Source organism: Malaclemys terrapin, chromosome 2 (assembly GCF_027887155.1).
Source record: "Malaclemys terrapin pileata isolate rMalTer1 chromosome 2, rMalTer1.hap1, whole genome shotgun sequence".
NCBI classification, from domain to species: Eukaryota; Metazoa; Chordata; order Testudines; family Emydidae; genus Malaclemys; species Malaclemys terrapin.
In genome coordinates, this window is record NC_071506.1 from 241704417 (window position 1) to 242234356 (window position 529940).

Sequence of the window (529940 nt, forward strand, 5' to 3'; positions counted from 1 at the left end):
GGGGTGGGTGGATTAACTCCTGTCCCAGTCCTAGCTGTAGCGTGAACTGCAGCAGAGGCGGGGGTCAACTGCTCTGCAATGGCCTTCTCGGCCTCGGCGGCTTTTCCCTTAGCGTGCCGCCCGCTCGTCGGACAAGGGTCCTGGCCGACTCGAAAGGCAGGGGGGGACCCGCAGCATTGTGCCCCTAACAACGGGCTGGCTGGGGGTCGGGGCTCGTAACGCCCCTGGGCATGGGCGCCAGGCCCAGCCGCAGGGCGGAGCCCAGCTGACTGGGGCCGGGCGCGGATGGCGGGGCGCTAGCGCTGCGCGCCCTGCAGGTGGCGCCGTGCGCCCGCCGCTTGGGCTGCGGGAAGAGGAACCGAGCTGGGCCTCGCCGCCTCCTGCTCTCGAGTTCCCGGCCGGGAGCGCGCGGCGGAGCTGAGGCGTCTGTGCGGCGGCGCCATGGGGAAGCGGGATAACCGGGTGGTGAGTGACGTGGGGCGCGGGCTCGGCCTGGTAGGGCCGAGGGGAGGCCGCCCGGGGAAGCGCTGCTGCGTCCCGGGCCTCAGCCCGGGCCTGGCCCGGCCTGGCGAGACCGGAGTGTAGCGCTCGGCCCGGCCCGGCCAGCAGCGCCTCAGCCGCGGGAGGGGGCCCCGGTGAGTCCTGATCTGGTCCGCTCCAGGCACCCCATCCCACTCCCCGTATCCCCGGGCGTGGGACTGTGCAGGGGCACCCCCCTCTCCCCCCGGGCGCCTCCCTAGGTCTGCACAAGGGTTAGACCAGGAGGGGCTCGTGTTGCTGAACTGTCTAAAGCATATTTATAAAATTACTTGCATCTGAAGAAGTGAGGTTCTGACCCACGAAAGCTTATGCTCCCAGTACTTCTGTTAGTCTCAAAGGTGCCACAGGACTCTCTGTTGCTTTTTACAGATTCAGACTAACACGGCTACCCCTCTGATACTTATAAAATTACTGTCCGGGGATCCCAAGATGGGGGGCAGCCCCCAATATCAGCACAATATCGGTGTCGTCATATATCACAATGGCAGTTCCTGTCAGCATGAAAGCCTTGACTCTCTCTATGTAAACTGGAACCTATGATGATGGTGTTAATTGCAATATAATTGTCCTGCTAAAAACGTCTATCAGCAGTATGGGATTCTTGTGTAATGCATTTGGTACCATTCACACGGGCTGGCATGTTTCCCAGCAGAGTAAAAGACCTATATTGTGCATCATGTATTCTTGCAAAACTGGGCAGCTAGAGAACCCAAGGAATTTACTTGTGTCATATATGATAGAACCTTTCATCTCCCAGTCAAATCTAGCACAAATCACTAATGACTATATGTAGTTTCTGTCTGATATCTGTTTCGTGTTCTGTCATGAAAAAAGTTAGGGTGCTGGCCAGTTCCTTGCAAAGACATTTTCCTACCAATATTATTTTATTATTGAGTGAGCTAAGCTGATTTATGGAACAACAACAAAAAACAAGGCCTCTGGCCTAAAGTATTGGATACATATGGGTCCTTCTCTCTGCACAGTTCCTTGTCTCTACACAGAGGCTCTGTTGACTTCAGTAGGTTGTTCCCCAAAACAAGGGTTGACTTCCTCCCATGTGATCAATCTGATTGTAGGATCAGACTTTAATTTTAGGTTGTCAACCTTCCTGTCCTTTAGGTCCTTCCTTAAAACTTTCTCTTTTCAACTAGCCATCCACCACTAACCATCTACAAATACTTTTATGCTTGGCCACATGTTCATATTTAATTTAAGCTTATTAAAATAAAAATTTTGCAACTAACAAGTTGTGTGATAAAAATAAACCAAATCACATTATTTTGTTTCAGCCTTTCCCCCTTCTTTGCCTGTATTTCAAATTTAGGCTGTGATCCTGCAAGCTGTTCCCAGCAGACAAATCCTTTCAGTGACTTTAGTGGGGCTCCCTGTGAGCATAGTGGTCTCCATGCAAAGAGAAATTAATAGTATTCAGGCCTTGGACTGTAAGGCCAGGTTTACAAAACTTTTGCCACTAATGTCAGTTAGGAATGTGATTTTCCTACAACATTTTTATGCTGGCAAAAGCCCTGGTGCAGATGCAGTTTTATTGGCTTTTGTTGTGTGCTTTTGCTGATATAGTTCCTTGAGTAAAAAAAAAAAATCTAGTATAAGCTGTAACAGAAAAGAACTGTTTTGCCAGTGTAAATTACATCTACACTAGGAGTATTTGCTGGTATAGCTATATTGACAAACCTTTCTACTGTAGACAAGGCCTAAGGCAAGGGCTTTCTCTTTTTTGCATAAAGCACCATGCATGCCACTGGTACAGTAGAAATGAAATAACAGAAATCGCCACCCTAGTTCATATTGGCACAAGGACAGGTTGGAGGGAAAGAGGCAGAAGGCATCATGCTTGGGGGGAAAAAGTACAGAAGACTCTGTGCCCACTAGAGTAATGGCTCTCAACCAGGAGGTCTGTGGCCCCTGGGGAGTCACGAGCAGCTTTCAAGGAATCTGCCAAGCAGGGATGGCATTTGACTCACTGGGGTCCAGGGCAGAAAGCCAAAACCTGAGCCCTGCCATGGGTGGTGTCGGGCTCTGGGCAGTTGCCCTAATGCTGGACCTGGCTTTTAAATGCAGAAAAATAGTTGCTATGGCACAGGTGGGCCAAGGAGTTTTTATAGCATGTTGGAGGGGCCTCAGAAAAAAGGTTAAGAACTCCTACATTAGAGACTATTCTCTTCCAGAGCCTAGAATGAAACCCAAGATTCCTGAGTCTCACCATTCCTCTGCATTTAGCAAATATCTGTGTAAATTGCTGTCAAAATGTCATCTCATCTTCTAGTACTGGTCTACATAAATCATGACAACTTACTATTTATTTACTGCTGCTGTTTACTCAATTAGCTCAAGTGGCAGAGGATCTAAAGGGTCCAACCCTGCTGGTGAACCATGTGGGTTTCAGTATGATGCCACATGATATAGAATGTCTAGGGTTTTTTGTTTGTTTGTTCTTTTAAAAAAAAAAATCTGGGAAATTAGACTCTTAAATCATTATTGAGTTTGCAAACTCAAGTACCCAAAAGTTAGGAAATTCCCTACACAACCTTAATTTGGCCACTTTCTGCATATGTATTACAATACAGTCTTTCATCACATGATCACATACTATTTTTTCCACAGGACCCCTGTCTCATTGAGTGCATAGATGGACCTGCTCTGGGAATGAATAGGGTTATATAGTGAAAGGGCCTGTTATCTGTAGGACCCCTGCTTGGTTGTTGTCGAATTTGAAGATGTACATCTGTTGAGGCAGATGATTAGAGGAAGAGAAAGAATGGCTTCAATCCCTGCATTTGCCACAAAGATCATATGTGATGCTAGGCAAGCCACTTAAACCGAACTTTTCACAGGTAGCCACTAACTCTGTTCTTAGTTTCTCGGTGTCTGACTGAGACATGTGGTGTGATCTGTTGAAGTGTGAGCACTCACAACTGTTACTGAAGTCAATAGGAGCTGTGTTTTGAACATATAAAGTGCTATATAATTCTAAATACTCTGAAAAATCAGGTCCTAGGTGTCTCAAATTGGGCACCCAAAATTAGTGGATGGATACTTTTGACCTTAATCTCTCTCTGCCTCAATTCCCCATCTGTAAAATGGGGATAATAATATCCCCTTATCTCACAGGAGTGTTGTGAAAATAAATTAATTTTTGTAAAGCCGTTGCATACTATAGACATGAGTGCCATGGAAAAGCCCATGAGGAAATTGATAATTCTATCTTCAGAACATAAGGAGAAAACAAAACCTTGAATAGCCTCTCACTAAATGAACACAGTCCATCATGTGCACTGAATGAAGCAGGTGTCCTATGGAAGAAATAATATGTGCTCATGTAATTACTGCCTGTATCATAATGTACACCTAAGTTGACTGAATTAGGGTTTCACAGACAACATTAATTCTGGCATTTTTTAACTTCTGAGTGCTCTTGACTTTTCAAACTTAATGTTTTTTTTAACATAGCTTACATTATATCTGTTTGTATACACAGATCTGTCTAGAGAAAGGAAGATACATGCACACAAGCATTAGTGTGGCCATATGATTCTAGTATATTCGTGAACCAAAATTTTTAAAAATTGTTAGGGAATCACTTCCTTGCTTAGGTAAACTGGGGATTTTTTAAATATTTGGATTTATAAAACTTACCACATTTTGAAGTGCATAAAAAGAGAATACAGAGACTTGAAAAGGAGGAACAGATGACAAAGCTTGATTAATAAAGCCATTATAACTGATCTATTGTTAACTTGAATATTTTAGGGATTAAAACATATGATTTAGTACTTAAATGCTGCTAAATTCACCAAAGTTTTGTTTATTTACATATATTAGGGTTTTTAGTTTAAAACAAATCCCATATGTAGTAGTTTTATTATGTGGTAATATTATCGCTAATTTGTATAGTCTTGGTTGTGTGCCACCATCAGTTTGTTTTTGGCCAAAGTGAGTCTAAGGCCTGAATGTACTACCTTTGCTGTGCCAGAGAGTAAGAGACTAGGGATATATGGCACTGTAATAGAGCATCGTATCCAGAAATCTCAAATCTTTACAAAAGAAGTGCTGAGTATCACTAGGCCACTGGATAGGTCCTTGTTCCTTTTGTGGCTAAGTAGATTATGTAATTCTAAATTGGAAACGTGTTGAGTCTGCCTGTCAGCTTGAATCATCATCTTCTCTGGCTAAATGCCTTCCATCTATAAGAAACATAGTCAGAATTGTTTTCAATAGGTAAGGAAAATTGTATGTGTGGATTTTTGTTTCTGCAGCAAAGTAATTCAATTTACTTCTCACTTTGCTTTGTCATCTCTAAGGCTTATATGAATCCTATAGCCATGGCCAGATCACGAGGTCCTTCCCAATCTGCAGGGCCAACAATACAGGACTACCTGAATAGACCAAGGCCTACATGGTAAGTGTGGAAATATCTGATTGCTGCTTTTGCAAAACCACTTATTTGATGAAAGATACTATCTTGTTAAGTGCCCTCCTTCCCAACATAAACCGTGATATTTTATAAAGGGATTCCTAGTATCTGGACAAAGCGTTTTTCTAAATATCTGTCCTAATTTAATATTTTTTTTAAATTGTTACAGTGTAAGATGATGGTATTTCAACAACCATTTCTGAAAAGGAATATATTAAATTGATCCGTAGGCATTTTTAGCAACAATTTCTCAGGCCATGTCTACACTACAAATTTTGTTTAACTCAAGATACATTGGTGGAAAGTCACCCGAGTTAATATATTGCATGTGTACATGCATACTTGGCTGCTTGCATCAGCGTTGCAAATACTCACTGCTCCTGCTTGTGTTGATGCAGTGTGGTGTAACACCCGTAAACAGGGCCGGCTCCAGGCACCAGCCCACCAAGCTTGTGCTTGGGGCGGCACCTGGAGGGGGGCGGCGCGGTGCTCCGGCCGCCGGGGAGAGTGGAGCCGCGGCGGGCTCGCCGCCCTCCCCTGCCGGAGTTTACAACTTTTTTTTTTTTAAATCACACAAACCTGCACAGCACTTTTCACTGTCCACCAACTGTGACACATGCATGGAGCCCGCAGAGTTCTGCACTATTGTCATGAAAGTTGCGAACACCGGACTTACAGTCCTCTACTATTTGCAGTTCTTCCTGTGGGTCTGCAATGTGATGATTTGTTTGAGGATAGATTGATGAGAGACATAGTGAAAATCAATTCAGGGCTAATTGGTGGCATTCACGGAGCAGCTAGGGACAGTGGATCACTGCTTCTGGGCTGGAGAAACAAGCACTGACTGGTGGGATCACATTGAAATGTAGTTTTGGGATGACGAGCAGTGGCTGCAGAGCTCTTGAATGCAAAAGGCCACATTCCTGGATCTGTGTGCCAAGCTTGCCCCATCCCCCCAGGGAATATGCACCAGAATGAGAGCTGCATTGACAGTTGAGATGTGAGTAGCAATTGCAGTGTGGAAGCTTGCAACACCAGATTGTTACCAGTCAGTGGGAAATCATTTTGGAATTGTAAAATCCATAGTGGCAGCTCTTGTTATGCAAGTGTATAGGGCCATTAATCGTCTTTTGCTGTGCAGGACTCTGACTCTGGTAGCATGCAGGACATAGTGGATAGATTTTCAGAAATGGGTCCTGAACAGCAGTGGGGCCATAGAGGGCACCCGTTTCCCTGTTTTGGCATAGGCCCATGTTGCTACAGAGAGCATCAGTAGAAAGGGATACGTTTCTTTGATTATGCAAGTGTAGATGGATCACCAAGGAGGCTTTAGCAATATCAGAGTGGAAGCTCCATGATGCTCGCAACTTTAAGAACACAGGACTGCAGAAAGCTGCAAGCAGGGACTTTCTTTCCCAACCGGCAGATTATCATTGGCAGTGTTGAAATGCCAGTAGTGATTCTGGGGGACCCTGCCTACCCCTGGCTTCCTTGGCTCATGAAGCCATATACTGTCCACCTTTACAGCACTCAGGAAAGATTCAGCTACCAGCTCAGCAGGTGCAGAATGACAGTTGAATGTGCTTTTGTTAGATTGCCAGCATCTAGGGTCCCTTCAGTATTTACTTATGAGATTGGATCTCAGTGAGAAAAATTCCCAGTGGTTACAACTGTCTGTTGTATGCTGCATAATATCTGTGAAGCAAAGGGGGAAAAGTTGCTGTTGGGATGGAAGGGAGCAGGTGGAGTGTCTGTGTACTGAGTTTGAACAGACAGACACAAGAACTATGAGCTCAGCCTGGAGCTATGCAGCTGAGGGAGCCCTTGAAAAAGAACTTTGATGTGGTAGTGTGGGCTGTGCTCTTCCTCACCCTGAAGTTTTAGTTGCTGTTAAGAATTGTTAGTGCCTGGTGTACATTTATGAATATTGCGCTGTCTTTTAATGAACTTATGAATGATGTGGTGCTTGCTGTACATTTATAATTTATTACACTGTTTTTCACTGAACCTGTGAGTTCTGTCATCCTGCAGAGCAGGGGTCGGCAACCTACTGCACGTGTGACAAAGGCGGCACGCAAGCCAATTTTGCCAGGCACGCAGCTGCGAGCCAGGGTCCCGGCCGCTGGCCCCGCTCAGCCCACTGTCGGCTGAATGAACGTAACTCCAGGCCAGCAGGAGGCTGAGCGGGGCCAGCGGCCGGGACCCCAGACCGGCAGCAGGCGCACCCCCCAGCCACAGAGCCCGAGCACGGTGAGGGGGGAGCTGGGGGGGTGCATGGGGACCACCGCCCGCATGCATCCCTCCCCCCCTGCCTGCCCGCCCCCCGGTCCTCACTTTTGATTGTTGAAATATGGTAACCCTAGGTGAGGGGGGAGCCGGGGGCCACATGGGGGCATTTTAACGTGTATTACTGGCACGCGAAACCTTAAATTAGAGTGAATAAATGAAGACTCGTCACACCACTTCTGAAAGGTTGCCGACCCCTGCTGTAGAGTTACACGTAGTTGGTACTTTGAGTAGAGCTAGGCATTCTGCACTATATGTTGTGAAGTAATAAAGATAAATTCATTTCCAAAAAATAGAAAGTTATTGCATACCTAAAACAGTGCAAAAAAAGTGTAATTAAAAAAATACAATAAAAATGTCTAAAATAAATTAACGGAATCCAACTTTAAAATTAGAAAGATAGAAAACATTCCTGTCCATTTCAGTCCACTTTCGCTTCACATACATCATCTGTGACTCTCCCATGTCAGTGCATGTGAGGCTGTGGTTGTCCTTACTGTTGTCCCCTGGCATGGAGTGGTAGGGATGCAGCCCGTGATGCCACATGGAATGTTGGCGTCTGTAGCAAGTTGCTAAATTGGTGTTCTTCATTGACTGCAAAGAGACGTGAGTATGTGACTGTTGGACCTGTAGGTCAACAAGAGTCTGCAGCATTTGTGTTGGCTGCCTGAGTGCATCTCCCTCTCCTTTTCCTGCGGGGACACCTGAGCCCTTCTCCTGTCTGCTCTTTCCTTCTCCATACTTTCTGAAATATTTACCCTCCAGGCCCTCTGTTTACAATCCAATGCAACACTGGCATGCAGGATCTCACTGAACATATCCTCTCTAGTCCACTTTTTATCCTCCTCATCATGGTCAGGCATTCCGCAGGGGACCACTCAACGCCGTAGAGGTAGCAGCTACAGATAAAACAGATTGATGTATCGTTGGATTTACAGTCACAACAGAAAGCAAAAAATAAGTTTCAAAACTCCCTTCCCTTATTCCTATAAAAGTTTTAAATAAGACTAGCTTATTAAAAGTTCAGTTTTGGAGTGTCTGCACAGCACCGCCCTGCAGCCCCAGCCATGAGGAGTATGGCCCACTGGTTGCATGAAACAATAAAATTTCGGGCCTTATTTCCATGTGTACGAGTACCAGGCACTATTTTCCACAGACAGTGGTGACTTTAGCTGATATCTCCTATGAACAATAGGCTGTTTAGTGCAATGGTGCCTGCCAAAGTCATAATAGAGTGGCATGGTAGTCTCCTACCACGGAGGAAGAAATAAGGCTGCTATCTCTAGACACCTTCAGGAGAGGATTGCAGTGTGCCTCTCTGAGATCTCTCAAGAGGTTACAAGAGACATCCCTATGTACTTAAACAAACTGGTCCGCATGCCTGCTCCTTGCCAGCCCTACAGGGGAATGAAATGCAGATGACAACTCTACCTCTGTTTGTTGTACCATTGCCTCATCTCAAACAAGTAAAACAATGAAAAGTCGATACCTGTTGTGATGCCAGCAGACCAGGTGCCAGCTCATGCCAAGGCCCCTAGGCCTCACTCAACATAGACAGATACATAGCAGGAAACCTGTCTGGCTCACCTGTGTGTTAGTATTGTTAAAATAGATATTAGAGTTATAAGAATGTGTTTAGACTTTATGGAATGCTTGTAGGATGCTGCATGTATTAATCCTACTTATAACATGCCATGTTATAAAGTAATGTTTAAATGTTTGCTCTGTAGCTATAAAAATGTTTGCTAATGCTATGTCTACACTGGCAATTGAACGACAAAACTTTTGTCTTTCAGAGGTGTTTAAAAAAAACAAACAAACCCTGAAAGACAAAAGTTTTGCCACGACAAGCACTAGTGTGAACAGAGTGCTCCTGCCGACAATGGAAATGCCACTTGTTGAGGGTGAAAGTTTATTGTCGGCAGGAGAGCCGATAAACAGCAGCTACACTGCATGACTTTTAGTGGCACAGCTGTAGCGACAGAGTCATGTTGCTAAAAGCTGAGTAGTGTAGACATAGCCAAAGACTGTAAATTCCCCACAGGCAGGGGAGACGCATTACCAAGTGTGAAATGGTAGTTTATCACAAGAGGTGTTATCTTCTTCCCCCAAAAAAGAAGCTCTACAGACATCAGAGAAGCCATTGTGGACAAAAGACTTTGTTGATTGCTTCTCCCACACCTCTGAAGCGGGTATGTGCACAACCCCTGTTTCATCACAGCCTGAATGCTGGGAGAAGGGAATAAAAAATGCATGTTAAGGAGATATTGGTATCTTTATGCTGTCTGGATTCTGAGGGGCAAAGATTCCTAAACATAAGCAGGAGGTCCCCAAGCTGCTTGGCTTGAGTTAGCCCTAAAAGACATAAAAGCTTGCTTATTATAGAAGCTTCCATTACCTTTTGAACTTAAGATTGTACCTCATTAGTGTGTGTACGTTTACCTACTTTAACCTTGTAAATAACGCTGTCATTTCTTTTTCCTAGTTTATAAACCTTTAGTTTGTTACAGGATTGGCTAAAATCATTGTCTTTGATTTGAGATCTCAGTACAGTTGACCTGGGGGTAAATGACTGGTCCTTTGGGACTGTAAGTAACCTGAGTATTATAGTGATTGTTGATTTAAAGAACCATTTATGACAGAGGCAGGTTTGTCTGGGTGGTAAGATAGATCAGAGTAACTAAGGGGACTGTCTGTGGCTTCCTATTAAGACTGTTATAGTGCCTGAGGAGTTCACACTCGTTACTTGGTTGGTGAAATCTAAGTTTGGGGTTCATGCCCTATTTCTTGACAGTCTGCTCTGAGGTTGGCACTCACGGTTGTGATCCACTCTAGACAGTGTGATGCCTGTGTCCTGCTAATTTGGTCTTGGGTGGGGCGCACTGTCTTTACATTTGAACATTGTGAGGGAAAATGCAAATGCACTCTTGTCTGAGGTTCCTTTCCCTTCATTGGGCTAACCCAGGCTTGTCTGGTGGGATTGGCTAGACTGCAGTGGGGTCTCAAAAAGATCCTGCCTCACAGCATAGCTGAAACCCCCCGTCTGCATGTCCTCACCTTTGTTGGCCTCCTCACTGTTCACAGCAGTGGTCTGTGTCTTGAACTCTTCAGAGTTATCCATAGTGGTCTGCGGGGTACTGGTGGGGTGTCTTCCAATTATGGCATGCAGTTCATTGTAAAAGTGGCAGGTTTGCAGCTCAGCACCTGATCAATTGTTGGGCTCCCTGGCCTGGTGGTATGCGCAGCACAGTTTGTTTGCTTTCATGCAGCACTGCTGCTGATCCTTGTCATACCCTGCGTCCCCTAAGCAATCTTTTTATAGATAACCACCCTTTCACAACTGGTCTAGCTGAGCCTGCACAGACTCTTTTCCGGAAAGGCCCAGGAGATCCAATACCTCCTGTCTACTCCAGGGAGGCGTGCTTCTAGTGCATGGAGCCTGCAGGGTTGGTTGGCCAGTTGCGCACAACAATGGACAGCTGCTAGGTGTGCTCGCCAAAGTGGGCAGTTAGGAATATGTGGGAGTTTTAAAGAGAAAGGAATGTGGCTTCTAGGTTCTGAGACCCCTGGGCAGAGGAGTTCACAATTGTGATTAGAGCGGTCACTGCCAGGCATTGTTGGTCAGCTGCTGGAGGTCTGTTAGGGTTGATATAGGTCATGCCCTCATTCTTTGTTGACCTCAGTAGGTCAACCATGGCTCAATGCCGTTTGGGGAAGTGGTGTTATTGCCTCGCTGTAATAGAGTGTTACATCGACCTGAGACAAATTGAGTTTAGTCACTTGATATAATTTGATGCAAGGTGACTTACATCAACCTAACTTTGTACTGTAGACCAGGCCTAAGAATAGAAAAACTTTACATCTCTATTTTTTGTCATGGCTAATATTGCCTGAATTGTGGGTGTGCCCTCACCAGTTTTTTTATTTTTAGTAATTTTAACAGAATCACACATGGAAAGAAATTTTTCTGGATACATTTTTAGAATTGAATTCCACCTTGCAGAATTGTCTTATTAAGAATTATACCATCTCTTAAGATGAGTTATTGAAATTATCTTATCTTCTCCATTTTATCTTATAATACATCAAATTCAAGCATACATTACCTATCACCAAAGTAAGGACTAGACCCTGCACAGGAATTTATTTGCAGGACTTACAATTTACATAATATCTTAAAGTTTAACATAATCCAAAGGTAACTCTCTTTCTCCTTTCATGGGAAATTCAGCTAAAGATAAACTGAAGAAACAACTTGGATTACTGTCTGTGCATTTCAGTGGAAATTTAAAAAAAAATCTTAATGTCTGTTCAGGTTTTTTAGATGTATAGATATCTGTGTAAAACCTTTGTATTTTTTATATAAAGGGAAGAAGTGAAAGAACAACTAGAAAAGAAAAAGAAAGGATCGAGGGCATTGGCTGAGTTTGAAGAAAAGATGAATGAGGTTTGTGATTTGATTAATTTTGTGTTGGTGAATCATTTAGAAAAATTAGAATGATCCTTTGTATTCAACTGTCATTAGCAGGATGAAAAGCCCATTTTGTGTGTGTGTGTGTAAGATTCTTCATGAGCTAACTTTGCTATTAAAATATTTAAATTAGAATTACAGCAGTTACAGAGTAAAAACCATCTTTTCCTTTCCCCTGTTGTTCTCTACAGTATATATCTGGTCAGGTCTAGTTTTGAAAAGGTGCCACCTGAATAGAATTTGAGCTCTTGTAATACACTAGAGGGCCGCACACTTCATAGCTTCTTTGGCTGAGCTTATTGCATATCCCAGGGGCTTCTTGCATCCCTCTATTCCACTCCATGTGTTCCCTGTGTACCACCCTCCTATCCCCCTCATATTTCAGGGACTCCCTGTAACTCCCACCCAATCTCCCCCTGCTGGAGTTCTGTGTAGTCCCCCATTTCACCACTTCTCATATCAGATCCCCCATTCTGCCCCCCCTTGCCAACATTCTGTTTACCCCCCCCATTCAGCCACATGAGATTCCCCAATCTCCCCATCCATCCTGGATTCTGTGTGCTCACTCTTCCACCTTCCCACCCTACTAGGGTCCCATTCTTTCCCACGTCAGAAGCTCTGCTTAACCCCTATTCCCCCATATTGGGTTCCGCACTCTTCCCCTTCCCCCTGAGTTCTGTGTCCCGCATTCCACCTTCCCACCATACCAGGGTCTCCTATCTTCCCACCCACACCAGGGGCTCTGTGCACATCTCCATTCCAACTCACCCATTTGTCTCGGAGATGCATCATTAAGGGTTTTGACACATTAAAGTCTATTGGGAGGATGAGCAGGGGTATATTGTTCTATTGGAAGGTGATGGGTGCTATCAACCAGTTGCCTGAATGAGAGACAGTCCAGAGGTGTGTGAAGCTGTGGCTGTGCTAACCAGATGGCAGGGGCTCCAGGTGTCCCCCATTTTCCCCTTTTGGTTTTCTGATTCCCTCCCTAATTTATAGGGTTCTGGCCATTGAGACCTAGAACATTCCATAAGGGTGGCACACAGGAAGCTTGGTGGTATAGGTGCTTGGAGAAAGAATGCAAGGAGCCCCTGCTGGGTGCAGTGCATTCAATTTACAGAAGCAATACTGTGTGAACCTCTATACTCAATGTGAAATCTTTTCATCAGAGGCTGTCCAGATCCTTACCCATCATCTTTGAATAAAGAGACACTCATATTTGGTGGTACTTCATTTTGTAAAAGCAGATTACTCACATTGCTATAGTGAAATATGTATGTACAGCTGTAAGTTTAATATCCTAATACAGATAGTCAAGGTGTTTGTATATATATATATATTTGTTTAAATAACTGGCGGATCCAGGAGAAAATTAGCAAGTTTTGCTCAAATGAATATTAATCTGCTTATATAAAACGAAATATGTAATGTCCTAGGTTTAGGATTAGTTGAATTATCTTTTTAAAACCTGCAAAAATAATACTTGTTGGCTCTGTCACAGACGGAATATTTCAAAGGTTCTTGTTAACACCAAGGGTTTGAAAATTATGCCAATGGTCACTATCACTGTTTTTCAGAATTGGAAGAAAGAACTAGAAAAACACAGGGAGAAATTATTAGGTGGAAATGAGAGTTCCTCCAAAAAGAAAGAGGTAAATATCTTAAGTCTGGTAAAGTATTCATGAGTTGGATTTTCCTGATGTGACATTCTTACACTGAAACAGCCATCACCAAAGAACACAAGTCAAAATGCAAATTCAGAACTACTTTCCTTGTCTGTGACATGTTGAGAGACCATGATACAATGTAACAAAATTGTCTTTCTTTTTAGAAAAAGAAAAAGGAAAAGAAGAAATCAAATAGGGTGAGCAAGTTTTCAGGTTTTTAAGTTTTACGTGTCTGGAGTTTCTGAAAAGACAAAATAAGAGTGTAATTTGGAATTGTACATAGATGTTTAAATAACTATGCTTGTGTTACCTGTTATCTGAGAGTGGTAGTTTAGTTTGTATTTGAGGGGAAAAGGTTTAAAAATAAGAAGGTCTTACTTTAAAAATAGAGAATTTGGCTAGAATGCCATACATTTGCTTGTTTGAGGAAATATCACTCATACAGCTTAATTTAAGAAAATCTCCGCAGGCTAGACTCTTGGAACTAAGATCACGAAGATAACATTTGCAAATGCAGAGAGTATTTGGATGTTCCTTTAAATATTTCTCAAACAGACAAAATGCTGCATCTCACAAGCTTTCATTTTTGTTGTGTTTGGTCAAGTTGTCTTCATCTTCCTCTTCTTCATCAAGCTCTGATTCTTCCAGCAGTTCATCTGATTCTGATGATGAGGTGAGAACTAACATACCAGAATTGTAATTTTTGTATTTTCTTTTAAAATATGCTAGTGTATAATTCTATTATTTGCTGGTGCCACTTACTCTCTTATTCAGGTTATTATTAGGGTGGTGCATTCAAGAAGAAATGTATGATTCTTGTTTTAACATGGAAATAGTGATTGTAGATTAGTCAGCATTTTAACAGAGGCCCCAATTTAGCAACTACTTATGCATCTGTTTACACACTATGAACAGTCCCATTTACTTCAGTGGAGCTGTTCAGTGCATACCTTTAAGCACGAGTAAGTCGTTGCAGGCCTGGGGCCATACATCTCAGGAACAGTACCCTGTTAGATAATTTGTCTGTTAGTACCCTGTTAATTATACCTGAAGGGTTATTGGTTTATCTGTGATATCTGAAACTATAACTCTTTCGCCTTTTAAAAACTACAGTTAAAGACCTGATATTTCCTATAACCAAATTAATACATGATAATATAGTGAATACGCAATGTTCAAACAAACTTGTTAAAATAATTAACTTCTGGCCTCACAATTGTGCTCTCTGCTATTGTGTAACAGACTAACATTTGGTCCAACAATTTGTTGCAGGCCCTCAGCTTTCATTGAATTCAAAAGGAGTTGAGAGCTCTGAGCCCATGATTGTGTCCCTTAGCATGGGCACTTCACTCAGAAGGCTAGCAGAGACTAAGACCTTGACTACACTTGGTACTTCCCAGCGCTGCTGTGAAGCGCGAGTGTAGCCGCTCTGCGAGAGCTCTCTTGCAGCGCTGTAGGTACTCCACCTCTCCGAGGGGAATAGCTTGCAGCACTGCAAGCAAGTGTGCAGCGCTGCAGGCTCTGATCACACTGGAGCTTTACAGCGCTGCACTCGCTGTGCTCTGGGGGGCGTTTTCACACCCCTGAGCGCAGCAAGTTGCAGCGCTGTACAGCGCCAGTGTAGCCAAGGCCTTAGGAGTGCTACAGAGATATCAAACCTGCTGGAAGGAGTGGTAGTAGCAATCCCTTTGATTTATTGTGAAACGGTTGGTTATAAAGCAAGCCCCCAGGTGGCTTTCAAGTGATGCTTTGAAGAAAGGAAGTATACAGTTGGGAACAAGAAAGGCAAATCTGCAGAGCTCTCACAGGGAGATAGAAGACTTGCCTCTTTCTTTACAGTGAGGAAAGAAACTTCTAGTGCACAAAGAAGTATAGAAATGAACATGACATTAATATATCTGTTCAATTAATAATTTTTCTGTGCACCAAAATAGATTTTATAACAACATATTAAAAGAACACTAATGAAACAAGTATCAGGGGGTAGCCATGTTAGTCTGTATCCACAAAAACAACAAGGAATCCGGTGGCACCTTAAAGACTAACAGATTTATTTGGGCATAAGCTTTAGTGGGTAAAAAACACCTCACTTCTTCAGATGCATGGAGTAAAAGTTACAGATGCAGGCATTATATAATGACACATGAAGAAAAGGGAGTACCTCACAAGTGGAGAACCAGTGTTGACAGGGCCAATTCGATCAGGATGGATGTAGTCCATTCCCAATAATAGATGAGGAAGTGTCAATTCCAGGAGAGACAAAGCTGCTTTTGTAATAAGCCAGCTACTCCCAGTCCCTATTCAAGCCCAAATTAATGGTATTAAATTTGCAAATGAATTTTAGTTCTGCTGTTTCTCTTTGAAGTCTGTTTCTGAAGTTTTTTTGTTTAAGAATAGTTACTTTTAAATCGGTTATAGAATGTCCAGGGAGACTGAAGTGTTCACCTACTGGCTTTTGTATGTTACCATTATTGATATAACATACGATTTGTAAAAGAATAAATGGACACATAGGGACTGTCCGGTTTGGCCAGTGTACATGGCAGAGGGGCATTGCTGGCACATGATGGCATTTATAACATCAGTAGACATGCAGGTGAATGAGCCCTTGATGGAGTGGCTGATGTGGTTGGGTCCTCTGATGGTGTCACTAGAGTAGATATGGGGACAGAGTAGGCAACAAGGTTTGCTACAGGGATTGGTTCCTGGGTTGGTGTTTCTGTGGTGTGGTGTGTAGTTGCTGGTGAGTATTTGTTTCAGGTTGGGGAGTTGTATTTAAGCAAGGACTGGCCTGTCTCCCAAGGTTTGTGAGAGTGAGGGATCATTTTCCAGGATAGGTTGTAGCTCATTGATAATGTGCTGGAGAGGTTGTACCTGGGGGCTGTACGTGATGGCCAGTGGTGTTTTGTTATTTTCTTTGTTGGGCCTGTCCTGTAGTAGGTGATTTCTGGGTACCCGCCTCGCTCTGTCAATCTGTTTCCTCACTTCCCCAGGTGGGTATTGTAGTTTTAAGAATGTTTGATAAAGATCTTGTAGGTGTTTGTCTGAGGGCTTGGAGCAAATTCAGTTATGTCTTAGGGCTTGGCTGTAGACAGTGGAACGTGTGATGAGTCTTGGATGGAAGCTGGAGGCATGTAGGGAAGTATAGCGGTCAGTAGGTTTCCGGTATAGGGTGGTGTTTATGTGACCATCACTTATTTGCACTGTAGTGTCCAGGAAGTGGATTTCTTGTGTGGACTGATCCAGGCTGAGGTTGATGGTGGGGTGGAAATTGTTGAAATCCAGGTGGAATTCTTCAAGGGCCTCCTTCCTGTGGGTCCATATGATGAAGATGTCATTAATATAGCGCAAGTAGAGTAGGGGCGCTAAGGAATGAGAGCTAAGGAAGCGTTGTTCTAAGTCAGCCATAAAAATGTTGGCATACTGTGGGGCCATGCGGGTACCCATAGCAGTGCCACTGACTTGAAGTTATAAGTTGTTCCCAAATCTGAAATGGTTGTGGATGAGGACAAAGTCACAAAGCTTAGCCACCGGGAGTGCTGTAGCCTCATCAGGGATACTGTTCCTGGCAGCTTGTAGTCCATGTGGAATATTGATGTAAAACGCTTCTACATCCATGGTGGCCAGGATGGTGTTTTCAGGAAGATCACCAATGCATTGTAGTTTTCTCAGGAAGTCGGTGGTGTCTCGAAGATAGCTGGGAGTGCTGGTAACTTAGGGTCTGAGGAGAGAGTCCAAATAGCCAGATAATCCTGCTGTAAAAGTTCCAATGCCTGAGATGATGGGGCGTCCAGGGTTTCCAGGTTTATGGAGCTTGGTTAGCAGATAGAATACCCCTGGTTGGGGCTCGGGGGTGTGTCCATGTAGATTTGTTCCCATGCTGTAGCTGGGAGTTTCTTGAGCAGATGGTGTAATTTCTTTTGGTATTCCTCAGTGGGATCAGAGGATAGTGGCCTGTAGAATGTGGTGTGGGAGAGTTGCCTGGCAGCCTCCTGTTCATAATCTGACCTGTTCATTATGACTACAGCACCTCCTTTGTCAGCCCCTTTGATTTTAATGTCGGAGTTGTTTCTGAGGCTGTGGATGGCATTGCATTCTGTATGGCTGAGGTTATGGGGCAAGTGATGCTGTTTGTTCACAATTTCAGCCTGTGCACGTCTGCGGAAGCACTCTATGTAGAGGTCTAGTCTGTCATTTCGACTGTCAGGAGGAGTCCATGCAGAGGACCCAACCATCAGAGGACTCAACCACATCAGCCACACCATCAAGGGCTCATTCACCTGCACATCTACTAATGTTATAGATGCCATCATGTGCCAGCAATGCCCCTCTGCCATGTACATTGGCCAAACCGGACAGTCACTACGTAAAAGAATAAATGGACACAAGTCAGACATCAGGAATGGTAATAGACAAAAACCAGAGGGGGAACACTTCAATCTCCCTGGACATTCTATAACAGATTTAAAAGTACACCTCTACCCCAATATAACGCTGTCCTCGGGAGCCAAAAAATCTTACCGCATTATAGGTGAAACCGTGTTGTGTCGAACTTGCTTTGATCAGCCGGAGTACGCAGCCCCGCCCCTCCCGGAACACTGCTTTACCGCGTTATATTCAAATTCGTGTTATATCGGGTCGCATTATATTGGGGTAGAGGTGTAACTATTCTTGAACAAAAAAAACTTCAGAAACAGACTTTAAAGAGAAACAGCAGAACTAAAATTCATTTACAAATTTAACACCATTAATTTGGGCTTGCATAGAGACTGGGAGTGGCTGGTTCATTACAAAAGCAGCTTTGCCTCTCCTGGAATTGACACCTCCTCATCTATTATTGAGAGTGGACTACATCCACCCTGATGGAATTGGCCCCGTCAACACTGGTTCTCCACTTATGAGGTACTCCCTTTTCTTCATGTGTCATTATATAATGCCTGCATCTGTAACTTTTACTCCATGCATCTGAAAAAGTGAGGTTTTTTTACCCACGAAAGCTTATGCCCAAATAAATCTGTTAGTCTTTAAGGTGCCATCGGACTCCTTGTTACTAATGAAACACGTATTTTAAAAAGGTAATTTTGGTTCATGATAACTTTTTAACACTGTTTTTTGCAGTATATATATTACACATGTAGATTTTAGGCTGCATCTACCTAAATGTTTTACTCTTACCTTTTTATGCATTAGCTAAGGAAGGTTATTCTCTTGACTACAAATAAGAACTTCCATATGAACAATATTTATTTTGGGTGGCAGGTTTATAAACTGGATTCCCTTTGATTTTTACATAGAATTGTGTATTGGCATTTCTTTAAAGAAAGATATTTTCCCCTCTAAATTAAAAATAAAACCCAGGCACACGATTATTACTTTGAAAAAAGAATCTGTTCATGGCATTTTAGGCTAGATCACTTTGAAGATGAAGAGTCAGGCCCTCTAATATACTGTGGAAAAAAGTAATAAACAAGGAAACTAGAAAAAATTGGATTTATCACTAATATAAATTTTGAATAAATGCAGAAAAATTATGAATATCGTCCACTCTAAGAGCCAATCATCTCTGTAGTGCTGTATTCATCAAGAGAGCATACTTACATATAGGACCTTGGGTTTCTGTGTTCTTCAGATTGAATATTCAGTTATAGCTTCACTGTGAACAAATACAAACTTTTTCTCTAAAACGTTTACGGATAGGATAAGAAACAAGGGAAAAAACGGAGAAAGAAGAGGTATCGCTCCTTGCGGAAATCTTCTGAAAGCTCTACTTCTGATTCTGAATCAGATAGCAAGGTAAAATGTAATGATGTATTAGTGTTGGGAAGTTTTCCTTTATTTATATTGTAAACATTATCTGATTTTTGTTTTTGCATATACACTTCTTTATTTCTCTTTCAAACATACAGTGCTACTTTATGGGAGCAAGCAATGCTTCCAGCCTTCTGCTTCCATACTCCAAGAAGTATTATCCCTATTTGAGCTCAGTACACTGGCTAAAAGGAATAGTTTGATCTTTAGAGAGCAGACTTGTCAATGATTCCAAACTATTATCACTAACTTTTGAATTATAAATATACATTTTGCCCAAACAAGCTCTGTTTTAGTGTAAAATAAGCTAACATTTAAAACCTATAAATGTCTTAATTCTTTGTCAATGTGGTGTTTTCACATGTAGTTTTTTGTTGTTATTTTTTTAAATGAAGGTCTGACAGGATATCAGTGCTCAAAATACTGCCTTACCAGATGTCTGTGGGAAAAGTACTTTCCCTTCAGAAATTGTACACTCTGCAGCACAAATTGAGCCTTTCATAAATGCAGTTATGGGGAGGTTTCCCTTCTCTTTGCTCTATTTGGAGCAGTGCCTACCCAATTAATTAAACTTTCTGGTATGAATTTTGGACTTCATCCTGTGTAAACTAGAAAATAAACAAATTGTAAGGAGCCTGTCATCTGTCAACAATTGTTTACACTGTAGCAGGTAGTAATTTATATTTTTGGCTTAAAAACTGGTAATCTAAGAAGCCATTTATGAAAGCTCTTTGGGGCTCAGTCCTGTCTTCATTTATCTGTAAAGTACCTAGCTTAGTGTATGTGCTATACAAATAATAACTAGCTCTTTATATAGTGTTTTTCATCCATAGATATCAAATAATTAAATCATTCCTCATATGCATATATACACACACACAAGCTTTTGTTAATGTAAGTTTGAAAATTCATCCCTCACACATATGGGGGGGACACGACATTTAGACACCACCTGCTGCTGAATTGGAGGACAAAAGTCTCCATTCTTTCTCTCTGCCGTCAGCTGAGGTGAGGTGGGTGGAGAGACTCACAACCTTACCATTTCTTCCTTCCTAGTTATTCTACGTCTCTGATACTTTCTTCATTCTGTTGGCCCTGCTTGCATTCTGCCTTTTCTGCTGGCTCATATTCCTCTTTGCTATGCTTTCAATAGAAATTACTTGTCTTGTATTATCACCAGACGGGAAGGAACAGCAGAGAGGCACTCCGTACATGGGGATCTCAACAGGAGAAAGCAGAACATGAACTGTTCTATAGGGAGTATGCTTCATCTTAGGCTTCATCCTGTTCCCTAGGATCTCCCAAAGGGCTCTTTTCTCACCCAGCGCATGTGGACTCTCCCATGATAGTGTGGTTTTTTAAAAGATTTTTAGGAATAGAGTGATGGTGGCTGACCTCTGTATAGGTTGTCTGCGTGTTCTGCTGAGCAACATTCTATTCCTTGATTCCCCACAGGCCTACCAGAGCAGTGTCTCTGCATACTGCAGGGCAAGGACAGAGGCAGTTGTACCAAAATGGTAGTTTTTTCATAATGTTCACGTGAATTGCCAGGTAAAATATCTCAGAGCAATTTGTTAGCTCTGTAACCCAGAACAACCATAACAGCTTTGAAAAGTAGGTCCTTTTATACAGTGAATGATATCTGGTCAAGATTCTGTTGTGATTCATACCATTGTGTGCTGAAACCATTATGTAAAAATTAATTATTTTCACCTTCTATTTAGGATAGCACAAAAAAGAAAAAATCAAAGGAAGAACATGAAAGAGAAAAGGTAAAATATTAAGTACTTGCAAAATAAAAATCTGTCTCTCAACTGTATTTTATACAACTATAGACAAAGGACCACATTTTTAAATAGCGGCATAAGGCTTGTGTGTATGGCAGTTGTGAACTTATGCTTGCACATTTGAGGCCAGATTTTCAAAGGTCCTCAGCTTTTATTTAAATAATTGTTGCCAACTGCTGGTTGCTGAGCTCTTATGAAAATCTGGTCCCAATAGCTGCTGAGTACAACAATTAGTAGTTATGTGGCAAATTTGCAAACTTGTTCAAGCAGATAGGGTTAATTCAAGAACAAATGTCTAAGTGGCTTTCAGGTGGTCTTCTGTTTTTGTTTTGTTTTTTTTAATTTATACCGAGGACTGAGAATCATCTTATTAGCCTCTGCCTCCAGCAAGGAGAAGTCTTTCTTAAGGTAGCGGGGCATCAGCTCCCTAACACTGCCAGTCACTCAGCACTCTCCTCTGGGCTTATACCTTTCCTTCTTTCATCAGCAGGTTACCACAGGTGCACTTCAATCCCCGAATCCCTTTGAATCGTTCCCTTGTGATATCCAGCCCTAACACTAGCTACTCACAGAATTTCTGGATCCCCTTCACACAAAGATGAGGCGTACCCCAGTTTACCATTGTTAGAATAAACTACTGCTCCTGTAAACCACACAGCACTTGTGAGAACATAAAATAAAAGAAGGTTTATTTAAGAAATAATAAAGATTTAATGAGAAATGAGAGAGATGGAAACAAGTACTTACAATACAATACAAAACAAAATCATAAAAAGCAAACCTGGGTCTACACTTACCAGTAGTTACCCTTCCTATCTAATAAAGTAGATTTCCCCCCAAAGTTCAGTCCATTGCAGAGCTGGCTGGTTTCTCAAGAACCAGGATCCAAACATACATGAAAGCATCTCTCTGTGCCAGGAGTTTACAGAATGCCTTTCCCTACACTCTGTTATATTGAAAACAGACTTTTGTTTCTGTTCACAGAAAGGGTGAACCTCTGCCTTGTTGTAGTTTCTTGTCTGCCTTTAGGTGGTTTTGATTGTTTGTCATTGTCCCTGATGGTTTTCCATTGACTATGGCAATGGTAGATAATAGCACCTTGCATTACGTAGTTGGCTGACTAGGGAGAGGTGATAACTCCCTCGTACTTGAGTGGGTCATCGAGAAACGTTGCCCCCAGTGACTAAGTTCTACACCAAATCCATAGAGCGTACTTTCAATATAAATAAAATTCCTTAAATTACATTATTCCTTAAATACTATCTATACATACATCTCACAGTGATTGAGTCTTGACAAATTGTGAGCTTTCTGTAGGTACCTTTCATGTTACTCTTTATGGATAAATATCCTGTAAGATGTGTTTGGTGTAATGGATTTGTCAGGTCCAAGGTGAGAGCTATTTGCAAAGAACCGGAGATCCTTTGCAAACAGGTCTCTGTGTCGCATTCACCTCCCCTGTTCAGTCACCTCTGTTACCTTTCTGTTCAGGTAACTCTATTCAGTCTGACTCATCAATTCTGTTTCATGCACACCAAATGCACCGATTCTCTTCTATGTCCTCCCCCTATTCCAAATTCAGAAATACTTTTTCCTTGCCCTACTAAATCTGTTACCTCTCAGTAGCTGATCTTCAAAGCAGCAGTTCTTACCTCCGCCTCTTCTCCCTGCTTAGGTTTACACATACAGTGATTGTTGCCACATTTCTCTCCAATTTTCCCTTATTTCAATACCTGTCATCCTGGCTGCTTCACTTGCAATACCACTTCCTCAGTGCCTGTAGAAAGGGCTGAGGGTTCTACTCTGTCCCCTCATTTGATTAGATGGAGGTAACCAAGACTACTGAGTCTCTGATCCCACCATGGAGGATAGAGAGCACATGATCTTCCTTTTCCCTTCCTAGCCTTGAAGAGCTGGGTGGAAAGAGAAGGTTCCATATCAGTTTTGCAAAATCCCATTTGCCTGGCCCAGTGCTAGTATGAAGCTGGCCTGGACAAGTATGACCAACGTTATCAACTTCTGAAGGATCTAAGCTTTCTTTTCTTTTTTCTTTTCTTTTTTTTTTAAGTAAGTTTTAAAAACTTAATATTGCAGCTACAAACTGGTATTAAACAGCTACTGCTGTTCCCAGTTGGACCTGTAGGGGGAGCTGTACTCTTAGCTCAGTAGCAGAGCAAGAAGAGCTGCAATAAATATATTCAAATTTACTAAGTAGTCTGCATCTCAATTTCATTTGAATTTGTGCAACATATTTTAAATGTTTGTTTATGCTATACAATTTCTATTTTAAATATTTTAAAATGTATTGCAATATTTTCCCTATCTTAAAAAAAGTGTAGTAGTTATGTAATGAAGCTAAGCAGTATCAAAAAATTCATTTTTGCTAAGAGTCTCTTGAAGATTATTAGACAATGGCATTGATTGCTGCATTCAGTTTCTTGGTGCTGATGCATAATTACTTCAGTAGTTCAAAATTTTCTTTTTAATAAAATTGAGACTATTTTATATTTGTATTCTAGATATACTTAGTCCTGCCTTCACACGGAGGGTTGTGGACTAAATAACCTCTTGAAGTCCCTTCTAATCCTACATGTCTATGATTCCATAATTTAAATGAAACATTAAAGTCAGTGTTTTTGTCACAGTCTAAGTGTTCTATTATTTTAAAGGCTGTACTTATATGTTTTATTTTGTGTAGGACAACAAAAGTCTTAGTAGGAAAAGGAAGAAAATTGATCGTGGGAATGGACCTTTATCATCTGAGTCCTTATCGGAGTCAGAACCTACAGAGGAGGTCAGTGTGAAATACAACCTAGATTTCAAATTTTAAAAAAGTATATTTGATAAGTTAAATGTGCATAGGTGAGTAAGCTAATTTGACTGTGCTTAACTCATCCATAGACTAAGTGGCAAATTATGTATTATCTTGAAGCTGTTCAATTTAATTTATTCGGATTAATTGGATTTCAGCAATGTGACCTATCTCAAAGTTGTATAAGCACTAGCCTATTTAATAAGAACTCTTGCAATTCATTAAAGTTAGAACGCTCTACCACTTAATGATTATTTTGAACTATTTTGTTATAGTTACAATTCTGAATACCATAATATTCACTAACATCACATTGAATGCTTGACATATTGACAGTTTATGGGACTGTCATTTCATTACTGTGTGTACAAAGGCAGGGGATTTCCAACTCATTTCTATTAATGTTAGTTATCACTGGACATTGATTACATTTGCAGTGTTTGTTTTTTTTAAATCAAGAGGGTTAATCTGAGTTTAGTCCCTGTTCTAATATTGAAATCCTTTCATCATCGTGGATTGATTTAAATCACAGATTTTAATCATGATTTAAATCAGTAAGCAGGAAACCTTGATTTAAATCGTTTTAGCTCTGTTTTGCTTTTGTACTTTTTATTAAAGGTTGATTTTCATTGGTTGCTAACCATTACAACATGTTTATTTACACCTAATTTAGACTTTATAGTAAGTTTTGTACCTCTTAGTAGGATACACTGTATCGATACACATTTATTCAAGCAGTTATCTAGCTTACCTTACATTTATTGAGATCTTAATTTTTACTTTTTTTATTAGCAAAAATGATGAATGAGGTATTTACTAGATGGTTGATATTGATTCTTTTTATCAAAACATGTTTCGTATTTAAAACTGATGTATTAAACAAAGGAAATATCTGTAGTTAGTGAATTTAACTGATTTGTTTCTGGACACTGTGTCTTTTAGGATTGTAGAACTAGTAGATCTCATCCTCTCACTCCAAGCTTTTAATCATAGCTTGGAAGAGGAAAGCAAGTTTTCATGCTTTTTCAACTCCCAGTTGGTTTCTTAACTTTGAATCAACTGTTCTTTGAACTGAACCAGTGGAATAAACTGAAAGGAAGAAAATATTCTTTTTCACTTACAGAAGAGGCTTCCACTGTCAAAAGCTGAGTTAGCATTTCAGCAAACTCTGGTTCCAGATACTCAGACAGTGACTTCCTCCAGTTCAGTGGTATGTCTTTCTTTAAAACTTCAGCAGCAAACATGTACTGCTTAATATTATTATTTTTTATTTAAATAATTTTGATATATTATAGTAAGTTACGTCCAAAATAGATTGTCATAATTTCAGAGGTAAATTTCAAGTTTAAATAACTTTATTTTTTTAAAATAAACCTGTATTTAATTTAAATGTTAAAAATTGATTTTATTTAAATTATCCATTTTTATCCACCCTATTCCAGACTATGTGAAGGCTAGGGAAAATTGGAGTTGTTATGGATTTTTTCACATAGCTAGTTTTAATAATTTTACTGGCATCTACATAATAATTCCCTGCTATGCTATATGTTGTATAAGTAGACAGACGTTGTTTCCTTGAAAGCACTCAGCATTTTTTATTTCCAAAACCAGATGATACTAGATAGAATTATTTGCGGAAAATAGCACAGATATCCCAGTGTATTTCTTCATTGTATGCTGTACCATATTGTGCCATCATGTTTTATAGCCAAAGCTAAAAATTTTTACTTACAGGTATGTTTGGAAATATTGTTCTGCCACAAAAGCTTAATAATAATTTTTTTTAGGTACAAGTGAAAAAGAAAAAAAACAGTGAAGAAAGAGAGAAAGTAACAGCAAGTATCATTCCTATTCTCATATATTTAGAAAGTGTATTAGCTATGTGAAAAATGCGTTTGTACTTTTGTAGTCTCGACAACATTCTTTACGAAGTTGAACATTTTATGGGAAATTCTACTCTCAGGTACACAGTTGTAAATCAAGAATAACTCAATTTACTTCTGGAAGCTCCTTGGCCTTTACATCAGTGTACCTGAGAACAGAATTTGGCCCTGTATTTATAGATTCCAAGGTCAGAAGGAACCATTGTGATCATCTAGTCTGACCTCCTATAGAACACAGGTCACAGAACTTCCCCCAAATAATTCCTAGAGATATCTGTATGTTATCTAAATACAGTTATTTTCTAGATGCAGTAAATGTCAAATATGTTTACTTATGTTCACATTAATAAAATGGAACATTACCAGCGTATATCATATGGGGCATTACAAACCCCCATTATCTAACTGATTTCTCAAAAATTCATAAAGTGTTCAAGCGACTTAAAAGATTAGGAAACAAAATAGAGACAATGACTATTTCAGACCTCTTACCAGACCAAAATAGAACTATGAATGATTTTTTTTAAGTTAGTATTCTTTTTGTTTGTTTGTTTGTTTTATACTATTTATCTAGTAATCTTTTATCTGAAATAATTTTGGACAAAACACCCTTTCAAAGTTCTTACACCACTTCCTTAGCTGAATTTTAATAGATGGGTTTTGGCTTATGAAATAACTTACATTATTTAACTGTTTTAAAGGATAAAATAAAAAAGAGAAAGAAGCACAAGAAACATGGTAAAAAGAAGAAAAAGAAGACAGCTGGTTCAAGTTCAGATTCAGAATAACACTTAAAAATCAAGCCTGTCCCTTCAACAAAAGTGCAATGACAAAAGGAAACTTCAACTGTGAAAATTATCGCAAACTTTACCACACTGCATGAGTTTTCCAGTGTTTTAGAAATATTACTAGACTTTCAATAGCCAGCCAGGTGCTAATGTGCCCGAAAAGTCCATTGTTGTTGCCTGCTGCTTAATACCTGGGGTACAATTTTTTTTTTAATTACAGTAGCCAGTGTTAGCTTAAAATCATAAGAGAGGGTGGTCCAGCTAATATGTAAAATATTAGGAAATAGAGTGCAACCTTTTAGATACTAAAAATAGTGTTTTAACAAGTTAGTAATATAGTCCAATTTTTAAATCTGCAGAAATAAAATCAAAAATTCATCTTGAAGAGGAATATAACACAAGACTATTGATACTTGCTGACTACTAATGCCATTTGTGAAATGGGAATAGAATAGTAACAGTTTTAAAGGTTACTTTTGTAGAAGTATTTATGATAATTTTGCCCTTTATTTTCTTTTGGGAGTGTTACCATTTTGCTAGCTGAATTAGGGTGCCTTTGATCCTTGGAAAATCTAACTATTTTTAATAGTACAACAGCTATATTTCCTAGGGAGATCAGAACTGGTATCAGCAGGTTTTCCTGAATAAACAATTCTGGGCCTCTAGCATGTACTTTTTCATTAAGTAAGAGCAGTGACACACTGCAGCATAACTTGACATCCAAAAATTAAAGACTTTACCTCCACTAACTGAAATGATGCTGAATACTGTGCTATTAATATGCATTATATCATTTAAAGTAATTTTGAGTTTAAATGAACATTTTTGGCAAACACTGGTAGCTTTTTTTCCTTTGCATTGCCATTGAGATATTTAGAATTATTTTGTATGTTTTGTACCATTTTTAAATAACGTACAGGTTTTCAGTTGTAACTAGTGATTTATTTTTTTTATGAATTATGTTCCAGGTGTGGAGTTTCATGTATGTATTTACTTTATTCTTATAGTAAGTTCATTTGCTGTGATAAAATGCACACTTGCTGAAAATATTTAGCATGTAAAAAGCAGGGTTTTGATATCTAACAGCTTCATATTGAAGCTGATTTTACTCTAAGCAAGTTCAGTGGCAGACCTGTTATGCGGATGTGTCTTGTTATATAAAATTACTGCCAGAATCTCAGTAAAGATACTCTAAAAAGTTTGTCTTTGTATTTTTGGACCACAGGACCATGGAATATTGACACAAACAGATTGAGCTCTTTTACTTGCACCTGCAACTACTTCAGTAACAAAAACAGAAAAGAAACATGATAAATTAACAAAACATGCACAAAAACTAAAAGAATCCTTGGACTTCAGCTTTATACAGGTGCGCACTCTCGCGTCCTCTCACTCTGTTTCCATTGCCTGGTCTGCTGTTGTCTTTAAGGTATTCCAAAATGTTCTGCTGTAGAACAGACCAACCCCTCTCAACCCCTTGCATGCATGATAGTTAGTAACTATCTTAAGTGCAGTACTGAAGTGCAAAACATAGTTTTCTGCTACTCAAGAATTTTGCACATTTCCTAAATAATCATAAATTTGCAGATCATAAAGAAAAACAGGAATTAGGAAAGATACTAATATTTTTGCGAGTCTTCAGTCAAATTGACTTCTTCAAGCAAGTTCTTGGAAACATCCAATTTTTATTTTACGAAACTGACTTCCTATCACTACTAGATTAAAACGCATTGAAAGGGTTCTTGTTCAATCATCCATGCTGCAGCTAGGTGATATTGACGGTTTTGAAGACAATTGCATCATTATTGAAAATAAATGTAAGGCTTCAAGACAGAATGAAGTAATTTAAATCCGGTTTAATGCTTTGAAAAACTAATTTGAAAATTTGTCCTATTGCAATTTTAGATTAAAATGTATAATAAACTAAATTATAAATGCTACTACTAGTAGGAAATCTTACTTGAATCTTATGAAACTGCTGTAGGCAAAACATGAAAAATTGAAAATGAATGCCTTGATCCTGCAAATTCATGAGCAGGTATGTGACTTTACTCACATAAATAGTCCCATTTACTTCAGTGGGACTACACATGCATTAAATTAAGCATGTACATTAGCATCAGGAACTACTATGGTATATTTATTAAATTTTTAGTGGAATCAAAATCAAATTGCTTCAGTATCAACAATTAAAAACATTATTCAGCTTTTCAATACTTTAAAAAAGTTATAGTGAACTTTTTATATCTATCAGCCACATTTTCCAAAAATAGGAGCCTAAAATTAGGTTTCTATGTGTGGGATTTTCAAAAGTACTTAGGAGCACAAATCACATGGACTGCAAACCCTGATGCAAGTGTATAGTCTGGTCATAGTATTGTAGCTTTCTTAACTTGTGTAAGTTCAATATACCAGAATGTGGGTGTTGGTGGCAAATGTAGCCAGAACTATTTGCTTATCGGTTATGTGAGTTTGTATTCATATCCTAGTAAGAATGTTAAGACCTTTTCAGCATATGTGAGCATTTTAAGTGTCAAACTTCTTAACAGAAAAGTCCAAAATTTCTACTAACATTTAGGAAACTAAAGAAAAATATATAAAACATCCACTTTAGCAGTTTGTTTATACAATGGGAAGAAAGTACAGAACTAGCAATGTGTGCATTTAAAATGTTTTAAATTTTTACAATTATTTTTGAACACCTTTTTTTAAGAGATGGTCAAGTACTATCCTATAAAGTAGCTAGTAAATGTTTAGCCTCCATACACTTAAGCTTGAAATCAAATTATTTCCCTTGACTGTTAACCTTTTACATGTGGTAAACATAGATTTTTGTATTGTTTTTATTTGGAACACAAGCCATCATGGTTTTTTGCTTTCTCATCCACAGCAAAGTTTTTATTATGGCTCAGTCCTAAGAGGGGTTGAGTGCTCTGAACTCCCATTTAATTAGTGGGTGCTGAGTGCACTCAACCCCTTGAAGCATAAAACCTTTTAGGTAGAGCTCTGGTAGCAGCAGTATTTCTAACCAATTTATGTTCTCTGATGGTTGGCATTAGAGCAGCTCAAGAATGCTGTTGTATACCATATGTACATTTAAGGGTTACCATGATGTACTTAACTCTATATACATTTTTGTTTTAGAGGACATTCCTTATGATGTTATAATTACAAAGTAGGTCATGCTTCTAAAGTAAGCTAGTTGACTGTATTTGTAACATCACTGAATGCCCAGGCCAAATATCCTGTATCTGGAGTTACATGTAGGCACCAAAATAAAAATGGCCTGACTTTCACCGGTGCTGAATACCTGCATCAACTTCAGTGGGAGTTATGAGTATACAGCACCTTTAAAAAGATAGTCACACCTAACTTTAGAAACAACACTTTCAGATTTGGATGCTTAACTTTGAATCAGGAGAAGTATGTATCCTTTTATGATTCTATACAGCTTGAAAGGGTGACACTGTCTGAATATCTATTTAACATCACAAGGATATTATACCAAACTCTCTCATAGGAGAGGGTAAGAACATTGTTTTAAAGGCTTGTCAAAGCTTGGCAAACCAGAGCCTCTTAATACACTATAACAGTTGCAGTTGCTGAGTGACTAAAGGGTGAGCTTTGGCACCTGAACTGGACGCTCTGAAAACAGTCGAGGTGTCTTTTAGCTCCAGTCTGGACTGCACTAGGTCTTTTCTGAACAATAAGGTGATATGTGCAAGTTCCACTTCCTGCCTCATATTCACTGGTTATAAATAAAAGCTGGAGTAGAGCTTTGCTTACTGCAAAGTGTGGTAGGGATAAGTAGTCCAAGCTTCACTGACTGACTTGGAGGCACTGAAATGTGCTAGCCTAGAGCCAGAGCCATCCCTTGGGTATGGTGAATTGGGTTGATCACTCTGGGCCCTGAGCTTTAGAGGGCCCTGCACTTTGAGTGTGTGTGTTAAATTGGGGAGTGCTAGGCTGGCCTGGGGGGGTGGGGTAGGGGAGCCTGGGCAGATGGAGTTAGCAGTTCAGGGGGCCAGCCCAGCCCCGGGGGTTGGCAGGAAGTGTGTGTTGTATTTCTTTTCCTTGCTTGACCACTGCCAGCGTCCTAGCGCTGCCGGAACATGCCAGTGCCAGACTGACCCCATCCATTGATCTTTTGCCCTAGACCCCTCCCTTTTCTGGGACCTCCCCAGCACAGGGGGCCTCCCTAACATAGGTGCCACCCTGTGACTCTCCATCATCCCTCGCCCTCCCCCCCCCCCCCCGCCCCAGGACTGGTGTCCCCTCCCCACACCAGATTTCACATGTATAAAAAAATCAGCCTACACTTGCCCAGGTTGATTTGTCTGGGGCCCTGCACCCCTCTAGGGTCGGCCCTGCCTAGAGCAGAACTCTCCTATCTGCTGCCCAGTAAGTAACCATTAAGGAGTGGGGAAAGCGAAAACTGGAGAAAAAAGGCAAAATGCAAACAATGCAGGCCAACAGCTCTGACCCATAGAGCAGAGAGATGCGGAGGGAGTTTTATTTCCCCAGGTGAACAAACTGTAATTCAGCAGCAGTCTGCAGGTGGCGCTTCAGGCGGGTTCTCAAGCCTCCAGTGCCAGGCAGCCTGGACTAGGGCAGCCGCGAGTTGGAGGGTGGCGAGCGGCCCGGGGGCGCAGCAGCAGCAGCGGGGCGGAGCGGGATCCGAGCCGCCTTGGTAGAGTGGCAGGACAGCGAGAGGCGGGGCGGGCATGGAGCTGCCCGGCGGGAGAGGTGCCCGGCGGCTCCGAGGGAGAGGCCATGGCTGAAGGCGGCCATGAGGCGCCTCGAGCAGCGGGCCCCGCTGAGCCCGTAGCAGAGGTGAGGGGCACTAGAGGGAGGCCCGCTCCCCGCAGGCGGTGTGGGCCCGGTGCCCACGGGGCTGCTGAGCGAGGCTGGCTGCTGCCAGCACAGGTGTGTGAACGGGGTTCGGCTGAGAAAGGACCTGCTCAGACCCCGTACTTGGGCAGCGGCCGAGGAAGCCGTTGCTAACGTTACTGAGCAATGACGCTTTATGAGTCCCCGCCCCTCTGCGGGAGGCCCGGTCTCTTGCTTTGTGATTGGCTGGTCCCCGGTCTTCTGTTTCCATGGTGACAGCGTGCGGCTTCTAGGAGAAGAGCCGCTGCCGGGCACGGGCCTCGCCGGCTCGAGAGCACCATGAACAGGAAGAAGCTGCAGAAGGTCGCGGAGTCGCTGTGCAGGACCGCGAAGCACTGTGAGTGCGGGGCACTGCCCCAAGCAAAACTGATGTCTAGGGTGACCAGTCCCGATTTTATAGGGACAGTCCTGATTTTGGGGTCTTTTTCTTATATAGGCTCCTATTACCCCCCCCCCCGACTCCCTGTCCTGATTTTTCACACTTGCTGTCTGGTCACCCTACTCACGTCCCCACACCCCTGCTTCATCATCCCAGTACCTCCTCTGCACCCCCATCTCCATGGATCCAGCCCCTAATACCCTGCCCAGCCCTGGGCATTCCCCTGCAGCCCCCATGGATCCATCCCCTAATGCCCAGCCCATTCCCCTGCAGCTGCCCCATCCCCATGGAAACAACCCCCAGGAATTCACCTGCACTTCCCCCTTGTCATGGAACTAGTGCCCTCAAAACTCTTCCAGCTCCCTTAGAAAACCCATGTTGGTCCCCTTACAAAATCAGCCCTACTGGATCCCACTCACCCCTTATGTGTCTGCCACAGAGTATGTTGTATATTCAATCTGCATCTCTATTAAATTCTTACACTGTTGTAGGCTTCTCAAAATTTGGGTTCTGAAATTAAGATGGGGAACATACCTGTCTCTATATGTTGTAAAGACCTGGCCAATGTGTAACATGGCCTACTACAAGACGGAGTCATAACTAATTAGTTTGTAAAGGCCTTGCTAGAAGCTAATTGGGAATCTCCTTTAGCTTGAGTAGGAAGATGTGAGCTCTACTTTAGCTGTCACAGTAAAATGAATATAGTGAACAGTACAATGAAAATCATGAAGCTCTTGTTGGTCACACATTTGTTATAATATTTAAGAAAAGGATGTGTAGCTGAGAGAAAGGAGAGAGGGCTAGAAAATGCTTCTCTCTTTCTTTAAGCCTATATTAAGCTATATATGGACACAAGTTTTTAAGGTATATTGAAAACAAGTGTATATTGTTCTCTTGTGACCTGAAGTCCGTTTTCACGGGAATGGAAATGGCATTGGAGCTGATGAGCTGGTGGTTCAGTCTGATCCTGAAGAGACCAATTTCAAATGTGGAACAGTTAAAAGAAAAAAGTATCAAAGTATTATGAATCCTGATTTTAAAAGCCTTTACACAGCATTTCTCCAGCTTTATTTGTGATATTTCTAAATATAATCGTAGACTGAAACAATAGTCTTCTTGTCACTTCTCACCTTGACAGCATTACAGAGTCTAAACCCACTGAACATTAATGAAATTATAGTATCCTCCTTTACATAGAGCTGAGCAAGTGTTACCTCTCTTTTTGGAAAAAACTGCCTAACATCTCATGCCTCCTCAGGAAACTGGTGCGGTCCCTGAGAGGTATTTACTTCATGTTTTGTTGTTGTTTTTTATAACGTGTTAAAAGATTTATTACAATGTTAAGGTTGCAGCTTCTCCTTAGTTTTGCATGGAACTTAATATTATAACCTCTATTATAACTTTTTTTTAATTTCACAGTCAATAAAATTGAAGTGGAATGTCTCATAAAGCTGTTCCACACCCTGGTGGTTGAACCCAGTGATCGGCATGCCACCATTGGCTTAGATCGTAACACGTTCAGAAACATTCTGCATGTCACATTTGGGATGACAGATGACATGATTATGGACCGAGGTGAGACTAACTGATTAAAAAAGGCTGTAATTTCTGTAAAAGATGCATAGGGCAACCGCTTCCAAACTGGTCTGTGAAGCAAGTGCTAGTAGTCCATGGAGTGTTCCCAGTTCACATGATGCTGGCTTCTCGTTCTTGTTGCTCTACGAGAGCATTGGAGAGGAGAGCCTTGATGCCTGTAAAGGTAGCTGGAAACAAGGAGGAGGAGCTGCATATATGTTAATTAACATCCCCCCAAACAAAAATCCTTCCAAAACAAGACACTCCACTGTACACCAGTCTCCCCATGGAGATGAGAAAACAGATGTGACAGATATTCGTCATATTGTTTAATGCACTACTAGAAGGTGCTCAGATACTATGATGATGAGTGCAGTATAAGAACCTATACAGAATAGAATAGTTGCTGTAGTTGCCACAAGGATGTTGCACAATTGCAAGTGGGATCATGAATGGCAGGCAAAGTGATGTGTGTGATTTGATTTGGACGAGTCCAAAAGACAATTTATTAAAATACAATCCAAACTATGGAAAAAATTGACAATTTCTTGCTTAGAGCAGAAGATAAAAGTTTCTTATGAAAAGGCCATTGATTGACACATCTGCACTGAGTATGATAGCTCACCTGTGTGTGATGTTTTCTTCCAGAACCAGGTCACTGTGTTTTTCCCACCTCGATGAGAGAGAGATTTGCTGTCAGCTTCCTGACACCCACATTCAGTTAGCCACCCAAATAAACTCCTCAGGGCTCTGCCAGTCCTTACTTTGCCTTGCAGGTTAACATTTGGTATGTGATGCTCCAAGAATAAGATATGGAGAGTGTATGTATAAAAGGGAAAGAAAATATGGTGGCATATGCTCTGTCCAGGGTTCTGACCCACTGCATATGGGTCACTCAATGACTAACTCTCCTGCAGCTTTGTAAGAGGGGAGGTGTGACCCTAAGAGCATACCAAGTCAGAGGGCAAGGGGCTCTCTGGTATGGACCAGGTCAGTGCACCCCACACATTGTAGTCATATTTATTTAAAAGGTGTCTTAACATTGGACAACTATCAACTCACTGATCATTAATATTCTTGCATTATGTATGTATGGTTGACATGCAAAGAACAGGTTTCAGAGTAGCAGCCGTGTTAGTCTGTATCCGCAAAAAGAACAGGAGTACTTGTGGCACCTTAGAGATTAAGGTACAGACTCCAACAAGAAACTGCTGAACTCGAATTGATATGCAAATTAGACACAATCAATTTAGGTTTGAGTAAAGACTGGGAATGACTGAGCCATTACAAACATTGAATCTATCTCCCCTTGTAAGTACTCTCACACTTCTTATCAATCTGTCTGTACTGGGCTATCCTGATCATCACTTCAAAAGTTTTTTTTTTTTCTCTTACTTAATTGGCCTCTCAAAGTTGGTAAGACAACTCCCACCTGTTCATGCTCTCTGTATGTGTGTATATATATCTCCTCAATATATGTTCCATTCTATGCATCCGAAGAAGTGGGCTGTAGCCCACGAAAGCTTATGCTCAAATAAATTTGTTAGTCTCTAAGGTGCCACAAGTACTCATGCAAAGAACAATACAGACATGCTGAAAATATGTGACTAAAATGTGTTTAAAGCAGGCATGTCAGAAAAGTTGATAAACAGGTTTTTCTTAGACAAGGATTTGTGAACTCCCCCTGTCTGTCTTGCAAGCCATGGACAACAGGGATACATCAGCAAAGCAATAAACAAAGCAGTCAGCTCACAGGCAGAAGGGAAGACAACATTTGCACTGTAAAAATTGCAGCAGGAAACATTGCATGGGAATTCACCAGGATGGGATACTTTCATCAAGAATAAGGGAATTTTTGCAAAAGTGAAGCAAATCAAAACACACACATATCTTCAGCCAAAAAATGTTCATATTTACACTAAATGAAAGAAAATGTTGCCTTGTGTATTGAATCATAGAAATGGAGGACTGGAAGGAACCAAAGTAGGTCATCTAGTCCAGTCCCTTGCACTGAGGGAGAGCTAAGTATTATTTAGACCATTACCTACAGGTGTTTGTCACTGGAGTTTTTAAGAACACGTTAGACAGAGATTCCACAACCTCCCTAGGTAATTTGTTCCAGTGCTTAACTACCCTTGCAGTTAGGAAGTTTTTCCTAATGTCTAACTAATGTCTCTCTTGCTGCAATTTAAGCCCATTACAGTAACTCCTCACTTAACCACTGGCTGCGCAGCTGCCCCTGCTCCTCCGGCCCGTGCTCACAGGGCCACATTCTGAAAGGGGCTTTAAAGCTGCAGGCCAGGGCCCCGGGGCCCCCTTAGCCCAGGGCTCTGCAGCCCCTAAGGCCCCTGCGTTCCGGGTGGCCCTGCCTGCCTGGGGGGGGGCAGCTTCCCCGCTCCCTCCCTCCCTGTCAGAAAGTCCTAAGCGCCGCCAAACATCTGTTTTGCAGCAGGGGAAGCGCTGGGAGGGACAGAGGAAGGGAGGGGGAGGAGGCAGAGAGGAGGAACTTGTGCAATCTCCCTTGTAAAGTCAGTCAAACAACGTTATAAGGGAGTGTAGCAGCGTGGTTCCCCTCTCCTGCCCGGAAGGGCTTAAAACAGCCCTGGCAGAGGGCTGGGGCAGGGGAAAAGCTGGGCTGATAGGCAGAGCAGCTGCGCCACGCCCCAATCAAGCCACAGCTGCCCTGTATAAAAGGCTGTGAGCCAGAGGCCCAGGAGAAGGCTCTCGGGCCTGGCAGTCTGCAGAAAGGATACTAGGAGTGAAGCAGGGTTAGGGAGGAGCAGGGGAGCTCCAGGCTGCCAACTCCCCAGGCTGCAGGGCCTGGTCCAAGGCCATTAGAGGTACTGGGAGACAGAGGAAGGCAGCAGCTCGAACCCCCTTGCCTATGATGAGTGGCTTTTGCACTGCAGTCTGCCCCAGGGAGCGGGGGCTTGGCGATGATTAGCAGTAGCCCAGACCGAGGCAAGGTGGGGATTAGAGGGTTGGGAGTTTCCCAGAGATTGGTGGGGTTATTGCCAGGGGGCAACCTCAGGGTAAAGGGGCACTGGGGTCCTGGAGGGACACGGGGCCAGCTACAAGCGGGACACCGGCCTGCAGAGGGCGCTCCAGAGGCTGGACAAGCTAATTCCCAGAAATGACCAGCAGGAGGCACCACAAGGGGGAGTTGTGCACCGTTACAGGGAGCATTGCACAACTTTAAACGAGTATGTTCCCTAATGGAGCAGTGACGTAACTTTGAAACAACGTTAAGTGGGAGGATGTTAAGTGAGGAGTTACTGTACTTCTTTTTCCTGTTTTCAAGGGGTAAGGAAGACCGGTTATCACCCTCCGCTTTATAACAACCTTTTAGGTACTTGAAGACTATTATTATATCCCCCCCACCCCTCTCTTCTCCAGACTAAACAAACTCATTTTTTTCAGTCTTCCTTCATAGGTCATGTTTTCTAGATCTTTAATCATTTTTGTTGCTGTCCTCTGGACTTTCTCCAATTTGCCCACATCTATCCCAAAGTATGGTGCCCAGAACTGGACACAGTAGTCCAGCTGAGACCTTATCAGTGCTGAGTAGAGTGGAATAATTATTTCTTGTGTGTTCTTACAACACTCCTGCTAATACATCCCAGAATGTTTGCGTTTTTTTTTTTTTTTTTTTTTTTTTTTGTGCAACAGTATTACTTTGTTCATTCTTGATAGTTTGTGATCCACTATAACCCCCAGATCCTTTTCTGTAGTACTTTTTCCTAGGCAGCCATTTCCAATTTTATATTTGTGCAATTGATTATTCCTTCCTAATTGTAGTACTTTGCATTTGTCCTTATTGAATTTCATGATATTTATTTCAGGCCACCTTCTTCATTTTGTCAAAATCATTTTGAATTGTTTGTCTTTGCATTGCCCCTCCGTAAGTATTCTATTTGCAATACATCTAGCTTTTCTCCTCTTTTCAGTGTTCCGTGCTTTTGACACAGACAATGACAGCTGTGTCAGTGTAACAGAATGGGTGGAAGGTTTATCAATATTTCTTCGCGGGACATTAGAAGAAAAGATGAAATGTAAGGTTTATGTGTATGTCAATTTTTAGTAATAATTAAATTTATGACTATTTAAATCTACTTTTTAAATGTAACTAATACTAATCATCTGCTGTTATAAAATTCAGGATAATTGGAGGGTTTTCCTTTGAACAATTTCATGCCACTGGGTTGAGTCCTTCAAAGCTTGTTACCATTGGAATTTTGTGTTTTCCATTTCTGTGCTTGCATGAGAGCCCACAGACATGAAAAAAGTCTTTATCAAGATATTAAGACCAAGAATTAAAGACATTTAAAGGCCCAAGCTGGGGCATGTGAAATGCTGTTCATGGGGAGCCTCACAGGGACTAAGTCAGTGCAGAGAAGTCCAGAAGCCACTCTGTCCTAGACACTAAAAGCCTAAAATAGTGAGATTGTTATTTTGAAGCATAGCCTTTAACCTAATCTTAAAAACTCTTAAGATCTTTTTAAAATTTCTGCATTTATTTTAAGCAAAAGCAGTTGCTTGGTCGGATACAAGAGGTGGACATAATGACACTGGGTTGAGTCCTCTTAAGCTTGTTACCGTTGGACTTTTGTTTTTTGCCATCCAAATCAGGCAGAGCTGGGAGTTGAACATGGGTCTCCCACAGTGCAGGCCAGTGCCCTAGCCCCTGGGCTATAGAGTCATGCTAACTTCCCCACCTCCATCCCTCCAAGAGTCAAAACTGGACCTGAGAAACCTTCCTGCCAAATCTGTCATTGAAACAGATATGTTTCCAAGAAACATTTCTCTTTCAACAAAACAGTACTTTCTGACAGAAAAATGTTTCACTGAAAATATTTTGACGAGCTCAAGTATTGACAAATACAAGTAGGCTAAACCAGTTTGGAATAGTATTTACAAATAGGTGGGTTGGGTGGGTATTTTGCTGACTGAAAGCTTTTTCTTAATAGTGTAATTGGCAAAGGAATGGACCAGAAGGTTTTAGCAGAAGTCAGGATTGGTTTAGAGTCATTTGTTCTTTGGGGCTGGGCTTGACATGGTTTGAAAGCCAAGATAAACTTGGAGCCACTTGACAATTAAGGAGAGATGTGCAGCTAGAAGGGGAAGTGTGTGTGTGTGTGTGTGTGTGTGTACACGTACACACGCTGTCAGTCTTCTCCATATCTATCTCTATCACAGGCCTTTCAACCTGCAACTTTCATATAAGTTAGCTACCGCAGTTTAAAAATATACCTTCTATTTTAGTCTAAACAAGGCCTGTGGCCTGCAGCATCTCTTTCCATGTCTTCACACATGAATCTGGGGCTCAGCTGCATTTGTGCTGGGCTTGGCCTTTGAACTGTTTCGTGCTGTGCCCTGCAGTGATGTCAGGGTCTCCACAAATTCATTTCCCTCACATAATTCTAGAGTAAGAGCCATACAGTGGAGTCGCATCTTACGCGGGGGTTAGGTTCTAAAGTCAGCGCGTAAGGCGAAAATTGCATATCGTCAAAATTACCCTTGAAAATCCCTTAAATCACCCATAAAGTACAGTATACTGTACATGGTTTTGTGTATACAACCCTGTACAGTAATATATATAATGTATACAGTAATGTACAGTATGACTACATATGCAAAATCTAATCTTACAGTACTGTATTTTTAATTACAGGGGGTAATTACAGGGGGGTCGTCAGGGCTTGATGCCAATCCAGGAGACGGAGGTGACGGAGAGTGAGTCGTAGACGAAGTGGTTGGCTCTGGTTCAGCTAGAGAAGTTGATTGCCTAGGCTCATCTGCTGCTGGTTGTTTTTCCTTGAAAAACCATGGTGATTGGCAACTGTCACTGTTGTCTCTTGAGCTGCTCAAACATTTCTTGATACGGTCTCAAATAGTCCATAATACTACATGTGATTTTGAGACTTCGTTCCATAGAGGGATCATATTCAGAAATTAAATCATTCAAGTGTTTTGCTGCTTGGAACACTTCAGCAAATTTATGAAGATTCCAACTTGCTGGCTCTTCCTGTGCGTCGTCATCATCTTCGTCTTCTGTAGACTATTTTATCAGTTCCTCTAACTCTTCATTAGTCAATGTTTCTCTATGGCTCTCAATTAATTTTTCAATTTCTTCCTCAAGGATGTCGACGAAGCCATCACCACTCACTTGCCTGGCCACCTGAACAATGCATTTCACTTCTTTGTCAATGGTCAGGAAACCCTTAAAATCATTCACACATTCTTTCCATAGGTTTCGCCAACATGCATTGACTGTTTCAGGCTTGATTGCATCCATATACCTCTATCATATCCCCCCTTAGTCTCCTCTTTTCCAAGCTGAAGAGTCCTAGCCTCTTTAATCTCTCCTCATATGGGACCCGTTCCAAACCCCTAATCATTTTAGTTGCCCTTTTCTGAACCTTTTCTAGTGCCAGTATATCTTTTTTGAGATGAGGAGACGACATCTGTACACAGTATTCGAGATGTGGGCGTACCATCGATTTATATAAGAGCAATAATATATTCTCAGACTTATTCTCTATCCCCTTTTTAATGATCCCTAACATCCTGTTTGCTTTTTTGACCGCCTCTGCACAGTACGCGGACACCTTCAGAGAACTATCCACGATGACTCCAAGATCTTTTTCCTGACTTGCTGTAGCTAAATTAGCCCCCATCATATTGTATGTATAGTTGGGGTTATTTTTTCCAATGTGCATTACTTTACATTTATCCACATTAAATTTCATTTGCCATTTTGTTGCCCAATCACTTAGTTTTGTGAGATCTTTTTGAAGTTCATCAGTCTGCTTTGGTCTTAACTATCTTGAGCAGTTTAGTATCCTCTGCAAACTTTGCCACCTCACTGTTTACCCCTTTCTTCATATCGTTTATAAATAAGTTGAATAGGATTGGTCCGAGGACTGACCCTTGGGGAACACCACTAGTTACCCCTCTCCATTCTGAGAATTTACCATTTATTCCTACCTTTTGTTCCCGGTCTTTTAACCAGTTCTCAGTCCATGAAAGGACCTTCCCTTTTATCCCATGACAACTTACTTTACTTAAGAGCCTTTGGTGAGGGACCTTGTCAAAGGCTTTCTGGAAATCTAAGTACACTATGTCCACTGGATCCCCCTTGTCCACATGTTTGTTGACCCCTTCAAAGAACTCTAATAGATTAGTAAGACACGATTTCCCTTTACAGAAACCATGTTGACTATTGCTCAACAGTTTGTTTTTCTATGTATCTGACAATTTTATTCTTAACTATTGTTTCAATTAATTTGCCCGGTACCGACGTTAGACTTACCCGTCTGTAATTGCTAGGATCACCTCTAGAGCCCTTTTTAAATATTGGCATTACATTAGCTAACTTCCAGTCATTGGGTACAGAAGCCGATTTAAAGGACAGGTTACAAACCTTAGTTAATAGTTCCGCAACTTCACATTTGAGTTCTTTCAGAAGTCTTGGGTGAATGCCATCTGGTCCTGGTGACTTGTTAATGTTAAGTTTATCAATTAATTCCAAAACTTCCTCTAGTGACACTTCAATCTGTGACAGTTCCTCAGATTTGTCACCTACAAAAGCCGGCTCAGGTTTGGGAATCTCCCTAACATCCTCAGCTGTGAAGACTGAAGCAAAGAATCCATTTAATTTCTCCGCAATGACTTTATCGTCTTCAAGCGCTCCTTTTGTATCTCGAACATCAAGGGGCCCCACTGGTTGTTTAGCAGGCTTCCTGCTTCTGATATACTTAAAAAAACATTTTGTTATTACCTTTTGGAGTTTTTGGCTAGCCGTTCTTCAAACTCCTCTTTGGCTTTTCTTATGACATTCTTGCACTTAATTTGGCAGCATTTATGCTCCTTTCTATTTGCCTCACTAGGATTTGACTTCCACTTTTTAAAGGAAATCTTTTTATTTCTCAAAAAGAAGAACAGGAGTACTTGTGGCACCTTAGAGACTAACAAATTTATTAGAGCATAAGCTTTCGTGGACTACAGCCCACTTCTTCGGATGCATATGCATATGCATCCGAAGAAGTGGGCTGTAGTCCACGAAAGCTTATGCTCTAATAAATTTGTTAGTCTCTAAGGTGCCACAAGTACTCCTGTTCTTTTTGCGGATACAGACTAACACGGCTGTTACTCTGAAACTTTTATTTCTCACTGCTTCTTTTACATGGTTGTTAAGCCATGGTGGCTCTTTTTTAGTTCTTTTACTGTGTTTCTTAATTTGGGGTATACATTGAAGTTGGGCCTCTATTATGGTGTCTTTAAAAAGCGCCCATGCAGCTTGCCGGGATTTCACTTTAGTCACTGTACCTTTTAACTTCTGTTTAACTAACCCCTTCATTTTTGCATAGTTCCCCCTTTTGAAATTAAATGCCAAAGTGTTGGGCTGTTGAGATGTTCTTCCCACCACAGGGATGTTGAATGCTATTGTATTATGGTCACTATTTCCAAGCGGTCCTGTTATAGTTACATCTTGGACCAACTCCTGCACTCCACTCAGGACTAAATCTAGAGTTGCCTCTCCCCTTGTGGGTTCCCGTACGAGCTGCTCCATAAAGCAGTCATTTAAAGAATCGAGAAATTTTATCTCTGCATTTCGTCCTGAAGTGAAATGTTCCCAGTCAATATGAGGATAATTGAAATCCCCCACTATTATTGGGTTCTTAATTCTGATAGCCTCTCTAATTTCCCTTAGCATTTCATCATCACTATCACTGTCCTGGTCAGGTGGTTTATAATAGATCCCTAATGTTCATGCTCTAATAAGAATATAAATTTCTATCCATAGAGATTCTATGGAACATGTGGATTCACTTAAGATTTTTATTTCATTTGAGTCTACATTTTCTTTCACATATAGTGCCTCCCCCCCCCCACCCCCCACAACCTGTTCTGTCCTTCCGATATATTTTGTACCCCAGAATGATTGTGTCCCATTGATTGCTCTCAGTCCACCAGGTTTCTGCGATGCCTATTATATCAATATCCTCCTTTATCACGAGCCACTCTAGTTCACCCATCTTATTATTTAGACTTCTAGCATTTGTGTACAAGCACTTTAAAAACTTGTCACTGTTTATTTGTCTGCCCTTTTTTGATGTGTTAGATTCTTTTTTATGTGAATGTTTATCATCTGATCTGGCCCTTATATTCTCCTCCTCCATCCTCTGCTCCTGACTATAACCTGGAGATTCTCTATCATTAGACTCTCCCCTAAGAGAAGTCTCTGTCCGATCCATATGCTCCTCTGCAGCAGTCGGCTTTCCCCCATCTCCTAGTTTAAAAACTGCTCTACAACCTTTTTAATGTTTAGTGCCAGCAGTCTGGTTCCACTTTGGTTTAGGTGGAGCCCATCTCTCCTGTATAGGCTCCCCCCATCCCAAAAGTTTCCCCAGTTCCTAATGAATGTAACCCCCTCCTCTCTACACCATCGTCTCCTCCACGCACTGAGACTCTAACTGTAGGGTGCCAGGGCTCAGGCCTCCACCCTGTGGATTGGTGGAATAGGGGGTATCCAGCCCCTGTTGAAGGTAAAGGACTCTGCTGCCAACTTGACATTTAATCATTTACAAAACAAGTTTAGATTCTGCAGCCTCCCCAGCCACTCACCCACACCTGCACCCCAAACTGCAACTTTAACAAACTGTGTCCTCAATTTTAGGACCAAAAACTCAACTTTCTTACAGCCTTCCTTATCTCCAAATAACCACTCACTTCTGTAACTATTATTTAAAATCTGTCATTTATTATGCATTGCATAATATTGTTCAATCTCTATTATATATTTTAGCTGAAATGAAGTTTAGCTATGAACAATCCATAAATTATAATTAACAATCAGCATAAAACATTTGTACATGGCAAATCTTCTCTGTTCCTGAGCTACTCAGTATAAAATTGTCTTTACCTGTTCTAACACATAACTAACTAACAAGCAACTCTAATGATTGGGGAAAATTATTGTATGAAATTAAATTAGATTTCTTTTGAAAAGATTGTTTTGAGGTCTATGATCTGAATGGTGATGGATACATTTCAAGAGAGGAAATGTTTCATATGCTGAAGAATAGCCTGCTAAAACAACCATCAGAAGAAGATCCTGATGAGGGAATTAAGGACTTGGTAGAAATAACACTGAAGAAAATGGCAAGTATCAAACCTAAATAGCAGTTTATTTGAGTTAAGGTGCACCTCTCTAATATAAATGAATTGATCTTCACAGCAAGTCCAGGAGGTAGGAAAATATTATCCCTACTTTACAAATGGAAACTGAGGCACAAAGATATTAAGTGACTTGCCCAGGTCATACAGGACGTCTAAGAAGGGCCAAAAATATAACCCAGATCTCATGAATCCCAGTCCAGTGTCCTAACAAAACTATCCTTCCTTGCTCAGTTCATCACACTAATATATTTTCTCCTGATCAACTAAAGATACTTGGGAATATTTTTTTTAAAAGTCCAGTAGACAAAACTCCAAGGTGTAGCTGATCTCTTCTGTGAGAACATATGATTCTCAAACTTGCTCTGTATTTATTTCAATAAAAGGTGTCACCTACAATTTTATTCTTTACTAAAATTGTATGTTATCACTTGATTTTTATTAGGTAAAACTTACTTCTCCAGTTTACTAATTCTGTTTAGAGTACAACCCCAAGGCTATTTGTGTAAACTAAGGGCCTTATCATTGGGCCTATTCTTGAGAGTAATGAATGCAGAATTGGATGCTAAAATTGTAGCAACATGTCTAGTAACATAGGCAAATTGTCATACTCTTTCTTTGCCATGTGAGAAGTATAAATTGTTTAATACTCAAGTAATGTTATGTGTGTGAGAGAACAATAGAATTTCCAACCTCAAACATTCAAAAATCAGGTCAGGCTCACAGAAAATATGAAATTGGCTTAAATAATGAGATTTTAAAATGTAATTTCAGGGTTCTTCTTATTTGCTTTCTATGGTTAAAACTTATGGTTATGGAGAAAAGCTTGAAAAAATTAACCCTAAGAGGACTAGAAATCTTTTTTTTTTTTTTTTTTTTTTAAGTATAAAAGCTGAGATTCTCACATAGTAAGATGAGTTGAGGCTTTTAAGAAAAACACCAAATATCACAAGACTCATGATAAAATCACAAAAGTTGGCAACAATGGAGCAATATTAAGAATGTCAAGAACAATAAAGTTAAAAAAATTGTTGATATATTCGTCAAACTGTCTGATTTAACTGAGCCATAAACAAGCATTGCATGGCTGCAACAGCATTTTTTAAAAACTTGTTTATTCCAGTTTATTATAATGAGCTACTGAGTCAGACTAGAAGATTCAGCCATTCACAAGTTACACCAGGGTCTTATGTGAGTTCTGTTAATAATGAACCATTAAAAGCAAGCCTGTCAGCACCAAGGAAAGCGCAATATCAGGCACAGAGAGAGTGCTTTGAATCTCTCCCCAGTGACACATCCAGCCAATGTTGGATTGGCATTGACTGCTTCTGTTTCTCTTTAGATAGACTGGGCTGACTTGCCAGACAGAGATGTAAGGGAGGAGACGGGGGGGCACCTTTCCTACCACAAAGGAAAAAGTAATGGAAGATAATTTTTAATTCACCATTTAATCATTCTACTCTTCAAATGGTAGAAATTTCGTATGTTTAGGGCAACTTCAAATACACCAATAAAATAATTTCTTCTTTGAATAATTATCAATATGAACTCCACTCTTGGTGCTCATGAATCCATGTATGTGAAATCAGATCATCTTGGCCAGCCGTGTCTGTTGGGGTGACGTTTGCACTCGAGATACCTGTGGCCCCTCTTCCCTCGAGGATATAAAGGGTAGAGTGACCCCAATCACTGGGGCAGTGAAAGAGAACCTCTCCACCTACATCTCTGTGCACTGTGCTAGTTAGCAGTAGTACTGATAATTATTTATTTGGTTAGAAGCATTAGTCTTTTTGCCTGGTGGCAACAACAAAAATGGTTTCAGTCAGATATTTAGTATTAGACTACACTCCTTCTACCTCACCCTCTCCCTTGTACGGGGGCTCTAGAAGCATAGCAGAAGCAAAATCCCTGGGGCTTAAAACCTGGTCCAAGTGTGACACTTCAGTGTTGCTTAACAGAAAGTATACCAGGTGCCTTTTTTTGCCTAATGGAAGGACATATTCTTGAGCAGTGTCCATATATCACTCCTCTAAAGTTCTAAGCGGACTCCAAAAGCTACAGTGAAACCTCCCTAAATTGTTCCTCATGAAGTACTCTATACAAGCCTCCATGGATGCCAAAAGAGAGGATGTAGCAAGGTGTCAGTCCTCCGGTCAGTCCCTCTCCATGAGCACCCTGGTGAGACAAAATTCAACCCCAAGATTCCATGCTACATTGACCAATAGGTCCCAGTCGTCTGCTTTGACTACATCTGACAGGTGGGAAGGAGCACCCACTACAGAGGTAAGATGAGATGTAGATCACCCTCCCTGATGCCTACCAAGTTGAGATACAAGAGTCAGCAAATATCTGATTCATCTAAGGCTAAACAATTGAAGGTTAGTCAACAGCCTGACATAGATCCCTCAGTACTGTCTGTTAAACAAGTGCCTGGAGTTCCAACTAAATCTGCAGACTGCCCTTCCTCTGGCACCAATCTATTGGAACTCGTTGCCTTGGTATCTACTGCATCTATCCTGTCTCTGTTGCCATCTAAAGCATATAAGGCACCAAATGATCTAACTGTAGAACTGGTACCAAAGTCACTTTTTCTTGAGAGTTTGAGGTTGGTGATAGCTAAGCCACCAGTTACCAGGTCATCAGAATGGCAGATGAAGGAAGTCTCTCTGGTATTGACTTCATCCCCTACCCAAGTAGAGAAAATACAGCAGAGCCAGGACACTCTTGACAGAATGGCTTCATCTTTAGAGGTCTCTTCCTTTTCTTCACCACCATTGATCCACCGTATGGAGTCACCTACTACATATTCACACAAACACCCCCTGCTCATCTCCACCAGGTTGCACAAGGGGAGTCACTTATGTTACTTATCACCTTACTATCTTCTAGGTATTTGCAAATTGATTGCTTAATTATTTGCTCCATTATCTTTTCAGGTACTGAATTTAAGCTGACTGGTCTGTAATTCCCCAGATTGTCCTTATTCCCCTTTTTATAGATTGGCACTATATTTTCCAGTCCTCTGGAAATCTCTCCTGTCTTCCATGACTTTTCAAAGATAATTGCTAATGGCTCAGATATTTCATCAGTTAGCTCCTTGAGTATTCTAGGATGCATTTCATCAGGCCCTGGTGACTTGAAAACATCTAACTTGTATAATTAACGTTCCCCCTATTTTAGCCTCTGATCCTACCTCATTTTCACTGGCATTCATTATGTTAGCTGGCCAATTGCTACTAAACTTTTTGGTGAAAACTGAAACAACAAAATCACTTGGCACTTCTGCCAGTTCCACATTTTCGGTTATTATTGTCCCGCCCCCCATTCAGTAACAGGCCTACCCTGTCCTTGGTCTTCCTCTTGCTTCTAATTCATTTGTAGAATGTTTTCTTGTTACCCTTTATCTCTAGCTAGTTTAATCTCGTTTTGTGCCTTTGCCTTTCTAATTTTGTTCCTACGTACGTGTTTGTTTATATTTCATCCTTTGTAATTTGACCTAGTTTCCACTTTTTGTAGGACTCAGCTTTGTCCCTACTGAAGAACCGGAGAGGTAGAGGGAGGATGTACAGCCATGTTCTTGTAAACCTGCATCTTCTGCCCCTTCCAGAGTTAGATTCTCCCTCCCCAAAGAGGCAGTATAGATCAACCCAGCCATGTCAGTTAGTGCAGCCTCAGATTCTGGAAAGGCAGAAGGAAAGAAATGAGGAACAATATCTGCCAGGAGAGAAACAACTTGTTTCCACTGTGATTTTCCTCATCCTCCCTCAATGAGGCAGTAAATCCCTCGATGTCTTCCTCAGCTGATCATGTTCTCATGTCCTTCCACCACACACACACTTTTTTTCCCAGTGTTGGCACATGATATGGCCTGGTCTGTAGCCCAGCTAGATCTTCCATGGTGCATGGCTCCTCCAGGAGCTGGCAGACCAACAGATGTTCCATGATTTGTGTTTCACCACTGTCACATGTTTCTGGGTCACTGGAATAGCTCCACTTAGGCATATTGACTGCCAATTCTTGTTCAGAAGCAATTTAAACATCTCCAAGTCAACCAATTCTTTTATACACGTATGAAGGCATTCAGCAACATTGATGTGCATGTTGACACCCTTGTTGAGTATTTTGAACCATGTGTGCAACATTTCCAGTTGTGTAGTCGGTGATATTTTTAAGCGGTTCCATTGCTGCTAGGAAGCTTTTTCACAATTTCATGTGGCTAAGTGCCCTGGTTCACTCATGTAGCAGATGTCTGGTATCTTTGACCAGTCATAATCATTCCATTTTGCTTGTGAATTCTCTCCTGATATCTAGTGGCACGATTCTGGCAAGCATGTAAAGGCTGTTCACATTTGTTGGTTTTAGACATCCTGTGATATAGTGGCAGCTCTCATTCAGCACAGGATTTAGCTTCTTTGGATGAGCCAGTCTTTCCCACACTGGATATTCATATTCAGTGATCAAATAGCAAAGTGCAAGTGCAGTGACACTTAGAGTTGCTGCGTTGGTTCCCCATTTTGAATTTACACGTTTCCTCAGTATGTTGTTCTGGGAGCTAACTTTGTCTTTTGTCTTCTCCACATGTGCCTTGAAGGAGAGAGTGTGGTCTAGCATCACTCCAAACTAGACAGGATTCCAGCAGTGGGCAAATGATACCCCATTCCAGATAATGTTGAGTTGTCTATTGGCCTCATGATTCTGAAGATGGAAGAGACTCGCCTCTCTTTTTGGCTAGGCTGGTACGCAATTGGTTCTTTGTGTAACAAACTGAGAGCTCAGACAGTGCTAATGTTAGTTTAGCTTCGATCTGGACAAAATTTTTAGCTTGGGCAGTGATGAATAGGTCATTGGCACAGATAACATTTCTTGTGCTGAGATGGATTAGTTGATCATTCATGTATTGGAGAGCGTATGCTCCTTTGTGGTAGGCCATTTTATTTGTTGGTTGCCTTCAACTCCCCTTCCTGCATAGTTCGACATAAAAACGTTGGTTCTCTAGTAGAGATTGTCAGTCATACGAGGTGGTCCTCTTTCAACATGTTGTATGTTATAAATAACATGTGATTCACTGTCACATGCTGCTGATAGGTCAACAAATACAGTGCTGCTATCATACACTTTTCAAAGCCATCTTCGATATATTGAATGATGTTCAGCACTTGACTAGTGCATGACTTGCCTGGACAGAACCCAGCTTGTTCTGGGATTGGGTGCTTTTTAATGAATGGTGATAGGTGGTGCAGACTGAGATGGGTCATACAGTTTGTAGAAGTGACATAGTAGCGATATGGGTGTGAAGTTCTTTGACTCTGTTGCATCCTTCCCTGAGTTCAGGAGTGCCACTACATATGCTCACTGCCAGATCTTGGGTCCTTTGTATGTTGCTGAGCATGTGTTAAATAACTTACGTAACCAGTTCTTTACTGCTTTTTTCCCAGTGTTGGCACGTGCTCTTAATAAGGTTCTGTGATTACTTCTGTTTTTCCTTCTTTAGTGCAGAGATCTGTTCTTCACTGGCTGTGATGGTATCCTCAGTGAATGGGTCTGCTTTGAACTTCTGTTTATATTTAGCATGCCAATCCAATAGGATTTAACATACCAGTATTAGTCCTCGCACATAATTTGTTTTGAAGCCTTGTGGAATATACTTCTTTGAGACAGTCAGTGCTGCATTGACAAACTGGTCATAATTTTCTGGTGTTTGGTTCAGTCTTTCTTACAATGGCATCAAGGTCGTTGGTGAAGCCCTTCCATTCTGCTTTTTTAAAATTAAAGCGGTACCAACATGGTACTGAGTTAGGTGGTATGGATGGTGATGGATGCGACACACTGTACCTCAGAATATCAACCTGGAACTCCCATATTCACCATTGTCATATGATTGATACATTTTGTACAAAGTATGCCTTGTGAGGTATCATTTTTAAGTCTTGATCTGCTGAACATTAATATCCTCTTGAATTGTATGTGACGTTATGAAGTATGCCTATAGTGTTACTGAAATATGTTTTGAGGTTGGGAAATGCCCACACCTGGCCTTTCAGTGGGGACAAAGGAGCAACTATCAATGGCCAGACAGGTGTTGATGGCCCATCAAGAAGAATCCACTATCCCAGAGACTTCTGAGAGAGGGCACATACACAATGGGGGCAGCCTGATGCCCACATCACAGCAAGGATCTTTCTAGCAGCTGGAAGAAAGTATAAAAGAGGGACAGTGACATAATCACTGGGCCTCTCACCTCCCACATCTCAACACCTGGAAGATCATCCAGAAGACAAAGTCTTTGAACTGGGGAGATTGCGCCCAAGCTGAAAGGGAACCCCATCTGTGCATTAAGAACTGTGATCTGCCTGTAACATCTATTAGGGTGAGAGACTGTTTGATTCAAATCTTGCTTAGTCTGTTAAAGTTAGAATTTAGACTGCATTTTTTTTTCTTTTTGGTAATCAACTTTTATCTCTATGCTTGCTACTTATAATCACTTAAAATTTATCTGTTTTATATTTTATCTAAAACAGTGTGGTTTTGGTTGGAGTGCTTGGGGAATCTCAGCTCAGGTTAGCAAAGGCTCTTGCACATGCACTATCCTTCTGGCAGAGTGGCAAACTTATTAATGAGCTTACACTGTCCATGGGAGTCTTGAGCAGTGTAAGATGGTATATTTCTGGGGTGCAAGGCTGGCGCCTGGGGTGATTGGTTGGTGCCTGACTCTGTATGATTCGTAAGTGGCTCACGGAGCATTCATGCAATTTAGCTGGGTGTGAGGCTCCACATGTTGATGGCTGAGTGATCCCAGCACCTGGAAGGGTCTTGCTGCTTGTCATTGGCATAGCATTGTGTGAGACAGCCCAGGCCGGAGACTTACAGGGACACAGCAGTCCCACAGTTCCATGTTGTATCCTGCGGTTCACATCACAAGGGGCCAGTGCTGCGAATGAGGAATCAGACCCAAATTAAGTTTGTTATATGAATCCGCTATGTTGTTGCTAATAAACACTGCAGCAGGGTTGTAGCCCTACATCCATGGATTGCTACTGAAAGAACTGGGGAACTTAAGATTCTGAATTAACTCAAATGTAGCCTCATTGATCACTTCAGTGAATTCCAGGACCTCATCAAATACATGGCAGAGTCTCTGGAGATTATCATAAAGTAGTACAGAGGAAACCTCACAAACTCTTGGATACGTTGCCCTCTTCCATAACTGTCAGGCTTTCCATACTGATAAATAAGGTATTGTTGGAGCCTTCACAAGAACTGAGACAGACTTCAATATTTGATTCCTGCTATACCTAAGAGTGCAGACAGAAGTCCCTTCCAGTGGCTTTGAATATTCTTATTCTCACGTGGTACAGGGATCTCTGGTTGTAGGAACCATCCAGGAGAAGTCCAAGCTGCTAGGGCCTCCCAAAGAAATATCTAGGGAGAAGAACCCTAGCTAGGCCTGTTTGGATGCAAAGTCTGTTCACCTGTCAGCCTCCAGATGCTTATAGCTAGCTACCAACTCTTCTTTAAATATGACTTTTTAAAATGGGACAAACTATCACAGGAACATCGAGAGGAATTTAAAACCATCATGATGGAAAGACAACTGATATCGCACGTTTCTATTCAAGATGCACTTGACATGTCCAACACAACAGCACTTACTATGACACTTCTATGACGGTGAGAAGATATATTTCTGGCTTTGATCATTAAGGATTCACAGGAAAGTCCAACCTACAATTGAGGATCTTTCCTTTGAAGTTAATAAGCATTTTAATTCCAAAACAGGTAAGGCCCTCCATTCATTGGAGGACTCCAGGACAACTCTGCACTCTTTGGGTCCGTAGTTCTATCCCCAAGAAGAAAGCAAATAAGGTCACAGTCTTCTGTCAGACAAAATCTCTCTGCCCATTATTATTATCAGCCTTAGAGGACCTCTAAACCACCAATAAAAAGGAGAGGTTCCATCAACAACGATCTTCTGCCTCTTCCTCCACTTCTGCACAATCTGCATCTTCTACGAGGCAGCAGGTTTGGTATTGGTGTTGAGAGCCTGACAGAACTTCTCAAGGATCACTTCCCTTCCACGGACCCCTTTGGCAACCACCTTTTATTTTTGGGAAGCCTGGACTGTCACCTCAGACTAATGTGTCCTGGAAATTTCTGAATCTAGTTTCATCTCTTCCTATCTCCTTCTCCCATCCCTTTTAAGGGACCAGATACTGTTTGAGATTCCAAACTATAGTGAACCTCATGCACCAGGTTCTATCTCACCCAGAGACATGGGTAAGAGCATGCCTCAGACTTCTGGGACAGATGGCCTCATGCACATATGCGACTCAGTTTGCAAAACTTTACCTATGCAAAACTTCACCTTACAAGGGTGATTGAAATCAGTGTAACTACCCAGCAGAGACCACATGAATATGTTGGTCACGGTCCCTCAGAAAGTCTTCTCTTTAAACTGGTGGAAAAATACATTTCAGGTGTGCAAGGAAGTACCCTTCTCTGCACCTCTACATACCAAGACAGGTGACAGATACCTCTACTCTGGAATTGGAGGGGGTGGGGGGTGAGGCTCACCTACATCACTTTCAGCCACAGGGTCTGTCGTTTCCTCAAGAACCTTATATACACATAAATGGCTATGAGGTCAAGGATGCTTGCCTGTCAGTCGAAGCATTTTTCCCTCTACTCCAGTGATCCACAATCCAAATGCTGACAGATAATACCACAGCTATGAATTATGTCAACAGACAAGGAGGAGCTACGTCATTTCCATTCTGTCAGGAAGCCATTAGGCTCTGGACTTGATGCATTAGTTACTAGATCATGCTATTGGCCCAGTATCTTCCAGCTATTTGGAACTTGTTAACAGTTTGACATGCAGGCACCCCAATATTCACTGCTGTCATGTAATTAGGATATGTTTTGTACAATGTATGCTGCATATCATTCTAAAAATCTGATCTGCTAGATATGAATATCTGTTGGATGGTATGTCTGTTGTTGTATGTGGAATTATGAAGTTTGGCTATGTATGTGTTACTGAAAGATGTTGTGAGGTTGAAAACACCCACAAGCAGCCTTTTAGTACAACAGTAAAAAGGCCAAACAGGGTCAATGTTACTGAGGAAATGCACACAAGCACAGGGATTAATTACCCCAAGCACTGTGTACAACAGAACCCTCTCAGAGATAGCACTACACAATGTGAACTGTTTGACCCAGGTCACAGCAAAAGAGCTTTCCAGCAAGTGTGAAGAAGATACAAAAGGGGGAAATGACATCATGATGGTACCTCACTCTCCCTACAACACCACACTGGAAACACCTGAGGATGATACAGTGTCCTGAGACAAGAAGCTGGATTGATTATCAGTATAGCCCCAGCACGGGCTAGGCAGTTCTGGTATTCAAAGCTGGTGAACCTCTCAACGCAGCCTCCAGTTATGTTGCCTGAGTTTGGCAGAACAATGATCAGGTCATACTCCAGGACTGAGCATTGTTACATTTTACAGCCTAAACACTGGCTGACTGACATCCATTGAAAGAAGCTGTTTAGTTGGAGTTCAGTACAGTCTGTTCCAAAGCAGGAAAGGTTCAACTAGATTAACTTATACAGCTAGGTAGAAAAGGTTTTCATTTGGGCATTTCAGAATCACAGCTGTCTCCTTTTGACAACACCAATTTCAAGCAATACTGGAGTATTTATTAACCCTGAAACCACTCTTTCTATTAGTTCTATAAAGGTCCATCTACCAGCAATCTCTGTACATTATCCTCCTATCCAGGGCCACACTCTCTTCTCACTGTACAGTTGCGAGATTCTTTAAGGGCCTAACCCATGTTTTCCCCCCAGGGCAGGAGCCCCTTTCCTTCTTGTGACTTCAATATAATATTAGCAGGAATGATTGCCCCTCTCCCACTTTGAGTCCTTAGCAGTCTGTTCCCTAGATCTTCCCTATCTATGAAGCCTGCCTTTTTAGTAACCATTACATCAGCTTGAAGGGTAGGGGCTGTCAGGGCCAGTCTCCCTTATAAAGTGTTTCATAAGGACAGGGTCACTCTCAGGCTTCATGCCAGGTTCCTGCCCAAAGTTGTCAGACTTCCATATGAACCAATTCATCTCCCAGTTTTCTCACTCGTATGTGGATGAAGCTAAACGTCACACATTTGATGTAGTAATGTCATTGTTACACTACCTTAACGGGTCAAAATCATTGAAGAACACACCTAGAGTGAGAGAGTTAAGAGACAGGGTGTATCCTTACAGAGATAAACAGAATGGGTCTCCACTTGTATAAGAGTGTCATAAGCTAGCCAAGTTAGATCTACCTAGTCACCTTAGAGCTCATTCCATTAGAGCTCAGGCAGGCTCTGCTGCCAGTTTGAAGAACGTCCCTGATTTGTAAGGCAGCTATGTGGCGTTCACGAAACATTTATAAAATGCTCTTCTTTGCTAGAGGCTTCCAGAGTGAACACCTGTGTTGGTAGAGCTGTCTTGTTTAAATAGGACTCCTAAAGCCCATCTCAAAGCAATCAGACCACTGCACATTAATTACCAAAAGTGAAATTCATGTCGACAATTCTTAGAAGAAGTATTTTACCTTATAGTAACTGGTTTTTTGAGATGTACTATCCACATGGATTCCATGATGGGCCTTCCTTCCCTGCTACTATGGATTCCTATTCCTCTGGGATTCTGTGTTGGCCAAGGAACTGCAGGACAGTTGGCCCACTCTACCCTTTATGCAATCAGGTGGGGGATATGAGAACATATAGTGTGCAAGCAAGACCCCCCACCCCCCCAACAGAAACTGCTGGCCAAATGAATCTGATCTTGTGTGCATACACACCAAGAGTGGAATTCACTCTCACCAATCACTCAAAGATTAAATTATTTTATAGCATTAGCACAGTTACTGTAAGGTAAGTAACTGCTTTTGACCAATAATGCTTATCCTCCTTTCCTAGGACTATGATCATGATGGCAAGCTCTCTTACACAGATTTTGAAAAAGCTGTAAGAGATGAAAATCTTCTCTTGGAAGCATTTGGACCATGTTTGCCAGACATCAAGGTATTCATTTTTGCATGTAAAAAAATTAAACAACTTAGGACAATACTGCCCATCAGCCTAATGTTTGCCTTGAAAGTTTACCACAATACATACATTCACAGTTCTTTGAGAATTTCTAGATCTCCAGTTGTAAGATATTCATGTGCCCATGCTGGATTCAGTCTATCATAGCAAGACCTACACAAACGCTTCCTTGCAGCTCCAGGGCTTCCAGGATCCCCGCCCAGGACAGCCAGCCAAGCAGACTGTCCCAGCGCTGGGGCTCTTAGGAGCCTGGCTCCTCCACAGCCCCAATTCCCAGAACTGCTTACCAGGCAGCTCAGGGAGAGGTTGGATTCCGTTTTGCACAGAACTTCAAAATTTTGAGGGTTTATTCTGACTCAGAACAAAACCAACTTAGTATTACTACTGTCCTCTGCCCAGCTGTATTTATCTTAATTTTTAGAGATAAGGGAAACAAAGGCATTAGATTAAGTGACTTGTCCAACCTCTTATAAAGTTGATGACAAAATTGGACTGAAAATCCAGGCCATCTAACTTCTACTCTGCTCTAGTTATTAAACCATGGTCTTGTTGAAGATTCAGATCAACTGCTACATGCTCGCAGCTTCTATGCTTTGTGTACTGTGCCCTACAAAACATGTACATTTTTAAAAGGAAACCAGGGCTCCCGTAGAAAAGGATAACACTTTAGAGCATATTAGCCTGCAGCTGCAGTCTCAGAAGAAGTTTGGATAAGCTCTTTATTGTCCTGTAGCATAAAAAAAACCCCACCAAAACAAGCACCTCATTGTTCTTTTACTTTTCTTAAGCCAAGGCAAGACAGCAATCTCAATGCAGCCTTTGCTTTTAACTTCAGATGTTCAAAAATCAGGATATTCCCATAAGTAGTACATCTAGTTATAACTATATATCAGAGGTCAGCAACCTACGGCACGCGAGCCGATTCTGAGTGGCATGCTGCCTGCCCGGTGAGAGGAGGAGGAGGAGGGGCGGAGGGGCCGGAAAGCGCCACGCTGGGGGAAGAAGGGGGAGGAGAGAAGCTTGGCTGCCGCAGGACCAAGCTCCTGCCTCCAGCCCGTGCAGGGGAGTACGGTGGGGGGGGTCCTGGCCCCCTGCCCCACTCAGCCCCCCGCCCACCGCTCTCCCCTGCGGGGGCAGGAGGCAGAAGCTTGGTCCTGCGGCAGCCAAGCTTCCCCCCCCCCCCTTTCTTCCCACAACGTCGTGCATTCCAGCGCCTCTCCCTGCCGGCGATGGCCCTTGCGAGGGGGAGTGGAGCAGAGCAGAGCCAAGTGGCAGCATGCTCCCTGCTCCGCAGAGGAGGCAGAGAGAGCTAGGGACGGGCCTTGGGGAAGGGAGTGGAACAGGGCATATCCCTCCCAGCCCCCTGCCATGAGCCACTCAGGGGAGGGGGTTGGGAGCACCTCCACGAGTGGAGCACCCCAGCCTTCTGCCCTGCACCCCCACACACCCTCCAGCCCTCTGCCCTGACCTCGAGTCGCCCCGCTCAGCCCGCTGCAGGCCTAGGTGAACAGAACCCCAGGCTGGAAGTGGGCTGAGCAGGCTGGCGGCGTAAGATCAGCATTTTAATTTAATTTTAAAGGAAGCTTCTTAAACATTTTGAAAACCTTGTTTACTTTACATACAACAATACTTTAGTTATATAATATAGACTTATAGAGAGAGACCTTCTAAAAAACGTTAACATGTATTACATGTATCCTTTGGTTTCCCAAAGGAACCATCCCTTTGAATGTTCTGACTTAAGTTCTCTGCCTTGAAACCATTTACATTTAATTTCCATTATGGAAGTGCCAGAAGGTGTCCGAGAAATTGGAAAGATGTTTTCAAATGTTCAGTAATTTGTTTACTCTTAACAAGCCTCAATTAAGCACTATTATTTTCTGAATACCTTTCATCCTTTCTTAAACTAGTTAAACTAATTTTTTTTATTTTACAACTGTTTTGTCACGTTGTGTCTTCTTTCTTTTACAGAGCAGCATGGCATTTGAAATGCAGGCATTCCGAGAAACTGGTGATATGTAGCTCTGCAACTGGAAAACTGCTGCAAAGGACAGTTTCTCTGCATCAGTTTTCTTAAGACAGTAAAAACAGCAGCAAGTCAGAACTCTTACTTTAATACTACATCTCCGCATTCCTTAACTTCAGTATACTTGCTACTGAAGAAATGGGTAAGAGGATAACAAATGGCTTTTAAAGGAGTTGGAGTTAATATTTTATACCTCATGAAACACTATCTGTGTGTCTGGCTATTGAGATACAAGAATGCTACTAATTATAGACATTTGTTTAATGAAATGTCAAAAAATACAAGATTTATAATCACGAATGTTTATGCTACTGCTAGAAAATACATTATAATATACAGACAATTTAATATTTCTTTACCTTTGACATTAAAAAAATAAAAAAAAATTGAAATTACATCCTTTAAAGGCAGATGATCATCAAAGATGTTGCCAGGGGTATCTATATTCTTCTTCTCTGCTTTATTGGTGGCTTTGTTTGAGTATCTTCTGGCTTTTCCCCAGATGATTTTGGAACAGAAACTGCTACCTAGTTTAAAAAGGAAAAAGTCCAAAATCAGTAAATTGTAATTATTCCTGCTTCTGTTGCTTTTAGAATAAATGTCCCTAGATGTTTATGTAACTTCAATATTTGAATTTTAGGAGCAATGTACAGTATTTGTTCATTGCAATTGTATTACAAGCTTTACACCACACAAAGTTGTAAATGAATGTTACGCACGAAGACAAATTAAATAAAAAAATTAATTCTTAGAATGACAATATGGAATACTGAGAAAACAGTACAGCATCAACAAGCAAGTGAATCAGTGACAAACAACTTGCTGTATTTTAACAAATAATTGATTTTGAAGGTTTGGTAATGATAGAATGTTGCACACTTTCATTATGTGCATCAACAATAGAGGACTATCGAAGTATAGTTTAGCCACCTGCAACTAAAACTGTCAAATGGAAAAAGGAGGAAGTGCTTTGGAATAAAGTGGGTTTTTGTCTTTTATTTTATTATTATTTTTTTTAATTAAAGGTGATGTGTGATTCATTAATTGATTTAGCAATTTAGTTGCAGTTGAGCCCCTTCAAAATCTACATAGCTTTCTGTATTGAAGGTAGCAGTCTGTTTCTTGATTTTCTTAATCTAAACCTACTAAATAGAATAGTATAATAGTAAAAGAAAAATGTTTACTATTGCACGTTACCTCATGTACAGTATTACAATTCTTATTAAAGGGCTACTGTACTATGAAAAGTGACTCTACACATGGCATTTGGAGGACCATATTTAATCTCTCTGACTCCGTAACATATTTGTTTAGTTTACAAATGCTTTTATTTAAATTCGACTGCCAGACCTGCATACAAGCTGCAATCGAAGTGCAACAGTATCAGTGTAAATTCTGAAACTAAAAATGTTTGTTCACTTTTAATCAAGAGCTGGCGTAGGGGGGAGGAACAGCTCAGTGGTTTGAGCATTGGCCTGCTAAACCCAGTGTTGTTAGTTCAATCCTTGAGGGGGCACTTAGGGATCTGGGGCAAAATCAGTACTTGGTCCTGCTAGTGAAGGCAGGGGGCTGGACTCAATGACCTTTCGAGGTCCCTTCCAGTTCTAGGAGATAGGATATCTCCATATATTTATTTATTTATTACAGCTACAGATAGTATCCACTGAAGTAAATCAGTCCACTTGTGAACTGAAATGCTACTCTGTGAGTACAGGTATCAGTATCTGTCCCTAAACAGCTGTTAGTAAACTGCATTTTGAAAGTTGTACGTTCCAAGATTGAATGCTTTTTTGCATTTTGAAATCGGGAATAAAGTAGGTAGTTTGGAATAAAATGAACTCAAATATTTTGTCAAAACACTAGTTTGTTTCATGCCAGTCCCTTATAGTCTCCCCCAAAGAAATGTGGAAAAGCATCCATTAAAGCTCTCATATCAGGCAAACTGATTTCCTAGGATGTTTCCTTTAGATCGCATTTAAATCATATTCATTGGAGGAAGACAGACTAAACTATCACTCCATTTATTTACTCATTAATTTAGAAATGGCAATTCTAACTATATTTTTGCTTAACTTCAGAGCCGGAGCTAGCTTAAGCTGTCCTACTTGTTCAACCCCTTTACTGTTCACAGAAAATGAAAATAATCCTGAACTCCTCATTGTAATATAGCAGTTCAAGTAAAATATTTCACCTGGGGCAGTATTCAACTTCAATGAAGAAAATATAAATAATTTTCAAATAATTAAAAGGCAAAGAAAAGGAAATTCTAGTAAGACAGTTCACAGCATCTGTATGCTTTTGTTTCATTCAAAATAAATGCAGACTAAATCAGACAGCAGAGATTTAAATGATGTCATGCAGTCTGCCATAAACAAAATTGTGTTAAATTCTTCAGAGTCTAAGTCCAACATTATGAAGACCTCTAAAATTCAAATATGTGGTCAGCTGCTTTAGATACCCCCACTGCAAGGAAGAGTGAGGTGTGTGGGGAAAATGAACAAATATGGAAAATGAACAGTATCTTGATGATACTTTTATTTCCAAAAATGACAGAGGCCTAAACAACAAAACTGTATAAAATGAAAATACTTCAACAGCATGAAGTTGGTGCAGTATCAAAATGAATCAAAGTATTATGATTAGAGGGTTAAAAAAACACTTTGGTTTTAGGTGCTTTTTTGACATTTGGCCTGATCCTGAGAGGAGATGAGAACCTGTGACTGACTTCAATGGGCATTATGGTTGCTCGCACGTCTCAGAATCAGGCCCCATTATTATCAAATTGCTGGAAAAATATCCAATATGTTAAGGTAAGTTACTGTATAGCCCCATAAATATATTTAAAACCAATTTTTAATGAATGATGAATATAAACACGTTTGAAAATCAAAATTAGAAGGGTTTTTTGAGTGCATACCTCCGTAAGTTTATTTCGAATTAAACTTGCTGAAGTATTCAATGAATCGTCATCCATGTCCACTTTTGGTATTTCTGGTAGCCGTGGACCAATAATGACTCCGGTACTATCTGAGTCTATTCCAATGAAGTCAATTTGATTGCCTTGGTCTCGCTTTCTCTTTCGCTCTTGCAGTTGAGTTGTGCGGGGCATAAATCTCCCAATTCCATTATCAGAAGAAACTTTTCTTTGCAGCACAAGAGAAACTGGTGTGTTAGTATATCCCCCCTGTTGTGCACTTTGAGTCAAAGGTTTACTTTGGCAAAAGGATTCAGAAGTTTCAGCACAGTTACTGACATATTGAGGGAATGCCAACACCCTCTGAAAGTGACCTCCTGAAGGACATGCTGTGTTTCTTGATGAAAATTCACAAGATGGCTGGTAAGGGTAAGGACAACATGCAGATGGATCCCAGTTACCAGTGTTTGCATCTGCTGCACCGAATCCTAAGGTTTCTGGTTGAAAGTCATGTTCTGAGTTCTTTGAAACAGTTTTTTTAGGCTCCTGTATCTTCTTTACCACAAAATGAACTTTAACACAAAGAGGTAGTTGATTGTTATTATATAACTTCTCTAAATTATATATAACAAAGAAAAGCATTTATTTAGCATAGCTGAATTAAAGTGAAGCTGACCACTAGAGTCAAGTTCCAGTCTAATCTCAAGTTTCAGTTACTCATTTTTCAAAAGTTTCACCTTTCAAACTGTTTTCCAAGCATGGCTTCTGCTTGATTATTAATTACATTGGAAATATTGAGCAAAAACATTTCAGCAGTTTTTGCGAAAGAAGGAAAGCAAACAATTCTTCCAACTTTTTAAATAGTATGTGTTCATGTAATTAAAGACTGTATCATAATTAAGCTTGGCAGAATTCAATTTTTATCATTTTGATGGATAATATTGGTTTATTTTTAAGCATTTTAAGATTCTCAATTTAAATTTTCACAACTGTGCAAAATTATGGATTTTAATCATTTTGCAATTCTTATCCATTTAAATTTTCACAGTTGCAGGAAATTATGGGGGGGTCAGACAGTAATTATATAGTAACAGACGTTGAGATTCAAAAAGTTAAAAGCTTTATAATCCTTACAAAACATTGTCAACGTCACATATAGAAATACACACCGTAAATATCCTTAAACTCTAATAAGGTCTCATGCAGCACTTATCTTACTTTGCCTATCTGTACATTTTGATCATCATCAATGGAAATATTTTGTGTGTGTATTGTGAACTCGGTTTTTACAGACATTTACCAATAAAAATATAATCCTTCCAAATCTAATCATAATACAGAGGCAGAAGGAGGGAGCAACCTTAACTTTGGCATTTCCTGATGCAGGTGCTTAACTGCAAAGTTAAAATTCTCTTTCCATTGTTTTTGATGGAGTATTAAATTAGTCCCATGAAGTTTAACATTTCACCTCTTAACATTAATTCACTTGCATTATCTTTCTGGCAATCCAGACTTCATTCCATTAAGTGCGAAAGTGTTGATTGCCACAACAATTGTAGTTCATGATTAAGGATACGATTTCGTCATGGCAGGAACAGATTCCGTGACTTCACCTGACCCCCCTGACTTCTTCGGCTTCAGCTATCAGCAGCTGAAGTCAGGGCTGGAGCCGGAGCCGGGACTGTGCGCCCCCGCCCTGCATGGCTGCAGCTGGCACTGGAGCCGGGGCTATGCTCCTCTTTCTCGCAGGTGGGCTGGAGCCAGGACTGACATTCCTCCCCATGTGGCTGGGCTGGAACCAGGACTTTATGCCCTCCCCCAACAGCTTCCGCTGGGGCTGGAGCTGTGCACGCCCCCTGTGGCTACAGCCAGGGCTGTGCGCACCGTTCCTCAGCCATAGCTGCAACCGGGGCCATGCACTCCTGCCCCATGGCTGGGAATGCAGCCGGGGCCATGCACATGCCCTTCAGCAACTTTGGCCAGGGCTGGAGCGGTGCACACCACCTCATGGCTGCGGCTGTAGCTGGGACGCTGTGCAGCTGCAGCCAGCTCCGGAGCCTGTGCTGTACACCCTCACGTGGCTGTGTCCCCCATCCTCCCCACATGGTGGTGCGGCTCGGCCTGTCAGTCCCCCACCGTGGGACTCCAGCTGTCATTTCCTTCTCCCCGCCTCTGTTATTTTTAATAAAGTCACAGACAGGTCACGGGCTCCTCTGAACTTTTGTTTATTGCCCATGACCTGTCCGTGACTTTTACTAAAAATAAACATGACAAAATCTTAACCTTATTCATGATTATTAGTAAGTGTGACATCACTAGAGTTCAGAAAGCCAAGACAGTGTGTTCCTGACACCTATTCTATATAAACTATTTCCTCTTTCAATTATACTGCAGAAGTTCACTAGTGCAATTATCTTCCCCAATCAGAACCAAAGCATCTGAGCATACAGTGACAATATATGAAACACCTGGAGCCTAAACTTTCTATAAAATCTAGGGATGAGATTCTATGGTGTGCTTCTTGGAGATCTCACAGCTCGAAGGTGGAGGGGCAGGAGGAGGGAAAGGGAATGTGACTGGTTAATGTGGCTTTAAGTCAGTTTTGTGCCCTTCCAATCTGGGCTGCTCTGGTGAGGCTATCTAAGTTACAGTAACTCCTGGGGCTGTCCTTTGGGCTACAACACTGTCTGGAATCTCCACAGTGCTTCATGCTGCAGCCCCACCATTGACATATCCTACCCCCACTATGTCCATCACCAGTCCCTGCACTAGGGGAATTCTCTTCTTGGTGGATCCATGATTTTTAGGGCCTGTTTACACCACTCCAGCCCTTTTACCCTGCATAAAAGGGTCAGAATGGGGATAAGAATCTCACCCCATGTTTCTTAGCCGTGCTTATGTTTCTGATAAATGAGATCACACACAATGAAAACCAGGGAAACAGAAGCATTAAAACCTGTGCATTTCTTATTTCCCCCATTCACCATCTTTTGTGTGACTTTGATCATTTAGAATCCACTAAACATTGAGGTGCCTTTCCATTCTGCTCTTAAAATACTAAAGACAGATATGCATGTTTTGCAGCAAAGTAAAGATGAACAATTAACTATAAGAGTAGACATTTTTACTTTGCCAAAACATATCCACAACAAAAGTGATATTTTAAACTTTCAATAGGATGTCCAATTACAAACCTCTATTACTTGTTGCTTTTGCGATATATTTTCTCCTGTCTTGCAGCTTCTCCCTAGTCTCTTGGACTGTTTCAAATTCTGGAGCATAACACACATGAAGCAAACTACCAAAGAAACTCCGTTCATCCAGTTTTCTCTTGGCTATCCTAAACAAAAGGAAATTGTATTCAAATGTTATATTACTCCAGTGTTGTCACACTTCACACTTTAACATATTTGAGGATCACTGATATTCTCTTGATCTATGTTTGTAATAAATGTTTCACTTGAGACACGGTGAGGAGAACACACCACTCTTGTATGTACCAAATATATTTATGTTGGATGAATATATTACTTTAATCTCAAGAAATTTACCACTATTAAGACACCAAACATTCAAGAAATGGAAGGCAGACAGATATTATCTATTGCAATACCTTGCACTCTGTAATTTTTGGAATTTGATAAGATAAACTTCTGTAAATTGTTCTGCTGGATACTCATCTAAAGCATTGTACTCTTCAATGGCACCATATAATGCAAATTGTTCCACTAATTCCTTCATAACACCCAAAGCAGGAACTCCCTGTATTAGCAAATAACGAGATTCCAAGTTGACAGTATACACCTGAAAGAAATAAACACATTTGAATAAATTCATACTTTTATTTTGCAATAAAAACATTAAATACCATATTCAAACAGTTCAAGTAATTTTCTTATATTATCTATTGGACCTAAAACCCTCTTAGAACTTTGAAAATTTTAAAACATCTACCCTTTTGATTTTGAGCTTGGAGTATTGTAGGACCGCAACAGGAATTTGTAAGAATTCCATGGCCAACAAGGACCTCCTCATCAGTGAGTGCGGATAGAACTCAATCATTCTGATCCAAAAGCAGGTGTCTACCATTTGTGTTGGGGCTTATTTCTGAGCAGGTCTGATCCAGTAAAGTGCAGTGCTATAGTCTAGCCAGTACATTGCAAATTCCTTGCAACAATGAACAGCTGATTTTCTGGACAATTATCATGTGGCACTGGCAAAGTAAAAGTATTCCTGTCACATCTTTCTTGGTTAGAAACATGGTGAATTTACATGGGGAAAATAAAGGATCCCCAGGGGGAGAAACGACATGACTCTGTGCAGTGTCATACTAAGAGCAGACTGCTCTGCAAGTGCAGTGATCATATAGCACATGTGCATTGGGGAAGCATTTGATACAAGATATTCAGAATAAAACAGGTTTTCCCCATTCAGCAGGTTATGCAGGATTAGAGATCATTCTGACTCTGTTGCATAATGAGGAATATATTCCATGAAAAGCTCCACATCTGCTCAATCCATATTTAAATCCGCTAAACTCATTACAGTTAAGGTCAAAATGCATTGTCAATGAGTCTTTCAAGAAGCTTTTTGAATGCATGACCCCCACATTGGTCTTCAGTACTCCTCTTTCTTTTGTTGATCATTGTGTTTTTACTTTCCTTCTCCCATACACCAGAGCAATGATTTTATATGTTATCCATGGGATGTCTTAGCTAGTAACTTCTACCATACAGGTTTATCTGCAGATTTTTGATAGCATCTTTCAGACATTCCCAAGTCACTTGGTCTTTATTTGCATTAGTGATCCACAACACTTCTTTGCAGTGACTTTCCATCTCCTAAGTCCTCAGAGCTTCAAGGTATTTGACTTTGTGTAACTTTTTCAGTTTTATATTCTGTCTCCTCATTACCAATCTATGATCTGATCCACAATCTGTGCTTGGCATAACATTAATCTTCCTAATACAATTTCTATACCTATGGTTGATCATGATCAAATCAATTTTGGTTTTTATTCATCCCTCCTGGTGATTCTCATGTATGCTTTGTGCTTTCTTTTTGTTGAAAATGACTGCGGATAATGAGACCATGTCTCTCAAAATTCTCTGAATCTTTCTTCTCTGTCATTTCTTTCACTGGCACCAAATAATATCTGTGACATAAAAGTTGGCCTTTTTCCACTTCCATTTTTGCATTCTAGTCTCCGATAAGAATTACCATTATATCTTTCTTTCCACCACTGATTTCTTCAGTATTTTCACAGAATTTTTCAACATCATCTTCAGAATCTGCAGTTTCTTGGGACATATATTTGAATAATCATTGGACATGCTTTTATTGCTATTAGCATTACAGGTTCAGATGACAGATTCACTTATTCAATCCTTTCAGCTATAGTTCTATCTACCATAATTCCCACTCCTTTCCCACTTCACAATCCACCTGCATTGATAACTCTGTATTCTTTGCTGCTCAGAAGACTTGTGACAAAGTCATCTCCACCTATACAGAACATCTCAATCCTATTGTAACATTTCACCTTTCCATTTGTCCGCATACATTGGGTGCTTTCTAGGTTGATTCAGTCCCCTTACATTCCTGTGGTCATCAGTTTCACATATCTGGCCATGCAGGGCACCGGTTCACACTGAAGGCCAGTCAGACTGCATGGCAGTCGAGGAATGTTAAGTTGGGTGATTATGACAACTTTGGCACTAATACTCCACAACGCCTCAAGAATCAAGTGCAGCCATTTTTTTCAGGTTGGAACCCTAGCCTCTAGCAAAAAGACAGTCCACAAGGGAGCAGGGATTGATAAGAAAATAAGTGAATAACAATATGGTTTCACACCTACAAAGAGCACAATAATGAAGATCACATTAGAAAAATCAACTGAAATGGGGAAAACAGTATACTTGTGCTTAACTGACTTCCAAAAAGCATTTGACTGAATCTACCACTACATATTGCTCAATATATTAAGTGTAAGGACTAAGAGATATGAACTTTGAGTCATAAAATTATACTGGAATCAGAAGGCAATTATAATGGAAGATGAAAATGAAATGGATATCAAGAGAGGAGTGAGCCAAAGCTGTATAATGCCACCAATTTTATTCAACATTTATAGTGAGTGTTTGATTAATTAATTGACAAAATAGATATATTAAAAGCAGGGGCGGCTCTATGTTTTTTGCCGCCCCAAGCACGGCAGTTAGGCGGGCTTCAGTTAGGCATGCCTGCAGGCGGTCCACGGTCATGCGGATTAGGTGGCGTTTCTGCGGATGATCTGCCAGTCCCGCGGCTTCGGCGTACTTGCCACCGAATTGCCGCCAAAACCGCGGGACCGGCAGACCTCCCGCAGGCATGCCGCCGAAGGCTGCCTGACTGCCGCCCTCACATCGATTGTCAGGCCGCCCTCCGCGGCTTGCCGCCCCAGGCACGAGTTTGCTGCGCTGGTGCCTGGAGCTGCCCCTGTTAAAAGTAATGGAAAACGGGTTAATAACATTTGCTATGCAGATGACACGGTGCTGGTGGCTGATTTAGAACTAGGTCTGATGAAGTTAGTGGAAATTATGTATGAATATGGCAAAGAATATGATCCACATTCAACTCTAGATAAAACAAAAACTATGGTGCTATACAAGGATCCTGGGAAAACAAGCAAGATTCCAGTTAATTACAGTGCTGTACAGCAATTGAGAAATGATTACTACTTAGGAAGCATCATTACTGGAAGATCTGATACTAAAGTCAACACCAGAATAGCAGGAGCAAAACAGACATTCTGGAAGAATAAACATCTCAGAAGAAAGGACATAAGTCTGAAGACTAAATTCCAAATCTTCAGAACTTACATTTGGTCTGTTAAATTACAGCTATGAAACATGGATATTCAAAGAATCAATAATAATGAAACTACAATCCGTCGAATTATGGTGTTATAGAAAAAAATCATGGATAGACCCCGTAACCAACAAAGAAATACTGCAGATGATTGGAACTCAGCAAAATCTAATTAGAGATCTTATTAAAAGATTTGAGTAGCAGGGCATATTTTAAGAGCTTCAGTGGGTGATGCATGTTTACACGCACTGCAAGGTAAAGCTGATGACAGAAGAGCACAAGACAGAAAAAGAAGATCTTGGATGGACAGTGTGATGTGATATGCGTGGATCAAAAGAACTATTCATCCACAAAGAGATTAGCAGAGGATCATACAGAATGGGCTACCATGACTGCAAGCCTCCAGTAATGGAGATGCCACATAAAAAGAGCCACATATATATTTCCAAAACTCAAAACAAAAAATACAATGAAAACTATTTTGCAACCCAGCAGCTTTCTTCAAATAGCCTTTAGTCAATCATATATATTCACTGAATATGATTTAATTACCTTTTATAACATGCTGACAAGAGCTACAGTTGGAATATTTAGGTCTCAAGCTTAACCAACTTTCAAAATCGTGTTTTATAATCCTGATACTACAAAAACAAGAATAACTTTACTCATATGAGTAGTCCCATTGAGTGAATAAAATTACATGCCTGTTTGCAGGATTGGACCCTGGATTTGTATGCATTGTATTCAACCTTTCAAGACAATGAAATGAATAAACCTTTCCATTTCTGTTCTCTACAATTTCATGACTTAACTGAATAGTAATGGGCTTTCTCAGTGCGTAACAAAATATCTAAAATGAGGCCCAAAACAAAAATAGTACAAGTGGAATTTTCAAATAATGTGGGATTTCCTTCAATGTGAATAAAGTTTCCTATAGTTTCATGATTGAACATTCCTAATGTTAATGATTCACAATACCACCCAGTTTGTATAAAAGGGGGGTAAACTGTGGTCTGAGCAAATTGATGTTTATTGTAATGAGAGATGCACACACGTTAATCAATCAAGTGGTTCCTAACCATTCTGGGGGCAAGTGTTATATCAATTTTTATCAGACTGAACCCTCATCAATTTCTAGCCAGCGCCAGGTAGGTGAGTGTGTATGAGGGGATGATTTGTAATCCTGTACATCCTGCATCATCCTACAGTGTGCCTCTTCTTCCTCCTCTTCTCCCCTCCCCCCACGACAGACTGCGGCCTTTGGAGCGGACTGGCACCCACATCTCGCTAGGGAGCTAGGGCTGAGCCCCGGGCTGTGGGGTGCCTCAGGGTGGCGTGGCATTGTCGGGGAGGGCTTTGTTCGGAACTGGGACAGGGAGTTATTAACACAGTTCCAGGCGCTGCCGCATTCGGACCGGGGGTGACGCTACACCAGTGAGGACGGGGCGGCGGCAAGAGCAGCCCGTAACCTGCTGCGCGCCAGGGGTTCCTGGGCTGCGCCCCGGCGAGGGGGGAGCGGCAGGCCGGGCTGTGTTCCGTACCCGGGGGCGGGTGAGGGTATTTGAGGCAAGACACCCAGAGGCTCCACCAGTCCTAACCCCCATGGCGCGGGTCCCGGCTGAGCGGAACCAGGCGACCGGTCCCCGTCTAACCAGTACCCACCACACACAACCTGTTGGCAGCAGCCACCCAGAGCCGCCCACTCCCACCTTCACTGCACGGGGCCTGCGCCCCTCTCGGTACTTGGCGCGCGAGTCGCACACGTCCTGCTGCGCGTGATGTTTACAGACACCGCCGACTCCATCGCCAGGCGCCGCCATCTTCCCACCTTCCCCCGCGCGCCACAGCCAGGCAGCACCAGCAGCTCCCCGAGAAAACAGCCAATCACAGAAACGGGGAGCGTTTACCGGGCTCTTATTGGCTCCGGGCGGGGAAGTACAAGAGAGATTTAGACGGGCCAGACAGCACCAACAGAATCCCTCGAGAGAATAGCCAATCAGAGAAAGCGGGTGAGCGTGGTACGCCTTCTCATTGGCCTGTGATGGGCCATACCAATGCCGCTGGAGGGTGGGGGGCAAAGTACTGAGGGCTCGTGCTTCCTTCCTTCTTTCTACCTGGGAGCGGAGCGGCTGCTCGATGCTGCCGGGGCGCGCCGGGGTTGGGTGCTGCGGGCATTATGTGGGGCAGCGGCTACCCCGGCGGAGGGGGCGTGGGAGGCGCTGCTGTGACTGTCGCCTTCAGCGGCGCCCGGGACTGCTTCCTGCACCTGCCTCCTGCGCTGGCCTCCCACCTTCGCCTGCAGCAGGTACCGGGGGTGGGGCCCCTCGGAGCGGCTCATAGTAGAGTCCCGTCCTCTCTCCCCACCAGCACCTATCGCTGGGGTGACAGCGAGGCGCCCTCCTCCACCCTTCACGGCTTCACCCCTCCCAGCCGGCCTCCCCCTCATCGCTACTGTGACAGCGGCACTACCCGCCGCCAGTTCGTTAGACACCCCCTCTCCCTGCCAGCATCCCACTGCCATGGCGACACTGAGCCCCCCAATGCTACTGACACCCCCGACACCCACCCTCACCATGATGCTCCCCCACTGCCAGTGATGCCCCCAACACCAGCACCTCCTCATGATGCCCCCTAATGCCAGTGACACCACCAGCACCAGCACCACCACGATGCCCCCTCATGCCAGTGATGACCCCAATGCCTGCACCCCCCACGACGCTTCCACTCCAGACCAGCAACACCGCCCAATGCCAGTGACACCCCCCAATGCCAGCAATGCCCTCTAATGCTAACATCGCCTCCCAATGCCAGTAATGCCCCACTGTCAGCATCTCCTCACTACATGCCCCCAATGCCAGTGATGCCCTACTAATGCCAGCACCTCCTCACAATGTGCCCCCGATGCCAGCATGCCCTATGTACTCACAATGCCCCAGAGCCAGTGACATCCCCAGTTCCAGTGATGCCCTCTAAATCCAGTGCTTGATGCCAGCAATGCCCCGATGCCAGCTCCTCCTCACTGTGTCCTGCAATGCCAGCAATGTCCCCCAATGCCAGCGCTTCCTCACACTGCCCCTCCGATGCCAGCAACTCCTCAAGATGCCCCCCCGGTAGCGACTTCTCCATGCTAGCGCCGCTTCACACGGCCCCTTATGCCAGCAACAATCTCCAATACCAGCACCACCTCACAACACCCCTTTAACACCAGTAACACCACAGATACCTCCCTCAATGCCAATGACACCACCCGATGCCAGCACTGCCCACGATGCCCCCTTGATGGTGGCGATGCCCCCTGATGCCAGTATTTCCTCATGATGACCCCTGATGCCAGCAATGACACCCTGATGCCAACACCTCCTCACGACATCCCTCAGTGCCAGTGATGCCTCCCCGATGCCAGCAGCTCCTCACAATGCTCCCCTTCCTTGCCAGCAATGCCCCCTGGTGCCAGCACCTTCTGACATTCCTAATGCCAGCAACACCCCCCTATATCAGCACCTTCTTACAATACCCCCTGACACTGGTGCTTCCTTACAAGGAGCCCCTCAACACTAGCAACGCCTCTGACACCAGCATCACAACACTTCCTGATGCCCCTGACTCCAGCATCGCCTCACAACACCCCACTCAACGCCACCATTGTCCCCCTCAATGCCAGTGCCCTCTCACAATGTCCCTCTTGATGTAAGCAACACCCCCATGCCAGCACCCCATCATGATGACCCCTCAAATCCAAATTTCCCGTCCTGATGCCCTACCTCTAGGTGAGCACCCCCTTGCAATGCACCCCTCAGTGCCAGCGATACTCCCTCTCCAGTGCCCCCTCAATATCCGCAACACACCCTGATGCCAGTATCCCCTCATGACGCCCTCTCTCAATGCCAGCAATGCCCCCTCGAGACAAGTACTTCCTTGTGACAGGCCCTTGTGATGCCAGTGACCCCTCGCACCAGTCCTCCTTGACACCAGCAATGCGCCCCACATCACCAGTGCCCCTCACAATGCCCTGTTCAGTACCAACAATGCTAGCTGCACTGCCCTTCATGCCTCCGAGGCCCCTCTTCAACACCAGTGTCCTCTCACAATGCCCTTCTTGACTCCAGCAGCACCCCCTTGATGCCAGTGATACCCCTTCGCGTCACTCCCCACCACCAGCGATAGCCCCTATTGTTGTCAGTGCCCTCTCACAATGCCCCCCCTGTTGCCACCAGAGCCCCTCACCACTAGTATCCCCTTGTAGTGGCGAAGTGCTCCAAGCCTGTAATATTCTAGGTTGACATGACAATGTCTTGTTGGGCAGAGCACAATGTGAAGACCCTGAAGCTGTGTTATGTGTGAGCCGTGCTTAGACCATGGTAATCCCAGAGAATTCAGGACAGGGTCCATGTTTGGACTAGGGTCCCTTTGGCCAGTTGGCAGAATCCCCCATCCATCTGGAGTCTAGTGTGCTCTCTGTTATCACAGCCAAAAATCAAACCAGGACTCTTGTGGTCCACAGGTTGCTGAAATCACTATTGGGTAGAATTGCTACCAGCCACTCTGAAATTTACAAGGACTTAGAGAGGACTTTGGGCATCCCGGATGTTAAGACCAGGAATATAGGAATGTATACTAGATCAGAGCCCTGGGACATCTAATTCAGTATCCTGGGTGACAGTGATAAATAGTTGATGCTTCAGAGAAAGGTACAAGAAACATAGTAGCTGACAATATAAAATAATTTTCTGTCAAGTTGCCTTTACCTCTTGTTGACTTGTCCAGTGAAACAAAATAAATGCAGCATCATAACATGTTTTTGACACGATACAACCCTCCACTTGTCCCCTTCCCCAAAAAATTGTAGCCTGGAATGTCATCCCTGATTCCTAATGCCACACAATCTGCCTGTACTCCTCCAAATCCCTCCTAATATCCCACATCTTTACATTTTCCTCACTCCAACAATTGCTTGATAGAGCAGTAGGGCTGGGGGAGTGCAGGCAGGAGCCAGCGGCGGCTGGCTATGTGTCACCTCTGCTGCCCACCCATTAGCCCTTTACGTGCTTCCCCTCTTGCTGTCCTCTCCTTGCTTTGCCCCTTCACTCCCCCAGCCCTACTGCTCCTCCATATCCCCCCCCCCCGTGGGGCACTCCCAGCACTGTGCAGAGAACCAGCCCCTGGTTGGAGCGCTCAGCTCACCAACAGCCTGGCCAGCAGGCTCCTTCCTTCCCCCACTACCTCTGGCTGGGCAGGCACCCCAGGAAAACCCAAGACCCTCTGGCCCGGAGTGCTGGCCAGGGGGAGCCGATCCCTACATGTGCCAAAGCCCCGCACAGTGTTGGCACGGGAAAGCCTCTCAGCTAAGTTCTGGAGTGGTGAAAGGAAGCGATTTCTAGCCTGTTTATGTCTTGAACCTGCAGGTTGCACAGTATTCCCCAGGGCAGGGGCTTAGCACCCTCTTCGCCCACCCCTCCCTCTGGGTCCTGCCCTCAGGGAGCACGGGACTGCTCCATCCCCTAGGCACCCTCCTCTGCTGAGCCACTTCTCTGACTGGGTTCGCTGACGCCCCTGCAGTCAGGTTCCCTGGGCCCTGGTGCACAATGCATCCTTAGGGCTTAACCACTTCCTCCCAGTACCCCCCCTCCTTCTGCCCTGTGACTGGAAGCAGCTCCCATGCCTTCCCTCCCGCACAGGGCCAAAACGTTGCTGCTGGCCACATTCTGGTGTGAACCCTGGAAGAAATCGGGGGGAGGGGCATGTGACCCTGCATGCCCCCCACATGAGTTGTCTCGGGAAGACACGGTGCTAGGTACCAGGAGAGGTGGGTCCATCCCGGGTGCCCAGCCAAGCATGGAGGTTGAAGAGTGCCGGGCAGGGAGGGTTGGGTTGGTCGGTCACCCCCACTGTGTGAAATAGGAGTATGGGAGTGTGTGCGTCACCCCTCCTTCTGTGTGTGTGTGTGGGGGGGGTAGGGGTGTTTGTGTCGCCCCTCCCCGTGTGAACTCTAAAGCCTTAAAGGTAAGAAGGTAAATAAAAAGAATCCAATTACGCAGTATTTCTTTTTAACAGGGGCTCAGTCAACTTGATGCTAATTTGAACGTTTATACGATTGCCATTGAATTTATTTGAATATAAGTAATTTTACCAGTTGTCCCATATTCAGCATAGGGAAATATGGTCATCCTAACATTAACCTTTAAAGGAGAACTGACAAGATGCATATATTGGAGTACCAAACAGATTCATAACCTTTTGTGCATGTCAACCTCTTTTTCTACCTTCATTACTTGATGTTCCTATTATGTATCAAAGCAAGGCCCCAATGATCACATTGGATATATATAGGCAAACCCTTGCACCTGCACAGAGAGCCCTATTCAGATTTGCAATGATTCAGTGTATTTCTGTATTACTAGTGCTAAGATCCTACATTATTCATTAAAATAGGGCATGACAAATCCAGAAACAAATTACACATTTCTGTTCATTTTGTAATCAAATGGAAGATTTTGTCTATATTGTTAGTCAGAATGAGGATAATTTAATTTAAATTGTTTGATATTAATGTTGTTCTGTTCTCTGAAATCAACAGGGCCAAGCTGTGAAAGTCTCCTGGGGTCACCAGCCTATATTCTTGAGTTGGATGGAAATCAGACATCATGGTCACCATGGTGAAAATATTGCTGAAATTAACAGACACCTAGCAGAGAAACTTGGCATTGCAGAAGGAGAGCAGGTTTGGAATGCACTTTAAAAAGAAAAAATCTGAAGGAATAATGCTTTACAGTTTAGGCTACAATCATGTAACCTGTTCCATGCAGGCAGACAGATCCCCACTGTCTTCGCTGGGGCTGTATGTGGTAAGAGATGTCCACTCACATGGAATAAATTGCAGGAGTTGGGGCTTAAGCCCCAGTCCTGCAAAGATTTACCCACTGAAATCAATAGATCTACTTACAGGGTGTACAGTTAAGTATTTGGGTAGGTCTTTGCAGGATTGAAGTGTGAGTGTGTAGTGAAATGTTAATTTAAAGGAAAAGTATTTTTAAAAGAAATAAAACAAGTTTGGAATTTTCTCATGGTAATTGTTTGTTTTCTTCAGTTCTTGTCATTTTGTTTATAATTATGAACTTATTCCTAACTCGTTTGACATTCTTTCTGCCCTGAGACTTCGACTCATTTCTCCTTGTACACATGTTGCCGATTGGCTGTAAAAGGATCTGGCTTTCCTCACTGTTAGACCAGGTGCTATAGTTCTTCTTGTGACTCCTGTTACAAAGAGAAGTTGGACAGGTGCCCAGGAGACAGTACACAGTCAAAGTTTTGTCCATCATGTGACTGTAAATCTTTCAACAACACAGTGTTTTGGTTATAGTGGGTGGAAAATTAAATTAACATGGGCAGAAAAGTATTACTTCACACACAGCTGTTCTAAGTATATTTCACACATGATAAACTTTATTTATAGAAAGAATGCACAGCAGGGAACATTTTAGGTCAGGCAGTGTGACACCTCCACTTGTTTGCTTTTGGAAAACCATTACTGGAAAGCTAATGGTTATCCGCCCACTGGACTATAAAACATCTTGTTGGGTCAACAGCAGAAGTAACTGGAAAATTTGTATGACATTGTATAGCTGCTGGAGTGGTTATTTTAATCTCAACTGGAATTGTTTTATCCTGACTCTAGATACAATAGTTAAGAAAAGTAGCCCATAGAATATTGTGAAAATCTGCCATTTTCCTACTGTTCACAAGATAATGATATTGGCTCTGCTGATGAGATCTAACTAGATTAGGGTACTGTTGCCCCCCTAGCTGTAGTTGTGGCCAGATTTTTACACATTTATGCTTATTTAAGATATACAAATGCTAAATAAAGAAATAAATCCTCACAATTATCCTGTTAAAATCTGGAAATTACTAGCTCACAGAAGAAAGTCCTTATGAGCAACCTTCAGATCCTAGCAAAAAATTCACCAAATAAATAAAGTCTTCTGTCCTATCAAAGGAACAAATTAAAATAGATGGCCCCACTATCCCTTTGCCTTCAGGAAGCATGTGTTTATTTGCAGTAATAGGATTCCATGAAAAATATTCCCTTCTATTTACTATTGTACGGAAGGGAAAGGATATTTCTTATTTGTATTGTATACATTGAAACTTTAGGATCCTGCAGGTGTAAAGCCAATTGCTTATTTTGGAAAACCTGATTTGAAGCTGCAGTTGCCCAGAGGACAGAGGATTAAGTTGCCTCGTTTTAAGAGAACGTTTTTTAAAGAAAAAAATGTTGAGATGCCAGTATCTTGAAAAGTGCTACTCTTTGACAAATGGAACTTTTGGTGAACATCACCCTTTATTTTTTTCTGTATTGACTGGCTTCTCTGAAACAATCTGCTTCTCCCTGAGCTGCATCAGCTCCCAGCATTCTTCCTGATGGTCAGCTTATACCAATGAGATGACCAATTCCTGAAAGTTGTGTTGTGGAAGGGATTCTTCTGTGAGCCCACTCATAAAACTGTGATTTTTTTCCTTACACGTGGAAAACTGCTTTTCGACTGCTTCTGCCTTATATAACTGTATACAGTTATTTATACTTTTGAGCTTTCCAAATTCCACTTTATTTTTAGGCTAATTCAAAATTTCAGGAACATGTATTCAGAAACTGTGCTCTATGTTTTTGTTTGGTTTTAGTTAGGTTTTTTAAAATACTTCTGTAACCCCTATGGTGATTCCTTTGTTCTTGGTATGCTTTGAAATTTGATTGATAGTTAATCCACTAATAATATTATTGATGTTGCTACTTCGTTTCACTTTGTACCTGCTCTGTTGATTATAGGGGAATGGGGGGGTCTATAGCCTAAGCATGGCACAAAAGAAATCACATACTATATTTTACTCCTGGGGGAATTCTGCACCACTATTCTGCAGGCACGGAATTCAGGTCCCTCTGCAGATTTCTTAGCTTCCCAGCAGAAAATGATGGGGAAGCAAAGGGAAGCCGCAAGAGTGGTCACATGCCCGCGTGTTTTCCAGCATGGGCGGTGGGTGTCATAGTCACGGGAAGGCATTGTCTTCCCAAACAGCCTGACGTCCCCCTGTCCATGCTCCACCCCCAGGCCCCATCGTGCCTGCTGTTCCTTGGGGCAGGCAGGCTTGGGGTCACGGTGTGCCCCCAGGGCTGTGCCGTGCCACCCATCCTCCTGGGGCTGGGGCCCGGGGAGGCTGGGGCATGTTGGGGGTCAGGCCTGGCGGTGCGGCCCAGGGAAGTTGGGTCGGGCCCGGTGGAGCGGCCCGGAGAGGCTGGGGCCGTGCTGCCCAGCACTCAGGGGCCAGGGGGCGCTGAGAGTACTAGCCTGAGGCAGGGGCCAGCGGGCATGGGGAGGACTTGGGGCACTGGGCAGGGGCCAATAGCCACAGTGGGGCTGGGCTCTGGTGGGCGTGGAAGGCGCGTGGCCGTGGGTGGAAGGGGTGGGGCGGGGCTGGGGGCTAGCCTCCCTAAGCCAGGGGTTCACCCACCTCCCATGCTTTCTGGCACCGGGAGCAGCTGGCCTGGGGATGCCCATGGGAGTAATTGGGGGAGGCACTGCCCCAAGAAACAGAGGCAAGGAATGGGGGGGCACACTGGGTCACATGCCGCTGCCATTTCTGGGAATGCAGAGCTGCCTGGCTGAAGGAAGGTTCAGTTCCAGCTGTTGACTCTGCAGCTGAATGCTGCCTCCTGGGTCCTAGTGCTGGTCAAGCTCCTCATTCTCTGTGCTGGGAGCCTTCCTGTTTTCTGTACAATTGTGAGTGCTTGTGGTGGGGCAGGGCAAGAGGGTGGGGTGGAGGAAATGGGGGTTGTGTGCTGGGATGGGGGGAAGACGCAATGGGGAAACAAGGGGGTAGGATAAGGGAGGGGGATGTGGGAGTGAGAGGAGGGGGATGAGGCAGTGGGGAGAGGAAAGGTGATGGGAAAGGGGGGAAGCGGGAGCCCGGCATGTGGTGCCACCCGGCATGCGGTGCCCCTCAGCAGCAGCAGCTGGGGCTCATCCGTTAAGCAGGCCCATCAATTCCCCCACCTGATGAGCCCCATCTCCCCTGCACCTGGACCACCCTGAAGAGTCCTTCCACACGCAGACCCTCCTGTCAAGCCCCAGACCCCCTCACCCATACCCCATCTGCTGAGCCCCAACCACCTTCACCCGGCTCCCCTGAAGAGCCTCATTTTCCCTGCACCCAGAACCCCGCAACGAGCTCCTGTGCATCCATCTCCCCTACTGAGCTTCCCATACCCAGATTGCCTCACACAGAACCCTCTCACCCCTCACCTGGATGCCTCCACACTAAGCCTATCCACGCTTGAATCCTGCTTGGCTGAGCCTGCCTGCCCACACCTGGTATGCCTGGCACAGAGGGCAGGGCTCCGGGGTGTTTCTGGGGTAGGCCTGGCCCTTGGGTTGTGTCAGGGTCCGGGTGCAGCCTTATCACTGAGTCCCTGTCCTGGGGGGAGGGAGGGCTGCAGGGTGATGTCCCACCTTTGTACAGCACTGGCCTGTGCTCTCCACTGGAGCTTCCACAGTTCTTTATTGACAAAAAAAATTGCAGAATTTTAAAATATGCACAAAAATTTTATTTTTTTGGCACTGAATTTTTAATTTTTTGGTGCAGAATTCCCTCAGGAGTAATGTATTGAAGCTTCATGCTGTGTTAAGTTGTATAGCTAAGGTAATTTAAAAGGCAAGTAATTTTAATCATCCAAAGTGTACAGTGAAGCAGACTTCATTCTTTCAAATTACTTAAAGATTTAACTTTTTTCTTTATGTAAATATCAGAGGCTAAATATTTTTTTTAAAAGTGTTATTTTCTGCCAGATATTCCTTGAGCCATGCTCCCAAGTCTTATCCTGTCAGCAAGTAGAAGTGGAACCCCTCTCTGCAGATGATTGGGAAATACTGGTAATAAAAACATTTAAATTGCTCTCATACTTTTGTTATTCATGATAAGCATTCCCCGGCCCTCAACCTGTTCCATTTCTCCTCAAGGCACTGTTTCCTATACATGGGTGGTGTACATTGCATGTATATAATTCAAATTTGATTTTATATAGGGATATACAGTTTGTATCTTAAAACAAATGCAAAATGTAATGTGAAGTATTTGATTTCTAATTATGCAAAGTTGTCTTTAGGAGCTGCATGCTTCCTCTCTTGAAAAGCATCTTCTTGACCAGATTCGAATAGTATTTCCAAAAGCCATCTTCCCAGTGTGGGTTGAGCAGAATACTCATATTTACATTCGAATTGGTAAGTGGTGATGGAGGCATTTCGTGCAATGCTACAGAGAGCCTTTATCAAAGGTAGATAAATGTACTGATGATTTTTGTTGAATTGCAGGTACACTAAAGCCACCTGCTTCTTATGGGAGACTAGAACCTCGTACACAGCTTTTCGTATGTCCAAAAACACGCCAGCTTGAAGAAAACACCACCAATCTGCCTTCCTCAAAAAGTGACTTTTTACATGAAAGATTTATTAAAAGTAACATGGATCAAGGAGAAATCATAAAGGAACCTTTGGCCAAAGAATCTCATTTAAATCCAGATGTCCTCGAACAGTGTAAGCCAGATGCAAAAGAGACATTTGGCTCAAATGTCCTGCCAAACGTATGGAATTTTATCGGGAGCATTTTCTCTCGCTCTCCTGAGCAGAAACAGGAGACTTCCTGTGGTACAAGTGAAATGAGTGCATTCAGGGATGAGCTGTTAAACTTGATTCACATGGACTCTATTTTCAGAGTATGTCAGTCCCAGCCTCCTAGTGTACAGAGCACATCAGCCACAAAGGCATTTCAGAAAAATACCATTCATGTTTTTCCATGGAATCTGGAGTTTGTTGATCTAGATCCCAATATTAAAGTGTCTTATGGGAAGATTAGTAAGCTTTGCTCCCTAAGACAACGCCATCGAGAAGCAAAGCAGAATCTACCATTTGAGAAGCAAAAGCAAATGTCCAGCACAGAAGACAGAAACCAGTATGGCTCTAATATCAGTCAAGAATCCAGTGAGATCTCTGTTGTGCAGATAGTATGGAATGGATTTGAAGATCTAGAGAGTGCCATAAAGCATAACAACAGTGTGGAAGCCATGCATGTTGGAAGAGTTTGGGTTAGTCTGAATATAGTTGCTTTTGGGGTTTTAATAAGATAACTTAGGGGTTGCTTGATTAGTATAAAATTGTATAGAGTAGATTTTGTAAACATTATTTTTTTAAGTAAGGTAGACTAAAATACAATAGATAATATCAAGTGTAGCTGTTCTTTGCTAATTTGTCCTGTTCTGGACTACTCAAACCCAGCAGTAGCCCTCTGAAATGCACAGCATAGGCTGGGTCTCCACAGCTCTGTGGCAATTCTGCAGCAAAAATGAGAAAGTTCTCCAGCATCTTTGTAAAGATTTTCTGGAATTTGTGAGTTATTTATATTGAGTGCGTTAACAGTCTGCTTGTAGCTATAGTTTTCCAGAGACTCTGAAATTATCTATGTGTACATACATATTACATATAACAAGGTATGTGGTTACATCACATACTCATGCCTCTCTGGTGTGCTCTGGCCTCCAGCCTTCAACAAACTGAGGAGTAATAGTATTACATATCATATCATTGTACAATTGATGTATAATTTTAGTATTTTTTAAAAACTTTAATTAAAGACAACAAGGAGTCTGGTGGCACCTTAAAGACTAACAGATTTATTTGGGCATAAGCTTTCATGGGTAAAAACCTCACTTCTTCAGATGCATAGAGTGAAAGTTACAGATGCAGGCATTATATGCTGACACATGGAGAGCAGGGAGTTACTTCGCAAGTGGAGAACCAGTGTTGACAGGGCCAATTCAATCAGGGTGGATGTAGTCCACTCCCAATAATAGATGAGGAGGTGTCAATTCCAGGAGAGGAAAAGCTGCTTCTGTAATGAGCCAGCCACTCCCAGTCCCTATTCAAGCCCAGATTAATGGTGTTAAATTTGCAAATGAATTTTAGTTCTGCTGTTTCTCTTTGAAGTCTGTTTCTGAAGTTTTTTTGTTCAATGATGGTGACTTTTAAATCTGTAATAGAATGACCAGGGAGATTGAAGTGTTCACTTACTGGCTTATGTATGTTACCATTCCTGATGTCTGATTTGTGTCCATTTATTCTTTTGTGGAGGGACTGTCCGGTTTGGCCAATGTACATGGCAGAGGGGCATTGCTGGCACATGATGGCATATATACACCAACCCAGGAACCAATCCCTATAGCAAACCTCGTTGCCTACTCTGTCCCCATATCTACTTTGGCAACACCATCAGAGGACCCAACCACATCAACCACACCATCAAGGGCTCATTCACCTGCACATCCACTAATGTTATATATGCCATCATGTGCCAGCAATGCCCCTCTGCCATGTACATTGGCCAAACCAGACAGTCCCTCCGCAAAAGAATAAATGGACACAAATTAACTATTCCTCTCCTGGAATTGACACCTCCTCATCTATTATTGGGAGTGGACTACATCCACCCTGATTGAATTGGCCCTGTCAACACTTGTTCTCCACTTGCGAAGTAACTCCCTGCTCTCCATGTGTCAGTATATAATGCCTGCATCTGTAACTTTCACTCTATGCATCTGAAGAAGTGAGGTTTTTACCCATGGAAGCTTATGCCCAAATAAATCTGTTAGTCTTTAAGGTGCCACCAGACTCCTTGTTGTTTTTGTAGATACAGACTAACATGGCTACCCCCTGATACTTAACACCATGCAAGGCATTTAATTAAAGAAACTCCTTTATTTTAAAAATAGTTTGTTTAAAATAAATTATTTTATATTAATAAAAAGTAATTCACAGTTAAGACACTGAAAACCTTAATAGGAATCTCCAGCTGGATCTCAGGATACATACACACTGCAAAATAAATAAATAAAAATGCAGCTAAGAATTTCAGAGCCCAGGTCAACTGATTCAGGCTTGCAGTACTCACACTAGGGATAAAAATAGAGCCCAAGTGAGAATGTCTACATTGTTATTTTTAGCACTGTGTAGTGCAAGCCCAAGTCAGTTGACCCGTACTCTGAGACTAACTACTGTGGGTTTTTTGTTGTTTTTGGTTTTTTTATGAGGGGGGGGGGGAGTATTTTCTGTGTAGACATATCATTACATGCTGTTTTGGAAGATGGCACTTGCAGGTCTCAGTTGGCAGCCACTGACATTTCAGTGTCCTGACAGCTCTGCTGCTAGCTTTTGTTCTTGGTTCCCTGGAAACAGCTGTTGGATCAATAAAAGAGATAAAATGCTTTTAAAATCACCATTTGGATGTTTTAAAACAGTGGATTCTAAGGCAGTTCCCACCAATTCACCATCCTTTTCAGTGGGAATGAGAATACCAGCCAATAGCAGAGTCATTACTGCCGTCTCTTGTAGACTTCAGTTTTGTATATCAGCTGAGAACTTCAAGTGCTATTTTCTAAATATGACTTACTGTATAGTCTCTTGGTGACAATAGGTTCTTCATTTTTGAGCTGTTTCAATTTAGGAATTAAATTAAATTATAATAGAGTGTAAGGAATATATATTTCAAATAAAGGAGGACAATTTGGTTAGTGTAAGCTATGAAAATTAAATTTTATCCTTGGCTTTGCCACTAACCTGCTGTGTCACCTTAAGCTAGTCACTTCACCTTTCAATGCCTCAGTTTTCTAATCTATAAAATAAGGTTAATGATACTTACCCTCTTTGTGTTCAGTGGATGAAAGGAGCTGTATAAGAGGATTGGGGGAAAGCTCAAATTCTTACTGCTCAGATTCTCTTAACAAAATGTTAAGAGATGTTCAGAATTACTAGCTAAGTTAGATGGCTTCTTCTGTAAGGCTGCCTCTCTGTCTACATTACACTCATGAATCAATTATAAAATGCATTACTGGTGGTTAAGACAGGTTTATATGAATTTTGTATTTAAAAGAAAAAAAGCTTTTTCAAATGGCTATTAAAACTGACAAGTATCAGAGGGGTAGCCGTGTTAGTCTGAATCGGTAAAAAGCAACAGAGGGTCCTGTGGCACCTTTGAGACTAACAGAAGTATTGGGAGCATAAGCTTTCGTGGGTAAGGACCTCACTTCTTGGTGCCACAGGACCCTCTGTTGCTTATTAAAACTGAAGCATTTTTAGGATAGGCATAAACTTTTAAAAGTTATATGGTAATATAATACAGACAGATTCGTCCTTCCCCCTCACTCTTTTATCTCACTTCATTTGTTTGTTTCTAAGGAGGTTAACAAGTTTTAACTGTTTCCACAAAGAACAAAAGAGGCAATTAGGAGGCGAGAGTGTGAGGGAAGAGGATTTGAGTCCAACTGGCAATAGAATGGTTTCCTCTTAAATTCTATTGCAAATTACAACTAGTCAAGTCAGGCTGATGATCAACTGTAATGGAAATGCTTTTATTGATGGATACACTTCCATGGAATGTGAAGTTACTTGTGGGATGTTGTAACCAATTTCTGCTGTGTGACCATTTTTTCTTTTTACTTTTTGTTTTAAATTTATATATTTCAGATTCCAGATGGCCTGAGAAAGAGAATACATATAGAAATGCATGCAACAGTCAGAATTAAGTCAGTGGAATCAGTCCCTAAAATTCCAGCATCTCTTAGATTACAACCCAAAAGGAATTTAGTGAGTTGGTATTCTTAGTATATCATTCAGTCATTTTGCATATCTTTAAGCAATGATAGTGTTGCTCTGGTTAAGGTTTACCAGTGTTGTTTTGTTTTTTATTTGTTGGGTGATAATTTGGGAACTTCAAATCACATTAGACTAATATTTAAAATATACATTATTCCAAATGCAATTTCCCCTCGAATAAATACAATTTTATGATTTAAAGTCATATCTAAATCAGCGAGACACTTGTACTATCTGTATAAATGAAACTTTATACATAATATTACTTCATACTTCTGTATCACCTTTCATCCAAGGATTATAAATGTCAAGTAATTAAACCTCAAAACACCCTTTTGTGTTTGGGAGGTATTACAATACTCATTCTACAGTGTATTGAATACATATTTTCTATTTTATAAAAATAAAGTGATTTGCCCAAGGTCATACAATGGTTGAGGAATAGAGCCTATAAATTCGGACACTTAGTCTCTAACCATTAGACCGGTCTCCATACGTTTTCAGATCACATATGTCTTCTCTTTTGTTTTTCCTTCATAATTTCTCTCTCCTTCTGTTTAACACATTGGCATTTTCCATGTTCATAATGTAATTAAATATTACTCGTTTTGTGCAGGACCCTGAGCCACCTGGTGTAGGCTGTGTGTGTGTTATAAATAAAAACATTTACTCTGCAAAGTGTGTTCTGACATAGTTTTAATAAAATATCGCTATGTAGTGTAAGGGGTAAATCCTACAAACCTATATGCCTGTGAGGCATGAGAAGTTAAAGGCTACTCACATGTGTTGGTAAGGGTTTACAGGGCCAAGTCCCAAAATTATATTTGAATATTGTTGTACATAATTACATATTGCTGCATTAGAAAGCATTACATAGCAAGAGTAGTATGGTTCTCACTTCATCTTAGGACATAAGCAACATTTTCTCCTTGACAGGGTCCCACATAGATAAGACTGCCATTAAAAAATAAAAGTGATTTACAAAAGAAATATTGGACCAGATCCTCAGCTGGTGTGGCTCAGTATAGTCCAGCTTTAAACCTACAAAGGCAAAGAAACCCAATGCTGAGTCTGAAACTCCTTTGAGAAGAAGGAGAAGAAGCTCTTATGCTCCTCTAGCAGGCAATACCTGGGGAGAGTTTCTAAATAAGATAGTTAAGGCATATTCATACATTTTAATGTGGTGTTTTAAGTTTTACTCTGAATTATCTTTGCTTTTTTCCTTCTGCTATAAATTTAATAGTGAAGTAAATATTTGAACCCCTCTATCCTCCCTCAATGGAGCCACACCCATTGTTCTCATTGCAAATCTATGCCAACAAAAACCTATTTAATGTCAGCTCTCACTGTCCATCAAGTGCTGCTCTTACACAAGGCAAATGTCTTCACTGGGTTAGTTCATTATGGGCAGTATGTTTGTTTTGCTGTGACACTTGTGTGGTCATTTTGCACTTTAGTTGCTCCTCAAAACATATAGTACTAATCTATAATAAGCACAGAGTTTTCATATGCATCTGGTGTTCTTTCTCCACAAACGGATTGAATTTTGTTTTGCCTTTTTACTATATTTTAAAATATACCATGGTTGAAATCTATCAGTTTAATAAATACAACTTTTTTCTGTAAATGGTTGATTGCAGGGTAGATGGTTGAACTAAGTAGTAATTAAACCTGAGGTTTTTGTACATAGGTGTAAAATAAATATCTTGAAGGCAGTAAACTAAAGAAATATAAAGTAATTTTATGTGATCTTATATAAATTTAATATGGAGTTCTTTCTTTCTTTCTTTCTTTCTTTTCTACTTCAGCTCAAGTGATTTTAGTTCCCAAAGGAAGCAAAGAGAAAGGTGGAAAATTAGGTGAATAATATGGTAGGATCCTCTTTTTCCTTTCTGAACAGAGCTTCCTCCCTTCCCAAAGAGATCTCTGTTGATCTCCCTTGCCTTTGAGAGGAAGGATGCTCCAGTAGTTAAGGGGCTAGCATGGCATTCAAGAGGCCCAGTTTCGATTCCTTGCTCTGCCACAGACTTCCTGTATGACCTTGGGCAAGATATTTAATTTCTTTGTACCTCAGTTCCCCATCTGTGATATGGGGATAATAGAATTTCCCTGCCTCCCAGGTATGTTGTGAGGATAAATACATTAGCGATTGTGAGGTGTTCCAACATTATGGTAATGGGAGTCATGTCTGTATCCAACATAGATAGGTTGTGGGGATGTGACAGGACTTAGTGTTATGAATGAACAATGCCATTAGAACTTTTTCCATCTGTGAGCTATCATTAGGAACAAATATATATATACTGAACCATCTATACTGAAGGGTTATCATTTGGAAAGGAACAGCCGTAATAAAGCAACCCTCCCTCTTTTCCCCCCCATTTTCCTGTTTAGCATAAAGACATAAGTGAAGATGACATAAAATCTGCTTTTAGTTCATGGTTGGAGGATACCACTACTTTTGATCTTCCCTGGATAATGACAGACACACACTGCATACAACTAGTTGTTAAAGAAGGTAAGGAAAACTATGTCCTCTGCTGTGGCTATGTCTGTATTCTCTCTGTATTATGAAGCCTCCTTAGGCAACATTTCTTTTTAAAAATGGTGTTTTTATACTGAGGGACATAATAGATGCTTCCCTCCATTTAAATTGTAGATGTAAGTCAATCTTTAACAGTGATCTTAGTTTAATTCATTCATTTTAGATTACATTTATTTAAAAAATATATATATTACTAGGTTCATATTGTGCTGAAGAAAAATAGAGTTAATTTGAAATCTTGATAGTTGTTCAGTGTGTTTCCACAGGAATGGAAGAGTTTGTCCTTAGTGTAGTACATCCTTCTCACACTGAAGAAAATAAATCGGAGAATATTTTTATGTTGGATCCCAGTTTGCTGCAGAAGACAAATATACAAGTAAATATCACATAGTATCAGGTATCAAGTAACTTAAATTCTGTTACATGTGGTGAAAAATAAAATTAACGGTGTATCATATGTGTCTGTTTCAATTACAGTATTAAGTAATTTAATGTTGTAGTGCCTGTGTTCATCACCATATATGCACATCTCATGTGTTACCTTATAGCATGAGGCTTTACTAAGACTCCACATAGTCCATAGTATTTTAGACCTAAATTCTGTAGCAATGATCAAACTCCCACTAAATTCAATGGGAGCAGAATTAGGCCAACACTGAGCAATTTTGAAAATTCTACTCTTCATATTTAATTGCCTTAAATACCTATTTCACCATTTTTCCCGCCTTGGTACCCAAGACATTGTACTGTCTGGAACATGTGAAGTGGGGAGGTGCTAATTGTTTATTCCATCAAATGTGAGGGCTGCTTTCGATCCACACCTGTCCCAGTTCATGCCGTGCTCTTGCTCTCAAACTGCTTCTGTGTCCTCCGTCTCTCCCTTTCCCTGTAAACCCCCCCCCACACACACACACACATAGCCTCTTCTTTTGGGGCAAGTATTCCCTTTCCTAAACTGCTTGTTGAGTCAAGATCTGAGTCTCCAATGTTAGCATACCCCTCTATTGTTGCTGGTGATGAGCTAATTTTTTTATATTTATGCAGTTGCATGACAGAAGCAGTGAAGAAAACTGTTCTGTTGCTCTGCAAACTTGTTCACTAAAAGTAAAATAGAAGTTTATCCTTATTAATGGATTATGTCCAAGATTAGTCACTTTGGAGACATGTTAGTACTAGTATCCAAATGGGCCTTATATATTATATGAAGAATTTGATTGATAACTGGGAGATAATTACCCTCTTTAGCTAGTATGAATGAAGCTTTCATCTACACCATTTTATCAATATGTGAGTCTTTCATGCAAGTATAGTTTCATTAAAACATTTAGTCAGTGTTTTAGAATCATAGAAGATCAGGGTTGGAAGGGACCTCAGGAGGTCATCAGTCCAACCCCCTGCTCAAAGCAGGACCAATCCCCAACTAAATTCCCAAATCGCCCCCTCAAGGATTGAGCTCACAAGCCTGGGTTTAGCAGGCCAATGCTCAAACCACTGAGCTATCCCTTCATTTTCTTCAAACAGATTACAAAAAGATGCAAATCAGTTTTGTACTTTTCTTTTGTAAATGTATATGTATATTTGATTTTTAAAATATTGACTTTTTCTTTTTGTTTATAGGTTCTTATACATCCTATGCCTACAAAAGCTGATGATGACAGCACACAGTCTACTATACATGATACTGACCAGATCCTTCCTTTCCACAAACTAAACAGTTTAGGGTGAGATATTTTGACAATGTCAAATATGGGAAGAAAAAAATAAAGCCAGATATATTAGAAAATGCACAGCTTCTGGAAAACTAAACTAGCTGTTAAAAATTCTGTGAAAAATGTAACTAGACATCTCTTTGGACTGGGCCGGGCTGACACAATACTTGGGACCTGATCATGTAATCACTTACTTATTTACACCTTTATTTTGCTCTTGTGAGTAGCCTTATTGTAGTCAACGGGATTACTTACACAACTGAAGTGATGTACATTCTAAGTGTTTGCAGGATCAGCTTCTTGGATGAGATGTCTTGAAGGACAACCTACTTTGACAAAGTCAGACCTGAAAATTATAGGAGAGTGGCAGAAAGCAGTTATATCAGCCCTAGAAAGGTGAAGGCCCTTTTCCTAATGAACTGAAAAGAGGTTACCACAGACTAAGTAGACACACCTGATTCCAATGACCTTTAAAAATCCCACTTCTGGTGAGAGAGGAAGAAGGGATGAGAAACAAGCTGCAGCAGGGAGAAAAGGCTTCTCCTGGGTGGAAGGCTGCTCGCCTCCCTATAAGGGAAATGATCTAGTTAGCTGCTGTTTGTGGAAAGACTGGCATCCAGAAACCAGCGTAATAAGACAACACACAAGAGAGGGGCAGGGAAAGGCATTCCTTTTTGTGTTATAAATTTGGGATTTTGTTTGGCTTACGAGAACTACTTGGGCCTACCCAATATTGAAAAATAAACCAGATTGAAAAATTAAGGCTCTGGAAGGAGATGCCTTGCCATGCTATGTAATCCCAGAAGCTGTGTTGATAATTCACTAGGTGGCGCTCTTCCCTCAATCTGTACCAAACCGGGCCTCGCTAGTGTTAAGGGGTACTATACTGCTAGATGTTTCTTTTTTGTTGTTGTTATGTATTTTCTTTAAGTTGAAATCTAAAACTGCTATCTTTGTGGATCTTAAAGGCGTGCTGTCAGGTTAAAAGTGATCTACAGTTTAGGAAAGGAGGTGAATAAAAGTAGCTTTAAGTCAATTTTGTATTTCCCTAATTCTGGCCCAGGTCAAGGACCTACATTGTCCCCAGGCTGCTCTGAGTTATGCCAGCTTGTAATAGCTTTCTGTAGGCTATTACACCAATGTATAATAGCCAAAGTGTATTGCGCTCTGGCTATACCCTCTCCTGACCACACCCTTGGACACATCTCCTATGCCTGGACACATCTTCTATGCCAGAATAGGGAAGGCAGCTGGTGCAGAGCTTTTACAATAGTTCTTCACTGGTTGGAAAACCACATGTGATGGGGATATTTTGCAAGGGCTAGCTATGCCCCTTTATGCCACTTGTGTAGTGTAGAAGTTCCATGGCATCTAATTGAAGGGGGCCATAGATTTTCTTGAACATCTGAAGCACTTAGGGTTTTTCAGTATGTATGGAAAGCATGCCATTATAAATGCAAGTAGTTATTATTTCCTAGATTGAGTGTACTGAGACAGCTGTAGCTTGTTTAATGTTTTATTTGGTTTGCCTTACTTTGCAGAGGAGTGGGTAAACTAGGAACATCCACCTTTGAGCACATAACCCACAGCCTCTTGGGACGCCCTTTATCTCAAAAGCTAGCTACCATAGCTGTGGGACTGCGCAGTGGAGCTGTCCTGCTCACAGGAACAAAGGTGCATTTCTACAACTCTCCTTACCTGTATGCCAAAATAGTTTTCTTGCACTAACTTAATTTTAATACTCCAAACAGGCATTGTAAACCTGTTTCTTTTCTGCTCCAAGGAATCAGAGAATAGAATTGAAAAAGAGCTGTTGGATTAACTAATCCACCTCCCCTGCCAATGCAGCATCATTTCCTCTGTTATATTTTAGTGTTTTTTACCATCTAAGTTTTAAATGCCCCTAACACTGGAGCGTCCATCATTTACCTTGGAAGATTATTCCACACTGTGTTTTTATCCTTCAAATATGTGTAGATACTTATGCCTCAACATTATTTAACATTTATTTTTAAATTATTTGAATTCAGAAAAAAATCATAATTTTTTTCCCTAAACACTTCACACATTTTTTTCCCTAAACACTTCACACAATCACTGACTCTCAGTGATTCTCCTGTTATATTTCCCATGTTGTTTAATGGCAAATCCTGAACCCTTTAAAATCTGTGAGAATTTTATCACTGATTTCAGTGGGATCAGAACTGGGCCCGTACTAGGTACTACTATTGACAAGGAATGAAAATCACCCTCTATACAACCAGCCATCTGTTTAGCATCTGTGTTTCCTGAGGAATAGTCCACAGAAACAAAGAAAGAAGTAGTTTCTGTTACTCTGGATGTTGTTTTAGAAGACTATCCAACATTTATTTTGTAGGGAAGTGGAAAGTCAACATTAGCGAAGGCCATCTGCAAAGAAGCCTTTGATAGATTGGATGCTCATGTGGAAGTAATTGACTGTAAGGCTTTAAGAGGTATGACTATGATCATAGTTTTTCACTCAAACGTTTGTTATAATGATAAGGAAGCATTCAGGGCTTATCTTTTTATTATGTTCAAATTATCTACAGTATTATAAAACTTTGATCTAGCTATTTATTTGGGCTGCGTGGCTTTTCTTTAAAATGTTTTGTATTGTTTCTATAATGCATTTTGGTGCCTGGCAGTAAGCACCTTTATAAATTCATTGCATTGTGCTAGTTCCATCATTTAAGCTTATTCAGAATGTACACTTTTCTAATTTTTTGTGCTTCTTCAAGTAGTATCCCTGTGGGTGCTCCACTTGAGGTGTGCATCCACCTTCAGTATGAGATTTTCATCAGTAATGTCCATTCAGCCAAAGGCATATAGGGCTGCAAGAGATGAACCGCCCTCTGTTCCTTCTCGACCACTCACCTGAGACAGTGCGTCCAATAGCATTCATTTACAATTCTGCCTGTTAACTAGTTTCTAGTCCATTTTTATTCTTTGGTAGATAAATGAAGCCTGTTTTGTCTTTGGGGTATGCTGGACAGAGGCAGAGAAGACTCTAACTAGGAGATCTGTGAAATCTCCTCAGAGAGAATTCTCCTCTAAAAGACCTATCATACCAGAAACTTTGTGCCCTTCAAAGGTTTCTGCGGCGGCTTCAAGCAGTCCTGGTACTGAGGCTTCCAGATTGAGCTTGAGCTAAGTCTCAGCTTGTCTTAAGTCTTGCCCCAGTGCCCAATGTACCGTTGAAGCATGAACAGAGTACTAGAGATAAAGACTTTGCACCTAAGAAGCCGGAACCATCCACACCAACTGTGCATCAGTATCTTGACCAACAGTTCAGCCAACATCAGTGCCTCAGCCTTCTACAGCTGGAGGTCTGGAGCTCACCAAGTCTTTACACAAGCCTACCCAGTACTGCAGGAGTTCAGATTCTCCAGGGATTTAATTTGTCTCAGATGAGCCTGAGACTCCTCTGGTGAGCTCGTTTAGACTCCATGTACCACAGCCTGCATTATCTTTGATACCCCACCTTTCACCAGTACCTTATGATTGCCCAGTACCCACACAGCCAGACAAGCAGATCATCACTCCGCTGTCATTTGCTCTGCTGTCACACTATGTAGACGAGAGCTCTTCAGACTCTCAAATATCAGCTCAGAGCTTTCATGTCTATTTACCCAAACTGATTCTTCTGAAGATGTTCAGTATAGGGACATTTGACTGCCTTCATGGTGTCAACTGATTCAACACCCTCCCTGGTATGATCCGTCCTGGATAACTCCCCCATTTCTTTACAGATCACTTCCATGGCCAAACGGGAACCTTTGGGCATTATATCACCAGCAGTTTTCTAAGGCACCTAACACTCATGTGGAACATCAGAGACAGTGTTCCCTGCTCCCATCCATCCCTCTTTAGCAATTCCTCCTGCAGGAGGAAACATTTGAGGAGCAAGAAAGGAGGGATGAGGAGGAGGCTACTCCTCAGGCAAATATTTTATCATTCTCTCCAGGTGAAGCAGTTATGCCTCCTCCATCTAACACGGATGACTTCAAACAGTTCCAGAACTGGATGAAGAGAGTGACAGATGCGCTCTGAATTCCAATAGAAAAAGTCCAAGAAACCCAGCATAAATTATGGGACATTCTACATACACCATCTTTATCACAGGTGGCCCTGCCTGTGCGTGAGGTGCTGTTGGAACTGCCAAAACAATTTGGCAAACTCTTGCCACTGCCATCCCAACAGCTAAAAGGGTGAATTAAAAAATACCATGTCCTGGCTAGGGGCTCGGAATTTGTATTTTCTCACCCCACCCCCAACTCCCTAATTGCAGATGCAATCAGTGAACAGAACAGGCACACCATTGAAAGGCTACCCTAGATAAAAAGGACCAAAAGCATTTAGATGTGTTTGTTCACAAGAATTACTCGTCTGCCACTCTGCAGTTTAGAAATGTGAATAATCAGGTGATACTCATGAAGTATAATCATATAAACTCTATTAAATCTATATAAAGTCTTTTACAGAGCATCTCCCCAGAAACACAGGCAGCAATTTCAGGCTATCATTAATGAGGGGTATCACTTGGCCAGGATGACTTTACAGGCTTCTGTTGATGCAACTGACATGGCAGCTCATTCCATCTACACAGCTATGGTGGCTGCAATCCTCAGGTTTCCCATGTGACATCCAAGACACTGTAAAGGACCTCCCTTTTAATCGCCTCAAATTATTCAGTGAGACCATGGAGGAGTCCGTACGTTCCTTGAAGTATTCTAGGGCAACACTTGACTTGTTGGATATGTGCACCTCCAAACAAAAGGAGGTTCAGTAGGTCCCAAACAGCTCAAGGATACAACCTATCCCAGTTTTCCATCTGAAAACCTGAGTACCTGAGCCATCTGAGAAGGAACCCAGACTGCAGAAAGGAAAACCCTACACAACTACCGGCCTGTTTATGCAACAAATGTCATCTGTGAAACATTCCTTCTGATGCGTTGGTTGAGGACCATGACATTCCCACAATCTGGACCAGATGCCACACCATCCTCCCCAGTCTATCCTTCCACCTTTGGGGGTTGTCTCTTCCATTTCTACCATTCATGGGAGAAGTTTATTTCCAACAGATGGGTACTGGAAAAAGTTCAAACCTTAGTTTTAGCACCATCTCTCTATTTGCAAGGCTTGGTCTTCAGCTCAGCACCACAACGTCCTTCTTCCTACCAGTACAGCAGCTAGAGGTTATTGGAGTCACTCTAATGCTACAGCATCTAGAGCCTGTCTACCAAGGAGCAGATTCCTCACCCTGACAAAACTAACTGCATGAGTTCAACTAAGTCCTCAAGTCACTGCTTCAGGCCATGGCAGTGTTCACCTTTGTCACCTTATATGCCTGCTTGCATCTGCACTGCTTCCAATCCTGGCTCAGGTCAGTCGATATCCCCAACAGGGACAGTATGAACAAGTTTAGCTCTGCCCCTCGAAGTGTGTTAGTCTCCCTTAACTGGTGGAAGAATCCGGACAAGGTGTGTTCAGGGGTTCCTTTTGTGGAAGCAGAGAAAGAACTGACAGGAAGGGGATGCAATGCATGACAGTTCTTTCTCTGCTTCCATACTTTCAAACATTGTCCTCTCGCCGTTACAATTGTTTTGGACACATTCCTCTTCATATAGAGAGTTCACCTACAGGATCACACTGTACAGAGAAGGTGGACCACACAGGAATCCACCATTCACATCAACATTCTATACCCAATGACCTTAGTAGACACTTCACGTGGGATCACACATGGAAACTCGACAAATCCATACTCAGACAGATATTTCTCTCACCTGGGGTTTTCCAGCGATAGATCCCTTTGCCATTGTTGCCAGCTGAAGATTCATGAACTTCTGCTCAAACGGAGGTCTGGGTCATCATTCTTGGGGGGATGACTTTCTCCTCTCATGGTCGAAGAACCTTCTATATGTCTTTCCTCCAGTGCTGCTAATCCTCAGGGACCTGAACAAAATCAGACAGGACAGAGCCACAGGCATTTTGATTGCACCAACCTGGCCAAGATAAGTATGGTTCCCTTATCTCCTTCACCGCTCCTCTCGACTGGCTATCAATCTACCATTGATGTCTAGCCTTCTCGGGTGGGACAAAGGGAACATTCTTCACCCCATCTCAAAACTCTGACTCAAAGCCTGGTACCTGGATGGTTGTCAGAGATAGAGCTCTCCTGTTCCAGGGAGGTGCAGGAGGTCCTGCTCGACAGTAGAAAGGAATCCACCAGGAAAACTTACCTTCAGAAATGAAAAAGATTTACCATTGATGCACTCAGCAACACCTGTCTCCTATGGATTTTCCCATCTTGGAAGTTTTAGAATACTTTAGAGTACCCCGAAGAAAGGGAGGTCTCTCCTTGAGCTCCACTGAAGTCCATCTGGCAGCCACCACAGTGTTCCATTTGCCTGTAGAAGAGTCCTATGTGTTTGCTCACCTTGCAACTTCTAGGTTTATCAAATAGTTATCAAACCTTTTCCCACATGTCATGGAGCCCACCCCCAACCTGGATCTTGAACCTAGCTCTCAATTTGACAAAACCTCCCTTTAAACCAACAGCTACTGGTATGCTTTTACACCTTTCTAGGAAAATGCCTTTGTGAGCAAGGGGCTTCAATGGCTGACCCTTCTGTACTGTTTTCTTCAAAGATGACGTGTTCCTCAGACTTTCATATAAATTGGACTATTCATCTCCCCATATTTTATCCTAAACCCCATCAAACTAGGGAAGATGCTGCCCTCCATACTTTGGGATATTAGGAAGATAATGACATGCTATTTGGACAGGACTAAACCTTTTTTGAACTTCTCTGAGGCTATTTGTATCTTTTGCAGACTGAGCTTAAGGTACACCAGTGTCTACCGAGAGACTTTCTAACTGGGTTTCCACCTGTATTTTCTAATGCTAGGAAGTCACTAACATGCCATTCCAACTCATAATTAAGGCTATGTTTTAGTCACAAGTATTTTTAGTAAAAGTCACAGACAAGTCACAGGTAGTAAAAAAAAAATTCACAGCCCGTGACCTGTCCATGACTTTCACTAAAAATACCCATGACTAAAACTTGGGGCGGGAGCTGGGACCCCTGCTGGTTCCCGGCCAATGGAAGCTGCGGGAGCGGTGCCTGCAGGCAGAGGCAGTGACCACACCTCCACCTAGCCGCTGAGTGAGGAGTATGTCCAGGTAAGTGCTGCCCAGTGCCCACCTCACCTCATCCCGTTCCCCAATCCTGCCCTCTCCCACACCCAAAGACTGAAGTTCCCATCTCCTTCAGGGGGTACTGCTCAGGAGTCACCTCGAGTGGCGCAGTCATAGGGATGCTACTCGAAGAAGGAGAGGTTGCTTACCCTGGACAGTAGCTAGAGTTCTTTGAGATATGTGTCCCTATGGATGCTCCACTATTCACTCTCCATCCCCTCTGCTTCATAGCCCTGGTCTACACTACGAGTTTAGGTCGAATTTAGCAGCGTTAGATCGATTTAACCCTGCACCTGTCCACACGACGGAACCATTTTTGTCGACTTAAAGGGCTCTTAAAATCGATTTCTGTACTCCTCCCCAACGAGGGGATTAGTGCTGAAATTGACATCGCCAGGTCAAATTTGGGGTAGTGTGGACGCAATTCGACAGTATTGGCCTCCAGGAGCTATCCCAGAGTGCTCCATTCTGACCGCTCTGGACAGCACATTGAACTCAGATGCACTAGCCAGGTACACAGGAAAAGCCCTGGGAACTTTTGAATTTTATTTCCTGTTTGGCCAGCGTGGCGAACTCAGCAGCACAGGTGACCATGCAGTCCCCCCAGAATGTTTCTATGCTCCCCCTATCATCTCTATCGCTGAGGTTACCGCAGATTAGAAGGCGAAAAAAACGCATTTGCAATGACATTTTTCCGAGCTCATGCAGTCCTCCCACACTGATAGGACACAGCGTAATGCATGGAGGCATTCAGTGGCAGAGGCCAGGAAAGAATTGCTATGTTTGCTTAACGGCAAAAGTATCATGCCTCGCTAGTGATCCTGTCTGAGCCAGGTCGCTGTGTCACATGCACTCCGCGCTGTGTCAGCCTTTGGCGGGCATGACTGCTTTGTGAGCAGGGAGTCCATAGATATAGACATTGCATTAGGTAGCTTCTGTAGCTAGAGAAAACATTCCTATGCATTCGGCAAAGTCTGTGGCAAAAAAAGAGAAGCCGCATAGTGTAGTGGTTATCATGTTCACCTAACACATGAAAGCCCTGTAGTGTAGTGGTGATCACGTTCACCTAACACGCGAAATGTCCCCGGTTTGAAACCGGGCGGAAACAGGTCACTGTCCCTTTTTCTGACTCCCCTCCTGCATTTTTAGTCTTAGAACAGACTGCACTGTGAAATTTTACTTTGAATTATATCAATTATGAGTTAAATAACACGGAAGCTCTCTCTGAGTTATAGTCCTGGATTCCTTACCCTTTCAGCTGCTCTGATAAATTAACATTTTTGTTGGGGGCGGGGGGAAATTTTCATTGAGCCTTTTATAGGGACTAAATGTTATCTAGGTCTCTGAAATAATCTTAACGTGGCCCATAGAGTGCAATCCTTCGTTCTGGATTTGTCATTCCACAAGTTGAACTGCTCCTTACTACTGTCCAGGCTTCATGAGCCATGGGAGCAAGGGGCAGGCTGGGGTAGGTGTGACCGCGCGGTAATGCTGGCTGGGAGAGCAGCCTGAGGAAGAAGCCTCCAGCTCGCATGATATTCCAGGTAGGACTGAATCTCCATGAGACGAAACTTAAAGAAGAGAATGACCTGGAGTCACTCCCATTCGGTGCTCTAAGAGGAGGATAGCCATGTCTGTCCAGGCACTCCTGATCGACCTCACCGAGGTCTGCTCGCTGAGCGAGGCTGAGTAGGACCCCGGCTGGCAAGAGCCGGCGGACGGAGCCCCAGACCAGCAGCGGGCTGAGCCGCTCAGCTCGCTGCCGGTCTGGGGCTCGGTCCACCGGCCCCGCTCAGCCCACTGCTTGCCTGGGGTTCCCATCGTCCAGGCAGGAAGCGGGCTGAGCGGGTCTGGTGGACGGGACCCCGGAAAAAAGGCGCGAAACGATTGTCTGCCGTTGCTTTCACAGAAGGAGGGAGGGAGGGGGGCCTGACGACATGTACCCAAAACCACCCGTAACAAAGTTTTTGCCCCATCAGGCATTGGGAGCTTAACCCAGAATTCCAATGGGCTGCGGAGACTGCGGGAACTGTGGGATAGCTACCACACTGCATCACTCTGTAAGTCGATGCTAGCTGTAGTAGTGAGGACGCACTCCGCCGACTTAATGCGCTTAGTGTGGACATACGCAACGGCCTGTATAAAATCGAATTCTAAAAAATCAACTTCTATAAAATCGACCTAATTTCATAGTGTAGACATACCCATAGTCTTTTATCTCTGTGGGACTTTGTAATGGAGAAGGAACTGAAGGCGGTTCATCTGTTGCAGTCACATATGCCCTTGGTATAGGGCACAAGGCTAACTATGGCACATAAATGAACTGAACGGAAACTGCTGCCAAAAATTTCCAAGTGAAGTCACATGTGCAGCTCAAGTGGAGCACACCTAGAGACACACATCTTGAAGAACTCCAGCTACTGTACAGGGTAAGCAACATCTCCTTCCCAGAATTCAACCACAACCTCAATGTTTAGTCCCCATTACTATGAAATAAAGAAAGAAAGTGTGCAAATTGGACTGTGTATTTTTCTCTGTGCTGAATGGAACAAAAGTAGTTGAATATAATTATATCTATACTCTTTTTCTCATGGAACAGGTGAAAGTATATCAAATTAGTGAGAACTAATTATTTTTTGTATGTTAAGGAATGTACAAACTTCACATTGTATAGCATAGCCTTTAGTTTCTAATTTCAAGTTTGGCCTAGAAATTTTAATATTTTTACAAATTTTATAGATCTAATGTAAATTACTTTGTCCATCTGATGAAAAATCACTTTTTAAAAAAGCAAACATTTAAAATAAATATTCTTTATATATAGTTTCATTGGAAAACCAGGAATGGTAAATTATAAAACCTGCCATTCTTCTGAAGGTATTGTTAAATTTTCAGTGCTTGCTGAACTAGAGTAGTATTGACAATTTCTAATTGTTGTATGTACCAACAACTTCTTGATCTCAGATTGTGCTAGTTGTCTTTGTTGACATTCAGGTTCTCTTGTGAGTTCAAAAGTACTTAGGTGCAACATAAAGGGTAGGAGGGCAAATAATGGCTTTTTGCCACTTTTCCACTGACCATCCTTTCCTTGTAATCCTGGGCTTTATATAGTTCTGAAGCTGTTCTAGTTTACTCTGATGTTGTAGAAACTAAAGATCCAGTTGTGTTGGATGTCTGTGTCTGGCCATTCCCCCTTCTGCCCCCGGCATGATCCCTATTCCAGGGGAGGAGGCGAGCATTCATATAGAACTGGCATAGTCAGCTGAAGGTTCCTCCCATAAAGGAGAATCTTTAGCTGCCCATTTAGTCATTTTAAGGCCCTTTGCATTGCCAGCACAAATTTTATTTTTTTCATGCTGTGTTTTGATACTAAGATTATATTTTTGTTTTAGGAAAAAGATTAGAAAACATACGAAAAAAAGTGGAGGAAGTTTTTCTAGAGGCAGCATGGAGACAGCCATCCATTCTTCTGCTGGATGATCTTGATCACATTGTTGGAGTTCCTTCTACACCAGAGCATGAGAACAGCCCTGAAGCAGTTCAGAGCTATAGACTTGCACATGGTAATGCTATGCTAGAAGCGTCTGGGTAATTTTTTCCTGTTGCTTCTTATGTGCCTGGATAAAAATGTATTGTAATTTAGAATTTCTTGTACCTGAATGACAGTTGTCTGGACAGTTCTATTTTCACCACCCCTACTTCTGGATCATTTAGCATTCTATGTTGTTCACACCTCAGATAAACTGCCACAGTTTACAAGTTCCAGATTAATTTTGATTATGCATAGATTATTATGCATAAGTAGCATTTTTTTTAACTGAATGTGTACCTTTCTTATCTACTTGGTGCACTTCATTGTGTGCAAGTCATCGGTTATTTTATTTAAATTTTTCCAAACCCTAGCCTTTAAGTGAAGAACTGGACAATGCATCCTCCATACAATCTTTTTCTCTGAAGTACAGCCAACATTAAAATCTCTCCACGTAAACATTTTCAGTACAAGAGACTGAAATAACATAATATGAAATAATCAAGATCAATGTATTTTATTATTTTAACTGTGTTAAATTATGCCCTGGTAGGATTTAAGCTATAACAGATCTTCAATTTTCTAAGCAGTGTCAAAGGGAGATTGCAACTTTTTAAATTAAATTCCTTTTGTGGTTTCTGGAATTCACAGTGAGATTAAATTTTCAAAAATGTTCACCTAAATTACAAAATGGGTAGTTGTATGTACAATTTCAATGTCTTAGTGCTTCATTTTTGTTTTATGCACACAACCTTGATACGCAGTTTTAAAAGTTAGCATAAATGATCTGCCTTACTTATACACTTTATTTTTGTACATGACATCTAGAGATCTAAGTAGTTCAAAACTGCTATTTATCCTAAACTCTTAGTACAATGGCTTGGCACACAATACAGTTCAACACCTTAGTATTGTGATAAGTCATACAATAAACTATCTAAATTATATTATTATTATTTCAACTTTTTCCTGACTACGCTGCAGAGTTGGGATTATAGCTTTCTGCATTTTATTCATACCAGATACAACAGCAGAATTCACAATAGAGAAAATCATCTTTAATATCACAGGGTAGACCTCATCAATAACTATACAAGTTTAGTTCTAGGCAAAGCATTTCTGACAGTGTTTCCTTGTTGGAGTAGACTGTGCCTTGAAAAATAAATGCATTTGTTTAGATGATAACAGTTCTATAATACATTACAGAAAAGTTAGTGTAGTACTTGGTGTTATATAATATCTCTAGTACTGTAAAAATACTCAGCATTAATAAAAGATTATAAGTTTCATACATTTATTACTCATGAAACAATGTCTTCTATATCTAGTTTTGAAAGATGTGATAAAAGAAGTTATTTCCATGGGCAGTTTGATTGCATTAATTGCCACAAGCCAGTCTGAACATTCTCTGCATCCTTCCCTTGTTTCTGGTCAAGGAACTCATATATTTCAATGCTTCAAACATATCCAGCCTCCAGATCAGGTAAATGCAATAACTGAGTAACTTGGTCAAAATGTTGGTTGTGACTTCCCTACAGTCTCAGATGCTGCACCAAAAAGGTAACAAAAAAGGATAGTTTGCTGCTGAAGTTGAGATAAAACAAAACCAAAACCACAACAACACTATTGGGGGATTTTAAGAGGTCTTTTGTGATATTAAATAGCATATAACTTTTCTATATGTTATCTTCAGGGTTCCTTTTTGGGAAAAAAAAACAGAGTTATGCCTAGTGGTGAGTCTGTCTCCCACCACCCAAATTAACAGAAACTTCACCATAATGTATACTTTCCCAAATTGTATTTGGGTTGTAAAATATTTAAAGGGTACTAGTTTGTTTTAATTCAAAAATTGGTTTAATTAATATATCCTTCTACTCTTAAAAATAGACTGTATTGAAACGGTACAAAAGAAATGGCAACCAATGTATTAAATATAGTGTACTCTAAGGAAAAATCAAAAGATTTGCATTCTGTACTAGTGTGTAAGAGAATGCCCACAACACGTTGGAATCATACCCAGGTTTATGGTGCTTATTGTTCTCCTGTCATAAATGAGCCATTTAAAAAATCAAGAACTGCAGTCAGATCTCTGACTTGTGCTGACTTGTGGCAGAAGAAAAGACTTCCCCTGAAAAACTATGTTGTATGACAACTCTGTAATCTGAAATTATCCAGACTTGTTTTTTAACCAGTGTCCAAATACAAATGAAAATTTCCAGTATAGGCCTTATTCTACAAGGTAGTTGAGGGTACTCAGCGCCTCTCAGGATCAGGCCCTTTATACCTGTGTGATTTGGTCTGTTTGTTCCTAGGATTTCTCATTCTTCATTTCTGATTTGGAATTTATTCCAGTGCTTGTGATGCAGATATGACTGGGATAGAATAGAAAGATTGATTTCTGAAATGATCATTGCTGGGCTAGAGGTTACAGTGGTCAATTGGTCATTTAGAATTGTAAAGCTGGTGAACTCTTAGGAAAGGTCAGATTAAAATAATCAATTTTTCTTCAATTTGTGTTAGTATTTTTTATATATTAGTCACAAAACTCCTATGTTGAATGAAATGTTGGTAACTTTTCATTATCTGAAACATTTGAGTCTTCTAAGCTTAAGATAATAATTCATATCTGTATAAAACTATGTATACATTCACTGTATATTTTTATTTTTCAGGAGCAAAGATGTGAATTACTGCATTCCATAATAGAAAATAAATTGAACTCCAAAATAAACAGATTCTATGATCTTGATCTCCAGCATATTGCAAAGGAAACAGAAGGGTTTATAGCTAGAGATTTTACAATGCTAGTGGATCGTGCCATACACTCCTGTGTTTCTAATAAGGGAGCGTGCAACAAGGAAGGTATGTGATAGTCACCAAATCTCTACTTTGTTTTAGTTGTACCATATGGCACGTGCTTGCAATAATACAAAAGCAAGTAAAACTGTCTCTATATTTTACATTTAAAATGCATTTAACTGTTATTTAGAAGGTTTTTTGTCTTGATATCATATGCATATATTCTTTTTTTCCCCCACCATAAGGCTAAATTGATTTTAACTGGAGTTTCTTTTGTTCCTGGGGGTTTTTTTTTTCAACAGACTTGAATCTGTCAACCTTAGACTTTCAAAAAGCTTTAAAAGATTTTACTCCTTCATCTCTGAGAAATGTTAACCTACACAAACCTAAAGACTTGGGCTGGGACAGGATTGGTGGCTTAAAGGATGTACAGCAAATACTCATGGATACCATCCAGTTACCCACAAAGGTACCCTTTTCTTTTAAACCAGGAACAAATGCTTCAGTACTTTACAAACCATTGTGTTTCTGGAACTCTGATTAACAATTTTACTTTGTGGAACAGCTACTCTTAGAAAAAATGGACTCTTACAGGTACAGCACAGAACTTGCAATCCTGGTAGAGGGAAGACTAAGGTGCCTTTAAGACATTTTTGCACCCTCCCTTACCTGAGATGTTCTGAAGGCTTGAGAGGCCTAGAGAACATAACATAGGCATTCCAGGCCTATGCGCCGTAGCGCTGCCCAGAAGCTCTGCAGTATTGCAGCCTTGACCTGGACACATTCCTCCCAACCCCAGGCTTGTCTTCTACTCCTTGGCTTGTAAGTTGGTCCTGAGAAGGTAACATTATTACAGCTATCTTCTGCAGTGCCTGAACCAGAGGACTCTTCCCTTTGCTGATTATGGAGCTTTTTAGTACGCTTTTACATCAGCCTGGCTCTCTTACCCAATGTAGAGGTACCAGAGTAAGGGTGAGAAACTCACCATAGAGCTTTTCAAAGAAATGGTTTTGAACTTTTTATAATAGGCTACTTTAATATAACCCAATTATATAATTATAATATAACTGATAATATCAGTTGAGATGAGCCCTTCTGGACATAATGTGGATGAAGTAAGTAATCTCACAAGAATGTCCATATAAAGAAACACTCGTCAGAAGCCAATTATTACATTATGTTACCAAAAAATTACTTATTTGGAAATAGGTATTACTCTTGATGACTCTGTATTTTCAGTATCCAGTATTATTTGCAAACCTGCCGATACGACAGAGGACAGGAATTTTGTTGTATGGTGCTCCTGGAACAGGAAAAACTCTGTTAGCAGGTGTAGTTGCCCGAGAGAGTGGAATGAATTTTATCAGCATCAAGGTAACAAAATTTTGATGGTTTATTAGTTCTTTGTATTAACACAAAAAATCCCAACATAGTTACTTTGTCTAATTGTGTGTGTGTGTGTGTAAAATATATATGCAAAAATAAATACCAAACTAAGAAACTCACATTTAAAATGTAGTCATTATCATGACCACAAAGAAACTGTTACAACATTTAATTTTTCCGGATAAATACTTGGATAAATTTAGTCATTGGGGGGGGGGGGGGGGAGAGAGAGAGTGTGTGTGTGTGTGTGTGTGTGTGAATGAATGATGCTCTAGTCTAGAGGTTAGGGCACCTGCCTGGGATGTGGGAGACCCAGGGTCCAGTCCCCCTGCTCCAATCACTCTTTTGTTATTTATCCACAGTGGAACAGGTTCAATAGGAGAGACTGAAGGGACTCCCCCTCCCCCCCATCAGAATATCCCATAGCTCAGTGGCTAGAGCAGTCTCCTGGGAGGTGGGAGACCCCTCTTCAAATCCTTCTCCCTCCATGAGAGGGGAATATTGAACCTGGCTCTCTCATCTTAGGTGAGTGCTCTAACCACTGGGCTAAAAGTTATAAGGTGGGCACTGCCAGGGCAATTTTGAATGGGGGCCAATCCAGTAGGCTTGCTCAGCAGCCACCTACCGGGTTGAGCCCTGCACACAAGATAGGGAGGCAAATGCCTATTTCTATCTTTCCCCAGAATCAAGCCTGGTCTACACTGGGGGAGGGGTGAGCTAAGTCGGTCTAAGTTACGCAACTTCAGCTATGAAAAAAATGTAACTGAAGTCGACATACTTAGAGCTACTTACCGCAGTGTCTTCACTGCGGTAGGTCGATTGCTGACAGTCCCCCATCGACTCCGCCTACCCTTCTCACTCCAGTGGAGTACCGGAGTCGATGGGAGAGCCCTCAGCGGTCGATTTATCACGTCTTCCCTAGACGCAATAAATCAACCCCTGCTGGATCGATCACGCCGGAGGTAAGTGTAGACATGCCCTCAGTCTGAGGCTTAAGTGGGAGACAGGTATCTGGACACCAGTCCACCTGCTCAGAGGCAGAAACATAGGCACAGAGGGAACTTTTATCCTGAAAGTTTAGGCACTGAGTGGGTTTGGCGTGAGATTTGTGAATTGCAGTGGAGCCAAAACTGGGATTTAGGCACCTAAACCCAAGACTTAGATGTCTAAGTACATTTATGGATCTGGCCCTGGCTATCTAAGCACCACTGAGTGACTTCATGCTGTGGCCACACAATGTTATCTCTGAGAGTTTGTAATTAATCACTAAGTATTTTTTAGAAAATTGTGTTATGTATTCTTAATTTCTTCTTCTTTATAAAAGGATTCTAACCCAGTGGGTAATGCAGCTAGCCAGAATAGTTTAAATGTATCTTCAGAACACAATCCTCAGACTTGTGATACTGTAACACATTTCCCTTTATAGCAGGAAAACTGAGAGCCAATGAAATTAGCAATACCTGGCACAGTTTATCTACTTTTTTGAATCACCTGGGAACCACTGCTTGCTCGTTACTTTGAAATTCTCTAGTGCTTGCATAAATAACCCACCTTGCTAGTAGATTCCACAGTGATATGGAATTAGGAAAAAACACAACTCCTGAGTCTTCTCATTTTGCTATTTTACAGGGACCAGAGCTCCTCAGTAAATATATTGGAGCAAGTGAGCAAGCTGTTCGAGATGTCTTTAACAGGTTGGTTCTCTAAGAATAAATGTTGTTGTAAATAGATTCCACTTTCATGGCTGATACTAAAAATAATTATTTGAATTTCCTAGTCAGCAGTCTGAAAGAGCAGGCTTAATGGGTCTTGATCATTAGGTCTGAAATATCTAGACCTGCTGAAACCACATGTTAAAATACTGACAGGGTCAACTTAACCTTCATTCTTCATAATTTGATAAATTGAGTTCCTTGCAGTTTATTGTGTAGGCGGCCTTTGGATAAGACTTTACAAACATGTTTGCTTGTATTGATATTAAAGTTTCCATAGTATTTTAACACCATAATTGTGAACTTCAGAAGGAAATAAACGTAAGTACAAAATAAAGTATAAAATATTAATGGTAGTTAACAGGAAATCCTGTTCTTCAAAGCAGTTAATTTCCACAGGAAACCATAATAGTTGCTGCCTTCTATAATTAAATGTAACTATATTAGGACTTGTCTACCTACTGCGTGGGGGCCATACACAACCCACCAGAGCATTTCATAAGGCTCACTGTTTGCTTTGTACAATATACTAATGGCCGATTCATTAGCGTTTTGTCGTCATGTTTACATCATTTTAGTTTACACAAGTGTATAAATAAACAATACTGTACATAGGTTGTTTCTATCTAAAAATATACAAAACAAGCTGAACTGAAAATATAAACCAATACAGGTGATTTTAAATCTTATTAAAATCTGTAGAATCTGTTTGGCCCACACAAGGTTGTGCTTAGGTTACTCCTGGGGGAATTCCTTGCCACTGCACGTGCGCATAATTAATGAGCCACACATCATTTTAATTTTTTGCGCAGAAAAAAGCATCTGCTGGAATGTTGCTGCAGTTCTACCTTTTGCTCACCAGAGGGCACTGTGGCGATAGAACACAGCAACTGCTCCCAGCCTGCTAGGGAAGAGAAAGAGCCTGCCTTCTTTGCAGCACCTGTCAGGCCACGTCAGGAGATGGGGCTATGGGGAGATAGACAGCGTGTGGCTGCTGGGGGGTCAGACAGGAGCTCATAAGGGCTAGTGGGGGAGGACAGACTGGGGCTGAATGGGAGTGGAGGCCCAGGGTCACAGGGGGAGGGAGATGCAAGGCCACCTGGGCAGAGCGGGAGGGGGCGCAGAGCTACAGGGGGAAGGGGCTGGCTGAGTGGGGGCACACAGACACATGGGGAGAGGTGCAGGGACACAAGTTCAGGGGAGTGGCTGAGTGGGGGCACAGAGACACATGGGGATGCGGGAGGGGATGCAGGACCACACAGGAATAGGGGGGTGTCTGAGTGGGGGTGGAGGGACACATGGGAATGGGGGGAGTGGGTGTCTGAGTGGGGATGAAGAGACATGTGGACAGGGCATGCAAGGATACATGGGGGTACAGGGACACATGGGGACACAGCAGAGGTGCCTGACTGAATTGGAGAAGCTAGGGGTCAGCCAGGGTCTGCATGGGGGAAGCTCCCTAACAGTCCCTCCCCACCCCCCAAAAAAACTGTTCCATACTTTTCCCACTCATACGCAACAACCCTTCAAGTTCACACCCAGACTCCTTCCCAGCAATTACTTCCCTGTCCCTCAGCTCCTCCATTACCTCCCTGACTCCGAGGGGTGCAGGAAATATGGTTCTGTATTGAAGTTTAAATGAATTATTATTCAGAGTTCTGTATTAATATCCCTAGTAAAGAATCTGTTTGTCAAAAAACATTTTCTGAATCTTTTTTTATTGCCTGTATTGTTACAGACATACTTGCTGACAGGTATTTTGAAATAAATGACCAAAAATAATTGAAACCAGTGTGATTATATTGTGTTATTTTGACAAATAAAATATGCAGAATTTGAAAATATTGTGCGCAGAATTTTTAATGTTTTGGCACAGAATTTCCCTAAGAGTATTAGGTTTATGTGGCCCACCTGTGTAATAAGGTTGCACTCGACTGGCCTGCATGAACACTGAGTTCATGGCAAGCTGGGATGTAAATGTACCCTGCAATAGTCTGCCATACAAGGGTTCTTAAGCTGGGGGTCGGGACCCCTCAAGGCGTCATGAGGTTATTTCATGGGGAGGTCGTGAGCTGTCAGTCTCCACCCCAAACCCCGCTTTGCCTCCAGCATTTATAATGATGTTTAAATATATAAAAAAGTGTTTTTAATTTATAAGTGGGGGGTCACACACAGAGGCTTGCTATGTGAAAGGGGTCACCAGTACAAAAATTTGAGAACCACTGCACTAAGGGCTTACCTTCACAGACATTTAGGCTGCGGCTAGCTAGGGTGTGAATCTACCCCGCACTACTCTGCCACGGTCTAACAGGTCAAACATAAACAGTTTGGTAGAGCACTTTAATCTAGTCCTCTTTGAAACAGGACTAGATCAAAGCACATTAGCAGATTTTTAATGTGCATTAGCTGGGTTCACACGAACAGTTACACTGTGACAGACTAGTGCAGGCTAGATTCACACAGCAGCTTGCTGTAAACTAAATGTTTGTGTAGACAAGCTCTTAGCGTCTGTGTGAACCTGCTTCTGCACACCAGAAGTTCCCTACTGTGCTTCAGTCTACTCCTTTTTCAAAGCGGGGTAGATCAAATACTACAGAATTTTTAGTGCACACTAGTAGGATCCCCACTAGCACAGGGTTGATTTACACCCCAACTTGCTACAAATAAGTGTTGTGTAGACAAGTCCTTACAAACCAAACAGAACACATATTTCACATCTCTAGGCAGATTTATTTTACTTAGCTTAAACCTAAACTGAATTGAAGGATTGCATTTTGTTCCAGAGCACAGGCAGCCAAGCCTTGTATAGTTTTCTTTGATGAGTTTGATTCCATTGCCCCTCGACGAGGTCATGATAATACTGGAGTGACAGACCGAGTGGTTAACCAACTGTTGACTCAGCTGGATGGAGTAGAAGGCTTACAAGGTAAATAATTTAGCTGTGTCTTTTTTTTATTTTTAAAAGGCATGAGTTCAACACATTAATGATAATCTCTTACTTTTTCTAAGGGGTTTATGTGTTGGCTGCTACTAGTCGTCCTGATTTGATTGACCCTGCTCTGTTGAGGCCAGGTCGACTGGATAAATGCCTGTACTGTCCTCCTCCTGATCAGGTGAAGAAACAATATACTACACCATATATGAAAGGAAAAAAATTAGAATAATGAACAGGATTCTCCATTGGCTTGTACTTTGTTTAGTCATGTACACCTGAACAAAGTGGACTTGGTTCACTATTGCATCACTTCAGTTTTACACCTGTGTAACTTTCTGGAATTGTATTGGTATAAAACTGGAGTAATGCAGAGTGGATCAGATGCAATGAATGTAAAATGGGGATAAAACATGACCAAATCAGAATTATGGAGTTCTGCGCCCGCTTTGCACTGTGTAACTGACTATGCAGTGTTCAAGCAGTGTAGAATCAGGCCCAGTATTCTTAGGTCTTGTGTTTGTAGAAAGAATGTAACCCTTCAGATGTTTGTAATCCCATTTAGTAGACAGCCAGATTTGATTTGATTTGACTGGTAGTGTTATTGTTTATTTTCTCCAGATATTCTTCCATTGTTTTCCACAGATGTAGAACCAATCATGATCTTGTGGACAAAGCCCACATAAAAGGGGCTTTGCTTACAGGAAATACATAGGAGCAGGGATTGTGGAGATTGAAATTTGTCATTTTCATCTGCCAACAGGGCCCAGGTCACCATTTCACCTGCTGTTGCAGGGCATGATGAGGAGTAGAGTACATGGCCTTTTGCTTCCCCATGCAAATTAGTGACCCAGTGTTTTCCAGAGCAGGTAGGCATGGAGTCCAGCTGTTTGGGCTTTCCCTTACCTGGCCTGCATGCAATGGAAACATATTTAATCAGCATTTGGACAGTTATGTACAGTCATAGGACCTGATCCAACATTCACTGATGTAAATGGAAGGACTTTCAGTGACTTTAGTGGGTTTTGGATCAGGCTAGTAGAGATTGCAGGATTTGTCCCTTTGATGGCTCCTAATTATAATGGAGAATATTCATTAGCAATTTACATGGCAAGTTTAACAGATATCATCCCATTTCATTCTCACATGCACAAAGATAGATAATCCCATGCACTAAGAATGCAAACACATTCTATCCAAATATTTTTCATTGCTATTTCCATAGGACAAAAAAATGAGCTCTTCAGGCCAACAGGGTCATTTCCTCTGTCTGGACACTTCTCTTCTTATGTTTAGAAAGGTGAAAACTGGTAAAAAGGCAAATCCCGTTATATTTATAAAATGTGCTTGAGAGTTCACATTTAATGGTGTATTTAAAAATCTTGGATATTGATAATATAATTAGAGAATGCGCTCAGAGAATTCATGGCTCACTGGATATTTTGTTTGGCGGTATTTTTCTTAGAAAAATTAAGTGATAGTAGTAATAAGCATATGCTTGTATTTGAAAATAGATTGTGCAGTATTTTCATATATGTACTATTTTAATTATACAAGTATTCCTTCCAAAACTTACATTTCTGTAGATTAGTTTGACTTCTTGAGAAAGTGCTTGAGAGAATTACTGTCAAAGTACTGAATAGCAGTTAGAAGCAAGAAACAGATGATGTTACCTTTTTTTTTTTCTTTTTAGACTTCTCGTTTTGAAATCCTAAAAGCCCTCAGTCATTCTCTGCCTTTGGCAAATGATGTGGACTTTCAGCATTTGGCAGCAAAAACAGAGCACTTCACAGGAGCTGACCTAAAAGCTTTACTGTACAATGCCCAGTTAGAGGCAATACATGCTAGCTTGGGTTCAAGTTTACCACAAGTAAGTGCACTTAAAGTATTTAAAGTATTTCCTTAATTACTGCGTTGTGCTACAAATATATTTTAGAGAGGTTAACTTTACCCAAAATAGATTTCTGCCACTTTTGGAAAAATTATATTTAAATAAAATGTCTCCTTTTCCTATAATTTCTGTGATCTGTAAACTCTGACAGATAGTTTAAATCTTATTCTATATTTGTAGCTTATTAAAATTGTAATAATTTCCCTGTGACAAAATTAGTTTAACTTTTTAAAGTATATTTGCCATTTAGAAAAGATGTTAAATTGATTTGTTTTGGTCTGAACCCATGCATATTGAATGAGAGGAGTGACAAGATAGAACCCAGTAGCCCCTCATCTGAGTGTCTTTAGGGTCAGTGAGCATTTTCCCAACATTAGGATACTAAAAGCAGTTGACATACCTAATAATATCAGTGTGGACACCTGATAATTCTTCGTTGAGTAGTGTCCCCATGGGTGCTCCACTTCAGGTGTGCTCATGCCCCATGCATCTTTAATCGGAGTATTTTGGTAGTAGTATCTCTTTGGCCTGCGCATGCATCATATAATTCCTCATGCCCCACTCCACGGCTATATAGGGGTGCACGGGCAAGCCACTCTCCATGCCTTCTTTTCAAAGTTGCTTAGTCTAGGTACCCTTCTTTAGTTATTACATTTACATTTTATTTAATAATTTAGGGTGACTTTTGATCTCTTTCCTCATTGGGGAGGGGGACTTTCCCCTGTTAGATTCTGTTGCCTTGGGGGTAGGCCAGGCTCTCTGGGCTTCAAGTGGTGAATTTCTTGCTGGGAGAAATGCTGCGAGGCATTTTCGTTGTGTCCACCGCTTGGTTGAATCTCATATCCCCTGAGAATGCTCCATCTGCTCCATCTTTAAGGGTAGGGTAAGAAGAAATCGGGAGCTAAAACTGACTCTTAATAATGGAGAGTTCCCTCCAACAAGCCTCAGCTCCAGGCCAGGAGACCCTACCGGACATTGGCAGCTCAATGAACACAGGGCCCTGTCAACTTCAACACATTCACCTATGTCTACCCAAGGTAAATCCATAGAGAAAACCCATAGAAAATGAAGTCATTCTCCACAGAAAGAGTCCACCTCAAAAATACCTCAGTTCCCATGGATCAAGACTGCTTTGGAGATTCTCGAGGAATCTACTGGTTTTGCAGGAGCTGGAGTCTCCCTTGTTAGTCAGTACTGCAAGGTTATCGGTACTGCGACAAGCACGGTCACCAAGGTTAGACCTTTCCCTGGTGCCACTTGGCTCTCCAACACATTCAGAGTGTGTTGAGGCTCCCCCTCTTGAAGAGCAGGAATTTTCCTTTCATTCAAATAGTTTTATCCAGGATTCCCTGACACTTCAGACAAGAGATTTCCATCCTGACACTTTTGACAAGAGTGGGATTTGCACCAAAGATGGGCCTGTGTTGCCCTGCCTATTAATGAGGCCCTGTTCAATCTTGCCAAAACCATCTGTCAGACCCCTGCAACAATTCCACCAACGTGTAAACAGGACGATAAAAAATATTATGTCCCAGCTAAAGACTCTGAATTTCTGTTAACCCATCTGAAACTGATCTCCCTGGTTGTGGAGTCAGTGAACAAATATGACGGAACATCATGCGAAGGCCACACCATCTGATGAGGACCAAAAACGCCTTGATCTATTCAGCAGAAAGACCTGCTCATCCAGAACACTTCAATTTAGGACCGCGAACTGTCAAGCTCTCATGACTAAATGCAATCATTCAAATTACCACCTTTATTGAGCATCTGCCGGCTGATCAGTGTGACCCGTTTCAGGTTGCTATTAATGACAGTCAGCTGTTAGCTACAGTCCTTTTTGGACACAGCCTACATTGCCGCTCGATCCATCTCTATGGCAGTAGTCATGCATAGGGATTCCCCTCTGGATTCCTAGTTGAATACCTTCCCTTTGATGACTTCATTGAGTCCACTGGTGAATCACTGAATACCTATAAGGATTCCAGAGCCACATTGCGATCCCTTGGGATTTACACACCTACAGACAAATTTAGTAGATTCCAAACCACTCAAAGATCCTACCCTGCTTCATTCTCAGGATTGCAGAGACCATATGAACCACCCAGGAAAAAGTTGAGGGACCTGAGAAAGAGACCACCTGCTCCCTCTGCACATGCTACTGAAACACCATAATCTAAGCATCAGTTTTAATGGGCTGGTTGAAGACCCGAAACTATCCCCCCCAACACCCAGCTGTATATACACCATTGTACCCTCCTTCTACTCTTTTTGGAATCTCTCTCCCACTTTTTTTCTGCATAGGAGAGAACCACATCAGACAAATGGGTCCTGGAGGTTATAAGATTAGAGAATGCTATTTATCTTACTTCCCTCCCCTACACCCACCCCCTTCCCCGGCCCTCTTCATGGATCCGTCTCACAAGCACCTCTTAAAGCAAGAAGTGGATCTGCAAATGGACACTGGAGATGCATCTGCAGAAGTGTTTTTTTTAACCGACAAAAGCTTATGCCCAAATAAATCTGTTAGTGCCACTGGACTCCTCATTGTTTTTGTGGATACAGACTAACACGGATACCCCTCTGATACTTGGCTGTAGAACTAGTTTCTATTCTGCACAGAGGGAAGGGATTTTATTCCAGCTACTTTCTGGTCCCAAAAAAGAAAGGAGGATGGAGACCAAGTTTGGATCTAAGACTCCTAAACAACATTGTCAAGTCTCAAAAATTCAGGATGGTTTCTCTTGTAGCTATAATTCCATCATTACAACCAGGGAATTGGTTTTCAGCCTTCAACCTTCAGGTTGCTTATTTTTGTATCACAACTCACCCATCTCACAAAGATTTGAAATAGGGCAGTAAGTAGCCGCACTGTCAACATCAACTGATGGTTTCTTGAGGAAAAGGCATACACAAACCTCTTTAAAATTTAGCAGCATCTTTCCCTCTTAATAGAAACATTGACAAACACCACTAATAATGGACCAGTTACTTTCCAGCAGTCTTTCATCAGCCCGGAAGGATATGGTACAGTACAGGTTGCATTTGAAGTTCTGTTAACATCTCCATATGCTTAGTGAGTGACACAGGCCACGAAACAATGAAATAAGACATTATATTTATCTCCCAAATTATTGCTCTTCTGTCTGCTACAGAAGCAAAAAGTTCCAGCTAAATCTGAAGAATTTTCTCTGCAAAATATTTAGAAATTTCCTCACAGTGGAGGAGGGATTGCTAGAATCAGCAACCAAGCAGAAACAACCCAAATTAAATTGTTTGTTAAATATCAATTTTAAATGAAATAGCAAATTGCTGTTACGTGTGACTAAATTAAAGCCTCTGGCAATGTTCTCATTTTGTTCTTGTTTTGTCTCAGGATATCGGTTCTAGTTCAGACAGTGACCTCAGTCTCTCTTCTATGGTTTTCTTAAACCATAGCAGTGGTTCAGATGATTCAGCAGGGGATGTAGAAGGAGGGCTGGAGCAGTCTCTTATTTCCCTAGAGATGTCCGAGTTGTTTCCTGAAGATTCAAGGTCCAACATTTATCGTCTTTACTTTGGAAGCTCCTATGAATCAGAGCTAGGAAATGGAACTCCTTCAGAACTGGTAATTTGCCTCTTTTTCTATAATTGACATTTATTCTAAACTTTTTTTTAGGGGGACAATATAAAAATGTACAAATTAGGATATTTTGTGTTTGAAAACAGATACAGTGAATTTAAAAGACAGGAACAGTTACAGTGCTTTATCTCTCAAACCTTCCCAGGCCATCTTCTCTTGCCATCTCCCGAGAGGAGAGAGGAAGGCTCACTGACAAAATATGATATTGACTTCTCTGCAATTTGACAGCATCTTAGACCAAGATATTTTATAATTAAGTAAACCATGTCCTAACTAGTTCTTTTTATGTAAACTATCTGTTTTTTCCCGCAAAAAATTCTCCCAAAGTAACCGAGGCTGAATAGTACCATATTACAGAACCATTTCAGTCAGCATAGACTGCTGGAGAGCCAAGTCACAATCAAAATGCTGAGAATGCCAGCATCTGGAATGTGGCAGTTTCCAATCAGCTATTCCATCAGTGCACTACTTTTGGCCAAATGGGTTGCTTCTGTGGAGTAAGAAAATCTTAGCTGCAGTTATTGATTAGAAATTCTGGTTCTTAAGTCCATAGTTTTGTTGCCACCGCTGTTAAACAAGTCACCTAAGGAATTGATTCCTTTATTCCTTTACTTGTGCCAGACTCAGGATTTCACCATAATGGGACTTCAGCAACTATGGATGGGTAACTTATTTTGTTAATGCTGGTCCTATTGATGCCATATATCCAAGGGCTTGTTTGTTACAATTCACGTCAGACACACATGAACAGGTTCAACGTGTGTTGAAAACCAAAGAACAGAAATTGTAAAAAAAACATTGAGAATATATTTAAGAACTTATGTGATGCAGTGAACAAATGAAAATGTAAATTTCATTTTTGAAACAGGATCTTGCATCTCTATGAAATGCATGGGTTTATAAAAAAAATATTTTAAATCCTGAAAAACTTTTTTTTAGGCTAAAGCACCTCTTACTGATAAAATCATACTTTTTTTCTTATCTTCAAATTGGCTCTAGATAATAGGGTTTTTCTAAAAGTCCTATTAGAAGTCTTTGTACAGAAAATAAATATTAATCATTTTGAAGAAAGCTTGCTGATTTGAAACTGTAATAGCCTGTTGTCAGGCTGAAATCCTAACTGGCTAAACAACTTTCCTTTAAATTCCTACTAAATCATTTAATGACATTATAATTCAGGTAGCCACTTCTTCCCAACAGGTATAACTAGATTCTCAGGGTTGGCATAGTTCTTTGGCAGCTCTTTGCTTCCATTCATTCAAGGTCACATGAGGTATAATTTTAATTATGTTACCATAGAAGTAATAATATTATCTTATAACAAAGCTTGGCCAGTAATATTCAAAGCTGTATTCTCTATTTTTTATCCTCAGGGAATAAATTTTGTTCATATTTACTGAAGTCATAAAACCCCTCAAAATAACCATGTCTCTTTCAAATACAGTAGAGCAAGTATTACACTACTTGCAGTAATCCCACAAGATCTAGGTGCATCAGGGAAAATTAATATCAAGTATTTAGAAATAGCTTATAAATATAATGTCAGCTAGTCAGTAGAATAAACTGCCAGAGGCAGCTGTAGAATTACCATTACTTGAGGTATTCAAAGATAGACTTGCCACAAGGCTAAATTTGACACCTGCCTGTTAAGGGTGGTTTAGAGATAATAAATTCAATCTTGCTATGATACAGGGAATGGATTTACATGATACAATACACAAGAGGACCCTTCCAATCCAAATGCGTCTATTCCAGATTTTGGAAGAAGTTTTAACATGAGGGAGTTCAAATATTTTCCCAAAACACAAAGAAAAAAACCTTTTTTTCTTTTTTTTTTTTTTACTTTTTATTATATCAAAGTTACAGTAAGACATGAACATACTTCATTGTACATTACTTATTACTTATTCAGGATCATGTTAATATTCAGAGAACCTAGCTAAAGATTCTGGCTTCCTGGCTAAGGAGCCCTCTTCCTCTAGGTATGCTAAAAAGGGTGACCAAATTTCTAAATAACTATCCTCTTTTTGGCGCTTCTCTTGTATATGTACTTGATGCGAAACCTTTTCCATTATAAAGAGACTCCATATTTTACTATACCACAATCCCATAGAAGTCACATTTTTTCAATACCATGCAATACAAAATCTTGCTAACAATAAAAAAGAAATGAATTTGTTATTCTGTTTAAAATGTAGCTCCTTTACTGGTGCATTAAGTTAGCAGGTCAGGGTATTCCTGGGAAGCTGGCATTTTGTTATAAGATGAATTTCTTTAATAATTTCCTCCCCAAATCATCTCATTCATGGGTGCCACTGCCACATGTGCAACTGTGTCCCCCTTTCTCCGCATCTCCTCCAACTAAGTGCACCTCTAGTGTAAAAATACAATGGATCTTAACTGGAGTCAAATGCCATCTATACAGTAATTTATTTAAAAAAAATAGTTTTGAGCTACACATATTGAAAATGTATATCTTGTTTCTCATACAGAGACCCACTCATCTAGATGAATTTTTGTCCAAATTCCTCTCCCATCTTTTCTTTTCTCTGTTTTAAATATTGTGATCATTCTGTCTTTGATTTACCTTAATCTCTTTAATTGCAATATTACGTTCCATATAAGTTTATTTGGTTTGACCTTTGATTTTTTCACTTTGTAGTGCCTATTGTTTTAGTCCAGGGATCGGCAACCTTTGGCATGCGGTCCGCCAGGGTAAGCACCCTGGTGGGCCAGGCCAGTTTGTTTACCTGCCGCGTCCGCAGGTTTGGCCGATCGCAGCTCCCACTGGCCGCGGTTCGCCGCTCCAGGCCAATGAGGGATGCGGCGCGAGCCGAGTGATGTGCTGGCCACCGCTTCCCGCCGCCCCCATTGGCCTGGAGCAGTGAATGCCACAACAATACATATACAATTGCATTTTTAACACAATGTATTCCAAAGATATTAACCATCATTCAATAAGGTTTAACTTAATTCAATAAAGTTTAGGATATTACAGTCTCTCACAACATCGTATTAAATTTGTTATCAAAGTTTAAATCCTGGTGGATGGGTATCCAAAGTATTAATATCAAGAAAAGTTCAAATCTTATGTATGGAATTTTTATTATTCCCAGTGGTCTTCCAGGTATCAGAATCTACTTTAGCCAGCCTTTTTTGCACCTAGAATTCAGACTGGATTCTCAGGCAATCCCTCATGTCATTTATTCTTAAAGTAGAACTTAGCTCAATTCTACATTACCGCTACGTTATTCCTGGGGAGCTGCAAACAAAATTATTTTCTTTGAGATAAGATATTGGGACAAATGTCTTCATCCAGGACCATTGTTACTGCAGCTCTACAGTTTCAGCTAGTTTGGTGCATCGTGTGTTCATCTCCTCTCTGGTGTTTTTTATATTTACTTATATTAGAATGTAAAGTCTTTGGATAAGGGACTATATTTTTGCATAAATCTGCAAACAGTATACACACTTATAATGCTATATATTAATTGTGCCTGGCATTCTTCAGTAACCGTGACTAAGACTATATCTTTATCACAAACTTTTTTTTAAACACAAAAACACTAATTTAAGGTTTTATTAGCAACAAGTAATGATCTTGTAACTTTCTGAGTAAAACTCCTATAAGTTTTTTTTTTTTTTTTTTTTTTTTTTATAAACTTGGCTCTATATGTAACTGGATAACCTGATTTTTTTTAAACAATTATCATTAAGCAGCTTAAAATATTTTAAATTACGAAATAAAGTGCTCGGTTGACTTTGCTCTTCTTTAAAACAAAATAAATGTGTGCCCCCCCCACCAACCTTAACCATGTCTTAACCATGAGATGACAGAATGCTATTAAAGATATAGGGATTAATCTCCGATGATCACTTTTGAACCCAGATTTCCATTGCACTAGGAAAATGTACTGCTGCTGTTTATTACCAGGCTGGAATTTTTTTTTCTCCTTTAACAGAACTCCAACAAGTTTGTCAAGCTACTGTAACATGTTTCACTCTTCCACTCTTGTCCCTAAAAGAAAGCTGTATATTCATAATGTTTCCATGTTAAAACATGGATGAATGTTCAAAATATTTTAATATGTCAAATATCATCTACATTAATAACAGTTTTTAAAGCACAATGGCTAGTAATGCAGTCAGTATCTTACAGGAGGCAATTTCAAAGGCAGTTCTCTGTGTAGGGAAATTGATTTTGTTCTGCATTTCTAACACAGTAAATTGAAATGCATTTAGGTTTTGATTCAGTTCAGTAAAGTCAACAAGAGTCTTGATTGGATTCAGTGGTTGTTGGATCAGAACATTAGAGATTAAGGCCCCAATTCAACAATGTACATAGGTATATGAATAACTTTAAGGATATCAGAAGTCAGTGGAACTAGTCATATGCTTAAAGTTATGCATGTGCTTAAGTACTTCTCTGAATCAGACCCTACAGGATTGTCAGAGACTACATGCTGGGAGAATTTCTTTAACAGCTTGGCAGACATTCCAACAAAGACAATCTCTAAGTAGCACGTCTGGTAGTCCCTGTCAATACTGTGGTTAAAACTATGCTTAAATATGATTTTTCTAGTGCAGTTCTAGCATGTTTGGATATATGGGGATTGTTGATGTGTAGGTAGAAGACAGATGTTGATATAACATCAGAGTTAGGTTGTGTAACCTATGAACTTCATAGTTTTCCATAATTGTACTTTAAACTTTAACATTAATGTAGACTCACCTGTCTTTCAGATGTTATTTTTGTAATAACTGCAGTGTTCTGATCAAGCTCTTGTATTAAAAAGTTGATATGTGTATTCAGACCCTTAATTTTATCTTAATAAAGAATTTTGTCTGAGAAATTCCTTTAGTTTTATGATGAAGTATCATGGTAAACATCGATAGCCCTCCAATGCAGACACCTTTATTCTCCAGTAACTGTATAAATTAGATTGGGGTAAAATTTTCAAAAGTGCCTAAATGAGTAACTTAGGCACCTATGTCCCATTTTCAAAAATGATTTAAGGGGTGATTTTTAGAGGCACAAATGGCAGTTAGGTGACCTTCAAGGAGTTTTTCAAGAGACTTAGGAGTGTAAATGCTTAAGTCACTTTTGAAAATTGGACTTAGGAACCTAAGTCCCTGAGGTGCTTTTGAAATATATCATAGACGACAGTTGTATTAACATACCTTTGATACTTCAGAGTTCTTGAACTTCCTAATATGCTTCAACTTTGGGCTTTGGAATTATATAAATTTTCTAAAGTCTGCAGAGAACTCACAGATTGCTGATGTTTAAATTATCAGAGTGAATAGTTTCAAAACTTACTATGTAAACTTTCTCAGAATTCAAAGCCCCTAGTTCTTCCTACTGTTGGGATGTGCCAACCAGTACAGCTTGGACACACCATCCAAGTTGTACTGCTGTTGCATCCCTAAGAGTCTGAATATTCAGAGACCACCTCAGAGAATTCTGGTTACAAATAAGTAACCTTCATTTCTTCTTCAAGTGTACTCTGTGTATTCACACTCTTGAAGTGCACCAGCTGGTGCAGTTTGGCCTCAAAGAACTCAGAGTACAAGTAAATAACCTTCATTTTTCATTCATAACTAAAACCAATTTGGACTTATTAGACCAAACTGTTTTTGAAATAGGGCATTCCCAAAAAGTTAGATTTTTCTAAAAGTGAAATACCTTATTCAAAGTTTTGTATGTTGTTTGAGCCAATGTGTTGGTGCAATGGTGCCCTCTCTGGCCAGCGGGGCATTGGCACTTGAACTCATTTAGCCTGGTGGGCTGTTAGTCTATTACTGGTGCCCAGGGATCTGAAGACCCTCCCCACTCTTAAGTCCATCAGGGGGTTGGTGGGGAAATCCATGCCCACCCACTCCACGGGTTCCAGCTCAGGGTCCTCAAGCTAGATAAGCTGGATCAGGATTCGTTGTCTCCAGCTATGCCCTGAGCTCCTCCCTACTTCCCCCGGGTTTCTGCAGACTCTTCGACCTGCTGTTCTGGCTGTCTCCTTCCAGGGTGTTGTCCCTGAGTGTCTCTTCAGCAGCTTGCTGGCAGGAGTTCCCTCCTCCAGGCCTTCTTACTCTTCTGATGGCTGCCCCGCCCTGCCCCTTTGCTTCCCAGTCCTTTTATCCTCCCAGCTATGTTGAGACAGCTAAGGAGCAATGACCAGCAGTGCCTGTGTTAACCTTTCGGTTGCTGGGCCAGCATGGGGTACATATACCCCTTGACAATGTCCAAAATAGCTTGTCTGGTTAGCCAGAAGCTTTTGTGCTGGGATGTCAGTATAAATGACACATTTTAGAAAAAAAGGATTTTTATTGGTGAAGAGAGAAAGCTTAGGTACACAACTGTGGTTAAATGGAACGAGTATTAAAATCTTAACTATGGAGTTGCTGTTTTGGATTAATAGTAACTTAGTGTTTTTCCCCCGTCACTCTAGAGCTCTCAGTGTTTGTCTGGACCAAACTCCATAACCCATGATTTAACTGGCATTACTTTGAGAGATATAGTATCGTCGCAACCCTCCATGCTCAGAACCGCCTCACAAGAAGGTTTCCAAGAACTTAATCAAGAACAAATAGAGCAACTCAGGGCTGAAATCAATGCAATCAAGGCCAACTACAGGAGCAAGAATGGAGTACGGCAGTTTTTTCATATTATTCAATCCTAACATGTTTCGATTAGTTTTCACTCCTTGTCTGTATTTTTTCCTGTTTATAAATTATTTCTGCAGTAATATTAAACTGAAACAGAGTAAAGCTAATGTGTAAAGGTCGAAGACATAGTCTGACAAAATATGCCAGCAAGTTGACTGCTTCATATAGCTACATTATTCCTGTGTTTTTAATGTCTAGAGATAAGCTTAGTACTGTGTGTGTAGTACACTTGAGATAAAATATACTTTAGAATAATACTGACAAATGTTGGAAAAGATCCCAAAGTTATTACTATTTATTTTCTGTTTTCAAGGAGGATGTTGCCCCTAGCCAATCAGGATTAACCAGGAACACTTTAATTATTAGTCAGTCCCACTTAATGGCTGCACTTGAGGACACAAGACCATCTGTAAGTCAAGATGACTGGAAGAATTTTGTTGAACTGTAAGTAGTAAATTATGTTACTAAATTTGTTTAAATTTCATGCATGAACATTACATTTAGTTCAATCTTTCAAGAGTTGTTTAATATCAGTGTTTTGCAAAATAACTGAATTATATTATAAATTATATAATCCCCACAGCAAAGTTCATCTTTTCAGCACTTCTGAACTATTAAACATTAATAAAATTAAATATGCATAAGGGAAGCACAATTCACCAGTGTGTTGGTTTGAACATTTGCATTATCTTCTCTGTTGTTTCTCCTTGTAGTTATTTTGATTGCATATAGATATTAACTTGCTTAGATTTAGCTATCCCATTATTTAGACTACTTTATCTTATGGTTGATAGCAATGATGCATGCTAGTGGCTCATTCTTACTTCAGCTACATAATTGTCTACCCACTAGTGCTAAAGGAAGTTACCTATTTGCCTGAAGGGGAAAAATGACCCTTAGAAAATCAAGGCAATTATGCACCTGATCCAAAGACCACTGAAGATGGAAACAATCCCATTTTTATCAATGGGCTTTCGGTCAGACTCAATTTCTACTGCAAGTACTATCTACAGTAGCAACAAGAATAATTAAAAAATATTCAATTAATTTAATCTATCTTTTTCATATGAATAGAACACGCTTCAGTATATTGCGGACTCTCCATGTTATAACTCAGTTTTCTCAATTAGATTCCAAGTTACAACTACATTATGTATAACTATATTGCTTTCTATAGCACCAAGAGATTCTTGGATCCCTGAGATGGCGTGTTACATGAGCAAAGTGTTAAATTTCTTTGCTCATGAAAGTATAAAATATTCACATGTTTAGTTGTATTCATATTTTTGTTTGCAAAGTAAAATCATAAATAATTTAACATGCAATTAAATGCTAATGTTTCAGAATACACAAGTAATATTTTAAATATTTTAGGCCCATCCTGCATCTATACCAGACAAACAGTGGTTTCAGCTGCTTGTTTCAGCAATAAGTCAGGTGTTTTGGTTTGGGGGGGTGGTATTTTTGTCTCTAAATTTTTTGTTCTTTTGAGTTTAATAACTTCTTAAAAATGAGAAAAAAAATAGAGAAAGGGAGCAGTTAATCTGAGGCAAAAGTTCGATAACAATTTTTAATGTTTTAATCTGCATTTACCATATTCCCATCCATTGACATGGATATCATTGCTAAGTTAGACCTAATTTCATAGTGACCTGAGAAAGCTGAAGCTCGGAGGGGGGAGTTTTTTGTTTTGTTTTGGGTCTGGTTGAGGTGGTGTTAAATTCAGACCTTTTTGGTGGGCTGCCCTAGCACTGTACTTTGATCCCTGAGTTGATTATCTCTTAGAGAATAGGCCATGGCTACACTTGGGAATTCACAGCGCTGCCGTGGCAGCATTGTGAAGCGCGAGTGTAGTCGCGTGTACTCTCCGAGGGGAGTAGCTTGCAGTGCTGCGAGCGAGCGTGCAGCGCTGCAGGTGGCAAGCGCTGATTACACTGGCGCTTTACAGCGCTGCACTTGCTCCGCTCGGGTGGGGGCGTTTTCATACCCCTGAGCGCAGCAAGTTGCAGCGCTGTACAGCACCAGTGTAGCCAGGGCCAGAGTGTCACTGCTTTTCAGAGCTTGGGAGTATAAGAATTTCCTCTCACAATCTGCTGGGAACTTCACATGGATTTGGAATTACAGTAAATGAAATCTGTTGCTCTAGCTAAGGATTCTGTGTAACATACATTTTGTTCTATTAATCTTATATATCTGCAGTGTTGCTAATAAGGAGTAAGAATGTCCCATCCTGCAGCAAACATTTATTGGAAGGGTCTTTATAGGTATAAATCTTTCATTAATATGAATCTATGACCACTCATAGTTTGTTCCTAACATTGTGTAAAGAGGGTATTCTCTAATATGTACAACTCTTGCGTTATTCATACAATCACACACAACTGGTTTGGTCTTCATTGGCATTGATGTGTAACTAATGAGGATTTTGAAAAGAATGATGGCATCTTATACTAATATGCTATTACTTATTCTTGTTTCTAGCTATGAGAATTTTCAGCATCCCAAGAAGAGGAAAGGGCAGAATGGAGCAACTTTCAGACCAGGACAAAAAGTGACTTTAGCATAATAATTTTTAATGTGATTGTAATCACTAAATTGTAGCTTTAAATGTTAGATGTTTAAATTATAAGATCAGAATAAGATTTATATTCATATGGGTTTATTATTGCAGTGACTGAATGACAGGCTTCTTTGAAATTAATTTTAAGGATTGTAAAATTATTTGACATTTTATTTTGCAAAAATATGTCTTCCTACAAATTGGTATTAAACATTTTGAGACAACATTGGTTACAATGTATCTAATTGCTTATCTGCCAATGAAGTCCAGGTTTTGAACTTATCGTGCAGTTTTTGGAAGGAATTGATGGTTTTATCAAGCTTTCTTCTTTCTCACAACAAATATAGGTTGTTTTCTTCACAGCTGTTCTACAGTTATATTTCTATAGTTGTAATGAAAACCAAATGGCATCCTAAGGTAGATTTACCAAAATTCTGTGTTCAGGAGAAGCATGGTATTCATACAACTTATATGGATAAATTTTAATAACTAACAACACTGGAAATATACAAATATATTGAGCTATGTATGTTATGGTCTTTATAAGTCTAAAGGGGAAACATTCTGCATGTTTATTGGTAGGTAAGTAGTCTAATATATTCTTTCAGATCAGCTACAGATGAATAGAATTAAAAACAAACCAAAATCTAAGCTTACCTTCTAAAGTAAGAAAATAGAGACAGGATAGATTTATTTTCAAAAAAGGGAAAAGATGTTTTCATTTTCCAACTAAATCATCTGAGAAAGCATTGAAATTTAAGTCTGAAGGGATGACCAAGTGGAGAACTAGGATATTGATAAGCATCAGAACATAGTAAATTGTCAGTAAAATACTCTGTGGAGTCACCTTCATAGTCAGAGTATGTGTGGTTTTTTTAAATAGCATATTGTATTTCAGTGTCAAAAATTGTACTGACAATCTTAAAATGAAAGCAAGTCTCCATCAGGCTCCACACTGAGATCCCCGTTTACTCTGCAGAATGAAAGTAGGATTACGTACCATGGCTTGCAAAACTTTCATGAAAACTTAACAGTACATACTCCTCTACTTCCTCCTCACTCTTTTCAATGAGGAAGTTAATACATATAATAATGGTATTTTACTACTTCTCTATCCTCTTCCCCCCCCTCCAAAAAAAAAAATTCTCTGAGCAAGAGAGTAAGTAGACTGTTACAGATGTGCTGTACTAACTGATGTAAAGATGGTAGAACCTTGATTGGGGCTGTGGGTAATACTTCTCAGCCAGAGGTCACTATTAGCAATTAGCGGATATGAGATAATCTCTTCTTCACTAATCCTTCAATAATAACTAAAAACTAACAGATGGAATGGCGCATATCTACAGAATGTTTTATTCAGGTGTATGATTATGGTGTACAGGGGATATAAGAAACCCTTAGCCAGCCTGGGGAGAATTCCTCTGGTTCAGGACTGCATACCAGTCATAGGTAAAGCTAAGATTTAGTCACAAGTATTTTTAGTAGAAGTCATGGACAGGTCACAGGTAGTAAACAAAAAGTCAGGGCCCCTGACCTGTCTATGACTTTTACTAAAAATACCCCTAACTAAATCTTAGGTGCTGGGGAGGGGGCGCTCCCAGGTATGCTTCTGCTCTGGAGGGGTGCTCTGAGGACGCTGCTGCTTCTGGGGGGGCACTCTGGGCCCCGCCACTGTTGGGCAGGGCCCCACTGCAGCTGCTCTGGGTGGGGGGGCGGCCTGAGGCCCCGCCACTGTTACTCTCAGACTGCTGCTGCTCCTGGACTACTACTACAGGGCAGAGCCCAGGACCAGCTGCCTGGGGCTGCCCGAGCAGCGGCCGGTTCGGCTGGCTCCGGGCCGACCCGGCTGCTCAGGCGACCATGGAGTCAGCCGCACCGGCTGCTGCAGAAATCACAGAGGTCCTGGAAAGTCACAGAATCTGCAACTTCCATGACCTCTTTGAAAGACTTAGTCATAGGCTGCCCTGTGCAAGCCTTCTCACAAGACCCAGCATATGAGGTATGCCAGGAATAAAGGGGGATAGGAGGGAAGCATAAACTGCTATGAAGATTCTCAGCTGCTGTTGGTTGTGAAACTACCCACAGGCACCCCAAGAATGAGCCCATATTTTTTAAAGCATCTCTTAGCTGCTCTATTTTTCTCCAGGAGCCACACCAGATTTGTTCATGTTCCCCCTATAGAAATAAAATGGTGAACAAGGATGCCAGTTAGTGACAGGTGGGATGGTAGTGTTTGTGATGTGTTCATTGGAACTAGTCTGAGATCACGACACTAATTTCAAGTAGGCCACCAAAAGTCACTGGATAATAATGACATAATTAATCTATATTTGAACCACTGAGCTAAAGATGAAAGGGTCTGTGCCTCAATACTAATCCCTTATGTCACCCTGTGCCCCTAATGTGATATATAAAGCCGTGAAGTCAGTTTTTTTCTGGGTGCTTATTATAAACTGTGTAAAAGTTGACTGTAAAAGTTAGGTTATCTTTTTAATCCTCTATCATCTGTCTTGTCAGCTGCAACTGAAATGTTCTCAATTGCCAGCCATTCTTTCTTAGTAGTTGATGGGTATCTAAAAAAAACAAGAGCTAAATATAGACAAGGTTACATAAGTGCAAGGGATTTTGTTTTGTTTTGCTTCCTGGAAGCAAAACAATAGTTAGGGAAGTGGTGTTTTGAAAGTCCAATGCAATTATGTCAACACAAGACTTCCAATATGATCCCCCCAAAAAGAGAGCCATCAAACTAAATCCTTCATAGAATTCTTTGCCGGAGTAACACTCTGACTTAAGGAGAGTGGATTCTGGGAGTGGTTTAGAATCTAATTTATTTCTTTTACAGAATATTGATGATCTCAGCAGTAAGGGAATCTGTCAGTCATTCAGCCAAGGACTGTGTGGCCTTGATCTGTATTTTAAAAAATCATTTTTCATATATAAAAGCTTGTGTGAGAGGTCAATTTTCAGTGGGTCATTGCAGAATACCTCTTTTGTTACACATGTAGCTAAACCAATAAGTACCAGTCTCCTCAAAAATTTGCAACGAACAATAGGTAAAATACAGGTCTTGTCCCTGTCTGCAGTATAGTTCCAATGTGACTTTCTCCCCCATGTTCACTCTGCATTGGTCAAGAAACCTTAGTTGATTTTCAATGGATTCGAGCTATTTGTGTTTTTAAATTCTACTCTGTTTTTGGAGGTTAATCAAAGACAGACAGCACTGTTATGTGTAAGAGATCCATCCCGTGCTGTTGTTATCTAATAGCAGCTGATCCCACACTCCAGTTATATAACATTTCCAAGGAACTTCTAGGAAGTCACAGTAGCCTCCAAGTACTATGTAAAAAATATGTAACTAATACAGCATGACCTTGTTTGGATAGTATAGAGTTACAACAAGCCTCTTTGATGCACAAGCCTATTAGCTGCCAACAGCTCAGAAAAGTTACTCTTAGATAACTGCAGGGACAGAATTTCTCTGACACCCATTTGGATAGCAGTCAAAAAACACGCCCGTATTCTAACGTTAACAGAAGAAAATTTCCTTAGCAAAAAACAGAGGTAATTTTTAAAAAACAAACAGAAGTAGTTTAAACCAGATTGAAAGTCTGTCTTCCATCCTGTGGCCTCACAGAATTACTCGTCTAAATGCAGCAGCGTGCACCCCTAAGTGACCTTAGCTCTGCATGATACTCCATGCAGCACTGCCTGTGATCAACACTCCAAGCTTGCCTTGTGACATGTATGCTATATGCAGACCAGAGAAACAAGCACAAATCAAAGACAGTGCGGCAAGGCAGCCCCACTGGCACTGGAGAAGCAACAGCAGCAGCCCCTTCAGTACCAACGTTTACAACAGAACACATTGCTGGACATTTTAATTTAAAACCAACATCTTGTGACCCTCTAATGTACATGAACCCTTGGGAAATTATTCCTATCTATGCCTTGTTGAATCCTGGTAAACCCTCCTTGTAACTTCCATCACATTAAATTTTTCTCCTGGGCATGACAGTGTGACGTTCCTCACATATCCATCCTCCCAATGCACACTGACAGACTCACAGAGATACCTGTACCTACCTCCAAATTAATTCTGGAAAAGCAGGGGTTAATGTAGCTTAATAAATAAATACGTATCCTGTTTTCTGATACATGGGGCTCAGCAGATATGAAGGTAAAATCTCTGTATTGACAAGTGACACTCCACATTTTAAGCCACTCATCTGTTCTGGAGGTACAGAGCTCTTTTTCTAAGACCAGTAATAAGGATGATACTCAATCCAAGGTTAAAGTATTGATTAAAAAAAAAGAACATTATGTTGTGGTCTATCCAGATCCTAGGGTTTTCTTCTCCATGTCAAAAATACCATTGTCTCAGCCCTATATTAGGTAAGATGCAGTCAGAACAGTCTGCTCTGCACTTAGTATGCTTTACATAACCAACGCAGAATTCAAATATTAACACAGGCATGGTTTTTGAAGTTAGACACCCTAATTCTCACAGCTGTCTGAAATAAGTTAGAGAATTTTTCACTTGACCACAGCTCAAAGAGTACTCCCATTGTGCAGAAGAGGAAAGCAAAATAGAGATTAAGTGACTTCACCTATTTTGATTTTGCTAAAACTGGACCAAAATAGGACACTTACTCCATAACAAAATGTGTGAATTAAAACAGATTTAGTTATTTCCGTACAAGTTTGGGTGTAGCCGAACCTTTGTGCAGGAAGCTCTGTCCTTCCTGTTTGCTGCATCAGGTCTGAAATGAGAATCTCTGTGACGCTGGGCTAACGTCTCCCTAGCTGCACTGTAAGGCGGAAAGCACATTTCCTGTCACTGTGAAATACTGATAATGCTGCGTTCCAAAGCCTGTATTTAATCTCCTAACATACCAGATCAAAACCAACCCCGGGCGTTTTGACACAATGCCATCTGGGCTTGACACACGTACGGGACCAGCTCAGGACGCGGCGATCTCCCAGGGCCCGCCAGAGGAGAGGGACTGTGCGGGGGGAAAGAGGGGGTGTCAGCGGCTTCTGCGGCCCTGCGTGTCCCGGCTCCCGGGCGGCGCGGCAGAGCCCCAGGGACGGGACCTGACCCCCGGCGATGCGCAGCGTCCGCTCGGCTAGCGCACGGCCGGGCCGCGGGAGAGCCCCCGGGGGCTCAGGCCGCGCAGCGCCAAGGGCGCTCTGGCCTGGGGCGGGGATGCAGGGCCCTGCGGTTTCCGGAAAGCCGAAGTCTGGGCAGGAAACTGCGAGGGGCGGTCCTCACCTCAGGGCACGCCGGGCCGGCGCACCAAGCTGAGGACGGGGGTGGCTCCAGTTGACGGGGCGGCTTGTCCCTCTCAGCATCCCGGTCTGGAAGACGCCACCTCCACGCTCCCTGCGTCCGCCGCCTCTGTCCCCGACTCCTTCATCCTTTGTCTTCACTCCGGAAGGGCCGCGGCGGGCGCAGGATGAGCAGCGGCGGCGCAGGCAGCAATGGCCGGGTGGCGGCTCTCTCCGCCCGGGGCTCCCGCATCGCCGGCGGCGCCCGGGGCCTGCTGGACAAAGGCTTCGACTTGTACATCGCGGACCCCTTCGACCGGGACCGCAACCCGCGGGTGAGGGGAGCCGGCAGGGCAGAGCCGGGGGGCGAGGAGTCCCGCAGGTTTGGGGGCGTCAGTCCCTCCGAGCAGCAGGCCGGGGGGAGGGCGAAGGGGCCCGCGCCACGGGGATGGGCGCTGCGGAATGCCCTGGAGCAGGTGCCGGGGCGGGTGTCGGCAGGCGGGCGGGGGTTGGGGAGCAGGTAGAGGACGAGCCATTCATGGGAGCTGCCCCCATCGCCCTGATATCAGAGCCTCGCACGGGAATTAATGCCCCCCCCCCCCGCGAGGTACCGGTTCCCTTATCCCCCCTTGCCCACACTGGGAACCGAGGCACCCCGGGTATGTTCAGCCCGCAGGGGGAGATGGAGTGACTTGCCCAGACAGCAGGGCACTGAACTGGGGGCTCGAGTCCAGCACCCCAACCGCTGGAGCCTCCTCCCTGTCCCCCTGTGGTGGTTGAGCGGGGCGGGGAGGTGGGGTGCGGGCAGTGCTTAGTTTGTGCCGGGCTCAGCCCTGGAACCGCTAGGCTTGGCAGTTCATAGTCCCGGCGCCTCTGGGCTTGCTGTGTCAGTTATGAAAGAAAAAAAATGTCTTGAGCCCCGGCACCTCTTTCATTACAAATGAAGCAGTGTGTGTGTAAGGTTCCTCGAGATTCCTACGCAGGACTTTAAAACAACCCTCTGTAAACTGGGCTACTGCAGGGTGACTAAGGAGTAAAGACGCAAGGCGGGAGGGGAAGAGTGAGACGCATTGTTGTTGCTGATCCCTGTAGAGGATGGTGCTGCTGAGCCAGTCTGGGTAAGGTGGTTCAAGCTGGTTTGTGCCAGTAATACTATGATGACGTTATTCCCTGATCCGAAATCACCCTAACAAGGAGGTGCTGGTGCTGCTGCCTCTCTATTTGCATAGTGTCTGACGAACATGAGCATGTCTGCTGTACGTTGCATAATGAGACCACTTCCCTGCCCCGGCAACCAATGTTATGTATTGTTTGATGTTATATTCCTACAGGAATAGGAATAATCCGTGTTCTATACTGTGAGAGCATTCATTTGCCAGAGCACAATTGGATGCAAGCAAACAATTCCAACTCCTTTGATCCCATTTCCAGAGGCTAGTGGTTTTTCTGATGCAAACAAGGTTTCTTGTTGTCCAGACCAGAGTGAAGTGTGTCGGGCCTTTGGCACAGTTGTCAGCCCCAATTGATCAAAAACAGGATGTTAACTTAAAAATCACGAGAGCTTAAAAAATAACATTTAAGGTTCCCTTTATTTGCCTCCTAGTTTTTGAGCCTTTAGGAGTAACATTTTCAAGCTTTTCTCCACAACTAGGAGGACTAGAAACTTAGTTTAATTTTAAATGAAACTGAGATTCTCACATCATCACCTGGCTTCAGGAGATGAGGCTTTAAGAAAAGCACCAAATACCCCAAGGCTTATGATTAGGGTGACCAGACAGCAAATGTGAAAAATCAGGACAGGGGTGGGGGGTAATAGGAATCTATATAAGAAAAAGACCCCAAAATCAGGACTGTCCCTATAAAATCAGGACATCTGGTCACCCTACTTATGATAAAATAGCCTGTCACAGTTATTCTCAACTCTGGCAATCTTTCATACTGGCCTCTGGCTAACAGGTTTGGGCTACTGAATTGGAGATATGGTAGTAAATGTTCCAGGCCCTTCTTATAAAGACAAAGGGAATCCAAACTGGATTATTTTTAGATGGCCTCAATTGTTTAATATCTGTAATTTTCTTTCAGGGCATTTTGAATTTGGGAACAAGTGAGAACAAACTTTGCTATGATTTAATACAGGAAAGAGTAAGTGAATAATTTGGAATGATGGATTTTGACCTATAGAATGGTATTGCAGCTGTCAGTTGAATTTTAATAATGGTGAGGTGTTTTACCGATGAATAATTTAGAACAGAATAAATAATGCCTTTAATTGTCTCTAGTGAATTGATAGCGTTATGACAAAAAACTTTTTTAAACAACCATGCTTTATACTTAATATTTGTATATCAGTCAGATACACTTAGCAAAGTAATATAACAATGAAAAGTGTGGCTCTGGCTGAGAGCCAAAACCATTTTCTTTGAAATTTGCCTAAGCAACATCACTCAGATTTTTAAAAAATGTTCAATCCAAAGTGTTCTTTATGTTTAGATAGAAATAATTTAAAGTACTCTTCTCATTTAATAAAAAAAAATTATTTGGAGATTATTTTTTTCTTATGAGAGAAATTACCAAGTACTCTATCATATTGTTTGATTCTCTCCTGGTGGAGCCAAAACTCTTACCTAGAATGGAAAGCATTCTTTATGTTGGAATTATGCATTGATTTTAAGCAAAACTATTTTAAAAAAGTGAGTAATTTTTGTATACCAGTCCAGATGTCAGGCTGCAGTGCTGCACAAAGACAATTTCTATTATCTGAAAAATGATAATATAAAAATGGCACCTTTTTAAGTGAGAAAGTAATTTTTAAAGCTGTGGAAGAATAAACTAGATTTTATTTTGGGTCACACAGCAGCAAAATTAATTTCCAATTGTAGGGCCAGCTTGTGCTTTCATTTAGACTTGTTCACCCCTACTAAAAGTCACTGAAATTGCACGGATGCAGTTTGTTCTGCAGAATCTTTATTACTGATGTCAGTGCTTGATTTGTAGATCTCAAGGTGAGTTGGCATGCCTGACAATTTGGAAGAGGAAATGTTTTTTTAATAACGTGAGATCTGTGCAAATTTTAGCTGGAAGTAGTTAGCCCAGTAAATATGGAACTGCACATTGTCTTTATTAGTCACTTTCAGACTAGATCCACATTTTAAAATAAAAAATCTAACCCAGTTGCTTCGGCTATTTCTTAACTGTACCAGGTAAAATTATTAGTTCCTTCCCAACCAACTGAGAAGCTAAGTTCCCTATAAGCTGCGTGGCTGCGCAGCAGCCTATTTAGCACCGCGCAGGTGCTCAGGGAACCAGCCCAGCCGACTGGCCGAGCGAGGGGCGCACCATAGGCTCCAACTTCCCCTCTAGCTGGCGGGGGGTGCTCGACTCTGCTCAAGCCCCGCCCCCACTCCATCCCTTCCCCCAAGTCCCCACCCACCCTGACTCTTCCCGCTCCGCCCCCATCCCGCCTCCTCCCCCAAGCATGCCCCATCCCCGCTCCTCGCTCCCGGAGCTTCCTACATGCAGCAAAACCGCTGTTCGCAGCGGGCGGGAGGCACTGGGAGGAAGGGGGAGGAATTGGTCAGTGCGGTGGGTGGGAGGCACTGGGAGGAGGGGGCAGGTTGGCTGCCAGCAGCACCCGTTAGTTTTTCTCTGAGTCGGCGCCGATGGGGGCGCCTGGCCCCAACTCAGCACCGGACCTGTCGCAGCTAGGGGAGGGGCGGCCTGAAGCCAGCCCGAGCCCATGCCTGCCGCGACGGGGGAGGGGTGCCTATCCTCCAGCCCAGGTGCTGCAGAGGAGAAAGAGCTGAGGGGAGTCCCCTCTCCCCGCCTTAGCCCCAGAACACCCTCCTACACCCTAAACCCCTCATCCCTGACCCCAGGCAGAGCCCACATCCTCATCCAGAGCCCTCACCCTATGCACCCCAACCCTCTGCCCCAGCCTGAACCCCCTCCCATACTCCGAACCCCTCAGCCCCACTCCACACCACATATGAATTTTGTTATGTGCACCAATATGAAGGTGATGTGTCACATCACCTTCATATTGGTGCACATAACAAAACTCATTCCGCACATATGTGGGAAAAATTAGAGGGAACACTGTTGAGAAGGTAATTTAAACACAATTGACTTTTAATTTTTAAAATAATACTCTACCTTCTGTAAATATTAAAAGAAAATGGTGGGGATTTTGGTGTGTCCTCAAACAGTAATTATAGAATCTCTGAGATTAGTTCTAGTATATTTTCACTCAACAATGTGTTGGATTTAACCAGGACAGAACAGTCCATAAATAACTTTTTGCTGATCTGAAGAAACTGCTGATGAGCATCTTGCAAATAAAAAGATGGAAGTTTGAACTGGGAAGATGGATCTAACTCTTGAATATTAAGATTTTCCATCTCCCCATTGTTACAGAATGGTATTATGTAACTACATAGATTGTCATGTGGTTCAGTAGAACACAAGCTCATAAGTAAGAATATGTTTTTCTACACTATGTTTTTTACGTCTCTTTCTGTTTTTTATGTTAACAGCTCACAAGACCTGACATGAACTATCTGGAACCTCACCTTTTGCAATATTCTGATACACAAGGCATTGAAAGGTATGAAGTTATTAAAATATTGTCTCCTTTTCACAATTTGTTGTGGTTTCATTTAATCTACAAACCCAGGAGTTTATACCCAGTTTAATATTAGCTGCTTGCTCTGAAGATGTTTTTCTGTTTCCTGTTGGTTTTCAAGAGTTACTTTCCTATTTTTTTTTTCCAGCTCCTACGACCTTTACCTACCACCTCCCCCGCAAAAAAAAGCGTGACACCTTGCATATAGGCAGGGGAGAATGCTGTAGAGGTCCTTTCACAGCTAGTAGCAGTAGTTCTCACAGGCAAACTCTGGCAGTGAACAGTTAAGCTAGAGCTCTGTGTTCTTCAGAGACAGGATCTGGGTAAATGCTGATCCTGTAAATATCAATGGGAATTTTGCCATTGACTTGAGTCGGGCCCACCTGAGAATATAATCTTGATCTACTCTGATTTCACTGATTTTTGTTGCACCAATTCTTGGGTTCCTTCCAAAACCAGGTCCCAACAGTGGAGTGGGTGCAAAGATGCATATGCTTTTTCTAGTTATTTTTTCATACAGATATAGTTCTGGGGTGGCCAAACTTACTGACCCTCCAACCCACATACAATAATCTTCAAAAGTTTGAGAGCCAAGTGTGCCTGCTGGGGCTCAGGGCTTCAGCCCTGCAGCGGGGTGATGGGGCTAGGGCTTTCTGCCCTGCAGGGAGGGAGGTCTTGGGGTTTCAGCCCTACTCCTGCTGAAGCCCCCAGCACCAGTATGTATGTCCCGTGGGGCTGAAGCCCTGAGCCCCTGCAGGGATGAAGCCCCTAGACCACCGGTTCTCAACCTGCGACCGCATGCAGCCCAATTAGCACACATCTGGGCCACAGCTCTGTGCTATAAGAATTAAAAAACTTGCCGCTCTGGTCTGACAGGGGGCGGGGCTGGCTGAGGTTGCGAGAGCGTAAGGCAGCCTGCAGGAGCGCTTCTGCCAGCAGGGGGCTGGCGAGTACTGATGGGGTGGGAGAGTGGGTCTCTGGGCAGGTTTGTAGGGATGCTGCAGCACCCCCAGGTTTTAGGTGGGGCTCTGCTCCTGGCCCGGTTCCTCTGGTCCTGGCTGCTAGCCTGTACCCAGTGCTTCACTCCTAGCTGCCCAGCGCGGCGGGACTTGGGTCCTGGCTGCTCGGCCCCATGTGGCAGGGTCCAGCTGCCCAGCCCCGTGCCCAGGGCTCCACTCCTGGCCCTGCTGTGTGGAGGGGTCTCTGAGCGGGCAGGGGGGCACTGGGCATAGGGAACTGTGGGGCAGGTATTTGTGGGGGAAAGAGGCGCTGTGAGCCGCACTTTAACTGTAAAAGAGCCACATGAGGCTCACGAGCCACAGTTTGGCTTCCCCTGTCATAATTGATCCACCTTTATTAGAATTCTGCACCAGACAGTTTTAGTGGGAAAGAGCCTATCCAAAGCAACCTAGACTGTGGAAGCTACATTTGCTGGCTGTCCTTCACACCAGCCTGTTCATTTTGGCCTACTGCATGTCTCCATCTCAAGTACTGTAACTTAGTGGAACCAAAATTTGTTCATCTTTCATGAGAGTAAAAGTGTATCAAGTTATTTTTCCGATTCTAGATAAAGTCTATTCTATGTATTTTGATCTTTTTGTAAGAAGAATTATGTAATGCAAAGTGTTTTAATTTTGCATTTCAGCTTCAGAGAAGAAATTGCCAAATTTCTCACTGAGTATGCCAAAGCTCCAAAAGCACTGAATCCAGAGCATGTAAGAAACGAGTGCTTCATCTCTGCATCTTGCTTTTTTTAGCTATAGATATTTTTTGTACAGATTTGCTTATCTTTTAGAAGGTATTATAAAAGCATTTCCAGATGTCTCATCAAATTTAAAATGTTCTGGATTGCAAACAACACATGAAACTAGTTACAAACCCACTTAGTATGAAGAACTTATGCTGTTGTTCTTTGATCCTTAACTGATCTTAAATTCATAAAGTTCTAGGGCCCATATGCTCCAGATTTATGTTGTAGAGAGGTGCTATAACCATGAGGAGGAAAACTGTAGGTTGGGTTCTGAAGGGGTTAGGGAGTTATGGCTGTGTTCTTCCCACCCCCTTCACTGCCATGGAAAAATGGTGTGTGGAGACTATGAATAGGGTAGGAGGGAGGTGGTTATGTCTCCCCAAATCATTTGCATAGGTTTCAAATGTAGAGTAATAGCTTGTGTATTTATGTATAACAAAATGAGCACTAAAATTCTGCTAGTGGTTATTATGTAAAACTCTTATTGACTTTAGCTGGGAGTGCCATATGCACAGTAACAAGATGTGGCTGATAAAAGCTTCATTTACTTCCGGACTCTGATATTGTAGGCAACAATATATCAAGACTTCTCTATCCATCTCTGGATAGTAGGTGTGTAGCACTTGTGATGCCTCAGTTAACCCACCTCCAGTTGTTGGGAGGTAGAAGGAGCTTTCTGTATCTTCACCTCTTTCTTTCTCACACACACCACCATTGAGCCTCTGGGCTGTTAGAAAGGAGGCATTATTACAGGACTGCATATTTTGGAAAAAAAACTTTCCAGACAGTGGTTATAAATCTTTCCTCTAAACCCAACTTTAGGCCTCAGTGCTGCTACTCATGTGTGATGTGCATGCAGATTCAATTTAGAAGGCTATTGACTTTTTTTAAACCAGTAGTGCAAACCACCTTTATTTTTTTTTTTTAATTTATTTTCAAAATATTACAAACTGTGAAGCTGGGGTTTACAATGAAATGCATTAAAAAACCTTAACTGTAGCAGCACGACCAACATAGATATCATATATAATGCTCTAGTTTGCAAGATCAGAATCTTGCTTTACAATAATGGTTGCTTTTTAATAAAGTTAAATCCAATCTTGCATATTCTTTACTTTTCTAAGTATTACCTTCTAACCAGTCACAAAGGTGTTGGTAGTTCTGTTGATATCATTTTGTCTAATTGTTTCAGATAGTTGTTATGAGTGGCTGTTGTGCTGTCTTTGCTACCCTTTCAACTGTATTATGTGATCCTGGAGGTAAGCTTAAAAATAAATTTTCTTAATCTGAAAGCATTATATATACAGGTGAATTTATTTTTTTTTTGTAACTTAATGAATGTGTGTCATCCACAGTGGCAATAAGTAGCCTTTGTATTTATTTATTGTATTTATATTAAAAGTGATAAAAGACACCAATTCAAGGCTCTAGTTGCCCTGATATATTAATTACAAAAATCCCAGAAGCATTAAAATAGTAATTCCAATAGAAATCCAACTAGCCACCTACAGAGATTCGTTTTCACCGCTTCATTATTACAGAAAGCATATTCTTAGTCCTCTCCGAAATCCCTGTCAAAGATATCTTTCAGTATGCCTGAAAGGTCACAAAATCTGGGCTAAAATTTGGATAATCAGAGGGAGCAAATTCCAGAGTCTCAGAGCCCTCACAGCGAACACCCGGCCAGTCCCCTCCTCTCTGTTATAGTGAGAGCACCCCTCTCTGGCACCTATAAAGATGTAAACTTTGGGGACAAGCACTGTTGCTGAAGTGTTGTGTTGTGAAAATGTATGGAAATGTAAGTTTACAGTGTTAAAAGAAATAGTAGTATACAGATTAATCAAAATGGCAAGAGTTACTTCTGAACTTTGTTTACATGAATCACAAAAATATTGACTGCAAATGATAAATACAGATATAAATTAAATCATGATATGAATATGTTACCCTGAAAATACTATAGTACGTAGGAATAAGTAGATGCAAGAAGATCTACTTATATCATTGCAGCACCTAAATGAGGATGGGGAGAGGGAGGAGGGAATGCAAATCTTGGAGTCAAGCCAGTGGCCATGTGTATGTTTCAAACCACTGGTTGTAAAGTTCTGAGTGTAGAACATCATGACAGCAATAAAAACTTAAATAATAAGGGAGCTGCGTGGAAGGAGCTACCTTAAAAGATGGAAAAGCAAGAACATCCATTTGAAAAGGAAGTGACTGTAATTGTATCTGGCAATACACAACTAAGATGCTTGGATACCACAGTGAATGGTGCAGTAAAAACCTATATACTGTGTAAAAGATCAAATGGGCATTATAACATGCGGGATACTGGCAGCTGAGTATAATACAGAAAAAATAATTAAGATTCACTGCATTTACCTGAAGAAAAGATGGCAACAGTTGAATATTAACAAAATGATAATTTAAGCACACACTAGTCATATGCCAGTTTTGATATTAAGGAAACACCCAGTGGGTCAAGTCACCTTCAACTCATGCTTCATAAGTGGTTGTCAAAATAGATATTGAACTAAAAACGCAAAGGAAAAAAGCAGAAAATGACTCAGCAAATGGAACAAATTGCTTTATGCTGGGTATCCGTAGCCATTCACTTTAGGGTGCAAAGTAGATGGTGAGAATAGATTGGATATAGATCTCTTGGAAAACAACAGATTCAGTCTGTAAATGTATAGTGAAGTAATTGATAATGGGAATATTTACTGTTACCTCTTATTTGCATTTTTGGTTTAGATGGGTACCTTATTCCTACTCCATATTACGGTGGAATAAATTCAAAAACCTGGCTGTATGGTGGAATACAACCTGTCCATGTGCCCTTGTTTAGTGAGGTAAAACTTCAGTCTATTAGACTGTATTATATGTATGTACAAAAATGTATGTTAAAGAATTTGAATGACAGTTTCACAGGGAGCATCAAAGCAACAAAAGACCACAGATTAAAGCAGGCATGGAAACTGCACTAGCCTCTTATCTTTTGATGTTTGGAGTGTTGTTGTAGCCGTGTTGGTCCAGGATATAAAGACAAGGTAGGTGAGGTCTTATCTTTTATTTAACCAGCTTATGTTGGTAAAAGAGACAAACTTTTGAGCTTACATATAGCTTTTCTTCAGTTCTGGGTTCTGTGTAAGCTCAAAAGTTTCTCTCTTTCACCAGCAGAAATCGGTCCAATAAAACATGATCTCACCCACGTAGTCTCTCATCTTTACAGGAAAACTATCTTGTTCAGGTTGCAGCATATTGGTAGGATGGTGTGATCAACTTTGTACTTCAGCTGTCTACTGTACCTGCTCTGTTTACATGCAGAATAAGTTTTGCAGAACTGGCAGTTCACCTTTCACAAGCGTTAAATTCATCATGTAAATGTTTATTTTCTCTAGCCCTGGAATATGTATTTCACCTTCCCACGATGAACCCAAATGTACTGCTTGAGAGAGAGAGAGCAGTCTGGGATAAAGATAACATTTAAAAACAAAATTATTGATGTGTGGACAGGAGTATTCTTGGTTATGAATTTGGAGATGGACCTTGGTTTTGTTCCTGTTAGCTTGTTTTTCCTCCTCCCTACTTGCACCATTGTTTTTGAAAACTTGCTTTGCCTATGCTATTCAGAAGTCACACTTAGGGTATGTCTATGCTGCAATTAGACAACCACAGTTGGCCCGCAGCTCACCTAGCAGGGCTGTTTAATTGCGGCGTAGGGGTTCATGGTCAGGTTGCAGCCTGAGCTCTGGGACCCTTCCACCTTGCAGGGTTCTGGAACCTGGGGTGCAGCCCAAGTCTGAATGTCTATCCTGCAGTTAGACAGCCCTTTAGTCTGAGCCCCGCAAGCCCAACTCAGCTGGCATGGGCAAAGCTGGGGCTTTTAATTGGGATGTAGACATGCCCTTAGAAGGTAAGGGGAGCAATAGTAACTAAAGTCAGATACTGCTTTCTTCCAGAATTCACTTCTTCAAATACATATCAGATACATCCCTCTCCTCTTTAAAGCTCCCTTCCATTTAGACAGGACTATTTTAGAAACTTTAACTACTATTATATTTGCTTTATTTGGAAGTGATTCCTTAACTGTTTTTTGTTGGTTTTGTCTTGCACAGGTGACTGATGAAGAAAGTCATCCTTTTCAATTAACAGTTGAAAAATTAGAGACTGCCCTACAGAGAGCTAAAGAACAGGTAGGAATGGTATTAACTGATCACCAGGACCAGCTGTGTGTGTTTTCTCTAAGTACAATGTTAATAACTCAGTTTCGCTCAACATTGGAACGTTATTTTATCTGGCTTAAAACCCAACTGCTTGAAATCTTACAGAAGTCTGAATTCATGAACTATTACAGGCATGCACACAACTCTGGCAACAAAAAAGACTTAAATTTCCCATATAAACCAAACAGTGTGATAATGTATTGCGTCTGCATCATACTACTTTGTACAGAATGAGTCTTAAAATGTATGTTTTTGCAGACTTAATTTCTCATTCACTGGTCTTACGCAAGTTTGGAGTGTAGTACTGACTATACTTTCAGGGATCATTTCTATAGTTTGTAACTAGAGAAGCGTAGCCGAAAATGATCTGAATGTGTTGCCTTTAGGAAGAGGAAGAGCATTACTTGAGTGGCCTATTCAATTAAAAAAAAAAAAGTCTTGTCAGATTCTGAAGGGAGTCCTGTCAATTTCCACCTAGCCAAGAGGATTGGGAAACATGAAACATGGCTTTGGTGATGGGAGATGCAACAAAACAACAAGGGAAGACTCCTTGCAGAAAGTTATCTTTCAAGGATTTTGCCAAAAATACGATCTTAGTTTTCTGTTGAAGTTATATTAAATTGTCTTATTCTAAGCATTCTTGCTTGAATGACTTCAACATGGTTGCATAGTTTGTCTTGTACTCTGGGTTTCTTTCATCCTATTCTGTTTCATATATTCATAGAAAAAACATGAAAGCATTATTTATATTGAACCTGTTTGTGGTGTTTTGCTCAATCATCCAGAAGAGGGAACACATGATAACTAGCAAATCTTGTTACCAGAGCTGTGGCGGTAGCATTGGTAATACTGGTTTCATAACAAGAAAGTAAACTAAGTAGAGTTACTGTTCCGTGTTTTCTAATTAACACAGGGTGAAAAGTAAGGTTTGATAAAAGGTAAAGGACATAGTTGCAGTAGGGAAGAAAATGTTTACGTTTCGAAGAGAGTATTGCAAACGATCAACAGTAAAGCCTACAAATAAAACTGCAAAACATTTGTATCTCTTTATAGTAAATATTTTACAAACAGTTAGAGTTAAACAACCTGCTGAGAGTTGCTAGCTTGACTTCTATATACATGAAACATTTATTTAATCATTTTCAGAATCTATGTCAAGCTGTGGGCATGTTACAGTTTAAAATAGATCATTATTATTTTTTAAAAATTTGTAGTAAACTTAAACAAAGTCTCTGTTAATATTTTTGGCTATCTGCTTCCTATAGTCACTTGCATCAATGACCAGTGAAGTCTCTGTCTTCACAAGACTTATTTTCCACAATTAACTTGCTCTGTATTAAGTGGCCACTGGTAAAAAGCATTTTTGGTGATACTGAGATGGACACTTCCACTTTATTTGTATTGAAACTGTCCAACTTAAGTTGTAGGAAGAGCAGTTCCAATTATAGCTGGGGCTTGGATTCACCACGTAGGTGCAGTAGTACCAGATCCTAACAAAGACACTTTAGCTAAACATCCCTGTGTTAGCTGTTGCCACGGGTTTTGCTATATTAATACAGTCACCTATCAGTGTTTCAGCAGACTAAGCAAAACTAAGGGACCACAAGGTGAATTTAAGAGGTTCTGTCACTTAAACTGAGAACATGGTCCCTTAAGAGTAACGTTCCGACATGTATATGTATCTATGTATTAGACGTACCCTGGGTTTTGTCTCAAATAAAATTTCAGTATTTTAAGAAACTCTTAAGTAATCCCTATGGTTGTTCTAGTACATGAAACTGTCTCTGTCTTTAACAAAAAGTACAGTATTGGAAATATTCAATTTAATGATCTGATTGACTAAATATCAAGGGCTTTGTAGTATCTTGAATGCAATTTTATGCAACATCTGCTAATTAATCTTGTGTTGCAATATTTTAAAGTCTTGAATTTTACATTAACTACCCTTCAAATTATAACATTTCAGTGTACTATCTATAATTCCCTCCTTCCTATACACAGAAATAGCTGTAAAAATCACGACTTGAATAGGACACTGCTTTTTGTGTGGAAGGATACTTAAAGTGCACTGGAATCATATATTTTGAAGGGAGCGGGGGGAAGTTTTAGTTGTTAATTTATTATGACAAGGATCTTTCCCTTTTAGATAGTAAAGATTGTAGGATTTGGCCCAAACTTAGCCCAAAAGTCCCATAAAATCAATGGAAAATTGTTGATGTTGTATCTTAAAGGCAATTTTGATCTTGCATGTTCAATTTTTATTTGGAAGCTTTACATTTAATGAACTTTAACTTTTAGAGATCTGTATGATTCAATCCTTGTAAAATTGAAACTGTTTTCAAGAATAATATTACAAATAACCACTTTGGGACAATTGTTACTGGAAGGCTCCAAAATAGATTTATTTCTAATTCAGTTCATGCTCATAACTCCCTATTAATGTTAATGTAAATTACATATATCAAGGGGAGAATAGATTTCAGTGTTCCCTCACAACCGAAAATACATTTTCCTCTTGGTTTTTTGTCTCACATGTGATAGAAGTTCCTTGGATTTTTGTCCTTAAAAATAATTGCCCTCCTTTGAAGGTTAGAGAGGGGTGAGAAAAATCCTCAACCGAGCCAGTTCGCTAAAAGCTAAATGGGGTAAACTCAAAATAGAAGTGTGGCATAATTCCAAATTTATCCTGTACATCAATTAGTGGATGACAATTCCTCCTATTGACATAGTGCTTGAATATAACAATTTATATTTCTTGCTATAATCATTGTAGTATTTGGCTATGTATGCAATATAAAACTTTTTGTTAGATAGAGAATATGTTAAATGTGTGTGTTAATTAGTACATATTGCATTAGTATACAATGGATGAGTTTTTCCTGAGTGTCCCACTACATTCTGTATAAAAATATAATATAAAAAGAGTATGAAGTTGTGTGTTCCTAGTTGTATAACTGAATTTGTGTGGGATTCTTTTCTCTACACAGTATTTACAGCCTTTTATAACTGGAGGAGAGAAAATTCTCTAATCTCTGCAGAGTTCTATTTCAAATGTACTTTCCTCCATGGTTGAGCAAGACAGTTGGATATAAGTAATTATTTACTTCAGTGTTTGTTTTAACTTTTCTAAATTCCTTTTAGGACACCAAGAAACTTAAATTTCATACTTCTACTGCCTTAGATGCTCTTAATTTTGTAAGGCAATAAGTTAAAAAAATTTGCTCAAAAACTGGTTGTGAGATATGAAGGTCCAAATTCTGCTCTGTCATGTCAGTCTGTATCCTTAGTAACACCGCTGAACTCTATGGAACGATTCTAGAAGTGTAAATGAGAGCAGAATTTGGTCCATACTGCATTATAATCCTGCCTGTTGGCATTCATATTTTTATGGAACTAGGACTAGCTCGATTTACATTTGCCAGTAAATTATTTAATGTATTTCTTTGATGCTATTACTTTAAAAGGTTGGGTAAACTAGAGAACAAGTTGCGTAGCCGGAACTTCCTTGTGTTTTAGTGGTTTATTATTAAAGAAGGATCATATGTGCTCATGTGCAATCAAGTAAATATTTAATAACTTTTTATTGAAGGGGTAGCAGCTTTATAGCCTCGCTAGTCATTTGTTTGACGTCATGTTGGCGTCTCCGACTATCAGTTTTTCTTTTTTCAGGGCATCCGAGTCAGAGCATTAATCCTGATCAACCCTCACAATCCATTAGGGGACATTTACCCAGCACAGTTACTGAAAGAATGTCTAGAGTTTGCGCACAGGTTTGAGTCCTAGCGCTATTTGTTTGGGATTTAATTTCCATGATGCAATATGCTAGTTATAAAAATCACCTTTGGTAATCTTATTTTGTTCCATTGGGCATATGACCTGTGGGAGGGGTGGTTCCTTTAGAGTTTATTATCCCATAACTATCCTTTCTATGCGGCCTTTCTGGGGAAATTTATAAGTGAAATTACTTAAAGTGGGACCCAAGATGCTATTTCTGAATGAATAGCCCTATGCTGAGAGTTAGCTCTTTGTGCAACTAAACAAAAAGCTTTCTTGTATGCATAGCATTGTTTCTGTGTTTAATGCATGTGTCAAAAAAATGAAAATTGGTAATTATCAAAGTCTTTAGGAGCGAGAGTGTATAATACAGATAGAACTTTCATTTGAAAAATTACCAAAATAATGTTATAAAATTGGCATTGTGAAAAAGGCATCTAATTGGCTAGGGAAGGTTCCAGGTATCAAGGTATCCTCTATATTTACCTAGTTTAAGATTTATAAGTCAATTTACTCTTCCTCAAAGAAGGAAGACCCCAATAAAGAAAGTATTTTCTATTTTGCTTTTATTCTTCCTCTGACTCAGAGTTCATATTCTAGGATCTAACAATCTCCTGAAGCTTGGATGGGGGAGCATTTGCCACATTTAGCCTTTGCAATTTTTTACGCATTCAAATTCAATGTAATATCATTGGGAGTTTTGCCAAATAAGGACTGCAAAATTTGTCCTTATGCTATTAGTTTCCAGAGCAGAAGCAAATTTCGGATGATCTAAAATATAACTGGTTGGTATGCATTGATCAGTACATACCAAAAATATCCTGTTTATTAAATTATTTTCACTTTTGAAGCAAATTAACATAAAAAAACTGTATAACTTCTGATGATCTAGTGGCAGTTAGAGTTCTCAGAACTCTTGTAAATTGTCAAAGCTGAATTCTGCAAATTAGGGCTGTCAAATGATTAAAAAAAATTAATCGCTATTAATTGTGTGATTAAAAAATTACGTGATTAATTGCACTGTTAAACAATAATATAATACCATTTATTTAAATATTTGTGGATGTTTTCTACATTTTCAAATATATTGATTTCAATTACAACACAGAATATGAAGTGTACATTGCTCACTTTATATTTATTTTTATTACACATATTTGCACTGTAAAAAACAAAAGAAATAGTATTTTTCAATTCACCTAATACAAGTACTGTAGTGCAATCTCTTTATCATGAAAGTTGAACTTACAAATGTTGAATTGTATAAAAAAAAAACTGCATTCAAAAATGAAACAACGTAAAACTTTAGAGCCTACAAGTCCATTCAGTCCTATTTCTTGTTCAGCCAATCGCTCACACAAATAAGTTTGTTTACATTTGCAGGAGATAATGCTGCCCACTTCTTGTTCACTATGTCACCTGAAAGTGAGAATAGGTATTCTCATGACGCTGTTGTAGCTGGTGTTGCGAGATATTTACATGACAGATGCGCTAAAGATTCATATGTCCCTTCATGCTTTAGCCACCATTCCAGAGGACATGCTGATGACGGATTCTGCTCAATAACAATCCAAAGCAGTACGGACCAATGCATGTTCATTTTCATCATCTGTGTCAGGTGCCACCAGCAGAAGCTTGATTTTCTTTTTTGATGGTTTGGGTTCTGTAGTTTCCGTATCAGAGTGTTACTCTTTTAAGACTTCTGAAAGCATGCTCCACATCTCATCCCTCTCAGATTTTGCATGGCACTTCAGTTTCTTAAACCTTGGGTTGAGTGCTGTAGCTATCTTTAGGAATCTCACATTGATACCTTCTTTGCGTTTTGTGAAATCTGCAGTAAAAGTGTTTTTAAAATGAACAACACACATGCTGGGCCATCATCTGAGACTGCTATAACATGAAATATATGGCAGAATGTGAGTAAAATAGAGCTGGAGACATACAATTCTCCCCCAAGGAGTTCAGTCAGAAATTTAATTAACATATTATTTTTTTAATGAGCATCATCAGCATGGATGCATGTCCTCTGGAATGGTGACCGAAGCAAGAAGGGGCATATGAATATTTAGCATATCTGGCACGTAAATACCTTGCAATGCTGGCTACAAAAGTCCCATGCAAATGCCTGTTTTCACTTTCTGGTAACATTATAAATAAGAAGTGGGCAGCATTATCTCCCGAAAATGTAAACAAACTTGTTTGTCTTGGCAATTGGCTGAACGATAAGTAGGACTGAGTGGACTTGTAGGCTCTAAAATTTTGCATTGTTTTGTTTTTGAGTGCAGTCATGTAACAAAAAATCTACAGTTGTAGATTACACTTTTAAGATAAAGAGATTGCACTACAGTACTTTGTATGAGGTTAATAGAAAAACACTATTGCTTTTGTTTATCATTTTTACAATGCAAATATTAGTAATCAACTAATTCTATTAATATAATGTGAGCAATGTACACTTTGTATTCTGTGTTGTAATTGAAATCAATATATTTGAAAATGTATAAAAACATCCAAAAATATTAAATAAATTTCAATTAGTATTCTATTGTTTAACAATGCAATTAAAACTGAGATTAATTGCGATTAATTTTGAGTCAATCATGTGAGTTAACTGCGATTAAGCGACAGTCCTACTGCAAATGTATTTTTTTGCAGCAGGACCCACAGACTTCAGGATGCAATAGTCTTCTAAAGTCAGTAGTAAAACAGCATTTTGGAGGGGGGAAAAAAGATTCCTTCCTCCTCCTCCCCACCCCCCCACCCCTGAAAAAAGCCTTACATTTTCAAACAGAATACTTTTGTATTCTGAAACTGAATTTTCTTTTTTAAATTTAAAAATGAAGGGTTCTGTTAAACTGGAATACCTGCACTGCTTGGGTGTTTAAAGGCATCCTGCCATTGATTCTGTATTTCTGAATATACCCAAAGCATGCTGGTATCAAGTATAATCACAGAACTTGCTGTGTATTTGTGGCTTTAACTTTGGGACAATAATAGGGAATATATACTAAATAAAACTCGCCATGCACTTATCTAACAGAACTGCACCCAGATTCATGTCTTGTTGCAATAAGTTCTGCATGGTAAACTACAATGTGTTGCTACATTTTGTGTTTTAGTTTTTAAATAATTGGTTGTGGGGAACTATATCTGTCCTGCAGAGATATTCTTAGCACTCAGTAGAATTTTATTTTAGACATGCTTGCACCTAGTTCTGCTGGGAAGTACAGATTTATATAAAAATGGATGTTGGTAATATGTAAGTGCTTAAACTGAACCTTGTAATCTTTAATAAGAATTGATATTTTGAGTAAAACTTCTCTGGGGTGAGTATAATTATAAATAGGAAATAATTGTGATAATTTATATGTGGAAATTTGTTAAAGCTTTGACTTTTAAATATTTCTCTAACATATTTATTTATTTCTATACATAGACATCAATTACATGTAATAATAGATGAAATATATATGCTGTCTGTGTACGATGATACCACCTTCACCAGTGTTCTTAGCTTAGATTGGTAAGTGTTGTAGCTTTCTACTATCATAATGCCAAATAGAATGAGAGCCATCTGTTCAGATTTCTGGGTGGCTAATCTTTATATCTCCACCTTTATAACTGAAACTGGTTAATGCACAGTGCCTTATTTTGGGTGCCTACAAGATTGTTTGCTTGCTTGCAACTAGTGCAGATGCATCAGCGTGCTTATCAGGAGTGGGGAAAGGAGTTTATCCTCCTAGTTGCTTCATTTTCTCCAATGGCTGCTGTTGCCACACAGACTAAGCTTAAGGTTTTCATTGGAATGTGTATAGCCCTTAATGGACTCTTTCTATATAAGATGTCAGAAGTCCTGCAAGTTATCTACTGTATCCTCTCTCCATCTGGAATCAGATATTTTGGAGCGTTTGGGTTTCCTGGGGCGTGTGAGGGAGAACATATCCCCCCTAAAACACGTAGGCATTTTGGCAACTTATAAATTTTTTCATAAAATACAGAATGTTCATTTTTAACTCTGTATTTAAGCACTTACTGAAATGCACCTCATACAGTAGTAATTCTCCAGGTCAATCCAAATGTGCCTAGCACAGCGAGCATCTGGTTGTTCTCTTATAATCCGTAAGAAAAATTGGATAAGGGCCAAATTTTCGAGTACAGAATGAACTCTGTAGTAAAAAAATTTTAAAAGAGGCTTTTCTCTCTGTGCAAATTCATCCCAACATTATAGAGCTAAAAGATACAATCATCAGCCTCACCCTGTAACAAGCCAGGGCTACTAACCAAGGTGTGCAATGAGCTGTAGATGTAGCCTTCTGCTCTGCATTCTTCTTCCTTTATGAGGCTGTGGCTCAATGGAGTCACACTGTGTGAGGGTATGCCCTAAATAGGTCCCTTTCTCCACTTCATGATTTAATATGCAGAGTCATCACGGAGCTCAGAACACTATGAAGTGCAGAAGGTATAGAGGGCCCCCTTGTGGATTTTGAGCCATTTACAGAAACACTCTATTGTGCTATTTGGGCTCCAAATGAATAGAATATCTTTAACAGGCTCATGTGTTTCAGCCTCTGTCATTTGTTTTTTATTAATACCTCAGCATTTATGTAGCTGCAGGATATCAATATTCTACAATAATGACCTGTTACTAATTAGAATATTGAAAGCTATGAAGAAAAAATGGTTATATTCTTTCTACAAAACAATGTTGTAATTTTGAAAATCACTTTTATTGTATTTAGTCTGAAGGAAGTTGTGGTAATCTTCAAAAACATGAAGTTGTAATTACATCTGTAAAAGTTTTGTTTTGTTTTGCTCCTTCTCCAGTTTACCAGATCCAGAACGGACACATTTTATGTGGGGCTTTAGCAAGGTAGGTCCAGAATGTTGATTATATCTGAGTTTAGTTTTGAATATTTCTCTCCAAAATAACTTAGAGTATAACTATAATCTTTTAAAGGAATTGCTTATTGCCAATTTGAAGCATTAGGACACCGTTTTGCCAGTTTACAGTGACAAAATAATGGAAAGTCTTTTCAATACTTGTGAAGAGCAGCACAAGCACTGTGCAAACATTTTGCTTTTAGGAGAAATTTCAGAAAATGAGTATTTTAGAGCACTTTGGGGAAATTATATTTAACCTCTATTCCAAAGATGTGCAGTCTACTGGTGGTATCATTCATCTGTGGTTTCCCACTTCCTCTGTCTTCTAAAACAGAAACAAAGCAGAATCACTAACAGCAGCATGGTTTAGTAGACAAAGCATGGGATTGTGGGCCAGGGACACTTGAGTTATAATCCTTATTCTGTCATTGATCTGCTGGGTAACCTTGGTGAAGCTACTTTATCTCTCTGTCTTAGGCCTGGGCTACAGTAGCGGGGGGAGTGGGAGGGGGTTGAACTAAGATACGCAACTTCAGCTACGCTATTCGCGTAGCTGAAGTCGAAGTATCTGAGTTTGACTTACCTGGCCGTCCTCACGGCGGCAAGTCGACTGCCGCGGCTCCCCCGTCGACTATGCTTACTCCTCCTGCCAAGGTGGAGTACGGGCGTCGATTCGGGGATCGATTTATCGCGTCCAGACGAGACGCGATAAATCGATCCCCGATACATCGAACACTACCCGCCGATCCGGCAGGTAGTATAGACGTACCCTTAGTCTTTTCCATAGGTGCTGGAACTAGGGTTGCTGCTGCACCCCCTGGCTTGAAGTGGTTTCCATCATATAAAGATTTACAGTTTGATTCAATGGCTCTCAGCACCCCCACTATACAAATTGTTCCAGCACCTCTGGTCTTCTCCATCTCTACAATGGGGATAATAATTATGTACATGAATATTATCAGTTGGTCATCTAGTTACTTTGTATACAGTGTTTTGAAAATATATAGTAGTAGTGGTGTTTTAAAATTCTATATAACTTTGTACGGTTTCAGGGCTATATGGGTTTATCACATTGGGATAGAATTAGCTAATATGGACAGAGAGACATAGTTTGCCATCATGGTTGGAAGTGCCCAATGTACTCTGCATCTTGTAGCAACAGGCCCTTCATTTCTTTAAAATGTAGGTGTACTAATAAAGCTACTGAGCCAGTTCCATAAGAATGCTAGAAAATGTGTGTGATGATTAAATACCAAATTACCAAATACCAATTTAAATAACAAATCTTCAAGGCAAAAACTCTTAACTCTTCCATCCTACTTCATTTCTGAAGGAAGGATGCACTGTTCAAATATTAATTTGTGGTACTTTTGATATGTGTAAAATATATAGCATTAAAAAAACCTTACATTTGTAGACCTCTGACTTGTTTAAATTCTCAAAAATCAGGAAATGCCAACATCACAGTTGTACATGCAACCTTAATTCTGCCCCCGTGGGATTACATTCATGATAGTCTTTAATTACCTGAACACACATTATTTGTCAGATACAATATAATATCATTCAGTATTTTTTCTACAACCTCAGACCAGTGTTCTTCTGTAATAATTGGGATCTGAGCCTCTGGATTCGACTATAACTGCAGATATTTAAGGCATGCAAAATGTATTTAATATTGCAAAAATCCCATAAACTATGTGTTTCTTTGCTATGACATTATCTGATACAAATGTAACGGACTGTAAAACAAAAAGTTCAAGAAGAAAGGGAACAATCAATTCATATAATCATGGAACGCCATAGCTCACCAGTTACTCAGTTTTTTCATTGATTGAGCAGCAGAGATGCACAGTTCTGTGGGGAACAGTACCACAGGTGGTCTGATAGTAGAATGAGCTCTCAGCTTCTGAGTAGCTTCATGCTCCCAGTGGCTGACCAGGATTTATTTGGAGTTTTGTTGCAAGAAGTGTGTGTCTCTAGTTGGTTGTTGGATTTTTTGTTTTTGTTTTTTGTGTTGTTCGGTGAGATGGTCATTTCCCTAAACGTATTGGCCCACAACAGTGTCATTTGCAGTCTTGCTTATGTATATTTGCACTGGGCTTGTGTGTATTTTAATGTGACTAGTGCCATGGGATTGTCAACTGAAATTCCTTGAGCTTGATCCTGCATTCTCTACTCAGGTAAAACCTCTATTGATTTCAGTAGGAGCTTTGCCTAAGAAGGAATCTAGGGCTGGGTTCATAAATTGAAAAAATAAATACACAGCACTTTTTCCATCAGTACTTAACAAAGGTAGGTAAATATAATTATCCCCATCTTTCAGGTGGAGAATCTGAGATACAGGCAGGTTAAGTGAGTTGCTCAAGGTCATATCACATTAGTGACCGATCTAGGAATAGAACCTAGGTCTTTGTGGCCTGTCCGCTGAACCATGTGGCTTCCCAGTTAGGTATGCAACAAGTTTACATAAATATAGCATACACTGTTAGCTACACAATTTTGGAAGCATTCATTAAGGCAGGAACTACTGTTAGCAAGATCACCCACACCCATTTCCAGGACTGGCATTTCAAACTCATTTCTCTTCAGTTCTTACCTAGTTGTCCTATATACTGTAATTCTAGGACACTTATCTCTATAGTATGCATCTCTTGTGCGCATCAAAATGAGAAATGTTCTCCCTTCCTTCTAACACATGTATTTATCCCCTGAGATAAGAGGAGCAAAACTGGCAGTGTGGTCCAATTATGGTCTTTAAGTATAGATGTAGAGTGAAATTGCTGCCTTCAAATGTACACTTGGATTTGGGAATAATCTCTATGTAACTTTTCTTTTTGCCTTCCAAGGATTTTGGTATGTGTGGTATCAGAGTTGGAGTGTTGTACACCAGAAGTCATGAAATTCGGAAAGCCGTGAATAAACTGGCTCTTTTTCATGGATGTCCTGGGCCTGTTCAATATGTTCTGAGCCAGTTTCTTAGTGATAGAGGTTAGTAAAACAAAAACATTCCCGTTTTCATTGGTTTTTGTTTCATGATAGTTGGAAATAAAATATAACAGAAATATGACAATTCTTTTTTGTTTTGATAGATTGGCTGGATAATGTGTATTTTCCTACCAACAAAAAAAGACTTAGAGAAGCACAAAATATTCTTGTGGATGGTCTCACAGAGATTGGAATACCTGTTCTCAAAAGTTCAGGAGGATTATACGTGTGGGCAGACTTCAGAAAAGTATGTTGAAATCTTGGGAGGGGATGGGAAAGAGGGTTTGAAAAATTAATGCTGCCAACAGTTTATTTTTATATGAAGGCCTCAAGGCTTGTGGTAGAATTTTTAGGCAGATATTCCTGTCTTCTCATATTGTCTATTTTTCATTTTACATTAGAAATGATATTGCAATTTGGCAAATGCGAAAAAGCCTACTGGATGGCAATTCAATTTAACACATACTGTAAAACTATGAAATAAAGGAAGTTTCCTAAAATGTTCTATTAAATATAGAACATCTAACTTTAGAAGGCTTCATGTTCTGATAGATAAGGTGCTGGTCTAACAGTTGAGCCATGGGGTCTTGTCCCACATGTCCACAGCTGTGCAAGTGACCTGCAGTGTCCTTGGGCAAGTCACGTAACCCCTTTGTGCTTCAGTTTACCCATCAGTAAAATGAGGAGGAGGAAGATATTTGCTCATCTTTGTAAGATTTACAGACAAACCTCACTATATAAATTTATGCAGTATAAATCACTCTAAAACCTGGCTACAGCAGATTGGTGGAGAATCTTGCTTTACCACTGACTGTGCTGTACCTGTTCTGCAGATGGATATGCATCTGTAGCACTGTTAATAAATGGTATATTCACATAAAACATTTAACTGGAGGACTCAGAATAACATTTATAACTAACAAGCCACAATATTTTGAGATGTGACTATTTATCATGTTTATTATAGTGGTGCCAGGGGCCAGCCAAGAACGGGCCCACTTGTGCTAGGCACTGTACAAACATAAAATAAGAAACTGTCCCTCACCTGAAAAGTAAACACTGTACATAGACAAGATGAAGAGTAGGGAAAGGGATATCACATACAAGCAGAGTAAATAATACGATGGTGGCAAACATAAGAATGGCCATTCTGGGTCAGACCAAAGGTCCATCTAGCCCAGTATCCAGTCTTCCGACAGTGGCCAACATTGGGTGTCCCAGAGGGAATGAACACAACAGGTAATCATCAAGTGATCCATCCCCTGTCGCCCATTCCCAGCTTCTGGCAAACAGAGGCTAGGAACACCATCCCTGCCCATCCTAGCTAATAGCCATTGATGGACCTATTCTCCATGAACTTATCTAGTTCTTTTTTGAAATGTTATGTTCTGTGATTTTTGTGGTTTAAATCCATTCAATGAGGTTATGTTAAGAGGGGATTAGCTAGATGGAAAGACAAAGATCAGAGGGCTTAGGAGGGGTTGGTGATTCTGAGGAGGGAGTAGAAGGAGCTGGAGCAAACAGCCTGTCGGCACAGGGGAGAGAAAAAGTTCATAGTGAAAACTGCAGAAAGCAGTCTGATATCTTTAGTATCCTTGTCCAATCTCTGCTTGAACTGCTTTCTGCAGCTGCTGTGCATGCTTTGGTCTCCAGGGGGTAAGTTTTCACTACAGAGTTAACTCAGGCTCTGATTTTGGTATTGCCCCTCACCCCCATGTCTATCCACATATAAAATCCTCTCATCCAGATTTGGTGTTTTCAACTCAGGCTAGCTGGCCCAGCTGGCAATTGGCTAGAGTCCGCATGCTACTTTCACTCAGGCTAGTAACTGCCCACTTTACAATGAGGATGCAGGCTAAATCACTCAAGTGCTGATAGTCTTCTAATGCCTTTCCACAATTCCCTGTTTTCCTAGAAGGACAGACACATTCCTCCACAATTCACTGGGAAAGAATCACAGAGCAGCTTAGTTTCCTGCAGCACAAAGAACCATAGGATATGGCAGAAGTCTTAGTGACACGGGTGAGTGCAGCACCAGTCAGGACTCAGAAACTCGGGTGTGGCTTTGCAGTGTTGCTGCTCACACCTGAGCTAGACTAATTTGGGTTCTCGGACCCTGGTGCCAAACACCGGAGTGACTTCTGCATTGAAGACATACCCTGGCTCGCTCCTTCTTGCTGTTTCTTTTTCAAAGGCCACGTGGCTGTGGGGAGATGCTGCATGGGTCATTTTGCCCCAGATAGCAGTCTGGCCTACACAGTATGAACATATAGAATGGATCTCACAAGTTTATGCAGTATAATGGGCAAAGGAATTACTAAGAAGTAAGCTTTTGACTTGATTTTCAGAATTCTTGAGCACCCAAAACTCTAAGATAAGTTGGTGGGAGCTGCAGGTGTTCAGTAATTCTGAACATTGTGTCCTTTTCTGCTTTAGCCTTCATGTGGAGTATACTTTGTTGCAGTAGTTCATTAATTTAAGGTTGTATTCCAGTTTTCTTAATGCAGTTTTTGTTTTTCCTCTTTTAGTTCCTAAAATCACAGACATTTGAAGCTGAAATGGAGTTATGGTGGAAGTTCCTTGATAAAAAACTCCTCATTAGTCCTGGAAAAGCCTTTTGCTGTTATGAGCCTGGATGGTTTAGAATGGTCTTCTCAGACTCTGTAGATAAGATTTACTTGGGTAAGTTAGGTGTTACTTTTTATCATAAAATAATATGCATGTTCTAATAAAAGCAAACAGCATTCTGGGGTGTTAGCAGCAGGAGTGTTGTAAGCAAGACAGGAGAAGTAATTCTTCCACTCTATTTTGCACTGATTAGGCCTCAGCTAGTGTACTGTTTCCAGTTCTGGATGCCACATTTCAGAAAAGATGTGAACAAATTGGAGAAAGTACAGAGGAGAGCAACAAAAATGATTAAAGGTCTAGAAAACATGACCTATGAGGAAAATTGAAAAAGTTGGGTTTGTTTAGTCTGGAGAAGAGAAGACTGAGGTAACAGTTTTCAAGTATATAAAAGGTTGTTATAGGGGGTAGAGGGTTGAAAAATTGTTCTCGTTAACCTCTGAAGTTAGGACAAGAAGCAATGGGCTTAAATTGCAGCAAGGGAGGTTTACATTGGACATTAGGAAAAGCTTCCTGTCTGGGTAGTTAAGCACTGGAACAAATTGCCTAGGGAGGTTGTGGAATCTCCATCATTGGAGGTTTTTAAGAACAGGTTACACAAACACCCATCAGGAATGGTCTAGTTATTACTTAGTCCTCCTTTGAGCGCAGGGGACTGGACTAGGTGAACTATTGAGGTCCCTTCCAGTTCTATACTTTTATGATTCTATAAAAAGGTGATACATCTCAAATGTTGGGTTCAAAACTTCTATTTCCTACTGACTTGTGAAGGCAAGAGGTTTTGGGCCATATTCAGATTTTGTGTAAGATAGTGCTGGTCAATTAGTCTGAATTTGTAGATCCAATTTTAGCATTATCTAAGTGATTTTTGTTCACAGTTTTTAGGATAAGTCTATATTTTTAGTTTATAATTGGTAGAATATAGTTACTGAAGGCATTGAGCATTTTCCTCTGTGAGACTAGAGTAATTTATTTTGTTGTTGTAACATAAAGCCAATTTTGAGAGGACTGGAATAATTTAACAACCAAAATACAAATTAATAGTTTTGAAAAATCCAATAACTCTGATTGAATAAACACATTGATGTCTGATAGCATATTTAGGTAAGCACTTTTCCCTGAACTATTGCTATCATAAAGGAAAAATTACATACATGCACGCGCACACAACCTAAAGTTTTTGCCAAACTGTGTTACTAATTACACTTTAGGTCAGGGCTGGGCAAACTCCGGCCTGCAGGCTACATCCGGTCCAGCCCCGGAGGCCCTCTGGGTGGCGGGGCTGTGAGCTCCTGGGGCAGCGCAGCTGCAGAGCCCAGCCTGACCCGGTGCTCTGTGCTATGTGGTGGTGGCAGCATGGCCTGGCTCCAGCCGGGCAGCGCGGCTGTAGCACCACCAGCCACCGGTGCTCCAGGCAGCGCGGTAAGGGGGCAGGGAGCAGAGGGGGTTGGATAGAGGGCAGGGGAGTTTGGGGTGGTGGTCAGGGGGTGGGGGTGTGGATGGTGGTGGTTGGGGGGGAAACAGGGGGTTGAATGGGGACAGGGGTCCCGGGGGCCAGTTAGGAAGGAGGGGGAGGGTTGGATGGGGGGGCAGTCAGGGGCAGGTGTTCCAGGGGCAGTCAGGGGACAGGGAGAAGGTTGGATGGGTCCCGGGGGGAGGGAGGCATCAGGAATGAGAGGAGGGGTTGGATGGGGCGGTCAGGGGACAGAAGGAGGGGGTGTGTGGATGGGGCAGGGGTCCCAGAGGGGCTGTCGGAACAGGGGGGGGTTGGATGGAACAGGAGTCCCGGGGGGGTGTGGAGCAGATAGGAGGTGGGGGCCAGGCCACGACCCCCTCCCCTAACCGGCCCTCCATACAATTTACAAAACCCGATGCGGCCCGCAGGCCAAAAAGTTTGCCCACCTCTGCTTTAGATGATTGTTTAAACTGAAATAATTTTATAAAGGTAAATTACTTTTCACTTTTTATGCTCATATTCTTAGAGTTTAAGGCTAGAAGGGACCACCAGATCATGTAGTCTGACCTTTTGTTTAGTTTCTGCCTTTAACTCCGCTTGATAGATTAAATTAAAGTTGCCAGTCTTATTTCTGGTAATTGTGCACTAACATGATTCTGTTGTTTGGGTTTCTAGCATGCCAGTGGAGCATATATGTCACGGTGTCTGATATGTGGCTCACTACTGAGAGTGCCAATCTTAGGTCAGACTGTCAGAAAACAGGGTAGACAGCCCATGTGACCTAGGGTGCCTGGTGTAGCCATCACTGAAAATGCCAAGATCAGGGCAGGCTGTAAAAGGGAGAGCAGATACTCCCAAGACTGGTGGTTCACATTGAAGTAGACTCACCAACCAGTCACAAACTGTGGTCCTGATAACCAGTGTAGGGAATCAAGAAGCTAAAAAAGAAATCATATAGCTCCCTTTATTGCATTCCAGTTTTCTGGCTCCCAAACAAGGTGCAGTAAGGTGAGGAGTTACTTAAAAACTCTTCTCACTATACAAAATATTCTTCTGAACGCCAAAGGGCCAGTCACATTGCCAGCCAATCCTTTAGCATCTAAAACTAAAGGTTTATTACAAAGAAAAAAGAACAAGAAGAGAGTTGTTAAATGGTAAAGCAGTCAGATACGTACAGAGACTTCAAAGTCCATATACAGTAACTCCTCACTTAACGTTGTCCCGGTTAACATTGTTACATCGCTGATCAAATAGAGAACATGCTCGTTTAAAGTTGCGTAGTGCTCCCTTATAACATTGTTTGGCAGCCGCCTGCTTTGTCCACTGCTTGCAGAAAGAGTAGCCCATTGGAGCTAGCTGGTGGGGGCTTGGAACCAGGGTAGGCCGGCAGCCCCCCATCAGCTCCTCACTCCCCTAAGTTCCCTGTGCGTCAGCTACTCAGCAGGCTAAGAAGTGCCGGGCAGTTCAGTTGTCCCTTCCACATGGCAGTGTGCTGCTCCTGCCCTCTGCCTTGGAGCTTCTCCCGGGAGCCTCCAGCCTGCTGTGTGTGTGTGTGGCGGGGGGGGAGAAGGGTGCTAATGTCGGGGTGTCTCCTTCCCCTCTGCTTCTTTTCCCCATCTCCACTGAACAGAGCGGGGGACACGACAGGGCTCAGGACAGGACGGAGGGAGCTTGCTGGCAGCAGCTTCCTCTCAACTTGCTGATCTACTTAAAAAGGCAGTGTACTTAGAGTGGGGCCAGTGTACTTAAAGGGGCAATGCGAGTGTCTCTCTCTCTCTCTCTCACACACGGTTGTCTCTGTCCCCGTCTGCAATGCTGTCTCCCCTCCCTCCATTCATGCTGCCTTGTAGAGTGTGAGGTTACATTAACAACAATGTGTTAACCCTTGAGGGCTCAGCCGAATGCTAGTTCATCATTTAGCAGTAAGGCATTCCCTGGGAAATATCCCACCCTCTGACTTCACCACCTCAACCAAGCTTCACAATCATCGTTGCTGTGTACAGTATTAAATTGTTTGTTTAAAACTTAAACTGTGTATGTATATATGTGTGTGTGAATATGTAAAATATAGTCTTTTGTCTGGCAAAAAAAATATCCCTGGAACCTAACCCCTCTCCCACCCATTTACATTAATTCTTATGGGGAAATTGGATTCGATTAACATTGTTTTGCTCAAAGTAGCATTTTTCAGGACCATAACTACAATGTTAAGCGAGGAGTTACTGTATCAGGTTCTTAGCAGTACTGGTGAGTTTGCTGGTTTGAAAATCTCTCTGGAACACATCCACAGCTTGGATGGATCATTCAGTCCTTTGTTCAAAGCTTCATTTGTAGAAAGGTTACTCCAAGGGAAGAATCAGGAATGAAGACAAATGGAGGTGATGCAACTGCCTTTAATATTCTTTTGCCATCTGGCTTGTACTTCCTGTGTCCACAAACACAAGCTTTACAGCACATAGCATTCTTTCCATAAGCATACCACATGCCTTGCTGACTCGTAAGGTGTATCCCCTGGTTTCTTTCAGTGGGTTAATTGCACAGTTGATGACCCTTGATGGGCCATCAAACAGGCTAGGCAGTGCCCTGATGCCAATCTGTCTGGGGGTATCACAAGTTTGGAAATACAGGTATACCATACATATATATAACTCGTAATACAAAGGTGATACAAACATATAAACAAGATTATCAAACTAGGCAATTTATAACATTTTTGCAGATACCTCAAACAACATATCTGGTCAGATTGCTTAAAATTTTATAATATTGGTATCAACAATATCATAGTGTCTCCCATATTCCATACAGCATCACAGCCCATACTGGTGATATATTCTATAACACTGGTCTACAATTTTTGAGAAGTCGTCTGCTTCAGAGATAAAATGTGCTATTTATTATGTATTTTGATGTGCTGAATTCAAATATGACAATTAAAACAACTGATTGGCTACTGTTTCTAAGATATTTAAGTTTTTACATTTTATGTCTATGTATATTGTGTAGATAGTAGAGTTTTAATCATAAATTGTAAACCTAGGTCTTTTCATGTGTTTATGGTTGCTTTACATGATAATATTTCACCTGTCCTGTTTATGTAACACTTTAAAAATCAGCAAAAGGGTTATATAAATAAAATTTATTATGAAACAAAAGGCAAAAAACTATTATGTACATAGTTTAGTCCTTTTCAGTGTCTACTCGGCGCTTCTTGGCTTGTCTCTTGTATTCATTAAATGGAGCATCTCTTGTCACTGTCCAGCAATAGTCTGCAAGCCTTGATGGGCTCCATTTGCCCTGATAGCGTTTCTCAATTGTTGCAAAGTCCTGGTGAAATCGCTCGCCGTGCTCGTCGCTCACTGCTCCGCAGTTCGGTGGAAAAAAAATCTAGAGGAGAGTGCAAAAAATGTATCTTTAGTGACATGTTGCAACCAAGGCTTTTGTATGCCTTGAGGAGGTTTTCCACCAGCAACCTGTAGTTGTCTGCTTTGTTGTTTCCGAGAAAATTTATTGCCACTAACTGGAAGGCTTTCCATGCCGTCTTTTCCTTGCCACGCAGTGCATGGTCAAATGCATCATCTCGAAGAAGTTCACGAATCTGAGGACCAACAAAGACACCTTCCTTTATCTTAGCTTCACTTAACCTTGGAAATTTTCCACGGAGGTACTTGAAAGCTGCTTGTGTTTTGTCAATGGCCTTGACAAAGTTCTTCATCAGACCCAGCTTGATGTGTAAGGGTGGTAACAAAATCTTCCTTGATTCAACAAGTGGTGGATGCTGAACACTTTTCCTCCCAGGCTCCAATGACTGTCAGAGTGGCCAATCTTTCTTGATGTAGTGGGAATCTCTTGCACGACTATCCCATTCGCAGAGAAAACAGCAGTACTTTATGTATCCAGTCTGCAGACCAAGCAAGAGAGCAACAACCTTCAAATCGCCACAAAGCTCCCACTGATGTTGGTCATAGTTTATGCACCTCAAAAGTTGTTTCATGTTGTCATAGGTTTCCTTCATATGGACTGCATGACCAACTGGAATTGATGGCAAAACATTGCCATTATGCAGTAAAACAGCTTTAAGAATCGTCTTCGATGAATCAGTGAACAGTCTCCACTCACCTGGATCGTGAACGATGTTGAGGGCTGCCATCACACCATCGATGTTGTTGCAGGCTACAAGATCACCTTCCATGAAGAAGAATGGGACAAGATCCTTTTGATGGTCACGGAACATGGAAACCCTAACATCACCTGCCAGGAGATTCCACTGCTGTAGTCTGGAGCCCAACAGCTCTGCCTTACTCTTGGGTAGTTCCAAATCCCTGACAAGGTCATTCAGTTCACCTTGTGTTATGAGGTGTGGCTCAGAGGAGGAGGATGGGAGAAAATGTGGGTCCTGTGACATTGATGCTTCACGACCAGAAGTTTCATCCTCTTCCTCTTCCTCATCTGACTCAAGTGAGAATGATTCTGGTGCATCAGGAACCGGCAGTCCTTCTCCGTGGGGTACTGGGCGTATAGCTGATGGAATGTTTGGATAATGCACAGTCCACTTTTTCTTCTTTGACACACCTTTCCCAACTGGAGGCACCATGCAGAAGTAACAATTGCTGGTATGATCTCTTGGCTCTCTCCAAATCATTGGCACTGCAAAAGGCATAGATTTCCTTTTCCTGTTCAACAACTGGCGAAGATTTGTTGCACAAGTGTTGCAGCATATGTGTGGGGCCCACCTCTTGTCCTGATCTCCAGTTTTGCAGCCAAAATAAAGGTGATAGGCTTTCTTAACCATAGTGGTTATACTGCACTTTTGTGATGCAAAAGTCACTTCACCACAAACATAGCGCAAGTTATCTGCACTGTTCACACAAGTACGAGGCATCTCTGCTCACTTTGACTAAATAGAAATGTGTCTCTTTGCAAAATCAAACACTGACAAATAAGAGAGCACGACACTGTATGATTTCTAGAGCTGATATAGGGCAATTTGTTCAGCAGAGTGATGTAAGCTTCGTTATGATTGCATCATCCATGACTTCTAGGAATAACATGATGCAATTCATATCATGTATGATGCAATACCAGCTTCAGATTGCATCATTCATTGTTTTGCCTAAAAAGCAAGTACTGTCCAAACCCAGTCATAGATTTATTCATAGATCCAGTCAAAGATGTATTTTAGTCATTTCTGGTTTAAATTGAGATCCCTTCCCTTTAGAACTCACTTATCCTCCGCCATTCCCAAGTCAAGTGTCGTATATACTGACCCAATAGCATATCTTGAAAACTAGAGCCAATCAACAATTTTAAGCATCATTTTCGTTCTCAGTGACCCAGAATTAGTAAAGTTTGACTACATTTATTTCAGAAGCATTTTGGCTGTAGAGCAGTGTAATTAGATCTTACCAAACCAGTAACAAGCATGCATTTCTGGAGTACTATATTAGCTTTACTGTGGAGCCAGCAACAATCCCCTTAGGTTTTCCAGCATATCTTGGCACTCAGACAAACTGGACTTTGGTTTTAATAAGCTTGTATTCAAAAATCACTTCACATTAGGATCTTCCAACCCCAAAGGGTTGGTCACTTACTCCAGGTCAGTGGATACTCTGGCTCTCACACCAAAAACAATGCTGATAGCCAATCCTTTAGTAAACTAACTAAAGATATATTAGCTGAGAAAAGAATGGAGAGTTGTTGAGAGATTTAAATCAAATAAAATACATAACAGGTGAGTCAAAGTTTTAAATCCAAATGATAGCCATGATGTGATATCTGCTAGTTTCCCACAAGTCCCTCAGGGTTGCCCAAAATGGCTTGGGGGACCTGTCATTCATCTGGAACACCCCCTGACAGCAACTAAATAGATCAGAGATGCAGAATTGCTCCCAGGGTGCCAGTCTGACAGCACCGCACAGCTCTTGCTTTGTTGACTAAATGCAGACAAAGTTTGTGGGTTTCCCATTGTTGAATGTAAAGACGCATGCTTTGAAGTTAATGTTTCTTCATTTACAGTTCTGAGGCTTTCAATCCCTTTTAATGGGCCATTCAATTGCAGAGGCACACATAATGCATTTACAACGAGGTGTCCTTGTGGCACCTTAGAGACTAACAAATTTATTTGGGCATAAGCTTTCGTGGGCTAGAGCCCACTTCTTCAGATGCATGAAGTGAAAAATACAGGAGCGGGTATAAATACATGAAAGTATGGGGGTTGCTTTACTAAGTGTGAGGTCAATCTAATGAGATAAATCAATTAACAGCAGGATACCAAGAGAGGAAAAATAACTTTTGAAGTGGTAAGAGAGTGGCCCATTACAGACAGTTGACAAGAAGTTGTGAGTAACAGTAGGGAGAAATTAGTAATGGGGAAATTAAGTTTAGGTTTTGTAATGACCCAACCACTCCCAGTCTTTATTCAGGCCTAATTTGATGGTATCTAGTTTGCAAATTAATTCCAGTTTCACGTTGGAGTCTGTTTTTGAAGTTTTTTTTGTTGAAGAATTGCCACTTTTAGGTCGGTTATTGAGTGAGCAGAGAGATTGAAGTGTTCTCCTACTGTTTTTTGAATGTTATGATTCCTGATGTCAGATTTGTGTCCATTTATTCTTTTGCGTAGAGACTGTCGAGTTTGGCCAATGTACGTGGCAGAGGGCATTGCTGGCACATGATGACATATATCACATTGGTAGATGTGCAGGTGAACGAGCCCCTGATGGTGTGGCTGATGTGGTTAGGTCCTATGATGGTGTCCCTTGAATAGATATGTGGACAGAGTTGGCACTGGGATTTGTTGCAGGGTTTGGTTCCTGGGGTGGTGTTTTTGTTGTGTGGTGTGTAGTTGCTGGTGAGTATTTGTTTCAGGTTGTCTGTAGGCAAGGACTGGGCTGTCTCCCAAGGTCTGTGAGAGTGAGGGAAAAGAATGGAGAAAGCTTATGCCCAAATAAATTTGTTAGTCTCTAAGGTGCCACAAGGACAACTCCTTGTTTTTGCTGATACAGACTAACACGGCTACCACTCTGAAACCTGTCATAATGCATTTAGTTGAAGCATTGCTTCTGGATTGCTGTATTATTTTCATGCAGTTTTACATATTAAGTAGTAATTTCTCATCTAAAAGTTAATACATTTTGTGATTAAAGGCTGACTAAGTACAAAGATAGTAACCACAGGAAACAGGTGAAGACAATAATATTAGCATTTCACTAGCTTTCATGCATTTAGAGCAAAGGTAATTCGTGGCATATGCCATGTACATGTAATGGGATAACATCCCCCTTTGTTCTATCCTAACCAGTGAATTGGTACACTTAACATTTCCTTGAGGTTGTGATCTGAGTTGGCTGGCTGGCTGGCTGGCTGTCAGCACCACAATATAAATAAGAGAACTACTTTTCATAGAAATGACGTTTCCTAAACATGATTTCTCTCTGTCATGGAGGAAAGCTGGTTTGATATGAAGATATGTAATGAGAATTGTTGGGACGCTTTGGCATTAGTAAACATCTTATCTGTTGGTTTATGTAAATTAAGGTCCTGATCCTGCAAATGCTTAAGCACATGCTTTGCTTTATTTATGCATGTGAGTAGCATTTTGAAGACCTTAATGTGACTGTTGTTACATAAAATTAAATGTATGTTTGCAGGATCAGAGCCTAACTCTGTCCTTCTAAATTTTCATGATTAAGGGCCAAATCCTGCAATTTCTTTTCTCAGACAAAACTCCTATACAATCTGAGTAAGATCTTCTCTGCACAGTAACTGGAACTGAAATAACTACATTGGTTGTAATTCAAAGTGTTATTTCAGATAATGCCCTAATTCGGTAATTCTTAATTTGGTTTTAAAAAATCTATTTACAGTAGACGTTTTTATTCTGAAATGAGTATTGACACACAGACTTGCATTGAAATAACTAAAGGTGTGAATTACAACAGAGTTTAGTGATTTAAATTGCAGTTGCCACATAGAAAAGAAATGCAGGACATAGATATATGGATTTGAAATCTGTTGAAGCTTTGCAGCTGGCCACATCAGCTTGTAAATTAAAAAAAAAAAAAAAAAAACTTTGTTTTGTAAAATTAATCTTTTCACGAACTGAAGTCAAATAGAAATGTTCTCTTGACTTTTTTTAAAGTTCCAGTGGAAAGTTATTACATAAATTTTTCCTGCAGAATTTGCAACCCAACGGCTGCATTATTTTGATCATGCATGAGAACCAACTTGAAAATTGATGTAACTTGAAAATGAAAATAAAAAACCCTGCAGTTAACCTATTTATCCAATCTGAGAAATGTAAAAAGATCATTAGTGGAAAATTAGTCCTGCATTCTGCATCATTTGTGGAAAAGTAATTTGGATTTTAAAAATTCTCTTCCAACAATCTAAGATGTTTAAAGTATACCTAAGGACACTTTCAACACCACTGCTTCCCTTGAGAAGAAACTTATACTGATGTGTCTTTCTTTTTACAGGTATACAGAGACTTGAGCAAATGCTGCAAACTGAAACTGCTGAACCAGTTGCAAACAAAAAATCTGCTGTAGAAGATGAGTTATCTAATTTAGAAGACGAAACTTCAGTGAATCACGCAAATACATCATTAGATGAAGTTTCAGAAGCATACTCAGATATGAAAAAAATTGTTGTCTATTAAAATCTTATATGAAATTGGAGACTAAACAAAACATGATATAGCATGACTGTAATTTACTAAAATTGTTACTTTGACTGTAATACTTGAGGACAGTCTCACTTTGCTGTAGCCTGTGGTTACTAATTTGCAAGCTGGACTCCTAGAATATTAGTAACCTGGCCCCTACCCTGACTTTAGCCTCTGTTCTGCAAAGCACTAAAGCCCGCTTTTTAAGCATGCTGTTAAATACCATTAAAGTCAGTGGGTCTTAAGCATATGCTTAAGTGCTTTGTTGATTAGGGTGGGTTTGCTTACTCAGGGCCTTAATGAATCTTGAACACAATATTTTATATTATGGAGTATATATTTTAATCAGAAGACTGAAAATGTTGAACTAGCTGATACTGGTTGTCAAATTTTACTAAATTTGTCAGTTGACAGACAGACAGACATGTGTATATATAAAATCTACATGGGAACTTTTTATGATGGTTAAAATAATTCATACATGAGCTTTCTGAATATGCACATCAGTGTAAATACTTGTTTACGAAATATTCATTTTTTTTGGCTTTCTGGCTTCCTTTCAGATGTGTAAAAATGCTTATTTGTATATTATAATATTTGCATCTTTTTTTGCAAAAAACATCAGTTTTTCTCATAAAATATAAATGTAAAGAAATTTAGAAGTATGTCGTATGCATTCATTTTGACAGGTAGATTTGTGTTGGACCAATGTTTAGACCTATATTTGTAGATTTAATTCATAACTTTATTTATTTTAGGCATGGGAAGGGGGCAAATTTAAATTGCAAAATTAGAAGCCTTCTCTTTTACAGGGAATCTCAATATGAAAAAAAAGGACTTTCCATAGCATTTAAAATACCGTTAGAGGTGGTGGTTGTCGTGCTACCTATATTTAGACAACCTTAACACGTTCCATTATAAAATCCTGTCTTTAGTTGCCCGCCCTTGTGCCGCCCCTTCCTTCTGAGGCCCCGCACCGCACTGCTTGCCCTTACAGCCAGCAAAGACTGGGAGAGCATAGCCCTCTCACTTTTAAAGGGGGTGGGCATGGACTCCTAACCCGCCCTGTTCTAGCGCCCCTGGCTGGGGTAGAGAGGCAGAAGTGCACTTGATCTTGGATTCCCAAGTTGCAACATTCCTCTGACTGCTAGCTAAGCTGTGAATCCCACTGGCAAGTGTTTCTTCACTTTCTAGTGAGGGTCAACATGGGTCCACATAACAGAATTTCTGTTTTGGCTTTGGGGGGGGGGTAAAGGGAGGAAGTGGCTGCTCTTTAAAAATGTAAGAAATTAAATTTGAAAAGAGACATTAAAACATTAAGGTTATAAGGTCAAGCAGTCAAAAGTTAAGAAATGCCAGAATTAAGGCTCCCTGTGCAGTCTTAATGTAGCCCCCTTGTGCATATGCACTATGGTAACAGGCTTTACATGATCATATGCTACTTTTCCATAGGACTCTGCCTCATTCAGTCTGCACGATGGCTGATGCTCACTGCATGGTTTCAGTATAGGAGTATTTAACTTTGCATCTTTAATGGTAGGGATTTTTATGTAATACTAATATAAGTAGGCTTAGAAGCATTAGATTTTTATCAGTAAATGCCAGTAACCATCAATTTCATGGTACACACACAGACCAATGAAAAAATGTTTCCATCAATAATAATTGAAATGTACAGATAGGCAAAGTAAGAAAAATGCTGCTTGAGAACTTACTAGAGTTTGATTTAAGAATATTTATTTTATAAATTTTAACATGATAATGTTTTTAACAGTTATAAAACTTTAACTTTTTGAATCTCAACATCTACTGTTAAATTATTGTCTGACCCTCCCGACAATTTAAATTGATTTAAAAAAAAATTAAAAGTGCTTAAAACTCATAATTTTGCACAACAGTAACAATTTAAATGGATCAAAATTAAAAATGCTTAAAAATAAACATTGATATTATCGGCTGAAATTATTTTTTTTAAATGAATTCTGCCAAGCCTAAATATAAAGTTGCAAACCAAATTTCTGCAGTCAAATTGATTCCTTCAAATCCTTCTTAAGGGTTGCAGTTTTAAACTCATATTTATTGTCTAGCTAGAAATGTATTTGCTTTTCAATTGAAGGGATAGTTATGTTGGAATCTATCTGATATTTAACGCCATAGGCTCTCCAAATTATAGTTCATTAGTCAAACAGCTGAATTAAATTACTCACTTGTGTATGTGTCAATAGTTTTTCATGCATATATTTGCCCAACAGGTTTTTTTATATGTATATATAAAATCTTCCAGTAAATGAAAAATTAGCATTTAAAAATATCAGGAAGGTAATGTATCCTGTATCATCCTGCATTGCTAAGAGATGAGATAAATAACTTTTTTTCCCCCCCTTTGGAAGACCGACCAGTTGTCATCAAGTGAATCTGGGGTAGCTTGTGCAACAATGTGTTTCCCTCACAAGCAGTGACTTACTCAACCCCATCCCAAAGGGCTCTACCATGACAATTGATAGTTTGAAGGAGCTAGTTTCCTTGGATGGCTATGGGAATACATCATTCTCATTTTCAGGCTCGCTCTCTGCAGTGGGTTTTCCTCTGTTCTGCAGCTTCAGGAGTTAAGGATCAGCCTTGTCTGACTGGAAAGGACATGGTGACCAGCACCAAGTGCTTCAGAGGAAGGGGAGCCCTATTGTAAGCAGATGTGGGATAATTTTTCCCATCATAGGTCTCCACCTGGTCTCTAATAGTTTGAGATTAGGCTAAGCCCTAAAGCATGAGGTTCACTCACCCCTCAAAAATTATTATTGTTAGTTAAAACAACTCTACATAGTCTTGATATCTTTATAACTATCCAAACCCTTTGTGAATCTTGTTAAATTCTTAGTAGGGATGTAAATAACATTTTAAAAAGTAACCGTGTAACCGATTAAAATTCTGTCGGTTACATGGTTAAACATTTACCCAGGGAACTAGAGGTGTGGGGGGTGCTGCAGCACCCCCACATTTTACACAGGGCTCTACTGCTGCCCCCACATCTGGGGATCTCTGCAGCTGCCGCCGCATCTGGAGCTCTGCTGCTACCCGTGCCGACATCCCGGCTGCGAGCCCCGCACCTGCGGCTCTGCTGCCGCCTGGCATCCTGCAGCAAGGCGGCAGCCAGGACAGACCCCAGGCGTGGGGCCAGCAGCTCGGAGGGACCCTGGGCACATTGTGATGCCGGGCGGCAGCCAGGACCCCAGCCATGGGGCCAGCAGCCTGGAGGGACCCTGGGCACGTTGTGATGCTGGGTGGCAGCCAGGACCCCCGCTGTGGGGCCGACAGCACGGAGGGATCCTAGCAGCTCGGAGGAACCCCGGCCATGGGGTCAGCAGCCTGGAGGGACCTCTCAAGTCATTGAGGCTAAGAATTAGGGATGTAAGAGTTTAACTGGTTTCTGTTAACGGTTAAACTACGCCCAGGGTCCCGGCGGCCACACAGTAGCCGGGTTTAACCGTTTAACAGAAACCAATTAAACTCTTACATCCCTAATTCTTAGCCTCAATGACTTCCTGTGGCAATGAGTTCTACAGTATAATCAGCATTGTTTCTTTGGCCTAGCTGAGGACCTTAAGGGCAAAAGTCATTTGCTCTACAGTCTGTAGCAACTGTTCAGCCCCCTCACCTCACATAGAGAAAAAGACAAAAGGGTAGGTCCACAAAGGGATTTAGGTGCCTAAGTCCAATATTTAGATCCTCAAAACCTTCACTCTGTCTAACCCTGTAAGTGCCTACGTTTCTGCCAGTGGGCATCTACAAAGCAACCTAAATCCTCATGCCATGAGCAGCGAAGCGTCTATGACGACCAGGATCCTCAAACCATTGTCTTGTCTATCTTTCTAGTGGGGCCCGATACAGTAGGTGTTCTCAGCAGTTGCCTACCAGATTGGGCCCTACACAAAATACAGTTGTGATGGTACCCTCTTACATCATGTAACCCAGTTAGAGCACTCACTGTGACAGCATGTACCCCTGTGTTCACACCCTACACACTGCTGTAATAATCGTTATACAAGTGTAACCCCCAAGGAGATTACCTAGATTCCTGGGGCTCTGTCTCCTGGCAGCTCAGGGAGAGGCACACTGTCCCTGGTAGGGAGGAGGAGCCAAGGTAGCCTCAGAGTCTGCCTGGCAACCAATAGGGAGTGAGATGTCCTTCCCAGGGAGCTCAGGAAAGGGGAGAAGCCATTTTTTGAGGCAGTCTGGAGCTAGCCAGGGAAGGGCAGGACTGGCTGTGTGGGGAACTGGTGAGTCCCAGGCCTGCATGCAGGGTTCCCCCTGAGAACTGGCCTCTAGGGACCTGAAAGCAAGATCCCTCAGCTGGGATTTCCCGCTCCACTGATAACTCCATGTTTGTAAAGTTTTGTTGGGAAACTTCCCCAGCCAGGCTGAATTAGCCCTCCAGCTCCCTAGGTGAGACCAGTAACCACATGGTCAGCTCTGCTCTGGCTGCTAGTCCAGGTCTGCTGCCTGCTGTAAGTGTGTCTGGACGCTGGGGTAGGAGACTACAGATTTTAGTATAATTGTGTAATTTGCACCTTGAGCCCTGCACCCTTTTGTGGTGAGGGGAAATCCTGGGACCAGAAGAAGCAGCCTGACTCCTGCCTGAAGAGGATCCCTGCCAGCAGAGATCAGACCCTCTGCAGTGACCGAGTCATCTCTCAACCTGAGGATCATTCATGGAGTTTGTGAGTGAACCATATTTTAGTCAGTCAGTCAGATAAATTGTTTTGGGGACCCCCTACTCCCTGAACTGTGTCCTCAAGCCAAGGAGTAAGGGTTTGGGGATTTTATAACCTGCTGCCTATTAAACCTGTGGAGGGACTTACCACCTTCTCCCGCTTGTGAGTCCTTTGGGCTGTACTGAACCCAGTCAGCCACACTGCTAAACCACTGCAGAAAAGATATCGTGGTCATAGGTCATCAAGGGCCTCAACAAAGTACGCGTACCAATGGGACACGAATCTTACATTTGCTACATCAGGTCACGTGACTGGGGAAAGTCACAGGTAGTATCAGCATGGGCACCGGTGACCCTAAAAATAGTGTTTTACCCTGTTATGTTATATTTGTCACCTGTTTAATATAAGTACTGTGTTGAATATATTGTAGGTGTTTGTGTTATTTCTTGGGAAAGTCCTAAGTGCCACCAAACAGCTGTTAGGCGGCGAGGGGGCAGGAAGCGCTGGGAGGAGCGGGGACGCGGCATGCTTGGGATGGGAGGAGGAGGCAAGGCAGGGGCAGGGGGAGCTTGGCTGTCGGTGGGTGTCAAGCACCCGCTAATTTTTCCCCATGGGTGCTCAAGCCCCGGAGCACCCACGGAATTGGCGCCTATGCCTTGTAAGGTATCATCTGAAAACTCATTGTTTGCTGGTCAGTATTGTCCTGATAAAATATGTCTGGCAACATTGTATGTGAAGTTATAAGATTCCCCTGTATGGTGATCTCATCCCATGTTCCAAACTGAGGTTGGCAAACAGGTCTGTCTCAGACAAAGGAATGTCAGCTCTGCTTAGTTTGCATTTAAGCAGTAAACAGAGTCCTCAAGCAGGAAGGGAAACAAAAAGAAGCTCCAATAGGTGAGGAAAAGCAGCAGGGAATATCCTTTCCTATAGACTCTCTGTCTCCAGAATCTCAACTAGAACTGTTTTCAGAGAGGGGGACTGACACCATAAAAATGAGAGACAAACACTCCAAGTCCCCACCCCTCTTTCTCTCTGTGTCCATCAATTCACTACACCAGAAAGAGCAAAGGAAGCTGCCATTGTATTGGAGAAGGGGTTTTGATCTAAGAAGTTTGGTCAGATGGCTGAGAGCATGTGATGAGAAAAACATTGCTTTGAATTTAACATAGTTGGTTAAGTTAGGCACCAATTCCATTTTATCTTTATTTATCTTGTAACTATTTCTGACTTTTATGCCTCATTACTTGTACTCACTTAAAGTCTCTCTGTAGTTAATAAACTGTTATTGTTTTATCTAATACAGTGTGTTTGAATTGAAGTGTTTGCGAAACTTCATTTGGGGTAACAAACTGTTTGCATATCATTTCTATTAATACAATAATGAACTTTATATAAGCTTGTACTGTCCAGGAGAGGTGCTGGGCAGTACAGGACATACATTTCTGGGGGGAAATCCAGGACTGGGAGTGTGTTAGGGTCACCCAGCAGCATAACCAAGGTTGGTAAGAGACAAGGTGTGGCTGCTGGCTTCAGCACACACACAGACACAGCTGGGAGTGACTTGCATGCTAGAGGCTGTTTGTGAGCAGTCCAGACTCGAGGCTACAGCAGTTGTAAAGGACACCCCAGGCTAGAGGGCAGGGGTGACACAGCTACTCATTAATCTGGATTGTACCTTGGGTATGTCACACTCACCCAGTTTGGTGCGCAACTGAGGGCTGTGGGTTCTACTAGATGGCAGGATACCTACAAGTTAGGCGTTTCATCGCTGAGTCCAGGTCCCCTTTGTGGATCTAGCCCAAAGAGTTGCCTTGTGTACAGCAGCCATACAGCTGTGGTAGGCATTGGACTTCTATTCTACCCACAAGGGTCCACACCCCTTAAAGAGCAACAGAGGGTCCTGTGGCACCTTTAAGACTAACAGAAGTGCGTTGGAGAGGTTTAAGCTGAGGACTGTAGGTGATGGCCAGTGGAGTTTTGATGGTTTCTTTTTTGGGCCTGTCTTGTAGCAGGAGGCTTCTGGGTACACATCTGGCTCTGTTGATTTGTTTTTTTATTTCCTTGTGTGGGTATCATAGTTTTGAGAATGCTTGGTGAAGATCTTGTAGGTGTTTGTCTTTGTCTGAGGGGTTGGAGCAGATGCGATTGTACCTCAGTGCTTGGTGGTAGATGATGGATCGTGTGGTGTGACCGGGGTGGAAGCTGGAGGCATGAAGGTAGGCGTAGCGGTCGGTAGGTTTTCGGTATAGGGTGGTGGTAATGTGGCCATCGCTTATTTGTACAGTGGTATCTAGGAAGTGGACCTCCCGTGTAGATTGGTCCAGGCTGAGGTTGATGGTGGGGTGGAAGCTGTTGAAATCATGGTGGAATTCTTCCAGGGTCTCCTTCCCATGGGTCCAGATGATGAAGATGTCATCAATGTAGCATAGGTAGAGAAGGGGCATGAGTGGACGAGAGCTGAGGAAGCGTTGTTCCAGGTCAGCCATAAAAATGTTGGCATATTGTGGGGCCATGCGGGTGCCCATAGTGGTGCCACTGGTCCGGACCCACCAACCGCTACGCCTACCTTCATGCCTCCAGCTTCCACCTTCACCAAGCATTCTCAAAACTACAATACCCACACAAGGAAATAAAGAAACAAATCAACAGAGCCAGACGTGTACCCAGAAACCTCCTGCTACAAGACAGGCCCAAAAAAGAAACCAACAGAACTCCACTGGCCATCACCTACACTTCTGTTAGTCTTAAAGATGCCACAGGACCCTCTGTTGCTTTTTACAGATTCAGACTAACACGGCTACCCCTCTGATACTTGACCCCTTAAAGACACTTTCACCCCTCGGTACTGGCTCTCTATTGAACAGAGTGCAGTTTTAGATCAATGTCTTGATTTCCAAAGCTGCACAGAAACCGTCTTGGCTTATCAGAGAGATCGCTTCATCCATGACCATGATTTACCACCACAGCTGCCTTTCACTGGAACAGTTGACCAGTAGGATTATGCTTGTAACCCAGAGAGATGGACCTTTCACAGGAGTCTGACCATACCTATATAACTCACTGCCAAGTGAAATAAAAATGACTGCTAACCTTAACGCGTTCTGAGCCAAATGCAAAGCCCATCTCTTTATCCAACCTTTCCTACAAGAGTCCCCTCGTTCTCTCCCATTCATTTAAGAAAACAAACACCCAAATCCTGTCTGGAGGTGGCAGGGAAAGGTGAGAGAGAGAGCAAGAGTTGTCAACTTTTCCCCTCGTGACACGTGTTTAGCTACTATGGTGAGACAGCCCATACAAGTACCTGGATAGGCCATTACCAGCATGGGTTAGATTTGGACTAGTGATTCAAGGGTGCTGTTTATTGACACTGTAGTATTTCTGCTCTTCGCACCTTGGTAACACCTAGACCCACCCTAGATATGCAGACTTTGTACCGGATGCTGATAGGTAACAAACAACGTAACTGCTTTTACTTTTAGTCTGGTGAATGCATTTGCAGCTTCCACGCTCGCTGCCCTTGCTGGGTTTATGTGTAACTTCTCAAAGAAAAGGGTGAAAGGATCTTTTTAATATTATCTAATGCTGCAGCCATCTGCCAATTAAGCTACTTAGAAACAAAGATTAAAGAAATCAGGTGCAGTAAAAAAAAACAGTGATTAGCTCTGTATAAGGAAATTCCTGCCTGTTAATAGCTTGGTCTAGTTTTTTCTCACACACCACACAAAATAGCTCAGAGGTCTTACACTGAAGAAAAATAGAGGTAAGTCTAGTAGTAAACTTTAATCTGAAAACTGTTAATCATGCTTAGTTGGTCTTCAATGTGTAATGTTGAAAATATAATTGACTGGTAAACACTAATGATTTGATTATTTTGCACAGGTGTGTTTTACAGTTATATAAAGTTATGTATTTTTCACATTAACAAATTATAGATGAATACATAGTTGTGTTTGAATCAACTCTGTTGCATTTATATAGATCACGTTTTTAAAAAATATTAGATTAAGCAAGAGTTTCTGGTTATGGATTAAGGTACTTTTTAAAACATTCTTGTTGTGAAGATAATGGCTACTAATAGTTCTTTTCCCAGCACATGTTTAGGTGCAGAAAGTACTCCAGAAAATGAATAAAACAATGGAGGCAGAGGTCAGACGTCGCTCATTGAGACGCAGTCAAAACAAACAAAACATTGAAATAGCAGATGTCCATTCCCCACCAGCCCAACACAGCGAAAAAAGGCTTCCTAATAAGGGGTCCCAGCAGAGCAGTTCAATGCTAAACCAGCACAATAATGAGTGGCAATGTCTTGAGTGTTCACAGAAAGGTAAGTGGGGAAATTCCAGAAGTAGATGTTACTTTTCTGGATGAATCCGTGCTGACTGAAAGGATATTCTGCTTTTGTTCTTAACTGGTTCATGAAGTTCAGGGTTTACACGCAGGAAATAAGGAGCCCAAATTCTGCTCACATTGTTGAGATTCTGATTCCCTTGCTTACACTGAACAAAATGACAGGTTTCAGAGGGGTAGCCGTGTTAGTCTGTATCCGTAAAAACAACGAGAAGTCCTTGTGGCACCTTAGAGACTAACAAATGTATTTGGGCATAAGCTTTCGTGGGATATAAACCACTTCATCAGATGCATGGAGTGGAAAATACAGTAAGCAGGAATAAAAATACACCATCACTTGGAGGAGAGGAAGGTGATCGGGAACCGTCAACATGGATTCACTAAGGGAAAGTCATGCCTGACCAACCTGATTGCCTTCTATGATGAGATAACTGGCTCTGTGGATATGGGTAAAGCAGTGTATGTGCTATATCTTGACTTTAGCAAAGCTTTTGATACGGTCTCCCACAGTATTCTTGCCAGCAAGTTAAAAAAGTATGGATTGGATGAATGGACTATAAGGTGGATAGAAAGCTGGCTAGATTGTCGGTCTCAATGGGTAGTGATCAACGGCTTGATGTCTAATTGGCAGCCGATATCAAGCAGAGTGCCCCAGGGGTCGGTCCTGGGGCCGGTTTTGTTTAACATCTTTATTAATGATCTGGATGATGGGATGGATTGCATCCTCAGCAAGTTCGCAGATGGCACTAAGCTGGGGGGAGAGTTAGATACGCTGGAGGGTAGGGATAGGGTCCAGAGTGACCTAGACAAATTAGAGGATTGGGCCAAAAGAAATCTGATGAGGTTCAACAAGGACAAGTGCAGAGTCCTGCACTTAGGAAGGAAGAATCCCGTGCACCACTACAGACTGGGGACCGACTGGCTAAGCAGCAGTTCTGCAGAAAAGGACTTGGGGATTACAGTGGACAAGAAGCTGGATATGAGTCAGCAGTGTGCCCTCGTTGCCAAGAAAGACAACGGCATACTGGGCTGTATTAGTAGGAGCATTACCAGCAGATCAAGGGAAGTGATTATTCCTCTCTATTCGGCACTGGTGAGGCCACACCTGGAGTATTGCATCCAGTTTTGGTCCCCCCACTACAGAAGAGATGTGGACAAATTGGAGAGAGTCCAGCAGAAGTCACAAAAATGATTAGGGGGCTGGGGCACATGACTTCCGAGGAGAGGCTGAGGGAACTGGGCTTATTTAGTCTGCAGAAGAGAAGAATGAAGGGGGGATTTGATAGCTGCTTTCAACTACCTGAAATGGGGTTCCAAAGAGGATGGAACTCGGCTGTTCTCAGTGGTGGTAGATGACAGAAAAAGGAGCAATGGTCTCAAGTTGCAGTGGGGGAGGTCTAGGTTGGATATTAGGAAACACTATTTCACTAGGAGGGTGGTGAAGCACTGGAATGGGTTACCTAGGGAGGTGGTGGAATCTCCATCCTTAGAGGTTTTTAAGGCCCAGCTTGACAAAGCCCTGGCTGGGATGTTTTAGTTGGGGTTGGTCCTGCTTTGAGCAGGAGATTGGACTAGATGACCTCCTGAGGTCTCTTCAAACCCTAATCTTCTATGATTCTATGATCTTTTCATGTGCTTTATATTTATTCCTGCTTACTGTATTTTCCACTCCATGCATCTCATGAAGTGGGTTGTTATCCCACGAAAGCTTATGCCCAAATAAATTTGTTAGTCTCTCAGGTGCCACAAGGACTCCTCGTTGTTTTTACTGAATAAAATGTTACTCCACACGTGGTCCCATTGAAATCAGTGGGGTGGCTGCTCTCTGAGGCTACATCTACACTACAGGGGGGAGTCGAGTTAAGATACGCAAATTCAGCTACGTGAATAGCGTAGCTGAATTCGACGTATCGCAGCCGACTTACCCCGCTGTGAGGACGGCGGCAAAATCGACCTCTGCGGCTTCCTGTCTCATAGACTCAGAGACTTTAAGGTCAGAAGGGACCATTATGATCATCTGGTCTGACCCCCTGCATGCTGCAGGCCATAAAACCGTCCCTACCCCTTCCCTGGACTCTGCTGTTGAAGTCCCCAATCCTGTGTTTTAGTGACTTCAATCGGCAGAGACCCTCCTGCTAGTGATCCCTGCCCCATGCTGCGGAGGAAGGCGAAAAACCTCCAGAGGCTCAGCCAATCTACCCTGGAGGAAAATTCCTTCCCGACCCCAAATATGGCGATCAGTAAGACCCCGAGCATATAGGCAAGAGTCTCTAGCCTGATCCCTGTTAGCCATTAAACTATTTACCTACCATTGCTTGGTTTTCCTTGACTACTATGTTTTACCATTAAACCATTCCCTCCATAAACTTATCTAACTTAATCTTAAAGCCAGACAGGTCTGTCGCCCCCACCGTTTCCCTCGGAAGGCTGTTCCAATATTTCACCCCTCTGACGGTCAGAAACCTTCGTCTAATTTCAAGCCTGAACTTCCCCACGGCCAGTTTATATCCATTCGTTCTCGTGTCCACATTAGTACTAAGCTGGAATAATTCCTCTCCCTCCCTTGTATTGATCCCTCTAATATATTTAAAGATAGCAATCATATCCCCCCTCAGCCTTCGCTTTGTCAGACTAAACAACCCAAGCTCCTCTAGTCTCCTTTCATACAACAGGTTTTCCATTCCTCTGATCATCCTAGTCGCCTGTCGACGGCGCTTACTCCCACCTCCGCTGGTGGAGTAAGAGCGTCGATTCGGGGATCCCCGAGAGGTAGATTTCTACCCGCCGATTCAGGCGGGTAGTGTAGACCTAGCCTTAGTTAAACTACTGCACATCTTGAATAGGAGTGTCACAATCTGGCCCGTTGAGCTCAAGAGCAAAAACACTCATTGGCTTCAGTGGGAGCAAGATCATGCCTTTTTCTTGCTTGCTTGCTTTTCTTTTTTAAGTTCTTGTTGGGAAACTAACTGCTGATATGGAAGTTTAAAAATTAGCTGCTAAATGTTATCAGCAGTCACGTCTCATAACAATGTTTTGTTGGGTGGAATGCTGAGTGTCCATTTTCGTGGCTTAATTGCTTGACCATTTCAAATGTCACTGCTGTGGTAAGTTAGTAGCCTCACTGCAATCACAAATGGACATCTAGTTGTGTATTTTTGTATGCAGCAGTAGTTTTAATCATTTAATAAGCCGTGGTTGAGTAACCAACAGATGTTTTAAATCCACGTTTCTCTTCAGCATGCCTTGGCATGATTACTCTTTGTCCCAATTTCCTCAATATTTTATCACCTTTTTAGAATCCTAGAAAATAAACATGCTGTTTCCCTCTGTCCCGCCTCAATGAAGTCCAGGGCTCTGAACTTGCACCATGCTCGCACACTCCCATGGAATCTGATTTACATTTGTGGGTACACAGCTTCAGTTCTGATTGATCAACTGCAGGATTGGTGCCCAGCAGTGTAAATTCTCTGATTGACAATCAAACATTATGCAATAGCCTTGATGTTTCCGGAGAAAAATGACCTTTGTCCAAAAAGCTTGCATCAAGGGGTTATAAAGAGAAACAGCATACAAATAAAGTAACTTGTATGTCAAAACACCAGGGAACAGAAGTTATTCATTCTTCATTTCCGTGCAATGTAGAAAGACAAAGAAAGTGCAGTGATTTGATCCCTGTGGAAAATCTCTTATTAGTTCACAGTTTCCTTGCAGCCAGAAATTTAAGGGAGCAGTAGAGTTGTAGAGACATCCACCCATCACAATATCTGGGCAGCTGGGTAAGGGGTAAAGTAATGAAGACACACATGCACACACCTGCAGCCCCTAGAGGGGCTTGAAGCATATCAGACACTTGCAAGTCAGATCCCACTGGAAAATCTCCAAGCTACAGGAGGGTGTGTGGGAGGGAGTTCTCCACTAATTTATCTTTCCTCCAGGACTCTGGCTGCTGCTAGTGTATGTATGCTTCTACTTTTTACCTTGCTCTTACATTTCTGGCTACTGCAAAGGGAATGTCTTGTCTCTGCTACCCTATTCCTTTGCTAGTTACGGCTCAGAACTTTACCAAGCAATTGAAAAGGAGTTGATTTTGTCAGGTGTTGTAGTCAGGAGTGCTAAACTGTGAGTGCCTAACTCAGGCAGACACCCCAAACTGATGATATGTTCTATAATTAGATTTCACCAAGTCAGTGACAAATGTGAACTCCTGGATCACTGTAACAGTCTTACCATGGAGCCACACACAGTCTCCTTAGACTCTCCAGTCTATCTTGCCACCCAGGCAAGCTGGACTTAGTGATAAATGGTCACCTACACCAAAAACCACAAAATATTCAGGTTGCTTCCAGTCTCAAGAGACCAGTCACTTACCACAGATCAACTGGTACCTAGATCTTACAGCAAAGAAAACTCCTGTAGCCAATCCTGTAATAAACTATCGAAAGATTTATTAACTAGGAAAAAGAAATGAGTTATTTATAGATTAAAGCAACCAAAATTATACACACAAATGAGTTGCAATCTAAATCCTAAAAGTGACAGAGTTATACAGATCTGTCAATTCAAAATGTCTTTCAGGGCAGACCCAGGGGTAACCCCTGTGGATCTCTGGCTTCAGTTTAGTGTCTCTAGCCCTGTTGAGTTCAAACAGCAAAGAGATGAAAAATCTTCATGTCCACTATTTTTATTTCCCTCTTCCAGCATTCAAACCAATGGGATGAGGTCTTCTGCACCTACTTCTCCATGGATGGATGGGGCAATTAAGAAAGCTTATGTCTTATGATGGCCCACTTAATGTTTTATAGTCCTCCTGGATGGGGAGATTCCCATGCCTGGGTTCACAAGTGCAGAGCAAACATTTTCAAACTTATAAAGCAAATCTTACATATTTCCATAAAGCATGGAATACAGCCCTTACAAGTGAGATTAATGCATGCAGCAATTTACAAGCATTTCATAGAGGTTAAACACTAAATACATTGTCATAAGACTAATACCTATTTTGAACAAAACTTACATACAGGTGAGCTGTTTTGGTCTCCAACTATGAGTTTGTCAGCTCTTAGCTAACGCCTACGGCCTTGGCCAGAGCTGGCACTTTGTGTACCAGTGTCAGTCACTGCAGCCCACAGAGTTCTGAAGATCAGTGAAACTGGGGAGAATCTGGTGAGCTCTCATACTGCTGCAGCTTAAGAAAATTCTGGGCAGCAGCAGAGGCCCTGAAGCTCATAGTAGAACCTAGATCACCAGAGCTGTCGGCAGATTTATAGTAGGAAGACAATGCTGCATTAGTTACACTAAGTTCTTATTGGGAAGGTTTTCTTTGCAACAGTAAGGAGTAGAAACCGTTTTTTTAATGAAAGCATAGATTCTGCAGAATTTAATGGTACTTGCCCAGGAAAGATTCCTACTCTTTCTGGACAAGTGGATTTTTCAAACTCTGTATTTACACTTGCAAAATATTTGCATACTCGTAGGTACCATTCCCACTTGTGTTTAGCATGATCCATTCTTCCTGTCTTATTCTCTCTTCCCCCTTCTTGGTCCTTTCCGCATAGTCTATGCAGAGATTATTCCTTTGTTACGCCCCCTCTGGAGGGGGAATAACTTGTGAATGAGGTCTCCCCCAAGCCAAACACTCCCACTATACAACTCTCTCCCTTTCCCGAAGCCATCTGTCAGGGGTGGTTTAGGAACAACAAAATCAATCTTTCCACAATCCAATGGGGTGGTATAGAAACTCTAGATAACCTGTTAGAAATCCCTTCCTACTCATAGGATCTGTGATTTAGTTTTAACCAAATTCCTTTCTATACGTTGGACACTACACTTGGGTGTGCATAAGCATAGCATTTCAAGGTGAAATAACGCTTGATTTTGAAGGGCCAACAGCAGCCACTGCATGAACAAGCTGCTCCACTGGGATGCTGCAGTCCTTTGCCGTATTATGTCAGACACGCACATTTAGTGTGCCTATGCTCAAAGGTCTCCAAAAAGAGAGAGGATTCAACCAAAACTGGCAAGCTTCATAATCCCTAACAGTTATTTGCATATTCTTGTCAGAAACTAGGGTATTAGGAGCGTTTCATCTGTGCAGTGTGTACCATCTGTCAGACTAGTTTTGCCTCTGACACCAAACAATATTTCAATGTCCTTTTTATAGGAGAAAAGTAGAGGCAAGTCTAATAATACATTCTTATTTAGCCACTGTAAATAACGGGCCAGTCATTTCTAGTGTAACTCCATTGTGTTACACCAGGGATGATTTTGTCCCAATATTTGTCCATTGTTTGAATTGGAAATAAACATAGTTTCCATTAGCAATTACCTTATAACTTCATCATGACACCTGAATCTCATGCTACAATATCTACCAAAACCTTAGAAGCTGCAGAAAGAAAACTGCTAGAGATGGAGAAAAACAAACCAGCTGAGGTTAACATTAAAGATGGAGGGCAGATGCCCGAGACTGAGAACCAGAATTCCCCAGCAGTGTCGCCTGGGTACAATATGGGTTACCGGATGAGCAGTCCAAAGACAAAACCCCAGTCTACAGGAGTCACATCGGAAAGCTCAGATGGTCTTCATAGAGGTAGGTGGGGGAATGCCTAACACAACTTCCTACCATGAGGCATGTCTGGGCTTAGTTCTGGGGTACATGCAAGGAAGGAGCTGGCAAAGGTCATTTTCCTTTTGTTATTAGATTTCAAATCGTGAATTATTCACAATTGGGACAAGAGGTTATTCTTGACAGTGTGGATCACACCAGCAGAACCACTTTCCAACTTTAAAACCTGGCGTTTTTGTACATTTCTAATGAGGGATTTTTAATAAGATTCCTCAGAACAGTACCAAGGGGCAGAAAGGCAGAGTACCCATTAAATAGCTGTGCATGTGTCATTGGCCTCCCCTCCTAAGTAGCTCTGCTTTGGAGAAGTAATGGGGGAGTTTCAGATGTCAATTCCTACCACGAATGACAGTATAACTTAAGTCGCTGAAGGGTATGAATAAGCCACCCTCCTGAGCAACGTACGTTACACCGAACTAAGTACTCATGTGGCCACCACTATGTCAGCACAAGAGCTTCTCCCACTGACGTAGCTACTACCTCTCGTTGGAGGTGGATTAATTAAATCAATGGGAGAGCTCTCTCCTGTCGGCTTAGAGTCGCTACACTGGAGATCTTATAGCAGAATAACAAGGTGGTATAGAATTAAAAATAATTGCTCCCTAAAGATATAAACATAAACATGGGGGAAGGCATATGGGGAAAGAGGGAGGAGGGGACAAAAAATAAGGTAATGCAATGAGTAGTGTACATGTCCTATTTCCTGATTTTTTTATAATTTTGATACTGCTTAGAGGGGAAAGATTATGATGACATACAGGCCTAACTAAAGACACATGTTTCAAGGCAGGGCTTTAAGGAGGAGCTATTCCAGCTAGACCTTTAAGAAAAATTAATACTTTTTACTTGCACAGTGCTTTTCATCCAAAGCTCACCAAGAACCCAAATCCAGTTTTTGTTTTTGTTATACCTCTATGTTTAATGTGATATTTACATTATGGAATTTAATAAAGGGAAGATTTTTTTCTGTGCATTCCAGTCTGTGAAAGTAAATATAATTTCTAATATGTACTCTACAAAGATAGTAAGAACAACTAAAATTGCAAAATCCATTTTTTTCCATGCAAATTGTTGCCAATTTTGCTAGATTTTGCTCACAATAACTACTCAAATATACATATAGATGTCATTTGTATGCACAAATCAGGTAGCCAGATGTCTGATTTCAGGAAGGCAGATGTCTAATCTGAGTTATTTACCTGATTTTCAGGCCCTGGGAGTTTTGGCTGAGTAAAGACTGTACAGGATCTGGCAGTATTATACCAAATAACAAGCCTAAATAATTTATTTTTCAGAACCATCCTAATTAAATGTGTATTAGAATTCTCAGGAATAAACATAACTATAATAATAAATTATTATTATTTACTACTACTACTTTTTAAAAGATTGAATATAACCTGTGCAAATCATCTGATAGTCGCTAGTAAAACAGTATACAATAGATTGGAGACTCCAAATGAATATAACTTTAGTTCAAAGTCTTTATAGAAGGTATTATAAAAACAATTTACCTTTGTGCACTTAACTCATAAAATAAAAAGGGCAAGGTCAGGCAGTGTTCATTACACAAGACTACATTTCCATTTAAGGTAAAAGACAAACAAAGGGTAGCTTGTAAATCACTTATCAGCTCATTATTTCCTACAAAAGCAACATAGAATTATTTCAGAGTAACAGCCGTGTTAGTCTGTATCCACAAAAAGAAGAACAGGAGTACTTGTGGCACCTTAGAGACTAACAAATTTATTAGAGCATAAGCTTTCGTGGACTACAGCCCACTTCTTCGGATGCATATAGAATGGAACATATTATTTGCAACATGTAAATGCACCATTCTCAGCAATAATGGATTTGTTACAAAACAACTATGGGCCGAATGCCTGCAAAATGCTGATTGCTTCCTGCCAAGCACTACAAGCTTTCAACGCCCATAGAAATCAATGGGAGATCTGGGTCCTAAGTGAATCTCTTCATCTAAGAGAAGCAGGAAAATGCAACTGTCTAGTCAGTGAGGCCTTGGCTACACTGGCAATTCACAGCGCTGCACTTGCTGCGCTCAGGGGTGTGAAAAAACACCCCTCCTGAGCACAGCGAGTGCAGTGCTGTAAAGCGCCAGTGTAATCAGCGCCTGCAGTGCTGCACGCTCGCTCGCAGCGCTGCAAGCTATTCCCCTCAGAGAGGTGGAGTACCTACAGCGCTGCGAGAGGGCTCTCACAGCGCTGGCGGCGTGACTACACTCGCGCTTCACAGCGCTGCCGAGGCAGTGCTGTGAATTCGCGAGTGTAGCCAAGGCCTTAACTCCTGTGGGAGGTGGTCTTATACAAGGAGAACTGAATTAGGCCCTTTATAAATGTATGCTTGCTTGAGGCTCTTATTACAGGAGGAATAAAAAGGAAACAATGCACATGAGATGCATGTTCAGCAATGCAATGCAATGCTCTTGTCAAACACATAGTCAGCATTTTACTGTGTTTGTATTACTAGGGACATGAATGAAAAAGAGGTGAAGGTACTTTCCCACTCTGATACAAGTTAGGCCTCAACTGGAGAGCTGCATTCAGTCTGAGACACCACTTTTCAGTCAAGATATCAACAGATTTCTGTCAGAGGATTATAACACAAATGATAAAAAGCATGGGGACAAATACACATGAGGAAAGGCTAACAGAAATGGGCAGGTTCAGACTGGAATAAATATGGCTGCCAACGCCGAGGAAACATGAGAGGCTTGGCCAGCCCTGCCAGCCACAGCATTAGCAGTCTCAGTGAGGGCATGTCTGAGTTTGGTGAGGGAAAGAGCATCACCCTAGCTCCTTTTTCCTGTCCACCAGCATAGCTGTGCTGCTTCGGAGTGTTTGCTATAGGTAGCAAGGGACAATTCACACACATGCCCTCTAGTGCTCAGAATGTCTCCAGCCTTCTCCATGTCTCTGCTGTGGCTCACAAGAGGCATAACCTTATCTCTGGCTGAGATAACTGAGGGAGCAGATTATGGACTGAACAGCCAAATTAGACATCACATAAAAACAAATAAGAAAGCTATAAATGGACATACACTTTAGGAAAGCTCTGGACCAATTGGAGAGAGTCCAGAGGAGAGCAACAAAAATGATAAAAAGAAAACCTGACCTGTGAGGAAAACTTTAAAAAATTGGGCATGTTTAGACCGAGAAAAGAAGACGGGGTAGGGAGAAACTGTTTACAGTCTTCAAATATGTTAAGGGCAGTTATAAAGATTAAGACCATTGCTTCTTGCTCTACCTTCAGTGGACATGTTCTCCATGTCCACTGAAGGTAGAGCAAGAAGCAATGGTCTTAATCTGCAGCAATGGAGGTTTAGGTTATGTATTAGGAAAAGTTTTCTAACTATGGGGCTAGTTAAGCTCAGGAATAGGCTTCCAATGGAATCCTCATCATTGGAGGTTTATAAGAACAAACTGGACAAACATCTGTCCTGGATGGTCTCAGCACAGGGGGCTGGACTTGAGGGTCTTGAGGTTCCCTTCCAGTCCTATATTTCTATGATTCTATGCTATCGCAGCTATCAAGTAAGCACTGGCTATGTTACCAGAAGTACTGATATGAAAAACCCCACTCAGAGCCAGAACTGCACACATGTGCATGCATGCACACCTGCTGAAAGACAAACCCACCCAGAGCAGAATCTCATGGAAGTCATGCAGCCTTTATGGGTTGCAAAGATTCATCTGGTTTTTCAAGATTTGTAGTGGTTCTCAGACAAAGAGGCAGCATTTCACTCTCAGCATCAATCCATTGGCTATTTATTCTATGGTGGTCTACTGCCTGATATAAATGGAATATGGTGGCTTCTTCAGGCCAATATCGTTCAGTTCTTACACCTGAGAAATGGGAAATGACATTTTCAGTAAAGTTTTACTCATGGATGTTGTTTTAAATCCAAATGTCTTATCTGAAATAACACTTTCTGCACTATTTCCTCAGCTTTCGTCTTGAAAGTGGACTGCTTTACAACACTTCTCTTGGCCATAACAATTGGTATAATCTCTGGATTGATTTACTGGTAAGTTCTCAGTGTTTAGTTTCATATTAAGCTACAGTTCTAGGAGTGTGTCCTTGTAGCATCAGTTCAGACTAATGCTGCCCAAAGGCTAGATGGTGCCTATCCCTTACATGGCCATGTGGGGAAACAGGAGGGGATGGAGACTTCCCCTTTGTAAAGCTGTGTCAGGGCTCCTCACAATCATGCTCAAAGGCATATAGAGGATTCCCATTGGGTGCAACTAGGCAGGGGGTGGGGAGTAGCCAGAGCTAGCTGGATGCACTGCTCTGTTGTACCCCATAAAGCTGTCACAAAGTACTCCCACCACCTCTCAATGGTGTAACCCAGGAGCCCAGAAGGAAAGAGGGGGGCATCGAACAGTAGAGTTTCCATGGGAGTTTGTAGAAGGAAGTTTGGAGGCTTTGCGTTACAGGTTCAGTTTCGTCTCAGCAACAAGGATGGACAGCAAGTAATCAGTTAGTGTTACCAGCATCTGATGTCCCATGTTCTGTTTCCTGCCTGAAGAGAGAGAGATTGTCTGCATGAAGTGCAGGCTGATAGCCCTGATGGAGGGAAAGGTTTGTGGTCTCTAGGAACAGATGACCACCTTCCAAGCACTGGGGCTATGGAGGGTTTCCTGTCTATCCAGATCCCATCAATGCACAGCAGGTCCTGCAGGAGGAAGCAACAGAGCCAAGTGAAGAGAAGAGACAGGGAGAAAGAAGACTGGAAATTTGTCACCACTCCCTCTAGGAGAACCTGAAGGGTATTTTCATAGTTGGAAGTCTTGTCTTACTCAGCACCTGGTAGCAATTCATGTGGAGAGAACAATCTGCAAGGACCTACTGGAGGAAACATAGCAAAGGAAAGAACTGAGAACTGCTGCTCAGATCAAACCAGATGGACTTCAGACAAATCCAAGAGAGCATCCATCAATGGTCAAAGAGGAATACAATCCTCACTGGGGACTCCGTGCTAAGAAGAGTGGATAGAACATTCTGCAGGGGCAGAAGGACAACAGGACAGTTTGCTGCTTCCAGAAGCAGAGATGAAAGACATCACCACAAGGAATAAATAAGATTCTGAGATCAGCCAGAGACATTCCTTTGGTGGTGATCGTCATCAGCTGCAATGACACCGCAGCAGGCACCATTCCACAGATCCTGGAAGATTTCAGGAAGCTGAGAAGGAAACTGAAGGAAAGGAATATACAGGTGATCTTCTTAGGAATCCTTCCTGTCCCTTGAGTGAGAGAAGAAAGAAGGTGAAGATATTGCAGTGACTTGCTGGTTAAGTAAGTGGTATAGAGGAGAAAGGATTTGGTTTTGTGGAACATTGGGTCAACTAATATATAGAGAGAGCTTCATGGGTCTGCTATGGCCTTCATCTCAGTAGTAGGAGTACCAATCTCCTGGGTTATAGACTAGCTAGTATAGTTGGGAGGGCTTTGAACTAATGATGAAGGGGGAAGAGGAAAAAGAAGTAGTTATGGTGCAAACACCAGATATGTAAATGAGGCACAAACCTAATGCATATGACAAACCCAAGGACTATAGAGCATGTAAGGAACACATGTTTAATTGTTTAGATACTCATGCTAGGAACCTAGGTAATAAACAAGAGGAGTTGGAGATGCTCATGTTTGAGAGGAAATATGATATGGCTGCTATGACTGAAATGTGGTGGGATTGGTTTTATGGTAAAATCAGTGATTACAACTTGTTCTGTAAGGATAGAATGGGGAAAAACGAGAGGGGAGAATAGTACTTTCCGTCACAGACACTGTCATGCTGTCTGGCGTGGTTCACGATCATGAGTGCCAACCTCAGGGCAGACTGTCAAAAAGCAGGGCAGACACCCCAAACTGGTTGCATGTTCTATAATTAGATTTCACCAACTCAGTAACAAATGTCAACTCCTGGATCACTGTAACACTCTTAGCATGGAGTCACAGACCATCCCCTTGGGCACTCCAGTCTATCTTGCCACCCCGGCAAGCTGGACTCTCTGATAAATGGTTGCTTTATTCCAAAAATCACAAAATATTCAGGTTGCGTCCAGTCCCAAGAGACCAGTCACTTACCCCAAGTCAATTTGTACCTTGGATCTCACACCAAAGAAAATGGTTGTAGCCAATCCTATAGGAAACTAATTAAGGATTTATTAACTAGGAAAAAGAAATGATGGAGTTACAGCAGAACCTCAGATTACAAACACCAGAGTTATGAACTGACCAGTCAACCCCACACCTCACTTGGAACTGGAAGTATACATTCAGGCAGCAGCAGAGACCAAAAAAAAAAAAAAAAAGGCATATGTAGTACATTAGTGTGTTAAATGTAAACTGCTAAAAAAAATGGGAAATCAGCATTTTTCTTCTGCATAGTAAAGTTTCAAAGCTGTATTAAGTCAATGTTCAATTCTAAGCTTTTGAAAGAACAACCATAACATTTGGTTCGGAATTACGGACAACCTCCATTCCTAAGGTGTTCGTAACTCTGAGGTTCTATTGTATTTACAAGTTAAAGCAGGCAACATATACACACAAATGAGTTACGGTATATGGTTCCAAAAGCTGACAGAGATATAGTAGTCTGTCAGCACCGAATGTCTTTTAGTGCTAGCCCAGGTTGACCCTGGAGATCTCTGCTTTTATTTCCTAGCTCCAGCCCTGTGAGAGCCCAAACAGCAAAGAGATTAAGAATTTTCAAGTCAGCTGTCTTTCTTTCCTTCTTCCATAATTCAAGTTGATGGGACGAGCTTCCTTGCATGTAGCACCTTCACAGGTGTGAGGGGGCCATTCACCCATTCTTTATATCATGATGCTTCACAATGGGCCCCTTAAGTTTGATAGTCCTTCTTGATGTGCAGGGGAACTGCTCCTCCTGCTTGAGTTCACAAGTTCAGAGCAGGCTTTTTTACCGTTATAAAGCAAAATTTACATATTACCTTATAGCATGGGATACAGACATTATATGTAAGATTAATGCATTCAGCAACTTACAACCATTTTATAGAGTCTAAACACTAAAAACATCCTTACACGTCTATCACCTATCTTGAACAATACTAACAAACAGGTGAGCTGGTCTGGTTTCCAGCTATGAATTTGTCAGTGCTCAGCTGACACCTATAGCCTTGGCAAGACCTGGTACCTGGTCTACTAGCGTCACAGACACCGTTACCTGTTAGAGTCATAGACAATGCAGAATCACCAGACTTCAAATTCTCATGGATTAAAGTTCTAACTAGTCAAACTACAGGTGGTGTAGTGGTGAGCATCTCTCAGAGACCACCAAATCTCACCAAACAACAGGACAAACTGCTCCAACTTCAACTTAGGGATCGTTGCTGAAGATCGTTTCACTGGGCAGCACAGTATGAGGAGGAGGTGACCAGCCCTCTGTGGAGAAAGAAGTGGTTCGGGACTATTTAGAAAAACTGGATGTGCACAAGTCTATGGGGCCGGATGCGCTGCATCCGAGGGTGCTAAAGGAGTTGGCGGATGTGATTGCAGAGCCATTGGCCATTGTCTTTGAAAACTCATGGTGACTGGGGGAGATACCGGATGACTGAAAAAAGGCTAATGTAGTGCCCATCATTAAAAAAGGGAAGAAGGAGTATCCGGGGAACTACAGTCCAGTCAGCTTCACCTCAGTCCCTGGAAAAATCATGGAGCAGGTCCTCAAGGAATCAATTCTGAAGCACTTAGAAGAGAGGAAAGTGATCAGGAACAGTCAGCATGGATTCACCAAGGGAAAGTCATGCCTGACTAACCTAATTGCCTTCTATGAGGAGATAACTTGGTCTGTGGATGAGGGGAAAGCAGTGGATGTGTTATACCTTGACTTTAGCAAAGCTTTTGATACGGTCTCCCACAGTATTCTTGCCAGCAAGTTAAAGAAGTATGGGCTGGATGAATGGACTATAAGGTGGATAGAAAGCTGGCTAGATCGTCAGGCTCAACGGGTAGTGATCAACGGCTCCATGTCTAGTTGGCAGCCGGTTTCAAGCGGAGTGCCCCAAAGGTCGGTCCTGGGGCCAGTTTTGTTCAATATCTTCATTAATGTCTGGAGGATGGCGTGGACTGCACCCTCAGCAAGTTTGCAGATGACACTAAACTGGGAGGAGTGGTAGATACGCTGGAGGGTAGGGATAGGATACAGAGGGACCTAGACAAATTAGAGGATTGGGCCAAAAGAAATCTGATGAGGTTCAACAAGGACAAGTGCAGAGTCCTGCACTTAGGGCGGAAAAATCCCATTCACTGTTACAGACTAGGGACCGAATGGCTAGGAAGCAGTTCTGCAAAAAAGGACCTAGGGGTTACAAAGTGGACGTGAAGCTGGATATGAGTCAATAGTGTGCCCTTGTTGCCAAGAAGGCTAACGGCATTTTGGGCTGTATAAGTAGGGGCATTGCCAGCAGATCGAGGGACGTGATCGTTCCCCTCTATTCGACATTGGTGAGGCCTCATCTGGAGTACTGTGTCCAGTTTTGGGCCCCACACTACAAGAAGGATGTGGAAAAATTGGAAAGAATGCAGAGGAGGGCAACAAAAATGATTAGGGGACTGGAGCACATGACTTGTGAGGAGAGGCTGAGGGAACTGGGATTGTTTAGTCTGCGGAAGAGAATAATGAGGGGGGATTTGATAGCTGCTTTCGACTACCTAAAAGGGGGTTCCAAAGAGGATGGATCTAGACTGTTCTCAGTGGTGGCAGATGACAGAACAAGGAGTAATGGTCTCAAGTTGCAGTGGGGGAGGTTTAAGTTGGATATTAGGAAAAACTTTTTCACTAGGAGAGTGGTGAAGCACTGGAATGGGTTACCTAGGGAGGTGGTAGAATCTCCTTCCTTAGAGGTTTTTAAGGTCAGGCTTGACAAAGCCCTGGATGGGATGATTTAGTTGGGGATTGGTCCTGCTTTAAGCAGGGGGTTGGACTAGGTGATCTCCTGAGGTCCCTTCCAACCCTGATATTCTATGATTCTATGATCTAATGCAGCCAGTAACAAACCTTCCTTAGAGCTTCTAAAAACAGATGATGATTTCTTAACACAGAAAACTCTGCACGCAACAGAAGGTAATTCAGCACTGAACCTCATTCAATGAAGAGCTAATCAATGACCTAAAAATTAGCCATTTCCTAGGTACCAGTGATCATGCTCTGGTTACATTTACATTGTGCAATCCAAATATGGTACCAACTTGCCATATATTATATTATGAACTTGAAAGGGGCTAATTTTCCAAAGCTTAAAGCAACTGTTTCCATAACAGACTGGGGATAAATTTAAAGTGGGAAATGTTAATGAAAACTGGTAATTATTCAAGGACATCCTACTGGATGCCCCAAAAGCAATGACTGCATAGACATAAAAAAAAGTTACATGAGGCAAGAAACCATCCTAGGTAAAAGGAAATGTGGAATCAGTGATTTTTATATATATACATAAAGAGAGAGAGAAGATGGAAAAAGGGGAAGTAAAGGGTTATGAATATAAATAGCTAGATTAAAAATGTAAGCAACTGATAAGGGAGGCCAAAGGAATCAGTAAACTATCAATGGCTAATAGAGTTAAAGATAATAAAGAAGGCATATTAAAAAGTAGAAAAACCCTAAATCAGATATAGGTCCATTCCTAGATACAGATGGTAAAAGTGTAAATAGTGATGTAGAAAAGGCAGGAATGGTCTCAATAGATATTTCTGTTCTACATTTGGAATGAAGCAGGAGGCTGTATCCATTCCATATGTTCTGGTGGATGGAATAAAAATTTCAGTATCTTTAACAAAGGAGAATGTGAGTCAGCATCTGCTAAAATCAAACATTTTCAAAATTGGCAAGACCAGATGGCTTACACTCAAGATCGTAAAGGAACTAGCTGAGGAACTCTCTGAACCACTAATGGTAATTCTAACAAATCTTGGAAGGCTGGGGCAATTCCAGAGAATTGGAGGACTGGCTGGGATTTCGGGAGGTGTTTGCCTTCCTCTGCAGCCTGGGGTATGGTTTGACTGCTGGGATCATCTGGCCATATCTCATCTCACATAATCAATCCCCTATCATTGCAGGGGCATCAGGCATTGGTGGCACTTCAGTCTCTCCTGCTCTCTCCCTGTGGCACATAGTTTAATCTCTTAGGACTGATGTGCTTTAGTCTCATTAGTCTTCGCACTTGATACAGGGATATCTGGGTAAGATGTGATGGCTTGTGATGTACAGATCAGTCTACAAGATCTACTGGTTTCTTCTGGCTTTAAACTATGAAACCCTCTGAAAATATGAATTTGTCTCTGAGGCACATTGGTCTAGAGTGAGGCTACTTTTGTGGCCAAAGGGTAGAGCAAGGAGTTAGCAGTTAGGGAGAGCTGAGGCTGAAGGAGCAGATGAATTTTAAGGTGAAGTGCACCGAGAAAGAGCACATGACAGCTACTATGCACCCACACAGACCCGAGCCCACTTGCTTTGAATAGCCTACCCAGCATTGTTTTGTACAATTGTCTAAGCGTTTCTGTCTTGATAATAGTTGACTTAGTTGCTGTTTAGATCAGCTATTGCAGCACACACAAAACTGTGAAGCCTCTGAGAAACTGATTTTTTTTTGCTTTTATAGGTTTTCATGGCATGGAAACTAAATATATTTGCTATGGAAACTGTCATAAAAGCAGAGAATGGTTCTCTCGCTCTCTTTCTCTCTCTCATTTATTTTCTTATTTCCTCATAAATTGGGGTTGGGCATGTTATACTTTAAGATTAAAGGCAAATGCCGATCCTTTGCCCAAAGCCAGGGCATTTCCATTGAGCTGGGAACACTGCATCCGCTGCACAAACTCACAGGTCTGTTTAGGCCAGTTGATCCTTACAATGTCAGACCCACTGGTCATCCCCCAACCCAGCCCTGACTTGTTCTCTTCGCACAGCCACAGCAAACAGGTTTCTGTTGTGTAGGGAGCATAAAGTCCCCCTATATAGTCCTTTCTTACAGGGCCAGCTCTGGCTTTTTTGCCGCCCTAGGCAAAAAAGCCACCCGCCGCCCCCCGCAGCGTGGCAGGGGAGGGCGCCGAGCCCGGCCGCGGGCCCACAATCCCCGACCGACTGGAGCGCCGGGGGCAGGGCGGCGAGCCCGGTCGCGGCCCCTCTCTCGGGCCGGAGTGCTCCGCCGCGCCGCCCCCCTCCAGCCCGCCGTGGCTCTCCGCTCTCCCCGACCGGACGGAGCGGGCGGCAAGCCTGGCTGGGGCCCCGCTCTCCCCGACCGGCCAGAGCGCCGGGGGGAGGGCGGCAAAACCTGGTCGCGGTCCTGCTCTCGGACCGGAGTGCCCTGCCGCGCCGCCTCCCTCCAGGCGCTGCCCCAAGCACATGCTTGGTGGGCTGGTACCTGGAGCCGGCCCTGCTTTCTTAACATGTGCTCCACTACAGAGAAGGACCACAGCAGTTCTGTTTAGGGCCTTCCATGGAGAATGAGGTGTGAACTTTTACCATGTCTGTCACTGCTCTATAACTCAACTTTGCTATTTAAATTCTTTGTTTTTTGCCTGTTCGTCTTCTGTGAATTGGTGTAAACAGCACTTCCTGTAAGTTCAAGTAGTGTGTGTGAAGCAGGGCCATGTAAGGAAAGCAATGCTAAATACAAATAAAGGGCCAGTTCCACTCAGTTAAACTCCTGCAACTACACTGAGGTCAATGGAGATGCACAAATATCATGGAGAACTAGGGTGACCAGACAGCAAGTGTGAAAAATCGGGACGGGGGTGGGGGGTAATAGGAGCCTATATAAAAAAAAGACCCAAAAATCGGGACTGTCTCTATCAAATCAGGACATCTCGTCACCCTTCAGAGAACTGAAGCTTGCCCAATATATTTTGCAAAGCCACATGTGACTTTTGTCTCTTACTAGGAACATGCTTCAAGGATGTCAGCAGAAGAATCTCTGGTTTTGGCTTAAACTTCTGTAAGTAACCAAAATGACTCACCAACCCACTGTGTTTCATTAAACATCATGATCTGTGAGATTATTAACAGTACAAGCAGATATCCCTCCCCAGGCTGGGTGTGACCAGTACTGCTGTCACATCTCGTGATAGCGACAAAAGAAGTGAATTGATTACATTTTCCCCGCCACTTTCTTTTCTCTGTTCCCCATCTTCTTCCCTCCCCTCCTTTATAGAAGGTTCAGTCCTAGGATTTCCGTGTGAGTCTAGTGAATAGAAATGCACACCAGTATGCTCTGTATGCCTCAGTGTATGCGTTTTAGTTTCCTGATGGCATTATTTCATTTAGTGACAATTTATCATTGTACTTTACCTTCTGCATAGGCGAATATACTCAACCGCACCGGGGAGTTTGTCAGTAGCTGGTTTGTAGGCACGCATGTGCCACATAACACCAGATTGCTGGATTCACCCACAGTACTGGAACACAAGAGGTGGGCAGCTACGCTGGCTTTGTGTGGAGATCTACTGTCCAATGTAGTCATCAGCATTGCAATACTGCTGCAATGGAGTCTCCAGAAGAGAGCTCCAGCCTGGGGACGGGGTCAGGTGGCCTTGAGCTTGGTTGGTTGGCCCAAGTCTCTGCTGCAACAGCCACACAGCTATTTTTAGCACTGTAGCTCAAGCCCCACTAGCCCAAGACTATCTACCTGCGTCGGGAGCCTCGCTCCCAGCTGCAGTGTAGACATACCCTTGGTGAGGAGATAGAAAGAGGAAAGAGTCCCATGTGGGGTGCTCAGATATTACAATGATGAGAGCCGTATATGTATGTAAACAAATAGCAGGTGGAGGTAGGAGGAAAAGAGAGGTGAGCAGATATTAAAAGAGAAATGTCAGAGGGAGTAGAGAAAACAGAAGAGGGCAAGACACAAGTGATACAGTTTACATGTGTAAAACCCATCTCTTGGGTACCTACAGGTGTTGCTGATCAAAAAGTGCATAGACATAAATGAAAGCCACTTTTGGAAAACTTGGCCTCAGCAAAATTTTTGCTAGGGTCTGTATTTCTGCACAAATCTGCAGTTCGAATGACATCTCCACTCAGGCAAATCAGATAGAGAATGTGCAAGTCATTTGATGCACTTACAAACATATGATGATATTCTAAGAACAGGTAAATCCTGATTACCCCTCTGATTCAGGGATCATAGCCAAAAATCAAAATGTCAGAAAAATAAGATTCTGACTGGAGGGATATTACCATATTTCAGCTAATGTGGCTTTGTATAATTAAGAGCCTGGTGCAATAACAACAAACATATAGACAACTGAACATTGTATAGGTAAGTGATTCAGATGTAATATTTGTATGCTATGTTTTAAATAGTGGAAATATTAACAACTGTCATCAACTATATTTAGCCAAAACATTAATAAGTGAAAAATGTTTAATTTGTTTTTAGTCCAGCAACTATTATTCTGCTGTTTATAATTGACTGGTGTGAGAACAACTGCAAAAAATTCCCACTGAACTTAATTTTACCATTGATGATTGTAAGTATATTGTTGAAGTCTATGCGTTTCCCTATTATTTTGCTTTAATATGTTTTAAAGACCTCGCCAGGTCTTCTTCAGATACGTAAATGTGAAAATTTCTCTGAATCAAAACGGAGTCCAAAAAATGACTCCTACAATCCTGTACCCTGGCAGTGCCACCTATTTTGCAGGATGGAATCTGCTGAATAACATGGAATTTGTGTAAATATAAAAAGAACACGTGCCTGTGAAGGAGGTGGACCTGTGCGATTGCAGGAGAGTCTTTATAACAAAATTAATAATCTTAGCTCCTTTCTAGACTTGTGATCCCTAAAACTCAAATTGCTTTACAAAGGAAAGTCTGATTTACTCCCCCTCTGCAGTGTTCACTAACCTATTGTGTTGTGTATCCATTAACCACATGCTGGTGCAGGAATAAAAACCATCTACTGCCTGGCATCAGGGGAAGCGGAAGGGAAGAAAGGATGAACGACGAGGTGGTGGTCAGATCATTCAATTGTATCCCATCAAGTTTTTGTCCCTGGAGCATTCCCTCTATTGCCGTGTCCTTTTTGGAGGTCAAAGAACCCCACAGTTCCCTAATCGTTGAGGTTCCAAGTTGTAGCTAGGGTTGCCAGGTGTCCGGTTTTTGACCGGAATGCCCAGTTGAAAAGGGACCCTGGTGGCTCAGGTCAGCACCGCCAACTGGGCCATTAAAAGTCCTGTCGGCGGTGCTGCTCGGCTAAGGTAGGCTCCTACCTGTTCTGACACCACACTGTGCCCTGGAAGCTGCCAGCAGGTCTGGCTCCTAGACGGGGGGGAAGGGTGCACGGGACTCCATGTGCTGCCCCAGCCCCGAACACCGGCTCCGCACTCCCATGGGCCAGGAACCAGCCAATGGGAGCTGGGGGAGGGGGCAGTGCCTGCAGGTGAGAGCAGCGTGCAGAGCTGCCTGTGAGCCTCCACCTAGGAGCCGGACCTGCTGCTGGCTGCTTCTGGGGCGCAGCGCGGTCCGGGGTGCCAGGACAGGCAGGAAGCCTGCCTCTGCACCCTGGCTGCACCGCTGACTGGGAGCTGCCAGAACTAAGCCCGTGCCCCAACCCCTGCCCCAGCCCTGAGTGCCCCCCCCCCCCCCCCAAATCTGGAGCCCCTCCTGCACCCCAACCCCCTCATCCCCGGCCCCATCCCAGAGCCCGCACTCCGAACTGGAGCCCTCACCCCCTCCCACACCTCAACTCCCTGCCCCAGCCTGGAGCCCCTTCCTCCACTCTGAACCCCTCATTTATGCCCTCACCCCAGAGCCCATACCCCCAATTAGAGCCCTCACCCCCCCGCACCCCAACCCCCTGCCCCAGCCCAGTGAAAGTGAGTGAGGGTGGGGGAGAGCAAGCCACCGAGAGACGGGGAATGTAGTGAGCGGGGGGGGGAGGTGAGGCTTGGGGAAGGGGCGGGGTGTCAGGGAAGGGGCGGGGCTAGGGTGTTTGGTTTTGTGCGATTAGAAAGTTGGCAACCCTAGTTGTAGCCATTATTTTTCCAAATATGCATGTAAGAAAATGGTCTGCAGACTTACTAGTTATTCCTATTTCACTTGATTGTGATGCAAGCATGAAGAAGGATCATTGTGGAATTGTTCAAATTGTTTAAGGTGTAAAGTAATAACGCTTTAAAGACAATGACTAGAGAGCTGATTTCCTTAGTGATCTTTTATATGCTGTGTTTCTTTCCCATCATCATCCTGACCATTTTTTTTTTCAGTATTTCATATCAGTAATATAAGGAACTGAAATAAAAATATGCAACATTTTAATAAGGGACATTCTTCTCCATCTCAAAGAAAATGGTCTCTCTCTCTCTGTTTTGGATTTTTTTAGACCATTATCGAAGGCCTGTTGCTTGCAGTGGTTTCGTCGTAAGTCTTTTTCAAGAATTTTCTTTAATTGTACTTTAATTGTACATTTCATTTAAATAATATGTTGTATGCTTGAATTTTAGCTGCTTTGCTGCCATGACGGTAATGCAGGCTGGAGGAATAACAGCATTTGTGACTTTGATGCTGTCTTGGGTTGCTCTAAAGTCAAAAGTAAGTATCATCTAATGAAATATTTGGCAAAAGAGCAGTTTGAATAGACAATATTGACATTAATTTACCAACAAAATTACGTTAAATTATATTTTTGGGTCACGTAGAGTTCTGGTGAGCTACTTTTTTACTCAGCGTCTTACTTCAACTATTTGCTTTTGTTTTGGTGTTAGGGATGCTCATATTAAAAAAACAAAACATCTGAGAATTTGACTGACCTAAACCCTGTGGTCCTAATTAATTTATGCTATTCTCCCACAAAGTACACATCTATCTACCCATACATTTTGCTGCTCTAATCCCAGTAACCAATGACCGATAAAACCCAACTACACTGGTGAAAGAATGCATTTCTCTCAGCGTGTTTTCCATGTGAAAATTCTATCATTCACATGAGCAGATACTAGAATCTCTCCCACAGGTGCTAGTGAATGCTAATATGTGTGTAATAGCAGCTGGAGTCCAGGTTAAGGGCCTAATTAAAATCAAAACCTGCAGCACTTAGAAATCAATAAAACATATTTCAGGGATTTATTTAGTTTAATCAAAGTCCAGGAAATGGAGCAGAAGTTTAAACCAGCTTTGGTAATTTCAGGATTGCATCATCACTGCTGTATATCATTGATTCAAGCTTACTAATCACTGTCCTTGGAAAACATGGTAGCATTTGCAATCACAGATGTGTTGTTCAATGAAGGCAGTCTTATTGTATTTGTTGTTCTCAGTTGAATGTCACTCGTGAAGCTGTGCCCTCCTGGATTGTGGTCTCAGGAAATTTGTTAATCTCTAAGATGCCAAAACTCCTGCGCTTTTTGCGGATACAGATTAACATAGCTCCTAATTTAATACCTGTCTCAATGCTGGTCATCGTTGGAATTTTCTGTATCCTTGACAAATCACCTGTAAGTAATTTACTTAGTATTTCTCATGAAAGCACACAGTGCTCTTCCAGCATAGCATGGCGGTACCATACAGTACTTATACCACAATGGGTATGTCTACACAGCAGCTGGAGGTGTAATTCCCAGATTGGGTAGATTATACATGCACTAGTTTTGCTCGAGCTAGAACCTAAAAACAGTAGTGTGGCTGCAGCAGCTCGGGAAAGCTGGTCAAGTACAATCCCACCCACTGCTCCAGGCCCATATGTGGGTGGCTAGCCTGAGCTGCTGCCTGTGCCATAGCAGCCATACTGCTATTTTTAGATGTTACCACAAGCAGAGCTAGAGCGTGTAAGTCTACCCATGCTGGGAAACCTCCCAGCTGCTGTGTAGATGTATTCTATATCTGGCATGGGATAGTACCAGTAACCCCAGCTCTCACTACAGCAGAATCCTCACTGCAGACAGAAATGATGAGCTATGCACAAGGAAGAATGGCCACTGTGTGACACAAATTGTACTCCTCTGAACATTGTTTTGTTTAATCAGCTGATCAGTAGATGTCTTCTGTATGTTTTTCCTGTTTCAGTCCTCTCTGAGTAGCAAAAACCAAATGTGTTAACAGGTATCCATAGTCTTTTCTGGATTTACGAGCCAAGGCTAGGTCTATACTACCCGCCTGAATCGGCGGGTAGAAATCGACCTCTCGGGGATCGATTTATCGCGTCCCGTCGGGACGTGACAATCGATCCCCGAATCGGCGCTCTTACTCCACCAGCGGAGGTGAGAGTAAGCGCCGCCGACAGAAAGCCGCAGAAGTCGATTTTGCCGCCGTCCTCACAACGGGATAAGTCGGCTGCGATACGTCAAATTCAGCTACGCTATTCACGTAGCTGAATTTGCGTATCTTAAATCGACTCCCCCCTGTAGTGTAGATGTACCCCAAGAAAGGCTGTGCATGTTCCCAACGTGGAAAACAGAATACTGTGGGAGTATTCTAAATGATCCCACCGGAATGAGAAGCTTAGTAACAGATATATGAAGTGTAGTATTTGCCAGTTATGGATTAGCATTTGTTTTAGATCAGCTATGAGACAGTTCTGCTGGGGCTTTTTTTACTATGCCAAAAATGTCCCTTTTAATGCTGATATTGATTTAAATGCAATAAGGGCTGTAACTTTAACTTGTTCCTATTTGTCCTTTTGCAATGATGATGAACACAAACATATTTCTTCACCTTTTCTTATAGACACTACAACTAAGTTATGCTTTGGCTGGAACGCTGACCTTTGCAATTGTAAGTAGAATATTTGTATAGCATTCGCTCTCTCTCTCTTTTTCAAATAGATGTTATCACCATACAAACTATTTTCTTTGGCCAAAATTTTCAAACTCAGTTATCCAGTATGAGGTTCCTAATTCCATAATTAGGCCCTTAAATAGTTGTGGCCTGTTATTTCAGAAGTGCTAAACACTCTCAGCTCCCATTGAAGGCAGTGGCTGTGCAGGTGCTTAGCATCTCTGTAAACCAGGCCACTTTTACCTAGGCCTGTTGTGGAGAAATGCAAAGTTTCTTCCCCAGCAATCTTGTCTAGGCCATTTAGTGATGTGACTAATGAAATGCAGTGCTTGTTGCAATGAATGTGTAATTTTGCTGTGAAAAAGCAGCAGCAGTCTCATTGCTGGCAGTGGGGCTGCCTGAGTGCTTTAGTAGATTGCAGTTCCTGGAGCAGGTGGCTTGGGGTATGTGAGAGTGGGCTGTTCCCTGTGGATAGCGTTAACGAGGACCATGGAGCCAGAGAAGTTGAAAGGATCCACATTAAGGGGGAGCAGTCATTAATAAAATAACAGAGGGACAAGAAAATATTTGTAAATTGCCTTTTCTTAAAGCATTTTGCCAAAAAAAATATGAGTGACAGCTTAAATTCTGCCCTCCAGTCTTGTTACTAGGACTAGAGGTCCCTTTAGGAGAAATAAACCTTTGCAATTATTATGTCCATAAACATTAACAAATGCATCTGAGTCCATGCAACACAGTTACCTTCATAGAATGTTGCACAGTAGGTTTAGTCCTGGGTGCAGGCAAGTACTGTATATAAACCTTGATTTTGTATAAAAGTTGTAAGACCCAAAAGAGGAAAAAAAGGTAATTGAGGTTTTTCCTTCCTTATTCTTGTAAGCATTTGATGATGACACAAGTTAGGATCAGACGAGAACCCACAAAGGATCAAGAACCCATTGATTATGCCCTTGCAGCACTGAATCTCTACATAGACATTGTAATCCTTTTCTTCTTCATTCTGCAGTTTATGGAGTCAACTGTTTGGATTGCTGCCCCCCCTCAAGGGCAAGGGCAGCAATGAGTTGTTATTTTGGAGTGGGGGGTTGGTAATCCTCCCATCTAGTGAGAGAAGTACACTACGTGGTTAGACTGAACTGTTTTTATCCATATAGCGCCCCTGCTTCTTGGTCCCTGTGGAAGGGGGCTAGGTTAATGTTGTGGGAACACCCCCCTTCCCTCCTGTGGGAGTGTGAAACACACTAGTACAGTGGTTTTCAAACTTTTTTTTGCACTTGAAATTTGCTGAGGGTCTTGGCGGACCACTTAATGATCTTTCCAAATGTTGTTTGTACCATTAGCTAACTACTGTATTGTAAAGAGCTTTGGATAAAAGCACTTATATAATAAAAAAAAAAAAAAACCTTAATAATTAATGTTTTTTTGTTCTACAAATAAAAGCACACAACTCATATTTTAATATCAGTTGTCTTACCTTTCTAATGTGATGGATGTGCCCTGTCTCCCCCACCGCGGCAACCCCCGAGTTGGGGCTGGGAGGGAGGGAGGTCTCCTCTGTCGCAGCAGCCCCTGAGCTGGGGCTGGGAAGGAGGGGGGTCTCTCCCCTGCCACAGCAGCCACAGAGCTGAGGCTGGAAAGGAGAGCCATCTCTCCCCGGCAACCGCAGCCCTAGCCCTGGAGCTGGAGAAAGTCGCCTCTTTCTCTGGCCGTCGCAGCCCTGCACATCCCAAATTCCCCGCACCTCCTCTTCTCACCTCACTGCCCCCTCCCACCTACCCCTGTTCCCCGCAAGGCCACCACCTCACCTTACATGTATGGCTTCTCCAGGGTCCAGGCACCTAATTAGTAGGGGTGAAAGTAGATATAGGAGCTTACCGGGACGGGGCTGGGTTGGGGCCGGCTCTGGCCCCCAGAAGGGGCAAGGCCTTGGGCGGAAGGGGCGGGGATGAGGGGGTCAGAGCAGCCCCCCTGCCCTGTACCGGTAAGTGCCGTCCCCCTCCCCTTCCCCCACTGGGGTAGCAGCAGCAGCCGGGGGCTCCGGCATCAATTTAAAGGGCCCAGGGCTCGGCCTCTGCTACCGCCCTGGGGCCTTTAAACCGCTGCTGGAGCCCCGGGCCGCTGCTGCTACTGCAGGGCTACAGCAGCGGGGCTCTGGTGGCAATTTAAAGGGCCTGGGGCTCCAGACGCTGCTGGGAGCCCTAGACCCTTTAAATTGCCACCTGGGGAAGCCGTACTGGGGCGTACCGGCTTACTTTCACCTCTGCTAATTAGTGAAGCCACACCTGCGCGGCTCCACTAATTAGGTGGGTGGCCCTTCATTCTCTCGTGTACGGCCTCCCAGGCGTGCACCTTAGCGGAAACTATCCGTGGACCAGCTAAATGGAGCTCGTGGACCACTTGTCGTCCACAGACCACAGTTTGAGGACCTCTGCACTAGTAGATGGGTTGACACCGAGTGGGGTGTTGCAGGGGAGGGAGCGTGTCCAAGAAGATGTGGGATATTAGGGAATAGAAGGGTATTTTGTGGGGAAAATGTATTTGTGATAACTTATGGAAGGCCATGGGATGGGGGAGGGGGAGACCATGAGCTCTCTTAAGAGAGGATCACTTGGTGTTGTGTGGGGATATTCTAACATTTGTGCAAGTCCCAGGGAATCGGAGGCTAAGGAGGGTCTTCGATTGTGGGTGATGGTGATTAAATTATTAGGATGTCCTTTTGCAACCTGCCTTATTTGGGTGCCCACTGGCATCCTTTTGGTGGCTACTGTAGGGTGGCCAAGAGCATGAAACAATGCTGTCATTGATAGGGATGTGGAGGCCTGGTGAAGAGGTTGGGGCTGACACATATGGGGGACTTTGGCATTGCAACACCACTGAAATCAACAGGAGTCAGGCACCTAGAAAAATCCCATTAGTTGCCTATCTGCAGCTTTGGGTGCCTAAATACTAGGGCTGTCACTCAATTAAAAAAACTCTGATTAATCGTGCTGTTAAACAATAATAGAATATCATTTATTTAAATATTTTTGGATGCGTTTTACATTTTCAAATATATTGATTTCAATTACAACACAGAATATAAAGTGTAGAGTGCTCACTTTATATTTATTTTTGATGACAAATATTTGCAATGTAAAAAACAAAATAAATAGCATTTTTCAATTCACATACTACAAGTATTGTAATGCAATCTCTTTATTATGAAAGTTGAACTTACAAATATAGAATTATGTACAAAAAAAAAACCTGCATTCAAAAATAAAACAATGTAAAACTTTAAAGCCTACAAGTCCACTCAGTCCTACGTCAGCCAATCGCTCACACAAACAAGTTTGTTTACATTTGTTTGTGTGAACTTCCTGTTTACGTCACCTGAAAGTGAGAACGCACGTTCATGTGACACTGTTGTAGCTGGCATCTCAAAATATTTACGTGCCAGATGTGCTAAAGATTCATATGTCCCTTTATGCTTCAACCAACATTTGAAAGGACACGCGTCCATGCTGCTGATGGGTTCTGCTCGATAACGATCCAAAACCGAGCGGACGGACCCATGTTCATTTTCATCATCTGAGTCAGATGCTACCAGCAGAAGGTTGATTTTTTTTTTTTTGTGGTTCGGGTTCTGTAGTTTCCACATCTGAGTGTTTCTCTTTTTAAGACTTCTGAAAGCATGCTCCATATCTCATCCCGCTCAGATTTTGGACAGCACTTTAGATTCTTGAACCTTGGGTCAAGTGCGGGAGCTATTTTTGAAATCTCACATTGGTACCTTCTTTACGTTTTATCAAATCTGCTGTGAAAGCTTTCTTAAAATGAACATATGCTGGGTCGTCATCCGAGACTGCTATAACGTGAAATATATAGAAGAATGTGGGTAAGGAGATATACAATTCTCCCCAAAGGCGTTCAGTCACAAATTTAATTAATGCATTATTTTTTTAACAAGCGTCATCAGCATGGAAGCATGTCCTCTGGAATGGTGCCCGAAGCATGAAGGGGCATATGAATGTTTAGTATATCTGGCACGTAAATACCTTGCAATGCCAGCTACAAAAGTACCAGGTGAACACCTGTTCTCACTTTAAGGTGACATTATAAATAAGAAGCAGGCAGCATTATCTCCCGTAAATGTAAATAAACTTTTGTCTTAGTAATTGGCTGAACAAGAAGTAGGACTGAGTGGACTTGTAGGTGCTAAAGTTTTACATTTGTTTTGCAGTTATGTAGCAAAAAATCTACATTTGTAGATTACACTTTTAAAATAAAGAGATTGCACCTACAGTACTTGTATGAGATAAGCAAAAGAAATAGTATTTTTCAGTTCATCATTTTTACAGTGCAAATATTTGTAATAAAAAATAACAATATAAAGTGAGCGCTAAATACCTTTAAAAATCTGTCCCTATATGACCACTGGGGGATGTCTCAGACTATAGCTGACTACCTGTGACAGAATTTTTAGAAGTTTTATGTTGTATAGGAAGCAAATAAAAGGTTCTTTGCTTCCACCATAGATTCTGCAACTTCTCTGCTCAGCAGATTTATTTCACATGGTGGACATTTTGGTTAAGGTAAGCTGCCTTCACCGTGTGGCTGATTCAAATACCTCCCAGTATGAGGAAACTGCTTCTTTTATAGATAAGATTGTGAGAATTCAGCCTGCAATGCCTGTGTAGTGGCAGGGTAATAATAGAATCATAGCAATAAAGGGCTGGAAGGGCAGGTGTTTGTCCAGCCTGTTCTTAAAAACCTCCAGGGACAAAGATTCCATAACCCCTTTGGAAGCCTATTCTGGAGCTTATCTACCTTTATAGTTAAAAAGTTGTTCTCATATCTAATCTAATCTCCCTGGCTGCAGATTAAGCCCATTACTTTTTGCCCTACCTTCAATGGACACAGAAAACTGATCAGTCTTCTTTGTACCAATCCTTTATTTGAAGACTCAAGAAAGAAGACTGAGGGGGGACCTAAGACTAAACATACCCAATTGTTTTTAACCTATCATTTTTGTATCACTCATCTGGACTGTATTCAATTTGTCCACATCTTTCTTGAAGTATGGCACCTGCAATTGGACACAGTACTCCAGCTGAGGCACGAAGTCTTCTCTTCACAGGTTTCAGTGTCTCTCACTGAGATTCTGGAGGTAGTGGGAGCACTTGTGTGACCTGTGACCTTTTAAGATGGCAAAGGCCAGTGAGGAAAAACCTGGCCTAATATTAGAGAAGACTGTCAACTCTCTTTTGGGAAGGGCAAAGTGCTAGCGTTGTACCTACATACAGCCATCATGTAAGTTTCTTTTGGGTGTGGATCTTCCTGCTGTCACCCATGCCTGTGTCACCTGAAGATTAGATTACTGCAGTGTCCTCCAGGGGGGTTACATCTTAAATGTATCTGGAAACTAAAGTTGGTGCAGAATTTAGCTACCTGTTCAATAAATGAAGTATCATGGTACCAGCACAGTGCTCCATGATCTGCACTGGCTGCTTATTCATTTCTGGGTGGAATTTAAGATGGTATTATTGAGCTATTAAACATCCCCCCCTCATCCCCCAAAACAGAAAAAATGTAGGCCCTATGCCTATAATAAATTTGTGCCATTCTGCTGTATTTATAGCTACTAGAGTCCCCTCCAGAGAAGTAGGAGCTAGTGGCCAAGTCCCTCAAATTTTAGAATTTACTCCCCGACCTGGAATACTCCCACTAGGTTGACCGTGAGGGCATGCTGCAAATCTTACCTGCTTTCCCTAGCATTTGGAGAGGGGGAAGAGTTGAGGTTACACTTTGTCTGGCTACTGCTAGTTAACTGTTAGTGGAATTAAGGGAAATGTCATTATTTTAAAATTCAAGGGTACATACCCTTGAAGAGAACTTTTTTAATTGACTTCAGCTTTTCCTCACTAAGTTAAAACATGTCTCTGGAGCAGGAGTCTTGTCTTTGTCTGTGCTTACACAGGACCACCTGAGACAATACCTCGACATTGAGTGGGGTTTTTTGAGTGGTACCATAATATAAATAAAAAGCATGAAGGACCTGCAATCTCTGAACCGTGTAGTATTTTTCCCCATGATCTAAGCAGATTGTAAAGTGCTTATGTGGGATAAAAACGTTAGTATGAATTTATTAAGCATATTTTCTGTTCAATGGACTAAAAAATGTCACTACTTCCAGCTTCTAAGGCAGGGGTTCTCAAACTGGGGGTCAGGACCCCTGGGGGGGGGGGGGTCACAAGCTGTCAGCCTCCAGCCCAAACCGCGCTTTGCCGCCAGCATTTATAATGGTGTTAAATATACAAAAAAGTGTTTTTAATTTATATGGGGGGAGTCACACTCAGAGGCTTTCTATGTGAGAGGGGTCACCAGTACAAAAGTTTGAGAACCACTGTTCTAAGGTCTGAGATGCTGGTGAAGGCTCTTAAATATTTATGTAAAAAATAAGATTTAATGATGGTCAGTTGTTAATCTTGATATTTAAATACCTTCTATTTCTTTAGTAACTGCTTTGGAATTTGAATCCTATGAGTTTAACATAATTAAACTCTGTTTTTCGGAAGTCCATTTTTTACTACTTACCTTATCATTCTTATGAACTACCATCAGTAAGTAGTGTACCAAAACTCAGAGAATTTAAAACCAACCCAAGGGCCTGATCTAGCAAACCCATACAAAAGGGTTATTTACATCATGCTTGCCTAGTCAGGGCTCAAGGCAGTCTCTGTTACTGCACCAAGTGATGTTGCTCTGCTCAGCAGGTTTTTGTAGGGAAGGTGACAGTGGCAAAAACCAAAAAATGGTAGTTCTTGAATCTGTCTCATTCTCTTATGCAGTTTTACAGAAACTCTTATAACTGCACCTGTTTGTAAAATTCAGCTCAGTACACTCGATGCTCTTTCATTAAAAACTTGAACAAACGTGTGCAGAGCATAGCCACATTAATGAACACCGGTTTTAGTCTTTAAAGTCAATGGCAGGGAACAAAAATACACTACCTTAGCTCTATAATATATTGTGTGGGTAGTGATGGTTCTTTAAAATACTGCACGGAGTGCTAGTCCTCTTTTGTAAGAGACCGTGGCAAGATTAGAAGGCTACAGGCCCAGCCAACTGAAAGAAATCAATAACTCACGGCAGAAGAGACGAAAATACAAAACGTGTAGTTTCTCATACTCAAGCAATGGTGATAAAACAAGTGGTTTTAATTGGAGCAAGGGAGGGAAACAGAAGCATCAAATAAGAATTTTCTTTCAAAAGTTCATTATTTTTTTTAATTATCTACCACCACAATCCATGTGGCCAACCAAATATTTTATAAAAAAAAAAGTTCTAATTTCTTGTAATAGATGTACAGATGGAGGCTGAGAATACAACTAATATACTTTTAAAGGGAACTCAAACAAAGATTATAAATTGTTGGTAACAGTTTCCTTGATGGAGATTGCAGGAGTAGGTCCGACATGAGTCCAGATATAGCCTTTTTCTGGTCTAGTAGGAACCGTGGGGAAGGGAGATGATCGAGATTTGAAATATTCTGAAGGTGCATGACAAACAAATTCTAAGTATTCCATTTTCCTTGGAAGATCTTCTTCTGGTCCTAAAAAAACAAAGTAACATTTTTATTCCTGAGGGCATTCTGTGCCAAAAAATTAAAAATTCTGCAAGTTGTATTTGTCAATAAATAAATGCAGAGGCTGCAGCATAGCAGTGGAGAGCACAGGCTACTGGCTGTCCGAAGGTGGGAGATCACCCTGCAGCCTCTCCTCCCCTGGGACACGGACTCAGTGGTGAGGCTGCACCCAGGGCCAGCACCAGGCAACCAAGCACATGCTTGGGGCGGCACCTGGTAAGGGGTGGCCAGTCTTGGGGTGGCGGGGGGCAGCGCGGCATTCCACAGGGGGTTGCTCCGGCGGCGCGGCCCTCGGCAGGGGGGGGCGGCGCGGGGCGCGGTGCTCAGGGGGGGTTCCGGCGGCTCGGCGGGGGGCGCTCGGCGGGGCGGCGCTTTTTTTTGCTGCTTGGGGCAGCAAAAATGTTAGAACCAGCCTTGGCTGCACCTGACCCTGACACAGCACAAGGCCTGGACATGCCTCAGAAACACCCTGGGGCCCTGCCCCTCTGTGCCAGGCGCACCAAGTGTGGGACAGGCAGGTTCAACCAGGCAGGATCCAAGTGTGGAGGGATACAGGTGTGGGGTTAGAGGATTCTGTGTGGGATAATCTGGGTGCAGGCAGTAAATGGGGGGGTCTAGGTGTGGGGGGATCTGGATGCACAGAGGTTCGTTGGGGGCGGGAGGGAGTGTTCCAGGTGCAGGGGTAATGGGACTCTGCAGGGGCTTCCAGGTGAAAGTGGTTGGGCCTCAGTGGAAGGGTCTGGGTGTGGTGGTCTCTGCAAGGGGGTCTGGGTGCAGCTAGTTGGGGGCTCAGGTTGGTGCAGGAGGTGGGGCACATCAGGGTGGGGGTTTGAGGGCAGGAAGCTCAGTGGGGGGTGGTCTGGGTGCAGGGGGGCTCCAGTTGCAGGGGATGGGGTTCAGGGGTATGGAGGGCTAGGAGGATTCTGGGTGTACGGGGTGAAGTTTGGCCGGCGGTGTCTGGGTATGGGAGGCCCAGGTGCACAGGGTTGGGTGGATGGGGGAGCAGCTCCCTGTACAGTAACCCCTCCCCCCACAGCTGAAGAACAGTGGGGGCATGAAGCAGGGGAGGATACTGAGCTTCCTGCAGGTGGGGGAGGTTTCTGGGGGTGGGTCTGACATCCCCAGCCACTCCTTGCAGGGGAAGAGGAAATCCCATTCTCTCCTGCCTCCAGCCCAGACAGGACTAGCAGCTGATCCCAGCTCAGGGTAGGAGCCACTGGCTGGGGTGTCCCTAGCCCTGCGGTGATTTACGTCTCCACCGGCTAGTCTGGGTGCCTAAAACAATGTACCTGCACTGCTAGAAAGTGTTGCATGACTGCTCTTGCAGCTTCCATTTGCTTCCCTGTCAGAAAGTCATTTTTCTGTGGGGAAGCAAAGCAATCTGCAGGGGACATGAATTCTGTACACGCACAGTGGCACAAAATTCCCCCAGGAGTACATTTTTAAGCTTTACACATTATGTATAGAATTAACAGAATATGGAACAACAGCCAGCAATATCTGAGAACACTACTATTTCAATCAAAAACTGCCAATATGGTAAAAGCCTTTTTAAATTTGTTCCATTCTGTGTTCAAGTGTTGAAGCATTCTTCCAGTAGTTATGAGTAGAGCTGAAAAAATATATATAATGAATTTAGCTGCTCTCTGTGCTTGAACTGCATATCCAGCTCATTTTTCTCAAATATATTCATACTTGATGTTTGTAATAGAAACTGTTCTGGAATTGTGTTACACAAGCCCCCTCCCCCACAATCCCTCTGTACACCCAAAGTGAGTTTCACCTAATTTGGGTCATTTGGAAACCAAGGGGAGAATCTGTGCCTGTATAGTAAGTTGCCTACTTTATCAGCCAGGACTAATATCCCTAGGGCTAGATTCTGATAATTAAGTCCACAAGCCCACAACTATTATGTCTGTGATTATTTTTATGCGTGTAAGTAATCCCATTCACTCAAATGGGACTACTCACATACACAGTTATTCCTGTGCCTTGTGTTCACATGATCCGGGCCTAAAAACTACATGAATGATGGTCAGGGAGAACAACAAAGTATTCTATAAACTACACCATAGATAGGCATAGTCTATACAAGGTTTTTTTTGTACCAGTGTAGCCATGTATACAAGTTATAATAGGAAATCTTGGCGCTTACCTATGATATAGGATGCAGGGTCAAAACAGTCTTTGGGACTGGCTACAGTAGGAATGAGCCATGTTAAAGCTGCACTCTTTTCACAGTATTGGTCCTGAATAAACCCCCTAATCTGAGCGTAGTATGTTTTTCCATCCTGCTCATCAACCACTGAAACAACATCTCCAATTTGATAGTACACTCCCTGGAAGAGAGACAGATAATTACTTTTTAAAAAACCTGATTTTACTAGCAACTGCCTGGAACTTTCCTCAGCTCTCTTCAGGGATATTTTAAATACCAGATTTCCCTTCCTTACACCATTTATTTGCAGACACAATGCTTAGACCTCATCTCTAGTCCAGATAAACTGCACCCTTCTCCAAGTGCTCCAACAATTCAGCCATTCAAACCAAGGGAAAGGGGTGCTGTAAAATGGAATTATTCTTCACCCATAGTATGGTCTGTGCAACATCACCTAATCTCTAGTGGCCTCAGTTCCTATCCTGCAGAAGTGGACAGTCACTGCCTCACTAATACACAAGTACAGTTCTTCAGGGCACCAGTCTGCATGCTGTCCCCAACAGCTACATATGATTCTAGACTCTAGAGCCAGAAGTTGTGGATCACTGACCAAGGCCTTCTATACACATGGCAGCACAGAGTAACCAGGCAGCAAACAGGTTTTTGAGATAACTGATAACTTATTTAATACTGGTTTTGATTTTTTCCTTTGGGGAAAAAAAAAAAGAAAGAACACCCTCAGTTTTTAAAAAATACTATATATGATTGAGCGCTGTTCCAGCTATAGACACTGCTACAAATAGAATACCTCAGACATCCTATTAAAGAAGCAAATATGAGAATATACATTAATTTTCATAGACATGCTAGACACCAATATTTTGACAACAGAACTTCCTCAGAACATTCTTTCCCTTTTAAGTTTGGCTTATTCTTTTCTTAACGTGTGAAATATATACTGTCCCCTTGTTTGAAACGTCTAGAGTGTTCCCACTGGCTGCAACAAACTTCTTGAAGTCAGAACTACACAAAGACAATCTCCTATATCTGTGATATGCCCTCTACTTAAAATAGGACCCACCACGCTAAATTTCAACTACTGCTGAAAGTAAATGTCAATTTTGCTTGGTTCCCAACGCTAGCACAGTGAAAGCTGACACTTCTTCATAAACTCACAAGTGTGTTTTTGAAAAAAAATTCCAATTAAAAAGTTGGTTCTCTTTATGAGAATTACACAATTTAATGCTTAACCTCTGGAGAGAAAAAAAAAGATTAAAACCTCTGGGGTAAACAATTTTCCATGATATAATGATACAACACACTGATGCTGGGGTTCCCCAAGAATTCAGTTTGTGAAAGGAAGAAAACTTTTTGTAAATAAAGTCCTTTCACTATCTATCTGCAATAACTTTTGAAAGTCTTAGAGAAAGAACATCTTTTTCTCTATATAAACCATACATACCTTATGAAAGATGGATTCTGCTGTAATTATAGTGGATACAGACTCAGGAGCCTTGATGGGCTAAATAAACAACAACATAAAAACAGTTAGAAGTTACAAGGGTAGAAAAATTCATGAAGAAAATGTCAATGTTTTCTAGGCTGGGTCTACACTACCCGCCTGAATCGGCGGGTAGAAATGGACCTCTCGGGGATCGATTTATCGCGTCCCTCGATCCCCGAATCGACGCTCTTACTCCAGCAGTGGAGGTGGGAGTAAGCGCCGTCGATGGGAAGCCGCAGAGGTCGATTTTGCCGCCGTCCCTACAGCGGGGTAAGTCGGCTGCGATACGTCGAATTCAGCTACGCTATTCGCGTAGCTGAATTTGCGTATCTTAAATCGACCCTCCCCCGCAGTGAAGATGTAGCCCTAGAGAAATAGGAAAGAAAATTCTAGCAAATATAAGATACTAAAGCAGAATCTTCACATAAAGGACAAGACATTATAATTTCTCTAATATTTTTTTATTTTTATTATAAAAATGGAAGTGACACCACTAACTTTCATTATCTTAAAAATGAGGTTTTAAAGAGAAAGGCTGGTTATAAACTTGTATGATCAGTCTCACTGTTAAACATGGAAGTGGGGGAGAGGAGAAGAAAGCACAGGACCCTTGAGAACTCAGTTCAAACCAGGAGGCAGAATGACCCCTTACAAAAGACGTGTGAGCAGGTTTGTTCACGCTGCTCAGAGCTAGGGACAATCCAAACCTGTGTACCTGACACTGCAACCATATCCTATCCTGACTAAAGACTGATTGCGTGAATGAAGTTGCAAAAGAAACTACAACAGGGTCAAATGCATGTGTCATCAGACATCAGGGTGGATTAAATTTAAATCAAAGCAATTTTTAATAATGATTTAAATTAGCAAGCAGGAAACCTTTGTTTAAATAACTGATTTAAATTGTTTTGTATTTGTACTTTTAAAGTTATTTTCCTAAAGAAAGGTTGATTCTTGCTTGGCAACCATTCAAACATGTTGATTTGCAACTAAATACAGGCTGTACACTAAATGTTGAGCTTTTTTGCTAACCAGGAAACTATATCTATACATATTTATTATATAGATTAACTTATACTTATTCATTTTAATATTTTATTGTGTTAGAAAATGGTGAATAATGCATGATAGATGATTTTTTTTAACTTGCAATTGGTGTCAAGTTCTATTGGGATGGAAATTCAAATTAAATTACAAATGCACAAAAACAATATTAATTTTTTAATTAACTATAACTACCTTAAATGTGTTGGATTCATACAATTTTTTTTTATAAAAACTTGTTTAATAAAAATCAATTGTAAATACATAACATGGAAAGTATTATCTGTAGTTAGTGAATTTAATTGATTTGTTTGTGGTCACGGGTTTCTCTGAGACTTTAGAACTAGCAGATCTCATCATCTTCCAGTTTTTGTTCATAGACTGGAATAGGAAAAGAAGCCTTCCTGCTTTTTCAACTTCTAATTGCTTATGCTCTAATAAATTTGTTAGTCTCTAAGGTGCCACAAGTACTCCTGAACTTCTAATTGGTTTCTTAACTTTGGATGACCTCGTATTGAACTGAACTAGTTGAATAAACTGAATTGAAGAAAATATTCTCTCTGCAACTGTTAGAAGAGGCTACTGCTGCCAAAAGCTAGTTTAGCACTTCAGCAAATTCTGGTTCCAGATTTTTAGCCAGTGTTTTCCACCAGTTCAATGATTTGACTTTATTTAAAACTTAGCAGCAACATATATTGTTTAATATTATTTATTTTAATTATAAGTTAATGCATTATCACAGGTTGTCACTTTCGATTTTGATTTTAAATTACAGGTTTATTTTCAAAAAATAAATGTGTATTTAACTGAAATTATTTTTTAAAAAAAAAGGCAAATTGGATTTTTAAGTCATTGATTTTTATCCACCCTGGCAAAAATGAAGGGACTGAGCCAGAAATTGGGACAGCAAGCTGGACTCAGTTTGGGTTTAATTTGATTTTCTGCAGAAAAGGAGTAAGTCTTTGGAGAAATGACAAATATGTCTGCAGATCTGGATTACCTTGACATGTTGGGTCACTGCTTTGAGGAGACTGCAACACCAAAGCGGTCTGTGGCAGAACACGCTACTTAGGGCTAATCTACACTAGAAGCGCTACAGCTGCGTAGCTGCAGTAATGCAGCTGTAGCGCGACTGGTGAAGAGGCGCTATGCAGATGGGAGAGAGTTCTCCTGCGGGCATAATAAATCCACCTCTGCAAGAGGCGGTAACTGTGTGGGCAGGAGACGCTCGTTGTAATTTATATAGCTCAGGGGGGCGGCTTATTCACACCCCCGAGTGACGTAAGTGGTAGCGTAGACCAAGCCTTACACAGTAGAATTGCAACGAGCACAAGACATTAGCCACAATCACCTTACATTTTTTAACTTGAAGATGTGTCTTCTCCCTTTGCCTTTAGTGGAAACTTTCTTTTCCGCAGCCGGAGCAGATTTGTATTTTGTGTTCCGCAGCCGAGCTGAGCGCCTGTGGATCTCCTGTTTGCTCTGCCATGCGGACAATGAAACGAGAAAGCGGGAAGGAGTGTTCATGTTACGGGGTTGCCGCGGGGCTATGAAGCTAGACGGGCCCACAGTTCAGACACTCAATAAATGGGCTCTCCATAAAACCGGGTTAGGCCCGACAGCGGCTCCCCTGATTTCCCTGCAGCTACGCACCGAGTTAGCCCGACAGGCCGGGCTGCGGACACCGCCGGGCGCTGCAGCCGCGGGCTCCGCTCTTTGCCCGCCGGGAAGGGCGGCGCGGCGCGGCGGTGTCACGCCCCGTGTAAACCCCCAGGGAGCCCCGCCCCGGGACCCCGGCCCCTTCGTGCAGCACAGCGGGTGCCCGGCAGCCTGACCTGCTTGCCGCCGCCCCCGTTGCTGTGCTGGGCGGCGGCCGAGGTGGTGGCGAAGGGCCCGGGCCCGGGCGGCCCGGCGCGGCCCGTGCAGTTGTTGCAGAGGATCTCGCCCTGGCCGCCCTTCTTCCACATGGAGGAGGAGGTGCTGCGGCACACGCTGCACGTGGGCTTCAGCCCCAGCGGCATCCTCGGCGCCGGCCCGGGCCGCGGCCCCGCGCAGCCACAGCGAGCCCGGCCGCCCGGACTGGGCCGCCCCGTTCCTCCGCCGGCGGGTGCTGCTGCTGGGAGCGGCGCTGCGGAGCAGCCGGGGGGCGGAAGGAGCGGAGCGAGCCCTCTGCTGGCTGCTGCGCAGGTACCTGCGGCCCGGCCCCCAATCCCCTTCCCCCGAGCCCAGCTCCGCCCAGTCCGGCCTGGCCTGGCCCCTAGCTCCCTTCTGCCCGGCACCCAACCCTCCCCCCGCTGTGCCCAGCCCAGCACTCAATTCCTCATTGCGCAGCCTGGCTTGGCACACACACCCCCCCCCCAGCCTAGCCCAGCTCCTGTCCGTCCACACACAGCCTGTGTCACCCTGGACCCAACTCTTCCACCCACACAGCTCAGTGCCCAGCCCCCCGCATAGCACCCAACCACCCTTCCCCCACCACACACAGCCCTGGCTCAGCACCCAGCAAACCCCACCCAGCACACAGCCCTGCCCAGCAGCCCCCATTCCACCGACCAGCCTAGCAATCCCTCCCCCAGCTGGGATCCAGGATATGGAGGTAGCTGCACCACCCCACAGCCTTTCTAGCATGTACCTTTCTCCCCCCAAAAATAGTTGGTAGTCCATCAAATGGAGGAATAGACTCCATCTTATTCTGCCTTTTTGCTGTCTTGGCTTTACAGGGCTAACAACAGTACCTCTTAACCTGACACAGCCCAAATGTGGGATGGAATGTGTGACAGAGACAGAATTGGGGACACAAAAATATTCATACAGGTAACTAAAAATGCTGTAGGGTTCACTCCTGTAGTGTAAATAACTAATCCTGTAACTGAGGGTTGCGAGGTGTCCAGTATTCGACTGGAACGCCTGGTTGAAAAGGGACCCTGGCAGCTCATTAAAAGGCCGGTTGGCGGCGCAGGCAGGCTCCCTACCAGACTCCGCATGGCTCCTGGGAAGCAGCTGGCATGTCCCTCTGGCTCTTAGGTGGAGGGATGGCCACGGGGGCTCTGCGTGCTACCCCCCCCCCCCATGAGTGCCAGCTCTGCAGCTACCATTGGCCGGGATCCACGGCCAATGGGAGCTGTGGGGGCAGCACCTGTGGGCGTGGACGGCGCACAGAGCCGCCTGGTCGTGCCTCCGCCTAGGAGCCAGAGGGACATGCCGGCTGCTTCCCGGGAGCCAGCTGAGGTAAGCACCACCCGGAACCTGCACCCCCTCCTGTGCCCCTACCCCAGCCCTGAGCCCCCTCCTGCACCCAAACTCCTCTCTGAGCCTGCATCCCCTCCTGTGCCCCAACCCCCAGCCCCCTCCAGCATTCCAAACCCCTTGTCCCCAGTCCGGAGACCCCTCCTGCACACCAAACCCCTCATACCCAGTCCCAGCCCAGAGCCTGTACCCCCAGACAGAGCCCTCACCCCAGCCGCACCCTGAACTCCTCATTTCTGGCTGGACCCCCAGCCCAAAGCCCGTACCCCCTCCCACACTCCAAACCCCTTGGCCTCAGTCCGGAGCCCCCTTCTGCACCTAAACCCCTCATCCCTGGCCCTGCCCCAGAGCCTGCACCTCCAGCTGGAGCCCTCACTCTATCCTGCAACCCAACCCCCTACCTCAGCCTTGTGAAAATGAGCGAGTGAGCAAGGGTGGGGGAGAGCGAGCGGAGGGAGGGGGAATAGTGTGAGTGGGGCAGGGCCTCGGAGAAGGGGTGGGGGTGGGGCCTTGGGGCAGAGGTGGGGAAAAGGTGTTTGGTTTTGTGATATTAGAAAGTTGGCAACCCTAAACCTCAATGCCATGATTTCTTCTTTCTGCTGTAAATAACTTTCAACCTGAAGAAGAACTCTGTGTGGCTCAAAAGCTTGTCTCTCTCACCAACAGAAATTTGTCCATTAAAGTTGTTAATTTATCTTTCAACAAGTGAAGGGACTGTACATTTTTGTGGAATGTAGGTAACTTTGGGACTAAAATGAGTGCTATACATCATTATGAAGGGCAATTGAGAAAGATGGCAAACGAGTAAAAATAAAACCATTTAAAAACATAGGCCCCAATCCTACAATAGGGTTGGCACTAACAGAATCATGGCCATGCACAGCTCAGAGGTCTGCTTGTGCAGGTCTGACTGCAAGATCAGGGCCTTATTTTAGTCACTCAAGTCAGCAGCTGTGACACCCACATGGGGAGCAAATGTGCTGAGTAAGAAATGTGCTTTGCTAGAGCTATACTGTTCTGTAGACCAGTAAAGGACTTCGGAATGCAGGGTCGTCACATTGTGACATTTCTAAGCACGAAATTCACACAAAAAGTGGGGAACAGAGATTAAATTAAAATACAAAACAAAAGAATATTTTGGCTGAATGAGGGCTGAATTAGTGGCCTCCAAGCAAGGCCATCCCTAGAGATTGTGGTGGCCTACGCAGCCCCCCTGTGGGCCTCTGATGGGGGGTGTGCGTCCCAGGCCTCTGCAGGGGGTAGGGAGCGTCCCAGGCCTCCGAGGGAGAGGGGGAGGGGATACCCTAAGTGGCTGCGTAGTTTGTGTATGGGTAGGGACCGCCCTGCCTCCAAGTATACATTGCTTGTGGCCTTGATTCTGAAATTGAATGGGACTTGAGTGGACTCCTGCCCCCACACAAAGTCAGCTGATGAGCTGAGGCCTCAGTTTGTGCCTCAGGCCGAGCCGGCCTTTTGTTAAGATATTCTTACCAGAAAAGTCAACAGTTTCCTTTTCCTGTTTTTAGTTACTTTTCATAAATTTCTGCAATATAGAAACATAAAGGAACCCAAATAATGTAATCACTTTTATTAACAGTTGCACAGCAATCTACAGCTCGATGTAAAAGTACAACCTTAAAATTCAGTATGCCTCTGATTCTACAAGATTTGGATGGTGGATTCCTGCACCGGTATGGAATCCCGTTGACTTAACTGGGACAATGTGCAGATTTAAGGGTGGACCAGCTTGCAGGATTGATACCTGTGGGAGGATGCTTCAGAGGCCTTAAAATCTTCTGCATTAAATTAGTTAACTGTACGTTTTTGCCCAGAAGTCTCCTACTTTCAGCAGAAGTAGCAAAATGGCATATATGAAAATGTACTGGATTTGTGGTGGTATGTTGGTGTGTCACAGTTGCCAAGGCAATTCCACCTCTAATCCCTTCATGGCCTACTTGACAGTGTCTTGCTCAGGCCTCAAGCCTCTAGATGTTACCTTTTTGGGATGGGAACCCACGATCCTCTTCTTTAGGCTGAAATTCCTCCTGCAATTCACTGTAATCATCTTAGAAATTTAGTTTGACATCTGTAGTTCTGCACTCTCACGGCTATGATGACCAGCCAGCCTTCATAATCATAAAGCAAAGTATTTATTTAGAACAAAAGCATTACAGAGAAAACATACCATAAATCAATAAACAGCTTACAAACATACTATTCAAATCCACTTTCCCTGTCAGGCTGAGAGGGGAATTAAACTTGGGTTTCCCACATCCAGTGCAATAAATGCTCTAAGTTATAATGTTGGCAGCACTAGCACCACAACCACCTCCTCCTCTAGTGGCCAGATTTTGAATGGGCCCTGATCTGGTAGGTGGCCTCTGAGCATGCCTACTAGAGCAGGCCCCACAAGAGTTATGTATTTGTCTGCTATCCCCAGTTTGTGGATTGCTCTGAGGCTTATGCCGGAGATAGGCATTTGGATACCCAGAAGGAGGCAGCAGTATGCATTCTCAGAGGCAGAAACTTGGGCACCTAGGGAACTTTTACTCTGAAAACTTAGGTGCTGAGTGAGTTTAGACACCTACAGAGTTTGGTGGCAGTTTTGTGGATCTCAGTTAAACCTAAAACTGGGATGTAGACGTTTAAACCTGATGCTTAGGCATCTAAGGCTGGGATTTAGGTGTCTACCTTTGTGGCTCGGGACCGGAGTATTTATCTGTCTTACCAGTCTTTAATGCCCTTAATGGGATTTGCTCCTACATAACCTGGCGTCTGATAACACCTCTGCTCTAAATTTTCTTACTGATATTTATTAGTAATAAATATACCTAAAAATGGTTGTGAAAGCTTTGAAAACTTAAAACTATTTTTATTTTGATGTAATAGTTTGATCTAGTTTTGATGGGTTTAACTAAACTATAATTTTGTAATGATGAAAGAGAAAACAGCTTTATTGCAGCAGTTGAAAGTATTTTAGCAGATAGATCAAAGTACGATTCCTGAGAGCGCATGCATAAGACTGCAAGTTTGTCATGGAGGTCACGGATTCCGGGACCTCCGGGACTTCTGCAGCAGCTGGTGTAGCTGGCCTGGGGGCCTGAGCAGCTCAGGCAGCTCCTGGGCCAGCCGCATTTGGCTGTTGCTGGTGCAGTCTCGGGCCACTGCAACCCCTCCCCCAGCATCAGCAGGAGTTTGGGTGTGGGAGGGTGGCTCAGAGCTGGGGTAAGGGAGGGGGTGAAGGCTCTGGGTGGAACTTACCTCAGTGGGCTCCCCGGAAGTGGCCACATTCCTAGGTGGAGGGCTCTGCCAGGGGGCTCTGCCAGGGGGCTCTGCACACTGCCCCTGCCTGCAGGCACTGCCCCCGCAGCTCCCTTTGGCTGCAGTTTCAAGCCAATAGGAGCTGCGGAGCCGGCGCTAGGGGCGGAGGCAGCACGCAGAGCTGCCTGGCCATGCCTCCGCCTAGGAGCTGAGGGATGTTGCCACTTCCAGGGAGGCACCCCCAGGCTGCCCCCGCCCCCAAAATTTAGTCAGGGGTATATAGTACAAGTGATGGACAGGTCATGGGCCGTAAATTTTTGTTTACTGCTGGTGACTGTCCATGACTTTTACTAAAAATACCCATGACTAAAACGTAGCCTTACTCATACACTTGTACTGTTTATTAGCCTAGAGAAATACTAACTGTCTTTCCCCCCAAGGACTGTAAACCCATGTGATGTTGTTAAAAGTTCTAGTTCTTTTTTCTCTTGTCTTTAAACATTTAAGAGATTTCTGTGCTGGTGAAAGTGTCAGCCCGTTTCAATGCTGGAGGGTGACATCCTGTTTCTGTGAAGAAGTGATGTACAGGGAGTAGCAGCTGCCTTAGTTCAGTGGGCCTCACTCCTAACCTGGAATGACCAGTTTTGCTCTCATGCCTATTCAGTCTAGGCCCTCTCTATTATTCAGACTGCCAAAAAGATTGGGGAAAGAAGGTCAGAGGAAATAATGCAAAATGTGATGTGGATACCTGTCTGCTAGGAGCTGAACTGTGGAAGTCAGCTAATTGCACATAGGTTACACAGCTGCTAACAGGTAGCAATGAGTTTGAGTTATGTAGGTGAACCAATGATCTAAAGGAGAATTGCCACCAGTCCTGTTACCAAACCAGTGAGCCATCCTGTCCACAACTGTGAATATTTTTTTTTTACTTCCTTAGCAAAGTTATAGTTTGCTAGTGTCTGTCTACCATTTGTATGGGAGCCAAGTACAAATGGTGCCATTTCAAATTAAAAGGTAATTGCTCTGGTTGTTCTAATTGCCTAATGCTAATGAGCTACCACAGCAGAGGCTGAGGTGTGATTGCCAATCGTGGTCTATTGTTCCCTATGCTAGAAAGTAGCAGGAGACAGTAGTGATTAGAGTATTTGGTAGAAAATGGAAAACAATGTATCTGTCCACCCAGGTTACTTACAATACAGTTACTAAGGTCAAAATTTTCAAACGTGAGTCCCTAAATCCATATATGGGAATTTAAAGAAATGGCCTCATTTTAGAGGCACTGGGAATCCAGGAGCTGTGAGTGGTCAGGACCTCTGAAAATCAGGCCATTTTTATTTAACTGCCTAAGTCTAGGAACCCATGTTTGACAATTTTGGCCTACATCCACAAAGGTACTTGGGCGCCTAAGTAGTGCCAGACTTTTGAAGAACCACTGCGATCCACAAAAGCTTAGCTCAGCTGCTGCCTAGCTCTGTAGGCTCCTAAATTCACTCATCTCCTAAAGTTCTGCTGCAAAAGTTCCCTCAGCAGCTAAGTTTCTGCCTCTGGGTACATACCCTGCTGCCTCACGCTAGTTGTCCAGACACCTAATCATGCCTAAGCCCAGCATGATCCTGAAAGCAGCGGAAGATAGATGGAGGGTTGCCAGTCTTGCCTGTGGGGCCTGATGCAATAGGTGTACTCTGAGTATGCCTAATGGAGGGTCCTCATTTAAACTGAGGACAAGGAGGTGGTGCTGCAACCTCCTTTACGATTTTTATCCCACTGCTTAGAGTATTCTCCCTAGATATGGGAGACCCAGGTTCAATTCCTCTCTTTGCCTGATGGGGAGAAAGGATTTCATAGAAGATTAGGGTTGGAAGAGACCTCAGAAGGTCATCTAGTCCAATCCCCTGCTTAAAGCAGGACCAAAACCAACTAAATGATCCCAGCCAGGGCTTTGTCAAGCCGGGCCTTAAAAACCTCTAAGGATGGAGGTTTTTGCTCTGCACCCACCGGCAGCCAAGCTCCGCTCCCCCCCCCAGAGTGCACCGCATCCCCACTCCTCCACCTACCTCCCAGCGTTTCCCCCCCAGCCACTGCCAAACAGCTGTTTGGCGGCATTAGCATGCTCCGGGAGGGGGAGGGGGAGCGGGAACGTGGCGCGCTCAGGGGAGGAGGCAGGGCTGGGGTGGGGATTTGGGGAAGGAGTTGGAATATTGGCAAGGAGGGGGTGGAGTTGAGGTGCAGGAGGGAGTAGGGGTGCTGGCTCTGGGAGGGGGCTCAGGGCTGGAAGTTGGGGTGTGGGCTCTCGCCTGGCGGGACTTACCACAGGCAGCTCCCGGTTGGCAGCACAGCGGGGCTAAGTCAGGCTCCTTGCCTGCCTCAGCCCCACGCTGCTCCCGGAAGGTGCTGTCGTGCCTCTGCAGTGGCACCCAGTGCTTGTAGGCAGGAGCAAGCGTGCAGAGACCCCTGCCCCCTCCTCCCCCAGGGCTGTGGGGGTGTGCTGGCCACTTTCAGGAGCAGCATGGGGCCAGGACAGGGAGGGAGCCTGCCTTAGCGGCAGCCCCACCACACCACCCGGCTTTTAGCGACCGGAGATCGCAATCGACTGGGAGAGTCTCCAGGATCAACTAGTCAATTGCAATCTACCAATTGGTGGCCACTGGCTTAGGGCATCTTTGGAGAGATACAAGGCCCCTGTTCAAATCAAATCAAAAAGAAGTTTCCAGATCACAGGCCCTGGTTCTCATGGGGGACTTCAAATCACCTTGACATCTGCTGGGAGAGCAATACAGCAGTGCACAGACAATCCAGGAAGTTTTTGTAGAGTGTTGGGGACAACTTCCTGGTGCAGGTGCTGGAGGAACCAACTAGGGGCTGTGCTCCTCTTGACCTGCTGCTCACAAAGAGAGAGGAATTGGTAGGGGAAGCAAAAGTGGGTGGCAACCTGGGCAGCAGTGACCATGAGATGGTAGAGTTCAGGATCCTGACAAAAGGAAGAAAGGAGAGCAGCAGAATATGGACCCTGGACTTCAGAAAAGCAGATTTTGACTCCCTTGAGGAACTGATGGGCAGGATCTGCTGGGAGGCTAATATGAGGGGGAAAGGAGTCCAGGAGACCTGGCTGTATTTTAAAGGAGCCGTATTGAGGGTGCAGGCACAAACCATCCCGATGTGCAGAAAGAATAGCAAATATGCCAGGTGACCAGCTTGGCTTAACAGAGAAATCTCCGGTAAGCTTAAAAACAAAAAGGAAGCTTACAAGAAGTGGAAGATTGGACAGATGACTAGGGAGGAGTATAAAAATATTGCTTGAGCATGCAGGAGTGAAATCAGGAAGGCCAAATCACACTTGGAGTTGCAGCTAGCAAGGGATGTTAAGAATAACAAGAAGGGTTTCTTCAGGTATGTTAGCAACAAGAAGAAAGTCAAGGAAAGTGTGGGCCCCTTACTGAATGAGGGAGGCAACCTAGTGACAGAGGATGTGGAAAAAGCTAATGTATTCAATGCTTTTTTTACCTCTGTCTTCACGAACAAGGTCAGCTCCCAGACTGCTGCACTGGGCAGCACAATATGGGGAGAAGGTGGCCAGCCCTCCGTGGAGAAAGAAGTGGTTCAGGACTATTTAGAAAAGCAGGATGAGCACAAGTCCATGGGGCCGGATGCGCTGCATCCGAGGGTGCTAAAGGAGTTGGCAAATGTGATTGCGGGGCCATTGTCTTTGAAAACTCATGGCGATCGGGGGAGGTCCCGGATGATTGGGAAAAGGCTAATGTAGTGCCCATCTTTAAAAAAGGGAAGGAGGAGGATCCGGGGAACTACTGGCCAGTCAGCCTCACCTCAGTCCCTGGAAAAATCATGGAGCAGGTCCTCAAGGAATCAATTCTGAAGCACTTAGAAGAGAGGAAAGTGATCAGGAACAGTCAGCATGGATTCACCAAGGGAAAGTCATGCCTGACTAATCTAATTGCCTTCTATGATGAGATAACTGGGTCTATGGATGAGGGGAAAGCATTGGATGTGTTATTCCTTAACTTTAGCAAAACTTTTGATACGGTCTCCCACAGTATTCTTGCCAGCAAGTTAAAGAAGTATTGGCTGGATGAATGGACTGTAAGGTGGATAGAAAGCTGGCTAGATCATCGGGCTCAATGGGTAATGATCTATGGCTCCATGTCTAGTTGGCAGCCAGTATCAAGCGGAGTGCGCCAAAGGTCGGTCCTGGAGCCAGTTTTGTTCAATATCTTCATTAATGATCTGGAGGATGGCGCGGACTGCACCCTTAGCAAGTTTGCAGTTGACATTAAACTGGGAGGAGTGGTAGATACGCTGGAGGGTAGGGATAGGATACAGAGGGACCTAGACAAATTAGAGGATTGGGCCAAAAGAAATCTGATGAGGTTCAACAAGGACAAGTGCGGAGTCCTGCACTTAGGACGGAAGAATCCCATGCACTGCTACAGACTAGGGACCGAATGGCTAGGAAGCAGTTGTGCAGAAAAGGACCTGGGGTTACAGTGGACAAGAAGCTGGATATGAGTCGACAGTGTGCCCTTATTGCCAAGAAGGCTAACGGCATTTTGGGCTGTATAAGTATGGGCATTGCCAGCAGATCGAGGGACGTGATCGTTGCCCTCTATTCGACATTGATGAAGCCTCATCTGGAGTACTGTGTCCAGGTTTGGGCCCCACACTACAAGAAGGATGTGGAAAAATAGGAAAGAGTCCAGCAGAGGGCAACAAAAATGATTAGGGGGCTGGAGCATATGACGTATGAAGAGAGGCTGAGGGAACTGGGATTGTTTAGATTGCAGAAGAGAAGAATAAGGGGGGATTTCATAGCTGCATTCAACTACCTGAAGGGGGGCTCCAAAGGGGATGGAGCTCGGCTGTTCTCAGTGGTGGCAGATGACAGAACAAGGAGTAATGGTCTCAAGTTGCAGTGGGGGAGGTTTAGGTTGGCTATTCGGAAAAACCTTTTCACTAGGAGGGTGGTGAAGCACTGGAATGGGTTACCTAGGGAGGTGGTAGAATCTCCTTCCTTAGAGGTTTTTAAGGTCAGCCTTCACAAAGCCGTGGCTGGGATGATTTAGTTGGGGATTGGTCCTGCTTTGGGCAGGGGGTTGGACTAGATGACCTCCTGAGGTCCCTTCCAACCCTGATATTCTACGATTCTATGATACTTTGGATAACTAATTAAATTGTCATTAGAGCAGGGGGCAGAACTCTCAGTCTCCTACCTCCCAGGTGGGTGCTCTGACCACTGGACGGCAGAGTCATTCTCTCGCTCTCTGACTGTTCAAATATTTATCCAAAGTGAACAGTTTCAACAGAAGAGGGTGAGGGTGCCCTATATCAGGATATCCCGTAGTTTGGTGAGAAATACTCCTGGTCAAAGCCTTTTACTCCATCTGGCAAACCGGGGAATTAAAGCTGGGTCTCCCTCGTCCAAGCCAGGAGCACCGGCAGCTCCCTAGAAGTGAGGGGGGCAACCGGTGCCCGGAGAGTGGCCCCGCCCCTGCCCCACCCCTCCACTGAGGCCCTACCCATGCTCTGCCCCTCCCCCAAGGCCCTGCCCACACTCCCTCCTCCTCCCGAGGCTCTGCCTGCGTTCTGCCCCCACTCTGCCCAAGGCCTCGCCCCTGCTTGGCTGTTCCCCTGAGGCCCCACCTTCACTTCACTCTTCCTGCCCCCACTCTGCCTCTTCCGCTGATGCCCATCCTCCGCTCGCTCCTCTCTGCCCCCTCCAGCCATGGCTTGTCCTTAAGGCAGGAAAAAGGTGGAGGGCATAGCTCTTCCACTTGTAAAGTGATGGGACCATGGCTCCATGCCCCTCCCTCCCCGTTCCTGCACACCTGGTCCCAGCTGAATGCTTTTAACCAGTAGGCTAAACGTCATAAGGGAGAGGTGACGGCAGCACCACCTCCTCTGTTGTTTCTTGCAAGAAACAGCTTAGGTGCATAGGTAAGGGCATATCTACAGTACAAACTTAAGTTGACCATTATTAGAATAACCACAGTAATTACACTACCCTCCTTCTGTTGGTGGAGGATGTCCTCACCAGGATCACTTCCACCAATGAAAGACGGATAGTGTGGGGGGGCTGAGAACCATGGCGCTCAGCTCCACACAGCTCCCTGCTAGGAGCCAAGCTGCCCCCAAGCTTCTTGGCTCCTTGCTCTCCACCAGGGGCAGCCATCCAGGCTTCGCTGCTTTCTGAGTGGGGAGCTGGGATGGGGGGAAGCTGGGCTCTGGCTGGAGCCCACCACCAGCCTTGGCTTTCTTGTCACTTTCAGGCTCCAGCATGGAGCCTTGAAATTGACAAGAATGACAGCCATCAGCTGATGTAAGTAACACAGTGCCTACACCAGAGGGCCCCAAACTATGGGGCACACCCCCCTAGGGCGGTATGGAAGAATGTTGGGGGGGCAGCAGGGACAGGGAGGGAGCACCACCTCTCTGCCTCCAGCTCTGCTCCGGTCCTGCCCCCAGCCGTGTCCTCGACTCCCAGACCGGTGCCTGGCCCTGTCCCCAGTCTCGGTGCGGCTCCACTCCCACCCTCAGTCCCTGGCTCTGGCTCTGGCTCGGTTTCTGACCCAAGGCTGGGGGAGGAGGGGGTCGGGGTTGGGAATGGAGCCGCACCTGGCCACAGGTCTGGCTACCAGCCCCTACTCCAGCTGGGCTGCGGCTCCACCCCCAGCCTCTGGCCATGGCTCCAGCCCTGGCGCTGCTCCCAGACCCACCCCTAGCTGCAGCCCCAGCCTTGGCCCCCTTACCTCTGTCCCCTGTAGTTCTGGGCCTGCCCCTAATGTTTTGCTGATTTCCTGATGTCCCTGTATGGTAGAGCCAGATCTAGCTCTGGGGCTGCAGTGAGTGCTATCAGCTGCTCGGCTGTGGCTCACAGGCTGGAAACACCAGAGCTAGCTGAGTGGTGCAGCATAACTGTGCGCAGCTGCAGTTGGGAAGGAAGACTGGTATATCTCCCAATGAAAGTAGAGTCTCTTTTTGTTTAATCCAGAGGTTTGACATTGTATGCTTATCCTCGAGCCAGACCCACAACCCAATTTATTTGCATACACTTGTCTTTCAGCAAGGTTATATCTTGCAAAGGCTCAGCTGCCCCACTGGAAAACCCCTTTTACACCTGTTTCCCATTTGTTCCCCCAAGTAAGCAGCCATATGGGAGTATGTGCTTGCACAAGCTTTTGAAAATTTGGCTCTGAATCTGTCAGCTGCTTTCTGACACTTGAGTACTATGCTATAAGACCCAGCCCTGCCCATCTGTGACTAATTAAAGGAAACTGCAGCTGCATCAAATATCAAACAGCAGTTAGTGAGACAGTCTGAGTTTGCTGTATTAGAAGCCTTGCAGCAGAAACTAGTTATTGTTCGGTTTAATAAGAAGTTACAGGAGAGGTGGAGGTTTTGGTCCAGTAGCAATTTCAGGAGGTAGGTAACTAGAGTTTGGCTGTGCTCTGAAGGTTGGGACTATTATAACTCATTTTGTTGGTTAATTTTTTATTTTGTGTATTTTTCAGTGTTCTGGTTCTTTATTTTTGTAAATATAGTCCAGTTATTCCTTGGTGATGATGCTGTTATTAAAACTAACAAATTTAACCTAGTCTGTACCATAGAGATTGTTTGTTTATATTTCATCCTTCCGCCAGCATGGATAAACAACTAACTATTTGCTTCTTTTGTGTTAACAATATTTTGTCTCAATTTCCAATGTTGAAGTGGATGTCTAAATCACCTCCCTTCACAGCTTTTAATTGGCATTAAAACAAAGAGCCCTGCATGGAAACAGTTCTCCATATCAGGTTCTGTTCAAAAGGGGGGAGGGATAGCTCAGTGGTTTGAGCATTGGCCTGCTAAACCCAGGGTTGTGAGTTCAATCCTTGAGGGGGCCACTTGGGGATCTGGGGCACAATCAGTACTTGGTCCTGCTAGTGAAGGCAGGGGGCTGGACTCAATGACCTTTCAAGGTCCCTTCCAGTTCTAGGAGATGGGATATCTCCATTTAAAAAAAAAAAAAAAAAAAAAAAAAACCTCACCATAAAACACCTACAACAATCTAACATCTTTTTTTTATTTTCAAATCTGCAAATCTCTGCTAAAATCCCCCCCTATGTAATATTTGGAACAAAACAAATTTCAGGTTTTTTAATACCCTTGAGTGCTGTTCCATAATATCATTACACTCCTGCTTCTTTGTATTTGCCATCATCTCTAGTGCTAATAAAAATAAAAATAAAATGTTCTAAAACTTTCTGCATATCATATAGTTACCCTGTGCCTTTCACTGCCACCAATGGCTCCCAGCCAAATGCTCTGGAATGCTCTTTAAAAGTGGTTGGTAAGCTCTATGAGTAACAAAACATTCTTAGCTATGCTGTTATAATAAAGGTATTCACATACCATACTTCAGGACAGATAGTCTATTGCTGGCACTATTCTAAAAACAAAGTCAAGGACTTGATAACAAAGATTAGAAAGGGCTCCCAGTCTTGTACAGCTGCTAACAGATACACCCCTGCTGGATCACTTCCCTTGAAGCATTACGTTTTGGCCACTGCTGGAAGCAGGATACCAGAATACAGTATTCAACAATCTGATTGGGTATAGTGGCTCTTAAGTTGTTTTTAATTCCCATAAGTGACATGATATAATGCACTTTTTACTAGGAGGATAAAGTAGTACAGTTTTCCTGAAGAGGACTGGGTCCTGTTCTCCCCCCTGCACCATTAAATCATGAGGGCAAAATCCTGGTTCCTTTGAAGTGTATGTGAAAGCTCCTCTTGACTTCAAGGTGACTAGAAAGCCCTGCATGGTTAATTATTAAATTCTGTCCTACAGTTCTCTGATTCGTAGTGGTATGGATGGTGGTGTGAGGGTTTTTTTTGGTGGTGGTACTAAGAGACCCCAGCCTCATGGTGCATGGAACAAAGATATCGATCATAGGGTCTTTGGGACAGGGATAAAGTCTGCCACCTGTTACCTATATCATAGAACTGGAAGTGACCTTGAGAGGTTTCTTGGAAATGGAGATTTTAAAAAAAGAAAAGTAGTCAGGCCTTAAATAAGGTTATGTCTACATTACGGACCTTACAGTGGCACAGCTGCAGCACTGTAAGGTCTCCTGTGTAGCTGCTCTATGCCGGCGGGAAAGAGCTCTCCCACTGGCATACCGAAACCAGCCCCAAAGAACAGCGGTAGCTATGTCGGCAGGAGAGTGTCTCCCGCCAACATAGCACTGTTCACACCAGCGCTTCTCCCAGATGCTTACCCGTCGACCTAGCTTCTGCCTTTCAGGGAGGTTGAGTACAGATCTCAACGGGAGAGGGCTTTCCCATCAACTCAGCGTGTCTTCATCACACCCTCTAAATTGAGTTGGTAGCGTAGACATGGCCCAAGTCTTTGTTTTCTTAGCACCACCTAATCTGTGTGGGTGGCTGCCAGCAAGTATCTTTGATCTAAGGCAGTCCTAGACATCGTTAAATCTGATGCCACCTTTCATTCAGGCTAAATAGAAGAAGTAATTAAGCTCCTTTTGTGGAACAATAGAGGCCATCACCTGAAGTGCTGGGCCACCTGGGAAGGCTTGAGTAAGAACTAATTTAGGAGAATAAGAGTTTTTCTCCGAATGACTGAAAATGCAGAGGATAGGACATAGAGGGATGGAGCTGTATCTGTCAGAAGCAGACAGGACTAAGCCCATGCTCACAGTATTGATCTTAGAGTGGCACAGCTGTGCTACTCTCAGGTCGCTCGTGTAGCCGCTCTATGCCAACAGGAGAGAGAGCTCTCCTTTCGACATAATAAAACCACCTAAATGAGCGGCTCTCCCACCATAACACTGTGCACACGACTGCTTTTCTCGGTGATACTTATGTCAATCGGGGGTTGAGTTTTTCACACCCCTGAGTGATATAAGTTTTGCCGACATAAGTGTTAGTGTAGACATGGTCTAGAAAGCTAAAAGAAGCCTCAGAGAAGAGCTCGTAGCATAGCCCTGAGAGGGAGCAGAGACAGATTTGGGGACACAGGACTGGCTGGAAAAGAGCGCTTGGATTTCTGAACAAGAAACCACCTCCTGGGTGATCTATAGTCTTTGTAAATAAATAAACAGGACTGCACCAAAGAAATTCCTGACTCCATAATCAATTTCTCCTCCTAAAGAAAACAGCCTGGCAAGATCCTCAGCATTGGCTAACCGCTGGGGCCATGCACAACGTTGTTATTGCAAGTTGCAGTAGAGTTGCCTTTGGCTGCTGGTTTAAAATATTAAACTTGCCACTAGGTTACTACAAAATGGCCTTCAGTAACTTGCTCTTGGTCTAACTAAGGCGTGGCCTACACTACAGAGTTAGGTTGATGTAAGGCAGCTTACGTTGACCTAATTATATCAGTGTACACACTATCACCTTGCTCCTGCTGATATAAGTGCCCTGCCACACTAACATAGTAACCACCTCCAGGAGAGGTGTAAGGCTTACATTGGTGTAGTCAGGGCAATGTAGTGGCTGTGTAGATACTGCATTACTTGCATGTCAATTTCATGGCTCCAGCCATGGGGCCGGTGGGAGCTCCAGCTAGAGCCTGGTTCCAAGCCAGGCTGCACCTGCCTGGCACCCTGCTGCCAGCCGAATTGTTGCCCAGAGGCACAGTGCTCCCCGCTGGGCTGCACCCATCTGACTCCCTGCTGGGAGCCTGGCTGCAGAGGGGAGCAGGGAGCTGAGCGCCCAAGCGGGCAGTACCGCGGCCCAAGCGGTAGGGAGCCGGGGGCGGGGGGCAGCCGGACTCCCAGTGGGGAGCTGCATGTGGAGCTGAGAGCTGGGGCTCTCAGCCCCCTGCCCCTCTTAAGTAAGTTCTAGGGCTCCTGGTGAGGACAGGCACCACTGACAGAGGGAGGGTAATGTGGACATGAACCACCACAGTAATTACTGCAGTGGTTGTAAGCATAGGCATTGACTTCGTGGGTGCTCCAGGGTTGGAGCACCTATGGAAAAAAATAAGCAGGTGCTTAGCACCCACCAGCAGCCAAGCTGCCCCTTACCCGCCGGCGACCCCTGCGGCATGCACGAGGGAGTGGGAGAATCAGGGATGGGCATGCTTGGGGCAGGGGTTGGGAAGAGGTGGAGTGGGGGCAGACTTGGGGCAGAGGTGGGGTCGAGCACCCTGTGGCTTTCAAAGAAGTCCGTGCCTATGGTTGTAAGGTCAGCTTACCTTTCTAGTGTAGACATGTCCTAAGAGTAAGGGTCTTCAGTCCCTTTTAATAATTAGGGGCCTGATCTCGTATTCCTTATAAACCTAAAACTTTCATTGATTCTGCAGTTCATAAGGAATGGAGGATCAGGCTCTGCATGTGTAGGGAAAAGTATACTTCCAAATACAGTGGTAGTGATTTCTGCCAGTGAAAAAAGTGTAGGATATATAGGGTTGCTAACTCTGACTGAAGCTATTCCAGGAGATTCCCCCCCCCCCCCCAACATGATGTAATGTCATTTTCTTAAAATATCCTATTAAAATCTCCTGGATTGCTTTCAATAGTCACCGGGAGATGGATACCAATTCCAGGAGGCTCCAGGCCAGTCCTGGAGGGTTGGCAACCGTAAAGATATACAAGCTATGGCACTGTTTTGATTACCACAGACACTTGACTTCACACTTGTCCACGATGCCCCTGAACTTATCCATAAGGCACTGTGTGGTATTTAGATGCTGCATGTGATTATTAGAACCGGAGCACTGGCTGTTGGGAATCTGAAAGGACAGGAAACAGGAAGGAAGGGGGAGGAGTTGAGGAGGCTGGGGGAGTTACAGAGTGTGCAGCTAGAGCTTGGTAAAGAGATTTCCACTGTAAATAAAGTTCTGTTAAAGTTTGTTAATACCTTGCCTGGGGGATACAACACACTGCTCCTCCAAAATCCACTTTCACTGTAATGCCTACCAGAAACTAAACTGCTAGTAATAGCACAGTAGGAGGACTGTTGGGGTCAGTATAACCTTAAAGTGTGATATGTTTCTTCCCCATGCTATTCATATGTTTAAATTCTTTGGGGCAAAGGCTGTGTCTTCATATGTTTAGCAAGCACCGACCTAGCAGAGGTGTTTGGTTTTGCAGCAAACACCTGGCATGCTAGAAGCCAGTTTTATTGGAATTAAGCAACACACTGTGTTTAATCTCACTCTAATAACTTCTTACATTTGTATGACTTTGTACCCATTTTATACTTTCACCTCACTATGGCAACAGCCTAGCTCACAATGCTGTACATCAGGAGTTCAAACTCGCGGCCCATGGACTTATTTCCTGCGGCCTGCCATAGGTGCCAACTCTCGCCCCCCCTCTTCCCCCCCCCCCCCAGTGTGCCATGTCCCCACTCCTCCGCCTACTTCCCAGCGCTTCCCGACTCCAAACAGCTGTTCGGCAGTGCTTAGGACTTTCCAGGAGGGAGGGGGGAGGAGTGGGGACGCGGTGCGTTCAGGGGAGGAGGCAGGGAAGAGGCGGGGCTGGGGCAGGGATTTGGAGAAGGGACTTTGGGGAAGGGGTTGGAATGGGGGCGGGGAAGGGGTGGGGCATGTACTGAAGTGTCGCTAGAGGTGAAGAAACTGAAGGGCAGGACAAGCCCAGGCTCTTCCCTTCTCCTCTTCCCCCCTCCCCCCCCAGTCCCGGGGCTTCCTCCTCCGCCTGCCCAGTGCCAGGCTGCAAACTCATGCCAAGCCGCACAAGTGGAGTGGCGGGAGTGTGGGGCAGCATGAGGCTGCTCCCCTCTTCCCCCAGCCACACACAAACGCGGGTGGGCTGCGGCAGGACTAAGTGGAGCCTGGCGCTGTAGGGCCACGAGCAGCCGAAGGGAGGGAGAACAACAGGCTGGGCAGGAGACCTGCAGGGGCTGGCAAGGCTGTATTACTGTGCTGGGCTGACGGGGTGGGGGGTTGTGTTTTTTTTCTCAGCCAGCCCCTCACTAGTTTCTCGGGGCATCACAGAGTTTTCACATTTGAAAACAGCCCCCAACTCCTCGCTTCTCCCCTGGAAACAAGCACGATTTGCAAAATGGGGGGAGGGGGTTCCAAGCTGCACTCTTCCCTGCCCCTCTACTTCCTTCTGCTCCCTCATTACACAAGCCCTATGCAGCTAGATACCTCTTGTGGCTATGGTAACACCCCTCTTTTCATTAGGTGCCAGCAATGTGCTTGGTAAGACCTCAGACGGCTTACAGTCTAACAGAGATACACAGGAGCCAGGGGCGGCTCCAGGCATCAGCGCACCAAGCATGTGCCTGGGGTGGCAAGGCACGCGCGCGCGGGGGGGTGTTCTGGTTGCCGTGAGGGCGGGAGTCAGGCAGCCTTCGGTGGCATGCCTGCGGGAGATCCGCTAGTCCCGCGTCTTCGGCGGCAGGTACGCCGAAGGCGTGGGACTGGCAGATCACCCGCAGAAACGCCACTGAATCCGCGGGACCGGCAGACCTCCTTACTGTTTTTTGCCACCCCAAGCATGACATAGAGCTGCCCCTGACAGGAGCCAGGATTCACAGGAAGACCCAGAGGAGAGATTAACTTGGAGCAGTTTGGGAGAGGGGGTTGTTTATTTGGGCATCTCTGTGGCGTGATTTGAATCATACCTGTCATTCCCCTTGGCTTCAGGGCTTTGTTGCAACACAAGTGCTATCAGAGCCAATGCTGAAAGGTGCTAAGCACCCTGAGATCCCACTGGTCTGAGTGGAGGAGAAGGCACCTCAGCTCCGCACAAAGGAAGTTTTAACAGAGAGATGACCCAAGTGCAGGAGAGTCAAAACCTGCGACCCAGTCCCTTGCTGTTCTGGGCTGTGACTTGAGGCTGAAAGGTGCTGCCCGCTGACTTCTGTGAGGTTCAGCGCATGCTCATGGCCAATGGTTCTTAGCCCATCAGTCCCCATGACACCTCCCTCTGCTTCTGCAGGGGTAATGGCAATGTTTGGAAGTACATATATATGTGAACAGCTTTTCTCTTCCATGAAGACTAACAAATCTGTGTTAAGGTCACTGATGAACATTTGCAAGCAACACTGAGATTGGTTTCGTCTCAGGCTATCAAACCTAATATTGATGCTCTGGTTGATGCAAAACGCTGCCAGCTAAGTGGCCAAAAATGAAATGACTGTCAAAATTAGCACTGACTTTTCGCATTACTGTTTTAAAAAAGTTGATACATTGACTTTTAATAGCATACTAGATTACTCTTCATCTTTTTCATTTTTGACTATACTTTTGTATTGTATGAAAAGGTTTCAGTGATGTGGCCCTCGGGCCAACGTACTAGTCCTTGTGTAGTCCCCATGGTGATTTGAGTTTGAGATCCCTGCTGTACATAATGGGGAAAAAATTGAGCAGTCACGTTTTCACAGCTTCAAATAAACCCACAGTAACCAATTATTTTTCTGACATTTACTTTTAAACAGTCATGGCCCACAAAAAGGAGAAAAGCTCTTTATCTAGCTCTGTGTAAATGCTCCCTACCAGGTAAATAATTTCTTGAGATAAAGCAATCAGATGTGATGAAAATTGATCAGTAGTTTGGTATAAGGTGGTTCCTTATTCCTGTTAGTGACTGTCTTTTTTGTTCTCTAATACAAAGAAAGTCTGATCTTTAGCAGGGGAAAAATAAAAGTAAGTTAATAATAGGCCTTAATTTGACAGTGTTAATAGTTGTGTTTTAGTGATCTGGTCTTCACTATGGTAAACATGAATTATTTATCTGTAACAGTATTTTCCTGTCATGTAGAAGCATTGTGCAGCTATTTTGTTAAGTGTATGTACAAATCTTCTTGGTAATACAAAGTTAAAGGCTGGTGGGTTTTTTTTCCCCTGGAGTCCCTGATTCAGGTGTTTAAAGTATTCTGCTCATGAATATAATGCCACTAACAGCTTTTGTTTCAATTACCGTGAAGGAGTAGAAGGGATTTTAATGTCTGAAGAGGGAGAGAAATGAATCAGCAAATTATCCTGGAGATGGAAGACAGACACTGTACAGCAAGAGCAAACCTCAGAGCAGGGAGGCCAACGCTGGAGTGAAGGTTATCCAGCAAGTTCTTCGCCTTATGTTCTGATTTGCCTCCCCCAGTCTACCAGCAGCAGCCAGTTGGAGAAGGAATTTCAGGTACTTACATGCCACCAAAAACCTATCTGGAAGGACAATCTCTCACAGTACAGGAGTGCTGTAGAACTGCCTATTCCAATTCTTGGAAAAGACTATCTGCAGAGGTAGGAGCGTGAAAATCCAATCTGGGCTTTGTGCTGTGGGTAGCTGATCTCTCTCTTGTAAGGGAGAGCAAGGAAGAAACTGATCAAGACTGGCAGAAAGTCCCTAAAAGTGTGTGTGGGGGGGCCACACAGGCACCCGAACTGTGGGCCTGTCCCCATGCTGCCCCTGCACCCATGCCAACCCTTCCCCCTGAGGCCCCAGCTCCTGCTCACTCCTGTCTGTTGGTAAAAAGTGGGAGGACCATGGCCCCTTGCTCCTCCCCCCCCGCCCCTCATTCTGGCTTCCCTGGAACTGATCCAAAGGACAGTTAGCTTGTAAAACTCTTTTTTTTTTTTTTTTTTTTTTTTGTTTCTTTTTTTAAATGGAGACCTCCCTCTTGGGGAAACCAGTGATATCTCCAAATGTGGCTCCTACACAGCAACCCTGTATTGGAATCTCACAAGCAGGGGCGGCTCTAGCTTTTTTGCCGCCCCAAGCACGGCAGGCGGCTTTCGGTGGCGTGCCTGCAGGAAGTCTGCCAGTCCGGCGGCTTCGGCGTACCCACCGCTGAAGCTGCAGGACTGGCAGACCTCCCGCAGGCAAGCCGCCGAAGGCTGCCTGACTACCGCCCTCGCAGGGACCGGCAGGGCACCCTCTGCGGCTTGCCGCTGGAGGCATGCGCTTGGAACGCTGGTGCCTGGAGCCGCCGCTGCTCACAGGTATCCAATAAACAGTGTGTGGTGCAGCATATTTACATGTGCACAATAACTTAAATATTGATGGGAGTTCCCCTGTCTTTCTACATAAGAACGGCCATAGTGGGTCATACCAATCTAGTCCAGTATCCTGTCTTCTAATAGCAGCCAATGCTGGGTGCTTCAGAGGAAATGAACTAGGGTTACCATTCGTCCGGATTTACCCGGACATGTCCTCCTTTTTGTGCTAAAAATAGCGTCCGGGGGGAATTTGTAAAGCACTCACAATGTCCGGGATTTCCCCCCGGCAGAGCAGAGCGAGCGGCTGGGAGGGCTGCAGGGAAGTCCCGGGCTGGACTCTGGAGCAGCTGTAGAGGAGCCGGATCCGCCCTGCATTCTGAGCCGGCAGCTCCCTTGCAGCCCAGTCCGGCAGCACTGTGCAGGGCCAGGGACCGGGTTTTGTTGTGCAGGGCCAGGGACCCGGTTTTGTTGTGCTGGGGAGCTCAGCCACGTGTCCGGCTCGGCTGCACAGAGCCCAACACTCTGTTCTGAGCAGCAGGGTAAGGAGGTCAGGGGGCAGGAAGGTTCTGGAGGTGGCAGTCAAGAAACGGGGGGGGGGGGCTTTTTGGGGGAAGTGGAGAAAGTTTTGGGCAGTCAGGGTACAGGTAGGGGGTAGGGTCCTGTGGGGCAGTTGGGGGGGGTCTTAGGAGGGGGCAGTTAGGGGACAAGGAACAGGGAGTCTTAGGTAGGGGGTGGGGTTCTGGAGGGCAGTTAGGAGCAGGGGTCCCAGGAGGGGGCAGTCAGGGGACAAGGAGCAGGGGGGGAGTGTTTGGGAGTTCTGGGGGGGGCTGTCAGGTGGCAGGGGTGGGGAGATGGATCGGAGCAGTCAGGGGACAGGGAGCAGAGGGGTTTAGATGGGTTGGGAGTTCTGGGGGGGGCTGTCAGGTGGCAGGGGTGGGGAGATGGATCGGAGCAGTCAGGGGACAGGGAGCAGAGGGGTTTAGATGGGTTGGGAGTTCTGGGGGGGGGAGTGGTTGGATGGGGCGTGGGAGTCCCAGGGGTCTGTCTGGGGGTGGGGGTGTGGATAAGGGTTGGGGCAGTCAGGGGACAAGAGGCAGGGAGGCTTAGATAGGGAGTGGAGTCCTGGGGGGCAGTTAGGGGCAGGGGTCCCAGGAGGGGGCAGTCAGGGGACAAGGAACGGGGGGAGGGTTAGGGGTTCTGGGGGGGCGGGAAGTGGGAGGGGCAGGGGCGGGGCTAGGGCGGGGCTCCTCCCGTCCTCTTTTTTTTCTTGCTGAAATATGGTAACCCTAAATGAACAGAACAGGTAATCATCAAGTGATCCATCTCCTATCGCCCATTCCCAGCTTCTGGCAAAGAGAGGCTAGGGACACTTCAGAGCATGGTTTTGCATCCCTGCCCATCCTGGCGAATAGCCGTTGATGGACCTATCCTCCATGAACTTACCTAGTTATTTTTTTGAACCATGATAGCTTCTTGGTCTTCACAACATCCTCTGGCAAAGAGTTCACCAGGTTGACTGTGTGTTGTGTGAAGAAATACTTCCTTTTGTTTGTTTTAAACCTGCTGCTTATTACTTTCATTTGGTGTCCCCCAGTTCTTCTGTTATGAGAAGAGTAAATAACACTTCCTTATTTACTTGCTCCACACCACTCATGATTTTATAGACCCCTATCATATCCCCCCTTAGTTGTCTCTTTTCCAGGCTGAAAATTCCCTGTCTTATTATTCTCTCCTCATATGGAAGCTGTTCCATACTGCTAATTGTTTTTGTTGCCATTTTCTGTACCTTTTCCAATTCCAATATCTTTTTTGAGATGGGGCGGCCCGATCTGCCAGATTCAAGATATGTTTTCTGTCTTATTCTCTCTTTCCTAATGATTCCCAACATTGTTAGCTTTTTTGCTGCTGCACATTGAGTGGATGTTTTTCAGAGACTTATCCATGATGACTTTAACGTCTTTCTTGAGTGGTAACAGCTAATTTAATCCCCACTATACATATAAAATGATGGGGTCTGTGTTTTCCAGTGTGCGTTACTTTGCATTTATCAACATTGGGCAACAAAATGGCAGATGAAATTTAGTCATCTGTTTGGTGAGATCCCTTTTAACTCTTTGCAGTTTTTGTAACTTTTTCTTTGGACTTAACTATCTTGAGTGGTTTTGTATCATCTGCAAATTTTGCCACTTAACTGTTTACCCCTTTCTCCAGATCATTTGAGATGACTAAAGCCTTATTTTTCAGAGTACTTAGCTCAATTTAAGATAAGACAAAGAGAATCTATTTAAAACTGTGTAGTCACCCCTGTTGGTCAGAGGCCCGCTGTTTTTCTTAAAAACAAACAAAAAAATTCCCATATTTTATTTATTTTTTTTTTTTTGAACCAGACATCCTCCCTACTTCATTTCTTTTGGTCTTACCACTCATTTTTCAAGGTCATCCTTCTGCTTGCTAGTCAGGGCCTTTCTTTACAACACATATATTTCCTTAACCAAACTTAAGGTAACTAATTCTTTAATTCATATTTATTCTACATAAGACTATAGGCTGTCATTGTTTATGTGGACCAGCACTAGAGGGGAATGAAACACATTTTTAGTGGGTTTCACAGATTATTTGCTGACAGCAGAAGAGTGAGTCAGGAATCTTGGGTTCTGTCCCAAACTCTAGGAGGAATGGTCTGTAGTGGGCACAGACATTTGTGCCCCTTTCCCTCCAGCCTGTCCCAGTCCTGTCTCTTCCCCATATGTGGCTTTGCCCCAGAACAATTTTCCTTGCTTACCCCACCCTCGTCTTGATTCCACAGGCTGCTTCTCCCAGTCCTAGTTCCCCCCCAATCTGGCTCCTCGTCTGCTTTGGCTCTTCTCCCAGCCCCTTCATCCCAGTTTCTTTGCCCAAAAGTCTGTACCCCCAAGACTGCAGCTCCTTGTCAGATGTCTCTCCTCCCCCTCCACTTCACCCCATTGATTCCTAGACAAAATCTCCTTGCATAGCCTAGGCGTTTCTTTCTCTCCCCTCCACTTCATCCCATCCCAGTCTCATCAGACTACTGCTTTCCCTGTCCCCCATTTCCCAGGTCAGGGTTTATCCCCTCTGCACTCTAATCAGAGAGATTCCTCCTTTATGCTGCCAGGGTGCCAACAGGAAGGTCCTTGAGAGCACAGGTGAGACAGACTCCCTGGTCCCAGCTCAGAACTGCAGTGTTACAGAAAGGTCGGGCTTAGCCCTGGACTGGAGGACCCACCCCGGGTCATGGCCCAGCCACTCTTTGGCTGAGTCAAAACTGAGTAGTGCTGCAACCTCACATGCCAAGTTGCAACACCACTCACTCAGATGTGGAGGGGGTGCATACAGGGGCTCATGAGCCAGCGGGGGGTCAGGTGGTGGTGGTGGTGCCTGAAAGGGAGGAGGATCAGGTGGGTTGGGAGGCAAATCTCTGTAACAGTTTGCCTGTGGGGATGGTGCGTATGCTCTCTGGTCAGCAGTAGGAGTTGAGAGGCTGGAGCAAGCTCAGTGGGGACAGAATCTCTGGCACTATTAGCTGTTAAATTTGTGCAAGTCTCTATTGAGCACATGCAACTTGAAGTTTTTCAAAGGCTTATAACTTGGCTAAGCTTGAGTAGATTTTCACAGGTACAGCAAAAGACACAATCCCGAGCCCACACCCTTGTCAAATTTCAAGTCCCAGGGTATAGAACTTCTCAAAGAAAAGGTCACTAGAACTTATCATGGGCAAAAAGTATTTTTCCCTGATCTTGTTCTCAGAAACAGCTGAACTGTTTTGGCTGAAATTAAAACAAAAAACCTCTACCACAATGAGGCTGAGGCAGAGAACCAGCCATGGAAAATTTCTGCCCAAATCGTTTAAAATTTTACCAAAATTATAAATCACTGGTCTTATAATGAGTAGTGTTGGGCAACCTTAATAACAAGCAGAGCTAGCAGCTTTATAAGTCACTGACCAGACTTTGAATTGATTGTACCAGCTTAACTGCATTTCACTGAGCTTCTGACGTGTGCTTGGGTTTCAGCCTCTGATGCTGATGCAGTAATATGATCTGTAGGTGCAACTCCATTTGTGACTTTGGCACTATTCCTGTTTTGCTTTTCAAACAAAAGTCTCCATCTACTAATGAGCTATGACTAAAATGCTAAATTAATTTTTGATGTGAGATTTTATTTTAAAATATATTCTCATAGCTACAGTACAAGCAGCTGCAGTAACTACAAGCAAATGCTGACTCCCAGTGGCAATCAGCGTGTACTCTAATTGGCAGTTAGTAAGGCATTTGTAAGGGAATTCTTCCAAGCTGCTAACTTTGAGATTAAAGTGCCAAAGCAATTGAGTAATTTACCATCACTGCTGTAATACCATTATGCTTCAAACTAACCATGCTTCAAATGTGGCAATACTAGCCCCTTCAGTCCATTGTAGTACCCTTTTGGAATACTTCCACATATGAATGAGGACAGGATTCTTGGTGTAGTTCAACTCATGGAATTTCCTATGAGTTCTTCCCTTGGGATGTGGGTTCTCTTGTATGTAAGTAGTAGGGGCTTATCTCCTCAGCTCTTTGGGAACATTCCAGGCACAGGGCCTTTTCAGCTACTCCATACTTCTGCCCTGTCATCTCCTCATGATGTACTACCCAGGAGCTGCTTTTCCACAGGTTGAGCTTGGAATCTTCCACTTTGAGATGTGGAGGAAAGCAAATACTACATTAATGAGATCGTTTCAACATTACATTTAGGTAGGGAATTCCTGTCTTAGTCACTATTCCTAGTTTTGCCCCTCTTCAGCTCTGTACTCCTGGGAAGACTTGTGAAGGAAGTGGCACTTATCTGTGTCTACTGTCTAGCTCTGACTTCTTGTCCTCTTTATCCCACATAGGGCAGCAGGTGGGTGGGTACTGATTTGATGCGGTAGCTAAGAAAATTGAGTTTGTCACATTTTTATCTTTAGTGGGACTTTACCATGGCACCTGGAATCCTCATGATTATGGTCCTGGTGCTGTTGGCCTTCAGGATTCTTTGTGCCATCATCTGACCATTTGTGAGTATGCTTCACTTGTTACTTCCCATGAAAACTTACAGAATCTTGAATGTCTTTTGGATTCCGCATCCAATTAAAAATGATCCATGATCTTGTTCTAGTTTACCTCAGACAAGCTCATTACTGCTACCTTCTATCCGCCTCCAACAATCTTGCCAGTGGCTTGTGGGAGAATTTTCTCTGCAGTTCCTGCCCTCTGGAAAAAAGACTTTTTGTATCATTATTCCTTTCTCTCTCTCTCTCTTCAGATTTCATCTCAAAACACCTCCCTCCCCCTTCTCCCCCCTCTCTCTCATTGACATTACAACACAATGCAGGGCTAAACTCATCCTGGAGAAAATCATTGACTTCACTGGGGTTCCACCAAAGATGAAACTGGACCACTATGTCTGTACAAGGAAATGTTAAAATATCTTTTTATAAAGTCTGCAATATAATGGTCAAGTATGGGACAGCTTTTCTGTATTTGACCAATTGCCATTGGGTTTCCCTTACTTGATTTTTGGCATTGGCATAGACTTAATCTAACCCAGTTATGATAAACATTTTCTATCATTTCTTTTCAATGGAACACTGATCTTCGGTGCAGAAAATTTTGTTGTTTTTTAATTTTCTTAATCGATGGAAACTCTGCCCCTCGGGGGTTGTCTTGCACAGTGACTTCTAAAATACTATCCCCAAAGGCTTTAGGGACGATCCGTGGCAGAAGGACAAAGATCCAGCATGCTATCTGCATTGCCGCAAAGAACAGGCATGTGTGCCACACAAGGATCCATGCTCCTGAACAGTCTCCTCTTTGCTTCTCCCTCCCTCAGCACAACACAACTGTGCTGACATTCTGCAGCATAGGGCCTGTGTGGCTGCTCCAGCCTAATTTCAGCATGGCTTCTGCCTGGCTACAGTAACCTGAGCAGCTGTGTACTATATAATGTGGACAGAAATCGAATTGGAATTGGTGCTCAATTTATCATCTCAGTTGCATACAGAGGTGAAAGTAAGCTGGTACGGGCCTGTACGGCATACTGGTAAAAAACGGTGCTGTAGCGTACCGGCAAGGAAGTGGAGCATTCAGTGCCGGCTTACTTTCACCTCTTTTGGCTGCATAACAAACAGCTTAAACTCAGAGCTACTAGAAGCTTGGAAAGGGAAAACTCCCTCTCCCCCTCTCCTGCTGCAGCCAGGCTGCAGATGGGGCTGGGCTCCGTGTTTTCCCCCCTGCCTGGCACTGAGCAGGGGCTGCAGCGGCTCCCCTCTAGCTTGCAGGAGGGAGGAGGGGGACCAGCTGAGGGAGAAGTCTGCCCAGGACACCTGCCGCTTGCATAAAACCAGTTTCAACTCAGCTGTTCCCTCTGTGGTTCAACAGCCATTTCTGGCATCCTTGTTAATTTCACTCACGGTTGTTGGGGGATTGACCATGGCAGGGGCAGTTCTTTTCTGCCCCCTTGATGAGGCAATCTCCAGTAGTATAATACACAAAAAATACAATCAAAATCAGGAACCATTTCCAAGTTCAAATCTATCCCATTCCCTCCCCAGCAAAGGATCATGATTGTGATGGCCAAACTGCTTGCAGATCCACTTTGAAATGTTACTGTTAAAAAGACAAAAACAAACAAACATGGGAGAACATGGTGGGAAGATGTCATGATGATTGGGGTTTATTTTGGGCAAAGCAATTTTGCTAAAGCAACTAAAGATACACACAGGGAAAGCAAATAGCCCTGATAGACAAAACCACAAAGGGATTGGAGGGGAAAACTGGCTACTCAGGGAAATTATTGTGCCTCCTTTGAAAGAAATAGTAGTTTTCAGTCCACCCTCTTTATATATTGAATTAAACACCTGAAATGTCCTTAGGACCTAGGGGCATGATCTCAGCTCTCTCTTCTTGTTTTGTCAGTGTCCTGCAGAGTGCAGAGGCTGAAATTGACAAAACTTTCTCTAAGAATCTTGTATATTTCATGAAGGCTATTCCAGTTGTCCTTCATTAACCCCTGCCTCCCCCTACTACTAGCCACCCATTGGTGTGCCCCCGGCACCCTTTTATGTGCCTGGAAGGGAGATTAAACAATCCTTTATATCTGACTTGCTAGGAACCTGCCCCTGCCATGGTCACACACACCTTCTCCCCCCCCCCCCCCCCCCCCAGGATGCCAGAAATGGCTCCTAATCCAATGGGCTGAACCGCGCAGGGAACAGCTGAGTTTAAACTGTTTTTATGCAGGTGGCAGGTGTCCTGGGCAGGCTTCTCCTTCAGCCAGTCCCCCTGCTTCCTGCTGCAAGCTAGAGGGGAACTGCTGCTGGGTGCATGATGGGGTGGGGGGAGTGCAGAGCCTAGCCACGTTGGCAGCCTGGGTGGAAGACACGCAGAAAAATGTGACAGAGTTTTTAGGCTTATTCTAATAGTAAAGTTTTATTATAGACAGTATTGGTGGTGGTGGTAGTAGTAGTAGCTTTATTTTCTATATCTGTCATGCAATGGGAGGGATCCACGAAGTATGTAGGAGAGGTGGGTTGCTTGTGATTGGACCATACAGGTAAGAAATGTAAATTACTTTTGCCCCTGCCCAAACCCCAGGGCTCCCAGCTGCCTCTGCAGCTGGTAGCTCCAGGAGTGATTCAAAGGGCCCAGAGATCCCAGCTTCAGCCAGAGCCACAGGCCCTTTAAATCCTGATTTAAAAGCCCTGGGACTTAAAGGCCCCACCTCTTCCAGTAGAGGCCCCACCCCCTCCTCAGGACCCCAGAGTCCTTTAAGTTACTTTCACCCCAGTTGCATACCTTTTGAAACACAGCATAATAATAGACATCTCCTGTAACTAGTGCTGTTTTGACATAAGACTTAAAAAAAAGTTGCATTAGTTAAAGAGTTTTCCTCTGGCCATGTCCATCTACCTATATGTCAAAAAGTGTAGAATCAAATGAAGTAAAAATTTTAAATGAACCAAAGTGTACCATAGACACTCTATGGATAGTAATTCCATGCTCGAATAAGAAGCTATAGATAAATTTATGGAAGATAGATCTCTCAAGGGCTATTAGCCAGGATGGGCAGGGAGGGTGTCTCTAGTCTCTGTTTGCAAGAAGCTGGGAATGAGCGATAGGGGATGGATCACTTGATGATTATCTGTTCTGCTCATTCCTTTTGGGCACCTGACATTGGCCACTGTCAGAAGACAGGGTACTGGAGTAGATGGATCTTTGGTCTGACCCAGTATGGCCATTCTTATGTAAGACTAGAGCAGTAGGGATATGCTACTACCTACCTGATTAGGATTGTGATAGTGACAGTGCACAGCTCAGGGAGATTAGAGGCTATAAAATAAACTCAATAAGGGGGTGGATTTCAGCTATCCCCTGTTGACTGGGTATGTCACCTCAGGAGGGGAGGCAGAGACAGTTTCTTGACACCATAAATGACTCTTTCTTGGAACAGCTAGTCTTGGAACCCACAAGGGGAGAGGTAATTCTTGATTTAGTCCTAAGTGGAGCACAGGATCTGGTCCAAGAGGTGAATATAGTTGAACCACTTGGTAATAGTGACCATAACATAATAAAATTTAACATCCATATGGGGCAGAGGTAAGGGAGAACAGCAACGCACCACAGTAACAATTTCAGAAAAGGGAACTACACAAAAATGAGGAAGTTAGTTAAACAGAAATTAAAAGGTACAGTGCCAAAAGTGAAATCCCTGCAAGCTGCATGGAAACTTTCTAAAGACACCATAAGAGAGGCTCAACTTAAATGTACACTCCAAATTAAAAAACACAGTAAGAGGACCAAAGAAGTGCCACCGTGGCTAAACAACAAAGTAAAAGAAGCAGTGAGTGGCAAAAAGGCATCCTATAAAAAGTGGAAGTTAAATCCTATTGAGGACAATAGAAAGGAGCATAAACTCTGGCAAATGATGTGTAAAAATGTAATTAGGAAAGAAAAAAACCTCTTGAACAGATTGCCAATCCTTTTAGTTTTTGGCTTTTTTTTTTTTTTTTTTTTTTTAAAGAACACCACAACCATAAAGCCTGTTAAGCAACCAGTGGGACCACTGGATGATCAAGATGCTAAAGGAGCATTCAAGGGAGATAAGGCCATTGCGGAGAAACTAAATGACGTCTTTGCATCCGTCTTCACAGCTGAGGATGTGAGAGATTTCCCAACCTGAGCCATTCTTTTTAGGTGACAAATCTGAGGAACTGTCCTAGATTGAAGTGTCACTAGTGGAGGTGCTGGAACAAATTAATTAAACAGTTAAGAAGTCACCAGGACCAGCTGGTATTCACCCAAGAGTTCTGAAGGAACTCAAATGCGAAATGCTTTGTTACCTATCATTTAAATCAGCTTCTGTACCAGATAGCTAATGTGAGACAATTTTTTTCAAAAGGCTCCAGAGGCAATCCCAGCACTTACAGTCCTAACTTCAGTACTGGGCAAATTGGTTGAAACTATAGTAAAGAACAGAATAATCAGATGCATAAATTAACATAATTTGTTGGGGGAAGAGTCAACATGGTTTTTGTAAATCATGCCTCACCAATCTACTAGAATTCTTTGAGGGGGTCACACGCATGTGGACAAGGAGGATCCAGTGTACTTAAGATTTTCAGAAAGCTTTTGACAACATCCCTCACCAAAGGCTCTTAACCAAAGTAAGTTGCCAGGGGATAAGAGGGAAGGTCCTCTCATGGATCAATAACTGGTTACTAGATAGGAAACAAAGGGTAGGAATAAATGGTCAGTTTTCAGAATGGAGAGAGATAAATAGTGCTGTCCCCCAGATGTCTGTACTGGGACCAGTGCTGTTCAATATATTCCTAAATGAGCTGGAAAAAGGGGTAAATAGGGAGGTGGCCAAATCTGCAGATGATACAAAACTACCCAACATAGTTAAGTCTAAAGTAGACTGTGAAGACTTACAAAGGGATCTCACAAAACCGGGTGACTGGGCAATAAAATGGCAGATGAAATTCAGTGTTGATAAATGCAAAGTAATGCACATTAGAAAACATAATCCCAACTATACGTATAAAATGAGGGGGTCTAAATTAGCTGCTACCACTCAAGAAAGAGATCTTGGAGTCATTGTGTATAGTTCTCTGAAAACATCCACACAATGTGCAGCTACAGTCTCAAAAAGCTAACAATGTTAGGAATCATTAGGAAAGAGATAAAGAATAAGACAGAAAATATCATATTGCCTCTATAAACCCATGGTACACCTGCATCTTGAATAGTGCATGCAGATCTGGTCACCCCATTTCAAAAAAAGATATATTGGAATTGGAAAAGGTACAGAGAAAGGCAACAAAAATGATTAGGGGTATGGAACAGCTTCCATAAGAGGAGAGATTAATAAGACTGGGAATTTTCAGCCTGGAAAAGAGACAACTAAGGGGGGATATGATAGGGGTCTATAAAATCACAAGTGGTGTGGAGAAAGTAAGTAAGGACGTGTTATTTACTCTTCTCATAACAGAACTAGGGGTCACCAAATGAAATTATAGAATCATAGAATATCAGAGTTGGAAGGGACCTCAAGAGGTCATCTAGTCCAACCCCCTGCTCAAAGCAGGACCAATTTCCAGCTAAATCATCCCAGCCAGGGCTTTGTCAAGCCGGGCCTTAAAAACCTCCAAGGAAGGAGACTCCACCACCTCCCTAGGTAACGCATTCCAGTGTTTCACCGCCCTCCTAGTGAAATAGTTTTTCCTGATATCCAACCTGGACCTCCCCCACTGCAACTTGAGACCATTGCTCCTTGTTCTGTCATCTGCCACCACTGAGAACAGCCGAGCTCCATCCTCTTTGGAACCCCCCTTCAGGTAGTTGAAGGCTGCTATCAAATCCCCCCTTATTCTTCTCTTCTGGAGACTAAACAATCCCAGTTCCCTCAGCCTCTCCTCATAAGTCATGTGCTCCAGACCCCTAATAATTTTTGTTGCCCTCTGCTGGACTCTTTCCAATTTTTCCACATCCTTCTTGTAGTGTGGGGACCAAAACTGGACACAGTATTCCAGATGAGGCCTCACCAATGTCGAATAAAGGGGAACGATCACGTTCCTCGATCTGCTGGCAATGCCCCTACTTATACAGCCCAAAATGCCGTTAGCCTTCTTGGCAACAAGAGCACACTGTTGACTCATATCCAGCTTCTCGTCCACTGTGACCCCTAGGTCCTTTTCTGCAGAACTGCTACCTAGCCATTCGGTCCCTAGTCTGTAGCAGTGCATGGGATTCTTCCATCCTAAGTGCAGGACTCTGCACTTGTCCTTGTTGAACCTCATCAGGTTTTTTTCGGCCCAATCCTCTAATTTGTCTAGGTCCCTCTGTATCTGAACCCTACCCTCTAGTGTATCTACCACGCCTCCTAGTTTAGTGTCATCTGCAAACTTGCTGAGAGTGCAGTCCACACCATCCTCCAGATCATTAATAAAGATATTAAACAAATTAATAGGCAGCAGGTTTAAAACAAACAAAAGGAAGTGTTTCTTTACATGATGCATAGTCAACCTGGTGAACTCTTTGCCAGAGGATGTTGTGAAGGCCAAGACTATAACAGGGTTCAAAAAAGAACTAGATAAATTCATGGATATTAGCCAGGGATGGTGTCCATAGTCTTTGTGTGCCAGAAGCTGGGAATGGGCGACAGGGGATGGATCACTTGATGATTACCTGCTGTATTCATTCCCTCTGAAGCACCTCACATTGACAGTTGTCGGAAAACAGGCTTTTGGTGTTGGCTAAATAGAATTAGTTTTAAAAGCTCCACATGGGGAGTAGAAACAAACAGCCAAAGTAAACACAAATTGCAGACTAACCAGCGACAGAAATTTGTAAAAACTGGTCTTTTCAAACTGTTTTGTTTTTATTGATCAGACAATTCACACGCATGGGCTAGAGCCACAAAAAACTGTTCCATGAGTCATTTGATCAACTCTATTAGTCATCGATTATGGAAAGGTACCTGGGTCCATCAACTCAAATCTTGCACATCACTACTTAGTTTCTGGGTCAGGTGAATTATTCTTAGACTTCAGTTTTACAAGTGTAATGTAAAAAAAGCATATTATCTTTCAGTATCTTGGGGCAGATTCACAACTCTTCTGGGAGGAAAGCACCATTACTACCTGAATCCTGAAGAATATTTTCTTATTTACCACAGTTCATTGGTCTTTCATATGCAAAATCCTTTTCAGCATGAACTGGGAAAAGGAACAGTGTGAGGCAAAATATCTTAGAGTAAGGCTAAGGAAAATCACTTACAAAAATTCAAGCTGTGGTGTAATATAAAACTCAGTAGAAGTGCAGTTGTAAAAAAAATTGGCAAATCTTAACTTACAGCTAGAACTAAATGCACTTACAATGGCATAATTCTACCCACAAGTAGTTTTAACATGAATGTAAAGGTGAGATGTAGCCTCAATTCTATCTGAAGAATCTAAGAAAGAAGGTTTGCAGCTGTTTAAAAAATAAAAAAAGAGGCAGGACAACTTCCTCCTTTAATACATGTACAATATTTGTGAACAAATTTCAACACTACCTGTAAAAACAATTTCAAAATATCTGAAACAAACTTCTTACATTGTCTTGTTATATAGACATACATTGCTACTTTCATAGATAATTGTTTAATAGAATACATAGGTACAGCATTTGAAGTAGCTAAAATTTGAGCTGAAGTATTCCGTATCTTAGGGACTCCACTTTTATGCCTTAAAGCATTTCCTCTGTCATCACTGTCTGCTAGAAATATGACATGTTCAGCAAGTAAAGCAGATCCTGCCCCATTCTTTCAATATAACCTATCCACTGTTCTGAAGCTGAAGGTTTGGGGCAGTGAAATGTCTCAGGGATGCATCTCCACTAGCCTCTTAGGCCCAGATCCTTCATGACTGGAATGGGAATTAGGCACCTAACTACCTTTGGAGATCTGGACCTTTATCCTGAAAGTTTTCCACCACTGCCTGGGTGCAATGGTGGAGCCCTAGTCTAGACCGGTTAATAGCTGGTGTTTTTACTACTGTTTAGTCCTGATAAGAGCTCTAGACAACATGGTAAAAAACCCTGGCTACCTGCATCATGTGTACCCTAAGTCTTTCACCCTTGCCACCACCTGAAGTCACAGTAGTAGGAAACCTAGTGTGGAGGAAGAGGCCATCATGAGAAGACTTAATTAAGCAGAAAATTGAGCTTGTACCATAATGGGTTGCCCACAACTCTGCATGCTTGTTATTTAAAAAGACCCTCAAGATATTTTTTCTTATTTTTAATAGCCATCAGTTTGTGATGGCTAGGGAAGCTCAAATCTGTCTTCTCCAACTGCCCAAAGTCCAGTATTTTAAGAGCAAATTCTAGTATCCAGTTTAAGACTTCAAGTATGTTTATTATAGTACATTCAAAATAAAAGCTGATACTGCATACCAAGGGGTCTGGCTAGAAGTTTAATCTTTTGGAACCCTATTAGGGGTTGGAGGTGTTCCTTAGGTGGTGGAATTTGGGAGCTCAGGTACAAAAATCAGCAAGGTCACTGCGGATGCAACTTTTCTCTTATAGAGCTAGTACAATATCTACACTTATGCAGCAGAACCTCAGAGTTATGAATTGACCAACCACGCACCTCATTTGGAACTGTAAGTACACAATCAGGCAGCAACAGAGACAACAAAGCAAATACAGTACAGTACTGTGTTAAATGTAAACTATTAAAAAAACGGAAAGCAGCATTTTTCTTCTGCATAGTAAAGTTTCAAAGTTGTATTAAGTCAATGTTCAGTTGTAAACTTTTGAAACAACCACCATAATGTTTTGATCGGAGTTACGAACATTTCAGAGTTACAAACAACCTCTATTCCAGAGGTGTTTGTAACTCTGAGGTTCTACTGTGTTCTGCCTTCATATGCACCTATATTCAGAGTTGTTCCCAGATTGTGATACCTTTACTCCATAAGTAGTTCTATGGACTTTAGGAGCATAAGTTGTGGTTTGCAACACTACTCAGTGTGATGGAAGATCTTGAGTAATCTGACCCCCTAGTGACTGAACAAAAAATTAAGTGCATTTTGAATGGTTTTTCCCTCTTAAATTTTACCCCTAATAAAATATGGTCACCTCAGTTAAATACATTATACTGTCATCTTTTTTTTTTTTTTAAAGCATCAAGAAATGCCTGACTTTATATTGTCTGCAACTCCCATCCACAGCGTAGGATGGAATATTCATAGTCTAGGAACCAAATTAATCAAATCAATCTTAGGAATTTGCCAAAATAAAGTCAAAGTTGTAATGAGACAGAAGGGAAATAGTTTAAGTAATAAATGTTTAATCAAAGAATTTTACATATTAACAGCATTCTTTTGGCCAAACATCTACATCGTTGTAGTATCCTACTGTATATAAAGTGGGAATGTATCAAGTATAGACTATGAAAGTGCAAACAACAATTCAAGGTTAGAGTAATTTTTTTACATTATAAAATCAATAGGTTTACAAAATAGGCTTGCCAAACTTTATTTCTGAATTGTAAAGTGAATGACTGGTGATTTTTAAAATAAGTACTAAGAAAATACAAATTTAATATGCTCATTTTCATGCTCGGAATAGAGTAACACAGAAACAGTGGATATACTGCACAACCTAAACAAAGTACAGAAAAACCAGAACCCACAAACTTCACTATCTTCACAGAGCACTCTTACATATCTTACTGTAGCTTTGCAAGACACATCTCAATGCAATACACAATCTTTGTGAGAATCTTTCTATTCAGAAATTACAACTCAAGGACGCTATGTGAGTCAAACATTTTTAAGTTTTGGACCAATTCATGATGACAGTCTTTAAAGAACTATTTTAGATTATAGTATTTTATAGCCTAGAACATTTTAAAACAGGTATTTTCCAAAGATGACAAAGGGTTCAACATCAATGTTTTTGAGAATGGGGCACCTAGAGGTAAAGTTAGAAAATGTAATGGAATTTTAGAGCATAGTAACAGCCTCAAACCATTCTCTCTAAAGACATTGCTAGAGAGAAAAAGATTTTTGTGTGGCAGCTGAGATTAAAATATTCATATATAACTCCTTACTAATATGAACCTTGTGACTACAAAGTTCCAGAAGTAGGATTTGAATGAAATATTTACCAAAACACTCACAGTAATCTCTATATCTATATATCTATATATATATCTCTTTGTTTGCCATCATACTTGCCTATACAGGCTCGGTATTGAAAAACTTTTATATCAACAAATCTAACAGTCAAGCAAATCTTACAATGGAGTGTTGTGTATTGATTTTCCTTATATTATGACAGGTTTTGACTATATGCAAGTAAAACAGCATTCAACAATTTACTCTAGTTGTAATTACATACTGTACCATTGTATCTCACTTACCACTAACTGTAATTTTTGATGCTTTTAAGCAAATCTAAAACCAATATTTTCTTCACAGAACAACAACAGAAAGGGTCTTTTTTTTGTTTCGTTTTTCTACTAAACAGTAATCACACAGCAAGTGAATATTGTGCAATTGAACAAATATCTAGCAGTGTTTGTTATTTATGCAAAAACACTGACTGAACCTTTAGTCATTGTTTACTGTAAAGGCAAGGCCATGGGTGGTTTTATGGAGGTCTTTTCAATTAATAGCATAGTTACTCCAGAACAGACACTGAATCTGAATTACTTATTTAACTGTGGCAACTATCCATTTGGGTTACGGCAAAGGCACGGTAACGTGTTGCGCAGAATGGATTATTGAACTTTAATAATTGTGGGACTGGCAATAATATGAACATTTCATATTTCTATATTTTATAAAATGTTTCCATTGAAATTAATTGCACCATTAGTGCATAAAATGCATTGTAAAATTATGAAAAAGAACTATGATTGCACTTCCATTAAAGTGTCTCAAATACAGCATAGCTGTTGCTAATAAACTGTATTTTAATATTTAAAACAACTGTTTCACAGCAGCATTAGGTTTAATTAACTTAAGGTACAGGCTACATTTAATTAAATGCAGTCACCATGGCAATAAATGCCATTTAATTTAGAGAAGAAATGCTACCCAGTGGTTCACTGCTAAGAATCATGGGGATTACTTTGATACAGGCACACTGTGCACCTGTTGTATTGGGTTAAAGTTAATTAGCTATTCACAGTTTGGCACATTTGGACTGTAAATAGACATGGAAAAAAATCTTTGATTTTAATATTAAAAGAATATCCATTTCCTTGTTCCTAGAGCAGCACTAAAGAGAAGCATTAAATACCTCAATTCACTCTAGTAAAAAATGAAAGATAAATAAGGAAAAAGTTATGGGAAAGCAAAAACAAAATGTAAATGAACTGCTAAATGTTATTTTGCTGAAAGATTGAGTTCTAAAAATGGAAAAAACTATTTGAGGCTAAATAACGAAAATAATCAGTGTAAGCCTTTAATCCATACTTTCAAATTAAGGATCACCAACGTAAGGCTAAACAGATGCTGCAATGTATTAGGAATGTGGAGTACAACCTACTTATTCCTCCTCCTTCAGAGCAAAAAAGGCAAACACTACCTAATTAAATGCAAAGGATATTCCTTGAAAGGTTCATATTATTAGTCTAAAGAACTTCAATTCAAGGGAACGCCTATGTATTCCATCATTATGTCAGTGGTTTACATTTGAGCTGTAAGTATGTGGATCAAAGTCCCCATAATGCTTACTCCACATACTGTACCATCTGTAACTACCATCCATTTAAGCTCAAAAACTACTTTGTGTTCATACCAAATGTACATGCTCAATCCATTCATTTGAGGTCTGAGGAGTTTGACTTGAAACCTCTTCTGAAGTATCCACACTGCTAATAGCTTCCCCGGTAAAGTCACCACTTTGTGGCAGTCTATCCCCTGGAATGATGTTTTCTTCAGAAATACTCGCTTCTGTTTGGGTTCCTCTGCCTTCATTTCTGATGGCATCCTCAAAAAGTGCATGCTCTTCCTGAGGCTCCAGTCCTACCTCTATAAGATTTGCTTGTCCTCCTGACCCATCATCGATACTATGTTGCTGTGAATCCTCATCAGTTTCTGTACTTGCTGAAGGAATTAGTGCGATACTTTGAGGGTTCATGTCATGGAACCAGGCCATGATATTTCCAAGCAGATTTTCATTAATGTTGGGATCCTGGCTACTTGAATCGGCATCACTAGATGTTGAGTATAATCCACTTCTTGTATCACTGAAAGGGTGTGAGCTAAGGCGATCAGCTGAAAATGGATCATTGCCCGCCCCTAGTCTCATCAAACTATCACCAAGTTCTAACAACTCAGAGCTGCTCAAAGCAGCCCTAGGGTTATCTATATTTACAGGAACTGAGTCCAACCTTGTAGGCAAAGATGTACCTATTGCTCCTAATGATGCCTCATTATTAAGGAAGTCTCTAGTTTCTTCATCAATAGCCAGGCCAGATTCTTGCAATGATAATTGAATAGCAAGCAGGATGTTTGGGTCATCTTCATCCAAAGAACTAAGAGCCTATGGAGATATACAAGATCACTTTCAAAATTAAGTATCAAGTATCAAAGGGGTAGCCGTGTTAGTCTGGATCTGTTAAAGCAGCAAAGAGTCCTGTAGCACCTTACAGACTAACAGACGTATAGGAGCATGAGCTTTGGGTATTCACCCACGAAAGTTCATGCTCCAATATGTCTGTTAGTCTGTAAGGTGCCACGGAACTCTTTGCTTCAAAATTAAATAATTTTTGCTTTTTATCAAGTTTTGGATTCAAAATTAATGTATATTGCATTTTGTTTAAAATGTCTGAAAAATGTATTCCAGTAAAGTTTTAAAATCAGCTCTAAAAGTTGATTTATCCTTAGTGGTGATGATACATTTACAGTAGCTTAACAATACTTTGTAAATTCATATTTTCTTATCCCAGATTCCACCCCTCTCATGACCATAGTCATGTATTTGTCATGTAACAAATGTAGGATGCAGGAAAATATGATAAAGAAAAATATAGGAAGGGAAGCAAAGCAAAGCAAAGCAAATGGACAGGAGACTAGGGAAGATACCTGAAGAGAATCCTGGTTTTCAGAGCGACTGACAGGGGTATAGTCATGAAGTGAAGAGCTGTGCAGAATACTCATAGAAGCTGAACTCACCATGGAGGTACCGTGTCTTCTACTGCTACCACCCTCTTGAGTATCTGTTAAAATAATTTAAACAAAAACATAAGTAGGAACACGAAACCTCTATCAATTTTTAATCCCATTTTTATCAGCAGAACCTCCTGCCATTCTTATTTATTTGGGTTCAAGTGTATGATCTTGCTCTCGTCTTCATTTTGGCCCAAATCCTGTAATACAGAGCACAGCCCAAACAACTGGCTGTGTGCTAGAGGAAAGGACTGCTTCCCCATTCCCTCCTTAGGATGTTTGCACAGCTGCGCCCATGGCACCAATGAAGCCCTGCTGGATTTGGAAGGAAGTGGGGGAAGAGACAAGAGGAGCCTTGTAGCAAATGGTTCTTCTAGCCTTGCTCTGTGCACAGCACACATTAACCCCCCCCCACATCCAGCCCCAACTCATGTACAGTGGAACAGTACCAGTTACATTGCTTTGGGAGTCTCCATGGCTGCAGAGGATGGGATTGATTTACCCCTTTACTCCCTAATGCAGGAACCTGGATTTGGCCCTTTGTGCTTGTCTGCCTCCTTCCTATTTGTCAAAATCCATGTTAGCATGTTCCTCTCTATTCTTAGCTGCAGAGTGGCTCCCAGTACGTTGTGATAATTGAGTGTAATTTAGAGCAGCCATGAAGCTGTTCTAATTTAAGACAGGGACAAAAATATGCGGGTCACATATTCATATGCACACCATAGCTCAGCTGCAAACTGAGAATCTTGCTCACATTTCTTTTTCCTGTGATGTGTCAGCATTTCTAAGAGTGATGTTGCTACTGCTTCCACTGTGAATCCAAGTAACATTCCTGGTCTTAAAAAAAAATTCTAATAACGAAACCAGTGTTGTCAGAAAAAACTCATTCTATAGTAAAGGGAAATATCAATCTTTTGAATTATGCTACAGTAACTCTTCACTTAAAGTCGTCCTGGTTAACATTGTTTCGTTGTTACGTTGCTGATCAATTAGGGAACGTTCTCGTTTAAAGTTGTGCAATGCTCCCTTCTAACGTCGTTTGGCAGCCGCCTGCTTTGTCCACTGTTTGCAGGAAGAGCAGCCCATTGCAGCTAGCTGGTGGGGGCTTGGAACCAGGATGGACTGGCAACCCCCCACTCCCCTAAGTTCCCTGTGCTGCAGTCGCCCAGCAGGCTATCAATCGGTAGTTCAGCTGTCCCTCCCCCCACTGCCATATGCTGCTTCTGCCCTCTGCCTTGGAGCTGCTCCCAGAGACTCCTGCTTGCTGTGCAGGGAGGGGGCTAATGTCAGGGTGTCCCCCTCCCCCTGCACCCCGCTTACCCCTTCTCCATATAGAGCAGGGAGGGGACATGGACGGAGAGAGACAGAGAGAGCTTGGGGCAGCAGCTGCTGTCTCAACTTTCTGATCCACTTAAAAAGACAATGCACTTAAGAGTGGGTCAGCTTACTTAAAGGGGCCGAGTGCATCTCTCTCTCTCTCTCTCCCACACACAAGGTGTGTGTCTGTCTCTGTCTGCTATGCTGTCTCCCCTCCCTCGTGTTCGTGCTGCCTTGTGTGAGAGGCTACATTAACAATGTGTTAACCCTTGAGGGCTCAGCGAGTGCTAGGTCATCATTCTGCAGCAAGGCATTCCCTGGGAAATATCCCTCCCTCTACCACCCTCTAACTTCACCACCTCAACCAAGCTTCAGTCATCAAAGCTGTTTGCTTAAAATGTATAGTGTGTGTATATAGCTATATAATATATAGGTTTTTTGTCTGGCGAAAAAAATTTCCCTGGAACCTAACCCTCCCCCCCTTTACATTAATTGTTATGGGGAAATTGGATTCGCTTAACATAGTTTCGCTTAAAGTCGCATTTTGCAGGAACATAACTACAATGTTAAGCGAGGAATTACTGTAACAGGATTTACCATTTTCACTTGAAAATTTAGAATGAAATAAAAGTGAGATCCCAACAGGTTGTGCCTTATCATCACAACTAATCTGATGGCATAAAAACAAATTACCTTGTAAAAAGCCAAAATGGGTGGCAATTTTGCATCAGTTATTTTAAACTGCAGTCTTGGAATTATTCTAATCTACACTTTGATTTTGTCCCTCCGTGTTTCTCCTGCATATCTCATTGGACAAAAAACAGTGAATTTATATTATGTTGGGACAGGTGGATACAGGGGTTCTATATCACTCTGGCCCTTTTATTGGGCATAAAGGAGCTTGGTATGGGGATGAGAGTCTCGCCTGATGTATTTACTGCTGAAAATTTCTTCAGAGACAGAAAAATAAGTTTCCTCTAAGTAAGGGTGGATAGTCTAAGGCTCCTGCAAAGATTCATGGATATGTTCAACTGTACAGGAGTAGACACACTGAAGTCAACTCATGTGTAAAGTTAAGCAAGTGCAGCACTGAGACCACAAACTTCTTTTTATCTATCTATAAACTAAGGATCACAGTGGACTCTACTAACAATTTGAGATACATTTATTTTTCCTTTTTTACTCCAAACAAAGAACATACCTAATGTGCTCTCACTAGGGTCTTCGGGGTCTGGAGTATTACTGAGCAGACTGTGAATGTCTCCACGTCGACGCTGTCTATGCCTCCTCCGATACTGAAATTCAGCATATTCCTGCATAAATCAAAGGTTACAAAATACAGGGGAACATGCAATAATATTTTTTCTGCCATAACCAACAGTACATTTTCTATTAAGAAAAATGTGTGATTTTATACATTTATTATAAAATCACCTATTCCCAGAAAAATAAATCACAGATTGTCATGCAAGAAATTAAAAAAAAAAAAACACGACAGCAGGTAATCCTAAATGAACGAAATTATTAACTAGCAAAGAAGCCTACTAGTTGAAGATATGAATACTTGCAATCTCCATTTTTAAATAATTCCAAGTACTGTTAATTTTGTTTACAAGTTTTAATACCAACTTTTAATTATTTTTAGAATTACAACTGATTAAATATGAGTCTTCTCTCCTTTTTTGTTTAACATTAGACATTAGGGAGATACCTTCTAAGGCCCCTGATCCAGCAAAACAATTAAATTTGTGCCTGTTTTCCAGGAATAGTAAAGTTATGTGTGTGCTTAAAGTACTTTACTGATTTGGGGCCTATATTTGCAGGGCTAACACAAATCTGTGGTACAAAGTGGCTGGTCTGTGCCCCTCTGGAGTCCCTAGCCTCTGTTTGCCAGAAGCTGGGAATGGATCACTTGATGACTACCTGTTCTGTTCATTTCCCTCTGGGGCACCTGGTATTGGCCACTGTCATAAGACAGAATATTGGGTTAGATGGACCTTTGGTCTGACCCAGTATGGTCGTTCTTATGTTCTAAATGGGGTGGATTTTATCCACTGCTCAGTGATAAAAGAATACAGGCCATCGTACCTACTTATTTAACAGTTTTGACAAGCCAATTTGAGTGTGGGCATCAGAGTAGGGACTGCAAATGTTTCTTAATGTGATTTATTTATTTACAAAATGTACACAAATCTTGTTTTACTTGAACAGAGGTGGCAAAAAACTGCACGTAGGTGTTAACTCCCTTTATCAGAAACTGCAGGTAAGGCATCACAGTCCTGCCCCAAGAAGCAGCTGTCTCCAGCTTCTGTCTCTTTCTAGGATTCACACCAATCTCAAACAAATCTAACTAGTTAAACACACACTATACGTATTTCCTCCCGCAGCCCTTGCACTTTACACCTGGGAAACCCCTACTCCAAAGCTTCTCTTGTACTGTGTGGCCTGGAAAAGGTAGCCTAACCTTTAAGCCTCCTTTTGTACAGCTGCTCTGCAACATAAAAAACGTAGAACCAAGAGCCCAGACAGTTATGCATAGCCTCTTCTATGGCGAGTTTCATCCTGGGTGCTTACACATTAACAACAAATGCAAGCCATAAGCACTTTCACCACAATAGGATTAATGCTGGTAGACTCTTGCTCCTGTGTGAAGTTGCACTGATTCAAGTGCAGGATCAGGACCTTAATTACCAAATCTTGATGCCTAACAATTGACTTAGTATTCTTTACACCATATACACCTATTCCTCAAGTAAAGAGTTCCATATTTATTTACACAAGATTGTGAATGATCAGAAATGACTCCATAAAGTATTAAGATTTGAAAGTCATTGCAGATATTACATGAAAAATTATTTTCTCTACGTTTGCAATAAGGTCACAGATTTTACTCATGGCCTTTTTAAATGATAATTGTTGTTTCTTTAATATATTTGTGCATCAGACATATCTCCACTCATACGGATATAATTTTGTTTCTGATTACGTATAAAGATTTTATATATTTTAGCAATACAGATTTTAATTTTATTGTACTGAAAAGTAGAATTTTCATATACTGGCCTAAATATAGTACTTTTTACTGAAAACATTCAAATTTTCTCTATTCTGGGTAGAGTTTTATGGTAACAAGATCTGGTATATACAAATATTTTACTTTGGTATCAGTAAAAATACATAATTGTGCTAAAAAGTTTGTCTAGTGAATTTAATGGAAAACACAAAAAGGACTGAATTGTTTTAGCTACAAAATTCCTTTAGCACAGGTGGTTGCAAGTATCTTTGGCAGATAAGGTACAAAGGATACAATTTAAATCAGACAGTGCCATATTTGGGTAAATTATAACTGCTAATCAACAGTCATCTAAACATGACAGCCATGTTACTTATTGTTTAACAGAAGCCTTCCCTTTTCTAATCTGCCTTTTCTCCTACCCTGTTCCTCCTGGGCTGTTGTAACATCACAGATAGAGTTCAGTCTCACAAAACACTGAATTATTTAGGAACAAAGGAAGAACTGAAGGAATTGAACAGGAGAAACAAAGCTGATTACCCTATAAGAAGCAAGCTGTTTTTTCTAATAGCATATTGCTAACCAGCAACAATAGGAAAGGAAATATACAGAAAATGGAGTTTTATAAGACATGGTATTTTTCCAGCGTGTCTGAAAGTGGCTGGGTCTTAAAAAAAATGCAGAAGTGATATTTCTCCTTTAACCTCACACTTCAATTTAAAACCCCCTGAAATATTTAATTCAAGTTAAAGAGAAAAAGGAAAACTTGAAAGGAAAATGCACATATTATGTGCAATGCAGTTGTTTGACAATCACAAATGTTCTTCCACCATGTATAAATGGTGAAATATTGCTTTAAAAATTTGTATTTTGCTTTTTGTAATCCTGACAGCAGTAGTCCATCCTGCAGAAAAAGTGATATTATTTATGACACGACTAACGTAATATTGTATCTAGGGCTGTCGATTAATCGCAGTTAACTCACACAATTAAAAAAAATTAATTGCGATTACTTGCACTTTTAATTGCATTGTTAAACAATAGAATACCGATTTAAATTTATTAAGTATTTTGGATGTTTTTCTACATTTTTAAATTGATTTCAATTACAACACAGAATACAAAGTGTGCAGTGCTCACTTTATATTATTTTTATTACAAATATTTGCACTGTAAAAAATGATAAACAAAGAAATAGTGTTTTTCAGTTCACCTCATACAAGTACCATAATGCAATATCTTTATCATGAAAGTGCAACTTACAAATGTAGATTTTTTGTTGTTACATAACTGCACTCAAAAAAAACAAATCAATGTAAAACTTTAGAGCCACAGTTCTACTTCTTGTTCAGCCAATCGCTAAGACAAACAAGTGTGTTTACATTTACGGGATACAATGCTGCCTGTTTCTTATTTACAACGTCACCTGAAAGTGAGACCAGCATTTACATGGCACTTTTGTAGCCGGCATTGCAAGGAATTTACATGCCACATTCGTATGCCCCTTCATGCTTCAGCCACCATTCCAGAGGACATGCTTCCATGCTGATATTGTTCCTTTAAAAAAATGCGTTAATTAAATTTGTAACGCACTCCTTGGGGGAAAACTGTAGGTCTCCTGCTCTGTTTTACCCGTGTTCTGCCATATATTTCATGTTATAGCAGTCTCGCATGATGACCCAGCAGATGATATTCATTTTAAGAACACGTTCACTTCAGATTTGACAAAACGCAAAGAAGGTACCAATGTGAGATTTCTAAAGATAGCTACAGTACTCGACCCAAGATTTAAGAATCTGAAGTACCTTCCAAAATCTGACAGGGATGAGGTGTGGAGCATTCTTTCAGAAGTCTTAAAAGAGCAACATTCCTATGTAGAAACTACAGAACCCGAACCACCAAAAAGAAAATCAACCTTCTGCTAGTGGCATCTGACTCAGATGATGAAAATGAATATCCGTTGCTCCACACTGCTTTGGATTGTTATTGAGCAGAACCCATCATCGGCATGGATGTATGTCCCCTGGAAGGGTAGTTGAAGCATGAAGGGACATAGGAATCTTTAGAGCATCTGGCAGGTAAATATCTTGCAATGCCAGCTACAACTGTGCCATGCAAACACTTATTGTCACTTTCAGGTAACATTGTAAACAAGAAGCAGGCAGCATTATCTCCTGCAAATGTAAACAAACTTGTCTGAGCCATTGGCTGAACAAGACTTAGGACGGAGTGGACATGCAGGCTCTAAAATTTTACATTGTTTTATTTTTTAGTGCAGTTATTTTTTTTTCTACTAATTCTACATTTGTAAGTTCAACTTTCATGATAAAGAGATTGTACTACATTATTTGTATTAGGTGAATTGAAAAAAAACTTTATATTATTATTTTTGATTGCAAATATTTGCACAGTAAAAAACAAAATAAAGTGAGCACTGTACACTTTGTATTCGGTGTGGTAATTGAAATCAATATATTTGAAAATGTAGAAAATATCCAAAAATATTTAAATAAATGGTATTCTTTAACAGTGTGATTAATCACAATAAATTTTTTTAATCGCTTGACAGCCTAATTGTATCAGAAATTATCAAGTTTTCTTCCTCTTTAATACTACTTTTACATTCAGAATAATATTTGTTTAAAATTTAAACAGAAAATTTAATTTTAAATCTTTAATTTTTTGTTGAATTTTTAAATCAGTAAAGAATGGAAGAAAGTGTGCCACTTCATTTAGGTTCTCTGTCAAATCCTGTTGGACTGATATTGCATCCAAAAGTATATTTTTAATTATACAGATTTTTGAATATTTATTATAAAAATATTGCCACAGATGCAGGCATGTTTTCTTCGTAGATTCTTGCCTTGCTCTGAGATTGGAAAAAATACAATGCAAAGGTTTGGTCTGATGTCATCCTTAAGAACTGTCTTTTCTTAAGACTCATTGTTTAGGTACTGCCCAATTACCCATGCATATATTTCCTTCTATTGTGAAACAAAGAAAATGGAAAGCTTAAACCCAACCTTGCAAACCTTAAAACAATTTGAAACAAAATCTGGAATCTCTCCATGCAAAACAGAATTATACCCTGATTCCTAGAATATGCATAGCGACATTAAAAATTAAAAAAAAAAAAAAAAAAAAGGTTTACCTCAGGGGATGCAAATCCTAAATATTCCCAATCCCATGTTCCACCAGCAAAGCTATAAATTAAATCAGATACATCATGTAATTTATTAGCAGAATAAAGTATGAACAATGGCTCCCCCAGTCTACAATTGTAAATCATCTTTGAGGTGAACTCCTCATCTGTTTAACAACATACATTTATAAACATATTTCAGAAGACTGGATAATTAAATTATTTAAAATTCTGGATATTGAAAATTATTCTCAGCAATTATTTAAATAGTGTTTGGTGAGTGCCAAGTATGTAAGTGGCTATTTTGTAGTACAGGACGTGAAATGAGGTCACAAGTACTCAGCTAGCTATTAACACATCACAAAACTGTGTGTGAATATACTATAAAAATTCATATCTAGTACACTGACTAAACTGGGCAAGAATCATTACACCTAAATTATGCTTCACTGTCACAATGGCTTGGAGGGTAGAACAACTGAGTGGGTGAGTATATGTTATAATTATACTTATTAACTATTATTGTAATTCAGAACTTGACATATCTTAATGTAATTTAAAAAAAACAGAAAAAACTAAAAGAGAATGATTTTTAGGTTTACATCCTTTCACTAGAAGAAAAGAGAAATGTGGGGATAAAATAGTATACACACATCAAACCTACCAGTAACTTTTAACAATTAAAATGTAATCTAAACAAAACACTGAGCAGCAAAAATATTGCTTCTCTGAATCAGTTCGATCAATCACATTACTCTATTAAGATCTTTATACTATCAACAAGCTGTCTTCAGTTTAACACCTTTCACTTGTCAGCTGACCAGACAGCAATAGAAGTGTATACAGCAATTTGAGTTGGCATCCACAAGGTGCCATAAGAATGAAATGAAAACGCCAATCTAATCAAAAATATAGGAACTGTGAATGAGACTATTTGGCTTTCTAGCTAAAGGAGGAAATCAATGACCTCCCCATACATCTAGTCAGCCTCTGCAGCTTCCTAAACTCCAGGGGAGGATTCCTACCAAAGCATGGGCTCTATCTCCCGTGCTGATATTGCAACTGCACCTGTGTGGAAACCGTTGGCAACCCCCCTCCCCCCCCCCCCCCCCCCACAACACACCAAACTGGTGAAAATCCTGCCTGGTTTTGGGTTTCATTACAAATTTAAAAGTCAGCCAAGATTCCTCATTTTCAGTTCCAAAATGAAAATGAGAGAGACTTGGCAATTTAATGTATCAGAGGGGTAGCCGTGTTAGTCTGAATCTGTAAAAAGCAACAGAGAGTCCTGTGGCACCTTTAAGACTAACAGAAGTATTGGGAGCATAAGCTTTGGTGGGTAAGAACCTCACTTCTTCAGATGCATCTGAAGAGTGAGGTTCTTACCCACCAAAGCTTATGCTCCCAATACTTCTGTTAGTCTTAAAGGTGCCACAGGACTCTCTGTTGCTTTTGGCAATTTAATGGTGTTTCACATTCTGAAGTTTAAAGTGAAAGGGTGTAATTTCACATATGGAGATATACCCATCTCATAGAACTAGAAGGGACTCTGAAAGGTCATCAAGTCCAGCCCCCTACCTTTACTAGCAGGACTAAGTACTGATTTTGCCCCAGATCCCTAGATATCCCCCTCAAGGATTGAACTCTCAACCCTGGGTTCAGCAGACCAATGCTCAAACCACTGAGCTATTCCTCCCTCCAATTTAACTAGGCAAAGTGCATCAATGGGCATTGTCTGCCTACATCAAAATCCTCACTCGCTCGTGGCAACTACGTGCGGACCCACCCGAGGATTGCCGCTGGGACCCGCGCCCGAGTCACACGAACGGCAGCAGCTCCCCCCGTGAATCAAATGAAGAAAGTGTTTGTTGAGCCAGTGACCTACAACTACAAAATTGTCAGCTCTGTTTTGCTTTGATGTGTACGTCAAAGCAAGCACTAGTTTGAGGGGTGGGTTTACAGAGCTTGGTAACTGTAACCTGAACTTTTTTGGTTTGCACTCTCTTTTTATACCTAAATTACCTGCGTCTTGGAGCTTCTGGAGAGTCTGCAGGGGCAACTCCACGGGCCACAGAGGCCAAAAACTCTTGCCTCTTCTGCTGCACAAGACATGCTGCACGGATTATTTTGTGACGAGGAGTACGAAGATAAGGCCTATTTACTTTCTGAGCAAGGTCTTCCGTGACCATTTCTAAGTCTGTCTGCAACAGAAAATAAACAAAGTATACCATGTAATGTTACAACAAAATAAAACCGTTAAATGAACAACTGGCATAACTGCACTGTAAACATGCTATACAATAACTCCTCGCTTAACCCTGTAGTTATGTTCCTGAAAAATGCTACTTTAAGCGAAACAATGTTAAGTGAATCCAAGGGGGGGGGGGAGGGGTTTAGGTTCCAGGAAAAAAATTTCGCCAGACAAAAAAAACACACACACACGTGCACGTGCACACACACGCGCGCGCGCACACACAGTATAAGTTTTAAACAAACCATTTAATACTGTACACAGCAATAATGACTGTGAAGCTTGGTTGAGGTGGTGAAGTCAGAGGGTGGAAGAGGGTGGGATATTTCCCAAGGAATGCCTTACTGCTAAACGATGAACTAGCACTTGGCTGAGCCCTCAAGGGTTAACCCATTGTTGTTAATGTAGCCTCACACTTTACAAAGCAGCACGAATTGAGAAAGGAGAGACAGCATGGCAGAGAGAGACAGAGACACACATGGTGTGTGTGAGAGAGAAACAGAGACACGTGCATTACCCCTTTAAGTACACTAACCTTACTCTAAGTACATTGCCTTTTTAAGTAGATTAGCTAGTTGAGACAGCAGCTGCTGCCAGCAAGCTCCCTCCATCTTGAGCCCTGTCCCGTCGTGTCCCCCGCTCTGTTCAGTGGAGATGGGGTAAAGGAGCAGGGGACAGAGGAGGGAGGCAACCTGACATTAGCGTCCCTGCACAGCAAGCAGGAGGCTCCCGGGAGCAGCTCCAAGGCAGAGGGCAGGAGCAGCACACGGCAGTGGGGGGAGGGACAGTTGAACTGCCAGCAATGGATAGCCTGCTGGGTGGCTGCCGCACATTGAACTTATGGGAGCAGGGAGCTGATGGTCCACCCTGGTTCCAAGCCCCCACCAGCTGGCTCCAACGGGCTGCTTTTTCTGCAAGCAGTGGACAAACCAGGTGGCTGCCAGACAACGTTATAAGGGAGCATTTTGCAACTTTAAATTAGCATGTTCTCTATTTGATCAGCGATGGAACAACAAAACAACGTTAACCGGGATGACGTTAAGTGAGGAGTTCCTGTACTGAATAATTCAATTTCTCTAGAGATACCATCCTGACAGGATTCTCACTCCTGGGTGTTAGCTCCTTAACAAGAAACTGATTGAACTCCCTCAGCCCTCAAAGAATTTTTACCATTGAGGGCAGAGGTGTGCTAAGACAATGCCTATTATACTGATCAATACTGTCTCGTTGTTTCCTTGTACTCCCAATCTGTCTTTATCCATCCCGTCTTATTCTTAAATTGTAAGTTCTTTGGGGCAGGTTCTGTGTTTGTACAGTGTCTAGCATAATGGGTCCTGATCCTTAACTAGGGCTCTTAGGTGCTATGGAAATACATATATATAAATGAAGTTGTGAGGTATAGCGAGTCAAGCCCTCTAGTGCCATTGCATGCCATCCCCAGCTGGGTGTAATAAATACTGCCCTCTAATTTCAGTCAGTTCCTCCTTGATGGCCATCAACAAAGGGGCTGTCTGTTGAGAAAAGCATCATTCTGACATAACTTTCATTCACCACATAATTCCCAAACTCTGTGGGGAGGTATCTTCTTTAATATTTATGCCTTGATTCTTTTTCCTTTGGGGCATATTTTTGGTCATGGTTAATCATTTTGTATTGGTTTACCATCCTAGGGAGCTTCACTTTCTGTGCAAACGAAGGGATTGACTAGATCATTTAGAGGGCATTATTTACACCTGGCAGAGAAAGGAGATTTGATGGTCAATACAGGGCTTAGGCTTGCACTATACCCAAAGCCAGTGCCCTTAGGAATCAAAATTATTTTAGAATTGAGGGAGATCTGCTGGTCTCAGCCTAATCCAGGAATGAGAAGCCTGTTCATATAGCTTCAGAAAAACAGAATTACAAGTGTATTTTTTTTCCATTAAGAATCTGTTTGTCTTTAAAGCTGAAATAAAATATATTGCATTATAGACTAAACAATTCTGCCAAAAGTATTCTTCACTCCCTTCCCCCTAATTTGGTTGTAGCCTTAAAACCTTTAAAGACAGAATTCAAAATCATATAGACCCAACAATGAGTTTAATGCTACAGCAAAATAAACAGTTCATTATACACAGTTCTTGCCATGTCTTTGTCACTTTGAACTAAGTTTAAGAATTTTATATAGTCAGAAAACATGCAATATGGATAACTAGTATTACAAGAAAAATTAGTTCTGTCACAAAAAGCAAAACATACTTATTTTACCTGCATAAGTTCAAATATTTCTTTCTTTGTGCTTTTAGGTTCCAAAAAGAATCCATATGGATAAGAACACTTGAGAATGCGGCGAGTTTTTAAGAGCTCTTGTACTGCATCTTCAATGAAAGTGGTATCAGGACAGCCTCCTTCAGCTGTACAGTAACACAAGCATTGTAAAAACATTTTTCTGCTGACCTTAATAATTTTATTATGAGAGTTTCCCCCAAAAGAAGTACAAGTTTGTGTTAATGTAAGATCAGAAATATTTTCCAAATAAATTCCAGTCCATACTGTAAATGGATAGGTGTGGTTATGGTAAAAAAAAGTAACTATGTATCACTAACTTCTCTCTGACTCAAGTGATTTATTCCTTGTGTGTATTTAGAGTCTCATATGCTTATTCTACTTCCTAATAGAAGCTTTTATTACTTTTTATTCACACTAACATTTCAGAATGAGAAATTACACCATGTAATAGGCCCTAATGGGCCCTATCCATAAAAGGCCTATCCAGAAGGACAGATAAGATTGCTCACTTGGGTCAGCTGGGTAAAACTACCTGCAGTGACGACCTGACCAGGTCTGAATTTCCACTCTTGCAGGTGGTAACATTGCAGGTCATCTTCATACAGTTTCAATACAAACTTACACCCATGATCCTGCAAAGAGCTCCTCGTGCGCAACCCCTGCATACATGGAGAGCTCACTGGAGGATCAAGACTTTCTTTCTTTCTTATGGGTACACTTCTCTACAAAGTAAGAAAAACTGATTCAGAACAGATCACATGTAACAAGTTGTGTACTGTGCTGTGCACTGGTTGAATCAAATCATCTTTCCTCACCTTAAAGGTGACTGCATTTCAGAAGCAAGTGATTCTTCCTATATAGCATACATGCTGTAGTTCCTAATGAACCTTTCATTACCCTTGGTAACTTTCACTCTATGCATCCGAAGAAGTGAGGTTTTTACTCACAAAAGCTTATGCCCAAATAAATCTGTTAGTCTTTAAGGTGCCACCAGACTCCTTGTTGTTTTTGTACATACAGACTAACACGGCTACCTCCTGATACTTGACACTAATGAACCTTGGGATCCTTCAGAGTGTAAGTCACTACATAAATGTAAGATACCATTAAGAGTCTGAAATTCATACTTCACTGTTTCCTCAAGCAATTTTCATTAACGTTATTTAAAATATGTGGGAGAAAGGACAAAACAAATACATGGAATCAGGTGTGGGGGGCTGTTACACATAAATACTGAAAGAGAATTGTTATCTCCTTAACAACAAAGGACTCAAACTCAAGTTAACATCAGATGAACTGAGGACTGACAAAGGCTGAAAGTTCAAAGACTGAAATGTACAGAAGTAGCAGTCTGAAATATCTCATTTCTTGTAGGCATCAATATAAGTAAAGAAAAATCTGAAGAACAAAATTGTTCTTTTAGTGTAAAGAGATATTTGACTTCAGACCACCGTTATATAAATCAGTAAATACCAACAAACACTACTTACTTCCACTGAGAGCTCTACTCAACTGCTCCATCTTTTCTTTGGCAGTTTTTAGAAGGCGCTGTTCTAACTAAAAAAAGGGACATAAATAAAATTCAACAAATTCATCTAATTATTGGACTAATAAAGTGGGGAAAAAATGTATTAGAAACTGTTTGGATCATACCTGATAGCTGAGCTCATGGTTCTTAAACCTCGTGTAATAATGCATAAACCTATCAAGCTCTTGAAATCGTCTATGTTTCTTTTCAGCCTAGAAAATAAGAAATCAAACATGAGTCATCCATTTACACTTATGTTATTTTAACAATCATCAGCAAATACAAAATATAGTCAGCTGTTTCAGACTATTAGACATCTATACACAAATACCATGGTAATGGGTACTGTTTAAGACGTACTCCTGGAGGAATTCTGTGCCAAAAAAATTAAAAATTCTGCGCACAATATTTTAAAATTCTGCCAATTTCATTTGTCAGAATAATACTACATAATCACGCCAGTTTCAGTTATTTTGGTAATTTATTTCAAAATACTAGTCAGCAAGCTTGTCTGTAACAATACAGACATACAAACAAAAAATTCTTCCAGGAGTACAGAGGTAAAGAAACACCTATGACAACCCAGTTCCTGTTTCACCCACTCCTCCCTTCCCCTCCAAACCCAGCCATGGGGCCAGACACCAGCCAATACACCTGAAGCCCCTTCCTCCCTAGCCCAGCCGCAGGGGCCCACAGCTCAGACACCTGCCCTCCCAAGAGCCCAGCTGCAGGGCCCCCCCATCCCAGATACTCACACATCCTTCCCCGCCAAAGCTCAGCTGCAGAGGCCCCCTAGCCTAGACACCCATCCCCCTCCACCACCAGAGCACAGCCGCAGAGCCCCCTCCCAGCCTCCTCCATCCCCAAAGCCCAGCTACAGGGTCCCCCCAGCCCAGACACCCTCCCCCTCGAGTCCAGCCTTGCCACCCCAGCCCAAACCCCCCTCCTTCCCAGTGCCCAGGGATCCAGAGGGAAAAACAGCCTGATGCTCGGTCCCAGGCTTGAGTGGAGTTTCCTGCATGTCGCGGTCTCCTTCCCTCAGAGTGTGTAGGGAACTGCAGCTGCCGGGAATGCTCCAGCTCCCGCTCCCCCCAGCAGTGTCTTCTATGTGCAAACTGGGCTCTGCTGGGTCCAGTGGCCCCTTGTGGTGGCCAGCAGCACTGCAGCCCATTTCGGGGGGAGGGGGAGAGAGGAGGAAATTCTGCACGCACATTAAATATTGCAAAATTCTGCATTATGCAGTGGTGCAGAATTTGCCTAGGAGTAGTCTAAGACACAGAAAGGTAATGTTTTGAAATCAGAAGTCTGACAGATACAGCCATCAGAACTGAGGAATTGAGATTTTGTGCCTATAGAGCAACCTTTAAACAGAGGACCTCAAAGTACATTGCTAACATCAATTAAGCCAAATGACACTTCTCTGAGGCACAGCGGGTAATTACAGGTCTACTACACTGGTTGCAGAGAATGGTAACCACGGTAGAGAGAGATGAAATGACTTTCCCCACACCACACAGTGGGTTAGTAGCAGAACAGAGAACCCAGTTCTCTTTGTTCCCAGTATAAACACAAGCCTGACAGTATTTTCTTCCTATTACCTCAATATGATATTTAGAGTTATAATTCACTTTTGTTCCACTGAGGACCTTGGATGGGGAAAAATTAAACTCTAATAAATTTTTCTCAGGGACACCAATTCAGAATCTTAGGCAAGACAGAAAATTACAGCCTAAGTATTTTATTGGAGCCAATACAGTTTAATCTCCTACCTCCACTGTCATTTCCTTGGACTGTTCCTCTACATGCTGAATGATTTCATAGCGAGTGCACCTGTAATAGCCTCCAGTAGAAGAGCTGTGCTTCTTCCATTCTTCTAGGCAAATCCAGCAAAAGTCATATTTGCACTTCAGAAGAAGAAAACAAAACTAATATCTGCGTCCAATCATGTTACAGATTTCCAGTACTGCATCACTATTCCACCACAACCAACTGAAGCGACAGAATTCACAGGAATAGTACATTCCCCCATATGTTTATATGTCAAAAGAAAATGCCCAAGGACTCTCCTAGCAGATGTATTCTATGGTGCCATATAAAGGTACAGTTTGATTCTCAGACATAGGGCAGGAGTGCTTTGCATGCTATAAATTAAGTCTGGGGTGGGTGCACAGAACAAGATGTTGAGTAGAGCTGGATGGGACTATATCAACATAATGTTTCTGTTGAAAAATATCAGTTTGTTAAAAACAAACTGTTTGTGGGGCAGTCTCAGTTTCAATTATTATTATTTTTTTTAACTCAAAGGTTTTGGAAAAAGTTTTGAAATTGTCAAAGATAATAAGCTAATCATAGAAAAGGCTGCAGAATGGAGGGAGAGGTTTGGCTAAAGGCTCCTTGCTCTGCATCCCGATCAGTAGCTCCCTGCTGCCACAGCAGCTTTGTGGGAGGGGCTGGGTAGCTGTCTCATGGTCAATACTCAGGGCTGTGAGCATAGGCTCCAGCAGCTGGAGAAGGGGAGCTTCCCTGGCCCTTTGATATTCTACTTTAACCTACACTTCTGCCACATGTGGGTGTGTGAAGGAAGGAACCATCATTCTTGGGGCTGCTACCTGTCCCAAGGGCGATTTTGCAGCTGAGGTGCTGCTGTTTCTTGGGAGCTTTCCTGCTTGAGGAGGGAGGCCATAGAAAAATGTACCCTAGCCTTAGCACTTGAGAGGTGCCTGAGTCTCTGCAGAGCAGGCACAAATCTCCATCCAGGGGAGGTACAGGAGACACAATGTCTGGCCTTCTTAGCTTTCTCCACCAGGCTGAACTCCACATGGGTGAGGCAGGGCATGAAGAGTTCCAGTGACTCTGAAGAGAAAGGGAGTCCCCCTGTGCTGATAAAGGTAGACCAAGACAGCTTAGTGACTTTAAGCCTGTTTTTCCTCCTCCTCTTCAAATTTGCTCTGCAGCAGGGAGGAGATGGTCTGCCTGCCTGAAGCTAAAAAGAGACAGATGAAAAACTGGTGGTTCCTCAGAGGTGGAGCCACACATTCCATGCCTCTAATTGACAGGTCTGGTCTGTCTCCAGGGCTGCATAGAGCAGAGACTCAGTGTCATTGATCTGTGAATCTCATTATGAATAAGAAAGATGAGTGATCTTAACTAAGGCCCAGATGCTCAGAAGTATTTAGGTGCTTAACTCCCATTGAAATCATGGAAGTCAGTCTAAGTCCTATGAAACTAAAGAAGGTATTTAAGTTGGTCACTTAAAAGAAGCCATTCAAGCAGTGGTCAAGACATGCAAATTAATAATATTAATCTTAAATTCAAATTAAATCCCACAACTTCTCTCTATTTATCAATATTTGCTTATGTCTCCTTTCCAGGAATACAGAGTCTAAACAATCTGGGGTTTAACACAAAAAGCTATTAATACTTAAATTATAATAGAATTTCAATACTGCATTAAAATTAGTACAAGAACAAGTTAAATCTAATCCTTTGGCAGTGCTTTGGCAAACTCCATCTCACCAGTGATGCTGAATTCTCAGTGTTGTGATGATGTTGTAGAAGCAGTGGTGGTTGGAAGGTTGCTTCCTCTTGATGCTGTGTTGTGGTTTTATTGTTCTTAGCTGTCTTGTTGCTTTTTGTTTGCTTGTAGAGATGAAATGAAGTGACTAAACTAAGATGAGTGCTGAGAGCTAGAGTGTAACTGGGCAAGTGTGTATAACAGTACATAAGGATAAAGGTATAAGTATAAGAGAGTGTTTCAGTTCAGAGAAATTTATACACTTCTTTTTCCATGGCCTCATTGAAAGTGGAAGACAGACCTCTTTCAGGGGTACAGATGGATTTAAGTATCAGCTGCTGTCACCTTCCATTGGCTCAACATCTTTACTGGATTGTGCTGGTACCATCTTCAGCTGGTGAATATTCAATCTGCTATTGCATATGCAGCAGAGTTGTTATTCTTCAGCTTTATGGGTATATTGATTTTTGATATTTAAAGTTTTAACTCTCTCTTTTAATCAATTTATTTTCTGAGTTATCCCTTTAGATCCATCAGTGTTTAATAGGAGCAGAAATTATGTTTCAAATGAGTCCAAATACTCCTATTTCCTGTATAAAAGCTCTTGAAATAGTCAGGTCTTAAAATAGTCTTCAGCCTTTCAGGTCTTAAAATAGCCTTTTTAAATGTAAACTTTGAGCTCTTAAAATAGTCTTTTTAAATATAAAAGATTCTTAAAGAGAGTATTTAAATGTAAATGGTCAAAGAAAGTATTGTCTTTTCTTTGTACCATCCTTGGAAAGATTCTTCTTGTTTTTCTGAGCTTGATAAGGAGCTGCTTACGCATTGCCATAACTAACTGTTTTCCCAATTAATATAAATACTTTCTATACTCAAATGGCTTCTTACATTAGTAACCAGTTATAGCATTAAATGGCTTAGCTACATTTGTACATAAAATATCTTACTTTTCATATAATGGTATCAGGCAGTTATTATATGAAGGCCCACATTTAGATATACAATATTTGCAAATATACATGTCAAAATAAGCTTATAGCATGTTAAGCATTTGAGGGACAACAAAGGTTTTCACCTTTGAGTAGAAACATGAGTTAGAAGTAACCAGTATCTTCCATAAAACATTTCCCAACCATAAATGAGTCTTCCTGGTTGCTTGCCTTTTGAGCAAATGGTTCCTAGATTTACAACCTATTTGTTGTACATTCACAATATGCAATTAAAGACACTTATCAAGTACTCTATACAAGGTCAAAATCCCAATTACTAAAACGTATATACATCTTTCAAAGGATAACGTAAAAAGAAAATAGTACAGAATGTTAAAACAAAATAGAAGCTATAAAGCTGCATACAAGCGTCTGTGTGAACACAAATGAAGGTAATAAATATGGTTTAACAAGCAAGGTGGTGTCATCCTCTTTGACACTTTGTTCTCACTGTTTGACAGAATGCAGACATTTCCTAGGAATTTCCTTAATTAGCTTGAGCATTTCATTATAAAATTAACCAAAAAACATAAGCATGTGAGCTATCATATTCTCCAAGCATCTTGTGTATGAAAATAACAGTGTCCTAAAATTCAGTAACAGTGAAGCCAATTACACAATAACCTAAAATTATAATTGTTTTATTATTAACCTTTTTTGCATCAATACTGAGGTCTCTCCCCTATTATGTCCTTTACAAATCTTATGCTTCCCCACCTATTTGATATTAAGAAGAATGCTAGAAGACCTGGAGGGATACAGCAAGAATAATTCTGAACTGATTTAGAGTAGATAAGGAATAAATGACAGCCAACAAAGAGACATTCTGGTGAAAAGCCAATGACTTCTCAAAATCATGGTCCAAAACATTTAGGACCCAATTCTGCACTTTGGGCTGTGTGGATATCTAATGGAGTGTGGCAGCTGCAGGGAGCCAGTTGTGACTTTTCAATACTCAACTGGTAGGATCTGGCAGAAATTAGAGCAGCAGGGAGACTACTCTAACTTCCGCCAAAGGTCTAAAGTCCATAAGAGAACTTACACAAGAGGATGAACAAGTATAAGGGAGCTCCATTCCACCATGCGGCCCAGCCCTGGAATAACCCTTCCCCCTCCTCTTATATAAGGGAGAGGGGAGGCTAGCACAGGAAGTAACAGAGTTGCCTCTATCAGCTTTCTCCTGATGGAGAGTTCCCCTACATAAGGGGAATTCAACACCAGTTATCTCTGGCCATTTTAAAGCCACTTTGTGCTGCTTACAAGGTGCAAAGCGTTCTTAGCAGACTGGAGAATCTGGCCCCTAGTTAGTACCTCAAATGCTGGTAGAACTGAAGTAGTGACACTAACTTATGTTTAATGGTGAAAGCCAATCAAGCCTATAGTATGCAGCAACAGAGGGTCCTGTGGCACCTTTAAGACTAACAGAAGTATTGGGAGCATAAGGTTTCGTGACTTGCATCTGAAGAAGTGAGGTTCTTACCCACGAAAGCTTATGCTCCCAATACTTCTGTTAGTCTTAAAGGTGCCACAGGATCCTCTGTTGCTTTTTACAGATTCAGACTAACACGGCTACCCCTCTGATACCTATAGTATGCAACTCTTGAAATCTTGTTGAGTTGAGCTTATTGAATGAGTTGAGCTCATCTGAAGAAAGAAAAAGATAAATGGTAAACCTAGAATGAACCAGTGAGGGCAGGGCGGGATCTGTGTCTGCTGGCAGCACAAACAACAAAATCCCTAAATATAGCAGAGGAAAAGTGAGGAGGAGTATGTGATGGGCGCAGAAAGAAAAAGCCATTTGCATGGTATGGAGAGACAGACAGACTCCTGGAAAAAGAGAAAAAGAGAACTGTTTTCTAACCCAAGGTATATTTTGATTGAAGCCAACCTACCTACACAAATAAGTGTTTGAAACCTTAGTAGTGATAGATACCCCCTTCTTAATCTGAAAACCTGACATTATTAAATGGACATATTAGCTGTTGTTGCTACTTTCACATAAGCTATTGTGACAGGGTCAGGCCAGATGGCTATAGAAGAGTAGTGGAAGGTAGATACATTAACCCCAGATTAAGCAGGTCCCTTTTCCCTGAGTAAAATAACAGGGACTATTCCAGAACAATCAGGAACTTGTTAGAACCAATTAAGGCAAGAAGGCTAATTAGGACACCTGGAGCCAATTAGGAAGCTACTAGAACCAATTAAGGCAGGTAGGCTAATCAGGGTACCTGGTTAAAAAAAGAAAGACCTCCCTTCAGTTAGGGAGAGGCACGTAAGGAGCTGGGAGCTAGAGGACGTGCTACTGTAGGACTGAGGAATACAAATGCCATCAGGCATCAGAAAGAAGGTCCTGCGTTGAGGACAAAGAAGGTGCTGGCAGGAGGTCATGGGGAAAGTGGCTCAGGGAGTTGTAGTTGTCACGTAGCTGTTACAGGAGACATTGAGACAGCTGCGATCTAGTAGAGGGAGGGCCCAGGTTCCCCCCATTCCCTATTTGACACATGAAGAGTTGACCTGGACTGTGAGTCATATCCGAGGGGAAGGTCTCTGGCCTGTCCCTGACCCACTAGGTGGGACAACAGAGACTGCGGGGATTGTTCTCCTCCCTTTCCACCATACTGGCCAGATGAGGTTAGCTGAGTGAACAGCAGGTTTGAACCAGTGGTAAATGTGGCCAAACTGCAGGCTGCCGTGAACATCTGAGGCAAGCAAATCCGCCAGAAAGCGCAAGACCCACCAAGGTAGAGGAGGAACTTTGTCACACTATCCATTGACTAAAAAGCAAGTACTCTTTCTGCTTTTAGTTCATTTGAAAAAAAGAGTTGTCTGAGATGTATTATAATGTTACATAAAGAGGTTTTGACATAGAAAATATTGCTATGCGAAACCTATTTAATTTTGTGAGGTATTGAAAACTTGCATCTACTTTTCTGTCTATTGTTACTCCTAAAGTCTTTCTTGGAATTACTGCTCTCCTGGTTTCTCACTCCCATTGAATATCTATGTTTACATTTTTCCACCTTATTTTGACCTTCGTATTATTTCTGACCTTATTTTGATATTTTCAGCTCACCTTATTTCTCTTTGTATTATTTCTCTATCTTCATTAGTGTTCACAATGCCCAAAAATTTAGTATCTTCTGTGAATTAAATATGCTATTAACTTTCTCTTCTAGGTCATTAATGAAGAGTGGACCACACAAAGATCTGTATAGTTTTCCTCTAAGCCTTTCCTCCTATTTTATTCTTAGTTTACTGCTTGTCATTTCTCTTTGTTTATTGTCCTTCAACCCATGTAACCAGTGTTCACTGCCAAGCCAAAATTGATCTTGTAAGTAAGATTTAATGAAATTGTATATAAAATATTCTGCTTACATCTTAATACATTAGAGCTTCTTTCCATCTGCCAGTGTTGCAATTTGGTTTAGAAGTTCCACTAGATCCCATGCCTGTGATTTCAGAGGCTTTGTATGTTTACATTTACAAAGTAGACGTGTATATACAACTTGAGTTACACTTTCCACCATAAACAATATAAACTTCTTTATACCTTTGCACACTGCATGTGGTTGCAGCCCTCATTCTTCTGAATTGGAGATTTGCAGTTGGCGCATGGTTTGGAGTTAGTTAGTAACCATAGGCAGTTGGCAGCATCTTCATAAGCCTCACTAACTCCCACAACTTTGTGGAAAAAAATGTGGAAAAAAAATAGAAAAGTTAAGATTATGTGCATATCAATTTTTGTAAAATGTAGGTGAAGAAGTTTCCCTAATTCTTGACAGTGCACATTAATTTCCTCATAAACCTACAGCATGTGTTACAAAGTAATATAAGGAAAAAATTAAGATGCTTTGACAAATACGACATAAGTCAAAGGTCACATCCACACCTCAATCAGCTAGGGAATGCATCTGTATATTTTATTATGCTTTACATTATAATTTATTAAATATACTATAAGATGTTAACACAGTCAAAGACCCATGCTAGGAATTTAAAAAAATCATTGTTGATACTTAAGTTTTATACTAGTTTCTATGGATCACTCCAAATAAGTGTGTGTCCTGTGTTATTTTACACTAATTAATAAATGATGGTAATATTATTTGGTAATATTATTTGTATCACCTACGAGCCCTGGTCATAGATCAGGACCCCACTGTACTAGGCATTGTACAAACACAGAACAAAAGACAGTCCCCTGCCCCCAAAAGTTTACAATCTAAATAGACTTATTCATCCTCCCCGCCCCCCTCCCCCCCCCCCCTTTTTTTTTAAAACACAAGTATCAGCTGCTTCTATTTCTCTAAGATTTATGGAAATGACTTCTGGACATAGCATTAAGAGCCAAACCATGTGCAATAGGTAATGCAGACGCTCCCTGACTTACGCAAGCATTCCGTTCTGGAACGCCTTGCGTAAGTTGAATTTTGCATAAGTCGGGGACATATACCCCGACAATTACACACACAACCCCCTCACCGCCCCAAACCCAACCCACTTACGGAACTTTTTCTGTAAGTGTGGGTTTGTGTAACTCGGGTTTGTGTAACACTGGGAGCATCCGTATTTTAGAAAATAAATACTCAGCGCTTTGGGACTCTTCTGGAGATTACAAGATTTCCTACCAAGTTCTAAAATACAATTTTGGGAGGTGGGGGGAGGAAGATTTTAATTTGTGTTTTGGCCTCATCCACACTGCCTGACTGAACTGTGTGAAAGCAGTTTTAGCCTACAGCAGTTTTAAAGCATAATATATGGAGATATACCTATCTCATAGAACTGGAAGAGACCCTGCCTTCACTAGCAGGACCAAGTACTGATTTTTTGCCCCAGATCCCTAAGTGGCCCCCTCAAGGATTGAACTCACAACCCCAGGTTTAGCAGGCCAATGCTCAAACCACCTGACTATCCCTCCCCTTCCCCCTTAAAACAACTACAGGAAACACAATACAAATGTAAATTGGGTTAGTGGGAGATATTTATTAAATTGGACTTTCCATTGTAAAGTAAAAAGAATCAGGAAATATCTCATAATAGCATGAAGAGGGAATCTGAAATTTTCAAAGATACCAAGCAAATTCTATTTTAAAATGCTTAGTTAATTTAACAATGGTTTTATAATAATAATTAGCATTTACATACCAGATTATATGTTCTAAATGCTGTAGACACACGAAGGGCCTAATTCTGATCTAATTTAACATTGGTGTAAAATAGGAGAGGCAACAGAGTTACATCAATAAGCCAGCATGAAATCAGAATAAAGTTGTAAGCAATTAATCTAATTACACTGATAAAATAACCAATATTTTTAAATTACAAAGATAAAGATTACTGACCTGTAACCAGAGTTCTTCAAGTGGCCTCTGCACATTCACATTCTTAGAATGTACTCATGGCGTAGCTAGAAATGGAACCTTCTAGCAGTACTGCACATTGGAATGCTTCTTTCTTGGAGTTATAATCCCAACTCAGGCATTGGAGGAGGTGCACAGATGCACAACCCATTTATAGCTTTGCTCTCCAAATGTACAGAGCCACGAGGGGAAGAGAAAGGGGAAGAAGGTGCAAGAGAACTCCAACAGGCACTGCTACCAGAAACTTCCTCTGGTCCTGATGGTACCATGGGCACATCCCAGAGTAGGAATGTGCAGAGGGCCACTTGAAGAGCTTACCTTTACAACAATTATGAAAGTCTTGAATTTCCAATTCATTCCAGTTGTAAGATGCATTTCCCATATCCAAACCGAAAGAATCAAACTGTCAAGGGGGCAGCTCTGTGTGTATGTGCATGCGCGCATGTGCCTATATTATATATATAAAAATAAAATCTTGTGACTTAAAAAAAAAACAAAAAAACAAAAAAACCAGCTCTGCCATTGAAACAACTCAGAATATTTGGCATGGAAATAGTCTTAGCTGAGGAGAAGTGCTTTTGAATCTTCTGGCTAAAATCTATCGATCAATCTATCTAGATCAGAGGTGGGCAAACTACAGCCCGCGGGCCACATCCGGCCCACGGGACCCCTCCTGCCTGGCCCCTGAGCCCTCAGCCCCTCCCCTGCAGCCTGAGCTCACTGTGCCACTGGCGCAACGCTCTGGGCGGCAAGCTCCTGGGGCAGCGCAGCTGCAGAGCTGCGGCCTGACCCGGTGTTCTGTGCTGTGCGGTGGCGTGGCTGGCTCCAGCTGGGCGGCACAGCTACCTGTCCTGGTGTCTGGGCAGCTCGGCTCTAGTGCCGCCAGCCACTGGTGCTTCAGGCAGCGCGGTAAGAGGGCAGGGGAGTTCGGGGTGGTGGTTGGGGGTGGGGATAGGGGTTGGGGCGGTCAGAGGGCGGGGAACATGGGGGCAGGAGTTCCAGGGGGCAGTTAGGAAGGAGAGGGGGGGTTGGATGGGGCAGTGGGGGGCAATCAGGGAGAAGGGGTGGTTGGACGGGGCAGAGGTCCCGGGGGGGCAGTCAGGAATGAAAGGAGGGGTTTGATGGGGCAGCGGGGAGCAGTCATGGGCGGGGGGTCCTGGAGCAGCGGGGTGGGGTGGATGGGGCAGGAGTCCTGGGGGAGAGGGGGCTGTCTGGGAACAGGGGGTTGGATGGGGGCAGGAGTCTTGGGGGGAATGTCAGGGGGCAAGAAGCAGATGGGGTCGGATAGGGGGCGTTGGCTGTGCCACGTCTGGCTGTTTGGGGAGGCACAGCCTCCCCTAACCGGCCCTCCATACGATTTTGGAAACCCGATGTGACCCTCAAGCCAAAAAGTTTGCCCGCCCCGATCTAGATATAGATATGAAAAGTCTATTTTCCCCTATTGTGCTTTTACTCAAAATTGGCTGAAACTCCAACTTACCAAAATAATTCACCTTCTGCCACAGATCAACGAAGGATAGGGTGACCAGATCACAGGGATGAAATATCGGGACGCGGGGAGGGGCGGAGGGGGGGCGGAGCAAAAAAAAAAAAAAAAGCAGTTTCGCAGGGGCGGGGGGCATTAGCAGGCCCCAGCCGCACGTACTGCCCACCCCAGGGCAAAAGTTGTCCCCGATGCAGAAGGGGCTGGGGATAAAGAGGGCATGGGGGGGGGACACCGATAAGAAGCACTGTGAAGCAAAGTCCGGGGCTGGCTGCGGGACAGCGGCAGTGCATGTGAGCCGGGGACCCCGGGGGCAGCGCGGCGCGGGCGTGCAATGGGCCAGGGCTGGCACAGCCGAGCCACAGCAGCGGCCGGTCTCCTGAGGGGCTCCCCGGGGCTCCAAGCTGGGCAAAGGGCAGGAGCCAGGGCTTTTCCCAGCCCCGCAGATCCTCCCGCTCCCCAGCCCGCCGTGGGCACATGCGGCGCGTCCCGCCGCCGGCAGGGAGCCCTGCGCCTCTCCCGGTCAGCTGCGCACCAGCGGCTCCTTCCCGGCAGGGCGAGCCGCTGGAGCGCAGCCGAGCAAGAGAAGCGCGGGGCTCCCTGCCGGCGGCGGGGAAGTTTATGGGGACCCCGGCTGGCCCCTCGCCCCTGTCCGCCGGCATCCCTGCCTGGGACAAGTCTCGCCCCCGCAGCCCCTCTTCGCCACGTGTCTCCGGCGGCCCACGCTGCCCACCCGGGCCAGAGACAGCCCCGGCTGCTGCCTGCACGCAGCCCGGGCCATGCCCAGCCAGCCCCCGGCAGCCGCAGCAACTTTCCCTTCCCCTCCCACGCTCCTGGTAGTTGCCCGACCCTCCTCCTAACCTCCTCCCTCCATGGAGAGATCCAATGGGGGAAGAAGGGGGCGGAGTTGGGGGGGGGGGCGTGAGCGCCGGAGCGGAGGGCAAAATTGCTTTTTTGTCCAGTGTCCCGACCGAACATCGGTCGGGACGCGGGACAAAGAAGGAAATATCAGGACTGTCCCGATAAAATCGGGACGTCTGGTCACCCTAACTAAGGAAGACGTGCTAGCAAGGAAGCCACTGGATCAGGTGAAAGGTCACTGCATTTATGTTGAACTGTTTTTTATGTGGGAGTTTGCTCAAGATATTCAGTGCAAACAATAAATAGTTCCCAGAAGAAAAGGCCTGAACAGACTCTGGGTGTGGCATTTAGTCCTTCTTGGCCTGGGGAGACAAGTTAGCTATTTACATGGACACTGCTACTCCTCTTGTAAAACCAGTTTCTGACGTTATGGTAAATTTATTGAATTAGGATTTTTAAAAACATATGTTTTAGGTAATTTTTTCCCCTATGATGTTACCCAAAACAAATCTTTAATCTGTAAGGTTTGATTTAAGACATGAGCAAGGAAATTCAGAGTTAAAGAAAGGGGGAAAAACAGAATTATAGTTTTCAGCACCATTTTTTTATTAGACAATTTCTAATAAACCTCCCCTCTTTCACACTGATTTCTTAACTACCATATAGTTCTTATTTAATGTTGTTAAAAATCCCACAAAAACTACTCTTACGTTCTTCTGGTTTCATTTCAGATATCTTCTGCAGCCAGTTCTTCCATGTTTGGCAGTCACAAGGTTCATGTGCTTCACCAAGACATTCCCTGAAAAATTAAGTCATAAAATACAGTAGGTAATTGTTTAAATTCTACTTTGGTTCAAATTTAAAAATAATCAAGGCAAACTCTAATTAAGACAGGAAGATAAAGAAACCTACTTAATTATTCTCACTTTAAAACATTCTTACATTTGCTCACAACCCCAAGGTGGAGCTTCATGAAAATTAATGGGAGAATTTAAGTGAGGCAGCAAAGAAAAAGGCTTTTTAATTATGATGGAGAATATCTGAAAAGCAGCTGGTATGTGCTATGTTTTATGGGCTGACCAGTAATTAATCTACGCCCATATATGATGGTCATACAGCTTTTGTACAATGGGTGAAGTTGACCTCAGTGCAGATGGACTACGAAAGGCCTTTTTTATTCATATTAAAGTAGTATTTCAAAGGCCCCAATCAGCACTGAGGCCTCACTATGTTAGATCCTGTACAAACATATAGTAAGACAAAGTCCCTGCTCCAAAAACTTTTCTGGTTAAGTATAAGCTCCTAGTTTAAGTGGAGTTTATGTGGTGCATAGGGCCTTGAGTAGGCTCTCTACAGCTGGGATGAATTTCACCCAGAATTACTTGTTCGTCTCCACTGATGATCATTAATCCTTAATAACAAGGTCCGTGCTTAAGTAAATCCCCATTGCTTTCACACTCCTCTAATGCTGAGTAAATGTGGATTTCTATCCTTCCCAGAGTCCCTAAAGGGAAAGGAGATAATATTGGTTGAAATTATATGGACACACAAGGAGTTAACAGTGGGTCCCCCAAGTTTTTCCAGATTTACTACTGCTGGTTTTCAGGATGGCAGTCAGTATACAGCAGCAGATACATGGCTTCCAGATGGTGCTTGGGTGTAGATGTGTCAACACAGATTCCAGAATTGTCACGACTTGCTCTTTTACTGGAAATGCAGCAAAACAGCTAGAGACATCTGCCACGTGAAATACACAAATAGTTTATAAATGGCGTATATTTCCACATGGACACCTGCTTTATCAAAGAAAATGCAAATTGTTTTTTGAGGATCAAATGGTACACTACTTCCTGTAATGCAATGTCATAAGCTGAATAAATACTCATGATCTCCCTTGTCCTCATCACAACAGGGAACATGTGAGCAAGAAAAGCTTAAAGAAAACTACAAAAAAGAAAAGAGCCTTCTGAGCCACGCTCTTCTACCTGTACAATTGAAATAAGGCTAGGGTCAATCTGAGCTATAGGATGAAATCCTGGCCTTGTTGACTTCACTGGTGCTAGGCTTCACCCATAATAACTGTTCTTGGATAATTTTAAATGTATGCATAGAAAACAAAATTAGCAGAAAGGGAACTAACAAGAGAATGGCCCCCTTACCTAAAGACTGATTAATTCACCCCACACAATAAACAAAATAACAAAGACATGCGCACTGGCTTCTCTGTGGATTGTGAATTTTTGAACAGACTCACTTCAAATCCTAAATTTTGGAATACCTGCAGAGATTTTGAACAACTCTAAAAAGAGAATGAACCAGGAATTTAAGAAATACAAATTGTCAACACAGCCTGAATCTTGGTGTACGTTTTGAAGGGCAAACAGCCTAAAAAGGAAGAAACGGGAAAACCCAAATTACTACAGCTGCATCTCCTTGAGAGAGGATGTTAGGTACTCTTCTAGAGACTGGATTCAGGGTGTGAGCATGGAAATCCTGAACCTTCTTTGTTGCAGGAACGCCTTTGCTGACCACCAATAAATTTGTTCAAGTTAAGAGACTGAAAACTGTGTTATATTTTCTAAAAATGGATAACTACTTAAGGCGCAGTATTGGTCAGCCTTGTCCCAATTTCTATGACACTACTGCCCAGATTTTTGCCTTAGCGGTATTTGTAGGATAAGCAGTGGCGCCCCTTGAGCGCCATGTTCATGTGCCACTATCTCAGGCGCTGCTGACCCTATGCTCTCTCAGTTCCTTCTTACCAGTAATTCCGACAGAGGGGCAGGAGGACGGGTAATAAAATGGACATGAGCAACACAATCTCGAATAACAGTTACGAAAGGTAGGTAACTGTTTTTTCTTCTTCGCGTGCTTGCTCATGTCAATTCCATTCGAGGTGACTCACAAGCAGTGCGAATGGAGGTGGGCTCGGAGTTTGTGGTCTTGCAGCACTGCCCTGCTGAAGCCAGCATCATCCTGGGCCTGCTGGGTCAGCACATAATGGGCCATAAATGTTTGGACAGAGAAGTGCCAAAGGTTCAGAGCTTCTTGGCAGAGGGCTGCTGACCTCGCTCTATCTTGTCTGTTGATGTAATACATTGTGGCAGTATTGTTCCTAAGGACCTGCACCACCTTGCCCTTCAGGTGCAGGGCCGGCTCCAGGCACCAGCCGACCAAGCACGTGCTTGGGGCGAAACCTTGGGGCAGGGCAGCGCTCAATTTTTTATTTTTGGATTCAGTGGCGCGGCGCTCGGAGGGGGGGCGTGGTGGGCTTCGGGCGGCGTGGTGCTCGGGGGGGGGGGCGTGGACTTCAGGTGGTGTGGCGTGGCGCTCAGAGGGGGGGCGTGGGCTTCGGGTGGCGCGGTGCTTGGAGGTGGGCAGGGGCTTTGGGCGGTGCTCGGGGGGCGGTGCTTCGAGTGGCGTGGCGCTCAGAGGGGGGGCGGGGGCTTCGGGCAGCGCTTGGAGGGGGGCGGGGCTTCGGCTGGCACGGCGCTGGGGGTGTGGGTGTTCGGGTGGCGTGGCGCGGCATGGGGGCAGGGTATGGCGGTGCGGTGCTCTTCTTTTTTGCCTGCGGCGGCAAAAAAGTTAGAGCCGGCCCTGTTCAGGTGGGGCAAGAAGGTCTGGCAGGCCAGGCGAAATGCTCGGAGTTCCCTGACGTTGAATTGGAGGGCCAGATCGTCCCGTAACTAGAGGCCCTGGGTGCTCAGCTCGCCCAGGGGGGGCTCCCAAGCACAGGTCCAAACCATCGGAGACCAGGGTTAGTGATGGCGATGGGGTTGCAAAGGGGACTCCTTGAAACACCAACCTGGCATTCAACCACCAATACAGGGATGACAGGATGTGATCCAACACCCTAAACACCTGGTCTACCTCGTGTCTGTTGGGGGTGTAAACCGACGCCAGCCATACGTGCAGAGACTGGAGTGGCGCCATGCATGACTGACCACACATGTACAGGTGGCCATGTGGCCCAGCAACTGCAGGGAGGTGAGAGCCATGGTAAGTGGGCAGTTCCTCACATGGGAGATCATAGAATCATAGAATATCAGGGTTGGAAGGGACCTCCCCTGCTCAAAGCAAGACCAATTCCCAACTAAATCATCCCAGCCAGGGCTTTGTCAAGTCTGACATGGCTTGAAAACGTGCCTCCGGGAGGAAGGCACTGGTTCGTGTGGAGTTGAGAACCGCCCCTATGAACTCTATGCGTTGGACCGGCTTTAACGTGGATTTTTTCTTGTTTATCAACAGGCCCAGGTCGTGGCACGTGGAATACACCAGATTGAGGCTTCTCTGTACTTGGTTCCGAGACCTGCCTTTGATGAGTCAGACATCGAAATACGAGAAGACCTGGACCCTCAATGTCTGAGGTAGGTGGCCACTGGAACCTTGGAGCCAATGAGAGGCCAAAGGGGGGTGCCATAAATTGGAAACGGCGTTTGCCCACTATAAAACGGAGGAAATGCCTGTGACTTTGGAATATGGAGATGTGAAACTAGGTGTCCTTCAAGTCGAGGGTGGCCTACCAGTCTCCTGGATCCAGGGAGGGGATGATGGAGGCCAGGGAGATCATGCAAAACTTCAACTTTTTGAGAGACTTGTTGAGGCATCGCAGGTCCAGAATGGGTCCGAGGCCCCCTTTTGCTTTTGGGATTAGGAAGTAGCGGGAATAGAACCCCTTTCCCCATATGTCCCAAGTAACCTCTTCCACTGCCCCCATGTGCAGGAGGTTCTCAACCTCCTGAATGAGAAGGTGCTTTTGAGAAGGGTCCCTGTCATAAACATACAGCTAAGGGTAGTATAAAATCCCTCCTTTACCTGTAAAGGGTTAAGAAGCTCAAACAATCTGGTTGGCACCTGACCAAAAGGATGGCCAGCAGGAGGCGCCATGATGGTGAGTCAGTGCTTTGCTACAGAGTCATTGTGGACAGTTCTCTGAAAACATCCACTGAATGTGCAGAGGCAGTCAAAAAAGCTAACAACGTTAGGAACCATTAGGAAAGGGATAGATAATAAGACAGTAAATATCTTAATGACACTATATAAAGTCTAGATATGCCTACACTTTGAATATGGCATGCAGTTCTGGTCACCACATCTCAAAGATATATTAGAATTAGAAAAGGTACAGAGAAGGGCAACAAAAATGATTAGGGATATGGAACAGCTTGGAAAAGAGACGACTAAGGGGGAATACGATAGAGGTCTATGAAATCATGAATGGTGTGGAGAAAGTGAGTGAGGAAGTGTTATTTACCCCTTCATGTAACACAAGAACTAGGGGCCACTCACTGAAATTAATAGGCAGCAGTTTAAAACAAACGTAAGGAGTACTTCTTTACACAATGCACAGTCAACCTATTGAACTTGTCGCCAGAGGATGTTGTGAAGGCCAAAAGTATAACTGGGTTAAAAAAAAAAAAAAAATTGATATGTTCATGGAGGATAGGTCTACCAATGGCTATTAACCAAGATGGTCATGGATGCAATCACATGCTCTGGATGTTCATAAGCCATTGGCTGCCAGATGCTGGGACTGAATGACAGCAGATGGATCACTCGATAATTGCCCTGTTCTGTTCATTCACTCTAAAGCATCTGGGAATTGGCTACTGTCAGAAGACAGGATATTGGGCTAGATGGACCATTGGACTGACCCAATATGGTTGTTTTTATGTTCTTAATTTATATATTCTGGGCATTGATAAGAATTTTGAACAGGGAAACTTATATTATATATTTTCATACATTCATGGGTTAAATATTAGTGTGTGTAGAGTATGGGCCAAATTATCCATTCCTCCTTTTCTGCAGTAGGCATAACACCAAAAGTAAGAAGGATTCCACTTACCAAAACCTTTTTGAACTTTGGAACTCAAAAATTCCTCATTCCTGAACCTTGATAACTCTCAAATCCTAGCAAAACATATGCCAAATCTTAAACTAACTAAGTATAAAAAACAATTCTTCCTCCATCTCCCTGGTCTACACTAATGTGTGTGTATGTTCTTAATAATTTATATATTCTGGGCATTGATAAGAATTTTGAACAGAGAAACTTGGCTGTATATTTGAGTAATTGTGTCCTAGCAAATTTCACATGAAAAGCCTCCTCCACAAAATCACTTAAGAATTAGCCTTACTGAGAGCCATACATAGTACAGTAGGTGAATCCCTCAGATTAAATAAAACCCTAGGATTCTAAAAAAGCATGACCTAGTGGTTTTCTGGAATATAATTGTGAACATGTCAACATCTATTCTGATTATACTGCAAACCTCTAAAACAGGCACAAAAGTTTCTCTACCATGAAAATAGAACTGAAAAGCCTAGAGCTCCATGCAGCTGTTTTGTGTCCAGCACAGCTATTAATATCTTGAAGTAGACAATGTTATACCCTTTGCTGCCCTAAAGGATACACAGTGGAATCCTTCTTACTTTTGATGTTATGCCTACCGCAGAAAAGGAGGACTGGATAATTTGGCATACACTCTACACACATTAATATTCAGCCCAGGTATGTATGAAAATATATTCATGTCAAACTATACATCAATAATTTACTGTATCAACAACCTACAGAGTTTCCTGTAGGCTTCTGCAGCATGGCAGCTGGCTGGAGATTTCTCTTGACCTTTAGATTGGCAGCAGCTGTGACAGTTTTATATAGTTATGTACAAATTTCTAATACAAACCAGCAGAAGAGATGCCCTTTTCCACAATCTACGGCAGGGGCTCTTAGCAATGGGAAGTTAAGTGTGTCTGAACCAGTTGTATTTGATCCTTGTCTTGTTAGCTTGACTGCTCTTTCACAGGCTCGTATAGGACACCATTTAATAGCAGGATTATTTTCAACAAAGGCCTGAAAAGAGGAAAAAAGGAGAAGAAAATTACTTAACATTTGGGAATAGATCCTCATCACTGATATGAACTGTAACCTTTGATCACAATTTGCCTCTGAAGGAGCAAAGCCAAAGAGCATAAGAAAGTCTTGTAATTAAACCAGTATGGTATTTTAAAAATAGTTATAAATAGAGAATTATTTAATCACTAGCTCAAAAATTGTATTTCTTCCCTATAGCAATACTTAAGATTCACACTAAGACCTGAACATCTACACTCATGCAAAATGCTTAATGTGTACAAGTCTCTTCTTTTGTGAAAAGATTTAGGGTTTGGCCACACATGAAAGTTAATTCAGAAAAAGATAGGGTGTAAATTTAAAATGGATTAACTGTTCCTGATTATCTCAACATATAGACACACTTATTCTGGAATAAAAGAGTACCTTATTCCAAATGCAAGCGTGTTCACCCATGGAGTTAATCAGGAATTGCTATTTTGGAATAATTTGCCATGTAGACAATACCTTACTGCAAATAATCCATTATTTTTACAGATGTATTTAATATATAAACTTTGAAATTTGACAGTGCATAACTGTACTGCTGATTAAGAAATAAAACCTATGTTCTCTATCACCAATCTCAATATAATCAACTGCAATAAACTTTTAAGAATCAGAATAAAGAACTCAGAAATTTGCCTAAATTTTTTTCTGTCAGTGTACAGTGTTTTCCCTTTTATTAATTATCTAAAATAAATTATGTGGAAGAAAAGGAACTTCTGGCTGCTCCCCTTCAAAATTGTACTGACTTGCATGTCAGTCAGAAGGTGAGGCTATGAAGGACACTGGATCAAATCTGGGTATCAGTTTCCCACTTTGATATATAACATTTTATGACCTCATGCCAAAGTGACTTGTAACATATCTAAGTAAGTCCTTGTACTAAACAGGTCTCTCCCCTCCCCACCCAGGGAATAATTTAACAAGTTATTTCAAGGATCCACACTACAGGCCAATAACCTGCATAGTTAATTAAAAGGTTACTTTTTAAAGATACATTCTGTAGCAATGGAGAAAATAAAATCAAGTATTAACCAAATCAAGATTTTTCCAACTTCTTTTCCTGTCTGGGTTATATAGGAATCTTCTGAAAGTATGGGCTAGAGCAAAACTCTAGTGATGTGAATAGCAGGTACTGTACTGAGGTACAGTAGAAATTTCCCAGAAACCCTGAATGGAAATAGTAACTCATTTATCAAAACATTCTTCCAGAAACAAATTTAAAAACATTTTTTTATGATACGCCAACAAAATATTCTTGGCAGTTTAAAATCTAGGTGTTGCCTGTTCTGGACATTAATTTACATATATCGAGAAAGATTATTAAATTGCCCACCACCCAAGCGTATTTTCTGTGCTTGAGGAAGAAATATAATTATTCCTTTTTAAAAAATATCCTCAACAGCATGCCATTGCAACTGTATGTAAACTACATAGAGTTCAGATCAACAGTATTAATTTATTAAACTCTACTTAGAAAAGGTGCAGTCATATTTCACACAGAAGTTGCATTGTAATTGGAATAAGAAAGTCAGACACACTCTAGTCACACACGAACAGCTTGACAGTTTACCTTAATGTCAAACAGTAGGTATCTTTTGTCCATCTCCCTGGAAACCACGCTTTCTATGATCTCTACAGGAACAAGCTGGAAGCAATCATACGCTGGACAAAAAATGTTGTGAGCCTCACCCTCCTGAATTTTCAGATTCAAAAACCTGCCAGAATTGTGTCAGTCAGAATTTGATAATAAAAAATAAATAAGTTAAGAAATTGAGGTAAATTCATTGTCTTTATACTAACTTAATAAAATATACACTTTCATTTACATCTCTTTTTAAACGAAGAAATATGAATTGTCCCTTGTTTTTTACATTCAACAAGTACCTCAGATTTGAGGAGGCATTTGGTGAAGGAAAAAAAAAAAGAAGAGTCCACAAGTGAGCAACTGAAAAAAGTACTTGAATGTATGGGTGAATACCTGTCTCCCATTGACAAGGGCCCTCTGTACAATATTTAATAAAACTGAGCAAAATTTCTTATTAAGTCCCCAAAAGATGTATATAGCAGTACTTAATGTATGCACTAATTAGTCTGACAAGTAATTAGTTTTTACAATAAATAGCAATCCTTGTTCTTGTCAAAATACAGTTTGAAACCTGTAAGAGCTTGATCTGAACAAATTGACAGTTAGCAAGACTAAATGAACTATAAGTCTTTGGATTGGCTACTTCTTCCCATCAGCTATTAACTAGTACTTGAAATGAGACTCTACTTGTGAGATCATAAAAAGATAGTCAAATTTAAGATTATTTAAGCCTATTGTAACTTAGGCCATGTCTATACATCAGATCCTCCTGTAACAATAGAGACATACACACATACAAAATGTTCCCCCAGGAGTAGAAAGTTAAAGAAACCCCTATGTCAACCCAGTTCCTGTTTCTCTGCCCCGCCCCCACCCCAGAGCCCAGCTGGGGGGCCAGACACCCACAAGCCCTCTCCTCAGAGCCCTGCCCTGGGGTGTCCCCCGCCCAGAACCCTCCCCCCCCAGAGCCAAGCCATGGGGTGTGCCCCAGCCCAGACATCCACACCCCTTCTTCCCCCCCTCGAGCCCAGCTGCAGGCCCCCCTAGCACAGACACTCACCCCCCCTACCCTCCAGAGCCCAGGGATCCAGAGGGAGAAACTGGGTCCTGGACTTGTATGGAGTTTCCTGCATGCTGCCTCCTTCCTTCAGGGCACGCCAGGAACTGCAGCAGCTGGGAACCCTCCAACTCCTTCCCCCTCCCCTTCTCCCTGGCAGTGTTTTTCATTTGTGAGTTGGGATGCTGGGGTTTGCTGGGTCCAGCAGCCCCTAGTGGTGGCCTGCAGCTCTGCAGCCCATTTCTGCAAGGGAAAAAGGAAATTCTGCTCAAATTCTGCATTGCGCAGTGGTGCAGAATCCCCCCAAGAGTAGCATATTCTCAGTGCCCATCAAAACTCTACACCTGCACTGGCATTTGCAAATCACCATGAAGCTTATATGTTGATACACATCACAGTGCACCACAAGGCTCAGCCAGTAGCAACCAAAAGGTGATGACGGAATCCTTAGGACGAAGATAAATATTTATCAAGGTTTTGGGAGTTTGGAGTCAGCAAAGTGGTCGAGTACAGACTGGGCTTACTATCTCACATTTGCAAAGTTTATCCTTTTCCTAGCGAGGACAAGGCCTAAATATCTCCCCCCACCCCCGCTATTGTTGTGGACTTTCCCCACTCTCCTCCACATGCTCACGAAGGATGCAGTCCTATGATTCCTAGCCGGATGGGGTATCACTCAAAGTAGGGTGAGTAAATGTTGTGTGGGAGACATTACCCATTTTCAGAGGTTTAAGTTTGTCTTAATATAGCTCTTTATTTCTGGAGTTCAAAAATTTAGGTTTAGCTACTCTCCAGATTCTGAAAGGATATGAGGCAGTGCTAGGCAACCATAACTGTGCGTCAACTAGGTATTTTTTGTCTGTAAATTTCCCCCTCCTTTTTGAAAGGCACCAATAGGTTGGCAGAAGGGGGCTTCCTGGGCACACTTTCACCACTTAGGCTACCATCTATACTGTGATACAAGACTCAGGTTCATGGGGCTCAGGCCGTGGGGCTATAAAAATGCAGTGTAGCCACTCTGAGACCCCCCCTCCTCCCTCATGGGGGTCTCAGTGCACAGGCTCCAGCCCAAGTGTCTACACTGTATTTTTATAACCCTACAGCCCAAGTCCTGTGAGCCCAAGTCAGCTGATGCAGACCAGCTGCTGGTCTTTTACTATAGAGTAGACATAACCTAAGTGGTGACGAAGTGTGCCTAGGAATCCCTCTCATGCCACTCTACAGGTATGCTTCAATCATGTCCCCCTCACTGTAACCACATTAGTTACCAGCTCTGCCCTTGTTCTGACCCTGCCATATCCCCAGTGTACGGGGAGATCACAGCAGACCAGTAAAATGCTTGAACCACTATTGCTAAAAGTAGCCAAGCTAGCAGGTCGTAAGTGGGCCTATGCAGCCTTAGCATGACCAAGTTGCGGGAGGGAGGGGGGAATGTCACAGAAAGGGCAGCTTGACTCCATGTCCTTTCTGACGAGATCTCTGTTGAAATTGCTGAGATATGCATTTTAGGAAAACAGGAAGCTTGTCTGTATGTGCCCTCGGGGATGTGTCTTTCAGGGCCTCAAGGCGAGCAAATTCTGAAAACACACATCTGGCTAATTGATGATCAGAAGGAAACCTCTTGCTTAACCTCTGAAATTGCTTGCTTAACAAGTTTTCTTTGAGTGATGTGTTATTGTAATACTAATGAATAAATAAGGGAAGAAAGTTTGGGGTACTTGGACTCTTCAGGGACTCTCCCTCTGGACACATCTTGCAGTCTCACCAGCAGATGGAAGATTAGCCGTCAAAAGACTGATGCTGTGCCACTTGAGAGCCACACCCGACTTCGGTAATTACTGAGGGTTGGGGGTGTTTTACTAACCTGTTGCGGATGTGTGCAAGTGCTTGAGACTAAGTAAAGTATAGCTTTACGTGAGAGCACTCTTGTGTTATCCTGTTTGTGCCAGCCATCTATCGGTTGAAGAGTGTGTCTCCTTTGATTTATTTCCTGACACCACCTTGCACAGAGTAAAGATATCAAGAGCTTTGGGTTGAAAGAACACCTGGGTAACACCAGTATGGCTGGAGGGGCCATGGAAGGAGACAAAGTGCTGGCGGAAGGGCTGCAAGGAACACTTCTTCCAGCAGGGGGCAGCAACGGGGAGAGGAGGAGAGTCCCAAGGTCCCGAGCATAGTGGAAAGGAGCTCTGCACACCTGTCTGCAGCTCTGGAGGCTCACAGAGGTGTGAAGTGGCCCATTCATCTTAATAGGACGTCTAAAATGAATGAGAACACCTCCTGGAGATGAACAGCGCATTCAACAATAGGTCTGAGATGTGTGAACTTCCCCATTCAACTTTTTGGGAGTTCTTTCCTGCCAATCTCAGCTATATGTGCCTCGGGCATGCACAGAGCATGCCTATTCCCAACTCCCAATATAGATATTGTCTGCCAGGCCCAGGAGTACCCAGGGATGAAAGTAGAAACAGGGACTTACCGGTACGGGGCTGGGTTGGGGCTGGCTCTGGCCCCTGGAAGGGGCGGGGCCTCAGGCAGAAGGAGCGGGGACGGGGGGGGGTCAGAGCCAGCTCTGGCCCATCCTGTAAGTGCCCTCCCCATCCCCTACCAAGGTAGCAGCGGCAGCTGGGGGCTCTGGCAGCAGTTTAAAGGGCCAAGGGCTCGGCCGCTGCTACCACCCCGGGCCCTTTAAACTGCTGCCAGAGTACCCAGCTGCCGCTGCTACCCCAGGGCTCTGGCAGCGGGGTTCTGGGGGCTATTTAAAGGGCCCAGGGCAGTAGAGGCAGCGGGAGCCCTGGCCCTTTAAATAACGCCCGGAGCCCTGCCGCTACTCCAGGGCTCCAGCAGAGGGGCTCTGGCAGCAATTTAAAGGGCCTGTGGCTCCAGCCACTGCTGGGAGCCCCAGGCCCTTTAAATTGTCGCCTGGGGAAGCCGGGCCGCCCCGGTATGGTGCACCGACTCTTGCCGGTACCCCGTACCAGAGCGTACCGGCTTACTTTCACCTCTGGGAGTACCTTAAAGGAGCTCAATGAGCCCCTCCCAGCTCAGAATTGATCCATCCTGGCTGCGACTCTTGTGCCAGCCTCTCCGATACCATTTTATATGTGACATCTAGTTTCTCGCATCAATTGAGCCTCATAACATCATACTGGGCCTCGTATCCTGGACACAGTTTTGCTTGCCTAACTGTCCTAGAGTGGGATTTGGGCAGATGGCATTGAGGGAGACTTGTGGGGTGCTGACCATCTTCAAAATTGCACATACCACTCACACTTCCAAAAAGAGGCCCCGCTGAGTCCTGGACACCAAGCAAATGGCAAGCTGGTAACACTAAGTGTGCACAGTACACAAAAGTCTCCCTAGGAGGGCAAACAAACTGATGGTCCATGGTCAAGGTGCAGTGCTTGTTTCCTCAAGACACCATGTAACTATCATTGCTCAGTGATTGTCCCTCAAAAGGAGTTCCTGAGGAAGCTTGAGCAGATGCAAACTCTCTTTAACCAGAACTAATACTGGTTTTGTATACAGCCCATCCAAAAGCTGTATATGATGAAACCCCTTGCCCAAATGAAACCAGACTTGCACCACTAAAGCTATCCTGGCCTTGATGAGGTACAGAATTTTTCAAAATAGTCGGAATATGCATGTGAATTTTGAAGCAATTTGAATTATCAGCTCTTAAACAGAAACCTCAGGGCCAAACTTCCATAAGGACCCCCTTTGCAGCTCCTAACCACAAGCAGAATGCAGGCATAGAGTAATCTCAGAAGTCTGCTAAGGGTAGGACTTGAACTCTTAGTACCAGGGTGTTGTTTGGGTTCAACAGCTCCAATATGTTGTGCGAGCTATCAAGTGACCTGATGTCAGCTATACATGCACAAATTACTGTCTGTACCCTATCACCCAAGTGAAAGACAATTTGTAGAGCTAATGATAACCCCTACTATCTTTAAAAATATTGCTTCCCCAAAGTGATAGTGGATGCTGGACATTAGCTGAGTTGTAACTGATCAATGATATTAGTTTGGGGTCAATAACATATTTTAGCCATGTGTATGCAAAAGAGAGAAAAAGAAAAAAAATCAACAATTTTACTGACAAGGTCTTCGGGGGTGGGGGGAAGAGGACACTGTATTCCAAAAACCCCTTGATCAAATAACTCCAGATTTGCAGCACTAGCCCTACACAGAGCTTGATACAGCACACCAATTTACAATACAATAGGAACATGAATGATTTTTTCTACATGCTCTAAAATCCATGTTTTAAACAGTAACTCATATTTAAGGTTGTGATGAGCTTAATGCTCCTTACAAAATATCACAATAATGAATGCATTGGAATTAGGCTTTATCTACACTGGACAAGTTGCATCACTTCAAATTTACCAATATAATTAAAGCAGTACAACTCTCCCTACTGAGGATGCAGTGATAGTGGTATGAAGTCATCTTTATACCACTATCACTGCATCCACACTTTGGCTTTTACTTTTACATCACACTTAGTCTATTCAGTAAAAGTCACACTCCTAAGCAAAATAATTATACTTGTAAAACTTTTAAGTGTAGACCAGTTCTCAGACAGTTAGGCCCCAACTCAGCAAATCACTAAATAACGTGCTTAAATCCATCCCTATTTGGCAATGCACTTAAGCTTGTATCAGGGCCCAAGCCATCGCTATGTACCCATCAGCCAGTTAATGGCCAATAAGAACAATACATATGAAAGTATTCCATATGGTTCAGAACAGCTATCTCTTAACATTTGACAATGGATATTTATTGGTTGTGATTTCCCCCCCCCCTCTTTAAAATGGAAAGTCTAATCATTTAAAAAAAAAAAAAGCTAAATCAATATACTCACGCCTCCCAGCATGATCTGCAAAACTCATGTCCACAAGGCATATCCACTGGGTCTTCAAATACAGAAATATTACACATACAAATGTCACACTGTAGATAAAGAAAAAAATACAGATGAAAGAAAGAAAAACAAACTCCTGTGTGCCATGTGCAGAACTCATGAGAATTACATAATAAAAATATAAAACCAAACTACTGTAAGAAAACAGGTCATGAACAAAGTAGGGAAAAATCTTTTATGAATGTATCGATGAGAAAGTGTTGCTTTATGTTCTAAAAATTGAAAATGGAAAGGGGCATATCTTCATTTCCACACACCTCCCCACAAACATTTAGTAAATATTTTAGGAACCTGTGCAACCATTTTTTTTATTGCCTTCTGGGATCTCCACCACCTCCAGCCTTTAAGATGTTGAGCACTCTTAGCTCCCAATAAAGATGACAGCGCACCAGTAAACTCCATGAGAGTTTTGCCACTGACTTCAATAGCAGTAGCAGGGCTTGGTAGATAAGGTCAGTCATATGTCAGAGGAGGTATTCTGCTCTGCAAAGGATCAGGTCCAAGGCAGTGTGGAGCCACTTAAATAATTGATTTAAAGTTATAATTTTAATCACTGGATCTAAAAAAAATAAAAAAAAATCAGCTTGAGGTTTGTAAAACTGATTTGAAAATTTGTACTTTGCATCTTTAGATCAAAATGTAGAATGAGCTAAATTATAAAGGCTTCTTCCTTCCTTCCATCTTATTAGTGGTAGGATATCTTATTTGAATTTTATAAAAAGTGCTATCAGAAAAAAACAAAATATTGAAAATTAAGATCCTGATCTTGCAAACACATAAAGAGATATATGTGTGACTGAATGCACCCTGTAGGTTTGTGTGGCCCTTCCTGTCAATCTCAGAGGGAGGCCACATCTCTTTGCTATCAGGCCCCTGTAAGGACAGTCTAAGATAATGGGGAAGTTAGCAGTCTCAGTGCTCGATCCCTCCAGCACTGTGGGAGGGGGTGCAGGCTCCGGGAGGAGGCTCCAGGCTGGGGCAGGGGGTTGGGGTGCAGGAGAGGGTTCGGGATGTGAGCTCTGGGAGACAGTTTAGGTGTGGAAGGTGGCTTAGGGTTGGGGCGCAGGTGCAGGGTCTGGGAGGAAGTTAGGGTACGGGAGGGGGTTCTGACTGGGGGAGGCGGTTCAGGGAGCAGGCTCTGGCTGGGTGGTGCTTACCTCAGGCAGCTCCCAGTCGGCGGCACAGCGGGGCTAAGGCAGGCTCTCTGCCTGCCCTGGCTCCGCGCTGCTCCCGGAAGCAGCCGCTGTGTCTGGCCCCTATGCGTATCAATTTTGTGTTTGTCTCACATAGGGATGTTAATGAGGCCCAGGATTTGTCTTTTTGTGCATAGATGAGCATTTTAAGTGAGAAACATCTTAATAGAAAAAAATCTCTACATAAAATCTGAAATTCTAACAACAATCGTACTTGTTTCTTTAGTTTCTTAAAGGATCCATTTTAACAATTGAAGACTGTAAAACAGGAAGTAAACTAGCTATATATATATATATATATATATATATATATATATATATATATATATATATATACACACACACACACACACACATATATATATACACACACACACACAATTTAAATCCAGATATAAAACTAATACCACAGATATTAAACTACATTCACCATCATATTTCATAGTGGGTCTAATCCTGCATTCCCATCACAAGCCCCCAATACTAAGAAAGGGAAATATACAATATAACATACATTTGTCACTTCATTTCACATGAAGTTCTATTCCAGGAAAAGTATTGCAGCAGATATAAAAAAGGATAAACTATAATGCCATATACCTTTTTTGTACTATTTTAAAATTAGAGAAGGGTTGTCTGTATACTGAATGCAAAGTTTTACTTTGATATGATGCCCAGGGATAACCCAGTTACAAAACTATGTATCTCCTAAAAAATAGGACACTGAGCACAAATTTTATAAAGTTACAGCTGTGGATTAAGAAAAAGAGAGTTCTGTCTTCCAAAGAGCATTATTGATTTTAATGAAAGATTCTTTTATATCTGAAATTTGTGATAGCCTTGTAAACTGCTTAAAGCAACCCTCACACAACAAAATTATTTATAATCTTACAGTACAGTAGTAGGCTGACATTTAAAAGGCAAACAAAGAAAACTTTGTTTCCTAATGAAAAATATAAAAAGGGAAGATTCAAAGCATTTAAGTATGTTCAAGGAAATGGATACCATGGAATTGAACATCTAGATAAAAAGTCTCCAAAGAAATGCTGAGCTACACACACACTTGGTATGATCCTATCTTGTTAAATCAGAAGTCCTACATTATAATGGTGGCAGTCAAGCTGAAAACAGTGTCCCTTGTTCCAGCCACATGCTCAACTTGTGTCATTATAAAGCCAATTGTTAAAATGAATCAGCACAAGGGGCTGGACCAGGCGACCTCTTGTGCTCCCTTCCAACTCTACATTTCTATGATTCTATGCACACTTCAGTGTTTGCTTACATTTAAGAAAAGAAAAGAAAAGAAAAGAAAAGAAAAGAAAAGAAAAGAAAAGAAAAGAAAAGAAAAGAAAAGAAAAGAAAAGAAAAGAAAAGAAAATATCTCATGTTCTTTCCAAGGTTATTTTGCAAAGGTAAATGACAAAATAGTTCTCTCGCACTATGTTGGGGTGTGTGAAGAAGGTGGGGGGAGAGAAACAGGAGGGGGAAATCAGTTCAATTTCCCAATTAATTTCAGTCCTATTTATAAGGAACTAAAAACATACTTTAAAAACCAACTGCACAATGATTATGGAAGTTTTTCTCACAAGTTGCAAAGCATTATATACCAGAACAACTTTTTAATAATGTTTAATACATTACTTTGTGCCTCTAACTATTCACAAAGTGAAAGGCAAGGAATCTTTCTTAAGAATAAATCATACCAGAATTGTCTCAATATCTCCTGGTGAAAGGCTGATTTCATCAGGGGAGGTCACAGAAGAGCGAGTGGTGCGGGGAGTTCGTGGTGAAGGGAGTGTGTCCCAGGCATTATACCCACTTGGAGGTGGAGTTGGCATTTGAACACCTGAACGTTGGCAGCAGTTCTCTGGATTAGACATCCATGCTTCAAGTAATTTCTCCCTGTCCCAGTCTTCAAGAAATATATAAAGAAAATTATTTAGCTATTATAGGATATGGATTTGTTTGCATTTTATGATTGCCTCATTAAAAAGATCTATATTTTACTAATAAAAATTAGAGGTGAACATATCTTTTGAAATACTGGAGACTGCAGCCCGCAATGGACACTACATTTTACAGTATATATTTTGGGATAACATACAATGTACATTATTTACAGCTAACACTACTGCTAGTATCTCCCTTCTATTAATGTCAATCATAAACTAAATGGAAAACTTATTCTCCCTTTCATATGATAAAAGTTGACCATTCAGTTTAGATCCATTCTATTTTTTTATTTTTTTTAAGAACCACATTTTTATTGATTCAAGTGAAGAGTTAAAAGCAAAAGAAGAAGGAAACTTTCAAAACAATAGGTTCACAATAGGTATTACGACAATATATGAAACAAGCAATTATTACAAGTGATAATTTCTTCATGTTATGTCTGATTCTGCATTCGTTGCACACCCAAAACTCTCACCGACTTCACCAAGAATTTTTGGAAGCATAAACAATGTGGAACAGCCATTCAGACCCTATTCCTGAAAGCTCTCATGCATAGTAAGTAGTCCCATCATTTTTGGTGAGACTACTCATGGGATTAGAGCTACTGCTATGGAGAAGTATAATAAGTTACTTAAGGACACTTACAAAGTCAGTTATTACAGCTATCGAATGTTAACATCTTGGGGTAGATTGACACACTGGAGAAATTCTGGCCCTGTTGAAGTCAATGGGAAAACTCTTTTTGACTTCAGGGTATGTCTACACTGGAATAAAAGACCCATGGCATGGCTGTGGCTGGCCTGGGTCAGCTGGCTCGGGCTGTGGGGCTAAAAATAGCTGTGTAGACGTTTGGTCTTGGGCTGGAGCCTGGGATCTAGGACCCTGTCCTCTCATGGGGTCCTCATAAGGTTGGGTTCCAGCCTGAGCCTGAACAGTTATACGGTAATTTTACAATCCCGCAACCCAAGCCCCGCAAGCCCAAGTCAATTGACCCAGACCAGCTGTGGGTGTTTAACTGCAGTGTAAATATACCCAGGGGGACCAGGATTTCATCCATTGCTACTAATTCTCTGTAAGAGGCTGTGGGTAGACATAATGCCCCAACAGCAATTCAGGAAGGAATTGCGAGTTAGTGTGCCAATTCCCCATCAACTTCTTTCCTTGCTCCGAACAGGAAATAATCTGCTACTGGCCCATAACAGTATCAGATTACTATCTTCCCACCCTGTGCTGGCTCAGCTCTGCTTGCCAGTACATTTATGTGTGGGGAGAGAGAGAAATGTGGAGCCTGCTTTGTCTCCTATCCACAGACTGGCAACACAGGCCAGCCCAAATAGGAAAGTAGTATGAAGAGGTCTTATACTCTCTTCCTGCCCTCCACTGGGTCAGAGGACAAGTGACAATCTTGCTTTTATAATCATAATTCCCCTACGTGTCTCTTCTAACAAGGGGCAGGATATCAGCATATGAAAGTTTCTACTATCTACAAAACTGGAAGTTCTGTGTGCAGCAGTTGTCACCCTTTTCACTAACTTCTGACTGTATAAAACTGTGCATTTTCTAATGCTGTGAATTGGGAAAATTGTCGCTCAACAGTCTGAGTTTCCTATGGTAAAGCTGTAAAAAGTTTCACATGTTATCTCTTTTGAGACTGTTGTTCAAATAATTTGGTTTTAAGAACTCACAATATGAAGGCTTTTGTCTAAGTATTACATTGAGACAATTTTACTTCCACATATGAAAATTATTCAGCTTGACCTGAAATAGCTGAAGCTTTTGCCATCTACACAACAGCCCATTTGCATATGATACATTTCTTAAATACAAAATTAAAAATTATCTGAATTTAAAAAGAAATCATTTATTCTTGCTAGGATTTTTTGTAATTCTACAATCAAATATTACAGTGACCCTTCTATATTTTCACATGTACAAATATTAAGTTCACAGTTAAAGTTTTCTATGGTACAAATGAACTACAGTAAAACAAATGTATACAGAGAGACAAGGTAGGTGAACTAATAGCTTTTATTGTACCAATTTCTGTTGCTGAGAGAGACAAGTTTTTTTTAGATCTGCCCCAAGGAAGAGCTCTGTGTAACCTCAAAAGCCTGTCTCTCTCAACAACAGAAGTGGTCCAATAAAAATATTACCTCACCTACCTTGTCTCTCTAATATCCTGGAAGTAACACATCTGCTACAACAACATTGTACGCATAAATGAATATATCAGCAGTTATTAAGATCACAAAGATTTTTTTTAATAGTTTAAAACTGCTTTATTTCAAATCTAAAAAAAACCAAAACATTCAACAATGTTGGTTTGTCAAATTTCCGTGCCACTTAGAATCTAAAAATACCAATATAGTGTAAAGAGCATCCACATACATGGATAGATTCAGATTGAAAGACAAATTTGAACTGACATACTTTACCATATGACTGTGATTTTAAACCTCAAAAAACCCTACAATTTTCAAACAGTGTCAATCATACAAAAGTTCATTTTATTTGTCAACCATAAATATCTGATGTTTAGAAAAACCCTAAATTTTCAGTTTTTATGAAGCAGATGTATAATAAATAAAACTCTCTAGGTTATTGTAAATAAAAATTGCATATGTACTACAAGTAAGGAACAAAATATAAGTTTCAGAGTGGTAGCCGTGTTAGTCTGTATCAGCAAAAGGAACGAGGAGTACTTATGGCACCTTAGAGACTAACAAATTTATTTGAGCATAAGCTTTCGTGGGCTAAAACCCACTTCATCAGATGCATGCAACCTCCCTGGTCACTTGATTACAGACCTCAAAGTTGCGATACTCCAACAAAAAAACTTCAAAAACAGACTCCAATGAGAAACTGCAGAATTGGCATTAAGTTGCCAACTGGACACCATTAAATTAGGCTTGAATAAAGACTGGGAGTGGATGGGTATTACACAAAGTAAAACCTATTTCCCCATGCTATTTTTTTCCCCCTACTGTCACTCACAGCTTCTTGTCAACTGTTGGAAATGGGCCATCCTGATTATCACTACACACATTTTTTTTCTCCTGCTGATAATAGCCCACCTTAACTGATTATTCTCATTATAGTTAGTATGGCAACACCCATTTTTTCATGTCCTCTGTGTGTATATATATATCTTCTTACTGTATTTTTCACTGCATGCATCTGATGAAGTGGGTTTTAGCCCATAAAAGATTATGCTCAAAGAAATTTGTTAGTCTCTAAGGTGCCACAAGTACTCCTCATTCTTTTAACAAAATATAAGGAGCCCCATTTACTAGTGATATTATCAAAGTATTCGTTTTGCATATCAGTAGGTCAATCACACTGAAATTTGCTTATTGATTTTTAATATAAATGAAAATGTTATGGAGACAAGTTTGCATAACTTGTCCAAAATGTACAACATTTTTAAGATTTCATTCATTCCATTTCATCTGCTTAAGGTTATGTTACCTGTGTAACATTCTTAGGTTGCAATAACAAACATTGCTACTCTTATTACCAGCATAACATATGAGATTTTACACATTATTTTGTCTTTATAATCTTTTAAACAGGAACTTATTGAACTTGAGATATTGCTAAGTGCTATAAGAAGTCCAATACCAATAGTTGTAGTGCCTTTTTAAATTAGTAGTCGGAACAAAGACGTCCTGCTTGATGGATTCCACTGTTTTTTTTTTTTAGTAAATCATGAGCTGCAGCATAACATAAGGTTATTAGCTGAGCTGTAACTCTTTTACCCTGAAATAAATTATTTTAGTGTGAGCTGAATTAGAAATTAGAGTGCTCTACCTTTCATCCTACAAGAATGAAGTTTAAAAAGAGATAATAGTATAAATAGTACAGTAGAGATAATAGTATAATGGTTGGTGTGACGGAATCCCCAGGGTGCAGCCTGGGACTGTGAGACCAATGTGCCCACTGAACTCTCTCCATCTTGGGATGTCTCTCACCAGCAATGCCTCCAGGTGCTGTTATCACTCAGCACAACTGCATGTGGAGACCCCACACCCAGCTAGATTGCATGAATGCTCCCCGAGCCACTCATCAATCACACAGAGAAAGACACCTGATTCAAATCCCCCTCCAGCTCCCAGCTCTGTACCCCAGGAATATACTGTCTTGCACTGCTCAAGATGGGCAGTGCAGACTTATTAATTGGTTCACCACTTCATCAATGAAAGTGAACATACACCAGTCTTTGCAAAACCTGAGCAGATTTACCACACAGTTCAGGCAAACTCACCGGTAAAGATAAACAGTAAAACATATTTACTGACTACAAATGATAGATGTTAAGTGATATTAAGTGATAGACAAAAAGTCAGAGTTAGTTACCAAAAGAAATAAAATATAAGCATGTAGTCTAAACTCTCAACCCTATTAGGCTTGGCAACAACTAGACTAAGCAGTTTTTCTCACCCCACTGCATATTGCAGTTCATAGTACACAGATTTCACCCCTGAAATCTGGGCCAGTCCCCCCAGTTGGAGTCTTCAGAGTGTCCTTATTGCTTGCAGCGTAGGTGGGTGAACTAGAAAGGCCTAGCATGAGGCCACTGTGTCTGTTTTACACCCTCAGTCCATGTGCTTGGAAAACACAAGTCAAGGCATGTCTGGATGAACTGCTGAGTCTCCCGGCAAGGTTGAGTAATTCTCCTGGTGTGGCCTCATGCAGGTGAGTCACTGAATTGTAGCTCCCTGGCTGGACAATGGTTGTTGATGGGTTTTTTCACATTCCACCTGGGTGCTGGTTATTTTCCTTGCTGTTGCTTCTGGGGAGCTAATATCTGACTGATTTCCCAACTTACAGCATGTTTTAGTGACAATCATACAACACAATTCTCATAACTTCATATGAATTAATGATATACATATATGGATAGAGAAATGACTTTCAGCAGATCATAACCTTTCCCCTGATACCTTACAAGGCATGCTTTATATTTAAGATCATGATTATATGGAAATGTGGAATATGGGGGTTACAGTATGCTCCCCCAAGGTATAGAATGTCTCAGTTGATAGGTCAAAAAACAAAAAAACAAAAATTATTAATTTTTTCTTCTCTAGTTGCAATTTTATGTAATAATTTGCTTTCCATCCCTCTCCCATAAATCTTCTGTGCTCTATTAGTGAAAAAAACAAACAAAATTCCAATCCCAGCTCTGATGAACAAGCTGTACTAACAAATCCATGCTTTTGTGTGACAGAGGAAATCAAAGTTTGTCAAGTAAATAGATTTCAAGGTCAAGTTTCTAAAAAGGCGAGTAAAATGCATCATTGTTAAATATAAGAAAAATACCTTAAGCTCATGTTCTTTGAATTAAGAAAGTTAGAATTAAGCTAGTATTATTATTATTATTTTGTCTCTTAAAAAATTAATGGGAAAATATTTAGAGTTTGGCAATGCTAATTTATGCAGAGTGGCTTCTGGTTTATATCTTAATTTAAAGATAAACATATTCATCAGTTATTCAGTCATGTTACATAATCACACCAATTATATGTCCTTATTTTTATGTCAAACACATTATTAAGTTTTAATTATTCTTGGTTGAATAATTTCCAATTTATACTGAATAAGCTAAAGGCAAAAGAGCCTGCTTTCTCAGGACTTGCAAATTATGTCTGTACTTCTCTTTAGGTAATGTTCAATTGCATTAAGTTACAGCTACACCATGAAGGCAACATCAACAGACTGACCCTGTAACCCAGACTGATTCCTTCTCAAATCTCAATTAATGCTCTCTATATGGTGGCAGACATGTCTGCACAGTTTACATCAACCTCATTGCTTTGAGACTCAGACTTCTGGCATGTAATACATAGCACTGCCAACATTTTGTTCTTAAGAATGTCCGTATGGGTTACAGAATTTGCCAGCTGAGAATCTTCTGTCTTAACTAAGTATTCTTAAAATTCAAAATATTGTTCTCCTTATATAAATACCATATAAGAAACAAAGCAAATTAGCTAAATTAAAAAAATATTATGCAAGATCAGTGACTTGTATATGATTAGGTTATCATTTTAACACAATGATAAAAGTTAGTCTCTGGTATAATTTTCTATTAAAGGTACTCAATCAACTTGAAAACTAGTCAAAACGAAAAATAACAAAAATAGTTTCAGGTACTACACACCCACTTGTGAGACATTCTGCCAATTTCTGTGATTTTAAAATTACACTTCCCTATTTTAAATTTTTCAGTTGCTATGCAAGAAACCCACAAAAAAATAACTGAAGCCCATTCTAGCAAAGGGATTAACATGCATAACTTTATATTCATTGGAACTACTTATGTGCTTAAAGGCACTACTCACATCCATACAGTGAGCACATGCTTATATGCTTTACTGGGTTAGACCCTGAGGCCTCAATCCTGCAATGTGACGTCTGGCAGGCAGACTATAGAAGGTCCAGCTGCCTCCTGATCACCCTCTCCTGGCCAGAGGTTACTCTGCAGCACCTGCCTCTGTTTCCCACTCTCCCGGACCCCTTAAGAACTACATACAGGCTTCTCTCTGGTTTAACACCACCCTTACCTGGGGCTGGTTTAATAAGAGCTATAGTTCAAAACCATCAGGGTCCCAAAATAAAGTCCATCACCACAACACAAAAGTTCATACTTAGGTCTGGCATCTTCTCTCTCTCTCTCTCTCTCTCTCTAAAACCCCTCATGCTTCAAGGCATAAACCAACGTCTAAGTATTGGGAGTTAAGTGTTGTACAATTTACTAAAATGTTTAATAAATATTTGGAGGGAGAAAAGAAGACAAAGGCAAACTTTTCCATTTTCAATTTTTCTAACATAAAACCACAATTTCTACCTGTTAAATTCAGAAAGGTTTTTCCTACCGCATCTCCCTTTAAAAGCATCTGGTATTGGTCACAGTTGGTAACAGGATACTGAAACTACATGGCCAACTGATCTGATATGGTAATTCCTATGCTCTTATCTGACTATACAGGGGAAACAGTGAAATGACTATCCAAGAAGTGTTATCAAATGCACAAATCAACAAACTGACTAACCTTTCCATTATAGTAATCTTAGGTGTTATTTCCAATTAACGTAGATAAACTAATTTCAGAAAGAATTGTGATTTTGAAGTTGCCCATGTCCATTTCATTTCAATGGAGTTACACCAGGGGTTAATTTGTCCCAGTGTGTCAAACTAGAAACAGTAGCTTTTCAAACAAGGATGAATATAAGAGGAGGTTTCTGGAAGGCTAATTTAATTGCTATTATTCACATCCATGTTAAACATATTACAATGAACATATCAGTTTTATGTAACAGAAAGAAGAGGGTCTGTTTTTACACACTCACTATACACACAACATATTTAGCAGCAAACCACCATTGGTTTGACTAAATAAATATAGGAATGGACTTTTATGAAGGTCAGAACTTCAATATGGGATCAACTGTCTAAGTAGTTCCACTTTTAGGCCTCAATTTTGAAACAATAAAACCTTGTTTCTCCAAACAGCTTTAACTCAAAAACTTCTTAGATTATGATCCCCAGTTTCAATCACTTTCCTATTAACTCCCGTTTGAATGTTTTTGATATACTACAGACAGTCTGAATAAATGGGGATATAAAACCATCTTTATGAACACAGTTAAAATGGAAATGCTACTTCAAACAGAAGCTAGTTTTATTTTCTACCACAACATTCAGTGCTAATTTATATTTTGGACAAAAATTTCAATTGCTAAATAGACTAGCTGAGTGGTAGAGTTATGTCACAACAAAATACTATAATACATTTTTCTTCTTCAAGTGTCCTCTGCATATTCCCACTCTCGGGATGCGCAGAGGGGGAGCAGCCAGAACAACAGAAATTCTGGTAGCAGTGTGTGTTAGGGTGCTCACACACCTCCCTCCCTCCCCCTAGCATATGAACGTGTTCTGAGGGCATAGCTTTGAAAAGTGGTATGGCACTCTTTCTTTGGCACAGGCTATACTTTTTGAAGATGACCACCAGAAGGAATGTCCACAGGAAAATTTCCAATATGTCATGGAACCGGAAAGTGGCTCATCGCACGATGGCAATGTGGGAGTAGTTACAGCAGTGTCTTCTTTGGTAGATTTCAGAGTAGCAGCCGTGTTAGTCTGTATCCGCAAAAAGAAGAACAGGAGTACTTGTGGCACCTTAGAGACTAACAAATTTATTAGAGCATAAGCTTTCGTGGACTACAGCCCACATCCGAAGAAGTGGGCTGTAGTCCACGAAAGCTTATGCTCTAATAAATTTGTTAGTCTCTAAGGTGCCACAAGTACTCCTGTTTTTCTTTGGTAGAGGCGATCTAATTTCATGAACTAGTTGATAGGATGGTATAGACTTTAAAATTACCATCAGTAGCTTTCAATGAGGCTATGCATCCAGTCTGACAGTTTGGGGGCTACTGCAAAAAGCAGGGTTTTGTTGCCTATGCTAGAAGGTATTTGGAAATCAGCAAAATTCCTATGATCCAATCCATCATTGTGCCAACCAATTTCAAAAAATGTTGACAAATTACACCAGATCCCTTATGAAAGATTCTCTGTTTTCGTGTAAACCCTCAGCCAAACTCTGATTATAGCAGTATCACTTCAAAGAGCAAGGTGAAGTCTTCAACCTTCTACCCCTTATGCTATAGAAGAAAAAAAGTTGGGACGCTAGGTAGAAAAATGTTTTCTTCAGCTTCTTTAAACATGCATGTGCAAATTATCAAGCAGTGATGGCCAGGTATTAGTTTCAACTGTGAGATAAGAGATGAGTCTTTACAAAAAATCTCCCAGAGGATTACAGGAAGTTGACATCATATCTCAACAAACAGGGACAAAACTGGGCTAAGCATGCCCTCAGGGCATCATTTGATGTCCTCGATACCATCTCAAAAGCTGTAACATCTGCAATAGCGCTACATAGGCATGCATGGCTACGATCATTTCTTTCTATGGAAAGAGTATCTAAAATAGAAGATCTACCCTTTAAAGGGGATGGACTATTTAATTCAAAAACTTATGAGGTACTGGAAAAGATGAAGGAGATGCATTCCATGGCAACCATCTCCCTATCAACAGAGAACACCTCATGCCTATGTTCAGGCATCACAGGCAATACCACACACCATTTTCTTCTTTGTCTTATTATAAGAAAAGCTCTATATAAGCTCGAAAACTTGTCTCTCACCAACAGAAATTGGTCCAATAAAAGATACTACTTCACCCACCTTGTCCCTCTATAATGAGAAGAGGCAGTCAGACTATCAACAGCAACACCAACAGCAAGCTTTCTCTCAAACATAAGAGAGGAAGGAAAGCTCAAGAAGAGGTCAAAGAAATTCTAAGCCCTGGTCTACACTATGGGGTTAGGTCGAATTTAGCCGCGTTAGGTCAATTTAAAAATGACTATGTCCACAAAACCAACCATGTTCCGTCAACCTAAAGGGCTCTTAAAATCGACTTCTGTACTCCTCCCCGACAAGGGGAGTAGCGCTAAAATTGACCTTGCTGGGTCGACTTTGGGGTAGTGCAGATGCAAATTGACGGTATTGGCCTCCAGGAGCTATCCCAGAGTGCTCCATTGTGACCACTCTGGACAGCGATGTGAACTCCGATGCATTAGCCAGGTACACAGGAAAAGCCCTGGAAACTTTTGAATTTGCTGTTTGGTCAGCATGGCGAACTCAGCAGCACAGGTGACCATGCAGTTCCCCCAGAATCGTAGAGCGTAGAATGTTTCTAGGTCCATCATCTCCGTCCCTGAGGTTATCGCAGTTTAGAAGGCAAAAAAACGCACTCGCAATGACATGTTTTCTGAGCTTATGCAGTCCTTCAGCATTGATAGGGCACAGCTTAATGCATGGAGGCATTCAGTGGCAGAGGCCAGGAAAAAATTAAGTTAGCACAAAGAGTGGAGGCAGAACACGATGCTGAGGCTAATGGGGGAGCAAACGGACATGATGAAGCATCTGTTGGAGCTGCAGGAAAGCCAACAAGAGCACAGACCCCTGCTGCATCCATTGTATAACCGCCTCCCCTCCTCCCCATGTTCCATAGCCTCCTCACCCAGATGCCCAAGAACGTGGGGGGGAGGAGGAGGACGGGGAGAAGTCCCGGGGCACCCAGCCATTCCACTGCAGAGGATGGCCTAAGCAACCGAAGGCTGTCATTCAAACAGTTTGATTTTTAGTGTGACTACAATCAGCAATGTAGACTTGTCCTTCCCTCCTCCCCCACCCCACCCGGGCTACCTTGTCCGTTATCTCTTTTTTTTTTTTTTTAATTAATAAAGAAAGAATGCATGGTTTCAAAACAAAAAATAGTTACTTTATTTTGAAGGGAGGGTGATTGGCTTACGGGGAATTAAAATCAACAAAGGGGGCGGGTTTGCATCAAGGAGAAACACACACAACTGTCACACTGAAGTCTGGTCAGTCATGAAACTGGTTTTCAAAGCCTCTGTGATGCGCAGCGCGCCTTGCTGTGCTCTTCTAATCGCAAACAGCCTAGTCAGCAAACAGCACCAGCGAGCTTTTAAACATCCAGAGCTACATTCTACCACCATTCTGCACTTGCTCAGCCTATAGTTTAACTGCTCTTTACTACTGTCCAGGCTTCAAGAACCATGGGAGCAAGGGGTAGGCGTGACCGTGCAGTGCTGCCGGCTGGGAGAGCAGCCTGAGGCAGAAGCCTCCAGCTCGCATGATATTCCAGGCTGGACTGAATCTCCATGAGACGAAACAAAGACGAGAATGACCTGGAGTCACTCCCATTTATGTCCAGGCGCCCCTGACCGACCTCACTGAAATCTGCCAGGAGCACCCATGTCTGCCCAGGTGCCCCTGACCGACCTCACCGAGGTCGGCCAGAAGCACCCAGGAAATGACAACAATGGCTAGCAATCGTACTGCACCATCTGTTGCCGCAAAGGCAAGGAGCTGCTGCTCTGTAGCAATGCAGTACCGCGTCTGCCAGCAGCACCCAGGAGACGTACGGTGATGGTGAGCTGAGCAGGATCCATGCTTGCCGTGGTATGTCATCTGCATGGGTAACCCAGGAAAAAAGGCGAGAAACGATTGTTTGCCGTTGCTTTCATGGAGGGAGGGAGGCCTGACGACATGTATTCCAAACCACCCGCAACAATGTTTTTGCCCCATCAGGCATTGGGATCTCAATCCAGAATTCCAATGGGCGGCGGAGACTGCGGGAACTGTGGGATAGCTACCCACAGTGCAACGCTCCGAAAGTCGACGCTAGCCTCGGTACTGTGGATGCACTCCGCCAACTTAATGCGCTTAGTGGGGACACACACAATTGACTGTATAAAATTGATTTCTAAAAAATCTACTTCTATAAAATCAACCTAATTTCGTAGTATAGACATATCCTCAGACACATCCTCCTTTCCTAATGTTAGGCTTCACGTTTGACATGTTGATCGAAAGCTCTCAAACAATTTCAGAAAATCCTATCTGGTCTGTCCCAGTTTTACAGAGCATAAAATATTGCCTCACACCCTTTGTCTCTCTAATATCCTGGCAACAACACTGCTACAACAACACCGCATACAATCACCACTTCAGACACGTGTTTTAGACACAGTAAAGGAAGATTATACTGTCCAACTCAAATCCCTTCCTTCATGCTTCTCACCGCAACAGCTATGTTTTGTCCTTGATTCAGACAATTTCCAGTACAGCGTCTTAGCCTTTGGCCTCTTCAGTGGACCCAGAGTTTTTACCAAATGCCTGGCTCCAGTAGCAGTACATGAGAAGGCAAAAAGTTTTCATTTTCCCTTACGTAGCTAATCGGATGCTGAAGGCCCCATCCAAAAAAGAATTAGCAGCGTCCGGAAGGTTGGCCTGGGCACTGGAGTGGTGCCTTCATGGCGCCCAATATAGAGCCCTGCCGACCCTCCACCCCCTCAGTTCCTTCTTGCCGGCTATTCTGACAGATGGATAGGAGGGTGGGTATTGGAATGGACATGCACAACACATCTTGAAGAACAGTTACAAGAAAGTGAGTAATCGTTTTTTCTTCTTCGAGTGATTGTTTATGTCCCTTCCAACCAGGTGACTCACAAGCCAAAGCTTAGGAGGTGGGGTCAAAGTCATGCACCAATTGGAGCACAGCGCATCCAAAGGCCGCATCGTCTCTGGCCTGTTGTGTAATTGCATAGTGAATGTATGCATCAAGGACCACATGGCTGCCCTGCAGATTCTCTGGGTGGGGACCTGTGCCAGGAATGCCGCCGAGGAGGCCTGGGCCCTGATAGACTGGGCAGTAATCAGTGGGGCGGGCACTTCATCAGGCCGTAATACTCCCGAATGCAAGATGTAATCCATGACGAGATGTGTTGAGAAGAGACAGGGAGACCTTTCATTCTGTCCGCCAGGGCCACAGCGTTGGATGGACGTCCGGAACGGCTTAGTCCTCTCTACATAGGAGGCTAGGACCCTACGTACATCTAGTGAGTGCAGCCTGTGCTCCGTATCGGAGGAATGTGGCTTGGGATAAAACACTGGGAGGAAGATGTCCTGGCCCATGTGAAACTGGGAGACCACCTTTGGGAGAAAAGCTGGGTGAGGTCTGAGTTGGACCTTGTCCTTACGAAAAACTGTGTAAGGAGCCTCGGACGCGAGGGCCCCGAGCTCCAATACCTGTCTAGCCGAGATAATTGCCACAAGGAACGTGACCTTGTACAAGAGACAGAGCAGGGAGCAGGTTGACGGTGGTTCAAATGGAGGGCCAATAAGTCTGGAGAGGATTAGATTTAGGTCCCAGGCTGGGACAGGCTGACGCGTCTGTGGGAAGAGCCTGTCTAGGCCCTTGAGGAAACAACTGACTAGAGGGTTTGTGAAGACCGAGAAGCCGTCTGTGCCCAGATGGAAGGTGAGATGGCGGCTAAGTGCACCCTTATTGATGACAGGGACAGATCTTGTTGTTTTGGTGAAGGAGGTAGTCCAGTATGAACAGTATGAGGGCAAGCAACCGCGACTGACTGTGTTGCTCCGCCCAGATGGAGAACCTCTTTCACTTAGCAAGCTACGTTGCCCTGGTGGAGGGTTTTCTACTACTAAGGAGGACTTGTCTGACTTGATCCAAGCATGACAGCTCTGCGGTGTTTAGCCATGGAGCATCCAGGCCGTGAGGTGGAGCGACTCTAGATTTGGATGCAGGAGTGGGCCATGGTCCTACGTGATCAGATCTGGGACCAAGGGAAAAGTGAGCAGTGCTACGAACATTCCCAGGAGCAATGTGAGCCAGTGCTGGCCCAGCCACGCTGGCGCTATCAGTATGACTCGGTCCCGGTCCCTGCGGATCTTGAGGAGCACCTTGTAGACCAGCAAAATTGGTGGAAAAGCAGAGCTGGCGGCCCCCCCACGGGAGGAGGAAGGCATCCGCGATGGATCCTGGACTGTGACTCATGAGGGAGCAGAATAGCTGATATTTCCTGTTGCCACGGGTGGCGAACAGGTCTATCTGGGGAGACCCCCAGATATGGAAGATTAAGCTCGCCACATCCGGCCGGAGGGACCACTCGTGGCCGTGGAAGGTCCAGCTGAGACTGTCCGCCAGCTCGTTCTGCACTCCTGGGAGGTATGATGCCTGCAGGAGGATTGAGTACTCGACACAAGTCCCACAGTGCAAGGGCTTCCCGGCATAGGTGAGAGGAGCGTGCACCCCCGTTTGTTGGTATAAAACATCGCCGAGGTGCTGTCCATGAGGACTGAGACGCACCTGGGTTTTGAAAGCGTGGCATGCCAGTTGTACTGCTCTCAGTTCTCTGACATTGATGAGCAGAGCGAGGTCCGCCTGAGACCAGAGGCCTTGAGTCCTGAGGTCCCCTAGATGAGCTCCCCAGCTCAGATCCGAGGTGTCTGTCACAAATGAGAGAGAGGGCTGAGGGCTGGCAAAGGGCACTCCCGCACAAACCACTCGCGGGTCAAGCCACCATAGGAGGGAGTCCAACACCGGGCAGGGCAGGGGTATGATGCTGTCCAGAGCGTGTCAGGCTGGCCGATACACTGATGCCAGCCAAAACTGAAGTGCACGCAGCCATGTGTCCCAGCAGCTTTAGGCAGTTCCTTGCTGTGGTTGTGGGGAACTTTCTGAGTTTTGAGAACTGTATGATGTCCCCTAGTGAGCGAAACCTGGCTTCCGGGAGGTATGCTCTGGCTTGAGTCGAGTCTAAGACTGTGCCTATAAACTCTATCCTCTGCACCAGGGAAAGAGTAATTTGGCCTCATTTAGGAGGAGACCCAATTCGAGGAAGGTACTTCTTATGAATTCAACCTGACCCTGCACTTGGGCTCTTGAGCGGCCCCGATCAGCCAGTCGTCGAGGTAAGGAAAAACCTGTATCTGGAGCTTGCCCAGGAATGCCGCAATGACTGCCATGCACTTTGTGAATACTCGGGGCATTGTCAACAGTCCAAACGGGAGGATGGCAAACTGATAGTGGCCGTTGCTCACCACAAATCTGAGGTAGCGTCTGTGATGTGGGACTATTGCGATGTGAAAATACGCGTCCTTCAAGTTGAGGGAGGCGTAACCAGTCTCCCAGATCCAATGAGGGGATAATGGAGGTTAGTGAGACCATGCGGAACTTGAGTTTCTTTACAAACTTGTTGAACTGCCGCAGGTCCAAGATGGGTCTGAGGCCCCCCTTGGCCTTCGGTATTAGAAAATACTGGGAGTAAAACCCCCTTCCCCTTAGCTCCTGAGGAACCTCCTCCACTGCCCCCACAAAGAGGAGGGACTGCACTTTTTGAATTAGAAGTTGCTCGTGACAGGGGTCCCTGAAGAGGGACGGGGAAGGAGGTTGGGGGTGGGTGGGCACAGAATGAGTGAGGATCACTCTTGGGCATAAACTTGCCACAGGCCTCACAGAGCTTAAACCCTGGAGACCCGGGCATACCCCAGAGGGGGAACCTTGTGGGGAGAGGGCCCCAAACCAACTAACTATAAGGAACAACTATTAACTAACTGAAAAACTATATACATGATATGCTATCAGACACTGCTAGAGTGCTTGCTGCGGGAGCCAGTGAAGTTCCAGCTAGCCGTCACCGGCAGTAAGAAGGAACTGAGGGAGTGGAGGATCGGCAGGACCCTATATTGGGGGAGCCCAGGCCGACCCTACGGACGTTGCTAAGGGAAAAATCTTCCAGCTGGCGTGCACACACACCTGGTTGGAATGGACACGAACAATCACTTGAAGAACACCACAACAAGGATGCAGATCACCTGAGCAGAGATTCCTCACAGATGCACAAATGGTTTCTAAAGGACTCGGTGATTCAGAACATTTTCTGTCTTTTGGGGATTTTGGACATAGATCTGTTCGGCACTAGATTCAGTATGAAATGTCCTCATTTTTATCAAGAGCAGGCTCAGACAATTTATCAGTGATAGATGCATTCATCCTAGATTGAGGAATGGGTCTGATGTATGCATTTATCCCATTCCCTCTAATCCTCAAAGTTCTAATGAAAAGAAAAAATTCAGCCAGCGTGATTTTAGTTGTTCCAGCATGGCCAAGGCAACAATGGTACACCGAGTTGCTCCATTTATCCAGTGTCAAATACAAGATGCTCTGCTTTCCACAGACTTACTGTCCCAACAGAGGGAAGGGTATCCATCCAGATCTTCAATTGTTACCTCTATTGGCTTGGGCAACAGAACTCTGACAGATTTAGAAAGACCTTGCTCCTCAAAGGAGCAGCTAGTTCTTATTAATGCTCAGAAATTATCTACCAGAAAAAGTTACAATTTTAAATGAAAAAGATTTGTTATATGGCCAATCTGCTAGAAATGTTGACCAGTTACAGTTCCTATACAATTCGTTTTAGAATATGTGTTACACTTATAACCAACACTTGTCTCTTTCCTCCATTAAAGTCCATTTAGCAGCAATAGCAGCATTCCATACTGACGTTACGGGAAAAATCTATTTCCTTGCACAAGCTGGTGAAAAACTTTTTAAAAGGTCTACTGACTCTTTATCTCTCAGTACAGGGCCTGCTCCCTCCATGGAATTTGAATTTAGTTCTATTGCAGCTTATATCTTCCCCTTTTGAAACTGTAGCAAGCTGCTTCTTCATTTATCTCTGAAAACAAGCTTTATAATAGCAATCACTTCTGCTTGAAGAGTTAATGAATAACATGCATTGACAGAGGACCCTCCCCCCATACTACTTTTTATAAAGATAACGTGGTTCTTAGACCATAACCAAAATTCCTTCCTAAAACGATTTCAGAGTTTCTTGTAAATCAAAGTATTAATTTACCTGTATTTTCCTCAAACTTCCACACAAGTAATGGGGAATCTAGATTACATCCTTTAGATGCAAAGAGAGCACTCTTGTATTACCTGGACAGAACTAAGAATGTAAGGTCTTCTCTTAAGCTGTTTATTTTCTATATCGGTACCTCTAAGGGCCATTTCAGCGCAATATCTCTCTAGGCGGATCAGATGGTGTACTGGGGAACATTGTAGAGAAGCTTTACTCTCTTCTCCTGTTCTTTTTAGAGCCCATTCTGCTAAAGTGGTTGCTATATCTATAACATTCATTAAATATATCCCCCTCACTGAGATATGCTGGGCTGCTACATGAAGTCCAATTCACACTTTTACAAGACATTATGCACAGTATCTGCCATCCAGGTCTGAAGCACTGCTTGACAGCGCGGTGCTTCAGTCATTGTTTAATTAGGACTCTACTCCCTCTTTCTACTGTAAGATACTGCTTGGGAATAGCTCAATGGTTTGAGCATTGGCCTGCTAAACCCAGGGTTGTGAGTTCAATCCTTGAGGGGGCCACTTAGGGATCTGGGGCAAAATCAGTACTTGGTCCTGCTGGTGAAGGCGGGGGTTGGACTTGATGACCTTTCGGGTCCCTTCCAGTTCTATGAGATAGGATAGGTATAAACTATCCCAAGAGTGGGAATATACTCGAAAAAGAATACATATTTTGTTAATTATTTTCTCTTTCTCTTTCAATTATAGCTCGAAAAAAAAGAAAAGAAAAAACCCTCATGAACATGACTTATTTTGCGGAGACAATTTCTAAAACGGTCTGAATGCTTTTTTAGTTTTTGATTACCATGTGCCCGAAGCAGAGCTTCTGCAGTAAACAGTGGGGCTTGAAGCATGTCTGCAGATTCCACTATCAGCATATCCTTTAGCCTTCGCAAATCCTGAAGTCTTAGTCCCTCATATGGCTTTGAAAAGGAAAAGAAAAAGACAGGTTAGCTCTTCAGAAGTAGAGATTTTTCCAGTGAACCAATAATTTTGCATTAAACTGGCAACAACAATTTAAACATTTCTACTACCTAACAATTATCTCAAACCGCAGACAGAGGAACTACCCTCTTGATAAGTAAGTTGGGGAAGAATTCTTTAGTTTGACTCATGACTGTGCAGATTGACAACTATATCAAATTATACGAAGACACTGTAATCTGGTGATGTTCATTTATAGTGCATCAATTTTACATATTTCAAAGCCAAAAGAAGATATATCTACAGTTCTCTGATATTTCTAGAATTCAGTCATTGAGATGGTCTAACTCTATGTCAAATGGTTAAAAAAAAGAAAAGAATCTAAATTACTAGGTTTGCATGGAACCCAGCTGGTGATATGGCTGAAGACAGGAAATCCAAATAATTCTTATTGGAAAAGTTAACTCATTAGGTAGCCACTAGAATTCTGGAGCCATTCAAAATCTATTTCTGAGGGATGGATAAGAAAAGAATGCTAGACCCAGGATTATCTGAAGTAAGATATTGCTTGGCCTGGCAAAAATGCAAACACAGGTAGCAGCTGGATGACTTTTTACTGACCTCATATGTGCTGAGGGCCATTACCTTGGCATTATCCTGGGGGCAGGAATGCTGAAGACTTGGATAGAAAGAAAGGGAAGGTATAATTGGCTGGCGTCAGACTGCAGGCCACGTGAGGCAGCACGCACCTAGTCAGAAGTGGGAATGGAGGTAATTGATTGGTTGAGTGGTCTGAGCATACAGCTATAGGTGGCTGATCCATCACAAGTACAGAAGTTCAACTGCGCAGTTTGGGCAGCAGTGGCCACGGACATGAGCAGCTTAAATGGTGAGAACCAGTTTCAATCCCCCTGCTGGTTTCAGGGTGGCATCTTCTCTTACAGTGTTAGCAATAGGGTCAGGTGGAAAGGCAAAAAGGCAGCAACTCTGAGGTCACAGTCCAGCTCCTATGGCCAAGATATGAGAGCTGCATCCTTACTCCTTAAAAATAACACAGGAAAAAATAAAGTCTATACTAAGTCTTATACACCCATGCAGACACCATCCAGGTGAGAAGCAAGGGACTGAGAAAATGATATACTGACCTTTTAAATAGTTTTTTATAATTCACATTTACACTACAGTAAATAAGAGAGTCCATCTCACACACTGGGCATCCACAATAAACTCTCAAAAATACATCTAATAAACAAACTCCAGTAATTACCCACAAGCAGTAGGATCCATCAGCAACATAAACTAGCATCAATTGATGGTAGAGCCTGCTCTCCTTTCTGGTACTAGACAATCCCCCAGACTAGTGTGAACAGAAGAAGTGGACCCAGAGCCCTGCCTCTTCTTTGTCCTTTGGAAAGCATGATGGAAGTGGTTCCTGCATTTCCTTATGTAGACTGCACAAAACTGGGGAGAGTTTCCTTGTGCCTTCCTGTTGGTGCACACCTATGGTGAGACTAAGAACATTCTGATCCTTAACGGTCCCTGCTAAAGTAAATCTGGGTCGTTTGCTTGACAGCCTTCTAGAATTTGATTGACCTATTTAATTTCTTACAAAAAAGATAATTTATGAAAACATGTCAAATTGACAGGGATACAAACAGCTGGGTGCTCAAGTGATTACATTTGCATGGATATGCTCTAAAAAATTGGGACAATGACTAAACCCTCTGGACTTTATCTGAACTGTAGTTTGAATTATCATTGAAAGAATATAAATTAGCTTCATCAGCATGACAACCACCACCTTTTAAAGACAGAATCTATAAGGGAAAGATATTTCTTAATGATATCTGCAACATAAATGTATATTCAAGGAACTAACATTTCAATCTGAAGTGCACAATTACTCTAAGTTATGTTTAATTGGTTGTTTCTATGTTCAATACTGGAACTTATCTCGTTTGAGTAGTAAGTGTTATACTATCTCAGTTGGAACGTTCCACACAAGCCCCAGAAAGCATTTTTAGATTCTCTAGTTTTAAGAATTTTAATTTGCTCTTTAAAGCAATATGGGAAATAGTCCTTACAACCGTGTTTTAAAAATACATATATTTTGTTCACAAAGCAATATATTAATCCATAAAAAAACATTAAGGAGACAAAGTTAAGCAGTCAGGAGTCTAGAAATGGTAATGGTAATGTTGCACACATGCAGAAAATTTTAAATATGCCCTCTTTGGCAAGATAATACGTTCTTTAATTATATGAACACGTACTGTTTCTCAAAGTAATTCAAAAAATGTTTTCTATGACCTCAGATGTATGTGTAGCTCATATCTGAATAACTCATATAAGGCCCAGATCCAAAGCATATTGAAGTCAATGGAAAGACACTCATGATTACAATGAACTTTGGATCAAACCTTAAGTGCACAGAAGAACTCCTTCAACTCATTTCATCTGCGGAAACCCTTAGATTATAATTGAGGTCTGTACTGAAAAACTTGCACTTTGAGTTTAACAAAGATCTCCAGACCTTTAAACTATACTGTAACTTTGGGATGTTCTATGTTCTGTCACTTTTTCAACCGATGGAATAACAGTTTTCCACTATCTTTAATTCATGTAATATTTTCTATATACTCCTCCTTTTACATACACACACATCTGAGCACACACACGCACACCTCCCCTTTATTTTACCTCTAACATTCTGAGCCAGATACAAAAAGCAAAGATACCATCAATTCTTTTATTATCAAATTGCTACTTGAAACTATGTTACAGTGTTTATTAATATCTTAGCATTTGCACAGAGGTTTTATTTTATCAATTCATTTAAAATTAAAGTGATTTTTCTATTTTTAATATACTGTTAAAAACTGAGAAGACAAAACAATTCCTTTTTGTGCAATTAAGATGGTAACCAAGTGATGCCAAATTTACTTTATGTAATTATCATCCTTTTTGTAAACTGGGGCTATATATTTTCAAAAATTATCTGATACTGCATCTACCACTCGAGTGCACATATGGAATATACAGATTTGGAGACATTAAAGTCAGCTGTACTTTTGTCTTCTCTTCCTATTTAAAAATGATATTTTTATCTCCATGTACTAATTTTAAGTGTTATTTTAAAAATGCAAACGCATCTTTCACTTTCTTAAATATAAACACTAAAGTTGTGCTTATAATACTTGCTAAATGGCTTTCAACTGGAACTGAACAGATCCATTCCAAATATAAATTAAATATCTGAAGAAAATGATTGTTTTGTTATTGTGCAATATAAAGCTCTATGTGTCTGGTAGAGAACTAAAACTGTTCTGGGATGATCTGCTCTGAATTTCTGCTTATTCCCAGGTGTTCCTTAGCATATACTGAATACATTGCAGCACGGGGTTAAAATGAAAGTGCCTTTTACCTCCTGGGGCTATACTACAAAGATGAACCTACTTCTATTTTAGGAATAAGCAGTGAACCAGAGAACTATGAATGTGAAACCATCAAAATTGATGCAAAAATAGTTAGTTAAAAAGATTAAATTACAATGTATATTATTTGGGTTACTGCTAGCCTAGCTTCACCTTTAATACATTTTGAGAGAGAAATATTTCTTATATTCTTACACATTATACATATAGGCAATGTTCGCTCAAATTCTTTTATTGTGGGTTGTTTTAATTAATGAAATAAAAATACAAAATTAGAGGCAAGGGAAATCTTTTGGAATTTTCGCCTGACCTGATTTTTATTTAAAAAACCAACACAGACATATCCCATTTTGACACTTTTTGTTTCACCTAACCACAATGATAAAAGAACAGACTCTGGTCATAAAGTTTTGTGTCTCAGTGTTTTACACAGAGACATAGTTCTTAAGTTTATATCTTGTTTTGTAAATGTTTAATATTCCTATTCTATATTGTGTTATGTAGGAACACATTTAATTAAAAAACTATCATGACATTGCATTTGCTATACATATTTTAATTGCAAACTCAGATTTAAATCATAAAAGGTGCCCTGTTAAAAAGACAAAATTAAAACGGAAGTGTCTCTTCAGAAGAATGTGCATTTCAACCAGTACCAATGGAAAACAAGATTCTAGAATGAACTCATGTTAAACAATTATTTCTATTAGAAACAGTTACATAGGAAATATTCTTGAGAAAAATATTCAAAGTAAGGAAACACTTGCAAAAGTTGTAGAGTCACTACTGACTCCCATCTTATTTAAAGGTGGAAAGCTTTTGCTCTGCCCCTTAGCAATTAGAAATGATACATTCTTATGACTTTTTTTAAGCTTTGCAAATTGTTTATTTTCTTCATTGCAAATGGTACAATTCTAAATGTAAGCATTCCTTATAATTCCTTGATGACATCTGAATATGAACAATGACATGAATTGGCTACAACCATTTGAAATTAAGATATTGTTACTATAATACAAGAACACTTAATTCTGCCCACACGGGGATGGCAATAGGAACTGGAAATATAAAGTACATTTCTGCCCTCTCTCAGCCAGCAACAAGTACTCCCTTGCATCAAAGATGCTGCACAGATCTCAGTGCAGGTCCACTGGACTATATGAATAAGAGTGCTGATTTCGAGTTGGGCTGGGCACAGATAAAATGGCAGCATTGGTTAGGGAGGGCTAAGATATTGTTGCACTCCCAGTTTTATTGCCATCTTCATCCAGGAAGGTTGTGTGGGAAGTGTTACCTTAACACTATATTTCATGGTTTTCCATAGTTTATATTTTGTTTTTTTCCGGAAATGCTAACCTTCTTGTAAGAGATATGCAAAGGGTTTTTAAGTTGGTGAATGTGTTGCTTACAGATCTTCTCACTCACTGAGCCCTTCCTTCAGCAGCCTGAGCCAGAGCAATTTCCCTAAACCTCTGGTCTCAGTGCTGTGCAGTTGCGGCCCGCACTAAGAAAGCCTGCTTATCCTCAGCTTCCACTCAGAGCTGAGTGCTTGTGGCATGCACTGGGCAAGTCTATTCCTAACCCCCTAATCTAGTGTCAGCACTGTGTGCCCATCGCATACACTGAGCATTCAGTTACCACTTCAGTTCCTGTGTTGTGCGCCGGCTTCTGGAGCACTTAGAAAATTAAAACCAGACCATCTGGGGAAAGAATTTTATTTTGAGAATTCTTGGCCAGATGATCCTTAATTTGCAACCCACAATCTATTCTGGAGTCTGATGTGGCATAGCTATTTTCAAGGCAATCTACTTACACACATGATTTTAGAACACTTTGAAAAGAAAGATGTAGGGGAGCTGTAACACGGGAATGCTTGGACCAAATAATCCCAATTTTTCACTAGTGTCTTTACCTTGGTCTCTCTCTTGGCAAAGAAATGTCCAGGCCAATCAGTCTCTGCATGTGCATTCTAGAGCATTTTGATAATTAAAAGTAGGTCACGAGTGGGCCTTTATATTAGAAACTCCCTGACTAACTGATCCCACAAAGTCTAACCTGGATCTTGATGTAGCATAGCTATTTCCAAGGCAATCTGCATATGCAGGTGCATTTTGAAGCATTCTGAAAAATAAAAGCCTGTCATTTCGGAAACCTGAGACCAAATTACTCAAATTTACCCCACAAACTGTATCCAAGGTCTTCAACTGGCATACCAAATTCCAAGTTGATCTGACTTAGCCTGTGAATTTTAGAGCTCTTTTGAAAAAGTGCCATGAAACTGGCATGGTGTTCCACCCTTGCAGCTTTGCCTGGACTCCTTATCTTCCTCTTGTCAGTGATACATGGAACTACACTACAATCAACTCATTTTGGGAGAGAAGGGAATTGAGGGTGGGTGTGTATCTTGTAAATCCCTTAATCAAGCCACTCCAAGACTGCACTACTACCTCTTACTTACCTGGGTCTCTCTACTGACTGCAACATTCAAGCTGATCTGGCTCTGCATGTGCATTTTAGAGCACTTTATTAAAAAGCAGGTCATGATTGGAAGGCAATTTTAAAAGGAGAAACCCCTAACCAAAACATACCTAATTTACTCCAAAAACAAATTTCAATCTAAACTGAATGTGCCTACAAATTCTAGAACACTTTTAAAAATGGACATGAAAATTACATGCTTTCCTGCATCTGTACAAGATCTGGTTTACGGCAGTTCAAGCACAACCCTCTAGAACCAGAAAGAAAAATTAATATATTTTGAAATATTTCACTTTGCAGATGCTTCTTGATGGTATTTGCTAGTTGAGATTAGAGGAAATATGCTGTGGATCCTTCTTATATTTCCCCCCCATATCTTTGGGCAAAAAATCATAAGAAACTGAAAATTTTAGAAGTTGATCATTTTTGGAAGGCTTTATCTCCCAACTTACTTGACCAAATGACCCCAAATTTGCACCACTAACTCTACCCCCAGCTTTAATGTGGCACAGCAATTTTCAAAGACAACCTGCATTGCGTATGTACTTTAGAGCTCTCTGAAATACTTTGAACAGAAAGCTCTGTTCAATCTTAACTATGGAATCACTACTGCTCTTCCGCAGTGTGCTTAACTTTAAGCATGTGCATAGTGCCACTGATCAGTGGATCTAAAAGTGTGGCTAGAGTTAAGTTCATGCTTAAGATATTTTTGCCTCTATCACAAAGTGTTGCTACATATGCAGATTTATAAAACCATAAAGTACACATAATTAAAAGTTTCACTTCACCTCTCTTTTGTCTAAAGCAGCATATTCAGCTTCAATGCTTTCAGCTTCAGGATCCCGTGAGAATACCATTTGAGATTCCAGGTTGAGGGCCAAGTCTTTATGGTGCTGCTTCTCAGCACAGTCACAGGGAGTATCTTTATTTTCATTTTCCGCAAACAAGTCTCCACCATGTTTTACCAGAAGCTAAAAGCAAAAATCAAAAGTCAACACCTATCAATTACTGACTCTGAAAGATGTCTAACATTAATAAACAGGGATCAAGTATGGACTAGTATGTAAAGTATACAAAAGGAAGCTTGCATAATTGCAAAGGGATTACAGAATACATTCTTTATTAAGAAATAAGTTAAAACATGTTACAGAATGATTTCTAGTAATTTTGACTGGTACCTGGGCATCAAGTATGTCTTGGTTAGCCAGCTGTACTGCAGTTTAATTTTTAAATTAGCAAGTGATCACATCAGCAAATGGTAAATAAGCCCCACCCCACTTCTTGAAATTTTATAATGCAGCTTTTGTAAAATGCCTGTCACAAATCAAATTAAGAGAAAACTGATTAGCTTTGAAGTGGTGATAAAATGTTGTTTTACCCTTCAAACCGGAAGAACGGTAGTATTTATCTTGAGAAATCTAAGGGGTGGAAAAGGAATCAAGTTTACTTTCTCTAGCTCTGCCCTTGCATGAGCTCTCCACCCCTTTACACTCCTCATTGGCTTCCCTCCAAAAACATTACCAGAACCCAACATCTTCTCAATGGGAAACAAACCTTACAGTTACCAACTAGATTATCTCCCCTACTAGTCTCTTCTTCAGCATGGCGCCAATTTTGGCTATATATCAAAAAATCCACACCTTCATTTACCTTCCTCTGATGCTTTCATGCATGAGGTGGGTAGGGTAGGACCCAGCACTTAAGAGATATGTGACACAGTCGGAGTGCAGACAATGGGGTGGTGGGTTCCCAGTACTAGGAGGCAGGTTGCATTGGCATGGATTATCACACATGAGTTGTAATATAATTATTTTTCTAAGAGGCAACAGACTCTCCCTTGTCTTCACTACAGCAGCCCCAGAAACTCCCTTTAAAACCAGGAAATAGCTAGTCAGGTATTTGCATAACAAAAAGTGCTCAGATATTGTTGATATAAGACACTAAATAAAAGACAACAGAACAGCTCCAGTGGTATAGCACATCTCAGTACAGGCCAATGAGCTAAGGATTAATATAATATTATATGCGGTTTTAAACGTTAACATGTATGTGACACAGTAAAAAGTGATTTTTAAATGTTTAGTGCTCCAGCTTTAAAATATACCAACCGGAAATCCCATTTAGTATCTCTCAAACAGTATCACAAGGTTGATTGTTTAAAATTGCAAGGGCAACAAGTAAAAATCTCCTTCTTAAAATCACCATCATTTATGTTTTGTTACTTTCTCTTCAGAGACTAACCCTGTACAGCACTTTGAGAGCTACTAATGAAAAGCACTATGTAAGAGCTAGGTATTATTATTATCGTTACTTGTGGACTGGCAAACATAAGAACACACTAAAATCTGTAGAAGAGTATGTTTTAGAGGACTTTAGAGTGGCTCACAACAGATAAAGGGCAACTTATTTAAATAGAAGCACAATGTATTCTTCACATTATCAATTTTGTTGCATATCTTGTTTCCTTTTTTTATGCTAGCCTTTCTTGCTGTGCTGCAATAAGTTTAGTGAATAGAATTCCATTTCTAATATCTCTAATAAATATATGTCCTATCAAACTAAGCAGAATTACCAGATTGCTCCATCATTGAAAAAAGAAAAATTCTTCCTCTAAGCAAGCAGTCTTTTATACTGGCAAAGTCAAAAGGCCTGGGTTTGGTGACCCAAACTTAAAAAGATCGTAGAGCAATTTTAAAACTAAGGGCTGAGGGAAAGCCAACAGGTGTGGAGGAGCATGTGGTTTGGACAGAGACATCACTTAAGGTAGGATCTATTAATGGAGATTCTCTATGTCCTAGTAAGGAGGAGAGGATGGAAGGTGATAAAATATGTGTAGGATCTGATGAGAAACAGTCCCATTCAATTACATCATGTCATGTCAGACAGCTAAAATGTGGCAATTTTTAAAAGTGCTTATATACAAATGCTAGAAATCTAAATAATAAGATGGGTGAACTAGAGTGCCTCATATTAAATGAGGATATTGATATAAGAGGCATTACAGAAACTTGGTGGAATGAGGATAATCAATGTGACACAGTAATACCAGGATACAAAACATATCAGAAGGACAGAACAGATAGTGTCACTCCTCCACCAGCACGACATGTGAAAGAAAGCACTCAGGGAGATTAGAGAGGCTATAAAAATAAAAAACTCAGTAATAATAGGGGATTCCAACTACCCCCATATTGACTGGGTACATGTCATCTCTGGACAGGATGCAGAGATAAAGTTTCTTGACACCTTAAATGACTGCTTCTTGGAGCTGCTAGTCCTGGAACCCACAAGAGGAGAGTCAATTCCTGATTTAGTCCTAAGTGGAGCACATGATCTGGTCCAAGAGGTGAATATAGCTGGGCCGCTTGGTAATAGTGACCATAATTAAATTTAACATCCCTATGGAGGGAAAAACACTACAGGAGCCAAATCCGGTAACATTTAATTTCAGAAAGGGGGACTACACAAAAATGAGGAAGTTAGTTCAACAGAAATTAAAAGATACAGTTCCAAAAATGAAATCCCTGCAAGCTGCATGGAAACTATTTAAAGACACCATAATAGAGGCTCAACTTAAATGTACACTCCAAATTAAAAAACATAGCATGAGAACCAAAGAAGTGCCACCGTGGCTAAACAACAAAGTCAAAGGAGCAGTGAGAGGCAAAAAAGCATCCTTTAAAAAGTGGAAATTAAATCCCAGTGAGGAAAATAGAAAGGAGCATAAAACTCTGGGAAATGAAGTGTAAAAATATAATTAGGAAGCCCAAAAAAGAATTTGAAGAACAGCTGGCCAAAGAATCAAAAAGTAATAGCAAAAAAATGTTTAAGTACATAAGAAGCAGGAAGCCTGCTAAACAACCAGTGGGGCCACTGGACGATCAAGATGCTAAATGAACACTCAAGGATGATAAGGCCACTGCGGAGAAACTAAATGAAGGCTTTGCATCCGTCTTCACAGCTGAGGATGTGAGGGAGATTCCCAAACTGGAGGCATTTTTAGGTGACAAATCTGAGGAACTGTCCCAGATTAAGATGTCATTAGAGGAGGTTTTGGAACAAATTGAAATTTTGAAGCACTTGGAGGAGAGGAAGGTGATCAGGAACAGTCAACATGGATTCACCAAGGGCAAATGATGCTTGACCAACCTGATTGCCTTCTATGATGAGAAAACTGGTTCTGTGGATATGGGGAAAGTGGTGGATGTGCTTTATTTTTGCCAGAACGTTAAAAAAGTATGGATTGGATGAATGGACTATAAGGTGGATAGAAAGCTGGCTAGATCGTCGGGCTCAACAGATAATGATCAATGGTTCAATGTCTAGTTGGCACCTGGTATCAAGCGGAGTGCCCCAGGGGTCTGTCCTAGGGCCAGTTTTGTTCAACATCTTCATTAATGATCTGGATGATGGGATGGATTGCACCCTCAGCAAGTTTGCGCATGACACTGAGCTGGGAGGAGAGGTAGATATGCTGGAGGGTAGGGATAGGGTCCAGGGTGACCTAGACAAATTGGAGGATTGGGCTAAAAGAAATCTGATGAGGTTCAACAAGGACAAAAGTGCCTGCACTTAAGATGGAAGAATCCCATGCACTGCTACAGGCTGGGGACCGACTGGCTAAGTGGCAGTTCTGCAGAAAAAGACCTGGGGATTACAGTGGACGAGAAGCTGGATATGAGTCAATAGCGTGCCCTTGTTGCCAAGAAGGCTAATGGCATACTGGCTGCATTAGTAGGAGCATTGCCAGCAGATCGAGGGAAGTGATTATTCACTCTATTCAGCACTGGTGAGGCCACTGTATCCAGTACTATATCCAGTTTTGGGCCCTCCACTACATAAAGGATATGGACAAATTGGAGAGAGTCCAACGAAAATGATTAGGGGGCTGGGACATATGATTTATGAGGAGGGGCTGAGGGAACTGGGCTTATTTAGTCTGCAGAAGAGAAGGGTGAGGGGGGATTAGATAGTAGCCTTCAACTACCCGAAGGGGGGGTTCCAAAGAGGATGGAGCTAGGCTGTTCTCAGCAGTGGCAGATGACAGAACAAGGAGCAATGGTCTCAAGTTGCAATGGGGGAGGTCTAGGTTGGATATTAGGAAAAGCTATTTCACTAGAAGGGTGGTGAAGCACTATAATGAGTTACCTAGGGAAGTGGTAGAATCTCCATCCTTAGAGGTTTTTAAGGCCTGGCTTGACAACGCCCTGGCTAGGATGATTTGGTTGGGGATTGGTCCTGCTTTGAGCAGGGGTTGGACTAGATGACGTCCCGAGGTCTCTTCCAACTCTAACAGTCTAGGATTCTTGCTTTCTGCTGGTCTTTAGCTGCCAGGAAAAGACTGGAACTGTATCCATAGCAATGCGCAGTTCATCTTTTAAAATTTCTAGACATAGAAAGGCAATTACTTCGATGTTTATTTAAAAAACAAACACCTGTCATGATTTATAATAGTAACAAATGACCTTTGAATCAAGCACTTCCAGACAATTAATGTCTGGCTGTTTATGGGTCTGAGTGAACACCAGCTGGTAATTAACCACCAGGAAATGCCTGTAAAGCATTTAAGCACAGGCTTAACTTTAATTACATGAATAATCTCATTGACTTCAATGAAGTCACTTTGATGAGTCTGCTCAGATACTTAAAATTAAGCATGTGTTCATGTGCTTTGCTGGATTGAGGCCAGAGTGCTCAACACCCTAAGGGCAGAGCCCCTGTTCAGAAAGAACTGACCTATGGTGACAATTGGATAACATAAAACTGGAATCACAATCCATTAAGTTACAACTGCTCAGGCTGCTACTTGAGTGCTATTCATTTTTGGGTGATATATAAACTTAAAATATATTATAGGTTTCTAGACCTTATTATAAAAAACATCCTCAGATCCCCTTTATTTCCAGCCCATACATAGGATTACAAATACTTGTGACACATTGATAATAAATTAAAGATAGAGCCTAGGAGAGATCTAAATAATACAATGAAGAGAGGAGACGACAAGCCAGATAAATAAGTCTGAGAAAGGAAGAGAAAATAATAACTACTAGGGAAATAGAAAGAAGAAATAAGTATAAAACATGGTCTCACTAAATGGTCTTTTAAGAGGAAAGGAGGAGGTAAATAAGTAATACTAAAATGCCCAATAGGAAATACCAGATTCAGTTTCTCTCATTAACACTGGCCTATATAAAGTATTTTTTGTCTCTCACACACAAGAGGTGTGTTAGATATTTATAAAAGTAACTAATAATGATTTTCACAAAAGTTTAAAACTCACGTTAAACTGAAACTTCCACATTAAAGGTTAATTATGCTATTGTGACCAGCTGCAGCATCATTCTTATTACACCTCTACTCCTATGTAACGCGGCCCAATATAACATGAATTTGGATATAACGCGGTAAAGCAGCGCTCCGGTGGGGGGGGAAGGGCTGCGCACTCCAGCGGATCAAAGCACGTTCGATAGAACGCGGTTTCACCTGTAATGCAGTAAGATTTGTTGGCTCCCGAGGACAGCGTTATATTGGGGTAGAGATGTATTTACTTCTATAGCATCACAAATATTGGTAATGGTTTACAGGCAATTCTAAAAAACAGCTGGCTCCAGCATGGCTTCGTTCACAGGGAAAGCTATTTTACTGGAACCTTGTTAAATATCCTGTGGAGGGGGTAGGTGAAGGAGAGAGTCTAGCATCATGACAGCAAGCTCCCTGATGCGGCTGGCCAAGTGACGGCAAATAAGAATGCCACTTGCATAGAGAGGTGATCCATGACTAGGGCTCCCAGGCACTACAATAATACAATGATGATAAAAGCAACAACATAAGGTTCTAGCAGAAACAGTGACTAGATGCAATCCGATGAGTCATGTCACAGACTTTAAGAGCGAGCATGCAGATGTTTTAGTTTACACAGGTCTTTATACTGTGCCCATCTTTGAGGTATGTGAGCAGCTTCCAGAGCTACATTAAGCAACATGGCTACACATCTGTCATATGTTCTTTGCTGTCTCATCCTCTTCTCCAGGGGAGAAGTGCATGCAATGGAGTATCTTGTTTTGGTAAGGTCATGATTTTTATTTTAAATATGCGTATCTATGTTAGACGTGGCAAGGTTAATGAAAGGCACCTTGCACTTGGAACGAAGGTGCTGAGGTTTGTGAGGATTCCTGGGGCAGTTCATGCTAGTCTCAGGCTGGCCTGAGAAAGTTCTGCTCAAAGCCCAGCTTTAATCAAGCAACCAAATTTTCAAGAAGTAAGAGATTTAATCCTCCTTATTTTATAGATTACAATTAAAAGCTCCAGCCAGGCTATCAATACTTGCCATAGTAATATTCTTGCTATGGTTGACTTCTGTTTACATTTTATTATTGATGGATATTTTTCTTTACTTTTAATCCCATGCCTACTAGTTTGCTTTTGTTAAGGCATTTGTAAATGGAGGTTACTTACCTGTAACTGGAAGTTCTTTGAGATTTGTGGTCCCTATTTGTATTCCATACATGGGTACGCATGGGTGCCAGTCTGGAGATTCTTAACAAGCGGCATCGATTGGCCTTCACATGCTCAGTTGCTTTTCTCATGCTCCAGACCAAAGGTATAAGAGCCAATGTGGGCTAACGCCTCTCCAGTTCCTCTTTTTACAGCAAATTGAATACGATCCAAGGCAGAGGGGACATAGAGCAGATAGTGGAATACAGACAGGGACCACACATCATGAAGAACTTCTCTTTCTTCTTTGAGCGCTGGTCCCTACATGTATTCCACACATCTGTTTCTGACAAGCAGTACTCAGACCAGAGGATGGCGCGAAGATGCCAGCGACAAAGATGTTTGAAGAACTGCAGTCCCCATCGCTGCATCCACAGCGGAGGCCCAAACTAGCACATAATGTTTTGTGAACATGTGAATGGAACTCCAGGTAGCTGCTCTGCATAAGTCTAATAGGAGTACCTCCTGTAGAGACGCTGTAGAAGTAGCTTGCTCTTGTGGAGTGTGCTCTCACACCACCTGGGGGAGGGACATATGTTAATTGGTAACACAATGATTCAATCAAAGTCCATTTAGAGATTGTCTGAGAAGATATTGCTTGTCTTTGCAACCTTTCTGCTATAGTGAGAAACAGTCTTAATCATTTTCTAGTTCATTTGGTCCTTTGCAGGTAGAATGCTGGGGCATGTCTGCAATCCAAGGAATAAAGTCTTTTCTCTTCAACAGAAGCCTGGGGTTTCAGGAAGAAATAACAGCAACTAAAAATGCAACTTTCATTGAAGGGGAAGGGAGGGGCATGGAGCGTGTTGCCAAAGATTCAAATGGTGGTCTAGTGAGTATTGTCAGGATGAGACTGAGGTTCCATTGAGGTGTAGGCCTGACCACTGGTGGAAAGATCCTGACTAAGCCCTTCATTAATCTACCTGTTGTTGAGCAAGTAAAAATTGAACACCGATCTACTGAAGGAAGGCAGGAAATGATTGTGGCGAGATGGACCCACAGTGAACTGATGAAAAGACCCAAGTTCTTCAATGACAGAAGATAATCTAATGTGACTGAAGATCTGCAGAGCCTGAGGAACACCGATTGTGCTGTGCCCAGGTAGAAAAATGTCTCCATTTAGCTAGGCAGCAGTTCCTAGTTGAATCTTTCCTACTTTGAGTAAGAATGGTTTGGACGGCTTCCGAACATGAACATTCTAGATCTGATGCCATTTCAAACACCACACTGTGAAGTGGATCTGAATTGGGGTGTCTGATTTTGCAGTCTTCCTAAGTTAGAAGATCCGGGAAGAGGCGGTTACTTACCTGTAACTGGAGGTTCTTCGAGATGTGTGGCCCCTATCTGTATTTCACGTATGGGTGTGCATGAGTGCCATGCACCTGAGTCCAGAAGTATTTCCTAGTAGTGTCTGTAGACCTGCAAGTGTGTAGTGTGTCTCCTTGTGCTCCCAGCCAAGGGTATAAGAGGTAGCATAGGTCGACACCACTCCACTTTCTCCTCTTAACATTGCATCCTCTAGTCTGAAGCAGAAGGGAAAAAGGGCAGGTAGTGGAATACAGATAGGAACTACACATCTCAAGAATCTCCAGTTAGAGGTAAGTAACCTCCTCCTCCTCCTCTTCTTCTTCGAGTGATGGTCCCTCCCTATGTGTATTCCACACGTGGGTGACTTGCAAGCAGTGATCAGTGCAGAAGTGGGTATGAGGATGCCAATGTAACTGCCATCTGCAATAAGGCATCACCCATGGCTGCATACATTATGGAGTAGTGTGCTGTAAATGTGCGGACAGAGCATCATGTCGCGACTCGGCAGATGTCCTACCATGGCACATCTGCCAGAGAGGCTGAGGAGGTAGCCTTCACCCATGTAGAATGCGTTGTGACTCCGCCAGGAGGAGGTAGGTTGGAGTATTTGTAGCATTTAAGGATGCACCCTGACACCCATTTAGCAATTCGTTGGGACGAGACGGCTTGTCACTTTGACTGTTCAACAAAGGCAACAAAAAGTTTAGGTGACTTCCAAAAGAGGCAAGTCCCATGGAGGTAGAACGCTGGGGCACAGACGCCAAGGAGGTACAGAGTTCTGTTGGCGGGAGAGGTGTGAGGCTTTGGGTAGAACACAGGCAAGTGGATGGATTGACTGAGGTGGAATTTGGACACCTTCTCCTTGTTAAATAGAATGTAGCGCGGGGGGGATCTGGCATCATGGCAGCAAGCTTACTGACATGTCTGGCCGAGGTAATGGCAAATAAGAATGCCACTTGCATAGAGAACATGTTGCCATTGGTTCAAAGGGTGGTCTCATGAGGGCAGAAAGAATTAGGTTACGGTCCCATGGGGGCATGGGCTTCACCAATCGATGGAAAGGTGTTGATCAAGCCCTTCTTTAAGTGCACAGTGATAGGGTGTGTAAAGACGAACGTGCCATCCATTGTGAGAGAAAGGTGCTAAGTGCTGCCAGATGCACTCAAATAGAGTTGAGAGCCAGTACTTACGTTTTAAGGGCAAGGAAATAGTCCAGGATGGTCACTGTGTCCCTGGAGCGGTGGTGGTGATGGAAGCATCTAGGAACCATCTCCATTTAGTGCAGCAGCACGTTCTTGTGGATTCCCGCCTGCTTTGGGTGAGGATTTGCCGAACCAGGGCGGAGCATGCACAGTCTACACTTGATGCCCATCCAAATACCAGACTGTGATATAAAGAGGGTCTGGATAGGGATGATGGAGTCATCCCTAACCTTGTGTGGGGAGATCTGGGAGCATGCAGAGACAGACTGGTGGTGGGTGAACCAGAAATTCCGGGGACAGTAGGGTGCTGTGAGGATGACAGTGGTCTTGTCCCGGTGAATCTTGCGGAGAACCTGCGGCAGGAGGGGAATGGAGTGAAAGCCATAATAGGTCGCCCGTCCAGGAGAGGCGAGTGTTGCCTTGAGAGCCCTTGCCTAGAACTCCGCTGGAGCAATAGAGGGGGACTTTCTGAAGCCCTTGAGAGACAAACGTTCCACCGGGAGGTGCCACACCATGCGAAGAGGTTGTGCAGCATGGTATCGTGTAGCTCCCACTCGTGGTTGAGGTATACAGCTTTGCTAAGCATGTCATCTAGGGAATTTTGGGGCCTGGTGCGTGGCCTGAAGCATGACCTGGTTCCTGATGCACCAGTTCCAGAGCCGAATAGATTCGGAGCAAAGGGAGGGACCCAGCTCCACTTTGTTGATTTATGCCACAGCAGTGATATTGTCAGAGAAGCTGAATCTGAAGGGACCATATGAGTGGGAGGAAGGCCTTGCATGTGAGATGGACTGCCCTGAGTTCTAATATGTTTATGTGCAGACTGGTGTGCGCTGTATGATGGCCTAAGTGAGCTCCCCACTCCACGAGGAAAGTATCTGTCTTGATAGTGGCCTGTGGTGTGGAGGAGTTGAAGGAGGTACCAATCATGATCTGGAATGGATCTGACCACCAGATGAGGGAGGTCAGCACAGGCCTGGGATATGGTCTCTGCTGGGCTTGTAGGTGGAGAGAAGCCAAACTTGTAGACAGCGCATGTGGAGCCATCCATGCGGTGTCATTTGAGTGCAGGCCACCATATGACTTAAAAGGGAGAGGCATTATTGGACTGTGCTGTGGGGTTTGAGGCAAAGGCACGAGACGAGGGTGTTCATCAATGTGAAGCGGTCTGCTGGGAGGAAGGCTCATGCTGCGATTGAGTCCAGCCTTGCCCCTATGAAGTATATTGTCCAAGTGGGTGTCAAAAAAGACTGTCTTTGTTGACACAGATACCCAGGAATGCCAGGAGGCCAAGAACACAGTGGATTGCGGAGAGCACTTCCTGTTGAAATTGTGAAACGAGGAGCCAGTCGTTAAGGTAGGGTGTAGTGGGGTGGCTGACCCACTCCAGAGAAAAAGCGCTGGAACAGGCCAGAGAGGCTGCACAGACCAGCAGCCTATCAGCAAAGGCCTGTGGAGAGCCAATCAGGGCCAAGAAAGAGGCAGCCAATCAGAGCCAGGCTGGGCCATATATAAAGGCTGCCTAGCTAAGGAGAAGGCAGTCTCTCCCTGACTAGCAAGGGAGGAGGACGAGCTCCGGAAATAAGGAGGTAGCACCTTGGACAGAGCAGTGCTGGGCAGGCTCGGGGGAGCAGGGGAGAGCTCCTGCCCAGATGCCTGCCAGGCTGCGACCCCTGCTACAAAGGGTCGAGAAAGTGCACGGGGCCAAAGGGGAAGTGGCCCAGGGAAAATAGGCAGACAAGAGGGGAGCGAAGGAGGGCAGAGAGAGGCTGCTGCTAGAGGGTCCCTGGGTCAGGACCCAGAGTAGCAGGTGGGCCTGGGTGCCCCCTTTCCCCCCTGGCACTGCACCTGGCCACAGAGGAGTGGGGCTGAGATAGACTGCAACTGGCTCCTGAGAGAAGAGGCTAGACTTTGGGGTTGTGATTGGCCACCGAGGCAGGTGCAAGCTGAAGGACTGCTGTTACACACACACACACACACTCCGGAAGGGGGTGAGACTGGAGTAGTGGGTACTGCCGGAGGGCAGTTTCCTGAAGCGGACACCCCCGAGCAGGGAGCAATGTGGTTCCCAAAGCAGCGGAGCAGGCGACGGGCGAGACACCATGCATCGAGGGCGCTCCACAGCTGACAAGCGCTAATTCTTGGAGCAACCAGTGGTGGTGAGGCATCGCCCTGCCATGTAGGGAAATACTGCGTGGCCTAGACATCACATCTGGGCCACTGCCACTGTTAAGATCTTTGTGAACACTCTTGGTGCTTTTGCTATGCTGAATGGAAGGACCCAAAATTGGTAGTCGTGGTGATCCACCCTGAAATGGAGAAACTTCCTGTATGATGAGTAGATGTCCATGTGGAAGTAAGCATCTTTCATGTCAAGAGCCGTGAACCATGCTCCCTTGAGGAGGGAGAGGATGATCGATGCCAGTGTCACCATCTGGAATTTGGATTCCTAATAAACATATTTAGTAAATGAAGATTGTGAATGCCCTTCTTTGGGATGAGGAAGTACAGTGAGTAAAAGCCTCTCCCACGGTATTGGGGCAGGATGCACTCTATCACACACACACCCTCCCCCCGAAGAGTAGAATGCCTGCTTCTTGTTGGAGGAGGAGTTGGTGAGATGGCGATGAGGTCGGAAGGAGAGGAACTATCAAGCATCTGTGGTGGATGATATCCAGTACCCAATTGTCCATTGTGGTCTTGCCCCAACAATGGGCAAATAGGGTGAGATGGCACCTGAAGATGACTTGGGTGTGACATTGAAGGACATTCACAGGTCTTGATTTGCATATCAAATTGGCGTTTGGCCTGCAGCTGGGATAGGGTGAAGGAGGTGGTCGTGGTGGAGGTAGGGAATAGAGACCTCTGAGACAGCTGCCGTCAAAGTGGAAGCTCTTGTAGGTGCTGATAATAGGTTGGGTAAGATGTGTGTGGCCGCAGGCAAAAGGGTTGTTTCTGGGTCTGCATCTAGGGTCAGAGTGTAACTGTCAAGGGAATGTAGCGTGGACCTCGAATCTTTGATGGAGCGCAGGGACTTGTCCATCTTTTCATTGAAGAGGTTGGACTCATCACTGGAGAGGACCTTGATCGTATTTTGCACCTCCCCGGGGAAGCCAGAGGATTGGAGCCACGAGTCCCTGTGTATGATTATACCAGTGGCTACTGATCGAGAGGCAGTGTCGGCTGCATCCACTGCTGCCTGGAGGGAAACCTTGGTTGCCAGTCCCCCTTCATCCACCAGCATCTAGAACTGCTCCTAGTATTCTAGTGGAAGCTTATCCTGGAACTCTGCTGGCCTGTTGTAGTTGTCAAAAATCATACTTAGCTAGCAGAACCTGATAGTTGGAAATATGGAACTGCAGCCCTGCAGATTAAAAGAGCTTCCTGCCCAGCATGTCCAGCCTCTTGGCCGCCTTATCAGGAGGGGTGGATTTTTGTGGTTGCTGTCTTGCCCATTCAGGAGTCATGTGAACAACCAGGAAATTGGGGAAAGAGTGGATGAGTAGGAATTCGGCCCCCTCACTCCTCACAAAGTACCATCCCTCCATTCGCTTGGGTGTGGGTGCACACAAGGCAGGTGTGTGCCACACTGCAGGGGCCAGTTCCATGACGAGCACCACCCTGGAGAGGCCTGGGGGTTGGAGGATGTCCAGCAGCTGATGTTGTTGGTCCTGGACTTCCCACAAAGGAATCTGCAGGTCCGCAGCCATCCTCTATAGCAGGTTCTGGTATTGCCGGTGATCATCCTGCTGAGAGAGTGGGAGAGGGATGATCACCTCATCCAGCAATGAGGATGTTCTAGTAGGGACAGGTGGAACCGACAGTACCAGCTCGATATCCTCCCCTTTCTCGTACACCAACAAGGCAGGCAGGTGTACAGGGGATGCCTGGCATGAAGCCTGGAATGGTTCTTGATGTCTCTGGTCCTCAAAGGCCAGAAGGAGGGCCCCATGTTGCGGCAGGCCCCATGGGAAGTGGTACTAGGCCACAGTCTGGAGGATAGGGAGGTCTGGTTCACACATCCAGGCTCTGGCCTGGCATCAGGGAAGATGGCAGTTCCACATCCGAGAAGTCCTCGGAGTCGGAGGATGGTGTTATCAATGGCATAACCGCTGGTACCAGAAGGCTGCAGGGCAGTGTGAAAGGAGCAGTTTCTCTGGTAGGAGGAGAGGGGTTCAACCTCTGGCATGGGGACGTCCCATCTGAGTGGAGGGCCCCAGAGGAGCAGAGACTGTGGGTAGGGGAGGATTAACTCCTCTGCCATGTGGCCGGGGTCCATGGAGCACCCATCGAGATGGCTGAGGTACCTGGTGGAGAGTGTGGGGTCAACTGGTCCGCAGGACACTGTCGGAGCAGGTGGTGCAATGTGCATCAGTGAGCATTCTGGAGGTTTCGGTACTGGGTTTGCCATCGGATCCCGTCTGCTTTTCCCTCCAGCCAGGGGGGTCTTCAGTGCCAGTCTGGCAGGAGCCATGCACGATGTCTCACCCAACCTGGCACAGCGCGATTCGGGGAGGGAATCCTGCACTTATGAGCAGTCCTCTGCGGGGACCTGCTCTTGTGACTGAGAATGTTTTTTGTTCTCATGCCAGGACTTGTCCTTGTCCTTCAGTATCAACGGTTCTGCAACGTAAGTGGTGCTTAGAGAGGTGCTTGCGGTAAGTTGTGGCTACTGCACAGGGAGTCCTCCTGGGCCAGGATCCAAGTGTGCTTGGGGTCACATAGCCTCTTCCATGAGATGCTTACGGAGACAGAGTTCACAGGCTTCCTTGGTCCTGGGCAGGAACTTTCAGATAACAGCAGCACACATCTCAGCACAGTGAGCTAAGCGCTGTGGAATGTCGTTGCTGCTGCAACATTGTCAAGGGTGCTAAGCTGTTACAGCTGTTCAGTGCTTCCGTTCTTGGATCTCTGGCATTATCAGCATGAGCAGAGAGCACAGTCTGCTAATTCAGCAAACCTCAACGTTACTCAAGAAAGACCGCAGGCTCGGTTCAGTGGCGAAGGTACTCAGACGAGTTTATTGTTGACGAAACATGATACTAGTGTCCTGGGTCCGTGGTTACAGGTACACTAACAAATGTATGCCTGCAACAAATGGTACCAGGTCATCCAGCACACCAGGATGCTGCCCCCTAAGCTGGATATAGGTGCCCCTCCTATGACTTCTCTTTTTATACACTGATACAAACAAGTTACGTATTACGCTCCTGACGTGGTTAGTTACCAAGCCTACACCTTGTACCTGCTAGTTCAAACAAAACATCCTTATCCATTAGCCTGTTGTCCCATCCTTATCTTACAAGAGGTTGGTGTGTTCCTGTACCATGTGTTTATGTATTTACTTGCGAATCTGGATGTTCTTGTACCATTCTCTCTGGTCAGGAATGTGCAGGCCTACTCAGTGTGAACCAAAGGCTGTGAACCAGTTAGTTATGCCTAGGGGCACGTCTTCACTACCCGCCGGATCGCAATCCATCTATCGGGGATCGATTTATCGCGTCTAGTGTAGAACTCCGGAAATCCACCGCGGCAAGAGGCGGAAGCGGAGTCGACGGGGGAGCGGCAGCGGCCGACTCACCACCGTCCTCACAGCCAGGTAAGTCTACCTAAAATACACAACTTTAGCTACGCTAGTCACGTAGCTGAAGTTGCGTATCTTAGGTCGACCCCCCCGCCATAGTGTAGACCTAGCCTAGGGCTCCAGCAAGGCCTACATACACCCCACCTAGACAGTAGAGGTACTACTGGTGCTCATTGGTCACGGAGAAGGAGAGCAGCAGGAGACAGGGTTTCTGAAGCCCAGGATCCTGGGTATATTCCCTCGTTGGGATGGAATCACACTTCTAGTATACCAGAACTACTAAAAACTACGTACACATATATAAATGGAGAAGTAACTCTCTTAGTGAGCTAAGAGCGAAAGGAACAAGAGGTTTTGGACTCAGTGCCCCTTACTCTCAAGTGAAGCACTGGAAAATGTGTCCTTGGGCTTTACAGCTCTAGGCTCTGCTCTCAAGTTCATGTCCAGAGGGCTGCTGCTTGTCAGTTGGGGCCGACATATAGTGGATTTCCCTGGCTCAGATCAGAGTGAGGGCTCATAGCCTTCTGGGTGTTTCCTCAACCAAAGCTGATGAGCTTCACATGTTCAGGGGGAAAACGAGCAAAAGAGGGATAGCTCAGTGGTTTGAGCATTGGCCTGCTAAACCCAGGGTTGTGAGTTCAATCCTTGAGGGGGCCACTTGGGGATCTGGGGCAAAATCAGTACTTGGTCCTGCTAGTGAAGGCAGGGGGCTGGACTCGATGACCTTTCAAGGTCCCTTCCAGTTCTAGGAGATGGGATATCTCCATTTAATTTAATTTAATTTCAAGGAAATATGCATCTTACCCAAACAGTAGAGGTTGGTGGTCGTCTCTCACACAGAAAGAACAAGGGCAAGAGACCCAATTCTTGAACTCTGGGCTTAGATCCAGACTATGAGCAGGACTTCCCAGCAAAAGGGAAAAACAAGATATATAAACTATACTATAAAAAAATATAACTATGCTAGCCTAAAAACTATTTGTGATATCTATTTACAGGCTATAAAAAAAGAAGCTGGAGAAATCTGTAGACAGAGGATTCCGACTGAGGCCATGCAGTGGTAAGAAGGAGAGGCATCAGCCTGCAGTCTCTTATACCTTTGGTCTGGAGTATGAGGATATTGACTGCATATACGCTGCCCAATGGACACAGCTTGTTAAGAATCTCTGGGACTCGGGTGCATGCATTCCCACATATAGAGTACACATAGGTACCAGCACTCAAAGAACTGGTGGTATAGACCAACTTTTCTGTGTATTATTAGATGCTCCCAAGGAAAGGAAACAGACCAGGATTGAGAAACCAACCTAGTCACTTGGTCAAATGTGAGAGGAATGTGGGCCCCATACCCAAAGGAAAGAAACTAGGAACTTGGCATTAGCCAGTGTGGGCACAAGGAAAGATCAAAGACCTTTTGAGGGCTAGGCACAGTTACCTCCTCCTCCTATATATTACATTTTGTTGTACTGTACAATAATGCTCAAAAATCAGATGGTTGTGAAAACGAGAGCCATGCTGGGGAAGGCAGGCTGGTAGAATTGTTAATGACTAAAAACCACTGTGGTCAGAGCCCATCAGGCTGTCAGACCAAGGGAGTTGAAAGGAGAGAATAACTGAAGAGCTCACAATCGCTTTCTGTCCATCATATCAAAGATTTACTGCATGTACCAAACTAAGAAAAGACTGAAAGCTGAAACAAGGCTAACAAGCAGTATCAGCATGGAACTGGAATACAATCAGAGACCTAAGCACTATTAAATCACCTGACGGCACTCAATTAAGTGGAATTACCAGTCCAATTACACAGCAGCCACTGCCATTTAGTATCAGGTTTAAATTGATTCCTTTGCAGACCTCCCACTTAAGCAGAATTTCCAGTAAAGGCTTGGTCTACACTACATACATACTTTGGTATAACTATGTCACTCAGAAGTGTGAAAAATCCACATCTCTGAGCCATGGTTATATTGACCTTAACCCCAGGTAGACAGTGCAACAACACAAGAAAGTATTTTTTCATTCAACACACTGTCAACCTCTAGAACTCCTTGCCAGAGGGTGCTATGAAGGCCAACACTATAATGGGGTTCAAAAGGGAGCTAAATAGATTCATGGAAGATAGGTCCATCAATGGCTATTAGCCAGGATGGGCAGGAATGGTGTCCCTAGCCTCTGTTTGCCAGAAGCTGGGATTGGGTGACAGAGCATGGATCACTTGATAATAATCTGTCGGTTCATTCTCTTTGGAGCACCTGCCATTGGCCACTGTCAGAGGACAGGATACTGGGCTTGATGGACCTTTGCTCTAACCCAGTATTGCCGTTCTTATGGAACATAGCTATCATGTCTCGTAGAGGTGGAGTTATTAAGCCAATGGGAGAGCTCTCTCCTGTTGGCATACAGCATCTTCGCCAGATGTGCTACAGCTGTAGTGTAGACCTGTCTTAACAGTGCCCAGAATAAGTGGCAGATACTGTATAGAATTTTCATTAGAATTTGTTCTCTTTGGTAAACTGTAGTTATGCTAACACAGAGAGTAGAGTTCATTCTTCAATCAGCAGGTGGACACTATGGACTACACATATATAAGGTATTCTTGAGGCAGGGGGTGAGTAGTTAAAACTCCTCCAGTCACAGCTGTTTTCCCATATTGAGCAGGGTAAACAAGCTTCTAAAATTTGGCTCAGGTAGCTATTTATTCAATTTTTCTCTTACATATTTCTCTAACATTAAATTCCTTTAATTAATTATTATTATTAATAACTAGTCTGGTTCTTCCTCATACTATATGGTTTATCTTATAAAGTTAACTTTATAAGTATATGTAGTTTGATTTTCCTTTGATCTCTTCTCAGTTTGTGTGGCTACCTGATAGTTTATTGTTCTGTTTTTTTCAGATTTACAAATGATGCATTCTAAATGGACTTTTCCCCATCTTTGTAATTCTTAAGTTTATTAAAAATGTTTTTTGTGTAATAGCCTTGTTGAATACATATATAAATACCACAATATAACCACAAATCTGTATATTTATATCTGTTTTTTACCTCTACACAGGTTTTCATCCCTGAGGCAGCAGCATAATGCAAAGGTGTATTTTTTTTATTATCAACAGCATCAATAGCTGCTCTTTCATATTCTCCTTGGTCAAGCTTTGCTCCTTTCCATTTTAGGATCATTTGCAGACACTCTGCTCTTCTGATGTCATCTTCAGAGGGTCGTGCCAAGCGAGGATGGAGAGCTCCCTCAGCGATCATAATTTGAGGTCCCATACACAGCAAGTGCATAGATGTCTCATTGTGCACATTTCGTTTATTTGGGTTTCCATCTCTAACAAAAAGAAAAGTCCTACATGGAAATGAAGAAAAATAGTCAGATATAATGTAATTTATTATTTTGATACAGTAAGTTAAAGCAGAGAAGTTCCATTATGGCTGCTACTCTCTTCTAGCCAAGATTTTGAATTTATCCAATTCAGTGATAAATTAAAAATATTTCACAGGTGTGAACAGCTGGTTATGACCTTAGTCTCTTGAGTTGTGCTGCTAAAATATGGAAGTAAAACTAAAAATATTATTAATCTTTCTAATTTGTGTGGTGCTCCTGGGTTGCTTTAATTGCCCCCTTTATTCTCTTCCAAAGGCCCTAAATTGCTTTGACCTTTCTTTCTATGGAAGAAGGCTGGATGTAACTCACTCCAGAGTTCATGGATCCTGCTCTGAATGCTGACTCTCATTCAAGAGAGACTTGAGGTGTGTTTCTTCCCTCCAGGCACAATTACTCCCAACCCCTGTCCATTACTCTTGGAAGTGAGTAACTGTCAAAATCAGCCATAAACTCTAATCTCAGAGTAGCAGTAAACTACAGCACCACCAAAACACCCCTGAATAGTGTATTTTACTCACAATGCAAGAAAAAAAAAATCTTCTGTGCAATAAATACAACTGATACACGAAGAAAAAGAAGAAGATTCAGAAAACATATTAAAATTCATCTTAGCAGAATTTGTAAATATTCTGACATGGATCACTTCTATTTATTGACTTATTGTTTTAATATTGATATAACTCATGATTTGCAAAAGCAGGCTGACAGTTACAGACTTTTCCACCTTTAAAATGTAGTCAGTGTTTTTTAACAATATCTTTTCTTATTTTTCCCCCACCAGACACTAACTCATTCAAGACAAAGGTATCAATGATTTTCTTTCTTCAAAGTATTTCATAAGTATTTTAAAATTAAGATAGTTATTTTTTTTTCTACTAGCAATGCAAGAATCGAGAAAAGTTTCTTCCACGATATGTAAAGTTTTACACTCAGAGGTCTCAGTAATGAGCCCCTCCCCGCTCCAAGGAATGAGGGGCTTAAGTAGGGGCTGCCAGTCTGGTACTCCCCCTCCCAAGCAAATGAGTGGGAAGGGGATAGAGCCTGGTTTTTGTCCTGCTCCCAATGCAAAATTTCATGCCCCAGAGCCAGTCCAGATGGGAAGTAATCTGCACCAGTGAAAAGGTGCAGCTTTCTTCTCCTCTGAGGCTATGGGAAAGCAACAGATTGTGATTCCCAGAGTCAATCTGGTTCCTGCTCAGCTTTACATTACCCCTTACACAGGCAGGATTATAAAATTACAATCCAGTTTTGAGAGAAGAGAATTAGGGCACGTTACACCAGTACAATGGGGTCCCAACTTGATTGGGCCCTTGGGCTCTACTGGAAAAATAATTATCCTTAAGGGAGCATAAGCAATTGGCAATTTGTGGAAGGGAGAAAATAGGGTCTTTGTAAATGGCTGGGAGGAATCTGCAGCAGGGTAATGAATTCAAGGGAAAAAGAAAGATAATAGCAGGGAATGGAGTGGGAAGCAGAATGGATCAGCTGGGAGGAGCTAGGAGATGGACCAGGGACTTTGCATGCATTTGAAAAGGTCATTGGCAGAGATACAACTGCTCCAACCCCAGCCACATGCAAAATCAGCCAAACTCTCTGTCCACCCATATTCCAGCTGCTCCTTGCTTTAATGTGAAGTCCTTCGGACTCCCTCCTCACTCACCTCACAGCTTGTGAGAACCAAAAGAACCCAAAATACAGTAATACTTAATTTGTAACTGTATTTTGGAATTTCACTGAAGACATGTAAGGGCATGAAAAAATAACCTGAAAGCCAGTTAAAAAGTGGTCCCCAGTTCCTTTCAGCCACCAGCCTTATTGGCCACCAACCTTATAAAACAAATGGAGAGATTGAATTTTTTTTTTAAAAAGTGCTCTGTCTGCCATATTTGAAAAGGTGACTTATTTTATACTATCTGCTTTTTCATTTTACTCATATTTACTTCAGTCTTTCTTTCCAAAGAGCATCTGTTGTGACGCTGGCAGACCAGGTCAGATCAGGGCCACAGGCCAATTTGGTTATACACCTTTACCCCAATAGAACGCTGTCCTTGCGAGCCAAAAAATCTTACCGCATTATAGGTGAAACCGCGTTATATCGAATTTGCTTTGATCCGCCGGAGTGCTCAGCCCCACCCCCCAGAGCACTGCTTTACCTCGTTATATCCGAATTCATGTTATATCAGATCGCGTTATATCGGAGTAGAGGTGTATTAGTATAGACCTAAGTGAGTAATGTATAAGTACGTATTCAGATGTTTAAACTTCATGAAAACTAGTGAAATGTTATTTGTATTGTTTTCACTTATCTGTTCCTGTTATAAAGTAATAGCAAACATTTGCATTGTGTATACCCATGTAACTAAATAACCCACTAAAGAAACTTCGTGAAATGCTAATGAAGGACTTTATCAGAAAAGATGCTAATTCCAAAGCAAAAGGCATCATGATGATGACCAGAGGTCAAAAGACTAAGTATATTCCTCACTCCTCATCATCAAAGGAAAAGCCCATGTGAGCAGAGACACTGTCAGCTTGTCTTCTGTCAGAAGAAGATATAAAAATGGATTCAAAGAAAGATCGTTCATCTCTGGCCTGTTTGGACTCTTACAGGGAATGTACCATATGCAAAGCAGAGATCCCCAGAGACAATCTTGGTACCCTGAAAGACTTTTGAGAAACTGCAGTTCATTACATCACTGCCACCAATTGGAGTTACGAACTGTGATTCACCTGTATATATATTTTATCTGCTTCAACCTCTCAATAACTCTCATTCTTTTTTCTTAGCTAATAAATCTTTAGTTAGTTTACTATAGAATTGGCTGCCAGCATCGTCTTTGGTGTAAGATCTGGAGTACCAATTGATCTGGGGTAAGTGACTGGTTTCTTGGGACTGAGAGAAATCTGATGTGCTGTCATTTTTGGTTAAAGTGACCATTAATCACAAAGTTCAGTTTGTCTGGGTAGCAAGATACGCTGCAGAATCTAAGGGGACTGTCTGCAGCTCCATGGTAAGACTGGTATGGTGATCGAGGAATTCACATTTGTTAAAGGCTTGATAAAATCTAATTACAGAAAACTCCATCAGTTTGGGGTATCTGCCCTGTTTCTGACAATCTGCCCTCCAGAAAGCGTGACATGTGCATTTAATGTTTTCAAGGTAGATAGACTTTACATTCTTCTAGCAAATTTAGGATAATAGACAGAATTACTAAACTATCAACCTTAAAAAAAATTGTGCAGTAATTTCCTACTATCATTTCCTATTGTGACCTCTAATCTGACCCTAGAATATTTACTACAGATTGTTCATCTGTAAAACATTTTAGTCAACAAATAAACAACTTCTGTTAAGAGAGATGTGGAAAATTGAAGCACATATAATAGCAAGAATCTTTTATAGTTTACAGTTATTGCATGTACTAATTAACTATGACAAAGAGTCTTTATAAAAGATAATATCTATGAAGCAATAATTAGACTGGATACAAGAAATGTAAAAATTTGCAAGCAGAGACATTTAAGTCTGGTACAGTGACCTTTCAGAATTCAAAAATTTTCCATGAAACATACTCCAGGTTTTAAATCAGTCATTTTCAAATTTTTGATTTGGTGACTCCTTTCACACAGCAAGCCTCGGAGTGCAACTCCCCCTTATAAATTAAAAACTTTTTTTTATATTTAACACTATTATAAATGCTGGAGGTGAAGTGCGGTTTGGGGTGGAGGCTCACAGCTCACAACTCCCCACATAATAACCTCATGACCCCCTGAGGGGTCACGACCCCCAGTTTGAGAACCCCTGTTTTAAATAAAGCGCTCCATACTACACTGAAGTTAGTTATGGAAACATTTCACCATATTTACTAACATAATAGAAATGGGCAGTGATTGGTTACAGCAACTTTGATTGTGAATAACAGCCTAATTTTCCCACCATTGCTCACTGGGAGTAGTAACTTATGTCATGGCTATAGGGCTAACTTCACCTCTCTCCACTTTCTCTGAGTGCACCCCCTTAGGTATCAGGCCTTGTGCCTTTATCTCTCCTAGGGTGAAATTCTGCAATTCTTCCACTCTTAGACCAGGCCTTGGCTACAGAACCCTATACACTCTCAATAGTGCCCACCCAGCTGGTCTGACTGGGTTCAGCACCTGCGGTTCTTCGCTTTGGGTGTCTGTGACCAGCGCTGTATACAGCGAGCAGACAGCTCTCTATAACCAAAGTATTGTTTAACAGTAGGAACAAAGCAGTTAGGGCAAAAAAGGTTTTTTAAAACAAAAAGTCTACTTGAATGTCTATCTTACCTAAAGGTTTTCCATCCTCTGATGGTAGCTTAGGCAGGCCTAACTTCTTCAGACACCCCAGCATGTCCTGCGTCAGTCTGGGCCCCTTGAACAACTCCCCCCAACAATTACCATCGCTTGAGAGGGTGTTCTTTTTAAACTGCTCCAGTCCTTTTGATCTTCTGGTTCCCAGTCCTTAGCTCTGTTTGCCAAAACCAGTTCTGTAAATTGGCTGGAGCCAGGAGGTAGAATCTTCAAAGCTAATAGCACAGGCATTGTTTTTTTAACAACCCTTAAGTGTTTACCCCAGAGGTGGCTTATCTTGAATCATTATTTTCTTTCTTGCTTGTTTTCCTTACAGTCCCCTGTAGCTAACCAATGTTCATACAGTAAACATCCTAATAACCAGATCAACATACAATATTCATAAGTTATTACAGTGCAGTTTCAATTCTGTCACACCTTACTCCATGCGTAGTCAGGATGGCAGAAATAAGTCCTAAAGAAGTGCACATGTAGTGTGGTATAAAGGATTAATTGGCATGAATTTGGGATTGCCATTACTAATGAGCAGGGAAGTCATGACTGAATTAAGCGCCAACAGAACCTTAATACCATACCACACAATCAAGTATTTTATATCCCACATATTTTACACAAAATCTATTTTACAAATGTTTTAGAGAGTTTGAAAAAATAATTATTGGAACTATTTTTTTATTCCTCTACCTATAAAGTCAACTACCTTATTCACCAAGATTGCACTGTCCTGACCTTAGAGCAACCCATAAAGACATGTAAGAATGATTTAAATTAAGTATTATGTACATAAAATGTCACAATTTAAAGTCTGATATTTAAGGGCTAACGGTCTTGGTCCCATTGGGGAAGCTGGGAATCTCCCCTTTCCAACAGTAGAGCTTACATGCATAACCATGCAAGAATGTGAGTTGAACTATAAAGCATTTTTAAATATATAGAAAGGCTACTACTGGTCCAGCAATGATTAACAGCATCTAACCATTTCTCCCTCTATCTTAGGGGGGCAGGGAGAGGAGGGAAGAGTCATAGCCAGATCCCCACAGCAGAAGCTTCTTCTCCTGCTGCTGCAAAGTGGTATTCCTCCAGGAAACAATGCACTCTAAATATGTAACAGTCTGACCTATGCTGAAGAAACCTTCCCTTTGATTCAGCATACCTCACACAATTCTACCTGTTGTCTGACTTCCCTACTTTCTTGATTACAAGCTCAAGAATGGCAGTGTCTCCAAACAGACCATTCTACAGCCATTTTCCTGATCCCCTCCCAACAGAGACAGCAGTGACAGCACTGGCAGATGACCTCCTCCTTTTCTTGGCCATAAACAGGGGGAGAACATTTACACTCATACTCCTCAATCTCTCTATAGCGTTTGATACGGTTGACCAGAGGTAGAGATTGAGATGCCACGGTCTCAAACGGCAGCTGACAATGAGGACAATACCCAGATATACCTTCTATTCCAATAGCACCACCTTTCAACTATCCCAATGCCTGGCTGAGACTGATTTAACTACAATACAGCTGGCTGAAGCTGACTATAGTGGGGTGGTTTGGGAAGTCAGTAGGCCTATTGGTCTGTGACTCCAACTCCTACCTTTATGTCACTTCAAGGTGTCCCAGCCCTCTGGATGAGGTCTTAGTTGGACTGGCCTCATTGACAGCAATCCCTAGCTCTGCACTCCTTGAGGAAAGGGATCATAGGTCTGAGGTGGGTAGGAGGACCCAGGCCCTCCCTGTCCACCGAGTCCCAACCCAGGTGCCTGAAAGTGAAGTAGCGTGCAGTGGCCTATGTTCAGCTGGTCTGTTTGCTCACCTTCCCCATGGCCATTTCCTACCACGCCTGTGTCTCAGTTTGGGGTGTGATCACAGTAGATTTAAAAAGTCTTTATTTCTAAACCCCACAGATTAGGGCTGATGCCTGTAGCTTTCTTGAGCCTTTGCCTCAGTTCTCCCTCCATTTTGGGAGCGGGAAGACTCACAGCCAGGTTCCCTCAGCAGAAGCTTCTTCTCCTGTTGCTACAGAGTGGTACTCCTCCAGGAAACAGCCTCTTTCTTTCCCCTCTTGCCTGGGGCTGCTGAAGATCTCTTTATACTGGCCTTCTCCCAGGAACAGTACTACTCCAACCCTTCTCTTGTCTCAGCCTTAGTGTGGGGTTTGTAAACTCCGTCACACTGACACTGAGCAAGATAGAGAGGACGTTAGTGGGAAGAAGGAAACACTTTGAAGATCTAGCTATCATCATAACAACCCGTGTCAAGAGACTTTACTAGAAATCATCAAATCAGTCCACAGCAATGGGGTTCTTCTTGACTCCTCAGCAGCTGGAGCCTGACATAACTGCTACTTTAAAAAATGCCTTCTTCCGCCTAAAATAGAATGGGCATATTTTTCCAACCAGTCAGACAATGATTTAGCCATGGTGATCCGTGTCCTTTTGACCACCAGGCTAGATTATTGAAACTCATTTTACCTAAATACAGGCATTCCAACAATAAAAGCACTGTTAGTCCAACAGGCCACCTGCTCAGCAGCACCAGACATCTAAAACATAACACCCAGGTGGATATGCTTACTACATTCACTCCACATAGAATAAGTTCACAGCCTTGATCTAAATTTTTGACATTTGCCATGGAAATGGCCCTAGGTATCTTATGGGTATGTTTTTGCTGGGGGGAGTGGGGGGGGCGGGAAAGGTACATTTTTACATCAAGATAGCTCTCTTGAGTTAGCTATCTCCATGTAAAACCTAGTGGAGACAAGGCACTGAAGGTGCCATGATGCAACTTGTCAAGGTCAACCCTATATCCCACCTTCTGAGGCTGATCTTGACTAGCTACATTCAGGTAAAAACGACATGTGCCTTGTCTCCATTAGGATTTTACACTGAGATAGCTATCGATGTAAAAATGAACCTTTTTTGCAGTGAAGATAGAAGCTTAGAGAACATCTTTCTCCTTCCACGATGACAAATTTAGCAGCTGCATTCTTCAGGAACGACAAAGCAATCAAATTCAAGGGAGAAGCTTGAGACAGAGCTTTCTCGGCAACAAAGCCAAGGCTTTGGAACTCATCACTGAAGGGGATATAAGAATGACCAATATGCTCAATATTTCTCAGAATGAAGAATAAAAAACTCACTTCTTTGAGTTTGCTTTACCACAGCTGTAACTTAAAAAAAAAAAAAAAAAAAGAGAGAGAGAGCGTAAAAGAGATTAAATCAAGAAGGAAGGAGTTACAGAAAGGGATAGAAGAGGAGTGGAGGAAATAAAAGGTGGTGCTCAGATACTGCAGTGATGGGTGCCAATACAAAAACTTATATAGCTAAAGCAGGGGTAGGCAACCTATGGCACGCGTGCCGAAGGCGGAACGTGAGCTGATTTTAAGTGGCACTCTCACTGCCGGGGTCCTGCCCACCGGTCCAGGGGACTCTGCATTTTAATTTAATTTTAAATGAAGTGCCAAACATTTTTAAAACCTTATTTATCTTACATACAACAATAGTTTAGTTTTATATTATAGACTTATTGAAAGAGACCTTCTAAAAACGTTAAAATGTATTACTGGCACACAAAACCTTAAGTCACAGTGAATTAATGAAGACGCGGCACACCAATTCTGATAGCTGCCGATCCCTGAGCTAAAAACAGATCTGTTTTTTGGGAAAGTGAAATTTTGTGGATGTTCACACTAAAACACATTCAATGTCCATCTCTTATAATTAAATCTGTTCTGTAACATACTGGTTCCCTTCCCTTTCTGTTAATTCCCTGTTCCAGTTTCTTTTACTACATACCTTATTATCATGTTTTCACATTCCAATTAAACCTATAATAATTTTAAACTAACAGAAAATGGAAAGTGTAAAGAAGACTGTTTTTCTGTTCAGCAGTTCTCCTGAAGTCTTGTATACTGTCTTGGAAATAGAGGCATGCAAAATGAAAAAATAAAAATTTGAAGAAACCACAATTATTTAAGTCTTTTTTTCAATGTCTCAAGCACACACATCATCATCAAGGCTGGTAGGAGCATATTGGCCTGTAGTGGGAAATTCTGTTATCACCAACAGCTGTTGATTTCTCCCGTAAAGCACATGGGAGGTTATGGCACAGGAAAAGCTCCACACCTGAAAGAAACACAAATATCGAATATGCTGACTTGTGGACCCTTTGTCATTTTTTTTTTTTTAGATGACTACTCCTTGATGTCTAAGTCAGTATGCTTGAGCAGTTTTTTATTTGGAGTCTAGCCCCAACAAATACTGCCTCCACTCTTCTATCTTCATTTATAAGGTTCACATCACAAAGACATTCCTTCTTTCTCTAAACAAACCAACAAAGCACGTTTTACCACAGAAAGAGCCATGCCCATTCTGCAGTGGAGAGTGCCCACTTGGATCCCACTGGTACCACTACTTCTGCAGACGTCTCCAGCAGGAGTTCATCTGACTACAAGGTAGCAAACAATCAGTTAAAGGAAGATTGTTGAAATGAGGAGCTTTATGGCGTGTACGGTGGCCAACTTTCTAATATCTGAAAACTGGACCCTCCCATGCTCCACCTCGTCCCCCAGGCTCTGCCCCCTTCCCCAAGGCCCTGCCTCACCTCTTCTCCCCAAGGTCCCACCCCTTCTCCACCTCTTCTCCTCAAGGCCCTGCCCCTGCTCGCTTCTCTGCCCCCATTGCTCGCTACTCTCAGATCTCAACTCCAGCATGAGCAGCACCAAGAGACTTGCAAACCCCAGCTCCAGCAGGCCACCTGGGAGTACAGATCAGAAGAGCATGGCAGCTGCACGGAAGCAACCAGGCAGCCCCACTGGCAAGCAAGGATGCAGCCCTCCTGAACAGAGCAGCCTCCTGCCTCCCTCTGCGCTGCCTGCCTAGCAGCTCCCTTCTCTGCCTGATTGAGCCCTCCCAGTCCGGCCGGGGAAAGGGATGGCTGACAGGGCAGCTTGTGTTCCTTCCCCTCCCAGGGAATGTTCCATGCCTGCTGGGAGCCTGTTTTCCCATTCACCATGAGCCCCACACACTGTCCTCCGCTGCAGCCCTGAAAACCGTGCTCCTCAAAGGAGCTGCCCGTGGCCCAAACTGGTCTATACATGCTGCCCCAGGAGCTGCTGCTTCAGGGCCAACTGACAGGCTATCACTCTCCCACCCCACCACGGTAATTGGACTTTTAGTGTGTGGTTAGTACATCTGACCGGACACTGCCAGGTTCCCTTTTCTACCAGACTTTCTGGTTGAAAATCGGACACCAGGGAACCCTAACTGGGTGCCAAAAGTCTACCAAATAGGTATGGGTAGAGCTAAGAATAACAATATGATAGCAGTCCAGGTTACAGAATGGTGTGCTCCTTCGGGAGTGTAAATTCTTCTGTTTTAAAATTTTCACCATAAAACAAACTGTCTGCACCTTGAAACAAAATTTGAACAACAGAGTGCATAATATTCTGCATGGTTGAATTCCTGGTACGGCCCAGTCCCATTGATTATCATCGTTCCACCCAGTTTCTGTGATGCCTATTTATACTCATATCCTCCTGAACACGAGGCACTAAAGTTCACCCATAGCATTTGTTGACAAGCACTTACAAAATTTGTCTATATTTAGTGGTCTGCTTTCATGTGATGTAATTGAATAGGACTCTTTCACTTGCCTGTTTCTCTTCAGTTCCTACCTATACTTGACCAGTTTCTATCCTCTCCACTTTACTAGGGGGAGCTCTGTACTTGGGGGGATTCATTCAAAAGGCTCCGACTTCCCTCCAAGAAAGTTCTCTCCAGCACATATGAGCTTTACTCTTATTACTGAGAGTTCTGTTATGTCAGAGTAGCAAAGGCCTTTCCTTCTGTCCACAACAAACAACTGGTTCAACTTATAGAACAGCTTCATGCGTTCAATATAAAAAGCCAGTGCTCGTCGAACGTCCAAGGAGTGCAGCCTTTGCTCCCGATTATCAGCGTGTGGCTTAGGGTAAAAGACCGGAAGAAAAATGTCTTGACTGACATGAAATTGACAGACAACCTTTGGGAGAAAGGCTGGGTGAGGCCTAAGCTGCATCTTATCCTTATAAAAAACGGTGTAAGGAGGGTAGGAACAGAACTGGAAGCATTTTCTGTTGCTTTTTGTGTCAAACAGGTTGATTCGGGGAATTCCCCACCTTTGGAAAATGTTGTTCACTGCGTCTGGGTGAATGGACCACTCATGATTGTGGAAGGATCTGCTGAGGTAGTCCGCCAACTCGTTCCAAGAACCTGGATGCTTCCAGATGAATTAAGTGGGCTATGCAGAAGTCCCACACCTTGAGGGCTTCCCAACATACAGTAGAGGAATGAGCCCCACCCTGCTTCTTTATATAAAACATCGCAGTCATGCGGTCTGTCATCACCGCCGCTCATTTCTCTTGCAAGTGGGCTTGAAGATCTGGCATGTCAGGCAGACCGCTCCTTTACGTTGATATGGAGCGAGAGCTCGTCTTGTGACCAGAGACCTTGGGTCTGAAGATCTCCCAGGTGAGCACCCCATCCCAACGCTGATACATCTGTGACCAGGGACAGTGAGGGCCGAGGCTTGGCAAAGAGGACTCTCGTGCATACTTTCGGTGGGTTGATTCTCTGCGTAGGGGATAGGGCTGATTTGTGTACGTTCAGAAGGAGACCCAGTCGGCCAAAGATGGATCTTACCAGGTTGACATGATGCTCCACTTGCGTCCTGGATTGGCCCCTATGCAGCCAGTCATTGAGATACGGGAATACCTGCACCAGCCTTCGTCGCAGGAAGGCGGCTACGACTACCATGCATTTGGTGAGCACCCGAGGGGCCGTTGACAGACCAAAAGGGAGGACTGTAAACTGGTAATAGTTGTCGTTCACCATGAACCTGAGAAAATGTCTGTGGGCTGGAATTATAGATATGTGGAAGTACGTGTCCTTGAGGTCTAGGGTGGAGCACCAGTCTCTCAGATCCAGAGACAGGATAACGGCATTTAGAGAGACCATGCGGAACCTCAACTTTTTCATGAAAGGCCTTGCAGGTCAAGTACGAGTCTGAGACCCCCCTTGGCTTTGGGGATTAGGAAATATTGGGAATAGAATCCCTTGCTCCTTAGCTTCTGAGGAATCTCCTCCACTGCTCCCACGGTAAGGAGAATCTGGACTTCCTGCATGAGGAATTGTGACCCTTCCTGCTTGTGAGAAGGGTCCCTAAAGAGGGACAGGGAAAGGGGGTGGGAGGGAGTGGAGGAGCAGAATTGGAGAGAATATCCCACTTCTACAGTGCAAAGGACCAAGCCGTCTGATGTTATTTGGGACCAAGCACAGTAAAAGTGGGACAGATGATTCAGAAAACAGAGAAAAGGATCTGGTGAGTTGACTGGTGCGTTGCTCCCGGGCACGCCGTTAAAAGGCTTGCTTAGAGCCCGATGACTGCCTCACTGAGCCTTGGCCTTGACTGGGCAGAGGATGGGGAGGCTTACGTCAGCCATTCCTGCCACTCTTCCTGGAGAAGTCCTGTCTAGGCCGGGGAGGGTAGAAGCGCTGAAGGGGACGTGGCTTAAAGTGCTTTCGCTGGTTAGCAGGGGTATGCAGACCCAACAATTTTAATGTTGCCCGCAAATCCGTTAGGCTGTGGAGCCTGGAGTCAGTCTGCTCCAAAAACAGGCTCATGCCATCAAAGGGTAAGTCCTGAATTGTCTACTGGACTTCAGGTGGAATGCCGGACACCTGGAGCCATGAACAACTCCTCATGGCTATGCCAGAGGACAAGGTTCTCGCAACCGAGACCAGTGAGAACAGTAAAGAGATCCACGCCACTGCCTTGCCCTACTCTACTATGGCTGCAAACTCTGCCCTAGAGTCTGACGGAACCAACTCCTTAAATTTCATCATGGAGTTCCATAATTTGAAATTATATCTACTGAGGATTGCTTGCTGGTTAGCAATCCGAAGCTGGAGCTCTCCAGTGGAGTAGATCTTCCAGCCTAAGAGGTCCAGCTTCTTCAAGTCTTTAGCTTTTGGGGCTGGCCCTTGTTGCCCCATCCCTCTCGCTCATTCACTGCTGCCACAACTAGCAAACCTGGCTGCAGGTAAGTAAATAAGTATTCATACCCCTTAGAGTGGGAAAAATACTTCCTCTCCACCCCTTTAGCTGTAGGGGAATGGCAGGAGTTTGCCACAGGGTTTTTGTAGTGGCCTGAATAGTTTTAATGAGGGGTAATGCCACCCTGGATGGCCCTTCAGAGGTTAAAATGTCTATCATCGAGATCTCCAACTCGACCACCGCCTCGGCCTGAACCCTATATTACGGGCCACCCTGTGCAACAGGTCCTGGTGCAATCTGCTATCAATGGGGGGCAGCCCAGAGGAGGAAGACCCCGCCACCGCTTCATCCGGCGAGGATGACATAGCTACAGGTGGTACCGGGCCCTCTTGGCCCTCCGGCTTTCTGAATGCATCCTGCCTGGTGCCGTGCTACTGAGCGCCGACCACAGCATCACTGCTAGTGGTGGAGCTGGGACCTGGACATGGTTCCGCGCCACTGACCAAAGCTGTTTTGGTGCCCCAAGGCGTTGGTGCCCCAAGGCGTGGGATGGTCCCCGGCTGGCAGGGGTGCACATCCTTCAGATACCACGGACTGGAAACCCCTGGAGTGCATGTCCTGGGCCTGGTGGTAGGCCCATAAGGTCCAGAATGGCCACTGCGTGGGCCCCTGCCACTGCACCTGCCACAGCACCATCCTCACGTCCTGCCTGTATCAGCACCACTCCAATCGGTGCCAACTGCACCTCGAATAATAGGACTCCACCTCTGAGACCAATGATAGGGACCGAGAGTGCAAAGACCGTTGTGGTGCGGCCGGGATAGTGCCTGAGAACGGGGTGCAGCCCCTCATCATTGCGGGCTTGCCTCTGGACAGTGTCACACCCTGCAGTGCCGGAGGTCTATCTTGGCTGGCGGGGGACCGTGGAGCCGTCATGGCAATCAAATCCCTGGCTGCTTCGAAAGCATCTGAGGTGGAAGGGAGCTCAAGCTCCTCCTCCTGGCACGTTCGAGCAGGATAATCCAATGGCACCAGACTTGATGGACTCCTTTGCGGGTCTGAAGTTGACAGTGCCGGCTCCTGCGAGACCAGCACCAGGTGCCACTGCACAGAACGCACGTTGATTGCGCTGTCTGACCCGGCCGCTCTAGATGTGGCCGAGTGCCCTCTGTCCGCTTTCTTGTGCGCCTTATGCAGCACTGGAGAATGTGAGCAGTGCTGTGCTGCCTCTGCGGACTTCGGAACCGGGGAGTGTTGGTTCCGAGGGTCTCTATGACCAGAATCCTTCCTCGGTATCGTTTCTCTAACAGAGGCCGGAACACTCCGCACAGAGGTACTCTGTGCCGAATCCTGCCGGCCTGGAGCTGGCTGGGAGCAGAGGGCTGCCTCCATCAGGAGTTGCTTCAGCCTGAAGTCCCTTTCCTTTTTCGTCCTTGGACGGAACCTTTTGCAGATCTTGCAACAATCTGTTTGATGCGCCTCCCCTAGACACTGGAGGCAGGAATCATGGGGTTCGCCCATTGGCATGAACTTGTGGTAGGTCCCACACAGTTTAAACCCTTGGGATCGAGGCATGCACACAACTGCAAGAGGGGAGACAAACTGGGCGGGGAGGGAGGGAGGAAGCCCCACTTCTAGCTAACTTACACTAACTTAATAAATATTTACAGAAAGCTCAAAGTTCAATCACTAGGGGAAGCATTTGCCAAGGCAAGCGAGACACGCAGCTCCAATGACCATCACTGGCGGTAAGAAGGAACTGAAGAGGCAGCGGGTCGGCAGGGACCTATATTCACTGCCATGAAAACACAACTCCAGGGGGCTCCACAGCCAAACCCAACGGGTGCTGCTAGGGGAAAAATCTTCCGACACTGTGCATGCAGCACACGCCCACCTACTTAGAATTGACATGAGCAAACACTTGAAGAAGAATGTAATATGCTATGTTTTCCTGTTCAGTATTGCAACTGGTACTTTTTTTTAGATAAGTGTCACTATATCTACCACAAATACCTAATTGCTGGTAGAGTGTCTGGAAAACATTTAAATAATAAAACAGTTTAAATAATAAGTACTTTGGATGGAAGCCATCAAGGTACTTATGAGAGACTGAAACCAAAGTTTTAGAAAAGACCCTCCAGTGATTGATTTCTAAATGTTTAGTTTTCAGGTAACATACTTAGTACTAATTGCTTTGTTGAGGATTACAAGGGGGACCTCATTGATATATGTGAATTAACAGAATGGCTTTTACATATTTTCTCCTTCAGTAACTTTTAAATTGATAAGCAGTAAAACGATGAGATGATATTTTGAATCATTTATCTTTAGTCAGACTAGTTCAGCACTAATGAATAACTATTTCTTTTAAACAAGTGCTGATTTTATGTTTGCAAATAGATGTCTTTTTCAAACAAATGCTCATTACTATAGTGGTTATAATATACATATGGTGGCAGTGCATGTGGAATCTATGACAGTGTGAATTGCCATGTGTGCCAACAGCAGTGAAGCAAGGACTGTAGAAGGGAAAAGCACAGTGAAAAATATCAATCTTTTGGAGAAAGGAATAGCAAAAAGAACAACTGGGGAAAATGATTTATGAACAGCTGAAGAAAGGTCAATTACTTGAGCTAAATGGAGAGAGGCAGCTCAACACCGATGAGCGGACAAAGATACAGCTAGGATATGTACAGTCATGTCCAGAAGAGGAATGATGGTCCAGGTTTGCAAGGAACAGCCAGCCCACTGGGTAAAGGGTCCAGGAGGCAGGAGAAATCTTGGAGCTGACTGCCAGGGAGGGAAGCTGGAAAGAAGCTGACAGAAGCAGCATCCATATTCCATTGGAATTGAAGACACAATTGCAACAGGCATCGTGGACAGATCAACAAAGCAGGAGAAGCTACAGCTGGAGAGAGACAGTGTGTATCTGGAAACGCAATTGCTTGCGAACTGGGGGAGGCAGAGTCAGTACAAGAGAAAAGAGATGTAGAACCAGCACCAGCATAAGAAGAGAGCAGGAAAGGGAATGTCTATACCAACCCAAAATGGAGAAACTGCACCAGGAAAAACCTAATCCAGTAGGTAAAGCTGGATCCCCTGTACCTTTCCCAGTGAGGCATATATTCCAATTTTCTCACTTTAGAGAGGGGGATGACATGAATGTGTTTCTACATGCTTTTGAAATGGGGGTGTAAACTACCAAGGTGGGACAGGAATACATGGTCCTGTGTGTGGCTCCACTACTGCCATGGACAAAGGCCTTAGACATTTTCAACTTTATGTGCTATGTAAACAAGCTTTGTTGCAAAGTTTAAACTGAACTTTGAAATGTATAGGACAAGGTTTCATGGAGTTCAGAAAAAAGGGGACATGACTTATGCGAGGTTGCAACTCAAATTACGGGTTACATAAGAAACTGGGGAACTGGTTGGAGGGTTACCAGGCCTATAACTTAATGGGTTTAGAATAGTTCTAAACTCTGCCACTCCAGCCTGAAATCATGGTTAACAGACAAAGATCCCATAGATGTGACCATAGCTGGGAAATGGGGTGACAAATATGAAGATATTCAGCCTGGATTTGAGAGAAAAATCAAGATATATTGGCACAATGCTAACCCCCAATCAGGACCCCCTCCAGAAGAGAGAAGGGGAACTTCCCCAGAAGGGAGCATGAACTAAACCCAAACCCGCGTTGGAGGTAAACCCTAGCAGGGGCCCAAAAAAGGAATCCAGGGAGCTGATATATTTTTATTGTCACAAAACTGACCATATACCAATACATTGCCTAGTGGTAGGCAGATCAGGGACAGATGGCAATGATCACACCATTGGTGGAACCAGTCCCAGCCAGTGTTCCATCTAATTTTTCCCACTCATTTGCAGAATGAATTTTGTTATGTGCATCAATATGGAGGTGATGTTAGACAAATCACCCCCATATTGGTGCACATAACAAAATTAATGGGGGTGGGGCTTGAAGGGTTTGGAGTGTGGGATGGGCGCTCATGGCTCTAGGGCAGAGAGTTAGGATGTGGGGGGGGTGAGGGGTTCAAGGTGCAGGAGGGGGCTCGGGGCTAGGGCAGAGGGCTTGGGTGCAGGGGGTGAGGGCTCTGGGGTGGGGTCAGGGATGAGGGGTTCAGGGTGCAGGAGGGGGCTCAGGGCTGGAGCAGAGGGGTGTGGTAGGGGGGTGAGGGCTCCGGGATAGGGCCGGGGATGAGGGGTTCATAGTGTGGGAGGGGACTCAAGAGCATTGGGGTGTGTGAGGGCTCTAGCTGGGGGTGCGGGCTCCAGAGCGGGGCTGGGGAGTTTTGGGTGCAGGCAGGCTGACACGGGGCTGGGGCCAGAGGACTCCCCCCAGCCCTCTCCCCACCTGCAGCCCTGCATGTCCCAACTTGCTCCCCTCCCCAGTCCCCGCCCTCCCACCTCTCTCCTCTGCAGGCCCCTGCTGCGTGGCCCTTTATAGCCTGCTTTCCAGCCACACGGCCTAGAGGGAACTTAAGTCCCAACCCCGATGGTCCAATGAGTAAACCTAATGTTGTCAGGAGAGAACCGAAGAAGAATCGACTAAATGCTGTTTCCCAGTGGGGGGGGAGGTGGGAAAAATGCCAAGGGATGGAGGGACACCGGGGCACAAATAACTCTGGAACAATCGGGGTAATGGACCCCTGAAGGATTTTCCCCATTCCAAATAATGGGACCTCCTTTCCAATTCCCAGTGACTCAGAGCACCTGAAATGGGGTGACAATTAGGGGCCTAAGGCTGTTGGGGTACACACCCAAATGTCAATGGAGGTGTTGATGGGAACTGACCTAGAGTCCTGGGCCCAGGCCACTTTCGTGGCTACTTGGAGCCAAAAGCAGAAAGCCCCAGACATTGGTTCTAAACCTGATATTAAAGCTGACAGGCATCTCTGAGCAGCAGCCAGACCAGGAAAGTGCATGACCTTGGCCCACTCCTCAGACAAGTAAAAAGTACAAATCTTTACTGGGATGGCAGGATATTACTGGAGATCCATCCTGTACTTTAGTACCCTAACTGCTCCCATCACTGATTTATGTAAGAAGGGTAAACCAGACAAGATTGCCTGGTCTAAACAGTGTCAGTGGGCCTTCTGAGAACAGAACAAAGCCTTAAGTACAGACTCAGTTCTGGTAAGCCCAGACTTTGACAAGCCTTTTATGGTGGTCACAGACCCCTCTGACACAGGGCTTGGGGTATGCTGATGCAAACTGTTGAAAAGAGGGAGAGACTGAATCCTCATCTCTGTGGCTTTGTTGGTCTCAATTACTTTTGCACGAGAGTTTTGATTGCTCATAAACCTCAGGTTTTTCAAATATTTCATGAGAGTCACCATTTTTTAAAAGTTCATTTTACATACAGTAGGTAGATCTTCAGATGAGAAAAGAAGACTGTTCAGATAGTACAGTATAAATTCAAGATGGTCTGAGTTTTGGTTTTAAAAGAAAATTGTTTATGTTTTATTATATCTAGAACTTGTTGCAACTTCAGCATAGCTATTTTGATTCCCTCTCATTACTGCATTCTTCACGCATTTAAAAATAAATTTACTCACAGTTTGTAAATGTCAGTCACGAGTAAAACTGAATTTGTATGCAGGATGGCAGTTTTCTCCTGAAAATGTTACCTAGATGTTAAATAAACTTCTGTTTATCAGAAACTTATTCTTAACATGTTGAGATTTGATGTCACCCGAAATGAATTGCTTATCAAGTTACTCTCCACATATCTGAACCCTGGTCCAAACTTCCCTGATGTAAGTGGACTTTCCACTCTGCTCTGAGGAAAATCTGCAGTTACTGGGCTCGATTCTACACCAGGGGTCGGCAACCTTTCAGATTTGGTGTGCCGAGTCTTCATTTATTCACACTAATTTAAGGTTTCGCGCATCAGTAATACATTTTAACGTTTTTAGAAGGTTTCTTTCTATAAGTCTATAATATATAACTAAACTATTGTTGTATGTAAAGTAAATAAGGTTTTAAAAATGTTTAAGAAGCTTCATTTAAAATTAAATTAAAATGCAGAGCCCCCCGGACTGGTGGCCAGGACCTGGGCAGTGTGAGTGCCTGAAAATCAGCTCGCGTGCCGCCTTTGGCAAGCGTGCCATAAGTTGCCTACCCCTGTTCTACTCAATTCCTCCAGTTTTATATCTTGTAATTCCACTAACTTCAGTAGAATTACTTCTGATTTATGCTTCTGTCAGTGAAATATCAGACCTTCTGTGTTTAATCCAAATTTACCCCATTTCTGCAGTTTGGCTTTATGGCTTTAACTCATAACAAAAATACAATACTCAGTCTATACTTTCTCACTAATCTTGGCTGTTCCTAGAGTTTCGCTGCAAGACATTTCTGTTCCAGACTCTAACTCCTTCTGTTAAAAAAGCCATGCCCTTATTTCCAGAGGGGAGGTCATTCATTATGGCCAATGGCTCGTTAACAGTTATCGATCAGCACCTTGCTACAAGGTTCCAGTAGGTAAGAGGGTTAGTCAACGGAACTCAGTCACTCAACAGTGACTAAATTGTACGTGTCTTAGTATTTCATATTTGTAATTCAAATGGAATATTGTTTAGTTTGAGACAAAATATCCAAGGTCAAAAACATTATGCAATGTTTATCTGTAGATTTCTAAAATAATAGCCAGAAGAAGAGCTCTGTGTAGCTCAGAAGCCTGTCTCTTTCACCAACAGAAGTTGGTCCAATAAGAGATATTACCTCACCCACCTTGCCTTAGAGCCTCACTCGACCTACTACCAAAAGTATGAAGAATGACTATTGCACCCTAGCCATCGTCTATGCAAGAACAGACATTACATTTTGTGCCAAGAAGCTATTATAAAAGTAATCTCAACGGCAAACTACTATGTAAATAGTACAATTTAAGTCAGAAAATATATAATATGTTACTTTACAAAATTTCCACATTTGGAAACAGTTTAAGCCTTTTTATAACTGATGAAGACAGTGTAGAATATAGAATACTGTATACAAAAAGGATAATTTCCCTCCCTAAATGCTCTATTTGCATTGACAAAATGAAATTTTTATACCAAGAATGTTTCTAGCAAAATCTTATTTTAGTGGTAAAATTCTAAAATAGGAGTTATTTAAGGTGAGCAGTTGAAAAGTTCTGCTCTGTTTGATTCTTTACTGAAAGAAGACTCCTGATTATTTAGCTTAGTTCAGGTGAAAAATTCACAACCGGATGATCAGTTTCACAACTTTCCACCATCAGTTCAAGACCAATGACACCAAATATTCTAATAGAGTATGCAGTTTTTTAAAAAGCTTTATTTAAAAAAAATTCTGCTTTGATTAGTCAATAATATACACACAGTGCAAGACAGATTGTGTCCCTACATCTATCTTGTACCCCTGAATGAGAGTCAGACATAATTACAGTCCTTATGCTCAGAGTGTGCACAAGGACTGTATGAGGCTAGCATCCTCAGGGGCAATAGCCTCTCCAAAGGAACATGGTTCCACTCCCCAGTGTTGACCAGAAACATCAGCCACCACTGCGGAAAGTCTACACTGCATCCTTGTCAGGGGGAGCACAATGGTTACACTCCTCCATGGCTCCTAAAAGCACTATGTCTGTCTGAGCAATGGTGGATGTCACAGCTGATGTAAACATTCTGAGAGTGGATTGGTATGAAATCACTGGAGGGACCAGGGCATGGTTGGTCAGGCCTAACGGTCAGAGACCAGAGCTTGGAACCAGAATCAGGGTCAGAGTCAGGTCCAAGCCAAGGTCAGAGCTATAGTCAGGTATCAAGCCAAATATCAGAGTGGGAAACAGAGTCAGGAGCCAAGTCAGGGGTCAAAGCCAGAGTCAACATCAGATGTAGAGCATAGGAGCAGGAACCTGGAGCGAAGCAGGAACTGAGAACAGATAAGAATTTGGGATAAGGAAAACAGGAACAGCTGGGAGGCAGGGCTCAGGAGTCAGGCAGGTACAGATGGTCCATATCAGCAGCAAGCCAGGGATTCACTTAGTTGCTTGGACAACCTGCTGTGCCTTCTGCTGGTTTAAGTAGTAGATCCCAGCCGATTGGTGGGGCTGGATGTCTCCCCCAATCAGGAGCTTCATGGGTGGGAACGTTTTAGGAGTTAGACCTTCACTAACCCCCTACTCCATTTGTTCTGGGGAGCTGTTGGGTGGCAGCCATGGTCCAAGAATTCCTTGGGGACCTCAGCCTGGATTTGAGGCCCATGATCCCTCATAATCACAGAGTACAACAGCAGCGAAGTGTGGGTAAAGAGAAGCCTTTACACTGCTATGGCTAAAATTAAAATCTTAGGCCTGGTCTACACTGGGGGGGGGGGGGGGGGGGGAGGGGAAAGGGAGGGAATCGATCTAAGATACGCAACTTCAGCTAAGAGAATAGCGTAGTCGACTGCTGCGGCTCCCCCGTCGACTTTGCTTCCGCCTCTCGCTGAGCTGGAGTACAGTAGTCAACGGGAGAGCAATCGGGGATCGATTTATCGCGTCTACACTACACGCGATAAATCAATCCCCGATAGATCGATCGCTACCCTCCGATTCAGTGGATAGTATAGACGTAACCTCAATTAGAAAATTTTCTTAAAAAAAAAAAATCAAGAAATATTCAACTATCATTCCCACAGCACCTTGAACTCAGTTACCTTCCCCATATAAATTAATCTGTAAATTTAATAGCATATGCAGCAATACCAATATTTCAAATCCACAAAGAGGTAGCAGCGTGGGTTCTAATATATACACTATTCAGATGAAAATTGTGCCAGAGACCTTGGAGGTTGAAATGGAGCTTGATTATTTTATTGCTCTAATATGAGAGCACAGATCGCCCTTTAGAGAACAGTGAAGAGGCATCAAACATTTCAAGCACTTATCAGAAGTGAATAGCTTAACTCCCACACTGAGAATACTGACATTGGTTTATAATCAGAAAGTTTTACCAATATCAAATAAAAAAGTAAAAACAAATCCAGAAGAAGTATTTTTAAGAGGTTCATCAACTATTAAAGATTGACTCTGAAAACTAAGTATTAGTTGGTTAAAAACCAGAAAAAAGGAAAACAGACAACAGGTTTTAATTATTGTCTCCTCGACAATGATCTTCCACAGGAATTAACAAAAGGGAACATAGAGTGAGCCACCGAGCAATGGCGCCGGAATGGCAGGGGGGCCCTGGGGCTAGGCACCCCTACTTTTTAACATGGGCATAGTTTGGGGAAGCAGGGCAGCATTTCCCCCACAAACTGCAAGTCTCGGACAGGTGCGGAGTGGTGCTGCAGCAGCTGCACTTCACAGTGGGGGAGCTGATCACCGTTATCAGCTACCCCACGGCAAAGCGCAGCTTCTGCCAGTGCCACTCCATGCCTGCCCAAGGCTTGCAGTTTGGGTGGGCAACGCCTCCATGAAGCACAGTTCCTGCTGGTGCCATTCCATGCCTGTCTGAAGCTTGCAGTTTGGGGGGGGGGGGGGGAGGATGTGTGTAATTCAAGGTATGCAAACGTTTATGAAAGAATTTTAATTTAATTTTGTATTATCAGAACCATGAGAGTATTTTATTACATCCTGCCTACTGCAAGCAAGGCAGATTTTCTCATCATTAATATCATAGCTACATCTATGGAAACTATCAGTAAGTTTGACTTTAAAAGCAGCATTTTTATTTTTATGCTTATATTATGGCTAATGTAACCCACATGCTTTATCCTGCAACATTTGACTTTGTCTGATTTTCTTTGGGCCAAACAGTGGGGAGAATACAGATTTTAGTTCTATATTGAGTAGCTGTTTCTGCAGCTGTATGGGAAGGTTTCATTGTGAGCTAGGAGTCTTGCAGGTTCCACAGTCACCAGCTGAGAGCTGAGACAATCAGAGCTTGGGAGGGAAAGGTTATAAATATAAGAGTTAAAGACAGCCATGTGGACTCAGAGGCTGAGCAATGCAAGACCAGGAGATGTGTCTGATGTGAGGGCTGCGTTGAAATATCTGTACCAGTATATATATAGCTAATTACTGTTCCATTGTGGTGTGTTTTATGGACTTAGAAGAAGAGCTGGTAGAAGAGCATTTGTCACCTCTAGAGGCAAACTATGGAACTTGTTTTCACTATTCATTAACTACTTCAAACTGGGATTCCTTCGTGATTAAAGAGAGAACAGGGGCAGAGCTAAATGAGGCAAGAGTTTATACATTCTTACCTGACTTAGCTGGCCTTCTGGGGAGATGATAGTTGCCTTATAGAAATTCAGTGAATGGAAATTTTATATGCTGATCCCAATACCTGTACCTTGTTACAGGCTACATATTTCTGTTTGATCCAAGGACTGGAATGTTGCTAGCTGTGAAGATCCCAGACTGTTTGCTGACAAGATTCTGAAGTGTTTGAAAGGACTAAAATGCTACCATTCTTTGCAAACTCTGAAAAGTCTGAGAAAAGGAAAAAGGAAAAAAGGAGAAGAAAGAGAGAGCGAGCGAGTAGAAATGTAAATGTTATGTTGAAAACTTGCATATGTAATAGCAACAAAGGCAAGGAAGTCTGTATGACAAACACCAGTAGATTTACTGTCTAATAGCATTTGTTTAAAAGTTGTTCAGAGTATTTCAAGTACTCTAAACTATTTACAATGTTTTATAACATTTATAATGCTTTCTGTATACATTAAACATTTATTCAGGTCTACTCTAGACTACAGAGTCAGGTCAATACAAGGCAGCTTACATCAACCTAACAATGTAATCATCTATACTAAAATTCTGCTTCCGCTGCGTAAGTGCCCCACTACTCCAACTCAATAACTCCACCTCCAGAAGAGGCAGAGTGTCAATGTAGTATGGTCAATGTGGTGTCAGTGCAGACACTATGTTGCTCTCAGAAGTCATCCCACAATGCCCCACACTGACAGTACAAGCAGTGCAAGCACTCTTGGTGAGGACGTGCACTGCTGACACAAGGGGCAGTGTGTGGATAAGGGTATGTCTACACTACGAAATTAGGTCAAATTTATAGAAGTCGGTTGTTTAGAAATCATTTTTATAAGGTCGATTGTGTGTGTCCCCACACAAAATGCTCTAAGTGCATTAAGTCGGCGGACTGTGTCCACAGTACCAAGGCTAGCGTTGACTTCGGGAGCCTTGCACTGTGCTAGCTATCCCACAGTTCCCGCAGTCTCTGCCGCCCATTGGAATTCTGGGTTGAGATCCCAATGCCTGATGGGGCAAAAATAGTGTCGCGGGTGATTCTGGGTACATGTCATCAGGTCCCTCCCTCCATCCCTGCCGTGAAAGCAACAGCAGAATTGTTTTGCGCCTTTTTTCAGCCCAGACGCTGTAGCACTGGGATCATGGAGTCCGCTCAGATCACTGTGGCAATTATGAGCACTTTAAACACCACGCGCATTATCCTGGAGTATATGCAAGACCAGAACCTGCCAAGGCAAAACCAGGTGAGGAGGTGAAGGCGGCGCCACGGCGACAAGAGTGATGAGGAAATAGACATGGACATAGACCTCTCACAAAGTACGGGCCCCAGCAATGTTCAATTAATTGTGTTAATGGGGCAGGTTCATGCCGTAGAATGCCGATTCTGGGCCAGGGAAACAAGTACAGACTGGTGGGACCGCATAATGTTGCAGGTGTGGGATGATTCCCAGTGGCTGCGAAACTTTCGCATGCGTAAGGGCACTTTCATGGAACTTTGTTAGTTGCTTTCCCCTGCCCTGAAGTGCCAGAATACCAAGATGAGAGCAGCCCTCACAGTTGAGAAGCGAGTGGCGATAGCCCTGTGGAAGCTTGCAACGCCAGACAGCTACCGGTCAGTCGGGAATCAATTTGCAGTGGGTAAATCTACTGTGGGGGCTGCTGTGATCCAAGTAGCCAACGCAATCAAAGAGCTGCTGGTATCAAGGGTAGTGACTCTGGGAAACGTGCAGGTCATAGTGGATGGCTTTGCTGCAATGGGATTCCCTAACTGTGGTGAGGCGATAGACAGAACCCATATCCCTATCTTGGCACCAGAGCACCAAGCCAGTGAGTACATAAACCGCAAGGGGTACTTCTCAATGCTGCTGCAAGCACTGGTGGATCATAAGGGACGTTTCACTAACATCAACGTGGGATGGCCGGGAAAGGTACATGATGCTCGCGTCTTCAGGAACTCTGGTCTGTTTCAAAAGCTGCAGGAAGGGACTTTCTTCCCAGACCAGAAAATAACCGTTGGGGATGTTGAAATGCCTATAGTTATCCTTGGGGACCCAGTCTACCCCTTAATGTTGTGGCTCATGAAGCCATACATAGGCAGCCTGGACAGTATTCAGGAGCTGTTCAACTATAGGCTGAGCAAGTGCAGAATGGTGGTAAAACGTGCATTTGGACGTTTAAAAGTGCGCTGGCACAGTTTACTGACTCGGATAGAACTCAGCGAAACCAATATTCCCATTGTTATTACTGCTTGCTGTGTGCTCCACCATCTCTGTGAGAGTAAGGGGGAGACATTTATGGCGGGGTGGGAAGTTGAGGCAAATCGCCTGGCTGCCGATTATGCGCAGCCAGACACCAGGGTGGTTAGAAGAGCGCAGCAGGGTGAGGTGCACATCAGAGAAGTTTTAAAAACCAGTTTCATGACTGGCCAGGCTACGGTGTGAAAGTTATGTTTGTTTCTCCTTGATGACCCCCCCCCCCCCCCCAGTTCACTCTTCTTCCCTGTAAGCTAACCACCCTCCCCTCCCCCCTTCGAGCACCGCTTGCAGAGGCAATAAAGGTATTGTTACTTCACGTTCATGCATTCTTTATTAATTCATCACACAAATAGGGGGATAATTGCCAAGGTAGCTCGGGAGGGGTGGAGGAGGAGATAAGGACAAGGACACACTGCACTTTAAAACGTTACAACTTATTGAAGGCCAGCCTTCTGTTGCTTGGGCAATCCTCTGGGGTGGCTGGTGGCCGGAGGCCCCCCCACCACGTTCTTGGGCGTCTGGGTGAGGAGACAATGGAACTTGGGGAGGAGGGCTGTTGGTTACACAGGGGCTGTAGCGGCGGTCTGTGCTCCTGCCGCCTTTCCTGCAGCTCAACCATACTCTGGAGCATATAGTTTGATGCTCCAGCAGCCGGAGCATTGACTCTTGCCTTCTGTCAGCAAGCTGACGCCACCTATCCTCTTCAGCCCGCCACTTGCTCTCTTCAGCCCGCGATTCAGCCCACCACCTCTCCTCATGTTCATATTGTGCTTTCCTGCACTCTGACATTGTCTGCCTCCACGCATTCTGCTGTGCTCTGTCAGCGTGGGAGGACATCTGGAGCTCTGAGAACATGTCATCCTAAGTGTGCCTTTTTCGCTTTCTAATCTTCACTAGCCTCTGCGAAGGAGAAACATTTGCAGCTGGTGGTGGAGAAGGGAGAGGTGGTATTTAAAAAGACATATTTTAGAGGACAATGTGTACACTCTTTCATGTTAAATCTTGCTGTTCACATTACACAGCACATGTGTTTTCGTTACAAGGTCGCATTTTTCCTCTTATATTGAGGGCCTGCTAGTTTGGTGTGAGAGATCACTCACGCAGTGCCAGGCAACAGAATTCAGCTTGCAGGCAGCCATGGTAAGCCACAGTCTTTTGGCTTTTTTAACCTTCATAACATGTGCGAATGGTTTCAAACAGCAGCGCCCTCATTTCACATACCAAGCAGCCATTGGGTTGGCCATTTAAAATGGGTTTGCAATGTAAAACGAGGGGCAGCGGTTTCCGGGTTAACGTGCAGCACAAACCCAACTAATCCCCCTCCCATCCTTCATCCAATTCTCTGGGATGATCACTAACAGCAGGGAACATTTCTGTTCAGCAGAGCAGGAATGGGCACCTCTGGACGTCCCCTTAATAAAATCACCCTATTTCAACCAGGTGATCATGAATGATATCACTCTCCTGAGGACAACAAAGAGATAAGGAATGGATGTTGTCTGCATGCCAGCAAACATTGGGACCATATGCTGCCATGCAATGATTCCAGACTACGTGCTACTGGCCTGGCATGGTAAAGTGTCCTACCATGGAGGACGGAATAAGGCAGCCCTCCCCAGAAGCCTTTTGCAAAGGCTTTGGGAGTACATCAAGGAGAGCTTTCTGGAGATGTCCCTGGAGAATTTCCGCTCCATCCCCATATACATTAACAAACTTTTCCAGTAGCTGTACTGGCCGCGAATGCCTGGGCAAATTAATCATTAAACATGCTTGCTTTTAAACCATGTGTAATATTTACAAAGGTACACTCACCAGAGGTCCCTTGTGTGCCCTCAGGGTCTGGGAGCACGCCTTGGGTGGGTTCGGGGGTTACTGGTTCCAGGTCCAGGGTGAAAAACATATCCTGGCTGTTGGGGAAACCGGTTTCTCCGCTTCCTTGCTGTGAGCTATCTTCCTCGTCCCCAAAACCCGCTTCCGTGTTTCATGATTCTCCATTGACGAAGTCAAAGCACAGGGTTGGGGTAGTGGTGGCTGCACCCTCTAGCATGGCATGCAGCTCAGCGTAGAAGCGACACGTCTGCGGCTCTGCCCCAGACCTTCCATTTGCCTCTCTGGTTTTGTGGTAAGCTTGCCTTAGCTCCTTAATTTTCACGCGGCACTGCTGTGCGTCCCTGTTATGGCCTCTGTCCTTCATGTCCTTTGAGACTTTTTCTAATGTTTTGGAATTTCGTTTACTGCTACGGAGTTCAGCTAGCACTGATTCGTCTCCCCATATGGCGAGCAGATCCCGTACCTCCATTCGGTCCATGCTGGAGCTCTTTTGCGATCCTGGGACTCCATCATGGTTACCTGTACTGATGAGCTCTGCGTTTTCACCTGGGCTCTCCACCACGCTGGGCAAACAGGAAATTCAAAATTTCGCAGGCCTTTTCCTGTCTAGCTGGTCAGTGCATCTGAATTGAGAGTGCTGTCCAGAGCAGTCACAATGGAGCACTCTGGGATAGCTCCTGGAGGCCAATACTGTCAAATTGCGTCCCCGCTACCCCAAATCCAACCCGGAAAGGCCGGTTTCAGCGCTAATCCCCTCGTCGGAGGTGGACTAAAGAAATCGATTTAAAGAGCCCTTTAAGTCGAAAAAAAGGGTTTCGTCATGTGGACGGGTCTAGGCTTAACTTGGGATACCGCTGCTAAATTCGACCTAAAATTGTAGTCTAGACCAGGTCTAAGCAAAAACGATTTAATTACTGCAGCAGCTGTATGCCGACATAATTTAGGTCAACAATTTTGTAGTGTAGACATACCCTAAGAAATTATGGTAATTGCTCTTTGAAGTTGACTGGGAACAATTAACACCTACTTTTCGGGGGTTTACATATCAGGGCTTTGGAGCTGTGCTCCGGCTCCGCTCCAGCTCCAGGCAAAAACCTGCAGCTTCACTGCTCCGGAGCTGCTCCGCGCTCCGGCTCCGGGCTCCGCTACAAAGCCCTGCATACAATAACCCTGAGGTTTTAACTCTGTGTACTGCTTTCTGAAAAAGTCTTGAAAAGTCTGCCCTGCACTTCAGCAAAGAGTTAAGCTCAGGTATGAGAAGAAAGGGGATGCAATAGTTAAACATAGCATTGCCTCAGAAACTCCGGACCCCATTAGACAAATTAGAATGATCTCCTAGATTCATGCATGTTATCAGGCCACTAATTCTGATTTAGAAGGACTACTGATGAAGTCCATTGATTGCTTAAAGACTGAAGAATCCGGCCCTTTGATCAGTTTATACTACTATTTCATTTTTAAATTTAGAGAAAAACCAAGTATACAGAAATATTACATTTTTTAAGTTAGCAAATTTTGCTAACTAAATGTTTGTGTATTTCTAATAGTATTGAAAATTTAGATTCCTAACTAGTTATATATTAAGACGTTTCTAACTAATGAAGTATCAGCATGGAAAAGCAGTAGGTTGTGATGGAATACTGGCTGAATTGTTAAAAAGCATAAGGGATGAAGGCTTGAAAGCCCTTTTAGAGGTAATTTAGAATATGTTTGAGAAAAGAGAATTGCCAGATTTTACATCCTCACTGTGTATCCACATCCCCCAAATGAACACCACTAAGGATTGTAAAGATTCTACAGAACGAGCAAGCTAGTATCGTATGTATCATGTATGTTTAAGAAAAGTTTTGTAAATGAGTTCCAATAGTTCATGGATTAGGGACCCAATCTTATGGAGTTCCAGGTGCTTCTGTATAGATTATTTAGGTTAATTTTTTTTTTATCTACCCAATGGGATTCAGTGCTTAGTCTAGAAGATACCATCAGAGATGCTTAGTTTTGCAGTTCTCAAACTGTGGATTTGTGTCTCCAGAGATAACATGCTTATTAACAGCAAAAATGTTTTCAAATAAATAAATTAATATGTAGAGGTGAGAAATAGCAGACCTCAACCCTCTGCAAATTTGTGTACACAGAGTCAATCCCTTACCTCTCTCTAAAAGTACAAAGTTTCAAAAAGTTGAATGAATAGAAGATTGTTGGGGGTGAAATAGATCTGGACAAGGATAGAAGTCTGGAGATAAATGCGAGAAGGGAGGGACAGGCAGTAGAAACAAAAGTGAAAGTGTTTGAGCAGCATATTCCAGAAGACTTGAGGTCTTTTGGAGTGTAGCCTTCATTGATTTCAAATCTACCATACCATTCTCTCACTAGAAGGGAAAACCTATAATGGCAGCAGGCTGTAAAAGAGACCCAGTTTGGGAATATTTTAATGAAGTTCCTCTACATGTGGGTAAAACAGGCATGCGTGCAAAATGCAAACAGTGCAACAAAGAAATGCAAGGCCTGGTTGCCCGAATGAAACAAGATCATGAGAAGTGTTCCTTCTCAGGAGGAAGCTGCGTTGAAGATGATGAAAGGAACATGTCTGAACATGCAGGATCTTAAGGTTGGTAAACTTTTTTATTTCATACTTCTTTCTTAAGGACTGTCTGTCTTCCTTCTGGATTATTCTTGAATTCTCATGTTTGAGCAAAAAATATAGTTGTTACTCTATGGTATTATCATTTTAAATGAAGTTGTGATAAAAAATAAATAGCTGAAATAGATCTTCCTTTTACAATTTCACCTTTAAAGTAGTACTGGTGTCAGTGAATGGAATGAGTAATACTAAATGAACAGTATGGTAATAATAATTAAATAACTGCACTGACTTATTTTGTTTAGGAGAATCCATCCTCAACATACAGGATTCTGAAGACTATCCACCTTCAAGATCACCATCATTTTCTATAGTTTCAGTTATCTGCCAATGATAGCATTTCAGTCACATCATGTATGTCACATAGCCACAGTATAGCACCTGTAGCAAAAAGAAAAGAAAAAAATCTCCATCATCCAGAAACAACCACAGAAAAGTTTGTGATAAGAACTAGCAGATTTCAAAAAGAGGTAATTGATGAAAAAATTGCCCAGTTTGTTTATGCAACAAACTCTCCTTTCTGTATGATTGAGAACCCACCACTTCATTAACATGGTTCAATCATTAAGACAAGGATACAGTCCACCCAAAAGAGCAGATGTCACAGGCAAATTGCTGGATAAAGTGTATGAAAGAGAAATTGAGCAGTATGCAAAAGGTCTAGAGGGTAAAATTGTTAACCTGAGTCTTGATGGGAGGAGCAATATCCACAATGACCCTGTTGTATGTGCTTGTGTGACAACAGAAGAAGGGAATATCTTCCTTACAGAAACAATTGATACACCAGGAAATGCACACACAGCAGAATACTTACAAGAAGTAGCAGTAAAAGCTATAACAAACTGTGAAAAAAAATTCAAATGTCTAGTACGCAGCTTGGTCACAGACAATGCTTCAAATGTATCCAAGATGAGAAGAAATTATTTAGAAGAGAGAGAAGAGAGTCCCAAGCAAACAACATACAGTTGCAGTGCTCATTTGATGCACCTTCTAGTCAAAGACTTCAGTGTTCCAGAAATAAAGGATAATGTTAAAATTGCAAAATACTTCCATAACAACCACTTTGCAGCAGCTGCTCTGAAAAAAATGGGAGGAACCAAGATAACTCTCCCACAAGACGTGCAATGGAACTCAGTAGTGGACTGTTTTGAGCACTATATCAAGAACTGGCCTAATCTGATGACATCTTGTGAACAAAATCATGAAAAAAAATAGATGGTACTGTCAGAGCCAAAATTTTCAACATTGGGCTTAAGAGAAATGTTGGACACCCTGAAGCCTATTTCTGTAGCCTTGCACAAAATGCAGGGAAATAGCTGTTTTATTGCTGATGCTGGTGAAATTTGGAAGGAACTGAGTGAGATCTTAAAAAGAGAAATATGCAATGACAGAGTTAAATTACAAGCATTAAAAAATGAATGGGACAAACACTATCTCCAGCTCATTTTCTTGCAAATATTCTCCATTCTTGGTACCAAGGTCAAATCTTAACTGCTGAAGAAGATGAGTTTGCTGGATGTCCATGTCATAGCCATCATTCCTCCATAATGCCAACTATAATAAACTTCAGAGCTAAGGGTGAACCATTCAAGAAACATATTTGCTCATGATGTTTTAAAGAAAGTCACACCAGTGAACTGGTGGAAGTCACTTAAACATTTGGATTCAGAGACTGTTGAAGTGATAATCTCACTTTTAACAGCAGTAGCTTCTTCTGCCAGTGTAGAAAGAATATTTTCTTCCTTTGGACTAATTAATTCCAAACTAAGAAATCGTTTGGGATCCGAAAAAGCAAGAAAGTTTGTTTTTCTCTTCCAGATTCTGAACAAACAGGAAAATGAAGACGACCGACTGAGCTGCAGAAGTCAATATTTTAAGTTTCTCATGTTGACTTGGCTGACAGAGACGATTTAATTTTTATTTTTTTAAATTTCGTTTAACTATTTTAGTTAAAAACAACTTTAACAAAAACAAACTTGATTTTAAAAAACTTGAACGTTTAACTAAATTCATATGCTTGTTTTGTTAAAAAAATTATATGTTTGCTGTTGAAGAAAAAAATCCAGAATACATAACATTGTTGTTTTAGTTAAATAAAATAATTTAAATGTCTGTCTGGTTATGTTCTCGTACTAATACAACATGGCAAGAAAATCCTCCAAATATTAATGATTAACCTGTTGAATTGGAGATAGTTCACCTCCCAATGACTTCATAAATACACCTCTACCCCAATATAATGCGACCCGATATAACACGAATTCGGATATAACACGGTAAAGCAGCGCTCCGGAGGGATGAGGGTGGGGGGCTGCGCACTCCAGTGGATCAAAGCAAGTTCAATATAACGCCGTTTCATCTATAACGCGGTAAGATTTTTTGGCTCCCGAGGACAGTGGTATATCGGGATAGAGGTGTATCTGCTTCAATTACCTTTGGTAAATGAAATAACCAAACAATCACTCGTTTTCTGATACAGCTGTAAAACTAATCTGAAAAGTTTTCAAAATAAATCACTTTAAAAACGTATAGTGTGTACCTTCTAAAAATGAAACCTACATCTATCTCTGAGGTGTGACAAATATGTATAAAGGTTATACCAACCAACAAGAATGCACTTTTATGTAGAAATTCATGATTAAATCGAGTCTTCCTGACTAGTGATTTAAATCAAATCCACCCTGCTCTTAAGTGTCCAATTCAGGTGGACACACTGAACAGAGCTCACAGTGTGAATCAGAGACGCTGACAGCTCAGAGGTTCAGTCCCAGGAGGCAGTGAAGCAAAGTAGCTTACCCTAGTGAAAGTGTGTAACCTTAAGGGGGCTGACACACTGAAGAAGTCCTCCCAGGGACTGTTCCAGAGCTGTTCAAGAGCACTGAACCTGTGGATCTGTGACACTACATAGAATCACTTTGTCAGTAATATGTTATGCTTTACCGTCACTAATGTCAAACAAGCATTAATCAAGTTTTTGTTATCAACAGCAGTATATTCTGACCACTATATCCGAGTTCTTTTTCTATGGCCACTTATTTCCAACCATCAATTGATGGAGATGATCATCAGAAATTTTCTTTAATAAGTACAGTGAAAGTGGTGTTTTGGTCCAAGTAAAAGCCAATTACAAAGAACATCAGGATCCAAGGATTATGCTGATGAATCACCACTATCCATGGAACTGCATACTCAAATGTAGCATCTGCTAAAACTAATGCCCAATATGTTGTTTATCTCTTAAACCTATGAAACGATGTACAAGTCTCTCTTTTACAGACGCCTACTGAAATTAGTTCTTTTTGATCTCACAAAATTATAAACACAATAAGATTTTAAACTAGGGCAATATAAATGTCTTTTCAAATTCACAGATTCTATTTATTTGTGTTCTCTTCACCAAAAACAGCCACTTATTTAGTAATAAAAAGAGATCTGAGCCTTGCAGTTCAAAGGTGGATGGATATGAACTAGGTATTGACAGACTGAGCTTCTAAGAAGTCAGTCAACTAATTTGGCAAAAGGGACAGAAGTCATCTGCTGAAGAGAAAGCTGGGAGGATAATTTCATGGAAATTTTCAACTGGATACACTTCCACACTAAAACAAAAAAGCTAAAATCTCCATAATTCAAGAAAACGATACAAAAATATATGTATTAAAGATTTAAGTTTTTGCATGTGCAACAGCAAATAAATAACATAAATCAAGAAATTTTCAATAGAACAAGAAAAAAATCCACCAGTGTTTCAAAGTTACCTAATGAAGATAATAGATTCATATGTCAGAGTTGTTTTGGGGAAGTACTGAGTGATTTTCCCTGCCAGTTGTCACTAACCATGCCAGTTACCAAGAGCTCCTCTTGAAACTTTTCTTTTTCCTCTCAGTTCTGCTCAGGAAGTATGTAACAACAAAAATTTAGAGAGGAAGGATGGTCTAGGAAGGAATGGTCATCTTGTGGTTAAGCAGTGAATGGCATGGTGTTTTCCAGCAGTGGTTATTACAGAGTCAAATCCTGGTTTTTACTGCCCCAGAAAGTTTTTAAAATAAAAAAGGACTTAAATACACTTAATTTTAGTTACATATTCAAGTTGGGGTTGCATAAAGCAGTAGATTCAGAGTTGAATGAATAAAAAGCAAAACTGTAGTGGGTATAATACTAATTTATGTAATTATAGTATTGAACATCAGAATGTCTATGTATTTTGGTTTGGTATTTTCTAAGTAAGTTACACGTAATGACTCATTTCAGTTTTCAATATTATATAAATGAAAGTCACAAATATTCGATTATGTGAATGTGACAAGAATGCAGAGTTGTTGGCTTGAAGCATGAAGCAATCAGAAGTATGCAGAGTTTCAGACTGCCAATCCATGTCCATTTGGCCGTGTAGCGTTCTGTAGCAGAAGACCAACTTTGATGCAGTGAATAGACCAGACCTATTCCTCAGTTTTGAATGGATGAATCTTTTCAAACTTTGGATACATTCTATACTTGCTGAACCTGCTGGACACTGATACAATTATTTTCCCCAGATTCCTGGTTGAAATTGGGTTTAAGCCAATATATATCAGTGCCCTGTCCTAAACTAGTTTTTCCATGGGAAATCGCTGATATAGAATTATTCTACTTAACTGCTAGGGGGCAAATTTGTCACGTACACATGGGAGAAAGAAGGACAAAATACAGTGTCAGCTATAGGTAGTCAGGCAGTTCCTTCAAGAGGAAATGTAGCCAAACTCCAAACCTGGAGACAATGGACCTTTCTGTGCCTGCGTCCTGTAGATAGCTAACCGCTTGGCTTGCAAAATAAGCAAGGAGGAGGGGGCAAGTAGATGAACAATAAGGGGTTATAAGAGGGGCAGATACATGTAGCTTGCTAATTATATATGGTAATGATAGCAAATTTTGGCCAATCATAGAGCGATAGATTATCATAAGCAACTGCATATAATGCTTTGGTGTAAGTGTTTTCTTTGTTCTTGCTGACTCACGAGCTCGAACCCAATTGCAATTGAAATAAATGGATCGCCCCACCCGGGGCTCCTTGCTTGATTAGCTGTGTCTGTCTCTCCTTATTCCTCAGCTGGAATGGACAGAAATGTCTATGACATCGCCAACTCTGGAAATGGGACAAGATGTCTGAAGAGGGGAGACATTTTGTCCTTCCTCCTCTAAAACTTCAGGATACAATACTCAGGTCCCCATTTACATGGTAACAACACAGGTGACCTGAACCACTTTACACATTACAGAACACTTGTCCAAACCAAATCCCAAAAATTAAAAAAAAAGGGAAAATAAATATTTCCTGATCCCAAATCACTGGAAAAGATACTGAACTCAGCATGGCTACTCCCTCAAGAGAAATGATGCATCTCTCAAAAATTATGCCAAATTCAACCTGGAAGCTCACAAGATTTGTTCTATCCTAGATACCATTCTCTGTATAACACCTTAGCCAGGACTACTCACACTCCAAGAAGTTCCTGATCCCCATCAGTCAGAGAGACACCATGGTTTGAACATCAGTCTGCACAGACCTCTTCCCAACCCACCACTCATATAAGCCCCAGAAATAGTAGTCACCAAGACAGCTGGAAAAGGAATCGGGGGGCGGGGGAGGGGAGGGAGAAATCGGCCAAGATGGTCTTACACTTTCTGTGCAATACTGCTTATGATGATATAACATTTTTGGTCACATCTTTCTTATGCCACACATTGGCAATCTCACTGAAGTTCCCTTTGATGGTATTAATTTGCTTGGAGATGCCCTAGTAAATGTCTGAAAGATTTATCAGAACTCAAGAAGATAATTCTGCAATATACATCCTTCAGGAAGTCACGTAGGAGTTGCGTTCTTATTTGATACAACAGGAATTTTCAGGCTAGGCAGAATCACCTGAACCATCATCTTTTTAATTCAACTGGAAGCAGCACATACTTCCCTAGTAAATAGTAACTAGTTGACCAAGACCCTCTTGTGGAGGCTTCTCAGCCAGACAGTGAACACATTTGCCAGCCCAAGACTTTGTTCTTGCAGTGAAAAGCCTAATGTTTTCACCTCCAGGTGGGTTGGTATTATCACTGAAAGATGGACACTGGAGAAATTTTTTTAAAAGCACCTTTTGTTCAACTTCCCCCATCCTTCCTCTTATCCATATGGAAACTTTTCCTATAGAATGTCATCCCTGCTATTCATTCAAAGAGAGAGAGTTATTTCTCCTCCAGATCCTTCACAGCTCCTAAATGAGGTGCCTGGTGTTGTAGAACTCTGTTCTAAATCTGTCACTAAGAAAAACTCATTTCCAGATGGAAACCTTTGCTCTTCTGATCAAGAAAGTAGTCCCACAGGACTTTCTCAGATCTGCTGATCTCCCTCAATATCCCCAATGTCCCTGCCACCAAAACTTCCTCCACTTCAGTCCAGGACCAAAGCTAACAGATACAAGTAATGCACTTTGGTCATTCTTCTTCACCTTGTGTATTCACAAGATATTTATCAAAGTAATAATGAGCCTGAGAAAAGAAGGCATAAAGGTCTGTCACTACTTGGAAAGCTTCCTGGTAAAATTGCCAACATCCAAAGTCACAGCACATCGTACACAGCAAACTGTCATATCCTCTGACATACAGAAATGAAGTCTCTAAATCAGAGCCATCCACAATCAAGGCAAAGCTGAGTGGCTCAGCAAAAGACTGGAAACAATATTGTCAGAAAATCATTGAGTAGATGGCATCCAAAAGCTTTCTTCACTAATTGGATCTAGTCACGGTAAAGAAAAAAAAAAGTGTCCCATTTTCTCCTCATAACACTGAAATCCACAAGAATTTAACAAGAATCTGCTCAAATTTCCCTGGACAGGTTTTAAGTCTTCTCTTTAGTACCTTTAACCTAATAAAAAAAAATTGTCCAGGAAAAAAAAAAAAATCTATCCCCACATGCTAATTTACACAATTTTGTGTTTATTTACTGGAAAGACCAAATGAGACTCAGGGTGTTCACACTGCTTTTGGGACCACTGAAAGTTTCATAATACAATTTTGGTAACTTAAGGGGGGGAGGGGGAGGCCAGGTTTGGTCAAACTTGCTTACTCTAATGTCAAAACCCTAGTTATGGCTGACTAAACACTCTACTAAAATAAATAGGGCAGCTTACATTTATGGGTAGGCAATCAATGCAATTGGCTGCAGATCAATCAAAACAATGTATTGATTGCCAAATTGAACGCTAATAGAACTAAGCATTCTGGAGGTAATTTCTACATTTTATTTATTGATTTTAGCATTTAAAGAAAGGAATACATCAACTCAGAGCTTTGCTTGCCAGAAAGGAATACAAAAATATAAGCCATTCAAACATCTTAAAATATATTCTCATTGAGTCAGCTGAACACAAAAATAAGATCAAGTATCTCGGCAACATTTTTAAATGATCTAAACAAGTATAAGTCCCATTTACTTTATCCTCCACTTGGAAGAGGAGAAAAAGAAGAGACATGAAGAGACAAGGATGCAGAAATAAAAGTTGGCTACTGCAAGAGGTTCTTTCTGAGTCTGTCAATTATTTTAGTTTTTTCAAGTAATATCAATAATTGAAACAACTGAAATCAGGCCATATTGCATAACTAGTGTGAAGTGGACTTAGAGTGGCTGGAGATGGCAGAGGAATTCTCCCCTGACGTAAGTCTGGTGAGGGCAGCTCCACCTCCTATGCCAGCAGTTCCTACCACTCTTGCCATAACAGGAGGGGCGACACTGGCAGACCTGGTGCCAGCTTACGCCAAAGGTGTCAGCTGAGAACTGTCAGACTCTCAGCTGGAAACCAGGCCAATTCACTTGTGTATAAGTACAGATACAAGTGATTGTTAAATGTACAAGAATGTATTTGGTGTTTAAACTTCATGAAAACTAATGCGATGTTACATGCATTGTTTCTACTTATCTGTATCCTGTTATAATGTAATAGCAAACATTTATATTGTAACTAAAATAACCCTCAAACAACAAAGAAAGAAGCCTTATGTAATGCAAATGAAGAACTTTAACAAGAAAACGCTAATTCCTGCATATTTGGAGGCACATGGTCATTTTGCCGGATGATCAGAGATCAAAGCCTCTAAATGTGCTCCTCTCTCTTTGCCAACCAAAGAAAGCGCCCACGTGGGTAGTGACCCTGTCAGTTTGTTTTTTGAGACAATAAAAGCTGTAAATATGGATTCAGGAAAAGAACCTTCATCTCTGGACTGTTTGGATTCTAACAGGACAGAATGAAAAGTGAGAAGATTCCAGGTAGCCTCAAGAGACTTTTGGGAAACGCAGATTACCACATCACTGCCACCATTTGGAATTATAGACCTTGATTTACCTGTATATATTTTACCTGCTTTAACATCTCAATAACTCATTTCTTTTCTTAACTAATAAACCTTTAGTTAGTTTACTATAGAATTGGTTACCAGCATTGTCTTTAGTGTGAGATCTAGGATGCAACCTGATCTGGGTAAGAGACTGGTCTCTTGGGACTGGGAGTAACCTGGAATGTGTATGATTTTTGGTGTGACCATTTATCACAGTCCAGCTTGCCTGTCTAAAGGGACTGTCTCTGACTCCATTATAAGACTACTGTAGTACTTTGGGAATTCACATTTAGTACTGGGTTTGTGCAATCTAATTATAGAATATACCACCAGTTTGGGGTGTCTGCCCTGAATTAGGCACTCATGGTCACAAGCCACTCCAGGCAGCATGACATCAGCGCATTCTGGGGACAGTGTGCGTGCCAGACAGGAAGGAGATGTAGTGGAGAATGAAGCGCCACTATGTATGGTCTTCCTCTAGTATAAACTCCCTGAGGATGCCAGCAGCCTAAAATTAGGGCTGCCCTGTGCAGTCCTAACTTGCATCTGGCCTTGTGGCTCTGAATCAAGGAGCTGCAACTGACTTCCTGCAGATTCACCTTCCCTCAACATTCAAGTGCAGCTCAGCCAGATTGGAGAATCTGCGCCAAGATCTTTAAGTACCTTATATGTATGCTACTCAAAAGTATCAAATTACTGCTGAAAAAAGTAACTCCATACCACTAATTGAAAGTTACAGTTTACAAAGACTGCATATATTCTTACATGGCAATATATAATAATAAAATAAATTAATGTAATCCAGTCAAAGGTATTCCCAAACCATTTAACTACATAACCAGATTCAAGTTTCAGTTTAGTGTATACCCATCAGTTAAGCTATAATGTACAAGTTTCATTCAACTATACATAACCAATAACCAGTTTCAAGTTTCATCTGGTTCAGAAGCATGTGGCTTCAGAACTGCATTAAATTCCATTCACATCCAATGGGAGTTGTAGGTGTTCAACATCTCTGAAAATGAGGCCACTTTTATTTGAGTGCTAATGTTAGGACATGCAAATCTGAGATTTTAGATTTATAAGCTTCTTTGAAAATCTGGCCCTGGATATTATGGACCAAATAGGTGTCATTTATTGTCTAATTTCATTACTTGCAATTAATAATTGAATTAACTGCAAGCTAGTATCCTGAATCCTCTTGATACCGAAGCATTAGATCCCATTTTATTGAAAGAATTTCTTAACCTATAACCACTACTTTTGTCATTCACTCACTTGTTTCAGACAATGTCCTCCTTCACATCTGTGGATATATATTCAAGGAGACTTTTTCCCCCTAAAATGTAATTACAGTAGAACCTCATAGTTATGAACACCAGTGTTACGAACTGACCGGCCAACCACACAGGAAGGAAGGAAAAGCAAATACAGTACAGTATTGAGTTAAATGTAAACTACTAAAAAAATAAAGGGAACGTTTAAAAAAAATTGGCAAAATAAAGAAACTGCTTGTTTTATTTGAATTAAGATGGCTAAAAGCAACATTTTTCTTCATAGTAAAGTTACAAAGCTGAATTAAGTCAATGTTCAGTTGTAAACTTTAGAAAGAACAATCATAACGTTTCGTTCAGAGTTACAAACATTTCAGAGTTATGAACAATGTCCATTCCCAACATTCCCAAGGGGTTCGTAACTCTAAGGTTCTGTTGTATGTCAGAATCCTCTTCAGTATTTATCAAGCTAAGTAGCCTCAGGTTACAAACACAGATTTGACTTTTCCCAATAATTGAATCTTTTTAATGTAGGATCTTTCTTTCCTTGGTAAAAATCTTTGGTAAACTAGATAGCAGAAAAAGACCCCAATGTGCTTTTCTAGGGTTGCCATTACCTGCACCATCTTACTTTCCATGTATTCCAGTCTGACTTCCTGACCACTGAACTCACAGAAGGAGCTAGTCAAATCTGGATTTAAATTTGATTAAATATTTGGTTTACCTACTTAATGGAGCAACTACTGAACTCCTGTAAGTTTGAGAATAACAATGTGTACTTCACACCAAATAAAACACAGATAGAGACAATATAATTTAGTTAATACTTATGTCGTTAAAAAGTAGAGCAGATATATAAAGGATTCAGGGTGCTGGTCTGCACTTGGTGGGGTTATTAATTGCAAGTGATGCAATTAAACATGTAATAAATGAATTTATGAGAGCTGCTTTGTCCCAAATATATTGTGCTCTAAGTCCTGTGTATGAAACTCTGTCCAAAGAGCATTAAACTTGATCAAGATACAGCACAACACTGGAGCAGATCGGGACAGAGAGTCTGTAGAATGAACCAAGTTGATGCAGGGAAAGTCTTCCCACATTACTATTTTTTTGTCCTTTGACATATTGCTGTTTCATCAGGGAAACAGTTCAAAGCAAAAACAAAAAACTCCATGAAAAAAGAACAAACTTCTACAACTGACAGTTTGGAGAAAATGTGTCCAGTGCCATCATGGCACCAATCCCACTTCCATCCCTCATTTTAACTGACAGTTTGAGAGAATTTTCCAGACAGTGAGTAAAGGATTATGCAGAACTGTTCTCTTGCTAGACATCTGAAAATAAAAGCACCTCACTCATTACTCAGCTAGAAGCTTCTTCAGAAGTCCTATAATTATATTATAAAGCAGTTTACAAATAGGTGTTGGCTTCACTTTTAAACTAAAACAAAAATATAGATGTCTTAGTTCAACTCTTCCTCACCATTTCAAGTCTATATGTTAAAAATGCAACAATGTTTGCCCAAGACAGTTTTACATGTAGTTCTAGGTGTGGAACTTTAAATCAGTTAAGCATTCTAGCTGGCTGAGTATCCTTTACAGTATTATAGTCAAGAGAGCTAGATTTTATTTTATATTTTTAGCTTTTTAAAGCCACTTGGTGCCACTTATACAGTGCAAAATGTCCTTAATAGACTGGAGAATCCAGATCCTTGTCATGTTTGAAATTTTAATATTGCTTGAGAAACTTAAATAACTGACTTCTTTATTTTTAAAAATAGAGCACAGTCTGTAAATATTGCTAAGCCAACCTTTCACTATGGAGTATTTCAATGCCATATAATTCCTAATGTGACCCACTGATTCAATAGTAATTTTTCTGGAGCATACTATTTTTGCTGATCCATTTCACATCCATACCAACCTCTCCCTTAGACATCTTTATAAGTCCATGATTTTGCTCATTTTTACAGACACTGAGCCTGGACTCTGAATTTGATTGATCAAGATTAACATGTTCTACTCATTGAAATACTTAATGCTATTTGCGGTGTTTGTCTGGAGAAGGGAGCCTACCCCTTTTATTCTGGTAGCTGGATATAATGTTCTCTAGATTGTTTACATTAACGTAGTGGTTTCTTAAGTGTTCAGAGATAATTTTCCATTATTCAGCAGATGTGTATTAATAGTTATACAATAACTACTCCTCTCACAGAAAATATCAAGCAATAAAGCTTGAAATGAAGGTGAGTGAAAAGATGACATATATGCACAAGATACAACAAACCCCATAGGGGTCTATGAGAAATTTTAATAGACATGCTACATAGATGAAATGCCAATATGCTGAAACAGAGGCAGAAGTTAGCATGACTATACATGTCTATTTTTAAAAAACAATTAATCAAAACAAAAACATACCACATGATGAACATAGTATGGACCTCCAGTAATTGAAAAGATCTTCAAATACAAATTACCTAAAATGCATTTATTTTTGGCGATTATTTCCCAGCAGTAAATGAAAAAACATTTCAATGTTCAAAGAATTCTCTCATCTCCACAATTTCCAGTACCTACCTTTCTTATAAAAATGGACTTGAGGGGTAACTACTTTTTCCTTTTTTACAATTTATTTTATAGGCAGGCATACACTAAAGTCCAATTCCTTCTAAACCAGACTAATTTTTAGATAGAAAAGGCTACATTTCTTTATAGTGCTCCCCTCAAAGATGATTTTCAGCCTTCGAGTGTTGCATAGAAAATGGCAAAGTATGCTCTCCAAGTACGTTCAACCAACATACTCTTACCAAGATTAAAAGCTCATATATATTAAGGGCCAGATTTTAGGCAGTGGAACTCCATTTCCGTGGGAGAAATTTTGCACCAGAAAACAACTGCACCTAAAAGCTTAAATATTTGTAGCAAGATATATCATTGACAATGTGTGTTCAGAAATCATGAATTCTAATTACCAGTATTACATCCAGAATTCATTGTGTGCACAAAAGGCCAGGCAGACAATCGTACATGCAAAGTAAGAAGTCTGGCTGAATATCTGGGTCCTAAAAAGCATCTCAAACCAGGCTTTCAGTTTGACTCCCAGAAGCTCATTTTACAGTACTTGGGTAGTGCACAAACAGAAAAGGTCTTTTGTAACATCTGCAGCAGTATTCTAGGTTTCTTGATTTGTAGTTGATTTTCTGAATTAAGGAAACTCACCTTTTAGAGATCTACTAATTGTGAGGTCAGCACAATCACTGTTAGTCAACTGATTTAGGCATGGCAAAACTGGCATTTAAATTCTAATCCTATTTCAGACAGAAGCAAAAAAGAATTAAATCAGGAACAAGCCTCTGGATCCTTGTTTGAGGAGAGATTACTTTTCTACTCCTCCTACTAGCTGCTTTTTTAAGTAAAAACTTATTTGATAATGTACTATACTGTCCATATATTGAGCATCACGCTGAGCAGCAATACCAAAAAGGCTTTTTTGGTTTTGGTGGAGCCTACTCAGGAAAGAAATCTAAGCTTTTAAAAGTATGAAAGTGGCAATGAAGACTTAGCCATTTTTGAATTTGGATCTCTAAAGGGTATGACATGTTATAAAATAAAAGAATCATCAAAATGTAAGGGGACCCTGCAATATATTTGTTCCACACATCCCTAATTATTTTCAGGATGGTTCTGCTCTCATGCAGACATCAGACAGCTCCATACAATTTAAAGGAGATGGGGAAGGCAGAGAACAGAATGTTAACATTTGTTTCTGATGGTCATGTGGCTCTCTTAATAAGGCCTACAATGAATATCATGACACTACAGCGAAACAATCCTCCTGTAAATTTCATCCTCTACTGTACATCAGGCTGGAATAGTGGAGTTATTTATAAGTACTTTAAGCTGACAACTGAACACAGGCCAAACAGAATGAGGAAAAAAACAGCAAATTAGGTGGCAAAGAGAAGTCCTATTAGTTCAGTCTCCCCAAATTCATATATTTTAAGACCAGAAGGGACCATTATGATGATCTAGTTTGAACTTCTGTATAATACAAGCCAAAGAACCTCATCCAATAATTCCTGCATCAAACCAATAACTTCTGTTTAAACTACAGTGTACCTTTTAGAAAAAAGATCCAGACTTGATTTAAAGATGGATTTGGTGGATTCTCCACAACTTGCAAAGTTGCAATGGTTAGTTATCCTCACTGTTAAAATTTTGCCCATTATTTCAAGCCTGAATTTATCTAGTTTCTAACCATTGCCTTTTTCTTCTAAATTAAAGAACTGCCAACAATCAGAAATCTTTTTCCCTGTAGGTCAGTGGTGGGCAACCCACAGCCTGTCAGGGTAATCCATCCGCAGGTACGGCCGCCTGCAGGTCCCAGTGGCTGCAGTTTGCCATTCCCGGCCAATGGGAGCTGCAGGTTGCCCACCACTGCTGTAGGTGCTTGTTGACTATTATCAAATCATCCCTTAACTTTATTTTATTTAGTTTATCCAAGAGAAGTCTCTCACTATAAGGCATGTTTTGTAGATCCTAAATCATCTTTGTAGCTATTTGCTCAATCCTTTACAATTTATCAGCATCCAATGACTCCAGAACTCCAGACATAGTAATGGACTCACTAATGTCATCTATTGCACTATACCATTAAGTGGATCCTGGGAATGATTGGCAGATATTGTACTAGTCCAAGAATTTTTTTATTTTTTTTTACATTCAATAAAAATGGTACTTCAGGTGATGGCACACCAAAGCAGTCACAATGGTAGGCAGACTCATCAATTCAAAGCAATAAGTCTAAGATATATAATCCTGACTACTTCACTAATATGCTCTAACTTTTAGAATGCCCTTTTCTCTTATATGCCTTTCTTTTTTCCAGGATTTTTCTTAGATCCACCTATTTTAATATAACATATCCCATAATAGGATACATTTTTGGTACAAAAATAAAACCAGATAATGATTGTTTTATTAGAGTACACAGCAGAAACAAAAACACATTAAACAGTATGTACAGATTTGTCTTTAATTCTCCATTCAACTGGCTGCCAAGGCAGTGATGACAGAATTTCTACTGTGGCAGTAACTCTTCATGCATTCTATGAGTATGGGGAAGAACAACCTATTAGTCCCTGGACGAGGGGACAAACAAACAAATCAAAGTCTAAAATTTGAACACTTATCTTCATAACTTTAAATAACTGATTTACTGTAATTTTCTTATAAAAAAAATACCTACTTCTACTACTAACTGCAAAAAGAACATTTCCTCCTCAGAGCAAGCTAAATTCACTTTCTTTCTCTTTCCCTCTCACAAACACACACACGGGAAAAGTACTTCATATATCAACATAACTTAGTGTGGAAGAATTTAAAAAGAGAGCATATGATCAAAAATCTATGGGCTAGATTTGCACTCAGCAAAAATTCTGAGAGCAGGTATAAACTATCTTTATCTTTAGGCACATTCATGCCCCCAGTCATGGCCTGTCCTGACACTGGTTTGGTCCTCCAATGCAACTTCAGAGCAATTTCACAGTTCTAAATTATGCCCGTTCGCCTACACTTCAGGGAGTTATTCTGGCAGTTGGGGGCAACAAAAAGTGTATGGAACCACTTGCTATGCCCCCATTCTCTCAATTATCTGATGATCTCATGGGATACCCAAAATCTTCAGATAATTAAGGTGCCTGCTCTGCAAATTCTGAAGTCTCCTGACCCTGAGTGGAAACTTTAAAACCTGTAATAGAGACTCACAGTTAAAGTACTACTGGCTAATTTCTCCAAGGCTGACTGATTTGGCAAAATTTGTCTACACTCAGGTTTGTTGGGTATTCTCGTCCTGTTGCTATTTCTCTAGCTCTAGCATTAACAATCATGGGAATGCTTCTGCAGAAAATGGCCACTGGCATTTTAAACACTTTGGGTATGTCTACACTGCAGCTGGGAATGAGACTCCCATCCTGAATAGACAGACTTGCGCTACTGGAGTTGAGCTAGCATGTTAAAAATAGCAGTGTGGATATTGCTGCACCAGTGGAGGCTTGCACCAGCCAACCAAAATTGGACCCACCACTACAGTGTATGTACCCTATGTTGTCTAAGTATGCTCAGAGCAGCTGTAGAAGACAAGGTGTTTGAAATGCCTGTGCTTTTCTACACTAGGATTTACACCAATGCTAGCACCAGTGGTGCAAAACATGTAAAATTAATAAATAATAACAGCTCAAAATAGGCAAGACCTCATATCATCAAACCTCATTTATCCAAAATCACTGATTATTCAAAACAAGGTTATGTCTCTAGACTGTTGCAGGGGATTTCAGATAAGTTGAGATTTGAAAGCAAGGGCTACCTGCCATTTGGTGCCCAAGGTCAGTCAGCTCATCAGGGTGTATAAAGTAGAACCTTTAGTAAGTCCCTCTACCTAAAAAGAAGGTAACTTTTTGCCTTTGTTCATAGGAGCGTTATCCATTGAAGTCTGTACATTTCCCCCATGCTGGGCAGCTCAACAGTGCACAGTTCAATTTGGTAGTACCTAAACTCATTTTTTTGTAAAATTCTCATTTTTGGTGTAGAACAGGTCCTGCACCACTGATGCTACCATGGTGTAAGTCCTAGTGTAGACAGGCACAGGCATTTCAAACACCTTGTCTTATTTGTTGGTCTATACAGGTGAGTCTCATCTTACGCTGGGGTTACGTTCCGCTGTCAGCGCGTAAAGCGAAAATTGCAAATAGTCAAAATTACATTGAGTGTAATGGCGGGCGGAATCACCCGCACTACAGGTACAGTATTTAAATTATTTTTCTCTTTTTTGGTGTTTTTGTTTTTGCTGACCACGCAAAGCTGAATTCGCGCATGTTAAATGCACGTAAGATGAGACTTGCCTGTATTTTGTCTGTTTCACATATCAAAGGTCTATAAATCAATTTTAAAAGCTCTTATTTAAGAAAAATGATTATCCGAATTAAAACAGGATATATCAGGAGGACAATTGTATCCGGAGTATAACCCCAAATTATATAAAGTAATATGGGGGGGGGTAGGAGGGTAGATGAAGCCTTCAGCTATTTAAGGGGCTCAAACTAATTGGTGGCAAGATCAGTGGCCATCTTAAAAAACAGATTGTAAGCTCTTTGAGGCTGAGACTGTCTTTTTGTTAGGTCTTTGTACATGACCCTTTATCCAAGACTGGGGCTCCTACGTGCTACCATAATAAAAATAAATAAAAAAATAAAACCATTCAAGCTCTGCAACATTAAGCTATAGTTAAGTAGATAGAGCTGCAGAACCATCAAGAGCTCCAGAGCTGGGAGTCTCTAAGTTTTAAGGCATTAAAGAACCAATTCAGTGGTAAATTTCCCAGGATCAACATTTCACTTAAAACTTGTCTGATCTTCAAGTTATCCAGAACCAGGGTTTGTATAATCAAACGTTTGACAACATAGCTAGAACAATGTTTTTAATATTAACTTTAATTTTTAGTAAATTGAGTGCTCATAAAAGGTGTCAGATTCTTTTCACAATGCCAGAGTGACTCTTTATTCAGTGTTACTGGAGTGGATTTTACTGCTCCAACAACTCTTAGTATACTCTTATAATTCATAGGTTTGACATTACCCATGAAATACTTTTCTTTTAAATACGAATTGCAGTGTACTTACGATATCGCAATTCCTTATTACAAGTTACACACAAATACTCAACTCTTTCCATACTAATAGTGATAATTTTGTTCCATTGCTATATTCCTTGGGGGAATTCTGCACCAGAAAATTAAAAATTCTGTGAATATTTTAGAATTCTGAAAAATTCTGTATATTTTATTTGTCAAAATAACACAATATAATCATACCAGTTTCAATTATTTTCGTATTCTATTTCAAAACACCGATCAACAAGTAGGTCTGTAACAATACAAACAACAACAAAGATACCCCCTCTCCACTCCTGGGATAATCTGTGGAGGTGTTGGAGGGGGTTTTTGTTGAGTGCTGGAGGGGGCTGTGCTGGACCCCCCTTGGCCCAGACTCCCGTCCCATTTTCCCCCCACTCAGAACCCAGCACAAAGTCAGATATCCACACTCCCTCACCCCCAGAGCCCAGCTACAGGCTCCACTCTGCACAGCTTCATTACTGTCCCACTGGGGGATGCGGTGTGATCCCCGCCCTCCCTCACCCTTTGCGAGAGCCAGACCAGCTGGGCAAATGAGGATCAGGCCTGGCAGCCAGAGCGCACACAGCCACAGGGCCTCCATTCCCACCGGGACGGGCACTCCACTCACTGTGGGGCTATGGCCCACACGCCGCCTCTTTCATTCAGGGCATGCCGGGAACCGCAACCTGCCCATGCCTCCTTCACAGGCATACTGCAAACAGGGGTGCTTGGCTCTGCTGAGTCCAGCAACCCCTAGCGGTGGCCAGCAGCTCTGCAATGCCAAATCGGGGGGGGGGGGGGGGGGGGGGGGCAGGGAGGGGAAGGGAAATGAAATTCTGCACAGAACATTAATTCTGTGCAGATTCTGCATTGCACAGTGATGCAGAATTCCCTCAGGACTAATTGTAGGATACTGTGTTTATCATTACACAAAATGCAAAAATTCAAACTGTCTGAACTTTATAATATGTGCATGTAGTTGCCCTATCTGCAGTAAAATTAACTGATGCCCCTTGCAGAACATATCAATACAGCATTACATTTTTTAGATCATCATCTTGTTCATACAATGAGGGTCTGGAAAGAGGTTCCACAACCAGCATTTAAGCAACGTTCATAACATCTTAACTGAGCTCCCAAAGAAAATATTGGATAGTGAATTTTAGCAGGTAAAAAATGAAGAGGCTGACAGAAAGAGAGATACAAAGATGTTCTGAAAAAGAATCTCATCCAATAAGACATGGATATCAGTCCAAGTACTGTAGCACACAGATAAGTTTTCCAAATCAAAGAAACATCTTACACAAAAAATTTTGAAGCCTGATTTGTTAATCAACAACAAAAAAAAAGAGAAAGTACTTTGTAAGCGGACACAGAAGAAGTTAGACAATGAACACTAATACACTTTCTACAAAAAGGCCTATATATCAAAAATTCAACTGTAGTCTGAATCACAAAAGCTCTTGCTACACTGGTCATCTTTGGTAAAGAGTAACTGATAACTGTAAAGTGAAAAATTCAACTTCAGAAGGCATGTTTAAAGTACAAATGAATGATCAGAAAAATTTTAGATAAAGGTGATAGTACATTAGGTACAGAGTTACAAAGGGCTACTAAAAAAATAATTTTTAAGTGGGTAGAAAAGCCTTTTTTTTTTTTAAATAAAGGCTTGTAATAAGTTTCAGAGTAGCAGCCGTGTTAATCTGTATCCGCAAAAACACCAGGAGTACTTGAGTACTTGTGGCACCTTAGAGATTAACAAATTTATTTGAGCATAAGCTTTCGTGGGCTACTAGCTCAAATAAATTTGTTAGTCTCCAAAGTGCCACAAGTACTCCTGTTCTTTTTGCTTGTAATAAGACACCTCAGGAAGCAAGCTGTTATTATTCTGACACATTTTTATGCCTGAAATGATTGTAAGAAAAAAAACAAACAAACATTAAAGATTATTTAAAACTAAACATTTCCCAAGTTTAAAAAACATATGTTCTGTATTATATAAATTTGTCACAATAGATATTTTGCATATTTTATTATAATCCGGACATTTTAAAATTTATACACAAAATAAATACAAATTAAAATGTTCACCAATGACCTACGCACAAAGTAAGAGTTATAAATCTATCTAAATTTCTTTCATTTGCTAGAGCATCTATTAAATATGTTAACAAATCACATAGTAATACTCACCCTAAAATTCGGTTCATTCCATGCCTAGCAGCATAATGTAATGGAGTATTGTGCTGATAGAGTTCCCCATAAGAAGTATTTGGATCGAGGGATTCTTTTAGTTGAGGGTTGCTCTCATATATTTGACAGGCCAGATTTTCATCTCCATTTATAAGTGCTTTGCGGAATTTGGTGGTTGTATTTCCCATGTTGTTATTCTAGTAAATAATGGCACTATTTTCCTTTCCCTTTCAGCCACTCATTTTATGAGTCCGCAACATGTTTCACATCCTAAAAAAAAATAAAAAAATAAAAAATAAAAAGTTATATATTCATTTCAAATGCGGTTTTAAACCCTCTTTCTTAAAGAAATTTGTCCAGAATTCAACATATCGTAAACAGGTATCTGAACAATTGCTTAAGGAAAGTAAACTCTGTGGTGCATTATCAAAGTCCTTATATGAATAGTTACAAATTTCCCTGAGTCTCTAATTCTACATAGATTAACTATTTCCCTGTTAAACTATAACGTATTTCCACATAATCATGTGGGAAATGTTTTTACAACACACACACACTTTGAACTTGGATTGTTCTATTAAAAAAATATATAAACACTTCCTCCTGGCACATACCACTTTGCAATAGAAAACAAAGACAGACTTAGAATTGCAATATTTCCAAGTGATTGCAAAGTTAACTCTTATTAAAATCCAAGTAAAATTGTTAAAGAACAAAATGGAGGGATGACAAATGTTTCACAAGTATGCAAGATATTATGTTGTAGGTAGAAGTTTAGTCAAAGAAAAGCATACCAAAAAGAGTATGAATCACCTCTGTTTTTGTAGCTGTGTGTAATTAGCACATCTCTATGCCATAGGGCTATTATACCACAGAGTACTATTCACCACAGCTCTTCCCCAAAAGTTCTGCTGGACAGGATGGTTTTAAATTATGTTCAGAGCTCTACGGGAGCCTCGCTGGTGAAAGATGACTTGGGAAGTCTGCTGGGCTCCCCCATCTATGGCCAGAACCAGCTGACTGGGGACTGAGCTAGCCACCTGCAAGTCGTCCAGAGGAATGGAGTTATTTTGGTGACTTATGACACCATAACCCACCTCCAGGTAGACTTTCCACCACCACTGAGCTCTTGGTTACACAGGCTAATCTAAGCCCAAACTCTTTAGTAATGCAATTTGTTTTGCATAGACTTTTGTCCCTCTCAACCATCTCTCTATTTTAAAAGATCAATGTGTATATATATTTGTAAGAATACTAATGCTTTGATTTCGGGAGTGATGATGCCCATCAGGATGAACTATTGCAAAATGAATACATCAAAAGTATGCAGAAGTATTTGCATCCTAAGAACTCCAAAATGTCCAGCTATATTTCATAAATATACAAAGGGAAAAAATGTAGCTACTTCTTCCCTCCAGTGCTACCGAACACAAGGGAACTAAAGACATCCCTGCTTTAGCTTGGAGCCAGATTTACTGGAGTAAGACAGACTTCACACAAAACGTGCATGACTGTTCTGGCATTTTACATTATCAATATCATAGCCTGCAAAAGAAATGAAAACCTTTTAAAATGCTCTCAAGAATAACCTTTAATATAGGACAGAATTTAGTTAAATATACAATGCTCTTTGTACTGATGTGACTCAAAGTACTTTATAATATGAGCTAAATACTGCTAGTGCAATGAAGCATCCACTGTACAATAGCTCACAACTGAATACTACTGCTCATCCACCAGTACTGCACTATCCACACTGGGTATGAACCCAAGTCCTAGTGAGAAATGTGAAAGAATACCTACCAGCCCATGCTCAGAGGAAATAAGTAACTGTTAGATATATTAGATATCTTCCATTCTTATATGCAGTGTTGTTATAGCCATGTTGGTCCCAGGATGGGCGCAGTACGCAGTGGTCAGAGGGTTATAAATGGTGAGACCTCTGGGGATGATGTTTTGTTTCTTGCATTTGCACTGAAAGTAGATGTCACTGTTAAGTTTTGCATCAGGTTGTGGGAGTTTCCCTTTCATACAGCAAAATTCATTATGTTCCATTGTTGGAGCTATGTTGGTCCAATAAAAGATTATCTCATCCACCTTGTCTCAGTTATATTATTAGAGTCAGTAATAACAATGACAGACTAACAAGTATTGACTAAAAAGAGTATCAATATAGAATCACAGAACTAGAAGGGACCTCGAGAAGTCATCTAGTCCAGTCCCCTGCACTGTGGCAGGACTAAGTATTATCTAGACCATTCCTGACAGGTATTTGTCTAACCTGCTCTTAAAAATCTCCAATGATAGAGATTCCACAACCTCTGTAGGCAATTTATTCCAGTGCTTAAACACTGACAGTTAGGAAGTTTTTCCTAATGTCCAACCTAAACCTCTCTTGCTGCAATTTAAGCCCATTGCTTCTTGTCCTATCCTCAGAGTTAAGAAAAACAATTTTTCTTCCTCCTCCTTGCAACAACCTTTTATGTACTTGAAAACTGTTATGTCCCCTCTCAGTCTTCTCTTCTCCAGAGACTAAACAAACCCAATTTTTTCAATCTTCCCTCATAGGGGGAGGGATAGCTCAGTGGTTTGAGCATTGGTCTGCTAAACCCAGGGTTATGAATTCAATCCTCGAGGGGGCCACTTGGGGGATCTGGGGCAAAATCAGTACTTGGTCCTGCTAGCGAAGGTAGGGGGCTGGACTCGATGACCTTTCAAGGTCCCTTCCAGTTCTAGGAGATGGGATATCTCCATTAATTGGGGGGGGGGCGTTAATTAATTAATTAAAGGTCATGTTTTCTAGTCCTTTAATAATTTTTGTTGCTCTTTTCTGGACTGTCTCCAATTGGTCCACATCCTTCCTGAAATGTGGCACCCAGAACTGGACACAATACTCCAGTTGAGGCCTAATCAGCATGGAGTAGAGCGGAAGAATTACTTCTCATGTCTTGCTACAATACTCCTGCTAATACATCCAAGAAGGCTATTCACTTTTTTTGCAACAGCATTACACCATTGACTCATATTTAGCTTGTGGTCCACTATGACCCCCAGATCTCTTTATGCAGTACTCCTTCCAAGGTAATCATTACCCATTGTGTGTGTGTGTGCAACTGCTTGTTCCTTCCTAAATGGAGTACTTTGCATTTGTCCTTATTGAATTTCATCCTATTTACTTCAGAGCATTTCTCCAGTTTGTCCAGATCATTTTGAATTTTAATCCTATCCTCCAAAGCACTTGCAACCCCTCCCAGCTTGGTGTTGTCCGCAAACTTTATAAGTGTACTCTCTAAGCCATTATCTAAATCATTGATGAAGATATTGAACAGAACTTATCCCTGTGGGACCCCACTCGTTATGCCCTTCCAGCATGACTGTGAACCATTGATAACTATTCTTTGAGAATGGTATAGGGAAATCATCAGTATCATAAGATTCACATTCACATATTACAATGTTTCTGATTATTAACTTCTGCCTCAAACAGTCAAGAGCCACAGGTCAACTAGGGCGGGGATCCCCTTATAAGAAGCATCTGTAGGACAGTAGTTCTCAACCTTTCCAGACTACCATATCCCTTTCAAGAATCTGATTTGTCTTGTGTACCCCAAGTTTCACCTCATTTAACAACTTGGGCTTCGGCTTTCTGCCCTAGCGAGTCTAAAACTGGCCCTGGCGACCCCATTAAAATAAACTCACCCACAGTTTGAGAACTACTAGTATAGTCTATAGGACAGTATAAACACATCACTGTCTGTATGAAATTTTAGTTAGTACTGACTTCGCTAGTGCTTTTTACGTAGCCTGTTGTAAAACTAGGCAAATATCTAGAGGAGTTGATGTACCCCCTGGAAGACCGCTGCATACCCCCAGGGGTATTGTTCAGCCAGAAGATGATAGGTAAGGACCGTTTCCTCCCCTGCTCAACTTATGCAAAGGCTGAGTGTTAGCAATTCCAAGGCCAGGCCCAGATGGGACTATGTAACAAGTCAGTGTGACTACTGTGAGTTAAAGAAGGGATTCTGGGGAATAGTGAGAAGGTGGTATGATGCTCCCCCCGGGGTACCCAAGATGGAGAGGCACCTCCCCTTAGCATTAAACAGCCTTGTCTGGGCCTGCTGTGGATCAGTACTCTGAAACCAACTGCCTCTGGCAACACAAGCACCACCTTTTAGGCCTCCACAGACCTCACTCTCTCTGCACAGGTAATGACAGGCACACACCTACCCCCAAATGCTCGGAGCATTCCCTGCGGCACCCAGTCTCTCATCCACTAAACATTTACGGAGTTACCAGGCCTGCTATTCCCAGAGAAACAGTACACACCAGCTTGTAAGAGTCAACTCAATACTCTGCTTAACACACAGCACTGAGATCTATTTATAGTGAAAATAAGAATAAGTTTATTATCAACAACTAGAGATTCAGTAGATAGTGAGTTAGGATACTGGAAACAAATGGTTTTATTATATATAAAAAATATATATCAAAATTATAATACTCTTTCTAGAGACAAAAGACATTTATCTCACCCAAAGTCCTCTTCAGCATTTTCAACCAAGAGTAGCTGAGACCCATTTTCACGAATGTAAATGTGCTAATTCCTCGATGGAAGAAGAAGGGGTGCTTTAACTTCTAGAAATATCCCCAAAGTTCATTGTCTTTGCTCACGGACAGGATAATCCTGCATAGCTTGTTTTTTGCAGTGTGCTCCTTTCGTATGGACTTCACATCTCTTTGTTAGCATTTTTAAATGTGATGTACATGGGCAACCATTGTACTAGCTTACAATGCTTAATGTACATCTGAACAGAGAGACAGGTGAATACACATCTCTTGTCTGACAGAAAATCTGTTTTTCACCTCTGCTGGTGACAAATACCCATGATCCAGACTCTTAAGAACATATTTTCAGTACATATACACCTCTACCCCAATATAACCCTGTCCTTGGGAGCCAAAAAAATCTTACTGCATTATAGGTGAAACCATGTTATATCGAACTTGCTTTGATCCGCCAGAGTGCGCAGCCCCACCCCCACGGAGCGCTGCTTTACCACATTATATCCAAATTCATGTTATATCGGGTCGCATTATATCGGGGTAGAGGTGTACACACAACTCCTTGCACAGTATCTGTACATACATTTCACAATGACATTAATAACCAGTGTGACCCCACCTTTCATTTGAGACCTCACATGACATTATTTGGTGAACCAGACTGAACATTCCAGAACCAGGATATTCCTGTACCCCTTTGCCAGTTGGCATTAAGAGGTTCTTGGGTCACAGGTGGGATAAGCAGTCCAGGGCTGCAAGGGATAGCAACCTCAGGGACGTGGTTTAGCCTAGCAGGTTAGAAAGAAGAGGAGAACAGAGAACCAGCCTTGGGGAAAACTGAGGAGGAAAAGCAAGCATGAAGACACACAAATGGCTATTAGAGAAAACAGCAAGGCCAGGACAGATCCAGAGAACTGGAATAAGCAACTGAAAAGGGGTGGGAGAAGGAGATGCACATGAGCATTATAAGCCCTGTCTTGACTGGGTCAAGGGTGTGTTTTTTCACTTTGTGTTAACTCAGTCAACTTAGCTTAACACGACTTAAAAACCCCATTAAGATGCAGGCAAATGTTTGAATTTGTAGTATCTAGCCATAGTGGAGCATAAGGAACAGCCTATACCCCAACATGGGCAGCTAACAACTTCAAACATGTTAACCTGCACGTTAATGGGATTTTTAATATTAAGCTAACAGTTCAAAAACACAGCCCTTTTGCCTGTCAAGACATATCCTTATAGAGCAGGGGTGGCCAAACTTACTGGCCCTCTGAGCAATATATGACAATCTTCAGAAGTTTGAGCCAGGGCACACCTGCTGGGAGCCGGAGATTGGGGAGCCCTATGGGAGGCACCTGACAAGGCTCAGGGCTTCAGCCCCGAGCCGTGGCAGGTGTGCTACGCTGGGCAGAAGCCCCGAGACCTCCTTCCCCGCTGGGCAGAAGCCCCATTGCACCACCCCGCTGCAAGGCAGAGGTCCTGAGCTCCCCACCCCACCCTGGTAGGTGGAGAAGGACTCTGCAAACCACACTTTAATAGTAAAAGAGCCGCATGTGGCTTGCGAGCCACAGTTTAGCCACCCCTGTAATAGTGCAAAAATAACAATGGCTCTGATAATGAAGAGCTACTCAAGTGAAAGACCCTCCAGCAAATAGTCTAAAAAACTCCTCAGACATGCAGTAACAGTCTAAATGTGTTCATGCAGCAGGAGTCCCACAAATTCAAGAAGCCAACAGATGGGACAGGGCCACTGTAAATCTACTAGAAAGGCCTAGTCAGTGGTTCTCAACATGTAATATGTGTATTACCGGTGGTATGTGAACTGCATCAGAAAGCATGTGGCAACCACTGGCTTAAGTATCAGAGGGGTAGCCGTGTTAGTCTGAATCTGTAAAAAGCAACCGAGGGTCCTGTGGCACCTTTAAGACTAACAGAAGTATTGGGAGCATACGCTTTCATGGGTAAGAAACTCACTTCTTCAGATGCAAGTAATGGAATTTGCATCTGAAGAAGTGAGGTTCTTACCCACGAAAGTGTATGCTCCCAAAACTTCTGTTAGTCTTAAAAGTGCCACAGGACCCTCGGTTGCTTTTTACTGGCTTAAGGTATCTCTTCAAGGCATATCTGGCTGAAGTGTTTGCTCACCAGTTGGCAAATAGTATCTGTACTGCAAGTTACATAGGTACTTCCATTCCTAGCCATATGTACATTCTTATAAGTGCACAAATAAAAAAAAAAAATCCTTACATCAGCGTAAATTCTACCTCCTCTCCCCAGCTGGCTCTCCAGCCCTCGTTGTCCTTCAAAATTGTGTTTTTTGGAATTCTTTTTATCCTTAAAATTTATCAAAGCCTTTGATCATATTAATCATCTCAAACTTATCTAAAGTTTTAGATTAAATTTCTTAAGCCACTTTGAGCCAGATTGCTTTAAACTATAAACTTTAAAAAAAAAATTAATACGAAGGGAGAATAAGGGGCTCAGAGTCCGAACAGGACAGAAGGTTAAAAGGCAGCATTTGGGCAAGGTTCAGATCATTGCTTGTTCAGGATACATTTATTGCCTTTAAACATGAACGCCTTTGAAACTGCAACCAAACCAAATTCTTTAAGGCTGGTACCTTTTGAACAAATTACATCAAGAAGAAAAAATGAAGCCAGTTTGAAGAAATTCAGTTTAGTAGTTTCGAAGTTTAAAATCAGCAAGTCCTGGGAGGATCAAAAAAAGTTTAAAACCAGCAATATTTAAAATAAAATACCAAAGGGAAATGATTAGGGCCTTACCAAATTCACAGCTGTGAAAAATGCGTTACAGACCATGAAATCTGGTCTCTCCTGTGAAATTTGGCTATTGTAGGGGGGTCATGGTATTGCCACCCTTATTTCTGCGCAGATTTCACAGCAGTGGCTGCTGACTGGGCATCCAGTTCTGAAGGCAGCGCTGCTGCCAGCAGTAGCTCAGAAGTGAGAGTGGCATGGTATGGGGGGGGAGCATCACTTTTTGGGGGGAGGCAGGGACAGCATTACGGGTAGGTGACGTGGTTGGGAGGGCGGTATGGTCACCCCACACACACACAGCCAGTTCAAGGCCCCTTAAAATCCAAGTGCTTGGGAGGAGCAGAGCTGGGGGCACCCTGGCTAGGGGCTCTTACTGTGGCTCCAGCTGCTAGCCCCAGCTGGGCTGTGGAGGGACAGGACTTCCTCTTACCCGGCCCCAGGAGCAGGCCGTGTAAGAGCACACCCACCACCAGTGGCAGTGCAGAAATAAGGGTGGCAATACCGTACCATGTCATCCTCACTTCTGCGTTGCTGCTGGCAGAGGCACTGCTTTCAGAGCTGGGCTCCTGGCCAGCAGCTGTCACTCTCCAGCTGCCCAGCTCTGAAGACAGTGCTGCCACCAGCAGCAGCGCAGAAGTGAGGGTGACAATACCATGACCCACCTACAATAGCCTTGCACCCCAACCCCTCCAACCCCTTTTGGATTGGGTCCCCCAGTTACATCATGAAATTTCAGATTTAAATATCTAAAACCGTGAAATATAAGATTTTAAAAATCATATCAACATGAAATTTACCAAAATCGACCATGAATTTGGTAGGGCCGTAGAAATTATCAACATGGATTCTCCAATATGGGGGTCACAAACAAGCCCAGGGGGTGAGGTGCAATAGCACTTCCTTTCTTTACAATTACAAAGGGAAGTCCCAAAGCTTTTTTTGTTGTAACATAGGGTCATACTATGGAAAAATGTTGAAAGCCACTATTTTGGATTAATGCAAACCTAGAGAATTTCAGAGTTCTTTGGCCCCCAATGTCCTTACAAGTTCTAGCTATGAATTGATCTAAAACACCAAATGTAAAGTTTCAAAATGTGCTGATTTTAAGCATTCAGAAGTTTAAAACTAATTTCCTTCAAGCCAGCTTGATTTTCAGGTCCCAATGAAATCTACAATAAAGCTCATCTTAAAGAAAATCAGATGCAGCAATTTTGCAAACCAGACTTAAATATACTTTTAATTTGCTGTCATACATCCACAATGCATCTTTTAGCTCCTGATGCTGCAATGAGCTCTGTGCAAGTAGACCCCTGAATCTGTGCAGTGCCCTCTAGGTATGTCTCCACTGCAATTAAAAATCGGCAGCTGATCTGTGCCAGCTGACTCGGGCATGTGGGGCTCACGTTAAGGGCCTGGTTAATTGCAGTGTAGATGTCTGGGCTCAGACTGGAGCCTGGGCTTTAGACTCTGAGAGGTGGGATGGTCCCACAGGTTGGGCTGCAGGCCGAGCCTGAACATCTATACTGCAATAAAACAGCCTCTTAGCCGAAGCCCCACAAACCTGAGTCAGCAGGCATGGGACAGCTGCATGTTTTTAACTGCAATGTAGACATACCCCCAGTGAGCAATGGGATCCATGCACATTTAAGCTCATTACAGGGGCAGGGTCTAACTCTTCATTTATGCACTAAAGGAAAAGTACATCCTTCATTTGTATCTTTTATAAAAGTCTCAACCCTGCAAGTTGAGCATGTAGCTAGTCTATGCAACTGCATGGCCCTGTCACTAATATTCTCAACCTCCCTCACCCACACCCACTCCCTCTGCTTGTATCTTATTTTGTTTACCCTGTATTCATTTGAGGGACAATCCTATAACCTAGTTTATGCAGGGGACCACTGAACTGATCTCAAACACTAAAGTGAAATTTAATATTGCTTATTTAAATCTCTAAAGGTGCAGACTACATCCAGAGACCCAAATCAGATTAGGTCCCCACTGTGCCCAGTGTTGATACATAATAAGCACTCATCCCTGTGACCAAGAGCTTACTATAGATCTCCAATCCTAGAATCAGATCTTCTGTGACACAGAGATCCAGGACCTTATATCAGGACCTGTTTGAGGCAGTGGCTGTCACTTATGTCTTATTACAGTTCCTACCACAATAGGGCACCAACTGGGTTAATAAAATGTAATAAGCAACAACATGCTTTCTTGGTACATAATTTTAAACACTAAGAACTTCAGTAAAACTAATTATTTCTCAAAATGAGCAAATGCAAAAGCCCTCCATGATCCAAGTTTAAAACTTCAGCTATTTTGCTGTAGGTTAATGTAAAGTGTGAGAATTAGGGCTGTCGATTAATCACAGTTAACTCATGTGATTAACTCAAAAAAATTAATTGCGATTAATTGCACTGTTAAACAATCAAATACCAACTGAAATTTATTAAATATTTTTGGATGCTTTTCTACATTTTCAAATATATTGATTTCTATTACAACACAGAATGCAAAGTGTACAGTACTCACTTTATATTATTTTTATTAAAAATATGTGCCCTGTAAAAATGATAAACAAAAGAAATAGTATTTTTCAAACAGTGCAATCTCTTTATCATGAAAGTGTAACTTACAAATGTAGATTTTGTTCTTGTTTCATAACTGCACTCAATAACAATGTAAAACTTTAGAGCCTACCAGTCCACTCAGTCCTACTTCTTGTTCAGCTCGTCGCTAAAACAAACAAGATTGTTTACATTTATGGGAGATACTGCTGCCTGCTTCTTATTTACAATGTCACCTGAAAATGAGAACAGGTGTTCACATGGCACTTTTGTAGCCCGCGTTGCAAGGTGTTTGAGTGCCAGATATTAAACTGATAAGAACAGATACTACACTTGGACCACAGCTCAATGAGCCAGAAAGCTAAACTTTTGTATTCCCCTTCATGCTTCAGCCACCATTCCTGAGGACATGCTTCCATGCTGATGATGCTCATTAAAAAAAAAAAACAAAAAACAATACGTTAATTAGATGTGACTGGATTCCTTGGGGGGAGAACTGTATGTCTCCTGTTCTGTTTTACCCTCATTATGCCATATATTTCATGTTATAGCAGTCTCGGATGATGACCCAGCACATGTTCGTTTTAAGAACACTTTCACTGCAGATTTGACAAAACGCAAAAGGTACCAATGTGAGATTTCTAAAAATAGCTATAGCACTCGACCCAAGGTTTAAGAATCTGAAGTGCCTTCCAAAACCTGAGAGGGTCAAGGTGTGGAGCATGCTTTCAGACGTCTTAAAAGAGCAACACTCCGATGCGGAAACTACAGAACCTGATCCACCAAAAAAGAAAATCAATCTTCTGCTGGTAGCATCTGACTCGGATGATGAAAATGAACATGCATCAGTCCGCTCTGCTTTTGATCGTTATCGAGCAGAACCCATCATCTGCATGGATGCATGTCCTCTGGAACGGTGGTTGATGATGAAGTGACATATGAATCATTAGCACATCTGGCACATAAATATCTTATGACCCCAGCTACAACAGTGCCATGAGAATGCCTTTTTAGGTCACGTTGTAAACAAGAAGCAGGCAGCATTATCTCCTGCAAATTGTAACCAAACTAGTTTGTCTGAGCGACTGGCTGAAGTAGGACTGAGTGGACTTGTAGGCTGTAAAGTTTTGTTTTATTTTTGAATGCAGGTTTTTTTTGTACATAATTCTCCATTTGTAAGTTCAACTTTCATGATAAAGAGATTGCACTATAGTACTTGTATAAGGTGAATTGAAAAATACTATTTATTTTGTTTTTTTACAGTGCAAATATTTGTAATAAAAAATATAAAGGAAGCACTGTACATTTTGTATTCGGTGTTGTAATTGAAATCAATATATTTGAAAAATGTAGAAAACATCCAAAAATATTTAAATGGTAGTCTATTATTGTTTAACAGCACGATTAATTGCGATTAATTTTTTTAATCGCTTGACAACCCTAGCTAGAATTCTTTTAAATTTGAATTATGTATTTTTCAACCCTGGCAAGATTCACAAATGACTGAAGTGATTTTATTCAAAAGGTAACCAGAAGAATTAACCTTTAAACGTAAGTCAAACATGGAAAACTTCAGTCCAAAGGTGAATGTTTCAGAAAGTTAAGAGCATGTATAAATAGAGGATTATGAGAAAGGTGTTCCACATACCTAAATAGAGCAGGAGCTACAATACTAGGCTCCAGCTATAATAATAATGATAATTACACTGCATAAATGTACACCAACTACTACTTCAGCTCAGATCCAGTATGGATGAATTATTTAAGTTGGTAGATGTGCATGCCTTCAGAAACATTTGAATAAAATCTTATTTTGGATTTAAGATAGGAGAGAAGGGAAAGAACAGGAGGAAGGATAATAGAGAAAGGAGAACAGAGGACAAAAGGAAAAGTAATCGGGAAAGCAAAAAGCAGAGCGTGATAGGATAATATGCCTCAGATCCCTTAATCCTACTGCTCAAGTTGCTTTTCTCTGAAAAAAACTGAAGGGCCGGAAGGAGGAGAGAGAGAAAAAGGAAGAGAGAAGGTGAGATTGGGAGAGGTAGAGAAGGCAAAGAAAAGTGGGAAGGAACAGACTCACAGATTTACCCCCATCTATAACCCCATCTAAACATTGGATTTTTTTTTTTTTTTTTTAATGGCAAGTAATGTGACTTTCAACTTCAGCATGCCAGAAAAGTGGCAGAATTTCAATTGCAATAGTCCTTTAAACATGGACTGGACAAAATACCTAAGACTATGCTGTAGGTAACAATCCTACACTGGCAGAGGAACGGACTAGACCTAACAGGTCTTTTCCAGCCCTAATTTCTATTATTCTGATTAAACAGAGATGAAAGTATTTTTTTCTCAAAATTACTAACTTGACGCGTGTCAAAATATCTGTGCTCAAATTTCTGTTATTTTTCCATACAAACTATATAATCATGTATATAAAGGTAAGGAATACCCAAACAGAATGTTGTCATAGGATAACGGCCTCCTGTTTCTAGACAAATGCCAAAAAAGAGAAGGCTTTTATTAAAAAACACTAAAGTATGTATGTATTTTCTGTTCCTTGAAAAATGAGCCAATGACACTGTTCCTTTCTTATAAAAATTTTACAATACCTAATGACTGATGCACACAACCATTTTATTGCACACTAATGCAGTACTAGTGATTGTTGTTTTCTGTAGAGTATCATTAATGACCTGCAGCACTAAAATTGAGAAGGTAGGGTGAAGAAAAATATCTATTACCATAAGCTGAGTCCCAGTTTATCACATGGAACGCCGGTAGGTCAACTCCCTAGTGCTGTTCTGATGAATCTGCCCGAGATGTTTTCAGAACTGCACCACACTGACAGTGCAAGCTGAAAATAAGGAAGAGCTATGTGAAAAGTAACTAGAGCACATAAATTTTGGAGACACTGAATTCGATTTATATTTAAAATTTTCAAGTTGGAGACAGTGTAGTCCAACAGACCAACAGGAGGAACAGACTGACAGATTTACCTTCAGCTATAACCCCATCTAAACATTGATTAGACCAAACAAATAAAAGTAACACATCTTGCCATTATTTACTTAGCTTCAAATCACTTACATATTTATGTCCACACACAAAAGTGCTTACAACTATGAAACAGCAGTTATACCCTAACTCTGATTGTACTTGTACCGATCAAGGCTAATCACTATGTGCTTCCACCACCGCTTCATTTTGCACTACTGCAATGCTAGTGTAAAAAGCAAGTATTGTGTGGTAGCTTCACTGCTTTAATTGGTCCTCCCAATACCATACCATGCCTGTCAGATCAAGTTTCTTTACCTCTACGTAAAGCCTTCCAAAATTCCCTCATCTGTACAAAATGAGCTCCACAAACCTTAGCTCTCACTTTTTTACCATCATCCATTTCAATGAGAATGCTGTGGTGGAATGGTGATATCCCAAAGTACTTCCAGGACAAGAATTATGCCTTCTTCACAGTGTCCTAGATGTGTCCACAGCTACCAGCTGACCCAAGGCAGATACCTGGGTCCTCATACAGATCTGGGGCAATAAGGTGATCTAGTCACAGCAAAACTTGACCATTTGTAATAAAGTGTCTGACCCAGACAGATTATGGCATCTGAGCCAGGAAATAGTGCTGAGATACAATCTAAGGCACAAAGATGCAGTACAATGAAGTCTGAGATACAAACAGGTGGCTCCAGGCTAAGGAGGAAAACAACATCCTTCTATGAAGAATTTGATCACATTCTCTGATCCCAGGCATCTACAGAGCCAGAAACCTCCTTAGCAGCACTGGGGCTCTCAACATTATGCTGGTGAGTACAAGGGCCTCTGTATCAGAGGAGACCAAGATGCTGACATTATGTCTGGGCCCCAATGCCCCTTTTCCTACTACAATGCGACAAACAGCACAAAAGAATTTGAAAGAAGACTCAGAAGATGAGGGACCAAGTTATGATCCTGTATATTTTTATTTATTTGTCCTTTTTCTGCATCCAACATAGGAATTGCCAACTTGGATCAAACCCACAGTGGTTCATGTAATCCAGTATCCTACCTGACAGTATGCAGATGCTTTATACAATTTATGAAATAATCTGTCAATTGAGAAAATTTCTAATTCTGTAAAAGAATATATCCTGTAACAGATTTATATCCAGGAACAAGAGGGGAGTTTTTTTGGTATCATATACAGACGCTCCCTGACTTATGCAAGGGATTCCGTTCCGGAACTGGTTTAAGGTAACTACTTGCCATTCTTCTTAGTCTGGTGGACACACGCTACAGGCCCAGACTGCCCATGGTGAATTCCATAAGGGCAATGAAGTATTCAAAAAAACAGCAATTTCATGAAGAAAAACATAGCATCAACCAAAACAGAATCTACAGATAGATTCCCCAAATTGTCACAAGTGATTTCACAATTTTAAATATACTGGACAGGAGCGACTCTCCTTTTCAGACTTTATTTTAAAATACTACAGTTTAAAAATGAAAACCAAATTAATGTTGTAAAAATTAAGCCTATGCTGCATGGACTCCCATTTACTTGCACTCTAAACTCTTTGAACCCAAGTAAGATAACCTCAGCTTCCAATTGCATACCTTCATCTCTTTCAGTACTACTGTGGTCACATCCACTTCAGATCTTACAACAGATTTTGAAGCGCTTAGGTATGGAGACTATTGGCCAGATTTTAAGGGCATTTAGACAACTAAAGGTGCATAGTGGGATTTTCAAAAGTGCCTAGCTGCCAAGGGGGCTGGCTACCTAATACTTATGAAAATCTCCTAAGGCACTTAAATACCTTTAATAATCTGGGCCTGTGTCATTCTACATGCTAGTACCATGCCTAACATACTGGGTCCATGTTCCAATTGGGGCTTTTAGATGCTACTACAATCACCATGATCGATCTGTCCTTCGGCCCTCACATAGACTGCACCGATCACAATAAGTCTTCCATTCTTCTTGTATCTTGGCCTTCCTTCTCCATGTGCGGCCATGTCTTTTCACAATAAAATCTTCCCATCTCTTTGGAGGTCGGCTGAGTGGTCGTTTCAGTTCCCATGGGTACCACTCAGCGACAGCTGCAGTCGATCAATTGTCAGTGAGCCTTGCTATATGCCCAGCCCATCACCTTTTACTATGCCTGCTCTCAACGACATCCTGCACTCCACTCTGCTGTCTGATCACTTCATTGGGGACTCGGTCACGGATTGAAATTCCCAGAATTCTTCTTTCCATTGCCCTCTCTGTGACAGACAGTTGCTGCTCCTCTGTCTTTGTCAGCGCCCGTGTTTCGCTGCCAGGCGCTGCCAGGCTACTGCAATACAAATTAAAAAAAAAAAAAGTACAGAGGGGGAATGTTATTTCCCACTGATGTTAAGAAAAATCCTATTAATTTAGCTGTTCATATTAGAGACTCCAATATCCATAAGTTCAAAGAACTGGCATAACCAAGAATTTACTCTAATAAAAGAATGTGCTTCAAAATAAAAAGATTAAGTAATCTGCAATCCCTCAAATCCATTTAGGATGCTGTTTGCTGTTTTAAAAAGCGAATATAAAACTAGAGTGTCAGAATATGCTTTGACTGGAACGGAGAGAAACTGAAGAGAAGGTTCACATATTCTAGAGACTGGCTGTTCTGGAAATCTTTGATGTAACACTGACAATTCATCCTCACAAAGGCTTGCCCATTTTTCCTTTTATGAACTCTACATAATACAGTAAAACATCCAAGCCATTAATCGGAGCCTCTTTACAGAATGGCCACTGGCCCCACCCAAAGCACTCAGACATTTTCTTTTTAAGACAAAACTAATGCCAAAAAAAAAAAAAAAAAAAAAAAAAAAAAAGTCAAACAGCAGTGCATAATTTCAGTCACCACTAGTATTAGATGGTGTTCTCATTCCTTTCAAGTTCCCAAGTGACAAAATTTGAATACAATTGCTTCAGTTCACAAAAAAAAACAAAAACAATCTTGACCCAAAGTAGTGCTACACAGTTAAGTTTATTGGAAGTGGCCTCTGAATTATAGGGATTGTGGTCTTGATTATGCAGCTGCTGCACATGAAGGAAAATGGGAACTGTTCAATGGGATATGCTCATAAGTAGCAGCTGCAGAGTCAGGTTCCTTTTAAAACCGGCATTATGAGAGGTTAACCAAGGCTTTCTCTATGAAGGACAGGCTGCTTTAGACCTTCATACGCCACAACTGATCACAACCATTAGTTCTGAATCAGCCAGAAAGCCTTACAGTCACTGATCAAGGACAGCACTTGGAGGAAATTATTTATATGCAGTCCAAAGTAAGAACTGACCTAGGAGGTCAACTATCTTTCCTTTTTCATAAAGGAGTTTGATAGGAATGTATTTTAGGATGTTCCAACAGCAAAAGGGTGGACCCACTTAAGTAGATTTTCGCAACTTTCTTCTTCAAAGTTTATATTAACGTTTTCAGAATGAGGACTTTTTTTTTTTTTTTGGACCAGATTGATTGAATCAGCAGTGACCCACTCCCTTTTTATAGAAAGATATCATCAACAGTCATTAGCTCCTTTAGATGTCCAAAGGGCACTGGCTATATTTACTGCTAAAAATCAAACTATGATGTAAAGTAATCAATCCCATGAAATCAAAGATTTGTGTGTCTGTCTCAAAACTTAACACTCTTGTTTTCCTAGGAAACACTCTACAAGTAGATAAATATACTAAAATATGAATATTTTTAAATTTTTCATGAACTTTTTGAAGTCCTGCTTTGATGACTGTAGCTCTCGCTAAACTTATTCCTTGCAGGCTACCACTTTTCTTACAGCAAACAAGTTAAAGGAATAAGAATAGTCATTCCTCATTAAGATCAATGAGAAAAAACCATTAAGTTAATACAGATTTTAGGCAAATTTCAATATGTATTTTAAAGACAAGTTAAGGAACCTAATAGGACAATGTCAACTTCAAAAACCACATCTGTCTCAAATTCACTTTAGTGTTACAAGGAACAGCTAATGTTGTTATAATTAAAAGATAAGAAAATGTTACTTTCCCATTTTCAGTTACTTTGTGCATTTGACAGAACCCAGTTCTCAGCTGTGCTAAACTTACGTCTCGTATAGCTAACTATCATGTCCTCTCCATTCAAGTCAAAAACTTCAGCTGTCTACCCAATTGTAACATTGTAAATACTATTATACAGATTACCCAGCCCTGAAGAAGAGCTATGTGTAAATTCAATAGCCTGTCTTCTCAATAAAACACATACCTTGCCCCTCTAATATACTGGGACCAACACGGCTATGACAACACTGCATATTTTACAGATAGGAACACAAGATCACTGAATGAATTCCCTATGAGGCACTATGGTCTTGTGGATTTGCCAAAAGCCAAAACACAAAAAGGTTCTAGTCATGGATCCAAATTTGTATTGCTTTATGACCTCGAGGGGTGTGTGACAAATCATCAGTATTTATCAACGCAGAAAGAATGGAAGCTGGAGAAGAGCTGTTTGGATTGCATTGTTTTTAAATCATCTTTATCTACAAAGCAAGTGAGAACTAGGTTTGGAACGATTACATTTATTAGTAAATGTTGATTTCTCCATATGCACACAAACTGATGAAAAATATTTCTATTCATAATAATTGAAATTTGCAGATTAGTAAGAAAAATACTGCTGGAGAACTTGGAGTTTAAGGATATTTACTTCATATATTTTGACACGTGGTGTTGACAATTTGCGCTTTAATGGTTATAAAGCTTTAACTTTTTGAATCTCAGCATCTATTGCCATTAAATAATTTGTGTCTAACCGTCATCCCATAATTTTCCACAAATGTGAAAATTTAAATTGATAAAAGTTTTAAAAATGCTTAAAGCCAATATTATCCACCAAAATTATATAAAAAATGTTTCCAAGCCTAGAGATCATATACTACATGTAGCACTATCAATACATCGAAGAAAATGAATCAGTGCTATAAATACTTGCTTCAAAATACCTAGTTGCACTGAAGCCACTAATTCAAATCTTGAATTATGTGGAATTTTCCAGCAAATCCTTAAAAACAAAGAATGAACTGTACAGTGGTATTAAAGAGCATATGATGCGTTTTACAGAAGGGGTGTATGCTGGTGTCATTCTAGAAAGGTCTGAGCTACACCTAAAAGTTAAGTCTAACTAGCTACATTGCTCAGAGGAGTGAAAAATTCACACCCCTGAAACACATGGGGTATATCTGCATGGCAAAAACCCCCGCAGCAGTGAGCATCAGAGTCCAGGACTGTGGACCTGGGCTTTGAGACTCACTGCCGCAAGATTTTTTTTGGCCCGGTAGACAAACCCCTAGTTAAGAAGACATCAGCACCCATATGAACACCATTAGGTCGGTGGAGGATTTCTTCTGTCAACAATGCTACTGCCTCTTGAGAGGGCAGATTTACTAGTGACAGAAAAACCCCTTCTGTCACTGAAGCAACTATCTACACTACTGCAGCATACCTGCAGCACTGCAGTCTTACCAATGTAGCATTTGTAGTGCAGACATATCCAAAGTTCCTAGTCCTCAACACCCCACTGTTGTATAATATACTGTGTGCCAGTTGGCTACTGCCCTTCACTCTAGAATCCGCTGCAGTCCTATATATAGCATGTGCCAAAAAATATAAAAAATTATATATTATGTGTGGGTGTACACGTACTCTACTTAATTGGGAATGGCTGCTTTATTGGGACATCTAGGAAAACAATTTAGCCTAATGATAGTAAATGGTAATGAATGTTCTTTAAATCAGATTAAATATTACAATAGAACCTCAGTTACAAATGGAGGTTGTTCGTAACTCCGAACAAAATGTTTTGGTTGTTCTTTCAAAAGTTAACACCTGAACATTGACTAATACAGATTTGAAACTTTATTATGTAGAAGAAAAATGCTCCTTTCCCTTTTTTGGAGTTTATGTTTAACACTGTACTATATTTGCCTTTTTGGGGTATTTTTTTGTTGTTGGTGGTGGTTTTTTTGAGGGGGGGGGGGTCATCTGCTGATTGTGCACTTGCCTGATTTGGAACTGGAAGTACACAATGAGGTGTATGGTTTACTGGTCAGTTCATAATTCTGGTGTTCGTAACTCTGAGGTTCTACTTTAATAAGACAGTTTCTTAATGATGATAAATTTAGCTACACCTCTACCCAGATCTAACGCAACCCAATATAAGGCAGGTTCGCATACAACACGGTAAAGCTCTGACACACTGCTCTGAGCAGCGTGTTAAGGGTGCCGGGCCAGTCCAGGGCCGAGGGGATGGATAAGGGGCAGAGGGTCTCGGGGGCGGTCAGGGGCTGCCCCCCCGCTCAGGGTCTGGGAAGCAGGAGCTGTGGGAGGGCACTTTGGGGGCCCTGCAGTCCCAGAGTGGCCTAGGGGATTAGTGGGGGACCTGGAGCAGCCCGCTCTGCTTCCCTCGCCCCGGCCCCAGCCGTGTCACTTGGGGGAGGGATCCCCCCACACTCACCAGCAACTGCGGAAGCAGAACAGCCCGGCCCCAGCCCGCTCCACTCCGCCAGCTCCCAGCCACAGTGCTCCATTTCTTGCTGCAGGTGAGTACGGAGGCGTCCTTTCCCCAACCTCCCTGCACTCACCTGAGGCGGGAAGCGGAGTGCCACGGCTGGGAGGTGGCAGGGTGGAGCGGGCTGGGGCCCCATCGCTCCGCTTCCCGCCACAGGTGAGTGCGGAGGGCGTCCTTTCTCTAACCTCCCCACAGTCACCGGTGGCGGGAAGCGGAGCAGCCCAGCTCCAGCCTGCTCTATTCTGCCAGCTCTCAGCTGTGGTGCTCCGCTTCCTGCTGCAGGGGAGTGCAGGACCTTTCCCCAGCCGCCCCCCAGTGACACAGCTGGGGCCAGGGCAAGGAAAGCAGAACGGGCTGGGGCCGCGTCACTTCGCTTCCCACCACAGGTGAGTGCGGGAAGGCATCCTTTTCCCAACCTCCCCGCACTCACCGATGGCGGGAAGCAGAGCGCTGCGGCTGGGAGGTGGCGGAGTGGAGCGGGCTGGGGCCGGGCTGCTTCCACTTCCCATCGTTGCCGGTAAGTGCCTGTCAGGGGGTGGGGGTGTGGATAGGGGTCGGAGTAGTCAGGAGATGGGTGGTCTCTGGAGGGGGCAGTCAGGGAACAAGGAACGGGGGGGCCAAAGCACGTTTGATATAACGTGGTCTCACCTATAATACGGTGAGATTTTTTTTTTGTCTCCCAAGGACTGCGTTATATTGAGGTAGAGGTGTACTTCCAAGTAGCTTAATGATGATTAACCAGCTGGAAAATAAATGTGAAATTACAAGATCTAGTATTTTAATATTCAAGATGCTAAATAAAGATTAAGGAAACTCAGGAAGCCTAAGGTATGGGCAGTGAGATCCTACTGACTTCCGATGAAATAGCTCCATTTGAGGAACATTCTTCTCCCTGCCCACTTCCTTTTAAAAAACAGAAAACTAAATGCAAAAAGCAATGTTCATGTAATATTAAGGTTACGTGCTTAGGTACTCATCAGGAAATGCCAAAGTTAAGGTTGAACATGCAACTAAAATTATGTCACCTTTTACATTTGCAATACAATGAAATCCTTAATTATTGGTAAACTTTTAAGGCTACCCTAGTATTGTAACCAGCAATGCTGGCAGTTACTCTACTATACAAGCTGTTATAGCATGTAGCAAATTAGTGGAGTTTTTTTAATAAATAGCATTAGCCTCCTAATTCTGTGTAAGCCTAGATTATCTCCACACGACATTACAATTACATAGTGTTGCTCAAATAATGTCATACAGATTGTTTCTCAGAACAATGGGGCCCTGTGTATTCTGGGGTCAGAAATATGCTGCAGAGCTAGGCTCCAAAATCTGAACTTTCATTTAAAAAAAAATGTTCCTAGCCATTATGGTAACAGAGAAAACCTTGAACACATGAAACAAGGTTAACTGAAGCAGTATCATCTGCTTGCATTTGCAGAAAGCATGAAACGATAGCTCTAAGATGTGATCTGCCCCATTCATCTCAATTAGGGCCCTGTTGTCTTCACAGTTTAGCAGATATATAATTTGGCATTTGGTCCAAGATGCCATGAAATTTGCCATTTTGATGGAGCCAGGCACCAGACATTAATTTTCTGACACACTGCCCTTTCAGGACCTTCCCACAACTGCCTCTTGGTCTGCAGCTTTCTCCATAAAGGAAAAAGCCAATTGGTTTAATGTATGCTTCCGGCACTGTTTCATGTAGCTGAGCAGGAAGGGGTCTGGGAGCCACCTAGGGAGCACAGAGGAAAAAAATACTCATCCTCAGAAACAATCATACTATAAAATAAACATGTTATGTCAATTAGCATTTGCAACCATGTGCCAGAGCTATGGCTGTTTGTGGGGGATGGGAATGAAGAATATTTCATGGGGACAGGAATAAAATGTTGCAACAGAATTTGGTCTTACCGTGCAACTGAGTACACCAGACCTACATATGGTATCTTTTATTATTGTGTAGTACTCTATGTACTAACTCTTCCTGTCAGGGTGGTCAAGCACTGGAATAAATTGCCTAGGGAAGTTGTGGAATCTCCATCATTGGGGATTTTTAAGAGCAGGTTAGACAAACACTTGACAGGGATGGTCTAGATAATACTTAGTCCTGCCATGAGAGTAGGGGACTGGACTAGATGACCTCTCATGTCATCTCACTAGATGACCTCCCTTCCAGTCCTACGATTCTATGTCAGAAGCAGTCTATGAAACACAAAGAAAAATGTACTTAATAGCATATGACAGAAGTACATTAGAGAGAAATAGTTACGTTTTCAATATCCATACAGATAATATTTTATGATTAAAGTACAATAGCCTTGCAATATTCTACTCACTCACTTGTCTGTGATAATACTTTACTTGGCTGCCAGAAACTAAGATTAGTGTTTTTATCTATCATCCTAATAAAAGGCAAGAAAATAGATTGTCTCCCTGTCTGGTAAAGTGTCATAATAATTGTTCTAAGACTGATTTATAACATGAACTTTGTCAATACTTTTGTCACTAACAGTGTGTTTCATTAATACATATTACTATAAAACACACTATTAGTATTATTTAATGCAGTAAAAATTCAAGTTTCTGACAGAGCTCCTTTTATATGGTATCCTGTTTTTGCTTTTTGGTTTTCAAGTTCCTATTAAAAAATTGTGGGTTCCCAAAAGGTTTTTTTTGCTTCTCCACATTTCTTTACAAAGAAGGTTCTCTTTTGTTGAGAAGACAACAGGCTTACTGTAGTGGGAAATGTACACTGAAAAATACAAGGATTATGTTTTTTTGCCCACTAAATCATTTCAGTTATAGGAATATTTGGTCCCTCTTCTACAAACAGCTGCACACAGACAAGCCTTTTGTATCCACATGTAGGCCATTTGAGTTCAATGGGGCTACATGCAGGAAAAACAGTTTACTTGAATGCATTTCTTTACAGGACTGGGACCATAGGGCTTACTCAGTAAATACCAAGTTTTCATAAACATTTAATTTTTCTAGTTGTTGATAGTAGTCCTTTAAATACTCAGCACCTGGAAAAATATTTTCAGGTTGTAGTATGGGAAAATTTAGTTTTAAACTTACTTTTAGTTTTAAATGTACATAGCTTTCAAATAATTATTGCATATGCATAAATTGTCGAATTCTTGGTGAAATTAAAGTTTAATAGTTTAAGAAAAGTACATCACCTACTCAGAGAAATTAAGTTTAAGACATTTTCAAGGTATTACATTTAAAAAAAAAAAAAAAAAAGAGATCTGATACATCAATAAACTATTATATACACGTTTAATACAATGCTAAGTGTGTTTCCCCCAAGAAGCAGCATGTGAAACATTACATAATAAATTACTGTTCAGAGGCATATTTGTTTCAAAATGTATACTACAGGGGCATTGATACAATTTATAAAATATATCTTAAACATAGCAGTTCCATATCATTATGACAAAATTAAAGTACCCAAGAATTAAAACATTACAAGATGCTATACATATATACCTATGACTGGTTAAAATAATGTATTTGCATATGAGTGTGTGATTAAATATGCTATCATAATGCATACGCACATGGAAACATTTTTCAAAACCTTGCACGTCAACTTTAATTTTGGCATTTCCAGACTTCTGTGGGATTAACCGTATGACCTTAGCATTGTATTAACTTTTTTTCCTTCATGTAATTATTGTAAGGTTCAGGCTGAAGGATGAGAGGAAGGATGATCTGGGATAACAGGCTAGTCCAAATGGACTGCAGCTGCAGAAGTGCTGGGAAAAGAAATCAGAATTTCATCATTTCTCAAGGAAGCTATTTTGTAGGTTGCCTTCATCTGAAATTCCTAGACATTATCTGTAAATAATATACAAGTTAAAATCAAAAGAAAACTACATTTACGTTGAGGATATATACATAGATAAAAAGACAACTTAAGTTAACACTCAAGTTCAAAACTTTCCCCATTAATTTCAATGCAGAGCGAACATCTTCCTCCTCTAAATTTCTCTTATTAGTATGATGGTTCCTAACCTATAGAATGGACTCCATAGGGGGACACAAGACTGCTCTTGCGGGACTCTGAGGTTCCATCTGCATGTGACTGATGACATACCTAAGCCTTATGGTACTGGTGGTAAAAAATAAAATAAAAACTTCCAACCAACAAGCTTCTTCTGTTTCAAGAGGTGCCTTTTCCCCCACTCTGTTTCCAACTGGTCCCTTGAGACTGGGGCACCAGGTTAATGGAGCAGCAGGAGATAACAGCAAGGAAACTGCCATATACTCCTGCCTACACTGCAGAAGTGCTCGATTCTGAATGTGACAATATTCATAGTTGTTCTAATCTCTTAAGGCCTGAAGCAAAGCCATAGAAATTAATGGAAAGACTCCCACTGACTTCAATGGACTTAGGATCAGGCCCTTAAAAACACTAGGAAGCCATCTCCTATCCAAAGGAATATTTCTTGACTGGGACACTTTCACAATATTCTAGTTCAGCCTTACAGACCTTTAAGTGGTAGTTAGCAATTTCTATTTACAACATAAGCTCGATTTAACAAACATAAGTCTTTTGAATGACCAGTTACACAACTCTATTTTTTTACTGACACAAAATAAATAAAGCACATAACAAAAGTGGCGCCAATGAAGAACAAGTAGATATCCCTTGACATGACAATGCCTTCAGTCCAATGAAAATAGCTTTGCAGTGGTTTGAAGGACAAGAAAGCAACCTAGTGCACCATACACAACTTATGCACCGTATCCACTATAATTTTGAGATGTTCAATTTTATGAACTTCTAAATCCCTAATTATGTAGTAAAACAGGGGTTCAGCTGTATTTGTATCTGGTATTTTTGAATTAAACTACTACTAATCAGGTTAAAATTTAGAGGTTTCCATTTGCTTTATCCTAGAAACTCTCTACAAAATAGATTTTTGGGATGACTTATTTCTTGGGTGAATTGGTTAGAACTGAAACAGAAGTACAGGTTCTTTCATCCCTGAAGGCCCTTACCTATATAGATATATTTTTTTTAAACACAAAGTCTTGTGGAAGAGTCCTAATGCTTCTTTCAGGCTGCTTAAAGGAAAAAGTAAGCTGTGACCAGCTACTATCTTTGACTGCAGTAGTTCAAGTTCACTTAAAATTCTTTGGGTCTTTCAAACCTATATCACTGTTGGAGCCTGTTAAAAGAAAAATTTCTGGACACTAGTAAAAATCAAGACTTGTAAACCTTACAAAATAAACTGACATTTAAAGAGTAAATCCTTGTGGATCATCTTTGTGTCCAAATTTCTCAGTCTTTTCACCAACAAGAGCTATATGATACCTCCAGAATGCTAAACTCAGAATGACTCATGATCTACATTTTTAACTGTCATCAGCAATTATGACTGACAGAATCCAGGGTACTCCAGCAAATGTAAGGGTCTACACATATAACCACGCAGACTTGGAAATATCTACGTTATTACATTTTTAACAACAAATTTACAATAAAGTAAGTGCTAGGTGGTTAACTACAGCTTAAAATGCACATTTTGTATAAGGAGAATGCACTATTTGACTACAATGTAAAAGTCTCCATTCCACGTGCTGTGGTAAATGTGGCCTTTGCATCAGAGTCTTTTTATCTCATTAAGACGTATACAGACTTGGTATATGTATGCAGAAGGCAGGCATATCTAGTTGTCCCAATTCTGGAGGGGATTTAAAGAAGTTAAGTTAAGTTTAAACCTATTTATATAAAATTCTCAAATTATCAATTACCTTGACATCTGACTCCCAATACATTCATATACATAAAAGTGTGTGTGTTCTTATGGATGCATATTTGATATCTTGGTGACATTTTATATAAATCATTGTCACGGAGTGACTGGCCTTTTAAATGGCCACACCTGTAATACACTTAGCTCACCTCCCCAAGTGAAGTAAATAATCAAAGCCACATAACAGTCCAGTCACGTGTCTAAATCATGACTTTTGGGGAGATAAAAAACAGAAGCCTCTGGAGAACCAGAAGAAAGAGAGAAGGCAGACAGCCTGGAGAGGCACATAGCAGGAGGAAGTCTGCCTGCAGCAAATCCCAAGAACAAGAACTGTGGATTCCCTTAAAGCAAGATGAAGGAACAGAGTGTCCTGCAAGGGTGATTGGGAAGCCCCAAAAGGAATGGGTTTGGGCCTAAAGGGCCAAGGGAGACAATACTGTATAAAGACTTGATAAATTATACCCTCAAGAAGGAGGCTAATACTTCCAAGAGACTGTTGGTGTCATTAGGCATAACCCTAGGTAACTCGGGAGGGTGGAAGACCACGAGTGTCGATGAAGCCTTCCTGCACTAAGCCTAAATGAACCAAAGTCCTTCCATGTTTAAACTCTAAAAAAGCCTCAAAAGCCAGATGCAGAAATTGGAATGTGTAGTAGGCAGTTATCAGGTGCAGCACCGCTCATACCGGTGCCAAGCGGTAATAATGAGGCCTGCGTACTTCTGGCTGAAAGGCAAAACAACAAATCAAAGGAAAGGGACAAGATAATAATTCAGAGAAGTTACTAACAAGCTGGACTTATAGTCGCCAAGATGTTTTAACTGCTTAAATGTAATTGCTTGCTACTTGCTTAATGTAAACTATTATAGGAGAAGGGAGGGGGAAGGGGGGAAAGAAGGAAAAAGCTTAGCTGCAAAATGTATAAAAAGAGAAAAGCTGCTTATGATGGGGTGCTTGATCTGAGACGTGCCAGTCTCCTTGCACCGCTTTGAGATCTCAAATAAACTTTGATTGCTTCTCCACGCTGGTGTGTTCATTGGCGTGAAGCACACCGGGCAACGAACCCCGCTGTTGCTTTCCTCGGGCACTCTGTGTCGGCAACAAGACAATGCTGTGAATAAATTATTGGGAGACTCAGGAAGAAACTGAGCGCAGGGTGCTGTGGCGTGAGAGGGGGTGCTCTCGGATGGCACCCTCTCACAACTGGGACCAACAATGAGATGACCAGATCCCCATCCCATCAAGGAGCAATAATTGAGCAAAAAAAGGCACAGACCCCTTCCTTTGCTGTGAGACGTTCACCCTCCTAAGATGACATATAGAGGGGTAGCAACGACCCTGGGAGCTCCATCTCCTGTTTTGTTAAGTGCCCAAGTAGCAGCCACAACACAGAGGCAATCAGGTGACTAGAAAGGATCAGCCACTGTACACATTGAAAGGGAAGACGGTTTGGGATCCCGCCAATTGTGTGCACCGACTGTGAGCAAGAGGGACATGTTGGATGGGTCTGCCCCTATATAAACAATGACTAAGACATATCTGGTCTTGCAGTGCACTCAGAAAACTGGGGAGGACCAGACTAATACTGTAAAGATACTCAGTCATGCAATGGACGGGCCCAGGGTACTGCAGGGTCTAAACAAAAGACTACTTGGACCAGTCTGGGGCAAGAAAGAGTGAAGCCTAAGGGGCAATCTATTTTGGTTGTGGGAAAGTAGAGCATATATAAAGGTGTCCCCCTGCTAAAAATTTGGACTGTGGATGAAGGACTGTAGCTATGAGGAAGATAGAGTCTATAGGAACAGACAAATAGTCAAGGAAACATACCCAGTGTGTAAACTTAAAGGTGAGGGGATGGCCATGGGTTTCAAACTTCCTGGTAGCTAGGGGAAATTCCCTGATGTCAAAATTTTGGGGGACCTTGAATAATTTCTTAAAGGAACCACATCAGACCACTCAAGGGGCGGAAGGGGGAGTTCTACAAGCTTCCCTGAATGATAATAGAGTTCCTAAATGGGGGATGCCAAAAAAAGAACTTGATTCAAGGGATCTGAAAGGCCAGCGAAACACTGGCAACAAGAACCATACTGAAGTCAATTTTACAAACTGCAGGTACAGATGCGGTCTTTCTGGAAAGAATTAGATGATCAGAAAAAAAGTTCATGAGGCACATATTCAAGAAATAAGATGGAAATGCTCCAAAACTGTGGAGGGGCTGACTGTATAATGGGAACAAACCAAACGAACAAAAGACGACCCCATAGCAGGGATGGGCAAACTAAGGCCTGCGGGCCACATCCAGCCCGCCAGCCATTTTAATGTGGCTCCCGAGCTCCAGCTGGGGAACAGGGTCGGAGGCCATCCCACACGGCTCCCAGAAGCAGCAGCAGCAGCATGTCCCCCCCTCAGGCTCCTACGCGTAGGGGCAGCCAAGGGGCTCTGCTCCAAGTACCACCCCTGCAGCTTCCATTGGCCGAGAACCACGGCCAATGGGAGCTGCAGGGGCGGTGCCTGTGGATGGGGCAGCACGCAGCAAAGTCACCTGGCTGCACCTCCACATAGCAGCTGGAGAAGGGACATGCCGCTGCTTCCAGGAGACGCTTGAGGTAAGCGCCACCCAGAGCCTGCATCCCTGAGCCACCGCCCCACGCATCAACCCCTTGCCCAGCCCTGATCCCCCTCCTGCACTCCGAATCCCTCGGTCCCAGCCCGGAGCACCCTCCTATACCCCAAACCCGTCATCCCCAGCCCCAACCCAGAGCCCTCAACCCCCCCGCCCCGCACCGCATCCTCCAACCCAACCCAGAACTCCCTCCCACACCCCAACCCCCATTTTGTGAGCATTCATGGCCCGCCATATAATTTCTATATCCAGATGTGGCCCTTGGTCCAAAAAGTTTGCCCACCCAACACCAAGAGGTGTAGCATTTACATGTAAACAACACAGTTATATAATAATTCCATGGACAAAGGTCTGTCATCCCTGTCAATTTAGGATCAATCACAAATTATAAGAGAACTCTACAGATTTAATGTTGTCATGCAGCTGCTCAGCTGAGGTAGATGCTTGAAGAGTTTACTAAGAACTAGGCATTAATCAAAGATACATCTATTACAGCACAATAACCCATTATCAGTTACTACTATATTTTCTTACTACGATCGTCCCTCAAAATTCTGAAATGTTAGAATTTCTCAGTCTTATAATTTAGGTCTTCGTTCAACGCAAAATGAAATAAGATTACCACACAAGGCTACTTTAAGTAGTATTACAGTTTAACACAAAACAGGAGAAAATTCAATGTTAAGATCAACATTCCAAATTATGTTTAGAATTAAAGGAAAGGAAAATCACCAGTCTCTTTTATTTGACAAAAGTTTACGTAGAGATGTTCTGATGGTTTGATTCAGGTGAGGATTGGGTATCTTTAGTTTATATATATATATATTTGAAAAACCCATTCATTTTTTAAAACTTACACTGCTACCTAGATATAACGCGACCCGATATAACACGAATTCGGATATTAATGCGGTAAAGCAGTGCTTCAGGGGGCGAGGCTGCGCACTCCAGTGGATCAAAGCAAGTTCAATATAACGCGGTTTCACCTATAACGCGGTAAGATTTTTTGGCTCCCGAGGACAGTGTTATATCAAGGTAGAGGTGTATTTCCAAATAAAAGTGTTAACACTGTAATAGACTGCTGGAGCAGGAAAGGATAAAGATCTCACCAGACCACCTTTTGACATTGGCACTTGGGACTTCAGTTTTTTCTTGACTTGGTTAACTATTTTTTGTTTTAATCCTTTTGTGATGCAACTCACACCCAACTCAAGGTCTATGATGGGGTCAAGAGAATCAGGAGGTGGGAAAGGAAAGCATTGTTAACAGAGTACAGAGGGAGGATTGGGGACAGATGGGCAAAAATGAAGGATAAAAAGGGAATTTAAAAGGTCATGATATTAACAAGATATATGTATGTCACAATTTACAAGCTAAGTGAGTGAGGTGTGTTTATCCCTTCTTCCTCACACCCACATTTTGACTTATTTGACTGAAAGCACCTTAGGGCTGGGACACATCTTATTTAGATGAAGCACTCCACACACTTTGAGCTTTACACATTAATAATGTAAAGCAGAAAAATACAAAGACTATCCCTCTGACACTGTAGTGATGACAGGTTGATATACTCAATGAGAATGGGAAACAAAGAAAGACGATGCCACCAGCTCCATTTGAAATAAAAATAAGAGCTAAAGAAATCTAGTAATTTTTATTAAATAAAATTTCTAAAAAGAAAGCATAGAACTTAGTATTTATTTTCATTTAAAGTCTTGCAACATTAATGATACTTACATTTACAATTTCAAAGAATTCCAGGGGAGCAGTGTGGCCAGATCCCATACAATATTTGGAAAGTTAGAGGCTATCAGGCAGCATTCAGACATTTGAAACACTAAATTCTTTATCATTTTATGTCAGTCTGAATATTAACTAAAGAGCAACCTAATGGAAAACTCCAAAAAGCATAATATTTATCTTTCTTTGTTCTATATCATTGTTGTATAATAATATATTTGCTGTAGAATTAATCACCATCTGCTTAATCCCCACTTGAATTCATGACCCTCTATTTCACATAGCTAATCAGTCCCTCAACAGAAAGTCACACGCTATCTAGAAAATGTTATACAGTTACAACAAATCTATACTGACTTTAGCATAGGGCACCTGAAACCTTGAAGGTACCAAGACAGACAGGTAGAGGTAACTGTCAATGGTCCCAAGTCAACTGTCCAACAATCACACAAACTTACCAAATCACCAACAACATGCCCCTCCTGCTATACTACTGACCAGTGCAAAAGGCAACCAACAGTCCTCCACAACAGAGGAGAAGAAAACGGTGTTGCTGCAGATAATAATTTGGGTGAAGAATCAGTTAAACTGCCTCACGTAATAAAGAGCAAATAAAGAGAAATACAATCTATAAGACAGAAGTACACTAGGTTAAAAAAAAAAAGTTTTTATTTAGAAGTTTCCCCATTAAACAATGGCTAATATCTAAAGGAAGGTTATTGAGTACATTTTAAATCTGACCTTTTTTAGTTTGCTGTGTCAATAAAGTTGCATGTTCCCCAGAAAGAAATCAAGTGTGCGACACTGCGCGCGCACAGAATTTTACAGACGAACAAGTGACAAAACCATCGTCACAAGTAACTTATGACTGAAGGTCCTGAATTTGCAATTTTATTTTATCTTTACTATCAGGCATAACAATTATTACCAGTAGGCTCACTGGATTCTGTTTACTAATCTGTAATTCTGACCACATTAGTGAATATTATCTTAAGAGTCTTTATTCATGGTGCACTGTTTTGACACTATATACAAGAGGATGGCAACAAATGAGATAATGGCCAAGTCCTCTCTTTTACATATTACTTCAGATATTTTAAACATTGTAATTTATCATTAAGTATGAAACACATTTGATATACTAATTTCAATTTACAACGAAGTAAGCAATTTAAAGCAACAACATTAACTTCCTAAATTCCAACTCCTTGACACATCATAGGTGTGAGAACAAATTATTCTAGTACAGGAGCACAGGAAGGTTTAGGATAAGATTCCAGAAGAGACTCCTCCTCTCCTCATGCGGCTTGCTCTTTCCATGCCCAGAAAGTCCTGCTTTGAATTATGTTGCCTCATTCCCTCTGTATACAGTCAGCTGCTGTACATGAACCCCAAATGAACAGGCTATGTAGGTCCGTAAAAATTGTAGTTGGAAAATATTTCTTGTTTATAGGTAGCAATATCTTCTTTCAGAGAAAGAACACTTACTACTTTTCCTCAAATACCTAAGAGAGACTAAGTCCTCAGAGTAATGCACTAACTACTATTTAAAAACACACACCAAGGAAAACCAATACATATATAACGTTTTCACCCCTCAGCTCGCAGAGAGCCAAGAAACTCATCAGTTCTACTTCATTAATCTGCATAGAGAGTAATACTTGAGAAAAAAAAAAGTCTCACTCCAGTACCCACATGGAGACCTGCTGAAGCCAATGTTGTTCTGCATGGATGCAGGGGTTCACTCATTTACATTCAGTTGCAGTATCTAAACCTCATTTCAAACCAAACTACACTTTCAAAAGTGAACAAAGGGCATTTAGTGATTCTGTATCCTTGATTGGGGGGGAGGGGACGCAAACATCAATGAGTATGGTTCTACTTTATTTTAAAAAAATCCACACACTTTCTAATAAGGAGGTTTGAATTTATGATTTAAATGCAAATCAAGGGCTCCTGCAAGCACTTATGCACGTGAGTAATTTTACAGGATCAGGGCTCAGTTTTGTAATGGAAAAAATATTCCAATCTGAAACGCCGAATACTCAATTTCAGCCTAGAGTGATTGTTTATAACCAAGCTATACATCCTGAAAATAGGGTTATATCAAAAGGTTCACAACTATAATTATAGCTGCACAAGCCTCCCCCACTCTCTATTATAATATTCCTCTTTTGTAAAAATTTCCTAAAGTCAATGCAAATATTTGTTTTTAAACAAAGGAACGGATACCAGGCCATGACAATTCAAGTTTCTTACAATTCTGTGGGTACAACAAAACTACCATTTATATTTCCCTTCTTGTCTTCTTAATAGTCTCAAGGAATTCACAGTGCAGCACCCAGAAAAACAGAAATTGGTAAGTGATACCTACATATACCATTCAACAGAGGAAAAACTGAACACCCCCACTTCTTTACCCAAGAAATTTCCAAGTAAACAATCCACCACACATTGCCAACCCTTTGCTGTCTCATGAATTACAAGCGACTAAAACTCGACGTGGAAAGTCGTAATGGGAAGTGCAATGGATTCCTCATAAGCAACAAATGTTGATGCATGCATATATTATATAATGCCCACACCATATATTGTCCATAGTCTGACACACATGCCTTAAACAGCTGAGGTGTCTCTTGAGCCTCCCACTCTTAAGGCTTCACCAAAATCATTTACACTGGGTTCTTCAAAATAGGGCGTGTCAGACCAGTTAGTAATTAGCCTAACTCTGTGGTTTTTGGTCCCAGAGGGTAATGTTTAATAAGCACTACGCGTACAGTAGATACAGGCGCACATACTGCCTTTCCGATCGCTTTTGTTTTGGTGGCAGCCAAAACCGAGTCATCCCTAGAGCCGCCTCCTCTCTCCTCTGCACTGGACTCCTCAGCAAATCTCCGCTGCCCTGCTGCATTCAACATTTGGCTCCAGTTAGCTGCCCCACCCCCGGGGATGCCAAGGGCTGCAGACATGCGGAGGAGGAGGCTGTTATCTGTCTGCGGCGCCTTTGCTCTTCCCCCAGCCCACTGCAGCACCCGAGAAGGGGCGGACCCCCCGCGTCCCCCGGCACTCAGGCGGCACCGGGGCCGTGCCTGAGGGAACACGCCCCCGGCACAGCGGGTCACTCACCGGCTCCTCAGAGGGTCTCTCCCCTCCGCTTCTTGTCCCCGCATCCAGCACCTCCATCTGCCCCCAGTCCGGGGTCCCCCGAGTGAAGCGCTGGCTGGGGCGAGGAGCGGGGTCTGGCCGCGTCCGGGGCTTGCCGGGGCGGGGAGCGGGCTCTGGCCGGGCTCTACGGCGGACGCTCGGTCGCTGCCCTTTGTTCGGCGACGGGGCTCACGGGCCCCCGACGCGGCTCCCCCTCAGCTCAGGCTGGGCCCTCCTCCCGGCGCCTCCCTCCCACTCCGCGGCGCCTCACGCGCCGGCCCGGCCTGCAGCCCCGTCCCGCTCAGCTCGTGGCCAACTGCCGACGCCAGCGGCAGCAACAGCAGCTCAGGCCGGCGACCCGGAAACTCATTGGCAGCAGCCGGGGCCAGCGGCGCCCGGACGGGAAGCGGATCTGCCGGCCCAGGGGGAGGGATCTGGGCGGGGCCGGCTCGGTCTGTGCCTGTGCGGAGCAGGGGCAGGTTTGGACCCGTGCCCCGCGCTGGAGGATGTGTCCCGGCTTCCCGGGAGGAGGCGAGTCTAGACGCCACCCGGTAAGAGAGGGGCGGACGGAGCCGAACTCGGGCCGGGGCCGCTAAACAAGCAGCTCAGCCGCGCCCCGTTGTCTAATGGGGGAACCGACCTGAGGAGAGGGGGCCCGAGCCCCCCATTCTGGCCCCTCCCCGGCCCGGCTGTAGCCACCGAGCATCAGCTCCTGTAGCTGCTTTGAGGAGGGGCAGAGCTCAACAGGCCAGAGAAAAGTTTGGGGACCATCTCCCAGCCCGAGGTGGAGGGAGAGGGGACGGGGTTAGAGTGTCTCTTCCGCGCCTTCGCCTTCCGGGACAGGGGAGATGTTTCCCCACCCAGCCCCCCTCCACAAAGACCTCTTTCCCGGGACAGCTTTTAGAGCGGGCTAGCTCATGCTTAGCCTTGTCTCGCCTAATGGGGCTTGGAAGGGCCTGGGGTGGGGTTTCTCTGTGTGCGTCTCTGCCCCTTCAGGTGACGGGGAGTGGAGTTTCCTCTGCTGTTCGCTGTCTCACTGAAACAATCGCTCATCTCAGTTCTGCGCAGAGTTAAATTTTCCTTCAATTCAGTGACTGCATTCGCTTGTGACATACACTACCTGTGCTGTGTTATAGAGACCTCCACTTCATTGTTTTTCTGTTGAGTGCTCCCGCAGTAGCTGTAGAACACTTACACACTTATGTAGATCCTTCTGTTGGTCTTAAAGGTGCCACGGGACCCTCTGTTGTTTTTTACAGATTCAGACTAACACAGCTACCCCTCTGATACTTGATATGTAGATCCGTTATCTTCAGTGGGGCTGCTCACGTCAGTAAGAAATACTTGCTTCGCTAAATGTTTGCAGGATCTGGCCCTTAACTAATCGCTGTGTGCAGATTATCTCTGGTTAAACTATGGGGCAGTGTGCGCAGCACCGAGGTCTGAACGAGGAGGAAGTGAGGTATTCTGTTCTCATCTCCGATTCTCAGAAATGATGGGTTTGTTGTCTGATAGAAAAGATAATGGCGAATGTATGTAGTTGCTTACATACATACAGTTGGATGCCCAAACCAATTGTAAATACAAATAAAAGGAGTTTCTATGACACAAGTCAAGTCAGAGGGATGTGTGTGTGTTAAAAATTATATTTTAGAAGCTAAAACCTAGAAGTAAGTCTTTGGAGGGAGCTCCGTAGAATAATGTAGTATGTACTTCTTCCTTCACCTACTATTCAAATCTCACTAGTAGCCAGCAGCTCTGAGGTGAACCTTGGCTCTTTTTCCTCTTTTGGGAGACCACAAAAGCAAAGACTTCACTACAAAGAAAGGATGGGAGGTGGTTGGGAAGGATCAAAAGACCTTCACTAGAAAACAAAGCAATTTAAACCACCAATTTTAATTGTGAGTTAAATCAGCAAGCCTTGACTTCAATCATCAATTTTAATCTTGTTTTGCATGTGTACTTTTTAATTATCTTCCTAAAGGTTGTTTCTCATTGGTTAGTAACCCTTAAAACATGTTGATTTGCAACTAAATGTAGTCTTTGCACTAAATTTGGTCCTTCGTTTTGCTAATCAGGAAGATATGCTATATTGATAGACATTTATTTAAGCAATTAAGCTTACATTTATTCAGATTCTTATTCAAATGCTTAACTTTTACATTGTTTATGTTAAAAAATAGTGAATAATGCATTCCTTACTTTGGTGGTCCCTAAACTTTTCAAGGTTGCACCTCCCCTTACCCCTGTCTGCCCTTGGCCATGGCTCGGGGGTGGAGGGACACGGACAGCTGTACGGAGACCAAAGCTGGGAGCGGTAGCCAGGGCCAGGAATGGAGCTGGGTGGTGCTCCTTCCCCCGCTCCTTGTGGGGGCTGGCGTGGGCCTCATTGGAAATTCAAATCGAATTAAATGCACAAAAACTGCATTTTAAAATTGTATTTATTAATTTAATAAAACTACCTTAAATATATTGGGTATATAAGAGAAAAGGTTTATCAAAACGTGTTGCATTTAAAACTAGCTGATTTATTAAACAAAGTAGTGAATTAAACTGATTGGTTCTCTTTACCATTGTCCTTCAGCATTTTAGAACCAGTAGATCACATCCTCTCTCACCTAGTTTTTATGTATAGATTGGTAGAGGAAAACAAGGTTTCCTGCATTTTCAGCTCTCAGTTGGTTTCTTAACTTTGAATGAACTAGTCATTGAACTAAGCTAGTTTAATAAACTGAAATGAAGAAAATATTCTCTCTGGATCTGCAGCAGATGCTACTGCTGTCAAAAGGTGGTTTACACAGAGCTCTTCTTCAGGTTTGGGAAATGTGCTCATAGGCCATGTCTACACAACAAAATTGTCAACTTAAGTTATGTCGACGTACAACCACCACAGTAATTAAATCAGTGTTGTATGTCCACACTAGCGCTTTTTGTTGGCGGTGTGCGTCCTAATCCGGAGCGCTTACACCAGCTGTCAGTGTTGGGCACTGACAGCCAGACCCCGCCGCCCAGCTCCAGGTACCAGCCCCAGGCAGCAGGATTTGGGGTGCCTGACACCAGAGGCTGGTACCTCGGTCAGCCACCAGAGGCTGACAGCCAGAAGAGTCAATGCAGCGTCTATACTAACACTTTGTTGACCTAACTATACCGACCTAAGTGCTATGCCTTTCATGGATGTGGAGTTATTAAGTTGGTGTAGTGGGCGACTTACAGCAGCAGGAGCAGTGTTGTAGCGTAGACACTTAGGCCTTGTCTACACTACCACTTATAGCACTTAAACTTTCTTGCTCAGGGGTGTGAAAAAACACACCCTGAGGGATGCAAGTTTCAGTGCTGTAAAGTGGCAGTGTAGACAGTGCTACAGTGCTGGGAGCTCTTCCCCTTGCGGAGGTGGTTTTATTACAGTGCTGGGAGAGCTCTCTCCCAACACTGGAGCTGCAACTACACGGCCATGTAGTTGGATGGTTAAAGCCACGGCAGCACTTTAACATTGGCTGTGTAGACATACCTTTACAGAGTTAGGTCCACGTAAGCTGCCTTATGTCAACTTAACTCTGTACTGTAGACCAGGCCATAGTGCCACAGCTAGATATAAGGGGGGGAACAGATTGTTTGTTTAATTAATGCATATTTCAGGGGATCACTTAAGGTGAAGTGACCAATTAACACTTTTCAGGTCATAGAGGAGGAGGGAAGGGAGAAAGAAAAAAGACAGATTGGTGGTAGGTGGGGTTTGTTAGTAGGTTATAGGTTGTTATAATAAGCCATAAATCCAGTTTGTCTATTCAGTCCAGGATTTTTAGTGTCTTGCAAATTTATGAATTTAAGCTCCCAGGCTCATCTTTTGAAAGTGTGCAGATTTGCCTTGAGAATGAGGACAGAGATCAGATATAGACAGGGGTGAAAGTAACTGAAAGGACTTACCAGTACGCAGGGTGGCCAGGGTCTTGGGCAAGGGGGTTGGGCTCTGGGCCCAGAGAAGGGGTGGGACCTCAGGTGGAAGGGGCGGGGGCTAGGCTCCCCCAGCCAGCCCTTCAACTCTGCCCAGCCTGCGCCGCCTGGGGTTCCGCTGCCTGGAGCCCCAGGCCCTTTTAAATCGCCAACCCCCAGGGCAGCTGCCCCTTTTGCGCCCCCCCATCAGTGGCCGTGCCAGTACGGTGCTTAAAGTGCTGCTGCAGCAGTGCTTTAACATCAGCTGTGTACTGGTCCGTACCGACGGCCACTTTCTTACCGGTACACTGTACTGACCTGTACCAGCTTACTTTCACTTCTGGATATAGAACAATAATTACATGTTACAATAATTGCTATTGGGGCACTGGTTGAGGTATACTACATGTTGTGATAGGCATGTGTAGGACCCATGGATCTTGAAAGCTGTGTTGTAGGTGTTGATCATTGTAGCAGTGGAGATATGTCTGCAGGTTTTGCATCTGTTGTTCTTGCAGGGTCTGGTGACTCTTTGAGTTGGTGTGTCCTGGTCTGTGGGGAGCTTGCTTCTGATGATGAGCTTGGAGAGGTTGGGGGGTTATTTGAAGGTCAGAAGAGTGGGTTGAGGAAAGATTTCTTTCAGGATGTGGTCTCCATCGAGAATGGTCTGTAATTGTTTAATGATACCTCATATGGATTCCAATGTGCAGTGGAAGGTGACGACTGGTATGCTCTCATAGAGGGGTTATTTTCATATTGAAGTAGGTTCTTTTGGGGTATTTGGGTGTCCCACTCTATGATGTGATCTACTTCTCTGGTGGAGTGTTCTTGTTAAGGTGTGCACCCAGGATTTTCTTCTCAGAGTATATTCTGTGGTATCTGAATGTCTGACTGTAGATAACAGATTTCTTGATGTGCTTGGCGTGGCTGCTGGATCTATGAAGGTAGGTGTGGTAATCTATAGGTTTCCTGTATATAGCTGTCTGTGGTAGGAGTCCTTTGTTGAAGCTGATCCTGGCATCAAAGAAACTGATGCTAGTGTTGGAGAATTCCAGAGAGAGTTTAATGGATGGGTGGTCGCATGGGCGGTGGGTGAATCACGAGTGTGGGAGGCTAGTCCCGTCCCGTCCCTTCCCTTCCACTTGAGGCCCCGCCCCTCCTGCCTCCCTTCCCCGCTGAAGCCCAGAGGGCCCCCGCAGCTGCCAGCCCCGGGCCGTCCAAGCGCCTCTAGCCCAAGCGGGCAGTGCGCTCCACCTTCCAGCCCTGGAGCACCAGGTGTGAGCGGTGCACAGACCCTCCCCCTCAACTCTGGAGTGGGTGGCATGCAGCCCTCAGCCCCAGAACGCCAGGCAGCGCAGTCCTGGCCACCCCAAGTCCCAACCACATGCCCGCTGCCCTACCCCCAGCCCCACCCAGCAGGCTTCCCAGAAGAGGAGCTGGGGCAACTAGCGGCAAGCAGGAGGGGGCCTTGGGGTGGAATGTGGGTGGCTGCAGGGGGCTGTTTGGGGAGGCGCAGCCTTCCCCAGCCTATGCTACGCACCACCCATAGGTGGTAATTCTTGAAGTTGTGGTGGAAATCTGTGAGGAAGTTTAGGTCTTATGTCCCGTTTCCTCTCCCCACCACCATGATTGCAGAGGAGTTACCAGGCCATTTCATCTTGAATAGTCCATTGAAATATGTGTTAACTATTTATGCTAAACAATCTGTTCCATCTTGTACTTAGCTGTGGCACTCAGAGTACTTTTCCCAGACCCGAAAAAGAGCTCCATGAAAGCTCAAAAGCTTTTCTCTCTCATGAACAGAAGTTTCTCCAATAAAAGATATTACTTCATTCACGCACCTTGTCTCTCTAATATCCTGGGCCAAACAGAGCTATGAGGACACTGCATAAAAGCTGGCTTAGCACTTAAACAAATTCTGGATACAAAGTAGCAGCCGTGTTAGTCTGTATCAGCAAAAAGAACAGGAGTACTTGTGGCACCTTAGAGATTAACAAATTTATTTGAGCATAAGCTTTCGTGGGTTACAGCCCACTTCATCGGATGCATGCAGTGGAAAATACAGTAGGAAGATATATACACACAGAGAACATGAAAGAATGGGTGTTACCATACACACTATAAGGAGAGTGATCAGTTAAGACAGTGGTCCCCAACCTTTTTGTGACCAGTTGCACATTCATGTTTTTAGAAGAGTGTGGCAGGCGCCAACAATTTTTCAAGGCTTATTTTGTATTTGTTCATTCATTAATACGAAAAACATCATATTTAATATTACATAATATATGAATCCATAAGATTAAAAAGGTAATTTTACATGTAAAAGGTATTAATTAAATTATTCGGCAATGACTCTTTCACCTTACCATGTGAATTTGCTCTTTTTTATCTACCTGTAAGAAAAATTAAGGAGTTTTTACAAAATAAATATAAACATTCGGTCCATTCTGCAGAGGCGGAGCGCTTTTTTGTTTTGTTTTGGCAGCAGTTCTGGGCAGTGCAGAGAGAAGCCTGAGAAAAGCCGCGAGACAGAGAACACCAGCGCCTGCAGCACTCTGTCCCTAGCAGGCATGGGGTCCTGGCTTCTCTCCCCGCTGAGCACTAGGCGGGCTCCACACCTGCCGGGGACAGAGAGCACCGGCACCCGCAACCCTGGAGTTCTCTGTTACCGGCAGGCGCGGGGCCGCAGCTTCTCTGCAGCCCTGGAGTTCTCTGTCCCCAGCAGGTGCGGGGCCGCAGCTTCTCTCCCCTGCTGGGCACCAGGCGGGCGCACATAAATGCCCCGGCGGGCGCCATGGCGCCCGCGGCACCGCGTTGGGAACCACTGAGTTAAGGTGAGCTATTATCAGCAGGAGAGAAAAAGAACGGTTTGTAGTGGTAATGAAAATGGCCCATTTCCAGCAATTGACAAGAAGATATGAGGAACTGTCGGGGAGGGAGAAATAAGCATGGGGAAATAGTTTTACTTTGTGTAATGGCTCATCCACTCCCAGTCTTTATTCAAACCTAATTTAATGGTGTCCAATTTCAAATTAATTCCAATTCAGCAGTCTCTCTACCAATATGATATATGCCATCATGTGCCAGCAATGCCCCTCTGCCATGTACATTGGCCAAACCGGACAGTCTCTACGTAAAAGAATAAATGGACACAAATCAGAAGTCAAGAATTATAACGTTCAAAAACCAGTTGTAGAACACTTCAATCTCCCTGGCCACTCGATTACAGACCTAAAAGTTGCAATATTACAACTTCAAAAACAGACTCCAACGAGAGACTGCTGAATTGGAATTAATTTGTAAATTGGACACCATTAAATTAGGTTTGAATAAAGACTGGGAGGGATGGGCCATTACACAAAGTAAAACTATTTCCCCATGCTTATTTCCCCCCCACACACACACACAGTTCCTCACATCTTCTTGTCAATTGCTGAAAATGGGCCATTTTCATTACCACTACAGACAGTTCTTTTTCTCTCCTGCTGATAATAGCTCACCTTAAATGATCACTCTCCTTATAGTGTGTATGGTAACACCCACTGTTTCATGTTCTCTGTGTGTATATATCTTCCTACTGTATTTTCCACTGCATGCATCCGATGAAGTGGGCTGTAGCCCATGAAAGCTTATGCTCAAATACATTTGTTAGACTCTAAGGTGCCACAAGTACTCCTGTTCTTCAAACTCTGGATAGAAGTGCTTAGCCAGGGACTTTCACCAGTTCAGTGGTATAACATTTTTAAAATATTTGGCTGCAAATATGTACTGCTTAATATTATTGTTTTAATTTAAATGATTTTAATGGGTTATAGTAACTTTAAGACTTAACATAGGTTGTCAAAGTTTCAAATTAAATTTTCAATATGTTTATTTTTAAAATAAATCTGTATTTATTTTAAGTAAAAATCCAATTTAAATAAAAAAAAATTCAATTATTTTTTTAAATCAACTTTTATCCATCCTGCTAGAAAACCACTTTAAATCCCTCCTTTACAAAATACTTGTGCTTTAATGCTTACCAATTACTCCCATCTGGCATTTGTTAGGTAAATGATGTGCTATGACTAAGGATATGATTTCATCATGGAGGTCACGGATTCCGTGACTTTAATGGACCTCCATGACTTCTTCAGCTTCAGCCATGCAGCAGGGCTAGATCTTTCAGTCCTGCCCCCAAGCGGTGGGGCTCCAGGCTGTCACCCCCACCCTCCTCGTGCAGCGGAACTCTCGGCTGTCAGGCACCTCACTGCAGAAGGGCTCGGGCTTCAGCCTCCACAGCGGTCAGCCCTCTCACCCCCATGCACAGGTCACAGGTCTCCATGAATTTGTGTTTATTGCCTGGGACCTGTCTGTGACTTTTACTAAAAATAACCATGACAAAATCTTAACCTTAACTATGACTTCTGCTAAACTCTCTTCATTTAATTGTTACTTCATCCTCTCCACCCAAGTCAACTATGTTTGTCTGTTTTATCACCTGTTGGGTCTGGTCAGTCTTGTAGATAGTTCCTGTTCCAGAGAGCTGACAGTCGTCTTTGTTACATGTCTGTACAGCGTTTAGCACAATGAGGCCCTGATGCTTGATCGGGTTCAAAGATGCTACTGTAATACAATTCAATATTTAAAGACTTCTACCCCAATCCTAATTTTGATATCTTCAAGCTAGCAGAACATGAACATAAAAACTGCCATACATAGGGCATGGCTAGAGCGCTGTGAGTTAAACCAGCCTTCGGCAAGCGCAGTAGGGAAGCTCTGCAGTCTGTCCACACTGACAGCTGCTTGCGCACTGGTGAGGCCACTTTTGTGGCACTTGCGGTGGCACTGGGAGCAGTGCATTATGGGCAGCTATCCCAGCATGCAAGTGACTGCAACGTGCTTTTAAAATGGGGAGTGTATGGGGTGGAGTGTGACAGGGAGTGTGTTGTGTATATGTGGGGGGAGAGAGAGTGGGGTTTTGGGGGGCTGAGAGCATGTCAGCATGCTGTCTTGTAAGTTCAGACAGCAGCAGACCCCTCCTCCCCCCCGCCTCTCTCTCTCTCTCACACACACAGTATTCCACACTAATGGCTTGCATGCCAGCTGTCAGAAACAGAGCTTTGAAAGGGCATTTCTGCATTCCTACAGGAGTTCAAAACAATGACAAGAGTGGCCAATTGACTTAAGGGGATTATGGGACATTTCCGGAGGCCGATCAAAGCGCAGTAACCCAACACCTTGTTCACACTGACGCCCATGCGTTGTAGCCAAGGCGCAGCAAACGTTATTCCTCTCGAACAAGGTGGAGTACCAGCAGCGCTGTAGCCGCACAGACAGAGCGCTCTACGTGCCTTGCCAGTGTGGATGGGGAATGAGCTAGGGTGCCTGGGGCTCCTTTATTGCGCTGTAACTCACAAGTGTAGCCAAGCCCTTAGTCAGATCAATGGTCTGTCTAGCCCAGTGGCCAGTGTCAGAGGAAATGAACAGAACAGGGCAATTATCGAGTGATCCATCCCCTGTTGTCCACTCCCAGCTTCTGGAAATTAGGACACCCAGAGCATGGGGCTGCATCCCTGACCATGTTGGCTAATAGCCATTGATAGACTTATCCTCCATGAATTTATCTAATTCTGGAATTGTCATAATGATGAAAAACATTTTTAATCATGATCTCGTTTATAACATTTCACATTTGCATTTTTCCCTTTGCATTTTTCAGGTAACCTTATCTTGGTAAAATATACTGGATTGAATGCATGGAAGACTGAAGTCCTCTATTTATCCTCCAAAGAGGTGCAGCAGCACTGCAAACTATAAATAGTAATGATAAAATCTCCATTTTGTGGTGAGACAAATTTGCATATAATCTATATTTATTGATCATAGGTAATTAAAGGGTTTTCAGTTGTGGGTCAGGGAAAAGATCATCTGAAATGGACCAGAGATTATCTTGTTTCTAGATTATAAAGGTAGAACTAGTTAGCTTTTGTAGATTTTTTTTCATTTTATTTAATTTTATTGCAGTTTTAGGATTATAAGGGAGTGCCACTATAATCTATTTTAATGTAAGGAAGAGTAATCACAGCTTTGAGGTCCAGAAAGAATTTTCAACCAGTTGGAATGAATATGGTTCCAATCTGCCATGAATTGTAAGGTATACGTGTGTCTCCACATAGAGCCCCACTGAAGTAAAAGGAATATTTCATTTTAGAGCTTATTTTTCACAGCTCTGTTATTTGGGATCCCGGTAAGAATGTTCTACTTCCCATTGGAGAATAGAGATTCAGGCTCTTTCTTGAGGTTTCAGTTCTTGAATTGGTGGAAATGTGGTATTTATAATATAGGGTATATAAATTGTACACTGCATAGATATATTTAAAAACTGGGAGGAGTTATCAGTTGCTTATACCTTCAAAGATTCTAGAGTTGCTCAGGCTTTTGGCAAATTACAAAATACAGTAACTCCTCACTTAAAGTTGTCCCGGTTAACATTGTTTTGTTGTTACATTGCTGATCAATTAGGGAACATGCTCATTTAAAGTTGCGCAATGCTCCCTTATAACATCATTTGGCAGCCACTTGCTATGTCCACTGCTTGCAGAAAGAGCAGTCCTTTGCAGCTAGCTGGTGGAGGCTTGGAACCAGGGCAGGGATTTCCCTACACCCGCTCTGAATTTCCCCTCCCCCTGCCCCAGTTTTGTGAATTAGTTACATGCAGTGTTGCCAATTTAGTGATTGTTTGGAAATTTGAATTGAAATTGAAACATTAATACATACTTTAAAAGCATATAAAGTGTATGATAAAATACGTGTATCTAAAAAAGTATAATAGATTTGAAAAGTATGAGCATAGACTAGCTTCCTTATACAGCTTTTGTTGTTATGACGATGTCAGTGCATTCATTTCGGTGATGTTGGCCAAATTATGATTTGTAAGCATGTGATGAGCTGGGGGCTGAGGGGAAAGGCTTCAGGACCAGATTGTATTTATAGGCCTGGTCTACACTACGACTTTAATTCGGATTTATCAGCTTTAATTCGAATTAACCCTGTAACCGTCCACACAACGACGCCATTTAATTCGATGTAAAGGGCCCTTTAAATCGATTTCTGTACTCCACCCCAACGAGCGGAGTAGCGCCAAAATCGATTTTAGCAATTCGAATTAGGGTTAGTGTGGCCGCAATTCGATGGTATTGGCCTCCGGGAGCTATCCCACAGTGCATCATTGTGACCGCTCTGGACAGCAATCCGAACTCGGATGCACTGGCCAGGTAGACAGGAAAAGCCCCGCGAACATTTGAACTTCATTTCCTGTTTGCCCAGCGTGTAGAGCACAGGTGACCACAGATACCTCATCAGCACAGGTAACCATGCAGGCTGATAATCGAAAAAGAGCACCAGCATGGACCGTGAGGGAGGTACTGGATCTGATCGCTGTATGGGGAGAGGATTCAGTGCTTGCAGAACTTCGTTCTAAAAGACGAAATGCAAAAACTTTTGAAAAAATTTCCAAGGGCATGATGGAGAGAGGCCACAATAGGGACTCTGAGCAGTGCCGCGTGAAGGTCAAGGAGCTCAGACAAGCCTATCAAAAAACAAAGGAGGCAAACGGTCGCTCCGGGTCAGAGCCGCGGACATGCCGCTACTACGCCGAGCTGCATGCAATTCTAGGGGGGGCTGCCACCACTACCCCACCTTTGTTCGTGGATTCTGGGTCGGGGATAGTCTCGACGCCTGAGGATTCTGCCGATGGGGTAGAGGAGGAGGAGGAGGAGGAGGATGAGCTTGCAGAGAGCACACAGCACTCCATTCTCCCCAACAGCCAGGATCTTTTTCTCACCCTGACTGAAGTACCCTCCCAAGCCAGTACCCAAGACTCTGACCCCATGGAAGGGACCTCAGGTGAGTTTACCTTTTAAAATATAAAACTTGTTTTAAAAGCAAACGGTTTTTAATGATTACTTTGCCTGACTTTGCATTCGCGGTCAGTTCAGCTACTGGAAAAGTCTGTAGCTACTGGAAAAGTCTGTTAACGTGTCTGGGGATGGAGCGGAAATCCTCCAGGGACATCTCCATGAAGCTCTCCTGGAGGTACTCCGAAAGCCTTGCCAGAAGGTTTCTGGGCAGTGCATCCTTATTCCCTCCTCCATGGTAGGACACTTGACCACGCCATGCTTGCAGCAAGTAATCTGGTATCATTGCCTGACAAAGCCTAGCAGCGTATGGTCCCGGTGTTTGCTGGCATTCAAGCAACATCCGTTCTTTATCTTGTTGTGTAATCCTCAGGAGAGTGATATCACTCCTGGTAACCTGGTTGAAATACGGGAACTTAATTAAGGGGACAGAGGTGGCCGTTCCTACTGGGCTGTTTGCCTGTGGCGGAAAATAAATCCTTCCCTGCAGTTAGCCAAGCGCAGATGGGAAATTGGCCCTGAAGTTTTCCGCGTTTGGCTAGCAGGGTTCTTCCCTGTTACCAGCCACGCGGTGGGGGGAGGGTACCGTGATCATCCCAGAGAATTCATGGCGAGGGGGGGGGGGTCGGCGGCGGGGGGGGGGGGTAGTTTGGTGCCTGCAGGGATCTTCCCTGATACCAGCCATGTGGTGGGGGGAGGGGTACCGTGATCATCCCAGAGAATTCATGGCGGGGGGGGGGGTTAGTTTGTTTTCTGGTGCTGCTGAATGTTAACAGAAAAACCGCAGCACTCTACTTGCCTGAAGGGGCCCAGACAAGCCCCCCCCACACTGCCCCCCCCCCAACTGGCTGAGATTGGCCAGGCTTCTGCAGCACTCTACAGGCTATGCTTGGTATGTGGGAAAGGAGGGTGCAGAAGCTGTAAAACAATGGCTTACCATGGCCGCATGCAAGCCGAATTCTGTTGCCCAGACCTGTGATCTCTAGCAGCAAAGCCACAAGCACTCAGCATTAAGAGGCAAAATGCGACCTTGCACAGAAATCACATGTGCTATGTAATGTGAACAGTGTTGGTCACCGTGAAAGAGTATAAGCATTGTTCTGCAAAATGTAGCTTTTAAAACAATTCTCTCTTTTTTCCCCTCCCTACAGCAGCTGCAAATTCCTCAAGCCTCCCTCCTCCATCCCGAAGGTTATCACAGATAAGGCGTCGTAAGAAGAAGACGCGGGAGGACATGTTTTCTGAAATTATGCAATCCAGCAGGAGTGACAGAGCTCATCTGAATGAGTGGAAGGAAACAGTTTCAAAGTATAGGAAAGAAGTCAGTGAACGTGAGGAGAGGAGGGACCAACGTGAGGAGAGGAGGGACCAACGTGAGGAGAGGAGAGACGATCGAGATGAGAGATGGCGGCAGGAAGACCAGAGGATGAAGGATGCAACGCTGGGGCTGCTCCGGCGTCTGGTGGAGGTTCAGGAACGGCTGCTGGAAAATAGACTGCCGCTTCAGCCCCTGTTCCACCCTCCCCCCTCCCCATGTTCCGTATCCTCCTCACCCAGACGTGTAAGAACGCGGGGGGGGAGGCTCCGTACACCTTCCCATTCCACCCCAGTAGACAGCCCAAGCAAAAGGCTGTCATTTTTTTAACCTTTTCTTTGTGGCTTTTTCCTTCCCAGCAATCCTCCTCCCAAATACCACCCGGGTTCCCTCCCTCTTTTTCTAATCTATTAATAAAGAATAAATGATTTTTAAATGATAGTGACTTTATTTGGTTTGAAAGAAAGCTGGGGGAAGGGGCAGGGTGGGTTCCTTACAGAAAATCAGTCAGTAAAGGGGGAGGGTTTTCATGAAGGAGAAACAAACAGATATTTCACACGGTAGCCTGGCCAGCCATGAAACTGGTTTTCAAAGCTTCTCTGATGCACAGCGCTTCATGGTGTGATCTTCTAATCGCCCTGGTGTCTGGCTGCGCGTAATCAGCAGCCAGGCGATTTGCCTCAGCCTCCCACCCCGCCATAAAGGTTTCCCCCTTACTTTCACAGAGATTGTGGAGCACACAGCAAGCAGAAATAACAATGGGGAGATTTCTTTGGCTGAGGTCAGAGCGAGTCAATAATGAACGCCAGCGACCTTTTAAACGGCCAAATGCACATTCTACCACCATTCTGCACTTGCTTAGCCTGTAGTTAAACAGCTCCTGACTCCTGTCCAGGCTGCCTGTGTATGGCTTCATAAGCCATGGCATTAAGGGGTAGGCTGGGTCCCCAAGAATAACTATGGGCATTTCAACATCCCCAACGGTTATTTTCTGGTCCGGAAAGTAAGTCCCTTGCTGCAGCCCTTTAAACAGAGTAGTGTTCCTGAAGACGCGAGCGTCATGAACCCTTCCCGCCCAGCCCGCGTTGATGTTGGTGAAACGTCCCTTGTGATCCACAAGTGCTTGCAGCACCATTGAAAAGTACCCCTTGCGGTTTATGTACTCGGTGGCTTGGTGCTCCGGTGCCAAGATAGGGATATGGGTTCCGTCTATTGCCCCACCACAGTTAGGGAATCCCATTGCAGCAAAACCATCCACTATAGCCTGCACATTTCCCAGAGTCACTAACTTTCGTAGCAGCACCTGAGTGATTGCTTTGGCTACTTGCATCACAGCAGCCCCCACCGTAGATTTGCCCACTCCAAATTGATTCCCGACTGACCGGTAGCTGTCTGGCGTTGCAAGCTTCCACAGGGCTATCGCCACGCGCTTCTCAACTGTGAGGGCTGCTCTCATCTTGGTATTCTGGCATTTCAGGGCAGGGGAAAGCAAGTCACAAAGTTCCATGAAAGTGCCCTTACGCATGCGAAAGTTCCGCAGCCACTGGGAATCGTCCCAGACCTGCAACACTATGCGGTCCCACCAGTCTGTGCTTGTTTCCCTTGCCCAGAATCGGCGTTCCATGGATAGAATCTGCCCCATTAACAACATGATCTCCAAAGCACTGGAGCCTGTGGTTTCACTGAATTCTGTGTCCGTGTCCGTGTCCATGTCCTCATCATGCTTGTCGCTGCGCTGCCGCCGCCGCTGCCTCCTCGCCTCGTTTTTCTGGTCCTGGCTGAGCATAAACTCCACAAGAACGCGCGAGGTGTTTGCAATATTCATGAGTGCTGTCTTGACCTCAGCGGGCTCCATGCTTGCCGTGGTATGGAGTCTGCAGTGTTCACCCACCCAGGAAAAAAGGCGCGAAAATGGTTGTCTGCCGTCCGTTGCTTTCATGCAGGGAGGGAGGGAGGGAGGGAGTGAGGCTGTACCCAGAACCACCTGCGACGATGTTTTTTGTCCCATCAGGCACTGGGATCTTAACCCACAATCCCAATGGGCGCAGGAGACTGCGGGAACTATGGGATAGCTATGGAATTGCTACCCACAGTGCAACGGTGCAGAAATCGACGCTAGCCCCGGTACTTGGACGCACACCACCGAATTACTGTGCTAGTGTGGCCGCACTCATTTCGACTTTATACAACCTGTTTCTCAAATCCGAATTATCTAAATTCGGATTAATCCCGTAGTGTAGACATACCCATAGTCACACATAATTTACCTAGATATCCAGCAAACAGAGCTGTGTTGCCCAAGTGATAGATTTTGGCTGGGGTTGAATGCGGGGGTGGAGGGAATTAAATGTTGTTATTCTTATTGTATGAGTAAAGGACAGTAGAACTGTACTTAGCCTGTGCTGATTGAGGGCATCAAGAGAGAGTGTGGGGACAGGTGTTTTGCTTGATGGGGTGCCTGAGTCACAAGTATTATTTGACCTGCCCCTCTCCACTGTTTAAAGACAGAGCTGATTAAGCTCCATAGATAGTCTTTTGTTTTGTTAAGTGACAGCTACAGCTGAAATCACTGATAATCTGGTCTAAGTGGAAGAGAGGGCCCAGGCTGCACTAGCAGCAAGGTTCCCCCACTGAGAGCTCAGCTGAAATCACTGTGAGCTGGGTGGAACCTCAAGAGACATGGGAACAAACCTGGGTGTGGCATCATACTTTCTATTTAAGCAAGTGATACCACACACTACAAACTGGAGACCAATGTTAAGTGCACTGTCACTTGTTCATCCTGAAGTTGAACACTGGTTCTGAACAAGACCAGCAAATGCTCACTATCTTTCTGCAAGAAACTCAAATGACTGGCTAGAAGCATATGGTGCAACAGTGAAAGACTCAACAGTTGAAAAAGTGAAGACCTCTCTTACCACATTCAAAAAATGTGCATACATGGCTGATGAATGCACAGATGCAAATGGGCAAGTGTTAAGTCATTGTGTACGTTATATTGATGTCAGCGGTAGGCCAGTAGATGCATTTCTAGATGTTCAAGTTATAGAAGACACAGTCTTCATCTGCGACAACCCACATCTTAGAAGAATTAAATGCTTGTCAATTGAACCCCAAGCAGATGGCTGCTTGTGCATTTGATGGAGCTGCAAACTTCTCTGGAAGACCTGGTGAAGTACAAGCTTTGCTCAGAGAAAAGGGTAACCCTAATCTCTCCTATACACAGGGCTGGCTCCAGGGTTTTGGCCGCCCCAAGCAGCCAAAAAAAAAAAAAGCCACGATCGCAATCTGCGGCGGCAATTTGGCGGGAGGTCCTTCACTCCCAGGTGGAGTGAGGGATCGTCCGCCGAATTGCCGCCGAAAACCTGGACGTTCCGCCCCTCTCCGGAGCAGCCGCCCCAAGCACCTGCTTGAGAAGCTGGTGCCTGGAGCCGGCCCTGCCTATACACACTGCAGAGGTCATCTACTCCAACTAGCGCTAGTACAAGCTGCAGACTCTTCAAAAGACATTTAAAAAGCTATAAATTTAATGTCTTCATTATATTCTTTTTTCAGCAAGAGTCCAAAAAGGCTGAATATCTTGGAAAATATAGAAGATACACTGAGACTGAAGTTCAAATTAGTCCAACCTGGGAAAACCCTCTGGCTTTCTCATGAGCGATCTTTGGCTGTTGTCTTAAAATTACTCCAGCCGATATTACTTTGGAAAGTATCTACCAAGATGGGATGGATCTAAGTAGTGAGGCTGGTGGATTACTTTTGCTACTACATTCAGAGAAGACTATTGCCATTGTCTCTCTTGTAAGTCTACTGTTGAAACCACTTGGGTAATTAAACAATACCATCCAGGCATCTGCTACAACAGTAGTAGATCTTTGTCCAGCAATAGAAGCTAAATTTGGAATCAATCAGAGCTATCCATTGAAAAAGTACTGGAAGAAGCAAAGTCCAGGTCTTCACTAGTGGGGTGGGGGGGGGAGTCGACCTAAGATACGCAACTTCAGCTACACAAATAGCGTAGCTGAAGTGGGCGTATCTTAGGTCGACTTACTGGCCGTGTGGACGGCAGCAAGTCGATGGGGAGCGCAATCGGGGATCGATTTTATTGCGTCTACACTAGATGCGATAAATTGACCCTGTAGATCGATCACTGCCCGCCGATCCAGTGGGTAATGAAGACCTGCCCAAAGACTTCAGTCCAGAAGTTGACTAATGAAGGCATTTATATTGAATCCTTAAGTGAAGAGGACAAGAAGTGTTTAAGACAACTGAAAAAGTACACAGACTTTATTCTTAAAAATCTACAACAGCGACTTCTAGATTCTGCTCAACCTCTAAGTAGCTTTAACAGATCCCTGTCCTATAAAACACTGACAGTTGAGTGAAGTGAGGCACTACCAGCAATGGGGTTGCCATGTGCTCAGGACAGAATAGAAAATTTGAACACAGAGTGGAGTATCATACGACGAATGAATGAAGATTTGACTTCAACTTCTTTTTTATCATCACTAGTGGCTCGACCTGATCTTTATGCTATGTTTCCTGGGATGAAAGAAGTAGGAATTCATCTCTTGCTATTCCCAGTCACAACAACTACAGTTGAGTGTTCTTTTTCATCATTGAATAGAATTTTGTGTTCTGAAAGAAGTTGCCTTCTGCCTGATCATGTGAATGAACTAAAGAGCATATCAATTGAAGCAATGGAAGTACTGGACACACAAGAAGCCACCAAAGATGAACGTGTTGCATTCAAGAAGTTCATTAACAGAGTTGTGCAAAATTATAACAAGAAACCAAGAAGGTTGTAGATGTCGTGCTTCACAGAATGCTTGAGTAGCCAACTTTAATTTGTGTGATGATTTCAAAACATGAGTTTAATAAAATGGTCATGAAACAGTTTTCAGTTTTTACTATTGTGCCATACAGCCCACCTTCACCCTCACGGTCTCACCCCTCATCAGCCCTGACCTCCCCTCCCCCATAAATTCAAACACCCCCCTAATTTCAATTCCTGGGGAAAACACTGAACCAGGGTGGACCGACAGCCCCCCCCCAGCAGAGGAAGAGAGAAGAGGGGGGACCAATATCAGGATGTTCCCCTCACCCCTGCTCCTGCCACCCGCTTATCCCATTTCCACAGAGCACGGGGGAGACACGACAGGGCTCAGGACGGAGGGATCTTGCAGGCAGAAGCTGCTGTCTCAACTTGCTGATCTAAAAAGGCAATGTTCTTAGAGTGAGGTCAGCGTACTTAATGGGGCAATGCGCATCACACACACACACACACTGTGTGTCTCTGTCTGCCATGCTGTCTCCCCTTCCTCCATTCATAGAGTGCGAGGCTACATTAACAATGTGTTAACCCTTGAGGGCTCAGCCGAATGCTAGTTCATCATTTAGCAGTGAGGCATTCCCTGGGAAATATCCCACCCTTTTCTACCCTCTGACTCCACCACCTCAACCAAGCTTCACAATCATCATTGCTGTGTACAGTATTAACTTGTTTGTTTAAAACTTATACTGTGTATAAAATATATATATAATATAGTCTTTTGTCTGGTGAAAAAAACTTCCCTGGAACCTAACCCTCCCCCCCACCCCCGATTTACATTAATTCTTATGGGGAAATTGGATTCACTTAACATCGTTGCACTTACAGTCACATTTTTCAGGAACATAACTACAACATTAAGTGAGGAGTTATTGTACAGTAGAACCTCAGAGTAACGAACTTACTGGTAAAGCACTAGGGATGTAAAATATTAAATGGTTAAATAGTTAAAATGTAAGTATTAGTCAAACCATTAACCCTCCTTTGTTCACCCACCTCCTTCTGGGTGGCGATCAGCTGGTAGAAGTCCTTGCTGGAGGCTGGGGCCTGTGCACGGGTCTCAGACAGGTTCTCCTGCAGCAGAGATACCATTTTGGGATGCTGGCAAGAGGTGTCTATGGCAATCAGGAAGGGGTGGGTATCACGAGAGGTCACTGAAAGCCCAGCCCCCTCTTAAAGAGGCTGAGTTGATATTATTAACACTCTAACCCCAGCGGGGTCTTCGCCCCAGCGGTGAGGAGGGTCCTGTACACCCCTTAGTTGGTAAAAGCAGTCCCTTAAGCCCCATTGGCCTGAGGGGAAATACTTACACAGACCCAGGTGGAAGGATACCACTCACTAGGCCAAGAAATGCCTGGCAGCACAGGGAAGTAGGGTGAGCAAACCACCAGTCTGGGGGTTTCGCAGGGAGTGGCCAGCGGGGCAAGGGGAGCGTATTTAGGCTGCGGGCCCCGTCGGGGAGGTAAAGTAGTCCCTTGCCTCCCTCTGAGCCACTGGAAGGAGCTTAGCTGTGGAGGCGGCCAGAACACTGGTCAATCCTGTGGCTTCAGCTGATAATTGAAGGGAAGGGAAGCCGCTGCTGAGGTCTTACGGCACGTCTATGGAGGCCACATCAGGACGAACTAGGTACCTTGGGCTGCTCTCCCTTTTCCTGGGTACTGACAGGGCCGCCCAGAGGATTCAAGGGGCCTGGGGCAAAGCAATTTTGGGGGCCTCTTCCATAAAAAAAAGTTGCAATACTATAGAATACTATATTCTCGTGGGGGCCCTTGTGGGGCCCGGGGCCTGGGGGAAATTGCCCAATTTGCCCCCGCCCCCCCCCCCCCCCCGGGCGGCCCTGGGTACTGAGGATGTGAGGGGGGTGCTGGGCCCCCTCAATTGCCCCAGGCCCTCCTGGCTAGGCCTGCTGTGTCACCCCCGATATGAGCACAGCTGCCCTTCCCCATCTCTCCGGGGCATGGGGGGAGGGGAGATGTGCCATCCTAGGCATTGTGAGGCCCGAATCAGTTAAATGGTTAACTGATATAATTTTAATAGTTTAAATGGGTACTTCTTTAACGACATTTACATCCCTATCAATCACACACCTCATTTGGAACCCGAAATCAGGCAGCAGCAGAGACCGAAAAAAAAGCAAATACAGTACAGTACTGTGTTAAACATAAACTACTAAAGGGAAAGTTTAAAAAAAAAAAAATTGACAAGGTAAAGAAACTTTCTGTGCTAGTTTCATTTAAATTAAGATGGTTAAAAGTAGCAATTTTCTTCTGCACAGTAAAGTTTTAAAGCTCTATTAAGTCAATGTTCAGCTGTAAACTTTTGAAAGAACAACCAGTACATTTTGTTCAGAGTTATCAACATTTCAGAGTTATGAACAACCTCCATTCCTGAGGTGTTTGTAACTCTGAGATTCTACTGTGTGGAGGCTACGTGCTCATTGAAAGAGATACAGTCATCTTTATATTACAAATAAGCTTGGAAGAATTTTATTTTTATTTTGTATTTAAAAAAAAATTAAAAATTATAATTTCAATGGATAATATTGATGTTTGTTTTTAAGCTTTTTTATTTTTATCAATTTAAACTTTCACAGTTGTGGGGGCATCTGACAATTATTTAATGATAGTACCCACTGATATTCAAAAAGTTGGCTTTACAACCATTATAACACAAATTGTCAATGTCACATGTCAAAATTTGCAAAGTAAATATCTTAAAATCAAACTCAAATAAGTTCCCATTTTTGTTACTTTACCTATCTGTAAATTTCAATTATTATTGATGTAATGTTTTTTCATCAGTTTGTGTGTGCATGGTGAAATCGAGGTTCACTGACACTTATCCAAAAGAAAAAAATCTAATCCTTCCAAGCCTAAATATAAAAATAAGTTAATGAAGAGGTTTATTCATATTAATTCTGTACAGTGTAGGGGTTTTTCATTGATACATTCTCTTAGTGCATGAAAAGGAAAATGAATTGTAACAACTATTGAAACAATTTCTCCAGATAATAAAAAATGAATAACCTGTTTTAAATAGAAAACATCAGTGAATATAATTATTTATGCTAAGGTATGATATATTTGGTTTGTTTTTATCTTGTTTCCTCAATCTAACCTTTTACTTCTGTTTATTTAATTGTCTCTAGTAATAAATGAAAAAGAATAAACCATGGGAAACCCAGAAAACATAGGAGATGCATATGTTGCTGTGATTCGTCCAAAGACTACTGCTAGCCTGAATTCTCGGGAATATCGAGCTAAATCATATGAAGTATAAACAATTTTTTTTACTTTCTTTGATTAAAGTTTGAAAATATGAAAAAAATAACATAATTGAAAAACAAAAACCGTAATTAACCCTCCGTTTAGATAGATAAAAAGAGATTTACTATCTGAGCAATCTTAGATACTTATATAGCTCCATAGTAGGGGTGTCCCACTCTTTTATTATCTATTTATTTATCCTCAGAAAGACCTTTGTGACATAGGGAAGTATAATTATCCCTATTTTACAGAGTGAGAGCTGAGGCATAGAGAGACTAAGTGACTTGGCCACAGTCACACAGGAAGTTTGTGGCAGAGGAGGGAGCTGAATCTTTGTTTCAGGCTAGTGTACTAACCCAGCAAATACCAAAACACTATAATGTATTATGACAGGTTTCAGAGTAGCAGCCGTGTTAGTCTGTATCCACAAAAAGAAGAACAGGAGTACTTGTGGCACCTTAGAGACTAACAAATTTATTAGAGCATAAGCTTTCGTGGACTGCATCCGAAGAAGTGGGCTGTAGTCCATGAAAGCTTATGCTCTAATAAATTTGTTAGTCTCTAAGGTGCCACAAGTACTCCTGTTCTTCTTTTTATAATGTATTATGTTATACTTTAAACAAATGCCACAATCACAACATATACTAGAAAAAAATCAGGTAACATTCTTCTAAGTTTCTGAAGTGGTTTTTTTAAATTACATTTTTTTTTGTGCTTAAAATCAACAATCAAACCTCAGCGCAGCATATTGACAGGAACATGTCAAACAGTTGCTGTTTTAGAATCTGATCCTACAACCTCTGTGCAAGTGTTAACAGAGTCAGGTCTTTTAGGGTAAGACCAAGTCACCTATCATGTTGCATATTGGTGGATCTCTGTGCTGCATAGATCTTAATACAAGATTGGGATCTTGGCTTTTCCCGTTTCTGTGTCTTTGGTGGCCAAGATGACCTTCCAGAACATGCTGTTTTGCATTTAGTACTTTCTGAATTTTCTCACTGCTTTTACAATTGACTACCAAGGACCAATTTGTGAAGTTGCACCAAGATCCCACAAATGTGGAATCTTTACTGGCCAGTTATGCTTCTCCTTTTATAATACCCATTTTATAAATAAAAAGCCCTGTGTATAATGACTTTGTACTTTTATTATTTTATATCAAAGGATTTCAAATAAGAAAAATCAAACATTCATCATATAGTTAACGGCATAATTTTTGCCTAATGAAACACATTCCAGCTTCTGCAATATGAAAAATACTAAAAATATAAAAAGGAATACATTCTGTAAATGATTGCTGACTCATGGGATTTGTCCACAAGCAGAGTTCATGATGGTTGTGAAGTCTGCAGTAAAATGCTTAGTAGAATGTCACATAGGAGTTGGCCATCCATGACTTTGAGGACCTGAAAAGTCAGGTGAAAGTACATTCAAAATCACTTACAGTATCTGTTGAATGTCCCACATACCCTTGCTATTTAGAGAATTTTGCACATAGCACTACAATTGGTTAATTAAAAACAAAAATTTGCTAGTCCGCTTGTTAAATAAAAGTAATGTTTCAGTAATTCTTAAATCATTCTTTAATTTTATTGTTTGCAAGATTTTGTTGCTTGAGGTTCCCATTGAAGGACAAAAGAAAAAGAGAAAGAAAGTTTTGTTGGAAACTAAACTTCAGGGAGGCACTGAGATAACCCAGAGCATCTTGGATTATGTAGTAGAAACCACCAAACCAATTTCACCAGCTAATCAAGGTATCAAAGGTGAGCATTGTTTTTCCTTATTTGGTATTGGTGTCTCTATAATAATTGTATTACTCAAATAGGCCAGTTAAAGGAAGTAATAAAACAATATTTGTTTTAGAAATCAAGCTCTATTTTAAGATCAGCAAACAGAAACATGCAACTGAACCCTCAGGCTGTCATTTATTTTCCTTTTACTTCTAAATGTCTTAAAAACCCTCAAAAAACCCCAAACTTTTCTGACAAGTTTATCGTACATGAGACCTTGTGTGCCCATACCAATATTTCAGTCCAAAATGAGTTTTACAGCTAAGTTTCTAAATACTTAGAAAAACTAAATTACAGTGCACACAACCTTAATCACAGTTTAAAAATTAGCAATTTAAAAAAAGGCTTTAGGGATGATCCAGAAAATTATGCACCAGATAGCCTTAAACTATACCTGGTAAATTTGTCAAAGTTATAATAAAACATCTGGATCCGCAATATAATATTATCTAGCTAGCACAGTTTCTGCAAAGGAAATTTGTGCTTCACTTATCTGTTAGAATTCTTTGTCCATGGTAGTAAAATAGAGGATAAAGGGTAACCATTTGATATACTTTATTTAGACTGTATCGAGGCCTTTGACAGGTTTCCTCTCAAGAAGCTTGTAAAGGAACTAAGTAATTCTGGAGTGAGAGATAAAGTATTGTCATGGATCAAAATCTGGTTGAGCGATATGAAACAAAGAGTTAAGAATACATAATCCATTTTCATCAGGGCAAAAGCTTAATGGCAGAGTGCCTCAAGGTTCTATATTATGACCATTGTTGTTTAATAGACCACGTTTACACTTAAAAGTTTTCTTGGCATAGCCATTTTGAGTAGGGATGTGATTTTTTTTTTTTTTTTTATGATATAGCTGTGCTAGCAAAAAGTGCTTTTGTCTGTATAGCTCATTTTGTTTCTGAATGGTGTAAGTTATACCAAAGCACCTTTTTGCCAGTGTAATTGCTTCTACACCAGAGTGATTTTTGCTGGTGTAGCTATACCATGGTCATATAATTATTAACAATCTAGAAAAGGGGGTAAGTAGTGAAGTAGCAAAAATTTGCAGCTGGCACAAAATTATTTTGGTTAGCCAAATCCAGAGAAGACTATGAGGAATTTAAGAGGGTTTTACCAAGCTAAGTGAATGGGTAACACAATGAAACTTAAATTCAATGTTAATAAATGTAAAGTAATGCATGATAGAAAGAAAAATTTGAACTACTGATACACTTCACAGGGTTCTAACTTAACAGGATTGACTCAGGAAAATAATCTGGGCATTACAGTGTACAGTTTGGTGAAGACTTTGCTAAATTTGCAGCTGATGTCAAAAAGGCAAATCAGTGTTGCGTTACACAAAGATGGGATGGAGAATAATATGGAAAACATCATAATACCATTATATAAATTGGTGGTTCTCTTTCATGTAGAATACTGTGTGTGTTGCTGCACACCCCATTAAAAAAAGTATATTACAGATTTTAGAGCTGGTTTAGAGAAGGGCAATGGCAATGATTAGGTTCATGGGAAAAATTCATATGAAGAGAAATTGAAAGTAATGGTAATTCTTTACCTGTTAATAATCTGTGTATGTGTGTTGAGTTGCACATATATTCATGCAGCTGCTCAGGGTTATTCAGATTTAATTTGCTTCCTCAGTTTTCAGAAAATAATATTTTATTTTGTTTCCTGAGAACCAGGAAGAATCAAACTGCCAACCATTTGTCCATCCAACACTCAGTTGACTTCCTTTGTTGTTTTAATAATATGTTAGGAAAGCGAGTAGTGTTAATGAAGAAATTTCCTCTTGATGGAGAGAAGGTGGGCAGGGAAGCCTCTCTTTTCATTGTTCCAACTGTTGTCAAAGGTAATATTTAAAACATAATTCCTGAAGTTGTGTGTATTTTAGAGAAAGTTAAGCCCTTATTTCCTAAAGAATTTACATATTTATTTTATATAAATGTTAACTGCTGTGATATTTATATTTGGGTTTGGAAGAATTAGATTGAGGTTGATAAAGATCCATAATTGTCTGTTTCTTCAGATGCCTAAAAACAGGGGAGAAATGTAGTTAGTCAAAGTTTAAAGAGAATCAAAGTTTTTAAAAAATAAAATGTTGCATTTTTAGAGACCCAGTGCAATATTTTGTTATATATTCAATACATTTACTAATGGTTAATTTTGGTATTAAGAAACAAGAAAACAAATTTTATTACAAAGGCTACTGTATTTATACAAGTAAATATTAAAAAAAGGATCTTTTCCAGCACTTTTCTGAGAGAAGAGTCCCCATGGAAGTGAATGGGGCATTCTTGCCTGAGTAAGGAATACTGAGTAGGTCTCTGAAGGCAAAATATATTTCATATAATAAGGGACTATAAAATACATTTAAAATATTATGGAAGTTTTTTGTGTTTTACTGGGGAAACATGTTCGCTTGCTATTTGTGATATGCTTTGAAAGTGAAAGTTGACAAATAAACACCATTTGAATCGTAAGGTCTTTTTCAAAGCTAACAGGTTATTTTTCCTTCAGCAGTGTACAGTATACAGTTTTTTTCAGTAACTCAGAAAATGAACATGATCACAATGGTGGGACAGTAATGGAACATTTTATAATACATTTAGGGCAACTTTATTGGATTGAATTTTGTTACATACAAATTGGTATGTAATTTGTGAGAATCAAAGTCGTTCAGGTAATATCTTTTATTGAACCAACTTCTGTTGGTGAGAGAGAGAGAGAAGCTTTGGAAGTTAGTCCAATAAAAGATATAACGTCACCCACCTTGTGTCTCTAATATCCTGGGACCAAAACCACTACAAAAACACCGCATATGTAATTTGTATCAGTTACCATTTGGGAAAAATTGATCTACCATAGTCTAAAAATAGAATATCATCTCTTTTGGCTGAAATTGTATAACTGCAAAAGAGGAAAACAGGATTTTTGTTGCTGTTGAAGAGTTTTCTGTTTCTCTTTCCTTTTTAGATAATACAAAATACGCATACAGTCCTGGATGCCCAGTTTTCTACTGCTTACAGGACATCATGAGGGTCTGCAGCGAATCCAGCACTCATTTTGCTACACTCACTGCTAGAATGTTAATAGCCTTGGATAAGTAAGAAATATCATTAGTAGAAATACGGGGTTAGAAATAGAAAATAGACAAGGAAGTCTGCAAATATGAAAAATTAGATCTGTTTTACAGCAGTCTTGTGATCACTGAGAAGGAAATCATGGTGATATCGCATGTTTTTTTCTTAGTAAGTTTATTTTAAAAAAAAGCAAATCTTGAGGATTGATTTGTAATTTTTCACACCAGATAGTTTTGAGGTGAAGATCGTTATACTTTTTTAAATCTAGAGCAGGGATTGGCAACCTTTGGCACGCGGCTCCCCAGAGTAAGCACCCTGGTGGGCCGGGCCGGTTTGTTTACCTGCCGCGTCCACAGGTTCGGCCAATCGCGGCTCCCACTGGCCGTGGTTCGCCGCTCCAGGCCAATGGGGGCTGCGGGAAGCCGCAGTCAGCCACATCCCTCAGCCCACGTCACTCCCTGATCTAGAGGTTCCCAAAAAGAGGCTTGTTCACTTCTAGTTCATTAGAAGTGATATGGAAGAATATTAATAATACCTACATCTTATATAGATAATCTTAATGATAAACTAATAACATTTGCCAGAGTATAATGAAATCACCTTAGCATCTCCATAGTCTAGATTGCACTGAGATTTGCACTTAAACTAGGATTTAAACCTGTTACTTTTGAATAATATAGCGTGTCTTCCCCAGCACGTATTTTTAAATTAGATAATTATGAAAATTTACAGATAATTACTTTAATCTGATTTCTAATATTTTGGAAATTGGCTAACCACATATTTTTGGTGAGACTGACTTCTTTAGCTCCGTGTAGCAAAGACATTTTTTTTTTTTGAGATTTTAGAAGTGTCTCACTCCTAAATTCGGATCCTGCAAACACACACGCTCTTAACTTTACTTGTGCTGTTCCATTCAGTGGTAAAACAATCAGTCCTTCATTTTATCTTCAAAAATGAAGAAATACTGGTGTGGCTTGTTTGAACTGTTCTACAAACATTGAATTCAATAGAACGGCTCATGTGAGTGAAGCTAAGCACATGCATAAATGATGGCAGGATCAGGGCCAAAGACAATAGCAAAGTATAAGTTATATGTTATTTTTTTATTTATTAGCACTGATAGTCATAACAGTTTCTGTCTGCTTCGCAGTGGTAATTGTCAAACTTACCTGTCATTGAATGGATGCCCTAGAATCTAAGCTTCCATTTAATATGTTTGTTTCCAGATTTTATGGTTGTGAAGAAAACCTTGGAAATGTGAACAGAATGTAACTGATGCTATGTCATCTAATTGAGTCTTTAGACAGACTGAAGAAATAGCTCTGAAAAGTTTAACACCCTAGCCCAGGGGTCTCAAACTCAATTTACTTTAGGGCCAGTGCCAGTCCTCAAATCCTCCCAGTGGACCAATAATATCACTCATGCCGACCAAAACTCCGCCCCCCCCCAAAAAAAAAACTCTGCCCCCCACCTGCCTAAGGCTCTGGGAGGGAGTTTGGGTGGGGGAGGAGGTCTGGGGCAGGGTATTGGGATGTAGGCTCTGGGAGGGAGTTTGGGTGCAGAAGGGGAGGGAGTTTGGGTGGGGGAGAGGGTCTAGGGTGCAGGCTCTGGGATGGAGTTTGGGTGCTGGTGCAGGCTCAGGGCTGGGGCAGAGGGTGGGGGTGCAGGAGGAGGGGGTGGGGTTGCAGGCTCTGGGAGGGAGTTTGGAGGCTGGGGGTGTGTGGTGAGGGGCTGCAGGCTCTGGGAGGGAGTTTGGGGGTGGGAGGAGGTGTGTGTGGGAAGGGGGAGGGGGTGCAGGCTCGGGGAGGGAGTTTGGGGGCTGGGGGTATGGGGAAGAGGTGCAGGTTCTGGGAGGGAGTTTGGGGGCAGGAGGGGGTGTGTGGGAAGGGGGAGGGGGGTGCAGGCTCTAGGAGGGGGTCGGGTGCGGCGCTTACCTGGGACTCTGGGTGGGCTGGGGGGCCTCCGTGCGCTGCTGCCCCCAGGAATCACCCCCGCAGCTTCTTATTGGCTGCAGGGGCGCTTGGAGAAGGGGCAGCGTGTGGAAGCATAGCCCTGCCCCAAGGCCACAGGGAGGGGCCAGCAGCCCCTGGAGCGAGCAGGCAGATGCCGTTCAGCCCCACTGTGCTGCCAGGCCCTGGGGGGGGGGAGGGGGGAGCGCCTGGGGGAAGCAGGTGGGGCCAAGGGAGAGACCTGGCTCCAAAACTGCTGGAGCCCCGTGGGCCACATTGGGGAGGTTTGAGACCCCTGCCTTAGCCATCTAATGGGGTACTTATTCAAAAGACTTCTCACAAGCCAGGGACAGTTTATTGCACAGTTTATACCAAATAAACAATATTGTAAACAAATGGAAGGAATTAAGGTATTCTTTGCAGCAAAGGGTAGCTGATGTCCAGGACACCCTTTGTCCTGACTAGGAGAACCCAAAGTCAGAAGAAACTACCCAGCTAGAGATACCATCCAGTCTACCCATGTTTGGACACATGGTTTGGACCGCAAGCCATACTCCGCTCCCATAGAGTAGAGCCAGGACCGGCTCCAGGCACCAACTGAGCAAGCTGGTGCTTGTGGCGGCAGATTGTTGGAGGCGGCATTCTGCCCAATCCTAGGACGGCATGGCCGCTTTTTGTTTGTTTGTTCTTGTTCTTGTTCTACTCCGGCCGCTCTGTAGGGGGCAGCGGCGCGGAGGACTGGGCAGTCCTCTTCCTTCCTCCCCGCCGACCAGAGCAGAGCCCTCGCGGCAGGCAGCAGGAGGCGACGCAGCAGGAGGGGCCGCGTGGCAGCACCCCTGCTGTAGCCCTGGCTGCCCCCTTCTCTCTCTCTTCCGCCTGCTCCCTCCCCTTCCCCCCCTCCAGCCGGTCCCCCTACACCTGTGCTCTGGCTGCGCCTCAGGTTTTTGTTTTGTTTTTTGCTTTGCCGTTCTGGCCGCCCCGTGTTTTGTCTTGGGGCGGCCAAAAAGCCAGAGCTGCCACTGAGACAGACTAAGGCAGCCTCTGCTTGTGAGTGTTTCCATCCTAGCTATACAGTGAATACCACAATTCTGGTATATATATCCCTCTTTATCTCCCTCTCATCCTGGCCTAAATAACCAAATAATTTTTTCCCCTGCAAAGATGATGTCCACCCCAAACTTGTATATTACAGTATGTGAGAGATCCACACACAAATATGACTTGACCTAAAAAAAGCCCCAAAAGCCCACAGTGATCAACAGAACGACAACATTAAATCAGCAATTAAATGCCAAGGCATTCTCCAGAAGATAAAGACCAAATGCTTGCCCTAAGTTATGCCCCACAATGCATATGTGGGTGGCAAAATCAGCAAGAGGAGTGTGTGAATGGCCCTATGTTTCACCCCAGCTTAACCTAAACAGGGGGCAGGTCCCTCCCTCCGTGTCAGTAAAAGCACTCCTTAGAGTCAGAGGAGCAATTCATGTAACAGATTTAGGGCCTGATTCTGTAGCTTCTTCATGCACACAACAACCTTTGACTTCCCCAAAAGTGGTGTACCCAATGTGGCTAAAAAATTAGCCTTTATTTATCTTCAAAATACTAGTGTGACTTTTCCATTCTGTTCTCCAGGTGGTTAGATGAACGACATACACAATCTCATTCCATCCCAGCTTTATTCAGACCATCTCCTCTTGAGAGGATTAAAACTAATGTTTCAAACCCTGCATATGCTATTGAACCTGGTCAGACGGAGAGCTCTCTACACATGGGATATACTGCATTAGAAATAAAGAGCAAAATGTTGGCGCTGGAGAAAGCAGATATGTGTATCTACAACCCTTTGTTTGGGTCGGATCTTCAGTATACCAACAGGGTAAGAGTTTTGTAGTATGAACTACCTTTTAGTTGTGAAAGGGATTTGATAATCATGTATTGAACTTTAACATAGGTTTTCTCAGTCCAATGCTTGTGGCCAGATTTGATTTTCAAATGTGCGAATTTGAAAATCTGTCCCCTTAATAGCAACAAGTTACAGTAACTCCTCACTTAAAGTCGTCACTGTTAACGTTGTTTCATTTCTAATCAATTAGGGAACATGCTCGTTCAAAGTTGCGCAATGCTCCCTTATAACATCGTTTGGCAGCCGCCTGCTTTGTCCACTGCTTGCAGAAAGAGCAGCCCTTTGCAGCTAGCTGGTGGGGGCTTGGAACCAGGGTGGACCGGCAGCCCCCTCATCAGGTCCCCAGCAGCCCCCCTATCAGCTCCCCGCGCCCCTAAGTTCCCTGTGGCAGCCGCCCAGCAGGCTATCAATTGCTGGCAGTTCAGTTGTCCCTCCCCCCACTGCCATGTGCTGCTCCTGCCCTCTGCCTTGGAGCTGCTCCCCGGAGCCTCCTGCTTGCTGGCGGGGAGGGGAGAGAAGACGGGGCTAATATCAGGGTGTCCCCCTCCCGCCTGCTCCTGCCACCTGCTTACCCCATTTCCATAGAGCACGGGGGAGACACGACAGGGCTCAGGACGGAGGGATCTTGCAGGCAGCAGCTGCTGTCTCAACTTGCTGATCTAAAAAGGCAATGTTCTTAGAGTGGGTCAGCGTACATAAAGGGGCAATGCACATCTCTCTCTTTAGCAGTTAAGGCATTCCCTAGGAAATATTCTACCCTCTGACTCCACCCACCTCAACCAAGCTTCACAATCATCATTGCTGTGTACGGTATTAAATTGTTTGTTTAAAACTTATACTGTGTATACATATATATATATATAGCATACTCTTTTGTCTGGTGAAAAAAATTTCTCTGGAACCTAACCAACCACCCCCCTCCATTTACATTAATTCTTATGGGAAATTGGATTCGCTTAACATCGTTTCGCTTAAAGTCGCCTTTTTCAGGGACATAACTACAATGCTAAGCGAGGAGTTACTGTACTATGTTTACATTGGTTCCACAGAACATACAAGTAATTCCAATTGGTTTGTTGAAGTCTCAATGAGAAGGTTTTCAGACTTTTTTTTTATTTTTTTTATTTTTTTTATTTTTTAATATTATGTTGTCTTCCTAGGTTGATAAAGTGGTTATAAATCCATACTTTGGTCTTGGAGCTCCAGACTATTCAAAGATTCAGATTCCAAAACGAGAAAAGTGGCAACGCAGCATGAGCAGTGTCACGGAAGACAAGTACTGTTACACTTATATAATTATGTTTTATATTATTTATTCATATTACAGTAGTGTCTAAGGCCCCATTCAGGAAGCAGGGCCCCATTGCCCTAGGGACTGCACAAAGACTTATATAAAAAGTAGTCCCCAAACTGTTTGCAGCACAACACAACAGATTGGTGAAACAAACAAATGTAAGGTGGAGTGGGGGGGACAGTTGGAGGACGAGGCAACACTAAAATGCATGTTTCTTAGCATGATGAATATTAGTCATGGCTGGCCATCTGTCTACCTAAGTTCTAATTGTATAAACATTGACGCATTTTAGCTGCTTGTGCTTTGTGCACATCATTAGATGCCCATAAATTGTCATTTTTATATTTCTTTGTTTGATTGTTGAAATATAAGTGAGTTGCATCTTTTTCATATTTTGCTTTTAATTACTAGAGAGCGCCAATGGGTAGATGATTTCCCTCTTCATCGCAGTGCTTGTGAAGGAGACTCTGAATTACTTAGTCGCCTTCTAGATGACAACTTTTCAGTCAACCAGTTAGACAGTGACCATTGGGCACCTATCCATTATGCGTGCTGGTGAGTATTTTTTTCCAAGTGAATGTATTTCTGGTATTTATGGCTGAAAACCACTAAGCACTTATGTGGTTTAAAACAGTAATTAAATGCCAGGAAGTCCAAACTCTAGCATTTTAGTTGTCATTTGTTCTTATAGTTAATATAAAAAAAATGTTGAAAGAGAAATTAAACCTCGTGCTTCAAGGTTTAAGCTGATCTCTGACTAAAGGGTTTAGAAGGTGGAGATCTAATGGGACATTGTCCTACGGCGGCCTAATGCTAGTTTTCTTATACCTTCCTCTGAAATATTTGGTGCTGGCCCCATCAGAGAGTGTGTACTGGACTAGATGGACCATGGGTCTGATCCAGAATACCAATTCCTATGTAGCCCAAAATTTAGATTTTATTAAAACAATTACAGACCCTCAGACCAATAGAAATGTGTCAATATTTAATTCAATCTTTAAATTAATCATTCTTCTGCAAATATTACAGTACTGAGAATTTGAAAGTGAAACTGACATATGAACAAATGTGAAACTGACTTCATTGATTTTTGTCTATGCTGAGACAAATGCAGAAAGGTAACCACATAAATGATGCAAAATAAACTGGATTTTTAAAATCTTTTGATTTTAATGTCATGCGTGGGAACCCTTAAATAGAATGTGGTATAGAAGTGAAGAGCATTATTATTAAACAATGGCTTGATTATTCCATTTTGAAAGTACACAGAGAGCAAGAACTTTAAATAACATGTTCTCTTATTTTTGTTATTTCAGTATTTACTTCTGGTTCTATGCAGTGTTTCTACAGCATGTCTTATAGTTGTAACCTGGCCACTATAGATAACATTACATCAGAAGTTTCATTATAACCCTTCTTTTCACATGATCCTTACATTCTGAAAATACATCCTTTGGATAATTATCCTTACGTGTTTTCTTAGCCCAGAGGTAAAATTTTATGGAAAATGAGGAAACATTCTTCAGCTGTTATTTGAATTATTGAAGAGTGAAAGAAATTAAACTTCTTTTAAAGCATTATAAAATGTTTTTAGCTCTCAAAAAATTTAAATGGCTCAAATCCACTTCCCACCAAACTACACATGTAAATAGCCTTTACTGAGGAGTAGGTTTATCCAGAAAAGAAGAATTCTGCTCTGCATTCCTGTAGTCTGAACTAAAATTGTTCACAAGACAGCTCAGCATCCTAGAAATATAGGGCTAGAAAGGACCTCAACCCTTCCTGTGCTGAGGCAGGACCCAAGTATTCCTAGACCGTCCCTGACTGGTGTCTTGTCTTAAAAATCTCCAATGACAGGGATTCCATGACCTCATTTGGAAGTCTATTGCAGTACTTAACTATCATTATAGTTAGAAAGTTTTTCCTAATATATAATCTAAATTTCCTTTGCTGCAAACTAAATTGACGACTTTTTGTCCTACCTTCAGTGGTGAAGGAGAACAATTGATCACTGTTCTCTTTGTAACATCCCTTAATATGTTTGAAGACGGAGTAGAGCAGAGCAGTTATCTCCCACATCATGCTTCTGGCACTCCTACTAATACATCCCAGAATGATATTTTTCTTTTTTTGGCTCATATTAGATTTGTGATCTACTGTAATCCCCAGATCCTTTTCTGCAATACTACTGCTTAGTCAGTTATTCCCCATTTTGTAGTTGTGCATTTGGTATTTCCTTCCTCAGTGTAGTAATTTGCATTTGTCTTCATTAAATTTCATCTTGTTAATTTCAGACCAATTCTCCTATTTATCAAGATCATTTTGAGTTCTAATCTGTCCTCCAAAGTGTTTGCAACCCCACCCAGCATGGTGTGTGTTCTGCAAATTTTATAAGCATAGTTTCCACTCGATTATTCAAGTAATTTAATGAAAATATTGAATAGTATTGGACCCACGACAGACTCCTACGGGATCCCATTAGAAACATCCTCACAGTTTGAGAGCAAATAATTGATAAGTACTCTTTGAGTACGATTTTTGAGCCAGTTGTACACTCACATTATAGTAATTGCATCCAGACCACATTTCCCTATTCTAAATATGTCATATGTCCTAAAATATTCAGGAATATCTCTGAAAGCATCTGAAATAGGATTTAAAAAAACATCTTGTTGTATTCATTGTTGTGGCCATTCTGCTTTTAATCTCTCTTGTAGGTATGGAAAAGTTGAAGCCACTCGAATGTTGCTGGAGAAAGGGAAATGTAATCCAAACCTACTGAATGGACAACTTAGCTCTCCTCTTCATTTTGCTGCTGGAGGAGGACATGTTGAAATTGTGAAAATTCTTCTAAGCCATCTGGAAATTGACAGAGTAAGATACCTTTGTAACTGGAATGATTTTTACCTACAGTTGCAGCACACACTTACAATATCTCTCATATATTATATGTCTCCAGTTCCCAAAGTAAAAACAAATAAATGCAGTTTAGTTCTTAATTGTCTCTTAAATTAAATTTGAAAGGACATATATTTTAAACTCCCAAATTCCAGTTGTACAATTATCATAGGAAACTCCATCTTAAAACTTAATCTGCCCAAACATACAGACTGATTTATATTTGCCCCCTTTGTCAACTGTACTTTAACTGGATTTTACTAGAGATTTTAGTCTAAACTCTCACTATCTTTTGTAAAATTCCTGTTAATTATGAAGAAGTAAATTCCTCAGCCTCTGGGTTTTGCTTGAATTGCACATTTCTATTATTTATCTAGTTAAAAGTCTTTTTTTTTTATTATTATTATTGCTATCGAATCGATAGGCTCCAATCAGGGCGAGGCTGCATTGTTCTAGGTGCTCTGTAGACACATAGAAAGAGACAGTGCCTGGCCCTATAAGAGCTTATAGTTTAAAAAAAAAAAAAAAAAAAAAAAAAAAAAGCCAAGAAGTAGATAAAGAGGAGCAGAGCAGGATATGTCCAAGTACAAGCGAAGTGGTCACACTTATAAGAGATGTGTGGTGTTAGTTCCTCTCTTTTCTGCAGCATACAAAGGTTAGAAAGAGGGAAGCAATCAAATTCTGCACCATTTTTGTATACATTTGTTGTATATACATACTGTGTCCAATAACAAATGCACAGTGTGATGAAAATGTACAGATGGAAAATACATTAAAGGACTGAAGTTATAACCCCATCAAGTGGGGCAGTAGTTTTGGTTATTAGTTATATTACATTTAATTTACTGATAATAAGTAAGTTGTATATAAAAGGAAGTATTTCTTCACACAATGCAGTCAACCTGTGGAACTCCTTGCCAGAGGATGTTGTGAAGGCCAAGACCATAACAGGGTTTAAAAAAGAACTAAATAAATTCATGGAGGATAGGTCCATCAATGGCTATTAGCCAGGATGGGCAGGAATGGTGTCCCTAGCTTCTGTTTGCCAGAAGCTGGGAATGAGCGACGGGATGGATCACTTGATGATTACCTGCTCCGTTCATTCCCTCTGGGGCACCTGGCACTGTCCACTGTCAGAAAACAGGATACTGGACTAGATGGACCTTTGGTCTGACTCAGTAGAGCCATTCTTATGTTCTTCTGTATGGGAACTTCAAACCCCCCTCTCCACCACCAGCACAACCACAGAAGATATATGACTATGCATTTTACTCTATATGTAGAATATATGTCAGAATGCACAGTAGCACAAAATTAAAATACTAAAATGCTATTTTAAATGGAGTCAAATTGGTGCTTATGTAATAAATGACTGACAGCGCTGACTAGAATAAGATTTAGTGTAAGCAAGTTCTATGCAAGGTTTTTCAAACAACTCTGCCAACACACCTCAGTCTTGGCCTGCAAACACACCTGCTCTTCTTATCCCAGTGATTTCCTGTGGAGAGGCTGCCAGAAACAGATAAAATAAACAGAGAAGTACAATTAATGAAAAGGATTTAAACAACCAAACTTCTGAACTCTGTGAACAAGGGAGGTTTTTAATTAACATTATTGAAAATCCCAGATATTTTAGTTATCTTCAAAACTTGTTAACATTTACCTTTCTAGATTGAAAACTATATTTATGCCAGGCTTTCTGTTCATATTTGTAGCACATTACTGATCAACAAGGAAGATCCCCATTGAATGTCTGTGAAGAGAGCAAACAAAATGATTGGGAAGAAACAGCAAAACTGCTGAAGGAAGCCATAAATAAACCTGTATGTGTTTACCTTTTAAACAGTTTAGTAGTCATATTTGAAAGTCTTAGAAAATGTATACAGAGTGGAAAACCAAGACATGTGGTAGGTCCACATATAGCAATGACAGTCTACAGGACACGTACTCTGCATGTATTTAGATTTTTGGTGTGAAATGAACATTTGTCATTTTAAATGTTTGTATCTTGTATCTATGGCTCTACAGCTGTGTGCAAGATTTTAAAATGTAATATTTTGATTTCTGGAAGTATAAAATAGCACAAATTCTACTGCCACTACTGATCATTCTACCACTGTTTGCTTTTGTATGTATACCAGCATTTTATATATTGATACAGTCTGCCGATATGTTGTTTTTAAGCACATTTTCATTTGACTTTCAGTGTTACTGAAGAAGGAACTGATCCCTCTCATTTTGCCTTATAAAGCAGTTGTTCTAAGCTCTGAGCATAAGAGATGTTATTGCCTTCTAATATAATCAGATTAATATAGTAAAACTTTAAGTATTTGGTAATTGAAGTTACTACAGTAGAAGTGGGAGCAAGTGCTATAGTTAAGATTGCAAATGTTTTCGATTCTAACCTCATTTTCAGGCAATCATAATATTCCAAGACATTCACCTTTCTGGCTAAAAGTTTCCAGGCTTGGTCTCTGAATTTTTTTGGGAAAGGCTGAGCAGAGAGGAGATGGGGAAATACACTGCTATTATAATAATTTTTGCAACTTTTTTTTAAACCGCTAAATCATTGAAACAACTGGAGATAAGAAGTTTAAGCTCTCAGTTCAGCTTGGTACTTAAGCACATGAGTAGTCCCATTGACTTAAGTGGGATTATTTATGGTATACATAAACGTTAGTCACGTGCTTAAAGCATGGCTGTAGTGAGACGTGTTCTGCACCCACAATCCAATGAAGTTAATGGGAGTTTTGAGTAAAAATTAGTAGTAGTAGTAGTGCCTAAAGATCTCAAGTAGATTGGAGATCACCTTGTGCTAGGAACTGTACAAACATATAATAAATTTAAGGCCTTTGCCCCCAAATTGTTTATGGCCTAAAAGATAAGACTTAAAGGATAAGTGAAACAAATTAGAGGGATGGAGGGAGGAAAAGGTAACAATAAGATGTTTTAATATAAACTAGTTGTGTGCATAATTCATAGTCAATCAGTAGTAGTAATCACATAATGCATGTGGCAGGATATACGTAGGCACTTAGCCCCAGATTTTTAAAGGTATTTATGCATTGTTCTGCTCAGCATTGCAACACCTAAATACCTTTAAAATCTGCACCTTAGCTACTATGGTAATGGGCATGGTATAGAAATGTAGAGAGAGACAATGCTATATGGGTCTCGGAGGCCCCACAGGTCTGTGAAGAGTGTTCTGATCCAAGATAAATATAAAAGAATTCTGCAAAATTATTTTTCTCAAAATGTAAATGCTTCTAAATCGGATTAAAAATTGATGTTTGTGGAAATGAAAGAAATAGAAGAGTGGGATTTTAACTTATGATTAATTTGTCTCCCATTTTTTTAATGATATTTTTATATATTTTTGCCATAGTATGAAAAGGTACGGATTTATCGAATGGATGGGTCATATCGTTCTGTTGAGTTGAAACATGGAAACAATACTACTGTACAGCAGATAATGGAAGGAATGCGTCTGTCTCAAGAAACACAGCAGTACTTCACTATTTGGATTTGTTCTGAGAACCTTAGTAAGTAGTTATTGTTTTGGATTTTGTTTTTTTACATTTATTTTTGTAAATGTCTTGCTAAAGTAATAAAGGACACAAGCAAGACTGGTACACCAAACAATAATCTTGCCAGCTTTCTTTAGTCATACACATTGTCCTGTCATTTTCTGCATTGCTGAGTCATTCTTGAGACCTTTAAAAAACTTATGAGAATTTTGCTCACTGTAGTGCAGAGAGGCAATTGCAAAAAACCTAGACATGACTAGATTGATAAAGAGTTGGCTGTTAGTTAGACGAGACTTTGGAGCTGAGAAGGGTTGAGTTTTTGGGGTTTGCTGGGGTTTTTTTAACACCTAGAACAAAATTTCTTTAAAAACACACTTTTTTCAGTAGCTTAGATTTGGTGCCTGTCATGTATGTTTTTTAAAATAGTGGTTCTCATTGGAAAGAAGGGAAAAGATTGTGCACCATGAAATATCTTACAGTTCTATAATACTATCTGTGAGAAAATCATCTTGAATGCCTTCTAGAACTTTAAACCATTGAGATCAGTGGAGCTGCTGCAGTAGTCTGCCTGGCCACCCTCCACAAAGAGAACTAGATATAGATGCCTGAAGAGACAGGGATTGCTCAAACCACTGAACTTTGGCCTGCTAAACCCAGGGTTGTGAGTTCAATCCTTGAGGGGGCCACTTAAGGGTCTGGGGCAAAAATCAGTACTTGGTCCTGCTAGTGAAGGCAGGGGGCTGGATTCAATGACCTTTCAAGGTCCCTTCCAGCTCTGTGAGATAGGAATATATTATATTATTATTATAACACAGGACTTCTGTGGGAGCTGCTGGATGCCTAGCGCTTTTGACAATCATGTCACTTATTAAGGTGCTTAAGTATGGACTTTGCAGCCTGGTTTTAGGCATCCACTCTTAAAATCTTTGCCTGCAAATATAGGGCCAAATCCTTCAAACCTTGCTCACATAAATGAGCCATACTCATATATGCAACTTATTCAACTTCAGTGGAATTATTCATGAGAGTAATAATTAAAGGACTGGACTTACGTTATCTATGCATATGTTGCGTTAATTATTCGAGATCATAAAGAGTTTGTAATTTTTAAAGCATTCTAGTTTAGCCCTGTAAGCCAGTGGGCCATCTCACCGTGCATCAAAAGAACTCTCAACTGCCACAGGACTTCAATACTTTTTTTTTTCCCAGACACTAAATTTTTTATTTCTCTCAAATAAAACAACTTAATGTAATTTCCAGATGTAAATCATGTCCTTTCCCCTGGCCCGTGGACTCTTGTAGGAGCTATTATTTCCTGCAGCTCTCACTTCTCAGGTCCTCTGCCTGGGTGTTAATTCAAGTCTGTGTGCTCCCTTCTGCAAGGAGGAAAGCTGCCGCAGAGTTGCACTCCTAGAATATCTGCTTGGGAGCTAAGGAGAGCCCGTCTTGATACCTGAAATCATGCTGCCCTTTGCATCCCAGCAGGACTGGCACTTAGTTTCAGTCTTCTATTATATGATCCCTGGACTTTATTCCCATCACTGGGAAGGTGAGCTGAGGCTGGCACAGAGTGCAGCTGAGCCCCATCCCCCTTAAAGGGCTTCCTCACCCTGTGACAGTCCTTAGTACATACTTTATTTCCTGATTCTAGCGTTATGTATTATGAGATACTTTTTATGACTATTTAGTCTGCTTAAATGTGTACTAAGGTAAATTTGATTACCTCAACTTATTTCATATGTATAATAAATTCATGTAGTCACTGTTGCACTAACCTTTTTAAAAAAAATTATACAAGTTCTCAGCTATATTTAGCACAGGAAGCATCCTTATTCCTATTGCTAGCTTTTTCATACAATTTAAGACTCCTCTTGGATTGAAGTCAAATGTACAGTATATATCTTTGTAATTCTTTTTCTTTAGTAACATTCATGCCATCTCTTTCCAACCAGATTTCAAAAAGATAGGTAGAAACATGCATAAGATGTAGTCAGTCATTATTACGCCTACCTGTCAGAAAAGGTTGTAAACAGCATTACTGTGACAAGGTTGCTATGGGGCTCATTTGTAATGCCAATTAAATGTGAGAAACTATCATTATGATTTCAACTGCTTCAGATTGGGTTAGATTCACTGCTTGTGGTAGTGTAAGAAAAAAAGCTGTGCATTAAGAATTCAATATTTTAGTGCTGCTTTCTTCTTTTTATATCTGGAATTTAAAATATGAGTGTGTGTTATAGTTGAAATTGTTTTAAATAATGCTTTTCTTTAGTTTTTCTGTCTGACCATTTTCTCCCAGTTTCACCACTGTTTCTTAACTTCCCTTTATGAACAACCAGTAGAAAACTATATGGGCCCACCAGCAGACATACAAACGCAGAGCTGCAGTCCTTGAGATGAAAGGAGCCTGGCTGAGTGATGTCTTGATGCTTGTCTCCCTTTTAGAGCAGGGCAAATAACTGATTTTATGGTTCTCTGGCATTTCTGAAAAAATGTGGGGAAAGTAGCAGTTTGGATGAAAATTCAAAAAATTTCAGCAAACTGAAAAAGTCACTTGTGGGTTGAGCAAAATCTTTAGTTCAACCCAAAACATTGTGTTTCTGGGCATTATTAAAGTGTTAAATTCACAAAATAGGAGAGGAAAAGGAGGTAGTAGTGCCTCCATAATGAGCTTTAGCCCAATGATTAGGGCATTCACCTGGGATGTGAGACACCTGAGTTCAGATCCCCCCCACCTCTGCCTAAAGTGGAGAAGGGAATTGAACTTGGGTCTCCTCCACTATAGGAGAGTCCCCTAGCCACTGGGCTCTGGGATATTCTAATATGGGTCTCTCAGTCTTTCCTGTTGAAGCTGTTCCACTGTGCATAAATAATTAAATAGTAATTGGAGAAGGAATATGAACTTGGATTTCCCAGATGAGTCCGCTGATCACCAACCTAGAGTCATTTCGCTCTTCCTCTCTGGCCCAGTGACTGCTTGTTTGTTTAGACCAAGTGGAACAGCTAGTTTCCAAAAATTAAAAAAAAAAATCACTCCGCTCTAGTGTGTGTTCCGAGTGTGTGTTCCATCTTATTTTGCCCAAAATACTGAGATGTTTTATTTGCTGTACAGGGAAATATTACTGATTTGTTAAGTTTTTGTTATCAACAAATAATCCTATGAAACATTCATAATTTTCCAAATTAGACTAAGTATTTGAATTGTCAAAAAAAAAAAAAAAATGAAGACTCCATGTAATGAACTGTATAGTACAGATTTAAACCAAGATGCTCTGTGAAAATACTTTGAGAAATCAGCTTGTTTCTGCTTGCTTATTTAAGCAACTAATGGTCATCTTACGTTCGATAATGAAAATCTAACAAGAAAACTATGACAGGTTATGATGTTTTTAATTGTAGAGGGATTTGAATGTGGGAAGGATAAATCAGAAGTTGCAGCAGTGTGAGAAGATTTTAAGTGGGCAGTAGCTGTGCAGAAGTCAAAGGCCTGGTCTACACTAGGCGTTTATGTCGAAGTTAGCGCCGTTACATCGAATTAACCCTGCACCCGTCCACACCGCGAAGGTATTTAGTTCGATATAGAGGTCTCTTTAATTCGACTTCTGTACTCCTCCCCGACGAGGGGAGTAGCGCTAAATTCGACATGGCCATGTCGAATTAGGCTAGGTGTGGATGGAAATCGACGCTAATAGCTCCGGGAGCTATCCCACAGTGCACCACTCTGTTGACGCTCTGGACAGCAGTACGAGCTCGGATGCTCTGAACAGCCACACAGGAAAAGCCCCGGGAAAATTTGAATTTGAATTCCTTTTCCTGTCTGGCCAGTTTGAATCTCATTTCCTGTCTGGACATTGTGGCGAGCTCAGCAGCACTGGCAATGATGCAGAGCTCTCCAGCAGTGATGGCCGTGCAATCTCAGAATAGAAAGAGGGCCCCAGCATGGACTGATCGGGAAGTCTTGGATCTCATCGCTGTGTGGGGCGATGAGTCCGTGCTTTCCGAGCTGCGCTCCAAGAAACGGAATGCAAAGATCTACGAGAAGATCTCTAAAGACATGTCAGAGAGAGGATACAGCCGGGATGCAACGCAGTGCCGCGTGAAAATCAAGGAGCTGAGACAAGGCTACCAGAAGACCAAAGAGGCAAACGGACGCTCCGGATCCCATCCCCAGACATCCCGTTTCTACGAGGCACTGCATTCCATCCTAGGTGCGGCCGCCACCACTACCCCACCAGTGACCGTGGACTCTGAGGATGGGATATTGTCCACGGCCGGATCCTCAGACATGTTAGCGGACGGGGAAGATGAGGAAGGAGAAGAGGTGGACGAGGCAGTCGACAGCACTCACAACGCTGATTTCCCCGACAGCCAGGATCTCTTCATCACCCTTACAGAGATCCCCTACCAACCGTCCCCAGCCGTTACCCCGGACACAGAATCTGGGGAAGGATCAGCCAGTAAGTGTTGTAAACATCTAAACATTTATTTTTAACAGAACAGGAATATTAACAATTAAAAAAATGGGTTTCTCATGATTAGTTTGCCCTAGCGCTTAACGGTTCAGTCATGGGCAGTGCAACTATTGAAAAAAAAATCTAGCAATGTCCAGTTTTGCATGATTGTCCTGCCCAAGCCGCTCTACTGTTTAGTCACTGCTCCAGCAGCTAGAGTAAAATGCGGTCTATATGTCCGGGGATGGAGCAGAAATCCTCCTGTGACATCTTGAGGAAGCTCTCCTGGAGGTAATTGGAAATCCGTTGCATTAGGTTCCTGGGGAGAGCGGCCTTATTGGGTCCTCCGTAGTACGACACGTTGCCGCGCCACGAGACAAGCAAGTACTCGGGAATCATTGCTCTGCACAGCAGGGCGGCATACGGCCCTGGTCTTTGGAGGCTTTCCCGGAGCATTCTCTCTTTCTCGCTGTCAGAGATCCTCATGAGGGTGATGTCGCTCATGGTGACCTGCTTTGAATGAGGTAGGGGAATGTTAGTGTTGGGACTGCTTTACCGTTCCTTTACAGAACTGTAACCGCTGGTTTGCAGCCACGCGGTGGAGGCGGGAGAGGGGCAGCCGAAAGGGATCGTTCCCGGGGACAGCCGCGAGGGTGTGGGACAGGAGCAGAGTTCCTGCTTGCCGGATTGCTGGCAGCAGGGACCGACATTGATTTCAATGTGAAATGAGGCCATTGCTAATATTAAAGTTTTAAGCTGCCACGAGTCTACGGCTTACCATGTCTGCCTGCAACAGAAATTCTGTTGTCCTGACACGCTTCTCAAATGTGCTGTGCAAGACCCCAGGCACTGAATGCGAAGGCCGAGAATTCGACCTTGTGCTGAGTGCGCATGTGATAGGTGCTGTGCATGGTCTTGTTCACAGAGAAAGACTATGTTCTTTGTTCACAACTACATTTATCTTTCTGAGGAATTCACTCCCTTTTTCCCATTCCCACAGCCCCATCTGCGACTGTCTCACAACCTAGCCTGGCATCACACTCCCAGAGGCTAGCGAGGATTAGGCATAGGAAGAAGAGGACACGGGAGGACATGTTCTCAGAGCTTATGGCCTGCTCCCGAGCCCAGGCAGCACAGCAGACCCAGTGGCGGGAGAACTTGTCCCAAATGCAGCAAGCAAACATGGATCGGGAGGAGAGGTGGCGGCAGGAAGACCAGCAGGCGACTCAAACCCTGCTTGGACTACTGAGGGAGCAAACGGACACGCTCCGGCGCCTTGTGGATGTTCTGCAGGAACGGAGGCAGGAGGACAGAGCCCCACTGCAGTCCATCTCTAACCGCCCTCCCCCGCCACCAAGTCCCATACCCCCCTCACCCAAAGTGCACAGAAGGAGAGGCGGCAGAGTCCACGCAAACTCTCACTCCACCCCTGCAGAGAGCTCTAGTAGCAGAAGGCTCTCATTCCCCAAAATTTGACAAGTTCTTTCCTTCCCGCCTGACACAAGCCCCCGTCCAAGTTTCACCTCCCAGTTCCATGTGTAGTTGATAATAAAAAATATGTTTCTGTTAACTAATGTTTCCATCATGTTCTTTTGGAGGAGGGGGGGAAAGGGGGATGGTAATTGGACAGGACAGTCACCTTTGGCAGGGTACATAGGCGGGGGCAGGTACAGCAGCAGGGCACATACACAGTGCAGTGACTAGTTGCCCTGGTCAGTCTGGGAGGTGGTTTTCATGTTCTGTAGTGGGGGGTGGGTTGCTCTGTGACTTTGTGGCGGGGGAGGGCAGTTACAGATCTTAAGCGGCGGTCCTTATGCAGGATCACAGAGCCACACAGCAGGAGATCTGTAACCGTCCTCCCCCTGCCACAAAGTCACATAGCCCCCCCATACACACAGTCCCGATCAGGAGGGGTGACAGGCTCCGTTGAAAGAACCAGCCCACCACAGCAGAGCCTGTCAATCCTTGAGTTTAGAAGCTTTCTTTGCGTCACTACACTACACCCGCTCCGCACCACAATCCGCGTCCCAGTTTTAAAAAATTCCCGCGAAAACAGTAGTAAAGAAAACGGTGTTCATTAACAAAGTAGAACTGATTTTATTTCGAAACGTGTGTTGGAAGGGGGGGGAGAAGGGGGTATGTAACTGGAGAGGATAGTCAACATTAACTGGGTAAAGAAACGGGGGCAGGTTCGGCTTCTCTGTACACAAACTTTACAGTCACAGGTTACCCTGCTCACTCAGGAACCTAGCTTTCAAAGCCTCCCGGATGCACAGCGCGTCCCGCTGGTCTCTTCTAATCGCCCGGCTGTCTGGCTGTGCGTAATCAGAAGCCAGGCTATTTTCCTCAACATCCCACCCCGCCATAAAGGTCTCCCCCTTGCTCTCACAGAGATTATGGAGCACACAGCAAGCTGCTATAACAATGGGGATATTGGTTTCGCTGAGATCACAGCGAGTCAGCAAGCTTCTCCATCTCCCCTTGAGAGGGCCAAAAGCACACTCCACCACCATTCTGCACTTGCTCAGCCGGTAGTTGAAGAGTTCTTTTTCACTGTCCAGGGCGCCAGTATAGGGCTTCATGAGCCAGGGCATTAGCGGGTAGGCTGGGTCCCCGAGGATGACTATAGGCATCTCCACATCCCCAAGAGTTATTTTGTGGTCCGGGAAGTAAATACCTTGCTGCAGCCGTCTAAACAGACCAGAGTTCCTGAAAACACGAGCGTCATGAACCTTGCCCGGCCATCCGACGTAGATGTTGGTAAAACGTCCCCTGTGGTCCACCAGTGCTTGCAGCACCATGGAAAAGTAGCCCTTTCTGTTAATGTACTGGCTGGCCTGGTGGTCCGGTGCCAGGATAGGGATGTGAGTTCCATCTATGGCCCCACCGCAGTTTGGGAATCCCATCGCTGCGAAGCCATCTATGATCGCCTCCACGTTTCCCAGGGTCACTACCTTTGGCAGCAGTACATCAACGATTGCCTTGGCTACTTGCATCACAACAACCCCCACAGTAGATTTGCCCACCCCAAACTGGTTCGCGACTGACCGGTAGCTGTCTGGCGTTGCAAGCTTCCAGAGGGCTATGGCCACTCGCTTCTGGACAGTCAGGGCTACTCGCATCCGGGTGTCATTGCGCTTCAGGGCAGGGGACAGCAACTCACAAAGTTCCAGGAAAGTTCCCTTCCGCATGCGAAAGTTTCGCAGCCACTGGGATTCATCCCAGACCTGCAGCACTATGCGGTCCCACCACTCAGTGCTTGTTTCCCGTGCCCAGAATCGCCGTTCCACGGCATCAACATGACCCATTGCGACCGTGATGTCCTCGGCGCTGGGTCCCCTGCTTTCTGAGAGGTCTGTGCTACTCTCAGACTTCAGGCCATCACCGCGGTGACGTAGCCTCCTCGCCTGACTTATCTGCATCTGCCTCAGGGAAAGGTGTATGATAAGCTGCGAGGCGTTGAGAGCGGCCACAACTGCAGCGATGGTCGCAGTGTGCTCCATGCTCGCAGTGCTGTGGCGTCCGCGCTGTCACTGACTAGAAAAGTGCGCGAACTGATTTCCCGCCGGCGCTTTCAGGGAGGGAGGGCGGGAGTGATGGACGGATGACGACAGTTACCCAAAAGCACCCTGGACACATTTTTTTTACCCAGAAGGCATTTGCAGCTCCACCCAGAATTCCAATGGGCAGCGGGGACTCCGGGAACTGTGGGATAGCTGCCCACAGTGCACAGCTTCCAATGTCGACGCTTTCCCCGTTAGTGTGGACTCACAAAGTCGAATTACTGTCCTTAGTGTGGACACACACGTTCGACTTTGCAATATCGATTCCAAAAATTCGATTTAAGTAAAATCGAACTACTCTCGTAGTGTAGACAAGGCCAAAGAAGTGAGGGAGAGTTGAGTAGTGGGGAGCTAGAAGACAGGTAAGCAGTAGGAAGATCATGAGGGAAAGAAGGATAGGCAGATGGGTTGCCTGAATGTAGCTGTGGCTGTGTGCTGGTTAGCACAAGGATCTAGATCTGTAGGTCAGCCTGAATAAGAGTAGGGAAGCAGGAAAAACTGCATGGTGACAGCATGTTGGGATCATGATGCTTTACAGACCATAGAAAGGGCGCAGCCTCTATCCTGAAACAATTACAGTCTATAAAATGGCAAAAATGTTTCTAAAACAAACCGAAGATATATTTTCCTGTCAAGACCTGAGTTCTGGACTTTTATTTCTCCTAAAATAACTGCTACAATCACTAGCTAATACAATCATTAAAGCCTAGTAGTTAATGTAGTTCCTTACCCTGAATTAGACATCTGTGATTCCACAGGCACTAGCAGAAGGAACCGATTCAGAAGCAATAAGAGGAAATTATTTTAAATGTTTTATTTGATGTGGTGTTTTGGCCCAATCCTGCAGTCCTTACCACAGCCTTTTACTTGTAGTTTTAAGGTCCACCCATATGTTTCATTACAAACTTAAATTTTTAAAGTTACTTTTTTTTTTTTTTTGTTAAAGAATTTAAATTCACTTTTGAGAAGCTGACCATAATTCAAGCATGCATTTACTGAATTATTGGTGTGGCCTCTGCTGTGATAAATTTGTCACCATGTTTGCGACCTTTTATATATGGTAAAAAGAAAACGGTTCTTTGAGAAAAGCGAATTCTCAGTTCTTACCTTTTGGTATAGCATTCATTTGAGCATCTATGTGCTTGATTCCCCTGTTTATTATTTTAAATGAAAAGTTGTTATTTTCCAGGCCTCCAGCTGAAGCCATATCATAAACCTTTGCAGCATGTTCGTGACTGGCCTGAAATACTCACTGAACTGACAAACTTGGATCCTCAAAGGGAAACCCCACAGCTTTTCCTGAGGAGGGATGTGAGACTTGCTTTGGAGGTTGAAAAAAAGGTCTGCATTAGAAGTGCTAATATCAAATACAGGTGCAGAAACAGAAACCTTTATCAGCCAGGAGTATGTTAATTAGAATGTCAATCCATTAGTCTGTTTTAGAACTTAAATAAATTTTGGGATCCCCTTCCCATCTGACCAATAAGAAAGGGAAAGAAGTTGCAGACTACAGGTTCAGAACCCATGACTTTAGATCATATTTAAACCTGTTAGAAAACATTAGTAGGTCTAAGAGTAACTGTCAGTTAAAGTGATTTGTTCTTCTGCCTGTGTGCATGTAGGGCCTAATCCAACTCCCACTGAAGATTAAGGAAAGAGTCCTGTTGATTTTGATAGGAGTTAGATCAAGCCTGTAATTCCTGTTAATAATTGTGGGACAGGACAATGGTGGAATAGGCCTCTGACTTTTTACAATTCTAAGGTTTATTCTCCTGTTATTTATTGAAATTGCAGAAAATCACTTACATTCCAAACAAATGTATTGTCAATAATAATAAAATAGTACTAAGCGAGCTCCTATAAACAGCAGTTTCTCATCAATGCTATTCCTCCAATAGAATAAAGACTTGTCAGAGTATACTCCTAAGCAATTGAACTTAATCACAAAACAGACAATATTGTTTATGGATTGGAACCTTAGTTAAGCCAATCAGATTTTCCTCCAGTCCTGCCCTCTTTCTAGTACCCTTACTCATTCTGAGTAATTTTCTTTTTACAAATAGTTCATTGATATCTGTGAGATTACTCTCAGAGAAAGGTGGTACTACTTGGCAAGAGTAAGGGTGGTAAAAACTGATCATAAATAGATAGTATAGAGTGAGAAAATAGATTTTTTTTGTCAACAGTGTAAAATGTTTTTTGGCTTTTATGGGTTTGATGTGATTTTGATTTGGCGTAGTGTGGTATTCAGTTGTAATTTATGTATGTTAGATCAGTATGAATGTGTAATTCAGAAAATGGAAATACTTGCATATCAATATTTATGAATCATAGCATTTATTCTTCTTCTAGACCAAATAAAATACATATTTCAGTTAAACAAGATCATATCTTTGTCTCCAGTAAAAAGTTATACTTAGTTTGTAAAAGGAAAATTACATTTAAACATTTTAATCAAAATGTTTAAAATTTATATTTTTAAACAGATTGAGGATCCACTGGCTATTCTTATCCTGTTTGATGAAGCCAGATATAATTTGCTGAAAGGCTTCTATACTTCACCTGATGCCAAACTGATCACACTGGCAAGTCTGCTGCTACAAATAGTCTATGGAAATTATGAGAGTAAGAAACACAAACAAGGTTTCCTAAAGTGAGTGAGTATTTAAACTGAGATTGTTTTGTTTTTAATATGAAATGTTTAATATAAACTGTTTCAACTATTTCCAAATAAACTGCAGGTGTGTTGTATTAACTAGAAATTAAACACTATCATTGACCTCCAGTATGTGGAGTACAGCTTCAGAACTGTGCATATTGGTCTAGCCACTTAATTCCCATATCAATAATGTGAGCTGTGCATCAAATCCACTGTGTCTGGGACTAAAAGTGTATCCTATGTGACTAGTTTGCAAAATTTAAGGGCTAGAGGACTTAGTGTTTTTCAGTGGGTATGTTATAATTTAAAAGAACAAAAATTGTAGTCAATTTTATTAATTGGTGCTAAACAGTATCACATTCTTGTAACCTTGAGCTGTGGTTTTAGTGGGGTGATGAGGCAGCTATTGTATAACCCATTATACAAGAAACTGATTTCCCGTTCATATTTACTATGGAGCTTCCGATGTATACATTACCAATGGGGTGAGGGCCTGATCCTGCAAATCCTTATTCATGCGAATAGTGCTGCTGAAGTGAATAAGACTACTTGCATGTGTAAGGGTTCCACACAGGAATAAGAGTTTACAGAATTAAGACCTAAGAATACCACCTTTTTGAACAAAATTGTTTAGAATATGCAAAAAAAGAAACCCATTGCTGTATGCTATCTATACAGATTATGCAAAGAAGTTTGAATACAGGTTTTAGATGTCTTTTAAAAATCGGAAGGCAGATCCTACTGATGAAGATGCCAGAGTTTGTTCCTTGCTAAGTCAAGTGTAAAGTATAATGAGGCAGGCCAAAAAGGAATTTGAAGAGCAACTATCAAAAGACACCAAAAAAACAGCAATTTTTTTTTGTAGTACATCAGAAACGGGAAGCCTGCTAAATAATCAGGGGGGCGATTGGACAATCAAGGTGCTACAGGAGCACTCAAGGAAAATATACAGCTGTTACGGAGAAGTTAAATGAATTCTTTGCCTCAGTCTTCATTGTAGAGGATGTGAGGGAAATTCCCACATCTGAGCCATTCTTTTTAGGTGACAAATATGAGGAACTGTCCCAGATTGAGGTGTCAATAGAGGAGGTTTTGGAAGAAATTGATCAATTAAACAGTAATAAATCACCAGGACCAGATGGTATTCACCCAAGAGTTCTGAAGGAATTCAAATATGAAATTGTAGAATTTATAATTGGTATGTAACCTGTTGCTTAAATAAACCTCTGTACCAACTGGCTGGTGAATAACTAATGTAACACCAATTTTTTTTTTTTAGGCTCCAGAGGCAATCCTGGCAATTACAGGCCAGTATCAGATAAATTGGTTGAAATGATAGTAAAGAATAGAATTATCAGACACTTAGACTCTTACCCAACATATTATGTTCATCTATCTGGTTTTTGTAAAGGGAAATCATGCCTCGCCAATCTATTAGAATTCTTTGAGAGGGTCAACAAACATTTGGACCAATGGATATAGTGTACTTGGACTTTCAGAAAGCCTTTGACAAGGACCCTCACCAATGACTTAAGCAAAGTCAGCTGTTATCAGATAAGAGGGAAGGTCAGCTCATGGATCGGTAACTGGTTAAAATATAAGAACCAAAGAGTAAGAATAAAAGGTCAGTTTTCATAGTGGTCAGAGGTAAATAGCAGGGTCCCCAACGATCTGTACTGGGACTAGTGCTGTTCAACATTTTCAGAAATGATCTGGAAAAAGGAGTAAACAGTGAGGTGACAAAGTTTCCAAACAATATAAATGTACTCAAGATAGTTAGTAAAGCTGACTATGAAGAGTTACAACAGGATCTCACAAAACTAGGTGACTGGGCAACAAAATGGCAATAATTAAATAAATGAAAAGTAATGCATATGGGAAAACATAATCCCAATTTATACATACAAAATGATAGGGTCTAAATTACCTGTTACTACTCAAGCAAGACATCTTGGAGGCATTGTGGATAGTTCTCTGAAAACATCTGTTCAATGTGCAGCGGCAGTCAAAAAAGCTAACAATGTTAGGAACCATTATTAAGGGATAGATAATAAAACAGAAGATATCATAACACCATTATATAAACCCATGGTATACCTACACCTTGAATATTGCATGCAGTTTTGGTTGCATCTCAAAAAAGATGTATTAGAATTGAAAAATGTACAGAGGGGGCAACAAAAATGATCGTGGTGTGGAACAGCTTCCATATGAGAAGAGACTAAAAAAACTGGGACTGTTCATCTTAGAAAAGAGCCAACTAAGGGGGATATGATAGAGGTCTATAAAATCATGAATGGTGTGGAGAAAGTGAATAAGGAAGTGTTATTTACCCCTTTACATAACACAAGAAGCAGTGGTCACGCAGTGAAATTTAATAGGCAGCAGATTTAAAATAAACTAAGGAAGTATTTCTTCACACAGCGCATAGTCAACCTGTGGAATTCGTTGCCAGGGGATGTTACAAAGTCCAAAAGTATAACTGTGTTCAAAAAAAGAATTAGATGAGTTCATGGAGGATATGTCCATCAATGGCTATTAGCCAAAATGGTCAGGAATGCTACCTCATGCTCTTGGTGTCCTTAAACCTCTGACTGCCAGAAGTTGGGATTGGATGCCAGGATATTGATCACTCAATAATTGCCCTGTTCTGTTCATTCCCTCTGAAGCATCTGGCCCTTGCCGTTGTTGGAAGACAGGATACTCTGCTAGGTGGACCATTGGTCTGACCCAGTATGGCCATTCATATGTTCTTGGGTGTGAGGGAAACAGGGAACATTTTTTCTGAATCTTGAGAAAACTCATTTTCACTTTACTTTGTGTTTGCTTTTTATTCTTGCAAGACAGACAGACATGATTTTTGTTTATATTTTATGTTTTGCTGTACTTGATTTAGAACAAGTGCATGTATTTAGCAAAAGATCTGTCCTTTCAAATCTGTAACTTTAATAATGTTCCCTTCCTCAATATTGGTGATTTGATAACAGTTTTTGAAATTTGGGTATCCTGTATTGTCCATGCTTTCTTTTCATTGTTTTCAGACCATAATATTTGCAGGTGGTGAAAAAACTTTTCAGGACAGAAGAACACTACATCTAAACTGATGATATTGCCTGTACTGATTGTGCATAAAAAGAAATTAAGAGCTTTCTTTTGTCAACCAAGTGACGAATGTGTACCAATGGATTTTTGCACCTATACTCTTGATTTCAGGTCATTTGTAACAACTGGAAGTTAATGAGACAAAGGGTATGTCTACACTGCGGGATTAATCCAATTTTACAGAATTCGAATTTTGGAAACAGATTGTATAAAGTCGAATGTATGCGGCCACACTAAGCACATTAGTTCGGCAGTGTGCATCCATGTACCGGGCTAGCGTCGATTTCCGGAGCGTTGCACTGTGGGTAGTTATCCCATAGCTATCCCATAGTTCCCGCAGTCTGCCCCACCCATTGGAATTCTGGGTTGAGATCCCAGTGCCTGATGAGGCAAAAAACATTGTCGCAGGTGGTTCTGGGTACAGCCTCACCCCTCCCTCCATGAAAGCAATGGCAGCCAACCGTTTCACGCCTTTTTTCCTGGGTGAACACAGCAGACGCCATACCACGGCAAGCATAGAGCCCGCTCAGCTCAAGACAGCAGTCATGAACATTGTAAACACCTCGCGCATTATCGTGCAGTTTATGCTGAACCAGGACCAGAAAAACGAGGCAAGGAGGAGGCGGCGACGTCAGCACAGTGACGAGAGCGATGAGGACATGGACACAGAATTCTCTCAAACCGCAGGTCCTGACGCTTTGGAGATCCTGTTGTTGATGGGGCAGGTTCTATCCGTGGAACGCCGATTCTGGGCCCGGGAAACAAGCACAGACTGGTGGGACCGCACCGCATAGTGTTGCAGGTGTGGGACGATTCCCAGTGGCTGCGAAACTTTCGCATGCGTAAGGGCACTTTCATGGAACTTTGTGACTTGCTTTCCCCTGCCCTGAAGCACCAGAATACCAGGATGAGAGCAGCCCTCACAGTTGAGAAGCGAGTGGCAATAGCCCTGTGGAAGCTTGCAACGCCAGACAGCTACCGGTCAGTTGGGAATCAATTTGGAGTGGGCAAATCTACTGTGGGGGCTGCGGTCATGCAAGTAGCCAAAGCAATCATTGAGCTGCTGCTATGAAAGGTAGTGACTCTGGGAAATGTGCAGGTCATAGTGGATGGCTTTGCTGCAATGGGATTCCCTAACTGTGGTGGGGCAATAGATGGAACCCATATCCCTATCTTGGCACCGGAGCACCAGGGTACCCAGTACATAAACCGCAAGGGTTACTTTTCAATGGTGCTGCAAGCACTGGTGGATCACGGGACATTTCACCAACATCAATGTGGGCTGGCCAGGAAGGGTTCATGACGCTTGCATCTTCAGGAACACTACTCTGTTTAAACGGCTGCAGCAAGGGACTTACTTCCTGGACCAGAAAATAACCATTGGGGATGTTGAATGCCTATAGTTATCCTTGGGGACCCAGCCTACCCCTTAATGCCATGGCTCATGAAGCCATACACAAGCAGCCTGGACAGGAGTCAGGAGCTATTCAACTACAGGCTGAGCAAGTGCAGAATGGTGGTGGAATGTGCATTTGGCTGTTTAAAAGGTCACTGGCGCACTTTACTGACTCACTCAGACCTCAGCCAAACCAATATCCCCATTGTTATTGCTGCTTGTTGTGTGCTCCCACAATCTCTGTGAGAGTAAGGGGGAGACATTTATGGCGGGGTGGGAGGCTGAGGCAAATCGCCTGGCTACTGATTACGCGCAGCCAGGGCGATTAGAAGAACACACCAGGAAGCGCGGCGCATCAGAGAAGCTTTGAAAACCAGTTTCGTTACTGGCCAGGCTACCGTGTGAAAGTTCTGTTTGTTTCTCGATGAAAACCCGCCCCCTTTATTGACTCATTCTCTGTAGGCAACCCACCCTCCCCCTTCGATCACAGCTTGCTTTCAAAGGAAATAAAGTCACTATAGTTTAAAAATCATGTATTCTTTATTAATTGATTATAAAAAGAGGGAGAGAACTGACAAGGTAGCCCAGGTGGGGTTTGGGAGGAGGATCAGAGGGAAGGAAAAGGCCACTAAAAAAAGGTTAAAATAATGACAGCCTTTTGCTTGGGCTGTCCACTGGGGTGGAGTGGGAGGGTGCCTGGAGCCTCCCCCCTTCCCACCCACCCCCCGCGTTCTTACACGTCTGGGTGAGGAGGCTATGTAACATGGTGAGGGGAGAGGGGGGTTATACAGGGGCTGTAGCGCCAGTCTGTGATCCTGCTGCCGTTTCTGAAGCTCCACCAGATGCCGGAGCATGTCTGTTTGCTCACGCAGCAGCCCCCAGCGTTGCATCCTGCCTCCTCTGATGTTCCTGCCGCCACCTCTCATCTCGAGCGTCCCTTCTGTCCTCACGTTGGTCCCTTCTGTCCTCACGTTCACTGGCATCTTTCCTATACTTTGAAACCGTGTCCTTCTACTCATTCAAATGAGCTCTTTCATTGCGGGTGGATTCCATGATTTCCGCGAACATCTCGTCTCGCGTCCTCTTTTTCCGACGCCTTATCTGAGATAGCCTTCGGGACGGAGGAGGGAGGCTTGAAAAATTTGCAGCTGCTGGAGGGAGGGAAAAAAGGAGAGAATTTTTTAAAAAGATACATTTTACAGAACAATGCTTATACTCTTTCATAGTGAACAACACTATTCACATTACATAGCACATGTGATTTCTGTGCAAGGTCGCATTTTGCCTCTTAATATTGAGTGCCTGTGGCTTTGCTGCCAGAGATCACAGACGCAGGTCTGGGCAACAGAATTCGGCTTGCATGCGGCCATGGTAAGCCATTGTCTTTCGGCTTCTGCGTCCTCTTTTCCCACATACCAAGCAAAGCCCGCTGAGTGCTGCAGTTTTCCTATTAACCTTCAGCAGCAGAAAACAAACTAACCCTCCCCCCCATCCAATTCTCTGGGATGATCGCTTTATCCCTCCCCCTACCGTGTGGCTGGTATCAGGGAAGATCCCTGCTAGCCACACGTGAAAAGCTTAGCGCCAAACTCTCCTCTCCCTCCCCCTCCCCCCCCTGCCGCGTTTGGCTTACTACAGGGAAGGATTTCTTTTCAGCCACAGGCAAACAGCTCAGTAGGAAGGAAGGGCCACCTCTGTCCCCTTAATTAAATTCCCATATTTCAACCAGGTTACCATGAGTGATATCACTCTCCTGAGGATTACACAGCGAGATAAAGAACAGATGTTGCTTGAATGCCAGAAAACACCGGGACCATTCGCTGCCAGGCTTTGTCATGCAATGATACCAGATTACTTACTACTAGCATGGCGTGGTCAAGTGTCCTACCATGGAGGACGGAATAAGGCTGCATTGCCCAGAAACCTTCTGCAAAGGCTTTTGGAGTACCTCCAGGAGAGCTTCATGGAGATGTCCCTGGAGGATTTCCGCTCCATCCCCAGACACGTTAACAGACTTTTCCAGTAGCTGTACTGGCCGCGAATGCATCCCAAGTCCTATGGGCAAATTAATCATTAAAAAACGCTTGCTTTTAAACCATGTTTTATATTTTAAAAGGTAAACTCACCTGAGGTCCCTTCCATGGGTCATGGTCTTGGGTACTGGCTTGGGAGGGTACTTCAGTCAGGCTGAGAAAAAGATCCTGGCTGTTGGGGAGAACGGAGTGCTGTGTGCTCTCCGCAAGCTCGTCCTCTTCCTCCTCCTCCTCTTCCCCGTCCGCAGAATCCTCAGGTGTGGCTTCCCTGCCTCGGAATCCACGGTCAGAGGTGGGGTAGTGGTGGCAGCCCCCGCTAGAATTGCATGCAGCTCAGCATAGAAGTGGCATGTCTGCAGCTCTGACCCAGAGCGACCATTTGCCTCTTTTGTTTTCTGATAGGCTTGTCTGAGCTCCTTGACTTTCACGCGGCACTGCTCTGAGTCCCTATTGTGGCCTCTCTCCATCATGCCCTTGGAGATTTTTTCAAAAGTTTTGGCATTTCGTCTTTTCGAACAAAGTTCTGCTAGCACTGAATCCTCTCCCCATGTAGCGATCAGATCCAGTACCTCCCGTACAGTCCATGCTGATGCTCTTTTTCGATTATCTGTGCTGATGAGGTATCTGTGGTCACCTGTGCTCGGCAAACAGGAAATGAAATTCAAATGTTCGTGGGGCTTTTCCTGTCTACCTGGCCAGTGCATCCGAGTTCAGATTGCTGTCCAGAGCGGTCACAATGGTGCACTGTGGGATAGCTCCCGGAGGCCAATACCATTGAATTGCGGCCACACTAACCCTAATTCGAAATGACAATATCGATTTGGCGCTACTCCACTTGTCGGGGAGGAGTACAGAAATCGATTTTAAGAGCCCTTTATTTCGAAATAAATGGCTTCGTTGTGTGGACGGGTGCAGGGTTAATTCGATTTAACGCTGCTAAATTCGAATTAAACTCATAGTGTAGACCAGGCCAAATTCTCAGCTGTGCTGAGTTTACACTTGATGCAACTGAGAAAAATGGGGAGGGAAAAAGCTCAATTTAGAGCTACTAATGGGAACCACTGTACTGGGCTAGGATCAGGCAGAGCATCATGCGCTCCATCCCACTCCTAGAATCCCTCACCCCTGCACCACCCACAGTGCAGGGTAGTTAGAAACAGGCAGTGTAGCGTCAATTACACTGGTTGTACACAAGCTAAGGATTCCACTTGGTCAGTGGGAAACCTTGGCTGCCCCTTTAGGAAAGCTTTTCAGCTGCTGAGATGACAATAGAGCAGCTTGAATTGGGGCTGACAGTCTATTCCAATATTTGATACTTAAAGATATTAGTATTGCCATGCTGGAAGACACTGCCTTGTGTCCAGTACTTTGCTCAGTGATGGAAAACTAGGTAATATTTTGGCTCTTTTCTTTTTAGTGAAGAAAATCTTAAATCCATAGTACCCATCACCAAACTAAAAAGTAAGGCTCCTCACTGGACAAATAGGATACTTCATGAATACAAGGTAAGAACATTAACAGTATCCCCCAGGTCCTGGAAATCCTGTCTTAAAATCTTTAGTTATTTTTCTATTACTGTTCTGCATTATAACAATAGTAATATACAAAGTCAGAAATGTAGGAAGGCTAAAAATTGATAGTGAATCATTCTTCTTACTGATTCAGTAGTCCATTTTTTTTTATATTCAAGTAAAATATACTGTACCTTGAAACAACATATCTTAGTACTGAGCTGTCTGAACATTTTTTCTGATTATAAAATTAAAAGTTGATTTGTTTGTCAGTAAATTGTGTCACTGAAGTCATAATCTGTTTTTTTACTTTGATTCCAGCCAGCTAACTGTGTTTAAGGGGCACTGTCAATTTAGTTTAGGCATAAAGTATAGGTCAAAAGAGTGTAAGTTTGTGAAACCTAATAGAAATGTTTTCAACGCTTTAAAAAAAAAAAAACAGTTCTGAATTTCTGACAAATTGAGACTGTTTGTCATGGGCTCATCTGAACGAGGGCACATCTCATGAAGTGAGTTCCTTTTAATTTTACCAAAGTCAATTGATAGCTAACTCAAGAAGGCCATCTCGGCTTTAAATTACACAAAGTAAAACAAACTAGTCTTTTGCTGACTCAATCAAAAGGTGTAGTCAGAGTTAGGTCCCTGATCAGGCCGAGCTTTTGAATTAAGACAGGGGAGATCATTCCTCCTTTTTTTCCTAGGTTCACCCAGAACTGCACCTTGGAGGAAATGGCCAGTCCTTTTTTCCTTCCCTGACGGGCCCTGATTGGATTCTACCTGCTCCCAGCCCTTCTCACTGCTGGAGGACCAATTCATAGATTCTAGGACTGGAAGGGACCTCGAGAGGTCATAGAGTCCAGTCCCCTGCCCTCAAGGCAGGACCAAATACTGTCTTCTAGACCATCCTAGATAGACATTTATCTAACCTACTCTTAAATATCTCCAGAGATGGAGATTCCACAACCTCCCTAGGCAGTTTATTCCAGTGTTTAACCACCCTGACAATTAGGAACTTTTTCCTAATGTCCAACCTAAACCTCCCTTGCTGCAGTTTAAGCCCATTGCTTCTTGTTCTGTCCTTAGAGGCTAAGGTGAACAAGTTTTCCCCCTCCTCTTTATGACACCCTTTTAGATACCTGAAAACTGCTATCATGTCCCCTCCCAGTCTTCTCTTTTCCAAACTAAACAAACCCAATTCTTTCAGCCTTCCTTCATAGGTCATTTCTCAAGACCTTTAATCATTCTTGTTGCTCTTCTCTGGACCCTCTCCAATTTCTCCACATCTTTCTTGAAATGCGGTGCCCAGAACTGGACACAATACTCCAGTTGAGGCCTAACCAGCGCAGAGTAGAGCGGAAGAATGACTTCTCGTGTCTTGATCACAACACACCTGTTGTTGCATCCCAGAATCATGTTTATTTTTTTTTCTCATTGGTTCCACCAGCAGCTGATCCTGGGTGACCTCTTTGTGCACTCTTAGGTCTGGACTCACTGCTCTTTTCCCCAAGAAGGACACTTTCTTCAGATGGAGTGCATGAAGGCTGCAGGGCCTCCCAACAGGGAGCATCAAATGCTTGATACATCCCATCACACTGCTATTAGGCTGTTATTCCAGGTGTGGCATCATTTCAGGATGATAGTCAGAAAAAGCCCTTCAAGAAAACCAGTTCCCACTTTGCCCTATTTGAAGAATGTGCATTGTTAAAACAGTTTCTTTTGTCACTTATTTGCTCTTTTAATTCTAGAGTCTCAGCTCTAGTGAAGGTATAAGTAAAGAGATGCATCACCTGCAACGCATGTTCTTGCAGAATTGCTGGGAAATTCCTACCTATGGAGCTGCTTTTTTCACAGGACAGGTATTCACCAAGGCAAGTTCAAGCAGTCATAAAGTCATCAGAGTCTACGTAGGAGTAAATGTAAAAGGACTGCATCTCCTGAATATGGAAACCAAGGTGAGGGTTAGCAGTTTTTACTGGCAGTTTACATAGAAGTTAATAGCATGGGGAGTTTACTAAGTGCTGGTGATTTATTTCACATCTGAGCATTGAATTAAAATCTTGTATGCATTTACAATCAATATGTGATGTTTAAAAACTTCAAAAATATGGAATTTCAGCTTTAAATTCTTGGAAATTGAAATCCTAGTATTATGGCAGATGATTATTTAAAATTCAGTATTGTATATGCTGTACCCTTAACTGCATACCAGAACCTTATTTGGACAAAGTGGGGAAGGTTCACATTATAGTTCAGAAAATATTCTTAACATTTTGTACTTTTCACTGCAGGGTTTGCTCATCAGTCTAAAGTATGGTTGCTTTATGTGGCAGTTAGGAGATGCAGATACTTGTTTTCAAATCCATAGTCTGGAAAACAAAATGAGCTTCATAGTGCATACCAAACAGGTAAGCATTGAAAAAATGTAGTTAAATACTGCAGCTCTATTAGAATTCTAGAGGGAGTCAACAAACATGGTAAGGCTTATTCAGTGGATATAGTGTACTTGGACTTTAAGAAAGCCTTTCACAAAGTCCCTCATCTATGGCTCTTAAGCAAAGTAAGCATTTATGATGTGACTGTGCCTGGTATCAGTCACATCTGAGAATGCCACATTAAGGACAGACTGATTAAAAAAACAGAGCAGTCATGCCCCAAAACTGGTGGTTATTCTAACTTTAGAGTTCACCAAGCCAGTAACGAAAGTGAGCTCCTGTATCTCTACTTGGATTAACAAGAAGCCAAAACACATTTCCCTTAGGTAATCCACCCCCTATCATCTCCCAGACATCTGATCTTTATGATGAGAGGTTACTGAAAACCAGATTCATCATACGTAAGATTTGTCTAATCCAAAAGGATCAGCCACTCCCCCAGGTCAATATATATACTTTAGATCTTACCAAATACCTGCTTGTAGCCAATCCTTTAGTAATTAAAAAATAAAGGTTTATTAATAAAAAGAAAAAAGGAGAGTTATTAAATGCTTAAAGGAATCATATAAAAGTGCTTTCAAAGTCTATAGATCAAGTTCATAGCAGTGAGGGTAAATCTGCTAACTTGTAAAATGTCTGGTGGCTATAGTGGATCACAAACTGAATGACAGTCAACAGTGTGGTGCAGTTGCAAAAAAGGCTAATATCATTTTGGGGTGTATTAACAGGAGTATCATATCTAAGGCGATTGTCCTGCTCTACTTGGCACTCGTGAGGCCTCAGCTGGAGTACTGTGTCCAGTTCTGGGCACCACAGTTTAGGAAAGATGTGGACAAGTTGGAGAGAGTCCAGAGGAGAGCCACAAAAATGATAAAAGGTTTAGAAAACCTGACTTGTGAACAAAGGTTAAAAAAACTGGGCATGTTTAGTCTTGAGAAAAGAAGTTTGAAGGAGGGACCTAATACCAGCACTTAACACATTTGAAGTCTGTTATAAAGAGGACTGTTATAAATTGTTTTCCATGTCCATTGAAAGTAAGACAAGAATTCATTGGCTTAATCTGCAGCAAGGGAAATTTAGGTTAGATATTAGAAAAAAATTTCTAACTATAAAGACAGTAAACCACTGGAATAGGCTTCCAAGGTTAGGTTTGGAATCCCCATTGTTGGAGGTTTTTAAGAACAGATTGGATAAACACCTGCCAGGGAGGGTTTAGGTTTACTAGGGCCTACCTCAGCACAGAAGGCTGGACTTAATGACTTCTTGAGGCCTCTCCAGCCCTACATTTCTATGATTCTATAAGTATTCATCCATCATGTGTCAGCCCCCCTAAATCATGTTTGAATTAAAAATCATGAGATTATTTTATGATGAGAAATTTGGGTGATTCTTATTTACTTTCTGGTATTTGAGCCTTTAGGGTTCATGTTATCTAACGTTTCTCTGCAACTATGAGGGTTAGAAAAAAATTTAAAATGAAAGTTTTAAACTTAGTATCTCACCTAATCAAATGAATCCAAGAGTTGTGGTTTTAATAAAAATATTAAGTACCATGAGACCCACAATAAAATCACGAGAGCTGGTAATTGCATTAGTAAAAGTAGCAGAGTTTGGGGATAGGTGAAATAAAGAGCTTTGAAAGCAATGTTACAAAGTTACTATGTAGCAATTGATGGAATAAATTAACTCTATGCTATAGTGCTGTTATTGAGTAACGCTTTGACTGGAGTCAGTTTGGGAATACTTGCTTGATCGCATACAGCTATGTTAGAGAATTTTGTGAGGAAATTACATATTTTGGTGTCTTACATGCTTCAGCCCTTTGCATATCTAATATTATGGGGAGGAGAAAAAGGTTGATGCAGTACTTGAAAATAAGTGCCTCTTGAGATACAAGAGAAAGATTGAGGGTTAGGAATAATTACAGTTCTTTTTCTCTCTCATTACCTAAAATGATATATCTATGCTATAAAATAATTTGTTGTTGCAGTCACACCAACCTACTGTGGTATTCAGGCTGGTGCCACTAATCTTGAGAAAACTTATACTCATAATATTAGAAGGTGACTAGAAGTCACACTTGATCCAGAAAAAAACAGCTCTTTGCAAAACATAATAGCAATACAAATGTTTCTATGTTAATTTTAAATCCCAGTATAAATTGCTGTTTTTAAAATATTTCTCTGTACTTTGTTTGCAACTCAAACACTGCCCCATTGAAAACCTGAAAGCAAAAAAGACTGAAAGTGAAAAGAACTAAAGTAAAGGTGATTTTCTTTTCACTGAGAGAAATAAAAGACAAACAGCATAAATAGTTGCAAGTGAACTGGATTTCTAAAATTCAGTTTTAATCATCTAAAGTGTTAGCAACAAAGGTGAATAAATTTGTTTACTGTATATTTAAGTAGGCTGTGGGGGTTTTATATGACAACTGGAAATCCTTGATATAACTTTTTCATTTCCCTCCCTATATGTAGGCAGGTCTTGTTGTAAAACTGCTGATGAAATTAAACAGCCAGTTAATGTCTACTGAACGAAATGAGTGACAGCGATGGACAGTGATTATGCAACAGTGTTTTGTGATTAAACAGAAGTAATTTTGTTTTAATTAAAATAGAAGCCTTTCATGTGCATGAAAGTTTCTCAGAATGAAATATGTTGTGAAATTTGTATAGATTTTGTACAGAAGCTGCATGGGTTATTTTTTTAAAAAGTATATAACATATCTATTTTTATAAAGAGATTTTCTTCGATATAAGCTATTCTAATTTTTGAGCTAAACCACAAGAAGAAAGATATTGAGATTAAAATGTAAAATAAAGTGTGCTCTTGTTCCTAACAGATTATGGAGGATTCAAAGTGCCTTAACCTAATCCCTAATATATCTGTTATTAATCTACTTGTGATACTGTAGAATTCAGTGAAACCTGTACAAATAACAACCTTCAATAGGCAACCTGCTCTCTTAAGAGACTTCCAAAGGTATTCCCAGATATATTGAGTAAAATCCTTCTCCGCTTCAATTAGAAGGGTCCCGTGAATGATCCTGTCAGTTTCCCTGTGTGTTTTTAATTTGATGTTCAATACATTTTATAGTTAGAAATTGATTTAATTTCAAGTTTAAATTTTTTTTTATGTACCAGTATTATTTTAGAATACTGCCTCAGAACAGCTATCAGGAAATACATTTTTAAATCTTTTCAGGATCAGATTAAATGTTTGTTTTGAAACTAGTGGATAATTACTTTGCAATGCAATACCCTGTTTACATAATTACTGCTTATGTAATAATTACTGGATTCCAACAAATTTATATTAAGTTTAATTACTGGATTGCAACAGGTTTGACTGAGTAATACTTTGTGCAGTAGGGACTTGAGTTGTTTCCATTAATTGAGTTTTTGTGGTCATGTTTTACATGAATTTGTTGGGACTCCATAGAGTGGAAGATTTGCAGGATTGGGGATTTACAGTGTAGAGATAGAAACTGGACATCCATAGAGCTGTTTACTAAGGATTCGATTTTGCTCTCATTAGTGTCAGTGGGAGCAGGAGGAGGCTCTAATATGATCTTGTTAATATAATATGATGGAATAATTGTTTTCTTTTCAAATATTATGAAGTCTGGAAACTGTATAATTTTAAAGAGACTTAGGGACAGATTCTGACAGCCTTTGATGCTGTCAGAATGTGCCCTAAACAAGCAAATGTACATTTGCTTAACATGACAGTAATTAAAGTAAAACTGCTACATATTTTAATCTTCCTATTGTATATTAATTAGGTTTATTTTTATGAACAGTATCGTATGAACATTTAAAATCATCAAATGGAGTCTGAAATATATCTTTATACCACAAACTACTATCCTGTTATACTAACCTCTGAACTTTCAAGGGGGTGCTGTAGGGTTTTAACTTCAGCTCTCACTGACTTTAATGAGAATTGTGTGGCTAAAACCATGTGCAGTATTTTGTGGTAAAGTTAAATATTTGCACTTGCCTCTAAGATGAAAGTTAAGCAATTCAATGCCAGGCACTGTAGCACTTTGCAGTACTTTCATCTTTGCATTCAAACTTCTCTGAATCCCCAAATCAGTACATTTTAACAAATTATAAAGTACTCTGTGGGCAATTTTTTAAAATGCATGCAGGAAAAAATCTGTACTATAGAATTTTCTTTAAAGACATACCTAAACTATGTGAGCTTCATTGGCATGCAGTTAATTGTAAATCTTCCTAGATTGATTGTATTGCCTTTTATCAGAAGTGAATAGTACAGCAGATGCTAAATTAATGCACAGCTATCACTTGGCTTTAATATCAGAATATCTTCTTTTATAACAAGCACTTGTTAGAAAACTAGAAGTGTATAATGTTACAAACTGTATATACAAATAAGTGTCATAGTTGCATATTTAACAATAAAATTAATAAACCGTACTGCTATATATTATTTATTATTTCTATCTAATAAATTGCTTGTTTGCAATTTTGGCCTTTTAAATATCCCAGCCAATATGAAAGATGCATTTTTCTTTCTAAATAAATATTGAGTAACTTAACACAACACATGCTATTTTCAGAGAACTAGATTCTGCTACTATTTCTCGTATTCATAAGTTGTTTGGGAGCCTCCCTCTGGTCATCTGTAATACAGCGTAACTATATAAACAGAATAGCAGTTATATGCTATTTCCTATCATAGAATCATAGGACTGGAAGGGACAGTGAGAAGTCATCTAGTCCAGTCCTCTGCACTCATGGAGGACTAAATATTATCTAGACCATTCCTGACAGGTGTTTGTCTAACCTGCTCTTAAAAATCTCCAATGATGGAGATTCCACAACCTCCCTGAGCAATTTATTCCAGTGCTTAACCACCCTGACAGGAAGTTTTTCCTAATGTCCAACCTAAACCACCCTTGCTGCAATTTAAGCCCATTGCTTCTTGTCCTATCCTTAGAGGCTAAGGAGAACAATTTTTTTCCTTCCTCCTTGTAACAACTTTTTATGTACTTGAGAACTGTTATCATACCCTCAGTCTTCTCTTCTCCAGACTAAACAAACCCAATTTTTTCAATCTTCCCTCATAGGTCATGTTTTCTAGACCTTTAATCGTTTTTGTTGCTCTCGTCTAGATTTTTTCCAATTTGTCCACATCTTTCCTGAAATATGGCACCCAGCACTGGACAAAATACTCCAGCTGAGACCTAATCAGCATGGGGTAGAGTGGAAGAATTACTTCTCGTGTCTTGCTTACAGCACTCCTGCTAATACATCCCAGAATGATGTTTGCTTTTTTTTTTTTTGCAACAGTGTTACACTGTTGACTCATATTTAGCTTGTGATCCACTATGACCCCCAGTTCCCTTTGTGCAGTACTCCTTGCTAGGCAGTCATTTTCCATTTTGTATGTGTGCGATGATTGTTCCTTCCTTAGTGGAGTATTTTGCATTTGTCCTTACTGAATTTCATCTATGTACTTCAGACCATTTCTCCAGTTTGTCCAGATCATTTTGAATTTTAATCCTATCCTCCAAAACACTTGCAACCCCTCCCAGCTTGGTATCATCTACAAATGTTATAAGTGTACTCTCTATGCCTTATCTAAATCATTGATGAAGATACTGAACAGAACGGGACCCAGAACTGATCTCTGCGGGACCCCACTCTATCCATGCATGCAGCTAAAACTCTTGTCAAAACTCTCACCATCTTGCATCTCGGTTACTGCAACATCCTTCTCTCTAGCCTTGACAAATGTGTAATCTTGCTTCTCTCATGTCCAGTCAGAATGCTGCTGCAAAGATCACTTTTCTAGCCCATCGCTTTGACCATGTTACCCTTCTCTTTGAATTGTTCCACTGGCTTCCTGTCTGCATCGCATCAAATATAAGCTGTTTGTATTCACTTTTACGGTCCCTTACAGCGAATCCCCACCCTACCTATCATCTCTCATTCACTGTCAAGCTATCGATGCTTGCCTCTGATCAGATTGCTAGTGTGCAGTGACCACGGCTTATCATGCTGGCCTGTACTGTCTCATTGTTTCCTCATGCTCCCCCTTCTATCTATATCTTATCTGTTGTGTCTCATTTTATACTTAGATTGTAAGCTGTTTCAGGCAAAAAACATCTTTCTGTTCTGTATTTGTACAACACAGAGGAGTCCTGGTCCATGAGTAGGTCTCCTAGGCACTATGGTAATATGTACATATAATAAATAATAATGATATCCAATATCTTTATCAATGATCTGGAAGAAATATATAATTATTGGTAAAGTTTGCAGATGAATCAGATTAGTGGAGAGGTAAATAATGAGAGGTCAGATAGAGAGAGTAATTAATCACATAGTAAACTGGGCTTATTCAAACACCACATATTTTAATACCGTCAAATGCAAGATCATGCATCTCGGAACAAAAAATGATGATTACACTTACAGGATGGGGAATTGTATCCTGGAAAGCAGTGACTGCAAAGGACTCTAGGGGTCATGATGGATAACCAACTGAACATGAATTCCAACTACAATGCTGTGTTACCTGCACAAAATTCTCTGTTACTCACACACTCTAGGGACACCCACCCTTACCCTGTTCCTAGGGCTCAGGGCATAACCTTACACTCTGGATTTGCGGAGTCTTTTACCAGTTAAAGAGCCTTACACAGTAATAGCCTAATTAACCTCTATTTATTAACAATCACCAAAACAGAATGCACACAAAACATACAATGCTCACCACTCCCAATAAGGCAGATGAACTTTTTTTGATGGCCAGTCAGGATCAGGTCAGCTGGGGAACTCCAGCTTCTGCATGGTGTCATTAGCAGAGTGTTGAGGTCTGGTAGCTCTGATCTTGGGGCTGTATCCTGGAGTTGGTTCCAGAGAACTTCCTTTTGGGCCACAGTTTATATAGTGAAACTTGAGTTCTGCTTAGCTATACCATAACCAATCATTTTACTAAACAACTTTCTAAACAATCCTAACATTTTATAAAACAAATTTTTAACCAATCATACCCCACACCTTAATTGATTTACACTGAGCAAAATTAAAGAACCAGACAGAGACCATACAAGTAAACAATAGAGAAGTAGGGACCATAAAGGCAAAACAATAAACAATAAAGAAGTAGGGATTTCACAACCACAACTTGATAAGTGATTTCTTGCCAGACAGAATGCCATCAAACAAAGTTTTCTTTAACCATCTTAAGATCTATTTCTTTATCTGGTGGTGATGGATACTATTAGGACAGAATCGCCTTCTTAACAGCCTGATAGTACATTGTTTTAATGTAATTTAGATGGAATGTGACGATGTGACTTTCTGCTTCCTGGCTTATGGCGGCTGCTGCTGCTCCTAACATGGCTTCAGAGAAATGCCTCAGACCATACAATATGGCTACAGGAAAAGGCCTTATCCGTACAGCTGTGGCCAGGAAGACTAATGCAATCCTTGGATATGTAACCACAGAAATGACTAGTAGAAATAAGGTGGTAGTATTACCTCTGCATACAGCATTAGTAAGACTATTATAGGAATGCTGTGGCCAGTTTTTGTATCCACATTTCAAAAAGGATGTAGACAAACTTAAAAGATTCTGAAGAGTTACAAGAATGATTTGAAGTCTGGAAAACAGGCCTTACACTGAGAGACTTAAGAAGCTCAACCTATGTACCTTATACAGTCTATAAGTACCTACAGAAAGTAAAGATTTAATGGTAGAAGGCTCTTTATAGTCTAGCAGACAAAGACAATATTCAATACTGGAAGCTGAACCTAAGACAAATTCAGACTGGAAATAAGGTGCAAATTTTTAACAATGAGTAAAATTTGTAACCATTAGAACAATTTACCAAGAGATGTGGTGGATTCTCCATCATTTGAACACTTTGAGTGAAATCCTGGTCTCACTAAAGTTAATGGCAAAATTTCCATTGACTGCAACGTAGTCAAGCCTTCACCCTTGAAATCAAGATTGGATGTCTTTCTGAAAGATAACTTTTGCTTGTGATAGAGCATACAGTAGAACCTCAAAAATACAAACACCACAGTTATGGACTGATCGGTCAACTGGACAACAAATGAAACCAGAAGTAACCAATCAGGCAGCAGCAGAGACCCCCCAAAAAATAAAATAAATAAATACTGAACTGTGCCTGTATTGCCTCTTAAGGTGAAGGTGATCAGGAACAGTCAACATGGATTCACCAAGGGCAAGTGATGCTTGACCAACCTGATTGTCTTTTATGATGAGATAACTGGCTCTGTGGATATGGGGAAAGTGGTGGATGTGCTATATCTTGCCTTTAGCAAAGCTTTTGATACGGTCTCCCACCCTATTCTTGCCAGCAAGTTAAAAAAGTATGGATGGGATGAATGTACTATAAGGTGGATAGAAAGCTGGCTAGTTTGTGGGGATCATCGGGTAGTGAACAATGGCTTGATGTCTAGTCGGCAGCCGGTATCAAGCGGAGTGCCCCAGGAGTTGGTCCTGGGATCAGTTTTGTTCAACATCTTTATTAATGATGTGGATGATGGGATTAATTGCACCATCAGCAAGTTTGCAGATGACACTAAGCTGGGGGGAGAAGTAGATACGCTGGAGGGTAGGGATAGGGTCCAGAGTGACCTAGACAAATTGGAGGATTGGGCCAAAAGAAATCTGATGAGGTTCAACAAGGACAAGTGCAGAGTCCTGCACTTAGGGAGAATCCCATGCACTGCTACAGGCTGGGGACTGACTGGCTAAGCAGCAGTTCTGCAGAAAAGGACCTGGGGATTACAGTGGATGAGAAGCTGGATATGAGTCAGCAGTGTGCCCTCGTTGCCAAGAAAGCCAACAGCATATTGGGCTGCATTAGTAGGAGCATTGCCAGCAGATTGAGGGAAGTGATTATTCCTCTCTATTCCGCACTGGTGAGGCCACACCTGGAGTACTGCATCCAGTTTTGATCCCCCCACTACAGAAGAGATGTCGACAAATTGGAGAGATACAGCGGTGCACAACAAAAATTATTAGGGGACTGGGGCATGATTTACGAGGAGAGGCTGAGGGAACTGGGGTTGTTTAGTCTGCAGAAGAGAAGAGTGAGGGGGGATTTGATAGCAGCCTTCAACTACCTGAAGGGGGAGTTCCAAAGAGGATGGATCTAGGTTGTTCTCAGTGGTGGTGGATGACAGAACAAGGAGCAATGGTCTCAAGTTGCAGTGGAGGTGGTCTAGGTTTGATATTAGGAAAAACTATTTCACTAGGAGGATGGTGAAGCACTGGAATGGGTTACTTAGAGAGGTGGTGGAAACTCCATCCTTAAGAGGTTTTTAAGGCCCGGCTTGACAAAGGCCTGGCTGGGATGATTTAGTTAGGGCGACCAGACAGCAAGTGTGAAAAATCAGGATGGGTGGGGGGTAATATGAGCCTATATAAGAAAAAGACCCAAAAATCGGGACTGTCCCTATAAAATTGGGACATCTGGTCACCCTAGATTTAGTTGGTGTTGGTCTTGCATTGAGCAGGGGGTTGGAGTAGATGACCTCCTGAGGTCTCTCTTTTCCAACCCTGATTGTCTATGATTCTATGTTTGTGCGCAGACAGCCCACAAGGATTTTCTTTGCTAAAAGTGGCTTTGTCCTTGCTCCCTGCTTCATTTCACCTGGGGCTGGCAATACAGGGGCCCTTTCAAAAGGTATCTGCTCTCACCCCGCAAAACGGCCAGTGCCGCAGTGTGATTTGAGACGTGGATTTCTCCTTTTAGGTGCCCAAAGTCTGCAAAATATCAATAAAAAGTGGCTGGATTTTGCCTCGTGGCGAGTCAATCCCTCTTCCCCCCATATACCGCGGCTCATGGCAGAGGGACGCCTTGGAGGCACCCGCCGCCTCCCCGCTTTTGCGCTCGCCTCTACTTGGTTCCCCCCGCCGCGAACCCCAGGCCTGCAGGCTGAAGTTCAGCAGCGCCGCTGTGCGCATGCGCTAGACGCGTCCGCGCAGTACCGTCTTTCGCCTCTCCTGTTGTCATAGCAACTAGACGCCGCGTCTGAGCAGCCGCCGCCGGAGGCGGGTGTGTCCCCGGCTGCGCGCCGCCCACCCCTTCCTCGCCCCTCAGGCCGCGCGGCCTGTGCTAGCGGGGCCGAGGCGTCGCCTCTCGTCCGCCTGGTTGGGGGCCGCGCCAGGTGTTGGGGGCTGCTGAACGGCCCCACGCGTGGCAGGGGCAGAGCCGTGGCCCGTAGTCCGTGGCGGGGCGGGGCGGCGAGGCAGCGTTGGGCGCCGCCTGCTGGCGGGGGCGGGACAGGAGGCAGCCCTAGGAGCGGTGTGAGATGAAGTGACTTGAAAAGGGAGTTTGTAGGGTAAAGCAGGCGCAGCGCGGACAGGGAGCCAGGTGCTGGAACTAGTGGTGACCGCCTGGTGTGAAGCGTTCTCCATACATTTGGCTAAATGGGCCTCAGCACCCCCACTATACAAATTGTTCCTACACCTCTGCAAGGAGCACTGTCTGGCTGTGGAAGAGCCGACTTCGTCGTTTTAGCACCCACAGAAAAAAATATTGGGTGCTCAGCCAGGGCCGGCTCCAGGCACCAGCCCAGCAGGCAGGTGCTTGGGGGGCCAAGGGGAAGGGGAGGCACGTCGGCTGTTCGGTGGCAATTTGGCGGCGGGTCCCTCTTGGAGGGAAGCACCTGCCGCCGAATTCCCGCCGAAGAAGAAAGTGTCGTGGTGGAGTTGCCGCTGGAGTGCAAAAAAAAGCGAGTGCGATCGTGGCTTTTTTTTTTTTCTTCCCCGCTGCTTGGAGTGGCAAAAACCCTGGAGCCAGTCCTGTGCTCAGCACCACTGGCAGCCTTTATGGTCAGCACCTCTACCCACCCCACCCCAGTGCTGCCCATCTACTGCGATCAGCTGTTCTGCCGCGTGCAGGAGGCGCTGGGGATAGGAGGAAGAGCAGGGTCAGGAAGAGGCGGGAGAGGGGTGGAAAGAGGTGAGGTGGGGGGCGGGAAAAAGTGGGGCAGGGGTAGAGGCTTGGAGGAAGGGGTGAAATGGGGGCAGGCCTGGGGCACAGCAGGGGTTAAGCACCCCCCAGGATCTGAATAAGTTGGTGCCAATGGCCTCTCCCCTGGTAACTCAGTGCTAGACCCAACAAAGCCTTTGGATAGTTAATTTGGGAAACAAGCCTGTGCTGGCCTCCACCAAATTTACTAGATGACCAAGTAGACTCCCTGGATGTCCAATTTGTGTGACTCAATGGGATCATAACCTGTGGAATGAGGGTGGCACCTGGCCCTCACGAGAATATTGTACTTCTGTGTGCTCATGAAAGCTTAGTGTAAAGCACTAAATACAGGAATAAATCAGCCCTTTCCAAAACTATACCCCATTTATCATAAAAATGTAAATCAAGTAAGATATTAACTAGAGAACTGTGATTCATCTAGCAGCTGCTCTTATGGGAGTTTTGACTTCATTAGGAGAATAGGACCAGACTAATTTTAAAACCAATTTATTGTCAGGAGTAATGAGTTATATCTAAATGATCTCAGAGCTAGATTCACAAAGGGACTTAGGTATTGTGATGCAACGCCTTACTATTAGGTGCCTATGCATCCGAAGAAGTGGGCTGTAGTCCACGAAAGCTTATGCTCTAATAAATTTGTTAGTCTCTAAGGTGCCACAAGTACTCCTGTTCTTCTTTTTACAGGAACAACATTGCGATACACAAAGCCTGAGTTATGCACAAAGACTCCTATACAGTGAATGGGGAGAGAATGCACTTTAGACAGCAATCCACAATAGGGTGATCAGATGTCCCGATTAGGGACGGTCCTGATATTTGGGACTTTTTCTTATATAGACTCCTATTACCCCATCAACCCCTGTCCTGATTTTTCACACTTGCTGTCTGGTCACCCTAATCCACAACTAGGTTGGGCATCCCCTAAACTAGCCAATGGGAGATGCTGACAATAGGTGTGTGTCCTTCACTTCTCTCCTCTTATTCAGTTATGCACCTAAATCGAAGGTGCCTATCTCTGCTAGTGATCCACAAACAGGAACCCTTCTCCTACAGTCAGGTGGCTTAGGCACCTAAATAGATTCTTGTGAGAATTAGTTAGGTTTCTGCCTTGCTCTACACACAGAGGAGGTGGAAGTGCTGACCTGATGACTTTTAATCCAGTGGTTAGAGCACCCACCTGGGATGTGGCAGAAACAATTCAGTTGCCCCCTCTAACTGGGAGGATCGGGGGAGGGGAAGGAATTTGAACAGAGGTCTACTAGGAGAATGCTCTAACTATTGAGCTATGGGATATTCTAACACAGGGCTCCCTTAGTCTCTTCTGTTGAAGCTTTTCCACTGTGAATAAGGTGAGAGTGAGAATGATTTTGTAGCCTGGTGATTAGGGCACCTGCCTGATGAGTGGGAGAGCCCGTGTCCAGTCCCCTTTCTGAAATGAATGCTTTTCCCCCACCCCAGGTTTGTGACTCACTCTAGGGCTTTGGCAGGAAGTAGGCATCTGAATGCATATAGTGAGGCAGCATTATGCATACTCAGAGGCAGAAATGTAGGCACCTAAGGAACCTTTTACTCTAAAAAGTTAGACACTGAGTGAGTTTAAGTGCCTACAGCATTTGGTAGGAATTTTGTGAATTTTAGTGGAGCCTAAAACTGAGATTTAGGAATCTATACCCCACACTTAAGTGCCTAAGTCTGGGGTCTAAGAGCCTCAGTACCTTTGTAAATCCCACCCTCAGTTATTTGAAGATCACTTTATGTGATGTATTCGTATGCATCCATATAGATATATCAAGATATTTTTGATTGGAGCTTTTCTTGTAAACATTTTGGCCAAGATTTTAAAAAACAGCAGCTTAATTTATATTTAGACACCTTAATAAGTTTACAGGACCTGTTGGATGCACAGTATTTTTTAAATCAGGCCACTTGAGTGCTTAAATATGGATTAAGGAGCCTAAAATTATCCTCCTATTTTTAAAAAAAAAAATGGCCTTTTTTACTTTTCATATTATTTGTTAATCTGAATGTGTTAATCTAATTATTTTATAAAAACAAAGGGAAATCTCAATTCCCTTTCAACTTAATCCCAGGATTTGGTGACATCATGAAAACCCCCAGAACAAATGTAGAGTTGTTTGTGATGCTGTGTTTTTCTGTTATTCTAGTCAAGAAAATCTAGATGACAAAGGACTATACTAAAGAAATAATGAATATCAGAATTAAAGCCAAATCCGGTTTTCAGTAAACAGCCCAAGTAAATGGATGGGTGCATATTTACATTAAAAAATCATGACTATTATAAAATTCTGTTATAATCACTAGTTCAATCCCCTAATTTTAAACGTGTTGCTTCATATGGTATCCACACTTACAATTTTTCAGTTTCTGAAGAGATAACAGGAAAGGAATCAACGATCCATTCATCCCACAATGTCTGAAAATTTATCAACAAGCAGGAAGGAAAAGAATGAAGATGAAGTCGCGGCTGGCCCAAATACTGAAGGACTGAACAAAAGCCCTCAAGAGGTTTCTGAAAGTGATGCTAGGAAAGACTCATTACAATCAATAGAGAATCTTGACATGGCTAGAAAATCATCAGCAAGGTCTCTTGAAAAAAAAGATGAACTCATAGTTGGCCTAAATACTGAAGGACTGAATGAAATTCCACATGAAGTTACTGAAGCAGATGCCAGTAAAGACATCTTACAATCATTTGAGAGTTTTCAGATTATTGAAGGATTATCAACAAGTATGTCAAATGAAAAAGAAGATGATGAAAACATAGCTGATTGTAGTGATGATGTAATGATGGAACTCCCCCAAGAAGTTTTTGAAACAGATACCAAAAGAGACAAAATACAATCAGCGGAAAACTTTGAAATAGCTGAAGTATTCTCAACAAGTGTATTACCTGAAAAAAAGAGTGATGAATTCCCAGCTGATCTGAATGCTGAGGGGATGATGGAAATCTCTCAGAAGATCTCTGAAAGAGATGTGGAAAAAGACACATTACACTCACTAGAAAATCTTGAAGTGTTTCAAAAATTATCAACAAGTGTGTTACAGGAAACAGGGGATGATGAAATCACAACTGATCTAAATGCTGAAGAACTAAACCAAATCCCTCAAGAAGTTGTTGAAGGAGATGCTAAAAGAGATCAATTACAATCAGAAGAGAATCCTGAAATAGCTGAAAAGGTATCAACACATATATTGCATGAGGTAAAACATGGGGAATTTATGGTTAAACTAAATGCTAAAGGACTAAGGGAAATCCCTCAAGTAGTTTTTGAAATACAAACTTTAAAATATTTGCATTTAAACAACAATGAAATCAAAACTTTACATAAAAATCTAGGTAATCTGACAAACCTGGAAATACTATCCGTTGAAGGAAATGGATTGATAGCATTGCCCACTGAAATTTCCCTACTTCACAAACTGAGAGTTTTGAACATCAGTCACAACCAGTTATCATGTCTCCCTAAAGAGTTATCAAAGCTTGGAAAAATTAAGCAACTTTTTGTAAGTCACAATAACATTGAAGAATTCCCAGCTGCCTTGGAAGGCCTTGAAACCTTGGAAATTTTAGATCTTGCTGTAAATAATTTAAAAACACTGCCAGAAAACATGGTTAGCATGAAAAATTTGAATGTACTCAACCTTGATTCCAATCAGATCTTAATATTCCCAAAGGTCCTCTGCTACCTTCCAAATCTAATCAAACTCAGCATTTCGGGGAACCTGATTCAGAGTTTACCTAAGGACATTAAAGAGCTCAGGAGATTACAAGCACTTTCAATGAATCACAACAAACTTATATTTCTGCCTGTGCAGCTTTTTCAACTGGCAAAACTACAAAAACTCAGGCTGGATGATAACAAGTTGGAAGTTCTTTCAGACAAAGTTGAGAATTTGCAAGAACTTAGAGTTCTTAGTCTTGCCAACAATTTATTCAGAAACATTTCAGAGAATCTTTGCAATTGTACAATGCTGGAACGTCTTATTCTTCATGGCAATCAGCTAACACAACTTCCTAATAGGATGCACAGACTTAAACGTTTAAGAGAACTTTGCATAAGTAGAAATCAAATGGATAACCTAGATGAACAGATATCACGTATTAAAGACCTCTCCATTATAGAAGCTTCTGGAAATGCATTAACGTGCATTCCTGTTGAAATAAAAAATTGCATGCAGATAATTAAAGTCGACTTGAGCTATAACAAACTTTCTCAGTTTCCAGTTGGATTGTGTGCACTGGTTGCTCTTAAAATCTTAAACCTCAGTGGAAACTATATTTCAGAAATAATAACTGAAATTTCTTTTATTGAAAATTTGGAGCACCTAGAATTAAATAGAAACAAACTGTCCTCTTTTTCTGAACACTTGTGCAGACTTACAAAACTAATTTACTTAGATTTAAGTGAAAATGAAATAAATAGCATTCCAAAAGAGGTATCTAATATGAAGTATCTCCAGGTACTTCTTTTATACCACAACAAATTTGTCTCATTTCCCAGGAAACTGTGTGCTTTAAATAGTTTACAGACACTTGATCTTTCAGAGAATCAAATACAGTGTATTCCCTCAGATATTTGTAATCTGCAAGTGATCAAAGATTTAAATTTGTCCAATAGCCAGTTAGTATCTTTTCCAACTGAAATATGTCATCTTTCATCACTGGAGAAACTCAAGTTGTGCCAAATAAACGGTTTGAAGGTAAGAGAACATTGTTTTCTTTAGGCAAAAAAAAAAAAAAGACATACAAATTGCTGTACTGAAAAATTATTAATAGTAGAATTTCTTCTAAGGGTTTTTGTAATGCACCTACAGTTAGCAAAGAATGGTAACAGTTTGTAAAGGGGCTAAAATGTAACATAAATGTAATTGGCTACTGACTGAAAATATCTTTTGTAACATTTTGGTTATGAATTAAAATATTCTCAGTAATGTAGGTCTGATTCTGACCTCACATTTATGTAACTTGGGAATCTCTCAGTTTGTCATTTTGATAAAAACTGAATCAGGTTGATCAGCAATAATCTAAGTATATTCTATTCCAGTTGCACCTGCAGTGTGGACTCAGGGGCCTCCTATTCTGATGAATATTGACAAGCAAAATGACCAATCAGAATTATGCAAATAATCCCACTTCTAGGAATCTTCTGTGTGAAAGAAATAAAACCTTACAATTTCAATTCTGTGTGTTGAAACAGGATTTAGACAACCACAATATTTATCACTGCAGTCTCACTCATTTCAGCACAGATGGTTACAGAGGATATTTTACTTATAATAGAGAAAATTGCCTCAGACTTCTAAAGTTTAATTTTCTGGACTGCTTGTTTCTTTTGTGCTAAGGAGCAGAACTAAGAAATTCTCCACTAAAAAAATCTGTCTACCTCCTCTTTAGACTAAAATAGCAGATGAGTGGTTGTCATGGAGAGAAGTTAGCATTGTGACACTCTACCACCAATGGAAATTGAAGCTAACACTGTTATTGTTTCTGAAGCAAGCCCTTCCTTCTCATAACCCAGCACTTATAAATTTAAAGTGTAAGGACACACAATCCTTTGCTGAAAAACTGCTGGAGCTCACTCATAAAAGAATATTGGCTATTTTAATCTCTCTTGTCACCAAAACTTGCTGAATCGGTATTTCAACATCTGGTTTCTTACAGGGCTCTCCTTTCTTTTGTATATATGTATATATGACTTCTATAAGGGTACTACATCCTTCACTTGCAGGGAATAGACTTGGTGATCTAACATATCTGTTCCATCTCCAATTAGTATGGTAATCCTATTCACTGTACTTTACTGAGAGCAATTATCCCTGCCAGAGAAAAAAAGAAAAAGAAAACTCATTCTATTTTACTGGAAAAGCATAGAAGAGAATAAATATTTCTTTTCATTGTGACTACAAAACAAAGGAGAGAAAATGTGATTGTTCTTCAGTTTCTTGAAAGAGGGCAAAATCACTTCTTTAGTTACATTTATTAATCAAATAATTAATCAAAAGATTCCCCTCCCCAAGTTCCAACAATGCAGACACTATCCCATAGTACAATTGTTATCAGCATTGATAGAAACACTATTTTATTTTATCTAGAGAAAATTCTTCTGCCAAGTCTATGCCTATCACCAGGGCCGGCTCCACGCACCAGCAAATGAAGCTGGTACTTGGGGCGGCCAATGGGAAGGGGCGGCACGTCCAGGTCTTCGGTGGCGGGTGCCTCTCGGAGTGAAGGACCCACCACCGAATTTCCACTGAGGACTGAAGTGGCGCGGTAGAGCAGCTGCCGCCGAAGTGCGGCAAAAAAGCCTGAGCCGGCCCTGCCTATCATCAAAATTCTTATTGGAAAACAAATCATTATCCATCAGAATGGAAGACGATGAGTTTTTATTGGTGGAACTGAGTTACAGAACATCATTTTATAAGTAGGAAAAATTACCTTTTCAGCTTTTTATGCAAGAAAATACTGTCATTTCCTAAATAAATGAGTAAATGTAGCAATTATTTTATCTATTACCCAGTTAACTAAACTTCCAGAGGAGCTGTCTAAACTGACTTGCCTCAGAGAACTGGATATATCTCACAATGCATTAAAGGAAATTCCAGAAGGCATAGGGGAACTGAAACACTTGGTCAGCTTAACTGCAAATAATAATTACATTAGTCAGCTTCCCAAATCTGTTACATCATTGAGTGATCTACAACAACTTAATCTGAGTGGTACGTATCAGGTGCCCCATCCATTATTGAATGCGAGCATAAAAATATTGAGCCAGTGGAGTCTATAAATATATGAATTAAGCAAACAGGTTGAGGGAGAGAGGAAAATACAACTTCCCATTTTTCATGTATGCTGCAGTATCTTTGGTGTCTTCATACTATAGAACCTCTCTCAAGTTTAGCATCACCTAGCATGTCTGTTGCAGGGACCTAACTGTGGAATTGCACACATGATCTGATTTTACTATCATATGAATGTGAGACTATTAAAGGCATGAGACGTGAGATGGCAGATATTAAGGATTAATAGTTATTCTAGGTGGCTTCCAGTCAGTTACAGAGTTGATTGTTGTTTTTGTGGTGGGAGGAATTCCTATTATTTTGTGGATAATATTACTTGGTTCCAAACTGAGCTATCTGCCTTTACACTCACAGTATAGTATCTTGTGGGGACAAACATTTACTTGAGATTCAACTGTTCTTGCTCACCGAGACCTGTATCCACAAGGCACTTAGCCCTCAGGCTTAGGGGCTTAAATCACATTTATAGGCACCACTGCGATCCACCAGGCTCCTGTTTGGCTGCCACTTAACCTCATTGGCGTATAAGTTTTTGCAATAAAAGTTTCCTAGGTGCCTATGTTTCTGCCTCTGGGCATACATATTCCTGCCCCATTTTAGGCATCTGGAACACCTATCTGTCATCTAAGCCCCCAGGGCAATCCATGACTTGGGAAGATAGGCTATCCCCTGCCTAAGTCATGTGCAGGGCCTTAGGACTATCAGAGCTAAAGTCTATTAATAGGACCTATTCTTGGTTGTTTGGGAAGCATTGGTTCTGTTGTTGGTAGAGAGTCTCAGCATCTCCCTTGGGGGCAAGTGCTAGTAGATGCTATTTTAAGGTCTCATCTCAAGAAATCACCTTTTGATGTTGACAGTCTCACTAACTGTTGACCTGCCCACAGTCTTCCCTTCATAGAAACATTGACTGAAATGGTAATGTGGCAATGATGGTGGTCACTGGAGTCCTCAGATTTCCTTGTCTCCAGTCAATCGAGTTCTAAGCTTGGGTCTGAGACAGAAACTCTGATGCTGGTGATCTCCTAATAGTAGATGAGGAGTGTCCATCCTGAATCTTTTAGATCTACCTGCTGCCTTTGATACGATTGCCAAGAGGTGTTGTTGACACAACTCTAGTTTCTAGCAAGATTATATATATTAACTCTTAAGTGTTTCTGCTTTTTTTTTTTTTTTTAAGAGGACCCCGAGGGTAGTTTGGGACAAATTGCTTATTTGCTTCCAGGTTGGTCTCATGTGTGGTACAACAGGATTTACTCTGTCATCCCTCCTATACAACTTGTATTTCAGGTCATTATTAGGGTTATTTAGGAGACATGGTCTACACTGGTTTCAGAATACTGATAATACCCAGCTCTACATCTTCATCATTTCTGAGCCTCAAACAGTTTCTGTATAGTTTGGATGAGGATAATTCCGGACAAAATTGAAGTAATTGTCAATAGATTATGGGGAAGCAAAGAAAAGAAGTACTTTAGTGCTGCTATTTATAACAGAGTTTCACAATATGGTGCTTGCTCAGTTAACAGCTGTGGACAAAATCAGCTCTTTCCATTTGCACCTGGTGAGATGACTGTGACCATCTAATTTGGTTTTGGGCTTTCACTAAAGTTTTCCATACGTTTGTCACCTAAAGACCAGGCTACTGTAATGTGCTCTGTGGTACATATTAAGACAATGGGGAAGCTGAAGCTAATGAAGATTGGCTGCACAAATGTAAGTAGAATTTAATCCCATGAATAAGTTGCAGCTATGCCATGTATTAGACATCTGTTGGTTTCTGAATGGGTGTTCCTTTTAACTTATAAAGTAGGGCTGTCGATTAATCACAGTTAACTCACGCGATTAACTCAAAAAATTAATTGCAATTAAAAAATGAATCATGATTAATCACAGTTTTAATTGCACTGTTAAACAATAGAATACCAATTGAAATCTATTAAATATTTTGGATGTTTTTCTACATTTTCATATATATTGTATTCTGTGTTATAATTGAAATCAAAGTATATTTTTATTACAAATATTTGCACTGTAAAATTGATAAAAGAAATAGTATTTTTCAATTCACCTCATACAAGTATTTTAGTGCAATCTTTTTGTCCTGAAAGTATAACTTACAAACGCAGATTTTTTTTGTTACATAACTGCACTCAAAAAACAATGTAAAACTTCAGAGCCTACAAGTCCACTCAGTCCTACTTCTTGTTCAGCCAATCGCTAAGACAAACAAGTTTGTTTACATTTACAGGAGATAATGCTGCACTCTTCTTATTTACAATGTCACCAGAAAGTGAGAACAGGCATTTGCATGGCACTTTTGTAGGCAGCATTGCAAGGTATTTATGTTAAAAGGTTTTAATGCTGGTTAAAAAAAAATTGCGTTAATTAAATTTGTGACTGAACTCCTTGGGGAAGAATTGTATGTCTCCTGCTCTGTTTTACCTGCATTCTGCCATATATTTTGTGTTATAGCAGTCTCGGGTGATGACTCAGCACACGTTGTTCCTTTTTAAGAACACTTTCACTGCAGATTTGACAAAACACAACGAAGATACCAATGTGAGATTTCTAAAGATAACTACAGTACTTGACCCAAGGTTTAAGAATCTGAAGTGCCATCCAAAATCTGAGAGGGACAAAGTGTGGAGCATGCTTTCAGAAGTCTTAAAAGAGCAACAATCTGATGCGGAAACTACAGAAGCTGAACCACCAAAAAAGAAAATCAACCTTCTGCTGGTGGCATCTGACTCAGATTATGAAAATGAATATGGGTCGGTCCGCTCTGCTTTGGATCATTGTCGAGCAGAACCCGTCATCAGCATGGATGCATATCTTCTGGAATGGTGGTTGAAGCATGAAGGGACATATGAATCTTTAGTGCATCTGGCACGTAAATATCTTGCAACCCCGGCTAAAACAGTGCCATGCGAACGACTGTTCTCACTTTCAGGTGACATTGTAAACAAGAAGCGGGCAGCATTATCTCCAGCAAATTGTAACCAAACTTGTTTGTTTGAGCGATTGGCTGAAGTAGGACTGAGCAGACTTGTAGGCGCTAAAGTTTTACGTTGTTTTATTTTTGAACGCAGTTTTTTTGTACATAATTCTACATTTGTAAGTTCAACTTTCACAATAAAGAGATTGCACTAGAGTTCTTGTATTAGGTGAATTGAAAAATACAATTTGTTTTGTTTTTTACAGTGTAAATATTTGTAATAAAAAATAAATAGAAAGTGAGTACGGTACACTTTGTATTCTGTGTTGTAATTGAAATCAATGTATTTGAAAATGTAGAAAACATCCAAAAATATTTAAATAAATTGTATTATTAACAGTGCGATTAATCACAATTATTTTTTTTATCACACGATTAATTTTTTTAATTGCTTGACAGCTCTACTTATTTTCAAATTGTATTTTTAATTATATCTATAAAATAACTTAAAATTTGTACGAAATTAAATGTGGTTCCAAGTGTGATACTAATAGAAATGATGGAGTCAAATATTATTGAGTCAGGTACATGATTGTGATTGGTAAACATAAATGTCAAAATAATTAGAAAAATAAAATCACATTCTTAATAAAAGAAAGATTAATCACCTATGTTAGAATTAAGTAAATATGTTTTTAGTGGAGTGAAAAACAGTTGACTAAAATAGAATAGATAATGGCAGTAACACAGAGTGTGTCTGTTAGAGAAAGTAAGAAGATTTTATTATATTTATTTATCGCAACTAATGTACACAGTATCAAGCTTGTGTTTGTGATAGCTGTGTTAAGACTCCAAAACTGATACCTCAAGGCTTGGGATTGGGAAAATCTTGCTGTATTATCTCCTGATTGTTCTAAATTTACATATAAACTTAAAATATGACTTTAATTGGTGTTTATATATTTTTTTCTTTCTTTACATACTAATTAAATACAGTGCTTCTCTCAGCTAATTTCTAAGTCGTTATCTGCACAAAAACTCACATTTTCAGGTGCCTAAGTAGTCCCTGGAATTACAGTTAAAGTTGCCCCCACCCAAATCTGAAATGGCACCCCTGCTTCTCCCTGCCTGGTTCACATCCCCAGCGTGCGGCTGCCTGCTGCAGCTGCACATGCTCGGGACAAGGCTGACAGCACTTAGGTTTGCAAACTGGCTGGGGCCCAGGAGTTGCACAGACCCAGCATCCATCCCCCTTCCAGCCCACTGCCTCCTCCAGGTGCCACTAAGGATGGAGGACAGAGCACAAGGAGTCTGGGTAATGCTTCCAACAGTACCTGTGATCATTTAACCCTCTCTTGCTCCCTAGCACTGAGGACAACAATGTGATTTTTTGTATTATGACTGAGTTCTTAAAATCTTCCAATATCTACTTTGCCATGTGCAAATGGCGAATTTTAAAATATAATACAGTATATTCTCTGATTTAAAGTAATTAGCTATTCGTATTAGCTAACCAGTATTTTTTCCAGATGCTTGCATTTATTATTATTAATTATTATTATTGTTATTAGTATTATTATGTATTGGCTTAGTTTTTTTCTATTGATTTTCTGTGAATAAATGTTGCACCAGTGAGCTGCCATAGATGAAGTTTAAAACCATCTGTCTGTATATATTTTTATTCTCCTTTTGAGGATAACATAGTTAAAACACACATTTAAGTGCATATTGTTAAAATAATAAGCTCGCAAATACCTTTTAACAAGGTATTTATGTGCCTGATATGGTAAACATTCGCATGCCCTTTCATGCTCAGTCTCTTCTGTTGAAGCGGTTCTGCTGTAGATAAATTACAGACAGGGCCGGCTCCAGGATTTTTGCCACCCAATTCAGAATTTCTTTCTCTTTCATTACTCTGATCATGTTAATCTTCTCTTCAAGTCTTTTCGCTGGCATTCCCTACCCTTCTGCACTGAGTTCAAGTTTCTTCTCACCCTCAAGGCCCTGCTCAACTTCTCTCCTATTTACTTTTCTGCTTTCATTATTGTTCCCCTCTATTCCTCATTTTCCAAGCCTCCTATCTCTTTCTCTGCTCCTCCTGATTCCTTTGTATTATTCACTCTTGTCTTCACTCCTCTTCTTCCATTGGAGTAGTCTCCTTTTTCTTGTGCCTCTACTAATTGGATCTCCATCTCTTCCTTCAATGTCTCCTGAAGACACACTTCCTCCATAAGTTCTAACAATGACTTCTGTAAGATTCCAAATCTATTGCAAACTTTTACAAGCACCTGATCTATTATTTGTGTTTGGACCTTTCTACTTTATACCTGCATTATGAACTTGATCCAAAGCCTATTAAAGTCAATGGAAAGATTCCCTATATTGCAAAGATCTTGAGGCAGGGACTCTGCATGGCTGAACTTATTATCAGAATTAACAAATAATTTTAAAGGAATTTCATTGCTTTGTTACTCATGTACTGAAATTCTTTAGATTAATAGAATACAAATATAATTAACTATTTGTATTTTGTCAGGAAATCAGTTAATATGTTTGCCGAGTGGGCTCCAACATCTTCAGTCACTGAAGGATATAAATTTTGATGGAAATCCTCTGATCAGACCTCCACAGGAAGTCTGTAAAGGAAAACAACTATATACCATTGTATGCTACCTGGAGAGTGCTGATGAAAGAGATGGTATGTTAAGAACAAGTATATTATAATGCAGTATCCTGGAAAACATGCTGTTTAAGTGTTAAAGACAGCCTACTGTAGCAAGTATCAGAGGGGTAGCCGTGTTAGTCTGAATCTGTAAAAAGCAACAGAGGGTCCTGTGGCACCTTTGAGACTAACAGAAGTACTGGGAGCATAAGCTTTCGTGGGTAAGAACCTCACTTCTTCAGATGCAAGTAATGGAAATTTCCAGAGGCAGGTATATATATTTCCTACCTGCCACATGGGGGCCACAACAGGGGTACCCCTAACTCACCCAGCAATATCGTCAATTTATCCAGCTACACACTCAACCCAGCAGAAGAGTCTGTCCTATCTCGGGGACTCTCCTTTTGCCCCAGCACCCCCACGAACATGATGCAGTTCTGTGGTGATCTGGAAGCCTACTTTCGCCGCCTCCGACTCAAAGAATACTTTCATGATAACACTGAACAGCACACTGATACACAGATACCCTCCCACCAACAACACAGGAAGAAGAACTCCACATGGACTCCTCCTGAGGGTCGAAATGACAGTCTGGACCTATACATAGAATGCTTCCGCCGACGTGCACAGGCAGAAATTGTGGAAAAACAACATCACTTGCCTCATAACCTAAGTCGTGCAGAACGCAATGCCATCCACAGCCTCAGAAACCACCCTGACATTATCATCAAAGAGGCTGATAAAGGAGGTGCTGTTGTCATCATGAACAGGTCTGACTACCAGAAGGAGGCTGCCAGACAACTCTCCAATACCAAATTCTACAGGCCGCTTTCCTCAGATCCCACTGAGGAATACACTAAGAAACTGCACCATCTACTCAGGACACTCCCTACACTAACACAGGAACAAATCAACATACCCTTAGAGCCCCGACCGGGGTTATTCTATCTACTACCTAAGATCCACAAACCTGGAAATCCTGGACGCCCCATCATCTCGGGCATTGGCACTCTCACTGAAGGACTGTCTGGATATGTGGACTCCCTACTCAGACCCTACGCCACCAGCACTCCCAGCTATCTCCGTGACACCACAGATTTCCTGAGAAAACTACAATGCATTGGTGACCTCCCAGAAAACACCATCCTAGCCATCATGGATGTAGAGGCTCTCTACACAAACATCCCACATACAGATGGAATACAAGCTGTCAGGAACAGTATCCCTGATGATGACACAGCACAACTTATTGCTGAGCTCTGTGACTTTATCCTCACGCACAATTATTTCAAATTTGGTGACAATATATACCTCCAGACCAGTGGCACCGCTATGGGCACCCGCATGGCCCCACAATATGCCAACATTTTTATGGCTGACCTGGAACAACGCTTCCTCAGCTCTCGTCCACTCATGCTCCTTCTCTACCTACGCTATATTGATGACATCTTCATCATCTGGACCCATGGGAAGGAGGCCCTGGAAGAATTCCACCATGCTTTCAACAGCTTCCACCCCACCATCAACCTCAGCCTGGACCAATCTACACGGGAGGTCCACTTCCTGGACACCACCGTACAAATAAGCGATGGCCACATTAACACCACCCTATACCGAAAACCCACCGACCGCTATGCCTACCTTCATGCCTCCAGCTTCCACCCCGGTCACACCACACAATCCATCGTCTACAGCCAAGCACTGAGGTACAATCGCATCTGCTCCAACCCCTCAGACAGAGACCAACACCTACAAGATCTTCACCAAGCATTCTCAAAACTATGATACCCACACAAGGAAATAAAGAAACAAATCAACAGAGCCAGACGTGTACCCAGAAGCCTCCTGCTACAAGACAGGCCCAGAAGAGAAACCAACAGAACTCCACTGGCCATCACCTACAGTCCTCAGCTTAAACCTCTCCAACGCATCATCAGTGATCTACAACCCATCCTGGACAATGATCCCTCACTTTCACAGACCTTGGGAGGCAGGCCAGTCCTCGCCCACAGACAACCTGCCAACCTTAAGCATATTCTCACCAGCAACCACGCACCGCACCATAACAACTCTAACTCAGGAACCAACCCATGCAACAAACCTCGATGCCAACTCTGCCCACATATCTACACCAGCAACACCATCACTGGACCTAACCAGATCAGCTACAACATCACTGGCTCATTCACCTGCACGTCCACCAATGTTATATATGCCATCATATGCCAGCAATGCCCCTCTGCTATGTACATTGGCCAAACTGGACAGTCACTACGCAAGAGGATAAATGGACACAAGTCAGATATCAGGAATGGCAATATACAAAAACCTGTAGGAGAACACTTCAACCTCCCTGGCCACACAATAGCAGATGTAAAAGTAGCCATCTTACAGCAAAAAAACTTCAGGACCAGACTCCAAAGAGAAACTGCTGAGCTCCAGTTCATCTGCAAATTTGACACCATCAGATCAGGATTAAACAAAGACTGTGAATGGCTATCCAACTACAGAAACAGTTTCTCCTCCCTTGGTGTTCACACCTCAACTGCTAGCAGAGCACCTCACCCTCCCTGATTGAACTAACCTCGTTATCTCCACACTGATATATACCTGCCTCTGGAGATTTCCATTACTTGCATCTGAAGAAGTGAGGTTCTTACCCACGAAAGCTTATGCTCCCAGTACTTCTGTTAGTCTCAAAGGTGCCACAGGACCCTACTGTAGCAGGTATTAGAAATCCAGTGTTTTGCTAATTTAAGAAGTCAGGTTTCGTATTTGTCATGTTTTCCCTTGCCTCCCCATCCTAATGCTTATAGTTAGTGGTAACAGCATTTAATTATAATCTACAGTCTACCTAATTTTGTAGGGATCAAATAATGTTAATGTCAGATGGTGTGTCTGCTGGATTGCACCCCCTTCTGGCCAAGCATATCACTGTAGGCACTCCCTGCCTCGGTTTCCCCTAATTCACCATCAATATGTTCAATGAGGCTTCTGAGGAGTCTAGTTTATTAACTAAGGTCCAACAAGAATACAAATAACCCTTCATCCCAGCATCTGAGATGGGAGAGAGATGTCTTAGTTTATCTGCTCCCACCTGAATCCACTTCTCCTCTCCATCCAGGCCCTTAACCATCGGGGTTCTCGTGGCTCAAGTACCTTCCCTGGAATCAGGCCTCTTACTGCTACCTGGGAAGAATCCTTCTCTGGAGCCAGGAGTCCACAGAGATCTGTCAACTGCACCTATTCTCCAAGGCAGCATGTAATTCTTGATGGGATGTGCTTCCTGCCACTGTTTGAGAGACCCATTCACTGAGACCAGGGATTCCTGGAGGCCTGCAAACTTTAGCTCTTTCCTTAGGAATCTCCTCTCTCTAGGAACACACCTTGTAGTCTACCTTTTCCGATGAGCTCTCTCACAAGTTCCATGTCCCTAGGAGCACACATTCTGGGCTCTTTGGCCCAGATCCACAAAGGGACTTAGTGCTGCAATCCTCAGCATTACAACGCCTAACTTTTAGGCCCCTAAAAGTCACAGGAACAAAACTTCAATCCACAAAGCCTGAGTTAGACATCTTGGTTGCCTTGGAATGGGATCTGCAAAAGCCAGCATGCTATGCAGGGAGCTGCCTAAGCTAGCCAGTAGGAGTTGTTGATGACAGGGGTATGTCCTAAGTCATCCTTCCCCCCTTGGAGACAGATGCCTAATTCCAGGCTGCAGGGAGATGTCTATCTCTGCTTAGTGATCCATGAATGGGAACCAGCCACCTGGAGTCAGGCAGTTGAGGTGCCTAAGGCATTTCTTGTGGGAATAAGTTAAGTGCCTGCCTCACTCCATAGAAAATGGCTGGAGGAGGAGAAAATAGTGGTGATGCCTAACTGATAACTTTTAGCCCAGTGGTTAGAGCACTCACCTATGATGTGGGAGACCCAGGTTAAATGTCAGATGGGGAGAAAGGATTTGAACAGGGGTCTCTTACCTCACGCTAGGTGCTCTAACCACTGATCTATGGAATATTCTAATGCAGCTGAGCCCAGGTAATCCCTTTCAGGCTTATTAGGTAACACTGCTCTACAGCCAAAATGCTTCTGAAATAAATGTAGTCAAACTTTACTAATTCTGGGTCACTGAGAACGAAAATGATGCTTAAAATTGTTGATTGGCTCTAGTTTTCAAGATATGCTATTGGGTCAGTATATACAACCCTAATGTAGTAGGTCCTAGCCGGGGCTCGACCCTTCCGGACAGGAGGGGAGCCACACCGACTCACTACTGTGGGAACAAGTAGTCAGTTAGTCCCGAAACTCCGGCTCTTTAGTGCAGAGTCGGAGCAACCACAGTTAAAGCTCAGGCCCTTGACTGCAGGGGCTGAGCGAGCAAATAGTTCAGAGCCCAGGCCCTGGATCAGGCGGGGCAAACACAGTTAGGCTCAGGCCCTTGTTTGCAGGGGCTGAGCGAGCAAAGAGTTCAAAGCCCAGGCCCTGGATCAGGGCGGGGCAAACACAGTTAGGCTCAGGCCCTTGTTGCAGGGGCTGAGCGAGCAAATAGTTCAAAGCCCAGGCCCTGGATCAGGGCGGGGCAAACACAGTTAGGCTCAGGCCCTTGTTTGCAGGGGCTGAGCGAGCAAAGAGTTCAAAGCCCAGGCCCTGGATCAGGGTGGGGCAAACACAGTTAGGCTCAGGCCCTTGTTGCGGGGGCTGAGCGAGCAAAGAGTTCAAAGCCCAGGCCCTGGATCAGGGCGGGGCAAACACAGTTAGGCTCAGGCCCTTGTTGCGGGGGCTGAGCGAGCAAATAGTTCAAAGCCCAGGCCCTGGATCAGGGCGGGGCAAACACAGTTAGGCTCAGGCCCTTGTTGCGGGGGCTGAGCGAGCAAATAGTTCAAAGCCCAGGCCCTGGATCAGGGCGGGGCAAACACAGTTAGGCTCAGGCCCTTGTTGCAGGGGCTGAGCGAGCGAATAGTTCTGGTAAGGTACGCTTAGGCTTGCTGTAGCCGGGCGTTGGGTGAGGGGGAAGCCTGCCACCCGTGCAGGGGGTGGCAGGGGGGGAACGCAGGCCCACCCCCTCCACTGCGTTCCAGCCCGGGGCCCTAACAGCGGTTGCTGCCGCTGCTGGTCAGTGGGGTATCCAGGCCGCAACACACTGACATAGGCTCACACTCAGTTGCAGCCGGACCGGGGTCGGCTATCCCCGGGCTACTTCCATGATCCCCCTCACAGCCTACCTCGTTCGTTATGCCGGGATCGGGCCAGTCCATCTCCATGGGCTCCTCTCTGCCCGGGCTCGGCGGCAAGTCTGGTAGCTCTGCCGGGAAGTCCGGCCAATGGTCCTCAGGCGGCTCCTCTGGATAGCAGCAGGGGCGAAGGGGTTCGGGTCCAGTCTCACCCTCAGGGTTAGTGGGGTCCGGTTCCCAGGGGTTCTCCCAGTGGCGGGCGTGAACGGGCTCCGGCGGCTCCTCCTCGTAGCGGGCCCGGGGTAGCTCAGGCCAGCCAGGGTCCAAGCCCCGGTCTTCGACGGTCTCCTGGCCAGGAGCTACCGGCCGCACATCTGCTCCCTGTGGTGGCTGAGACCCAACTGAGCTCTGGCGGCCGGCCTTTATACTTCCTGTCCCGCCCCTTGACTTCCGGGGGGCGGGGACAGGCGGTGGTGGTCCCACCCACTCTGGTGCCGGCACGTGGGCTCCCTCTTCTGGACAGGAGGGGAGCCACACCGACTCACTACACCTTGACTTGGGAATGGCGGAGGATAAGTGAGTTCTAAAGGGAAGGGATCTCAATTTAAACCAGAAATGACTAAAATACATCTTTGACTGGATCTATGAATAAATCTATGACTGGATTTGGACAGTACTTGCTTTTTAGGCAAAACAATGAATGATGCAATCTGAAGCTGGTATTGCGTCATACATGATATGAATTGCATCATGTTATTCCTAGAAGTCATGGATGATGCAATCATAACAAAGCTTACATCACTCTGCTGAACAAATTGCCCTATATCAGCTCTAGAAATCATACAGTGTCGTGCTCTCTTATTTGTCAGTGTTTGATTTTGCACAGGGACACATTTCTGTTTAGTCAAAGTGAGCAGAGATGCCTCGTACTTGTGTGAACAGTGCAGATAACTTCTGCTATGTTTGTGGTGAAGTGACTTTTGCATCACAAAAGTGCAGTATAACCACTATGATTAAGAAAGCCTATCACCTTTATTTGCAAAATTGGAGCTGCAAAATTGGAGATCAGGACAAGAGGTGGGCCCCACACATATGCAGCAACACTTGTGCAACACATCTTCGCCAGTGGTTGAACAGGAAAAGGAAATCTGTGCCTTTTGCAGTGCCAATGATTTGGAGAGAGCCAAGAGATCATACCAGCAATTGTTACTTCTGCATGGTGCCTCCAGTTGGGAAAGGTGTGTCAAAGAAGAAAAAGTGGACTGTGCATTATCCAAACATTCCATCAGCTATACGCCCAGTACCCGACGGAGAAGGACTGCCGGTTCCTGATGCACCAGAATCATTCTCACTTGAGTCAGACAAGGAAGAGGATGAAACTTTTGGTCCTGAACCATCAATGTCACAGGACCCACATTTTCTCCCATCCTCCTCCTCTGAACCACACCTCATAACACAAGGTGAACGGAATGACCTTGTCAGGGATTTGGAACTACCCAAGAGTAAGGCAGAGCTGTTGGGCTCCAGACTACAGCAGTGGAATCTCCTGGCAGGTGATGTTAGGGTTTCCATGTTCCGTGACCGTCAAAAGGATCTTGTCCCATTCTTCTTCATGGAAGGTGATCTTGTAGCCTACAACAACATCGATGGTGTGATGGCAGCCCTCAACATCGTTCACGATCTAGATGAGTGGAGACTGTTCATTGATTCATCGAAGACGATTCTTAAAGCTGTTTTACTGCATAATGGCAATGTTTTGCCATCAATTCCAGTTGGTCATGCAGTCCATATGAAGGAAACCTATGACAACATGAAACAACTTTTGAGGTGCATAAACTATGACCAACATCAGTGGCAGCTTTGTGGCGATTTGAAGGTTGTTGCTCTCTTGCTTAGTCTGCAGACTGGATACACAAAGTACTGCTGTTTTCTCTGCAAATGGGATAGTCGTGCAAGAGATTCCCACTACGTTAAGAAAGATTGGCCACTCCGACAGTCATTGGAGCCTGGGAGGAAAAGTATTCAGCATCCACCACTTGTTGAATCAAGGAAGATTTTGTTACCACCCTTACACATCAAGCTGGGTCTGATGAAGAACTTTGTCAAGGCCATTGACAAAACACAAGCAGCTTTCAAGTACCTCCGTGGAAAATTTCCAAGGTTAAGTGAAGCTAAGATAAAGGAAAGTGTCTTTGTTGGTCCTCAGATTTGTGAACTTCTTCGAGATGATGCATTGACCATGCACTGCGTGGCAAGGAAAAGATGGCATGGAAAGCCTTCCAGTTAGTGGCAATAAATTTTCTCGGAAACAACAAGGCAGACAACTACAGGTTGTTGGTGGAAAACCTCCTCAAGGCATACAAAAGCCTTGGTTGCAACATGTCACTAAAGATACATTTTTTGCACTTTCATCTAGATTTTTTTCCACCGAACTGCGGAGCAGTGAGCGACGAGCACAGCGAGCGATTTCACCAGGACATTGCAACAATGGAGAAATGCTATCAGGGCAAATGGAGCTTGCAGACTATTGCTGGACAGTGACAAGAGATGCTCCATTTAATGAATGCAAGAGACAAGCCAAGAAGCGCCGAGTAGACACTGAATAGGACTAAACTATGTACATAATAGTTTTTTGCCTTTTGTTTCATAATAAATTTTATTTATATAACCCTTTTGCGGATTTTTAAAGTGTTACATAAACAGGACAGGTGAAATATTATCATGTAAAGCAACCATAAACACATGAAAAGACCTAGGTTTACAATTTATGATTAAAACTCTACTATCTACACAATATACATAGACATAAAATGTAAAAACTTAAATATCTTAGAAACAGTAGCCAATCAGTTGTTTTAATTGTCATATTTGAATTCAGCACATCAAAATACATAATAAATAGCACATTTTATCTCTGAAGCAGATGACTTCTCAAAAATTGTAGACCAGTGTAATTAACTGCCACCCAGCCACCTAGGTAACTAATTATGTCCAGTCTGGGTTGGCTCATTCTCCTTTACAGAAGTCTGTCACACATAGCCTGGGCTCTGGCTCTCTGTAATGGGCCAGCCCCCCGTGACAGGTATCAAGTTTATAAGGTTTTTAAGGAGTCTTGTTGTGTTAGAGTCTTCCATACAGTTATTCTTAATACTAAGTAACAAAAACATGGTTAAAGGGGAGTTAAGTCTCCTTAGCTGTGCCTAGTATCCTTCCTTCCAAAGGAGAAGCTGACAGTCAAAACCAGAAACCTGGATCCAGGAAATACACTGAAACGAAAACTTAGAAAACCAGGAAATGCTAGTTAGCATCATTATGCCCCTTTCCCCCACTAACTCTGACCCTCTGGAGATAGCAATAGGCACTAGGAATGAAGTACACCTCTACCTGGATATAACGCTGTCCTCGGGAGCCAAAAAATCTTACTGTGTTATAGGTGAAACTGCGTTATATTGAACTTGGTTTGATCCGCTGGAGTGTGCAGCCCCGCCCCCCCGGAGCGCTGCTTTACCGCTTATATCCGAATTTGTGTTATATTGGGTTGCGTTATATCGGGGTAGAGGTGTAGTACCTCACCCTTCCCTAACACTACCTGCCATTTTCTCTGCCCCCCTACAACTCCAAATCCACACACCTGTTCATACTCTCCCACAGGCCCTTACTATGCTCTGTGCAACACCATTGGTCAAGGGAGCAGTAGTGGCAGGTTAACAGATATCATCCTGGATAATAAGACTAAGTGAAGGGTATGGCAATGTGATCCCCCATATATGGATACCTTGGGGCAGGAATCAGAGGAGTTTAAATACTTAACACTTCTTTAGAGTTTCCCCAACAATTCTCTTCTTCACCTTACTCGGTTAACCACCAAATATGTTAGAGAGTGACATGACACAATTCTGCCTGGGTGACCCTATATGGTGGTAATCAAAGGGGGCAGTGTTAAGATTTTGTGGTGTAGGAATCATAACTTAACTCTGCATTTCCTGATTTTCTAATGTATGTGTTTTATTTGATTGAATGTATTTCCTGGATCTCACAGGTTTCTGGCTGCTAATTTCCACACTGTGGAAGGGTACTAGGCAAATCTAGGTAGTCTTACCTCCTCTTCAGCAAAGTTTTTGATAGTAGGTGCCATTACTTTTTGACAGGTTTCAGAGTGGTAGCCATATTAGTCTATATCAGCAAAAACAACGAGGAATCCTTGTGGCACCTTAGAGACTAACAAATTTATTTGGGCATAAGCTTTCGTGGGCTAAAATCCACTTCATCAGATGCATTGAGTGGAAAAGACAGAGGCAGATATAAATACACAGCACATGAAAAGATAGGAGTTGCCTTACCAAGTGGGGGGGTCAGTGCTAATAAGCCAATTCAATTAAGGTGGAAGTGGGCTATTCTTAACAGTTGACAAGAAGGGGTGAATATCTAGAGAAGAAAAATCACTTTTGCAATGCTAATAAGGCCAATGTAATCAAGGTGGCTCATTCAAACAGTTGACAAGAAGGTAGGAGTATTAGCAGGGGAAAATTAGTTTTTGTAGTGACCCATCCACTCCTAAGTCTTTATTCAGGCCTAATTTGATGGTGTCCAGTTTGCAAATTAATTCCAGTTCTGCAGTTTATCACTGGAGTCTGTTTTTGAAGTTTTTTTGTTGAAGAATTGCCACTTTTAAGTCTGTTATTGAGTGTCCAGGGAGATTGGACTGGTTTTTTAAATGTTATAATTCTTGATGTCAGATTTGTGTCCATTTATTCTTTTGTGTGGAGATTGTCCAGTTTGGCCAATGTACATGGCAGAGGGGCATTGCTGGCACATATCACATTGGTAGATGTGCAGGTGAACGAGCCCCTGATGGTGTGGCTGATGTGGTTAGGATGGGACACCAACATAGGACCTAACCACAGCTTCAGCAGCCTCCCTCCCAGCTTCAGCAGCTCAAAAGGCAGAGAGCCTCTCTGCCGCCTCCCAGAAGTGGGAAGGGATTCCCATTTTTTGGCCAGCTCCAATTTTAAGAAATGTATCTATCAGCTGGAGACATCACCAAGAAGGATGGGGAGAAATAGCCAGAGCTTTAGAGACATCCGTAAAGTCCAGACCCCAATTGGATGCACTCTTTGTCCCCAGGAGTGAGTGATAGGGAATTCCAAAGCTCTTTCCCCAAAGTAGGGAGAAAGGGGAGCTGCCCAGTTCATCTCACTGGCATGTTCTCCTTCCCTGTTGGTGTCAATCCTGCATGTCTGTGCTATACATGAAGCATGGCTATTCTTGGGCTTGGGGTCTTCACTACTGGGGTAAGTCAACCTAAGTTATGCCACTCCAGCTATGTGAATAACATAGCTGGAGTCAATGTAGTTTAGATCGACTTTCCTCCGTGTCTTCATTGTGCTGCGTCAATGGGAGACACTCTCCAGTCAACTTATCTTACTCTTCTTGGAGAGGTGGAGTACCAGGGTCAACTGGAGAGCGCTCTGCCATTGATTTAGTAGATCTTCACTAGACCCGCTAAATTGATCCCTGCTGTATCAACTGCAGCAGCATCGATCTCCCTGTAGTGAAGATAAGATACTTATCCTAGTCTCAGCATTGTTGGTCTCTGCCTGTACCAAATCTGCCTATTCTGCGTTCCTCATCCCTGTGCATGTACTGTATATTTTTGACATGTACTGAGCCATCATTTAAAAAAAAAAAAAAAAGTCATTTTGCTGAGGCTGGATCTTGGGAATCCCTTAACAAAATGACCAAAAATTTGCATCTCAGACTACTATGCACCCAGAAGTGGCATACCTACTTTCAAGCTAATCGGACGATACATATGGATTTCAGAGCACATTGAATTAGTACATAAGTGATGTGTTTAGGTGTGCGAACTGCTTCATTCATCCCCGTGACTTTTTCCCCAACTCTGTGAGAAAGCCTCATGGCCATAAATACAGCCTGAAACAATTGAGATGCATGAACTTACCCATTCATTTCACTGGTGTGTTTTGTTTTACAGTTTCACCAGTGTACCAATAATATGACCCCCCCCCTGTTTTTTCTCAACTCCCTACATGACTCCTTGTCCTAGTTCTGAGAGTCTCTGGTCATTCCCTGTGTCAGACACATCTCAGCTCCCCACCCTGATCTGAGTGCTGTGTGTGTGTTTTCCCTTTCCTCCTCCTGCCAGTTGTCAGCTCCCTCCTACAGTCACAATACTGTCTGTGCCATACCAAGAACCTGCCAGGTTTCAGTCCTGCACTCTCTCGCTGCTGCATGTCTTTGCAATAACCAGAGTCTTGTGACAGATAAGCAGCATCCACAACTGGAAAAAAGATTAATAGCTGTACAAAATGGTGAATGTTAGATACATTATATTAGTTTCATTTGATAAAGCATAACACTTGTAATATGTTTATATTCAGGGAAAATTTTGCAGAAGATATTTAAGATAATTTCTGGGAACGTTTCCTTTGAAAATTTTGAATTTTTCTGCCAGAAACTGCAATTTAATAATGCTGAAATTAAATCTCTTGAAAATAACAGGTTAGTTACAAATAACTTACAAAATAGTCTTATTCTTAGTATAATTTAGTTTGTTACTGTTTTTATGTCATGTAATAAACAATTGTGATAGTGATATAATCAAATATGTTATATACATATACTATCAAAATATTGTGTATAGCATATGCATCTATTTAGGCCTTTGACTTTCTCAAACATCGTCTCAGTAGCATTTTTATTTTTTGTGTTTAGGTCTCTTGTATTGGAAGAGAAAATCCTCCAGGCATTGGAGAGCTGGAAAAGTGAAAACCAAGCTCTAACTCCTGCTGAAATGATAGATCAGTTGATCAGAGTATTAACAATGACAGGCATGCATTACCTGACCAACAAAGTGAAAGCTTTAAAACTCTATACACAGTCAGTAAAATTCTAAATAGCTGATGCATAAAAAAGCATTTTTATTTGTGAACAGGATGAAAGCTTGTGATATAATTATCTGTTTCTGAAAATATTCTGAATGTACTGTAAATTGAGAGACTGAATGGTTAGTTTCTTATTAGAAGTTGGTTTGTAGTTCTGTATGTCTTTCCAAAATGTCCTGAGTCCAAAAACTCCCCCCAAACACTCAAACCTTCAATGCCTTTTTTCTTGATTTCTGTAGTGGGAAAGAAGCATTTTTTAATAAGCTAAAATACATTTACTTACAGTGCATGTAAGATATGAAATCAAGAAAGTAATTATTTTTACCTAAAAGTGCTGAATCTTTTATTGTGATATCTCCCACATTTAAATTCTTGAATAATTATATACTTTTCATATTCTTTGTTCGCCATTTTAATAGGTTATTTAGGACAAACTTTAGAAGGAGTATGTGGTTATATAATTTTGCCACTTGTTTAAAGTCTGTTAATGTGTGTGGGAGGGGAGCCAAAAAAACCTGTGTTTTGCCTGGAAGTGGCATACCCACACACAGCTATGGGAACTAAGAATTATACAGAAGCCTCAATGTAAGATTGGGAGATACGACAAGGAGGCCCTGGAGAAGTGGTGAAGAAAGTTGATATACATACTGTTAAAAACACTCATAGGGTATGTCTATGCAGCAAAGAAAAACCTGTAGCTGGCCCCTGCCAGCTGACTCGGGCTCACAGGGCTCGGGCTGTTTCATTGCTGTGTACTCAGCTCAGGCTATAACCCAGCTTGAAGAACCCTCCCATTCCAAAGGATCCTAGAGCTTGGGCTCCAGTCTGAGGCCCGAAGCCTGCACAGCAGTCAGATAGCTTCACAGTCAAAGGCCCACGAGCATGAGTCAGTTGGCACTGGCCAGCTGCGGGTTTTTCCTTTGCTGTGTAGACATACCAAAAGGCATCCATCTTGGCAGATGACAAACAAATCACTTTGTTTGCTTACACCCACTATCACGTATGCGGCAGACAGACACACTGTTCCCGCTGCACCATGAGAAACTGCACCAAAAGTTTTGAAAACTGTTCTCAGATTTTGCCTGAAGCAGCATAACCACAAAGAAGCAGATGCAGTCACTGAAATAGTCTTTGGTAGACAGTCTCACCTGAATACCATTAGTGGCTTCCTGTGTGTGCACATATTGCTTGATGATACCGTGTGCTGCTCATACTTCTAGGTAGGAACCACATAGGTGGTATAGTTCTGGGTATGCAGGGCACACAGTAAGGAACAATACAGCACATAGGCCATGGAGCACATGGAATGTTCAGAACAATGCTAATTAACCCCCATCCTAAACCCTCCATAACTGTCCCTTATTTTATTAAATTTCAGTACAGAAATACATTCAAGTATGATTACTGGCAGTTCTTTGAATAGCTCTGCATTTTCCCCATTTATGGGTATGGCACCGCCTGATGGTAGAATCTTCTCCCCACAGTGCCTTTTGGAACACGTGTACCTCCTCCCATCTCTTCCCTCAGTGTTTTAGAACATTGAGGGTGAGGCTGTATAAGGGGGGCATTGCACCTTCAGCTGGAAGAAACTGAGGTGGTTGCTGTGCCAGACAGATCCAGGCTTTTTCTCCAGTTAGTGCCTTGTTATAGTTATTAGTATAAGGTAGTTTTAATTATAGTTTAGTATAATATTGATAGTTTAATATAGTTTCATAAGGCAGTTCAGTGTGTGATAGTGGAACTGCAGAAGAAGAAGCAGCTGATCTTTAAAGAGATGTGCTTTGTGCTCAGCTGTCTTCCTGTCAGGAAACTGGGTTGTAGGCAGTCAGGCCTAGTGGTATGAGCATGGGTCAGGCCTAGTGGCTGGAGTCCAAATGCCAAAGCCCAAGGACAAACCAGAGTTAGAACCAGGGGTCGGAGCTGAAGGTTAGAACTGAAGTCAGAGTCCAAATGCCAGACCCAAGGGTCTAGATAGAGTTGGGACCAAGACCAAGGCCTGGTCTACACTACGACTTTAATTCGGATTTATCAGCTTTAATTCGAATTAACCCTGTAACCGTCCACACAACGACGCCATTTAATTCGATGTAAAGGGCCCTTTAAATCGATTTCTGTACTCCACCCCAACGAGCGGAGTAGCGCCAAAATCGATTTTAGCAATTCGAATTAGGGTTAGTGTGGCCGCAATTCGATGGTATTGGCCTCCGGGAGCTATCCCACAGTGCATCATTGTGACCGCTCTGGACAGCAATCCGAACTCGGATGCACTGGCCAGGTAGACAGGAAAAGCCCCGCGAACATTTGAACTTCATTTCCTGTTTGCCCAGCGTGGAGAGCACAGGTGACCACAGATACCTCATCAGCACAGGTAACCATGCAGGCTGATAATCGAAAAAGAGCACCAGCATGGACCGTGAGGGAGGTACTGGATCTGATCGCTGTATGGGGAGAGGATTCAGTGCTTGCAGAACTTCGTTCTAAAAGACGAAATGCAAAAACTTTTGAAAAAATTTCCAAGGGCATGATGGAGAGAGGCCACAATAGGGACTCTGAGCAGTGCCGCGTGAAGGTCAAGGAGCTCAGACAAGCCTATCAAAAAACAAAGGAGGCAAACGGTCGCTCCGGGTCAGAGCCGCGGACATGCCGCTACTACGCCGAGCTGCATGCAATTCTAGGGGGGGCTGCCACCACTACCCCACCTTTGTTCGTGGATTCTGGGTCGGGGATAGTCTCGACGCCTGAGGATTCTGCCGATGGGGTAGGAGGAGGAGGAGGATGAGCTTGCAGAGAGCACACAGCACTCCATTCTCCCCAACAGCCAGGATCTTTTTATCACCCTGACTGAAGTACCCTCCCAAGCCTCCCAAGCCAGTACCCAAGACTCTGACCCCATGGAAGGGACCTCAGGTGAGTTTACCTTTTAAAATATAAAACTTGTTTTAAAAGCAAACGGTTTTTAATGATTACTTTGCCTGACTTTGCATTCGCGGTCAGTTCAGCTACTGGAAAAGTCTGTAGCTACTGGAAAAGTCTGTTAACGTGTCTGGGGATGGAGCGGAAATCCTCCAGGGACATCTCCATGAAGCTCTCCTGGAGGTACTCCGAAAGCCTTGCCAGAAGGTTTCTGGGCAGTGCATCCTTATTCCCTCCTCCATGGTAGGACACTTGACCACGCCATGCTTGCAGCAAGTAATCTGGTATCATTGCCTGACAAAGCCTGGCAGCGTATGGTCCCGGTGTTTGCTGGCATTCAAGCAACATCCGTTCTTTATCTTGTTGTGTAATCCTCAGGAGAGTGATATCACTCCTGGTAACCTGGTTGAAATACGGGAACTTAATTAAGGGGACAGAGGTGGCCGTTCCTACTGGGCTGTTTGCCTGTGGCGGAAAATAAATCCTTCCCTGCAGTTAGCCAAGCGCAGATGGGAAATTGGCCCTGAAGTTTTCCGCGTTTGGCTAGCAGGGATCTTCCCTGTTACCAGCCACGCGGTGGGGGGAGGGTACCGTGATCATCCCAGAGAATTCATGGCGAGGGGGGGGGGGGGTCGGCGGCGGGGGGGGGGGGTAGTTTGGTGCCTGCAGGGATCTTCCCTGATACCAGCCATGCGGTGGGGGGAGGGGTACCGTGATCATCCCAGAGAATTCATGGCGGGGGGGGGGGGGGTTAGTTTGTTTTCTGGTGCTGCTGAATGTTAACAGAAAAACCGCAGCACTCTACTTGCCTGAAGGGGCCCAGACAAGCCCCCCCCCACTGCCCCCCCCCCCCAACTGGCTGAGATTGGCCAGGCTTCTGCAGCACTCTACAGGCTATGCTTGGTATGTGGGAAAGGAGGGTGCAGAAGCTGTAAAACAATGGCTTACCATGGCCGCATGCAAGCCGAATTCTGTTGCCCAGACCTGTGATCTCTAGCAGCAAAGCCACAAGCACTCAGCATTAAGAGGCAAAATGCAACCTTGCACAGAAATCACACGTGGTATGTAATGTGAACAGTGTTGGTCACCGTGAAAGAGTATAAGCATTGTTCTGCAAAATGTAGCTTTTAAAACAATTCTCTCTTTTTTCCCCTCCCTACAGCAGCTGCAAATTCCTCAAGCCTCCCTCCTCCATCCCGAAGGTTATCACAGATAAGGCGTCGTAAGAAGAAGACGCGGGAGGACATGTTTTCTGAAATTATGCAATCCAGCAGGAGTGACAGAGCTCATCTGAATGAGTGGAAGGAAACAGTTTCAAAGTATAGGAAAGAAGTCAGTGAACGTGAGGAGAGGAGGGACCAACGTGAGGAGAGGAGGGACGATCGAGATGAGAGATGGCGGCAGGAAGACCAGAGGATGAAGGATGCAACGCTGGGGCTGCTCCGGCGTCTGGTGGAGGTTCAGGAACGGCTGCTGGAAAACAGACTGCCGCTTCAGCCCCTGTTCCACCCTCCCCCCTCCCCATGTTCCGTATCCTCCTCACCCAGACGTGTAAGAACGCGGGGGGGGAGGCTCCGTACACCTTCCCATTCCACCCCAGTAGACAGCCCAAGCAAAAGGCTGTCATTTTTTTAACCTTTTCTTTGTGGCTTTTTCCTTCCCAGCAATCCTCCTCCCAAATACCACCTGGGTTCCCTCCCTCTTTTTCTAATCTATTAATAAAGAATAAATGATTTTTAAATGATAGTGACTTTATTTGGTTTGAAAGAAAGCTGGGGGAAGGGGGAGGGTGGGTTCCTTACAGAAAATCAGTCAGTAAAGGGGGAGGGTTTTCATGAAGGAGAAACAAACAGATATTTCACACGGTAGCCTGGCCAGCCATGAAACTGGTTTTCAAAGCTTCTCTGATGCACAGCGCTTCATGGTGTGATCTTCTAATCGCCCTGGTGTCTGGCTGCGCGTAATCAGCAGCCAGGCGATTTGCCTCAGCCTCCCACCCCGCCATAAAGGTCTCCCCCTTACTTTCACAGAGATTGTGGAGCACACAGCAAGCAGAAATAACAATGGGGAGATTTCTTTGGCTGAGGTCAGAGCGAGTCAATAATGAACGCCAGCGACCTTTTAAACGGCCAAATGCACATTCTACCACCATTCTGCACTTGCTTAGCCTGTAGTTAAACAGCTCCTGACTCCTGTCCAGGCTGCCTGTGTATGGCTTCATAAGCCATGGCATTAAGGGGTAGGCTGGGTCCCCAAGAATAACTATGGGCATTTCAACATCCCCAACGGTTATTTTCTGGTCCGGAAAGTAAGTCCCTTGCTGCAGCCCTTTAAACAGAGTAGTGTTCCTGAAGACGCGAGCGTCATGAACCCTTCCCGCCCAGCCCGCGTTGATGTTGGTGAAACGTCCCTTGTGATCCACAAGTGCTTGCAGCACCATTGAAAAGTACCCCTTGCGGTTTATGTACTCGGTGGCTTGGTGCTCCGGTGCCAAGATAGGGATATGGGTTCCGTCTATTGCCCCACCACAGTTAGGGAATCCCATTGCAGCAAAACCATCCACTATAGCCTGCACATTTCCCAGAGTCACTAACTTTCGTAGCAGCACCTGAGTGATTGCTTTGGCTACTTGCATCACAGCAGCCCCCACAGTAGATTTGCCCACTCCAAATTGATTCCCGACTGACCGGTAGCTATCTGGCATTGCAAGCTTCCACAGGGCTATCGCCACGCGCTTCTCAACTGTGAGGGCTGCTCTCATCTTGGTATTCTGGCGTTTCAGGGCAGGAGACAGCAAGTCACAAAGTTCCATGAAAGTGCCCTTACGCATGCGAAAGTTCCGCTGCCACTGGGAATCGTCCCAGACCTGCAACACTATGCGGTCCCACCAGTCTGTGCTTGTTTCCCTTGCCCAGAATCGGCGTTCCATGGATAGAATCTGCCCCATTAACAACATGATCTCCAAAGCACCGGGGCCTGTGGTTTCACTGAATTCTGTGTCCGTGTCCATGTCCTCATCATGCTTGTCGCTGCGCTGCCGCCGCCGCTGCCTCCTCGCCTCGTTTTTCTGGTCCTGGCTGAGCATAAACTCCACGAGAACGCGCGAGGTGTTTGCAATATTCATGAGTGCTGTCTTGACCTCAGCGGGCTCCATGCTTGCCGTGGTATGGAGTCTGCAGTGTTCACCCACCCAGGAAAAAAGGCGCGAAAATGGTTGTCTGCCGTCCGTTGCTTTCATGCAGGGAGGGAGGGAGGGAGGAAGTGAGGCTGTACCCAGAACCACCTGCGACGATGTTTTTTGTCCCATCAGGCACTGGGATCTTAACCCACAATCCCAATGGGCGCGGGAGACTGCGGGAACTATGGGATAGCTATGGAATTGCTACCCACAGTGCAACAGTGCAGAAATCGACGCTAGCCCCGGTACTTGGACGCACACCACCGAATTACTGTGCTAGTGTGGCCGCACTCATTTCGACTTTATACAACCTGTTTCTCAAATCCGAATTATCTAAATTCGGATTAATCCCGTAGTGTAGACATACCCCAAGTGTCAGAACTGTAGTCAAAGTCTGAATGCCAGAGCCAGGAATCTGAGCCAAGGGTTAGAACCAGATTACCAAAAGGAAAGGAAGGCTGGGACAGGACTGGAACAAGGCTGGATGCAGATCAGGATCTAGGCTGGAGTGGTGACAGAGCAAGCAGAAGCAGGGCTTGGAGTGAAACGAGCCCAGGGAGGCAGAGAATCCCCAGGCATGTGTGTTGAGCAGCCACTGCTCCTCTGCAGCTGTGGGCTTAAGAGCAAGCCACCTAACTGCCATAGCCAATCAGGTGATTCTGCTGTGGCCCAGCTGCCCTCATTGCATGACTGGGCAAGCACAGCTGAGGTCTTCATTCCTGACACTTCCTGGCTTCAGATGAACATGTGAGGTGCCTTAAGTGACTGGGAGAAGGACACTCTCCTTCTGGGTGTTCTATTTGCTGGACTTCCACACCCGGAGCATGCATGGAGAGGCAGAACAGACTTCAGATGCTTCTGCTTAAGACAGCTCTTCCTACTAAGCCATCTGGTTCCAGAGGATTCATAAGATCTGAAAACCAAGAGGCCTGTTTTGGCTCTGGTGGCTTCCTCCAGGAAGGCTAAGAGTTTCAAGTTGTTGGGGTCTTTGTGGTGCCAGATTCCAATCCTTTGGTTAAAGCTGTCAAGGGCCAACTGCCTGCTAAGGAACCTAAAAGCCCTGTCAGTTCCAACTGTATCAGTTCTGAAGAAGAAGCTGAGGGAGAAGATGGATCTAGCACTGCTAGTAGTGCCTTTCACATCAGATGTATCAGATATATTATTCTGACATAGTCTTTATGATTCCGATTTTGAAACACAAATCGGTTCTGGGTTCTCCCTCAAAGTCCAGTGTTGTGTGGCTGAGTATTCCTTGGATCCAGTACTTTCCAGGCTTGTGGCATTGGTTCTGACCTCTGGTTTTGTTCTGGGATCCTCTTCAGATCTAAAGAGTATGTTAACGGTGGTGGCTGATATCGCACCTTTTTGTGCCTGAGCATTCCTCAGGACTGACAGAAATCTGGCAAATGAGGAAGAGATAATCTTCCTCAGTTCTAGGATCTGCTTTGTTGTCACCTGAAAAGAGGAGAAAAGCAGAGAAGATTGTTAGTTTTTCTCTGGACCCTTCTATGCCTCCTCTGCCTAAGACTCCTATAGGATCTCTGGATAGATCCTTCTCGCCCTTTATTTCTCTTCATCCTGTGGTACCATTGCAGTCTCCAGTGAGATCCATAGCAGATGTGAGGTTAGATTCTTTAGAGGAGGATAGAGGAAGCGTAGAAGGGCTCGTCTGAGACTCATCCCTCCGTGGGGCTGTAGGGTATCCCACCGCCTCGCAATAGTTCACTATGAGCCCAAGCCCTGGGTCAGGGCAGGGCACCAAACAAACGGTCAGGAGCTCAGGCCCCTAGGCAGGGGCTGAGCCAATAGCTCAATCCCAAACCCCAGGCTGTTAGGATATAGATATTTAGGCCTGTTTCTAAAGGCCTATACATTAAGAATTTAGGTGTATTTTTATTACTTAGCTAGTTATAGAGGTATAAAAGAATGAATTAAAATTACTGTTGTCTGTGTAAGGGCCTTCTTTTACTGTGACAGTCTGAGGCCTGGTTCTTAGGCGAAGGCCTTTGGCTAAGCAGCAGAGGCAGCCATAAACTGGGAAGTGTATGGTCACATCCTCACATTCCAAACTAGTCAGGGCTGGTGCTACCATTTAGGCCAACTAAGCAGTTGCCTAGGGCGCCAAGTTTTGGGGACGCCAAAAAGCAGTGGCCCCCAATTTTTTTTTTTTTTTTTTTTTTTTTTTTAAAAGCTTTCTAGCGGCTTCTGCGCTGGGAGGGAGAGGGAGTCTGAGCTGCCGGCAGGCAGCCCAGGGGTTCCCCTGCCGGCGGCACACGGACACAGGGGAACCCCTGGGCTGCCTGCCAGCAGCTCAGACTCCCTCTTCCTCCCAGCGCAGCGGCCACTCTATCCCATGCGATTCCTGTCATTGCCGGTGGGGGCGCTGGCGGCTGGGCAGAGCTCCGCAGGTCTGCTTACGGCACATGGCACGAGCCCGGCGACAGGTGCAACTCAGCAGGGCTTCTGGAGGAAAGGGGCGGCTGCCTCCTGGCTCAGCCTACACGGTCAGCCCTAGCGGGGGGCACGGAGAAGAAAAGAGCTCAGGTGGCAGTCTGGTGGAGCGGAGGAAGAAAGAACCCCAACACCCCTGCATTGGGCAAGGTAAGCGCTTCCCCACACAGCTCAGCCTCAAGCGCCTGTGCTCCTGCTCCCTTGGTCCTTGGCTGGTCCCTGCTCCCCTTGTGAGTGGGCAGCTGGACAGGATGGCAGCCTGCAGAGCTGAGCTGCCCCTGTGCCCCCCTCTCCCTGCTCCAGCCTCTCTCATGCCTAGTATCCGAGTTCAAGGGCTGCCCAGAAGGGGGGGGAGAAGCAAGTGGGGAAATTTGCCCCAGCCCCTGGGCCCTGCAGGTGCTCCCACAAGTATGTCAGAGGCTCCTGGGAGAGGGGGTAAGCGGCTGGGCACCCCTCCACCCCATCCCCCACACAGTCCTGACCCCCAGCTCCAAGCCCAGCCCCTCTGAGCCAGGCACCCCCTGACCCCATCTCCCCACATCCCTGAGCCCAGCCCCTGTGAGCCAGGCACCCCTGAACCCAGAGCCCAGCTCTGCACCCAGCCCTGGGCAACAGCAGCAACCACCCCCAGGCAGCAACAGCCCATTGGTACCAACCATCACCATCACCCAGCAACAGCCCATTATGTAATTGCAAATGTAGACATACTGTGACAAAGTTCCTCCTCTATCTTGGTGGGCCCTGTGCTTATTGGCAGATTTTCTTGCCTCAGAGATTCACCACATGGGTTGGGGAACAGCCCAGAGACCGTCCCCTCTGGGAGAACCCACAGTCCAGGTCAATTGGGAGGTTTGGGGGGAACCCAGGCCTGCCCTCTACTCCAGGTTCCAGCCCAGGGCCCTATGGACTGCAGCTGTCTCCTGTAACAGCTACAACTCCCTGGGCTACTGCCCCATGGCCTCCTCCAAACACCTTCCTTATTCTCAACACAGGACCTTCCTCCTGCTGTCTGATAATGCTTGTGCTCCTCAGTCCTCCAGCAACACACCCTCTCAGCTCCTTGCACCTCTTGCTCCCGACTCCTACCACAAACTGCGGTGAGCTCCTTTTTAAAACCCAGGTGCCCTGATTAGCCTGCCTTAATTGATTCTAGAAGCTTCTTCTTAATTGGCTCCTGGTGCCCTAATTAGCCAGCCTGCCTTAACTGGTTCTAGCAGGTTCCTGATTACTGTAATGCAGCCCCTGCTCTGTCACTCAGGGAACAGAAAACTACTCATCCAGTGACCAGTATATTTGCCCTCTACCAGACTCCTGTACCCCACTGGGTCTGTCACACTACCATTACAGCTTTTAATGTTTTTAAATAATGTATTTAGTGTATTTTCAAATTATTACAAATTAATTTTTGAATGTATTTCACTAGTTATTTTTTACATTTCCAAATACATGTTACTATAGTATTGCAACTGTTTATTATGGAAGGGCCCCCCCAAAATTGCTTTACCTCAGGCACCCTGAATCCTCTGGGTGGCCCTGTCTGAGTTTTAAGCCCTGCTGCTGTGTTATGCCTGCATAAATTATAACATGTTACTCTGTGACCGTGTATTGTGTATAATGTATGTGATTTATTTGGGGTGGGGGGTGCGCAAGGTGGAAGTTTCGCCTAGCGTACAAAATATCCTTGCACCGGCCCTGAAACTAGTCACATTGAAATAAGGTGCTACTGGGCTGTTAGGAATATCAGGATAGGATTGTATTCCTATCACCTCCAGAGAAAGGGAAGAGCCTAGAAGATGTAAAAGAAAACTTAGTTTAATAGCATCCTGTCTGGCAAGAACTCACTTATCAATAGCTGGGATGTGAAATCCTCATTTCTGTATTGTTCTCTCACTGTAGTCTCCACTTCCCTATTGTTTGTCTGTATAATCTCTATCTGGTTCTGTGATTGTTTCTGTCTGCTGTATAATTAATTTTGTTGGGTGTAAACCAATTAAGGTGGTGGGATATAATTGGTTAAATAACCATGTTACAGTATGTTAGGATTGGTTAGTTAAATTTCAGTAAAATGATTGGTTAAGGTATAGCTAAGCAGAACTCAAGTTTTACTGTATAGTATGCAGTAAATCAGGAAGTAAGGGGGGAATGGGGGTGGGGGAACTGAAATCATGTTTCGCTAAGGGGGGGGACTGGGAACAGGGAATGGGAACAGGAACAGGGAGACAGGCAAGGCTCTGTGGTGTCAGAGCTGGGAAGGGGGACAGTGAGGAAGGAAACTGGAATTATGCTTGCTGAAAGTTCACCCCAATAAACATCGAATTGTTTGTGCCTTTGGACTTCAGGTATTGTTGCTTTCTGTTCATGTGAGAAGGACCAGGGAAGTGAGAGAGTGAAGGAATAAGCCCCCTAACATAGGCTCCTGGTTCTGAGCATTTGGTGTGAGGGGGAGACAGCCACCCGGGAGCGGTGTGGCGGGGGGACGCAGGCCCACCCACTCCACTGCATCCCAGCCTGGGGCCCTAGCAGCGGCAGAAGGCTTGCTGCTGTGTCAGTGGGGGATCCTGATCGCAACACACTGACATTGGTTCTGGCAGTGCTGCAGCCAGACCAGGGCTGGCTGCCCCCGGGTTACTCCCCCTCGTAAGGTACCTGGGTTAGGGCAGTGTCTTCGGAGGTTTCCAGCACCATCAGTTCCTCCGGGTAACTGGCCAGGGATAGGCTTGGCTGCTCCTCGGGGTAGCTGGCCAGGGGTAGGCTCGGCTGCTCCTCGGGGTTGGCCGCAGCCTGCCAGCGTCTCCCAACTCGGAGCTAGGCCACAGGCATCTGGCCTCTCCGGCGGCTGTCTTTCAAGTGAGCTCTGCAGTTGGGCTTTTATACTTCCTGTCCTGCGCCGTGACCTCTGGGGGGCAGGATACACCGGCTCCGTGTTGGTGCTAGGGGAGGCTCGTCCCTCCGCGGGGCTGTGGGATATCCCATGGCCTTGCTACAGGAAGAATCAAGAGACTTGATTCAGCCTGGGTTATGTCTCCTTATCCTTTTGCTCCTCCTCCTATGGGTACGTTTCCAGATTCCAGCTACTGGAGGCACTGGCATCCCTGGTCTTCATGGCCTTATTAGATTTCTCCACAACAACCTTTGGATCATTATCCTTATAGATGGATAGGTGAAGTTTCATCTGATAAGGATCTGGTGGTTTAACAGTCTACAGATCCAGTTCTTCTAGATCTGTCCGTAGCTCAGATGGCAGTAACTGATACTGTTTCTGAAAAAGAGGATGAGATAGCTCCTCTTTTTGAGCAGGAACAAATGGATACTGACTTTGAGCCAGATTTGTCACCTGATGAGCACATGCATGAGGCTTCTGCATCCTCCCCTTCTGAGGATGCTTTGCAATTTCATGACCTTGTTGGTAGCCACATTAAACTTACCTTTGATGGTTGTGGAGGAAACCTCCCATCCAGTATTACACATTCTTGGGGCTACCTCCATGAATAGGAGATCTCTCCCTGTTTTGGATGGTCTCTTCAAGCCTGCCAAGACTGTTAGGCTGCCAGGAAGCAGGAGTTGACCAATTTCCAAGAAAGGAGACAAACTGTACCAGATACTACATGTAGGTAATCTTACTTTCATAAACATCCTGCACCAAATTGTCTGGCGCTGACTGCTAGCAGTAACAGGTTTAGGTCTGGCCAAGTTCACTCTACTCCTACTGATAGAGAGGGGAGGAAAATTGATGCACTTGGGAGAAAAGTTTTCTTGCCCTCTACTCTGGGAATTAAAGTGGCTGATTACCAGGTAGTGATGGCTTATTACCAATTCCACCTGTGGGAAAGGATATTTTTTGTTCAAGATATGCCAGATGATAAAAGAAGACTGGCTAATGTTCTGACAGAAGGGCAGAACATGGCAAAACATGCCCTCGGAGAATTGTGTGATGCTTGACTTTTCCATCAAAGCACTGGCATCCACAGTTTCCGTGAGGAGGCATGCTTGGCTCCATTCATCTTCTTTGGTTGTGGATGCAATAGAATGCTAAACTGTATTATACTGTTCAGCCACTAGGTGGCACTGTGTATAAAATACCTTATTTAAACAAACCTCAGCCATACCTGGCAGAGCATTAAAGGATCTTATGATAAAACACATCTGGTGTGTATAGGCAAGCTCTGTAACCAGTCCATATCTGGTACAGAAGAATATAACATGATGTAAGGAGGAAACTAAGAACAGAAACTGCAAAACAGCAACAAAGCTTGCAAACAGAAGGAACAAAGCAACAAAGGTTGCAGGATCTCATCAATATGCCACTCTTCAATTCCTGAGAAAACTTCAGCTTTGACAAACCTTCCCAGTGGAGAGACTGGAAGCAAGATTTTGCATTGCTGCAAAGCTGCACCAAGAAACTGTAGATATACAGGTATCATCTAGAATTTATGCTATGGGGAAGCAAGCAGAGCATATTTTAAAATCTTTTGACTTTACTGAAGACAGTCACAACCATGACTGTGAAAGGGTTCTGGCTATGTCTGCAAGGGTAGGGTTTCCCATGTCCTGACAGACCAAGGGACAAATTTCACTCTTTTTCTATCACTGGGTACATTTTCTCACAGGGAAGGAGTTTCTGGCAGATATATATTATTGGGTGGTGTTCTCCATTTACTTTTCAAGAAAGGACTGCCGCTAGTCCTACCTCCAATGTGTCCATTTGTAATACAAATTAATTTTCAAAGTTTGGGCTATACAGTTGGGTATCTGAAGAGTATGGTCTTGAGTTTTGAAAGGGACTTTCGCAGGTGGCTGTCCACAGCATCCATCTTGGGGCAGTATCCTTTATCAGGCCAGTTAGCTGGCCTGCTATGGTTGTGAAATGAGTTATGAATCAGCAGTAATAGTCAGCTAAGTCTAGGAAGGCATGTACTTGCCTTTTGGTCATGACCCTTGGTTGTCGTCCATATAGCAATTCGAAGGGTGAAAACACTGTTGAGGCTTGGGGTACCTCTCTGATGGCAAAGAGTAAGTCTTAGAGTAGCTGGTCCAGGTGTGGTGGATCTTGGGCAATGACGTTCTTGAGCATCCTCATGAGTGTCTGACTGAACCTTTCTAATAGGTCATCCATCTGCAGGTGGTACACTGTTGGTAGGTTACTGGGCTAGATGGACCTTTGGTCTGACCCGGTACGGCCGTTCTTATGTTATGTTTGTTTTTTAATAAGTCTGATGTAATTTGAAAACTGTTGTGACCGACTTTACACCTGTATTCACCCCTTGCACCTTATTATAATAATATTTGTACAAAGTATGCCCTGTGAGGTATCATTTGAAAACTCATAATTTGCTGATCATTATTGGCCTGGTAAAATATGTATGGCAACATTGTATATAAAGTTTTAAGGGATTCCACTGTATGGTGTTACTGAAACATATTCCAAACCAGTTCCTCAGAGACAAAGAGGAAGCTGATGTCTCAGCCAGGTATAAACATGTTCAAATGGGCCATCACCTACTAAGTAACTATTCACTGGCAGGAAAAGGGACATAGGCAAAAAATCTACATCTTAGCAAAGAAGCAGCACGGAGTTCCCATCCACACAGTCTGCCTGTTGCCCTGATCCCAGCTGGAGATGTTTCTCAAAGGAGGGGGAGGACTGACTATAAAAAGGAGGGAAAGACCCCCAAAAGGATTCCTCCCTTTCTCTCTGACCATGGCATTCATGACTCCTGAAGAACAAAAGAAGCAGCGTTGGACTGCGCAGGTGGGATCCTGACTGAAAGAAGTTCAGCCAGCAGAACTGCTAAAATACGTGGTGAGAGAGACCTTGCTTTGAATTTACCCTAATTTAAGTTAGGCATAAGTTGTGTTTTACTTTTATTTTTCTTGTAACCAATTCTGATTTTTATGTCTCATTACTTGTGTTCACTTAAAATCCCTCTCTTTGTAGTTAATAATAAACCTATTTTATTGTTTTAGCTAATCCAATGTGTTTAAATTGAAATGTGATGGAGGAAATGACAGTGGGGTTGGCCCCCACTCTCGCCTATCCCGTCAACCCGCCAAGACTGGCCGGGCTTTAGTGACTTGCTACAGGAGGCCAGCCTCGGAGTACCTCCTACCCAGGAGGCCCTAGAGGGAGACCCCGCTGGAGATGGGGATACCGAGACTGAAGAAGGGAGATCCCTTGGAAATGAGGAGGGGAGTCCGGAAGGAGAAGACCCCGACCAGTCCGGGATCCCGGCTCTGCCTCCAGATCCCCCAGGGGAAGGCCCCTCGACAACCCCCATATCCTATTTCCCTCAAGACCAATGGGATGACCCTACAGTCGGTCATACCTATGACCAGGTGGCCCGCATTAACGGGGCTGTGACGGACACCCAAAGAGCAGCGCAATGGCCCTGATTCAAACTTGTAGCAGATCACCTCTACCGGGTGGAACAAGACCCACAAACCCAGGAGGTTTGGACCCAGCTGGTCGTTCCCCAGTGTCATCAGAAAGGCATTTTGAAGCTCGCTCACAACATCCCTGCAGCTGGCCATTTGGGGCAAGAAAAGACGCTGGCCCTAGTCCTATCACACTTCTACTGGCCAGGAGTCCACTAGGAGGTAAGAGACTATTGCCGCTCATGCCCCAAATGCCAGTTGGCTGCTGGCCCAGGGATGCCAAAAGCACCCTGGATCCCTTTGCCTGTGGTAGGTGTTCCCTTTGAGCGAGTCACCATGGACCTGGGTGGGACCCCTCCCAAAGAGCAAGGCTGGGTTCCATCATATCCTTGTCCTAATGGACTATGCAACCCACTTCCCCGAAGCTATTCCATCACGAAACACTAGTGCATACACCATCGCAGCAGAAATGATGAAGGTCTTTGCCTGCGTGGGGCTTCCCCGGGAACTCCTCACTGATCAAGGGACTAATTTCACTTCTTCTTCAAGTGATTGCTCAGGTGTATTCCACTATAGGTGTGCGTGCTCACCACGTGCACCGGTGCCGGAAGTTTTTCCCTTAGCAGCATCCGTAGTGGGGGAGCACCGCTGCAACCCCTGGAGTGGCGCCGGTATATTGTGTCATAAAGGGGACTGCGTGCTCCCCCCACCCTCAGTTCCTTCTTGCCGCCAGTGAAGGTAGTCAGAACTTTGTGCTCCAGCCTTAGCTGCAGCATTATAGCTTAGTAGTATCCAGTTTCACTAACTTTTCTTGCTGAACTTTCTTTCGCAAGTGCCTGGCTCGGGGCATGCCCAGAAGCGATCCACACACTGAGTGTCTTCGCTGTCTGGGCGAGGCTCACGCTAGTGAGAAGTGTAAAATTTGCCGCTCCTTCAAGCGCGAACAAAGAAGGAGCGTGAGATCCGACTCTGGGCTCTCCTAATGGAGTCGGCATTGGCCCCGACACCGGCGCGTCGAGCCGACCCCGCACCAGGCACTTCATCTTCGGCGCGTAGCGAGGCGCCTCCGGTGCGCTGTACTGATTCCGCGCCCGGTACCGCGTCCTCGGTGCGCAGCGAAGCACCGTCAACGAGCCGGCACCGCTCCCCTGCTAAGAAGCAAGGGAAGACTCAGCAGTGCCGAGAGAAGGAGAGGGGTAAGGCCAGACCCGAGTTGGGCAGCCCACGATCCCCATTGGGACATAGACCTCTGACTCGCGCTGAGCGGAGTAGTCCGGTCCCGTCCGCGCGAGCCTCGCCTGAGGTACGCATGCCTTCGACGCCAGAGGCAGCTCAAGCCGCGCATGATATCCTAGCGCTTCCGGTGCCGGGAGCACCACCTCAGTCGGGCCCCCGGTCCCGTGGGAAGCTGCCCTTGGGTGCCCATCAGCCCTCCCCAGAGGTGTTGGAGGTCGAGATACCTTCCCGGGTTGAGGTGCTGAGCAGAGCCCCACGATGAACGCCGACTCCGCGTCCCGGCTCTTCGGTGAGCGGATCCCACTCCTCTGCTCTCGGACGCCGTCGAGGAGGTGACAAGAGGCAGTGCCGTTCCTCCTCCAGCCAGTCCGAGAGGAACAGGTCGCGACGCCGTCGGCACCGATGCTCATACTCAAGCACCCGCCGTCACAGAGGCCATGCTCGGGCTGTGTGCAGAGAGTCCCTGGCACCAAGGCGCTGTGGCCACAGGCGCTGCAGGGAGTCCAGAGACAGCTCCTCGGACATCTATCTCTCGACTTCCTCCAGGTCGAAGTCTCGGGGTAGGAGCCATCATGATAGAGACCGCTCCAGTCACTCTTACGGCACCGTGCACTCCTCCCGGACTTTGGCATTGGTGCGCAGTCGTCTCTCCCCGGGCTGCACTGCACTGCAGGAGCAACCAGCCCTACTGGTGCCCGATGAGTCTCATTTCCAGGCCGTTCCCTGGCAAGGATAATGGTGCCAGTGGGCCCTGTGGCCTCAGGCACCTGCGCATCCGGAACCTCGCTCCGTGGTGGGAACTTCTCAGGGCCACCCTGCGTCACCTCCCTGGCACCGGGATCAGACCGTGGGCGCTGAACCGCCGGCACCGGCTCCGGACCCGGACGTCGAGCCCACAATGCCGTCGGTGGCTGAAGGCACCGCACCATCCACCTCTTTGGCGCAGGGTAATTCAGTTGCGGTGCTGCCTCCCTCTTCCCAAGAGGACTTCAAAGCGCACCAGGAGCTGCTTAGGAGGGTAGCAGCAAACCTTGAGCTCCGGGCCGAGGAGATGGAGGAGCCCTCCGATACCCTGTTCAATGTCCTCGCCTCCTTGGAACCGGGGCATGTGGCCCTCCCATTCCATCAGGGAGTAGCCAACATTACCACTGGCCTCTGGCAGACCCTGGCCTCTCTTGGGCCTATTTCCAAAAAGGCCGAGAGGAAGTACTTCGTCCCCACAAGGGGTCATGAGTACCTATACACCCACCCAGTTCTGAACTCCTTGGTGGTGGAGTCGGTCCACCACCGTGAGCAGAATGGCCAGCCTGCGCCCACACCAAAAGACAAAGACGCATGTAGACTGGATACCTTTGGAAAAAAGGTTTATTCGTCTGCGAGTTTCCAGCTCAGGGTGGCCAACCACCAAAGACCGGGAGCTGGACTTTAGGGGTAGGGGTGTGAGTGTGCGTGTGCGTGTGTGTGTGTGCGTAGTGAGGCGGATTGGCTGCCCACAGACCCAGAGGGGGAGGGGCCCCTCACTGAACCCTGGTGGGCGGAGCTACGCCATGCTGAACCCTCCTGCCGGACATCGTGGGTGGGACAGGAAGTACAAAAGGCATACTGGAGAACTCAGTTGGGGCCCAGCTGCCGGAGGAGCCAGACACCTCCTGCGAGCTCCTGAGCCTGGAGGCTGCCGCAGACCCCGAGGAAGCTGAGGACTGGCCAGGACCACCAGGGTCATTTACAGACCCGAACATGGAGGAGCTGCCAGCCCTGGCAGAGGCCCTCTTCCCGGATGACCCTCTACAGAGCCAGGTTTGCCCTGAAGGGGGTCCGAAGTGGCCCAGGGGTAGCAGACCTCTGTCTGGCTGCAATGCTGCCAGCGAGTGAGTCAGCGTGTTGCGGTCAGGATCCCCGCTGACCCAGTGGCAGACCTCTCTGCCACTGCTAGGGACCTGGGCCAGGACACAGTGCAGTGGGTGGGCCTGTGTCCCCCCCCTGCCACCCCAACCTGTGTGTGGCAGTCTCCCCCTCTCTGAGGCAAGAAGCTGCGCTTGTCGGCTCTCCACCAGAGCTAGAAGGCTCGACTGTTTTGCGGCTTAGCCTGAGTGCAGGCCTGAGCCCTCAGACTCTCTACTGCCCCGCCCTGTCCCAGGGGCTGGGACAAAAACTGTATTTGTCGTTCAGCCCTGATCACAGACCCACGCTCACATCTCCCATCATCCCGCTGATTCCCCACGCCAGGAAACCTCCCAGATACGTAGTGAGGTGGATTGGCTGCCCACAGACATGGAGGGGGAGGGGCCATTCTCCCCAAGACACTACAGGCGGGAAGCAGAGACTGCCTCTGAGGTGACTGGCTCAAACCAGTTGGAATTGGAACGTTCACGCCACAGAGGCTGTAAAAGGACTGTGCACCCTGTCCGTTGGGCTGTCCATCAGAGAGGCAGCCAGTAACTGTCACTTTGCGCGGGTGTCACAGTATTCCTTCACTGACCACCTGATCCATATCATCCATCGAGACATCTAACATCTGAGTCTACTTACCGGTTCCTGGTTCCAGTGACTTGCCTATATCATCGGTTCCTAGTTCCAGCTGTAAAGGTCCTGTTTTCCTTCTGTCCACAGCAGCTGCTGGAAGGCAGTTGCAGGTCCAGGCTCCAATGCACCCTAGCAGCAAAAGGACAGACAGTTAGTTACCATCAGCAGCTGTGTTCGTATCCAGTTAATCTGTTCATCTCACAAAGGTCCAGAGGAGACCTACAAGTACAGTTTTAGAGTTTTAGGGTTTTACTTTGTATTTGCCAAGGATCGTTTGGGGACCGGGCTTCAGGCCCATTCTGGGACAACCACAAAGTTTTTTTACTGTTTATCTGCTTTTCCACCCCATCCCTTATATTGTTAACATTCCCTCAATAAACCCAAGTTTTGATTTTAAAATATATCATTCTGTCTAGTCTTCTGTTACTTATCTGGCGGGCTGTGGAAGGATTATTGGTTACTTACTCCCCAGGTGATAGAGAGACTGGTTTGCCAGTCCAAGAACCTGGCCCTGTTACTGCAGAACACATAACTTTTCTATTAATAAAATGATAGACTTTATATGATCTTATATTGCCCAGGAGAAGGCTGGGCAGTATAAGACACATTTCTGGGGAAAAATCTGGGACTGGGAGTGTGCTGGTGTCACCCTGCAATATATATTTCAGGTTCGTAAAAGCCTGGGTGTGACTGGCTTGTTGCAAGTGCAAACAGACATAGCTGGAAGTGACTTGCATGTTTGAGGCTGTTTGTGAGCAGTCCGTGCATGAAAGCAACAACAGCAATGCAGTGTAAAGGGCATCCCTGGTTAGAGGAAGGGGTGACAGAGGTGGCAAAATTTGCAGATGATATAAAATTACTAAGGATAGTTAAGACCCAGGCAGACTGCGAAGTGCTACAAAAGGATCTCTCAAAACTGGGTGACCAGGCGACAAAATGGCAGATGAAATTTAATGTTGATAAATGCAAAATAATGCACATTGGAAAGCATAATCCCAACTATACATATAAAATGATGGGGTCTAAATTAGCTGTTACCACTCAAGAAAAAGATCTTGGAGTCATTGTGGACAGTTCTCTGAACACGTCCCCTCAATTTGCAGCGGCAGTCAAAAAAGCAAACAGAATGCTGGGAATAATTAAGAAAGGGATAGATAATAGGACAGAAAATATCATGTTGCCTCTATATAAATCCATGGTTTTCCCACATCTTGAATACTGTGTAGATGTGGTTGCCCCATCTCAGAAAATATATATTGGAATTGGAAGGTTCAGAAAAGGGCAACAAAAATGATTAGGGGTATGGAATGGCTTCTGTATGAGGAGAGATTAATAAGACTGGGACTTTTCAGCTTGGAAAAGGGACGGCTAAGGGGAGATATGATTGAGGTCTATAAAATCATGACTGGTGTAGAGAAAGTAGATAAGGAAGTGTTGTTTACTACTTCTCATAACACAAGAACTAGGGGTCACCAAATGAACTTAACAGGCAGCAGTTTTAAAACAAATAAAAGGAAGTATTTCTTCACACAATGCAGTCAACCTGTGGAACTCTTTACCAGAGGATGTTGTGAACGCCAAGACAATAAAGAACTAGATAAATTCATGGAGGATAGGTCCATCAATGGCTATTAGCCAGGATGGGCAGGAATGGTGTCCCTAGCCTCTGTTTGCCAGAAGCTGGGAATGAGTGACAGGGGATGGATCACTTGATGATTACCTGTTCTGTTCATTCCCTCTAGGGCACCTAGCACTGGCCACTGTCGGAAGACAGGATATTGGGCTAGATGGACCTCTGGTCTGACCCAGTAGGGCCATATTTATGTTCTTATCCACTTTCTCCCTAATATTCTGCGCCCAACATGGCTACATCAACACTGCAAACATACCCCAATCTCTTGCATTCCTACAGTCTATGGAGAGCATGGTTCTTTGTCCTGTGACCCTCCCCAATGTCCTCTTCCAGAAAATTAATCTGCAGTCCAGCAAGCTGCCTATGGGGCATAAATGTATCCCTGACTCCAGTAAATCCTCCTCCATGGAGCATGGCAGGAGACACTGTCAGAGACGGGGCCGGATTAACTCTCCTGTGGGCCTGGGGCTATTAGATTTTGTGGGGCCCCTTATACAAGTCTTTTTCCTAATTTAAAACAAAATGATCACAATTATGGCATCGAGGCTATTAACACTATACTAAACTTGCCTTTTAATTAACAAAAAGCCATTCTGTGGTTACATTTTAGTCATAAAACATGTAGAATATAGTTGTTAATTCAAAATAGCCTACTTCTTACCTTAGAACAGCTGTTATATTCGTTTCTTTCTGGGAGGGAGTTTGGTGCAGGAGGGGATTCTGACTTGGTGCAGGTGGTTGGGGTGCAGGAGGTGGTGTGAGGTGCAGGCTTTGGCTGGGAGGCGCTCACCACAGGCGGGCTGCCTGCCTGCATGTCATGGCCCCACACCGCTCCCGGAAGTGGCTGGCTGCTGTCACATCTCTGCGCGCCCCTGGCCATAGGCACCAGTTTCCCCTCTTTCACGTGGGTGCTCGACCTCCCCTCTGCCCCGGCCCCGCCCCCACTCGAC

The 529940-nt window shown here is 42.7% G+C and overlaps 10 protein-coding genes, 2 long non-coding RNA genes and 1 pseudogene across 20 annotated transcripts; 9 read left to right on the forward strand and 4 right to left on the reverse strand.

Moving 5' to 3' along the window:
* Positions 1-350: 350 nt before the first annotated feature.
* Positions 351-27675, forward strand: FAM133B (family with sequence similarity 133 member B). 2 transcript variants are annotated; one of them, XM_054020463.1, is made up of 12 exons: positions 351-465; positions 4860-4957; positions 11627-11705; positions 13307-13381; positions 13561-13593; positions 14001-14069; positions 19094-19189; positions 20929-20976; positions 23690-23785; positions 24927-25013; positions 25591-25642; positions 26388-26453. In XM_054020463.1, the coding sequence occupies exons 1-12, from the start codon at positions 442-444 to the stop codon at positions 26390-26392; spliced, it is 762 nt and encodes a 253-aa protein (XP_053876438.1). In that variant the 5' UTR covers positions 351-441; the 3' UTR covers positions 26393-26453. The 2 variants fall into 2 exon arrangements, with proteins under 2 accessions (XP_053876438.1, XP_053876437.1); XM_054020462.1 differs by having other exon boundaries at positions 352-465; positions 25591-25638; positions 26388-27675.
* A 3451-nt stretch (positions 27676-31126) lies between these two features.
* Positions 31127-56779, forward strand: CLXN (calaxin). The gene is made up of 6 exons (XM_054020468.1): positions 31127-31701; positions 33163-33318; positions 37266-37370; positions 43331-43482; positions 54463-54567; positions 56563-56779. The coding sequence occupies exons 1-6, from the start codon at positions 31644-31646 to the stop codon at positions 56611-56613; spliced, it is 627 nt and encodes a 208-aa protein (XP_053876443.1). The 5' UTR covers positions 31127-31643; the 3' UTR covers positions 56614-56779.
* Positions 56780-56884: 105 nt separating this feature from the next.
* RBM48 (RNA binding motif protein 48) lies at positions 56885-68230 on the reverse strand. Its single transcript, XM_054020469.1, has 5 exons — positions 68090-68230; positions 63145-63335; positions 62726-62871; positions 59535-60103; positions 56885-57144 (listed from the first exon to the last, which is right to left on the reverse strand). The coding sequence occupies exons 1-5, from the start codon at positions 68198-68200 to the stop codon at positions 57058-57060; spliced, it is 1104 nt and encodes a 367-aa protein (XP_053876444.1). The 5' UTR covers positions 68201-68230; the 3' UTR covers positions 56885-57057.
* A 237-nt stretch (positions 68231-68467) lies between these two features.
* On the forward strand, positions 68468-120876 carry PEX1 (peroxisomal biogenesis factor 1). Of its 2 annotated transcripts, none has more exons than XM_054020464.1 (24): positions 68468-68685; positions 72955-73098; positions 77216-77299; positions 77533-77647; positions 77738-78507; positions 81938-82057; positions 84461-84584; positions 84857-84987; positions 86229-86332; positions 87862-87994; positions 88698-88794; positions 96935-97105; positions 98400-98554; positions 99744-99933; positions 100173-100339; positions 101110-101244; positions 102886-102950; positions 105752-105894; positions 105978-106081; positions 107594-107770; positions 111168-111398; positions 117860-118057; positions 118390-118520; positions 120558-120876. In XM_054020464.1, the coding sequence occupies exons 1-24, from the start codon at positions 68557-68559 to the stop codon at positions 120640-120642; spliced, it is 3903 nt and encodes a 1300-aa protein (XP_053876439.1). In that variant the 5' UTR covers positions 68468-68556; the 3' UTR covers positions 120643-120876. The 2 variants fall into 2 exon arrangements, with proteins under 2 accessions (XP_053876439.1, XP_053876440.1); XM_054020465.1 differs by having other exon boundaries at positions 68469-68685; positions 84878-84987.
* On the reverse strand, positions 84876-125861 carry LOC128832833 (uncharacterized). Of its 2 annotated transcripts, XR_008444062.1 has the most exons (5): positions 125530-125861; positions 92584-92751; positions 92128-92296; positions 86576-86666; positions 84876-84966 (listed from the first exon to the last, which is right to left on the reverse strand). It is a non-coding gene; the product is annotated as an uncharacterized LOC128832833 (long non-coding RNA). The 2 variants fall into 2 exon arrangements; XR_008444061.1 differs by having other exon boundaries at positions 92128-92751.
* A 129-nt stretch (positions 125862-125990) lies between these two features.
* Positions 125991-162839, forward strand: LOC128832829 (1-aminocyclopropane-1-carboxylate synthase-like protein 1). 2 transcript variants are annotated; one of them, XM_054020466.1, is made up of 14 exons: positions 125991-126239; positions 127987-128046; positions 130437-130507; positions 132171-132240; positions 133468-133534; positions 135030-135127; positions 136394-136471; positions 140171-140271; positions 143712-143798; positions 145100-145145; positions 148006-148147; positions 148249-148391; positions 150673-150826; positions 160700-162839. In XM_054020466.1, exons 1-14 carry the CDS (start codon positions 126093-126095, stop codon positions 160879-160881), a joined length of 1446 nt encoding a protein of 481 aa, XP_053876441.1. In that variant the 5' UTR covers positions 125991-126092; the 3' UTR covers positions 160882-162839. The 2 variants fall into 2 exon arrangements, with proteins under 2 accessions (XP_053876441.1, XP_053876442.1); XM_054020467.1 differs by lacking the exon at positions 160700-162839 and adding an exon at positions 150060-150166 and having other exon boundaries at positions 150673-150762.
* Positions 136806-136958, forward strand: LOC128833253 (small nucleolar RNA U3; annotated as a pseudogene).
* Positions 162840-169091: 6252 nt separating the features above from the next.
* LOC128831092 (protein lifeguard 4-like) lies at positions 169092-195711 on the forward strand. Its single transcript, XM_054017203.1, has 12 exons — positions 169092-169359; positions 169690-169923; positions 176329-176535; positions 180538-180616; positions 188495-188548; positions 189992-190082; positions 191936-191973; positions 192057-192144; positions 192870-192915; positions 193003-193046; positions 194275-194322; positions 195206-195711. The coding sequence occupies exons 2-12, from the start codon at positions 169722-169724 to the stop codon at positions 195386-195388; spliced, it is 1080 nt and encodes a 359-aa protein (XP_053873178.1). The 5' UTR covers positions 169092-169359; positions 169690-169721; the 3' UTR covers positions 195389-195711.
* Positions 195712-201503: 5792 nt separating this feature from the next.
* Positions 201504-208767, reverse strand: GATAD1 (GATA zinc finger domain containing 1). The gene is made up of 5 exons (XM_054020477.1): positions 208494-208767; positions 208015-208140; positions 205573-205632; positions 204108-204291; positions 201504-201919 (listed from the first exon to the last, which is right to left on the reverse strand). Exons 1-5 carry the CDS (start codon positions 208677-208679, stop codon positions 201729-201731), a joined length of 747 nt encoding a protein of 248 aa, XP_053876452.1. The 5' UTR covers positions 208680-208767; the 3' UTR covers positions 201504-201728.
* A 7-nt stretch (positions 208768-208774) lies between these two features.
* On the forward strand, positions 208775-243280 carry LOC128832837 (uncharacterized). Of its 2 annotated transcripts, XR_008444063.1 has the most exons (4): positions 208775-208845; positions 209379-209472; positions 228078-228286; positions 242691-243280. It is a non-coding gene; the product is annotated as an uncharacterized LOC128832837 (long non-coding RNA). The 2 variants fall into 2 exon arrangements; XR_008444064.1 differs by lacking the exons at positions 208775-208845; positions 209379-209472 and adding an exon at positions 220450-220596.
* A 154-nt stretch (positions 243281-243434) lies between these two features.
* Positions 243435-414691, reverse strand: ANKIB1 (ankyrin repeat and IBR domain containing 1). Of its 4 annotated transcripts, none has more exons than XM_054020473.1 (20): positions 414330-414691; positions 381593-381862; positions 332434-332734; positions 314584-314766; positions 307765-307882; positions 290389-290597; positions 287433-287521; positions 281495-281639; positions 279710-279876; positions 273728-273816; positions 268864-268994; positions 262580-262714; positions 260936-261022; positions 260773-260839; positions 259262-259407; positions 256786-256964; positions 254773-254824; positions 249810-249903; positions 247208-247341; positions 243435-246665 (listed from the first exon to the last, which is right to left on the reverse strand). In XM_054020473.1, the coding sequence occupies exons 2-20, from the start codon at positions 381778-381780 to the stop codon at positions 245913-245915; spliced, it is 3267 nt and encodes a 1088-aa protein (XP_053876448.1). In that variant the 5' UTR covers positions 381781-381862; positions 414330-414691; the 3' UTR covers positions 243435-245912. The 4 variants fall into 4 exon arrangements, with proteins under 4 accessions (XP_053876448.1, XP_053876449.1, XP_053876447.1 ...); XM_054020474.1 differs by having other exon boundaries at positions 247298-247341; positions 249810-249921; XM_054020472.1 differs by having other exon boundaries at positions 249810-249921.
* A 117-nt stretch (positions 414692-414808) lies between these two features.
* Positions 414809-477623, forward strand: KRIT1 (KRIT1 ankyrin repeat containing). Its single transcript, XM_054020476.1, has 18 exons — positions 414809-414898; positions 423979-424104; positions 435470-435594; positions 437191-437350; positions 439137-439229; positions 440354-440483; positions 444045-444288; positions 445476-445591; positions 446021-446164; positions 448327-448483; positions 450223-450330; positions 451893-452049; positions 461238-461389; positions 462535-462701; positions 470656-470743; positions 472495-472701; positions 473038-473154; positions 475659-477623. The coding sequence occupies exons 3-18, from the start codon at positions 435493-435495 to the stop codon at positions 475725-475727; spliced, it is 2211 nt and encodes a 736-aa protein (XP_053876451.1). The 5' UTR covers positions 414809-414898; positions 423979-424104; positions 435470-435492; the 3' UTR covers positions 475728-477623.
* Positions 477624-486622: 8999 nt separating this feature from the next.
* Positions 486623-508695, forward strand: LRRD1 (leucine rich repeats and death domain containing 1). The gene is made up of 5 exons (XM_054020988.1): positions 486623-488914; positions 490732-490930; positions 496483-496644; positions 508181-508301; positions 508515-508695. The coding sequence occupies exons 1-5, from the start codon at positions 486623-486625 to the stop codon at positions 508693-508695; spliced, it is 2955 nt and encodes a 984-aa protein (XP_053876963.1).
* Positions 508696-529940: the final 21245 nt, after the last annotated feature.

Bases quoted from the DNA above. Each gene is read 5' to 3' on its own strand.
- ANKIB1 (XM_054020472.1), bottom strand. From the start codon at position 381,780: ATGGGAAATACAACCACCAAATTCCGCAAAGCACTTATAAATGGAGAT. The intron at 290,598-307,764 runs GTAATCAAAAAC...TATTTCTTGAAG, and splicing joins AGCTCTGCTTCGGGCACATG to ACTGGGACAGGGAGAAATTA. The intron at 247,342-249,809 runs GTATGTTCTTTG...TTATTTTAACAG, and splicing joins CCCTAGTGAGAGCACATTAG to ATACTCAAGAGGGTGGTAGC.
- PEX1 (XM_054020464.1), top strand. From the start codon at position 68,557: ATGTGGGGCAGCGGCTACCCCGGCGGAGGGGGCGTGGGAGGCGCTGCT. The intron at 73,099-77,215 runs GTTTGGAATGCA...ATTTTCTGCCAG, and splicing joins GCATTGCAGAAGGAGAGCAG to ATATTCCTTGAGCCATGCTC. The intron at 77,300-77,532 runs GTAATAAAAACA...AGTTGTCTTTAG, and splicing joins CAGATGATTGGGAAATACTG to GAGCTGCATGCTTCCTCTCT.
- LOC128832829 (XM_054020466.1), top strand. From the start codon at position 126,093: ATGAGCAGCGGCGGCGCAGGCAGCAATGGCCGGGTGGCGGCTCTCTCC. The intron at 143,799-145,099 runs GTAAGTGTTGTA...CTCCTTCTCCAG, and splicing joins AGTGTTCTTAGCTTAGATTG to TTTACCAGATCCAGAACGGA. The intron at 148,148-148,248 runs GTTAGTAAAACA...TTGTTTTGATAG, and splicing joins CCAGTTTCTTAGTGATAGAG to ATTGGCTGGATAATGTGTAT.
- LRRD1 (XM_054020988.1), top strand. From the start codon at position 486,623: ATGTCTGAAAATTTATCAACAAGCAGGAAGGAAAAGAATGAAGATGAA. The intron at 488,915-490,731 runs GTAAGAGAACAT...TCTATTACCCAG, and splicing joins GCCAAATAAACGGTTTGAAG to TTAACTAAACTTCCAGAGGA. The intron at 490,931-496,482 runs GTACGTATCAGG...GTATTTTGTCAG, and splicing joins ACAACAACTTAATCTGAGTG to GAAATCAGTTAATATGTTTG.
- RBM48 (XM_054020469.1), bottom strand. From the start codon at position 68,200: ATGGCGGCGCCTGGCGATGGAGTCGGCGGTGTCTGTAAACATCACGCG. The intron at 63,336-68,089 runs GTGGGAGTGGGC...TATTTCTTTCAG, and splicing joins GCAGGCCCCGTGCAGTGAAG to GTGTATACTGTCAACTTGGA. The intron at 57,145-59,534 runs GTATGCACTCAA...TTTTTAAACTAG, and splicing joins TTCGAAATAAACTTACGGAG to GTAGCAGTTTCTGTTCCAAA.
- KRIT1 (XM_054020476.1), top strand. From the start codon at position 435,493: ATGGGAAACCCAGAAAACATAGGAGATGCATATGTTGCTGTGATTCGT. The intron at 439,230-440,353 runs GTAATATTTAAA...TTTCCTTTTTAG, and splicing joins TGTTCCAACTGTTGTCAAAG to ATAATACAAAATACGCATAC. The intron at 446,165-448,326 runs GTGAGTATTTTT...TCTCTCTTGTAG, and splicing joins CCTATCCATTATGCGTGCTG to GTATGGAAAAGTTGAAGCCA.
- CLXN (XM_054020468.1), top strand. From the start codon at position 31,644: ATGAACAGGAAGAAGCTGCAGAAGGTCGCGGAGTCGCTGTGCAGGACC. The intron at 37,371-43,330 runs GTAAGGTTTATG...TCTTTTGAAAAG, and splicing joins ATTAGAAGAAAAGATGAAAT to ATTGTTTTGAGGTCTATGAT. The intron at 43,483-54,462 runs GCAAGTATCAAA...CTCCTTTCCTAG, and splicing joins AAATAACACTGAAGAAAATG to GACTATGATCATGATGGCAA.
- FAM133B (XM_054020462.1), top strand. From the start codon at position 442: ATGGGGAAGCGGGATAACCGGGTG. The intron at 466-4,859 runs GTGAGTGACGTG...GTCATCTCTAAG, and splicing joins GGAAGCGGGATAACCGGGTG to GCTTATATGAATCCTATAGC. The intron at 19,190-20,928 runs GTAAAATGTAAT...CCTTCTATTTAG, and splicing joins ATTCTGAATCAGATAGCAAG to GATAGCACAAAAAAGAAAAA.
- GATAD1 (XM_054020477.1), bottom strand. From the start codon at position 208,679: ATGCCGCTGGGGCTGAAGCCCACGTGCAGCGTGTGCCGCAGCACCTCC. The intron at 208,141-208,493 runs GTCAGGCTGCCG...TCCGCATGGCAG, and splicing joins ACGGGGGCGGCGGCAAGCAG to AGCAAACAGGAGATCCACAG. The intron at 205,633-208,014 runs GTAAGGTGATTG...TTGTTTATTTAG, and splicing joins ACATCTTCAAGTTAAAAAAT to CCCATCAAGGCTCCTGAGTC.
- LOC128831092 (XM_054017203.1), top strand. From the start codon at position 169,722: ATGAATAAAACAATGGAGGCAGAGGTCAGACGTCGCTCATTGAGACGC. The intron at 188,549-189,991 runs GTAAGTAACCAA...ATTTGTTTTTAG, and splicing joins TGGTTTTGGCTTAAACTTCT to TCCAGCAACTATTATTCTGC. The intron at 191,974-192,056 runs GTAAGTCTTTTT...CTTGAATTTTAG, and splicing joins TTGCTTGCAGTGGTTTCGTC to CTGCTTTGCTGCCATGACGG.